Source organism: Monodelphis domestica, chromosome 4 (assembly GCF_027887165.1).
Source record: "Monodelphis domestica isolate mMonDom1 chromosome 4, mMonDom1.pri, whole genome shotgun sequence".
Taxonomy (NCBI): Eukaryota; Metazoa; Chordata; class Mammalia; order Didelphimorphia; family Didelphidae; genus Monodelphis; species Monodelphis domestica.
The window spans coordinates 180,013,125-180,451,472 of record NC_077230.1 but is presented as its reverse complement, the minus strand read 5'-3'; the positions used below and the strand labels follow the sequence as shown (position 1 = coordinate 180,451,472).

The 438,348-nt window shown below is 34.9% G+C and overlaps 4 protein-coding genes and 1 non-coding gene across 19 annotated transcripts; 2 read left to right on the top strand and 3 right to left on the bottom strand.

Annotated features, from left to right (window-relative positions):
* Positions 1–3,454: 3,454 nt before the first annotated feature.
* Positions 3,455–341,963, bottom strand: UBR3 (ubiquitin protein ligase E3 component n-recognin 3). 11 transcript variants are annotated; one of them, XM_056797275.1, is made up of 41 exons: positions 341,297–341,963; positions 307,413–307,552; positions 300,512–300,670; positions 289,054–289,197; positions 288,489–288,538; positions 275,232–275,279; positions 250,547–250,613; positions 239,682–239,812; positions 236,141–236,369; positions 228,213–228,392; positions 227,131–227,264; positions 225,464–225,550; positions 220,559–220,624; positions 220,367–220,456; positions 217,702–217,830; positions 217,563–217,615; positions 217,332–217,465; positions 216,900–216,984; positions 214,462–214,604; positions 207,149–207,245; positions 197,875–198,016; positions 192,616–192,720; positions 188,766–188,939; positions 188,524–188,556; positions 185,529–185,989; positions 172,349–172,437; positions 160,269–160,418; positions 156,461–156,594; positions 146,550–146,660; positions 125,776–125,988; positions 122,792–122,928; positions 111,433–111,518; positions 74,883–74,988; positions 70,241–70,341; positions 51,253–51,377; positions 31,397–31,504; positions 30,970–31,095; positions 15,950–16,123; positions 7,076–7,285; positions 6,224–6,363; positions 3,455–5,849 (listed from the first exon to the last, which is right to left on the bottom strand). In XM_056797275.1, exons 1-41 carry the CDS (start codon positions 341,854–341,856, stop codon positions 5,732–5,734), a joined length of 5,769 nt encoding a protein of 1,922 aa, XP_056653253.1. In that variant the 5' UTR covers positions 341,857–341,963; the 3' UTR covers positions 3,455–5,731. The 11 variants fall into 11 exon arrangements, with proteins under 11 accessions (XP_056653253.1, XP_056653251.1, XP_056653254.1 ...); XM_056797273.1 differs by having other exon boundaries at positions 15,944–16,123; positions 341,297–341,962; XM_056797276.1 differs by having other exon boundaries at positions 15,944–16,123; positions 125,788–125,988; positions 341,297–341,962.
* Positions 47,081–47,184, top strand: LOC130454105 (U6 spliceosomal RNA). The gene has a single exon (XR_008911789.1). It is a non-coding gene; the product is annotated as a U6 spliceosomal RNA (small nuclear RNA).
* A 13,944-nt stretch (positions 341,964–355,907) lies between the features above and the next one.
* METTL5 (methyltransferase 5, N6-adenosine) lies at positions 355,908–376,386 on the top strand. Of its 3 annotated transcripts, none has more exons than XM_001375680.4 (8): positions 355,908–356,576; positions 361,984–362,098; positions 363,842–363,956; positions 364,285–364,466; positions 365,968–366,050; positions 368,645–368,696; positions 375,674–375,723; positions 376,287–376,386. In XM_001375680.4, exons 2-8 carry the CDS (start codon positions 361,999–362,001, stop codon positions 376,323–376,325), a joined length of 621 nt encoding a protein of 206 aa, XP_001375717.1. In that variant the 5' UTR covers positions 355,908–356,576; positions 361,984–361,998; the 3' UTR covers positions 376,326–376,386. The 3 variants fall into 3 exon arrangements, with proteins under 3 accessions (XP_001375717.1, XP_056653250.1, XP_016289184.1); XM_056797272.1 differs by lacking the exon at positions 355,908–356,576 and adding an exon at positions 361,680–361,792; XM_016433698.1 differs by lacking the exons at positions 355,908–356,576; positions 361,984–362,098 and adding an exon at positions 362,105–362,257.
* Positions 376,060–388,455, bottom strand: SSB (small RNA binding exonuclease protection factor La). Its single transcript, XM_007494345.3, has 12 exons — positions 388,262–388,455; positions 385,770–385,844; positions 383,940–384,043; positions 383,680–383,854; positions 383,316–383,423; positions 383,113–383,213; positions 379,774–379,845; positions 379,276–379,318; positions 378,589–378,729; positions 377,834–378,020; positions 377,147–377,278; positions 376,060–376,476 (listed from the first exon to the last, which is right to left on the bottom strand). The coding sequence occupies exons 2-12, from the start codon at positions 385,833–385,835 to the stop codon at positions 376,388–376,390; spliced, it is 1,218 nt and encodes a 405-aa protein (XP_007494407.1). The 5' UTR covers positions 385,836–385,844; positions 388,262–388,455; the 3' UTR covers positions 376,060–376,387.
* A 7,154-nt stretch (positions 388,456–395,609) lies between these two features.
* On the bottom strand, positions 395,610–409,217 carry KLHL23 (kelch like family member 23). 3 transcript variants are annotated; one of them, XM_007494343.3, is made up of 4 exons: positions 409,053–409,217; positions 405,952–407,166; positions 402,245–402,397; positions 395,610–398,008 (listed from the first exon to the last, which is right to left on the bottom strand). In XM_007494343.3, the coding sequence occupies exons 2-4, from the start codon at positions 407,162–407,164 to the stop codon at positions 397,698–397,700; spliced, it is 1,677 nt and encodes a 558-aa protein (XP_007494405.1). In that variant the 5' UTR covers positions 407,165–407,166; positions 409,053–409,217; the 3' UTR covers positions 395,610–397,697. The 3 variants fall into 3 exon arrangements, with proteins under 3 accessions (XP_007494405.1, XP_007494404.1, XP_001367702.1); XM_007494342.3 differs by having other exon boundaries at positions 408,808–409,073; XM_001367665.4 differs by lacking the exon at positions 409,053–409,217 and adding an exon at positions 408,380–408,827.
* Positions 409,218–438,348: the final 29,131 nt, after the last annotated feature.

Here is a 438,348-nt window from a genome sequence, read left to right as displayed (position 1 = left end):
GGGGATGGGGGGGAGGAAAAGAAAATGATCTATGTCTTTAATGAATAATGCTTGGAAATGATCAAATAAAATATAATTAAAAAAAAAAGAAAAAAAAATAAAGAACCCTAGAGTTTCAACTAAAAAACTAGCTAAAACAATTAACAACTTCAGCAAAGTTTCAGGATATAAAATAAACCCCCATAAATCATTAGTACTCCTATATTTTACCAACAAAACACAGCAGGAAGAGATAGAAAGAGAAATTGCACTTTAAATAACTACAGACTGTAAAATACTTGGGAGTCTACCTGCCAAGACAAACCCACACAATTACAGAACATTTCTCACACAAATAAAAGACATAAACAACTGGAGAAATATTAATTGCTCTTGGGCAGACTGAGCCAATATAATCAAAAGAACAATTCTACCAAAATTAATGTACCTATTTAGTGCAAAGAATTATTTTATCAAAGTAGAAAAAATGACAAAATTTATCTGGAAGAACAAAGGATCAAGAATATCAAGGGAATCAATGGGGGTGGGGGAGGATATATGAAGGAAGGTAGCCTCTGAGTACCAGGTTTCAAATTATATTACAAAACAGTAATCATCAAAATAACCTGGCAGTGGCTAAATGTAACAGGAAGTTTTTAGAAGAAAAAACCCAGGCTATCAATAGCCACAGTTTTAAAATGCTCAAAAATCACTCTTGATAAAAGAAATACAAATTCAAACAACCTGGAATTACCACTTCATACTTTTGGGATTAACAAACATGAGAGAAAAGGAAAAGTGATAAATGCTAGAGGAATAATAAAAAAAAAAAACAGATACACTAATGCACTGTTGGTGAAGTTGTGAATTAGTCCAACCATTCTGGAGAACAATTTAGAACTATACCCAAAGGGCTATAAAACTGCATATGTACTTTGACCCAACAAACCACAACTAGATCTATATCCCCCCCCCAAAAAAAATCAAAGAAATAGGAAAAGGGCTTATTTGTACAAAATACTTATTTTGTATTTTGCATACATACCATATTTTTTTGTGTTGGCAAAAAAACTAGAAATTGACAAGATGCACATTAATTGGGAAATGACTGAAAAAGTAGTGGTATATCATTGTGATGGAATACTACTGCACTGACAGAAACAATGAGTGGAATGATTTCAGAAAAACCTGAGAAGACTTACATAAACTGATGCAAAGTGAAGGTAAAATGACCAGAATCAGGAGTACAAAATAAAAGCAACATTGTAAAGATGAACAACTGTGAAAGATTTGGATATACTAATCAAGACAATTATCTAAGACAATTCCACAAGACATATGATTGGAAAATGCTATCTACCTCCAGAGAACTGATGTATAGTAGTATAGTATAGTATAGTATAGTATAGTATAGTATATAGTATAGTATAGTATATAGTATAGTATAGTATATAGTATAGTATAGTATATAGTATAGTATAGTATAGTATAGTATAGTATAGTATAGTATAGTATAGTATAGTATAGTATAGTGTATAGTATAGTATAGTATAGTGTATAGTATAGTATAGTATAGTATAGTATAGTATAGTATAGTATAGTATAGTATAGTATAGTATAGTATAGTATAGTATAGTATAGTATAGTATAGTATAGTATAGTATAGTATAGTATAGTATAGTATAGTATAGTATAGTATAGTATAGTATAGTATAGTATAGTATAGTATAGTATAGTATAGTATAGTATAGTATAGTATAGTATAGTATAGTATAGTATAGTATAGTATAGTATAGTATAGTATAGTATAGTATAGTATAGTATAGTATAGGTATAGACTTTTTCCACTTTATTTTACTTGTCTTTTTTGTCAAAATGACAAATATGGAAATGTTTTGTATAACAATAGATATAACTGATATCATAATACTTACTGTCTCAATGGGTGGGGGAGAGATGGAAGAGAGGGTATTTGGAACTTGAAATTTTTTAATAAATTAATTAAAAGAAAAAAGGGAAATAAATTCCTTAAGAAAGATGGTAGAACAATCTAGGAACTGGAAGATTTCTGTCACAAGGACCTCAACTGTATGGGACAAGCAGAGTGAACTTCAAAGAAGGAAAGGTTATTAAGTAAAGGTGGCAGAGAGGAGAACAGAAAGCAATGGCAGAAAACAAGGACTATTAAGACTCCTCTTTGTGGACCAATATATTTGCAACTATGAAACATTGAGCAATCAGAACTAGCAAATAATTACAGATACCATATCTTCCACACCAGAGAGAACCAGGTTTTCACAAGTGCAAGATGTAAAGTATAAAATGAAGGAGTCTGGGATAAAGGGGAATTAAACATAGAACATGGATTCCAGAATACAAAATGGAAAGGAGAGCAGGTGAAAATGAATGAGACGTGTTTATATAGAAAGAGAGCAGGGAAAGGTTTGGGATTTTTTGTTTTTATCTTGTCTTGAGATACAATGACTCTCACTCAATAGAATAAGGAAACAAGGATGGACTGTGGAAGGGCCAATTAGTTAACTGATTATTCCCAATCTCCAGGGTCAGATGCAGATAAAGAGATTCACTGGTTCCAGTCTTGAGCAGCCTGGAGCTGGCAGTGGAGAGAGAGATATGACATGGAGATAACTTCTAAGGACTGGGCCAGTAAATACTAGAATTGATTCCCCAGAGACATGATTGCATTCACATATAAAGCCACTTCTGTGAGTGAACAAGAACACTTAGAAGATCTCTCACATATGGAGAATATATTCAGTTCTTTGTCAGGCCAAATGCTTGAAACCTTGATCCTTGTAGCATTTAATTTAGTGCCTAAGGCCTCAAAGTCCTCTCCAAGAAAAACACTTTGCCTGAGGCCCTTTAGGGCTCCCCTAGACCTTTGTATGATGAAACTCTAAGCCTGCAGATGTTCAGGTTGGTACCTAGCTATTGCCTCCAACTTTCCGGACCATTTTATCAGTATCCTTCAATAAGTCAAAAATATTATTAATCCAGTATAGTCCAGCCCTTTGTGTTATTTACAGTGCAGGATCACCCAAATATACTCAATTCTGACTCAATCTGTGCTGAATACAGCACTATACTGAATATACAGCACTGAAGTGGAACTTGCCATAACAATTCTCCTGGTCCAAATCAACTGGATGATAGCAGGAAACTAAAACAACAACTTATTACTAAGTTGCATAGTGGTGATAAGCAAAGCAGTCAGAAGAAATAGTTTTAGGATACAACAAAGCATAATTTCACTTAAGGATCATTTGAGTACTTCTAGGAAATAATAGTGACAGTACATACTGGAATAGAACTATCAGGGTGGCTTTTCTGAGCAAGGCATTAGGCTCCCTGTAAACCAGAGACACAGAAAATAGTAGCAAACTGCAAATGACAACTACAATGAAACACAATGACTTAAAAGCATGGGTAAATTTAAAAAAATTCTCACACAGAATGACAGTAGGTTTTTATTAACATATTTTACAATGTTGATTATTCCTAGTTTTGTATTTTCTGATTAATTATAAAGATTGATTTAGCATCTACAGTAATGTACTGTACTTAAATGATCATTCATACAAGATACCACACCAGTACATTTTTTTTAATAATAATATACACACACATCACTCTAACTTGGACCTGTTATTTTTCAAAGTGGGCTTATAAATTGGGCTTATAAAAGTTATGGGGAAAATCAAAGTTATAGTTTAGCAGCATGCATGTATGTATTCAAGTACAATTTTCAACCAAGTGCTTTTTTCAAAATTTACTGGTGACTAATTCACCAATATCAAAATAAACACTATCAAATACCCAGATTTTTAAAGTTAAGGCTAATATTTTCACTTCACATCCATATGCACAACCATAAAACATTCCATTTTAAATACGTAATAATCAAATTCTGGATACATTATACCTTGTAAATAGAGCATCAGAGTTTCAAACTACAGAATTTTTCAAGTTCATGAGTCCTGTAATGGTATCATACTGGAGATGTAAATTAACATTTTGCTCTTCAACTGCACTTACAAAATGGCCTGGTATTCTTAATGACCAATGCAAAAAAAATTACAGGCTGAACTTATAGTACAGTATTAAAAAAAGTAGCAACATGTTGGAAAACACATAGCTATTCAGTTAGTGAAATAGAATCATTCTAGTCTTACAGAAAGGTATCTTATTATTTTGGAAATTTATATAAAAATAGCAAGCCATTACCATGTATTCTATTATAGATCTAATGGTCAAATTGCAACTGCTTTGGATCTGCTTTGAAAATGTACTGTTTGATTTTCCTTATTTGGATGCTAGCCTGTCATTGCTATCATTTTGATGTGATATCTTTCAATTAGATCTTTAAACATGGATCTGCTTTTATTTTTATATGTTTTTATCACTAGATGTTTTTGTCTTTTATTTTACATGTAAAAATTTTATTTTACAGAACAAGCTATGAAAGTCAAAAGTACTGGGAATTGTTTGACAGCATTTTATATGAAATAATTAACCAATGTCTGGGTACTAAAAACTGGTAGCAATATATTATGTGTTTTTGTCCATTCTTTCCCCCTTTTACATAGATAGTGGATTTAAGCTCAATCCTTTTTATTCTTGCTGAGTTAAATACACTATAAACTTAAGTTGCTTCTCTAGCATTTTTCAGAGAAGAATATATATATATGGTCATTCAAACCAAAGCCATTTTTGTTGAGCCTTTTTTTCTTTTTAAAGGAAATCAAGCAGAAAAATCAGTGATTATTCTGCATAAATACAATACAGATGAATCTCTTGAGTTGACAGGAAAGATCCAATATCATGTTTCATTTTTAGGGCAGTCTGCACAGTTCCAATTCAATCACTCAAACACATATCTGGGTTGATAATGAAAGGCAGGCATGCATTAGAATCTGTCATGTTGTACAGTCTTTGAAAATTTGTATATATAGTAAAATCTATATATTACTACCACTAATAATTCACCCAATTGTAATGGCAAATTTTGTTTTTGAAGGAGGGAAAAGAAAGAATATACTGTATTACATTAACAGTAGCAATCTAATTATTTTACAGCTATTTTATTTATTTACCTGGGGATAGTATTTATGAAATTCCTGAGAATGAGTTAGGTTTTCAGCAGTCTGAAAGCTTTTAACAGACCTCTCACAAGTGGATTTTTTTTTAATTCTACTGGTTAGACCAACTTTTACTATACAATATCTCACATAAATCATGTTTTACAAGTATTGTCTAATTACATATGTAGCAAGCAAAAATCTCAAATCAACACAAGAAAAGTAAAGAAAAAATGATGCAATATGTTTAGTAGATGCGAATTAAACACACAAAATGTGGAAGCAGTAAACCTGCAGTAACTCAAATCCACCCTAAATATCAAAGAAATATTTCATTGCATTGTTGGGAAATCTCACTTTTAAATAATTTTGAGAACAACTTGTGCTTCTTATCAATTGTGGATTAAACAAAAAAGCATGAGTACCAAGGAAGTTAAACTTTTCATGCCCTCCCAAAGATTTTTTTTAAGTTATAGTACCATTAATGTAGTATCAACAGCACCTAATTATTGAAAGGCTTAAAAAATGGCATGGTTTCATTTTTTTTTCCAGTGAGTTAATCCCCCAAATTAAGTTAAAGCTTATCTTTGTAAAGTTGGATTCTTAGTAAAGGTGATTGATGATATGGTATGAAGCTGTAGGAAATAGATGATTTATAGCCCATTGTAATGTGGACCCCATCTTTTATTGATGTGATCAAAAGTATGAGAAACCCATTGCTGTTCAAGAACTTTGTATCTTTCCTTGCAAATGTAGAGAGGCTTGCCACGTCTAGAAAGAAAAATGAACATTAATATAATTAATACAGAGAAATTTAATTTGTCATTTCTATTTAATTCCTGGTGACAATCAAGTTACATAGTATTTTTTGTTTCTTTTATGTTTACAGCATTTGAGGATAGCATGCATATTATGGGAGAAAACCTTGCAAAACTTAAGCCACAAAGAAACAACTCAAATTGTTATCTTCAGAAATCCATATTATGAAATGGTATACTCTAGAACTAATAGTCACACTTATTTAACCTAATTTTTTCCCATGTCAATAATTTTACATTAAATTCTGACTCCTGATCTAATGCTACTTTAGAGTGGTTTCCATACACAGTATTAACTTAATAAGGGTAACCATCTAAAACTCTTACCTAAGATCCCGGTCTTCTTCACCATGTGCATCTAGATAAACGGAACCCCAGAGGCAGAAACGATGGCCTCGAATAATGATAATTACCGATGCATTGATCAAAAGAAATATTCCCGTTCCAGCACCACAGTTCTGAGAATGCTAAAAAAATTATGTTGAAAAAATTCTATTAATAGACTAACAATTTCATAATGACTTGTCAAGAATGAACCCAGTCATTAAGAAGCATTTTTCTTTTTAGAAGAGTTTAATAGTAAAAACTGAACATTCAGTTCTTATGCTAAGATTTTATTTCATTATATGACATTTTTATTAAAGTGAATTTTTGATATAAGAAGTGAAAAGTCCCTTTAGAGATCCAGTACCATGCAATTGCATGGTCAACATAATGCATCACTAAATGGCATGGAATATGAAGGGGGAAAGGGGAAGATAAACTAACATAACCTTTCAGACTATTACACTCAGCTTTATTCTCAAATACTATTCTTTGGTCCTTCATCTAGACAAAGAGAGAAAACTATATCCTTTCTCTCTGAGGCAAGGCTTCTTAACTAAGGATCTGCAAACTCCACCCCACCACCACCCCTGCCAAAAAAAATGTGGTAACTGTATTTCAATATAATTGATTTCATTTGAAATCCTATGCATTTTGTTTTATGGATTTAAAAATACTATCCTGAGAAAATGAATATAGACTTCAATCAAACTGCCAAAAGTGTCTTTAACACCAAAAATGCAAAGAATACCTGCTCTAAGGAATATCAGAGTAACTGAATTTCAATAATTCACTTGAAAATGGATAATTAAAAGCTTTCTTTTCAAAAATTTTGGGTCATTAATTGTTTCTTACCAGAACACATTCGCAGTAACTTTGTTGTTTGCAGCAAAGTCCCTTCAGGCATACAAAAGTACCACAAACAAGGCAAACAGCAGGATCTTTAGGAACTTTAGTGCAGACACTACAGGTTTTTCTGTGATAGTACTGAAAGATGGTATTATAGTTCTCAGGCAACTGTAATAAATGTGGTAAATCCCATTTTGACTCCTGGATGAGCAAAACCTAAAACATTACCAAAAACAATCATTAGAATTATATGTTTCTGTTTTTGAAATCAAAGCCTAAATAATTTTCCCACACTTTTTGCCCAAGAAAAAATTAGTTCCCCATAAATATACTTATAATAGTAACACATTATATAATGTTATATAATGTTTGAATGATTTATTTTATGGGGAAAAAATCAATATGCTTGAAAAGTACTGTAAACATGAAAAACATGCTCAGATAAATTGTTTCTTAATATGTAGCATTTAACATAAAAATATGGATTAAATGTATAAATTTTAAATGCTGGCAGATTATAAAAACAAGTTTTATACTTAGAAATAAGTAATCAAACAATATATTGACTTTTTAAAAGGGAATTCAAGTTTTAATTAAGTTTACAGCAGGATGCGACTTTAACATTTTCCCATTTTCAAAAAGTATACTTATAACATATGTTATGGCTCAATCTAGTATTATGGCCAGTTAGACTAGGTCTCATCTTCTAAAAGGGAATTATGCAGCTACAAATAGCAAGAATTACTTTAAAACATTGTGCAATTCCTGACACTAAAGGAATTCTACTATGTTCATCCTACTCAGAATCGGATTATTCAAAGGTACTTGGAGTCGGCTTGCTTTGAAGCATTGTAAAAGATTTCAATTCTTATTATCTACCTCAGACCTTAAATCTTCTCAGACCTTAATATGTTTGGGTCCCTCCAAAATGTGTTTAAATCCAATTGCCTGGGTTGCAGTATATAGATTTGTTTCCCACTGCCAAGCTAAGTCTTATACAGGAGCATATATCCTTTCTGTAGAAGTATTTCATCAGTAGCTTGTATGATATTCACAAACCCTGTAGTTAGAAATGTGTGTCATTATAATTGTGTTTCTTGAGAGTCAAAACCAGGTCAAATTAATTTATTAAAACTAATTAAATAAACAAATCTGTTGCTTTTCCAGGGCATGTATATTTAACACTTAGTGATGAACTTCTCAAGAATTATAAAAATGAAAAACTATTATCCATTTCTGGTGGTTCATCCAAATATAAATTACATGCCAGAAGAAAATCAGAAAGCACTGACAAAGATTATAATCTTGGAAAAGAATCTGAAGCCTACATAGTAGTCTTTTCATCTTTGCTACCCATTAAAGGCAGAGATGCAAAGGATAAAAGTAGTTCTGAGAAGTGAAAAAATTGGCTAAGAAGCTGGTATCTGAGAATGGCATGTATATTTCTGGACTATCAGTAGCACACCAGGTTCAAGAAAAGCTATTAAATGCATTTGCTATGTGTCTTGTGAAACATATCAAAAGAGCTTTACAATGTAAAGAATAGAGGAGTGGAAAAAATAGCCTACATTTATCAAGCACTATATACATACCACTGAGAGTAGCTACAGAATAGAAAAAATAACACTTGAGATGCTCAGAAGTTTACTCAAGGCAAAATTTAAGAAAGGAGAAAATAGTAAAAACAACTAACTCCAGTGCACAAGTTTATGCAACAACCAAGACAAATCAGCAGATCTAATGCAAGAAAGAATATGATCTCTGATAAAAGGGGAAAATGAAGTAGAACTACATATTTAAAAGATATATTCATATATTGAAACCCAGGAACAAGATATGAAAGTATAAAGGAAAGCATTTGCTTGAAGAAAAATGGAACAAGATACAGAAGTGATTTTGCTATCAGAGTATATTAGACCACATGGCCATATAGATGAAACAGATGAGGAGATGAGGAAACAGATTATAAGGCTGACATGGCAATGAGATAAGGGCAATGATAGAGAGCTTTAGGTTATCCAGCTACCTCTTGAAATTTTCTGCTAAAAGAGCGCAATCAAAAAGCATTTAAATATCTACTATAAACCAGGTAATATGATAGATGCTGAGATAATTCATGCCTTGGAGGAGCCCACAATCTAGTTGGAAAGACAAACTTGTACATATATGAGCATATACAAAATAGACACAAAATGATTGAGAGAAAACACTAATAAATAGGAGACGGGGAAACTAGGGAACCTAAAAGTTGGAGATGAGGTGAGGGAAGTGCATTCCTAGTATAAGAGACCCAAGGTCATGCATGGAGAAAAATAAAAGTTTAGCTACATCATATTTATGAAGGGGAGTGATGTGTAATTAGTCTAGAAAGGAAGGATGAGTCAAGGTTGTGACAGGCTTTAAACATCAAATAAAATGAGTTTATATGTAAACTTACTAGTAATAGAGAACCATGGGAATGGCATGATCAGACCAGTATTTTAAGAAAACACTTTGGCCACTATATGGAGAGACTTGAAGAAGAGAGATGAAAGCCACTGCAGTAGTCCAGCCAGGAAAAAGCTGATAAAGAGCCTGATCAGGTGAGTGGAGAGAAAGAAACTTGTGGAGAACTACTGTAAAGGTTAGAACTGTCAATATTGGTAATTGATTGAATATGTGGGGTGTGTGAGAATGAGGAGTGCAGGGTAACTCTAAGATTGTAAACCTTAGTGACCAGGAGAATGGTGATGCTTTTGATAGAAGGTCTGTCACAGAGATGGGTTTGGAGGAAAAAATAGTATATCTGTGTTGATACAATGAGTTTAAGAGACGTATGTTTGAGAAATATTCTGTTTGAAATGTCCAAAAATCAGTTTGTGATGGAGGAATGGAGAACGTCATCAGTACAGAGATGATGACTGAATCCAAAGAGAATGATGAGGCCCCTTAAGTGAAAGTATGGAGAGACATAGCCATTGGATATTCTCAAAAATAGAAGGTGGAAAAGGAGACTGAGAAGGAATAGTCAAAAGGATAAGAAAGAATCAGGAAAGAATACTCTCAAAAACTCAGGGGAGAGATTATCTAGAAGAGAGTGGTCATCTGAAACTGCTCTCTCCAAAATTACCAATAATTTTAACTGTCAAGTCTAATGGTCTTTTCTCAATTCTGCTTTTTTTACCTCCCTACCAAATTTCACACTGTTGACCATCTCCCCTTGAATACTATCTCCTCTTCAGGTTTCTGTCTCCTTTCACACAGACTTCTGTCTCCCAGGTCTTCTACCTGCTTAACTTCTGAATCTCCTTGCTGGATCTTTATCCTGTTGTGCCTTCAAACTGTGGGTGTCACCCAAGACTAGGTTCTGAAGCCTCTTTTCTTTTCTCTCTATATGCTTTTATTTGGTGATCTCACCAGCTTCCATAGTTTCAATTTCTAAATCTATATACATGATTTACTGATTTATAGATACAGTCTGAACCCTTTTCCTAAGCACCAGGCTCACATCACAAAAAGACTTTTATAACTAAATGTCTTATAAGTATGTCAAACTCATCTGAGTTAGAAAAACTTGAAAAAAGAAGAGTCAGAACTCATCTTTTCCTCCAAGTCCACTCTTCTTCCAAATTTCCCTTTTTATTGTTGAGAGCACTTCCAGTCACCTGGGTCAGTAACCTTAGCATCATCCTCAACAACCTTCTTTTATCACTCATATCCAGTTGTCAAATATTGCTATGTCAACCTTTTCCTCTATTATATATGTCCCCTTATCTCCATTCACACAGACAACACCCCAATTCAAAATTCATGCTATGTCTTGCCTCAACTATTGCAATGGGTTTAAACTGATCTCTCTGCTTCAAAATCTCTTCCACAACTTCCACAAACTACCAAAGTGATTTCTCTAAATCAAAGATTAGACTGTATCACTACTACTCAATAAACTCCAATGGCTATCTATTTTTGTTGTTGATGTTCAGCCATTCGGTTGTGTATGACTCTATGACCCCATGGACCACAGTTATCCATGGAGTTTTCTTAGCAAGGATGCTGGAAAGGCAAGTCATTTCCTTCTCCAGTGGATCCAGTGGATCTTTTTTGCCAGACAAACAAGGTTAAGTGATTTGCCCAAAGTCACACAGCTAGGAAGTATCTATGGTCACACGTGAACTCAAGTCTTCCTAACACCAGGTCTGCCTCTCTATCCCCTGAGCCACTTGGCTGCTTCTGATCAACTATCAAAATAATCAAATACAAAGTCAATTGCTCAATACTAAAACACTTTGCAAACTGTCTCCTTTCTAACTTTCTGGTCTTCTCACACTGCTCTCCACATATTAAATGATCCAATATCCCTCAATCTTCTTGCTGTTCCTCAACACAATATTCTATCTCCATATCTACATTCTGGCAAATCCTCCACACCTGGAATGTTATCTCTCCTCACAATGGTTTTCCTCAAGGTTCAGTTCAATTAATACCTTCCATTGTCTTAAGCCTTCCCCTCTAAGGTTACTTTCCTTTCAGGCTATGTTATCTTGAATGTACCTATTTGTTTATATTGTCTCTACTATTAGTAGTTTATAAGCTCCAGGACAGTAACTGTTTTTGTGTTTTTGCCTTTCTTTGTATCCAAAACTTAGCTTGATAAGTGTATTACAAGCATTTAAAAACTTTTTGAATGACAGATCCCCAAACTAAAATTCTATAGATAAAGTCAACCCAGAAGGGATGGAAAACTCAAGAATTAAATTTAACATTCCCTTTTTTGTTTTAAGCTCCAAATTATTTTCTTCCTGGAAGGTCATTCCCCCCTCCCCCACTAAAAAGGCATGAAATATGACCTAGGTGAAGACATAAATATTTCTATGTATTTTTCTCTTTTTTGATATTCATTATTTTTATTTTTAAAGAATTAAACTAAAGAAAAATGGGAAACAATTTTAATGATGAAGAAAAACAAGAATCTGAAGATATCAGTGGAGACACACTGAAAACTTTAAAATTTAGATTTGACTTAATTTAATTTTTTAAAGCTATATAGAGAATATGGAAGCAAATGAAGTTAACACACAATGAACTAAAAAAAAAGCATGATACAGTCTTGCAAGAAGAGTACCATAGTTCAGAATAAGCTGAGGCTGGTGAGGAAGGCTAAGAACCAAAATGATTTGGTTTTTAAGTTATACTGAGAAAAAAAGAAAAACAAAGTATAGCAATTTTTCAGGCTAAATAGAATGTCGCTAAATGATGACAAAGAGAGAGTAGAGCAGCAAATTACTTTGGGGAAAGTGAATCCTAAGAATGACATGTATGGCTAGGGTAAGAGAGCAGTAGCTGCCCTTGATTAATTCAAGACACTTGAATTAAATAAACTACATCCTCAGACACTTGAAAGAACTGATAGGTATGATTGCAGAACTATCTTTAATGATTATCAAAATATTCAGGACAAATGTAATACAAACCTAGAGAAAGACAATTTTCAAAAACAAAACAAAACAGGAAGAAAATAAAATATTTAAAATACAGGCCAGTGAAGGTGTCTTAAATTCCTGGGCAATTCTAAATGGATTTTCTAAAATATAGCTAGTGAACATTAATGCCCATGGGAAAGAAAGCAGTTATCACAAATAGCCCACATATTTTTAATAAGAACAGATCATGTCAGACTAATCCAATTTACTTAACTGAAAGGATAAATAAATTGGCAGATCAGGTGAATGCTACAGATAATGTTTACCTAAATTTTAGCAAAATTTTTCATAAAATATTTCATTTTTTCTTCTGGGAAAGATGAAATATGGTTTAGATGAGAATATATTTAGATGACTTAGAACTTGCTGAGAAGTACCATAGCAATCTGTGCTTGACTCTTGTTACAGTTAAAAGAGTGGTTGCCCTAAACTGTGACTGAGAAAATATGGTTTCAAGACTTTGAATTGCCAAAACTGTAAAGATAATTTTTAGTGTCTTGATTTTATATTAAAAAATAAAGTGGTCGCCATGGGAAAATTCCCCCCCCCCAAAAAAAACCCAAGTCTGCTGGGTTTATGGAGATTTTAATTAATACAAATGAAGGAATTAAGAAAAAGGAGAGAGAATACCTGAGTCTTAAGAGAGAAAACTAAGTCAGTCTTTAATCACTCACCACAAGATCCTTCCAAGCAAGATTCTAGTGTTCAAAGACCCAGCTACTCCAACTAGTCCAAGCTCAAACTCAGCTACCAAAGCTGAATTCCTTTTCAGCCACCAAGAGAGAGACTAGCCTCCAATTCAGCTCCATAGCTGAATTCCCTCAGAGGCCTAAACATCTTCCTTTTAAAGAAAATTTTCTCCTATGTTACCTCCGCTAAGTTTTCATATCTACCAGTCACAATAGATGTTTTCAAAGGACTGATCATTCTTAATTCACACCTTGTTATCACCTTCTCTGGGTAGACTACAACCTCACACCTTTTGCTAAGCTTGCTTGAACTTTTAGTGATTAATTTGATCTTCATAGGTACTTAGCACCTTTTTGTATTAGATCTAAAAATAGACCCAGCTTAAGGGTTTTAGCTTTACTTTAAGTGTGGGTTAAGTACTTTTCATTGTTTAGTAATGAATTTACAACTTTATCTTCCCCTAAAGTATGGGTGGAGTAATATAAAGTTCTCACATACATTCCTAATCAAGTACCATCATTGTTTAAAATGGGTTTAGCTTAATCAAATATTCTGAAGTAGAGTCTGAGAATTTTTAAGATTCACAAATCTGAGAAATTTTAAGATTCACAATCTGTATTAATTAACCTTTTAATCAGTGCTTTGAATGAAAGCAGAAATGACAGGCTTATCTAATGTGCAGACTACTGAAAGCTATGAAGGATAGTTAACCCACTGTATGACAGAAAGGATCCAAAAATACTTTGAAAGATCAGAATATAAGAATAAGAATAGTTAGCATTTATATAAAAAACTTTTAAAGTTTGTAATGAATGTAGTTAAGAAAACATAGCTTATAAGTGCTGAGGCTAAATTTGAACTCAAATTCTCCTAACTCCAAATTTTGTGTTCTAATAGCAACTACCTATTTGTCTTAGAATGGGGCTGAATCCAAAAAAGGTGAAATTTCATAGGGAAAAAATGCACTTTCATACTATTTAGTTAAAAAAAATTTAAAGCAACTTCATAGTGTAATTAGTACTTATTAGACAGTTTATCTGAAAAAAAAACTTGGAAGGTTTTAGTGCAAGTTCAGTATGAGTATGACAGCAGCTACAAAGGTTGAAGGAATTGGGGGTATTTGTCCTGGAGAAGGGAAGACTCATTAGATGTAGGATATCTGTCTTTAAAGATCTGAAGGTCTTTCATGTGGTAGAGTGTGAATTTTAAAACTATTCCACCCTAATCAGACCATTCTTTAGAAGATGTGATTTAGCTATTTCCTGATCAGTAACAATGGAGACACTTGCGATAACAGAATCAGGTCTTGGAAACTCTGCATTTTCCACCCTACTCAGTTTAACAAGATTAGGAAGGTCTGCATCAAACTCAAGATTTAATTATCTGAGAAAAATGGCCTCCAACAGACATGTGCAAAAAAAAAAAAAAGGACAGACATCTGAGCTGTCCTAAGTCAAGCTTGAGCCACCATTGGCACATGTGAGATGCAGGAAGTGAGGTAGAGAACAGCCTCGGGAGTTCCCGTGACTTCCTGTGAAGAGGGCTAGAGTTAGTTCGATCCTGGAGCTTGAGCTTGGAGGAGCCCAGCAGACAGCTTTCTTTCTGATTGGTCATGTGAGTCATAAGGACTCTCTCTGCCTTGGCTCTCCAGGGCCTTAAACTCCCCCTTTGACTCAGCCTGAGCTGAGTTAAACTCCTTTCCTTTTCTCCCTCTCTCTCTCCCTCTAATATTTTCTTCCTCCTGTTGTAATTAAATCACCATAAAATTTCCAGCTGAGTTTGGGTGTTTCATTAGGATTTTAAAAATAAATTCCTTGGCGTCCAAAGATAATTATTACATTCAGCCTCAACCATAATTTTAACCCTTACAAGGGGGATAACAACTCATTTTCTCTGGCTCCAAAAGGCAAAACTAGGAACAATGGGGGGAGGAAGCTGATAAGAGATAGACATATCAATATAAGGAAAAATATCCTAAAATGTGAGCTATCCAAAAGTGGAATGATTTGTCCTAGATGGTGGGAGAATGGGAGGTGGGAGAGTAGAGTCACTGGAGTTCTACAAAGTATTTTATAAAAGAGATTTGGGGAAAGGAGTGGGTAGCAGTTGGATTACATGCCTGCTAGGGTTACTGCTATCTCAAAATTAAATGTGTCTGTGAAGTATCTGACCAAAAATGTTTAAACAAATTTCCTACCTCAAAATATGAAAATTTTGTCAATATACTTATATTTTTCACTAATATTAACTTAGGATGTATGCATTCAACTAAATGTAAAAGTCAGAAACTGAGTTTTGTAATATGTCATTTTACTAATAAAGAGTGCTATCCAAATCATATTTATAATAGATAAAATTAATATTAGCTTATTTATAAAAAAACATGAATTTCAGGAACCCCACATAATGATCACATAACTTGAATATAACAAGTCATGAGATTCTGAGGAGCAAAAGTACTCTCTGTAATATATTATAAAATATGTCTCATTATTTATGAAAGAATACACTAATTTTTAAAATTAGCAATTTTTTTCTATTATCAAACAGATGTCAAGTAATATGAAACATCCTCCTAAAATATGAACTTGCTCTTGTAAAAAGAAAAAGCCAATTTTTTTCCGTTTTTTTCAAACACTAATTATTATCAAAAAGTTAAGTTACTTTAGTTATCTCTTATCTCTTACATTGCCAAGATGTTAAAAAATTCTTCTCTTTTACATACCCTTACTTGTTCTGCATGTCTTTCAGAAAATGAAGTTACTTCAAAGCACCACTGAGGTATGATGTCAAATGCTGGAACAGGCCAGTCAAGGCAGGAGGCGCTGGTGAATGGATGAGCAGTTTGACTAAAAGGTGGTAGAAGCCCCAAGCAGCAAGCAAGAACTGTAAATTCTTCTTCTTCCTTTACAACATCAAACAGAAAATTCTCAAATCATTTTGTGAAGTATATTTCCTATTATAATAGAACCTATATTTATTATCCTTCCTTATTAATTAATATGGGATAATTAATAATTGACAGAACCAGCTGAAGGAAAATGAGTAAATGAAAAAGAAAATTGTTCTATATGCCATCTTGATTCTTTAAAAAATATTCTCCAAATTTTAATTCATGTGGGTATAAAATATAAAAATACACTTTTATAATTCAATCTATACTATGATACTCTAAGGACTGATAATTTCATCCATGTGAATATTGCTCAAATTGTTGCAAACCACAGTTCCTCAGATGTTTTTTGAGAACTACTGTGACAGAAAAGTTAGTAATATCACACTCAGCCTGATGAGTAATGTCTCCAAACTTAACAAGGCTTTTTCAGACAACAAATGCACATTTGGTCACTGAGCAAATCCCCAAAGTTATTTAAGTTTAGTGAGATTGGTCAGAATTGGTGTTCTACTGGCATTGCCCTTGATCCCAAGATGCCCAAAATCACTTCCAGGAAATACTATTGCGCTGAAGTAGGACTTTGATGGGAAAATAATTATACATTTTTTTAATCACATGGGCTTTAATAATGTTTTTCTATAAAGAACTAATTAATTAGTTTCCACAATTATATCTGCTAACAGATAGAAATATCAGATATTTATCTGAATAAGGGAATCTATCCACAAACATAGATACCCCTATATAATTTGCCTACAAAAGCAGATTAAGCACAAGTACAGATAAAAGCTGTGTTGAATAAGACAGGCAAATAAAATGCAGGGTATTAAGCAGTAAAAGAGTTCCCCACCTACAGTGCTGAGCCTCCAGCAGTGGCTGGAATTTCTGGGAGGGCAAGGGCACTAGTCTGGAGGGAGTACCTTGCTATTACAGCTGTGCCAGGCACAGAGTATTGAACACAGGCGACATGGAGGCAGCTGGAGGAGAAGCGCAGAGAAGGCAGCCTAGTCGCAGCCAAGACACTCCATCCTGCTCCACCCCCACCCCCACTTCACTAGGTTTTGGTCTCAAGGCACAGCCAGATTTGCAGATCAAATCCACCCTGGCTCAATCTCATCAACAGAGCAGATAAGAAGCCTTCAGAGGGAAGGGAAGCTCAAGCTCCAACACCCCTCTCCCACACACTGACCTGAGAGCCTAGCTGACTAAATTTCTAGGACAAAGATTGCAACAAACTACAGGCAACAACCTTGATAACAGGGGGAAGCCCAACTCCTTTTCAGCTTCTGCTGTCAGCTGGGGAAGATCTGACTAACCTGATCATTCAGCAGAACAGAGAAGAAGCCCCTTCAGGACAAAATAGCCCAAACCCACAGAAACAGCACATAATGAGAGGAGCAAGACTACAGTGGGGTGGGAAGAAGGGAAAAATATAAGTAAACAACAGAAAAAAATAAAAGAAATTACAGTTGACAGTTTCTATCTAGACAATGAACAAAGAGCAAATGGAACAGAGGAAGATCAAAGAACACAAAGCAAAAACACAGAAACTACAGTGAATTGGACACAGGCTTTGTAAGAACGTGAAATACAATTAAAAAAACAATTAAGAGAGACTGAAGACAAGTGGGAAAAGAACTGAAAAAGCAGAATAAATCATCTGGAAACAGAAAAGGGTGTTTTGAAAGTATAATAAAGGACTATTTTGATGGGTAATTGATAACTAAAGATCAGGCTGTTATCTTCTTTCTTCTTCTTTCCCTCCATTCTCTCTTCCTTCCTTCCCCTCCTCCTCCTTCCCCCCTTTCCTGGTGATTCTCCTTCTGGTTTCTCTAAATCAACTCAGGGGTAAGTTTATGATGTTTCAAATGAAATACTTTTTCTCTTCTTTATCTTAAATAAAGGGTTTATTGGGAAAAAACAGGGAAGGATAAGGAAATGGAAGGAAAGATGTTCTTTGGGTTTCCCTATCACTAGGATGAGTCTTAGATTGGTGGATTGTGGAATATAGTTCAATTGGGAGAAATGGCTGATAGGTCTGGAAGTTCAGTCACTATCACAACAGAGCAAGTCAGAGAGAGAGCTAGCTGGACTTTTCTCCTTCTTTCTTTTGTCTTCAAAATCAAAGACCACCTTCCTTTCTTCAGTCTCCAAAACCGAGAGAAAAACACCCTTCTTCCCTCTTTTAAGCCAACAAGGTTCCCCCAACAGTTGGTCTGGCTTTCAACTGCCTTTCCCAGTAACATTTCAAATAGAACACTCTTGGTTGACTGACAGGTCATCACTCAGCTACTCCAAAATCATTCTCAATTTCTCACTTCCACAATATATACCCTCCATTTTCATCTTTGGAAAAAGATGCAACCAGCATCTTTTAAGGTTACTTATATATATATATATATATATATATATATATATATATATATATATATATATATATATGTTTTGTTATATTTCTAATTATCTAATTCTTAACCCTGTACTATGTTAAATATTCCTTTACCCTCTCAAAACAATAAATCTTAATCTATTTTAACTATTCTATATAATTTTATGCTAAGTTTGGGTATAGGAAAATGGTTTAGGTAATAGAGATTTTATATGAACATACTTTTTTGAACATTATAACAAATCATGTAACAATTTTTAACAATTTCAACAGTATTTTAAATATGTTACTCTTATCTCCTAATATCTATAAATTCAACTAAGTAAAATTTTCTATTACTAACAATTGCTAACCTAAAATCATAATGTAATCTAACTTCTATACTTAAGTAGTTTTTATGTCTGTCCCTACCTCCCTAAGAATTTGAATAAATTTTTCTAAACTGCCCCTATAGTTTAGTTATTAGAACATTAATAAATTATTCTAATATAGTTAGTTTGTTAGTACATTAGTACTCACATATGCACATAAGTTATATCTATACAGATTTACATATGGACAAATATAATACATTGTTTTTGATTTCTGTACAAACTCACGCAGATAAGAAATTTCTTTGTTTGAATTTTCCACAGAAATTTATATATCAGTATGAATTTTGTGTTTTGCAACTATGCATATGTTATATATTTACCCAATCCATGAGATTTCTTCGACACTGTATTTATGTGTATCATATGTATGTATTTATGTGATGTTAACATGTATGCCACATTCTTACATAACCTCATGATCACAAGTCCAAAATTTCAAAGTCCTTCCATGTCTTTTGATGTTGATTGTAGAAACTATGTGTCTTGGTCTCTCTTTTCATCTGTGCTACATGCATCATTTTGTCTGTTGTTGCTCTTGATTGTAGTCCTGTGTTCTTTAATAGTCAGGAACATACTGGAACAATCAGGAACATGCATGCATGTAAGGTTTTTACATGTGCATGTATGTAAGATTGAAATTTTTCATTGTGCATGGAAGATATGAGTTTTTCATGAGAATTTGGTTATAATGTATTTCGTTTGGTCATGGAGTTATGTTTTCATTTGAATTAACTTTATTACTTTATTTTGTTGTTACAATTGTTGACAGAGACTTTGTATAGACTATGTAGAGACTTTTTTTTGGAGTTAATATTTAAAATGCATGTTTTTTTCTTCTATCTGTGTTACTGGCTATATTTCTTTCTGGAGTTGTTTTATTTGCTTTAGCAGAGTTTTTCTGTTATCATTTTAATATGTGCAATGCTCTCTTGTCTGTATTTTGTGTTGATACATACTCTCATGTGCTTTCCATTCATAGGTTTTCATTCATAAGGACTGTTTGTTTGTTTGTTTGTTTTTAACTAGGGCTATTCGTGTTGCTGTTTATGACTAGGGTTTATTTTTTTAATCAGATTTCATTTGCATGTATCTTCATTGATGACATGACCACATTGTTGTTTCTTATGAGATATCTGAAACTATGAGGTAATATCTTCATGGTATACCCTCCCTCTCTTCCTTCCCCAGGTAGAGATTGTTTTAGGGTGAAGGTTGAGAGATATAGATAACCTGTTTCAGTTCTCATCTATAACTTGATATTAAAATCCTTGATAACAAATTAATCCAATGTAAATAGATGTTTCAATAGCATTCTAGGTGTTTCCCATCTTCCATTACTGTGGTATTTGTATTTGTCATAGTTATGAAGTTGGAGTTTGCTAATAAAAGCTTAGGAGTTTTTCTTATTGTTATTGAATTACTTAGTTATTCTTTTGTCAGAATATTTTCTAGTCTTTATTCTCACAAGGTTTTGTGTCGTATGTTACCCTATGGAACTCAAACTAATCTTGGCTTCACTCTTACTGCATAAATATTATTTGTCATGTTTTTGTGAAGTTAGAGAATAGATGTGAGATTGTATATCTACCTCCCTTCTGATTTGTTCTTTATATGTTCTTTAATATCTTTCTTCCCATTCATAATCAGTATCTATATAAGCCATGTAATTCAATTTCTCTATAAAATCTTCTTCATTATCAACTCCTAATCTAGCATAAAGTTCCTCCAATGGTAAACAACTTGTTTTGTGCCCAAATATGTCATCATCATCATCATCATCATCATCATCATCATATCCATAATACTTTGATTGTTCTTCCACTTAGAATGCACTAGGGCATAAAAACATTGCAAACAAGTGCAAAAGAGCAGAAATTTAAAAATGCAACCTTTTCAAATCACAAAGCAATAAAAATAATAATTAGTAAAGGTACATGGAGAGGAAAATAAAAAATTAATTGGAAAGTAAATAATATGATTCTCTAAAATCAGTTATTTAAAAACAAATCATGGAAACAATTAATAATTTCATTGAAGAAAATGACAATGATGAGACATCCTTTCAAAATCCCTAGGATGCAGACAAAGCAGTATTTAGCAGGGAATTTATATCCTTGAGTTCATATATTAACAAATTAGGGAGGACAGAGATCAATGAATTAGACATGCAAATTAAAAAAAAACTAGAAAATGAACACATTAAAAATCCTCAGGTGAAAACTAGAGATCCTAAAAATTAATGGACAAATTTTAAAAATTACAAGTAAAAGAACTATTGAATAAATAATAAGACTAATTAATTGTTGAATTAATTAATTGAATTATTAATTTGAATTAATTATTGAATTAATAATAAGACTAGAAGCTAGTACTTTGAAACAACAAATAGACAAAGGTCAATCTAATTTTAAAAAGGAAAGAAGAAAACTGAATTAAAAGTATCAAAGATGAAAAGGGAGACCTCACCACTAATAAAGAGGAAATTAAGGCAATCATTAAAAACTATTATGCTCAATTATATGGCAATAAATATGGCAGTCTGGGTGATATGGATGAATACTTACAAAAATATAAATTGCCTAGATTAACAGAAGAAATAGAATAACTAAATAACCCCATATCAGAAAAAGAAATTGAACAAGCCATCAAAGAACTGCCTAAAAAAAAAATCCCCAGGAACAGATGGATTCACAAATGAATTCTATCAAACATTCAAAGAACAACTAATCCCAATACTATATATAAACTATTTGACAGAATAAGCCAAGAAGGAGTGCTACCAAATTCCTTTTATTACACAAATATGGTACTGATTCCAAAGCCAGGCAGGTCAAAAACAGAGAAAGAAAACTATAGACCAATCTTCCTAAAGAACATAGATGCAAAAATCATAAATAGAACACTAGCAAGAAGACTCCAGCAAGTGATCATGAGGGTTATTCATTATGATCAGGTGAGATTTATACCATGAATGCATGAAATTGAAAATGCATGAATTAGGAAAACCATCCACATAATTGACCATATCAACAAGAAAACCAACAAAAATCACATGATTATATCAATAGATGCAGAAAAGCCTTTGACAAAATATGACACTTATTTCTACTGAAAATACTAGAAAGTATAGGAATAGAAGAGTCTTTCCTAAAAATAATAAACAGTATATATATCTAAAACATCAGCAAACATCATCTGCAATGGTGATAAACTAGAAGCCTTCCCAATAAGATCAGGAGTGAAACAAGGATTCCCATTATCATCTCTATTATTTAACATTATACTAGAAACACTAGCAGTAGCAATTAGAGAAGAAAAAGAAATTGAAGGCATTAAAATACGCAATGAGGAGACCAAGCTATCACTCTTTGTAGATGATATGATGGTCTACTTAAAGAATCCTAGAGAATCAACTAAAAAGCTAGTAGAAATAATCAACAACTTTAGCAAAGTTGCAGGATACAGAATAAACCCACATAAGTCATCATCATTTCTATATATTTCCAACACATCTCAGCAGCAGGAATAAGAAAGAGAAATAGCATTTAAAATCACCCTAGACAATATAAAATACTTAGGAATCTATCTGCCAAGACAAACACAGGAACAATATGAACACAACTACAAAACACTCTTCACACAATTAAAACTAGATCTAAACCATTGGTAAAACATTAACTGCTCATGGGTAGGATGAGCTAACATAATAAAAATTACCATCCTACCCAAACTTATTTACTTATTTAGTTCCATACCCATTGAACTACCAAAAAACCTTTTACTGAATTAGAAAAAACCATAACAAAGTTCATTTGGAAGAACAAAAGATCAAGGATATCCAGGGAAATAATGAAAAAAAATGTGAAGGTAGGGGGCCTAGAAGTAGCAGATTTCAAACTATACTATAAAGAAGTGGTCATCAAAACAATTTGGTACTGGCTAAGAGACAGGAAGGAGGATCAGTGGAATAGACTTGGGGTAAGTGACCTCAGCAAGACAGTATACGATAAACCCAAAGACCCCAGCTTTTGAGACAAAAATCCACTATTTGATAAAAATTGCTGGGAAAATTGGAAGACAGTATGGGAGAGATTGGTTTTGGATCAACAACTCACACCCTACACCAAGATAAACTCAGAATGGGTGAATGACTTGAATATAAAGAAGGAAACTATAAGTAAATTAGGCGAACACAGAATAGTATACTTGTCAAACCTTTGGGAGGGGAAAGACTTTAAAACCAAGCAAGACATAGAAAGAATCACAAAATGTAAAATAAATAATTTTGGTTACATTAAATTAAAAAGGTTTTGTACAAACAAAACCAATGCAACCAAAATTAGAAGGGAAGCAAAAATTGGGGGGGGAAATCTTCACTCAAATTTATAGAGCTAAATTAATTGCACAAAAAAAATAAAGCCATTCCCCAATTGATAAATGGGTAAGGAACATGAATAGGCAATTTTCAGATAAAGAAATCAAAACTATTAATAACCACATGAAAAGTGTTCTAAATCTCTTATAATCAGAAAAATGCAAATCAAAACAACTCTGAGATACCACCTCACACCTAGCAGATTGGCTAACATGACAGCAAAAGAAAGTAAGGAATGCTGGAGGGGATGTGGCAAAACTGGGACATTAATGCATTGCTGGTGGAGTTATGAATTGATCCAACCATTCTGGAGGACAATTTGGAACTATGTCCAAAGGGCATAAGACTGTCTGCCCTTTGATCCAGTCATAGCACTGCTGGGTTTGTACCCCAAAGAGATAATAATGAAAAAGACTTGTACAAGAATATTCATAGCTGCGCTCTTTGTGGTGGCAAAAAAAAAATGGAAAATGAGGGGATGACCTTCAATTGGGGAATGGCTGAACAAATTGTGGTATATGTTGGTGATGGAATACTATTGTGCCCAAATGAATAATGAACTGGAGGAATTCCATGTGTACTGGAATTGATGCAGAGTTAAAGGAGCAAAACCAGGAGAACATTATATAAAGAGACTAATACACTGTGGTGCAATCAAATGTAATGGACTTCTCCATTAGTCACAATGCAGTGATCCAGAACGATTTGGAGGGATTTATGAGAAAGAATACTATCCACATTCAGAGGAAAAACTGTGGGAGTAGAAACACAGAAGGCAAACAACTGCTTGATCACATGGGTTAATGGGGATATAGACTCTAAATGATCACCCTAGTGCAAACATCAACAACATAGAAATAGGTTTTGATCAAGGACAAACATAAAACTCAGTGGAATTGTGTGGTGGCTACAGGAAGGGGTGAGGAGAGGGGAGAGAAAGAATATGATTCTTCTAACCAAGGGAAAATGTTCTAAATTGACTAATTAAATAAATTAAAAAAAAAAAACTCTGAAATTTCCCAAAGAAATCTTTCCTACTTTCCCCACTTGTTCAATTTTGAATCCAGTTGTCAGTTAAGACATATATGAATGTATGTGTATATATATGTGTATATATACACATACAGAATAAGCATGTATATATTGATAAATAAGCTCTATAGGATATCCATACAACTACATATCAAGGTAACTAGTTAGCATGCCAGAGTCTCGTTCCTTATCGGAATTAACCAGACAAATCGCTCCACCAACTAAGAATGGCCATGTACCACCACCCACAGAATCAAGAAAGAGCTATCAATCTATCAATCCTTTCCGTGTCTGGGCCGAGTGAGGTTTCCTGTGTTGAGTTAAATTAAGCCGCAGGCTCCACTCCTGGTGGTGCCCTTCCTTCAGTCAGTTCCTTTAAGTTTCAGCTTTGCAACCATACTCCCCCCGGAATTCAAAGACTTTGGTTTCCCGGAAGCTGGGGTGTATGGGGTGCTCAGTGAGGGGTAGTATCTCTGGTATGGAGGGCTTGTCATGCACTCCTAGGGCAGCTCTCCAGTCTCTGACCCCCACCTGACACCCAGCTCTCACTTGTGGCTCCCAGTAGATGCTACCATGTGGCAGCGGCCACACCCCGGGCAACGGCTTCGACAGGCCGGCTAAACCTTGTGAGGGTAGCCATCGGGTCGTCGACCTCTGGTGAACCAGGGCTTTGCTCACCCAGCTTGTGAAGACTGCTTCAGCTGAACAGACGGAAGAAACTAATAAGAAGGTTCAACAGCTGAGATGGCGAAGCACCAAAGCACTGTGGAGTGCTTAGGGCATGTTGGAGCACAAAGGACAACACGGCCATCCAATGCAGCTGAGGAAGTCTCCAGACGTAACAATTTTTCATGCCACTGGACCCAGGCTTCCAACGCCAAGAGAGTGGGACTGTCTCTGTGCATCGACTTTTCCACTTAAATTTCCTTCACGCACAAGTATCTTTGTGCACACTCATCTATCCTAACCCCGTCCATCCTCTTCAAGACCTGCGGCGATAGGGGAGTGGCAACGCAACAGGTGGAGGTGACCACTGGCAGTTGTAGACACGATCCTGCACGTAGGCAGCCCACGGACCAGTGGTCGCTCGGCCCTGTAGGGCAGCAGAGACGTTCTGCAGCATCCTGGGCGACTGAGCAGCCCTCTCTAGGACAGCACTGCTCACCCTAATCAAGGGAGGGGACTAGAAAAGGTGTCCCAAACATTGCCTGCCCTACAAACACCCAGTCAGCACACCGTGGCTGGAGGGTCATCCCTTTAAGAGGTCGAAATCAAAGAAAAATACAAACAATACAAAGAAACTCCTACTAGGAGCATGGAACATCAGAACATTACTTGATAGAGAGAATACCCCAAGATCTGAGAGAACAACTCTAATTGGTAAAGAACTGGTGCAATATAACATCGACATCGCAGCCCTGAGCAAAACATGCTTACCAGAAGAGGGATCACTCAGTGAACCCACCACTGGATACACCTTCTTCTGGACAGGTAGAGCCTCAAATGAAGACAGAATTCACGGTGTTGGCCTGGCTATCAAGACCAGTTTGCTCAAACAGCTGCCAGACTTGCCTGTAGGCATCAACGAGAGGCTCATGAAGATCCGTTTGCCTCTCAGCAAAGACCAGTATGCGACAATCATCAGCGCATATGCCCCAACACTGACCAGCACAGAGGAGACCATCGAGCAGTTCTACTCTGACCTGAGTGCCGTCCTGCACTCAGTGCCCACAAATGACAAGCTGATACTACTGGGAGACTTCAAAGCCCGCGTTGGCCAGGACCATGAAAGATGGAAAGGAGTGCTCGGCAAACACGGCGTAAGCAAAATGGACAACAACGGCCTACTGCTACTCAGCAAATGCTCAGAGTTTGAAATCACCATCACAAACACTGTGTTCAGAATGGCGAACAAATATAAAACAATGTGGATGGACCCACGATCAAAACAGTGGCATCTCATTGACTACATCATTGTATGCCGGCGAGACATCCAGGATGTACAGATCATCAGAGCTATGAGAGGAGCTGAATGCTGGACAGGCCACCGATTGGTTAGAGCGACTCTACAAATGTGCATTGCGCCTCGCCATCCAAAACCCGCCCAGACAGTTCGCGCATTTTACAACGTGAGTCGCCTTAGAGATCCATCTTATTTGCAAATATTCCAGTCCTGCCTGGACGACAAGCTGTCTGCCAAGGGACCACTCACTGGAAGCTCAACTGAGAAATGGAACCAGTTCAGAGACGCAGTGAAGGAAACATCAAAGGCAGTCCTAGGCCCCAAACAACGCAACCACCAGGACTGGTTCAACGAGAACAACACTGCTATTGAAGACCTATTGAGCAAAAAGAACAAAGCCTTTATGGAGTGGCAAAATAACCCAAACTCTGCTCCTAAAAAGAACAGATTCAAGTCTCTCCAAGCCACGGCGCAGAGTGAGATCAGGAAGATGCAAGACTGATGGTGGGAAAAAAAGGCAGAAGAAATCCAGCGTTTTACTGATACGAAAAACTACAAACAATTTTTCAGTGCCCTCAAGACTGTCTATGGGCCATTAAAACCCACCACCCCTCCCTTGCTATCCTCTGATGGTGACACTCTCATAAAAGATAAAAAAGGCATCAGCAACAGGTGGAAAGAACACTTCAGTCAGCTTCTCAACCAACCCTCTTCAGTCGACCAAAGCTCCCTTGACCAGATCCCCCAAAACCGCACCATTGAACAACTTGATGTCCCTCCTTCAATAGAGGAAGTCCAAAAAGCCATTAAACAAATGAGTGCAGGCAAGGCACCCGGTAAAGACGGTATCCCAACCGAGGTGTACAAGGCCTTAAATGGAAAGGCGCTCCAGGCATTCCACATAGTGCTGACCAGCATATGGGAAGAGGAAGACATGCCCCCAGAACTCAGAGATGCCTCCATCGTAGCCCTGTACAAGAACAAAGGCTCACGAGCAGCCTGTGACAAATACAGAGGCATCTCACTACTCTCCACTGCCTGAATGATCCTCGCCAGTGTTATACTCAACAGACTCCTGTCATCTATTTCAGAGCAGAACCTGCCTGAATCACAATGTGGCTTCCGACCAGATCGCAGCACCATCTACATGGTCTTCACAGTGAGACAAATGCAGGAAAAATGCCTTGAACAGAACCTGAGTCTCTACATTGTCTTCATAGACCTGACAAAGGCGTTTGACACAGTGAACAGGGACACATTGTGGGTGATCCTTAGCAAGCTCAGTTGCCCAGCAAAATTCATCAAACTGATCCAGCTCTTTCATGTCGACATGACAGGGGAAGTCCTATCTGGTGGAGAGACTTCTGATCACTTCAACATCTCCAATGGCGTGAAACAAAGCTGTGTCCTCGCTCCAGTACTATTCAACCTATTTTTCATCCAAGTATTACGACATGCTGTGATGGATCTAGACTTGGGCATCCACATCAAATACCAACTGGATGGCTCACTATTTGACCTTCACCTCCTGACTGCAAAAACAAAGACAACAGAGAGACTCATCCTGGAAGCTCTCTTCGCAGATGACTGTGCTCTCATGGCCCACCAAGAAAATCATCTTCAAACCATTGTGGACAGGTTCTCCACCACAACAAAACTGTTTGGCCTGACTATCAGCCTCAGCAAAACAGAGGTGCTGTTCCAACCCTCACCAGGGAGGCCAACGAACCAGCCGTGCATTATAATCGACGGCACACAGCTTTCTAACGTCAACACTTTCAAGTACCTGGGCAGCACCATCGCCAACGATGGGTTCCTAGACCACGAGATTAATGCCAGGATCCAAAATGCCAGCCAGGCACTCAGGCGGCTGCGCTCCAAAGTCCTCCAACACCACGGTGTAAGCACGGCGACGAAGCTCAAAGTGTATAACACAGTGGTCCTCAGCTCATTCCTGTACGGTTGTGAGACATGGACACTGTACAGGAAGCACATGAAACAGCTGGAGCAATTCCACCAACACTCTCTCCGGTCAATCATGAGGATCCGATGGCAGGACCAAATCACCAATCAGGAAGTCCTCAACAGAGCCAACTCCACCAGCATTGAAGTCATGGTCCTCAAAACCCAGCTACGATGGTCTGGACACGTCATCCGCATGGACCCACAGCGAATACCAAGACAGGTATTCTACGGTGAACTGTCAGCTGGACTCGGGAAACAAGGCCGACCAAAGAAAAGATTCAAGGATCAGCTAAAGTCAAACTTGAAGTGGGCTGGCATTACACCAAAGCAACTAGAACTCGCTGCCTCTGACAGAAGCAGCTGGCCAACCCACATTCACCATGCCGCCACCACCTTTGAAGATGAGCGACGTCAACGTCTTGCCGCTGCGTGTGAACGCTGACACCAGGCCACAACCGCACCTCCTGTAACAACTGGAGTCCCATGCCCCATGTGCCACAAACTCTGCGCCTCAGCCTTTGGACTTCAAAGCCACATGAGGGTACATCAATAGATGATAATGCACAAAGACAATTGTCATTCTCGGTCACCGAGAGACTACCACTAACTTTATATTTATGCCATATATACATATATGTGTTTCTGTCATCTCCATTATAACATATATTTCTTTTCGACAGATTCTTTTTTATTTATATTCTTGCATCTAACACAACGCACATAGCAGTTGCTTAATAAATATCTGTTTAGTGATTAATTAAAATTCTACCTCAAATCTTTCTGTATTTGCACATGCCTAGACTGTATTTTCTCTTCATCTTTGTCAAAATTCCTATCTTTCTTAAAGGATTAATTTAGTTACCAACTATTTCTTTAAGCTGGTTTTGATTCCCTCAGTTGTTAATGTTCTCTCTTCTTTAAATCACTTTGTATTTACTTATCTGTGTACATGTTGTATTGCCCCCAGGACAACATAAAATATTTGAAGTCAGGAACCGTTCAGTTTTGTCTCTTCATGCAGATGAGCTAGCCCAGTGCCTTTTTGTATGTATTAGGCTCTTAATGTTTGTTGAAATGAATTAAAAAAACAAAAGAAAAATAATCTTACCCACCATCCATGAACAATAGGATCCCTATACTATACAGTTCAGTTGAGATATTATCCAAAAAGGAGCCTCTATGGTTAAAAAATAAGTAAGGGCAATGTGACCAATAGGTAAACTAGAATTCATCTCTGGATTTAAAATGTTTATTAGATTTCCTAATTTCCTCATCTATATGAAGGTGTAATTAATCACTGTGAACCACTCTGGCAGATTTCAAGTATTAAAGAATGTATTTTAACAGCACACATATAATATATATAATAAGCACACATTATACACACACACACACATCTTAATACTAAAATTGTTCACCTTAAAAAAAAGGATCTATAAAAACTAAGAAAAATATGCAATGGATGCGATATGCAGAATGAGTAAGAGTGTGGCTATGAGGAAGTGGAGGACACTGAATATGTACTGCTTTCTCAAGGAGTTTAGACCTAAAAGAGAAGAGGGAAGTAGAACAAAAGGGGGCAGCTAGAGAGCACAGTGGATTGAGAAACAGGCCTGGAGATGGGAGGTTCTAGATTCAAATCTGGCCTTAGATACTTCCTAACTGTGTGACCCTGGGCAAGTCAATTAATCCGCATTGCCTAGCCCTTTCCACTCTTCTGCTTTGGATAAACTATTGATTTTAAGAGAGAAGGTAAGGGTGTTTTAATATAAGAAATAGAACAAAAACTAGCAAGTATGTATGGATTAACTTAAGGAGACATGGGCATATTTATAGATAATAGAGAAGAAACCAACAAATGGTAGCATGGGAGAGAGGGAGAGAGGAATAGAAAGAAGGAGAAAGTGGAGGAGAGGGAAAGAGGGAGATAACAGTGAAGGCAATTTGCTAGAGAAGTGTGATGATGGGTTCAAGGGTGAACCTAATGGGGGTGCCTTGACAAGAAGAAACTGAGGCCAGAATGAAGGAGGAAATCACAGAGGGGAATGCCTAAGTAATGTGACATGATAAAGAGAAAAAAGAAGGGGGAGTACTAGGTAATTTTTTCAGTGAATGCATAAAGTGATATCCTTGGCTTAGAATAGGGTTGTGGAAGGTAGTACACTGGAAGGTTTCAAAAGACATGAGAGAATTTGAAACAAAGACTGTTGAATAGATAATGGTAAAACAGAATGCTTGACTTGTAGCAGTGAGAGCCTAAGTGAGATTATAAATGTAAATGTGTAGTGGGTCTAGGCAGCACTGTTTCATAACTCTTCAAGTGCTATTCAGCAGCATGTGAATGTGCTTGAGGAAGATTGACAATGAGAAGCAAGGAGTATTCTAATTCCTAGACCATAATCAGTGAGTCTGAAGGTATGAGAGAAGATCATGCCTGGAAAGAGTGGAAAAGGAAATGGTATCATCAGGAAAGAGTCATGTTATCAGTGAGTCAGGAGGTAACAAGAGTGGGAAACAAAGAAGTTTACAGTGAACAGAAACTTGTTAATTATGGAAGAGGTATTTCAGAGAGCATAGGTATATGTGTATCTCAAATATACCTTGCTGAGGGATGAGGGTGAAATAAGTATAGAGAAGACAGAACACAGGATCACTGAGATAGGGTGAGTAAAAGTGGATATAAGCATACGAACCATTTAGCAGTGAGTCCAGGGAGAATATTAGGGTTAGACTTGCCCAAACCCCTGCCAATCATACCTGACAGCTTGGTAAATCTCCCCCAAAAAGGTGATGTTGAAGAAGGCTGGTGATCCTGAGAAAAGGTAAGCAGAACTGCTGTAAATATCTTTCTATGTTATCAGGAGACCAGGCAATAGAGTTAACCTAAAGTAGAAAAAACAAACAAACATTAATTAGAAAACTTACAGAGGCAGGATAAGGAAAGAGGTTCTGACTGTGATTTCATTAGTGTAGGGAACTCCCAGCATGGAAATTCCTTTCACTGATGGAGATCGACAGGTCACCTGCAACTTATAGTCTTATTTACAAAGTGCCTGAGGCCCAGAGAAGTTAAGAAACTGGTCACAAAGATAGTATAACTCAGATATATCTCATGAAATAAAATGTGGAAACAAAATTCCAATTGTTTAATTACTGATAAAAAATAATTATAGAGAATGCATACCATTCCAAGTTCTTCAGTTTCTCCTTCAAGGTACAGCTTCCCTTTAGATAATTCACTTATCACAAGGCTCAGTAAAACCTCCCAAGACTTTTCAGCATTGCATGTATTCTAGAAGAAATAAAAATAATGTATTATTTGAACTAGTCTTTATAATTTGAGCAAAAAAATTTACACTGCATTGATCAATGTTTTCAGTGATTTTCAGTGTGACTTCTTGTTATATTAAACAAATTAACTTCCCTTTCTTGAAAATTAGGTCACACGCAAGCTATATTTAAAATAAAACTGACATGAGGAATGCTGCAAGTCAAACATTCTATTTCACTCTAACTAAATAAAAATATTATAGCCTATCCATAACTTAGATAAATTAATATAAGTAGCTTTGATTTAAATAAATCTGAATATTTATATTAATATATATTTTATGAATAGAGAAAACTGTAATTTATACATTGAAATGCATGAAATATATTTATTGCATATGTATAATCTACAAGTAGCCAACTACCTCATTTATAATTTTAGAGCCACAAAGTTCTCAAGTAAATTTTAATGAAGTGTAATTGGGTAGGAAATAAGTGAACCAGGCTATTCAACTTTGTACTAACAACAAAAAGACAATATAAAGCAAACAATATAAAAACATAATGTAAATAATGAGTAGCCATAACTGATTTTTCTTCTTCTTCCATACTATAGTCTCTACCACAGTTTTGCCTCTATTTATATTCTGCCTTATACTATTTACTGTTGGCTCATATTTGTTAAATATCATCTCCACAATTAAAATACTTTGAGCACGGTCCAAGCTTTAAACCTCTTTATACCCCACAGTATATTGTGAACACTCAGTAAATTCTTATTGATTACTGAAACCTATTCAGTCAATACTTCATTTTGTAGATATTGGTTAACATCCTAATTGAACCTTGCTGGTTTGATCCTCATTTGAAATTTTCCTCTTTTAAATCTAAAATGTAGCTTGAAGCCACACTGTGAAGGAATTTAAATTCCAAAGAATTTTGTACTTGATCCTATAGGCAACTAGGAGCTACTAGAGCTAATTTAGCAGAGGAGTAACATTATCATATATGTATTATAGGTATATCACTTTGTTATCAATGTGTATCAAGGAGTAAAAGAGGGATCAAAAGGTTGCTGACAGCCTATATGGAGCAGTGATGATGTAAGTGGAGAATAGGAGATAGATTTGAGAGATATTGGGGAAAGAATGGAGAAGACTAGAAAGTGAATGGAAATATGGAGTCATGGAGAATAAAGATTTGAAAATGATTTTCAGAGTTTAAACCATGGCAACTGAAAGCATGGTGGTACTCTCAAAGAAAACAGTTCAAAAGACAGATGGATTTGTGGGGAAAGTAATGAGATATGTTTTGGACATGTTCAATCTGAGATGCCTAAGGGATATCAAATTCAAAATGTCCAATAAAAAAGTAATGATGGAATATTGGAGGTCATAAGATACCAAAGTTCAAGATTAAGATGTGAGAGTTAACTGGTATAAAGACTGAATCTATGGGATTTGATGGGATTACCAACTGAGGTTGTAGAGAAAAAAAGATGGCTCAGGACATAACCTTGCTGAATAACTACAGAAAAAGGATGAGATGTAGATAATGACTCAGCAAAGGAGACCTACATTGAGCAATCAGATAATGAGGAGAAGCAGCAAGACAACAATATTACAAAAACCCAGAGAGGAGAAAGTATACAAGACAAAGAGTTGGTCAACAGCATCAAATATTTTAAAAGAAAGACCAGGAGGATGAGGAATGAGAAAAAACCACTAGATTTGACAATTAAGAAATCACTGTGTGATAAGGTCAGAAACCAGATTGCAAAGGGATAAGAAGGGGGTGAGGAGTGAAAGTGGAAACCCTGAATTTAGACAGTTTTTCCTTAAGTAGTTTGGGTGAGAAAAGTAGGAGAAAGAGAAGCCAAAAGCTGGAGGTTTTAAAGACTGGGGATAAGGAGGGAGATGATTTCCAGGACTAACTGCAAGAGAAATTCAGAAGACTATATGACCAAGAACAGAAGAAATTTTGGTAGACTGAAGGATATTTTCTTTTCACTTTCTTTATTTTTCTTGCTATTTTTTAGGCAGCATGTAATATGGAAACATACTTTTCATGGCACAACTTCACATGCACGATAGGTAATACACTTCTTTTTTCAATGGGTGGGAGTGGGATTGCAGTGGGGGAAGAGAATCTGGAGAGAATGTTTTAAAATACTGAAAATATATGTTTGAACAGGCCACCTTAGAGGCAGTATGGCTGTCCTTTTATAATCACAGGCGAGTAGTCACCAGCAGGGAAATGCTTGAGGCATTGAATAAGGTGCCTCTGGAAGGACACATGTAAGACTTGTGCTCTGAGAGCTAGCTGAAATTGGAATCACATCACTGTAGGTACAGTCATTATAATAAAGCACATTAAAAATATTTTTATAATTTAAAAAAAAAAGGGCAAGAGGGAGGGAGGGGAGAGAGGCAGAGACAGAGACAGAGAGACTCTCCCACAGTCTCCTTTAACCTCTGACTAGAGACCTTTGGAGGGTGAAGTACCAAACTTCTCCCAAAGCCTTCTTTTATAGAGGGCAGAATTTGGACTCCTAGCTCATTCCACTTTGCATCTACAGCTCTGTCTGGTTTCAACTCCAGAGAACAGACTGGCTGGATACTCTCTGATCTACCATCACTCCTCCCCAAACCTGGCCATTTCCAGTCTCCTTTTATGTGTGATTTTCCCTCATTAGATTGTAACCTCCTTGAGAGCAGGAAGAGTCTTTTACACTGAGCTGCACAGTGCCTGACATATAGTAGATATTTAATAAGTATTTATTGAATTAAATTGAATAGAAGTTGCCAAGACACAGCTTTAGGTTTGAATTAAGGGGAAAACTCTCTAAGAATTAAAGCTCTCCAAAAGAGGAAAGGGCAACCTGAGTTCCACTTTATCACAGGCCATCTGCCAGAAACGTTGTAGAATGGTTTCAGACATAATTTGAACTAGCTGGCCTCTGAATTCCTTTCCAGTTCTGAGATTCTGAGATGAGTATTTGTCCAGGCTAGAGAAATAGCCTCCTAACTAGTCTCTTCACTTTCATCATAAGACCATAGACTGAGAGTTAGAGGGGATATTAAAGGACATCAAATCTAACCCACCTCCCTCACTTTACATATAAGGAAACTAAGTTTCAAGGTCACATACACAACAAGCAGCAGAGTAGGGATTCAAACTCAGGTTATTTGCCTCCAAAATGGTCACTCTTTCTACCGCATTACAAAGCTTCCCCATTTCCAAGCAATCCTTAATATTACTGCCAAATTAATCTTCCTAAATACACCATTCTGATTGTGTTAATTTAATACTCAAAAGTCTATAACTGAATCACAACGGCTAAAGATTAAAAATGCCTAAAATCTTAACTAAAGACAATATGGCTCTAGAGTGTCCTCTTCTCTTTTCTCACTCTTCATTCTCAAATTTCAACTTGTTAAAGTCTTTTGTATGTCTCAAGATATACTCAAATGTAAACTCCTCTTCCAAACACTTTCATGATCCTTCCAGCCGGAAATTATATCTCCTCTGGATTCTCATAGAATTTAGTTTAAATTCTTCTTAGACATTATATTCTATTTTTTAAATTATACCTATTTGTGAACAAATCTTATGTCTCATTTTAGAGTAAAATCCTTGATGTTTTTTCTGTAGCTCTATCAGTATTTAGCATTGTGGTTTTCACATAACAGACATAACAGACAAAATGTTTCCCAAATTTGAATTTGTTAAATAAAGGGACCTCTAATGATACATCTGGTAATAGCATATCATTTGAATCTACTGTAATATAATTGGTGGGATTACATCTCATAATCATTTATGCTAACATAGCCATGTAAAATAATATTTATTCATGACCTGATTTTACAAAATATTTGTCAATGAAATGTGAAGATTCAGGTTTCTTTACCGCGTGTTTCAAAACTATATTGTTTGGTATTTAATATCTATGGATAAGAGACAAATATATACCCCATATTCTATTTTGTCAGAGACGAGGGAGTACTATTATTATTTTGCTGAGCTATCTATTTCTTCAATCATTCTGTTTGCATCCAAGAATATTACACTATGATTGTTACAAGAACTTGATTAGGAGCCAAAGAAAGAACATGGCATGCAATTGGGTTGGCAAAATGAAAAAAAAAAGTTTTTAGAAGTAACAGACATAGTCAACAATCATTTATTAAGCATTATTATGTGCCAAGAACTATATTAACTACTGAAGAAAGACAAAAACAGCTCCTGCTCTTAATGACCTGACATTCTTTGAAAGAAGATAACTGTGTCACAGTATTTGTATCTGTATGTGTAATTTGTATGCATATATAAGCATATTTAAGACACACACAAAAAAGAAAAAAGGGCAACCTTGTTTGGGAAAGCTCTAGCAGCTGAAAGGATCATGAAAGAGCTCAATAAAAAGTACCATTTGAGTTGATTCTTAGAGCATGCGCAGGAATGCCAAAGAGAAGGAAGGAAAGCACTTCCAGGAATGAAGAACAGCCAGTGAAAAAAGCAGGGAAATGAGCTACAGAATGTGGGTGTGAGGAGCAATAAACAGTCTAGCATGGCTAGATCATAGAGGGAAGTAATATAAAAGAATAATGGAGAAACAGGAAGAGGACCAAGTTGCAAACATCTTTAAATCCCAAAAATAAGTTTCTTTCTTATCAGTAAAGAAAAAGCATTGTCTCTGGAGTCAGAAGACTTGAGTTCTAATCCAGCTTCTGACACTTACTATCTATGTCACTATGGAAAGGTCATTTAACCTACCTGGGCCTCAGTTTTTGCATCTGTATGAGGGAATTACACTAGGTGGTCTCTGAGGTCCCATCTTACACTATGATCCTATGATCCTAAAGAGAACCACAGTAGTTTACTACAAAGAGGAGAGACATGGTAAGATCAATACTTTTTAGGAAATTCACTTTGGGAACTGTTTGAAGTAGGGAAAGTCTGCAGCAATCAAGTTATTTTTGAAGCTGGTAGGAAACAATATAAAACTGAGGAAATTTTGATAAGAGAAAACACTTTTAGCCTTGATATTTTTAGGTTTATAGAGTTAAGAAAAAATACATGGGTATATCTAGTATTTGTTAAATAATATAATATAAAATAAAATAAAAATTCAATATAAGGGAATATTTAGCATTGAGAGAAAATTAAAACTTCTGTCCAAGATGGCTGCTCAAATGGGCATATTCTCCCCCAAACCTATGAATTTCAAGCAAAATCCCTGAGGTTCAAACTATACTAGTGATTTAAAAATCCAATGAGATCCCCAATTGACAAATGGTCAAAGGACATGAATAGGCAGTTTTCATATGAAGATATCAAAACTATCAACAAGTACATTAAAAAGTGTTCTAAATCTCTCCTGATTAGAGAAATGCAAAAAAAAAAAAAAAAACCTCTGAGGTACCACCTCATACTTATCAGATTGGCCAATATGACAGCAAAAGAAAGTGATAAATGTTGGAGGGGATGTGGCAAAATTGGAACACTAATACACTGCTAGTGGAGTTGTGATTGGTCCACCATTCTGGAGGGCAATTTGAAATTTTGATCAAAGGGCTTTAAAAGACTGCCTGCCCTTTGATCCAGCTATAGCACTGCTGGGGTTGTACCTTAAAGAGATAATAAGAAAAAAAGACTTGCACAAAAATATTCATAGCCGTGATCTTTGTGGTGGCAAAAAAATTGGAAAATGAGGGGGTATCCCTCAATTGGGGAATGGCTGAACAAATTGTGGTATATGATGGTGATGGAATATTATTGTGCTTAAAGGAATGATGAACTGAAGGAATTCCATGTAAACTGGAATGACCTCTAGGAATTGATACAAAGCAAAAGGAGCAGAACCAGGAGAACATTGTACACAGAGACTGATACATTGTAACAGCACAATTGAATGTAATAGACTTTTCTACTAGCAGCAATGCAATGTTCCAGGACAATCCAGAGGAATTTAGGAGAAAGAACTGTGGGAGTAGAAACACAGAAGAAAAACACATGATCGATCACGTGGTTTAAAGAGAATATGATTAGGGTTTTGACTTGAAAAGATTACTCTATTGCAAATATGAATAACATAGAAACAGGTTTTGAACAATGATACATGTATAAACTAGTGGAATTGCTTGTCAGATCTGGGAGTGAGGAGGGAAGAGCGGTGAGAAAAAATCATGTAACATGAATCATGTAACCATGGAAAAATATTCTAATTTTTTAAATAAATAAATTATGTCTTCTTCCACCTTCAAACTGTACAAGACATCAGTCAGAATCCTGAAGGCAACAAGAAAAGGGAACATCAGCAAAGTCAAAAATTATACAAGGTAATCTCCCAGTATAACCAAAGACAAGGATAGGGACATGTAGCAAAGCAGTTTGTATGTCTGAATGTAGTAATAATGGAAGATTCCCACTAGAAAAACTCCTTAGTGCTCAGAAAGTCCCAGGATAGAACCATTGGAGGTCCCTGTGGGCAATAAGTGGACAATAACCCTTAGCTCAGCAGGACACCCTAGGTCCAAGGACTTTGAGATCATTAGCACTCTCCTTGAGATTCTAAAGTTCTGAAGATCCAGTACTCTGATCCTCAAAGATCTAAGGTGGGGCTACCCCAATAGGCAGAGGTATGCACAAGAATTCAGAGGGCACAGGGCTAACTATCTATCTATAAATACAACAAGGGGCAGAGTGTAACCTCAATTCAAAGGCACTATTCAGGAACTAAAGCTAGAGAGATAATTAACCTAAAGAAAACACCTACTGGTATTTAAAAGTACTACAAATTTAAAGATCCTCTAAAAATAAGTAACAATTGCAAGCAAAGATTCAAGGAAAAAAATGAATTTTCCTCAAGGACTACATGAATATCTAGAAGAAATTAAACAGGAGTTTAAAAATAAATAAAAACTCTGGACAAAACAATTGGAAAGAAAATAACTCATTACAGAAAATGGTAAACCTTACCCAAGAAATAAAAACTAGAAATAGACCAAACAAATCAATGAATACATTATACAAGAAATTCTAGAACAAAATTAAAAAACTAAAAAATAGAAAACATAAAATATCTAATATCAAAAACAACTGACCTAAAAATTAATCAATAATTTATGAATCATTTATGTTTACTGAAAACATTACTTGATTCTGGATATAATACTTGAGTAAAAATCATAAATTAAAACTGCCCCCAATTTACTAGAACTAGGGGACAAAGAAAAGACAGAATGAATCCGCCAATTACCTCTTGAATGCAACCCTAAAAGGAAATGTCATAGGCAAATCTCAGGAATGTCATAGGCTAAATCCAGAACTCCAACATAAAAAAGAAAAATGCTGAAAATATCCAGGAAGAAGTAGGTAAGGAATCACAGTCAAAATGTGATATAGAATCATATACAATGCCTCATAGCTTTTACTAAAAACCAGGAGATCTTGGAATGGAATATTTCAAAATACAAAAGAGAAAAGCTTACAACTAAAAATAAATTGCCCTGCAAATGTGAGTAAAATCCTACAGGAGGAAAAAAATTATTTTTAATGAAACAGAGAACTTCTAAGTATTTCTGATTAAAAGATCAGAGCTCAGCAGGAACTTTTAAATGCAAATATAAGAGTCTAGAGAAACCCTGAAAAGTTCAATGTATGATGATGTGGTACAAACACTCCCACAAGGGGAGAAGAAACAAGTGTCCTGTCTAAATCTTAGTGTCCTTCAAAGGATTCTTAAGGAATTAAGTGAGAAAAAGAGAAGAATTTATTCTGTCTTGAGAATTTAAATAGGGGAAATAGAAATGAGGAGTAAAATGAAAAATACACTAGCAAAGAAGAAGGGGTGAAACTTCTCATTTCTTCCAATTGGAATGGGGATAAGAAAGGTTGTTAATAAGGAAGACAATACCATTAAAGGGGATAATTGAAAGTAAACAAATTTAGTGATCTTTAAGGGATAAGTAAAAGAATTCTCGAATTCTAGATTAGAGAACAAAATAACTAGAATCTAAGGGGGTGTCTTAGACTTATTCTTAAGACAACTGAGGAATAACTGAACAAATTGCAGTTCATAAATGTAGAGGAATATTATTGCATCATAAAAAATCCCCAAAGGGATGATTTATAAGAATCTTGGGTGTTATGAACTGATGCAAAATGAAATGAGCAGAATCAAAATCTAAAAATTTATGCCAAAACTCTTGAAGGAAGAAATTTATTCTAAGTGAGTTAGAGGTTGAGAGGAAAAGCATTCTAGGCAAAGCATGATCACTGCAAAGAAGGGCTTGGAAGAAATGATGAGGTGTTCTATTTTTGGATGTATGAGTGTGACATGCCTATGGGCTATACCGTTTGACATGCCTACAGGACATCTAGTTTGAAATGTCTACAAGCACCAGAAAGAATAAGGATGGATAAATCTAGCTCGGAATCAGGAACATAAAGATGATGGAATCCCTAGAAGCTGAGAAATCATTAAGTAAGAGAAGAGAGCCTAAGACAGTTTTTGGGAAAACCAACAATTGGTGGATGAAAAACATTCAGCAAAGAAGTCTAAGAAGGAAAGATCAGACAGGTAGAAGGGCCAAGAAAAAAAAGAGTTATAAAAGCTTACAACATCCAGTAGGAGAAAAAAGTCAACACTGTCAAATGCTGCACAGAGGTTAAAAAGGATGACCTTAAAAGAGACCATGAGATGTAGCAATTAAGAGATCATGAGGAAGCAGAGCCAGGATGATGAGTAATTGGAAGCAGTAGCCTAATTTGGCCTCAAACAGATCCAAAAATGCACCAAACCAAGTCTTGATGGAGAAATTTAAAAATCATGAGTCCTTTGTTCAGCCCAGTTTATCAGAATAGAAACCCAGGGGCTAGAGTCAGACTGGAGCCTGCTGTGCATGGTCATTCCAGCTGAAGTAAAGGGAAAGAGAAAGTGTCAATGACCCAGGCTGAACGGAATAGGGGACAACTTGCTGGGTAGGTGGCTCTGGGCAGCATAAAGAGAAAGGAGGAAGTTCAGTAGAAGCAATGCAGTAAGGCCTAAACTCTATGCCCAGCACCTAACTGCTGCCCCCACCACCACCATCCTCCTGCAGAGGAATAACCATGGCAGGAATCTCAGACCAAAGAGAAACATATGATCTAAGTTTCTGAACTAGAGATGTCCAGCTGACCAAAAGGGCATGAGAACAGAGGCAGTCTACTTTGCTGAGACCCAAACCCAGATCAAGAACTCGAAGATCTCAGATCAAGAAGGCAGCAATCAGATTTTGCCTTGGAACAGACTCTGGGAACACTGAGCACTTGCAGATTCCCAGTCTGTAGTGGAGATACTAGAGTAACATAACACTCAATATTCCAAGAAAGCAACAACAGCATTCGGCCAGACTTTTCCTAACACCAAGTCGGATGTGAGGAAGTAGCCTGGAAGAATTAGCAAACAAAAAAATAATCCCAACATAAAAAAACTTTTATGGTGACAGGGATATTCAACACACGAATCTAGGGGAAAAAAAGAATGCCTCTAAAGCATCTACAAGCAAAGCCTCAAAGGAAAACACAGCATGTGCACAATTTCACCTAGAATTCCCAGAAGAAATAAAACAGGAGTTTTTAAAAAGTTTTAAAATGTTTTTTATAAATGATAGTGCTTAAAGAAAAAATTGGAAAAGAAATTAGTGGTATGAAAGAATTGTTGTTTGTCCTTCATTTTCAGAGGGCAGTGATATCACAGAGCTATGTCTTGACTTGTGTGTGAATTAGATATAAATGAAGCAGAGTTGCACAAAGTCATCAGTTTCACTCTCTTCCAAAGTCCTAAAGTGCAATAGAGAGACAAAAGTCAGAATGAATGGTGATGGCCTGGGATACAGTAGATGCCATTGGCTTTTTCAATATCTGACCAAGTTCTAAGCACTCCACAGTGCATGCATCAGCTGCCTTCATGGCCATTAAAACAAAATGTCCTCATTCACCCATTCTTCTGGGGAAAATCTAACATGCTTTGGGGTGGATATTCTCTTAACTCACCAATGAGTTTGAGGCCTATCAGCTACCTTAAAGCTGGTTTAAGTCCATCTGCTGAGATAGTTTTACCAGGGTGTGGCTATTGCACGTAATACAGCTTCTTAGGACAAGATGGACCCAATGAAAGAATTAGACTGGAAACCGATAGCTTAGCACAAGTGATACAAAACCTGACATAAGTAACAAACTCTCTGAAATCAGATTGCTCCAAATAAAAAAACAATGACTCTAAGATAATAAGAATACTGAAGTCAAAAGACTGAAAAAAAAAAAGAAACAAATGTAAGATATCTTATAGTAAGAAAAAAATGACCTGGAAAACATTGGAGAGTAAAAAATTTAAGAATTATTGAACTTCCTGAATGGCACAATACATAAGCCTACACATTCTATTTCAAGAAATATTAAAACAAGACTGCCTAGATCTCTTAGAACTAGGGAGCCAACGAGGGGAATAAAAGAATCCACTGGTCACCTCATAAAAAAAAAAATCCCAAAATGAAAATTCCCAGAAATATCCTGGGAAAATCTAGCCCTTCAAAGTCAAAATAAAAATATAGCAAGCAGTATCCAGAAAGAGCAAATCAAGTACCAAAGAGTCACAATTGAGATCACAAAATTTAGTAGCAATCATAAGAAAGGATTGGAGAACTTGGAATACAGTGGCTTATAACTAAGCATAATTTAACCCCAAAAATGATATTAATGCTAGAGGAAGAAAATGGTGTTTTAATGAAATAGAGGACCCCAGGTATTCATGAGGGAAAAGACCAGTGTTACAAAGAAATTTTGAAGTTCAAACAGAAGAGTGAAGAGAAACATAAAAAGGTAACTACAAATAACAATGACAAAGTACTAGACAAGGATAAATTGCTTACATTTAACATGGAGGGGAAAAAAAAGATGTCATAAAGGGATTAGACCCAGGAATAATTCTATTATATCTTGATGATCCTAAGAAAAGAAAGGAAAGAAGAAAGGAAGAGGAATTCACTGGAAAGAAAGGGAAAGGAAGGTTAGGGAAAACTGATTCACAGAATCATAGTGCACAACAGACATTTATACAAATAAGGAGAAAAGGATTTAGGGGAATGGCTGACATTTGAACCTTACTTTCATCTGAATTGGTCATAAGAAGAAAGAAGAAACATACGTGGAGCTGCATGCAAAAATATATTTTACTCAATGGAGACCAAGAAAAGGAGAGAATGGGGAAAGAGGACTTAGAAAGACAGATTTAAAAAAGAATTAGTCCTAAGCAAAAAAAAAAAATTAAGAATGTACAAAAATATTAACAGGGTCTTTTTTTTTAAGGTACCAAAGAATGGGAATCTGAAAGAATGCCCATAAATTGGGAGAAAGATGAATAAGTAATATAGCGATGATGGCATACCACTTCACTCTTATCAGTATATGACAAAGTATGATTTCAGAGTATTAATGGTGAAACATGCTACTTTCCTCCTGATAGGTAGAGAGAAAATGATAAATATGGGAGGGAATTTGGAAAAATTGGGACAATAATGCATTGTTGGTGAAGTCGTGAACTGAAGTCGTGAACTGATCCAGCCATTCTGGAGAGCAATTTGGAACTATGCTCAAAGGCATACCAAACTGTGCATATCCTTTGATCCAGCAAATACTACTACTAAGACTATATATAAAAGAGATTTTTTTTAAAGGGGGGTGGATAGGGGAGAAAGAGATAATAAGGAAAAAGAATATTCATAGCTGTGCTGTTTGTAGTGGCAAAAACCTAGAAAATGAGGGGATGCCCTCAAATTGGGGAATGACTGAACAAATTGTGGTATACGCTGGTGATAGAATACTATTGTGCTCAAAGGAATAATAAAGTGGAGGAATTCCATGGAGACTGGAAACACTTAAAGGAATTAATGCAGAGTGAAAGGAGCAGAACCAGGAGAACATTGTACACAAGAGACTGATATACTGTGATAAAATCAAATGTAATGGACTACTCTATTAGCAGCAATGCAATGATCCAGCACTATTCAGAGAGACCTATGAGAAAGAACACTATCCACATCCAGAGGAAGATCTGTGGGAAAAGAAACACAGAAGAAAAACAACTGCTTGATCACATTGGTTTATAGGGCTATGACTGGGAAAGTAGACTCCAGTCTAAATGATCACCCTAGTGCAAATATGAATAATATGGAAATGGGTTTTGATCAATGACACATGTTAAACCCAGTGGAACTGTGTGTCAGATATGGGAAGGGGGTGGAGGAGGGGAGGGAAAGAACATGAGTCTTATAACCATGGGGAGAATATTCTAAATCATCTAATTAAATAGAATTTTAAAAAAATTTTAAAGGGGGGAGGACCTATTTGTCCAAAAATATTTCTAGAAGTTCTTTTGGTGGCAAAGTATTAGAAGCTGAGAGAATGTCCATAAATTGGGGAATGGCTGAATAAACTGTGGCATATAATAGAATATTACTGTGCTCTAAGAAACAATGAGCAGGATGATTTCAGAAAACTCTGGAAAGATCTATATAAACTGCTGCAGAGTGAAGTGAAGTGAACAGAACCAGAAGAATACTGTACACAGTAACAGCAATACTGTGACTGTGAAAGACTCCGTTATTCTCAGCAATAGGATGAACCAAGACAAATTCTGAAGTATTTTTGATGAAAAATGCTATCCATCTATAAAGAAAGAACTGATGCAGTCTGAATGCTATTTTCCACTTTATTTCATTTCTGTGTTTTTATTTTTGGGTTTTGTTTTATATGAGTATTCTCTTATGACATGATCAATATAGAAATATGTTTTACTTGGTCATATATAACCTAGATCAAATTGCTTACTTAAAAAGTGGGGACAGAAGGGAGATAGGGAAACAATTTGGATCTTATAATTGCAGGAAACACATGTTTAAAATCACTAGTAATATAATTGGGAATAAAAAAATTTTTTTTTAATTTTTAAAAAGCAAGGGTCACAATAAACCAATATTAATTCATCAAAAAGATATATTATGCTAAACTTATTTCCTCTGATGAAAAAGTTAATAAAGTGGTACATCTGAGGAATGTGGTTAGATATCATTTAGCAAAAGTTTAGCAAAATATTTGACTAAGTATCTCATATTGTTTTGGTATAAAGGTGGAGAGATGTGGGCTATATACTAATATATTCAGATTTGGAAAAAGATTAACAGTGGTGTGCCCCAAAGACCTATGTTCTTCCCAGTACTTTTTATTTTAAAAAGATAATTCTTAATGGAGAAAAGCAGAGATTATCAATTAAAAAAAAACAATCTTACCTTCCATCTTAGAACAATACTATATAATAGTTCCAAGGCAGAAGAGTGGTAAGGGCTAGGCAATACGGGTTAAGTGACTTGCCCACAGTCACACAGTGTCTAAAGCCATATTTGAATACAGGACCTTCCATCTCTAAGCCTGGATCTCAATCCACTGAACCTCTGAGATTATCAATTTTACAGATGGAATAGAATCTTGGAATACATTAAGAAAGGAAGCACTTCAGGAAGAGATATGATGCATTGTATAGTAAAAAAAACAAACAAACAAACAAAAAACAACTAACTTTTGTGGCAAGGAAACCTAGTTTAAGTCCAGCTTCTGAAACATACTGGCTGTTTTGACTCTGTGTAGACACTTGAGCTTTAAGACCCCTTAGGTTATTCTCCAATACTTACAGAAAAGTTGCCTATTTACATTTTTAAGAGGTATAGGCATGCTTGGAAGCTTAAGACTTTCTTTCCACAGTCATTTCAGATTCCTCCCACTACAGGAGTTGGATAAGATGGCCATTAAGGTCCTATCCAGTTCTAAATCTATAATCTATAATGGTCTGTGTCCATATAAATAGAGGGGGATAATGATGTGTGCAATTCCCTGAAATTAGTGGGGAGGGGGGAAGGTCATTCACTTTTTCCTCTCCCAAGTTTCTACATTCAATAGAAAAACAAGGAAAAGTAACTAATTGACTAATAGAGTTCTCTAAGCAACAGACAGAAGTCATCTAACTTCCCAGCTATGCAGAGCTAGGTTCAAATAATGCAATAGTTTTCTCATAGTTCCCATAACTGATTAAAATTTTCTCACAAGACAGAAATTGTACTAGACAGACCCATAATTGAATAGAAAATGACCTGAGCTAGATCCAGAAATAAGTCACAAGATGGAGTTGGTGTTCTTCACCCAATTCCCACAATTCCTTCATGATCTCAACAGAAGAATAGAATGGGGAAAGGGATAAGGAATAGGGAAAGTTATCTTACTTAAATAAGGTACAAGAGGAATTTATACAATAATTGGGGACAGTGAGAGGGGATGCCTGAATCTCATTCTCATCTGAACTGGTCAGAGGAGGGATGAATATAAAAAAGAGTATAGAAATATGAATTAACCAACATGGAAAAAGAAGAAAAAGGGATTAAGTGTAGGTGGGAGATTAAGGTTGAGGATAGATTTACAAGGGATTAATCTGAAGCAAAACAAACTCTTAAAGAGTGGACAAGGAAAAAAAGGAAAAGGAAAAGAAGAAAGAGAATAGAGGGAAATCAATTAGTAGTCATAACTGGGAAAGTAAATGGGATGAACTCACCCATAAAATAGATAAGAATACGGGAATGGATTAAAAACCAGAATCCAACAATGTTTGTAAGGCAGACATTTGACCATAAAAAATATGGAGAGAGTTTAAATTAGATGGCAAGCTTCTTAAGAGCAGCGACTGTATTTTGTTTCAATATCCTCAGCACTTAACACAATGCCTGGCACATGAAGGCACTTCCTGTTTATCGACTGATTGACTAATTCAGATGAACTAAAAAAGGCAGGAATAGTAAACATGAAATCAGAAAAAGCAAATGCAAAAACAGATCTAACAAAAAGAGATAAACAGGGAAACTACATTTTTCCAAAAGGTACCATAGAGACTAAATTAATATTAATAATAATCATTTATTCCCCAAAATGGCATAGCACACTAATTTTATTTTTTTTAACTCTTATTATTGATACAAATTATTAATTCCAAGGCAGAAGAGTGGTAAGGGCTAGGCAACTGCAGGTAAGTAACTTGCCCAGGGTCACACAGCTAGGAAGTAAGCACACTACTTCTTAAAAGTTAAATGAATTAGAAAGAGAAATTGATAGCAATACTGTAACAGTGTGAGACTTCAATTTATTCCCTTTCAGGCCTAAATAAATCTTTAAAAATAATTTTTTAAAAAGTAATTAAGGACATAAATAGAATTTTAGGGAAGCTCTAGGGAATACTGAATGGGAATTGAAATGAATGTACCTAAATCTCAGATATACATGGCACCTTCACAAAAATTGATCATGTACAGAGATATAAAACTTTGGAAATAAATGTAGAAAAGCAGAAATTTTTATCATATTTTTGTCAACCATAATGTCAAAATAATTACATTTAATAAAGAGCCTTTGAAAAAGAAATTGAAAATTAATTGGAGATGAAATAGCTTACTCTTAAAAATGGATGGACCAAGGAATAAATCATAGAAACAAAATTTTATTAAAAATAATAACAAGAGCTTGTTTTGGCAGTGCATAGGCTAAAATTGGAACAATACAGAGAAAATTAGCATGGAACCTGTACAAGGATGACACACAAATTGTAAAGCATTCTATATTTTTTCTAACGTTTGAAAAACCCAAAGATCCCAGCTGTATATTGACAAAAACTGCCGGGAAAATTGGAAAATAGTATGGCAAAAATTAGTTTTAGAACAATATTGCACACCATATACCAAGTTAAGGTCAAAATAGGTATTTGATTTAAACATAAAGAATAATATTTTAAGTAAATCAGGGGAACATAGAATAGTTTACCTGTCAGATCTATGGGGAAGGGAAGAATTTATGACCAAACAAGAGATAGAGAACATTAAAATATGTAAAATTAATAATTATGTTTAAATTTAAAAGGGTTTATGCAAAAAAAAAAAAACCAGTGTGACCAAGATTAGAAGGGAAGCAACAAACTGGGAAAAAAATTTTATAACAAAATTCTGTGATAAAGGTCTCATTTCTCAAATATATGAACCAAGTCAAATTTATAAGAATCCAAGTTCTGATGAAGAAATCAAAGCTATCAATAACCATGTGAAAAAAATGTTCTAAATCCCTCCTGATTAGAGAAATGTAAATTAAAACAACTCTGAGGTACCACCTCATACTTATCAAATTGGCCAATATGACAATAAAAGAAAATAATAAATGTTGGAGGGAATGTGGCAAAACTGGAAGAAAAACAAATAATAAGGAAACATAGTTTGCATGATAATATATGTATAAACCAGAAAAGAATAAAAATTTTAAATTTAAAAAATAAAGACAACAAAACACTTTACACAAATAAAGATAGATCTAAGTGATTGGAGAAATATTAATTGTTCATGGATAGGTCAAGCCAATATAAAAGAAATGATACTTTTGATATTTTGATATACTTATTCACACTGATACACTTATTCAGGGCCATACAATTTAAACTACCATGGATTCCGGAGAACTAGGAAAATGACAACAAAATTCATCTGGAGAAAGAAAAGGTCAAACATACAAAGAGAATTACTTTTTTTTTTTAATGGTAAGAAGAGAGATCTAGTAGTCACAATCAGAGGTTGGTATGTGAAACATATTAATATACAATATAAAGAAGCAAACAAGCACATGAATTCAGTGTTAAATAAATACACAGATTCTAGCTATTAAGAACATGAACTTATTATTCAACAAAAGCTGCTGGAAAAACTAAAAACTAGTCTGGCAAAAAGCAGGGCCAGAGCTCTAGATGGTAGAATGGAAGGGAAAAGTGTGCTAAACTTCCTTCCACAAAGTCCTACAAACAGATCTAAAAAATGTACCAAACCCTACGCTAATAAGGAAATCCAGAAAAAAAAATCAATGTCAATAAAAAGACAGAAAAATAGGCCCCAAGGTAATGGAGAGAGGGCAGATGCATACCATGAGCCTCTACAGAGGAGCAAGAAGAAGTTCCAGACTTATACCAGGGCATGCAGACAGAGACAAGTATGAACTGGCAGCTTTGTCACCCAACAAACAGTTCCAGATCAGAGAAACAGGGGAGATTGAGAAGTAGGTTGCTCCCACAGGGGTGCGGTGGGTTTGGGGAGGGGGGTGCTCTGAGTATATATATATGAAAAAATTCTCCCAATAGCCAATAATCAGAGAAACACAAATTAAAATAACTCCAAGGTATTGCCTCACATCTGTCAGATTGGCAAAGTTGACAAACAATGAAAATGACAAATATTTAAGGGGCTGTGGGGAGACAAGTGCTTTAAAGCATTGCTGGTGGAGATGTGAACTGGTCTAGTCATTTTAGAAAGCAATTTGGAACTATACCCCAAAAGCTATTGAACTGTGCATACATACTTTGACCCAATGATATTGCTATGAGGTCTATACTCCAAAGAGATCAAAGAAAGAGAAAAAACACCAATATGTACAAAAATATTTACAGCAGCTCACTTTGCACTGGCCAAGAACTGGAACTTGAGGGTGCCTACCAATTGGGAGATGGCTGAACAAGTTGAGTTATATGAAGATGACAGAATACCACTATACTATCAGAAGTGAAGATGGATATGGTTAGAAAAACTAGTTTGAAATGATGCAAACTGAAGTGTGCAGAACCAGGAGAATAAGTTACACAATAGCAATATTGCAGAGATAAACATCTATGAAAGGCTTAGAACTCTGATAAACACAATGACCAGCCACAACTCCAAAGAACTTATGATGAAACATGCTATCCATCTCCAAGTAGGTGCAAATTAAAGCTTCTTTTTTTTTCTTTGGGGGGGGGGGGGTACTAACGCAGAAACTTGTTTGACTATACATATTTGTAATAAGTTTACTTTTTCTTGCTTTCTCAAAGTTGGGGGAGGTAGGATAATGAGAATTTTTAGAACTTAAAATAAAATGAAATTGAATTTTTAAATATTTTTAAAGTATGACATGTTTTTAAAAATAAACTCTGAATAAAATAATTTCTTTTAAAAGTAACAAGCAAGTTAAAAGTAAGGCACTAATGTAGGCAGTATTTGCACAATGTCCTAAAAGTCTTAATGCAGTTTTAAACTCTTAACACATTGTATTTTTAACCTTCAATAGCTTAAAACTGCACTTAGATTTTTCTGGATACCTGTACATGCCATTAAGACTAAAATCTTTTATTTTGAACAATGGTACTTCCATGTTTCAGTCTCATTACAACAGGAATAAATAACAGATCAGAGCAATAAGTAAATATGGATTAAGTTGAATTAAATATGTACAACTGCTTGATGCAATAGTGGTAAAATTTGTCATGGTACTTATAGAAGAGACAGTAGAGGAAAGATAAGTTAATATGAGCAAAGATAATTTGTTTTCATATTCAGGGATATAATTAGAAGACTTCAATGATGCCACCCTTCCACATTAGGGAACAAGTGGTATAGTGGAAAGAGCATTAGTCTTGGAGTCAGAGGATCTGAATTCAAATCCTGGCTCTGCTACTTACTACTTGTATGACCTTGGGCAAGTCACTTAATCTCTCTGGGCCTCATTTTCTTTATCTGTAAAATGAAGGGGTTGGACTAGATTATCTTGAAGGCCCCTTCCAATTCTATATTCTATGATCTTGCTTCCACAGTGTTTCTTAAATATATCTATACCTACAATCACTATACTTCAAGTTCTTTACACTTTTCCTTGCGACTACTGTGATAGCCTAAACAGTATGGCTACCTCTGGTCTTTCAGGTTAATTTCAGTTTATATAGATTTATATTTATATTTATATAGATTCCTAAAGCTTATTTCCATTCTTGTTCCTTTGCTCAACTATCTACGCTATAAAACTGGTTCCTTACAGGAACAATTCTACAAATGTTTATATTATATTCATTCCAAACTTAAAGTTTGGAATGAACCTCCCCATCAAGTCTTACTTTTTAGGAGGAAAAAATTCAAGTTCAGCAATATCAACTTATACAAAAACTGTGTGCTATAAAGGATAGACAAGATTCTATCCTCATAGTTTCCATCTTTTTTGACAAATAGAAGTCGATGCATTTTCCCATCTCCTTTCTAAGGTCAGGTTTGGTTGTTGTGATTATACAATAGTACAACAATTATCATGTATAGGTCCACAAAATTCAACAGAAAAGAGATACTTATTCTTTAAAATGTTGGTAATTCAATAGCCATCAAAATTAAATACAAATTCCTAATTATAACACTGAGTCTACTTTGGCTTCTATGTATCCTTTAAGTATTGTTTCCTTCTACTCCCCTTCAGATACTCCCAGCTTCAAACAAACTGGACTACTCACAATTCCCTAAATATACTTTACGCTATTCAACCTCCTCGTGCCTTTGCCCATAGGACTCTTTCCACCTAAAATGCCAACCCTTCATAACTTTATTTATTAAAATCCTACCTATGCTTTAGGAATCAGATGCCACCTCCTCTATAAAGTTTTAAATAAGTGGAAGTAACCTTTTCCTTCTCCTTACTGCTAAATCATTTTGTTTGTATCCTTTAAATAATGTTTTTCATAATGTCTTGTATTACTTATCTTTATATGTGTCTTATCCATGTTTTATCAATATTCTCACAATGCCTTTTACATAGAAGGTAATTAATAAGGGTTTACTAAATTAAATTGAATGTGAAAAATATGTGACTAACCTTTTTGAGCGTCCCCAAGTCTTTCCAGGCTAGCCTGTCTTCCTCACTGCATTTAACTGAAAGTGCTGCAAGAGCCTGTGTATACAGTAATGTGAAAAGTACCTTCACAATACATGTAAAGTGTTCTGTAAAAGAAAGAAAATATAATTATTTCATCAATATTATTAAATTAGGGCTAAGGACATTATATACAAACATAAATACATGCATGTAGTAGTTTTCATTTGACATTCAAATGATTTTCAGATTATTACTATAAAAGATAAAAATGCTAATACTAAAATCATCACAGAATTCAAGTGCCTAGAACAACATGACTTTCAATATAACACATATTAAATAAATATAACTTCTCTATTAATATGCACAAAAATGCATAAGAGAACATCAACTGAAATGCCCCTAGAGTCGAATTCAGAAAACCAGAGTTCTAGGCCTTGCTCATGTTGCTAAATTCAATTTTCTAATCTCTAAAAATAGGAGGCTGGACTAAATGGATACATGAGCTCTCTTGTAGCACTGGAATTCTTCAGTTTGTTTTAAATCTTTATCTTCCATCTTAGAGTCAATATTGTGCATTGATTGCAAGTCAGAAGAGTGGTCAGGGCTAGGCAATGGGGGTCAAGTAACTTGCCCAGGGTCACACAGCTAGGAAGTATGTGAAGCCACATTTGAACCCAGGACCTCTCATCTCTAGGCCTGGCTCTCAATCCACTGAGCCACCTAAATGCTCCTCTTCATTCTAAAAATGTTGCATATGCTTCTTTAATACTGTCCTACCAATTTAATTTAACATTTATGCTCATCTACTTCTCAATATTATTTAAGATAATTTACAGATTAGAAAAAAAAATTTAATGCCATAGTCCTGATAGATTGGGTAACCAAAAAAAAAAATTTATGTAAGCATATCAAAGTACAAGAAATAGAAATAAAAACAAGTATTGATTCATATTGACTTCTAAGAAGACCCCCTTTACAATGAAATCCCTATCTGGCATGAATATCAAAACGATGGTCCCATTTTACTCCTTTAGTATGTCTTCTTAACTATTACATTCTGAGTACTGATGAAGGATATATGTATTTTTAAAACAATTTAAGTAGTTCAAGAGACTTTAGGAATAACATACTTCAACTCCTTCTCTGTGCAAAAGGAAGGTAAAACTTAAAAGTCATATAGGACTAGAACATAAGACTCCTCTCTCCAAACATAAAAATTTTTTTATTATACCACCTTACCTCCAATTATTTTTATTCTTAAGCTTCAACAAGCTAAATTATAATGAAAGATAACAGGAAGAAAAAAGCATCCCAAAAATATTTAAGAGCTATAAATTCCACTAAGATAATCCTCTAAACCGTAAACCAGATGAATATATGTTCTTCAATCCCATATTTAACTTAAGAAATGTGATATAATTATCTTGTCAAAAGGAGAAGTTAGGAAGAATATAATCTGAATTCACATTACAGAAGTAATTGTTAGCATTTTAAGAGTCAAAAATAGTATTAAAGAGATGCATTTTTACTAAAATACAATTTTATTGTAAAGGCAATAATTTGCAAAGGAAAGGACATTAAATCATAAAAATTCAATTTACAGTACTGTAGCCTCCAGTAAAATTTAAATATACATACATACCCAGGGAGTCTCTAACTTAGCAATACTTAACCTATACACATGAATAATAATAACAGCTCACACAAACATATGGCTCTCAAGTTTACAAATTGCTCTGCATTTTATTTCATTTGATTCTCACAATACTAAGTTAAGTACTATGGGTATTATTATTATTAATTCAATTTATGTATGAGAAAATTGAAGCTCAGAAAGAGTAAATGACTTGCCCATGATCTCACAGCTAATGTCAGAAGATATATGCCCAGGTCTCTCCTGATTCCCAACATCCACTTTCTAATATACCACATTGCCTCTCAAATAATCACAACTTCACTTTTCCAACACAAAAAGGTCCTTCCATTTCTACCAAGAAAGACATCATCTATAAAATCCTCATGGCTATAACCACTGTTATAACCCTTGCTGTTATAGTCAATTTCCTTATCCTACATGGGATTATTTCCCCCCATTGCTTTCACACATCTTTGTAGTTTGAGCTGATTTTCCTATAGCATCTTTCCCTTCCCTAAAAGAACCTATATCTTCCAAATATCTGAGTTCCCAAAGGAACTTCTAACCTATCTTCATAGTGCCAAAGTTAAGAGAATACTAATCTAGAAGAAAACAGGTGTATGTGCCTTCTGTCCTAAAATAAAAACTGCATGTTGTTTTTAAGGCAGAAGAATAATAAGGGCTAGGCAATGGGGGTGGGAGGGGTGGGGATTGACTTGTCAAGGTCAAACAGCTAGGAAATGCCTGGGACCAGATTTGAATCCAGGACTTCCCATCTCTAGGCCTGACTCCCAATTCTCTAAGCCATCTAGCTGGTCCCCCTTCACAGCCTTTTTATTTGTAACTGAATACAGAGAAACAATGTTATAAATAGTGGTTAGGTTCTGCAGGACTATGATGCTGAACTAACTACAAATCTGCATTATGGCTTTTAAAAATATTTATGAGATGGTCTAGAAATCTTACCTCCACTTGTAATGTTGCTGTTGTTTTAAAAAACAGTACACTGTGTTCTGAGTTCCAGAAAACAATGTATAAACTTTTACCAGTACCAGGTTGAATTATGAGGATTTTAGATCTTTCCCTGCCCATTTAGGCAATGAATAACCTAAAATCTCATAATTAAGAAATGTATAACAAGGTCCAATATTTGTCATTTTTTAATCTAATTTTCCTATTGTTACATATCACTTTAATCATTTTTACATGGCATTACTAGAATAATGAGGCTGATCTAAAAAACAGCCATTTGTGGCTAACATGTCAGTTCTCAGCATGTTGAAATTGTAATAAATTAAGCTTTATGAACATGCCTCCCAATTCTTAAGAAGGATATAAAAATATACTTTCATATACAATGAATGTGTGGCTATGCCTTACTTGACTATAGTTATCTGGTATGAGAGTGTTTTTATTTGGGGGGAATGAAAAGAAGGGAGAGAGAGAAGGAGGGAAAAGAGAGAATCAGTTATGCTTTTTAAAAATACACATAAAACAAAAGATACAAACAAGTTGACAACATTAGTACCATCACATTAAATTTAATATATGCTTATTAAAAATTAGCCTACATATAATAAAGATTAATGTTTCAAAAATAATCCTCACTTTCTGTTATTTGTATATGCAAATACTCATGTTTGTTGATATCTCATAAATTTATAGCAAAAAAGCAAATTTGAAAGAAAATGGGTTCCTGTAAACATAGAATTTCAGAATTGGAAGCTGTTGCATAAGTCTGATCAAGAATCTCCTTTACAGTATACATGACCAATCATCATGCAGTCTTTCAAGTTCTCTATCAAAAACTACCTGCATTCCACTTTTGGGGAAAACTCTAATTGCCAGTAGTATCTGCTTTACAAAAAGTTTGTATCTGTCTCTTTGCCACTTTTAATCATTTCTCCAAGTGCTGTCCTCTAGGGACACATTACAGACCTCTTATGTTCTTTAAATGATTTGTAAATAGTATTATCTTGAGGTCTTTATCCTTGATTCTCACTCTGGATACTGTTTTGTCAATGTCCTTTCTAAAATGAATAGTAAATTATAGTATAATAAATGTGGTATGACCAAGGCAGTACTCAAAACTATCATCTCCTTCATTATTTCCTCTCTTACTGTAGCCTAGAACAAGTATAAGCCCTATTTTCCAGCATTCATATGTCTTTTTAAGATCTAAGTTGATTGATGAGTCTCCTGTGCTATCAAATCAGTTCCTTTAGCTAATGTTTCCTTTTCTTCCTGATCAAAATTCTGTCTTCAAAATCTGGTTCCCGAGAGGTTCGCCCACCCCTCATCTCATTTCTGTAGAAATTTAGCTCTGTGATAGAGGATGAAAAGGATGATGAAAAGGATAAAGGATGAACATCTAGCAGCATAAACAATAAATCAGCTTTATTGTTTGGGAAGGGAAAGGAATAAGGGTTTAAGGATATACTTATTCTTAATTTAAAACTCACTAAACTATATTAACTATGTTACTAAACTAAAACGAAAACTTCCCAAATATCTCAATCTTACAGCAGGAGTCCAAATCAAAAAGAGCCAGGATCTTTTGCTGCTAGATGTTCAAGTAAATCCAGGCTGATGCAGCCAGCAGCCAGAACTAGGAAAAACTCCTTCCTCTGCCGATCACAGGCAAACTTCTCTTAAGATCTTTAAGGAGAGCAGACTAGATCATTCAAGGAGAGCAGACACTCTCAGAAGACAAACAGTTGGTCCATAGAATCTTCCCAGATCCTCAGGCTCAGGCTCCCATGTGACCCTTAGTCATATGCCACTGTCAATCATTCCTAAGGTTTACATTTCTCAGTTTTTTGCAACAGTTTTGCAAATTGCAAACCTTTTCATCCTTTATCACAGCTCACAGAATGCTAGCTATCTATCCACTGAAACTTTGAAAATTCCACAAAACTAGGTCATATAACAAACAATATCTGCCTTTCCTTGACTCCTCTATCACAAATCCTAAAATGCAATAGCCACTGCCATCATTTTAACCACAGCAACTTATTCTTTCTTACTAGTAAAAATCAGGTCCAGAATACCAGTTGTCTTGCTTACTTTTGAAGGAAGTGCTTATCTACTGTAGCGACTCAAGAAATTATTACCTCTTCTGCTTTTTTAATATACCTGGTAGTTTACCTACTTAATTAAATCTCAGTGGTAGGAATGGCTAAACAAATGATATATATGAATGTTATGAAATACTATTATGTTGTAAATGTAAAGGATAATTTTAGCGTTGTGACTTAAAATCTAAAATTTAATTGGTCGCCAGGGATAATCCCAAATAATAAAATACCCAAGTCAGCTGGAAATTAATGGTGATTTAATTGATATAGTGGAGGAGATTAAGAAGAAGGAAGAAAGAAAAAAAGTAGGATTTCTCCCGCCTGTCTAGTACCAGGCGGGAAGATTAGGAGATCTAGAAAGTAAGTTTTTTGAAGAGTAAGGAGGAAAAGAATCTGCCTGAACTCCAAAGGGCTCAGCCAAGAGGCCCGAACCTGAATCAGCTCAAGGTCAAACTTACCACCAAACCCAGACAAATAACTGCCACCACTCCAAGATGTCAGAACACCTAGCATGCTGCCAGCCAGAGTCGCCTCTCCAGGGAAAGAGGACAAAGAGAGCCAGTGATGTTCCTCATATAGATGGTTTTATGGCACTTTCCTCTCTCTGTACTGATCTCATCTGTACCGATCATAGCTTAGCTTGACTTAGGACAGCCTAAGGGTCTGTTTGCTTTTTTCTGCACATGTCTGTTGAAGGCCATTTTTCTCAGATACTTAATCCTTGAGTTTGGTGCAGACTATCCTAATCTTGTTAAACTAAGGAGGGTGGAGAAATGTAGAGTTCCTGTTAGTCCAAGTATCTCTATTGTTATTGATCAGGAAATAGCTAAATCACATCTTCTAAAGTACAGTCTGATTAGGGTGGAATAGTTTTAAAATTCACATAAGAAATGATAAGAGAGACAGTTTCAGTGAAACTTGGTAAAATTTGTATGAACTGATATAGAGCAAAGTGAGCAGAAAAAAGGTATAATTTATACATTATACAAATAACTTTGAAATACTTAAGAATTCTGATCAACAAAATGATTCCAGAGCATCAATGATAAATCATGCTACTCACCTCTTTACAGACAGGAATTAGACTCTGGGGCGCTGCATGGGGAATATTTTTTTTTTTGACATAGCCAATGCATGAGTTTCTGTTGCTTTGTTATTCATATTTATTATTAGGGCAAATGTGAAGGAGGGAAAAGAGATTTTTAATTTTTTTTCAAAAATCAATCCTCATTGAAACTAGATAAATTTGGAATCCAAAAGGATAGAATTCATAACCTGAATTTTAAAATAGACTCCTTGGAATCAGTAAATAGTCAGTCAGTCAATAATCATATGTTAGTTACTCACTGTATGCAGGAATTGTGCTAAGCACTGAAGAAAAGAAAAGACAGTTCCTGCTATCAAGGAACACATATCTAACAAAAGAGGCAACATGCAATCAACTATGTTCAGAAAAAGCTATATGGTTATATATGTGTGTGTTTGTGTGTGTGTGTGTGTGTGTGTATAAATTAAAGATAATAGAGGGAAATTACTAGCATTTCAGTAGTATCAGGAAAGGCTTTCAATAGATAAAGGGATGCTAGATGAGATAGGGAGCCACTAGTTTAGTTTAGTTTATTTATTTAATAGAGGGCACATAGTCAGATCTCTACTTTGACAGCTCTTGGGAGGATGGACTGAATTAGGAAGAGACCTGACTCTGAGAGATCAACTAGCAAGCTACTGCCATAGTTCAGGTGTGAGATGATGAGGGCTATACCAGAGAGATGGTAGTGTCAGAGGTGTAATGGAGGAATTAGTTGGTGGTAGAAGGGATAGAGGAAGAATGGATATCTTCCCCTGAAAACAGGATCCAGGAGAGGCAGCTGATTTTTAAAGTTGGCTCAGAGAGAGAGAGAGAGAGAGGTCGAGTAGGTTCCCCCTTCAGCCCTCACTCCTCAGCTGCTCTCATAAACTGGTTTTTGACTCCTCCAATACTAGTGTCTAAAGCTTCCTCTTCAGGAAGACTACTCTCCCTGTCAAGCTGGTCCACTCACACTTGAGTCACTCTGGGGAAAAGACAACAAGTTTATTATAAATAAGTCAGCTGGGGATAACAGTAAGAAATGGCTGGCGGGGAAATGTTTCTGAGGAAAGTGGAGGTGGGGGTACAAGCTTTGGCAACAAAGTAGATATGGGGTAAAATAGAATGAGGAAGTGAGGATTATACATAGGAGTTGGGCTTAAGGCCCTGGGAAATACACTGGTCTATAACAGAAATTTGGAAATGGGGAGTGTTTAGGGGGAATGATAATGAGTTCAGATTTGGAAATACTGAGTTTAAGCTATCATTAAAGGGTGTCCAATTTGAAATGTCTAAAAGGCAGCGGAAATGGGGGTTAGTTGTGATGTTAGGGCTAGAAAAGTAGATCTGAGAAATATCAAGATAGAGATTATAACTAAAACCATGGTAATGGATGATATTACAAAGTAAAAGAATATAGTAGGAAAATAACACCACCATCCCCTGACAGAACCCTAAGGGACACCTACCTTTAGCTGGTATGAATTCTGAAATTCCCCTATCTGCCTACAATCTAATGTCATCTCTCTGTCTGAAACCTTACAAGGCCAAACTCTGCTGTTAATCCTAAGCATGACTTCCAATCCTTCCATCCCTCAGTTCTTACACAGGGTCATCATTCTTATACTAGCTACACTCTTCTCCATTAAGAGCTACAGTCATCTTGATCGCTTAGTAATAAATCAGTTAGGTTTTGTGCTATACTTTTAAATAATTTGTCTCCTTTTCATACTGTCAATCTTACCCTACCTACCAAGCTTAAAACTTAAATCACTTCCATTCTCCAATTTGTTCTTACACACTTGCTACTAAATAAAACTGGAATAAATCATGAAACCTGGATTAAGTGGACCCACTACAGGAAGGCAATCCTTTTATACCTACCTAATTAACTCACCATTCCACTCACCACAGTGGCTTTTCAAAACCTTTTCATCCCTCTTCAGGCCTCCTATGGCTCCCCTCTCATCCTCTCAGCTGAAAACCATGCCTCATATTTGGCTTAAAAAAAATTTTTTTTAACTGAGGGAATTCACCAAAAGCTCCTTCTTCTCTTCTCTTCATTTCATATCATTTGCTACCTTCTTTCTTCTCTTGCTTTCCCTTTCCTTCTACATCCAATCATCTTTCTATATAAATATGATCCTTCTCTGACACTTAAAATCTCAGAGAACTGATTGGAGCATCTTGAGTAAGTGACTTGCCCATGCTATTATGTTTAAGAGGCAGAATCTGAACTCAAGTCTTCTTAACCACCAAAGTTGAACCTCTATTCACTATGCTACACTGTCTTAGTTAACATATAAATATCAGTGGAGCAAATAAATGTCAAATCAATGACCAAAGTATTTCTAGACTTTTCTCTAGGTACAATCAAGACTATGCATTTTATGAAACACTACAATTCCCATAATAGTCTTATGAAGGATTAGAATTAGTTCATTATCTCCATTTAACAAATGTTACATAATCCTGACATATCAATTTTAATTTGCTGAATAGTAACTCCTAATCCTCTTAACTGTATTTTTCTATTTAAATTCCCTCAATAACAGGAATTAAATTTGTTTATTCCCCTCACAAAATATTTAAAGCACTATACCAAAATTATTTAAGTAAAATTTGATTATATGATTTTTTAAAAAGATAAAATTATTCTTAAAGATAATATTCTGAGGTTAGAATTCTAAAAGGCATAGTGCAGGGAATTAAAGAGAACACTGGGTACTGAGTCAGAAGTTCTGGCTTCTAATTCCACCTCTGTCACCTACTACCTTTATGACCTGAATAACTGCTTTCACTTTCTTGGCCTCAATTTTCTTATCTGTAAAATAAGACAGCTGGACTACATTCACTCAATAATCCTATCATCTTCATCCACTTTTGTAGAATAAATACTGCATGTATCTGATGTGCAATGACACCACTATTTACATTCATTTCAAAGAACCAAGATGGATTGGACCAACATTGGTCGTAATGACAACCCCAACATTTATAAAGGTTGATCAAAGAGATCCATGGTTCCATGCTTCACATGTAAAATTGCATCACACCCATAATATTGAGTAGCCCTAGGAAAATGATCAACAATCAAAAACAGTCCCTAATGAAAACAAAGGAAAGCACATGAGAGTACATATCAACAGAAAGTACAGACTAGAGAGCATTGCACATATTAAAATAATAACAGGAAAGCACTCCTGAAGCAAATAACACAGTTCTAAAAAGACATAACCAGCAACAAAAACATGCACTTAAAAGATTAGCAGCCTAAGAAAAATCTCTACATATTATCTGCCAGCCATAGTAACAGAACAGAAAGAAACAATGTTATTTCAGATGAAGGCATAACTCCATAATCAAACAAAATACATTAAACCCAAATTCTATCTCCAAGACATAAGTAAACATACAATAAACCTCCTTGTGAAAAAGTCAAACATCAAAAAGATTAGCAAATGTCAAATCAATATTCATAACAAAATTTCTAAGAACTTATGCACAATGCACTATACTATTATGCTTATACACACCCATGAAGATGAACATAAGTAAAGCTTACTTCCATGCATGAAGATGAACACATATAAAGCTTACTTTACACAAATGAAGATGAACACATGTAAAGCTTACTTCCACTCATGAAGATACACATGTAATGCTTACTTCCATACATAAAGAATAACTGATGAATTCTGACAAGCATTCATGAAGAACTCAACTTACTTCCATGCACATGAGAATTTCAATCTTACATACATGCACATGTAAAAACCTTACACACATGCATGTTCCTGATTGTTCCAGTTTGTTCTTGAATTGAAGACCAAAGGACTATAATCAAGAGTGAGAGTGGCATGCTGACCAGATGACAAGAGATGAAGGACAGAGAGTTTATACAATCAACATAAAAGGACATGGAAGGACTTTGAAATTTTGGACTTGTGATCATGAGGATATGTAAGAATGTATCATACATGTTAACATCACATATATGCATACACATCCTACATGGAATAGGAAGATATCTCATGGAATGGGTAAGTATACAACGTACAGCATAGCTGCAAAACAAAAGTCACAATGATATACATTTCTGTGGAAAATTCAAACAGACAAAGATATTTCTTATCTGCATGAGTTTGCACAGAAATATAGAACAATGTATATGGATGTACACATGTAAATCTGTATAGATACAATTTATGTACACATGTAGATACTAATGCACTAACAAACTATATTAGGATAATGTATTAATGTTCTAATAACTAACTATAGAGACAAATTAGAGAATTTGTCCATAGTCTTAGGGAAGTAGAGATAGACATAGAACTACTTAAATATAGAAGTTAGATTGCATTATGTTTGTAGGTTAGCAATTTTTAGTACTAGAAAATTTTACTTAGTTAAATTTATAGACAATAGGAGGTAAGACAGTTGCATATTCAAAATGTTATTGAAATTGTTGGAATGGTTTAAAAATTGTTACATGATTTGTTATTATGTCAAAACTATGTCGTTGTAAATCCCTATTACCTAAACCATTTTCCTATACCCAATCTTAGCATAGATCTAGATAGACAAGAATAGCTAAGATAAGTTTAGGATTTGTTATTTTGGGAGGGTAAAGGGATATTTAAGGTAGTATAGGGTAAGAATTAGATAGGTAAGAATATCTAAAAGATGAGTATCATTAAAATTTGCTGGGTCCAAATTTTTTTGAAGACAAAAAAGGGAGGGATATGGAGAAGGCATACATGCAAGACAGAAAGTTGAAGACAAGAAGCATTCAGTCAAAATGAAGATTCCATTTGGAATGTGACTGGGAGATATTTGGAGTGAAGCCAATGGCTGAACTGGGCTGAGAGGCTGAGGGCTTTTGGCTTTTGGCAGAGGTAGAGAAGAAGCTACTTGTATCTCTGGGACTCATCTGAGCTGATTGACAGAAGAAGAAAGAAGACAGACAGTTGTCCTCATATCTCTCTGACTGACTCTATGTCACAATTGTGATAGATTTGCCATACCCTCAATATCCTCCTAACCCTCATTTTAGAGAATAGGGAAATCCTACCCCTCTTACCTTATCCTCCATCCTTTCCTGTCTTCCCCAATAAACCCTTACTTGAGTTAAAGAAGAGAAAAGAGTATTTTCTCTAAAGCGTCACAGTTCACACTGAGTGAAACTAAAGAAAGCGGGGAAGGGAAGCTGAAAGGATTCTGAAGAGGGGAGGAAGGGAGATTGAAAGGAGGGAGGAAGGGAGACATATAGGGAGGAGGGTAGGCAAACTTAATCCATTAGTCATCTAGAGAATCTATCAAATATACACCCTAAATTGCCATATATTATAAGAGTCCACCTATGTCCCTTCACAACTACCAACACACTGGCACCTCAACATAAAGAAGGCAAGGTTATATTGTCAAATGCTTTGCTTTTAGGGATGCCAGAATAGGTTCTATTATTTATCCTATAACTGCCCACAAAAGTCTTTTGAACCAAACTGAAACAAAGTCCAAAATTTCACAGAAACACAGATAACTTCAAAACTGTTTTTGGCCATAGGAGTACAACTGTATACTGCTATTAGTGCTGGATTTGAATATATTATCAAATTCACAATAACTTTTTACTTTGCTAAATTGTTCAATATCAAATTAAATATTGTATACTGAGAAGAAATAACTGAAATGAAAGAACATATATATTCTACCTATTAATCATAACAAACTGAAAGGTCCTGGCTAAGAGGATAACCTGTATCATCTAGAAATATCTCTGTAATGCAAATTTTTCTCACTGTGAAATTTAGAATTTGTTTAGCAAAAAGGATGATGGGATTAAGAGTTACAATGATGAAAAGAGATGACAACTATTGTAAGTACATGTAATAGTTTGACAAAGAATCAGATTCTATTTTTACTCAATTCAAAAATCAGAGAATAAGAAAAAATTAACATTCTCCTAGATTACTATTAAACATTTTCTAAAGTTCACTAAAGCATATTAAGTCTAATCAATTAGTTTGCAGAAAAAGAAATATCTTTCTTTAGAACATATAGTCAATCAGTCAACAAACATTTACTAAGCACTGTCTGCATGGCAGGTACTATACTAAGCACTGAGATTTCAAAAAATGATGAAGAAAATATTTGCTCTTAATGAGTGCATAGTCTAATGGGGGAGGGAAAACAACATACAAACAACTATGTACAAGCTATATACAGAATAAATTAGAAATATTCAACAGAGAGAATGTACTAGAAGATGAACATTCCAGACATGGAGAAGAGCCAGTGAAAATGCCTGGACTCAGGAGATATAGTGTCTTGTTCAAGAAGGCTGGTATCATTGAATTGTAGGATCAGGGGTGGGGGAAGGTTCCAGTTACGGTATAAAAAGGCTGAAAAGGTAGGAGGTAGGCAGAGTGTGAATCACAAAGAAAGGATTTCATATTTGATCCTACAAGGTAATGGGGAACCCCTGTAGTTTATTTGGGGAAGAGTGTGACAGGGTCAGACCTGCACTTTGGCAGAAAACGATGGTCTGCCAAAGTGTCAGGGAGATCAATCAACAGCATTGCAATATCCCAGGTATAAGGTGATGAGAGCCTGTCAACAATATCAGAAGTTCAAAGGAGGAATATAAGAGATGTTATAAAGATAAAATCACCAGGTCTTGGTAACAGATTGAATAGGGGTGGGGTGGCAGAGGTTAGAGGGGAATGCATACTGTGTGAGAGAGGATGATACCTAAGTAGTGAGGCTGGGTGATTTTGGTGCCTCTGACAGTAAGAGGGAAATTTGGAAGAGAAAAGGGTTTGAGAGGAAAGATAATGGGTTCAGTTTTAGAAAGGATGAGTTTAAATATCACATCATTTAAATTGACATCTTAAAGAAACACATTTGTTGTGAGGTTTTGCACCCCCTTAGCTATTTGGCAGAGAAGGAAACAAAATGCTATGATTACGGATTTTTCCTATTGATCAAGATTAAGTCATTCATGAAGTAAAAATGACTACAACTAGGATAACCTACAGAGGAGTAGGACCTGCTTCTGAAACTTTTACAGATGTACAGAATTATTTAATTTCTCAATATACATTAACAATTCTAATACAAAATGTAAAAGTCTGCACCACAAACAGCCCTCTTCCAATGTATAAGCAACCATTTTTTCCTCTTATAATCATTGCCAGAGGCCAGCATACCCCTACCGGCTGACAAGGTCACAGTCTGAGGAAATGAGGTCTGCAAAGCAGACCCCAGAATGAGGGTCCCCAGATGATCCCCCTCTGTGACTTCTCTCCCCAAATTTTCCCCACTAATGGACTTGTTATGATTATTATTCTCTCCCCAATACAGGAGAAATAAAATGAGAGCAAATACTTATAGGATCAATATATATCCTACTTTAAGTCCCCTAGGTTATTGCCTCAAAAAGATTACAATTACAGAATCAAAGCCCAAAGATTACTGCCCATGACCCCTCCGTTCTCAAGCACAAGACACACTCCAAGGACTTATAAAAAACACTGGCCAAAAGCATGAGTACTATAATGAATCCTTTCCTATTGTTACCACACTCCCATGAATTTATTGAAACAGAAGCCAAGCAGCACTTCAATGTAACAAAGAAAAATCAGAACTTGTAAATTGAGGAAACTCCCAAAATTTGTCTGCTTTAAGTCCTCACAACTAGATACGAAGATGTTTTGTTGTTCATCTCCCAAGCAATTGTGATTGATAGTGAAAGCTGACCAAAAGCACAAAGATCCTCTCAGCAGGTCAAGAGGTACTAACCTACAAATGGCTTTATTCACATTAATCATATCTATCACAGAGTGTTGCAGAAACCTATTAGTGATCACAGAAGTCTTTGTTGTAGAAACATCACAAGAGTGTTTCTTAGGTGATTTGATAATATCCAATCAAATTGTAGAATGTCACTTACGTAGAAGATTGATTGTGTGTCAACGAAGCAAGTACCAAAAAACCTACATAATAAATGAACCACGGTACTATGGCAGAGCACTGTGTGATTCCTGCACACATGGGTTGAATGCACAATGTGTCTCACCTCCTTATTCCGACCGTGATGTCACATCTGGGCAGAGAGACCTTGGATCCTCAGAGAGGCCACTGGATGGACCTCTGTAAGTTATAAAGGGTGGCCTGGAGCACTAAACAGTTACATTATATGCCCATGGATGGTCACACTGACATGGATGTCTAAAATAGGCTTTTACTCTGCTGTGGCTCTCTATCCACTACCACTTCTCTAAATGAAATCCTAGGTAAAATATTGTGCTGGTTTATTAATGTTTGGCATAATGTAAGCTATTTTCTAAGCAATGTGAAGATTGGATTTGGCTCTCCCCTGACTGTAACAATGAAGGTACTTAACTCTTCCTTTATTGTGAAGATTAAATTGTAATCCCCTATCTTTTTTAGATTTTAATCCCCCAAAGTATCAACTCAGTATTTAAAGTAGATCTACCCATTTTAACTACAAAAAGGTGTTAACTAACCACAAAATGTGTTAACTAACTAAAAAAGGTGTGAACACCCACTTCATACATTGAGTGGGCAATCCTGAAGAGGACTGTCTGCTTTGATTGGTAAACATTAAATTTTAGGGGAGGTGACACAAGAGAAAAAGATCTTTAAATAGAGGAAACAGAGGCACACAAGGAGAATTGGAGCAGTCACTTGAAGTTGGACTGGTAGAGATCATTCAGTCACTCAAAGTTGGACTGGAATTGATCAGTCACTTGGGCTTGGAGTGAAGAAGAGTCACTTGGAGAAGAGACTAGAAGAAGTCACTCAGATTTGGACTGGAAGACAGACACTTGAGGCGATACTGGAAGACAGACACTCAGACTTGGAGTGAAGACACATGGCTGTGAAACTGGAACCCTGGATGAGCTAATGTAGGATACCTCAGACTGCTTTCCTTTTAGATAGTCACCATGATGAGTGAAAAGGTTGACTTAGTTCCTTGTCCTTTCTGGAGGTGTGAACCTCCCAGAAAGGCCCATTGTCATGAGACTCCTTTCTCCTGACTGGTGCCTTAGTCTTTTCTCTTCTCTTCTCTTCTCTTCTCTTCTCTTCTCTTCTCTTCTCTTCTCTTCTCTTCTCTTCTCTTCTCTTCTCTTCTCTTCTCTTCTCTTCTCTTCTCTTCTTTCTTTTCTTTTTTCTTTTCCTTCTTCCTCTCTCTCTCTCTCTCTCTCTCTCTCTCTCTCTCTCTCTCTCTCTCTCTCTCTCTCTCTCTCTCTCTCTCTGTCAATTAATATCTTCCCTGTATTGTAAAATTAAACTACTACTAAATTCCATTTATTGAGTAATTCATTTGGGGATTTAGAAAATAAATCCCTGGAAACCACCAATTATATATATTAAGTCCAACTATACATTTAACAGCAAAGCATAAGCTATCGTCATTTACAATGCCCTACCATGAGACTGCAAAATTATCCCTAAATTTAAAATATTCCCCTTCATCCTTAAGGTAAAGTTCCTTTCAACTCTTCTCATTAAAATGAAAATTATGTGTAGAATATAATTTTGTGACCCCATTTTAATGCCTTCTCTTTGAGATTACACTGTATCTTGTACATATGTAGGTATTTGGATATTGATCTCCTATTAGGAAATGAGTCCATTTAAGGCAGGCCTTATTTGTTTTCTAACACTTAGTACAGTACCTTGTACTTCTATTCCTGAGGTTTGTGCTATTCAAATCTACCACCCAATCAAAATCTTGGAGGTTGCTGATGACTAGCTCCCAGGTCACTCCCCTTCTTTCTTCAATGAGTTCAATATCTGGCTGACAAATTTTTCTCTCCTTTCCTACTCGTTCCCTCATAATAGGGGATTTCAATATACATGTTATGATTCTCCCTCAAAAAACTTAACCACTCAGTTCTTCAACCTAGTCACTTCCCATGAGCTACTCCTCCATTCCAACTCAGCTACACACAAAGATGCTCAGACCCTTGATCTTGCTATCATTCACAAATGTAGTGCCTTCATATTCAAGAAATCTCCTTATCTGACCACTACCTCTTGTTTCACCTTCCTTTCTGCCTTTTCTTACTAAATCCTACCCTTTATCGACACTGTGACAACCAATCTCTTAATCCCTCAATTCTCACCTGAACTAGCTATTCTTTTCTCTTCTCTCTGTCTTGACTCCTTGGTGAACCAATTCAACTATACTGTACTATCTTCTCTTGAATCATTAGCATATCCTTTAGATATCCATTATCTTATCCATTAGAATCCTTATCATATCACCAATTATGTCTAGACAAACCTCAAATTTGTATCACTAGAAACCATTTGCTGCTTTTGCTCTTACACATGTGCTACTAAATAAAGGTAGAGAAAAATCACAAAACCATTATGACTGAATTCACTACAAATGTATGTTACATAAACTCAACTGGGCCCTCCCTGCTCCTAGGAAATCCCTCCCTTATCAATTCACTAACCTATTTTCCATCCTATTCCACCTTCTCAGCTGAAAGCCTTGCCTCATATGTTACAGAAAAAATTGAGGCTATTCACTATGAACTCCTTTTTCTTCATCTTCTATTACTCAGATGCTTTTTCCTACTTTCTCCTCCTTCACTTCTGTTTCACATGATGAAATAAATGACCTTATTCCTTACCAAAGCTGACCCCTCCACTTGTTCAAGTGATCCCCTCCCATCTCTTGTCCAACAGATTGACCCCTTGTGTCACTTATTTTCAACAAGGGCCCTACTCTTTCATTTATTTTCAATCTCTACCTACTGGCTCATTTCCTACTGAAGTCAAAATGCTCAAGTCTCTCTTTTCCTGAAATAACCTTCACTTGATTCTTCCATCCCTTCTATCTACCATCCTATTTCTCTTCCACCTTTTGTAGCTCAATTCCTTCAAAAGGCCATCTACACTAAATGCCTCCACTTTCTTTCCTCTCACTCTCTTTTTAACCTCTTAAAATCCAGCTTCCAACTGTATCATTCTACCAAAACTGCTTTCTCCAAAGTTATTAATGATCTCTTAGTTGCTATCCAAGGGCCTTTTGTTGGTCCTCATTCTCCTTGACCTCTCTGCAATATTTCACACTATTGAGCACTCACTTCAACTTGATACTCTCTTCTCTCTAGATTGTGTGAACTTTAGATTACTCCACCCTACTTAGTCTAACAAAATCAGGAATGCCTACACCCAAACTTAAGGATAAAGTATCTAAGAGGATGGCCTATGATAGACAGGTGCTAGCAAATGACAAATCAGAAACAGCTGACAGACCGCTGGGCTGTCCTAAGTCAAGCTTAAGCTACCATTGGTACAGGTGAGATGCAGGAAAGTGATGTAAAACCGCCTATATATTTCACGTCACTTCCTCTCTCGGGACTCTTTTGGAGAGGTGGCTGGCGCCAGTTTGCTGAGCATCTTGGCATCTTGGCATGGTGCCAGCTATTGTCTGGTTTAGCAGTAAGTTTCCCTTGATACCATATTGGAGGGAGCCTAGTAACCTAGTTCAGGTGAAGCATCTTCTCTGAGCTCTCTCAGAATTTAGGCTGATTTTTCCTCCTTTACTATCCAAACACTATCTACTTAGAAGCCTCTAATCTTCTTCAGAAACCTTGTGGTGGAGGTCTTTGAACTCCCCCTGGCACAGGCCAGCCAGATGAAATCCTATACCCTTTCCCTCTCTCTTCTCCTTGATCTCTTCCCTCTATATTGATTAAACCACCATAGATTTCCAAACTGACTTGGGTATTTTATTTGGGATATCCCCTGGTGACCAAAAATCAAACTTAGATTAGGTCACGACCCTAAATTATTCTTACAGTCATTTGGACACCACTATCTCCTGGTTTTCCTGCTACCTATCTGACTTTTCCTTATTTATCTCCTTTGCTAGACCATAAGTGTCCCTTAGGGTTCTGTTCTGGGTTCTCTCCTCTTCTCCTTCTATACTACTCACTTGGTGAATTCATCAGTACCTATGAATTTAATTACTATCTCTGTGTTGATGGTTCTCAATATGCTATCTTGATCTCTCTGCTTACTTCCAACTTCATATCTCCAAATGCCTCACAGATATCTCAAACTGGATGTCTAAAATATAGCTTAAATCCAATATATCCAAAATAGAACTCATTATCTTTCCTCCTAAACCCTCTTGCCTTCTGCCTTTCCTATTAAGTGGAGGACAACAGCATCTTTCCAGTCCCTCAGGCTCACAAGCCAGAATTAGTCATCTTGGACACCTTACTATTTCTCACCCCCCCCCCCCCCAATATCCAAGCTGTTTCCAAGACCTGCTGATTTTACTTCACAAAATCTTTTGAATACTGCTCCCCTCCCTCTAACACTGCTGCCGCTCTTGTGCAGGCCCTCATCACTTCACATCTGAATTGATGCAATAGCCTCCTGGTGTGTCTGCCTAATTCAAGTCTCTCCCTACTCCAAACCACCCTCTTCTCAGGCACTAAAAAAAAATTTCCTAAATGCAGGTCTGATCATGTCACCACCCTTCTCTCATACCTCACTCCTTTTGTTCCCCTCATTAAATTCCAGTGGCTTCGTATTGACTCCAAGAGCTCTGTTTGACATTTAAAGCCCTTCATAACCTAGCCTCCCCTACATTTCCAATCTTCTTATACCTCACTTGAAAATACATACTCTTCAATGAAATGATACCAGTTTCCTGCCTATGAACAAGCCACTCCATCTCTTAGCTCCAGACGCTCTCTCTAGCTGTCCCACAGACATGGATTGTTCTGCCTCTTCCACTCTGACTACTGACCTCCAGAACTTTCTTTAGGTCCCAACTAAAATCCCACCTTCTACAGGAAGACTTGCCCAACCTCTCTTAATCCCAGTGTTTTCCCTCATTATTCCTATTTATCCTGTATAGAGCTTGCTTTGCACATATTTGTTTGCATGTCGTCTCCCTCATTAGATTGTGAGCTCCTTGAGGGCAGCAACTATCTTCTGCCTCTTTTTATAACCCTAGCATTTAGTGAAGTTTCTGGCACATTGTAGGCACTTAAAATGTCTACTATTTTATTGGGTGGCATTTAACAAATACATAACAAACTGCATGTTGACTGGCTGATATATTTGCTACATTTTTTCCCAGAACATCTCAATTAGATCTGCTCTATGATTTGCATGTATATTATTTCAAAGACATACCTTTGTGTAAAGGTTGTGGCATGGTTAAAATCTGGATAAGCAAAAGTGATGAAACATCTCGGTAGAGAACAGGAACTTCAGGTTGCTCTTCATTGCACAGCCTGCAAAAATGAAAACAGAGTATAGCTTTAATTGGTGTTATAGTAAATCTTTAAATTTTAATAAAATTCTCTTTTCAAAAACTTAAATAAAAATTAGACACATAATATTGAGTTTTTAAAATATTTCAAAATAACACATAAAATTATGAATCTTATCATTAAAAATGAAATCTAAATTTTAAATTCCAAAATGTTATTTAAGTAAATAGCCAGGAAATGTTCACAACTCTTGTTCTTAACAGACTTAGGTCTCTTGCCCCATAATTCATTTCACTAGTACTTCCCTTCGCATCACTAAATTAATAAACATTTAAGTGCCTACATTGTGCTGAGCACTGGAGAAAACATATAAATAAGTTAACCATGGTCCTAAACTAATACCACTTATGTTCTAGGAGGAATAGCATATGTTCACAAATGACTACAGAAGCTCAACATTTGAATTCAGTGTTTATAGGTTATAAAGTGCTTTTCTCATCAAAATCATGTAAGGTTTTTGTGTCATCACTTTTGCTTTACAGATCGGAAAACTGAGGTTATTTGTCACGAATGATGTCAAAACTAGGAATGGAAGAACTCTGACTTAAAGAACATTGCTCTTTTCTAGTATACCACATTGACTCTTTCAATTACAATACAAATAAACATTGTAAGAACATGCCAAAAGCAGGACACAAATCTATGTTTTCCTGACTATTATATCTGAGAGCATCACATTCTTGTCATCCAGCTGTACAAACACTAGGGCATTCTCTAGGATTCACTCTTATTCACCACCATTTGCAATCAATAGCCAAGGTCTCTGAATTCTACTTCCAGCCAATATGACAGTAAAGGAAAATAATAAATGTGAATTGCTGGTGAAGTTGTGAATTGGTCCAACCATCTGGAAGGCAATTTGGACCTATGCCCAAAGTGATTTAAAAGAATGAATACCCTTTGATCCAGCAATATCATTATTAGGTTTGTACCCTAAAGAGATAATAATGAAAAATGTTTGTACAAAAATATTCATAGCCACACTCTTTATGGTGGCAAAAAATTGGAAAATGAGGAGGTGTCCCTAATTGGGGGAATGGTTGAAGAAATTGTGGTATATGATGACAATGGATTATTACTGTGCTATAAGAAACAATAAATTGGAGGATTTCTATTTGGACTGAAAGAACCTCCAGAAACTGATGCAGAGTGGAAATGAGAAGAACAAAAAGAACATTATATATAGAAAGTGAAATATTGTGGAACAATACAATGTAATGGACTTTGCTAATATAAGACGATCCCAAGGGGCTTATACGAAAAAATGCTATCCACATCAAGTGAAAGAACTGTGGAAATAGAAACACAGAAGAAAAATAAATGACTTATAATTTGTTTATATGGATATATGATTTGGGTTTTGGTTTTAAAAGATTGCTCTATTGCAAAAATGAATAATATGTAAATAGGTATAAGTGATAGCATTTATATAACCCAGTGGATGTGATTATTGGATCTTAGAGGGGGGAAGGTAGAAGGGGGGAAAGAAAATAAAATATGTAAACATGGAAAAATATTTTTAAAATTAACAATTTTAAAAAATTCTACTTCCACAAAAACTCTTGTTTATGCCCTCTCCACTAAGATAGCCATTATAATAGTTTATATTCTCACAAACTTTCACCAGTATTATTGTGAAGACAGGCTAATTGGTCTCCATGATGCCAATCTTTTTTTTCTCCAGCCATCATCGGCTACTCCCACGCCAGTGATACTCCTATAATTCAAGTATGGCTTTGTCACCACCCCTGCTCAAGAAGTTTCTGTGACTCCTTTTTAGACTAAAATAAAAGTCCTATAAATATCATTTGGTTTCAGGCATATAACAATTTGGCTTCCATCTACCTTTTCAGGTTTATTACCTATTATTCTCTCTACCTTCTATTTAAATTGGACTATTTGTTGTTCCCCTTGCACACACTATTTCCATTGACTTTTGCATGAGCTTTCCCCTTGTTCCAGAATTTTTCCTTCATTTCTACCTCAGAGAATACTGAGATTTCTTCAAAACACACAGCTCTATGCCATCTCTTATAGAAAACATTTTCTGATACTTCCAGTTCTTAGATATCCACACCTCCAGGAAGTGTGTGTATATATTTATATGTATATATATATATATATATATAATTAATATGAGTACTGTATACTTATTTGTTCATGTTGTTTCTTCAACCTCAGTAGAATATAAGTTCTTTGAGGATAGGGACTGACTACCCAAGCTTTTATCCTAGCATGGTCTTCTCTACTTCTTTCATAGGTGTTCTGGAATCAAAACCATTAGAGAAGGCAGGAAGGCAGGGAGGGAGGTAGGAAGGAGGGAAGGAGGGCACTGAAGATACAAACAGGAAAGACAGTCTTTGTTCTCCAATAGGTAACAATCTATTGCAATAAAAAAAGACATATAGAAGGATTTAGCTGTTTTCTACTACCTTTTACCCCTCCAAGTACTCAGAGATTCACTGACACTAATCTCCTTGCTATTCCTGAAAAAAAGCACTCTATCTCTTTAATCTGGGCTCTTCCTCACGCCTGGAATACTCTTACTCCTTATCTATGCCTCCTGGCTTCCTCAATAACTTCAAGTCCTAGCTAACATCCCACATTCTAAAGGAAGTCACAACTCTAGTCCCTTCTCCATGTAGATTATCTACAATTTTCCTTATATATAGTTTGTACATAATTGTTTGCATATTGTCTCCTACATTAAGCAGGAACTCCTTAAGAGCAGGAACTGCTGGCCTTTCTTTGTATCACCAGAACTTAGCAAAGTACCTGGCAGACAGTAAGCACTTAGTAAAAGTTTGATGATTAGCTGACTACAATATTACATATAACAATATATAATAAATCAATAGCATATGATATTATATATTCTATTTTATATAACAAACTATGTTATATCAGCTAACTCAACAGCTATTATGCTAATTAAAAAAACAAAAGTGACTCAAAAATACTTCCCTCCTCATTATAAAAGATTATTTTCATCATTAATTCTTAAATAGTAATTATCCATAATTAAACATAGATTAAATACAATTTAAATACAAATAGTTTAATGTGTGATTTCATTAGTAAAGTACTCTCGCTCCACAAACTGATCACAACCCTTCCATGTCTTAATGGACTTTTTCAAGGGTTGTTTTGGCCAAAAATTCACTATCTAATAAAGTCAACCCTCTGGTAAGGAACCTCTCTGAATTTGACTAGGTTATCACTTATTATTTGCTTTGAGAACTTTTCCTTAGCATCTAGATTTGAATCTCAATGGCTTCAATACACAGAAGAAATAAATCTATGTTTCTTTCCCTGGTGATATAGTGAAGGTCTATGTGGCTGAGAGGCAAAGATGCTATATATTTGTCAAGGTAGACAGCAATTAAGGATGTGACTGCTTTTTAGTTCTAACAGGCTGATATGGAAGGTCTTATTGAATTATTTAAAGGACTGTTATGTGGAAGAGGTATTACTATTAGATTTGTTCTGCCTAGTCCAGGAGTGTAAAACTAAGAGCAATAAAAGAATTTGAAGAGAGAAAGATCTAGGCTTGATGTAAGTTGAAGCTTTCTAACAGAGCAGAAGTTTTGTAAAGACTGACAAACTGTTAACAGTAGAAAAATGAAAAAGAAGGACACTCACGTTCTTTTCAAGAAGATAAGTGATTTGGAATACCCAGAACAAGAATCAGTTCAAAGACTGAGCAATAGACAAGTAAGCCACCTTAAATAACAGGAACCAGAAACAATATTTCCATATTTGGAGAAACAACAAATGACCTCAAAACCAAAACTTTAGTCATAAATGGGATTAAACAAAATGTGTCTTTTCTAATACAAGTGGAGGGGGCAGTTGGCTGAGTGAGATTGAGAGCCAGGCCTAGAGATGGGAGGTCTTGGGATCGAATCTGACCTCAGACACTTTCCAGCTGTGTGACCCTGGGCAAATCATTTAACCTTCATTGCCTAGCCCTTACTGCTCTTCTGCCTTGGAACCAATACACAGTATTGATTCTAAAACAGAAGGTAAGAGTTTAAAAAAAAACAAGTGGAGTACACAATGGTTCACATGATCTCATTTTTTCTTTTTCTCCTAGATTTCTCTACTAATTAACTGTAAAATCCTATGACTTACGCATTCCATTGTTTCATTGTCTAGAAAACTGAAATATCTATTCCTCTCTACATCTCTGATAGTTCATAGGAATAAATATGACAGAATGTATGAAACATTATTTTGAGCTCAATGTAAGAAAGAGGAGATGCATAAATGAAGTACTAAAGAGTAAATGAATGTTTTCTACTGGTTTTCAAAAAGTACATTCTTAAGTTTTCATCTGCAAACATGCCTTCTGCAAAAATTATATCTATATATTAAACATTATTATAAAAAGTAAGAATATGCATTCACATTTATAAATGTTCATAAAATGACTCATTTCACATTAAAAATTATGCCAAAGAAAAGCATTTAGTTTATGTTTATATTTCTACAGTACTTACTGTGAATTTATATCCTGCATTAATTGAGTTAGTTTTTTCCATGGATTGTAGGCAGAATCAATGCTATAAAGCCGCATATGCATGGCTAATACGTGGAACAGCTGATCTGAATAGATTAGGGAAGAAGTAATTAGTGAATTCACATACTTTTCTTCTAGATAAACAAAAAAAAAAGCTTACTCTTAATACATATAGACATTTGTTTTAATGTCCTGTATACTATATAATTCCCTGAATAAATATTCCACCTATGCCTCTTTATGCATTCTTACATGGAAAATATTTAGGACTAAGTTTATGAAAAAATCATTATCATTAAAATTATAGGTACTTCCTATGTCACTCTGGCAAGCAAGAAGTCTGCGTAAAGCAAGAACTCCTGCTTCTGAATGTAAGCTTGATTTTCTTAGTGACTGCACTAAGCAAATGTACTATCATGAAGTTAACTGCAATGTGATTTAGTATTTATGGTATGAAACAAAAATGTACCAAGAATGTACAACCATGAAGTTGACTGCAATGTTGATTTAATATTTATGGTATGAGTCAAGAGTTTCTGGGTTTAAGTCCTACCTTTGACATATGCTAGCTGTATAACCCAAAGTAAGTCATTTAGGTTCCCACCTCAGACAACTTTATGAGAATAGAAACTGCAAAACAATACCCTATCTACAGTGGTAGAAGGAGTTTCCTTATTGGAAGATTCCTATATTATTCTGAGAAGGTAGGTTTCACCACACTGTCAGAGGAGTCCATGACACAAAAAAAGGGGTTTGAAAATTTTCTAAGACAATATTTTCTAACTATTTTAATAATTCTGACAGGCCTAACATCCTCAAATTTCATAATATATTGCAAGCCTCCATTTGGCACCAACAGTCTTCTGGTTTTCTAAGTGAGCAATGCCCATGAATGCCAAGTTGTGACTATTGCAGCATTATATTTATAGATCTTTTATAGCATTTGGGAAGAGAATTTATGCAGAGATAATAGTAATGTGGGTTTAACTTCCAGAAATCTTGCTAAATTTAGGAAGCAAAGACAGCATGGCAGCACCATGAAACATCATAGAGACTTTATAAAGCATACCCCAGAAATAAATGAATAAAGCATTTCTTAAACATTTACTACATGCGAAGCACTATGCTTTAAGAAAAGGCCTATCTTTCATTTCTTTTGTAAATCCCAGAGCAACTGGTACAGTGTGACCTTTATATAGTGGGATTTTAATATGTTAGGCTAGTTATGTAATATCCTAGGACAGAGGAAAATTCATTGAATTATAGGTCTAAGATTGTCTTCATTTATAGATGAGAAACTGAAGCCTGGAACTGTTAAGCGACTTTCCAAAGAATATATTGGCAATGGAGGCAAGATTCAAGCCCTAAGGTTCCATGTTTAATGTTCTTCCCATGTACATGCTGAATCCTTAATAAGTACTAAAGTTTCACTTTCTTTCCATGACTGGTGCTAAAATAACTTATGTCAAGACTAGTGTCACATTAATCAACAAATATTATTACATATCAACTACAAACAAGGCAGGTTCCTAAGCACTGCTGTGGAACTATGAAGCAATAGAAGATAGCTCTTACAATCTGGACAGAAGCAAGATTGAAAACCATACTACATATGGCTAGTAACAAAAACTGTTGATTTAGTATTGGGATGTCCATTAACAATAATGTGCCCACATGAGGTAGAAGCATTATTGATAAAACATAGAACACAGGCATTCTCAGATCAGAGAATTACAAGATATGAAATAACCTTATTAAATAGTGAAAACATTACTTTAAAACGTTGTACTACTCTTAACCCTGCCACCTTGCTTCCAGATTTACCAACTTCAGGAGAACCATTACACAATTGTGAAACATTAGTGTCCATGGTAGAAAAGCCTCGAGATAATCTCTTGGACACTCCCTTAGACAATGGAGATCTGATTTTATTTACTGATGATTCCTCTTTTATGAGGGATGGCATATGTTACACTGGAGCTGCTGCCGTAGTCTCAGAATTTGCCACTGAATGGTCAGTTTCACTACCTTCTAACATTAGCGTTCAAGGAGCAGAACTCATAGCTCTGAAGCAAGCTTGTATAATTGCCAAGGATAAAAAGGCAACAATTTATACGGATTCTAGATATGCTTTTGGCATTTGTCACTCAGTCGGAATGTTATGGCTCCAGAGAGGATTCTTAACCTCAGCTGGAAAATCTATAGCTAATGCAGAAATTATTAATGAAGTTCTTTCTGCTCTCCAGCTTCCTGAAGCCCTAGCTGTAGTTCATTGCTCTGTCCATACAGGTGGCACTGACCCTGTCTCTAGAGGAAATGATCGAGCAGATGCCACTACAAAGCTAGCAGCCATAGAAGGGCCTGAATTAATTTTAACATTAACAACTACTAATGATTTAAATTTACCACTTTCCTATAATGAAAAGGAAGTGGAAAAATGGAAACAAAAATTCAAAGCAAAACAGATTAATGGAGTGTGGGTGTCATCTGAAGGAAAACCCCTGCTCCCTAGAAGTTTCTATAACCAAATTTGCCAATCTATTCATAAAAATGGTCATTTTGGCACCCAGGGCATTGTGGACTCTGTTAAGAGAGTATGGATAGCCCCTGGTATAACTACCATAGCCTCTAAAGTATGTTCAGCCTGCTCTACCTGCCAGGCATATAACCAAATTCAAAACTAAATTTAGTGTTGAAAATTAGTAATTAACTCAACCTGAAGTTAGCTGGTAGTATTTATTTCTGTGCTAACTTTTAACTAATTTTCACTGTGATTTTTTTCATTTTTACTGTCGTATTTCATAGTGGATAGATACTGGATTTATATATTATGAACCGATATAACATCTAACCTGAGGCTTAGAGCAGCTGAATCATCCAGATAGGACCTGGCATTTAGAAGGCACTTAAAAAATGCTAACTGACTAACCTCAGAGGACACCAGAGCTCTCTCTAAATATCCCAAGCCTTAGAATCCCTTGTGTATATGCTATCGCCTTGATTCAAAAAAATAAAATAAAATAAAATAAAATCAACACTAGAACAGAGGTGCCAATGGTTGGAGAAGGGAGGTGATAATCTTTTATTTTCTAGCCAGTTAATTCTCCTCCTCTTTCCCCTCCTGTCATAATCCTCCTCATTCAGAATCAATGGTTATATTCATGTGCTGATGTGTAACTGTAGGTATAAACCAGGGCACTGTCTTGGGCCTCCTTATGTTCTATCTCTACTCTCACAATGATATCAACTTACAAAAATTCCATCATTATGTCTATGAAGAGAACTCCCAAATCTATATATCCAGGTTTATCTCAGTACTAAGATCCAATCTTACATAACCAACTGCTTGCTAATGTAAACCTTAAAATTTCTTAGACTTCTAAATGTTGGAAATTTCACCATTGGGAAATTTCATACTTGGAAAATTTCTTAGTGATCGTCTATTGGAATGTGAACCCAATTGACAAGGGAGGTTCCTCCTCCTCCTTTCTTAAGATTACTTTAGGACAGAAACCTTTTGCTGAACAATGGAAAGGGCTTTGACCTATGCTTAAGCATAGAACAGGAATTTCTTTGAGTCATGATTGATTTTAGAATTGATACAATAGAGATACTTGGAATGACAGAACCAGGTCTTGGAAATTACAATCTCCACCCTACTCAGTCCTAACAGGATTTAGGAAGGGCTGCAGCATAGATCAAAATTTAATTATTCCAATCTCTACCCTACTCAGGGTAACAGGATTTAGGAAGGGCTGTAGCAAAGGATCAAGATTTAATTATTTAAGAATATGACCTTCAACAGACATGTGAAAAGCCACAGACCTCTGGGTGGTTCTGGTTTAAGCTAGAGCCACCATTGGCACAGGGAAGACATGGACAGTGACTGGTAGATGTGAGAATGGAGGGGAGGGAACTTGGATGGTTTGCTTAAAGAGAGAGGGGTCTGAGGACTGTGGGTGGTTGGTTGGAGAGTTTTTTGACTCTGAGAGGTTGTGCTTGCTCTGAAGGAAGCTGCTCTGAAGGAAGCTGGAGGTGGAGGCCCCTGAGACTGTTTCTCCATTTTGGTCACGTGAATAATAGGGACTGATCTCCTTTCTTTGCCTCAGCTATCTAAGGGCTTGGGCCTTTTGGCCCAGCCTAAACAGAAGGGGTATTTAAGTCCTATTCCCTTCTCTCCCCTTTCTCTCTCTCCCTCTCTCTCTATCTCTAATTCCTTTCTTCCTCCTGTTTGTAATTAAACTCTATAAAAGGTTGACGGCTGACTTGAGTTTTCATTTAGGAATTACATAGCTGAATTCCTTGGCGACCTTAAATTAATATATATCAGTCTTTTAAAGTGATTTCCTTGTCACACTAAGCAGATCCACTTGGATAATAAATAGTTATCTCTAATGTAACAGGTTTAAAACTCAACTTACTATCTTTCCCCCAAGCCTACCTATTTTCCTACCTTCCTTATATCATTGAGGATTCCATTACTCTTCTAGTCACCCAGGTTTGCAACCTGAAAAATCATCAATTCTTTCTTCTTCCCTCCCTGCCCTGACCTCGATTAGTTCTTTCTACCTTCATAAAAGCCCTTCACACTAAGGCTCCAAGTTGTTCTTCCAGACTGATTTTACATGACTCTCTCCTATTCATACTTTGTGTTCTAGTCAATCTGGCCTACTTGCTACTATTCATGATGATATTCAAACTCCTACCTGTGTGCCTTTGTATAGTCCAAGAATGATCTTCATCTTTACAATGTCTTGAAATACCTTCAAAGAATCAGTTCAAGTGCTATTTCCTACCCAAATCTTTTCCTGATACCTCTAGTTAGTGCTTTCCTTACTAAATAAAATTACTTTGTATTTGTATTATGTATATTTTGTATTAACTTATCTTTGTATACACTGGGATGTTTCCCCTTTCCGCACTAGGCCCCACCTCCACCCCCACCAGTAGAATGTTATGCCCTTTCAGAGCCAGAACAATTTGTTTTAGTCTTCCAATCTCTATACTTGGCATAATAACATGCAAAGTAACCTGGAAAGTCAAATAACAATTTAAAGCAAGATAACAAGGCAATAAAGGATTAATTGCCAAATGAGTGGTAAAGAAAATATGGTCTAAGAAGTCCAGAGAATAAAAAAAAATACCATAAGGTACAGTGGAATTGAATAACTTAAAAAGGAAAAAGCGGTAGAACTTGAGATGAACCATAAATGATGAGAATGGTTTAGTTCTATATAAAGAATATGAGTATGAGAAGAGCTGGAGAATGTGAATAACAGAATATAATGAACAGGCCTATTGAAATCAGGGAACTTTTACATTTGTTTTTTTAACCATAGTGCTTTGCATATAAATAGCAGGCATATAACAAATGTTTGCTGAATTGAATTGAACTGCCTGAAGCTAAAAGTGCTTTTAGAGTCATGATGGAAAATTAAGCTGGGCTAAGACTATGGAGAGCCTTAAAGAACTAGAGTTTGATCACTGAGCATTGGTTAATGGGGAGTCCCTGAAAGTTTCTGAACAGCAAAGTAACATAAAAAGGTTATTAATGACTTGGAGGTTACTTCAATTATCTGGCAAAAAATAATTTCTTGCATAGCTGAAGAATTACTATGGTGATTCACAATAAAAGATTGTTCTCTAATTCCCTAAAAATAGTCTTTTCTCTAGGGAAGCATAAAATTAAGATCATTATAAGTAAGGGGGAAAGCAATGTTTTTCAAATTTAAGTTATCAAAAGTATATAACCAAAAGTTACACTGTGAATGGTCCCTTTTTGAGGAATGAAAAAAATAAAAAGGAATTACTTGTAACATCACTCCTATAACATGAGATAGCTATTTCAATGATTCATAAAAGCAATGCTTTTATATGAAAATCACCAACTAATTAATTTCCAAAGCAATAAGAATATCAGAATATACAATGGTACCTCCTCACTTCTTATCTGGTTGCACTACTTTGGTACTTCTCCAATTGACCTTTTAATCTTATCATCCTGTAAGATTTCATCAGTGTTGGAACTCCATTCACATAATCATTATCATCCCCATCTTTCTCACTGAAAGGTTGGGTCATTCACTCCAAACCGTTATTTAAGGAATGAGCCTAACGTCAAATATCTAATTTCTCACTTATTGTACTGATTTGTAACTTCTCTAATTTCTCCACCAGGTTCCCATTAGGTTATCTCCACCCTGCAACAATCATACACAGAGAGTCCTTTTCAGTTTTGTCTTCCCTCATTGGATTATAAACTCTTTGAGGGAAGGACCTGTCTTTCTCGTTTTACATTTTTATCCCTTGGGTTCTTGGTACATAAATGTGTACTTAATGACTAACTGGTACTTTTCACCATGTTCTTGAAAAGTTAGTACCATAATTTTTCAAAAAAAAAATAAATCTTTATTGGAAAACTAAAAGAAAAGAAAGCATAATCTAAAACCAAAGGTGTGGGCAAGCTTATGAAGACCATATCCAAATCAAGGAAGCTGGGGGTGGGGAGAGAATAGCCAATATAAACTAAACCAATCTGTGATTATGGTTAAAGTAGGATCAGTCGATGGAACATACAGGTTCCTTCCCACAGCCCCACTGCCTTAATACTAAAAAGCTAATGTTCTTTTCATTCTATATTAAATTTTGTAAATCGTGTCATATATACTTAATTAAATGATTCTTAAATCTGAACTAATTTTGGAATTTTTAAATTGAAGTATCTTAAAATTGGAAATATATAATTGACCAGACTGAGCATATTATCTTTATAAATGAAATTCATTACAAAATCATAGAAGATTCACTTTTAATCTACACCCATATATAGGCATATAAAGATAAATAATCTAGAAATGGTTGAATATAATTTTGAAGCATCTAAATGTAAAATATGTGACTAAATTTACATGCTTTATTCTTATCATCATATTTGACCCATTAGATGACAAGCAAATTCTTCAGTCATTCTTAATATTCATTTCCCAATATTAAGCAAACCTTTATGATTAAACTTGCTAAAACAGTTTGACCTATTTGTTCTCATCTCAAGGCCACCTGTTTAATAGCTCACATACAACAAATAATTCTACTTTCTGCAATATCTAATTGACTAACTTTACAAATACAAAAGATTAACACAGAATAATGTACTTAATCATAAAGTAAGCAGTACTGCAAATGAGAGAAGAAATCTGAAAAAACTATTAAGAACTGGTCTTTGTTTCCTTAAGCTTTAATTATGCAAACTGTAAATGAATAGCATGATAAAAAAATAGAATTTAAAAAACAGAAATTCTGTCTTTTTCTTAACAATATTCATCATATTATATTGCATTATTTTGTATAAAATAAAAGTTAGCTAATAAACCAGATTTTAGAGTTCTAGATGCATGTATACATATGTATATTTGTATTTATTTCTATGTGCATATGTACACATATATATTCAAATAAAAATGAGTATATACTCAGGTTGTGATGGCATCACTGATAAATACAATAGTACAAATTATTCTGTTCAACTCTTCTTTAATCATTACTACAAAGCAAGCCATTAAATAAGGAGGTGTATGCTTATTGAAGATGTTTGTCATGATCAAGCTTTCAAAGTGAGTTATGCATTTCTCCCTTTCATTGTAAAATCCAGCTAAATTAGCCTACTTGCTGCTTCTCACATAAGGCATCCAATCTCCTTTCCTTTTGCTTTTGTACTGTCCTAGAACTAGAACAAATGATGTAGGAATGACATGGTTAGACCTATGCATTGTGAAAATAACCCTGACAACTGAGTAGATGACAAATTGTAGTAAGAAAGACTTGAGGCAGGAAGGCTACTTAGAAGGCTACAGAAATAGTACATTCAAGAGGTAATGAGGAACAGAATTGGGTTGGTGGCTGTGTGAATAGAGAGGACATATATCTGAGAGATGTTATGAAGAAATGATAAAATGTGGCATCTCACATTATGTGTTTCTAGGTTTTGTAACTGTATTTTATTGTCTCAAAAGTTTGCATTTTGTATTTTGCATTTTGAATTTCTGTAATTGTATGTTTTCCACTTGCATTTGTGCAAGTATGTTTTCATTGATTATTTGCTTTCATTGAAATTTTATTATCTTTGATTTATATCCCCAGTGCAGGTTAGCATAGATAAGGTGTAGCAATAAGAATAGGATATGGTTAAGACTGGGGGGAGGGCGGGGGAATATAATAATATTAAGGTTAGGTATAACTTTAGAATTACATAAAATAGCAAGCATACAAGAGAGATTTTTCTTATCTCTCCATATGCTCATAGGGGGGGAAATTATAAGTATTATATTAGAAATTGGGTTTTGTTATATTAGCTTAGAGATAAGAAGTAGAAAAGCTGGCTTGAGAAAGAATTGGAGTTTGAAACAGATCTAAGACAGTATCAATTTCAAATGCTGACAGTGTGTATGGGGAGATTTTAACAGTTTTTCTGTGGCAGTTGGTCTGTGAGTGGCAGTTACTCTAAGAGGGTATCAGTTACTCCCTCAGAGTGCTGGGAAGAGGTGACATCTTTTCTCTCTCTACTCTCTGAGGTAGAAGGAAAGGATAGAAAAACCAGAAGGAGTTAAGTGATTTTCCTTTTCCAACTTGGGAAATTTACTAGTGACTTATCTATTACTATTACATAAATTATTTATATATCTGAGAAAATCAAAGAAAGACTTGGTCTTTGTGCTTTGTGCTTTGAGTCTGCTAAGGCTCAGAGTCCTAACTTGGTTCTCGCTGAGGCTCACACAGCTAGCCTTTGTTATTTTCATAACTTTGGAGACAAAGTTAAGAAGTATAAGGATAATGGTGTTTAGTTTATAGTAGAATAGTGAAAATTTGGGTTACTCAGATCAGGAAGGATCAGTGTAGCCTGTGGAAACATATGAAACAGTTCCTTCCAGAACCTGGGAGTTTTATTTGGGTGGAGTTAGAATCCCTTAGAGTTAGAAATCATTTTTTTTAAATCCTTATATTCTCAATAAATACTTTATTTTTATATAACAAGAGTCTCTTTAGCATTCTTGTGCCTGGCCCTGAAGGGAAGTTCACTTGTGAGCTTCACTTCACAGATATAAATATACTTGTTCAGGAAGGAGACTACGGATGGACATATGGCTCTGGGAATAATCTATATGGAGATGGCAAATGAACTCATGAGAGTTAATGAGATAATCCAGTGAGATTATAGAAAGAAGAAAGAAAAGAACCCAAGACAGATTGGGGGATACCCAAAGTTAGTATTATATAACTGAAGAAAGCTGTGAGTTCAGATAGGTAAGAAGTAAATAAGAATCAGAAAAAGAAAGAGAGTATATAGGAGGAAAAGGTGGTTAACAGTGTCAAATACTTCAGAGAGGACCAAGAAGAATAAGGACTAAGAAGTCATTAAATTTAGCAAACAAGAAGTCACTGATAACTTTTGGAAAAGAAATTTCAGTTCAGTAATGAAAGGGAGAATGAAACTGCACAATGTGGAGAGAAAGGAAGTAAAGGCAGTGAATAGAGATGATTTTATCTAAGAAAGGAAAGAAGTTTTTAAGAAGAGGAGAAACTTAGAAATATATATATAGGAGATGGGGGCGGGGGGAGTAGATAGGGAAAAACTGAAGGTTTGAAGGAGCAGTAATAATAGAAGGCCCAAGGATAGAATCAAAGAAATATATAGGAGAATTGACATTAGCAAGGTGAAGGACCACCTCTTCATCTTATATAGGAGTGAAAGTGAAGATAGGGGAAAATGATTTCAGAGGGGTGTGAGAGGGCATGAAGTCTAGAAAGTTCGCAGCAAATGGTGTCTCTTTTCCTTTATTTAAAGTATGAAGCTGAAAAAATGGGAATGGTAGGGAGTGTGATGCATACAAACTGAAAAGAGATTTCCAACATAAAGAGAGATACCTCAGACACATTTCTTTGAAGATAATGCTATATTCATCATATTAAACTGTATAACACTAAGGCATCTTTTTAGTGAGATTCATAACCACTGAAAATAAATCATCCTAAAAATTCACACAGAAAAGTCAAATAAAGAGAGTCAGCTATCCTGACTGTGAGAAGTTGGGCAATCATTTGAGTTTGTTCAGAAAATGCAAACTGAAGGGAAAAAATACACTTTGGGCAGGCAATGAAGACAATAGTAGGATGTAGTGAAAAGGTACTCGAAATGTCATTACAGGGCTCAGGTTTGAATCATGACTCTTTCATTATCCCTGTGGAATGTAGGGCTACTTACTCAATTTCTATTGTATTTTAATTTAAAATCTAAGAATTTTTTAATTTTTGAATTTTTTTTTGTTTGAGATTGTATTTTTATAAAAATCCAAGAATTTTGAATTTTGTTTAAGATTGTACTTTTGTAAAAATTCAACATTTGATTTTGTTCGAGAAAAGATCTTCAAGAAATAAGCTTGAAACTTTTATATCCAGAGAATGAACTGTTGTAGAAAGATGCCGAAAACCTACACTTCATCAAGAAGATCAAGAATGAACTTTGGATATGATTGATTGGACTGAACTTTTGAATGAACATTTATTGTAATTGTACACATTTATGCCAAAAGGGACTGCCCCTAATTTGGCTTTCTGTCAATGTTCCTAGCAAAACTTTTCTTTTCTATTTCCTCTCTCACTATTCTAATTTCTCTTAGAAAATTGAATATTGTGTACATCTATAGTTAGAAGTGCATTTAGAACTACAAAATGATTATGTTAAATGATCAATGGGGAGACTAGTCTCCCAATGATCATCAGGTGGGATTGTAAACCTTAAAATTAAGAGAAGAAACAAATGGAGAACGGTTATTTACCAATGAGTTAAAGGTTCAAAACTAAATATAAAGGGCAACTGGGTGGCTCAGCTAGGTAGAAGGTGCTGGGCTCAAATCTGACCTCACTCACCAAATTTTCCAATTACCAAGTCCTTACCATTCTTCTGTCTTGGAACTAATATTCAGATATGATTCCAAGACAGAAGGTAAGAGCTTTTTTTTTTTAAGTTAGTATTATTTCAATTTAATACTTTACTATAAATCTGAAATCACTTTGGACAAGTCATTAAGTCCCTATAACTTCAGCTGTCTTATCTGTAAAATGAACAATTTGAAATACATGATTTCAAAGGCCTCTTATTTTTATTATTTTTGTTGTTCACTCTTTATTTTTAAGACTTTGACATTTTATCTCACCTAGGCTGAAGTGCAATGGCCACTCACCACTTGACTACATTGTTGATCACCAGAGAAATTCTGACCGGCTCCATTTCCAACCTGGGCTTCTGCCTCTCCTTAACCAGTCTACAGGCCCCCTACTTCTGGAGGGATACCTGTTATGTTCCTAATATATACTGAAGTTAGCAATTTACACAGTGAAGACTTGCTTCAAAATTAGTTCAATCTGAAATTTTTTGTTAAATTGCAGAGATGTTTTTAAAAAACCAAGGTAGCCAGATTTTAAATTGTAAGATGAATCACAGAAATTCTTAAATAATATTCATTAAACTGGGAGCTAATTTCAAGTAGTCTACTGATTCAATGACTGGCAAATCATTTTCTACCTTTCTTCTAAGATGTCAATGATGGCATCTGCTTAGAATTCCCTCTAATAGTACATGCAAGCAATTATAGTGTAATATATTATAATACATAACTTGTCATCATGCAAACTAACCCTTTGGTCAGCTGCAGAGAAGCTTTCCTAGGTTGCTCTATATACAAAATTTGAAAAAGGGTCTTGACTAATGGATGGAGAAAAGAGAAGAGACACAAATCAACAATAATTCAGCTAAAACATCCCATACTGGCCACCTTCAGAAGTACAATATCATAAACTACAAATTTATCTCCCTTGAAATTAAAGACTCCTAGACCCTTAGGAAAATTGTTCTCGGGAATAAGGAGAACAAATGAATTAAAATAAAAACACTAGGGTGTTACTAGGTCTGAAAGTACACTTTTAATTCTTCTAACATATTTGTGAAATCTGTCTAGAAAGGTCAACCAAAAGCAAACTGTATTCATCAGATCAACTAGCCTATCTGTTTCGTAACACTACATTCAATCTAATCTCCCATCTCCATACCTTTGCCCAGGCCCTCAATGGCTACAATTTATTTTTTTTTTAATTTGGTCAATTTCAAACATTATTCCCTGGTTACAAAAATCATTTTCTATTCCTCCCTCTCATCCATTCTTCCCTCCCCTCCAATAGCTGACACACAGTTCCTCTGTGTCCTTGACCAGAATCGATTTCTATATTGTTGGTATTTGCACTAGGATGTTCATTCAGAGTCTACATCCGCAATCTCAACCCATGTAATCAAGCAATTGTTTTTTCTTCTGTGTTTTTATTCCCACAGTTTTTCCTCTGAATGTGGATAGTGGTTTTTCTCAGAGATTCCTCCAAGTTGTTCAGGATCACTGCATTGTATAACAGTTAAAATTTAGTTTCTCTGCTAAAAGTATTATATTTTTATGAGTTTTATTAAAGATTAAGAAATGAAGAAAATACAAAATAAGAAAGCATGTGGCTAGGAAGGCAGAAAGGCCCCTTCAATTTCACTTATTGCATCCTTGCAATCTCTGAGTACAGGAAGAGAGAGCTCAGTAGGCTTTACTGCCAGTTTAAATAGAAATTTGGATCTCGCCCAGGTGGGGATCTCAGTGAAATTAGAAGGCATCTTGGGAACTACAGCAAGGACTTCTGGGGATTGAAGTCCAGGGTTCAAATCTCCATTTTTACAATTGTCACTAATGGAGAAGTCTGTTACATTCGATTGTACCCCAGTGTATCAGTCTCTGTGTATAATGTTCTCCTGGCTCTGCTCCTTTCACTCTGCATCACTTCCTGGAGGTTGTTCCAGTTCTCAAGGATTTCCTCCACTTTATTGTTCCCTTGACCACAATAGTATTCCATCACCAACATATACCACAATTTGTTCAGCCATTCCCCAATTGAAGGGCATCCCCTCATTTTCCAATTTTTTGCCACCACAAAGAGCACAGCTATGAATATTCTTGTACATATCTTTTTCCTTATCTCTTTGGGGTACAAACCCAGCAGTGCTATGACTGGATCAAAGGGCAGATAGTCTTTTAGCTCTTTTGAGGCATAGTTCCAAATTGCCCTCAAGAATGGCTGGATGAATTCACAACTCCATTAGCAATGCATTAATGTCCCCATTTTGCCACATCCCCTCCAGCATTCATTACTTTCCTTTGCTGCCATGTTAGCAAAAGTGTGAGGTGGTACCTCAGAGTTGTTTTGTTTTGCATCTCTCTGATTATAAGAAATTTAGAGCACTTTTTCATGTGTTTACTAAAACTTTTGATTTCTTTGATTGAAAATTGCCTTTTCATGTCCCTTGCCCATTTATCAATTGGAGAATAGCTTGATTTTTTGAACAATTGATTTAGCTCTTTGGAAATCTGAGTAATTAGACCTTTGTCAGAGGATTTGTTATGGAGATTGTTTCCCAGTTTGTTATTTCCCTTCAGATTTTGGTTACATTGGTTTTGTTTGTACAAGAACTTTTTAATTTGATGTAGTCAAAATTATTTGTATTACATTTCATGACTCTTTCTAACTCTTGCTTGGTTTTAAAATTATTCTGTTCCCAAAGGTCTGACACGTATACTATTCTGTGTTCAACTAATTTACTTAGAGTTTCCTTCTTTATATTCAGGTCATTCACCCATTCTGAGTTTATCTTGGTGTAGGGTGTGAAATGTTGATCCAAGCCTAATCTCTCCCACACTGCCTTCCAAATTTCCCAGCAGTTTTTATCAAATAGTGGATTTTTTTTTCCCCCTAGAACCTGGGATCTTTTGGCTTGTCATACATTGTCTTGCTAAGGTCACTAACCCCAAGTCTATTCCACTGATCCTCCTTTCTGTCTCTTAACCAGTACCAAATTGTTTTCATGACCAGTGTTTTATAGTATAGTTTGAGATCTGATACTACAAGGCCACCTTCCTTTGTATTTTTTTTTCATTATTTCCCTGGGTATTGATCTTTTGTTCTTCCAAATGGACTTTGTTATGTTTTTTTTCTAATTACGTAAAAAAGTTTTTTGGAAGTTTGATGGGTATGGCACTAAATAAATAGATAAGTTTGGATAGGATGGTAATTTTTATTATGTTAGCTTGTCCTACCCATGAGCAGTTAATGTTTTTCTAATTGCTCAGATCTAGTTTTAGTTGTATGGAAAGTGTTTTGTAGTTGTGTTCATATAGCTCCTGTGTTTGTTTCGACAGATAGATTCCTAAGCATTTTATATTGTCTAGGGTGATTTTGAATGGAATTTCTCTTTCTAATTCCTGCTGCTGAGATGTGTTGGAGATAAATAGAAATGCTGATTGAAGTCAAGGCAGAGCCTCCTCTCTCCTTTGTTTGTCTTTGCTTCAGACAAAGTTGTGAATTTGTTTGTCTTTGCTTCAGACAAAGATGTGGATTAACCTTTACCCATACTGGAACCAAGGATGGAACAGTAAACATGAAGGAAGCAGGATAACATTTATGAAAAGCAAATTGTGATAAGGTGGGCGCCTATCCCCTTGTTTGCCCATCTTCCCCTTGTTTGGATTTGTATTAAACGAAGAATGTAGGTTAACCTTTGAACACCTGCCTATCCCTGGACCAAGATTAGGGTTCCTGGAATGTGAAGTCATAAACTCCTGTGGGCTTTGCCTAGTGGTTTCTTTTTGCCTATATAAGTTCTGTGGGAGACAAATAAAATTGGCACTATTTCTCTCTTTCATATAGTGTCCGTTCTTTCTTTTTTCGTTACCTGTTATTCTTCATTTTTCGTTACCCCAAGTAGGATCTCACAGGACTGGCCGACCCTGTGGAGGAGTCTTACAGCTGATGACTTATGTGGGTTTATTTGGTATCTGGCTACTTTGCTAAAGTTGTTGATTATTTCCTGTAGCTTTTTAGTTGATTCTCTAGGATTCTTTAAGTAGACCTTCATATTATCCACAAAGAGTGATAGCTTGGTCTCTTCATTGCCAATTTTAATCCCTTCAATTTTTTTTTCTTCTCTAATTGCTACTGCTAGTGTTTCTAGTACAATGTTAAATAATAGAGGTAATAATGGCCAACCTTGTTTCACTCCTGATCTTATTGGGAATGCATCTAGTTTATCCCCATTGGAGATGATGTTGGTTGGTGGTTTTAGACAGATACTGTTTATTATTTTTAGGAAAGACCCTTCTATTACTATACTTTCTAGTGTTTTTAATGGGAATGAATGTTGTATTTTGTCAAAGGTTTTTTCTGCATCTATTGAGATAATCATGTGATTTTTGTTGGTTTGCTTGTTGATATGTTCAATTATATGGATGGATTTCCTGATATTGAACCATCCTTGCATTCCTGGTATGAATCCTACATGGTCATAGTGAATAACCCTTGTGATCACTTGCTGGAGTCTTTTTGCTAGAATCCTATTTAAAATTTTTACATCTATATTCATTAAGGAGATTGGTCTGAAGTTTTCTTTCTCTGTTTTTGACCTGCCTGGCTTTGGAATCAGTATCATATTTGTGTCATAAAAGGAATTTGGTAGAACTCCTTCTTTGTTTTTTTTTTTGTCAAATAGTTTGTATAGTATTGAGATTAGCTGTTCTTTGAATGTTTGATACAATTCACTTGGAAATCCATCAGGTGCTGGGGATTTTTTCTTAGGGAGTTCTTTGATGGCCTGTTCAATTTCTTTTTTCTGATATGGGATTATTTAAGAATTCTATTTCTTCTTCTGTTTATCTAGGCATTTTATATTTTTGTAAACGTTCATCCATATCACCTAGATTGGCCTGTTTACTGCCATGTAATTGGGCAAAATATTTTTTAATGATTGCTTTAATTTCCTCTTCATTGGAAGTGAGTTCTCCCTTTTCATTGATGGTACTGTTAATTTGATTTTCTTCTTTCCTTTTTTTATTACATTGACCAGTACTTTGTCTATTTTGTTTGTTTTTTCAAAATACCAGCTTCTAGGCTTATTGATTAGTTCAATAGTTCTATCACTTTTGATTTTATTAATTTCTCCCTTAATTTTTAGGATCTCTAATTTGGTTTTCTTCTGGGAATTTCTAACTTGTTCTCTTTCAAGTTTTTGGATTTGCATGTCCAAATCATTGACCTCTGCCCTCCCAAATTTGTTAATATATGAACTCAAGGATATAAATTTTCCCCTGAGCACTCCTTTGGCTGCATCCCAAAGGGTTTGAAAGATGTCTTATCATTGTCATTTTCTTCAATGAAATTATTAATTGTTTCTATGATTTGTTCTCTAACTAACCAATCTTGGAGAATCATATTGTTTAATTTCCAATTAATTTTTGATTTGGCTCTCCATGTACTCTTTACTAATCATTATTTTTATTGCCTTATGATCTGAAAAGGTTGCATTTATTATTTCTGCTTTTCTGCATTTGTATGCCATGTTTTTATAGCCTAGTATATGGTCAATCTTTGTGAATGTACCATGTGCTGCTGAAAAGAAGATTTATTCCTTTTTGTCCATATTTATTTTTCTCTATATATCTTTTAACTCTAATTTTTCTAAGATTTCATTCACCTCTTTTACCGCTTTCTTATTTTTTTATTTGATTTATCTGAATTTGATAGTGTAAGTTTAGGTCTCCCACTAGTATAGTTTTACTATCTATTTCCTCCTTCAATTCTACTAGTTTTTCCATTAGAAATTTGGGTGGTATACCATTTGGTGCATACATGTTGATTGGTGACATTTCCTCTATACTCCTATATACTCCTACACTATGTCTATACTCCCTTTTATCAGGATGTATTTACCTTCCCTGTCCCTTTTAATCAGGTCTATTTTTACTTTGGTTTTGTCAGATATCATGATTGCAACTCCTGCCTTCTTTCTATCAGTTGAGGCACAATAGGTCTTGCTCCAACCATTATTTCTGACCTTGTGAGTATCTACCCACATCATGTGTGTTTCCTGAAGACAACATATGGTAGGCATTTTGGATTCTAATCCACTCTCCTATTTGTCTACATTTTATGGGTGAGTTCATCCCATTCACGTTCCGAGTTTTGATTTTCATTGTGAATTCCCTAGCATTTTTATATCCGTTTCTAGTTCTGTCCTTTCTTCTTTTGCTATATCCTTTTAAACCAGTGATTTACTTTTAACCAATCCCCCTGATCCCCTCCCCTTGATGTGCTTCCCTTTCTGGTCCCTCCCTTTTTGTTCCCTTCTTGTTTTGTTTTTGTTTTTTTAGGATCTGTTAAGTTCCCAACCCCCACGTTCATTCCCTCCCTTTTTGTACTCCTATCCCTCTTAGTTTTACCTTCTCCTTTACCCTGTAGGATGAGACAGAATTCAAGATCCCAATGGATCTAGATGCTCTTCCCTCTCGGAGTTGATTTCCCTGAGAGTGAGGTTTAAGTATTCTCTACTGGCACTCTCTTCCTCTCCTTCTTATAAGAGTATTCTTCCCCTCCCCTTCCCATGTGTATCTTTGTGTGAACAAGATTATTCTATTTATTTTGTTTCTTCAAGTATCTCTTGGTACCCTCTTCGATTCCCCCCTTTCTCTTTCTTTTTTTCATATCATCTTTTAGCCCTTAATGCCCCAATATTTTCCTATGAGTGATTCTTCTAATTACTTCTAATTACAGTTTTTGAGAGTTACAAATAACATTTTCCCCATATATTAATATATATAATTTGATCTAATTGTAGCCCTTAAAGAAGAGAGTTTGAATAAAAAGGAAAAACGTTTTTCTCCTTTTCCCTCTTTTTCATATTTACCTTTTCATGTTTCTCTTGTTCTTTGTGTTTGGATATCAAACTTTCCACTTAGTTATGGTCTTTTCTTTACAAATACTTGGAAATCTTCTATTGTGTCGAATGCCCATACTTTCCCCTGGACGTATAATCAGTTTTGATGGATAGGTGATTCTTGGTTGAAGACCCAGTTCTCTTGCCTTTCTGAATTCCAGTTCCAGGCCTTGCGGTCCTTTAGTGTGGAAATTGGCAGGTTCTGTGGGATCCTGATTGGTGCTCCTTGGTATCTGAATGGTCTCTTTTTGGCTTCTTGTAGAATTTTCTCCTTAGCTTGAAAGCTCTGGAATTACATTCCTGGGAGTTGTCTTTTGGGGATTTAGTATAGAGGATGTTCTATGAATTCTTTCAATGTCTATTTTGCCCCCTTGTTCAAGAACATCAGGGCAGTTTTCTTAGATGATTTCTTGTAGTATGATGTCAAGATTTCTGTTTATTTCTGGTTTTTCAGGTAGACCAATGATTCTCAAATTGTCTCTCCTTCCTCTGTTTTCCTGATCTGTCACCTTGTCAGTGAGATATTTTATGTTTTCTTCTATTTTGTCAGACTTTTGACTTTGCTTTATTAATTATTGCTGTTTTGCAAGATCATTGGTTTCCAGTTGCTCAATTCTTGTCTTTAAGGCCTGGTTTTCTACTCTAACCTTTTGATTTTCAGCTATAATTTTTTGGTTTTCTGCTATAATTTTTTCATTTTCTTTTTGAACCATTTCCCATTTATCATTCCAGAAGGCTTCCATCTTTTTGATAAGCTCCAATTTAAATTCTTCCAGAGCTTATGGACACTTTCCATTTCTTGTGGAAGGTTTTGGAACATTTATTTGGATTTCCTCTTCTGCTATTTCCTCTGTAGTCTGTATTTTTTCTCCGTAAAAATTATCCAATATCAATCCCTTCTTCTTGTTTTTTTTGGTGTTGGGAAGTTTTTCCTGGGCACTGTTTGCCATTGTTTTTCCTTCCCTTTCCAGTCAGAAATCTGAGTGAGGAGGGCAGGCTCTCTGTGTATGGAGCTAAGGAGCAAGGCTTTTGCCTGAAGCAAGATCTTGAATCTCCACAGCTGCTCTACCTTCCCAGGGGCATCCAGGATCTGCGCTCCCCCACTTGCCCGCCTGTGTTTCAAGTGTAACTGCTCTTATTAGGGGTAGGTCCTTGGTGGTCTTAGTCAACTCCCAAGTCCTAGAGCTGCCCCTTGCTCATTCCAGAAGCTCCCCTCGCTCACTCTTTGATTCTGGCGCACTCTGGTTCTAACTCTGGTTCTGAAGGTGGGGTGGGGGTGGGGGGGTAGATCAGCTCGAGTTTGGGTGGGAGCTTTTTCACTCCGTTGTAGTGTGGAAATACCCAAGTCCCACATACCTTCAATGCTACACCCTACTGTAGAGTCCCTTTGTTCTTATGAAGATGATTTTTGAGGGTCTTTTTAGGTTGTCTATATTGATGGGTCTGAGGAAGGGAAGTATCCCAAATCTATATTGCCGCCATGCTTACCCAAAAGTCCCATACCTACAATTTAAACCTACATCACCTTGCTCTTAAAATTTCTACCTTCTTTCACAAGGCTTAGTTTAGTTGCCCTCCCCAACAAGATTCTCTAGCTGTTAATGCTGATGATCACCCTTCAAATTATAGTATATTTAATTATTTGTGTACACGAATTATTTGTGTACATTTATGTACATATATACAAAAATACATGAAAATGTACTTGATAATAACATAAAAACTTCTTGAAAATAAGGACAGTTTAATTCTTGTCTTTGTATCTCTACCTCTGAGAGGTAGCATGGCAGAAGTGGTTAGAGAGTAGGTTTCAAAACCAGGAAGAATTGAACCTGTACTGGTAAGAGAGAGCTTCCTCACCTAAAAATTCCCTATACCAATGAAATCACAGGCCCTGTCTCTATCTGTGTTCCTACTTAAAAATTAAATAACTTCAAACAATTAATTATTAAGTAACTATTAAATATTATATCAATGATTCTTCTGACTAAGAAAATCAAACATATAGATTTGGATAAGACCTTTGATGCCATCAAGCCCAGTATTTATAAAAAAACAAATATTTTAGCAGTATACAAAATAATTTCACCAGTAATATCCTAAAATAAATAAAAACCAATATTCTTCACATTGGTCCTATATGCATTATTTCAGGTAGCAAGCACATGTCTAGCTATAATAGAAGATATTTCCTCATAGCATACAATAATCCAAGAATAAAAATCTATTCCTAGCATCAAGTCATACTGTAGCCAGAAAGAACAATGTGGAGCTAGAAGGGACCTCAGAAGCCATCCATTCCAACCACCATTTTTAAATAAAGCCTCAGAAAGGAGAATTGATTTGTTCTGGTCCACAAAGTCAGTAGAATTCAGGGTTTGAATTCTAGTTTTGCCCCTAAATGTTGAACTCTTCCTACTTCACTGGCCTGCCTCCCTAGTTTAGAACAATTTCTTCTTATTTTGGTAATACTTTGATTCTCTTTTGCCATTCTTTTTTTTTTTTAAATCCTTACCTTCCATCTTGGAGTCAATACTATGTATTGGTTCCAAGGCAGAAGAGTGGTAAGGGCTAGGCAATGGGGATCAAGTGACTTGCCCAGGGTCACACAGCTGGGAAGTGTCTGAGGTCAGATTTGAACCTAGGACCTCCCATCTCTAGGCCTGACTCTCAATCCACTGAGTTACCCAGCTGCCCCCCTCTTTTGCCATTCTTATAATTTTATGTAATCTTTTTACTTTTAATTAAAGAGATCATGTATTTCTGGCTTTGAATTACTTCTACAGCTCCCACAAAGTAATCAATGAAAGTGAAAGTGTTTAAAGGATAAGGCCAGGCCACCAAAGGATAACTTTCTAAAGGTTTATCATTTATATTCCTTGGAATGAAGGTCAAAATAATTTCCTGAGACTCAGATTATATCAGAATTTCACTCTTTACATATCCACTATTGCAAGTTTCTAGAATTAAGCTAAGCTGGACTGCCTACAGTGATTAATAGAGAAGATAAATATTCATTGTGTAGACTCTATATCATTTTTATAAGATGATAGATGATTATCAAGATTAAATCAAAACAATAACAAGAGTCAAAGCAGGCATTTGAATATGCTTCTTTTGGTTTTTGGTTTGAGAGAATTCATTTAGTATAGAAATTAGACTGATTCAACAGAGACCAAAGAGCATCTGAAGCTTAATTATTCAGGATGGTGATGAAGATATTATAGAAATAAAAGATTTATAATACCCTAGGCTAAAAAGTAAAAAAAATTAATAAATTTTCTCTTTTTATCAGCAGCATCACCTCTACAAATTAAGATCCAAAATTAAACACTTACTTTTGTAAAAAAGTACCAAAATCATTCTAATTGGAAATTTTTCAGAAATTCTATACCATACTAGAATTTATGGATTTTTCTTACATCCTTTTAAATCATATACTATAAGAGGTTGATCAATAAGAACTTTTCTTAATACATTAAACAAGTAGTCTGACTTTAAATAAATTAATAGTTATTCTATACCTTTACTGACCAAAACATAGTTCTTACAAGGAGTGGAATTGTTTATCACTGGACCTACTAGGATTACCTAAAAGTAGTTTGAGTAAATGCTTTTCATTTAAGGAATTCAACATGCAAAAATTCTTTTTAATTCTCTCTACTCCTCAAAAAGTCTTTTAAATAATTAGAATACTTAATTGACAAATAAGGCTTGAGATACCAACAATATACTGACAGATTATTTTTGTTCATTGTTCCTGTTTTCCCAGATCGTAGGCTTAGAGGCATACATTTCCATTGTATACTGGTATCTTTAAATTAATTGGGAAAAAATAATAATTATGAATACTTTTTTGAAGGCTCCTTTAAGAGTAAGTGTAAGAGTATGAACTGAACCAACCATTTTGTAGAGCAATTTGGAATTATAAGAGACTTATAAAACTCTATAAACCCTTAAACCCCAAGGAGAACAGGTAAAAAAGAAAAAGAAACTATATGTTTCAAAATATTTATAGAAGCTCTCTTTATGTTAGTAAAGAACTGGAAATTGAGGGCAAGAACATCAACTGGGGAATGGTTAAATAAACTATAATGTATATGATCACTATTGCACCATGAGAAATGATAAGCAAGTTAATTTTTTTTTAATTTGGAAAGAACTACATGGGATAATGAACAGTAAAATGAGTAGAAAATAGAGAACAATATATAAAGCTACAGATTTAATACTTGAAGAATAAATTGTGAATGTTACCTCCAGAGAATGAACTGAAAATAGAAACATGAAAGACATAATCTTCTGTGATGTGGAGGATGGAAGAGAAGACACTAAAACACTTGTAAATAAATTCTATTAATTTAAAGAAAAAAAGATAAATGTAGGGGCAGAGCACAGCTCTCTCAAATAACCCTTCAAACAACTTTAAAATAATGACTCAAATTTTGGAGCAATCAAGTCTACAAAAGGTCAGAAGAAGACATTTTGCCTGCCTAAGAACAACTAGGAAGGTCTGAAGGAGAGGCCTATAACACTGAAGTGGGCATAGGCTAGGAGTGAGCAAAAAGATCAGCAGTAGTCCTTGTAGGTAGCTGTGACAGTGGCAACAGAAGCTGCTCCATGAGTTCTCAGCTCAAAGACGGCAAGGGTGTGGGAAAACTGGTCAAAAAGAGATTTCAGGTGGTCTTTTGCTGGCACAGGGTATAGCTAGTGCTGATGGACAACTCTATCACACAAAAGCAGTTCTGATTACAATTTCATGACAGAAAGGAATGATTATGATCAGTGACAAGGAAGCAGAGATCCTGGTCACAGTTTCAGGGCCAATAGGCACACCAGGACTTATGGATACAGGGAAACAAGAGCCATTCCTGAGTAAAGACCAGAAAGCATTGACTATACCTCTCCTAGGATAATATTATCTTGGAGACACCAAAAACTTGAAGACACCCAAAACAGCAACACAAAAAAGCCTGAAGTTTGGCACAGTGATTTCCCATCTTCAGATGAACAGAGCCCAATTTTAATAAAATATTCAAAGTCAAAAAATAGGAAAAATGAGCAAACAAAAAAGGTCTTTAAAAATCTACAATAGTGGCATGGAAGAACAAGACAAACTTTAGAAAAAGACAACAAAGTGAAAATAGCTACAAGCAAAGCATCAGATAAAAATGTTAACTGGACCTAAGACCAGCAAGAATTCTTAGAAGAATTATTTTTTAAAGAGGTAAGTGTGGTAGAAGAAAAAATGAGAAAAGAAATTATAGTGGTGCAAGAAAATTCTGAAAACAGAATTAACAAGGTAAGTTTGCTAGCACAGTGGATAGAGTGCCAGGACTGGAGTTTGGAGAATTGGGGTTCAAATCTGACCTCAGGTACTTCATAGTTGTGTCACCCTGGATGAGTCACTTAACCCCAACTTCCCAGCCTTTACCACTCTTCAATGTAAGAAGTGATATTTGTAAAAGCTAAATTAGTTTCAAATATCCATTTTTACATATTAAAAAAGAAGGTAAGAGATTTTAAAACAAATAAAAAATATATAATTAACAGCTTGGATTAAAATGAGGCACAAAAACACTGAAGAAAATGACACTTAAAAAAAAAGAAATGACCTAATGATAAAAGATGCCCAAAAGGAAAATTGGCAAAATGGAAAAAAGATACAAACACTAATCTCTTCAAACAAAATCAATGCAATCAAAGTTAAAAGGCAAATAACAGAAAAATTCTTTAAAGTAACTGACTCTGATGAAGGCCTCATTTCTCAAATATATAGAGCTCAGACAAATGTATCAGAATACAAAGCATTCCCCAACTGACAAATGGTTAAAGGATACAAAGAGGCAATTCTCAGATAAAGAAATTGAAACTATCTTAAGTCATATGAAAAAAATGTTCCAAATCACTATTAAGTAGAGATTAAAACAACTCTGAAGTACCACCTCACACTTAACAAAATGGCTAACATATCAGAAAAGAAAAATTATAAATGTTAGAAGGCATGTGGGAAAATTGGGACACTAATACACAGTTGGTGGAACTGTGAACTGATACAATCATTCTGGAAAGCAATTTGGAACTATGACTGAAGGACCATAAAACTGTGCATACCCCTTGACTCATCAATATAACTACTAGATCTGTATCACAAAAAGATTAAAGATAGAGGGAAAGGACTTACTTTTACAAAAATATTTATACTCACTCTTCTATGGTAGAAAAGAACTAGAAACTGAACAGAAATCCATCAACTAGGTAATGACTGAACAAATCGTGGTATATGCTTGTAATGAGATATTATTTGTGCTGTGAAGATAGCATTAACTGTTCTCTGTCCATTTTTAGATTAAATCACCAGAATCTTATACACCCCACTTACACTTGAGTGGGGGAAGTCTATAGCCCACGTGTGCTGAAAGTGGGTGATAAATCAGAAGCTGCTAACTGCCCCCTGGGTAGTCCTAAGAAAATTCATAGACTATAATTAGTCCAAGTAAAGTAGAGGAAGGCACTGGAAGTGATGCAAAGAAGTGTCTTTAAAATGGGTTACAACTTCCTGTGAGGGTTACTCCTTCATTCTTTGAAGTTCTGAGTTTGAGTTGGGTCTTTCACCTTGAAGGAGCTCTGGCTGAGGACTGCTTTCTATTGGGACTACCACATGGGTGAGTAAAAAAGGTTTACTCCCTTCCTTGGCTTGCTCTGAGAGGTACTAGCCTCCAGAGGGTCCCCTCATCTTGGGGGAGGCCTTGTGGCTAAAAGCCTTGTTTAATTGACTCCTAAGTCCTCTGGCTGGGGCTTCTGGAGCTGTATCAGAATAAAGCCAGGGCTTGAGCAAATAGTCTAGCTCATTAAGCTAGATTTCTTACTCTGCCCTCTTTCTCATTTCTCTACTTTCACTCTTTCTATATTTTATAAATAAATTGCTAAAAAATCATTTGGAATTAATTAATTCCTGATGACCACGCTGACAAATTTAGTCCAACCCTTTTATTTTTACCCCTTACTTTCTGGCCCTTACAGCCATAAAAGATAAGTGGACAACCACAAAATAACCTGGAAAGACTTAGATGAACTGATACAAAGTGAAATAAGCAGAACCAGGATGTTTTATATAGTAACAATAATGTACAATGATCAACTGTGAATGACTTAACTATTTTCAACAAGGCAAGGTCCAGGACAACTCCAAAGGACTCATAACAAATAAAGGCTATCCACTGCCATAGAAGAAAATGGCAAAGTACAAATGCAGATCGAAACATATCATTTTTCATTTTATCTTCTCCATGAATATTTTTCTAGTGTAAGCAATATGTGTCTTGTTTCACAACATGATGAACATGTAAATGTGCATTGTATGATAATACATATCATATTACCTGCCTTCTTGGGGAAGGAGACCATGGATTGCAAAATGTGAGAAAACAATTATTAAAAATGTACAAACAGGGCAGAGTCAAGATGGCAGCGTAGAAGAAGCAAAAGTTCAGACCTCTGAATGCTCTTCCTTCCCAATTACAAACTAAATGCTCCTAGGGGACTAAAAATCAAACCTAACAACAAGACAGAGCAAAGGAACCCTCCTGCTAGACTCAATCCAAAAGGCATGTCCCCCAAAAACTAGAATTCAAGAACACTTGGGTTTAAGGGGAAGGCAGAAGTAAGCTCCCTGGAACACCCCACCCCACCCCAACATAGAGGTCTAAGCCTTGAGCAGAAGCTGGAACCTCTGGACGGGCAAAGGCACTTGTCTGGATGGTGTACCTTGCAGGTAGGGTTGTGCCAGGCTCAGAGTGTTGAACACAGGGGTTGGGGAAGGAGCTGGAAAGGGAGCGCAGAGCAGGCAGCCTGGGCAGAGCAGTGGAGACCCTCCATATTGCTCGAGCTTTCCAGGAGGTTTTGGCCTCAAAGCACATCTAGCCCAAACCAGCTGAACTTAATCCCAAAAAAAGTCTTCAGAGGTCAGGGAAGCCCAAACTCCAACATCTCCCCCAAAAGACTGCACGGAGAGATCATCTGTCAAAGCTCCAAGAGGGGAGACTGAGAGAAAACCTCAAAACCAAAAAAATGAGAGGAGCAAGAACACAGACAAATATGGGGTGTAAAGAAGAAATAAATATGAGCAAACAACAGAAAAAGAAGAAAAAATACAGTAGATAGCTTCTATACAAGCAATGAATAAAGAGCAAACAGAACAGAGGAGGATAGATCATCAAACAATAAATTAGAAATCCCAGTGAATTGGATACAGGCTTGGGAAGAACTCATCTGGAAACAGAAAATAGTGTCTTGAAAGCCAAAATCAACCAGCTTGAAAATGAGGCAAAGAAGATGAAAGATGAGGCAAAGGAGATGAGAGATAAGATAAACAGGATGAAGATGGCCTCCAAAGAAAATCAGGCCAGAAGGAGAAGATGATCAAAAAGCCAGGCATGAAATCCAGTCTTTAAGAACAAGAATACAACAATTAGAATTAAGTGACCTCACAAGGCAGCAGGACACTATAAAACAAAACCAAAAAAATGAACAAATTGAGGAAAATATGAAGCATCTCATTCACAAAACAGAATATTTAGAAAATCATTCGAGGAGAGACAATTTAAGAATCATTGGTCTACCAGAAGACCATGATAAAAGAAAAAGTCTAGACATAATACTATAGGAAATTATCCAAGAAAACTGCCCCAATATTCTAGAACAAGAGGGAAGGTGGAGATTGAAAGAATCCACAGATCACCTCCCGTACTTAATCCCCAAATGACAACAACCAGGAATGTTATAGCCAAATTCAAGAACTATTAGACGAAAGAAAAGATATTACAAGCTGCCAAGAAGAAGTCATTCAGATACCATGGAAGCACAGTGAGGATAATACAGGATCTGACTACATCCATACTGAAGGACCGAAAGGCATGGAATACGATATTCCGGAAAGCAAGGGAACGAGGTCTACAACCAAGAATCAACTACCCAGCAAAATTAACTATATTCTTACAAGGGAAAATATGGTCATTCAACAAAATAGAAGAATTCAAAGAATTTGTAAAGAAAAGACCAGACCTGAACAGAAAATTTGATGTCCAAGCACAGAACTCAAGATAATCATGAAAAGGTCATTTAAAAAAGAGGGAAAAAAGAAAAAGAAAACAAAATAACACAAAAAAAATTTTTAAGAGACTCAATGAGTTAAAATCATGTGTATCCCTACAAGAAAAGAGGTCATTGGTAACTCTTAAAAACTGTTATTACTTGGGCAGTTAAAAGAAGTACACTTAGAGGGAATAGTGACAAACTGTAGAGCATGAAAAGACAAGACATAAATAGGTATTTAAATATATGCATGCAAAACACATATACATGTGTATGCATATATATATATGTATATAACTAGAGTTAAAAAATAGGTTAATATTAAAAGAAATGGGAAAAGAAACAAATGGGGATAAATTTATATGTCACAAAGAAGCTCATGGTCAAAGGGGGGAGAACATCAATACACTGGAAGGGTAAAGAGGTCGGAGACAGGAAATACTCAACACTTACGTGCTTTGAAATTGACCCAAAGAGGGAAGAACAATCCAATCCATTGGGGCAGAAAATAGATTTTTGCCCTATAGGGGAGTAGAAGGGTAACAAACGGATTGGTGGGAAGGGAAGCACTACAAGGGAGGGAGGGGTGGGGGGTAATTTTAGAAATACTATAGGGAAAATAAGGGGTGGGGGGATAAGAAGGGACTGGGGTAGAAAGGGAAGTAAAATAAGAGTAGGAACTAGGGGAACTGATTGAAAACAAACATTGGTGTAGAAGGAAATAGTGAAAGAAGAAAATGCAGGACCAGGAGTAGAAATCAAAATGCTGGGAAATACACAGCTAGTAATCATGACTCTAAATGTGAATGGAATGAACTCACCCATAAAACTCAAGGGAATGGCAGTGTTCATTAGAATCCAACACCCTACCATATGCTGTCTACAAGAAACACACATAAGGAAGGTTGATACGCATAGAGTGAAAGTAAGAGGGTGGAGCCAAATCTATTGGGCATCAACTGATAAAAAGAAGGCAGGAGTCCTAATAACGATATCTGACAAAGCCAAAATAAAAATAAATCTAGTTAAAAGAGATAGGGAAGGTAATTACATCCTGATAAAAGGCAGCATAAACAATGAGGAAATATCTGTACTCAACATGTATGCACCAAATAGCATAGCAACCAAATTTCTAAAGCAAAAACTAGAGGAGCTCAAGGACAAAAGAGATAGAAAAACTATACTACTGGGAGACCTGAACCTTCCTCTATCTGAACTAGATAAATCAAACCAAAAAATAGGAAAGAGGTAAGAGAAGTGAAGGAAATCTTAGAAAAATTAGAGTTAGTAGACATGTGGAGAAAAATAAATAGGGACAAAAAGGAATACACCTTCTTTTCAGCAGCAGATGGTACATTCACCAAAAATGACCATGTATTAAGACATAAAAACATTGGAAACAAGTGCAAAAGGGCAGAAATAATAAATGCAACCTTCTCAGACCACAATGCAATGAATATAATAATTAGTAAGGGAACATGGAGAGGTAAATCAAAAATTAATTGGAACTGAAATAATACAATTCTCCAAAACAAGTTAGTTTGTTTGTTAAATATTGTTTTAGAACATTTGTTAAAGATTGTTAAAGAATAAATTGTAGAAACAATTAATAACTTCATTGAAGAAAATGACAATGATGAGACATCCTTTCAAAACCTATGGGATGCAGCCAAAGCAATACTCAGGGGGAAATTTATATCCTTGACTTCATATATTAATAAATTAAGAAGAGCAGAGGTCAATGAACTGGGCATACAAATTAAAAAATAGAAAGTGAATAAATTAAAAATCCTCAGATGAAGACTAAATTAGAGATCCTAAAAATCAAAGGAGAAATTAATAAAATTTAAAGTCAAAGAAATACTGATTTAATGAATAAGACTAGAAGCTGGTACTTTGAAAAAAATAAAAAAGACAAAGTACTAGTCAGTCTAATTAAAAAAAGGAAAGAAAAAATACAAATTGACAGTATCGAAGATGAAAAGGGAGACGTAACCTCTAATGAAGAGGAAATTAAGGCAATCATTAAAAACTACTATGCCCAATTATATGGCAACAAATATGGCAATCTAGGTGATATGGATGAATACTTACAAAAATATAAATTGCCTAGATCAAAAGAGGAAGAAATAAATTACCTAAACAACCCCATATCAGAAAAAGAAATTGAACAAGCCATCAAAGAACTCCCTAAGAAAAAAAACCCAGGTCCAGATGAATTCACAAATGAATTTTATCAAACATTCAAAGAACAACTAATCCCATTATAAAAACTTTTTGACAGAATAAGCTAAGAAGGAGTTCTACCAAATTCATTTTACAACACAAACATGGTACTGATCCCAAAGCCAGGCAGGTCAAAAACAGAGAAAGAAAACTATAGACCAATCCCCCTAAGGAACATAGATGCAAAAATCTTAAATACCATGCTAGCAAAAAGTCTACAGCAAATCATCACAAGGGTTATCCACTATGATCAGGCAGGATTCATACCAGGAATGCAAGGATGGTTCAATATTAGGAAAACCATCCACATAATTGACCATATTAACAAGTAAACCAACAAAAATCACATGATTATCTCAATAGATGCAGAAAAAGCATTTGATAAAATACAACACCCATTCCTACTGAAATCACTAGAAAATATAGGAATAGAAGGGTCTTTCCTAAAAATAATAAACAGTATATATCTAAAACCATCAGCAAACATCATCTGCAATGGGGATAAATTAGAAGCCTCCCAATAAGATCAGGAGTAAAACAAGGATGGCCACTATCACCTTTATTATTTAACATTGTTCTAGAAAGACTAGCAGTAGCAATTAGAGAAGAAAAAGAAATTGAAGGTATTAAAATTGGCAATGAGAAAACTAAGCTATCTCTCTTTGCAGATGATATGATGGTTTCCTTAAAGAATCCTAGAGAATCAACCAAAAAGCTAGTCGAAATAATCAACAACTTTAGCAAAGTTGCAGGATACAAAATAAACCCGCAAAAGTCATCAGCATTTCTATATATCTCCAATCCATCTCAGCAGCAAGAAGTAGATAGAGAAATTCCATTTAAAGTCACACTAGACAATATAAAATACGTAGGCATCTATCTGCCAAGACAAACACAGGAACTATATGAACATAACTACAAAACACTCTCCACACAATTAAAACTAGATCTAAACAGTTGGAAAAATATCAACTCCTCATTGTTAGTAAGAGCTAACATAACAAAAATGACCATCCTACCCAAACTTATTTACTTATTTAGTTCCATACCCATCGAACTACCAAAAAACTTTTTATTGAATTAAAAAAAAAACTGTAACAAAGTTCATTTGGAAGAACAAAAGATCAAGGATATCTAGAGAAATAATGAAAAAAAAATGTGAAGGTAGGGGGCCTAGCAGTAGCAGATCTCAAACTATACTATAAAGAAGTTGTCATCAAAACAATTTGGTACTGGCTAAGAGACAGAAAGGAGGATCAGTGGAATAGACTAGGGGTAGATGACCTCAGCAAGACAGTCTATGATAAGCCCAAAGATCCCAGGTTTGGGAACCAAAACCCACTATTTGATAAAAACTGCTGGGAACATTGGAAGACAGTATGGGAGAGATTAGGTTTGGATCAACATCTCACACCCTACACCAAGATAAACTCAGAATGGGTGAATGACCTATATATAAAGAAGGAAACTATAAGCAAATTAGATGAACACAGAATAGTATACATGTCAGATCTTTGGGAAAGGAAAGACTTAAAAACCAAGAAAGAGCTAGAAAAAAAATCACAAAATGTAAAATCAATAATTTTGATTACATCAAATTAAAAAGGTTTTGTAAAAACAAAACCAATGTAACTAAAATCAGAAGGGGAGCAACAAATTGGGAAACAATCTTCATTACAAAAATCTCTGACAAAGGTCTAATTACTCAAATTTATAAAGAGCTAAACCAATTGTACAAAAAAAAATCAAGCTATTCTCCAATTGATAAATGGGCAAGGGACATGAATAGGCAATTTTCAGTTAACGAATTCAAAACTATTAAAAAGCATATGAAAAAGTATTCTAAATCTCTTATAACCAGAGAAATGCAAATCAAAACCACTCTGAGGTATCACCTCACACCTAGCAGATTGGCTAACATGACAGCAAAGGAAAGTAAGGAATGCTGGAGGGGATGTGCCAAAGTTGGGACATTAATGAATTGCTGATGGAGTTGTGAATTGATCCAGCCATTCTGGAGGGCAATTTGGAACTATGCCTAAAAAGTGCTAAAAGACTGTCTGCCCTTTGATCCAGTCATAGCACTGCTGGGTTTGTACCCAAAAGAGATAATAAGGAAAAAGACTTGTACAAGAATATTCATAGCTGCACTCTTTGTGGTGGCCAAAAATTGGAAAATGTGGGGATACCCTTCAATCGGGGAATGGCTGAACAAATTGTGGTATATGTTGGTGATGGAATACTATTGTGCTCAAAGGAATAATAAAGTGGAGGAATTCCATGGGAACTGTAACAACCTCCAGGAATTGCTGCAGAGTGAGAGGAACAGAACCAGGAAAACATTGTACACAGAGACCGATACACTGTGGTACAATCAAATGTAATGGACTTCTCCATTAGTGGCGATGCAGTGATCCTGAACAACCTCGAGGGAATCTACGAGAAAAACCACTATCCACATTCAGAGGAAACACTGTGGGAGTAAAAACACCAAAGAAAAACAACTGCTTGAATACATGGGTCAAAGGGATATGGTTGGGGATGTACACTCTAAATGAACATCTCAGTGCAAGCAACAACATAGAATTAGGTTCTAATCAAGGACACAAATAATACCCAATGAAATTGTGTGTCGGCTGCGGGAAGGTGGATGGAGGGGAGAGAGGAAAATAAAGTGATTATTGTAACCAAAAAAAATTAAATTAAAAAAATAATAATTTTTAAAAATTATATAAACATGTGAACTAGAGAAAATTAGTTTTTAATTTTTAAAAGAAAATAATTCCTTAAAAATTAGAACTTGGCAAGTAGAAACTAATGACTCCATAAAAATTCAAGAAACAATAAAAAAAAAAGTCAAAAAAAATAAGAAATTGAAGAAAACATCAAATATCTCTATAGAAAAATAACTGACCTGAAAAATATATTGAGGAAAGACAATTTAAACATTTTTGGAGTAGGGAGAGCTATATGGTCAAATGGATAGAGAGGCAGGTCTAGAGACAGGAGGTCCTGGGTTCCAATCTGACCTTAGACACCTCCTAGCTGTGTTGTTATCATGGGTAAGTCACTTAACACTAAATGCTTGGCCATTACCAGTCTTCTACCTTGGAAAGTACTCAGTATTAATTCTAAGATGGAAAGTAAGGGTTTTTTTTTTAATTTATTAAGGCAGCTGAATGCTATGATAAAAAGTAGAGCCAAGATATCATAATCCAAGAAATTATCCAAGAACATTTTCCTTAGACCTAGAGTATAAAATAGAAATTGAAAGAATACAGTAATCACCTCCTGAATGATATCTCAAAATGAAAATTCCCAGGAATATTATAACCAAATTCTAGAGCTCACAGGTCAAAGAGAAAATAATGCAAGTAGCTCGAAAGAAACAATTCAAATATTATGGAGCCAATGTTAGGATCACAAAAGATTTAGCAGATTCTACATTAAAGGAACAGAGGTCTTGGAATATGATATTCCAGAAAACAAAAAGTATAAATCTTCATAGGGGAAATGGATATTTAATGAAATAGAGGACTTGCAAGCATTACTGATGAAAAGACCAACATTAAATGGAACATTTAACATTCAAACAGAAAACTCAATGAAAACATTTAAGAATAATCAAAAGGGATTTAATAAAAATTAAACTATTTACATTTCTGTAATGGAAAAGGGATACATGTAACCCCTAAGAACTTTAGTGTTATCAGGGCAGTTAGAAGGAGTCTACATAGACAGAGGGCATGGGTATGAATCAATTTGGGATGATCTCTTTAAAAAAAAAGAAATTAAAGGATAAGAAAGATACACTGGAAGAATGGGGAGGGGAGAGACAGAATGGGAAATTTTTGTCATATAAAAGAAGCACACAAAGAAGAATTTTAATAGTGAAGGGTGTGTGGGTGTGGGTGTGGGTGTGCTTCAATGGAATTAGTTCAAAGAAATAGGAATATATATACACACTCAGTTAGGTAAAGAAAGGTATCATACCCAATAGAGAAATAGGACAGTTATGCGATAAAAGATGAGGGGAGGGGTAATGAAAGCTAGAGTAGATTAAGGGAAGTAATGGTCAGAAGTAAAACAGACTTTTGAGAAAATAGGATGAAAGGAAATACAGTCAGTAATTATAACTGTGAATGGGATGAGCTAACTCACAAAATAAAAGTGGACAACAAAATGGATAAGAAAGTAAAATCCAACAATATCTTATTTATAAGAAACATAATTGAAACATAAAGATACACAGAGTCAATATAAAGGGTTGGAGAAGAATTTTTTTTTCAGGTGAAGTAAAAAAGGTAAGGGTAATAATCATGATCTTGGACAAAGCAAAAGCAAAATGTTCATTAAATTTAATAAATATTTATATTGTTATATATAATTTATATTAATAAATTAACAAATTATTTAAGTCTAATCAAAAGAGACAATTGGGGAAACCCCATTTTGCTAATAAGTGCCAGAGAAAATGAAGTAGTATAAAAAAAAATTTTAAGTAAATTTTTCTGATAAAGGCCTCATTTCTCAAATATATAAGGAACACAGTCAAATAGATAAGAGTTATTCCCCAGTTCATAAATGGTCAAAGTAAATGCACAAGTAGTTTTCAGAAGAAGAAATCAAAGCTCTCTATAGTCATATTTTTTTAAAAGGCTCTAGTCACTATTGATTAGAGAAAAGCAAATTAAAACAACTCTGAGGTACCACCTTACATCCATCAGAAACACAGGAGGCAGCTAGGTAGCTCAGTGGATTGAGAGCCAGGCTAAGAGATGGGAGGTCCTGGGTTTAAATCTAGCCTCAGACGCTTCCTAGCTCTGTGACCCTGGGCAAGTCACTTGATCCCCATTGCCTAGCCCTTACTGCCGTAGAACCAATATAAGGCAGAATGTAAGGGTTTTTTAAAAAAAATGACAACTGCTCAAGGGCATGAGGAAAAATCAGAACACTGATAAACAAGAGTTGTGAATTGATCAAACCATTATGGAGAATAATTTGGAATTATGCCCAAGTGGCTATAAAACTGTGCATACTTTTTGATTTGGTAATACCACAATTTGGTCTGTATTCCAGAGATCAAAGGAAAAGGACTTTTATGTATAAAAATATTTATAGTAGCTGTTTTTTTTGTGGTGGCAAAGAATTGGAAATTGAGGGACACTCATCAACTGGGGAATGACTGAACAAGTTGTGGTATATGATTGTAATGGAGTCCTATTGTGCCATAAGAATGACCAGGAAGGTAGTTTCAGAAAAACATGGCAAGATGTATATGTGCAAAATGAAGTGAGAACTGAGAGAGAATTGTGCACAGTAACAACAATGCTGTAATAATGATCAACTGGTGAAAGACTTGGTTACTCTGATCAATATGATCCAAAGGACTTCTATGAAAAAATACTATCCAACTCCAGGAATAGAACAGATGAACTCTGAATGCAAGTATGTAAAGTATAATTTTCTTGCTTTATTTTGGTTTTATGTTATGTGATTAATATAGAAATATGTTTTGCATGATTTCTATGTATAATTGATAATTTCTATGATTAATTGATACTGTATCATTTACTTTCTCAGTGAGTGGGGGAGCGGTGGAAGAAAGGGAGAGAATCTTAAACTCAAAATTTTAAAAGAAAAGATTAAAAAATGAATAAATGATAAATTTAAATTAAAGAGTAAATATTTATTTCAAAAGTATTATAGTGTTATTCCAAAGCATGACATTCTAGTTAAAAATTGTCTAAAGTCAGATGAACATAAGAAATCAAATGATAATGAAATAACACTGAAGTTTAAAGATATGCCTTACAATTAGAGTAAAATGTTAAAAGGATATTTAGCAAGTTCTTTTTCTACCATGTATCTAATTACTTAGAAATCACTAGTGTAAAATTGAAAAACAATAAACAAAAGTCAGACATCATACCTCATTAAAGAATTTGAATTGAAATTGAGGCTATCAATTGGCATAATAGTTATTATCATTCTCATAAAACTGTTTGGATATTGGAAATATTTTAACCTACTTGCCAGCTTCAGAGAAAAGGTAGGCCTCTAATAAACTATACAGTTAGAATCACTTTACTAAACTAGTAATTATAGCCTTCTCAGGGATATTATATAACAATGTTACATAGCAATTAAGGATAGTATCAAGATAGAATATTTTCTATAATGGAAAGAATAACACCTACAATTTGAAACAGACTAGAAGTTAAAACTAAGATATCTTCTTGGTGTCAGGTTATTAATTTTAATATATATCACTAGTTTATGATCCATATAAATATACTAATTGTGTTTGGCAGCAAATAAATACATTTATAATTACATATTTTATCATTCATAAATTTAAAATATATGAACTTGATATCAGGCAAGTATTACTTTTAAGTATACTCTAACAAAAGTCTTCATAATTTTCAAAATTATCTAATTTAAGTTTCTTATACATTTAAACTTTATACTAGTAATTCTGTATCATATTGGTATTTTTTCTGAAATGATATACAATGATATAATGTGCATTATTTTAAGAAATAAGCATGAGGGCACATATTTTAAAGCAAATAAATGCTAATAACTTTTGGAAATTTTATTTTTAGTTTTTTTATAAAAATACTTTATAGGTCTAAAGCTAGCTGTACCTCTCAAAACAATTCATAATCACTTTTTTTGGTAGAAGAGACAGTTGAAGGAAGTAGAAAAGGGGAATTTGATCAGTAATCAAATAGATCTGTAATGATTAATATTTTGTGTATAACTTTGATGTTGCTCTTGTAAATGATGCAATTAAAATCAGGACTAACTGTAGCACTAAAATAATGCTCATAAAAATCTATTTTTAAGTATCAGAATTAGATTTCAATCACTACTATAACTACTACAAAGACCTTAAACCAAAAAAATACCTTTATCTGAAAAATTCATCCAGAAATTCTAAGAACATAGCAAAATAATATTATTTCAAATCATTTCTTATTTAATTAGTAATATGTTAGAAAGAGATCTACAGGCAAAAAAAAATAAATTCTATAAAATGTTTTCTTAAAACTATTCAGTGTAAAAGTTCCCCCTTAAAAGAACTAAAGTTTGGAATGGAAAAGCCAATTTATTTTTAAAGCTGGAAATACAGTCATTATTAATCCATTTGCTTTCCGAGTAGGTTATATTATACTATAAATATAGCTTAAAATCATGAAAATATGTGGTTAGCCTTGTAAAAATATAGTTGTAATATTAAAAGTTTATGAATTTAAAGAAATTTGAAGATTTTTAAGTTATTCTAAAAAATAAATATTATTTTATACTTTCTTAAAAAGTACAGTTTAAAAAATAACCGAATTTAATCATTTTAAATACTTACTCAAGCAAGATCGTTTGCCAGCTGTGCTTGCTCCACCTGAACACAAATTCCCTCCACGATGAATTAGCTCAAGTTCCAAATTGGTTCTAAAAATAAAGCATTAAAATAATTTTCAAAGTCATTAGGTCAAAAACTTAGGTTCTTTAGGGAGTTAAATGACAAAAACATATATACTCAAAAATGAAACCTCTCCTTCCCATTGCTATATGTGGAAATATAGTTCAATCAATACATTGATAATAATTATATATTTTTTACTGCTATTTAGGGGTAAATTCAGAAAAGGAGCTAATTCTGTCACCATTTTCTACATTTCAAATTGGCACCTGTAAAAAAAATTATATTTGTCACTATATAATTGTTGCCACGGTTCAACTTTGGCCTGTCCCTCAAAAAAAAAAAAAGACTAAAAATTGGGCCTTATGAGGGAAAAAAACCTCCAAAATACTTCATAAAACTTTGTATGTTCTTAATGAAAAAAGCATACAATGAATACATCTTAACCACTGATATTTTCATTAATACAAAATGCAAACATATATATTTTTTCTTGAGAGAAACAGATCAACTATCAGAATTCAGATATTTTAAATATTACAGACGCCATCACTAATTTAATAGTCTAACGACATCAAAGAACCATAAAAAACAATCTCTTTCATCAACCTCCAAGATAAATTCTTGAGAAAATACACAGATGACTATTAAGATTTATGAAAATTGGTACTAACATTAGTAATTTAACATTGTATTTGCAAAGTGCTTAAAAATTATTAGCTTACATCATGACAATAATTAGTATGTATATTTTAATTAGTTCTATAAATGAATTCAAGGAGAATCTGAAAAGTTACTGCTAAGTATCTAAATGGTCTAGTGAAATGCTAATTAATTATACCAAATTTATGCATAAAATTATGTATATTTAAATTGGATATTTTGAAATATTATTTTACCTTTCATAAAAAAAATCAGCCAGTATAAAATACTTTCTCTAAAACTATTTTATATACACATTTTTATTTTTCTGTTGCTGAAATTGAATAAATAATTTAGATGCAAGATATGGAATTTATATCAGTAACAAAAAAGACATCATTTAAAAATATTTACAAAACTTAAAACTGTTTTACAGTGCAGTGAGGAATAAATATACATTATTTTATTTATAAGAAAACATATGAAAATATTTGGGTTTTGAGTATGAAATATTTTGGTAAGGTGTTTCCATATTTTTGCTTCTAAAAATAATAACTCCTCAAAATATTAATATCCTTAAGTTGAGGCATTTGCTACTCGTTTCTGAAGGAATGCTTTAATCCTTTCTACTCAAGGGAAAAAAAAGCAATTTAACATTGATAATGTTCCTGCTCAGAGCTCCATCTGGTTGCTGCTGATAAGGGCATCTGTGTGACAAGGGAATTTTCCACTCTTCAGGCGATTTGCATTGCTCACTGAACTTCTAAAAACCTACCAGCAAAGAAGCAGGGACAAGGATTTCATATTAGTGGACAGAAAGCGAGCGGAGACCAGCATGTGTTCCTTCATCAATGGAATATAAATGAGATCAATATATTTTGTTTTCACAAATCTTCTGTTGCCTAAATCTGTAGAAAAAAATTAATGGCTATATTCTCTTATAAAAACTGAGATTGCCTAGATAGTATTTAAAAGAACTAGCCAGAAACAGTAACAATTTCTAATGAACCAGTCAGATCCAGAATTTTTTTACATTTGACTTTTCTAAGAGATACAAACAATATTATTAAAACAAAGGTTAAGTACACTTTCAGTTTTTCATTCTGTCATAAAGAGTAAGATACCTTAAAGTAACATACATCAACCATAGTTTAAATTTAAAGTATTCTGGAAAGATAGTTGCTGACTCTATTTTAAAGCTTTAGATAATGATGGAAAGATCACTGACCCAGCTTCTCTTGTAGTATGAAATGCCTATCCGAAGTTCTCACTTCATGCTCAGTACTTGGAAAATCTTGATAATATCAGGTACCACCTCTCATCACAAATTCCAATCCTATCTCAATCATGCCAAAGGTGATCTCTTATGTATATTCTTATTGTACATATATGAACCATAAATATATATTCTGTATATATACAAATAAGTTTTACAAAAAAGAAAAAGCATATTATATGCCCAATGTCTGACATTCTCTGACTGCTGAGACATTCACATAACTAAATCCACCCCATTCTTCTTTCTGAATTTTCTGAGCATCAAATGCATGGAGTGGGGTAAACTCTTGCATTCTATATTGTTTAATATAAATGGACACTTACTGTGATTTGGGAATAGAGGAAGAAAATCTCTTCAGTGTGAGAAAGAATTGAGGTCTGCTCTTCACAGCTAAATGATTTCACCTTTCCTCTGTCCCAAATCCTGATATAATAAAAATGGCCAACTATAAGAGCTCTCTTTCATGTGTCATTTGCCTATACACAAAATACTTTCTACATAATGAAACCGCTCTAATCTTTATCCTCACTTCTATTCCACAGATTTTATGTGTGCCAGGTTTTTACAACAATGAAAACGACTTCATTTTATCTATCATCCCTGTCGAGCATTCTCCCCTCCCATTACAGAGATTGTAGTGGCTATACCCAAAGCCCTCATTTACTCAGCAGTCCCCTATCAAACTATTCTACTCATCACTCTGTAAGAATAACCATAATCATTCTTGTTTCTGTGTCTTCACTCATGTTTTTTCCCTAATTGTCTTCCATTTTTTATTCACCTATCCAAAATTTATAGAATTATAAAATCTAGTACATGCTTCACCTCCTCAAAGTTATCCTTGGGCACTCCAACTTTTGGGAACTTCCTCTCAGTTTTTAAAATATTTATTATTTGTGCCACAATTCAGAACTTAATTTTATTATTTTGCATATTTGCTGTTATTTCATGTGTATTAGTTGTCTTCACAACAAGAAATTAAGATTCTTGATGGTAAGCACTATATCTTAATTTTTTTTTATATACCCCAGATACATTAACAAAATATTGCACAAAACAAAAACTCAGTAGTCTTTCTGATTTATTAAATGACATTTTCTTTTCTTGGTTAAAGGGCAAATGAAACCAATAACACAAGATTCTCTTGATCATCTTCATTCGTCTTACTTGGGTTTTTTTGGTTTGAGGTTTTGGTACCTAGTTAAATGCTAAATTCTTAGGCTCCTAAAGGCTCAATTTGAGGCATTCCAATTTTAACTCTACTGGTATTCCTTTATTTAAAAAAAATTAAATATTTGTCAAAATCTGGATTTACACAAAAAAGAATAATAATTTGCTTTCCAAAAATTTCTTTACTTTTTAAGAGAATTCATGATAAGGACTGTTTAGCAAACACTTATCATACACTTATCATGATTAAAATACAAATTTTAGATTTACAAATAAGTTTTCAGGAATATACAAAGTGAATAAGACAAGATATATCAATATGTTTTCTATCTTGAAAAGATAGGGCTATTGCTATTCATATGTTTGTGACCCTCAAATCTCTAATCCTGTCCTCTTACCTTCACTATAGTTCTGCATCCTAACATTTATAATATATTATCTCTGTCATAAGAGGTCTAGTGAATATCATCTGGTTGTGGAGGCAAAAAGATGTGAGTTAAAATCTCACTTCTGATCCATATTGGTTATGTGACCCTGGGCAACTCACTTAACCTCTTAGTGCTCTAGGCAACTATTTAAGACAAGAAATTGTAGGGAAGATGTTAGCCTGCATTTATAGTTTCCTCATCCTCACTTCCACATTTCTTATATCAAATCATAAGACTAGTCCTCATCCCTGTCATAAAATAGCTACAATCCACAAGCTAGGGGCTAGAATGTTTCAAAATAATCCCTGCAATTTTATTATTCCTTATTTTGATATAAACAGAATCAAATAATTTGGTGTTTGAGGAAGATATCTCTTGATCCAAACACAATCTTTCCTATCATATTCAAATATTTATTTGGAGATGTAATAAACCTTGAACAGATACATTTTGTTTCACTGAAATTCAAATCAATATATCTTTCAAATAACCTCATTACAAACCTCCCAGAAGTTAAAATCTAAAATTTTTTCTGAGTGCTCCAAGAAACTTAAAGTAAAAAGAGATGTACATTACACTAAATTCTATTGTTAGAAAACTCTAACAAATCATTATGTGAAGTAATTTCAGGGGCTAGAGTCACCCACTAAAATATTGTTCTTCCTTCTCCAAAAGAATTCAATTTCAAGAATAAATAGTAAACAATTAATAATATATCCATTTGGGAGAAATGGTCTTTAAGAAAGCAGAAATAAAGAGGTCTTTAAACCACTACCAACTTTTAACAGAAATTAATAACCAATAATTATAAAAAATAGTGGTTTTTAAAAATATTTAATTAACATATTTATTATTAAAATAACTTTAATACTTAGTTCAATTTAGTTCAACTCCTATCTGACTCTTCCATCTCAGTCTCATTTGTTAATCAACATCCCCATCCCAACCCTTTTCAGTATGCCCCCATATCTTTAACCCGGGCCTCTTCACTAACTCCATTCTCAGTGATTTCATTAGGTTCTAGAGTTTTAATTATTATCTATATGCAAATCTACATAACCATACCTAGTCCCTCATGCTCTAATTCTACATCACCAAATGCCCATTAGACATTTTGAACTGGATGTCCCATAGACATATCATATTCAACATGTCCAAAAGAGAAAACATTATCTTTCCCACCAAACACACAATTTTTCCCAACTTGTCTAGGTCTCTTGAGGGCACTACTCTTCTTCCAGTCATCCTCACCTACTCACTCTCCCATACCACATATTTTCCTTTTTCCAGTCTGCTGTCAAATCTTATCAATGCTACCTCCATAAAACACCTATTTTCTACTCAGATAGCCAGCACTTTCAATGAGACCCTCATTATCTCTTGTCTGGACTACTATAATAATAGCCTCTGAACTTGTTACTCGGTCTCAAGTCTCTTCCTATATCCATCCTCCACACAGCTGCCAAAGACATTCCTAATGCACAGTTTTGACCATATTACTCCATTGCTCAATAAACTCTACGGGCTTCTTAGTGCATCTAGAATCAAGAACAAAACCTTTTGTTAATCAGTAAAAGTCCTTCCCAACCTGGCATCAATTTACCTGAGTTCAGTTTATTATATATTACTTATGTTCCTGTATTTTTTTTTGTTCAGCCAACTTAGCCTTCTTGTTATTCCTAAGACATCGAACTCCTGTCTTTATACATAGAATGAATTTCTCTCTCTCTTCAGCTCTTATAATCCCTAGTTCCTTTCAGAGCATCTCAGTGACACCTTCTGCTTGATGTCTTTCCTGATCAACCCAGCTGAAAGTGACTTCCTCAACAAATTACCTTATACTTATATCTATATACATGTCTCTGAATAATAACCAACAAATGTTTATAAAATATTTTAAGGCTTACAAAGCAATAAAATGTAAACTTCTTGAAGATATGAATTGTTTCATTTTAATCTACATACCAACCCCCAGCACAGTATCTGGCACACAGAGCCTGAAAACAGGGATACTAATTATGTTGCTGTTAAAATAGTCTGAGCAAGAGGCCAGTGCCTAACTACAGTAGTGATAATGTGAGTAGAAAGTCGACAGAAGAGATGTTGTGACAATAGAATAAATAGGACCACAGAAGTTACTGCATATGGGGACTGAGGAAGAATGAAGAATTAAGGATGATCCTGAGGTGGCAAACTTAGATGTCTGAAGGATTGTGGCACCCACAACAGAAACAATGAAGTTAGTAACAATGCTAACTTTTAGATAAGCTTCATTAAGGACAAGTCGAGTTTGAGATTCTTATGGCATCTGTCCAATAGATGTTGGTGTTATGAGACTAAAATCATAAGATAATATTTAAATCTGAAAGAGCCCTTAAATGCCATATAGTATAACGTATTCATTCAGTAAATAGGGACACTTTAACCCACAGATGTCAAGTGACTTGTTTAAGGTTACATAGGTAGTTAGTGACAAATAGGATTGAACCCTACTCCTCTGACTCTAAATTCTTCCAACTAGATGCTAACTAAAACTTAAAAGAATAAAAGTTTCCATTATTATAACTATGTACTATGTAATTCAACTATGTTAGGGGAAGGAAATTTGTATTCTAAACAGTTCCCTTTCTTATAAGTGATATTTTAATTGGGTTTCAGGATTTCTTTTTAATTGCTTCAAGTGAATCTTAAGGTAAATAAACACCCAATGTGAATACTTTGTGGGAGTCTAACTCAAGAAAACAGAGGAGATATATTAGAAACATACTTCTCACTGTGAATCATTATTTTGAGATTTCAGCCTTACCCATCAAGAAAGGATTAGGGAAAGCCAAGAAACAAACATTATTGAGACAACAGTTTTTCTTTCTCCTACAAAAGTATCTGCAGTCTTATTGAACAATTTTTTTAACTCTTGCTCAGAATTCCTACTCTGTTCTGAAAACTTAATTGACCTAGAATGAATTCCTCATGTCCCCTCCTCCACACTTTTAGTCTTTGAATGTCATTACAGATTCTCTCCTTCTTCCTTCCATTCTGTGAGCATGAGTTTGCCTTCCTTATAAAGACTAATCCTTCCACCCGTGTCCTCGATTCCATTTTGCCTTCTATCTACTCCAAAACTGTACTTTGTGGATTAGCATCTTTTATCTCTTCCATTTCTCCTTCCTCATTTGTGAACACATTTGTTCAGGATTCCGGAATCAAGAAAAGAAGAACATTCCTTTGATCATAGACCTCCCCTCAAACTCTCTTTTTCACTTCCCTGATATACATCTAAAATAAAGAGCTTGTTCACTATTTCTACTTCCACTCCTTGATGCTCTGCAATGTGGTTTCTTTCTCCATCTCTACTGAAACCACTCTCTTCAAGGACAGCAGTGACCTAACTGCCAATTCCAAAGAGTTTTCCTGAATCTTCTTCATTTTATGTATGATCTCTACTTAAACATCTGATACTGTCAACCACCTCCTTCTTTGAATGGTCTGTGATTCTCTTGCTTCTGTAGTACTCAAGATCCATCTCCATTTTCTTCCTAACTCTCTAAACATCCACTCACCATTCCTTTTCTTCCTCTTACTTGGTAAATTTGGCTACCTTTCAGGCTCTGTCAATATCTCTATTCTCTCTCTATGTATCACTCCCTTGGCAATCTCATTCAAGCACATGGCTTCAAATAATACCTCTCCATGTGAATGGTTCCCAAATCAATCTTATCCCAAATTCCACTGACCTCTCCAGTTTTAATCTCCACAAACTTAATGTGTATTTTGATCTTTATATCCTACCAATAACTCAAACTCAATGGTAAAAACTAAAGTGATTATTTTTCTCACCATACTTATCTAGTCTCCTAACTTATCCAGCTCTACTGACATGATCATTGTTATCCCAGGTACTCAGGCTAAAAACACTGGTTTTATCATCAATTTTTCCATCTCTTGTATCCACCCCCACATCCAAACAAATACTATGTCCTATGAATTTAACTTCAGAAATATTTGTCATATCTGTCCATTCCTTTCTATTCCTATACTGACCAATGTAGTTGACTCACATATGTGAGTCATCAAAGTCAAAGGAATCATAATATTATTATAATTAGTCTTTTTCTTCTGTTTCTTTATTCATTGCAAGTGCCAAAACAATGTTCCCAATCATGGTTCTTTCCTGCTCAAAAACATTAAATAAATCCTATAAACATACTTTATATTTAGGCTCCTCCAAAATAAGGTTCTACTCTTCCCTTCCATTCTTATTACATTAACTCACCTTCACACACTCTATATTCCAATAAAACTTGACTACTAGCTATTATTCAATCTCATTCAGATTTCTCCATTCAGTTGCATCCACTGTCTCTGGTGACTGAAATAGCCTCCCCCTCTCTATCTCTGCCTGATAAAAATCTTTTTTTCTTCAAGACCCAAATGCTAAAATGCTACCTACTCTTTAAAGTGTACTCTCACTCCTCAACCAGAAGTGATTCTTCTCTCCCCATAATTTTCATGTCCATTTGACCTATCTATACATCTGTCTCATTCTAACTTGCATTATAATTACCTGTCTAAATCTCATAAACCTATTATCAACTCAAGTCTTTCTAACTCTAGGCCTGGTGCTCTATCTACTGCTCCACCTAGTGGCCCCAATGCATTTGTCTCATTCTAATTTGCATTATAATTATCTGTCTAAATCTCATAATCTTATAAGAACAATGAAGTAATGACTATGTTGCTTTTTCATCTTTGGAGAAGTAATTCAATTTTTTTTTTTAATTCACACTAATCATCCATGTGCAATGCACTGTGCTAAGTGTTGTTAGGTGTGGGTGGATACAAAGACAAAAAACAAAAACAAAACAATAAATAGTCACAGCCCTCCAGAAGCTAACATTCCACTGGGAATACAAAGAGAAAAAAGCATTACACTTTTCATCTTTGTATTCCCAACTTTTAGCACATGCTTTAAGGTGTTCAGTCATTTTGCCATTGTATCTGACTCTTTCTTGACCCTATTTGGGGTTTTTGTGGCAAAGATGCTTCAGCTAATTTTATAGATGACCTGAGGAAAACAGGGTTAAGTGGCTTGCCTAAAGTCACACAGCTAGTAAATGTCTAAGATCAAATTTGAACTCAGGTCTTCTTGACTCCAGACCTAGCACTGTATCCACAAGCACCACTTTGTTGTTCCTGCCTTAAGGTAATAGCTATTTAATAAAATTAAATTGGCTTAATCTGCTTTTTTTATCCACAAAATGTCAAAATAAGAGTTTGATATATGAGTTTTCTACAAAATTACTACTGGACAAAAAACCAACTCCTCACCCTCTACTATCCTCTTGAAAAATCATGGTCAGTATTTCAGTTCATCATTATGTTCTCTTTTTGGTTTAGTATGGTTAAGAGGTTTTTGTAAAGAGGGGAAAATGAACTTCAAAATTTAAAGTAATACATATATTTCTTAATGTATTACTTAGAGGAAAAGTGAGGTTGAAGTTTATGTACACAAGTACCCATTTATTCAAAATCCAAACCCTTGACCATCTCAAGTAATCTGAATTTTCTATACTTTAATAAGGGATAGGAACCAGGATGATGAGCTGATTTCATGAGCTTATTTTAAAAACCACATGAGCCCATTTCAGAGTATGTCTTAGAATCCATAAAGAATGTAATTTCCTATAATTACTGAATGCTTACAAATACCATATAGTGATCATAAAAACAACAGCTGATATTTATATACCAATTTAAAATTTAGGAAGCAATTTATAAACATTATCTCAGTTAAGAATAGAGGTAAGGCCTAATGAAAGCAATCAGATACTACAAGATCCTTGAAAATGCTCTCCATGGGCAACTCTCAGATAACCAGAATAATAAAGAAGTAGAATATCACATTTACTATTACTCTGGAAGTATAATGTATTCAAATGATGTCATCTTTTTACATAAACTATGTACTAACCACCTGAGTTTCAAATAACAATGAAAATTGTGCATCTTTTTAAATTTTCATTATCCCCTCAGTATATAATTTATTATTCCATGGAGCTATAAAACAAGCTAAATACTACTATCCTTCATTGACAGTATGTTGAACAGTATATTTCTCATTTTAAAATTTACTTTGGTTCTATGACCAATTCTTGTCATTTTCAATATCATGTTTTGTGTTTAGCCTTGGGCACGTCATTTAATCTCTCTGAACTTCAGTATCATCATCTAAAAAATGAGGATGACAATATTTTTATTTCTAGCCTCCTACAGTTTTTGTGTGGGCCAAGCGAGATAATGTACATAAAGGACTTTTAAAAATCATATTAGTATTATGTTATTTGACTCAGTCTCCAGTTTGTATTTATGTTTGTCACTTATTCCCAAGGAGTTTGGCCACTACCTGGCCCTGGTGCTACCCTTCCTGGAGTGAGCAGGGTAGCTAACATATGACCCCACAGCTTGTATCACTTTCAGAAGCAAGGGCTTAAAGAAATATATTACTATTTTCTTAACAAATTAAAGTCTTCTATTATTAATATGTAACTCTGAAGTAAGTTTTTTATTAAAGGCTGGCTACAACATATAAATCAAAGGTTTCCCTTCAAAGCAATAATAGGTAAAGAAAAGGCCTGTAGGTCAAACAAGAACCTTAAACAAACACTAGAATAGGATCATGACAATTCCAAAGGATCCACAAAAAAAAAAATGTTCTCCTCCCCCACCCACCCACTTAAAGAATGAACTGATGAACTCTTGAGGGCAGATGGAAGCATACTTTTTTCATTTTCTTGCTTTTTTGTTTGGTTGATTGTTTTTGCAACATGGTTAATAAAGAAATATGTTTTGCATGACTTCATATATATATATATATAATTGAACGCATATTGCTTGCTAGGTTTTTTTTATTTTAAATAGGGTCATAAAAGTAGAGAGACTGTATCAAATGCGACAGAAAAGGGCTAGCCAAAAAAAAAATCTTTAGTTGATTATCAATTTCTCTTCTTGCCATTATTTCCCTTGAAACAAACTCCTACAATTTCCAAATAGACATACTTCTCAATGCTTCACATCTACTAATAAATAAGGTTATTTTCATCTAATTTGGGAGATGAAGGGCAACCAAAGCCCATCTGCATCCTTCTAGCTTCAATTTGAGGAATATGGCTAGCTTTCTCTTCTTTCATTTCACTCTCTAGTCCAATTCAGCTACTTTTCAAATGCCATCTCTAAAGGCTATTTAAAAAAAGAAAAACTTTAAAAATAATTTTAAAAAATTTTTAATTCTCTTCTCTGGGCTTATTTGTAGGATGCACAAGATGGAAAAAGTTTAGCTTTCTTCTCTTTTTCTTCTTCATTACTCAGGTTAATACAATGCTTTAGGAAACAGGTTGTCTCTTTTTGCCAATAGGACTAACAAATGGAAAACAGTGATTTCTAATGTGTAACAGAACCTTTTTAACCATAACCAACTCATTCTGAATTATATAATTTGGAATATGCACTAACAATCCCTCCTTCCCTATTCTATAATGTTTAATTCAATACAAAATATAAAAATATTCCCAGGGTTTTTTAAGCCATCTAAATAAGATTTGATTTCCATAGGCATGGTAGGAAGTTCTCAACAAGAACAATGATTTAATCCATAAGTAAAGAAAATATATAAGATATCCATCCTGTTAAACAAACCCTAATGACTACAAAAATAAAGGTCTATTCAACAACACCAATGAGGAACAACAACTGAGAAAACTCTTAGAAAATTAAATATTGTACTTACCTAGCTACAGAGTACATAAAGAGAAAATCATTGTCTGGTGAGCCAGGAGTCTTGCTATAGTCTGTGTATTTCTTTTGTGTAGTACTTTTGATATCCTTCATTACAGATTCCATTTCTTTACTTAAGTTGGTTTCTGACTAACAATAACAACAAAAAAAAGTACACTATATTTTACATTTGTCAACAAAAGGACAATACAAACATGTATATAAGACATCAGAAAATTAAAATTTGTAAACTTGTAAATGTAGTACAACATACATAAATACGGAGGGCACTATTAAGTGCTTACCATGTGGCATGCATTGTGCTTAATACACTTTAAAATACTTTTATGACATGAAATAAAATGATAAAAGGTTTCTCCCTCTCTTATTTTATGACATCCTCTGGGATTTGACAGATGAAGTTTAATCTCTATGCAAGTGAAGGGTCTAATTTATCATTTAATGTTTTTTCTTGGAACTTTGGCTCATATTTTAGAGAAAAAAACTGAAGCCATTCACTAAAATCTTCCTCTTCCTCATCTCTTATCATTCAGAAGCTTCTGCCACTACTTCTCCTTCATTCCTGCCTCACACAAAGAAGGCCCAATCCTCCAACTGCAAAAGCAACTCATCTATTCTGCCTCCTCCAATTGTCCCTTCTGTTATCCCTTATCTCTCAATTATCTTCAATCTCTCCCCTCCCTGTGTACTGTCTACTTCTTTATTGCCTACAAATATGCCCTGGTCTATTTGATCCTATTCCTACTAATTACTGTCCTATATCTCTTCTGCTCTTGGTAGTCAGATTCATTGAAAAAGGTCATGTACAATAAATGCCTCCACTTTCACTCCCCACACTCTCTTAATACCTTACAATCATCCAGTATAATCATTCTACCAAATTTCTCTCTACAAAGTAAACAATAATATCAACTGCCAAAAAAAACCCAATGGTCTTTTCCCAATCTTCATTCATTTTGATCTTTCTTCATCCTTTGGCATGTTCTTTATACTCTCTTCTCTCTAGGTGTTTGGAACACTACTCTCTTCTGCCTCTCCTACTTACTTTCTTGGTCTCCATTACCAGATCCTTCTACAGACTATGCCCTACAATCTAGATGTACCATAGAGTTCTGTCCTGGGTCCTCTTCTCTTCTCTCTCTATACTACATTTGAGCTTATCAGCTCCCATGAATTTAATTTTCATCTCAATACTGACACTCAAATCTACCTATCCTGCACTAACCTCCCTGTAGATCTTCAGTCACATCTCCAACAGCCTTTCAGATGTCTCAAACTACATCTCCAAGGGGTATCTTAAACCCAATGAGTCCAAAATTAAGGTCATTATGTTTCATCCTACCCATCTTCCCTCACATCTCTTAACTTCCCTGACTTTAATTTCTAGCACAAAACCATCCTCCCAGTCCTCAGACTCATAAGGTTGGTGTCATCCTTTACTCTGCACCATTTCTCACTCACCCATTTTCAATCTTTAGCAACACCTGTGGATTTCACCTTCGCAACATCTCTCAAATGTGCCTCTTTCTCTCCTCTGACATTGCCATAACCCTGGTAAAATCTGTCTGCCTACCTCAAGTCTCTCCCTACTCCAATCCTTCCTCCATTCAACCACTAAAGTGGCTTTCCTAAGGTGTAGACCAATCATGTCAGCTCCACTACCCCTTCTCCACTCAATAAACTTCAATGGCCCCTTATTACCTCCAGGATCAATCTGTTTGGCCCTTCATAACAAATTCCCCTTTCTAGCTATCTTACACCTAACTCCCCTCCACATATTCTTTAGTCCAGTGATACTGGCTTCCTAATATTCCTTCTCTCAACTCCAGGCATTTTCCTCTAGCTGTCCCCTATGCCTGGAAAGCTCTATCTTTTTATCTTTGCCTAATGGCTCCTTTCAAGTCTCAATTAAAATCCAAACTTCTACAGAAAGTCTTTCCCAACCCTTCTAAAGTATGGTTCCCTCCCTCTTCTAATTATTTCCTATTTTTCCTGTAAATAGGCTACTTACTCTCCCATTCAATTGTGAATTCTTGGAGGGCAATCACTGTCTTTTGCCACTTTTTTTTTAATCCCTAGTACTTAGTACAGTGCTTGGTATATAACCAGCACTTAGTAAAAGTTATTGACTTACTGACTAACTTTTAAAATAATAAAGGCTACTTCACTTTAAGAAAAACTAATACATACAAATTTTAATATGCTACAAGAGAATGTCACCTAACAAAAGAAATTATTTTTAAATGAAAAGAGGAATATATATTATTTCTTATTGGCTCCCCAAGAGTATTTTGAATTACTCAATTTAGAAAAATTGAAAACATTTAACTTTTCATAAATATATTTATCTAATAAGGCCAGGAATAACTATACAATGGAGGCTTATTCCCTTATGAGTCTGGACTCAAAAATTATTTTAAACGTAAAATTGTATTATAAGGGCATATTTATATTGGTTAACATCACAGAACAAAAATCTAAGAAAAAACACAGTATCCATGATGAAACAATTATAATATAGGAATTTGTGTAACAGGGAAGCTCCAAGTTGTTAGGATATTTAATAGATAATCTTTTTCAAATGTATTGTTTTATAAATATTAATACATATATGTAATTCTGTATAAAACATATTAAAAACTATACATGTAAACTAGACTGTGCTTTTCATCAGAGAAATAATATTGAAATGTATATATATCAGTTCTACGAAAAGTACCTAACCATATGTAAACATATGGATTTTCACATTCTATAAAATGCAATATTAAAACTATAAGAATTTAGACAGACAATAATTACAGCCTTCAGGAATATGTTCTATTATTCTTCCTTTTCCTTAATAAAATGACAGAAGTCAGAACTTTTCAAGCAATTTCCTATAAATTCATAAAAAACAGAAATGAGTCAAAAGAGACTGAATAAAAAGGAACGCTGAAAAATAGAAGCAAATTAATAAGGATCTTTCTGCCTTACACTGATGCTTACTGGGAAAATTCCCAGCTGTTCTTGAAGTTCTTCAACCTCTTTTATAAGCTCTTGCATGCTCTTGTTACTATGACACTGCCAAAGGCTATTTTCCACATTGTTTCCAGGATAACATGGAAGAACACTGTTAGCAAATTGACGACAGAGTGGGCATGTGAATTCTCCTTTCTCCACTGAGAAACCTTGAAGAACTTGGTCATTCTAAAAAAAGAAAATAAATATTATAGTTGTGCTAATAAATAGGTGTATTTACAGAAAGAAAAAGCTATAATATTACATTTCTGAAGAGGTTTTTTTTGAGGGAATTAACTACAAAAATAAAAGAAATATACATTTGGTTATCTTAACACAAACACACACAAATATCATGTTTCAAGTACCCTCGTGAACAACAAAAAATATCATCTGTCAAGAAATTTTTCAAATTACAGTCACACAAATACTACTTTTCCTGATGAAATAGTTTAAAATGGCATTTTGAGTTCAGCCTCAAATATACTAATTAGAATGCTACCAAATAAAATTAACTCCCTCTGAGAGGGAAGGGGGAGGTGTATATATTGGGAAATATAGATATAGGATACAGTATAAAAACAAAAGATGAATAAAAATTTTCTTTTAAAAAACTATAATGTAGCCTCACAGGCTATCAATTGTGGAGAATGAGATTTATTTAGATTAGAGAATGACAAACTAAAAATATTTAATAAAGAATTGATCAACTTCCCACACAAATACTCCATTGTTTTGTTTCCATTACATTGAAGGGATTAATAGTGTAGCCCTTCTCTGTAAAAATTTTTAACTCTCCCTTCATACGAAAGAAGTCAGAAGGTTTATTATTCTTTTATGGGGTATTTATGGCACCTTACTGTAAATTTGGGATGAAGTATGTATTTCTCAGTTTCTAAACTTTTTCTGTGTTGTATGCTAGCCTTTGCATGTCATCTGTGCCTTCTATAAAACTCCCAAAAAATTTCCATTTAATTTCCTAAGCTATCTCATGATAAATTGAAACATCAATAGGAAAAAGGTTATATGGAAGGGATAATTATTTATATTAAAAAATCATAACTGACAGTGAATAGAATTATCCCATTGTTTAAGGTACTCCTTGGTTTAAATTTAAAGACCTTTTAAAAAATAAATTAGGATTGAAAAAATAATAATCTTAGGGCTCCTAAAAAAATTCCATTTCTAATAATACTTCTAATATTAAAACACGGGGATCCAACATGTGTCATTGATAAGGGCAATCACTGATACTGCAGAAGAAAAGGAAAGAATCACATTTTAATACAAACAAAGGCATATATTACAGACCCAGTCTGGAAACAGAATTTTCAATATTGCAAAAATCCAAATTGTTGAGACAGAAATATGCATAAAATTTATTTACCTGAAGCTTTCCCTTTTTTATAAGTAGTATGGAGTTTATCCCCATTTACTGTGATGCATTTGGCAGGGTCAGAAACAATAAGGGAATTGTGTCAATTACAATGAAAGATTGGCGACCTCCCTGCCTTAAATTGTTTTGAAATCTCTTTTAAAGAGACTTTGAAATCTCACTTATTAGAACAGCATTGACCTAAATGCTTATTCCTTCTCAATTAAATAGTACAAAACATATTTAGTCAGCTCACTGTTACCTTGAACCAAGGTCTCTTAAATGATATAATCTTCTTGTTTATCCACAATGAGCAATAGTATGCAAAAATCCATAGGTGGCTCAAGGTCGAGGTAAGCCCCATAACAAGATCCAATAAACACAGGGTAAGATACTAGCCAGTAAGCCGTAGAAATCATAACCTAAAGAATAAAGAGGGCCTATTGTCCTATTTATCCTTTTCAAGAAAGATATATTAGTGAGGCAATTACAGGAATAACTAGATCTGTTTCTTCTACACTGGAAGTTAAGACTGTTATTTTTCAAATCTCTCAAATATACATTTATTGTGACGACTGTATAGTGCCCATGGTGAGTAAAGAAAAAAAAATATCAGTAAAGGTGGAAGCCATAAAGAATATGCTTTGGGTAGACAAGTGAACAATTGTGATGACGAAGATAATTATGATTAAACATCCAGAATAAGCAGTAGGTATTATAGCCATGGCAGTAGACAGTATAGCCCAGAAAAAAACTATCTTTTGATTTGATTCATATGCTTTGTTTATCCATCAGACAGAAAGTGATATGCTATAAACAGTTAAATCTTTACTTAGAAAAAAGCATGTCCAGGAATACTATGAGCAGTTCAAGAAACTAAGGTAAATTCTGTACCTCAGAGAGAAAATAAGAGACAAGATCAAGAATGGAATGTCTTCAAGAATAGGCAGGTAAGAAGATGGCGGCCTAGAAGTAGCAGAAGTTCAGACCTCTGAATACCCTTCCTAACTGATCACACACTGAATGCTCCCAGGGGATTAAAAAAACAAATTTAAAAACAAGACAGAGCCAAGGAACCCTCTTGCTGGACCTAATTCAAAAGGTACGCCCCCCGAAAAGCCAGAATCCATGAACACTCATGTTTAAGGAGAAGGAAAAAGGAAGGTCCCAGGACCGATCCCCCCTCCCACCCAGAGCTCTGAGACTCCAGCGGCAGCAGGAACTGCTGGGCGGTCAAAGGTGCTGGTCTGGAGGGCGTACCCTGCGAGCAGGGCAGTGCCAAGCTCAGAACTTCCAGCACAGACGGCAGGGAAGGAGCTAGAGAGGGAGCATAGACCTGGAAACCTGGCCAGAGCTGTGGAGATCCTCCATATTTGCTCCAGCCTTACAGGAAGTTTTGGACTCAGAGCACACCCAGCCCAACTAAGCTGAACTTAATCCCATCAAAAGTCTCCAAAACTCAGGGAAGCCCAGGCTCCACACCCATCCTTATTGACTGCTGGACTTTAATCCAATCAAAAGCCTCCAGAGGACAGGGAAGCTCAAACCCCAACAAACCTCCAACAGAGACTACACCAAGAGATCTCCTGTTAAAGCTCCAAGAGGGGAAACTGACAGAAGCCCCCAAAACCAAAAAAATGAGAGGAGCAAGAGCACAGACAAATACAGTAAAGAAGGGGTGAAACAGCAAACAACAGAAAAAGAAGAAAGAAACTACAATAGATAGCTTCCACTCAGCAAACGGAACAGAGGGGGAGAGATCAGCAAACGATAAATCAGAAATCCCAGTGAATTGGATACAGGCTGTGGAAGAACTCAAAATACAATTAAGAGAGGCTGAAGACAATTGGGAAAAGAACTTAAAAATTAAGATAAGTCATCTGGAAACAGAGGCACTTGAACTAAAACGAGAAAATAGTGTCCTGAAAGCCAAAATCAACTAGCTAGAAAATGAGGCAAAGGAGATGAAAGATGAGGTAAGAGATGAAAGATGACCTTCAAAGAAAATCAGACCAGAAGGAAAAGGATGACCAAAAAGCCAGGGATGAAATCCAGTCTTTAAGAACCAGAATACAACAACTGGAATTAAGTGACCTCACAAGGCAGCAGGACACTATAAAACAAATGAAAAGAATGAAAAAATTGAGGGAAATATGAAGCATCTCGTTCACAAAACAGACGTTTTAGAAAATCATTCGAGAAGAAACAATTTAAGAATCATTGGTATAGACTTCCGGTCAATATGGCTGTGTAGAAGCAGCGAAACTTCAGACTTCGGAAACCCTTCCTTACCGATCGCAAACAGAGTGCTCCTAGGCCACCGAAACTCAAGCTGAACAACAGGATAGACCTGCGGAAACCTCCTCCTGGACCTGGATCAAAAAAGGTACCACACCCCAAAAGCCAGAACCCTAGATCACTCGGAACTAAGGGGTAGACAGAAAGAAGGTCCCAGGAACCATCCCCCCCAACCCAGAATGCTGAGCCCACGGCAGCAGCGGGAACCTCAGGGCTCTGAGGACTCACCTTGAAAGCAACCTGAACCAGTCTCTGGGGCACCCAACACAGACGGCAGGGAAACATAGAGAGAAGGGGGAAGCCTGTAGCCCCCTGGCTGGGTCCTTCTATCTGAGTCTCAAGGGAGGTCCCAGCTTTAGGGCACCAGATGAACCCAATCCCATCAGGAGCCCTCAGAGCTACTGAAAGGACAGAAAACTCAGGGCTGGCAAAGGGGTTGCTCTGAAGAGCTTACCTTGAAAGTAACCCGGGCCAGTTTCCAGGCATTCAACACAGACTGTGGAAGAGGAGGTTGCTGCTTTTTTTTTCTTCCTTTTTTTTGGCTCAGGGATCATTAGGCCCACACCACCTGAACCTAATCCCATCAGGAGCCCTCAGAGTCCAGGCAAGCCACAACCCCTCCCCCCTTAGAAAGCAGGGTCTTCTGAAAAAAAACAGAAACCTAGAGGCGAAGTCAAGATGGCAGCCTAGAAGGAACATAGACCTGGCAGTCTGGCCAGAGCTTTGGAGATCCTCCATATCTGCTCCAGCCTTACAGGAAGTTTAAAACTCAGAGTAAATGCAGCCCAACTAAGCTGAACTCAATCCCATCAAAAGTCTCCAGAACACAGGGAAGCCCAGGCTCCCCATCCATCCTCATTGACTGCTGGACTTTAAGCCAATCAAAAGCTTCCAGAGGACAGGAAAACTCAAACCCCCAACAACCCTCCATCAGAGATTACACCAAGAGATCCTCTGTTAAAGCTCCAAGAGGGGAGACTGATAGAAGTCCCCAAAAAAACAAAAAAAAAATGAGAGGAACAAGAGCACAGACAAATACGGGGAGGAAAGAAGGGGTGAATTTGAACAAACAACAGAAACAGAAGAAACTACAATAGACAGCTATTACTCACCAAATGGAACAGAGGGGGAGAGATCAGCAAACGATAAACCAGAAATCCCAGCGAATTGGATACAGGCTGTGGAAGAACTCAAAACACAACTAAGAGACACTGAAGACAACTGGGAAAAGAACTTAAAAATTAAGATAAGTCATCTGGAAACAGAGGCACTTGAACTAAAACAAGAAAATAGTGTCCTGAAAGCCAAAATCATCCAGCTGGAAAATGAGGCAAAGGAGATGAAAGACGAGGTAAAGAGGATGAAAGAAGATCTTCAAAGAAACTCAGACCAGAAGGAAAAAGACGACCAAAAAGCCAGAGATGAAATCCAATCTTTAAGAACCAGAGTAAAACAACTAGAATCAAGTGACCTCACAAGGCAGCAGGACACTATAAAACAAAACAAAAAGAAAAAAAATTGAGGAAAATGTGAAGCATCTCATTCACAAAACAGACGATTTAGAAAATCGTTCAAGAAGAGACAATTTAAGAATAATTGGACTACCAGAAGACCACGACAAAAGAAAAAGCCTGGACATAATACTGGAGGAAATCATCCAGGAAAACTGTCCCGAAATCCTAGAACAAGAGGGGAAAGGGGAGATTGAAAGAATCCACAAATCACCCCCTGTATTTAATCCCCAATGGACAACACCAAGAAATGTTATAGCCAAATTCAAAAACAATCAGATGAAAGAACAGGTATTACAAGCTGCCAAGAAGAAACCATTCAGATACCATGGAAACATGGTGAGGATAACACAGGATCTGTCTGCATCCACACTGAAGGACCGAAAGACATGGAATATAATATTTCGGAAAGCAAGGGAACTAGGCCTACAGCCAAGAATAAAATACCCATCAAAACTGACTATATTCTTACAGGGGAAAGTATGGTCATTTAACACAACAGAAGAGTTCCAAGCATTCATAAATAAAAGAGCAGATTTGAACAGAAAATTTGAAGTCCAACCACAGAACTCAAGAGAATCATCAAAAGGTAATAAAAAAGAGGGGAAAAACAACAACAACAACAAAAAAGGTTTTTTTTAAGAGACTCAATAAGTTAAAATGATATGTATCCCTATAAGAAAAGAGGTCATTGGCAACTCTTAAAAACTGTTGCTATCACCTAAGCAGCTAGAAGATCTACAGAGGGAGCAGTGACAAACTGTATAGATGAAAGGACAAGACATAAATAGGTATATAGATATATGCATGCATAAATACGTATACATGTGTATGTGTATATATATATAAATATATATATATATACACATGACTAAAGCTAAAAAAGAAAAGAGGTTATGACTAAAAGAAATGGGAAAAGAAACAAATGGGGGTAAATTTATATGTTACAAAGAAGCTCATGGTGGGAGGGGGGAGAACATTGATACACTGGAAGGGTAAAGAGGTTGGAGATAGGAAATACTCAACTCTTACGTGCTTTGAAATTGACCCAAAGAGGGAAGAACAATCCAATCCATTGGGGCAGACAATAGATTTGCTCCCTATGGGGGAGTAGAAGGGTAAAAAACAGACTGGTGGGGAGGGAAGCAATACAAGGGAGGGAGAAGGTGGGGGGGAAATTTTAAAAAGGCTACAGGGGAAATTAAGGGAGGGAATAATAAGGGAGGGGGGTAGAAAGGGAAATACAAGGGGGACTGATTTAAAGTAAACCACTGGACTAAAAAGTGGAGCTGAAGAAGAAAGGTTAGAATTAGGGAAGGATATCAAAATGCCAGGGAGTCCACAAGTGACAGTCATAACATTGAACGTGAATGGGATGAACTCACCCATAAAACGTAGACGAATAGAAGAATGGATTAGAATCCAAAACCCTACCATATGTTGTCTCCAAGAAACACACATGAGGCGGGTAGACACCCACAAGGTCAGAATTAAAGGATAGAGTAAGACCTTCTGGGCCTCAACTGACAGAAAGAAGGCAGGAGTAACAATCATGATATCTGATAAAGGCAAAGCAAAAATAGACCTGATCAAAAGGGATAGGGAAGGTAATTATATTTTGTTAAAAAGGGCTTTAGATAATGTGGAAATATCACTAATCAACATATATGCACCAAATAATATAGCACCCAAATTTCTAATGGAGAAACTAGGAGAATTGAAGGAAGATATAGACAGTAAAACCATATTAGTGGGAGACTTGAACCAACCATTATCAAATTTAGATAAATCAAATAAAAAAATAAATAAGAAAGAGGTAAAAGAAGAAAATGAAATCTTAGAAAAATTAAATAGACATATGGAGAAAAATAAATAGGGATAAAAAGGAATACACCTTCTTTTCAGCACAATATGGCACATTCACAAAAATATATCATACACTAGGTCACAGAAACATGGCACACAAATGCAGAAAAGCAGAAATAATAAATGCAGCCTTTTCACACCACAAGGCAATAAAAATAACGATCAATAATGGTACATGGAAAACCAAATCAAAAACTAATTGGAAATTAAACAATATGATACTCCAAAATCATTTAGTTAGAGAAGAAATCATAGAAACAATTAATAATTTCATCGAGGAAAATGACAATGGCGAGACATCCTTTCAAACCTTTTGGGATGCAGCCAAAGCGGTAATCAGAGGTAAATTCATATCCCTGAGTGCATATATTAACAAACTAGGGAGAGCAGAGATCAATCAATTGGAAATGCAAATAAAAAAACTCGAAAATGACCAAATTAAAAACCCCCAGCAGACAACCAAACTAGAAATCCTAAAAATTAAGGAAGAAATTAATAAAAACAAAAGTGATAGAACTATTGATTTAATAAATAAGACAAGAAGCTGGTACTTTGAAGAAACAAACAAAATAGACAAAGTACTGGTCAATCTGGGACAAATACTGGGTCAATACTGGGACAAAAATCCACTATTCGATAAAAACTGCTGGGGAAGTTGGAAGACAGTGTGGGAGAGATTAGGAATTGATCAACACCTCAGACCCTACACCAAGATAAATTCAAAATGGGTGAAAGACTTAAACATAAAGAAGGAAACCATAAGTAAATTGGGTAAACACAGAATAGTATACATGTCACACCTTTGGGAGGGGAAAGACTTTAAAACCAAGCAAGACATAGAAAGAATCACAAAATGTAAAATAAATAATTTCAACTACATCAAATTAAAAGGCTTTTATACAAACAAAACCAATGTAACTAAAATCAGAAGGAAAACAACAAATTGGGAAAAAATCTTCATAAAAACCTCTGACAAAGGTTTAATTACTCAAATTTATAAAGAGCTATATCAATTATACAAAAAACCAAGCCATTCCCCAATTGATAAATGGGCAAGGGACATGGATAGGCAGTTTTCAGATAAAGAAATCAAAACTATTAATAAGCACATGAAGAAGTGTTCTAAATCTCTTATAATCAGAGAGATGCAAATCAAAACAATTCTGAGGTACCACCTCACACCTAGCAGATTGGCTAACAGGACAGTTAAAGAAAGTAATGAATACTGGAGGGGATGTGGCAAAGTAGGGACATTAATTCATTGCTGGTGGAGTTGTGAACTGATCCAGCCATTCTGGAGGGCAATTTGGAACTATGCACAAAGGGCGATAAAAGAATATCTACCCTTTGATCCAGCCATAGCACTGCTGGGTCTGTACCCCAAAGAGATAATGGAGAAAAAGACTTGTACAAAAATATTCATAGCTGCTCTCTTTGTGGTGGCCAAAAATTGGAAAACAAGGGGATGCCCATCAATTGGGGAATGGCTGAGCAAATTCTGGTATATGTTGGTGATGGAATACTATTGTGCAAAAAGGAATAAATAATAAAGTGGAGGAATTCCATGGAGACTGGAACGACCTCCAGGAAGTGATGCAGAGCGAGAGGAGCAGAACCAGGAGAACATTATACACAGAGACAAACACACTGTGGTATAATCGAACATAATGGACTTCTCCATTAGTGGCAGTATAATGTCCCTGAACAATCTGCAGGGATCTAGGAGAAAAAACACTATCCATAAGCAGAGGACAAACTGTGGGAGTAGAAACACCGAGGAAAAACAACTGACTGACTACAGAGGTTGAGGGGACATGACAGAGGAGAGACTCTGAACGAACACTCTAATGCAAATATTAACAACATGGCAATGGGTTCGAATCAAGAACACAAGTGATACCCAGTGGAATCATGCGTTGGCTACGGGGGGGGGGAGGGGGGGGAGGAAAAGAAAATGATCTTTGTCTTTAATGAATAATGCATGGAAATGATCAAATAAAATACTATAAAATTTAAAAAAAAAAGAATCATTGGTATACCAGAAGACTAGGACAAAACAAAAAGCCTGGACATAATACTACAGGAAATTATTCAGAAAAACTACCCTGATATTCTAGAACAAGAGGGGAAAGTGGAGATTGAAAGAATACACAGATAACCTCCTGTATTTAATCCCCAACTGACAACACCCAGGAATGTTATAGCCAAATTCAAAAACTATCAGACCAAAGAAAAGATATTACAAGCTGCCAAGAAGAAGCCATTCAGATACCACGGAAACATAGTGAGCATAACTCAAGATCTGGCAGCATCCACACTGAAGGACCGAAAGGCATGGAATATCATATTCCAGAAAGCAAGGGAACTAGGTCTACAACCAAGAATCAAATCCCCATCAAAACTGACTATATCCTTACAGGGGAAAGTATGGTCATTCAACACAATAGAAGAATTCAAAGCATTCGTAAAGAAAAGACCAGACCTGAACAGAAATTTTGATGTCCAAGCACAGAACTCAAGAGAATGATCAAAAGTTAAATTAAAAAGAGGGGGAAAATAAAAACAAAAGAAAACAACAACCAAAAAAATTTTTAAGAGACTCAATAAGTTAAAATGATATGTATCCCTATAAGAAAAGAGGTCATTGGTAATTCTTAAAAACTGTTGCTATCATCTGGGCAGCCAGAAGAATTACACTTAGAGGGAACACTGACAAACTGTATAGGATGAAAGGACAAGACATAAATAGGTATATAGATATATTCATGCATAAATACATACACATGTGTGTGTGTATACAACAAGAGCTAACAAAAAAAGAGGCTAATACTAAAAGAGATGGGAAAAGACACAAATGGGGGTAAATTTATATGTCACAAAGAAGCTCATGGCGGGAGGGGGGAGAACATCAATACACTGGAAGGGTAAAAAGGATGGAGATAGGAAATACTCAACTCTTACGTGCTTTGAAATTGACCCAAAGAGGGAAGAACAATCCAATCTATTGGGGCAGACAATAGATTTGTACCCTATAGGGGAGTATAAGGGTAAAAAACGGACTGGTGGGGAGGGAAGCAGTACAAGGGAGGGAGAGGGTGGGGGGCATTTTAAAAAGACTATAGGGGAAAATAAGGGAGGGAATAAGAAGGGAGGGGGTAGAAAGGGAAGTAAAATAAGAGTGGGAACTAGGGGAACTGATTGAAAACAAACATCATTGTAGAAGGAAATACTGAAAGAAGAAAAGGCAGGACCAGGAGTAGAAATCAAAATGCTGGAAAATACACAACTAGTAATCATAACTCTGAATGTGAATGGAATGAACTCACCCATAAAACACAAGCGAATAGCAGAGTGGATTAGAATCCAAAACCCTACCATATGCTGTGTGCAAGAAACACACAAGAGGAAGGTAGATACTGTAAACCTTAAAATTTCTTAGACTTATAAATGGTGGAAATTTCACCATTGGGAAATTTCATACTTGAAAAATTTCCTACTGATAGTACCAACCCCCTTGGCATGGGAGGATCCTTCTCCTCCCTACTTGGGACTGCTTTAGGACAGAAACCTTTTGCTGAACAATAGAAAGGGCTTTGACCTATGCTTAAGCATAGAACAGGAAGTTCTTTGAGTCATGATTGATTTTAGAATTGATACAATAGAGATACTTGGAATGACAGAACCAGGTCTTGGAACTTCCAATCTCCACCCTACTCAGGGTAACAGGATTTAGGAAGGGCTACAGCAAAAGGATCAAGATTTAATTATTTGAGAATATGACCTTCAACATACATGTGCAAAACCACACCCCTCTGGGCTGTCCTGGGTTAAGCTAGAGCCACCATTGGCACAGGGAAGACATGGACAGTGATTGGTAGATGTGAGAACTGAGGAGAGGGAACTTAGATGGTTTCCTTAAAGATGGCGGAGTCTGAGGACTGTGGGGGTTCGAGAGGTTTTGCTCTGAGAGGTTGTGCTCAGAGAAGTTTTGCTCTGAAGGAGGCTGGAGGTGGAGGCCCCTGAGACTGTTTCTCCATAGGGACTGATCTCTTTTCTTTGCCTCAGCTATCTAAGGGCTTGGGCCTTTTGGCCCAGCCTAAACAGAAGGGGTATTTAAGCCCTATTCCCTTCTCTCCCCTTTCTCTCTCTCTCTCTCTCTCTCTCTCTCTCTCTCTCTCTCTCTCTCTCTCTCTCTCTCTCTCTCTCTCTCTCTCTCTCTCTCTCTCTCTCTCATACCTTTCTTCCTCCTGTTTGTAATTAAACTCCATAAAAGGTTGACTGCTGACTTGAGTTTTCATTTAGGAATTACATAGCTGAATTCCTTGGCGACCTTAAATTGATATATATATATATGTCTTTTAAAGTGATTTCCTTGTCACAATACTCATAGGGTGAAAGTAAGAGGATGGAGCCAAACCTATTGGGCATCAACTGATAAAAAGAAGGTAGAGTCCCAATCATGATATCTGACAAAGCCAAAGTAAAACTAAATCTAGTTAAAAGAGATAGGGAAGGTAATTACATCCTGATAAAAGGCAGTATAAACAATGAGGAAATATCCGTACTCAATATGTATGCACCAAATGGCATAGCATCCAAATTTCTAAAGCAGAAACTAGAGGAGCTCAAGGACAAAATAGATAAAAAAAACTATACTACTAGGAGACCTGAACCTTCCTCTATCTGAACTAGATAAATCAAACCAAAAAATAAATAGGAAAGAGGTAAGAGAAGTGAAGGAATTCTTAGAAAAATTAGAGTTAGTAGATATGTGGAGAAAAATAAATGGGGACATAAAGGAATATACCTTCTTTTCAGCAGCACATGGTACATTCACAAAAATTGACCATATATTAGGGCACAAAAACATTGCAAACAAGTGCAAAAGGGCAGAAATAATAAATGCAACCTTCTCAGACCATAATGCAATGAAAATAATAATTAGTAAGGGTACATGGAGAGATAAATCAAAAATTAATTGGAAATTAAACACTATGATTCTCCAAAACTGGTTAGTTAAAGAACAAATCATAGAAACAATTAAAAACTTCATTGAAGAAAATTACAATGATGAGACATCCTTTCAAAACCTATGGGATGCAGCCAAAGCAGTACTCAGGGGGAAATTTATATCCTTGAGTTCATATATTAACAAATTAAGAAGGGCAGAGGTCAATGAATTGGGCATGCAAATTAAAAAACAAGAAAGTGAACAAATTAAAAATCCTCAGATGAAGACTAAATTAGAGATACTAAAAATCAAAGGAGAAATCAATAAAATTCAAAGTTGTAAATCTTAAAATTTCTCAGACTTGTGAATCTTAAAAATTCTCAGACTCTACCTTAGAACATTTGGTTTGGACCATTCCCCATTTTAAATCAATGAAGGGACTTTGGTCAGGAATTTGGGAACTCTAACATTACTCAACACATATTTAGGCATACTTTCGGGGAAGATAAAGTTGTAAACTCCTGATTGAAAAATGAAAAGTCCCCAACCCATACTTAAAAGTGAAGCAAGAACCCTTAAGCTAGGTTTATTTTTAGATCTAATATAAAGGGGTGCTAAGTACCTATGAAGATCAAATTAATCAGGCAACTTGCAAAGGACAATATTAGTCTACTCAGCTGTGAATTACTCAAAAGTTTTAGTCTACTCAGGTGTGAATTAAGAATGGTCAGTCCTTTGGAAAACATCTACTATAATTGATAGATGTAGAAATTTAGGGGAGGTGACATAGGAGAAAATTTTCTTTAAAAGGAAGGAGCTAGGGGGCAGCTGGGTAGCTCAGTGCATTGAGAGCCAGTCCTAGAGACAGAAGATCCTAGGTTCAAATCTGGCCTCAGACACTTCCCAGCTGTGTGACCCTGGGCAAGTCACTTGACCCCCATTGCATGGCCCTTACCACTCTTTCTGTCTTGGAGCCAATACACAGTATTGACTCCAAGATGGAAGGTAAGGGTTTAAAAAAAAAAAAGAAGGAGCTGGAGTGCTCTGGGATTAATTCAGCTTAGGAAGCTGAATTTGAGTCTCTCGGTGGCTGAACTTAGTTGAGTTCCTGAGCTAAACTGGAGGGTCTCTCTGAACACTATAGCTTGCTTGGAAGGATCTTGTGGTGAGTTGAAAAACGACTGACTAGTCTCTCTCTCTTAGGCTCAGGCTTTGTTGGCCTAGGCTCTTCATACTATATTTCTCTTATTCTCTCTCCTTTGTCTTAATTCCTTCATTTGTATTAATTAAAATCTCCATAAAACCCAGCTGACTTGGGTATTTCATATTTGGGAATTTTTCCCATGGTGACCAGTTTACTTTTAATATAAAATCAAGACATAAAAAAATTATCTTTACAGTTTTGGCAATTCACAGTCTTGAAAACCATATTTTTGCAGTCACAGTTTATGGCAACTGCTCTTTTATTGGTACAAAGTCAAAGAACTATTGATTTAATAAATAAGACTAGAAGCTGATACTTTGAAAAAACAAATAAAATACACAAAGTACTAGTCAGTCTAATTAAAAAAAGGAAAAAAAAACCAAATTGACACTATCGAAGATGAAAAGGGAAACCTCACCTCTAATGAAAACTAAGGCAATCAATAAAAACTACTATGTCCAATTATATGGCAACAAATATGGCAATCTAGGTGATATAGATGAATACTTACAAAAATATAAATTGCCTAGACTAAAAGAGGAAGAAATAAACTACCTAAACAACCCCATATGAGAAAAAGAAATTGAACAAGCCATCAAAGAACTCCCTAAGAAAAAATCCCCAGGTCCAGATGGATTCACAAATGAATTCTACCAAACATTCAAAAAACAACTAATCCCAATATAATACAAACTATTTGACAGAATAAGCCAAGAAGGGGTTCTACCAAATTCATTTTACAACACAAACATGGTACTGATCCCAAAGCCAGGCAGGTCAAAAACAGAGAAAGAAAACTATAGACCAATCCCCCTAAGGAACATAGATGCAAAAATCTTAAATACCATGCTAGCAAAAAGTCTACAGCAAATCATCACAAGGGTTATCCACTATGATCAGGCAGGATTCATACCAGGAATGCAAGGATGGTTCAATATTAGGAAAACCATCCACATAATTGACCATATTAACAAGTAAACCAACAAAAATCACATGATTATCTCAATAGATGCAGAAAAAGCATTTGATAAAATACAACACCCATTCCTATTGAAATCACTAGAAAATATAGGAATAGAAGGGTCTTTCCTAAAAATAATAAACAGTATATATCTAAAACCATCAGCAAACATCATCTGCAATGGGGATAAATTAGAAGCCTTCCCAATAAGATCAGGAGTAAAACAAGGATGGCCACTATCACCTTTATTATTTAATATTGTACTAGAAACACTAACAATAATAATTAGAGAAGAAAAAGAAATTGAAGGTATTAAAATTGGCAATGAGGAGTCCAAGCAGTCACTCTTTGAGGATATGATGATTTACTTAAAGAATCCTAGAGAATCAACCAAAAAGCTCGTCAAAATAATCAACAACTTTAGCAAAGTTGCAGGATACAAAATAAACCCGCAAAAGTCATCAGCATTTCTATATATCTCCAATCCATCTCAGCAGCAAGAAGTAGATAGAGAAATTCCATTTAAAGTCACCCGAGACAATATAAAATACTTATGAATCTATCTGCCGAGACAAACACAGGAACTATATGAACACAACTACAAAATACTCTCCACACAATTAAAATGAGACTTGAGCAATTGGAAAAACATTAACTGCTCATGGGTAGGATGAGCCAATATAATAAAAATGACCATCCTACCCAAACTTATTTACTTATTTAGTGCCATACCCATCGAACTACCAAAAAACTTATTTACTGAATTAGAGAAAACCATAACAAAGTTCATTTGGAAGAACAAAGGATCAAGGATATCCAAAGAAATAATGAAAAAAAAATACAAAGGAAGGTGGCATTGCAGTCCCAGATCTCAAACTATATTAAAAAGCAGTGGTCATCAAAACAATTTGGTACTGCCTAAGAGACAGAAAGGAGGATCAGTGAAATAGACTTGGGGTAAATGACCTCAACAAGACAGTCTATGACAAACCCAAAGACCCCAGCTTTTGGGACAAAAATCCACTACGCGACAAAAATTGCTGGGAAAATTGGAAGACAGCGTGGGAGAGGTTAGGTTTGGATCAACACTTCATACCCTACACCAAGATAAACTCAGAATGGGCGAATGACTTGAATATAAAGAACGAAACTATAAGTAAATTAGGCGAACACAGAATAATATACATATCAGACCTTTGGGAAGGGAGCAATTTCAAAACCAAGCAAGACTTAGAAAGAGTTACAAAATGTAAAATAAATAATTTTGACTACATCAAATTAAAAAGGTTTTCTACAAACAAAACCAATGTAACTAAAATTAGAAGGGAAGCAACAAATTGTGAAACAATCTTCATAACAAAAACCTCTGATAAAGCTCTAATTACTCAAATTTATAAAGAGTTAAATCAGTTGTACAAAAAATCAAGCCATTCTCCAATTGAAAAATGGGCAAGGGATATGAATAGGCAGTTTTCAGTTAAAGAAATGAATACTATTCATAAGCACATGAAATGTTCTAAATCTCTTATAATCAGAGAAATGCAAATCAAAACAACTCTGAGGTATCACCTCATACCTAGCAGATTGGCCAACATGACAGCAAAAGGAAAGTAATGAATGCTGGAGGGGATGTGGCAAAGTGGGGACACTAATTCATTGCTAGTGGATTTGTGAATTGATCCAACCCATTCTGGAGGGCAATTTGAAACTTTGCTCAAAGAGCTTTAAAAGACTGTCTGCCCTTTGATCCAGCCATAGCACTGCTGGGTTTGTGCCCCAAAGAGATAAGGAAAAAGACTTGTACAAGAATATTCATAGCTGCACTCTTTGTGGTGGCAAAAAATTGGAAAATGAGGGGATGCCCTTCAATTGGGGAATGGCTGAACAAATGATGGTATATGTTGGTGATGGAATACTATTGTGCTAAAAGGAATAATAAAGTGGAGGAATTCCATGGAGACTGGAACAACCTCCAGGATGTGATGCAGAGTGAAAGGAGCAGAACCAGGAGAACATTGTACACAGAGACTGAGACACTGTGGTACAATCGAATGTAATGGACTTCTCCATTAATGGCAATGCAATGTCCCTGAACAATCTGCAGGGATCTATGAGAAAAAACACTATCCACAAGCAGAGGACAAACTGTGGGAGTAAAAACACCAAGGAAAGGCAACTGCTTGACTACAGGGATGGAGGGGATATGATTGAGGAGAGACTCTAAATGAACACCCTAATACAAAAACCAATAACATGGAAATGAGTTCGGATCAAGGACACATGTGATTCCCAGTGGAATTGCGCATCAGCTAGGGAAGGGGTGGAGGGAGGGATGGGGAGGAAAAGAAAATGATCTCTATTTCCAATGAATATTGTATAAAAATGACCAAATCAAATAATGTTTAAAAACTAAAAAAAAGAATAGACAGGTAATTTCACAGTGGTGAGAGGTCCAGTTGTGAATTTTAGATTTCTCTACCCTACTTAGTCTAACAAAATCAATGTCTTGTGAACTTTAAATTACTCCACCCTAGTTAGATCTTACTTTATGGTGAAGATAGAATTATAATCTCCTGATTGAACAATGAAGGTACTTAGTTCTTACTTTATAGTGAAGCTAGAACTTTAAGTTAAATCTATTTTTAGATCTTAATACAAAAAGGTGTTAAGTAACTATAAAGGGTAAATTAATCACAAAAAGGTCAAGTAACTAACAAAAGGTGAACTTAACAAAGAAGTGTTAAGTAACTCAAAAGATATAATCTAATCAAAGAAGATAAGAACTAAAGAATAGGCACTTAGGAGGGGACATAAGGGTAAAAGGTATTATTATTTATATTTGGCTCATTTCTGCTCTCTGGGACCTTTTAGCAGGGGAGATTTGGCTAGTGGCAGCATGCTGGGCCTTTCGGCATCTTGATGTGACTACAAGCTATTGTCCAGTTTGGTGGTGAGTTTCTGGCTGAGTTTTTTCTCCTTTACTTTCCAAACTTATCCTCTTAGAAGCCTCTAATCTCCTTCAGAGACCTAGCAGAGGAAATCTTGAACTCCCCCTGGCACAGGCCAGGTGGGAGAAAATCTATACCCTCTTCCCTCTTTCTCTTTAAATCCTTCCCTCTATATTAATTAAAATTACCATAAATTTCCAGGCTGCCTTGGGTATTTTATTTGGGATTTTTTCCTTAGCAACCAATTAATTTAGATTTTAAGTCACAACCCTAAAATTACCTTTACACAGTGGAGAAAGAAGTGATTCACCTTAACTACAATGCTGACAACTACCAAACTGTCATTGTATACCTAAGGCAGGGGCAGACAAATCTATCATTTGTTTTCCTAGATTCCACTACATTCTGATGCATATAACAGTTACTTAATAAACTCTTTATTTGATACTGCCACCCAAGGATAGATAAGAGTTAAAAAACAAAAAAATACTGCAATAACCCTAATGGCCATCCCACAAGATTTTTGGCACATGTTTCACAAGACTACATATGCTGACAGATGTTGTGTCATAGTTACATTCACCAAAAATCTTGAATGATCCTTGTGGCCCATCACTGAATCATTAGACCTCTCAACGAGACTCACAGAAGTCTAGAGATTTAGTCTCTTGTCAGTATAGTTTCTGTGCCTTCTAGAAGGATAGACATTTCCAAAAAGCAACATCGCTTTTGGATTTCTCTGAACCCTCTTCATCATACCTTTTCCCTAAAAGGAAACTCATCACTCATCTCATTATCTTAAAAGATTGAAACACCCTGATACTCACCTCTCATCTGTAACCTCTGCCTCAACAACTGGATCCTCTAATTACAGGATAGTCTTGGACTCTTGGCACCTCTATTTAAGAAAGGAGCTGAGCACAGACTTCTTATTTCCTGTCAGCCACCCTGATTTTTGGATTTCCTTAAATTCCTCTATCCAGCCCCTAGGCTAGATACCTTAACCCCCTTCTCCCTTTTCACCTTCCTTTTGAATACTATTTCCCCCCCCCATCAGACAGTGATCTCCTTGAGAATAGGGCCTTTTTTTAAACTTGTATTTGTATTCCCTGTGCTTAGCACAATGCCTGACAAAAAGTAGGCACTTAATAAATGTTTAATGATTGATAGATGAGAAACTGAGGTTGAGTTTCTGCAAAGTTTATAATCTGTAGTAGGGCCTATTCAAGGGTGACAAATTCATTGGCAGTCTAAAATTTTTTTAGCATATCTGCCCAAATCTATTAATGTTTGGAAATTTAACTGATAGCAAAGGTGAAAAATAATGTCCAATATATTTAGCAATGATTAAGGTAAAAGTAATTAAAATGTTCCATATTCTTATGAGTGAAAAATGATTAAGGTGCTATGTTTCTTTGAGATAAAGTCTCTACACACACACACACACACACACACACACACACACACACACACACACACACACGTTTTTGTTTTTCATGCCTTGGATCAACTAGAAAAAATACAGATTTAGATAAGAAATGAATGATGGATAATGTGGTCTGTAAGAGGACAGTTCCCATGGTGGCAATAGATACAATGGTCTTCCATAATAAGTTTCCAGAGATAGAAACATAACAGGATAAGGGCTAAGGTAAAATATTTCTTCAGGTCACTTAATGTGTCTTCCTACTGTGATAATTAAAATGTTTGGGAGCAAGGGAAATATATTATATATATATATATATATATATATATATATATATATATATATATATATATATATATCAATTATGACCGCTGAAATATGTTTTCTACTGTGTCTTGGTTTTATATAAATATAAGATGGTCGCCAGGGAATATATTCCCAATTTATGAATATGCCCAAGCCAACTGGATTTTATAGAGAAATTTAATTTATAATACACTGATTAATCAATAGAAAAAGAGAGAAAGTAAGAAAGGAATAAGAATGAATAAATCAGTCAGTTGGTTTTATCACTCACCCAAGATCTCTCTAGGTAAGGCTTCTCATGCCAACCTCAGGCTCCACCTTCAAGAGAGCCTCCTTTCAAGAAATGTTTCCAGAGAATTCTCCTCCTTCAGAGCCAGGCTTCTCTCCTGGTCCTCCAACCCCCCAACCTCCTCAGTCCTCGCTATCTTTAAGGACACCATCTCAGTTCCCTCCCCTCAGTTCTCACATCTACCAATCACTGTCCATGTCTCCCCTGTGCCAATGGTGGCTCTAGCTTAACCCAGGACCACCCAGAGGTCTGTGGCTTTGCACATGTCTGTTGAAGGTCATATTCTCAAATAATTAAATCTTGATCTTTGCTGCAGCCCTTCCTAAATCCTGTTACTCTAAGTAGGGTGGAGATTGTATTTTCCAAGACCTGGTTCTGTCATTCCAAGTATCTCTATTGTATCAATTCTAAAATCAATCATGACTCAAAGAACTTCCTGTTCTATGCTTAAGCATAGGTCAAAGCCCTTTCCATTGTTTAGCAAAAGGTTTCTGTCCTAAAGTGATCTTAAGTAGGGAGGAGAAGGACCCTCCCATGCCAAGGATTTTCACATTCCAATAGAGTTCTTACTATCAGTAGGAAATTTTTTCCAAGTATGAAATTTCCCAATGGTGAAATTTCCAACATTTATAAGTCTAAGAAATTTTAAGGTTTACACTACTCAAAAATCTATTGCAAAGTCATGAGGACTTATGGCAAGTGAGTAAGAGGAGCCAATAAGAGAACCCATAGACCATACAATGGGAGTATTCCTCATCAATATAAGGAATACAGTGTCTTAGCTGAAATTGAATTCCTCATGCTATATAAAATGTATCCCTATAAATAGATTCTTTGCCATTATATTATACATCCCCAAATCCCTGTCTCTTCTTTATAAAACTGACATTTCTTCAAATTTGTTAACTACCTGATGCCACTCAATGAATTGGTTACTATTATTATTATTATTTTCTCTATATTATGAGTTGAGAAAACAGAGGCTCACATAGATTAAGTGACTTTCCCATGGTCACACAGCTAGTCAATAGGCAGAATTGAAATTCAAAAAGTTGGCAAATAAAAATAATAAAACTTCTAATCTACAACTTGAAGAACTTTCAATCAACCAATGTGATTTTATATGTCAATCATATTATTTGACTACTGATATTGTTATTATCCAGATTTTACCATCACTCTGGATCCATGATGTATTCAGTAAAATTATTTATTCATACAAGTCAGCTGATAACAAGAAAGATAGGTTTTATGACTCAGCCTTATGAACGACAACATTCTTTAACAAAACCTCCTTCTTGGTCGAGTTATTTTAATTTATATGAATAGCTTAGGTGTGATCTTCACCCAAAGGATTGGAGACCAACCCTGAAGAGCAGGAATTTAAATAGAATCAACTTCATTCTGTTCAATAAATGTTAGTTAAGCATCTCCTCTTTGCACAGCTCTGCAAAGACAAAATAAAACTGTTCCATTTCAACCCTACACAACTGTTTGAAAGCTGCCAAGGCAATTGCTGTGGTTATTAAACATAAAGAAAATATCTTGAAACTTCTTTGGCTTTAAATGAAAAACAATATTATAAAATTTTTTTGTTTTTTTCTAAAGAACTTACCCGTAATGATTCCATGTATGATTTATGGCAATCTATGTGCAATGTATGTCCACAAGTTTGCACATAAACACCTCCTTCCCAGCCAATTGATACAGCTTGGAGACAGGAACTCTTAGAAATTAAGCAAAATATAGCAAGTTGTAAAAATATGTATTCATATAGCTTTACATTTACATATATTTGTACTTATATAAAACAAACTACATACTTCTTTACTGCTTTAGAATTATATTTTTGAGGTAGAAAGTAACATATAACTAATCTCAAGGTAATCTCTCTTTAAAGTGAAATACTTTAATTTTAGCTCACAAGCTTTTGTGATTATTAAAATTATGAACACATATATTTTGTGAAACTATCACAACTCCATAAAAATTAACATCTAAACCATAAATATATAATAGTTAATTGTAAACGACAAATTATATAGCTTTAATTTCTTTATTAGGCATATATAGCAAAGCCCCCCACCCTTACTCAAAGATACATAGCAGACAACCCTGGCTTTCTAAAAAAAAAAAAAGCCAAGAATCAAGAAATAAGCAGGGGGAAAAAGATCACTGTCCAGTCAAAATGTTTGTTAACATTTTCTCATAGAAGTTCTGTACTTTATTCATATGAGAATCTTTTAAGCCCTCACTAAAGAGTCTACTAACTCTTCCTTTGGAACAATCCTAAAAAGTTTACTAATAGGGTTTCCCAATTTATAGCAGATTAAAAGCTGAGCACATCAGTATAACAAACCTAGCACAATAATGTTCTGTTAATTCTTAAGTCATCAAGATCAAATTATATCATGTTTTGCTTAACAAGGCTGTAAATTGACTCATGCATTGTCAAAAAACTTTAATCAAAATTGGTTACTTTTTTTTTTAATTGCCATAAAGGAGTAAGCCTTGGATTATCCAGAAAATTCACTTATACAGGAAAAAACTTCACTCTAGGCCAGGTGAAAGATATATAACTCTACTTTTTCATATTTTTTACTATAAGTCAACAGTTCTATTAGTTCACTGAGACATAGTGCCCTTATTATGAATATATTTAACATATAATAGAATCCAACTTATATTAAACACAGAAGAACAAAGAAAAAAGTTTGTTTTCTAGCACATACTTCTCTTTTAACTCTCACCTACTGTCTGAGTATAAATTCTAAGATAGAAGAGCAGCAAGGGCTAGACAATCAGGGTTAAGTGACTTTCCCAAGGGTCACACAGCTAGGAAGTACTCAAGGACACATTTGAACCCTGCCAATTTTAGGCTTGATGCTCTAGCCATTGAACTACCTAGCTTCCCCTATATTTGCTTCTCTCAATAAGTTGTTAAGATCTGCTGTCATGTTAAAAGAATAAACAGTGCCCTGCTATTTCACATCTGTTTAAAAGTGACAATGGTAGCTAGGTGTTAGTAAAGTCCTTGGCCTGGAGTCAGGAGGACCTGAGTTCAAATATATCCTCAGATACTTCCTAGCACTGTAACCCTGGAAAAATTACTGAACCACTGCCTATTTCAGTTTCCTCAACTAGAAAATTGGGATTTGAATAACACTTAATTTAAGGATTACTGTGAGGATCAAATGAGAAAACATTTGTAAAGAACTTTGCGCAGTGCCTGACACATAACAAGCATTTAATGAAATGCTTATTCCTTTCTCTTAACAGAGCCCAAAAAATACAAAATATAATTCTCCTTTCTGTTCTTTTTTTTTTTTTTGGTATACTGGAATGTTCATGTTGAAATTTGTTAGGCTCAATAAAAAAATACAAGAAAGAAAAATAAAATTAACATCTCTGATATATAATTTTTTTAAAGGACATGTGGCACAGCAGGATACCTCAATGAAATCAGGATGAAAAATCTAAGAATGATATGGAGCAAGCTTAAAAATAAGATTTTCTTTTGAAAATTAATTTATAAGGAAGGAAGAAAAATTATGCAATATTAAATGAAAGAAAATTAATTACCTCTTACATCCAAAGTACTCTATGATAACAAAATATGAGTTATATTATATTGATCAACTCATTCTCAAAAAGTGTTACCTAATTTTCAACTGAAAAGCAAGACTTATTTTTCTTTTCTTACTCTAAAGAAAGAAAGAAAAATAATAGGCATGATAGCAGGAGATAAAATGAGTAGAGAGTGACTTTGGGGGCAGATTTAAAGATATACATGAGCACAAATCAAATAGGCACAGTAGATAAAGTGGCTTTCTACTGTTTGCAAATCAGAAAAACTACAGGAGGTTGGCTTGTCTTCCCTTTACATTTCAAAACTGCTTTGAAGTACCAGCTGATCTGAGTGTTAGGATCATTTTAGAAAGTATAACACTTAGTAATATAATGAAAATTCCATTTTGTTTGGCACTGCATTCTAAAAATAGAACTAATTTTATTTTTTTTAAACTAGTTAAGAACAAAATACCAACTTGTTTATTATCTTTAAAAATTGCTGTTGGGTACTCTATTAGAACCTCTAAATCCAACAGTAGTTGGAGTCAGTAAACAGGAAGTCTTGAACTTTTGTACAAATTGAAATATTCCTACTTTTTCACAAAAGGTGGCCTTCCTAAATGACTGTAAATTCTTTTTTTTTTAAATATATTTTATTTGATCATTTCCAAGCATTATTCGTTAAAGACATAGATCATTTTCTTTTCCTCCCCCCCACCCCCCATAGCCGACGCGTAAGTCCACTGGGCATTAGATGTTTTCTTGATTTGAACCCATTGCTTTGTTGATAGTATTTGCATTAGAGTGTTCATTTAGAGTCTATCCTCTGTCATGTCCCCTCAACCTCTGTATTCAGGCAGTTGCTTTTTCTCGGTGTTTCCACTCCCATAGTTTATCCTTTGCTTATGAATGGTGTTTTTTTTCTCCTGGATCCCTGCAAGTTGTTCAGGGACATTACACCGCCACTAATGGAGAAGTCCATTACGTTCGATTATACCACAGTGTATTAGTCTCTGTGTACAATGTTCTCCTGGTTCTGCTCCTCTCGCTCTGCATCACTTCCTGGAGGTTGTTCCAGTCTCCATGGAACTTCTCCACTTTATTATTCCTTTTAGCACAATAGTACTCCATCACCAACATATACCACAGTTTGTTCAGCCATTCCCCAATTGATGGGCATCCCTCGTTTTCCAGTTTTGGGCCACCACAAAGAGCGCAGCTATGAATATTTTTGTACAAGTCTTTGTGTCCATTATCTCTTTGGGGTACAGACCCAGCAGTGCTATGGCTGGGTCAAAGGGTAGATATTCTTTTGTCGCCCTTTGGGCATAGTTCCAAATTGCCCTCCAGAATGGTTGGATCAGTTCACAACTCCACCAGCAATGAATTAATGTCCCCACTTTGCCACATCCCCTCCAGCATTCATTACTTTCCTTTGCTGTTATGTTAGCCAATCTGCTAGGTGTGAGGTGATACCTCAGAGTTGTTTTGATTTGCATCTCTCTGATTATAAGAGATGTAGAACACTTCTTCATGTGCTTGTTAATAGTTTTGATTTCTTTATCTGAGAACTGCCTATCCATTTCCCTTGCCCATTTATCAATTGGAGAATGGCTTGATTTTTTGTACAATTGATTTAGCTCATTATAAATATGAGTAATTAAACCTTTGTTAGAGGTTTCTATGAAGATTTTTTTCCCAATTTGTTGTTTCCCTTCTGATTTTAGTTATATTGGTTTTGTTTGTACAAAAGCTTTTTAGTTTGATGTAGTCAAAATTATTTATTTTACATTTTGTGATTCTTTCTATATCTTGCTTGGTTTTAAAGCCTTTCCCCTCCCAAAGGTCTGACATGTATACTATTCTGTGTTTACCCAATTTACTTATGGTTTCCTTCTTTATGTTTAAGTCACTCACCCATTTTGAATTTATCTTGGTGTAGGGTGTGAGGTGTTGATCTATTCCTAGTCTCTCCCACACTGTCTTCCAATTTTCCCAGCAGTTTTTATCGAATAGTGGATTTTTGTCCCAAAAGCTGGGATCTTTGGGTTTATCGTATACTGTCTTGCTGAGGTCGCTTTCCCCCAGTCTATTCCACTGATCTTCCTTTCTGTTTCTTAGCCAGTACCAAATTGTTTTGATGACTGCTGCTTTGTAATATAGTTTTAGGTCAGGGACTGCAAGGCCCCCATCATATGTGTTTTTTTTCATTATTTCCCTGGATATCCTTGATCTTTTGTTCTTCCAAATGAACTTTGTTATGGTTTTTTCTAAATCAGTGAAGAAGTATTTTGGTAGTTCAATGGGTATGGCACTAAATAGATAAATAAGTTTGGGTAGGATGGTCATTTTTATTATATTGGCTCGTCCTATCCATGAGCAGTTAATGTTTTTCCATTTGTTCAAGTCTAGTTTTAGTTGTGTGGCGAGTGTTTTGTAGTTGTGTTCATATAGTTCCTGTGTTTGTCTTGGGAGATAGATTCCTAGGTATTTTATTTTGTCTAAGGTGATTTTGAATGGGATTTCTCTTTCTAGTTCTTGCTGCTGAGCTGTGTTGGAGATATATAGAAAAGCTGATGATTTATGTGGGTTTATTTTGTATCCTGCAACTTTGCTAAAGTTGTTGATTATTTCAATTAGCTTTTTGGTTGAATCTCTAGGATTCTTTAAGTAGACCATCATGTCATCCGCAAAGAGTGATAACTTGGTCTCCTCCTTGCCTATTTTGATGCCTTCAATTCCTTTATCTTCTCTAATTGCTACTGCTAGTGTTTCTAGTACAATGTCAAATAGTAGAGGTGATAATGGGCATCCTTGTTTCACTCCTGATCTTATTGGGAATGCATCTAGTTTATCCCCATTGCATGACTGTAAATTCTTACATGAGAAATGTATGCAATTGAGCTTTAAGGAAAAAAGATTTTAAAAATACATATAATAATTTTAGGATTAAGTAACTGGAGTCCCTTCTTTGCATTCTAGCTAAAAAGTATTTGAGCTACCCAAAACTCAACACATCCTGAGCCTCATTCATTCAATAAATGTCAAACAACTACTATGTGCAAGCTCTTTAGGGGACTACAAGAGAAATATGGCATACTTCCTGTCTTCTAGCAATTTACAAGTTAGTTGGAGTGTCAAGACATGCACAAAGTTAAATAAAAATTCAAGGCAATATTAAAATGATCTGACAATAAAGTGAGTAGCATAGGCATTATGTGCTAAAGGACTTCTGAAAAGAGAAAGATCAGTGATAGGCCTTGGCAAAATTTTGCCAGATTTTTGTCAAGGAAGTGGTACATCAGTTAAAACCTTAGGAATGGATAATATTTGGAAGAAAGAAAGAGAGCAAAGATAATGCAGATAGAGCATATGATAAAAGGTTTGATGATGGCAATAAACACAGCATTTTAGGGACAGAGAAGACACTGTTCATCCTTTTTTAGGCCGGGGCAACTAAGAAAGTCATACATCCTAGCCAACAAAAACAAAAGGATATATTAAACACTTACTATGTATAAGGCAACAAAAATAGAAAGAAAAAATGAAAAATATTTCCTAACCTCAAGAAACTTACATTCTACTGGAGAGATGCAACATTTACATGGATGGCACAAAATAATTTGAAGAGAGAAAAAAATACTAACCACTAGAGGGATCAGAAAAGGTTTCCCATAGGAAGGAGCATCTGAGTTAAATCTTGAAGAAAGGGAAAGAGAAGATGGAGTACTTTTCAGGCATGCAGGATAGCCTATGCAAATGCACAAAGGAAGAACTTAGAATGAATGCCAAGTTCATCAAATAATAGGAAGGCCAATTTGGCTGAAACACTGGGTTTCAGTGTTTCAGAAAGGGAATAATAATATGAACTAAGTCTGCAGAGGTAAGCTGGTGGAGTCAGATTGTGAAGATTTTAAAATAGTTTGTTTTTATTCTAGGGGCAACAAAAATCCCCTAAAAATTCTTGAAATGGTCAGAAAGAATTGCACTTTAAGGTTATTTTGGAAATCAAGTAGAGAAAGAATTGGAGAAAGAGGCAGCCTGGAAGCAAAGAGACCATTTAGTAAGCTACTGCAAAAGTCCTGGCAAAATCGGATGAGGGACTTAAACTACAAGACTAGAAATTAGTAAAAAGAAAGAAAAAAAATAAGATAGACACTATAGATGTAGACTTGCTAAGATTTGGTAAACTAATTGGATATAAGGTGAGAGAGGGAGGAATCAATTCCAAGGTGATAAACCTGAGTGATAAGAAGGATACTGGTACCCTTAACAAAAATAGGGATTTTTGGAGGAAGGGTAGATTGTAGGGGAAAGATAACAAGGTCTGTTGGGACAATTTAAGTTTTAAAATATATATAGGTATTTTGGTAAAAATAATTAAGTCCCAAAGACGTAAGCCGCAGAAAGCTCACCTCTAAGTACAATTCTGAGTAGTCCTGTTCAAGAAACCTCCTTAGGATTTCTAAAACATTATGGAAAAAAAATTCTACTCCACTCAGAAATTTAAGAAAGCTTTACTATGTTTAATGCAATCACAAAGGCAAAATCCCCATCTAGGAAATTCTCTTCCATTAAAAATAGTATTAGCATTGCTAGACTTAGACAATGAGGGAAGTTGCTTGATGATTCATATTTGTGACCGGGATTTTGTTCTCCTTCCCACTCCTACCCTCTGAATCAGAGGAAGCAGAAGAGAAAATAAAATTCTAATTGAAAATAATTAAATTTTATTTTTAATAAAAGAATCATTCAGTCAAATACATCTACAAAACTTTCTCTTGCTTGACAACATTCCTAACATATTCCTGAAAGGGCCTCTTCCTGTAAAAAAGTTTTGCCAAGGTCACACATACGCAAGCCACATGATAAGAGACTGTCCCATAAGTAAGGATGTGAAGAATCAAACAACCAAAAGATGTCAAAGCAAAGATCAAAGAGGGAATATCTCCTATGCCTTCACCAATTAAAATACCAGAAAACCCAAAGCTAAAATCAAGAAACAAAATTCAGAGATAGCACCTCAAAAAAGGAATATAAAATAATAGAGGTATCCAATTAGATCCATACTATTTTTTTTTTTTTAGACATACATGTAATTACACAGGTCCAAGAGATGCAGCCCCTGAGGAAGGGAAATAGCAAATAGTTGGGGGGAAAACCAGCTGCACTTCAACCAGTTGTGGCACATGTACTTGTAGGTATCACTGAATAAAAACAGAACCAAGGGCAGGTAAGAGTGTTCATGGTATGTTCTGCACTTCACTCATTCTGGCAAAGCTTGAAACAGTTGTCTACTCTACACTCAGGTAATATGAATTAGAATCTAAAAACTCCAAAATTACTGCACATTCAAGTAGCTATAGAATCAAGGGTTTAAGTCTAGGGGATGGCCTTAGTAAACTGCTTCTTCATCAGAAACTACATCAAAACAGTAAAGAATAGAGGTTTGGGAAAACAGAATAGGGGAGAAGAGGGAGATCACAATGGAGAGCTTCTATTTTCTCAGTAAATATAAGGAGAGACACTCTGCTAAAATGTGAAGAAAAAAGGATAATAAAGGAGGCTTAAGAAATGAACAAAATGACAAAATGTTTGGAACAACTATTGTGAAGTGTGCAATAGTCAATAAGCAATGAAAGAGAAAGCTATGCAGAAACAAGTGATAAATGACATCTCCATAAGAGTTTCATTTTGACACCATACTTATTATTTCTATCAGTAATTCTTCTGTATTCTATGGTCCTGGATAGTTGCCTGAGGCACTTAAGTGGTGCTATGTTAGTTATATACTGAAGCAAAATTTTAATATTTTAATCTAAGTCTCCTGATTCCTCTTTTCCTATAAGACTGCTTGGACACCATTTTCTCCAAAAAGTCTTTCTTGATCCCCTCAACTGCTAGCGTCCTCCCTCCCAAACTGCTCTGTCTTTATATTTATTAATTTATTATTTATTCTACATGTATATTTGTGTATATTTACATACATACACACACATATATATAAGTAATTTTTTAAAAATACGTTCTTGTCTTCTCCATTATAAGTCCATTTTTGATACAGATTAATTTGTACTTAAATCCCCAGCATCTAGCAGAGTGCTTGGCACACAGTGTATATTTAATTCTTGTTGAATAGCTGATTTTTACCTACTATACCACACTAATTCTATAAATGCACAGTTACACTACTGCATATGGATTAAGGTACCTGCTTCTCTTTATTTACACCTTACTAATATCTCACATTTATCAGTTCAGACTATGCTTCCATAGTTCACCAGGCTCCAGGGAATCATGAAGAACAGAAAACACCAGAGTCTTGATGTGCCTTTACAAAATCAAGACTTCGATACAGGCACATTATTCCTTGTTATTCCCTCTTGGTTTTTCCATTTTTTTTTACTCATTCCCTTCTTCTTAGAAGTGTCCCCCCTCTTTGCCAAAGTTAATATTTCCATGCATACCTCTGACCCCATTCCCTAAATCTATTAGGCACTTAGTAAATAAGAAATTGCCTCTCCATTTTTTTCTTCTACAATAAAAATGGGGATGTGGGGGATGGGAAGAAGGGTAGCTGGGTGGCTCAGTGGATTGAGAGCCACGCCTAAAGACAGGAGGTCATAGGTTCAAAGCTGCCCTCAGACACTTCCCAGCTGTGTGACCCTGGGTAAGTCACTTGACCTCCTTTGCCAAGCCCTTACGGCTCTTCTGCCTTGGAACCAATACAAAGTATTGATTCTAGGATAGAAGGTAAGGGTTTAAAAAATAAAAATAAAAATGTGAGGATTTTTGGAGTTTTTTCAATGCCAGGTATATAAAATTCATAATAATAAAAATAACACTTGTATACACTTTAATGGCATTTCAGCTTACAGAGCACATTAGACCTCATTTGACTTTCACAAAGTTAAGAAGGGCTGGCATCATTTCTAGTTTATTTCTAAGAATATGAGGTTCAGAAAAGTTGCCTTGACCTTTGACTTGTCCATGGGTACATAGTAGACAACAATAGTACTAGAATTTGGACCTTCCAAATTCTTTATCAAAACTCTTTATACTATATTATATTGCCTCTCATTTACTACAGTCTTCTTTAGGAGAAAGAGCAAGATTATTCTTGGTCTACCTCATCGCTATTTCTGCTCACTAATGGTCAGTACTGTAAAATGACCCCTTTTCTAGTACTCCTCTAACAGCCAGCAGTCCATTAGCTCAAATCATAATAGGTATAGGACTAAGAGCAGGAGACTTCTAGTCTTCTGAAATCTAATAAAAGAATAATTTCCGATAGCAGGCTAGCAACAAGTTTATTATGACAAATTCTAATATTTTGAACCTTGATTATAATAACCAAATTAAATGTACAGAATAATTTCAATATAATAGGGTATGTATCACCCCCCCCCATATATTTCAGAAGTCACAGGACACTGGCTAAAGAACTTGCTACAATTATTTCCTCTACCATTATGAATGTTTTACTATTGCAAAACAACCAGTAACAAAAAAAAACTAACAGGGACATAGGTAGACAACCATCAGTGCAACCGGTGAGTGCTAGAGATTTTAGGGTCTTCAGTATAGACTACATTTACAAATCTATATTCTATATGAATGTATATTAAATATCATCGTAATGAGTCCTATTCTATATTTTTAAGACAACTAAAAAGAACTAAAAAGTTTTTTAAATATCCAAATTATCTATCTAAAAGGTATTTCCCTCAAAATTTTTATCATGTATTACCTTAATATCTGAAACATCTATTTTAATAGGAAACTTTCATAAAATATAAAATAGTCCACATTTAAAAAAATAAACTTCTAGATTTCATAACAGCATGCCATTTTATGATGCAAACAAGAAATATAAAATCATATTTTAATGGGACTGGGAAGAAGATTCACCAATTTAGAAGTCAGGAGTTCTAATCAATTATAATATATACTTACATCCTTAAAGAAACGCTGTAATAATGAAAGCCTCACATCATGTACTGCCGCACACGTATCCCAGGGGTAGATCTGCTCCTCTTCAGTGGTTGGCAGCTTCTTTGGCTCAGTGCTATTTCGGCACTGCCCTAAGACTACAAACAAAAAAGGAAGTGGGGAGAAATAAAGAAAATCATAGAACCGATAAAATTTACTAAAGGAAACTAGAATTATTAACATATATAATAATTTTATGTATATATTATATGTAACACATTATATATGACATCATAATAAAAACTCCATTTCCCCTTACCCCTATCCCCAAATAAAGGTTTGTTAGAAATACTTCTAAAATTAAAATTATGAAAAAAGTTGTATCTCTGTTTATTACCTAGGGACTATATGTACTTATACCCTCAATACTTAAAGGTTCTGTGCGGTTTTGTCATTACTGATACACCCTTCACTGTCTTTTTAATATGGGATTTATTAATTGCTATGGATGGAAAATCTATCACCCTGAAACCAACTTCCTAGTGATAAACTCTTCAAACTTAGCTAGACAGGTCCTCATGTGACAAACACAGAAAATACTGCTCAGCCCATATGCAAAGTTTTGACCTTATACTCCAAATATCACCAATATGCTGAGGCCACCATAAGGCATCACATTTAGAACACAGTTAGTGTAAGTAAAATGCAATTTTTTTTTTACTTTTCCTTTTTGTAAAAAATGCTAAAACTATAATTTAATCTGTAATATACATAATTTGTATCAAAGGATTCAGAAATAGTGAGAATACAAGTATATGTTAATATATGTTGCTAAGATTGTTCTCTATCAGAGCTATCAGAGTCAGTCCAAAAGTATAGCAACCACAAGCCTTGGCCTGAAGCACTGGACTTCCAGGTGAATTCATAGCAGCTCCAGTAAGAAGAAAGTGAAAGCAGATAGCAGCTGGAAAACCCAGGACAATTAACATCAGCATGTTAAACACAATTACTGTCAGCAAATGGTAGAACACAGTAAATCCTTTCCCCTTCCCAGGTTAAATTCCTCAGGAAGTTTTTTGAACTTCTAGGAAATCTCTTCTCGGCCATACTTTGATTTATTGATCATTGTTTGTTCATTTTAGCCAGATCTCATATATGTAAAAATGTTAGTGGTAGAAGGAAGAGGAAGGTCCTACACAGTATCCTTTACCCTATTCCACACACATTCCTAACCCTGACTTCTTTAAAAAAAAAAACTGATTATCTCCATATAAACACAAAAGTTATTCTGTCCTTTCAAGAGTGATAATATTCTGTATTGATCTACTCCTTGAAAAAGCACTTTATACTCTCAACAATTTTGAGCCCAATGAAACTACAAATTTATTGTGTAACTAGAAAAGCTCAAATTGAAATGCAAGATACCATATTGTACAGTAGTTCTATTCAAATAAATGAACTTTGGAGGCAATGCTCATTAACACTAGGAATGAAATTCTCAACTTGTGCATTTCTATTTATTCAGGAAATGGGCTCCCAGTAAAACTGATTACAGCTAAGGATTTAGATATTTTCTCCTGTCTTTGGTTCAATCCCTAAAGAAACTGGGAAAATAAGGTCAATAATGAAAGGCAATATGGTATTGAAGAGAGTGTCAGTCTTGGAATCATAAAGATCTGAGTTCAAGACACAATAGTAGTATGATTAACTACATTGTTTAAGCCATCAGTTTCATCTATAAAGGATGATGATAATACCTTTTCTATTTATCTTACAGTGTTGTTATGAGGAATTCACTTTGTAAACCAAGTATTACATGAATATATTTTTGTTATTTAAGAAATATCTATGTATGTATATAGCTATAGCTAAATCTATAAGTAGCTAATAAAAAGAATCTTGGGGGGGGGGGTCCTTAATCACAAACCAGTACATTAGTAAAATGAAATGACTTAAAAGAATAAGTTAGTATCCAAGAGCTTATTTTACTTATCCTATAAAGATTTTTAAAAGTAATATTTTAGGGGGCAGCTGGGTGGTCCAGTGGATTGAGTGCCAGGCCAGATTTGAACCCAGGAACTCCCATCTCTATGCCTGGCTCTCTCTTCAAACCAACCATCTCAGAAAAGGTTCAGGAAGAGTACTTAAATGTTAATCTTCAAGCATTATATAATCTAAGCCAAATGACCCTTCCTAGAAGTAATAATTTGAACAGATTTTCTTATAATTAGGAGTTAGAAGAAATATCATTATCTCCAAATATATCTGGGGAGGAGGATAGTAAAGAATACTTACTAGGGAAGAATGTTAAAAAAATGCTTCAAGTTGTTTTTTTTTTAAACTACAGCTTTAGAAACATGAGGAATCAAAAATGCCTATAACTCTATAACATGCACAGCTTCTACTTGAATTCCACAATAGGAATGTTGGGACATCACCTGCATATGAAAATTGATACAACCTACCTTTGATAAAAGAGAATATGTAGCATTCTGAAAAGATACTGGACATAAAGATTTAAAGAAAAGCTTAAACAATTACCTCATTCATTTTTAGAGGGAAACAATGTATTACTAAATATTGATCAGCACTTAAAACAGACTGCCTGAAAATCTAGACTGAAAGGACTTACACCACCAGATGATGTAAAGATAACCAAAGGTAGCCCAGGCCCTCCCCCCCACCCCCTCATTCCCATAATGTGAAAGTGAACATGGTGTATATTGATTGGTGATTTAGTCCCTTTCAAACAAGTCTGAAAACATAAGCTGGCTCTTGTTTCTTGGTTGTTTATTTAGAAACCCTAAAGCTGGTGGCGGCTGAAACCATTTAAAGGAAGAAATTATAAAGGGAATGGAGGAAGGAAAAAATAAAAAGAAATCTGTAAAAAAAATATTGAGAATTCATTCTTTATTATTAATTTTCTCTCTGAAACTGTATCATACTAAGGAATTAGTTTGTGATTAAGGATCAAAAACAAAATATAAAAATAATCCAACGGGTTGGAATCTATCTTTATGCATCTAGATATCAGTACATTGACATATAGCAATGGCTTACATAATAAAAATTAAAATTCATATATAAATGTATATATGTATAACATTATATATTATTATGTTGTATCATACTTATACATAAATAAAAAATTTAAGGTTTACAAAGTACCTCTCTGTCAAAGGTTAACAGGTTTGTAATAGCTTTATGATATTTAGAATTTACTTGGAATATCAAGATCTATCTGAAAAGGTAGTAGCGTATGACTTAGAAATGATTTTGCAATATTCTTGATAACAAGAAAAGGTCAGAGTACCCTAAAGTGACCTCTTTCTCTATCTTATCAGTCACCTGGTTTACCTTCCAAATGGTTGGCAATATATCTCTTGTGCTAGGCAGAAGTTTTCCCATTTGCTCAATCACAGAGACCCCCTCCCCTCTTCCTTAAAACACTGTAGAAACTATAGCCTTCTCCCCAGGTGTGGGTCTATTGAACACCAACACATGTGTGATTTCTCTCTCTCAACAAAAATTAACACCTTTGCTAAAGAGCTGTTTGCTTGATTATCAGAGTAATGTAATTATTGTTTGTTGGTTCTAAGGTTAATACTTCATAACGCTGAGGTGGGTAGTAAATGTATTATAACTTCCATTCTACAGATGAAGAAATTAATCTTGGGAGAGATTAAGAAATTTATCCATGTTCAAGTAACTATTTAAAATTTAAAAGGCAGGATTCAAGCCTGGGCCTCCTAACTCCAAGACAAGTTGTTTTACAATAATAAAAAGTCACTCCCTATTTTCATTATGAGAAGTAGCTTAACAAGAACCATACCTGAAGAGGCTTGCAACAATACAACCAGTCCCGTGGGTCGCTCTTCAGAGGATGGGCCACTTTGTCCACAGATTACACAGTCATACACTGCTTCAGAGACTTGCTGTTCTGGTGTCACTATCTCCATAGCAATATCAGTTTCTGGAGAATCTTGGGGAGAGGGGATAAATTAAAATACTTTTATTTAGGTACTAATAAAGTCATTGTTTCTGTGAAATGAGCTTTCTAAAGTAAACATTTTAATCAGGAAGAGATTTTTTAAATGATGAAATCCACTGAGAGAAATGTTGGTATTTTGACATTAAAGAATGTAGCACATGAAATTTAAGATTATATATTTTGTTGGGCAACTGTTCTCCCAGAGGTTTAGAGGCTAGAGGAACTCAAACAATCCCCAACTAGAAAAAGCTGCTCTACCAGGGAGCCTGTGCTGAAAAGAAAGGGGAAAAAATGCCCCACTGTAGGGAAAGGAAAAGGGTCAGGCAATGAGAAGGTAACCTAAGACAAGCTATCAGAAATATTTTGGGGGGGTACAATAAATTCAACTTCCAAGCAGATAAACCAGTTGTGAAAATGAAAGACAGAAGGAAATATTTTTAAATTTCTAATGCTTTCAATTTAATTTTTAAATGCCCAGAACCCAATGAATAAATGTTACAAAGAAAATACAAATAAAAACTCTCAATTAAAAAAAAGGAAGAAAATTAATTTGGTGATTTCCCAGAGATCATGAAACAACTGCAAGAAAATTCAGACTGTTTCAAAAGATAAATAAAATTTCCAAAAAAAGATAGTGGAGCAGAAATTAGGAAAACAGAAATCTGAGCTCTTGAATGAGAAAAATAAGGCAAATGATAGACAACTTAAAATCTATGGAAAATATCTCTTAATAGAAGTGCTGTAAGAAATTATGAAAGAGATGATTTCAGAGACACTTGGAAAGACTTGCCTAAACTGATACAGAATGAAATGATCAGTACCAGGAGAATAATTCATACAATAAAAACAACAGAAAACCATTTTAAAAGACCTGTAATTGGTCTAATGACCAACCATAATCAAGAAAGACCAGTGATGAATCATGCTACCCCACTTCTTATAGGAAGGTGACAGCACACAAAAAGTGCAAAATAAGACAATATTTTCAGACACAATCAATGTAGGAATTTGTTTTGCTTAATAATGCATGTTTGTTTCAAGGGTTTGGGGATTATTCTACCATGGTGGGTAGTGAGAAAGAAAAAAAAATTCTTTTAATGGAAAAAATAAATTTTAATTTAAAAAACAAAGAACCTCTGAGGAAAAAAAAAAGAATGGTACATGTCTAAGAAAATTCGAAGAAAAGAAACAACTTTGAAAAAGTCTATATAAATCAAAGCAATGGACTTTGAAGGTAAGATACTGTAAGATGAAAGCAATATAAAAAATTTTTTAATTTTTTTCATTTAATTTTAAAGGTTTTATCATTACATTTCTAGAATAATACAATCCTAAGACTCAGAATAAAATGGATAGACTGTTAAGTTTGGTGTTTTCCTTGTTGAAAATTATTTACAAAACTAAGCAGAAAATTAACAGTTATTTGAATTTTTATTTAATTTTTTACTGACAATTACTTATAGTGTCTCATAATTTAAAATGAACTTATTAAGTTAACAAATATAACTAACTACCTAATTAAAATCATAACATGATTTTATATACTATACAAATCTATTCTAGGCTCTATTAAATAAATTATAAAGTTATGTCAAGGACTTGAAAAAACTAAGAACATTAGTATTTCTTATATTTGGAAAAAATATTTATCCTCTTCTTAGTAGGCAAAACTATAGATGCATTCTTATATAGATTAACAAAAATACTTAATTAATTAAAACTAAATAGCCAAATAACAATGTACATAAATTTTACTTTAAAAAGTACTGAAATTTTTATTTTAAAAGTGTGTGTGTTTATATGATTATCTAAAAGAATAAACTCTTTTCCTTTAGTTGAACTTCATAAACCCAAATGAAAAGAAGTTAAAGTTTTGGTAACTACATTTTCTCTGTTAATTCATCAGTGATGAAAAGCAACAGATGAGGAAATGGGAACATTCTACTCAAATCAATAACTTTAAGTGCCACTGAACTACCTGCCTGGTCTACAAGTGAAAATGTTACTTAGTTGTCACAGTCATTCACAATCTTTAGATTCTACAATGACTTTCAATACACAAAGGATATCAATTAGGAATGTAATTTTTTTCAAGTCATCTTAATATATGTCCTTTTAGGAATTAATTGCCTAATACAAAACAGAATATTTAGAAATGTTGTCTTAATTAAATAGATGTCTCTCAAAATTTAAAGAGTGGTTGAATTGGTAACTCTATCCTAAATGTAGATAACAAACTTGCATACATGGTTGCATATGAACAATAATGAATATAAAAATATTCCAGAAAAGCAAACAGAATCCTTATTTTTGACTCAACTTCCCAAATCATCAGTCACAAACATTCTTCCAAAATGTCCTAAAGACACACACAAACAAAATAATTCAAGTACTCTGCCTTAACTAAAACCTGTATTCATGAAACTTTTGATTCAAAACAATGTATTATATCAATATGATAAACATGATGTCATGTAGCAATTTTCCTAGTAATATAAGGAACAGAAAATATCTACTTAGCATCTAAAGAAATATTATTCCATGATCTTTAGATTAAACTTTAGACATTAGAATTTTCAATGCTTCTAATTCTGAATATTGTAGTTCTACTTTAAGGGTTTAATTTACATAAATTTCCCTCTATTGCCTTTCTGAAGTAAATCAGCTATAAAATTGAAAAACATCAAGGGAAATCAGTCTCATAATTTGAAAATAGTCCTGCTAATTACTTGTCCTTTTGGCTAGTGATTTGGTGAGTTTAACCTAAAATAAGCATTCATAATAACTTCAGAAAAAATGGAAAGCAATCTGGCAGTTCAGTTTAGACCAACATATTATAACATGTAACAATTCAAAATAAAAATATGAATATTAAAGAGGATATCATTAAAAAATTAGAACAGAAGCAGATCATATACCTTTCATAATTATGGGTAAGAAATTAATTCCTAGCCAAACAAAGAATAGAAGTAATGATATAAAAAGGATGATTGATAATTTTGATTAAATGAAACTAAAAAGCATTAGCATAATAAAATATATGGATAAAAAGAGAAGCAGTCATTAAAAAATTATATCAAATATTTATGATTAGATATGTCTGATACACAAGATATAAAGACAGCTAACATTTAAAGCCATTGCCACAAATAAGTGATCAAAGGATGTGAAAAAAAATTTTGCCATATATAGAAGCCTTTCTTTTTTCATTGACTTCCTTAGAGTACATGTCAAGGAACTTGCTGAGAGTATTTCTTCTTCTCAAAAGGTATCCTCTCTTTGATTCTACTTGTTTTTAATAATTTCTCTTTAAAATCTTTTTTTAAAGTTTTCAAGAAAACAAATATTTTTAAATTAATTTGATATATTACTCAATTAAATAATCCTTTTTTATTAATTTATTATTGATTATTTATTCTTTAATTAATTAAATCCCTAAATATGTGCCCAAATACTCCTGTAAAATAAATTCCCCCATTATATAAACTGTCCAAAAATATCTGTCTACATTTTTAACTACATCACCATTCTACAGGTGGTGAGTGCTTTGTTTCTCCTTTATTCTCTTGCACTTATAGTTTATCACTGCATTAATTAAAGTTCTGAAGTCTTTCAAAGTTGTTTTGTTTTCATAATGTTATCAGTGAATAAACTGTTCTTGTTCTGCTCACTTCAAAAATTGGCATCAGTTTTTTTTAAGGACTGCTTTCCAGTTTCTTCTGACATTATCCATTTCATTATTTTTTATATCACCATAATGTTCAATCATATTCATATGCCACAACTTTTTAGTTATTCCCAAAGAAGATGATACCCTCTTAACTCCCAACTTTGGGTTCTCACAAAAAGAAGTTTTTTATATATATATATATATATCTTTTCCTCATTTTTTCTATTTCTTTAAGGTACATTTGAGTTAAAGAATATACACAGTTTGTTAACGTTCTTAGTAAGTAATTGTTTTCCACAATAGATGGTCCAGTTTAAAAATCCACCCCAAATTATTGGGGATATAGACTCTAAATGAACATCCTAGTGCAAACACCAACAACATGAAAATATGTTCTGATCAAGGACACATGCAATACTCAGTGGAATTGCACATCGGCTATGGGAGGGGTGGAGGGAAGGGAAGGGAGAATAGAAAATGATTTTTGTAACCAAGGAATAATATTTGAAATTGACCAAATAAAAAATAATGATGTCAAAAAAAAGAAAAAAGAAAAAACCACCCCAAGATTTCTCTTGATATCCAGGATCTCTTGTACCTCCAAATGATGTTAGTATTTTACCTAGCTTTGTAAAGTAATGGTTAGTACTTTTAAAAGTATACCACTGGGCAGGTAAGTGGTGAAGTGGATAGAGTGCTAGATTTTGGGTGAAGAAAACCTGTGTTCAAATATGACCATAAACACTTATAAGCTGTGTAACCCTGAACAAGTCACTAAACCATTGAGTCAGTTTCCTTATCTGTAAAATGGGGATAATAATAGCACCAAACTCTCAGGGTTGTTAGGAGGATCAAATGAGATAATATTTGTAGGAGCATTGTTGGATGAATTGGTTTAAACATTCTGGAAAGCCATCTGAAATTATACAAATAGACTAAAATATCTCTATCCTTGAATCCAAAGATTCCACTGCTAGAACATACCTCAAGGAAATTAATGACAAAAATTAAAATGTCTTAAATACCAAAATATTTATAGTGGTGCTATTTGTGGTGGTAAAAAAAAATGTAAACAAATTATGTACCTATCAATTGGGAAATAACTAACAAACTGTGGTATATAAACAAAATGGAATATTACTATGCTATAAGAAGTGATGAATACAGAAAAGCATTATATGAACTGATATAAAGTAAAGAAAACTAGGAAAAATTTACTTAATGAATACAGCAACGAAAATGGAAAGGACAACAATAAGGCCTCAAAAAAGAAATATAAGAAGTCAAGTCTACTTCTTTGTAAAAATGTGGAATATGGGTGGAAAACTACATACAATTTCAGACTTTCTGGACATGTTGATTAATGTTTTAGAACCTTTTTTACTTCTTATTATAAAGGAAGACTCTTGGGGCAGCAAGGAGTAGAAATATAGTGGAAAAGATGGGCAATAATAAAAAAAAATATCCCAGTAAAATTTTATTTTAAAAAATATATAGTAACAGAAATGCAAAATTAAACAGCTTTTATTTTCCACTTCAGACACTTTATATTTGAAAAAATGGGGGAAAATGACAAATGTAGGAGGAACTTCTGTAGGGCAGGCAATATGATATTTCTGGTAAATCTATTCAATAGTAGGAAAAAAAATCCAAAAAAGCAAGTGGAAATTATAATCAAAAAGTATAGAAACTACACTACCCTCTGACCCAGGCATAGCACTATTAGCCTTGTGTCCCTAAAGGGATCACAGACAAAAGGAAAAGATTCATATATAAAAAAATATCTATTGTAGCAGTTTTTGTTATACTAAATCACTAGAAACAAAGTGGCTTCCCAGGAACAATTAGGATTATATGAATATAATGGAATATTTTTGAGCTATAAGACTAAAAGGAGGATCAGTTTCCAGCAATGGAGTCAGAGGAGTAGTCAGATAGGTACTAGAAAAGCCAGGATAGAGTGGTGTTCCAGAAACCTAGAGAAAAGAATATCAAAGCAGAGAGAGTGTCAATGTCAAAGGATGCAGAGAGGTCAAGGAAAATAACAATTGAGAAAAGGCCATTAGATTTGGCATTTGCTAAGAGATCATTAGTGACTTTAAAGAAAATAGTTTTGGTGGAATGCTAAGCCAGAAGTCAGATTGTAAAAGGGTAAGGAAACAAATGAGAAGAGAAAACTAGAGGCATCTATTTCATGTTGACTATTATACTGTAAAGAATGACGTTTCATAATAGGAAGATCAGTCAAGATAATGGAAAAGGAAGAGGCAATATAACCCATCTCTCCTTTATGAGACTACATTCCACAATAAACTAAGTACTGAAGGGAAAATCACAGTGAGTCATGTTTACAACCTATGTCAACATAGAGAGATAGAAGGTCTGCAGATACTGGTTATGGGGTCCAGCCAGCATTAAAGTACATGGAGCATTCCATCCCAAGATGAATAAGAGTCTGCCTTTGGCTACAAACCAAGGAAGAAGTGGGCTCAGATCTAGTAATGAGGGGCCCTGCCCTTTTGTTGGGAACTGGAACAAGTATCAATGGCAACTGTGTTGGCAACTGTGTTGCTCAAATCCCAGAGACTGGTGACAGATTCAGTGTAGACTGAGGAAGGGCTCTATGCCTAGGCATGATACTCCACAGAAGTCCTAGGCAATATACTGAACAATAAGAAAGTAAAAACCAAAGTAGCAACTGTGAGACTGACTTCAGTAACAGAAGAAGGTCTCAGGCCTGGCTCCTAGGCTAGTCTGAAGCATGTAGCAAAATAACCAACATAGGAAATCTAAACCAAAGGGAAACCTACAGTTCTGTCACTGTAAACCTGCAATATTTTAGATAGTTGAAAGTGGCTGTGTCTAACAGCAGTCTATACTAAAGGTCTAACCAGTGGTGTTGTTCAGATCCAAACTCAGATCAAGAACTTGCATTCAGGCTTCACTTTGGATTGGAGAACAACAGAGACACTGAAAAAAGATATCCATATGAGCTGTCCCCATTTCCTAAGAAAGGAGCAGCAAAACCCAAGAGGACCAAAAAGTCCTCCATCATTTATTCCAGAAGTACAGAGCCTGAATAAGTTAACAAATAAAGGACTTCAAAAATAGCTTTTACACTGACAGGGATGCTCAAAACACACACACACACACACACACACACACACACACACACACACACACACACACACACACAAAATGAATGATTCCCAAACATCTACTAGCAAAACACTTAAAGAAAAATACAGTGTGGGCCCCAAGTTCTACTAGGTGAACCTCCTTATTTTTTCATCTCCTATATCCAATCTGTTGTCAAGGTCTCTCAATCTTATCTTCATGACATGTCTCATACATGTCACTTTCTCTCCTCTAACACCACCATCACCCTGATACAGGAACTCATCAGTGACAACTCAGGCTACTATAATATCCTCTGGTGTAAGAATTACATTTTAATGGTTTGATGGTTTGGTATATTATTATAAATAATAATGGTGGTTGCCAATTCAAAGTATTATTGCTCAAAGTCAAAATGACTTTAATAGCTTTTATTTACAAAGGAGGTAGAAAGAATGAAAGCAGAGGAAATAAAAAGGATAGAGAAGACATTAGTCTACCTAACCAAATATTTCTCTAGTGACCAACTCAGCCAGGACTTGATCTTCAACTGGAATTAAACTCTCTCCAGAAGACAAGAAGGGAAAGCCAGAGATACACTCATCCAAGTTCCCTCCAAGAGATAGGTCAAGACGCTGACTCAAGCTGAAGGTGACTCCTGAGGCTGACTTTCTTCCTTGAGCCAACCTTCTTCTTGAAGCTGACTTTCTTCTTGATGTCTAACTCCTTCTTGAAGCCAACTTCCTTCTTGGAGCTTACTTCCCTAGTCCCAGAAATTCAGGACCTTTTATAGTTGCTTCTTGTCCCTTCCCCCTTTCACAAGGGACAATCACAGCTAACAAATTGCCCAGTACTGCCCAGGGGGCAGTGTTTGTGGGAACCACTTATCACCTTCTGTAGAGGTGAATACTCATCAAAAGAGTTCACAGATTCCTGGCTGATTGAGGTTGAGGTGTGAATTCTTATTTTCTGGCTGATTGAGTTGAAAGGATGGAGAGCTCCTCCACCTAGTGCTAAATAGTGGTTGAGTTGAAAGGATGGAGAGCTCCTCCATCTAGTGTTCAAGCTTTTGTTTATTCAAATCAAAAGTAGACAAAGGAAAGTTAATCCTGTCTTCACAAATCTAATGAGATACTAAGTAGGGGTACTTAAGTTATTGTTAACTCAAAATAGACAAAGAGAATAAAAATTTCCCTTTCACATGTGCAAACTCAGAATAGACAAAGAGAAAAAAGAATTCCCTTTTCACACTAGACACAATAAAACCTGTTTTGCCAACTCTTATTTGCTTCTCCAATGAGAACCTAAAAGCTATCCTTCCATTTTGCTTTCATCTTCTCCTTTTACTTATAGAAAGAAATGAAAAAGAATTTAATAAGCATTTTCTCTGCAGTTATGACTATACTAAGTATTGGGAATACAAATACAAAAGAGAAAGTCTCTACTTTAGGGCAGCTTACATTCTAATACAAGAGGAGAACATAACATACTGGCAATTGGTAAGTAAGTAAGGAAGTTTGGGTCTGGGAAGTCAGAAAAATGGTGAGCAACTGTGAAAAGTAGACAGGGGAAAGGTTTTAATGAGGTCTGTAGTATTATAGGAAAGTGTCTGTAAAGCCTGAGTAGATGAGAAGAACTGACCCAATGGATCCAGTAACAAGGAGGCCATTATTTTTTTTGGAACAAGTCAAGTGTCAATTGGAAGCTCTATTGCTCACAGCCCAGACACAGATGAAGGTCCAGTGTGGACTGTTCCCTTGGTATCAACCCATAGCATTCCTCTCCACCCTGAAACTCTGCACGGGCAACAGAGTTGCCATCAGTGCCAACTCTACCACAGTCAGAAAGGATCCCTTGTAATCTCTTTCTGACCAGTTGTTTGATCTCCTTAATATCTTCGGGCTGAGAGAGTCAGAAGCTGCTACTACCACTATTGCTATCTCACCAGCCTCTGATTCTCTCTCTAGCAGACACTCTGGTGTTATAGACCTCTCCTGATGACATCCTAAGGTCTCTTAGACTGGAAAAATGTCTCATCCAAACCTTTTTTTTGGCTCTGCCACTCCAAAATTTAATTAGAATTGATATTTTAAAGTTGTTTAGAAGAGAATGTTGAAAATTCATAGGTTGCTCTCTCTAATCTGCCATGTTGGCTCTCTCCTTTCACTAATTTATTGAAATATTTAATTATTCCAGTAAAGTTTTCCTGATCATTCCATTCTAAACTGAACTATCAATCAGGTTATGTTTGATCTTTGTTGTAGTATTCATTCTATTTTTACTTTTTATTCTTCGTCTCCAAACCAAATGAAATAACAGAAGCACTTAAAATGTTTGTATCTTATAACAACCACATACACAGGACTATATGCATAGCAGTTACTCAATATATATTGAATAAATAAATTAAAAGTTTTGTATAATAATGAATTTTACAAATCTTTTCAATTATTGAAAACTCAACAATCATAATCATACCCTAAAGCAGGTACTCTATCATGCCTTACCTTCCCTCCTTTTTTAGATTGTAAGCAACTTGAGAGTATGGACTATTTTTGTTGGAATTTGTTTTTTTAATTTGTATCCCCAGGATTTAGCATAACACCTGACACACTTAAGACACTTAAGGCAAAATTTCAATAAATGCTTTGTCTATTCTATCATAGGCTGAAGAATTAGAAGGCTGGGGAATTTGTAAAAAGCATGTATATGGATAATAAAAGCCCTTAATCTGAGGGCAAGAGTTGGGGAGGAGAGGAATCTGGTGTGAAAGAGAATTCTTTATTCTCTATCCAGAGTTAACACTTAAGTCCCCTACTTAGTACCTCACTAGACTGAAGACAGGATTAACTCTCCATTGTTTACTTTTAAGTTTAATCAACAAAAGATTAAACATCCTACTTAGTACTAGGTGAGAAGCTAGCAAGATACTTAGAGAATTCACACCCTTAGAAATTCAATCAATCAGGAAATTGTCAACCTTTTTGATGAGAACTTAACCTTCAGAAGGTGAGAAGTTGATCCCACAGACACTGCATGCTGGGTAGTGCTAGACAATTTGGAAACTGTGATTGGCCCCTGTGAAGAGGGAAAGGAAGGGACAAGAAGTTACCATAAAAGCATGCCCTGAACTCCTTCAGGAGAAAATGTCTTTGAGAAGATAGTCTGAAGAGATTGTCTTCGGGAGATAGTCTAAGATTGTCTTCGAGGGAGCTTTGTTTGGATCGTGGGCTTGGAGCTTGGCTTCTACTTGGACTCTGACTCTTGGACTGCTTCGCTGGGTGAGTGAAAGGTTGACCCCTTTCCTAGCTTCTGGAGAGACTAGCTTCCATCTTGGAGGAGGCCTCGAGGTTACTCACTACCAGCCTTCCTGGATGAGAGCTAATTAATCTCTGCCTGGATTAAGCAGACCCAGAGCAAAACATTAAGGTGATAGAATATATAACTTCTCTATCCCCCTCACATTTCTCTTCTTTATTGTTTCCTCTCTATTTATATATTTAGTATATTTATATATATAGTATATATATATATACTATATATATAAAAAAAACTTTTTATAAATATAGTATATATTTATAAATAAATTTCTGACCCAAGATATAATAAATGCTGGTGGCCACATAATTTCATATAATCATTGTCCAACCATTAATTTTAACTTTTACACTGGTGAACAAGGTGCTGAGTTCCTTTTGAAATAAGAAAGATTAAGGTGGCTAGGGGTCAATATACTACAGTTTTTAAGGATTCATTACTACATTTTTAAACCATAAGACAAATTTAGGGTCTAATAAGTTTTATTTAAGTCTGATACATTCATGCAAACCTCCAAGATGAAAATAAAAATTAGAAGAAGATTTTCCTCTTAATGATTGTGTTTATTATGGCATCATAACTCTACTTTTACCTATCAGAAGTCTTATACTTCTATCTGTGACAAGGTATTCATATTAATTATCATCTTCCTCAGATCCTCAACCATAGCACCCAATATTTACCTCTTACCTCTTTCTTACTGAATTTGTTAGTCTAAAAATGAGATTATTTAATTATTTTAATAGGATGAAAAAAATTATAACTTTTTAAACTATAATGATGGAAGACAACTGAGTAATAAATTAGCCTGACCCACTTAAAGTAATAAGTGACAAGATGTTATGCTCTGATATATTTGTTAAATGAGACCAGTCAATCAGAGATATGTGTGAACAAGGCCAAAACATCTCTAATGAATAGGATGATCAATCACAGACTTTAGACTTTAGAAGTCCTTGAAAGCTATTGGATGAAGAGAATAATTCTGTATAGGAAGTTTATTAGTATTCATTGAAGAAACCTAGACATACCTCATGGGTCTAAACATGGACTCAAGTATCTGGAAACTAAGTGGTGAAAGCTTAAAACCAAGTCCCTGAGAAGGAATTGCTTAGTCAGAGGAGAAAGGCCTAGCCTCACACTCAGTATCAGTGGACTTCTTTCTTGACAGTGGAAGATTTTATGAAATTCAAAGGGCCAGAAGATTTGAAACTTGCCATTGATATCCTTGTCCCAACAAGATCCCTGAAATAGCTGAGGCAATGTATATAACTGGAGCCAAGGAAAAAAATAGATATACTGACAACTCCACAAGGAGCCCAGCATAGATGTTAAACCAGTGTCTAACGACAATATTCTAACAACTTCATGAAAGACAGAAAAGTATTTTTAACAGCCAGAAACTGTAATGTCTTTGTCACTTGTGCTCCCTAAGCTTGAGTCAATCATTCTCTGGACTATCTATATATTAACGGGCAAGTTTGTCACAAATGTTTAGAGGAAATTTTTTATACCAACTGTTATTACTATGCCAAACTACTAACCAAAAACTATTCAGGTTTAGCTGACTAACTGATATCTAATAATCAAGTGAAGAAACATACCATTAGGGGTTCATGAGTGATAGCATTAGAAAAATATCTCTCAATTCCTCTAGGCTATCCCTGTATCTCTGATAGAAGAAATGGTAGCCAGCTAAGCTTTAGTGCCCTGATCGAGCAGTGCTATCTGGGGTTAGGAGACTAACTGCAGAGCCTACATGCTCTATATAAGTAAGGTATTATAACTACACATATCACTTTAAGTTAAAACTCACCAACATCCATAGCAGTTTCCATGAAGCTTTTCTGTCTGGAAGCAAATTCTGCAAGCAACTTCTGTTGTCTTTCTCTAGCCTTTTGTCGCCTAAATTAAACAAAGACAAAGAAGATATACCACATCTCTCGTTCCAACAATTTTTATCAATACAATTACTATAATTAACATGAGGCTTCAGAAAACTCACAAATGGGAAGCTAATTTTTTCTACATATGAAAATAATACATATTATGATATGTACTATGAGTTGTTTTTTCCAGTTGTTGTACTGGCCATTTATGAAGACTCCTACAGGAAAAGAAGCCACAATCCAAGCTACATTTGTGATATTCTGTCACTATGATAAAGAAACTAGTTACTCTGTATTTGTGTCCTTTCAGAAAACTAAAATATACATTAATGGAAAGTAGAGACTTATTCATTACTATATACGCTATTATACTGGAATGTAAACTGAAAAGAAATAGAGAAGTCTACGTTCACTAAAATGTTTATACAAGATGTCCCAAGTGTCCTAGTGCAGTTTGAGTTTATTAAAATTAAAATTATAGATCTTAATAAATTTAAAGTGTACTAATGACTTTTGGGATATCCAAATATCATCAAAATTTGGACCAGGTGACTAATTTCGGTGTGGTAGCTTAGTAGTGTTTTACTTCATGTATCAATGACTTTTTTTATAGTTCACAAAGGGAACAATAAAAATGTCTGAAAACCTCATTTGCATGCTGGAAACTTGCATATATTTGGATCTTATCTCATCAATTCAGTTATTATGTCTTAATGAGATGTTTCCTTTTAAATCCTATGAATTTGTAGTCTTCATCCTCATGTTCCTCTTCTCTTTCTCAAAAGGTAGTATCTATACAATCAATCCTATTGTTCCTTCAACAATTCCTTACTTTGGGTTCTTTCGGGTCCAAAAAATCTGTCATCAATATCAATTTGGTTTTATTATCTTTCTTAATGAAGAAGATAACTTCTCACTAAATGTCACCTGTTAATTTTTATAAGTAATTTTTTTAAATTTTTTAATATTCATTTTTTTTAGTTCTAAATTTTCCCCTTCACATCTGCCCTTCCCCCACCCACTGAGAAAGCAAGCAATAGAATAACAATTATACATGTGAAATCTTCCGAGGCATATTTCCATATAAGCCATTTTGCAAAAGAAAAAGAAGAAAAATGAAAGTGAAAAATTATTCCTCAGTCTTTCCTCAGGAGTTCCTCATATCTCTCTAAGAATTGTCTTGAATCACTGTCTTGATCAGTTGATTATTCTAATATTGAAGTTATTATGTATAATGTTCTCCTGGTTCTGCTCACTTCACTTTCCAAGAGTTTATATGTCTTCCCAGCCTTTTCTGAAATAATCTTTTCATAATTTCTTATAGCACAATAGTCTTCCATCACAATCATAAATCACATAACATAATTTGTTCAGCCATTCACCAACTGATGGACATTCCTTTAAATTTCTAGTTCTGTGTCACTGCAAAAAGAGCTGCTATACATATTTTCTCATATACAAATCCTTTCCCCTTTTTCATTGATCTTTTTGGGATATAGGTCTAGTAGTTGTGTTGCTAAGTGAAAGAATATGCACTGTGAAAGGATATTGTTTTTTGGACAGAGTTCCACATTATTTTCCAGAATGGCTAGAGAAGTTTACAAGTGTGCCAGCATTACATTAGTGTATCTGTTTTTCCACATCCCCTCTAACATTTGTCATTTTCCATTTCTGTCATGTTAGTCAATCAGATATGTGAGAGGTAGTACCTCTGGGCTGTTTTAATTTGAATTTATCTAATCAAAAAGTTTTCTTACTAAAGAGTACTAGTGGAGAGGTCAGCTACATTCACTGAGCAAGATTAACAACAACAACAAAACTATGTGCTCAAAACAAATGAAAACACTGATGGTAAAACTATTCCATGCAACAGTTGTGATATTCTACAGTACTTCAGCTTTCCCCCAATAGAGTGAAAGCTCCTTAAGAGCAGGGACTATATAACTTTTGTATTTGTGTTTCAAGCACCTAGCACAGAACTGATAATCCTCTTTATGGATTTTTATTTATCATTATCAAACTCTAGTTTGTATGCTCAACATTGCAACTATTTACCATTTCTCAATTACTATTCGTTAAAGGTATTCCTCAACTTCTAAGTTAACATGTTCTAATAGGTGTTTACAGTGTTTTCAGTTTATATGACTGGACTAACCCCACTGTGAACCTTAAAAATTCTCAAACCCTACTTCATAAGGTTAGGATTGTAAACCCTAAAAAATTCCCAGACCCTACTTCATAAGGTTGGGTTACAACCATTCCCCACTTTAAACAATGAAGTAACTTAGATCAGGAATGTGAGATCTCTACTTAGATCAGGAATGTGAGAACTCTACTTCACCATACTTAAGCATGCCTTAGGGGAAGATGAAGTTGTAAACTCTTTGCTGAACAATGAAAGTACTTAAACCCATACTTATAATAAGGCAAAAAGTTTACACACACACATGCACTCATGCGTGCAGGCGCGCAAAACACTGTTAAAAGAAAGGTAGATTTTCCAGTAGAAAACAGATTACAGATATGAGAAAGTATATTAAAGCACAAAACCTAAATCTCCTAACCTAAATCTGTGATCCCTAAAACTCATTAATTGTTGTATTCCTTCTAAATTTTTTAATATAACAGAATGATTTGGATTCAGAAGCCAAAAGTTCTATTATCTTTACCCTTTATCTCTTTTCTCTGACTAGATTTTCCCCTATAGAGAATTTATCGCTGAACTCAGCTTCAGTTAATACTTCTTTGTAAATAACTATCAAAATTTCAATCTGGAGTTCTGGAATTTATATCATTCTTTGAGAACTACATAGAAATATGATATAAAAATTACACAAAAACACAAATGATTTTTAGTAAAATTTAACTTCTAACATAAAAAGGAAAATAATTTTAGTGGAATGCAGTAAAAATTTATCTCAAGTTTTCATATAATTCCCAAAAGGTACAAAGCTTCTTGGGCATTTAGGTGGCTCAGTAGGGAATGTATCAGTCCTGGAGTCAGAAGATTCATCTTCCTGAATTCAAATCTGACTTCAGACACTTACTAGCTGTGTGACTCTGGGCAAGTCACTTAACCTCGTTTGGCACAGTTCCTCATCTGTAAAATGAGCTGGAGAAAGGAATGGCAAACTACTCCAATATCATTGCCATGTCAAAATGACTAAAAATAACTCAACAACAACAACAACAACAAAGCTTCTTATAGAATTCTAAGGTAGAAAATATCCTGGTATGTAACTTACTAGAAGTAGTAGAGAAAATCATTTGAATTTTCTGGATCTTGCTATTCTTAAAACAGTTTGATCAATCCAATATATATGTGCTCCTCATGCCTGAAACTCCAAATTTTTACTTTGCACTTCCCAAAGCATAGCTCTAACACCTCCCTGTCTATTAAATCAAAGATAAAAAGCACTCAATTGTATTTAGACAAAACTTTATCCCTCATTATAAAATTGTTAGTACTTTTCAACATCCTGCCTCATAGGACTTGCCACTTTAGTTTTTCTAGATCTCAATTTCCCTATCTGTAAAATACTGGATGATCTTTAAAATCCCTTTCAGTTCTATGATCCTATGTTCACTCTAGATACAGATCATTGTCTATCTGAAGTGCCTATTCAAGACAGATATACTGATGATCCAACTTAATAAGATGTTCATCAACAGCATCATCATAGGATAGTTATTCTTTATTTGGTTCCCTCTGTATGAATGAGTGGTTACACTTCTCTTAAGAGAATCTAAAATGTCCCAGAGGTTTGATGGAATCAGCATCATGACTATTACCCAAAAACAGTATGTAGAGGATCTCAACTTTTCTATGTAATCTCTTGTTTATTTGGCACTGAAAGTCCTCTACAACAATGGCAAACAAATCTAAGTATGCTTCACTTGGTAGTAATAATGAAGTTACATACCAAAGTCTCTTGTTAGGTCTTATCAAGAAGGAGGACTGTTAAGGCAGAATATTATTCTACTGAATAAATACTTTCATATATTCGATAAATAATTAATACAACAGGTCTTATAAATCTATGTACGTTTTAATCAACTTGTGACTCAAAAATGTAATCTACTATAGAATAGTATTTAAGAAAACCTACCTTTCCCTTATACAAATGTAGAGTTTTCTCACAAAGATTTTGGAAAGATGAGATACTAGGCATATACATAGATGGATAATTATTGATATCAGCTTATAATTTTGTCAAATAAGTCATTTAGTATCTCTCCATCTTTCTGGGATTTTGAGATTTGATCATGATCTCCAAATTGTGTCACCTCTAGAATGTGTCTCATTCATATGTACAAGATCTTCTCCAGTAGATTTTCATATTTTTATTTTTTTCAAAGCCATCTCAATTTCCCTCTAACAACACAACTGGAACAGTGATAAAAGAATTCAAGTACATTGGAGGTTCCACTATTCTTGATAGTGAAGAGAGGTTGTTATAAAATGTTTGGGATATCTTGTGCTTTTATTTTGTTTATCCTCCTTCCAACTTCATTTTTCAGTGTCCATGGGATAATATGCTTAGCTGAGACAATCATCAAAACTTTAAGTCTGCTTTCCAGGCAGGAAGAACTACTAACAGAGTTATTTGGTGCATGTTTTATCCAAATATCCCAGTTCTTAAAAGAAATATATATGAAATGTAGATATGATACTTTAGTATAGTTTATAAGACTTTGGAGTCTCTCATTCCTTACTCCTCTGCCATATTTTCAAGCATTCTTTTTGTCATTCATCTTTGAACCCTGCTAATCAAGTATCTAAGCATATGCTATTTTAATTTTGGAAGATCTTATCAAATTACTTACCATTTTCTACAATACCTGTTGGCACATCAGCTGCAATTATTTTCATGGTATTCCCTTTTAGATTAAACTTTATAATTTTTAAAACTGAAAAAAATTTGCCTTCTCTCAAACTCATCCCAAACCCTCCCACTAACCAAGAATGAAAGAAAAACAAAACCCCAGTCACAAACATGTAAAATTAAAAATAACAAATTTCTACATAGGCTACAGAGTAGGTACGTTTCCTCGGAGCCCCTTGCCTCTCTAGAAAGATGTGGGAATCATGTTTCATCATTACTCCTCTGGAATTATAGGTGGTCATTATGCTGATAACTGTCCCTAATTACTTCAAAGTTATTTATCTTTAATATGATAGTCTTTTTGTAAAACAAGTCAATAGCATTACAACATAAAGAGACCACATATCACATAATTTTTTTTAAACCCTTACCTTGCATCTTGGAATCAATACTGCGTATTGGTTCCAAGGCAGAAGAGTGGCACGGGCTTGCCCAGGGTCATAGAGCTGGGAAGTGTCTGAGACCATATTTGAACCTAGGACCTCCCATCTCCAGGTCTGGCTCTCAATCCACTGAGCTACCCAGCTGCCCCGCCCCCCATATAATTTCTTTTTGTCACACTACAAAACTAATTCTGCCAACTTCATTTTTTTAATTAAAGTCATATTTGCATTTAACTACAAATTCCTTCCAGTTTCTGCTTTCGTTTATGCTAAGAGGATCAAAATTAACATGATTTAGTTCTTCTAGTAACATATACACTTATGTAAGAGTTAAAATAGTTGTTTGTCATAAATTGTAGTGATGTATATAGTAGAAGATTTAAATTGTTGTAGATAAAAGAGTGGATGATTAAATTGTGACCGCAGAAAATATGTTTTCACTACAGTGTCTCGTTTCAAATCAAATATAAGGTGGTCGCCAGGGAAATATTCCCAATTATGAATATACCCAAGCAACTGGGTTTTATAGAGATTTTAATTAATTAATACAATGAGAAATTAAAGAAAGAGAGAAAAGGGAAATAATGAGAAAAGGATAGGCCGGCCCAGGGCAGCCCTGGCCAACCCAGGCCTAAGCCTTAAGACAAAGATCAGTCAGTCCTTAATCACTCACCACAAGATCTGTTCAAGCAAGGATTCTAGTGACACCAGGCCAGCTTCATCTCAGCTGACTCCACCAGCTCAATCCTGAATCTGAATGTCAATCTTCACTGAATGTCTCTGAGCTCCTTTTTAAAGGGAATTTTCTCCTATGTCACCTCCCCTAAGTTCTCCTATCTACCAATCACAGTAGACATTTTCCAAAGGACACCTAAGTTCACACCTAAGAAGTCTTAAATTTTTTATTAAGTTCACACCAGAAAACTTCTGAGTAAGTTTCTCACCTCTTTGCTCCTTGTAAATTCACAAGTTGCCTGACCTTTATAGGTACTTAGCACCCTCTTGTATAGGCACAGCTTAAGAACTTTTTGCCTTATTATAAGTATGGGTTTAAGTACTTTTCATTGTTCAGCAAAGAGTTTACAACTTTATCTTCCCCTAAAGTATGCTTAAGTAGGGGTGAAGTAGAGATCTTCACATTCCTGATCTAAGTTCCTTCATTGTTTAAAACGGGGAATGATCTTAACACAACCTTATGAAGTAGGGTCTGAATTTTTTAAGGTTCATAATCCAACCTTATGAAGTAGGGTCTGAGAATTTTTAAGGTTCACACTTACTGGTCATTAGACAATTTAGAGTACCAACAAAGTTAATGTTTATACATGTCTGTACCATATACCACTTTTTCTAGCACTCTGTTCTAACCCCTATAGAAAAAGAAGCGAGCTGGCCAGACCAAACTGAGCATCATTTTTTTTCCTATTTGTTTCATGTGGTTGCTATAGCCAAAGAATTCATTACTAAGGGATTGCCCTACCTGGGAAGGATTTCTCTGTATTTAGAAAATGTAGTCCTCAGAGAGGAGATACATAGTCTGTTTGCAGAATTACAATGAAAATGTTTTTAGCATGTAGAAATCTCCTATAACTGCCTATAACCACTCTGTTACCATAGCATATAAGATCCCAGGGATAGCACTATGTGCCTTGATGAAGTAAAGACATATGATTAGCATCAATAGCATATATAAATATATTAAGTTGGAATTCAAAAAAATCATAGATCATAATATCTAGAAGGGAATTAGCTCAGTTGTCACTTAATTTAAATTCATTTTATAGAAGAGGAAACTAAGTAGGTTAAAGAATGTAAAAGAGAATTCTAAGTACCCCTACTTAGTATATCTCACTAGATTTGTGAAGACAAGATTAACTCTCCTTTGTCCACTTTTGAATTGAATAAACAAAAGCTTGAACACCCTACTTAGCACTAGGTGGAGGAGCTCTCCATCCTTTCAACTCAATCAGCCAGAAAATAAGAATTCACACCTCAACCTCAATCAGCCAGGAATCTGTGAACTCTTTTGATGAGTATTCACCTCTACAGAAGGTGATAAGTGGTTCCCACAAACACTGCCCCCTGGGCAGTACTGGGCAATTTGTTAGCTGTGATTGTCCCTTGTGAAAGGGGGAAGGGACAAGAAGCAACTATAAAAGGTCCTGAATTTCTGGGACTAGGGAAGTAAGCTCCAAGAAGGAAGTTGGCTTCAAGAAGGAGTTAGACATCAAGAAGAAAGTCAGCTTCAAGAAGAAGGTTGGCTCAAGGAAGAAAGTCAGCCTCAGGAGTCACCTTCAGCTTGAGTCAGCGTCTTGACCTATCTCTTGGAGGGAACTTGGATGAGTGTATCTCTGGCTTTCCCTTCTTGTCTTCTGGAGAGAGTTTAATTCCAGTTGAAGATCAAGTCCTGGCTGAGTTGGTCACTGGAGAAATATTTGGTTAGGTAGACTAATGTCTTCTCTATCCTTTTGTATTCCTCTGCTTTCATCCTTCTACCTCTTTTGTAAATAAAAGCTATTAAAGTCATTTTGACTTTGAGCAATAATATTTTGAATTGGTGACTACCATATTATTTATAATTTTCATATATTTTAGTCAAGCCATTAAAATTTAATTCCTACAATAACCTGCCTAATAAGTATCAGAGGCAGTATGGAATTGAGGACCTCTGATTTCAGTCTATTGGTTTGTCTGCATATCATATGCAATCTTCTTATTTTTTCCTTTGGTCTAATTTGATATAGATTTTGATATATAAGGCAATGAGCCAACTTTACACAGGCAATTGATTTGTCAATGATTCAGCACTGGTAAACACTTATTTCTTATCTGTTAATGCATAGTCAGTTTACCTTTTTTGTCATATTGGCTGTTTGCTATAGCCAGATGACATTTTCCAAGCCATTTCTTAAAAGAAACATTCATGATCAAATGAGATCATATATAGAAGATTTTGCAAATTTAAAGCAGTACAAAAATATTAGCTATATAAGGCAGTAGTCTTTTTAAAAATTCTATAAAACTTTGACTTGATAATAATAATTTTTAATAATTTTCCAACATTATTTACTATTTTCCCAATGTTAGCCTTTGTTCTGAAGTCAGAGTGTTAAAAACAACATTAATTTAACTTTCTTATTTTCCTTATCCTCTGGGGAAAAAAATTAGTAAATGAGACCTAATTATAGCAGTCTTTTCATCCTAAAACAATGAAAATTTTAAAATTCTGAAGAAAAGTAGGGTCCTTCTATTGCACATTTTAGTTCTGTACAATGTCAGTCATATTTTTTCCAAATATTTACTTAAAAATTTTTTTAATTGTTGGATAAGTCCTAAGACAATCTGTGCATTTATCAACCTACTTTGAGGTGGATTAATGCTTTTGATTATTTAATGAATAGTATTCTAAGTGATTATTAGAATTTGATCAGCTCTAAATTCTTTTAATTGAAAACTACAAATGCCAAAGTCAGGGGTTACTCTAAATATGGAAGATAATAACCAGAGCCTACAAGAAAAATCAAACAATTTCAAGAGAGGTCAAAAATAAAGCAATCACAAGTGGGAAAGATATGGACTTCATGAAGTGGTTCATCATTTAGGATTGATGCAGAAAAGATAAAAGTGACTTTAAAAATGAGCTAAAAGCAATAGAGGCCTAAAACGCAGTTGGCACAATAGCTAATAAGAAATGAAAAATTAAGATAAAAGGCTTGAAGCTAGAAGACATTATATACGGGTGATTAAAATATATAAGTACCTTGGGAAAGCTCAGAGGGAACAATTGTGTGATAATATTATATTACAACATAATATGATTAGATAATTTTATTTAAATTAATATTGGATAAATATTACTTTAAGACAATAGAAACCGTGGAAAATCAGAAAAAAAATTTCAACATTCTATTCTATGAGTTCGAATAAAAAAATAGAACTACTCAAAAGCAAAAATCTCAAGAGTTACTTTAAAAAATTAAGAAAAGAATACAGCTAAAACTGAATATGTTTTAAAAGACTCCTAAAATTAGAATAAAGTTTATTTAATGTTTTAAAATTTTAAAGTAAGTTACATAAAAAATAATAATTGTTCAAAATAGATTTAAAAATTAATTGATATATTTTTAAAATCTATAATATATAGTAGGATACAACATAAACTTCATAAGATCCAGAATTTAAATTTTTAACATATAAGAAAATATAGAACATATAATTTTATTAAGGGTAAATTATAGAAAAAAGAATATTTATTAAACTTAAAATAATGAGAACATATTTAAAAAGAATAGTAGGAAATATGCTTCATATTATTCTTTTAAAAACTAACATAATTATTTGTATAAATTATCCAACTGGTTCCATAAGCAAGGCATATATTTCTATAAAGTTTGTTGACAATACCTGCATTATTCTGCTTATCTCCTTCTTAACATTTGATACTTCTACTATGATTTAAAGTTTGCAAATATCTTTATGTACATCATCTCATCAGAGCCCCACAACAACCCTGTGAGGTAGATATTAAGGATATTTTCATCCCCAATTTTATAGATGAGGAAATGTTGAGGATTAGTGAAGAATACAGAAAGGAAGACAAATAAAATGATGAAAACTGAAATAAGCTGAACCAGAATAAAAAAATATACTCAATGACTAAAATAATGTAAATAATGGGAAAAAAATTTAACTGAACACTTTGTAAATATAATCACAAAGCCTGTCCCCAAAGAAAAGCTATGAAAATAGACCTCACTTCCTTTTTTGTAGAGAGAGGGGTTTGGAGTATAGAACTCTTTATGTATTGTCAATAATCTTTGTAACTTCTTCCTTTCATATCTAATTAAAAGCTCAAGTTTTTCCATAAGAATAGAAAAGGCTAGAAAAGGGAGGTAAAAGGGTTGTAATCAAGAGGGACGACTGTCATTTGCATGTATGAGTTATTAGTAAGTTGGTTATTGACTATATACAGATGGCATATATTCTTAATATTTTCCAGAAAACCATCATAGCTATTTTCCTTCATGAATTTTTCCTCAATCTAGGCAATGCCTTTCCTAAAGGAGGTTTAACTGTAAATAGAGACCCTTAATAAGAAGATATAAACAAGGTCTGACAGATTCAGTGCAATTCAGTAATTTCCCATTATAGCCCAACGTGCTAAGACATTGAGGTTAAAAGGTACTGCAACCAGCTAAGACTCTGCTTTAGCACTCCATCTTGGTTTCTATGGAGATCATTTAGTGTGAGGGCAATGCCAAGTTTGACTTTATCTGCAGGTTGAGAAATCTTAAAATAGGTCATCATTAAGCGCTCATACACTGTTCAATCTTCATTACCTCCAAACTAGATCTGAAATCCAAAAATAAATTAAATATATACAATATGAGCAGCATAGCTAAATCCAAATAGATTCATCTTAATTCTAGCCTGTCACAAAGCACTGCTGCTATTGAATTGATTACCAATATTTGAAGGAAAATATTCTTAGAAAAGACAACTAAAAACTTGGACTTTCATTTTATTATCAGCTTTATGGATTTTATTCAAAATAAAAACATTAAGATTATGTATATAAAGTGCTATATCCATTATAAACATTATGGGAAAACTTAGTAATATAAAGCATACTGTGGTTCATTGATTATTTTCCTTCTGTAAAAAAACTGGGACAAGAAGAAGCTGAACGACTTTCCCAGAGTCACACAATTAATGTCTGAGTTAACATTCAAACTTAAGTCTTCCTAACTCCAAGTTCAGAACTCTCTTCACTACTCCAACAAGCTGCCTATAGGGAATGAAAGTGAGTTTCTCTTCATGGATAAGGAAATAATACATTCTTCTCAATTATTACACAGTTAACAGAAAAAAATACAATCATATATTTTAAATAGGTACATTTTCACGGCTGATATTCCATGTAGCAATTATGGTAGTGAACACTTTAACATCACTGAATTTTCCCTTTACTTTATCAACATTAACTGACCATATCTAATCTTATCAACTATTGTACAGAGAGTGTTTTTTTCAAAACTTGCATACCCACCCCAACACCCAATCCCACTCAACCACCCAGTAGAGTGCTATTGGCACAGCAGATGCTTAATAAATTCTTGCTGAATTAATGCTTGTAATGGCTGTGGGCAATTGCTTTTTTGTTAAAGCCCTGAATTAGCTCCCTTTTCCCCAATACCTTCATGATTAAATCTGACTATTTTTTAAAGAAAATGAGAACTTTGTGACATTTTTAAAAGCACATTTTTGATATATTAAATTCAAGAGACTATTTGGACAAAGTGTCATATAATTTGTGAATTATCTAGTTACGAACTTCTCATTTAAGGGTAGATTTTATCCAGAAAAGCATATTGCCTTCTTCTTTCCACTTAAAAGATGCAAACTTCCATTTTAGTATTACTATAAAACAATAATAAAATACTGCATAAAAATATTCATATAATGTATTTCAAAACTAAATGGCAAATCACTTGTAGATTATTCACCCAATGATTCTACTTCCTCAGTTTGGATAATTGATTGAGTATCAACCATGAATTCCACTTATACACCTGAGAAACAGATGGAAGTCTAAAATCAATGTTCTCAAATTTACAGGATTTTTAAAAATTTGATAGAGCCAATTGAAAAACTTTATCCATTCCTATTTTTGATGCTCAATTAAGGAGTATTTATTATCTCTTAAAGCTTTTGTACCATATAATTCTTTGACCAGAAGTAAAATTAGAGTCAGTTTTTAAAAAGATGCAAGACAAAAAAAAATAAAAAAGAAACTCTGCTTTCAGAGAATTAAAAGATGATTGTTTCATGGAATCTTAGTTGAAGAAATCTGCACAATTTCAAAATGTTATAGAATTTGTCTTGTCTATTTATCAGGAAGATTGAAACCTTTTCCTACTAAATAAAGGAATAAACTCTACAAAATTAAAAATGTTTAAGGGGGTTATAAAATTACTTACAACTAGAGCTGAAACTGTCTCTTCCAAAATGCAAATTATCTTTAGGAAAGCAATTTGGATCACTTTAACTATACATCAATAAAAACTGCAAACTGTATTTCTATAGAGTCCTTAATTTTAAAATATATGCATAGTACTAAATACATTACCTAATCACCACAAGGTGATCTTTAGTATATTGGCCCATAGGGAAGGAAAGGACAGAAGTAGTTAAATAATTTTCTAATAATTCACTCATTGGTTTGCAAATAGGAAAGAGGTCTTCATAATTACATTGTCCATAGTTCACTGTCATTCTTTTTCTTCTTATTATTATTTTAGATAATAATCAGCAAATTACAGATTTCACCATCCATATTTACTAAATTATTATGATTCCCTACTGCACAGAAAAGTAGTATGTTTTCTACATCTTAGAACACTATACAAATGACAGTCATTATCATTGTTAAGGTTGTTATTACTATTATATTATATTATGCCTTTTATGCTCTTAACCCTATCTGACCTTTAAGAACAACTTAATAGTGGAGATGAATTAGATCTGAATAAATGCCAAATTCTATAACCATATCTTTACAATTAAAGTTAAATGATACTTTGAAGTTAGCTGATAAATTTGGGATATGGAGGGGATTAATCCAGAAAAATCAGAATAAAATACAAGTAATAAATAAAAACCATATGTAAAAACAGTAATTACTGTCATTTCTACTTATCTAATATTTAATATGCCTAAAAGCACTGTTAGAATTCCTGATGTTAAGGGACAATAGACCTCAAAGTTGAAAAAGAAATTTTGAATGAAAATAAATTTTTTTTAATTCGGCCAGACATTTTAAAAAATTTTAAACATATTACCTTTCTTCTTTGTCCAAAGTCTTCTTCTCTGATGAACTGGTCTTTTTTGGTGGAACAGGAGGGGTTACTTTTCTACAAATATCTTCAATGATGCGCTTGTTCAATCTGCTTTGCAATGCAGCTTTTAACAAAATTCTTTCCACTGCAGTCATGCCATCTCCATGACAGTATTTAGGAATTTCTGGTTGAATTAAAATTTCTAGATCATCTAACCAGGGAGGATAATAAGAGTTTTGTTTTCCTGAGAGTTTGTGGTGAAGTTTGATTAACAAAGACAATATACTTTCTTTGATTTCCAAAATAGCTGTAGTTAACTGTGGAGTTGAGCCAGGAGCAGACCATTTATTTGAAGTTTTGGGACGAACCACCTGATTTGCTTCACCACTATTACGATTAATGATCTCCTGAAATTTCTTTCTACGTTCTGCTACTAAGCTGAAAACTTGAGCTGTACCTGAATTCTATTAAAAGGGGAGGGTGGGGGGAGAAAAAGAACAAGAGAAATTATTCAGTAACCAGTTTTTAACATACCATTGTTAGTTTATTAAGGGAATTTCTACAGTCTTTTATATATGTCTAAGTATTTTAAAGTACACTTCTTATCACAAATATTTTCTTCATTTTTAAAGGAAATTTCATTTTCACTATAAACAAAACAGTATATACTCCAGTGAATGCATAATGTGTGTCCAAAACACAAATTTTTTTTAACTTTTCTGCAATACATGTTTATATACACGCAAAAATTTTAGTTGTTCTGGCTATTTACTTGCCTTCATCTGATTCTATTTCTCAGGAAACAAATATGATACTTGATATAGGGCTCTCAAGCATATTTAATCCCTAATAAAATCCGATTTGAGTGTTATTTACTTCAATAAATCATTTACCATGAGAGCAATAATATATAGGCTCATTTCTATGAGGTAGAAAATGAATTTCAAATTTTATTTCTGCAAATTTTGAAGACGTGCCTCTTTCTAAACATTTAAACATTTAAAGGGCAATTTTTCAAAAAGTTTCATTCTTCTAAACTTTTTCTTTCTTAAAATTTTCAAAGCATACAAAAGAAGTCTCATTTCAAAACTAGTTCTTGAACATTTCAAACATGACTATTAGTTATTAACTTGATCTATTTGGGAAGTCATTGTAACTCAAAGCTAAATCATCTGTAGCAGTTGAATAAAATGTCACATCAGGAAATTTGCAAGTAGAAACTGGTAAAAACAGATATCTAGTTCCCTAGTCATAGTAATAATAAGCTCTATATAATTTGTGTAATTGATCTTTAGTAATAATGATAGCTAACATTTATAAAGGCACTACCTAATTTGTATGATTCTTATAAAAAACTGAAGTTTTAATTAATAAAATAGGTTATGCCTAACTTTCCAAAAGAAACCAAGAGAGTAAACTGATAAATGTGACTTCTAGAATGACCTCATTTATTTCCTATAGCCTCTAAATCCCTATTTGACTATAACTACATCCAGAGGAGGTGTCCAACAAATTCATCACCAGTTTGAAGGAATATCACTATACTTAGCAAGAATCTTGCATAATTTACTTATTACTAGAAAATTAGCATGTCTTACAGGTTTTTTTTAGATTTCAGAATTTTTAAAAACATATTTAAGATCAATATTGGTTAACTGCAAAAGTTTTAGAGAATTTCAAAATAAAGTGGAAGAAATATGGCTTCTAATACTATTAAAAGTAATTATGTAATCGATTGGAAGGATGAAAAGACTATGTCTCCTTAGTGCTGCAAATTACTGCTGTTTTATTTAAAAGACTAGGATGACTTTTTAAACTAAGTATTCCTCTAGTTCATTTGATTTCTCTCAAGATTCTAAATGATACTAAATGAAACTCAAAATTAATTCTAAAAATTATCTTTCCATTAATATATAAATTGGTTTGAAGGACTTATTTTGGTACTGACATAAAGGCTTCTCCCATTATCTGATATTGTAATTGGTTAAGTCATAGTATATTATTTTAATAATAATCTCCCAAAAGCTATATAGTTTCTCTTTTGAATAAATAAAACACTTAAGTAACTTAAATATGTAACCATTATGGAGAGTTTTGGTAATAGAATCAAAACTCTTTAGATGCCAAAGATCTTAGGGGTCACCTAATCCAACCCCTGTATTTTATGGATTAAAAAAAACCTGAGAATCATAGAGGTTAAATCATCAGTTCACAATCACAACTTTTAAGTATCAGAAGCGAGATTTAATTCCAAGTTTCCTGGCTCCAAAGGGTGTCCTTTACCAATTATCTGGCAAAATAAACTACCAAATAATTCCAGTTAGATATTTCCCTAAACATTTTAAATGCTCAAATGTAAAGTTTATAATGTAGTCCTGGGTAACAATATAAATGTTCAATCTGTGTGTTCAATTGATAATAACAGTGAATTTCTGTCCTACAGGACTAATAGCTCCTCTTCCTATCAACTGAATGTTCTGATATATCAATCAAAAGGAACAAAAAAAAACCTCTTCTATCAAATGGCAAATGTATGTTTTGTGAATGGATCATACTACACAATGAAAACTTTCAATTCAATGTTCTCTTATCCATGAGTAAATTCTTAAAACTTGTTTCTAAAGTACTAAAGTCTAACTTTTTCCCACCATTGTCCTCTCATTAACTACTGCATGCAAAAATTTAATTGTTCTCTCATTTAAAAAAGCTCAAATGTAGTAATTACCCAACTCATTATTAATCATCTACATCTTAATTTTATCCTAAGTTAAACTGACCTCTAAAAAGGCAAAATAATTTGTTAGTAATTTTAAATAGGCATGCCATAAGAAATTAAAGGATAAGTTTATTCAAAATTAGGAAACTATACATCCAATCTTTTTTAAGATGTTAGTATTGTCTGTAATGATCTATATTAAGAATATTGAAGATTCAGGGAATTTTTTCATTTCCATTTAAAGTCATTTTGCTAGTTAATGCAAACAGTATACAAATCTACCTCTCTTTGAAGGACTTTAGGCCGTCTTGAACTCTGGCAATTGAAGGAAGAAGATTCATAAGAAAGGACAATGTGATAGGTATTTTTGGAATGAGAGGCAACACAAATAAAAGTAAGCATTTTTTTTCATAGCTATGGCAGGTTAGAAAGAAAATATACTACATATTACAAAATAAAACATCAAATACATATCACTGAACTTGTTATAACCATCAAAATAGTAAATTTTCTTTCACACTTACTTGTGTAGAAGCAAAGCTATCAGAGCTAGTACTTGCAGGGGGTTCTCTCTTCACTTCTGGAGCTGTCTCTGGAACTCTCACTCTCACATAATTTATAAAGTGCCTCATGTTGGATACTAAATTACTGCCAGGAAACCAACTATCATGGCACCGTTCTTGTCCACCCACAGGTTCCTAAAACATAAATGTTACAGTAAAGCAGGAGGAAGATGAGAAGCAATGGATCGAAATAATTAACAAAATGAATAATCAGTTGTTGGGCTCCTGAAGACCTATTTAAAAACACATTTTAAAATGTTTATCAATTTCAAACATCAAAAAATACTAGATCACAAAAACAATGATTTGGCTGCACTTCTCTGGCCTTTTCCATCCCTAGATCCCTAGATCATCCTTTAAGCTCATTTCAGTCCTAAAACTCACACCCAGTCATTACTCTCTGCTCCTCCTTCCTTCTGAATGGAGGGTGAAGAGAGCACCTCCTAAAACTTCCATTTAAGGAGGGCACCAGGACAGGCTATCACTTCAAGTTGTCATAAGGCTGCAATCCTGTGACCTATTCTATCATGCTCCCACACCTGATGTCTTCCCACTACTATTCAGATTCAATTTTTGTTTTCTTTCACCATTGGATTGTAAACTCTTTGAGGGCATGGACTGTCTTTTGTCTTTCTTTGTATCCTAATCCCTTAGCACAGTGCTGAGCACATAAGCAGCACTTAATGTTTTCTGAGTGATCGCTATATTTGTATATATGTACGCATATATAGATACTGAAAAAGAAGTCAAGAAGAATTTGGTTCATTTCTTGCTTTTGACACACTAGTCATGTCCAAGTCATTTGATCTCAGAGCCTCAGGTACTTTCCAAATAATACTCAAAGCTGAAGACAAGCTGCCTATCAACATCAGTGGAGAGTTTCTATACAGCTCCTTGTACCAATGAAATCATGACTCCAGACAAATAATAATAATAATAATAATAATATCTCTCTAAAAGTTATCTATGGCTAATAAATCAAACTATATAAATCTTACTAATGAAGAATAATTGAAGAGATTAGTTTATAACTGGTCAAAAATCTAAATTATATATTTTAACAGAATTATATTTTATTACTTCTGAGTATATATAACTCCTCAAACAAGGCCCATTTTGGCAAACCTATGGCACACATGCTGGAGAGGGCTGTTCCCCTCCCCTCTCCTCACAAGCCTGAGGACATTTCTCACATGACCTGCCCCTCTGAACATCAGCTCAACAGGAGAGCTTCCTTCCCTCCCTTGTCAGGAGCAAAGAGGGGCAGGGCTCACATGCAGCATGAAGATTTCAGTTTGAGCACTTGGTCTCAAAAAGGTTCATCATCACTGAACTAGGCTATCCAAGTATTGACAACTATAATCTAAAAAGATCTGGTTTTCTAATATTTAAGTATTATTTCAATGAAGCAAGCATTTATTAAGAATTTGCTAAAAGCCAGGGGCTATATTAGGACTAGAGATAAAAAGAAAGACAAATGTAAAATGCTCTCTTGCCATCAAGTAACTTACATTCTTAGAAAACAAAAAAGTATGCACTGAAGCATATGTAATATATACAAAGCAAATAAAAAATAATGTTGGAGGGGAAGGCCCTTACTTGTAGCTAGAAAGATAAGTAAAAATCTAATGCAGAAGGAGAACTTGGGATGAGCCATAAAAGAAAATCAGGGATTCCAAAAGTGGAGGTGAGGGAAAGAAAGCATTCCAAGTATGGGGGAAAAAACACAAAAAAACAAAGACAAGACATCAAGAATCATGTGAAAGAACAGGTATGAAGTCAAATTGATTAGACCACAGAATATATGGAGATGAGTAATGTTAAAACTAGAAAGGTAGATTGGAACTAGATTGTGAAGAGTCATAAATACCTAATATAATTTGCATTTGATCCTGAAGGTAAATGGAATCCACCGTAATTTATGGAGTAGGAGGTGAGAAAGGAGGAAAATGGTCAACATGCACTATAGGGAAATAATTTGGTGGCTATATGAAGGATGGATTGGGATGGAAGCTTAAGGTGAAGAGACCTGTAAGAGACTACTGCAATGATCCAGGAAAAAAGTAAACAGGATCCTGAATTGTAATGGCCTTTGTAAGGGACAGAAGGAAAGACATGTAAGAAACACTGTATAGAAAGAAACAACAAGAATTGGCAGTTTATTGAATGTGTTCTAATGAAAGTAGTTAAAGATAATACCTGGGTGACTAAAAAATAGCATTGCTCTCAAAAGAAATAGGGAAATTTGGAAAGGGGGGAGCAAAATGGGAAAGGAAAATGAGCTCTGTTTGGGACATAAAAGAGTTTGTGACGCCAAAAGAATAGACAATTTGAAATAACCAATAGGTATTTAAATTTCTGATATAAGACTAGGAGAGAGGCAACTGCTAGATACACAGATTCAGGAATCATATAAAAAGAGATGACAGTTGAATCTATGGGAAAGTTAATGAAATTCTCAAGTGAGAGAGTATTCAAAGAATGGAGAAGGCAGCCTAAGACAGAGTCTTAGATTAGTTCCAAATATTGGCAAGGCAAGGATGATGATACAACAAAATAAACTGAAAAAAAAGAGAAGAAAGCAATGGTATGGAGGACTGATAGGAAACAATGCAATGAGATTGAGTCAACAAACTCTGCCAAACAGAACTAGAAAAGACATCAAACCAAGCCCTTGTGAAGAAATCAGGAAAATATCACAGCAAGTCATATGTCCAGCCAAGCTTGCTGTAGGGAGACAGAAAAGGAAGCTTGAGGACCCTGTGAATAGGGAAGCATTCCACTGCTCATAGAGAGACTGTGTTCCACAGCAAGAAGAGGTCCCTGATCTATATGAGGATGTCCCCAGACCCATATAGGGACCATGATAGAGATAGTCTGTGATCAAAAGATCCTAAACATCTGATTTCAAGAAATCTGACCAAATCTCTTAAAACCAAAAGGCAAAGCAGAAATAGAAAGAATTTCAGATACTTCCTAGCTGAATGACCTAGGTAAGTCACTTAGCCTCAATTATATAACCATTGTAAATTATAATTATCAGTTCTAATATCAATACTATATCAATCAATCAAATAATCAATTCTAAAATGAGGGGCAAAGGGTTTTTTTTAACCCACCAGTTACCTCCTGAAAGAATTATTTTAAATGTAGTTTTGTTAGTAATATACAGAAATTGTTTTTTTATGAGGATTTATTTCATATCCTGAAACTTTATTGAAGTAACTATTTCGCTTAATTTTTAGCCAACAAGATAAGATTATTTAAGTAAATCATATCATCATCTACCAAAAATGACAATTATTTCTTCTTTCCTTATGCTTATGCTTCCAATTTCTTTGTCATCTTACTGCCATAGTTAGCATTTCTAGTATTATATTGAATAGGTGAAATGAACATCCTGTAATGTATCACTATTATATATGATGCTGGGTCTTAATTTTATATAGACACTCTATTAAGAAAAGATCAGTTTATTACTGTTTTCAAATTGTTTTAACAGTTTAATGAATATTGTATCTTAACAAAAGGTTTTTGCTTTAACTCTTGATATAATTATATTATTTTTGCATACCTTCTTGTCCTAGTCTCCTTGTTAATATTTAATTTAAATTTTCTTATCAGTGTTCAACAAAGATATCATATATTATTCTTCCTCTGTTTTAACTCTTCTTGAGTTTGGTATAAAGTTCACACTTGTATCACAGAAGGAATTTGGTAGGATCCTTTCTTTTCTTATTTTTCCAAACAGCCCTTGTTAAAACACAGTATCTTCATTATCAATTTGCTTTAAATATATGAAAGTACTTACTTCTTCATCTGGATCTTCTTCAGGTGAATTTTCAAGTCCTAATTCAATCAGATACAAAACCATACAGAGGACATGTTCTGACAGATTCTGGTGGTCCATCAAAATCTTTTTTTAAAAAAGAAAAAAGCAACAAATAATGTTTTACATAATCCAAATGTAATATGTCCTATCAGGCCTATTAGATAAGTAAATAAAGATATAAATATTTATTGAGTGGGAATACTAAACCAAAGTGGAAAAGATTTGCTTGCCCAAGATTATGTAAAGTACTGACAGGTGCAGAAGAATTTAGAAATCCATTCTTTAGCCTTTAATCAATATATGCATCAACTAGACAATATCCAGAAAGTTTTACTCTATATAGAAATTATATACTAAAAAAACTATTTTAAGAATATATTTGGGGGGGTAGCTAAGTGGTTGAGTTGATTGAGAGCCAGGACTAGAGATGGAAGGTCCTATGCTCAAATCTGGCCACAGAAACTTCCTAGCTATGTGACCCTGGGCAAGTCACTAAACCCCATTGCCTAGCCCTTACCATTCTTCTACCTTGGTACCAATATACAGTGTTGATTCTAAAATGGAAGGTAAGGCTTTAAAATTAAATTAATAAAAATAATAATCAATTCAGTCATTAGTGAGTCAAAGTAACTAGATGAAAAACACTACTGAGGTTAATATTGTAGGAAAAGCGTACTTTTCACTTTACTTAAAGATAATTTACATAATATTTTTTGTACTACATTATCAGCGAATTATATGTGTACTTCCTCCTTGATTGTCAGTCAGAACCCACGTATCTATACCTTTAAATTGTGTGAAATTCTTATCCATGTCTTCATATAAATCTTCCATTAAAAATCTATTCAATTCTGTAAAGGCCTTCGTCTGGTACTTTCATAATTTTCTGGGTACCATTTAGTCATTTAGTTATAAGCCTTTTATCCTTTGCTCTAGCTATATGATTAGCTTTTCACACATATCTTGTACATCTCTTATCTTTCACTGGTAATATGATTCAGTCTATTTAGACTATTATATACTTCTTGCTGCCATGTAAGTCACTTATAATTTTGACTCATTATCATAGTACTCCATGATTAATAATAATAAAACATCACCTCTAGAGTACTAATGCAAAAATATTTGTGGGTTTTGTAGCAAGGAGTAGCTTAGAATCATTTGAAATTCTGGACAATTTCCCAAATGTTATCCATCCTCATTTTCTATGCAGTTCTATGGCTTCATCATTTTTCATTTGAAGTATCTGTTCAAGATATGAATGGACTTATCTATGGGTTACTTGTGCAACTTCATGTTGAGCATGAAGCATTCATTTACTTTGTTTTACCAATGAGGATTAGTTACCAATAATTAAATCAATTTCAAATGACTGTTTCACAGAAGCCTAAAAATAGTATTGTGAGGACCAATGCAATTAAACAAAATATTATCTTTAAACTGTCATTTGAAGAACTTTTAAAGAAATCCTATATAATGACACATGTAAAACCCAGCGGAATTGTGTGTTGGCTACAGGAGGAGGGTGAGGGAAAGAACATGAATCTTGTAACCATAAAAAAAATTATTAATTAAATAATTAAATAAAATTTTCCAAATTGGAAAAAAATAAATTATGCATAAAAATAAATTGTAAAAGAAATTCATTCTTATTTGAACTATGCAAAGGATATCTCCATGACACAAATGAACATACAACTTTGTTTTATCTCTCACAATACTGATACTTAGCAAATTGGAGAACAAAGTTTTTTTGTGGATCATACCTGTCACTTACATGATTTTTTAATGTATGCATGGAAAATGTCCTTTCTGAGGAGAAAATTTAAAGCTAAATTCTGTTCTTCCAAGTTAAATGATTTTTTGTTAAAAATAATTATAATATATTGAAAAAAATTTATATTCTCTGTAATTCTCAATTATGTGACTGTGTGGATGATATATGTCTTTAAAAAATCAAGTAAAGCTTGCCTATATCCTTTTCATTTTTGCACCAACTATAAATTTTTGTATTCTCATAAACCATTCTCACAAAGGATTTACTAAGTATCTGTCTTCTCTTGTGGATGAACAGTTACTGATGTCTTTCTTCTTAGTCCTCTTTTATTTGGGGGCATAGGAAAAGATATGGTAAAACTATGTGGTCTCTTTTTTTTTTCTTTTTAGAATTTCCTCCTCTTACAGATTTACAAGAAAGAACATTAGCCACATTCAGAGGAAAAACTGAGGGAACAGAAATACTGAAGAAAAACAACTGCTTGATTGCATGGGTCAAGGGGGATATGATTGGGGATGTAGACTTAAATGAACATCCTAGTGCAAACATCAACAACATGGAAATAGGGTCTGATCAAGGACACGGGTAAAACCCAGTAGAATTGCACATCGGCTATGGGGAAGTGAGGGAAAGAATATGATTCTTGTAACCAAGGAATAATGTTCTAAATTGACTAAATAAAATTTAAAAAAATAAAATAGGTAATAAGGGAAAAAAAATTTTCCTCCTCTTTCAGATAATTTAAAAAATTAGTCCCCAAGTGCCCCAGATTTCTTTTATTCGTGTGTGTGTGTGTGTGTGTGTGTGTGTGTGTGTGTGTTTAGATAGATCTAAACATTCTTCATGATTTCATCCTGTTAAAAGCAAGCAAGCAAGAAGTACTGGCTCTAAAATCAGAAGACTTGGGTTCCAATTCTGCCTCTGATTTTTCTATGTATGAGACTTTAGACAAGTCACTTAATCTCTTGAGGGATATGTTCTTCATCTGTAATATGAAGGAGTCAGACCAGAGAGAGGTCCTTTCCAACTCTACATCTCTAACACTAAGAAAAGACATTTTAGCACTATTGATACTTCCTTATCAGGTAATGAAGTACTATAGTTCAAAATGTGATTGCTCTATTAAGATTACAGATATAAATAGAGCATGCAGAAACCACAGTAGATATTTTTAACTTCATGTCTTTTTATTGTCCTCCCTGTTTCATCCTTCAACAATCTTAGGATGATTTATATCTTATGTTCTTACTGCCATATTGCTCATAATTTTCCACTATCCTCCTTAATATTTTACAAATGAGATTTTGAAGAAATAAATGTTGTCCTTGCCTTTTATATCTGATTGGTTCCACAAAATAATCAAATATTTCCTAAGTTGTTTCTGAGTTTTTGTCTGTTTCCTTATTGTAATGACTTTGTTTTCTTTTCTTTTTAAATTAAACTTTTTTTAAACCAGTGAAAATTCACCTTCTGTAGTTGCTCTACATCATTACTTTAAAAATGGTGATAATCAGTGTCTTTACTTTTGCATTCACTGACAATGTTTTCTCATCTTTTCCTTTTTCTAATTTACTCTTGGAACCTTGATTTTGTTAGTCCATGACATGACTGCAAACAGATGGCTGAATCTCTATGAGTTCCACATACTAATTAATAGTCAGCTATACTAGAGTTTCATTTTTATGACAACTATTGTGTTAACCATATACAGCACCTTCTAACTCTCTTTCTGATATATTTTACAAATGTTTTCTCTTTTTGGTTGTTTAATATTAAACTGCATTTTCCAACAGTTTTCCCTATACTCTCTCTTCATATTCAGTTAAGTTTGGAAGATTTTGTCAAATTCTCATATCAATTTAACTTCACCCTCTGCAAAAAATATAAGATTAATTGCTGCAAATTATTTTCATGATATCTTTCTGCTTATACATGTAAGGACTAGAAGGTAAGACAAGTAAATATCTCATAAAATTATTCTTCTTGTTGGCTTTTTTGTTAAACCTTTACCTTCCGTCTTAGAATCAATACTGTGTATTGGTTAGGTGAAGTGACTTGCCCAGGGTCACACAGCTAGGAAGTGTTTGAAACCAAATTTGAACCCAGGACCTTCCATCTCTAGGCCTGGCTCTCAATTCACTGAGCCACCTAGCTGCCCCCTCTTCTTGACTTTTGATATATTATTACCTAACAGTGATAATTCCTTTCCTTAGGTTTCTGGAGATCCTACAAATCAGTTCAACTATAGCTAGTTATTTTATGTGTTCTAGTTTCTTTTCACAGCAAGAATGTCCATATAGACATAGTTCAATTTCTTCTGCTGAATCAACTCAAAAATAATGAATATAAGTACCAAGCCAATATAAGTACTTAGCCAATATAAGTGGCTAAGAATTCCTAACCAACATCTAAAACTAATATCCAAGGACTAAAAAGGTCAAAAAAACAGTATACTCTGCCTTGCTCAGACAATATCCCAGGCACTATTTCCAGTTATGAGGACCACATTATATAAAGAACATTGAAAAGATAAAGATCATCCAGAGGAAAGTAACAATACTGACAAAGGCTATGTGAGGATTAGCTGAATGACCTGGGGATGTTTATTAGACCATGTGATCATTACTTTCAAATATTAAAGAAGCTATCATATAGAAGTGGAAATTTTTTTTTGGATTTTTTTTCTACCTGGCATCAGAAGATAGAAATGAAGCCATGTGGTAAAAGCCACAGACTTAGAATTGATATAAAAAGAGACTTTCCAATAGTTAAAGATATCCCAAAGTGCAATGGATTATCTACAGGAGGGAGGGAGGGAGGGAGGAGAGGGAAGGAATCTATTTCATTCTTCTGAGGTTAAGAGCTTGCTTTCTCCTCCTCACTATTTTATTACTTTGTAACCTCACAGCAGAGCTAGTAATCTTCCTACACATTTTGGCTTTCAGATGCATTTTTTGTTGTTGTTGGTTATTGGTTGTTGGTTTGGGGTTGTTGTTGACCAGATCTGTGATTTATTTGGAAGGGTGTTTCCAGAGAGGAACTTTACTCTGCCAATGCAAATTATAAACTCATAGCATTATACTATTACCTAGAACACTAAAAGTCAATTGTCTAGGGATACACAGACAGCATTTATCTGAGACCAGATTTAAAGAAGTCTTCCTGACTTCTCAACCCCAACTATCCACTATATTCTGTTGGTGCTTCCAGTAGAACCTGTATAAATGATCTGATTAATGATCAAAAAGGCATAAATTTAAAGTAACTACTGAAGAAAACAACTACTCAGTTCTTTTACACTTGGAAACTTATTTATGATACAACTAGAGGTAATAGACAGATACAGAATATACATATGGAAAGAAAGAAACTTAGGATTTTAAATATGTGTTATACACAAAGCAAATGCCACCTGACTTTAAAAATAGGAAGTTTTCATCTTATTTAAATCACTACTGTACCTTGTAAAGTAGCGTGAATAGGACAATATGTAATGTTTTACAATGCAAAAGTCTCATGAGACCTTTGTAACTAGGGTGTAGAGGTGTTCTTTTCTTGTAGGGAGGCCAAGGGTTTCCTGGGAATTTTCCACTCTGTTTTAAACTACAGAAATAATACAAGACAAAAATTAGATTAAATTTGCACTTAAACCAGAGTCTAAAACAATAATCAAACATTAGTTAGTTTGTATCAAACCAAATGCAGAATTCACTTTATCAATGATGAATACTGGGCCCCTTACAATTGAAGGAAAAGAGCAATCACACATAGATAAACAACTAACATTAATTAAATGACATGAAATGCAGAGCAAACTAGTGACTGGAAAGATGAACAGAAGTTCAATAAAAGAACAAAGAGAATGAGGGAAATTAAAATAAAGCAGTTTGAGTCAGGAAGCTGAAATAAAGAAGTATATAAGAAAGTATTCTTGTGCTACAATAATATTCTTTAAAAATATAACCAAACATATTTAATATTCTTACATAAATCACTCATAAACTCCAGGCTGTGAAATATTATTTCTAATATAATTTACAGAGATCAAGTTATTATGCATGTATATATGTAAACACTATGAATAAAACTGGTATTTTTTCTTTCATTCCAACAGAAGCCAATACAAAGCAACAATTAAAATATTGCTAGCATTAAAGGGTAATGTGCTTTAGTTAAAAAAAAAGTATTATATTAGTAGTCTAAGGATTTTGGTTCAAATTCTAATTTTTCACTTGTAGAACATTAGGCAAGTCCCTAAAGTTTTCGGACAGTGTATAAAGTATACTAAATTCTGCCATTAGTATCTCAACTGTAAAATAAGAAGGAATCAGCTATATAATCTCTAAAGTCCCTTTGAGCTTTAAAGTCATATTTACCCATAAAATTTTTAATATTATCTCCTGGGGACAATTAATAATCACAGGATGAGAATTCAAATCAGTAAGCATTATTAAATGTCTGTTGGGCATATGATTCAAATTGGGGGGGGGGGAAGAGGGGGCGCATATACTAAAAAGAAAAAAGTGAATCTATGTCAGAAGTGTAATTAGAACCCAGGCCTTCCAGAAAACTTTAACTATGAGAATATCCTGATAGTACCAAGTTGATTAAAAGGAAAAAAAAAGTATTACAGATAGCTATATAACCAACCCCAAATTCTTTCCTCAACCAGATCCTGGAAGTCTGGAAAACAGACACCCAAAGTATTGTTCCTTCAATCAAATAAAAAGCCACAGCAAAACTTGAATAGATTAAACACATGTAAGTATACACTCTTTACTACCAAGGTTCTTAGTGGTGAAATTCTAAAAGGAATCAACTCTGCAAATACTCTATCAGTTCATTTCTTTTAAAAAATTTTTTCAATTAAGAAATTTATTTTTTTCCTTCTACATTTTTCTCCATTAAAAAACAGAAAATCCTTATAACAAATGTATATAGACAAGCAAAACAAATTCCCATGTAGGTAACATCTCAAAAGTATATGTCTAATTCTGTATTCTAGTCATGTTTCATCATGGGTCCTCTGAGAACATAACTAATCTCTGTATTGAATAGAGATCTTCTTAAGTCTTTCAAAGTTGTTTTCTTAATAATATTATGAATTGTTTTTAAGGTTCTGCTCCCTTCACTGTGCATAAGTTGCTAGAAGCCTTCCTATGTTTCCTCTTGAGACTATCCCTTTCATCATTTCTTATAATGGAATAGTACTCCATTACATTTGTATATTGTAATTTGTTTGGTCATTTCCCAGTTGATAGGCATTCCTTAGTTTCCAGTTCTTGACCAACACAAAAGAGCTGCCATTAATATTTTTGTATATATGAATCTTTCCCCTCTTATTGAAATTTCTTTATAAGTCTAATTGTGTTATCACTGGGTCAAACAATACAATTTGGTGATTTTTTTGGAGATAGTCCACACCGTTTTCCAAACTAGCAGAACCAACAGATAGTTCCACCAATATCAGTTTAATTCTGTCCAAGGAACAACTGGCAGTAACCTACTTCTCCTGTTCTGGTTTATTGATCCCAATCAGTCCTTTTCACTTCTAAACGGATTAGAAGAGTAGAAACCATAAGCAACAATATATGGCAAATGAATAGAGAGAGACTAGGAAAGGATCAAAGATGATTCCAAGTTGAAAAGCCAGGCAACTAAAAGAACTGTGATGCTCTAAACATAAATATGTAAGTTTGAAGAAAAAGTAAGTTAAGGACCTTAATAACCAAATTCACCTTTCACCTAGTATATCAAACTGTTTCCTTTCAAACATTCTACAAATTGTCCACAAGCTCCCCCGCACCCTCAAACTTTTCATCCAACATTCAATTCCACTTACTAAATTTAACAAAAATTAGGTTCATTGTCTTCCTTGCTACCCAGTGTCTTGCTTTCATTCTCAAAGACTTGTGATAGCAATTGCACTAGCTTTTACAATGACTTTTGGTCATGCCTGAAAAAAATTCCTTTCCCATCTGTGCCTCTTCGAATCTTCAAGGCTCTATTAACATGCCATCCTCCAAAAGAAGCTTTTTGAAACAAATTTATCTACCAAGAAACATTTTTTTATGGATCAAGAATGAAATAATCCCTGCTTCTCAAGAAATTTACATTTCAAGTGGTGCTTGAGCTGTTATTTAAAGGAAGAAAGAGATTTTAAGAGGTAGTGGTGGAGGTAGAAGAGAGCATTCCAAGGATGGAAGGAGGCCAGGACACAGGCACAAAAACAAAATAGGGTGTACTGCATATGAGGGACAAAAAATATGCTATTATGGCTAGACTATGGAGTGCAAGAAGGAAAGGAATTGGTGGGGAAAAAACTGAATGAAAGGAAGAGGCAAGGTTTTAAAAACCATTAATTTGTCAATAAGAGATTACATTTGATCCTAGATTGGAATAGACACACTTTAGAAAAATCACTTTTGCAACTGCACAGGGAATGAATTGGAGTAAAGAAAGAATTGTCAGGAGACCAAATGGAAGACTATTGCAGAGGAGTCAAGATGGTGGAATAGCAGTAAAAAAATATTGTGAGCAATCCAAATCCTTTAAATAAATATAAGAAGTATACCATATCAAATCCTGATAAAAAAAAATCTAAGAAAAAATATAATTTTGTTTTGTTTTGTTTTATTATTTTTCAGGCCCAAGTTGGTGGCACAGACAGACAAGCAGAGGTCTCATGACACTACAGATGAGGGTCTTCCTAGGAACACATGAACTAGGGCAGAGAGAGACTATTCACCAAGGTAAGATAAGGTCCCCCATATGAAGCCTACAGTGAAATAAAACAGGGCAGAAATCCAAGACCAAAAAACAAACAAACAAAAAAAAAACACTGAATCAGCAGAACCTTCCAGATGGCAGACAGAGGCAGAGTCCAAGAGAAGGTTACTTATACTCCCTCCTGGCATGCCCAAAGGCCTGTATAGTCCAGAACCCAGGTCAAGAACTTGTAGGGCTCAGACCAAGGGATCAAAAATCAGACTTTGCCCTGCAGACCATTTTAGGAGCCCTGAAAGCCTGCAAGGTCCCAGCCTGAATTGCCCCATAAGATTCAGAAATATCAACCACACTTTGGCACTTCAAGAAAGCAATAGCAAGACCAGCCCAGTTCCAGAAGTATTTACAAGGATGTACCACAAACATTCTAATATAAGGAGATCCATGTATCTCCACTGAAGCATGTCATTACCATATAGGGAGAATAATTTCTTTTATTTAGTATTTTACAAACAATAAGCACAACAGGATCTTGTATTCTCTCAATCAATTATGTAGTATATAGATATGATCTACTATAAATTCCTTGAGAAAGCCCAGATAATCCCCATCTACTATACCCTCATCAAGGATGTCTGTGAGGCACTTTAGTTTTAAATTCTCATAAAAATTCTGTAGACAGGAAAATCAATAGTTATTGATGTGCTCTTTGAAACCTTTTGGTAATAAGATTTAAGATTTTCTTCTATATTCATCTTCCCTTCCTTTTCAAAAATCTTGTCATTCAATACCTCATTGCATTCAAAATTGTGCTACTTCCAGAATGAACCTCCTCCTTATATATTGTCTAGTCCAGCCATTTTGCCCTTATTTTTTTTAGTGTGTTAATAGGTAAGAATGAGAGGAAGGTTTGCAGAGGGCAGAGGCAGGGGACCAAAATCTTCTCCCTGTTGGTCCCCCGCCTCTGCCCTCTGCAAACTTTCCTCTCATACTTACCTATAACAAGTATCATCTCCACTTTCCTATAAAAAGCATATCTGAAACAGTGATATTACAATCCAAATATGGTAGTTCATTTATTTTTATTACTGAAAGCTTCTTTGTTATTAAAAAAATTATTTAGAAAGTCTTTATAGATATTTTCCTATTTTTTCCTTTTTTTTAAATCCTTCTTCCAGTTTTCGTTTTTCAATTTCCTTGAGGTATCTTTGCTTAGCTTGATGTCTCATCAAGCTTTCTTTCAACTTTTTTCTCCCTTGTTTTCCAAAATTCAATTAGGCAAAACTGCATATAATCTTCCATCATCACTATCGTCTATAAGAAATGACAAGCAGAATGGTTTCAGAAAAACCTGGAAAGACCTACATGAATTGAAGCAAAGTGAAAAAAGCAGAACCACATTAATAGCAATACTGTATGAATGACTTAGATATTCTCAGCAATACAATGATCCAAGATAATTCCAAAGTATTCATGATAAAAAGTGCTATCCACCTGCAGAGAAAGAGCTGATGGAGTCTGAATACAGATTGAAGCATACTATTTTTTGCTTTATTTTCAGCATTTTTTTGTTTATTTATATGATCCATCTTCCATAGAATGACCAATATGGAAATGTTTTACATGATCATACATGTATAACCCAGATGAAACTGCTTACTATCTCAGGGAGAAGTGAGAAAAGGAAGGGAGGGAAAGAATTTGGAACTCAAAATTTTAGAAGGCAAATGTTAAAAATTACTATTACATGTAATAGGGAAAAAATAAAATTATTTTAAAAATAAAATAATATTCCAATATCCCTTGCTGTGAGATTTTACAAATGAATATGAATTCTGACTTGACTGCTCCTGGGCTGCAGTATCTCCCTGCTTGGAAATGAAAAAAAGGTTTGTACCCATAGTTGATGGTAGGCTTTTCTAATCCCCTCCCTGCAGCAATTCATTTTCATAAATTAAACTTCATTTATTTCCCAATTTCACAATTCTCAATTTATAGCATCAACAAATGGTAAGCAATCACTGCTCTCAAGGAGATTACTTTTTTTTTTTAAACCCTTACCTTGCATCATGGAATCAAATTACTAGGTATTGGTTCCAAGGCAGAAGAATGGTAAGGGATAGGCAATAGAGTGTCTGAGGCTGGATTTGAACCTAGGCCCTCTCATCTCTAGAACTGGCTCTCAATCCACTGAGCCACTTAACTGCCATTTTCTAATGGTAGAAACAATGTGTATATAAAGGAATATATACAGAATGAGTACAATTTAATCAAAAGTGATTTCCAATTCATTAAAATACAATCATTTTCATTATTGTGATGTTATCTGGTCCTTCCTATGTCCTCTTTTCTCAAAGAAAATAATCATAATATTTTGATCAATCAATTTATTAAACTGTATATGGTACCAGGCACTATGCTAGCTAATAAGGATATAAAGACAAATAATGAAACAAGAATACAATCTCTACTTTCAAGGAATTTATGTTCTATTAGAACAATATATCAACTGTTCTCATTTCTGACTCCTAAATCATATTTCCTACTTCTTCTTTGTACTAAAGTCACTGAGTATTAAAAGGTATGATGATTTAATTTTTATATTTTTATCAAATTATTTGTAGAATTTATTTGCCCATTCACATTCTACAACAAATCTTGTCATACAAATTACAATTATAAGTAAATATTTATCATGAGCATAGCAAACAATATTATATAATTATAGATCCCACAAAATGTTTCTTTTTGTTTCTGAAAGACTTTGTAAGATCAATTCCTATATTTTCTTCTCCAACAAAAACCTGTGAGTTTTCTTTTTGTTTTCTGCTTTCACATATAGCAAGAATGGCATGTGCCTTCAGGAGTATGTTCATTCATTAATCATTAGAATAGGATCTTATAGTTAGCTTATCGGGAAGTAAGCTAATATTTTTAGGTCATCTAAAAATTGTATGATTCTTAGTATCCTTTTTACCTCCCTTGCAGCACTGCCACAATCACTGCAGAAACAAAAGTGAACTACATATGGTCAGCTTATAAGTGATGAGCCTTTTTATACTTCTTGAAAAATCTTCAAAGAGAAGAAACATACAGTCTTTTTGCCACAGCCCAAGAAAGCCTTTTCAGAAGAACACCAGAACTTCTAGAGTTTGGGCTCCACTGTCATTACATTTGGAAACCCACAGTCACCCCCAGGCCACAATAAGTAAGACTTTGTGAAGTAGTTTTATCACAAATATCTATGAATTCAATTAAAGTAAAATAAGGGGAGAAACGCTTCCAGTATTTTTTGTATGTATTTTTTAAAATATAGGTGCTAAATGAATACCATCCAATTTAACAAACTTTTCTAAAAACAAAGATTAGCTCATATTTGTTCAGAATAGTATAATATACATCATTTTGATCCCTCTTTTCAAAAGCATTATAAAATGCTTTTTTTTGGTAAATTTTATAATTTACATTATAAAATAATGTAAATGAAAAGATAAACATCAGAAAGTTTTAACAAAACTCCAAGTAACAATTATTATTTGAGACTCAAAACTCAAAAAGTTCTAATATATGAAAAAACATATATCATGATATACATTTCTTCTTATTGTTAAATTTAACAGTAATTATATTAAAAACTAAAGTTTGGTTTTGAGTAATTTGTTTAAAAATGTTTAAGCTGACAGAATTATGTAATAATTCTAACCATTTCTTATAATAAACACTAGCTTTTACCTAAAAAATTCTTTTCAATTTCTCAAGAATGAGGTAGCATGGTAAACTGGAAAGGACACGGGACTTTCAATACAAAAACACAGGTTCTAGTTCCACTCTGCCAATAACTAGCTGCATAGCTTTCAACAACTTAACTGTGAAGGGTCTCCATTACTCTTTTGTAAAATAAGAGAGCTGGCCTAAGAAACAAACACAAACATTTATTTCCATATCAGCAGAATCACAAAGATTGGCCTTCTCAAAATAAAAAAAAATTATAAAACACAGTTCTTAAAATCATTTTAGAAAATTAAGTTTATTGAATTAATTTTTCAACACTTTAAAAAGAGTTGCCTATCATATCAGCATTTCTCCACAATTTAAAACGCTCTCATAACTAGTTAAGAAATCTTTTGAATGTTTTAAAACAAGCAATGATGTTCTTTCAAATACTAAGATTATACTACTGACTCATTATCAATAATTATAATTTCCAATCAGACTTTCAGCTAAAACTCTTGATATCCAATTAGAAAAACTGCATACAGGAAATAAAGTAAGATGCCCCTTTTCTGATAAGAAATGCCATTTTAGACATTAAAACTTATTCTAATTTTAAATGGAATTTGCTATAGTTCTCACCATTTCTCCACCCTCAAACAACTGCATAATGTTCCATTTTCAAAGCCACAAAATTTTATTTATTAGATGGAAAAAATACTGCTACATCAAACTTCTAAACTGAGGGGGTGAGGGTTGATGAAGGTAGTGGGGAGGACAAAAAAGCTGGAATATGACCCTATTAAAATTTTTACATTTCAAGATATTTCATCTAACTATGGATGCAAAAAAAAAAGAATGGGAATTTTCAAAATAAAAATTTTACTAATTTGAAGATAATGCAGTCCTGTTCCTGTGTCTTAAATACTGTACCTGAAACTTGCTTACATTTAATGCATAAAGAATCTTCCCTAAATATCATACACTATTACACATCTAAAATCTATATCAGATTGCTTGCCATTTCAGGGAGGAGGAAAGGGAGGGTGAAAATTTGTCTCAAACTTTAAAATTTTGTTTTTTCATATAATTGAGGGAAAAAATAAAATGTCTTTAAAAAAAAAGAATCTTTCCTAATTGTACAAAGGCAAATTCTCTGTTGAAATAATGAATTTTAAGTCACTTAAAATTAGACATTAATTTGAAGTTTTAGTGTACAGACTTTCTAAATAATAAATGTTCAAAATGAAAAACAAAGAAATTAGATTCTGGGTAAGGCAAATAACTTTAAAATTAAACCACATTTACTGTCACCTGACTATATTTGTCATTTCCTCTTTCATTTTTCATCCCCTTTCTCATAAAAATAAGCTATAGTTCTAAATTATAAAACTTTCACAAACTAGTCTCTGATATACCTCTCAGCCTTGATGGATTATCCTTACCTATGACTTCAGCTTCTTTCAAACCACCAACAAGCATACTTCACTATGCTCAATTTTAGTGTGACTATGATCCAGATAAATATTTATTCATGGCAGAAACTACTCTATTTTAATTGTATAACCTCTGTCCCCTGACATAACATAAAGAAAACTGCAAATTAAGGTGTTATTTTATTATTCTGTTGTACAACACTATTAATTTAATCATTAGTTCAATAAATTTATCAATAATTATTACAACATGAATAATGCTAGGATAAGAAACCAAATACTCCATTAAAAGGACATCATTTATATCTTGATTTTTTTCAGTCCCCAACATTCTAAGTTGTCTTAAATGCCTACAAATAAAATTTATTTTGTTTTAACTTCTCTCACTCTTTTCATTTGTCAGATGGTATTTGTTTCCTTTTGTACAGGCAAGAGCTACAAGTAAAAATATCCCTTGCCTTTGTAATGCTGATGATCATTGTTGATGATGGCAGCAAAGTTGAAAGAATTTATTACCTTAACTTGTGCATCCTCTGCTGGATCTGAAGCAGAACAGCACAAATTTTAGCTTCTGACTTCTATTACATAATACAAATTTTTGTTATTTTTGTTAAGTTAACATTACTAAAAATTCACTTTTTTAACTATAAAATTAAAATGTTGGGGGCTTATGATTCTAACAATCTAAAATCCAATTTCTGATAGAATACAAAACCTGAAGATTATTTTCCTCCCCAGAAATTAAAAGTGTCCTTTTAATGAGTATTTCTATTTCACAAGACAACTTGAAATTAAAATGTATACACAGAAGTATATACACTGTAATATTCAATTAATATATTACTTAATGTGATTAACTTACAATGCGGTATATCTGTCCATTGCAGACTGCACATCTCTACGGTAAACTGTCCGAAGGATTACCATGACTGGGTCAAACTCTCTATCCCAGACTTCCGCTATTATCATTTAAAAAAAAGTACAAGTTAACATAATAATTCCTAAAGATGAAATTTATTAAATAATCTTGTTAGCAATTTTAACTTTAATAGATGGAATATTTTCTTAAGATTATTAATTTTAGTAATAAGTTTCTTGTGTTAAAAAGTAATTTGAATATAATTGTGTGTCATTATAATCTTTCATATATTATCCTTCGTATCTTTGGAAAACAAACTATAAAATTAAGCTGAATGACAAATAGATTAGTTGGTAGGTCATAAATGTTTTAGAAATGTAGACCAAAATTACAAAGATGACTTTTAAATGAATTTTTAAACATTTTAATTGCTAATCTTAAATTTATCTTGGTTCCCAGTTAAAATATTAACTGATAAATCATACATATTTCTTAACACCTAACACCATAATTAGCACTTCATGTTTTAAAACAAAAAAAAAATTTTGTAGTCTTGTCATCACAAATAAGCAATGTGACGTGATATTTAAGATGTTGATTCTGATTTTAAACATGAATTTTAAAACCCTATACCATTAATCAAAATACTTACATTCTTAGTCACAGCTCTGCTACTAACTAGCTCATGACCTTGGGGTGATTTACCTCATTCCTCTGGGCCTTTGTTTCTAGCCTCTACAAGATCTCTTATGCACTCAATCCCTTCCTTTTCCACAGTCACCATCCTAGTTCCGATTCTCCTTAGTTCTCACCTGGATAATTACAATGGCCATCCAACCAACTTATCCTCACACTTCTAGTCTCTAGTGTCTTTCTTTCTATCCTCCAGGGCAAGATCAATCTTCCTAAATATATAATCTATCACATTACTTTAGTACCCCAAAACGTCAAGAGTTTCCCAAAATCTATAAAATAAATTCCAAATTGCTGAGCCTTCTCTTATAATAAGAGAGATGCAAATCAAAACAACTCTGAGGTACCACCTCACACCTAGCAGATTGGCTAACATGACAACAAAGGAAAATAATGAATGCTGGAGGGGATGTGGCAAAGTAGGGACACCAATTCATTGCTGGTGGAGTTGTGAATTGATCCAACCATTCTGGAGGGCAATTTGGACCTATGCCCAAAGGACGATAAAAGAATGTCTACCCTTTGATCCAGCCATAGCACTGCTGGGTTTGTACCCCAAAGAGATAATGGACAAAAAGACTTGTACAACAAATATTCATAGTTGCGCTCTTTGTGGTGGCCAAAAATTGGAAAACGAGGGGATGCCCATCAATTGGGGAATGGCTGAACAAATTGTGGTATATGTTGGTGATGGAATACTATTTTGCTAAAAGGAATAATAAAGTGGAGGAATTCCATGGGAACTAGAACAACCTCCAGGAAGTGATGCAGAGTGAAAGGATCAGAAGCAGGAGAACAGTGTACACAGAGACTGATACACTGTAGTGCGATCGAATGTAATGGACTTCTCTCCATTAATGGCAATGCAGTGTTCCTGAACAACTTGAAGGGAACTATGAGAAAAAATGCTATCCATATTCAGAGGAAAAACTGTGGGAGTAGAAACACAGAAGAAAAACAACTTGATTGCATGGGTTCGAGGGGATATGGTTGGGGATGTAGACTCTAAATGAACATCCTGATGCAAACACCAACAACATGGAAATAGGTTCTGATCAAGGACACATATAATATCCAGTGGAATTGCGCATGAGCTTTGGGAAGGGTGGGGGTAGGGGAGGGAGGGATAGAATATGATTCTTTTAACCAAGGAACAATGTTTTAAATTGACTAAATAAAAATTAAAAAAAAACACAAACAAAAGCAAAAACAAATTGCTGAGCCCAGCATTCAAGTTTCTCTGTAAGTTGGCTCTAACCTTTCTTTTCAGTTTGATGTTCTACTCCTTCCCCTTCATGAATTCCTACCAAGTCAGATTATTTAATACAAAATAAGCTCCATTCCTTCCCATCACCATGCCTCTGCTTACTCTATTTGCTATATTCCTCTTGTATATACCTCTCTTGTAAAGCCAGTAAACTTCCTCTACTCAAGGAGCTTTCACTGACTCTTCTTCCATCTAAAAGCAAGAAACTTCTCCTTTTATATTGTTTACAAACCTCATATTTTACTTTATATTAAAGTCACTCATGTACACATTTTATGCCTGTATTTTCCCTAAAGTTAGGAACCATATCCTGGTCATTTGTGATCTGAACAGCTAACCCAATTGTAACACAATGCTCAATGATTTAATATTAAGCATTTTTAGTGATTCTAAAAGCAATAATGACTACTTCCAAATAATCTAAAAATATTTCCATTGGAATAAATAGATCTTTAATCCCATCTCCTGACCAAGGATATACAATCCTATTATATTTTTGACTCAGACCAACAACTGTGAAAATACTAGTCCTGGTCACAATTAGTTAACACAATAATTAGACATAAGTTAATATTTTCTTGATAATATTGGGACAACATAATGAAAGTTGAATATTGCACCTTAGAAACTATATAAACGTTGTTATCCAGTTAATATTCTGTGATACAATTATGAAAGCTTTTGAGGAATATATGACTTAGCTTAAGGGCAAATTAAATCTGTTCTGTTGTGAAGTTCAAATTTAAGAGTATTAGAGACTCTTAAATTTCTAAAGTGCCTATTATAGGCAGAGTAAAACTCAAGAAATAATGGAAAAATAAAGACCAAGTCCCTATCCTTATGAAACTCAAAGTCTATTAAGTTGGTCAATAAACACATGAGCAATTCTAATACAAAATAAATGTGCATGAGTGAAGGTTAAGAAACAAAATGCCACGCTGAGCCTAAAGTATTGTTACACAGAGTAGGTAACTCAACTTTCTCCATTTTTAGCAATATGTTAAGGTAAAATGGCAGTATTTTTAAATTACCATTGGTTTATCTGGAATGAATACTTTTTTTTTTCAAAATCAGCTCCTAGTGCTTATATATATAGCTCTATGGTTTATAAAGGGCATTGTTCACAACTCTGCAAAGTAGATAAACATTATTATTCCCATTTTAGAGAGAAAGGACCTGAGTCTTAAAGATGTTAAGTCTCTTACCCAATCACACAGTTACTACTTTAGGTAGGAATCACCACTTATAACTAGGTCTTCTGACACTAAAACCACCACTCTCTTTCTACTCCTGTCATAAACACAACACTTGGAAGATCCTGGGTCATTATTGAACTAATAGGGGAAAAAATTGATTTTTATTAAAAGTTTCTACTCTCTAAAGCTAACCTTTTTCAATTGGTGCACTAATCAGTATTGGAGGTAAAAGATATACAGATAGATCTGATCATTTGATAAAGATAATCTTTTTCTTTTCCCCAGCAGAATTTTTGTAATATATAAGAATTGGTTTCACATCCTTTCCCTTAAAAAAGTGATTCTTAAAGTGTTGTATGAGGACCCCTAATGGGACCCTAAGACTCTTTCAGAAGGTCTCTGAGGTAAAAACTATTTTATTAATGATTTAAGATGTTATTTGCCTATTAAATAACTCTTCTAATTATATATAAGCCCAGATTTTGTTCATATGCTTCAAACTAAACAGTATCACCAAAAAAAAAGCATCATAACAGATTAATAGAGAATCAGAAATGAGAATATAGCTGCCTTCTACTAAACATTAGAGATTTCCAAAAATACGTAATTCTCACAATTTTTGTGTGAAAATATAGTTGTTTTTCACCAAAAATGTTAATTTAGTTAACGTTAATAGGTTTGCTCTTATTTTTAAAATTAGTAAATCAATATTTTAAAATTCCATCAGTTTTCATTTCTAATATGGTAAATATTGATATAGTCCATATCAACAAAAGCAACTCAGAGTCCTCAGTAGTTATTAAGGGTATAAAAAGGATAAACCCAAAAAAGTTTGAGAACTGCAATCTTTGAGCTTCTTAAGGTGCTGGGACTTTCTGTCTGTCTTCTCACACTTCAGTCTGTACAGATGGCCATGAAAATTAAAGAGTTCTCAAAAGGCACGTAGTAATTCAAGCTGTAAGACAATTGTTTGTTTCAAGTAGATGCCCGGGTCAATGATGATTTCTTTTTCACCTAATTAAAAGTACTTTTTTTCAGTCCTCATTGTCTCCTACCTCTTCCCAGGCTTTGACATCCCCCTCTTTGTTACTGTCATCTCCCTTGGTTTCCATGAAAATGTATTCTCCAGATTCCTTTACTAGCTTGATTGATTGATTTATTATTTCATTCAAAAACTATTTATTAAAGGGGCAGCTGGGTAGCTCAGTGGATTGAGAGCCAGGCCTAGAGATGGGAGGTCTTAGGTTCAAATCTGGCCTCAGACACTTCCCAGCTGTGTGACCCTGGGGAAGTCACTTAACCCCCATTGCCTAGCCCTTACCACTCTTCTGCCTTGGAGCCAAAACACAGTATTGACTCCAAGACGGAAGGTAAGTGTTTAAAAAAATACTATTTGTTAAGTACCTAATTCAGATATATCAAGCACATCTTTTTATGGCTCCTCCTCCTTACCTATTTTCCTCCCAAAATTCTGTACTTGGTCACCTTCTCTACATACTTAGTCACTTCCTATCTATACCCTCCCTTTGTTAATTTATCAAATTCTATTGCTTCCATCATCACTCTATGAAGATAACTACTAAATCATTCTATTTACGCCATCCTCACACCAACAACAAGATCCAATCCCAAGTCATTCAATCATCTGCATGATATTTCTATCAAGATATTCCATCAGCAAAATCCCCCTAAAATAACCCACCCCTCTTAACTTACCACTGCTTTCATAATTACCAAATCTGAAATCTCAAGTTATCTTTTACTCTTCCCTTTCCTTTGCATCCCACATCCAGAAATACAGCCTTTTTCTCATTCACTCTACAACTATCCTACTTCAGATCTTCAATACCTCCCTCATAGACTCACTATTAACAACATCTTAATAAGTTTCACTGCTTCTAATTTCTCCCTTCTCTAATTTACCTTCTTACTGCTCCCAGAGTAATATGTCTGAGGCAACAAGGTATTGTATTAGAAAGAATGCTAGACCTGAAATAAGGAAGACATTAATTCAAATTGTGCTTAGATCATAACTTAGAAGTCTCTTATGTATTTATCCTATTTTAACATATACTGGAATAATATATGTGAATGCCAACTGAACTATAAGTTTCTTTAGGGTAGGGGACATTTCTTGCTTCATCATCAACCTTATTTTTACTTTACATAGTTGCTAAACAAATATTTGATCAATGCAAAAATGTAAACAGTTTTAAAATATTTACCTTGGAAAGGAAATGAAATTTTTTAGTGAAATTTCAATTTAATTTCTTAAAGATATTTAAGGGCATATAATTAATTTACCTTTTTCTTTAATGTAAAAATAAGAAAAAAAATTCTATACTTATTTTAGATTTTTCCCAACAGTCACTACTTCAGTAAAAATAATACTGAAATAGGCTATACATAGAGAAAGGCAGGTTTTTTTCTTTTTAAAAGACTACTCTTCAAAACACATTTTACTTTCATTGGGTGGATGGTAAAAGTTTCAAGTAAATTCCAAAAATGAAACAGACCCATGTTTTCCAAAAAGGATACAAAAATATTTAATATTCACATAAAATGAACAGTATTGCATTTTTTTTTCTTTTGGTTTTTATCTTTGATGACCATGAAATTACAAACTATGTGATTTGATTTTTATCTAAATACAAGGCTAGGAAAGATATACACAAACATTTAAGACTCAACTGTTTTAAGTGGACTAAAATCAATATATTTAAATCTTGGGAATCTTGATATTATAAAACAGTCTTTAAAATGAGCTAGACGTTAGCTACCCCAACACATCATTCATTATAGTTAAAAATTAAACCATTTATTTTTATCAAAGACAAAGATATAAATTAAAATTTATTAAGTTATCACTTTTACCAAAAATATAGCAAGATTTCTAGCTAATTCCTTCCCTTCCTTGGTATTAAGTTACAACTGAATTTTTTTAAAGGTCTTTAACAGTTCTCTACCATCTTAGAGATTTCTAAATCTGAAGTTATGAATGTTCATAATAGCAAACTAGCAATCAAGGCAAAGGGAAGCCACTGTGCAGATCAAATTTGCAATTTTAGCCACTCATAAATTATGCCAAAATATTTTCACAGTATTCACTAACACAATATTCTAAACAAGATGCACATTCAACGAAAGATTTTAGTTATTTAATTCCCAGGACTATTGTGGTAGAATCAAATTCTACAACCAAAAATAATCACACTCTCTATGTATTTCAAGAATTATTTTCTAGGAACTAGATATGTATTATTAATAGTAGAGTATACAATATGAAAAAGTATTAAATATAACTGACACCTTTCTTGGTTTTTAGAGTTAGTTGAGAAACAAAATCCTGGATTTCAGTAGTAGAGTCAGTACCACTGATTTTTTTTTAAATCATTAAGACATGTTATTTCAGGGTTTTCTTTATAACAAAAAGCAGTAAAAGACCACCTGGGAGAAAGAACATACTTCACTAACTTGCTCTACAAGATAAAAAATTTTATAGTCCAATTTCTTATCTACTTCAGGATTATAACAAATTCATCATCTATGAAGACAGGCTATGGGTGATGGCTGTAAAAGTTTCCAATTGAAATTTAAGGGACAAATTTCAGTATATTTTTTAAGTTCCAAAGCATAGTCTTATTATTGCAACAATGCATTCTGATTTAAATTGTTTGAATATTTTAAATGGTTATTTGAAGATGAATATTTAATTTTTAAATTTATAGCTCACATGTAGATTTTCTTTTCTGTAAAATGTATTATTTCATCTTATCTTCCATCAAAATTCTACTATGTTGCTTCTTTATGGTGCAGAGATGAAAGTCCTGGGATTTCAAAACTATTTTACATGAAAGTGAGAAGGGGTTCAGATCAGTATATGTAAAAGAAATACTCACATCAATGAAATTGTGGTTCTTTGAAGTTCTTAAATACTAATAAATAATATTTTGTCCCTGAGGAGTAAGTCTGGTCAAGTATTGCATTAGGGTAACAGAGTTTTCTAAATTATCACCAATTTTTATAAAATTCAAAAATAGTACAGCTGAAAAAAAAAACAAGGCTAAGCAAAAGAAGGTAAAACATTTCCTTCTAGAATAGAGTATTTCACCTTCAGAAAATTAATATTTCAAAAAATATTCTTAAGTACAGTAACATACCTTTTGGAGTATACATTCCTTGTTGCATAGAACCTCCAGGTTCAAAAACAGGAGCTTTAAAATCAGCTACAGCTGACAACACAGATTCAAAACTGTAACTGCCTGGAATAATTCCACTTTTAGGATTGGGATTTTCTGGAATGTGATTCATATGTCAAGAAAAATTAATAGTGACTAGAGTTTGTTTCAAATGATCAAGATACTCTACTACTTTTTAACTAATAGTCCACATATCAAAATATATGACAATACCTGAAAGTGGCCACAAGAGGACTCCACAGTACAACAATTCTGCCAAAACTGTTCCTACCACATAGTTAAAATGATTGTATGTAAATAGCACAGAGTACAAAAAATGTTTTGTTCTTAACATTTTCATGTTACATAGTAGATTTTACCACTAATAGCGAAATCTGTACAGGGTAATTACAGATACTGGGTAAAAAATTAAAAGGAAAATCTTTAAATCTCCTTTTAAAATAATTTTTACTTTTACCATTTTCTGATTTCTATCATTTTTCTAAATATTTAAAGCTGCATACAACCATTTCCTTTGAATTAAAGAAAGTAAATTCAAATATCATCAAGATATTTATAAGATTTACAATTGCAAAGAATGCCTCCTTAGAAATCGTCAAATGATCATCTTTAATTAAGGATCATGAAAGAACTAATGGAAATTAGATGGAGAAACCAACTGTAAGTAAATATTTTACATCAGATATATGTTATGGTACATACCTTTGTTCTATTTTTAATTGGTCCAAGATATCACTGATTATCAAATGTAGATCTGGAAGGAATCTTAGAGATTATCTACTTCAAACCTAAGTCTAATTACAAAGCTAAGACACTTTTCTAGTATACAAAATTGCCTTTTTCCTCTTTTACAGCCCAAGAAAATAACTGCCAGGGGGCAGCTGGGTAGTTCAGTGGACTGAGAGCCACCAGGCCTAGAGACAGAAGGTCCTCAGTTCAAATATGGCCTCAAATACTTCCTAGCTATGTGACCCTGGGCAAGTCACTTAAACCTCATTGATTAGCCCTTACTGCTCTTCTGCTTTGGAACCAATACATAGTATTGATTCTAATGTGGAAGGTAAGAGTTTATAAAAATAATAATACTAATAATTGCCAAATTGAAGCTGGTCATAAAAAGTTTCATAAAGATTATCAAGAAAGTAGTAGTATCACCATTTTATAAATGAGGAAATTGAGGTTCTCAGAAATTATTTTGTTTACCATAACGATATTGAGGATCTACTGCAGGGGTCCCCAAACTGCAGCCCCCTGAGGCCATTTATCCGGCCCCCACTGTACTTCCAGAAGGGGCACCTCTTTCATTGGTGGTCAGTGAGAGGAGTACTGTATGTGGCGGCGCCGCAAAGCACAGTGTTGCTCACGTACAGTACTACTTCTGGTGACATAATCCTTTGCGTGATACCTTGTTCTAAGAGTAACTTAATGAGAACAAGATGCCACACAAAGGATTATGTGGCTGCACAAGGGAAGACATCAGGATGGTGAGTGGTGATCTGGGGGAGGGGATTCTACACTGTGTTTACTGCTGCCCTGATTAGTGGTGGCGGTGATGGGCCTGTGCAAGGTGTGACAGGCCCATCACAGCCAGTGCTGCAGTCTCTGCTACCCCAGACAGTGGTATACAGATTTGTTCATAGTTTTTTTTAATAGTCCGGCCCTCCAACAGTCTTAGGGACACTGAACTGGACCCCTGAGTAAAAAGTTTGAGGACCCCTGATCTACTGTGCATTATAAGATTCAGAATAACATCAAAACAAAGAAAATACAGATATAATATCCTATGCCAATAAAATTCTTAGTACCAAAAAAAATCACATATTTTAGAAAACAACAATCATATTTTAATAGTATGATGTTGTGGATAAAGAACTAATCTCAGGGTCAAAAAGATCTTGGTTCAAGTTCCATTTCTGACATTGGCTGAGTGACTTTGAAGAACTCTATCAAGTTCCCCTAGGCAACTCTCTAAAACTATGAATTGCAAAGAAAATGCTGATCTGCTTTGAAAAAGGAAGCTCTTCAACAAGAATTCCCTATACCTATGAAATCATAGACCCAATAATTTTTGTAAGTTGGAATGATAATTTATTCTCTTTACCTACTTCAATTAACACACAAAAGTGGCATATTATTGTAGAAAAACTAGCAGAATGAGGAGAAACCTGGGGTCCCTTGCATATTATTCTATGAACTTGCTATATATATAACCTTTGAAAAATCATTTTACCTCTCCAAACATTAGTTTCTTCACACAGGAAAGAAGACACAATGATACCCAAAGTCCCTACCAGTTCTAACATTCTTTGACTCTCATTATGAACATATTTCTAATTTCTTTCAATATTAAATTAAATATGCAATCAACTAAGAATTAAACCAATATTTATAAGGATATGAGATCCAGCAATGAACTATGTGTCCTGTCATTCATACAAAGTTGAGCTACCATCTCTGCCCTGAGGATTTCATCATCTGTCATTCCTAAAATAATTAAAAACAAAAATTAGTACATCTAAAACAAGGATAAGACTACAAAGAATTCATTTATCATACATTTTATTTGTCTTTCCAATAAAATGTTCAGTATACTTCAAGAATTAAAGAAAAAAGGATGAATGCCTCAGACATAATTAGTTTATAATTGCTGTTTTCAGTTATTTCAGATAAAATATTAAAGTAAATGAATTTTTAAAAATATCATTTGTAAACCATATAAAAAATCCAGAATAATTTACATTATTCATAGCCTATTTTTTAAAAGTAGGCATCTTAACAGTCTGTTTTTAAAATGGCTGTTCTTTTTACATATGAATAATTGCAATTTTTACCTAAATGTAACCGAAGACTCAACAGAATCACAAGAAATGTGAGGGCTCCTTCTAACATAGATCTCTCATGCTCTGAATCAAGTATTGTATTTTGATGTTGTGAAGCCATTGTCAACAAATCCACTACCTTAAATCTATGGGAAAAAATATATAACACTTAAAATTTAAAAGAGTAAAATATGACTGAAAAATATCCCACAATACCTGATAAAATGCTTCAAAATTGCTTACCTTTCAAAGACAGAGGAAATAAAATAATCTGGATCAAGTCTAGAAGCACAGACCTTTGAAAGAAAATAAAGAATATTTTATTGTTGAGCATTCAACTTTGCTTGAGAGCACAGCTGTCTGAGTTATATGGTGATTTTACCTGTAATAAGTATATATCAGGATCAATCATGGAATTACAGAAATGAGACTGTACATAGGTCATAGCTTGCCCTTTGATTTGAAGGCCATTTCTAACCCACATGTTACTGTGAATTTCAGAGAGACTTGCCTGTTTAGGAAAAAAAAAATTAAATAATAGTATTATTTAGCAACTCAATTTAGGAATATTTATTTTCTACATACAATATGCTCACAAACATGGACAGTGATCTAAAAATATTTTAGGATTATAACTAATCACCAGAACTAGCTAAATATTTTATTAAACTAAAATCTGTTCTAGAATGAATAACTTAAAATAATAATAATAAAATAAAAATAATATATTATTGCTAAAGTAATGTATAAGGAAAATTTTATTTGCAACTTAATGCATTAGTGACTTTATATAATTATTTCTTTAAGATATGAATACAAGGTACTTGATTTAAAGTCTACAAAATTAAAGAACTACTAGTGATATTATATCTCAGCAACTCCCAATAAGGATATAATAATAATATTCAAATACTAGAGTTAAATATAAAACAAGGTTGATATTTCTAATCACTCGTATATGTAAAGATAAACGCATTAAATAATTTGATCAATCTCCAGACACTGGTCCCTGTTTTGGTCCCTAAGACTAGTCATTTTCATTTCACAAATTTTATCACCAATATATGTGGGAATGAGAAGAGAAAGTATATGAAGACTGATTAATTCATGTATTTTATTTGTTCAGCAGCAATTTATTAAGGACCTGTCCTAGATGATACTAATACAAAGAAAAGGTCAACATGAAACCTGCTTTCATGAAGAGTACAGGTAGTAGGGAAAATAAGGCATGTAAACAAATATCTATAATAAAAGTTATAATGTGAAACTTCAATATGAGAAGTACAAATTGAAAAATAAATCAGTAAAAAAAGGACTAAGCATTAATGCCAGTTGAGTCATGGCTGCTGCAATGTACCTATAATGTCCAGTGTATATCTGTTATACTCCTTATAATATAGATAAGACTATGTTTGTTTGTTAGGACTTTTTTGTAAACAAACACTCCTTCTTGTGAATAAATTGACTCTGCATCCTGGAAATGTAACAAGGGACATTATAAACTCCTTAAAGGTTCTATTTTCCTTTAACTAAAAGAACATGCCTCAAGACCATTTCCCTTAACATTGCTAACACTATTTGGAGATAAGTATCCTAAGGTATTATCTGTTCATATTGATTGTTAATTATCCTACTTACCTATGCTACCTGTGCTTTACACCCTAAACTGCAAGGAAAATTTCTTCCCATTTTAAAAATTGTAATACTCATTTCAGCCCAAATGAAGTAGTTTTTTTAGTAGTGTTCTAGTTCATACATGTAACAAATTTCTGCATCCTAAGTGGAGATAAGAAAATGAGAGCAAGATCCTATATCTTCCATCTCATCAAGTCAATCATGGCCCAAGAATGTCTGGTTACTAGATTATGAAAACACCATTAGCACAAATAAGAGTGACCCATATACTGTGCAAAAAGAAAAACCTGGTGAGTCATCTTTAATACTGGCATTCAATCTATTACCGTTGGTACTGCAACCCATATAAGCCATCAGAAAGTTACCACCTCCCACAAGGTGATCTGAGACAAGCAGGCCCGGAAACCTAGAGACTTCCTGAAACCTCTATTAGCTTCAATAAACATCATTAGAATATGTATGTAATTTCTATGTATATGGCCTCTTTCATTCGTGGGCAGTACCACAAATAATTTATCATAAAATCATATATTTACCTGGCAATGGGGGATATGTGTAGAAAATAATATCATCAGTATTTTCTGATCAATTTTCCCCCATTTCAACTATTTACCACAAAATACACAAATAACCTTAATTTATTTCATAAAAGGGGTACAATGTTTCAAATGGACAATAATCTATTAATTTTTTACTGTTATGTAACTGTATTTTAACCTTGTATCTTCAAAAAATCTTGAATCTCCTTAGGAGACATGTATGTCATCATATACACCTTCCTATTCCTCCTTCCCCATTCCCACCCCCCATCCCTGTTTTCCCATTCTCCCCTCCCCTGTCCCATATCACCTAGGCACTGAGTTTTTTATCCTCAAAGGATCTTTAAAAAACTACTTGTAAATTAACTGCTAAAACTATTCCTTAACAAAAAGCAATTTATATAACACATTTGTTAAAAAAAAAAAAGTGATACTAATGGAGGTAGAATTTATAGGATAGTTTTTGGAGAGCTAAAAAAAATCTCAGATACATCAAAGGAACTGAGGACCTGAGAGGTAACCAAGCTTTGAATCAAAGTGTCTTAGTAGCCAAAGGGTTCAGGTCTCTTTATTCACAATGCAATTCTCTTTGTGCTTTTGTAAAAGACCAAACAAAATAGGAAAACCACCATTTCAGGGAAAACTACAATTAAAAGTTAGATTCAAAAAAATTCAAGTGATTTCCCAAAAATGACAGCCAAAAACAATTATTTCAACAATGACAATTATGATAAAAACACACAAAAGTTGGAATAAATTATGTCAAAGGTTCTTTCTGGCACTGTTATGTGATTTTAAGTCAAATAAGACTTAAATAAACTTGATATAATCAACAACTCCTACCTAAAACCTCAAAGAAGCATGAAAACTTACCTGGATTTGGAGTGGGTGAATCATTAGTTTCATCAACATTTCCTGATCTGGTAAAATAGAATCTAGATCTAGTTCTTGACATTTCACAGCCTACAAATAAAATTTAGAGAACTTAGATTTTTTTTCATCTAAAATATGCTTTTCTATACTGTTAGAAAAGGAAAGAACCATAAATACAAGGCCAAATCTTACCTTACTCAAAAACATAGCATAGTAACGATGTAGTGGCAAATGAAAAGTAACCTGGTTAGGAGCTGGCTGAAATACAAAAGAAAATAAAATTCAACACGTGAAAACAATACTTTATGTAATTCCATAAATTTATTCTAAAATAAAACTTCTACTTTGTTTTATTCCTACACCTTAAAAATTCAAGTTTTACTAAAATATTAATGGGAAAAATAGCGCAACTTAAAATTTTTAAATATGAAAATTATTTAAATTAAGCCAAAGAATATAAGTGCATAAGGAAAAAATAGAAATAAAGTTTAAAATGATAGAATAGATCTTCCTATATAGTGACAACCTAAACATCACACTCATAGATAACTTTGATGAAAAGTATGAAAACCATAACAGAGCTACTAAAGAGTTGGAATAATGACTAGATGTAAAATAAATTTTTTTACTGCCACTGGGAGTTGTTTTTTTTTTTTAAGAAATAAATTAATTAATGATATACTAGTGTCAAAGAGGCATGCATGCAAGACAGAAAGCTGAGGACAGAAGAGGTATCAATCAAAAGGAACATTGAATGTTCCTGGGAAAGAAAGTTAGAGCCAAGCCAGGCTGAACTGGGCTGAGAAGCTTCTGGCCTGGACCCTTTTGGTTTCTGGAGCTGGGGGAGAGGCTTGTGAACTAAACTTTTTGGCTGCTTGTGGCTGATGGTGAAGACCCTGAAGCTTTTGCTTACTGGCTGAGATACCTAGCTGATTGACAGAGAAGAAGAAAGAAGAAATATAATTGTCCTATCTCTCAGACTGTCCCTGCTAGTGACTGACTGCCATTTCCCCAATATCCTCCAAACCAAGGTTCCTTGTGAAGAATTGGGAAACCTATCCCTCTTACCTTATCCTCTACCCTTATCCTGTCTTCCCCAAATAAACCCCTTACTTGAGAAATTAAGAGAAAAGAGTATCTTCTCTAAATCTCATAGTTCACACTGAGTGAACTGAAGGAGAAGGGGGACGGGAAGCTAAAGTCTTCAGAAGAGGGGAGGAAACGGGAGGCATTGAGGAAGGAGGGTAGATAAACCTTGATTCATTAGTAATCTAGAATCATCAATATACACCCTCAGGAGTGTCTCTCTATTACACTAGGACATTTTTAGGTGGCAAGGACTCTCCCTTTAATTAAAGCTATTATCTTATAATATATTCAATAACAAGAAGAGAACATCAGAAAGCCTCCTAGAGGAATTCCATGTGAACTGGAACAACCTCCAGGAATTGATGCAGAGTGAAAGGAGCAGAACCAAGAGAGCACTGTACACAGAGACTGATACACTGTGGCACAATTGAATGCAATGGACTTCTCTATTAGTAGCAATGCAATGTCATTATCCAGGACAATCCTGAAGGACTTATGAAAAAAAAAATACCCACATCCAGAGAAAGAACTGTGGGAATAAAAACAGAGAAGAATAAATATTTCCTTGATCACATGGTCCAATGGGGATATGACTGGAGATGTAGACTCTAAATGATCACTCTTTTGTAAATATTAATAATATGGAAGGTTTAGGTCAAAGATACATGTAAAACCCAGTTGAATTGCTCGTTCATTGGCTATAGGAGGGGTAAGGGAGAATAGGGAAAGAATACGAATCATGTAACCATGGAAAAATATTCTAGATTAAATAAATAAATAGGAAGGGAGGAAGGGAGGAAGGGAGGCAGGGAGGCAAGAAGGCAGGAAGGCAGGAAAGTAGGAAGGCAGCCTCCTAGAAGAGAAATTAAAGACCCAACAACTTGTCCTAACAACCTACCCTGAAAAGTTATGGATGAATTCTATCTATTGCCCAGATAATATCACATGGCTAAATAGACAAATGTATAGAGCTCATCCATCAGTTATTTGTTATCTAGGACAAACAGTACAAATGGGCAATGGGAGGAGGAGGAGGAAGAAGAAGAGGAAGAAGAGGAGGAAAGGGAGATAGATGCCCTTCAGGAAACAAAATCTTTAATAAATAGAGCCAGGCTTCGCCAGCAAAAAGAGACGTAGATATTTAATACCAATATCCATAATGTTGTATAAATGCAAGATGTGGAACACAAGGATACCAGAAGACTTGAAAATGGATATCTCAGAGAAAATAATAATGGGGCACATGATAGGTTTAAGGAAATTAAAATTTATAACTAAACATCAAAGAAGTATAGGATTTAAAGATGTCATCAGGGAAATAAATTTAGGAAAAGAAGTTCATTTGGTGAAGGAAAAGGATGACAGGTTATCTTAACTTCCTTATTGAGAATTTTAAAATTACTCCACCCTACTCAGACCGTACTTTAGAAGAACTGATTTAGCTATTTCCTGATTAGTAACAATGGAGATATTTGGTCTAACAGAATCAAGTATTGGGAATTCTACATTTCTCCACCCTACTTAGTATAACAAGGTCAGGAATGTCTACACCATACTCAAGGATTAAGTATCTGAGAAAATGGCCTTCAACAGACATGTGCAGAAACAGCGGACAAACCCCTGGGCTGTCCTAAGTCAAGTTAAGCTAACATTGGTACAGATGAGACGCAGGAAACTGAAGTAAAACCCTACATATCTACATAGGGCACGTCACTTCCTCTCTTCGGGCTCTTTTCCCAGAGAAGTGTCTCTGGCTGGCAGCATGCTAAGCATTCCAACATCTTGGCGTGGTGGCAAGCTATTTGTCTGAGTTTTGGTGGTGAGTTTGCCCTTGAGCTAATTCAGGTTCAGGCACCTTGGCTGAGCCCTCTTGGAGTTCAGGTTGATTCCTTACTCTTTTATTCTCTAAAACTTTACCTTCTAGAGCCTCTAATATTCCCACCCTGCACCCTTTCCTTCTCCCTTCTTCTTAAATTTCTTTCCACTATATTAATTAAATCACCATAAATTTCCAGATTGACTTAGGTAATTTTTTTTTTGTTATCTGGGATATCCAAGGCAACTAATAATTAATATAGTTTAGGTCACAACGCTAAAATTATCCTTTACATTATCTTAACTTCCTAGCAATTTCTTAGTCAATACTGGAATCACTGATAGATGTTTAATCCACCATCCTGACAACAAATGAGAACTGTTGACCTAAATTGACACAAACTAGAATCAGGTACCTTCACATCAGAATCATAAACAGCCAGAAATATTTCTGAAGAAAAACCAACCAACAGACCAACTTCTATTATTTAAATTATAAGGATGATATTAGAAAATAAGTATTGTTTTATTAGTTTAGAGATAAGAAGTAGAGAGGCTGTCTTGAAAAAGAAGTGGAATTTGAAGCAGAGCTGAGAGAGCTTGTTAATTTCAAATGTTGACAGTTAAAACATTTTTTCTGTCAGTTACTCTCTCTGGCAAGTGGCAGTTGGTCTTTGGCAGTTGACAGAGACACACACTCAGAGATTCTCTCTCAGGGCCTGAAGGAGCTTAGTGTTTTCTTTTTCCAACTTGGGAAACACTAGACTATTTCTGTCTTCATAAATTGATTTATATCTGAGAAAACCAAAGAAATATCTGGTCTTTGATTTGGACTCTGAGTCTGACTCAGAATCCAACAAGATTCTTTTTGAGACTCATCCAGTTAGCCTTTGTTATTTTATAACTGTAAGGCAAAGTTAAGAATTATAAGGATAATAGTGGTAGTTTTATTTAGAATAATATAAACTTGGGTTAGTCAGATCAGGGAGGATTAGTATACCCTGTGAAACACAGGAGAATCAGTTCCTTGCAGAACCAGGGAGTTTATATTTGGGTGGATTTAGAATCCTTTAGAATTAGAAATCCTTGTTATCCTTATATATTTCAATAAATATTTTATTTTTTATAATAAGAGTCTCTTTAGTGTCCTTGCACCTGGCCATGAAGGGAAGTTCACATTTGAGCTTCACTTTATCACTGAAGAGATAGCACTGAGAGAAGGAAGGGAAGAAAGGGAGGGAGATAATTGATAAATTATGATATATATATTTATATATATATGATATATAGTAAATAATAATATATAATATATGCAATATATAATATAAAAGATAATTGATAAAATATATTATTTTAATACTTTCTACAAAAAGCACAAAGCATGATACTATTTACCTCTTTCAGTTCCATATGCAATCTAACATTCTTTCATTAACTCTATCTAAACCACATGAAAATTTTTACACTTGGTATCCTTCTGAAAATATTTCTTTATGAAGCTAAATGAAAGCAGTAGTCTACTCCCACAAAGACAGCTGCTATCAATATGCATATCATTCAACTAGATTTTTACATACTCCATTCATATATCACCCTCTGATATTAAGATATTTTAATCAGCTATCTCACTGTATTCAAATTAGAAGCAATCTCAAAGACTGCTACCTTTGTACTTGATTCCTCAATGATATTATCAGTCTTCTTTGGTTAATGGCATTTCTTTCTTAAAGATTAGTCTGTTATTCAATTGTGTAAGTACTGTATCTACTAATTTATACTTTATTCCTACTACAGGCACATCTTTTAGTCATTTGAGATTCATAGTTTTGATAATCATTGCCATCAATGTTTAGTATCCCATGTCTAAGTGCAGAAACACTTCTATACTTGCTATTAGCTTATATGCCTTCTATATTATATCTATAATCTATATCTGTATCAAGAAATATCTGATTAAATAAATACTCCCATCTCCACGAAAACAACAAAAATTATTATGACTACTTAAGTGTTTTCTCTATGCTTAAAAAAAAAGAAAAACCTTGACTTTTTTTCAGTGTACATTATTAAAGCAATAATTTCTTACATAAGTAACCATCTAACTTTTTTGCTTCTCATTTTACTTGTAGGCATCATTCTCCAATTATAGTTTAAGGTCAAACATTTTTGCTCAATATTTTGACAAATACATACCTCATCAACAAAGTTAATAGCATCAAACCAGTCTTGAAGTGCTTCTAGGCAATATCTAACAACATTTCTTGTATATTCTTGTGTTTCCTATAAACAAAAACAAAAACTGTAAAAACAGAGCCTGTAAATGTCTAGGATCTTCAGAGACAAGTGTTATATTAACCAATAACATATGGCAATAGTTAATATAGTGATTTGTTATTCAGTCAAGACTCTTCATGGCCCTGTATTTTTTTTTTTTTGGCAAATTCATACTGGAATGATATGCCATTTCCTTCTCCAATGGATCAAGGCAAAGAGGTTAAATGACTTGCCCAGGGTCACATACCTATTACGTGTTTGCAGCCAGATTTGAATTCAAATATTTCTGATTTCAGGGCCAACACTTTACCTACTACACCATTTAGCTACCTCACCTTAGTGATTAGTGGCCCCTATAGATTATTTATCTATTTCACTTGAGAAATTACAAACTGTATACCAATCAAAAGTATTTACTAAAAACATCACTATGTGCCAGGCCCTGGGGATAAAAACACAAAAATCAAACAAGCCCAACTTTCAGGGATATTATGCTCTAAAGAGGCTATAAGTAGCCAGCATTATCAATAAAACATAAGTATATGAGACATAAAGAATATGTATTATTGGAAAAAGGAGGAGAGTGAAAGGAATACTCTAGCATTGGGAAAAAGGAAAAAGTGATAGACAGAATGTTGAACTAATACCCATAAAAGACTAAAAAAAGAACAAGAGCATCCCAGTATATTGGGTAAATACCTCTAAACTTAAGTCATTAAAAGATCTGAGCAATTTGTAAAATATATTGGGAACTAAGTAAAAAAATTTTTTTAAAAAGAGTAATTCCCTAACTGATGCATGATCAAAGGATAGAAATATCAGTTTTAGAGGAAGAAACCAATTTTATTTGCTGTTTTCTAGCCTGGTTCTAACTGGTTCTCATTACACTAACAATCTATTGGGGATAATTCAGAGATCGAGAGAAGGGGACTAATAGAAAAAAAAGAAAGAGCTGATTAAGATGTTTTAGAAATAAGTGATCGGGAAAAATCAAGTTACAAGGCCTAAACAAGATAAAATTGATAATTATCACAGACCACAAGATCATAACAAAAATATAAAGTAAACAAATATCTATAAGTTATAAATACCATACCAAAACAATATGAAAAATGAGAGGCAGTTTAGACAATGTGGATGCAGTACTTTGAAACCAATATATGTTATCCAATTAGAAATATATATGTATATTATACACACATAGTAATTATATATTAACATCTTAATTTAATTTTAATGACTTATAGTGAAAGCTATCTCAATACCTGCTTAGGAGTTATATAATGTTTATGCTAATTATGTTGTTTGTGACGTTTAACAGTGATCAACAAAACTCATTCAAAGTCTGATCTTATTCTGTGGAATATATAAGTAATAATCACCATTGACCAAATAACCCCAGTGTGATGACTAAAAAGAAGTATTTCCCATTGACCCATATTCCAAAAGCTTTGCCGCTTCCATTTTTAATCAAGCTAGTTAACATGTGCCAAGTTAGTGTTTATCATGCAAGGTGAAGAAAAATTACCTAAAAATTAAAATCATAAGTATATATGTAAAAAACAGTTAAAATGTTCTCATCATACCCTAATTTTGCAATGTGATAATAGTCCCCACATTGGTTGTGCACAAGCCTCAAGCTCAGCAGCAAATGCAGCATAGTAGGTCTGAGATTCAAATTCCACGTGTTCATTTAGTTCTCGTTTATTTAAGTTCATACCTTTTAAAAATTAAGATGGAAATAATAGAAAAATGTAACCATTAAAAATTGCAAAGAGAAAAACTTTAAAAATCCAATATCCAGCCTAATATTCTATGACATGTTCTTCCAAATGATCACAAATACTTTAAATTTACCAACTAGGATTCATTTCACAAGATTAACAAAAAACCCTAAATATGTAATGGTCTGAGAAATCTAAAAGTTTTCTATTCATAAGTTTTCTCTTTCTGACTTATAATGAGTTATACTAGTTTAAGGGAGGGGAAAACTAAACCAAATTTAATATTGAATAAATATCTAATATAATTTAATATCTCAAATAATTCTTATAGACCAGATGGAATATTTTGGTACGAGTACACAAAATATTTTTAAAAGAAACTACTTATCTCATTGAATCCAACTGTCAAAAAATTAGTGGTGGAAAGGACCTAAGAGTTCATCTAGCTCAATTGTCTCACTTTGTAAATGAAGAAACTGAGGCCAGAAAGGTAAAGAAAGCAGACAGAACTTGAACTCAGATACTTTTCCAAGTATTCTTTTCATTGCACTATGCATCCTCAAGCTTGGCTTTTAAAAATTGTTTTCTAAATTATAAAAACCACTACTACAATAACAATAATGGGCATAAACCTTGATTTCAAGATTCCAGCTCGAATGAATAATTTCTTTGGTCCAAATCTAGGACTTCATTTGCACAGGAACTCCCTCCATCAGCTGAAATATTCATCTGAAACTAACTACCGGAGGCTAAATGATTTGTTCATGGAACATAGTATTTTTCCAAAGCAGGGCTTGAACCCAAGTCTTTCCATCTGTAAGGTCAGTATAGTACCCACCACTTCATAATATACCTTCTATTCTAATTATAGCTTAATTATTTTAGCAGCAGACAGTAAGCATTGTAATAATTAAAAAGAAAGCAATGTAAAAATAAAAATATACCTTGAAAAAATGACACGAAGTTCATCCAAGTAACTAACAAACCATGATCCTCTAGGAATTTCTTTGCCACACTTTGATGTGAAAGTATATTGATAAAATCACTGACAAGAGGCCAATAAGTATTGTTCTTCAATAGTGCTTCTCCACAGTTCACTACCACATGTAAACTGTTTTCTTCATCTAAAAAAATAAAAATACCAGAAAATATATGTCCTCAAAATTATTTTATAAAAATTGGGCAATGACAAATTTTAGATTAGACTCAATTCAACTTGCATTGAATAAATTAAGAAATTTGTATGTTAACAAAAATAAAGATTATTTCCCTGAAGCTTCTAACAAACTATTTTTTCTCATCATTAAATGGACCTGTGACTTAGTTAACTATCTCATCTTGTCAAACTCATTTCAATTCTAGTAGCATATTGTAAAGTAACTCTTACTAACTTACTACACCTACTACTACTCTAAGGAAACCAATAAATTTGAATAATAATTGATATAAATTATTTATAAATAAGATTTTTGAAAGACCATGTCCCAAAAGTTTCTAAGCTACATATAACTTTTGACCTAATTCCTAGGTCAATAACCTAACATTATTCCTAGATGTATACACCAAAGAGATAAGAAAGAGGAAAAGGACTCATATGCATGAATTCTATGTACAGTAGTTCATTTTATAATGGTTAAGTACTGGAGACTAAGGAGATATTCATCAACCAAGGAATGACTAAACAAAGTATGAAATATAAATGTAATAGAATACTACTGTCGTAGAAGAAATATGAAAAAGCCATCTTCAGAGAAACTTGGGAAGAGTTATATGAACTAATGCAAAATGAAATGAAAAGCAGAACAATTTATGTAAAGACAAGCAACTTTGTAAGACTTGGAAATGCTAAACAACACAATGGCCAACAACTTTTCTAAAGGACCCATATAATGAAGCATGTCATTCATGTCCTGACAGAAAAGTAATGTAATCACAATAAAAAGTGAAATCTATTTTTGAGATATGGGCAATGGGGAATTTGCTTTACTTGATTGTGTGTATTTTCTAAAAGAGTTTTGCTTTCCAAAGGGAGGGAGGGAAGAAGAGAAAATATATTTTTGTTAATAGAAAAAAATTAACTTAATTTTTAAATGTGTTTACAAAAATTAATAAGGGAAGGGAATGAACATTCATTACATACCTATTATGTGCCAGATCTTATGCAAACTCCTTTAGAAATATTATCTCATTTGATCTTCACAGCAACCCTTTGAGGTCAATGCTATCATTACTCTTCTTTTCACAATGAGGAAACTGAGGCAGACAATATTCCTGACTCCAGGCCCGGTGCTCAATACATTGTACCACCCCACCGTACCATCTAATATGGGTTATTTACTCAAATATAAATATTTTCCCATATTATAAAACTCATATAAATTAATAGCTAGCATCTTTATAGATCTTTATGGTTTGAAACATGCTTTACATGTTTATGTTATCTCATTCAATCTTCATGACAACCTTTTGAAGAATTTTTATTTTACCCACTTTAAGGAGGAAGAAACTGAGGGCAAGGGAAGTTAAGTGAATTTCCCAAGTAGTAAAGTGTCTCAGGAAGGACCTGAACTTGGATCTTCACAACCACAAATTCAGCACTCTTATCTACTGCCTCCTCACTGCCATCTAAATGCAAGTGACATATTTTTAAATTTTTTTGCATTTTTATTACTATATCATTCAAGAAAATTATTAAGTATAAGGATATCAATTATTTACAAATAAGATTTCTTTAAATACCCAGGTGTTAAAAATAAAAGAGAACTTAAAAAAAAGAATTCTTTGCCTCAAAATAATATTTAAGATAGTACAAGATTAGTATTTATAAATTTCTTTATACAATTTTTTTTGCTTCTATGTGGTTTTCTCTAGTTCAGATTGTTGTGCTTTGATTTAACCAATCAAGCGATAAAAATTTATTTAAAGTCTACTATATACTAAGTGCTGAGGATAATAAAAGAGGGAAAAGACAATGCCTGCCATCAAGGAGTTCACAATCTAATATAGGAGACAATATGCAAATGAATATCTGCAATATATATACAAGATATATAGGAAATAATTAAAAGGGGAAAGCACTAGAATTAAGAGAGGTCAGGAAAAGGTTTGCTATAAAAGGTGAAATTTTAGTTGGAACTTAAAAGAAGACAAAGTCAGCAGACAAAAATTATGAGAGTGTACATAGCAGGTATGGGGAGAAATACACAGGGCTGAGAGACAGTGTCTTGTTCATGGAATAGCCAGGAGGCCATAGTAACTAAATGAAAAACTATATGTAGAAGGGAAATGTGCAAAACACAGGAAAGATAGGAGGAGGCTGGATTAGGAATGTAAAGGTTAAATTAATTCTCCCCTGATTGTGAAAATAAAATTAATTAACTCTCCCCTGATTTGTAAAGATTAAATTAACTCCCCTGCCCATTTTTAGATTTAATCACCAAAAGGGTAAACATTCCACTTAATCACTGAGTGGGAGAGGTCTGTGACCCATGTGTGCAATAGTGGGTGACAAATCAGAATCAAACTGACTGCCTCCTGGGCAGTCCTAAGCAAGGCTTTAGTCATAATTGGTAAATGTAAAAGTGGAGGAAGGCACAGGAAGTAATGCAAAAGAAAGTGTCTTTAAAAGAGAGTTTCTTAGCTGTGTGACCCTGGGCAAATCATTTGACCCCCATTGCCTAGCCCTTACCACTCTTCTGCCTTGGAGCCAATACACAGTATTGACTCCAAGACGAAGGTAAGGGTTTAAAAAAAAAGAGAGAGAGAGAGTTTCTGTGAGAACTTCTTCTGGAGTTCTGAGTTCCGAGTTGGAGGATGATGAAGAATCTGCTGACTGGACCTGAGACCCTGTACTTGGTGAGACTATCCTTGAATCTCTCCCTTTGGACTGACATGTGGTGAATGAAAAGAGCTGACTCCTTTCCTGGATTTTCTGAAGAGACTAACCTCAGGAGAGACCTATCCTCTTGAGAAAGGCTCCTTGCATCCCCAGGTCTTCGGCTCAAAGCCAAGGCCTCTCCAGCTAAGGACTAGACTCCCCTACCTGGGTTGAGTCAGGGGTTGGAGCAAAATACTTCGTGATTAGGCTAGATATATTATGCTAACCTCTCTCTGATTTCTTACTTCACTCTTTCTAAATTTTGTAAATAAATTGTTAAATAAATCTTTTTGGAATTTCATAAAATTCCTAGCAACCCTATTCTTAAATTATCCTTTTATAAAAAACCCTTTTTTCCCCTTACAGGAAGGACTCTGAGTACCAAAGGATTTTCTATGTGATTCAGGAAGCAACAGGAATTTATTGGAATTTATTCAGGTGAAAGTGGTAGGGGTGGTGACATGGTTGGGCCTATATTTTAGGAAAATCACTTTGGTGGCTTGAATGAAGGATAGATTAGAGAAGGGAGAGACTTAAGGTAGGCAGACCCACAAGCAGGATATTGCAGGTGAGGTGATATGGTCCTAAAATAAAGTAATGGCAAAAGGAGCAAGAGCTAAGTACCCCCTGAGGGTAGTTATAAACATACACCAGAAGCACTAGGGCCTTTAATGACCAAAGCAGAACAGTCAGTGAACAGGCAAATACAGAAACATTCAGACCATACCCCAAAGTTCGAGAGCCCCTAATACCTAATCCTTAGATACCAGAGAGTCTGGGAAAACCAGCATTCCAAACCCTAAAGACACAGCAGGTAAGTAGAGGTCAGCAGCCCAGGGAATACAAAGCTGACCATCCCACTCAAAAACAGGATGCAGAGTTGAGACCTTTAGAAAAAATCTCAATTCAGGAATAAAAGCTAAAAAGATTACAGAATTGAAAACTTCAACCTGAAGACACCGCAAACCCAGAAATCCCTTTTAAAAAAAAGAGTAACTCTCTTGGCAAAAGACACTAATAGGAAAAAGTTTTTTTTTTTCCATAAGTACTATCTCATTACCTACAAGTAATGAAGAGATTTTTTTTAATCTTAAACTCTGTAAGAAACAATTAGGAGAATAAATAGCTCAGAGAAAGTGCTAAAATTTATCCAACTAACAGTTTCTCTGAATCAAATCAGAGATCAATAATTCCTTGAGACATGAATTATTAGTAAAAAATCAAAACTGAAATGTAGAAGAAACATGTATATAAAATTATATAAAAAAGACTTGTAAAAATGGTAATGAATAATATAGGAATCATTGGACTATTGAAAAAGCATGATTTTTTTTAAAAGCCTGGACAACATACTTGAAGTAATCATAAATTAAAAGTGTCAAGATCTATTAGAATAAGCAAAGTAAAGGCTTTTTACTTTACAAAGAAAGGAAAAGTAAAGATAGAAAGATCCTACCAATCATCTCCTGAAAGAAATCCAGAAATGAAAAGTTCCAAGAATTTCATGGGCAAAATCCAGAACTACCATACATTATTCTAAAAAACAATGCTTTCAAAAAACGGTGCCAAAAAGAAGTTCAAGTACCAGTGAACTACTGTCCAGATCAAATACTGGATCTGGAGACTTCTATTAAAACTGAGAGGAATAATATACTTTATAATATACTCAAAAGGGCAAAAAATATAGAAAAATTAACCTCACTAAAGTGAATATAAAATCCTACAGATGAAAAAATGAATTTTTAATAGAAGACTTTCAAATATATCTAATGAAAATACTAGATCTAAGTAAAACTTTGAAATGCAAACATAGAAATACAGAGCAAACCAAAAATATTGATTTATTCAGTTAATTGAAAGTGATTATATCATTATAATCATCTAATAATTATAATAATCTAAATTATATAACATCATAACAGAGAGGAAAAAAAACAAGTGTTTCTTCAGAACCTTGATATGTTCAAAGGATATTAAAGAGGCTAAATAATAAAAACAGAGAACCAGGGGATGAAATGGTTCCACTTTTACTGAGAAGAAAAAGAAAAGTAAAAGTAAAAGAAATATACTAGCATAGAAAGAGGAAGGAAATGGAGCTTGCTCTTTCTCATAATTAGGGTAACATGAGAAGAATAATTAAACAGAAAAGAAAGGGTGGAGGAGATTGAACACCATGTGAACCTTACCCTTATCTGAAACAGACAAAAGAAAATTGAATATACATACACACTGAATTTGGTACAAAAATACATCAGAGGAATTGGGCAAACAAGTAGAGATGGGAGGGAGGGTTACAAAGGACCATAATATTACTGGAGAATAATGGGGGAGATAGTGAAGCAAAACAAACAACCCTAAAGACAATGAAATTAAAAGGGGGAAAAAATCAATGAACTAGAGAAATTAAGGGGATGTTCATCAACAGAGGAGTGGCTGAACAAATTATAGGATATAAATCTAACGGAATATTAAGGAAATGTAGGAAATGACAAAAGAGAGAACTGCAAACAATTCTTAGTATAATGCTGAGTGAAGTGAGCAGCAAGAATAATTTATAGAACAGCATCTTCAAAGAAAAGTAACTTTGAAAGACTTAAGAACTCTGACACATGCAGTTCAAAGTATGTCTCCAGAGTACCTGTAATGAAACATATTACCTATCTCCTCACAAAAAGAAGTTGGACCTGAGGTGCAGAGAGATATACATTTTTTTCTAATTATAGTCATAGGTTAAGTTCATCATGCTTCATTTGTTACAAAAGGTTTTTTCACCTCTCTTTTTTAATTTGGGGTAGGACATATAAGAGGGTATCACAATATTAATGCAAAATATGTTTGAAGTGTTCAGAAAAGAAAAAAAGGAAATATAAACAGGAAAGTTTTGAAAGTAATATGTGGAAATGATTTTTTTACATAGAATGAAATGGATACTAACAGTTTCAAATGCAATCTTTTTTGTGTTCTGCTTATAAACATGGAAATGCTCTTGATGTTTAAATTCCCAATTTAAAAAAAAAATGCTAATGCCATCCAAAAAAACTAGTTAGAGGGAACAGGTCTTAAAATAAAAACCATCTAGCACTAGTTTAATTATTAAAGCCACTATTTAGAAATATGGAGCCTTCAGTGTTCATAAAGAATAAGAGAATATATATAATATTTCATGTAATAAGTAAAGAAAGTGATTCCAAAATTTATTTTGTTCAATAAGAAAAAAATAAGGTGTGTGTAGCAAATTTCTAGCATACTCCAGAATCATCTTCCAAAAAAAGTATCATATGAAGGTCAATTTAATTTTTTCTCAGGAATTTTATAAAGAATCCTTTTATTTAAGAGCAATAGCTACCACTGAGTGGCTACTGCTAACTACTTATAAAGTACAAATATAATAAGTCTCTCAATTTATACTGTAATAAAATGGAAGTTCTTATCTTATTTTAAACTCCACCACAAGTCTAAGTGTAGAAATGTCAGTTTTCAAAGTTGAGAATGGGGAGGTGGACCATATATGGGTGCAATAAGACAAGACTCAACAGTCAAGCCTTACTTTTTCAATCCTTTTTTGTTTCTTTAAATCTAGCAGAGCAAGTCTGATAGAAAAGCAGTAATAAAAGGTATATGTAAAAAGAGTACAATGAGGAAGGCATAAGAAGAATTAAGAGAGAAAGAGAGATACTAAATGACCAGAAAGATCACAGGTAAATTTGGAATAATCAGTAAAAAAGTAAATGACACAGGTCTGTCAGAAAAATATAAAAGAAGTAAAAGCTAAAAGAGAAGCTCTAGAAAGCAAAGAGAAGACTGTATGTTGGAAGAGAAGTAAAGAGTAATGGCATACTCAAATCCAAAATTGTTAGGCTTGGGAGGCGAAGTATCTGTAATTGTTAAGGTGAAGAGAGTCCCTATATAGATGATATAAATGGGTGATTGAGATTTTTTTTAACCCGGTTTGCCAGAGTAGTCCCTTCAAGGCCAGAGAGCAAAAATGTCTATACACTCTCTGTCAGACCAGTAAGTAACCAAATCTGATTGCTTCTTTAAGATAACAAGGTTTAATAAAGTTGATAATGGGGTATGGGATAAGGGACTTACCATATGACTTTGATAGAAAGTCTCTTCAGTCCTCAACAAAAGTCGAGGATACTCTGAATACACTCTCTGCCTGATATTTACCTTCTATTCTTAGCTAAACCTAGGCTAAACCCATGTAGGAACAAGTCTCTAAATTATAGGTTGAATAGATATGAAGTCAGGCTTCAGGAGCGATCCGGTCTACCTCCGATGATAAGCCCCAAAGGCAAACTGAGCAGTTCAATCAGCTCCCTCTCAGATCTTGCTCTTCACAGTGTCACAGGAGAGTTATAAGTCTCAGCAGTTTTCAAACTCTAGTTAAAACCTCTTTCAGGGTGTGTGGAGTCAGGAATGATTTTCCCTTTCCAAGGGTTGGAGCAGGGGTATTGGAGCTGGTTGTCCCTCCAGGGTCAAGGAACAACTCCCCCGAGTGGTCATTGGTATCCCAGCAATCCCCTCTCCTCCAAGATTCTAACATTGTCCAGCTTAAGACACTTCCCTAGCTATAGAATCCTAAGCAAATTACTGCATACGCTAAGTCTATGTCATGACTGGGAAAATAAAGAAAAAGCTTTTATCATCGAAAATTGTCATTAGAGGCTAATTTGCAAGACTTCGTGTAGATCAAGAATTCTAAGATCATATATTTAGAACTACTAGGATGGGTCTTACAAGATCATCTAGTCAAACCATTGTCTTTATTTCAGAGTAAGAGAAAAACTGTATAAGACAGTATAAGTCCAGAACATCAATACATCGCAGATTTGTCAGATCATAGCAAAGGGAGTAACAGTGCCCTATGAGTGGAACTACTTGCTTTGTTCTGGAGTTCCAGTAGGTGTAGGAGAAGAGGGAGCTAACATGGGAAAGGGGGAAAAGGGGGTTTTGGTCCCTTACAGAAATGGGCACCAAATGTTGCTTTACCTTGTAGCTCACTTTTGATAAGGCAACTTTCCATCATGTACAATAGGACAGTGACCATGATATCCAGCAACTGACATTCTTCTGTTACTTGTCTTGCTAGTTCCTCATTGCTGAATAGCTGAACACTAATATGGACAATTCTGTTAGACATCGTGTCTGATTCATGACTCTTCTTCAGTGTTTTCATAATAAAAGCATAATGCTGGACAAAGGTTTTTGTAAAAGCAATCTGAAAAATAAATCAATGGATTAGTGTATTTATAGCTATGTTGTAAACATCAAAGAACTAATATTTTAATATTTAAAGCCTGAGCAACTAAGACTACTGTGAGGTATGGACATAAGATACCACTTCTCTTTATTCACAAATGTATAGAAATAACATGCAATAAAATAAAGTTCTGTCATCTACTCTATAAATATCAGAAGCTCAATTCTTTAATCAATAGCAGCAGTAGTATAGGTTAACTCAGCAGGAGAGTGAATCAATTTGAATACCCTAAAATAAATAATCTACTTTTATATCATCTAAAAGTAAGCCACCAATTTTGCAAAGACACACTGAAATATTGCTTCTATACCATCTTTTCTTTTCCTATTTCAAGTACACACACACACACACACACACACACACACACACACACACACACATATTTCCTTGTTCACATCATTTACTTAGAAGATGAGACATACAAAAGCATGGGACTGCCATATCAAGTTTCATTCCCAATAGGCTTCATTACCTACACAAGAACTACAATATATCAGTTTTCTAAATCAATTTATTTTCATATAATTCAGTGCTTAATATTTACTCCAAAAAAGGCTGTTTTATACCACTATAATTATATCAAGTCAAGTACTCAATATGAATATTTTAAATAAACAAAAAATACTGCAAATATGGTAAAGAAATTTTCTAATGCACATATTAATTATATTGACACAATTTCACTTTGTATTTACTGTAGTCATTTCACAATTAACTTGGGTAATGGAAGACAGCATTAGCTCAATACAATTAAAATTGACCAATTATCTACTAAATTTGTTTGGGTAAATCTTCCAGAACAGGAACACACACTACCAAGGAAGCAACCATTTAGCCCCATAACACTGAAAGTAGAGAGTATTAGAAACTGTTTTGGGGTACAGTCTCTCCTTCCCCTCTCCTCATTTAAAAAAAAAGATCCCTGAGCCATTTCTTCAGAAACAGATTAGACATGAGACAGGAGTTCATCAAGAAAGCTCCAGCTTTTCAAAGAATCTGTTGCTATAGTGCATGGATTATACAACATAATCTACTTCTTAAAAAAAACCTAAGAGTTCATTAGAGATTCCGTTTTCTAAGCTCAACAGACATAGTGTATCAATGTTAAATAATCAAGGATTCTAAAAATTTCTAAAACTTTCATTTTATAATATGGAATTTTCTCTGTGAACATTGTTTCCAAATATATCTTATCCATGAAATATTAACTATCAAGTCAAAAGTCATATGACCCAAGTCCCTTTAACATATCTGTTAAAGATACCAAAGAATTAAGATTTGACTTTTCGCAAGCTAAAAGGAAAAAAAATCTTATTTAATTGAGTTCAATGAATATTAATGACTGAATCTGTATATGGCAATATTTAAATTTTTGTATGATCTGTTCTATGGTCCAAATCTTTAGAAATCACTTTTATCATTTAAGAAAACTTTATAGGAATAGTAAATGAACTCTACCCATGGAAGTGGTTTAATAACAATGTTATCTAAAACAGAGATGATGAAAGCTATTCTTTATTAAAATCTCTCAGAATATCTACTATATCTTGAACTTTCTGATTTTAAAAAAAGGCTATGAAAAATAGTTTTTTTAATATTATAAATCAATCCAAATTTTCAGCCACATATTTATAAAATATGGCTTCAAGCAATAATTATAAAGAAAAATGGTCTCATCATAATTTAAAAAGAATAATATAATCAAATCCCAATTATCCAAAAACCAATCTAATTTGTGAATTACCTAGTCTGTTTCAACCCTCCTTCCTTTCTCCTACTGCCTACCACTAGCCATTATTCATTATTATATTCACCAGTGTAAACCTTAAAATTTCTTAGACTTATAAATGTTGGAAATTTGAATTCCTTGGCGACCTTAAATTAATATATATCAGTCTTTTAAAGTGATTTCCTTGTCACACCAGGTAACAAAAAGGAAAAGAAAAGAAAATGGTTCATTTAATAAAATGTCAAGCTCAATTAAAATATTTAATGGGAGAAGGGGAAGTTGTTGATTAAAATGATATTTTTATTTTATCTGTGGATTTCTATTATCTATGCTATTTGTGAGCCTCATAATCATGGATAATCAAGAATTGACTGTATAAATATCTTCTTATCTCTCTTCACCTTGCTCCCCTAAGAATGAAATGACCTTGAATCCTGAAAGGAGTTCAATATGTAATTATTAATTACAATATGTAATTATTAAGAGACTAGATTGTCTCTTATACAAAAGAAGCAGGAAGAAAAAAAATGATCTAAAAACATAAATGTGATTTGTTCCTAAACACAATGGAATAATGAGAAAATTATGTAGATAAACATTTCTCTAAACATAAATGAACTATTGGACTTTTTCCAATTAAATATGATCTAAAATGTTTAAAGGAAATAAAGAATGATACTTTTTTCTAAATAATCTCCATCTCTGGAACAATTTAGTGTTACCTATATAAACTGTCCTAAAAGAATTCTATGTCCAATTCAAATAAATTCTTTGCAAATTAATCTGACAATCTGAGGAAGCAATTCAAACTTATTCTTTCATCAAATGATTTAAATGTAACCACTTTAACTGAAACAGCTCCTGCATAACATTCTACTTCACATTTATACACATTAGTTCTTCCTACATATTATGACTAATTTTCTAAATTCTACCATTCTTGCTTTCCTTTCCAGGAGATGCTACCAAACAAAATTTCCAAAATATCATTACTAATTCATCTGTAGGTTCTACAACAAATCAATAGGGATAGACCACAAACTTTGCATAGGCACAAAAACAAATTAATATTCATCTTTTTTCTTTTGTAAAAGCAAAGGTAACCAATTAAAAGATAGACCTGTATTGCCAGCATTCCAAAATACCAACATCTGAAAAGTAATCTCACAATTTCAAAGAGATGAGGCAGACAGAGTTAGACACCCAAGAGAATATGAGGTGAGAGGACCATGGGGTTGGAGATAAAAAGAACTTTAGAGATCACCAAAGGGTCCCTCTAACCTGATGAGATATTAAACTGAAATTTGAGTGATATGCTACATGCAGCTTTGATTACATTCATTCCCTCTACTTTAACAGGAAAAAGAAAGTAGTGTTATGTCCTATGCCTCAAAGTTTGTCACATCTCCAATACAATAAAACATCCTCAATGCCTAAGATATAACCATAGATCAGAAGTATAAAGGTTAAAGAATGCTTAGTAGTGAAAGATAAGTGAGATAAGAGAAAGTACAAATTTAGAAAGCAAAAATTTAAGGTACCTTATAATCTTGATCTGGTAGCATGTTGAGTAAGAAAGTTACCATCTTTTGTGGAAATTCATATTTTATAGTCCAAAATAATAATTCTTCTAGAAAACTTTTATGTTTCAAAACATCCATAATAGACTGATCTATAAGAAAAGGAAAGATTTTCGGCAGGAATATTTAGATGGCCCCAAAGTATTTAAAGTGCATTACATTAAAATTAACATAACATTTAAAGTATTTCACATTAAAATATTATATTATTAAATATAAAGAATTTTTAAATACCTAAAACATTAGAAATACTATGTTAAAACATAAGTGACAATAAGACAAAGACTCATTTATATTAACATAAATCAAAATAATGAAATTTTATATTATAAAACTAATTTATTAAAATAATTTGAAATTTGTGTCATTAGAAATGACCTGGGTCTTGAAAATGAAAACTAAAAGTCCTAGAACTATTAGCAACTAACAAATAAGCCATCTCGCAGCATTTTTTTAAAAAATGTAAGCATGCTATCAACCAAAACAGAAAAGGGGAGGGGTGTTTTTAAAATCAATGATCAAGAAAAAAAAATATTTGCCTTAGTTCTTTAATTATCCTGAATTGTACTAAAACTATAACAACAAAGGTCATGAATCAGCAACAACACAACTAAGCAAAATTTCCTTATAGAATGCCTTTAATGTTTCCTTCACTTTTATTTCAGAAACAAATTTAAAGATTTTCCTTTGGTCTGAATATTTTTTATTTACTGACAATATTTTGATTATAATGCCAAGGAAATACTTAAAGTGGAAAAAAAAAGAAAGATTTTTTTTCTGAAAACCAAATATTTTAAAATTAGTCTACTCTGACTTTCTCATTAAGACATTAAAAGTTCTTTCATGTTGCTTGATGTTATGTGCCAATAGACTTTTTGCCTTAAGCTATATGATAAACTTAAATTCTGGTCCTTAAGCAAAATTCTGCTGAAAGTCCAAATAAATCATTAACTGTTCAAATGTCTTCTTACTGTTAGAGCTACTTAATTATATTTTCCAATAAATCTCAATGTTAAGCTTCTATTTTATAGTGTCCCTTTTTTATTTTGTTTTCTTTCTTTAGTTTTACTTATGCTTTTTAAAGCTTTTTAAAATTTGCCCTTGAGGTTTTATCTCAAATCCAGCAAACTGTCCACTGGTAATACTTAATGTTAGAGGGTTTGTGGAATAACATACCACTGGTAGAACCAAATGAAACACTGAAACTTGGAGGGTTTGGAATTGTACTGAAAAGTGACTTAAGTGACAATAAATGCCTTTCATTTATTGAATCCAAGCTGAATGGCATAAATACCAAGGTGATAAATGATTTTTTTTAAATAGACACATGAACACTAAAATACTTACACAAGGAATAGTTTTCTTAATAGCAAAAAACTAGGATCTTAGTAGATCCTCATAGACTGGGAAAAGGCTATACAAGTTGTGGTCTAAAAATATATTTCATCCTCAGGAGAGATGATATCAAGTTATGGGGGAGTTAGCACCCTGAGCCTTTCATCTCCTGCACAGCACAACATGTCCCCTGAGGAAAGCAACCACTTCTATCTGGTGCCAACCCAATCTTCCAAATAGGATGTGGAGAACCTTCAGTATGAAGAACAAGCTTCCCTTTGATTCTAAGACTCCCATTTCCTATTGCACATGTCCTTCACTGGTACAGAAGTGGCCCTCCTCCATTCATGAACATCCTCACACAATGCCATAATTTTCACATCCTAGTGACCATGAACTCCTGTAGACACTTCCTACCACCTGTCTCTCCTATGAAACTGCCACCCCTTTAGTTCATATCTCATTACATGACACCTAGATTATTGCAAAACAACAGTGGATTGGCTTCAACACTTCCCCTATTCCAATGCATCTCCATTTAGCCATTAAAGTGATTTTCCTATAAATGCAGATGTGATCACATCACCTTCCTACTCAATAAATTCCATGGGTTTCCTATTTGCTTCTAGGGGCAAATATAAAATGCTCTGTTGGGCATTCAAAGCCCTTCATAATTTAGCTCCCTCCTACCTTTCCAGTCTTCTTAGGCCTGAAAAATACTCTTTGATCCAATAATATTGGACTTCTGACATTTTCTCTGCCTGTCTCTGTCTGGAATGTTCTCCCTGCCTCCTCCAGGCTAAATCCCAACTAAAATCCCACCTTCTACAGGGAAGTCTTCCCTAATTCCTTTCATTTCTAGTAGTTTCCCTTTTTTAATCATTTCCTATTTATTCTGCCTAGAGTTTGCTTTGCATATATTTGTCTCCCCTACTAGATTATATAAGCTCCTTGAAGGCAGATTCTGTCGTTTCCCTCTTTTTATATCCCTACAGTTTAGCACTGTCACATAGGAGGTCCTTAATAAATGTTCACTGAATTGTAAAAACAATGCACATGAAGCCTGAAGAACATAGTCGTACATACAGAAATAAAGTTAAATAAGCAAAACTTGGGAAATTATGTTAAAAAATGAATAATGTGGGGGCAGCTGGGTAGCTAAGTGCATTGAGAGCCAAGCCTAGAGATGGTAGGCCCTAGGTTCAAATCTGCCCTCAGACACTTCCCAGCTGTGTGACCCTGGGCAGGTCACTTAACCCCCACTGCCTAGCCCTTACCACTCTTCTGCCTTGGAACCAATACACAGTATTGATTCCAAGACTGTTGCTTATTTTTTATCTTTTTCATTCCTTGTTATAAAGAATAGCTTTAAAAGAAAGTAAGAGAGGGGAAAAGAGGAAGATTATTTTGGAAAATATAAGTGGTCAGGCATGGTGCACATCTATTAAAGAATTCCTGCTATTGAGAGAAGATGACATTAGTGATAACTTGAATTTGGGAGATTTGTGCTATAGTAAGCTAAAGCCAATCAAGTACCTGCACTAAATCTAAGATCAACATTATAAGCCCCATAACAGCAATTGGCCATTGGGCTGCTTAAAAGGAAAAACAAGCCAAACCAACCCAGATCAGACAAAGTTTTTGCGCCAGTCAGCAATGGAGTCCAGTCTAAGAAAATCTACTGCACTTTCAGCCAAGACAAGATAAAGCATGGAAGAGAGGGAGGAAGAAAAAGTCAATAAACAAAATTAAGTGCCTGATATATGCCAGGCCTTGTGTTAAACACTGCAGTTACAAAGAAAGGCAAAAGGTATTCCTGGTAATCAAGGAGGTCACAATCTAACAGGGGATACAACATGCAAACAACTATATACAAGGAAGCTCTCTGCAGGATAAACTGGAAATAATCAACAGAGGGAAAGCACTAGAATTAGGGGAGATTAAGAAAGGTTTCCTATAGAAGGTGAGATTTTGGCTAGGACTTGAAAGAAGTAAGGAGGCAGAGATATCACTGGATCACAAAGTATGAACAAGGAATAGGGTATAAGATTTGAACTAGGGAGAGTTTATGAGGGGCTTTGAATGGAAAGCAGAGAATTTTACATTTGATCCAGAAGTGATGGGAAACCACTAGAAATTTATCAGGAGGGTGATATTGTTAAGCCTGAGATCAAAAGATCTGGCAACAAACTAGATCTAGGATGTGAAAGACAGTAAGGAGGCAAGGATGACACCTATGTTGTGAGACCGAGAGAATGTTAGTGCCCTTGACAATAATAAGGAAGGTTAGAAGAGGAGAGGGTATGAACGAATTCAGCTCTGGGCATGCTGAGTTAAAGACCACTATGGACTAGTCTAGTTCATGATGTCCAATAGGGAGTTGGAGATGTGAACCTGGAGGCCAGCAGAGAGGTTAGAGCTAAAAAAAGTGGATCTGAGAATCAACAGCATAAAGATGATAACAGAATATTAAAATTAATAATCTGATAATCTTGTCAACTCCATGACAGCTGATGAGATCACCAAGTGAAACACTAAAGGGAAGAGAAGATCCAGGAGAGAGCCCTTTGGGATACCTATCATTAGTGGTATAACCCACATGAAGACTCAGCAAAGAAGACTTTGAAGCAGTAGTCAAATACGTAGAAGAACCAGAAGTTAGTAGAGTCATAAAAAAATGAACAGAAGAGAATATCAAAAAAAGGGCAAATGACAGTGTCAAAAGAAACAAGAAGGATGAGGGCTGAGAAAAGACTATTAGATTTGGCAATTAAAAAATCACTGGTAACTTTGGAGAGAGCAGTTTCAGTTGATGATAGTCAAAAGCCAGAATACAGAGTTAAGTAGAGAATAAAAAGAAAGGAAATGGAGGAAACTATTGTAGAGGGCTATCTCAAGAAGTTTTGTCACACAAAGAAAGAAGGTATGGGATAATAGCAAAAGAAGATGGATGTATCAAGTGGAGGCTTTTTGAGGATTGGGGAAAACATGGGCAAGTTTGTATGCAGTAGAGAAATAACCATGGGGAAAGACTGAAAATAAGTAAGAGAATGGGGATAGAGGAGGCAATCTGCTAGAGAAGATATGTTGGAATGAGATCATTTGTGCATGTAGATGGAAAAGGACCACCTAACTAGTAAAGGCAAGTATGAAGGAAAAGATAGCAGCAGAATAAGTCTGAGGGATATGAGACAAGGAAGAAGAGAGAAAAAGTGAAGAAGTGATGGCCTGTTAAATAGTTGAGGAGTCGTGGGATTGGAGGACTTGCTAGTGAGGATTAAAAACAAGGCTTGGAGTTATGAAGGAGCAATGGAATATATCAATAAATTGCTATCAGATGAGGGAGGAAGAAAGACAGTAAGACAGGCTGACCAAGGAGTGAGGGAGAAAGAAAGGGACGGAGGACTGAGGGAGATAGGAAGGAAGAAGGGAGGGAGGGAGGGAGAAAAGGAGGAAAGAAGGGAAGGAAGGAGGGAAGAAAAGAAGAAGGGAGAGACAGAGAGAAGGAGAGAAGGAAGAGAGGGAAGGAGGAAAAAAACACTCTCTCCTGATCTTTGCCTTTAAGAATCTACATGATCTTAACTGGGCTTTTTTTGTGTACCAACATCCCTAGTTATTAGTGCTTTCCTGTTGCTTGGCCTAAAATTGCTTTTTAAAATTACTTTATATTATTTTGCATGTACTTCTTATTGTTATATGTTTAAATATTTTCTCCCCTCAATAGACTATAAGCTCCTTGTACTATTTCAAAGCCAAAAACAGCTCTCCATAAGTCTAATTAATAAATATCATTTCCTCTAGAAATGCCAATTACAAAATTTCAATTAGAAATGCTTCTTTTAGTAATATTCCCAATTTGCCCTTAAAATCATAACTGTTAAAAAGCTAGCTATGTTACTTAAGATATTATGCAGATGAAATCAGTCAGAAGTAGTTGGAAATTTTTAAGGGCAAATTCATAACTTTCCACATTTCAATACCACCTTATTTTCAAACTGTCAAGCCAAATTCTCTCTAAGCTGGTTATTAGACATCTAGTTATTAAATAGAATTGCAAGGTATCAGTATTGTTACAGGATACTAAGATACATTGATTAAAAGGCTTAAAACATTTTGACCACTTTATACACTAAGCATAAGACAGTGAATTCATTACTAATAACAAATTACTCAATTGCAATATATGTCTTTTTGGCAATACTTCCAAGACTTTAGTGTAAAGAATAGTATTCTTCCTTATTTCATCATGAATCCAGGAAAGAGTAACATAAACAAATGCATTTCATCATTTATATTTAGGAGTAATATAGGGCCAAAGTCATACTTTATAGCAAAAGACAATATACTAAATATTTCTAAGCATGAAGTAAGACCACTAAGAAGGTTCTCTAACTGAGAATCATCTAAGGACTTATTCCCAGCTAGATGATTTAAATATCCAAATGATGAGCCTTTTCTCATGAGTCTGGAGATATCTAGTATGCTTGAGGAGCATTAAAGGTCTGGGAATAAAAAAGTCTTCCCCACAAGTTCCTAATATTTGAATTCCTTGATCCTCATCCTTGAATTCTTCATCCATTTGAATGAAAATGAGCCATAATCCAAACCCCTAAACTAAGACTCGACCAGAGGCTGTCAGCTGGAAGCCTTTGCAAAAGAACAGCATTAAGCAGTTCTTTAAGGAACTGACCAGGTCTCCTCATTTGTAAGAGTCAGAGAAGCTTCATTACAACTGCTGCAATTTAATCTTCTAGTGACAACCAAAAACATGGCTGAACCCAAATGGTAGGATACAATGTTTAAAAATATATAATTTAGAAACTTTACGTTGTGATTTACTAATAACCTTCCCAGAATCTGAAAGGCTCTAGACTTTGCTAAATTAAAAATTAATCATTTTAAATCTTATAAACATTTTGCCAAAATGACTGGCCTTGTTTAGGCCAACTGGACCTAGTATGTTCAGGAGAACCACCTTGTCTTAGTAGCGTAGTTGCCACAGTTTTGTTAGTAACTAAATCTGCTGATTTAATCTTGGGATGCCCAACAAACATAATATGCCCATGTGAAGTCAACGCATTGTTGCTAAGACAAAAAACACAGGCATTTTCTGATCAAAGACTCACTAGGTATGAGGTAACCTTGTTAGGTAACTAAAATATTACCTTATAATGCTCTACAGTTCTTAACCCTGAAACCTTACTTCCTTATTTACCAGTTTCAGGAGAACCTTTGCACAGTTGTGAATCCTTAGTGTCCATGGCTGAAAAGCCTCGCGATAATCTCCTGAACACTCCTTAAGAAAACCCAAACTTAGTCTTATTCTCTGATGGTTCTTCTTTCACAAGGGATGGCATATGCTACACTAGAGCTGCTGTGGTCACAGAATTTGCCACTGTGTGGTTAGCTTCACTGAACTCAAATATAAGTGCTTACAGTGCATAACTGATAGTTCTAAAACTCACCTGTATAATTGCCAATGATAAGAAGGAAACAATTTATACAGACTCTAGATATGCATTTGGAATATATCATGCAATGGATATGTTATGGGGGATTTTTAACCTCAGCTGGGAAAATGTACTGCAAATACAAAAGTTATTAAAGAAGTGCTTTCTGCTCTCCAGCTCCCTGAAGCCCTAGCTGTAGTTCATTGCTCTGCCCATACAGGTGAAACTGACCCTGTTTCTAGAGGAAACCACCAGGCAGATGCTTTCGCAAAACTCGCTGCCTTAGAAGAGTCTGAATTAATTTTAACACTGGCAATTAGTAATGATGTAAATGTATCTCTTTCTTATAATGAACAGGAAATGGAAAAATGGAAACAAAAGTTTAAAGCAAAACAGATAAATGGAGTATGGGTGTCATCTGAAAAAACAAAACAAAACCCTACTCCCTAAAAGTTTTTATCACCAAATATGCCTGTCCATTCACAAAAATGGTCACTTTGGTACCCAGAGTAATGTAGACTCTGTTAAAAGAGTATGGATAGCTCTTGGTATAATGACCATAGCCTCTAAAGTATGTGCAGCCTGATCTACCTGTCAAGCTTATAATCAGCATGCCTTTTATGGCACAGCTTTTGGTGGGTGTCTGGTTTACACACTTTTGAACATCTACAAATTAATTTTAACACTATGCCAAAGGCTAGACAGTATAAATTTTGTCTAGTCACAGTGGATCAACTAACCAGATCAACTAACTAATTTTTCTGATTCAGTTCTGTCTCAGATATAGTCCTGTTTAGTGATTACTCCCAAATTCCATGTACCATATCATCCCAAGAGCTAAGGTCAAGTTGAGGGAATGAATAGAGATCTTAAAACTATGTTTGGCAGATTATGCATGGAGATTCAATTAAAATGGCCTGAAATTCTCCCTCTGGCTCTATTTTGTCTTCAAAACAGGCCCAGAAGAGATCTACACATTTCACCATTTGAGATGCTTTTTGAACACCCCCTATAAAGGCTAAGCCTTTTTCTCCTGCATACACATTATAACTAGGAAGGGACACTTTCATTGCTACACATTTACAGGACTTGCAGATCAAATTGCAAGAACTCCATGAATCTGGAGGTACTGTATAAGCAAGACCTATAGGCTTCTCATTCCATGACCTATGAAGAACTTCCAGCTATCAAAATTAGAGAAAAGGACTCTTGGATTCATTACTCACATATAAAGAGTACTTTCTACTGGGTGACTGTATCCTGTCACACCTATTGTATTTTATTATTGTTTGTTTTAAGATTTATTTTGTTTTCATTATCACATGTTGATCTGATCTAATATATTCTGTTACACTATGTCACTTTAAGTTACTATGTTTTGGCTATTAGTTATGTTCTATTACACTGTTTTTATTTGTACCATCCTATACCTGGAGTGGAGATAATTCCATTGTTAATGCCCATAGTCATGTTGGACAAACCTTTTCCATAGCATGGCCATAAGTCCTTATGGACACTTGGATGTTTCGAGGTCACATATTACCTATACAGCCTTTTGTTCCTTTTTGCCTTTGTTAATTGTCACATAAATAATGATGGATGGACTCCATCAAAATGGTTACAACCTGTATCAGTAACCTTTGGAGAATTTATGAGATCTTATGATTTTGGAGATTTTGGAACTTCTTAAAATGTGCATTAGCTATTGTACTACTATTTTGATTTTTTTTAAAAAGCTGTTACCTGTTTTTAAAAAATTGCATATGCTCACACTGTGGATCATGGCCAAGTTAAAAGGCAAAAGATCTTATTTTTGAGTGAGAAACCTTTGTGTTGTACCTCTGATTGGCTGACATGTTGTCATGGAATGTGAACTATGAATTTTTTATTTTTTTAATTCTATTATTATTTTTCCTTTTACATGCAAGAGAATTATTTGAATTTTCTTTCTTCTCTTATTTTTTGTACTTGAAATATATATAACCAGTAGTAATGGTTTTTTGATTTTGCAATAAAATATGTTTACACTATCCATTAGCCCTAATATCAATGCATACCCAAAAAGCCTTAGACTCTGGAAACCTGCCATTGACTTTTAAATATTATGAAGCTTTGACTAATAATTGTGTCTGATTTCAGAAGAAGGGATCACAAAAGAGTCATTGTACAGTGATAAGAAGTTCAAGATCACGGAGACCAACTAATCCTGGTGGGATTGATGAGAATCTGCCAAGAAGCACAAGGTCAAGGAGACCAACCAATCCCAGTGGGACTGATGACAATTTGCACCAAGACAGAGGACGTGTTTTGGGCTTCGAGGAAGCAGCTATTTGACAATGTCAGGCTCAGAATTTCCCCATGCCAGATTCAAGACAACGTCCCTCAGTTCCCTATCCCTGTGAGTAAAGGTAAAATCAGACCAGGGAATGCTATTTCACTTTTGCTTCAAAGTCTAGTCTAGCCACTTTTCTCTCTTTCATAGTATGGCAATTTTCTGTAGTCCTGACTGGGTAAATACATAACTGCTACAATTATCCTACAGACTTGTAGGACATAAATCACTTTATTAGGCCCTGATTCAAAAGGACTTGTTATGGGATTATTCTTGCTTACTGAAAATTTTGATATTTTATTTTTCATTCAGAACTTAATTTTTTCTCTTTTATTTGTTTTTTGGGGGGGGGTTGATTTTCTTTTGGAAACTAGTTCATATACCTCATAACTCATCCATGTATACTGGGGTGATCCAGATGTTGGTCAACACCTTCTTCAGGGGGATTGTATAATTATCATAAAATGCAAGGTTTAAATCTTTGAGAGAAATTTCAGGAAAAGAAACTCACTATTCCTCAAATCAAGAAAGTGAACTGCTTGGAGAAGGTGCCATGGAGATGTCTACAGAAAATACATACAACATCAAAAGATCCAGAATGAACTTTAGGATACAGCAAATCAAACTGAGAGGGGCTTAATGTATTTACTCTGAATGTAACTTCCTTATGCCAAAGTGGATTGCCCCCTAATTGGCTTTTTGTAAATGTACCTAGTAATCATGGTTTTGCTCTTTTTATTTTTTATCTCCCTCTTATCCATGAATTATTGTAATTTCCCCTTAGAAAGTACAATATTGTATGCACATCTAGTAAGAGATCTTTAGAGATATAAGCTGGTTATGTTATGTGTAACAATTCAATGGGGAGACTAGGTATGTAAATCTGGATGATTCCAACATGCTCACCTCCCAATGGAATCACATAAGGGATTTAGGACTCTCTTACTCAACATCCCATTTGTGTGCTACACCATACCAAGATAGGGAGGATAAAGTTTTGGTGTGACCCTACATCCTTTCTCTTTCCCAGAATGCAGCTGCTGAAGCTGGCTCAGAACCAGCAAGAGATTTTACAAACATGGTCATACTATTAGGTTTTCTAATTCTATTTTTATTTCTTTTATTTCAAATGATTATTAATAAACTCTATAAAAATAGTACTTGGAATTATTGATATTCATTTAAATCTTATATTTTTGGTGAACAATTTTCATAAAAGAATCTTTAATCTTTAATTTTTAATTTTCTTTTAAGAAAGCCTTTGAGTAAAGAATAGGGAATAAATTTTGAAAAAAACACATTTTGCTCCTGACCTTTTTGTTTGTTTGTTTGTTTTTTGTGGCCCTTTCACCTTTCCCCTCTGGGGAACTTTCTTCTGAGTCTTCCTGATGGTAGGGAGGTCTGGTAGGGGCATCTCTGTCCTCTTTTGCTTGCAGGACTTAGCCTGAGGCTCTTGACCTAAATGGATAAGCCATTTCCTATTGCATCCTACCAAGAGAGCTAAAGGAGTCTGTGCCCATCTGCCTGCTCTGCTGCCCCCATCCTCCCTAAGCACTACTGAATCCCTGCAGGGAAGGTGAGAAGCTAATCTCACAAGACCAACACAATTAAGTGATCCTACTGACTAAATGGACATAGAAGTTTTTATGCAGGATAAAAACAGAACCAACAAACATGAGAACAAAATTAAATCATCACTTTATAAATACCTTTGGCACTGCTGCTTAATTTTACCCTCTTGCGCTTGCCCACACCTTGGCTACCATCCTGGTCCTCCTAGAAGAAAAAAATTAGCAGTGAATAAATACCAGCATGTACAATCTAACTTAACAGATTTTATCCTGTACAATTTTATTAATAAATACTTTGTTAATACTGTAACTTTTGAAAAAAAATGTTTTATATAGTTGCTATTCCACTTCTTTACTTTTTTACTAAGGTAAGATCAAAAGCCTAAAAAAGAAATTGTCAAAACCTGATAGACAAATCAAATACACAAAGAATTTAGAAGAACAAGAGATGGGGTGGGGGTGTGGGGGAGTGTTCTACAAAAGAGATGAAAAACAAAAGGAAGTCCTCTTAAAGAGACAAAGATATTAATAGGGGAAAAAAGGTTTTGTGGACACACAAAATACTTAAATAGATTCAGTTACAAAGTGCTCTTTAATGAAACAAAAAACACTTCAGCTGAAGGAATGTTTGGTGCTTATGGCTAAATTGTGCCAATATAATAAAAATGACCATACTTCCAAAGTTAATTTACAATTTTAATGTTCTACCAAATCAAAATATCAAAGGGATTCTTTACAGAACTTAACAGAATATTAAAATTCACTTGGAGGAACAAAAGATTTTTGATATCAAGGGATATAATGAAAAAAACGGAGGGATAAAGGAAGAATAGCATTTGCAGACCTGAAAGTTCAGTCATCAAAAACATTTGGTATTAGTTAAAAATAGGAAATAAAATCAAAGGAGTAGATCGGCCAGAGAAAATCAGAAAAAAATTGTACTCAACAATATAGTACTCAACAAACTAAAAACATATATTACTTTGGAAAGAACTTCTCATTTGATAAAACCTCCTAGAAAAATTTAAAAGGCAAGCACATACCTTTCACAACTATGAACAGAAAAAATATTCTTAATCATCAGAAGGGTAAAGGAAATTCAAAAATATGAAATAGATAATTTAGATTATATGAAATTGAGTCTTCTACATAAAAATATGCATCTTAGATAAAAAGAAAACTAGTCAAATGGGGAAACAATCCTTGTACTATATTTTCTTTGTATCATATTTCTCATATAAGATTTTGATATCCAAGATAGAGTAACAGCTAAAAGATATGCATAAGACCAAAAGTCATTACCCAAAAGACAAGTGGTCTAAAGATACAAATGGTTATCAAAAGAAAAATTGCTAACTATAAACAACCACATGAAAGAATGCTCCAAACCATTAATAGTAATAGAAATGCATCAAAAACAACCCAAAGGTTTCATCTTGCAACCAGCAAATAGGCAAAAATTTAAAAAGAAAAAACTTTGAAATATTCTACTGTTAGGTATATGCCCCCATATGTTACTGATGAGAAGAAAGGTCTCATACACAGAATAGCAAAATAATCTTAGCACTTTTTGTGGTAGCAAAAAAACTATAAAATTGATGTCCATTATTTGAGGAATAACTAAATAAATTCTGGTACACAAGTGTAATGGATTGATATTATATTGTTTAAAAAAAATGATGAATACAGAGAAGAATGAAAAGGCTTACTTACACTGACTGATACAGAATAAAATAAAGAGCCAAGTTATATTCACAATGACTTTAATAATGGAAATGGAAATGTCACAAAACAGAAGTTGCAAAATTACAGAAAAAATAATCAAGGTCTGAAAGAAGATACCTTTTCACACTACTGTGTAAAAGTGGGAGGTCTATATTTTTAGACCTTTTCAATGTACTGATTATATTTGCTGGAGAGGGTGTGGTTTATAGTCTTCCTCCTTTTCTTTTCTCTTTAGAAAATATTTTGTAATATGTGACAGCTCCCTGGGAGGTGGGGATAGGACTACTGAAAGAAAGTGATGTAAAAATAAAAGATATCAACAAAATGTATTTTTAAGAAAAAAAAAAGAACAAAAAAGGGGAAAAAGAAAAAGAAAAGAAAAGAGGAAGGAAAGAACGAGGGTAGAAGATGGAAAGGGATAGAAGAGACAAGTAAGAACGAGGAAACAAAAGGAGAGGACAGAGGAGAAGAAGAGAGGTGAAATTTAAAAAAAAGAAGGGAAGAAAAAGAGAGGAGATGAGGCTTTGTAGACCTGAAGCCAAAGTCAAATGAGAAATAATTTGATGATTCAATATAGGTACAGCAACCAAGAAAGAGATCCCAACCTACTCATAAGTTCAAATTTTCAAATTTTGCTGCTACTTTTCTATGTTCTTCCTTGAATATATAATAACTATTTTAAAATATGAGGAACAGCCTTCCTAGATTTTTAACAGCAAGTAAGTATAAATGCAGCACTATGGTCATTCATTTTCTTCAGGTAAGATCATAAGCCCATATATCCAGAGCTACAAGGGATCCTTAGAGATCATCTAGTACAACCCCTTCATTTCAAGAGGGTGAAAAAACTGTGGCTCAGGAAGACTAAGAGATTTGATCATGGTAAAAAAGGTGGTACAGACTCAAGTCAGGTTTTGAACCCAAATCCTAGAACTTTCAAGTTTGCTCCTGATTTGACTAGGAACATCTTGTCCAATTATGTATTCCCCTGTCTGCTATGCCACTTAAACACTAATTGTCATTGGCAATATGGTCCACCATTTCACTCTCTCTTTGCTTTGTTTACCCAATTTTATAATTACAATAATTTTAGTTCTTCAGAATTTGTGGTTTTCAATGATACACAGCCAAGTAATATGACTTAGAAAATTCTATAGTGTTAGAAAAAAATGAGTTTCTAATCAAGCAAGTGACATGGCACAGAGGACAGGGATCCTGTGGTTCCTGGAAAATCTTGCACACCTATCTCTCTGACCTTGATCATCCTAACGGACTGAAAAAAATCTCCATTAAGCATGAAGCCACATATTTTACAGGGATGTCTACTACAACATATTTTTTCAATGAGGCAAATGGATGGTGCAGTACATAGTATTGGACATCAAGTCAGAAAGATTCAAGTTCTTATGTAACTTCAAACTGTATTTTAATTTAAAATCTAAGAATTTTTGAATTTTTTTGTTTGAGATTGTATTTTTATAAAAATCCAAGACTTTTGTTTAAGATTTTACTTTTATAAAAAATTCAAAGATTTTGATTTTGTTTGAGAAAAGATCTTCAAGAAAGAAGCTTGAAACCTTTATATCCAGAGAATGAACTGTTGCAGAAAGATGCCGAAAACCTACACTTCATCAAGAAGATCAAGAATGAACTTTGGATGTGATTGATTGGACTGAACTTTTGATTGAACATTTATTGTAACATTTATGCCAAAAGGGACTGCCCCTAATTTGGCTTTCTGTCAATGCGCCTAGCAAACATTGGTTTTGCTTTCTTTTCTTTTCTATTTCCTCTCTCACTATTCTAATTTCTCTTAGAAAATTGAATATTGTGTATATCTTTAGTTAGAAGTGAATTTAGAACTACAAAATGATTATGTTAAATGATCAATGGGGAGACTAGTCTCCCAATGATCATCAGGGGGGATTGTAAACCTCAAATTTCCTTAGACTTATAATTGTTGAAAATTTCACCATTGGGATATTTCATACTTGGAAAATTTCTTACTGATAGTCTATTGGAATGGGAACTACATTGGCATGGGAGGTTCCTTCTCTTCCCTTCTTAAGATTACTTTAGGACAGAAACCCTTTGCTGAACAATGGAAAGGACTTTGACCTATGCTTAAGCATAGAACAGGGATTTCTTTGAGTCTTGATTGATTTTAGAATTGATACAATGGAGATACTTGGAATAAATCTCCACCCTATTCAGTCCTAATAGGATTGAGTAAGGGCTGCAGCCTAGATCAAAATTTAATTATTCCAATCTCTACCATACTCAAGTTAACAGGATTTAGAAAGGGCTATAACAAAGGAGTAAAGATTTAATCATTTGAAAAATATGACCTTCAACAGACATGTGCAAAAGCCAGAAACCTCTGGGCGGTCCTGGGTTAAGCGAGAGCCTCCATTGACAGGGAAATTGATGAAGAGTGATTGGTAGATGTGAGGACTGAGGGGAGGCAACTTGGATGGTGTCCTTAAAGATAGGAGGGTCTGGAGACTGGAGGAGGGGGGTTGAGTTTTTGGTCGGTGTGGTTCCTGGGCTCTGAGGAAGCTTGCTCTGAAGGAAGCTGAAGGTGGGGGCCTCTGAGACTGTTTCTCCATTTTGGACACGTGAGTAATAGGGACTGATCTCTTTTCTTTGCCCCAGCTATCTAAGGGCTTGGGCCTTTTGGCCCAGCCTAAACAGAAGGGGTATTTAAGCCCTATTCCCTTCTCTCCCCTTTCTCTCTATATATATATCTCTAATTCCTTTCTTGCTCCTATTGTAATTAAACTCCAAAAAAGGCTGACGGCTGACTTGAGTTTTTCATTTAGGAATTACATAGCTGATTCCTTGGCGACCTTAAATTAATATATATCAGTCTTTTAAAGTGATTCCCTTGTAACAAAACACTTAGTGCTTTCCCCTGCACAAGTCCCTTAACCTGTCTGCCTCAATTTCCTTATCTGTAAATTGTGGATAATAATAGCACCTATCTTCTAGAATTACTGGATAAAATAAGATAATATTTACAAAATTTTTGCAAACCTTAAAGACCTATGTAAATTCTAGCTATCATCATCATAATTATTATAACTACCACTACTACTATTGGTAGTATTCCTTGAGATTTTGTTGGTAGTAACATATTAGCCCGAATATATGACCCTGAATATAGTGCAATCCCAAGTATTTTGAAGGGTAAGTCAGAAAAAGGAAACACTCATTTTATTTTCTCCTTTTAAATTACAACTTTCCCTTATCTCATGAATAATGCAGGCACTTTATATTCAAAGTTTTTTCAAGGTCCTGAAAACAAGTTAAAGAAGTTATAATGCCAACATTTTTATTAAATATGTATTACCTTTACATATACTTGTGAGAAACTACCTTCAAATATTTAATCATGTTCCTTCCTCTTTTATTTCCTCATCTCCCAAAGTGGAAACATCATTCAAGTCATCACCATCACCCTCTTCCCACAAAACACCATTTTCATTATCATCCATACTGTTTGATATACAACATTTTTTAAATCCAAGAACAATAAACAGACTCGATGGAGATTTTATCCCAAGAGGTTTTGATTCAGTTTCCTAATAGTGACCAATGATTTCTTTATTTTTCCCAATGGAGTAAATTCATGGTTTCTGGCCAATATCCACTCATTATATTCTTTCCTCAAATGATCTTTGAATGGCTTATTAATTACTATATCTAACACTTATAATTGTGACATTATTCCTCCCAGAATAACAACTAGGGTTGTGCGCATTTCAGCAATTCTCTTCTTCACATTTTCAGTCAGGTGACCTTTGAAAGTATTGAGTATGAGCATTCCTTTCTGACATAATAACACACCCAGACGCACACCGGGACACCTACCCCAGACCACATTCAACCAATTTAACACAAGTTCTTCATTCATCCATCCCTTTTTCCACACACAAAATATCACTCCTGATGGTAACTTTTCTTTAGGTAATGTTTTAAACCTTAAAATTACGTAAGAAGTCAGTTTTCACCAGTCAGCTGTGATTACAAGCATCATGTTCATTCTAGTTTTCTCATTTCCAGTAATTTTAAACAACACTGATTTGGCGCCTTTAGTATTAACAGTGACTTTTGGTGGAATATCAAAGCAAACAAGCGTTTGGTCGGAATTTCCTATCTGCCCCAGGAGATAGCCATGCTTTTTATATATGCTGAGGTGTACAATACACAACTTGTGGTTTCAAAGCTGGAAGTGCTTGAATATAGTGAGAATGAGACATACAAAGGTATATATTGGGAGAAAAAAAGGTCGCACTATATTTAAGCTAATATAGAACCAACCTATCTGAGTGGCACGGTCTTCCCTAATTCCCCTCAGGAAAATTTTGACTTCTAGATAATATAAAGTAGGTGTCCCCACCAAAAAAAAAAAAACCAGATCCCTGATATAAGGTATAATTGCATATGAAAAGCTCCACCTTGTATTTCATGCTGATGGGACCTGTCAAGGAAATCTTTGAATAAACAATTAATGTAACAATGTGACTTAAAGTCACAGGAGTCACTATCTTGCAGCAACTGCCAATGACTATTTCCCTAGCTATAGTGTTCTTTTGGGCTGGTAGCTCCAATGTCGGGGATCATGGTCAATCAGGAGGAGGAAAAACAGGAAATTCCCCTCCTGACTTAAGACTACCCTTTGCCCCTTGATAGAAGCATTCTCAATAAACATTAAGCGCGTACTATGTATCAGGCACTGTGCTAAGCACTAGGAATATAAAAAGAGGCAAAAGGCAGTTCCTGATGTCAGGAGTTCATAGTCTAATGGGAAGACCACATGCAGACAGATACAAAGCAAGTCATATATAAGATAAATAGTAAATCATTAACAGAAGGAAGGCTCTCAAGTGTTAAAACGGATTAGAAAAGGCTTTCTATAAAAGATGGGATTTTAGATAGAACATAAAAGAAGTTGAGGAAGTCAGAAGGCAGAGGAAAAAATACAAAGAGCCATCCCCTCTCAAGTTCTAAGTTCTTCACTCAGAAGTTTTTTGTTTTTATTTTTGGAAAGCCAGAGAGATGTTCCCTGAAGCTTTTTCTTCCTTTAACTGTCCCAGAGCTGCCAAGCTTACTTTTTACAATGAACAAGTCCAATCTTCAGTCTTAACAAAATATAGAATCCTCTTTGTACTTTGTTGATTAACATATTTTGCCCTATTAGTCTCAGTTAACAATCCCTTCTGAGATTTTATCAAGGAGTGGGGCAGGGAGAAGAATCAACTGATGAGAGGTATCCTAACCAAGAATCTCTCCAGCACCCCCACATACATATTTAGTGTAAAATCTAAATGACATTCTTAAATTCTACTCATTTAAATGAAAATAGTTTTCATTCCCTTACATCTAACTCTCCCAAGGAATAAGCCTCCATCTATACACAGGGTTTATTCTCAATAGAGAACAGATGATTCAATAGTAGGACAATTATACCAATCTTTTCTAACCCATCAAATCTCAAGATAAAAACAACTCATTCAAAACTAAGTATCTTTGCCAGACGCTCAAGAAAAGGAAGAGAGAGCAAGAAATGTCTGTGGGTATTGAAAAGAAAAGAAGTAGAGATGAGAATTCCAGGGTTAATGGTCTCACTTTTCTCAGTAAAGTATGATTGAGATCCTTAGCTAAGACAAGAGAGCAGCTATATGTGCAAGATGAGAATGGAAAAGGAAATTTGGCATAAGACGTATGGTGAATAAGATCTGAAATGAATAAGGAAAGACTTTTTAGTCTGCCCTTCATTACTAGTGGGGGTTAAGCTGAAACTAGATAACACAAACCCATAGTGTTATAATTAGGTAGAGAATATCAGTTTTTGTTTAAGGAAATGTACACTTATGGATAATGGTGAAATCTAGGACATGACCACCTTGGTATGTGGCAAAGATAAAATGCAGAAGTAGGTCATGGGATTTGAGGAAAATGAGGAATTGAAAATTTAGGAAAATTCAGGGGTACATCAACATCAATGCTAAATATGAGGGCAAAAATTGGTGAAAAGAGGAGCTATAACATCTACCACAACTAGAATAGAGTAGAAAAAGGTCAACTCGTCTTTATGCCTGCTTGATCCTATTTCTTCTCTTCTTCTCTAGCAGACTCTCTAATTATTTCCTCCCTCATTTTTAAAGATGTTAAGTATATTATCTCAGGTAACACATGTCACCTGTGGGATCTGAATGCAGTTCTTCTTGTCAATTAGTTTTCTATTGAGATATGAATAGAAAGAGTCCATGATGACTCTCAATGGTTATTTTCCACACTATATTTAGTAAGACCTAAAGTGAAACTTATAAAAGTTATATGTGGGAGAGAGCAAGATCATCTATATAGTCTGATCCCAAAATGTTATAAATGAGGACTCTTGAGGCCCCAAGATCACAGAGTTAAGAAGGGAGCTGAGTCAGGACTTGATTTTGAATCCTCGAAATTTGCTTTAGTTTTCTTCCATTATGCCATGAGCCAGAATGGGGGCAGAGAATGTCAAATGTGACTGAGAGATAAATTGCAATTTGATTCTCTAATATTTACCCAAATCATTCATCCTACTTCTAAGAGGCAATAGAGTAGAGCAAATAAAGTGCTGGACTTATGATGATATGGGTTCAAGCTTTGGCTCTGAAATTGCTAGTAGTGTGATTCTAGGTAAGTCACCTAACCTTTCTAAGGCTTAGTTCCCTTGTCTATAGAAGACGAATAGAAGATGACAGAGTAGAAGCAAGGAAGCTCGAAACCATCATGAGAAACATTTCCAACCAATCTTGAAATATTGCCACAAAACAAACCAACAAGGAGACACAGAGTGATATAGCTTTCAAGAAAAGAAAAACCTAAAAGGTAGGCAGAGAACTGAGAAGAGAGAACAGTCAGCAGGAGGCTACAACAAGGAGTGAGGAGCAAGTCACGGGCAAGCCCCATTCAATCCACCCCACATCTACTCTGCCAGGTTCTAAATCTGAGCCCAAGTCAACATCAAAACCCTGGGGCCCTGCCTGGGGGATAGAAGTCTAAGCCACCATACACCCCTTGGAATTCCAAACAAACCTGCAGTGAAGAATTTGAGCTATCAGCAGTCTCAAGGATTAAATGAATCAGCAATAGGAGGTGGCTCTCAGAGCTCCTATCCCTCAAGCCATCATAGCATCTTGGAAGAACTGAAACTGGCAGAATCTCAGAAATAAAACTAAGGGTAGCATCAAAGAAGGACTAAAGTTTGAGAGGGTACTCTAACATCCCAGAGAACAGAGACCACCTATAAAAAAGTCTGAAAAAATTATCAGAAAAAAAAGCACCTAACTATAGAGAATTTTTATGGTGAGAAAGATACAGACACAGAAGGGACAGTGAAAGCAAACATACACAAAGCCAAAAAGAAAAATATGAACTGGACACAGATCCTGGGAAAGCTCAAAAAGGACGTCAAAAAAACAATTAAGAGAGGCAGAGGAAAAAATGGGGAAGAGAAATGAAAGCAATGCAAGAAGAAATTAAAAAGGAGGTTCAAAAGCCAACAGTGGAAAATCAGACCTTAGAAATTGGAATTGTAGAATATGAATAAGTACTTGTACTAGAATACTTGACAGGTTGTTGTGAGACTTGTGAAATAAAATATACAAATCATTTTGTAAATCTTGAGTTATATAAATCACAGACTCATAGAATACTAATACTTTTTTTTTAAACCCTTACCTTTCATCTTAGAATCAAAGTGACTTGCCCAGGGTCACCCAGCTAAGAAATGTCTGAGGCCAGATTTGAACCTCCTCTCTCTAGATTTGACCTCCTATCTCTAGGCCTGGCTCTCAATCCACTAAGCTACCCAGCTGCCCCTAGAATACTAATTTTTAATAAGCTCATTCTGAGAATTTTTAAAGAATTCTTAAAAATTTAAATTTTTAATTTTTAAAAGAATATTTTGAAATTTTATAATTATAATATCATAGCCCTAGAACTAAAAAGTTATCTAGTCCACCTCCCTAGTTTTCTGATAAAACTGAGGCTCAGAAAGTGAGGTTTCCTAAAGGCAAACCTTTATGGTTTGCTAATGACAAATTTGAAATCAGGTCCTGATTTTTTTCCATTCAACATTTTTTCCACAGTAAATGTAAAATGGAGATTTGAACTCTAGACTTCAATCCCCAGAAGTCCTTGGTATTTCCCAAAATTCCCTATAATCTCACCTGAGTCTCCACATGGGCAAGATCACAAGGTGTATTTAACTGGCAGCAATGACTACCTTGCCCTCTTCCATTTGCAAGGATGTAGTGAGTAAGCTAAGTTCTGGGGTTTTTGAATGGGCTAATCAGCCCTAGGCACATGATTTTCTTGTTTGTATTTTCTTTATTCCTTGATTTCTAATAATCCTTAATAAACCTCATAAAATATAATATTTCTATTACAAGAGACTCGTTTATTTTTTATAGTTATGGCAACCCCAAAGGGATGAGAACTTCTCAATTTTTTTTTTTAATGAGATAGCCTAGATAATGTTTTTTAAGCCACATTTCTCCAAGGCTTTTCAGCAAAGCCTCTTGACTCAGTTCGCTCCTGTTGCCTGTTTGCCTGCATTCATTCACTCCGGACCTGCTTGACCCTGATCACTCTCTCGATCCCACCCCACCCCGGCCCAGCCCCAGCTGATCTCTAGCCTCTGCACCTCATAACCCCAGGCCAGCCCCAGGATGCAGGCTGCTGGTAGCTGCCCCAGTTTCTTCAGGAATCACAAACCAGCTAGTAAAAACGGGGGTGTTCTTTCCTTGGGCTACAATTAGCCTCCACGTGGCAAGGGACCACAGGGGGGGACAACGAGGAGACGAAAAAGACTTTTCCAAACAGGAAGTTACAAGCATGGCTTATTTCAAAGGGTATCTTTTGAGTGCACTTATTGTTACTTATCTCACCTGAGATTCAGGAGAGAATTTCATCTCCCTACAATTCTTTGGCCCAATTTGAAATTCCTAAAATCCACCCTCAATGGGGGGGGGGGGGGGGGGGGGGGGGCTCAGTGGCTCAGTGGATTGAGAGCCTGGCCTAGAGACAGGAGGTCCTGGGTTCTACTCTGGCCTCGGACACTTCCTGACTGTGTGACGCTGGGCAAGTCACTTGAAACCCATTGCCTACCCCTTACCAATCTTCTGCCTTCTGACAATAGGCATCTAAAAGGATAAAAAAAAATGAACTTTAAAGAGACTGGAGGTTATATTTTTAAGGCATTTCAGACTCCAATGTTTTATAAAAACCTCTGTATTTTATTGCATTTTGCTGATTGTTTTGTTTAAGATTTCATTTTGTTGGTTTTATGTTCATATATTAATGCATTCAATACTACTCTGTTACACTGTTCTTTATAAAAAGTACTGGGTTTTAACTACTGTTATATTCTGTTGTTTTTCCCTTATACACTGAACAAATATTATTGAATAAGCCCATATAAAAACAGATTTTTTTCTATGTTTGACTTTGTGAATTGTAAAAAATGATACTAGTTTTTGTTTGCTATTGTAATTAATTGGGCTATTGAGAATTTTGGGGATATTGATACCTACATATTTGTGCTACTGTTCTTTATTAAAAAAACTGTTACCTAGTGAAATTCATTTGCTTGTACTCACAGTGGATCATGGCCAGGTATGAAGAGGAAATGGATCTCATTTTAGTGAGAAACCTTGTATTCTACATTTTCTTAGCTAACACAGTATGTCAATGATTATAAGCTATATTTTTTAATTTAAAAACTCTTTTATTATTATATTTTGCTTGCATGTGCAATATACTATTTCAGTTTATTTTTTTCTCTTTTTTATATTTGAAGCACATGTCACCAGTATTAAGAAGATGTTAACTTTTTTTGATTTAGCAGTATTATAAGTTTAAAATATTTGCTATAATGTCAATGCATGCCCCAAAAGCTTGAGACTGTAAAAATGATGCCACTAATTGTTTAAAAAAAAATTACGGAACTTTGCTTAATGATTCTGTCTGATTCCAGAACAAGATATACAAAAGAGCCATTGCACAGGGTCAAAAAAACATAAAGCTAAACCTGAATTGTGCCAAAAGAGCATACATGTCAAAAAAGAAGAAACCAATACTGATGGGGTTGATGAAAATTATAAGCCAATAATACAAAGGACTTGAACCTAGTGTGAGACTCAAGGTTACAACCTTTAACATATGTTAAAACGTAGGCCTTCCTTGTATCCACACTCTTCATGAAAATACTTAGACAAGTACCAAAATTTGGCTCCTACCTGGCTCCTATAATCTAGTCCCTATTCTGTCTTTCATAATGTGGCAACTTTCTGTAGTCCTGGCTACTGACTGGGTAAATGCATCATTGCGTAGATCATTTTAATTGGGCCCTGATTCAAGGGCCTGTTATAGATTTATTTTTCCTTTACTTAGAATTTTTACACATAAGACTTTTATATTCTATATTTCATTCAGAAATTATTTTTTATTTGGATTTTTTTAATGTATTTTATTTCTCCTACCAATTGATTCATATACCTCAAAACTCAGCCATGCATCCCTAAATGATCCCTGTGTTTTTCAATCACCCTCTTCAGGGGGGAATGTATAATTATTATTACTTTAAATTGCAAAGTTTATACTCCTTTTGAGAAGAATTTCAAGAAAAAAAACTTGCTACCTCTCCAAATCCAAAAAGTGAACTGTTTAAAGAAGACACCATGAAGATGCCTCTACAGACTACACGAGAAGATGCAGAGTTAACTTTGGGATGTGGTGATTTGAACTGTGGGGGGTTTGAATGCATTTGTTTTATATGTACACTCTTATGCCAAAGGGGATTGACCCCCAACTGGATTTTAGTCAATGTGTATAGCAATTATTGGTTTTGTTCTCTTTTCCTCTTATGCTCAAATTGTTGTAATTTCAAAGTTGGTATGCTTACAATACCCAGAGGAGAGACTAGTCTTCCTCGGGCCTCAGGGGGTTAATTGTAAGATGAATATTGGAACCGTAGACTTCAATCCCCAGAAGTCTTTGGTATTTCCCAGAATTCCCTATAATCTCACCTGAGTCTCCACATGGGCAAGATCACAAGGAATATTTAACTGGCAGCAATGACTACCTTGCCCTCTTCCATTTGCAAGGATGTAGTGAGTAAGCTAAGCTAGGGGGGTTTTGAATGGGCTAATCAGCCCTAGGCATGTGGTTTTCTTGTTTGTATTTTCTTTATTCCTTGATTTCTAATAATCCTTAATAAACCTCATAAAATATAATATTTCTATTACTAGAGACTAATTTAATTTTTACACAATGTTGCTTCCTTCATTGTTCCAGGACATTATATATCTTCTCTTCACAAAATATGAAAATGCTTCTTCTTAATGAATTAAGCAGCACTTGATTTGTCTAGTCTTGTCATCTCTTTTAAACATGTGAAGTCAAGGAGGCAGAGCCAAGATGGCGGCTTAGTAGCAGTGAAAACTGAAACTGCTCTGACTATCCTGCCATACCAATCTTTAAAAAGTGCCTCAAAAGGAATTCCATGTGAACTGGAATGACCTCCAGGAATTGATGCAGAATGAAAGGATCAGAACCAGGAGAACATTGTACACAGAGACTGATACACTGTGGTACAATCGAATGTAATAGACTTCTCCATTAGTGGCAATACAATGATCCTGAACAACCTGGAGGGATCTACAAGAAAGAACACCATCCACATTCAGAGGAAAATCTGTGAGCATAGAAACACAGAAGAAAAACAACGGCTTGGTTACATGGGTTGAGGGGGATATAATTGGGGATATAGACTCTAAATGAACATCCTAGTGCAAACATCAACAACATAGAAATAGGTTCTGGAACTCCAAAAAAGCTTTTTTACTGAATTAGAAAAAAACCATAACAAAGTTCATTTGGAAGAACAAAAGATCACGGGCATCCAGGGAAATGATGAAAAAAAATGTGAAGGAAGGTGGCCTAGCAGTACCAGATCTCAAACTATACTATAAAGCAGTGCTCATCAAAACAATATGGTACTGGCAAAGAGACAGAAAGGAGGAATAGTGGAATAGACTTGGGGTAAGTGCCCTCAGCAAGACAGTGTATGATAAACCCAAAGATCCCAGCTTTTCAGACAAAAATCCACTATTTGATAAAAACTGCCAGGAAAATTGGAAGACAGTATGGAAGAGATTGGATGTGAATCAACATCTCCTACCCTAAACCAAGATCAACTCAGATTGGGTGAATGACTTGAATATTAAGAAGGAAAATATAAGTAAATCAGGTGAACACAGAACAGTATACTTGTCAGATCTTTGGGAAAGGAAAGATTTTAAGATCAAGCAAGACATAGAGAATATTACAAAATGTAAAATAAATCATTTTGATTACATTAAATTAAACAGGTTTTGTACAAACAAAACCAAAGCAACCAAAATTAGAAGGGAAGCAACCAATTGGGAAACAATCTTCATAACACAAACCTCTAACAAAGGTCTAATTACTCAAATTTTCAAAGAGCTAAATCAATTGTACAAAAAAATCAAGCCATTCTCCAATTGGCAAGGGGCATGAATAGGCAATTTTCAGATAAAGAAATCAAAACTATTAATAAGCACATAAAAAGGTGTTCTAAATCTCTTATAATCAGAGAGATGCAAATCAAAACAACTCTGAGGTATCACCTCACAACTAACAGATTGGCTAACTTGACAGCAAAGGACAGCAAAGGAAAGTAATGAATGCTGGAGGGGATGTGGCAAAGTTGGTACATTAATGCACTGCTGGTGGAACTATGAATTGATCCAACCATTCTGGAGGGCAATTTGGAATTATGCCCAAAGGGCGATAAAAAAACTGTCTGCCCTTTGATCCAACACTGCTGGGTTTGTACCCCAAAGAGATAATAAGGAAAAAGACTTGTACAAGAATATTCATAGCTGTGCTCTTTGTGGTGGCCAAAAATTGGAAAATGAGGGGATGCCCTTCAATTGGGGAATGGCTGAACAAATTGTGGTACATGTTGGTGATGGAATACTACTATGCTCAAAGGAATAATAAAGTGGAGGAATTCCATTTGAACTGGAATGACCTCCAGGAACTGATGCAGAGTAAGAGGAACAGAATCAGGAGAACATTGTACACAGAGACTGATATACTGTGGTACAATCGAATGGAATGGACTTCTCCATTAGTGGCAATGCAGTGATCCAGAATAACTCAGGTATTTATGAGAAAGAACACGATCCACATTCAGAGAAAAAACTGTGGAAGTAGAAACACTGAAGAAAAACAACTGCTTGATTATATGGGTCAAGGGGGATATGATTGGTGATATAGACTCTAAATGATCATCCTAGTGCAAATATCAACAACATGGAAACAGGTTCTGATCAAGAACACGTGTAAAACACAGTGGAATTGTGTGTCGACTACAGGAAGGGGTGGGGGAGATGAGGGAAAGAATATGATTCTTGTAACCAAGAAATAATGTTCTAAATTGACTAATTAAATAAAATTTTCAAAAAAAAAAACAGGTTCTGATCAAGGACACATGTAATACCCAGTGGAATCGTGCATTGGCTACCAGAAGGATGGGGGGAGGGGAGAGAGGGAAAGAATACGATTCTTGTAACCAAGGAATAATGCTCTAAATTGACTAAATAAAAATAAAATTTTTTAAGTGCCTCAAAACAACAGAAGTCAAAAACTAACAGCAAAACAAGAGTGAGGAGGCTCTCCCACTGACCATAATTTGAAAGGTAGCAGAGAGGGTTGATTTTGGAAGAACCAAAAGCAAAACTGCTAGCAGAGGAGTGTTGGCCAACCACCCCTCCCCACCAACAACCTACTGTGCCAGATTCTGCAGCTGGTCATAGGCTAATTTCAGGATCCTAGGAAGCAATCTAAACCAACAAAAGAGCACCTCAGACCCAACCCTTGAAGGCTCTAGCCCTGACAATAGGTGAAGACCTAGCCCCAGGACAAAATACCTCACAATGCAATTCCTACAAGCCAGCAGAAGAGACAGAATTTGCAAGAAGCTTTCAGAATTTCTGGTCCACAAGCCAAAAAAAAAAAAAGGTTGGGAAAATGAGCAAAGAGCAAAAGAAACATTTAACCCTCAAAAATTCCCATGGGGACAAAGAGCAAAACACAAAACCAACAGGTGATGGTGAGATCCAAGCAACCACATGCAAAACTTCAACAACAACCAAAAAAAAAAAAAGGTAAATTGATCTCAAGTTCTGAAAGAATTAAAAAAGGAATTCAAAAATCAAATAAAACAAGTCAAAGAAAAATGGGGAAAAGAAATGAAAGTAATGCAAAAACAAAATAGCAGTTTAAAAAGTATAACTGGTCAACTGGAAAAATAAGGCAAAAAAAAACCCAAATCCAATAAAGAAAAAATACTATGAAAACAAGAATGGACCAAATAGAAAAAGAGGATCAAAAGGTCATAGAAGAAATTCAGTTTTTAAAAATTAGAATTGGGCAAAAAGAAACTAATGACTTCATAAGACATCAAGAAAGAATATAAATTCTACTTGGCATTAAAATCTCTTCACAACCTGACCTCAACTTGTCAATCTTAATACATATTATTGCTTCTCTCCATGTACTCTATGGTCTAGCCAAGTTGACCGCTTTACTGTTCCTATAAAAAATACTTCATCTTCCTTTACTTTCTCTATCAAAAATGCTTTTTAAATTGGAAAGAAAAAATTCATTAAAAAGGAATTGATATCCAAGATAATTACAGGGATAGCAAGATACTTCTAAGTTTTTATTAATGAATTCAAGTCATCAGGTTGAAATCATCAGTTACTGAAAAAACTGAGAAATAATATTGCTGAGCTACTGTCAATGATCTTTTTATTCAAGTCAGTAAAGAGATACAAAGCCCTGCTAGATGGAAGGCACTATACTAGACACTAGGTATATAATAACAAAACATCCTCTGCTCAAAGAGAAGTATCATTTACCTAACTAAATATATGAGAGATAATTTGAAAATGCTGAGAGTACTATCAACTAGGGAAAATAAAGAAAAACTTTCTGTTAAGAGGAAGCCTCTAAATTAGATCTTCAAGGAAAGAAGTTAAGTATTCTAAGAAAGAAAAGTGAAAACACTACATTTGGTAACCTATTCAAAAGGTTGGAGATAGGAGATAGAATATGAAATTCAGGGAACAGAAAAGAGGACAAGTTAGCTCTAATTTAGCATGGGCATAGAGGAATTATATGAAATAAGCTTCAGGTGTTGGAGCTACAGTGTAGTTGGTTTTTTTTATCCTAAAGAAAATAGAGTCAATAGTGAGGTAGACAGTAGCATTTATTAAGTGCTTATTATGTGGTAGACACTAAGCTCTGGGGATACAAAGATAGAAAGACTTAAATGGTCAGTTTTCAACACAGAAAATTAAAAATGTTTTGCACATATAATGTCAATTCAGGTAAAATCAGAAGAAAAGCACAAAATTGGAGGGAGGGAGGAATCTTTGCAGCAAGTTACTCTAATGAAAGAACTCATTTCTAAGATATTCAGAGAATCAAGTCAAATTTATATTTAGAGTCATTCTCCAATTGATAATGGGTCAAACAATGATAGGTGGTTTCCAAAGGAAGAAATCCAAAATATGAATAGGCATATAAAATTATCTATATCACTAATAATTAAAGAAATGCAAATTAAAACAACTCTTGAGATACCACCTTATTCACACCAGATTGGCTAAAATGACAAAAATGAAAATGACAAATCCTATTTTGAATAAAATTTCCCTTTATGTCATAGTTTTCTTGTTGAGTTTTGTTTTGTAAAATAAAGAACAGTTGATTAGTTGCTGCTCCTTTATACTTTATATTGATTAAATAATCTTTATTTTAATTTCTAATATTAAAGAAGATCTATTGTTTTATAACTATTAGCTCTTGGACTTTCATGTGCTTTATTTTGTGATTTGTATGTTTAGAAAGGTTTTATGTAATTAGAAATGATTTTTATGTGTTCACTGAATCATGAGGGGGAAGAAAATCCTCTAACACCAGTCTCTTGTTTTTCTTCCTTTGTTGGCCAGGCTTACTGTCTGGTCTTGAAAATATTAAAGCTAACATTCCTCACAATGTATTAATATGGACTTTTAAAAATCATAATTGTCCTTTGATAAATTATTAAGTTAATTTCTAAATAGCTTTTTAAACATTCTAAGCCTCTCATTCACAAAGAGCACAAAAAGTTAACCATGGGCTACCAAAGAAGAGAGAGAGAGAGAGTTAGGCAAAAAGAGCTTAAGAACTCTCTGGGAAAATGGTCATCAATTTGAGTTTTCCCTTTTCATCCTCTTCTCTTCATTTCTGATTACTCAGATGCCTACTGCCCCTATCTTCTATCACATAATTAGGTAGTCCTCCTTGATTTCATCCCATCTTCTCCAGGAGTTTGTCCCCTCTATCATCTCATTTATCTTCAATCTCTCCTTATCTAGTGGCCATTTCCCTTCTGTCTACAAACACACTCAGGTGTTAGATGTAGCTAAAGGGTACAGTAAATAAAGTGTTGAGCCTGGACTCAAAAGAACTGAGTTCAGATTCAGATACTCACTAACTACGTGGTCCTGGGCAAGTCACTTAACCTCTGTCTGCCATAATCTCATCATAAGTAAATTGTGGATTAAAACAGCACCTATGTCCCAGAATTTTTATTAGATAAAATGAGATATATTTGTAAAGCACTTAGCAGAATACCTGGCACATAGTAGATGCTTAACAAATGTTTACTCTTACATCTTTCCCTCTATTCCCAGTATCCCCACATACTCAAAAAACCCTCATTCACTGATCTCTGCCAGCTATCATCTCTTCACTCTTTCCCTTTTCTGCCTAAACTCCTTGAAAAAAAACATTTACAATAGATAGTTTCCAACTCCTTTCTTCACATCCTCTTCATAACTCTATGTACTCTGGCTTCCAGATTTATTATTCAACTGAAAATGTTCACTCCAGAGTTACCAAGATCTCTTAATTCCCAAAACTAATATGTTTCTCAATCCTTATCCTTCTGGACTTCTCTGCAGCCTTTGACACTGTCTATCGCCCTCTCCTCTCCTTGATAGTCTCTCTTCTTTGTAGTTTTCATGCTATTACTTTTTCCTTGTTGTTCTCCTACCTTTCTGACTGCTCCTTCATAGTTTCTTTTACTGGATCTTCATCTAGGTCATGCCTGCTAATGGTAGATATCCCATAGAACACCATCCTGGGACCTCTTCTTTCTTTCTTCTAAATTTCTCACTTGGTGGTCTCATCAGATCACATGGATTCAATTATCCTCTCTATGTTGATGATTCTCAGATCTACTTATCTAGTCTTAACCTCTCTCTTAACTTCCATAATTCTGTCTCCAACTACCTATTAGACATCTTGAACTGAATGCCTTAAACATCTTAAATTCAACATAAACAAAACTGAATTATCTTTCTTCCCAAACTCTTCCCTCATCCAAACTTCCCAATTACTGTTAAGAGTACCACAACTTCCTGATCACCCAGGCACAGAGCTACATACCATCCTCCATATTCAATCTGCTATCAAGGCCTGTCAATTTTATCTTCGTAGTATCTCTCAAATATGCTCCCTTCTCTCCCCTGATATTGCCAAAGACCTTCATGCTTGGACAATTGCAATAGCCTGATGCTTAGCTCCATTCACTTGTCAAAGTGATCTTAAAACACATTTATGATTTATCATTCCCTAGGACATAAACTTCAGCAGCTTCCTATCATCTCCAGGAACAAATCCTTTTTGGCCTTTAAAGTTCTTCACACCCTTTATTTCACTCTGTGATTCAGTGACAATGGTTTCCTTGTAGTTTCTTTTAGGAGACACTCCATATCTCTTAATTGGAAACATATTTACAAACTGTCCCCCTATTCTTCTCCCTCCTTATCTCCCCCTCTAGCCTTCCTTCAAGGTCCAGCTAAAATTCCATGTTTTTCTTTCCCTTGTTAAATATTCTCAAATTATCCCATACATATCTTATATATACAAAGTTTTGGCATATTATCCCTTCAGTTAAACTGTGAGCTCCTTGAATACAGGGATTATCATTTTCATTATATTCCCAGAACTTAATACAGTACGTGGAATGTGGTAGATGTTTAATAAATGACTGACTGAAATGATAAAAATGGGAAAGAGGAGAGGAAAATAATGAATGAAGAGAAAGTAAAGAAAGAACAGCCCATCTGGCAGACAAACTAGAAGACAGAAAATGAAAGAGCTGAGGAAGAAGAAAGGAAGAAGAAAAGATCTAGAAATCAAACTGAGAAGAACCACAGAGGTCATCTAGTCTAATCCAATCATTTTAACAAATGGGAAAACATAGATTCCATGAGGTTGAATGATTTGCCCAAGGTCAAAGGAGTCATTAATGTGAATGGAACCCAGCTCCTTCAGCTCCAGAGTGAGTGGGTATAATAACATAAAAAGCATAAGAGAAGGAAATGAAAAGTTTTAGGCATAAGAGACACCAAAGTAGCAAACCAAACTAAAAAAGAAAATTAAATGTTGAAAGTAAGCAAGAGGGAGCAGCTAGGTGGCTCAGTGGATAGAGTACCAGGTCTGGGAACAGAAAGTCCTGGTTTCAAACCTGGCCTCAGACACTCCCTAGCTGTGTGACCCTAGCCTTTACTACTCTTCTGCTTTGGAACCAATACACAGTATTAATTCTAAGACAGAAGGTAAGGACTTAAAAAAAAAAAGTAAGCAAGAGCAACTCACATTATGCAGCCTTTTACAATTCAATAAATATTAACTGCCTTATAGGTGCAAAGATTAAGTAGTATAATCATTATTTTATATAGAAGGAAACTCAAGGAGGTAAAGATAATAAGTGGTAGAGATCAAGACTTCTAACTTCAGATCCAATACTGTTTCTATTCTATAAAGTTGCCTCTCAAAATGATACACTTTACAGTTGAGATACATTAACATTAAATATTATAAAACAGATATACTAGTCTAGAAAGTTTAAGGAAGATGAATTAAACCAAACTATTTTACTGGGTTCATGGTTTACTTTTTCATTTTATTCTTTTGTTATTCAAGATATACCATGTTTAAAATACACTTTTAATCCTAAAAATAATAACCACATGAAAATATTTGATGACAAAAAGAGGAAACCCTTGACACATTCTTTAATTCTACTATTTTCAGTTTCAAATACTTACTGATCAATTGAGAAGTCAATGTTATTGACAGCAAATATTACAAACACAACGCCCTATGGAACTAATCTCATTAATATCATTAGGTTATTTAAATACTTTTTTCTACCTCCAATATAATATTTGATATCATACTATTCTCTGGGATCCCTAGAATTTAGCATTAATGCAGAAGATCTTCTGATATCAACTTTCAATTATCTCACTCAAAAAGGCAAGAGAAAAAAGTTATTCACAAATAATCCTTTCCAAAATAGGAGTTAATCTAAAGAAAAAATTTTATTCAGTTTTAGAATGCCCTATATTGTCAATTTGTATATCAATTTACTTTCCAAATGATGTCCTGATTGCATTATCTGAACACAGACTTTTACAATTACAGATTAACTTTGAGAGTATGGAAGATTTGCAAAAGAGGAAGCTACTTCAATTTTTTTAAATAAGTTGCCACAAATTATCTATACAGGGCTGAAACAAAACAAAACAAAACAAAAACTTCATCAGGAAAATGGAGAATTAGAAATACTGTTAAGTCCATGATTCAGGTGCAAAAAAGAAGGAAAGTATAAATAACTGAGGCATTATTAATCTTTTCTTTTTAATTCTATGAAATAAATCCTACTGCTCTTGTTTCATGCTGGCTATTCAGAAAAAGGAATAAGAAGTACTCAGAAGAATGTTGACATATAAATAGCACTGCTGAGTGCATAACATTCTATTACACTAGGGACAGCCTGGTCAAAAAAGTGTGCATAGTTATTCATAAGAATGAAATTGAAAACAAAGTCATAGGCACACCTGTTCAAATAAAACTTGATATTAAAAGAAAACAGAAATAGAAAAAATACAAATAGAAAAATATTATTGAATTTTGAATTCAATGATTTCAAATTTCAAATGAAAAATCACAAATTAATGAAATGTCATTTCTCAAGGTTGTCTTTTCCTTTCCTGTTATTTCATAAAATTATAGAATTTCAGAGTATAAAATAACAATTATCATCTATTCCAAAAAATACAGGGTTAAAAAAAAACCAGCCAATATAAAAACAGCCCACAAGATATCATACAGTCCTGGATAAATGAAAAAAACATTGATGAGGTACTTATAAAACTATAAGTCACATAGTTAAGTGCTAGAGATAAAAGTACAAATGGAACCTTGCCTACAAGGAGCTTAAATTCCAATGCAGAGGGTGGCATAGGATACAGGATACATATGATGTTTTGGTGAGAGAAGTCAAGTTCCAGAGGTAGAACAACAGGACAGTCTGTTATAGACTGACATACTCTTTCCAGAAGCAATGATAATTCTGACTTAAATTTCCTAGAATAAAAAGGTGCAAATGAAAGAAGGTGGAAGTATGCATGCCCTAGCAAGCCTGAAAAAAAGATGACCAAAGTGAGATATGGTCCTGGGTTGGAGGCCAGCACAGAGCCAACATGGGAGTTTCTAAATTAAGTGCCTTAGTTCCTCCAAGGCCAAGTTTCTAAAGGTTCAGTTTATGGTTACAGAAGCAAACAAGAAAATGGCTGGTGGTAAGACCTCCCATGAGAGTAAATCTTCTACGTCCCAAGGGAGCCAATTCTACTTTAGAAGAACTTTGATGGTTAGAAAGTTCCTCCTTTCCTTAACTTTACAATTTCTACCCTAATGTTCCTAATTCTGCCCTCTAAGATTTAAAAAAAAAAAGAACAAATCTTCCTTAGAACATTCTTCTGAGTATTTTGAGATAGCTATTTTCCCTCTCAACTAACTTTCCATTCTCTAAACCATTTTCTTCTGAGGATCTCTATACACTTAAAAATTACTGAGGATCTCAAAGAAACTTCATTTATGTTGGTGAGATCTATTGATATTTACCATATTCGAAATTAAAATATAAATTTTAAATATACTTTAAATTTTATTTTAAAAGAACAATAATCTTATTGTTAACAGAAGTAACATTTTTATGAAAAATAATTATTTCTTTTAAAAAATTGGTGAAAAGAATAGCATATTTTTCCAAATTTTCAGTGTCTGGCTTAACAATAAAACAGCAGAATTTTCATCTGCTTCTGCATTCAATTGGTTGTGACTTTTTTTTTTTTGAGAACCACTGCTCTAAATTAAATGTCCCCAATTCCTTCATATGGCATGAACTTGAGGAGTATCACCATTTTGGTTGCCTTCCTCTGTCCTCTCTCTAGTTTATCAATGTCTTTCCTACAATGTGTTGCCCACTGAACACAGTATTCCTGATATAATATGACCACAGTAGAGGATATAGCACTAACTTTCTCATGGAAGTTTTGCCTACCTTAGAGATAGCTCAGTGGCACAATGGATAGAGTACTGGACCTGGAGTCAGGAAAACCTGAATTCAAATCCAGTCTCAGACACTTATATAGTTGTATGACCCTAGCCAAGCCACCTAATCTGTGTCTCAGTTTACACATCTGTAAAATAAGTGCCTACTTCCCAGGATTTTGCAAAGCATTTTGCAAACCTTAAAACACTATATAAAAGTTAGCTATGTTGTAGTAGTAACAGTAGTAGTAGCAGTAGTAATAATAGTAACAGAAAATAGTAGGTAGTAGTAAATAATTCTTTGCCCAGTTCTTCCAAGTCTTCTCATTCTAATCTGATTAAAGTGTTATTTACATAATTACAGTGTATGGCCTACTCTATTTCTAGTTAAATAGCACCTCTTATAGTAATTTTTTTTATCTGAACTTAGCAAATGCAAACTATAATGAGCATTTTCATATAAAAGTGGAACAGAAAATGCAGAATATATATATATGTGTATATATATATATATATATATACACATATATATATATATAAATGTAACTTCCAAAGTTGTTCTGCTTCTGTTTTATTCTGTTCTTCATTCTTTCCTCTTCTGTGTATTTTTTAAAATGTTTAAATAGTCTTCTTCTCTTTCAGTTCTTACTGCTTATTTTTGGCAACCCTATCACTAGTCTTTCTCTTCTTCCTCCCTTCTAAATTAAAAACAAACAAAAATCTTATAAATAAATTTAATCTAATAGGCTGCAACAGAAGAAACTATAGCCTACTATAGAGATTTATTTAGTTTCATTCAATCCATAAACTAAGCAAACATTAGGTAAGGTATATATTCTACTATAAAACTTTAAAAAGTCTTTCAAGGAGAGAAATCCTCACATTATGCCCTTTACAAATTTCTAATTTGTTTCTTTCTCTTTGTTTCTATTTCTCTTTCTTTTCTATCTCTGCAGCCTCCTCCCCCAACCTCTTTCCTCAAATTTTCAAATAGAAAGAGCACTGGACTTCCATATCCTCATGCCAAAAAAAAGAATAATTTTTGCTCTTGGTATCACTTTCTAATTATAGAATCAGCCTACATATGAATTTTTTAATATTTAGAAAAATTAACATATCTGTTACTCATCTATTAACTATAATCTATCTGTACCCCCAATATTTATCTAGTGATTCAACAAATATATATTGGATATCTATTATGTACAAAGCATGGAAGAGGGCAGAAAGATAAATGGTACAATCCTTGCCATCAAAGAAATCACTCAATTTAGTTACATTAATATAATAATAGCTAACACTTATATAGAGTCTACTAAGTGCCAAGAAATTGCTAAGTGCTTTTACAAGTATTACCTCATTTGATCTTTACAACAATTCTGGGAGGTAGGTGCTATTACATTATTATCCTCATTTCACAGATAAGGAAACTGAGGCAAAAAGAGGAGACGTGACTTGCTCAGGGTTACACAATAAGTCTGAACTCAAAGTTTTCTGATTCCAAATCCAGCATTCTATATACTTTCACCACTTAGCTTCCCACAGAAAAACAGTAACTTACATTTATAAGGTACTTCATAGTGAAAAAAGCACTTGCCTCATAACAACCCTGTGAGAAAGAAAGCAAAAATATTATTGTCCTGGTTTTATAGGTGCAATAAGTGATGCTCAAATGTTTCATCTAACAATCCAACTAATCCAAACCAAAACCTGAATTCAGTTCTGACTTCAAGATCTGCAGTCTACCAACAAATGTTATGCTGACAAACTTTTAAAATTCAAGTTCTGAAAATATACTTATGATCATAAATTTATAGCTGGAAGGAACCTCTGAGGCCATCTAACCCAGCTCTCTCATTTGACAGATAAGAAAAGTGAGGCCCAAAGAGGGTAATTTGCCCAAAGTTACACAAGTAAATCATAGACACTTTTCAAAGCAAGGTTCTAACTCTCAATTCAGACTTCTTTCCATTGCATTAAGTTACTTCTTTTAACTATTAAAAAAAAAAATATATATATATATATATATATTATGGATAACCCATCTTTATATTTAGGAATATCAGATTTAGGAGGGCAATAAGATAGTGTGGAAAAAATACTGGCTCTGGTGTCAGAAGAGTCAGGGAAAAAGGATTCTAATCCAAATTCTGATGCTTATTTCTTATGACCATGAACATGAATCGATATCAATATTGAAATATCAAATGTTAAATTTGAAAAGGTTAGCAAAATCCATAACTGCTCTATTTCTTATACAAATGTCACATGAGATCATAATCTTCTAGTCAATTTTCCTGGTAACCACCATTCTGTCAAAATTTATCAAAATTCATATATAAACATCAAAAGGGTCAATAATACATATTAATTATGTTTCCATAGTAGAATTTCTCAACCACATAATCAACTGTTAACATGCTCATCTTTTAATTATCTGCATGTTTATATAACAGAAGGCATCATTTTATCTTAAATATGATTTTCAAAGAAAGATTGTAGACTCAAATACCTGAAAACTCAAAAGAAAAGGGTCATCAATTATATAGTCTTAAAAGTCCCAACCTGAAAAAAAGAATATGGAATATAATAGCTAAAAGAAAAATATATTAAGAAACACAAAGCTCTGTTTTATCTGAGAAAAGTAGATGGGATAATGAGCATATCTTCAAATTAAAAGTGCCTCCTAAAGCTATAACATCCCTCTAATTTCTACTTAGAGAATGACAGCATCTCAAGATGACACTTCTATTACAACTTTTTATGCCTTGTATTTAATAAGTAGTTCACATTATTTGAAAATGGAAGTAAAGATACCTATGGACAACTCCACAGACCTTAAGATTTAAGGAGTAGGGGGCAGCTAGGTGGCTCAGTTGATTGAGAGCCAAATCTAGCGATGAGAGGACACTTCCTAGCTGTGTGACCCTGGGCAAGTCACTTAACCCCCAATGCCTAGCCCTTACAGCTCTTTTGCCTTAGAACCAATACATAGTATTGATTCTAAGATGGCAGGTAAGGGTTTAAAAAAATAATAAGTAGCAAATACTGACCTAGACTTATCAAAAGTGGCTAAGAAAGTGTGTTCCAGAGTGGAGAATACAAGTAGCTACCATTGCTTTTTATTCTTGCTAAGAAAAAAGACAGACCTCAATTACTTTGTAAGGAAGAGAAACCCTTGTGGTGGACTGTATAACAAGAAGTGAGAGTCAGAAAAAGACTCCAGGTAGAACAACTCACCTCTCCCACCCAACCTTTGCTGCCAGGTTAGTTCTCGAATAAGGTAGATGTGCTTTTATTATAAATCCCTGGGGGGGAGAGACATCGGGCCCGTCCTAATCATGTAGCCTATGATTATGGTCCTCTTTTCCTTTGCCTCTACTTTTGTTCTTTCAAGCCCTTAGGTGGAGTATTAGGAGTTGGCTATGACCTTCAAAAGGTCAGAGAGTCAGCAACTAAGAACTGGAATCCATGATGGATTTTTAGATAGTCAAACCTGGTGAACAGCAAGTCTTTTATGAACTGCTTGTCCGAGCATAGCAGTGGACTAAAAGCAATCATGGAGTAACAGAGACTATGTGCCACATTCAGAATTGAATTGGTTGGGGTGAATGCTTTACTTATAGCAACTACTTTAAGGTAATATAACTCTCTTCACCAGGCAGAGGTAATGGGTGGGGAGGGAGTGGTGTTACCTTTTGTAACTTCTATTCTTGCTATACTTGCCAATAAATATCCCTCTGGAAGTTTTTTAAAGGGTTTATGAGTTAGAACTCTACCAAGAAAGGCAATAGAAATCATAAAAATGAACCATATTTTTATAAGCAGCTCCCTGATGAGGATAATAGTGATTACTGATTAAGCAACACTATTTCTATCTTGATAAAGGGAAAAAATAACAAAGAGACTAGACACATGTAAAATTTATAACAGATTACTTACTATCTCAGCCCAAGAGGTAGGAGGGTGGGGAGAGGGAGGAAGAGAAAATTTAAGACTCGACAAAGAATATATCAGCATGGTTGTTTCTTTTATTTTCCCCAATTATATGTAAAAAGTTGTTAACATTTTTGTGTCTCAAATTCTCTCGCTCTCCCTCTACCCCCCACCCCACTGAAATGGTAAACAAATTGATATAGCTTTTACAAGTACAATCATGTAAAACATTTCTCTATAATAATCCTTTTGTAGAAGGAAACTCAAACAAAAAAATTACAAAATTGAAAAAAGTTTCCTTTGGTCTAGAATAAGACTCAATCAATTCTTTCTCTGGAATCCTTTCAGATTGTTTTCAAGGAATGTATTGCTGAGAATAGCTAAGTTATTCACAGCTGTTCATCATACAGTATTGCTATCACTATGGCCAATGTTCTCCTGGTTCTGCTTACTTCATTCTACTTCAATTCATAGAAGTTTTTCCAAACTTTTCTGAGCTCTTCTTGTTCATCATTTCTTATGGCACAATAGTATTCCATTACAATCCTATACTATAACCTTCTCGATCATCCCCCAATTGTGGGGTATCCTCTCACTTTTCAATTTTTTGCTACCACAAAAAGAGCTGTGTTAAATATTTTTCTACATGTAGGTCCTGCCCCTATTTGTTTTTTAATTCTTTGGGCTATAAACCTAGCAATGGTACTGCTGGGTCAAAGAGTATACAGTTTTATAGTCCTTTGGGCAAAGGTCCAAATTGCTCTCCAAAATGGGTAGATCAGTTAACAACTCCCGCAATAGTGCATTAGCAATCTTGTATATCCCCTTCAAGTTTTCTCATTTTATTTTTCTGTCATAATAACCAATCTGTTAAGAGTGGGGTGATACCTCAAAGCTGCTTTAATTTACATTTCTCTAACAGGGATCTAGAACATTTTTTCACATGAACAGAGAAAGCTTAAACTATTTTATCTGAGAACTACCTATTTATATCCTTTGATCATGTTTCAATTAGGGAATGACTTGCATGTTTATTCATTCAACTCATTTCTCTATGAGGCCTTTATTAGAGAGACTTGTAATAAATTTTTTCACCACTATGAATACTGTATACTATTCTCCATCCTATTCTCCACCACTTGTTTATCCTTTTCTCTCTCCTTTCATTCCGTCCACCCTCAAAAGTGTTTAGCTTCTGACCACCACATCCCCCAATTTGCCCTCTTTCCTATCAGCCCCATCCTCTCTTCTCTATCTTCCTCCCCTCCTACCTTCCTGTAGGGTAAGCCAGATTTCTATATTCAGTTTCTTCCCTCTTTGAGCCAATTTTGATGAGAGTAAAGCTCAAGTGTTCCCTTCTCCACTTTCCCTTCCACTGTAAAAGGTTTTTATGCTTCTTTTGTGAGATAATTTGCCTCATTCTATTGCTCCCTTACCCTTTCTCTCAAAGCATTCCTCTTTATTACCTTTTTTTAGACATCATCCAATCATATTCAACTCACACCCTTGCCCTCTATCTACAAAAACAACTTCTAATGGAAGTAAAAATGATAAAGGTCTTAGAAGTTACAAAAACCATCTTCCCATGTAGGGTTGTGCACAGTTTAACCTCATGAATGTCTTTTGATCTCTCTTTCCTCTTACCTTTTTCTGCTTCTCTTGAGTCTTGCAATTTGAGTCAGATTTTTTCATTCAGCTCTGGTCTTTTTTATGAGGGTTTGAAAGTCCTCTATTTCACTGAAAACTCATTTTTCCGCAGAAGGATTATGCTCAGTTTTGCTGGGTGATACTTGGTTGAAGTCCTACCATTTTCATCCTCTGGAATGTCATATTCTAGGCCCTTCATTAATTTAAAAGCTGCTAAATCTTGTGTTATTCTGCCTATGACTTCACAGTATGTGAATTGTTTATTTTTAGCGGCTTATAGTATTTTCTTCTTGACCTGGGAGTTCTGGAATTTGGCTATAATATTACTGGAAGTTAATCGTTTTAGATCTCTTTGAGGTAGTGATTGGTGGATTCTTTCCATTTCTATTTTATCTTCAGATTCAAGAATATCAGTATTGTGGGGCAGCTAAGTGGTTCAGCAGACAGAGAGCCAGACCTAGAGACAAGAGGTCCTAAGTTCAAATTTGACCTCAGGCCCTTCCAAGCCATTGGCCTTAGGTCACTTAACCCCAATTGTCTAGCCCTTACCACTCTTCTGTCTTGGAACCAATACTTAATATTGATCCTGAGACAGACAGAAAGTAAAGGTTTAAAAAAATATCAGGGCAGTATTCCTTAATAATTTCTTGGAAGATGATGTATAAGCTCTTCTTTTGATCATGACTTTCAGGTAGTCCAATAATTCTTAGATTATCTCTCCTGGATTTATTACCCAGGTTAGCTATTATTCCAATGAAATATGTTACATTTTCTTATATTTTTTTCATTCTTATGACTTTGTCTGATTGTTTCTTAATGTCTCATGGGGTCATTAGCTTCCATTTGCCTAAGTCTAATTTTTAAGGCATAATATTCTTAAGTGAGCTTTTACAGGCCTCCTTTTTTATTTGGTCAATTCTACTTTTTAAAGAGTTCTTTTCCTTGGTTAATTTTTGTATCACTTTTTTTTTCCATATGGTCAATTCTACCATTTAAGCATGATTATTTCTATTAAAAATCTAGCTTTGTAACACAGGGCAAGATAGTGGTCCCTAGAAGCTCTCCAAAACTCTCAGTTACCGATGAGGGACTATCTTGCATTGTTAAAAGTTTCCTATCTGAGAGGTAGTTTCTTCAATCAATAAATCTACATATTGGTCCCAGAAAAAATTAGTTGGCATCCAAAATATATGAGGAAATGATAGAAACCTATAACCCAAAAAGTCATTCCAAAAGAGATCATAAAATTACAGACCTCTAAATGCTTGAAGAAAATAAAAAATTTTTAGAAGAACAAATTATCAACCACAGTAAAGAAGACTGCTCCAAAGTAATCACTAGAGAAACAGGAAATACAGTAACTCCAAGATTTTACCTCATACCCAGAAAAGTGATATCAAAGATGATAAAAAGAGAAATGGTTAATGCTTGGGGGAGTGGCATGGGAAGGCTGGCAAATTGATATTCTATTGATAGAGCCAAGGACTTATCTAATCATTCCAGGAAGCAATTTGGAATAGTGCAAACAAAGTCACTAAAGGGTTCACAGAGCACCCCCACTACTGGGCATATATCCTCAAAAGAAAAAAATTAAGACAAGAAAAGAAAAGTGTTATATAATAAATTCTTCATAGTAGAAAAAATGGAATATTAGAATAACAATGAGTGTTCATTATATGAGAAATAGCTTAACACATAATAATATATAATTGAATACAAATATTAGAAATTTAGAGAAATTTGAAACAAGTTGTATGAAGTATAAACAGAACTAAGCATGTATAGACTATAAAAAAGTAAATGCCACTAAAAAAGATGGACATTAATGAATTTTAAAAAACAATCTCAGTCCATGAGAAATGATAAAGAAATAAATCTTTCTCTTCTTAATCATTAAGTATTAATACTAAAGAGCAGAGGGGTTCTTCATTTGGGGTTCGTGAACTTTTAAAAAATATTTTGATAAGTGTATTTAAATATGAATGGTGTCCCTTTTAATCCTTTGTATTTTTCTTTTATGCATTTTAAAACATTATTCTGAGAAGGGGTCCCTAGTTTTCACCAAACTGCCAAAGAGGTAAATGACAACAAAAATAGTTAAGAATCACTGTTTGAAAGAGTATATTTCATTTGGTCTTTATAGGCATGGCTATATATATGTAAGTGTGACAATCATCGGTCATATGAGAAAAATGATTTGAGAAAACAGTCTAAAAAAGCTGTCATTATAAAAAAGTATTGTTTGTTCTTCATATAGACATGTAACTGAAGTAGAAATTAAGTAAAAGACGTTCAATGCTGGTAAAGATAAAGTAGAATGAAAAAAGGATAAAGGAAATACCAGAAACAGTATGGAAGGTACAGGGATATAAAGGCTGTGGCAACATGAGGACATGTGGCAACATGGACCAAAGCATAGAAAAGACAACAGGATAAGGATACTGGATAGAGACGTTAGAGGGCAAAGAAAAGGGATCACACTTCATTATCACTGTTACCACCTGAATTCTGCTTCTAGCATAGCTTTCAAAATTCCTGAGGGGAAGGGCTGCCACTAGTCTCCGAGGATAAAATCAGTTGCTCCTGCGATGTTGTGAAGGCAACTAAAAACTCCACTGGGATTTAAAAGCCACAAAAGCTCTAGTCCATGAAGTCTACAGAAGCATACAAAACAATTAGATAGAAGGGATTCTGCTTCATCCATAGAAAGAGAGAAAGTAAAGATATCAAAACACTTTTCCAATACCAGAATTACCATTCATATAAATAAATCTGGGTGTGTGCCAAGGCTGGTTTTTTATATAAGTCAATCAGGATTCTGTAGTGCATCTAGCAAACATATGATGCAACAAGTCAATATTATGGAGATTACAAACAATATAATTCTTTCCCATAAATGTATGGCAATTTTTTAATTCTTTTAACACAGCAATATTCTACATGATTACTGTAATTATTAAATTCCCTATTAAAACTCTTCTGAAATCAACAACAATGAAATAGTTCCTTATAGTTTATACAGGTTTGGGAAAAAGAAGTGACTACATAGCCACAACTATCCAGCCCTAATCAAGTCTTATCACAATTGGAAGTCTATATTGTCACCCTAGTAACAGATGAAATTCTCATTTTTCCCTTCATCTCCCTCCCCCCCCAAAAAAACCCTTAAAAAGAAAATGGGAAATTGAAGACGTTATTATTTTATGTAATTATACAGGCTTTGCCATCTGTCATTACACTACTTTAAGATCTACATTTCAACCAGGAAGAAAAAGCAATCCAATTCTTTTTTTTCCCCTTTTTTGGGAAAATAATTTTCTTTTTTTACAATACCTTCATTTCTCAACACACCCCTCCCCACTGTTTTTCTAAGGGAGCCAAAGGATAAAAAAGAGAGGAAAAAAGTTCATCAAAACTAACCAACACTATAAAGAGGGAAATTATAAGTAAATACCCAAAGGGTTTTAAAAGGTGAATATAGAATGGTATACCTGTCCCCAATCAACAAATGGTCAAGGGACACGAATAGGCAGTTTTCACAGGATAAAATTAAAACTATTAATAAGCAAAAAAGAGATAATAAGGAAAAATACATGCACAAAAATATTTATAGCCGTGCTTTTTATAGTAGCAAAAAATTGGAAAATGGGGGTGAGGGGGTGTCCATTGATTGGGGAATGGTTGAACAAATTGTGGTATCTTTTGGTGATGGAATACTACTGTGCTGAAAGGAATGATGAACTAGAGGATTTCCATGTGAACTGGAAAGACCTCCAGGAATTGATGCAGAGCAAAAGGAGTAGAACATTGTACACAGAAAATGAAACACTGTGGCATAATCAAATGTAATGGACTTCTTTATTAGTAGCAATGCATTGACCCAGAATAATTCTAAGGGACTTATTAGAAAGATGCTACTACATGCAGAGAAAAAAACTGTGGGAGTAGAAATGTAGATGAAAAACATATAATTGATTACATGGTTCAATGGGTATATTATTGGGGATTTTTGCTTTAAATGATCACTCTATTACATATATGAATAATATGGAAATAGGTTTTGAACAATGATACATGTAAAATCCAGTGGAATTGCTTATCAGCTCCGGAAGTGGGAAGGGAAGAGAGGAGGGAAAGAACATGAATTGTATAACCATGGAAAAATATTCTAAATAAATAAATAAAAATTTTAAGAAACTAACCAACACATTAAAAAAAGACTTGACAGTTCCATACTCATAGACTCATAACAATTCAAAGAAGCAGGGAGACGTATCTTCTTATATCTCTTCTTTGGAGGCCAGCTTGATTGTAAAAATTTCACAGCATCCTATTTCAATTATTTTGCAGATGGTAGTCTTTACATTTACATTGCTGTAATCACTGCACTAATTGCCTGGTTCTGCTTCCTCTACTTTGTAAATCTTCCAAAATTTTTCTATTCATCAAATCCATTGTTTCTTATAGCATGATAATATTTCATCAGATAACAAACCACAATTTTTTAAGCCATGGCCAAACTGATGAAAATTGGCTTGGTTTGCAATGATTGGTTATTACAAAAAACTGGTGATATAAATATTGTAATGTAAGCAGGACCTTTCTTTTTATCACTGATCTCCTTGAAGTATATGTTTGCCTAGCAATGGAATTTCTGAGTCAATGGGTTTAGACATTTTGGTTTCTTTGTTAATATACTGCCAAACAACTTATCTCATTTTAATAACAAAGTGTAAAGTAGAAATAATTAGACCTTTTAATAAGAATATCTAAATAATGAAAAAAGCTCAAAAAATTATAGAAATAATTAAAGAGTAGCTCATCTAAAATAAGGCTTCAATAAATCATGCAAGACTAAAGCATTTTTAATTTAAATGGATGCCTCTAAATAGGAAATATATTAAGAAGAGAATTATTAAATTAAGTCTCTAAACAAAGTATCCAAATTAAATTTCTCAAACAAAAAAGCCATCCATTTGTGAAAATTGCAAATTTTAACAATGTAGGAAGTATTTACATAAAATTAAGATGCCTTCTTTTAGAATGCTATACTTTAAGCTTCTGTTTTCAATAAACCTAATCTGCAGTGAAATACTAGATATGATTTAAAATTTTATGTTAAATTTTAAGAGGAATATTTGGGTTTTAAGCATAGGTTGTTTCATATATTTAGTACAAGCAGAATAAATTAGTACCAAACTATTTATAAGCCTTATAAAACTTAGAAATTATTTCAACACATTACTTTTTATTATATTAAAATTTTCTAATTCCTCATTGATGAAATGTGACTAAAAATAATTAATTTGGTGATAAAACTCAAAAAGCATACTAGCAAAGAAGCTACAGCAAATTATCACAAGGATTATTCATTATGACCAGGTGGGATTTATACCAAAAATTCAAGGCTGGTTTAATATTAGGAAAACAATTCATATAATTGACCATACCAATAATCAAACTAACAGAAATCACATGATTATCTCAATAGATACAGAAAAATCCTTTGAAAAAATGCAACACCCATTCCAATTGGAAGCACTAGAAAGTATAAGAATAAAAGGGCCTTTCCTTAAAATAATAAGTTGTATTTATTTAAAACCATCAACAAGTATCATCTGCAATGGGGATAAGTTACAAGCCTTCCCAATAAGATCAGGAGTGAAGCAAGGATGTTCATTATCACCTCTATTATTTAATATTATACTAGAAATGTTAGCTGTAGCAATTAGAGAAGAAAAAGAAATTTAAGGAATTAAAGTAGGCAATGAGAAAACTAAACTATCAATCTTTGCAGATGATATGATGGTAAACAGTGAATCCTAGAAAATCAGCTAAAAAGTTTGTGGAAAAAATTAAAAAAAACTTTAGCAAAGTTGCAAGATACAAAATAAACCCACATAAATCATCAACATTTCTATATATTTCCAACAAAAATCAGCAGCAAGAGTTAGAAAGAGAAACTCCATTTAAAATCACTCTAAACCAGGAAAACATTGTACACAGAGACTGATACATTGTGGTACAATCGGAGGTAATGGACTTCTCCATTAGTGGCAATGCAATGTCTCTGAACAATCTGCAGGGATCTAAAAAACACTATCCACAAGCAGAAGATAAACTATGGGAGTAAAAACACCAAAGAAAAGCAACTGCTTGACTACAGGGGTGGAGGGGATATGACTAAGGAGAGACTCTGAATGAACACTCTAATGCAAATACCAACAACATGGAAATGGGTTTGAATCAAGAACACATGTGATACCCAGTGGAATCGCATGTGGGCTATGGGAGAGGTGGTGGGAGAGGGGGAGGGAAGAAAAGAAAATGATCTTTGTTTCCAATGAATAATGTTTGGAAATGACCAAATAAAAATCAAAAATAAATAAATAAATAAAATAAAATAAAATCACTCTAGACAATATCTGGGAACCTATCTTCCCAGACAAAAATAGGAATTATGTGAACACAATTACAAAACACTTTCCACACAAATAAAACTAGATCTAAACAACTGGAAAAATATTAATTGTTCATAGGTAGGTAATACAATAAAAGCTAATACAATAAAAATGACAATCCTACCCGAACTAATTAATTATTTAGTGCCATACCTATCAAATTAACAAAAAATTTTAGAGAACTAGAAAAAAAATAATAAAATTACAAAAGATCAAGAATATCAAGGGAACTAATGGAAAAAAAATGTGAGGGATGGTGGTCTTAGTAGTACCAGACCTTAAACTGTACTATAAAGCAGTGATCATGAAAACAATCTGGTACTGGCTAAGAGATAGAAGGGTGGATCAATGGAATAGACTAGGGGGAAATAACCTCAGCAATCTTGTGTTCAATAAACCCAAAGATCCAAGCTTTTAGATTAAGAACCCACTATTTGACAAAAACTGCTGGGAAAAATTGGAAAATGGTATGGCAAAAATTAGGTTTAGATCAGTATTTCACAACATATACCAAGATAAGATCAAAATGAGTATATGATTTAAATATAAAGAGTGATATTTTAAATAAATTAAGTGAACATGAAATAGAGATCTAAAGAATTATAGATTAGGTAAACTTCCCTTGGCCCTTCTTTCTTTCCCTATATGGAAAACATCCAAATAACCCCTTTCTGTTTGGAAAAGATAGCAGTCAGATTGTGGTTTGTCACCAGATCCAGCTATAGCCTGATACTACCAGAGAAACAGCAATTGATCATTTATCATCTTTGTGGGTCAAATAACTCACCTATTTCAATACCTGTCAGATCTATGGTAAAGGAAAGAATTTAAGACCAAGCAAAAAACTGAGAACATTACAAGATTTAAAATAATTTTGATTATATTAAATTTAAAAGGTTTTGTACAAACAAAACCAAAGCACCCAAGATTAGAAGGGAAGCAACAAACTGGGGGAAAATTCTGTAACAAAATTCTTTTGACAAAGGTCTAATTTCTCAAATATACAAAGAACTAACTCAAATTTATATGAAATCAAATCATTGCCCAATTGATAAATGGTCAAGGGCTACAAATAGGCAGTTTTCAGATGAAGAAATCAAAACTATCAATAATATGATAAAATGTTCTAAATCCCTCCTGATTAGAGAAATGCAAATCTAAACAACTCTGAGGTACAATCTTATACCTAGCAGAGCAGCCAATATGACAGTAAAGAAAAATAATAAATGTTGAAGGGGATGTGGCAAAATTGGGACATTAATGCATTTGTTGGTGAAATTATAAATTGATCCAACCATTCTGGAGGGAAATTTGGAATTATACCCAAAGGGTTTTAAAAGAATGCATGCCCTTTGATCCAGCAATACCACTACTAGGTTTGTATCCCAAGGAGATTAAAAAAAATGGAAAAGATTCTGTTTGTATAACAATATTTATAGCTGTGCTTTTTGTGGTGGCAAAAAAATTGAAAAATGAGGGAGTGTCCCTCAGTTCGGGAATGGCTAAACAAACTGTCATATATGATGGTGATGGAATACTAATGTGCTATAAGGAAAGATGAACTGCTTGATTTCTGTAAGAACTAGAAAGACCAAATGAACTGATGAGAAGTGAAGTAAGCAGAATCAGGAGAACATTATACACAGTAAATTAAACATTGTGGGACAATCAAATGTAATTGACTCTGCTACTAAAAGCAATGCAATGATACAGGACAACTTATGATAAGGAATTCTATCCACATCTAAAGAAAGAACTGAGGAAGTAGAAATCCTGAAGAAAACATATGATTTATCACTCATTTATATGGGAATATGCTTTGGGGTTTTGGTTTTTTTTAAATCACTCTATTATAAAAATGAATAATACAGAAATAGGATTAGAGGGATAATATATGTATAACCCAGTGAAATTGCTTGTCACCTTTGGGAGGAGAGAGGGAAGAGAGGACAGAAATAACAAGAGTCATGTAACCATGGAAAACATGTAAATAAATAAAATGTAAATAAAATAAAATACTTATCAATAAAAAAGACCCAAAAAGCCTTATCAGTTCAGTCAATCAATACATATTTATTAAGTACATACTACTGCCTTGTTTTATCTTATAGTCATTACATTTTAGAACACAAATTTTCCTTCACATAAAAATATTGCCAAAATTGCCAAAATAAACTAGAAGACATATACTTCTTTTTAAAGACAAAAATATGGGAAACCTATTCCTGGAAGCAGATATTCCAAGGGGTAGACTAGAAAGAGATGACCCAGGGTCAGAGAAATAGAAGCTAGGATGACAAATTTGAGAAATAAAAGAAATAAAAGAGGAAAGGAAATAAAGAAATTGTATTTGAAAATAAGGTAAAAATCTATCCCTTTTAGAAAAAGACAATGTAATAGTAAACAGAACCTGAAGGTCAGAAATCCAATCCTTTTCATTATCCCTAACTAGTTGTATAAATTTGGATGAGCTTATTTAACCTCTCCAAGCCTCAGTTTCCTTATCTGTAAAGTCACAGGGGGTTTAGACTATAACATATCAAATAGGAATGTGCTGGTTACTGTTTAAGAACCAGCTAGCTTTTCTAGGGGGCAGAAAATATGAAGTAGGAAGGATACTTTAAAGTTTAATCTGCATTATTAACACTTTCTTATGTCTAGAAAATTAATAAAAGATTTGATCTGGCTCCAACCCAACCCTGTTTCCAAGACCCCTTCCAACCCTAAAATCCACAATCTCCTAGAGGAAGGAAAGGACAACTTTAAAGCCTCACCTCATCTGAAGAATCTACTTGTCCTGACGTTCCTGTAGCACCTGTAAAACCTTTTGAAAAAGAAAAAGAAGTTTTTCTTCATTGTTGTTCATATATTGTTTTACTGTAAAACTACTTTGAGATCTATTTCTCTATTAGACTCTAAATGTTGCTAAAGTTGTTGTGGCAGACTTCACATCTTGAAAACATTTGGATTTAGTTAGTTTTTATTTCAACAGTAAATCTCTAATGAAAATCTCAATTAAAGGAATGAAGTTTTGTGATGAAAGAACAACTTCTCACTGGCTACCACTACTTATGTGTTAAGGGTTTAGCCTACTGAATATTTATTTCAAGAGTAAGAAACTAGATCTAAAGTGCAAGAATAATTTCAAAAATGAAAACTGAATTCTTTCCTTTGGCTTTAATTTATTCCCATCTATAAACCATTATATTTTTACCAGTATTATTACAAAGGATTTCATTGTTTCACTGGCAAGGTAACTATCCTTCAAGAATAAACAAATTTAAGAAATGTTTTTCTTCTTTAAAAATATAATGTTCAAAAACATTTTTCTATACAAACCTGGAACTGCCAGAGAGCTAGTGCCAGCAGCCTGGTCCTGCATGCCACATGTAAGTTTATCCTCAGGAAATGCCAATCCAGAGCCCTTCAAAGCTATCAGGTACTTTTCATGACTTTTCTTTGTACATGCATTTTCTCCAAGACCTAAAATATTTTAAATGTCATTAAAATCAGAGAAATGTTCTAACTTTTTTAAAACCTTTGCCTTTCATCTTAGAATCAATACTGGGAGAACTAGAAAGCATGGATTAAGTAACTTGCCCAGGGTTACACAGCAAGGAAGCATCTCCAGCCAAATTTGAGCCCAGAACCTCCCATATCCAGGCCTGGCTTTCAATCCACCTACCTGCCCCCTTATGTCTAACTTGTAAACAGAAATAAACTTGGTAAATAGAACCAGTGGTGTGGACAGCAGAAAACCAAAAAAAAATTATATATCAGTAGATTTTCTCAAAATTCACATTTTAAAACAAACAAAAACAAATATAATATGGAAAACCAAGCTAGAAGAATTTGCAGAGTAACTCACATTTTAGCCCCTTCCTCAACAAATTCAACATTTCTCAAACCCTTGCTGAGGGGAATCAGAGTTCAGAATAAAACAAAAAATTACCCAAGCAGAACTGGATGCATACTAAAATATTGTTCTTATAATCCATATAATTACTAAGTTATTTTTTAAGTTAAAATATTCTATAAATAACTACTTTGGAATTACAAAGCTTCCTCTTCTAGCTTTTACTTGATTACAGACTATAAATAAAGCAGTCATCTCAGTTATAAGGTCACAGAGGCATATGAGCAAGATCTTTCAAGGCTCTATCAAGAAAAACTGAAAACCTAAAAAAAAAAGAGAGAGAGAGAGGGTAAAAAGGCACTATGCTTCTAAAGATGTACATTAAAATATTTTGTATAAAAGTATATGCATTTTTAGTCATAGAAAAAAAGAATAAACACAAGAAATCAATGATTTTATACCTAAAATTTATAGGAGAAAAAAAAACTTAACAACAGCTATTTTGCCCAATTATGTGCCAATAAATCTGACCAACCAGGTGAAATAGATGACTATTTATAAAAATAAAAAAAAGCTGAGATTAACAGAAGAAATAGAATGCCTAAATAACCCTAACTTAGAAAAAAGGACAAGCTATAAATGAGCTCCCTAAGCAAAAATCCCCAGGACCAGACCTTTTTACAAGTGAATACTCCCCAACACAATGATCCAGGACAATCCAGAGTAACTGATGAGAAAGAACACTATCCACATCCAGAGAAAGAACTGTGGGAGTAAGAAACACTGAAGAAAAACATATGATCAATCATGTGGCTTGATGGGGATATGATTGGGGTTTTGGCGTTAAAAGATCACTTTATTGCAAATATGAATAATATGGAAATAGGTTTTGAACAATGATACATGTATAACCCAGTGGAACTGCTTGTCAGCTCCAGGAGTGGGGAGGGAAGAGGGGAGGTAAAGAACATAAATTGTGTAACCATGGAAAAATATCCTAAATAAACAAGTAAATACTACCAAACATTTAAAGAACAATTAATTACAATATCATATAAGCTATTTGGAAAAATTGGCAAAGAAGGTTCAAATTTCTTTTTCAACACAAATATGGTGCTGATAATTGTACCAAAAAGAGCAAAAACAGAGAAATAAAACTATAAATCAATTTCCCTAATGAATATTGATGAGAAAACTTTAAACATGATACTAGTAAGGAGATTACAGCAATATATCACAAAGATTCACTATGACTAGGTGAGATTTATACTGGGAATGCAAGACTGATTCAATATTAGAAAAACTATCAACATAATTGATCATAACAATAACAAAACCAACAAAAACTATATGTTCATCTCAATAGATGTAGAAAAAGCTTTTGACAAAATATACACTCATTTCTAGTAAAAATACTAGCAAGCATAGACATAAATGGAGCTTTACTTAAAATAGGTAGTATCTATCTAAAACCATCCACAAGCATTATCTATAATGGGGATTAGCTTAGAAGCCTTTCTAATAAGATCAGGGGTGAAGCAAGGTTGGCCACTATGACCACTATAATTCAATATTGTTCTAAAAAGGGGGGGCTGGGTAACTAAGTGGATTGAGAGCTAGGTCTAGAGATGGGAGGTCCTGGTTTCAAATTTGACCTCAGACACTTCCCAGCTGTGTATCCCTGGGCAAGTCACTTAACTCCCATTGCCTAGTCCTTACCACTCTTCTTCCTTGGAACCAATACACAGTATTAATTCCAAGACGGAAGGTAAGGGTTTTAAAATATATGTGTGTATACATATATATACTTTATATATATACATATATATAGTATTAGAAAAATTAGCTATAGCATTAAAAACTGCATGAAATAACAATTTCAGCAAAGTTTAAGGATATAAAATATACAAAGTATGGGCTCAGGGCCAAACAAAGAAAATTATTCTGGTGGACTTAAATTCTCTAATTGTACTAAAGCCCAAATATGTCAGTAATTTTTTTATTACGAAATTAGTATTAATGTGAACTATGTAGGTTTAACTGGCCATTAATACTGATAACTGAATTTTAATCTTAGAAATATTAAGATTCATATATAACTATCAGACTTTGCTCACATCTAATATAGAAAATAAAAAGTATCACTGTAATAATCATAAAGCGTATTAACAAGCAAACCATATTTCAGATATATAGGAAGCCTAAAATGGAACACCCAATAAAAAATTTTAAAATGCTATTTCATTTATAAACCCCTGAACAACAAACCAATAAGCACTTATTAAAATACAAGAAATGTTTATTTTAAATGCTAAAAACAAAGGACTAAAAACACTCAAACAAAAAGAAATTAAGTAGAAGGTTTTATATTTATGTTTAAAAGTTCAGTTCAATCAAAAATAAGTTTCTAAAGAGCTAAGAATCTCTTGTCTCCAATATCACGTTCTCTAGGGAAGAAGAAAAAACAAATGACAATGTACCATTCTCAACAATAGTTTTTGGCAGTATTCCAACTCTTGGCTAATTATGCCTTAACAAAGACATTTATAGTGTTTGTATTTTATAAGAAACGGGTAGCATGAGTTCCTGTCCCACTTTATTCCTGGCTAGTTCTAAAATTATGGACAAATCATTTTACCTCTTTGGTCTTCACTGTCCTCATCTGTAAAATGAAAAGGGGCTAGTGTGGCTTACTGTATACTAACCTCAGGAATGAAAATAACAATAGTAATAACTGACATTTATAGATGTGGTGTCATTTACTCTTTACAACAACCCAGTGGCTGCAAGTAATAATCATTCCCAGAAAAGTTAAATGACTAGCCCATGGTCATATAGGTCATAAAATATTAGAGGTAATATTCAGACTCAAGACTCTGAAACTTTTAAGACTAGACCCACCCCATACCCATTATACCACATTTCCTCTAACAGTCAACAATTCTATGATCCTAAGTAGAAATGGCCACAGAACAATGAAAAGACAATTAGATGAAATCTTTCCATATTTAAATAAGTAAGATAGTTAACAATAAACTAAAAGTAATTATTATGATTAAGTTTATTGCTTTGTTATTAAATTGTTGCTAATCTCAGAAAAGACAGGCACAAGAATGATTTTAACTGGGACAAATATGTGATATACCAAGATTTTTGCATCATAAGAATAAATTTAGGTTTACAACTTCTCAAAATATTTGTCTTTATTAATTAAAAAGAAACTACTTAAGGAATTTAAAAGGTATTTAAAATATTTGTATATACATTTTTATCATCACTGAAATGTTTATTAGTATATTAAATCTTAAGTGGGGGTGATTAAATAAGACAAAACACTAAAATTTGTACCTACAAGAGAAAAATATATACAAACTCAAAATTTCAGTTGGATAGGTCATCTAGTCTAAGTAGTTCCTGAAAAAGTATCTCCCATTCCACAACTGACAAGAGGAAAAATCTGCATTTTCTGGAAGAACTTAACTGAGTGTAGAACCAGTGCCTTCTGAGGAACTTTGGATAGATTTGCTTGTCAGGAAGTTTTTCCTTCTAACAGGTTTAAATCTGTCCTTTTATAACTTCCATCTGTTGCTCCCAGTTCCGCCCTCTGGGGTCACAGGAAACAGGACTAACCACCACTCTTCCACATAGTAACAATTCATATATTTAAAGACAACTATCAAGTCTCTCCAATTCAAAACTCATCTCTTTAACCAATATTCCCATGGAATGATCTCAAGCCCCTTCACCATGCTAGCTACATTCCTATGTACACTTTCCAGCTTATCAATGTCTTTCCTAAAACGTGGGGCCAAGAACTTCACACAATACTACAAATATTGTCTAACCAAGACAAAGTAGTCAGGCTATCACTTTCTTAAACATAGAAACATGATCTAATATCACTCTGACATCAATGACTAATATAACAACCTAGGGCAAACCATAAATCATTGAGACATACCACTAGAAGCCTCCTTTCTGAGTCAAAACAAAACTATTATTGTCTATTTTAACCATTAAAGTAGTTCCAAACTCATCTAATTACACTATCATCTCCTTTAATCATTTCCACAAGAAAAGCACAAGAGATTTTGTCAAATTCCTTACTAAAATCTAAGTAAACTATCTAAAATATTTTCCTAATCTACTTACCCAGTAACTCTGTGAAAAAATATGGTGTTTTGGCATGGTTTGTCTTTAATAAAGATAATGTCATGGTTATGTTCACCACTATTCTTTGAGGATGATCACTAACAAAGGAACCCTTTAATAATATATTGTAGTAATAATAATTTGTATTTATTTGCAATAATTGTAATAATAATTTTGCTAGAGGTTAAATCCAAGTTCACTGGTCTATAAAATGTGCTTTAATTTACTGTTTTTCCTTTTTTGAAAATCAGGACATGAACCCAATTCTGTGATGCCTCTCCCATTTTCCATGACCTTTCAAAGTTCAAAAAGATTAGATAAACAATGGCATTCATACATCAGTATACATAACTGTATTCTGTCTTGTCTAGTTAACAAACTTAGCAGGGGTAAATGGGTATTCTCCAGCTCAGTTCTTCCTTAAAGATATCAATTCCCTATTAGTCATTTTTATTCTGTCATTTTCAGGCGAAAGATCATCCTCCTTTGCAGAGAAAACAAAAGTACAGCAAAAATTAAGCAGCCCTGCTTTCTCTTAGTCATCACATATGATCCATAATCCAATTCACCCTGACCAGCAATTCTTTATCCCTTTTCTAAGATTTGTCTTTTTCCAAAAAATAGTTCTGAAAAATTCTTTACTTTCTTTAACACTTCAGATCATTCTGAAATTTAGCTCTCCTGCCACTATTATTGTAGGTCTATATAACACTTTATATTCATCTTTCATTAGCTGCGCTGGCCTACATCTTCTGTATATGTTGGATTTTTTGTTCATTTTTTGAAACTTTCTCAATTGTTGATTCATTACCTGTGTTATCTACATTAGTCTCTTTAGAACATTCCATTTTATCACCTCATCAGAATTTGCTCCATCTTAAGAAATTCATTCTCAAAGACTTGCTATAATTTAAGTCTGTATGACCCCACTTACTTTTTCTCCTAAACTTTTCCAGGTCTTCTTCTGTCCCAAGATCCAGACTGCATGTCAATCTTGATCATAAATTCTAAGATATAATAGTTAACTGCCCTGCAACATTTCCTTAATTTCTATCCCAGAACTCAAACCCTACACATTGGAAAGAATCAGATACAGAACACTTTTCATTGGTTCCTTCACCTCACAAAACATAAATTTTTCATTAGCGTAAATCATGAAATTATTAACTGCTCTTTTTTGGTTCCTCATTCATCTTCTTTCACTGATAAGTAAGCTCAGATTTGCAGGATATGTCAGTTGGGGTTTCACCTTAAGTTCCATTGCCTTTTAGAATATCCTATTATATTCCCTTCTCTTATTTCTTATAAATGCTGAATGATATTTTGTCATTTGAACTTTATTTTTATTTATAAATGAAAGGTTTCTTCTCACTGCTTGCATAATTTGTTTTCACTAGAATTGTTCATTTAAGCACTATATATGTCTTGTGAATTTGTAATCTATCGATTTTTTTTCATTTGATGATTTTATTAATCCTAATCAGAAAATCTGGATAGATTTCTTTTTTTTTTCCTGAATTGTGACATTCAGATTTCTTAATAGGTCACATTTTTCTGGGGCAGCTATGATCCTGAAGTAATCTCTGTGTATTCCATCTTCAAGGTCAGTTTCTTTGACTTGTATAAATTTCATGTGTCCTTTTGACATTGTTGCCATTTGTCATCTGCCAAATTTTCTTCCAATTCTCTATTTTTGTGCTCTAAATCTGTTAATCTCTCAGTTCTTTAGAAAAATCCTTCATTTTTACTTCACTTTTTCCTTATCCATCAATTCTGTTTCTTAATTTTGCCCTGAGCATTCATTTTAGGCAGATGGGAATTCTAATTTCTGACCTAAATTCATTTTTAATTCATTCTTTGATGTTTGGTTTCTTTTGAAAATTTTTTTAATCAGCAAAAATCCACTTTCTTATCCTCCTGTCCCAATCTCCTACCTCCCAATTAAGAACAAAAGAAAAACACAACTCCTGTCATAAACACATATCATTAAACAAAACAAATTTCTTCCCTGGCTATGACAAAAAAAAAAGTCTCAAAACTACAAGAGTCCTTTACCTCACTATTAAGATGTAGGTAGCATGTTTCATCATCATCATGATATCATCACCTAGTTCTCTGGAATTATGATTGTTCATTACACTGATCAGAGTTCCTAAGCCTTTCAAAGCTGTTTCTCTTTACCATTTTGTTGTCATAGTATAAATTGTTCTCCTTTGCTTTCTATCAGTTCATACAAGCCTTCTCTGGTTTCTCTGAAACCTCTCCTGCATCATTTCATATAGCAGAATACCATTCCAATATATTTCTATACCTTAATTCATTCATCCATTCCCCTGAAACTTGATGGGATGGGGCATATGACTGTCTCTAGATGTGTATACCCTTCAGATGTGAGAGAATGTCTAACCTTCCATTTTGGTGAACATTTAGGTATCCTGTGCTGTTTTTGGCCAAGGGAGAGCTCTAACAAATGACTGGATATCTGCAGTCCCCTCCAGCATTCTTATAGCATGCCTCTGTTCCAGGCTTGGGTCTCCTTCCCAACCTCTTCATCTACTTCTTCTTTCTGTCTAGGTGCCCTGAAGTATATTCAAATAATACTATCATTTCTGTTTCTGATTCCACTGACTTCACCCAAATGCTCTCTACCAGGCATATGCACTATGGTTCCCAGATTTCCTCAGAAGAGTATATTTTCTTACCATACAACACTGCTTGGCAACTTATACCTATTCTATTCCTTTTGAAAAGGTCTATCCTTCAAGAGACATATTACAATCATAGGACTTACCACATTTAAGTCTCAATGATACTGTTGTGATCAAATTTGCCTTCATACATTATGATTTCTATAGAATGTTGATTGTAACCATACTTTGCATACTTAAATATATATATTAAGGCTATGTGTTTTATTGAATATTTTAATAGACTTTTGTTTCCTATATATTTCTAGGTGTCTTAACTGCTATTACCCTCTATACATTGTAGATATTCTGCATGATATCCAGCTCTGTGTCTATACAAGGAAATTTTCTCCCTCCCCTTTCCTTTTTTCATTTGAAGCCCTTTTGGTTAGATTTGCAAAACTCTATTCAAATATATTCTTACCCATCCTTGTTATGTGTACTCCATCCCTGGCCAGGAGCCTTTCATTCCTATACTTTAAGCCTTGGTCCAGAAATCCAAATCTCATTCTCAGACCTCTTCTTAAATAGCTGTTCACTTATTAAATCTGCCTCTCTCCTGGGTCTCTTCACTTAGTAAGCAGCAGTGATGAAAACACCACCTATTCCCATAACATCTTCCGTTTCTTGTCCAAAATTTAAGAATGACTTATCCTAATGAATTGAAGGTTCCTTCAGGCCATTTTGCCCATGTGTATGACTAGAAACCGGTAGTAGTCATCAGGTCATGGAGAGTTTCTCCTAGGAAGACAGTAAATTTCTATACTGTTGTTAACTATTATTTGACCTGATATCTCAGTACTTCTCAGCAGTCAGTCATCAACTACCACTAATTTCTTCTTCCTCTGATTATTAGGGTTAAGATCTCTCACTCTGAGGTGCCTGTGGACCCACATTAACATTTTTTGGAGTACAAATGACCATTTCACCCTTAGAGGGTCTAATTCTCTTCTCTTACACAAGGACCTAATATTTGATTCAGGGAAGCTAAGTGGCACAGTGGACAGAGCACTGGGCCTGTGAGTCAAATTCAGCCATAGACACTAATAATATGACCCTGGGAAAATCACTAAACCCTTTTTGTCTTAGTTTCCTCTTGAGTAAAAATGAGCTAGAGAAGGAAATGGTGAACTACTCCAGTATCTTTGCCAAGAAAACCTCCAAAAGGGTCACTAAGATTTGGACATGACTGAAAAATGGCTAAACAACATTTGTTCTTAGCTCAGTGTTCAGCAGCATTCAATTCCTTTTTCCTCTTGTGATTGTCTTCTACCTTCCAAACTCTATCATGGATCAAGAATCTACTTCTGCCTATTCAGACTCTTTTCTTTTTTCATTTCATATTAAAGTCCTTCTTCCATTTTTTAAAATTATAAATAAATTTACCCACAAGAATCCCAGCACCTACCCCATTCCCACATCACAGAAGGCATCATCTAGGAGACAGACATGTTCATGCAAATTATGTCTTTCATGTTTCCACCTTTCAGTTCACTTTCTGGAGGTAACATTCACAATTTATTCTTCAATAATTAAATCTGTAGCTGTGTAGGATATTCTCTTGATTTTACTCAATTCGCTGTTCATTATCCCATGTAGTTCTTAGCAAGTTTTATTAAAATTAGCCTCCTCATAATTTCTTATGGTACAATAATATTCCATCACAATCATATATTACATTTTGTTTAGCCATTCCCCTAATTGATGGGCATCCCCTCAATTTCCAATTCTTTGCCACCACAAAGAGAGCTCCTATAAATATTTTGGGACATATAAGTTCTTTTCCTTTTTTCCTCATCTCCTTAGGGATCAAACCTAGCAATAATAAAGCTGAGTCTAAGAGTATATACAGTTTTAAAACTCTCTGGATATAATTCCAAATTGTTCTCTAAAACTGTTGGTCAGGTCAGAACCCCACCAAAAATGTATTAGTGTCCCCATTTTTTCACATCCCCTATAAGACTTGCCATTTTGCCCTTTTGTTGTTTTAGCCATTAGATGAGTGTAAGATGATACTTCAGAAATATTTTGATTTGTATTTCTCTAAACAATCATGATTTAGAGTATTTTTCACATATGGCTTTGATTTCTTCATTTGAAAATTGTCTATTCAAATCTTTTGCCATTTTACTAGTTGGGGGATGACTTTTATCTCTTAAATTCAACAAAGTTCTCTATATGTTTAAGATATAAGACCTCTTTCCAAGAGACCGTCTATAAAATTTTTCACCAATTTTCTGCTTTCTTTCTAATCTTGTCAATATTTGTTTTATTTGTACAAAACCTTTTCAATTTAATGTACTTAAAATTATCCATTTTATATTTCACAATGCTCCCCATCTCTTATTCACTCAAAAATTCCTTTCTTCTCCATAAATCTGATCGGTAATATATTCCCAGTTCTAATTTATTTAAGATATCTTCTTTTATGTGTAGATCATGTATCTATTTTGATCTTAACTTAATGACTAGTGTAAGATATTGATCTATACCTCATTTTTGCCAAACTACATTCCAGTTGTTCCAATAATTTTTACCAAATAATGATTTCTTATCCCCAAAACCTGGATCTATGTTTTTGGCAAATGCAGTTACTGTAACCTTACTGTTTGTTTTATGTCTGTACTATTTCACTAATCTACCTTGCTTACCCAGTGCCAAATAGTTTTGATAATTACTGCTTCAAAATACAATCTAAAATCAGGTACTGCTAGATCTCTTACATTTTTTTCATTAATTCTTTTGCTATTCTTGACCTTTTTTTCTTATTATTTTTTCTAGCTCAATAAGATAATTTTTGGGTAATTCAACTGGGATGGATGGCATTGAATAAGTAGAATAATTTAGGTAGGATTGTCATTTTAATTATATTGGCTCTGCCCATCCATGAACAGTTAATATTCCTCCAATTATTTAGATCTGACTTTGTGAAAAAATATTTTATAATTATGTTCCTGTAATTCCTGCCTTTGCTTTGGCAGGTATACTCTCAGGTATTTTATTCTATTTATGGTTATTTTAAATGGAGTATCTCTATCTTCTTGCAGGACTGTTAGCAATATATAGAAATGATTATTTATATAGATTTATTTAATATCCTGCTACTTTGATAACTTACTTTCATTTTTTAAAATAACTTTTCATTCACTGTGATAATCTGGTGAGTAGAGAAGGATTTCTCAAATCCTTTACTTTATCTTCAAAGAGAGAAACCAAACTGCACTATAAGCATAGTCACTTGACTGTAGTAAAAATATGAACAATGAATACTCAATCCAGAGCACTGTAAAATTATTAATGTTCTCCATACTTCCAGAAAATTAAAGAATCAGTTTTTTGTTTTCCTTGCTAATAGCTCTTCAGGAAAACTGTGATGATAAACTTAAGAGTCTTCAAATTCAAAATTGTTACTATTTCCAAATACTTTGAATCTTAAGACCTTGACCACAAAGCTTAGCTTACAAACTATCTTCCTTCAAGTCCTTCATTTCAAGTCTTTTGTGGCACAGTGAGAAGAAGACTAGTACTGTAGTCAGAAGACATGGGTTCAGCATCTGCTTCTGCAACTTACTACCTTGTATGACTTCGAGCAAGTCAACCTTTCTAAACCTAAGCTTCCTTATATCATACCTTGTTCATCTATTCAATGCAAAATAAGTTGGTTAGATATCAAAGTTTCTAAGGTCCCTTCCAGATCTAAACTGAAGGTTCTATGTTACTTTCCTCCTAATTCTCAAGGAGTTCCATATTTACCCTCTCTACATTCAATCTATGCCTTTCTTCACAATTCCAAAGCCCTCTACTATCACTTTCACAATTGTTTTTCTCTTATTCTTCATTTTAAGCCCTTTCTCCAGTCTCCTTTCCCAGAATATGGAAGTAAAAATACATGCATGGGGAACAAAAATATTTCTAATTTTAAACACTTAGTATGAATACAGAGCTTAAGAGGAAAAAAAGTTTATGAAGTCATAAATGAGATCATAATACTTCTCAAGTTCCTAATAATCTTTTTTAAACACTTAGTCATGCTTGTGATAAATGATTTTATTAAAGACTTTTTAAAATATTTACAACATTCCACTCTGATGTTGCAACTCACCAGAACTAAGATCTTTGTAGTTTTGCTGATTTGTCAAAACCTGGGTAAGAACAGATCTCATTGCTCCTCCCATTTTAGTCAAATCTTCCAGAAAAGAAATTTGGGGTTCCAATAACTGAAGGACTTTGTGAAGGTCTTTTTCTGATGGTACATCAACTGCTGAAAAACAATAATGAGGTTTAGGACATTTTTATAATATAATGTATATATTTTATAATATAATGTAGAAAGCATTTTAAAGGGTATTGTTGATTTTCTATACAAAGTCAAATATAAGAAGCCTAAATGAAGAATTAAATTTAGTGTAGTATCTATTCTTCCCCTCAAGACCAAAGGAAGGAATGGCTGATGTAGAGACATAAAGTATCACTATAACAGTTTAAAAAAAAAAGAAACAATAGCATTCTCTAGAAAGCAGAGCATCTCAATGATGAAACTTGCTACTTACCTTCTGCCAGAAGTCATAAATTTGAAGATATAGTTCTTATCTCTATCTCTAATGTTTATAATAGCAACCTCATATTTAGATTGTGCTATAAGATTTGAAAAGCACATTGCAAATATTATCTTACTTTATCCACATAATTCCTGTGAGTGAGATGCTATTATTAGCCCCATTTTACAAATGAGTACACAGAGGCAGACAGAAATTAAGTGACTTACCAAGGGTCATACAGCTAGTAAGTATTTGATGCCAGATTTGAAGTCAGATCTTCCTGACTCCAGGTCCAGTGCTTTATCCACTGTACCACCTAGTTGCTAATATTTATACTGACTGAAAAATAATAAGTTTCCAACAATACAAAGACTGGAAGACAGGATAGTCATTCTGAGGGCAAGAGAATTATAATGATATGTTATTTTTTGAGAGAAACTGTGAACTAAAATTTATATGGAAGCTTTAAAGCAGAAAAAGGTAAGAATTACCTAAATGTTAGTCCTCAAACCACCACTGGTCAATATATTTAAATTTTATATCAGATTGCTTGCTGTCTCAGAGAAGGGACAGAAGGAAAATTTGGTTCCCTTCACAAAGGTTTGAAAAAAATTTTTTTCATATAATTGAGGGGGAAAAGTAAAATATTATTTAAAAAAAAAGACAAAAGCTAAAAGGAATAAAGAATGGGAGGAATTCCATGTAAACTGGAATGACCTACAGGACATGAGGCAGAGTAAAAGAAGCAGAACCAGGAGAACCTTATACACAGAGACAAATACACTGTGGCACAAGTGATTGTAATGGACTTCTCTACTAGCAGCAATGCAATGATCCAGGACAATCCAGAGGAACTTAGAAGAATGCTATACATATCCAGAGAAAGAACTGTGGAAATGGAAATGCATTAGAAAAATATGTTATTGATCACATAGTGCAATACAGATATGATTGGGGTTTTGATGTTAAAGGATAGCTCTACTGCAGATATGAATAACACAGAAATAGGTTTTGAACAGTGATACGTGTATAACCCAGTGGAATTGTTTGTTGGATTCGGGAGGGGGGGTGGAGAAAGTAGGGTGGGGGGATCATGAATCATGTAACCATGGAAAAATATTCTAAATAAAAATGGGGGGAAAAAAGACAAAAAAGACAAAAAGCCAGTCCCTGACCTCAAAGAGCTCACAATACAATGGGGGAGACAACACATAAAAAAGAAGCAGAAAAGTAGGGGATAGGGAGATGTTAGATGTTACCCATTATGGAGGCATGATGAAGTCCCACAGACAGGATAGGAAATGATCTGAGAAGCATGAGTTTCTGAGTTGATTTCATCTTGCAGAAAGATGAATTTTTGGAAATGAAGAAAAGTAGTTGGGTAGGAAATGATGAGGAGAGTTCTCCATGTCTCTATTCCTTAAAACAATAGAGTTTTCAATCAAAGAACTCCCAGATGTCCACTTCCTTACATTCCCCAACCAGAGGGAAGGAGAGGCTTGTGGCGCAGCAGAATAATGAGTTTCTGAAGATAAGACCTAGGAAGGTAACCAGGGGGGAAAGATGAGAAGAACTCTCTGGGTGCCATCTTTAATTAGAGAAAGATCTGGAAGAAGCTCTCCAATGTCCATTCTCCACCCTTTCCAATCAGAGAGGAAGGGATCTCTTTGGAAGGGGCAACTATGTACAAACAACTATACACAGGATAAATAAGAAATAGTAAATAGAGGGAGGACTAATAAACATTAGGAAAGACTTCCTGTTGAAGGCCAGATTTTAGCTGGAACTTGAAGGAAGCCAGAAAGTGGAAATAAGGAGTGAGAACACTCAAAGTCTGAGGGACAGCCAAGGAAAATTCCAAAAGCTGAGAGATGGAGTACCTTGCTTGAAGAACAGCAGAGGCCAATATCACTAGAATGTACAGTATTTATTGGGGTGTAAGGTATTAAAAGACTGGGGGTGGAGGGAATAGGTTATGAAAGCCAAGCAGAGTTTGAGCTGAGAAACACTAATTTAGAAAAGAGCCATGAAACACTAAACTTACTTTTAAGGAGGAATGACTCTATCAAATGACCAGGAAAAAAAAATAACCCAATTTAAGAAAATTCTAGGCACAATCTAGAGATTATTGAAAATGTAGGTCAAAAAGAATATTTCTGACTTTAAAAGTGGGGTCCAAAAAGAAAGGACTTCACTTTTTCAGTTACTAATTGAAATAGCTTGAATGGCAAACTATGAATAGAAGCAAAGGCAAACTAAGAAACACAAATGGAGACAACCAATAGAAATATAATTATGTAAACCTTTAATTTACTTCCAGTGTATAATATAAGCATAGCTTGATATCATTCTGGTTCTGACTTTAATTATCTAAGTGAATTTAGAGACTCTGGGTCTAGATTTTTCTCATTTGTAAAATGAAACTATTGAACTAAATGACAGACAAGAAAATGACAAGACAGATAGTGGACTGGGCACTAGATTTAGACATTTGAAAGACAAGCTCAAAACCTACATCATTTAATAGCTTTCTAATTCTGAGCAAGTCACTTAAATTCTCTGTGCCTCAAGTTCTTCATCTGTAAAATAAGAGATAATAGTTTGATGGTCTCTAACGTTCCCCTTTTAGCTTAAAAATCTATTTTACTATGGTAGTATGCTAAGATCCTACCTGACCATTCCTTTTCAGTTTCCTTTTGCCCTATCTTCATCTAAGGTATCCCCACTCACCATAAGCATTCCTCTGTCCTTGGGCCTCTTCTCCCTAAATACTAATTCACTTGATTTCATAAGCTCCCGTGAACCTAATTATCTCTATGGAGATGATTCTCAAATTTATTTATCTATCTTTAATCTATCTCTTAACATGCAGTCTAGCATCTCCAATTTTATTTTTGACATCTCAAACTGGGTATCTTAAACTCAACAAGTTCAAAACTGAATTCATAATTTTTCCTCATCAAACCCTTCCCCCTTCTAAATTCCCCTATTACTGTTGAGACCATCACTATTTTCCGGCAACCAGACTTAAAACCTAAATGTTAACCTCAACTCCTCACTTGCTCATCATCAATATTCAAACTATTGACTAGGCATGTCAGTTTTACCTTTGTAATGCCACTTGGATATGCTCCCTTCTCTCTTCTGAGAGTGCTATCACCCTAGTACACTTATCTTCTCACATGTGAACTACTGAAAACATCTGTTTAGTTGGTCTGCCTGTCATAAATTTTTCCCTACTCCAAGTCCTTTCTCCATTAAGACATCAAAGTGATTTACCTAAAGTGAAAATCCAACCATGTCACTTCCAACTATGTCACTCAGTATATTCTAATAACTCCCTATCATCTTTTCAGATCAAATATAAAATCCTTTCTTTGGCCTTCAAAACCCTTCACAACTTAATTACACACACACACACACACACACACACACACACACACACACACACACACACACACAACTAATTTGTTAGTCTTCTTAAACCACACCACCACTACTCTTCAATCCAATGACACTGTCCTCTTTGCTATTCCTCAATAAAGAAACCCATCTTCTGACTCAGGCATCACTCATTTCTCATCTCCATCTCGTAGCTTCCCTGGCTTAGTTTAAGTTCCAGATAAAATCCTATCTTCTATAGAAAATCTTTCTCAATATCTGTTAATTCTAGTGCCTTCTACTGATTTGTTTTCTATTTATCCTGCATATAGTTAGTTTACAGATAGTTATTTACTTGTTGACTCCCCAATTATATTGCAAGTTCCCAGAAGTCAGACTATCTTTTGCCGTTCTTTTTTATCCCCAGAGGTTAGCACAACACCAGGTACATAAATAATAGTTACCTAATAAATGTTTTTACTAACTGACTGGTATAAAAATGGGCTTGAAACATTTAAACTACTATGTGTGCCAGACAATCAAGGATGCCAAAATGAAGAGGTACTATAGATGGAAAGGACAAAGTTCATAATCTTAATGGGTTTGTCCATGGGAGAAGTAGCTTTCCTCTTCCACTCCTCATCTCCTCATCGCTCTTAGGTAATTTTCTGTGGCCACCATCTAATTAAAGAAAAGGAGTCTTACATTTCATATATGCCACAAGACAGTATTTTGTAACAGTTCAGCTCCTTTTAATAATTATTAACGGTTATCACAGGGAACAATAACTATAATAATCCAATGTTGCATGTATTCACAGAAAACTGTGAAGTTAAGATAAATTATTTTCTGGTTGAAGTTTTTCAAATAAAAAATTCTCCATAAAGGTTTCTCTTAACAAAATGTAAACTTTTAGAAAGTTATGAGGCTAGTTTATGAATGATAATAAGGTAAGCAAATATATTTTTAAGCCACAATAATTAAGGCTTATATAATAAAAACAATCATTTGAATTTCATTTTAACTTTGAAGACTAAGTCACCAGGTTATGCCATGAAATTTGGAAAATATGAAAAATAAAGTTTTAAAATTCTATTTGTCTTATTGAGAAACAGAATGGCATAGTTGACAGAAAGTTGGACTGAAACTCAAGAAAACATGGGTTCAGGTCTTCACTTCTGACATATTTCAGCTATGTGAACCTGACAGACAAGTGACTTGGGCTCTCAGTGCTCTAAGTAACTACCGAAAACTCTAAGTTGCAGAGAAAGTACCAACTTGCACTAGTTTTGAGAGTTTCCTCACCTAGGAGTTCATTATACCAATGAAACCACAAGTCTAATCCCTATTCCTATTAGACAAACCACTACCACATGATGATGATTTTTTCAAATACAACAGCAACTCTCAAAGACCATTCACTAAATTATTAAGGGGCTATAATCTGTCATATGATGTATCAGTGAAGGAAATATCTATACAACAAAATTCTAGATCCTTGAAGTACTGAAATATATTGGACATGCAAAATGGAGAACATCCACTATTCATATAATAGAAATCTAAACATTAGGATATTAATGGCTGCCAGGGTAATTTCCAGATGTTCAAAAACTCAATGATTCTGTTTTCTTCATTCCAAAGAGGAAATGTTCCTCTGAAAATAATTCATGGCAAGCCAAAGAACAAGAACAAAAACAAAAACCAAACCCAGATTGAATGAAAGGTATAATGAGAAAGAATACTGGGCTTGAAAGCAAGAAGCCTTGTGGGTACCCGAAACCAGGCTCTAGTACTTCCTCCTTCACAAGGTTTCTGTGAAGAAAGTACTGTATGAAACAGCATTATATATTATTTAAAGGGCTCTTTAACCAAGTATTTTAATTTGCCAAAATAATAGAAAGCTTTTATTTGAAATGAAAGGAAATGGGATTATTTGTGTCATTTAAATTAGAGAAATAAATAAATGAACTCATTTATTCATAGATAAAATGCAGCAGTTTGGCTTTTCAGAATCCAATTTTTTTTAATATTATTTAGTATTCTATTCTATTTATAAACTGGAAAATGGATAAAAAATTAAGAATACTCTTTAATTACATTTTCCAGTAATATAATTTCTATGCAATAAAAGTTCACACAAAAGCAAAATTATTATGACAAACCATGTATTTTAAACATGTTAATTTGATTATAAAATAGAATTAAGTAATTATCAGTCTTTACTAACATACTAACATACTAACATAACTAATATACATTTAAAAGATACAACATATCTGTTTAATCTAACAGCAATTCAAAACATTATGTGAAACATGCAAAAATTTTGATCATTTAACTATACATATAGAGTGCCTTTTTCAAAGTTTCTTATCCGATTTAAAAGATTTAGAATATATAATCAGTTATATAAGCTCACCACTTCAGATATTTTTTAACCAACTGTCTATTCTTGTTATAAAAGTAATAATACAAATATACTTAGAATTTTACCTCTCTCCTTTATACTGCTAACAGATTCCATTAATATATTATACAGCTTACTATTCATTAAAATATGAAACAAGCATCACAAGTGGCAACAAAAAGCTAAATACATATCCATGACAACAAAAGGAAACACAAAGATTGAAAGAACAAGTTTTTCAAAAGAATATTACCCTAAAAACCCAGAGATTTCTGAAAGTCATTAATCCTATTCTGTCACAAATTCATTAGGTCATTTTAAGTCACTTTAACCTCATAAATTGAAGATAATATACATGAGTAATCTTCAGCAAGTTACATGAACTCTAAGTGTTTGCTCACCTTTGAAAAAAGATGGGTTAAATGTTCTTCTCTAAGAGGTCATATAACCTTATTCCTACTTATTTTTCATTATCTCCAGTAAGAGAAAGTTGTGTCTAATACACAATAAAATCAGTTTTCAGTAGGGAATCCTCCTCATTGATCTCAAATTACATTTTATAAATTTTTTCCAAAAAGTTCATGTTTTATTCATTCTGAAAAAGAACTTGATCATTACTGCTACATCTTAGAACCGTTAAAAATATCCCTATCATTGTACTAGTTTAAACATACCTGGTTCATTATAGCCTTCTCTTAAGTATTGAATAAGACAAAAAATAAACCGTGGAAGAACAAATTCAGACATCATCAGTAAGTCTTTTGGGACACAAGGAATATTTGAACTTGATTTAATTTGATGTCTTTTGCAAAACCTGTAAGAGAAAAAAAAATAAGGCATCACTAGTCAGTTTTAATCTTCCACGTATACAACTGTTCTATTAACAAGATTTAAAAGTAAGATCCTGGAGAATATAAAAGCAAGGCAAAAAACAAAATATTCATGATTTTTTAAGGTAACCAAGACTAGAACAGTACTGTTTCACTAGTTCTTTCAATCAAAATTTTATAAAGAATTTTTTTTCAAATCTACATAGTTTTAACATTCCTATAATGTTTGCCAATATTATAAATTTACTTGATTTGCATGATTAAATTTGTTCCTACAACCACAAGTGTAAGCACACATGCATACACATATGCAAACATAATGTTCCAAAAGTTTTAGTATAGTTGTAAGCTATTAAAGCTTTAAAAAACAGACTTTTAGGGGGCACCTGGTTAGCCCAGTGGATTGAGAGTCAGGCCTAAAGACAGGAGGTCCTAGGTTCAAATCTGCCCTCAGACACTTCCCAGCTGTGTGACCCTGGGCAAGTCACTTGACCCCCATTGCCTAGCCCTTACCACTCTTCTGCCTTGGAGCCAATACATGGTATTGACTACAAGAAGGAAGGTAAGGGTTTTTTAAATTTTTTTTTTAATTTAAAAAAAAAAAACAGACTTTTAGGGGGCACCTGGGTAGCCCAGTGGATTGAGAGTCAGGCCTAAAGACAGGAGGTCCTAGGTTCAAATCTGCCCTCAGACACTTCCCAGCTGTGTGACCCTGGGCAAGTCACTTGACCCCCATTGCCTAGCCCTTACCACTCTTCTGCCTTGGAGCCAATACATGGTATTGACTATAAGAAGGAAGGTAAGGGTTTTTTAAATTTTTTTTTAATTAAAAAAAAAAAAACAGACTTTTAGGACATCCTATATATGGTCATCAGATGGTGATAGATGCCTCAAACACAAGTACTGAGTTATCATGACTAGGTTGTAGTTAACCCAGATATGATAAATGTTTTCTTACTGCATTACTGCCACTCTGAAATTATCACTCCTGGACCTTTATTCCCAGCAGAATCAGGGCATATATACATCTATGGACTTCTGATTCCTTAAAAATCTTTCTAGTTGCAATGACTTCCAAGTTTAAGTAAGTTGAGGACACATACACCAAAATATAGTCACTGGCAAATGCTATATATATATATGTATATATATACATATATAAATATTCTTATTTATTTATTTATTATATTACTATATAAGACTAGTCTATTCATAAATATGGAATCTTCCTCCAATTATTTATTTTTTCCTTTTACAAGATCACAATAGAGAACTGGATTAGACCTCAGATTTCATCTAGTCACCCCTCATTTTACAGATGAAGAAACTAAATTCAACCTTTCTTCCTCCTCCCATTTTATAGTTGAGGAAACTAAGGTTCTATGTGCCCCCAAAATCAGAAGAGAAAAGTTGTCTACAATTATCAACTTGTCATCTGATTGAAATTTAAGCAATATCTACTTCTATGATCATAAAATAAGTCAGTAATCATAAAATACCTTACATATCATGTGGCACATCAACCTCACTTCAATTCACATCAGGAAACGGAGGCCCAGAAAAGAAAAATTTCTTTCCCAGGATCATATAAACTACAATTATAGAATCGGAGAATTTTAGAGTTGGAAGAGCCTTCAGTGTCAACCCAGTACAACTAAGACCCAAAAGTGAATCCTTTCTACACTATATATATATAAGTCATAATACTATGCTTAAAGACTTCCAGTGAGAAGGAACTGAGGCTCTTCCAAAGCAGCCAGCCTATTACACTTCTGAATAGCTCTAATTATTAAGAATCTTTCCCTTACATCAAGTTCAAATATGTCTCTGCAATTCCCAGCCCTTTAGAGTCATTTAATTTCTGTAAAAATTATCTTATATGTCATGTTTTACCAATTACTATATGTGTTGGTAGGTTAATTCCAAGATATTGAATACATTTGTGATTTTAAATGATATTTCCCTTCATTGGCTTTATTATTTTTTGATAATATATAGAAATACTAATGCTTTTTTTTTGTAGTTTTTACTTCATATCCTAGCATCCATCTATCCTGGTTATCTTGGCATCTGACAACAACTGGCCTTCCAAACAAGACTTTCATGACTACTATATTCAGTTTTGAAATATCCCTAGGACTGAGCTGTCTGCTCTGCTTGGGTGAGTTGCAAACTCATCTAAACCAGATCATGTTTCACAACCAATCACCCAGGATATCTTGCCACCTTTTCTCCCACCTAGGTACTCCTCATCCACACACTTCCATCTTTTTCCACTTCCGGAAACAGTTCTCAAGCAACATGGCCATTACTTCTTATTATTACTTCATATTAGAGAATATGACTGCAGCTTGATTCCACTAACCATGACTTCTAGACCAAAAACTTTCTTTCCTGGCCACCAGTTTCTGATATGTGTTGTCTACCCTTTCACAATGAGAGCAGGAACTACCTTTAACTCTTGTATTTGTATCCCAACAACTAGTACAGTGCTTGACATATGGTAACTAGGAGCTTAATAAATGATTGGGCTTTTTCCCTTTTATTCTTTCAAGTTTCTCACCATGACAATCAAAATTCCAAGAGCATACTTCACAAAAGTGGACACAAATTTTAAATTCATATGAAAGAACAAAAAATTCTAAAATATCCTAGCAAATATTTTCTGACAAAGGAAAGGGTTAGTTATTAAGTACCTGGTATTAATTTTTGGAATGCTTTTCTAAATATTATCTAATTTGATTCTCACAACAAATCTATGATGAGGTAGAGTCTATTGTTAGCATATAAAAATTAAAGAGGGACATGGATAATTGAGATATGGGAATATACAGCAGTAATTATCAAAATCCTTTCACCCAGATAATATACATCAGTGAAACAGACATAATGAAATTGACTATCACAAGCTAGAACCAGATGCCTTTCATAATGTAAGGCTAGATAAATCTAGAATTACAAAATACTAGATAAAGTATTCATTATTCAACAAAAATTCTCAGAAAACCTGTAGTTTGGCCAAAAAAAAAGACAAATATTAGCATGTCAAATCAGACAGCAAAATAAAAAATAATATAAAACATCCCACTAATAAGCAGAATTAGGAGAACATAATTTACAGTAACAGCAATACAGTACAATGATCAGCTGTGATTAGCCAAGCTACTCTCAACAATACAATGATCTCAGAAAATTCTGAAAGACCTATGGCAAAGAATGTTATCTACCTCCAGAGAAAAAAAGTGTTGAGTCAAATGAAGATCAAAGGATACTATCTTCCATATTAGTTTATTTCCAATCTTACTTGAGGGTTTTATTTTTATAGGAGTATTCTCTTACAACAACCAATATGTTGTTCTGCATGACAATACATGTCATGTCATCTCCGAGAGGAGATAGGAAAGAGAGGAAGGAAGACAATTTGGATTTTACAATTTTGGAAAACATGTTGAAAATTGTTATTACATCTAATTGGGGAAATAAAATATCTTTGAAAAATTAAAACATTTTAAAACCAATAAAAAAATATAACATCCCACTAAAAATAATAGAACAAGAAAATGTTTCATCTTTCATAAGTGTGGAGAAGGAATATATTCTTAATAATATATCAAATTAGAAGAAAAAGGAAATGTGTTAAATTGATTATGCTTTTATTATTGAATTTTTTTTTAAAAAGCAACATCTCCTGAATGAGAAAAAGAAACTAAGCAAAAAATTATTATCCTCAAATTTTTTTTTGGCAAAAGTTTAAAATGTATGCAAACTAATACATAATTAAGAGTTATCACCCAATAAGCAAGTGGTCAAATGACATGGTGTTCTTAAAGGAAACACAAAGTAACAACTACATTTAAAATGCTTAAATTCTCTAATAATTAGAGAAATTAAAATTAAAACAATTCTGAAATTCTACCAGAAGTCATCATATTGTCTAAAATAATAATAAAAGATGACAAAATCTAATGATGAAACTATAAGCATAGTATTATACAACTGACTAAGGTGTAAATGTGTCTGACCTTTTTTGGAAAATGATGTTTGAAATTAAGTTACTAATTAATTTTAAAGAAACATACAATCATAATCTCGATTTGATTGTCATTTTTCTTATGTTACGATTTACATGGCTGAAATCCCTATAGTTGTCTATGAAAAAAATTTTTTTTTTTTATACCTAGAGAACAGCTAGGCTCAGGTGCACTTCAGCATTGTAAACCTTAAAATTTCTTAGACTTATAAATGTTGGAAATTTCACCATTGGGAAATTTCATACTTGAAGATTTTCTTACTGATAGTCTATTGGAATGTGAACCCCATTGGCATGGGAGGTTCCTTCTCCTCCCTTCTTAAGATTACTTTAGGACAGAAACCTTTTGCTGAACAATGGAAAGGGCTGCAGCATAGATCAAAATTTAATTATTCCAATCTCCACCCTACCCAGGGTAACAGGATTTAGGAAGGGCTGTAGCAAAGGATCAAGATTTAATTATTTGAGAATATGACCTTCAACAGACATGTGCAAAGCCACAGACCTCTGGGCGGTCCTGGGTTAAGCTAGAGCCACCATTGGCACAGGGAAGACATGGACAGTGATTGGTGGATGTGAGAACTGAGGGGAGGGAACTTGGATGGTTTCCTTAAAGATAGCGGGGTCTGAGGACTAGAGGTGGTTGGAGAGTTTTTGCTCTGAGAGGTTGTGCTCTGAGGAGCTTGCTCTGAAGGAAGCTGGAGGTGGAGGCCCCTGAGACTGTTTCTCCATTTTGGTCACGTGAGTGATAGGGACTGATCTCTTTTCTTTGCCTCAGCTATCTAAGGGCTAGGGCCTTTTGGCCCAGCCTAAACAGAGGGGGTATTTAAGCCCTATTCCCTTCTCTCCCCTTTCTCTCTCTCTCTAATACCTTTCTTCCTCCTGTTTGTAATTAAACTCCATAAAAGGTTGACTGCCGACTTGAGTTTTCATTAAGGAATTACATAGCTGAATTCCTTGGCGACCTTAAATTAATATATATCAGTCTTTTAAGTGATTTCCGTCCCACAGCATTCCTTAATCCTAACTGGTACCATTTTCTCAAACTATCAAACTCTGACTTCTTGACTACTGCTTGACTTTTGAGAACTATTTACTCCATTTTGCCTCAAATAAGCCCCAGAGTATATAGATTTAGCTTGCCCTTGTCCATAAACATCTTCAATTGCTGATTTTCTGACCTCTTACTAGTACTAAATGCTATATATAAGCTATGGAGTTCTTAGACTCTAGCCTATCTTTGATCATCTCTACTCTCACTCTCCCCCGCTGTTAAAAAAAAAAAATCTGTTATTTTTATTTTCAAGTTAATTTATATTTTTTAATTTACTTAATTAATTTAGAAGATTTTGCCATGGTTACATGATTGTATTCTTTCCCTTCTCTCCACTCTCCCCCCTCCCATGCCAATGAGCAATTCAACTGGGTTAACAATTTTTTTTACCTTTATGTGTCCCTACCACTGCTCCCCCCATTCCTGAGCCATTCCTAAGCAATTTTTTTAATCCCTCAATGCAAAGTTACATAGTCCATCCAGCAAAACAAATTCCCACATTACCTATGTCCAAATAGGTACATTTCTTTCTATATTTTATGTTCATCATTTCTATCTAGAGTTAAATGATATGTGCCATTGTCATTCTTTTGAATTTATAGTTTATCATTTTATTAAAGTTCTAAAGTCTTATTTTTCTACATAGTAATTATTGTATAAATTGTCCTCCTAGTTTGCTTACTTCACTCTTCATGAGTTAACAAAGGTCTTCCCAGTTTCCTATAAAAAGTGTCTATTTCATCATTTTTTATGGAACAATAATATTCCATTACATTATATTTTAGCCTTTACACAATAGGATAACACTCATTTAGTTTCCCATTTTTAAGTACAATGAAAAGAATTACTATAAATATTTTGGACAAGCCTTAATAGACAAAATTTCTTGATTGCCACCCAACAAGTCCTTCCTGGCTACTATCCACTTCCCCAGAGTAGCAATTATCCTTTATTAACAAAATGCAACTCTGCTGAAATAAATAGTCAAACTTGTTATTATCTATCATTAAGATGAATTAGAAAGGAACATTCTCATCATGTGAAAAGGGTATCAATTTTTTCTTAATTTTTTTTTAAAAAGCTTCTAACGTTCCTCTCTAATCTTTTACTATTATCAATCACACCTTAATCAAATCCTATAATTAACCAAGACTTAATTTAAAATGCTTCCAACTTATTCTTGAATCCTCATTTTGGTACTGAACTTCTCCCAGCCTATTCAGCCCGAAAATTGAAGGACAGCATAGTGTCAAAAGCCCTTGCAACTTCCCACAAGTATCATCCACATACAGGCAGCTAGGTGGAAGAATGGATAAAGTGCTAACTAAATTTGAACCCAACCTAACTTGAGAATCCAGACACAAGCTGTGTTACCTGGGGCAAATCAGCTAGCTTCTGTCTCATCTATAAAATGGGGATAGCAACTATAATCTATCTCACATGATTTCAGTAAGGCTTACTAATATGGGTACACTTTAAAAGCCCTATGTACAATTCTATAAAAATAGTCTTCTATCCATCAAATAATTGATAAGGTCCTTTTTCTAACTCCCTTGGTCTTCTCTCCATAATAGTTGAGATAGATAATGATAATCATATAATAGGTTTTTATATTCCAGCATGCAAGTGTTCTTATTATTATTTTACCCCAATAAGAAGGCAGTTAATATTCCACACTCTAAGAAAAGTCAGCTATTTCCTTCCAAAAGATATTTCTAGCTTCTATTAAACCATGTGTTATAGAAATTTAGATTTAATTTCCCTCTTAGCAACTAGTATAACTCTGAAACCCTTATAAACACTTCTTAAAGACTTCTTAAAGTCTGAAATTTTTAGCACCCAAAATTGCATTTTTCAACAGAAATTTCCTAATTTTTTTTAACCCAAAGATATAAGGTTATTTATCCCTGGGGCCAAAGTGCATAAAGGAAAAAAAAAGTTCAAGGGTCAGAAATCTGGGGACTTCCTACACAATCTGGAATTAAGAAAATGTAATTCTCACTTAATATTTAAAAGCAAAAGTATCTTTTCTCCAGTTCCATAAAATAAGTCTAATCAAAGTTGAGAATGACAGGTATGAAGCAACTTATAAAAACCTCAACCTGAATATTTCTGAACAGAAAACATTTTACTCTTATGGAAATAATTTCTTCATTAATCAGTATTAATAAATTAATAAAATGTTATATTACACATTAATATTATACATGTAACAATATTATCCATTAATAAGAGTGAGGCATGTAAACAGCTTAGTGGATGAAACACTGGACTTTGAGTCAAGAAGACCTGAGTTCAAATCTAACCTTAGTCACTTGCTAGCTGTGACTTTGAACAAGTCACTTAACCTCTGTTTCCCTTACTCCACTGAAGAAAGAAATGGCAAGTTATCCCAATATCTTTGCCAAGAAGACCCCATGGACAGTATTGACATGTTATTGGTCCCCAGGGTCATGAAGAGTCAGATACAACTGAACAACAACAAAAATCCAGGTTTTAGCACAGAATAATAATAAAATTTAAGATAGACACACACATGAATCAGCATGGCATAGTTTAAAAGAGGGTTAAATTATGAAGTTAAGAAAAAAGTCTTGTCCTTGACATAACTCAGCTTTGTAACCAGAAACCGGTAATACTCTCTCAGTATTCCAGGCAGCTTTCTAAGACTACAAAGACAGGAGTAGAGAGAGTTTCCATACTGTAATTTTCCCATGTTGACAAAATCACACACACAAAAACACCTAATAATAAAGTAAAACACAGAGGACTAATAATTCCCATACAAGGAAAGGATCAAAACATAAAAGACAATACTAAGACAAATGAACTAATAAACAATAAAGTATTTACTAAGCACTTACTATGTGGAAAGTACTAAGTACTGGTGATCCAAAGAGAAGAGCAGAGGTAGTCTCTACTTTCAAGGACCTTAAATTCCAATAAGAGATGCATAGAAACAGTTTCAGTTTTATGTTGTATGGAAAGTCCTATAGTCTTTAAGGTATAAAAGCAAAATGGATAGAACATAAAGCATTTTCTTTTTTTTTTCCTTTTTTTTTAAACCCTTACCTTCCAAGTATTGGTTCCAAGGCAGAAGAGTAGTAAGGACTAGGCAATGGTGGTTAAGTGACTTGCCTAGGGTCACACAGCTAGGAAGTGTCTGAGGCCAGATTTTAACCTAGGACCTCCTGCCTTGAGGCCTGGCTCTCAATCCACTGAGCTACTCAGCTGCCCCCAAGCATTTTCTTTAAGATTATTTCCCTTGATATGTCCATTGATAATGTTAAACCATTTACTAATGTCAAGGATTTTGGTGGCAAGAAGAGCATGTTAAACCAGTCTCCTTACTCCAGGTCCTGCATTATTATATCAGCAAGTTCTCTCAGATTAAGGTCAACTCACATTACATTATTAAATCATGTTCTATCATTAAGAAGTCAAAGTCAGACTTTGGCAAGAAAACAGATCTTTTCCCTGTAGTTTACATACTCTTCAGGAGGCTCTGGAATTCCTGGAATTTTGAATAAAAAGTTCAACTCTCTTGACAACTTTCAAACATCTCCACTTTTGCTAACAAAGGTTTTGTATTTTAACATTTTGGTCATTATTCTTATAAAGAAAAGATTAAGAAGGTTTAAATTAAAAGAGTAAAGTAAATCTGGGAGGCAAAAAGGGGGAAATATTATTAACTATCATAAAAGTAAGGAAGATTGAGCAAGAAAAAACTTCCAGAGAAGAAGGATATAGAAAGACAGCATAAAAACAATTACTGTAACACTAATGGATTCCTGTCTAATTCCACCCAGATGCTATAGACCTTATCTTTCTCCTCATTAATATCAATCATTTCTCTGCTAATCCTTTCCTGAATGCTAGAAGGACGCCTTAAAAGATTTAAGGTTCTGAGAGACCAGAGTCAACTCTTAGGACCTACTAAGGGGGTTGGGGGGGGGGGGGGGGAGGTTATGTCTGCCACAACTGAGAAAATATGTTTAAGAGGAAACCAGAAAAAGAGATAACAAAAAAAAGAAAAGAAATATAGCTACAACAAATTCAATCCAATAAATATTTATTCTGGAACTATATTTCCTTTTTTGAGGGATAAGAGGAAAAAAAGAGAGGAAGAGAGAAAAAAGAAAGAACAATTAAGAGAGCAAAAGGCTCTCTTTAATTCTCTGAATATTACCCCTCAGTAATTAAACTGTTTAGCCATCCAGGAAAAAAGACTCTAAGTTTAGATAAACTATTCTATCCTAAGAGTTCCACATATAGATAAGAAAAATCCATATTGTAAGCTAACTGCCATTATAGAAGTTCAAGATAAGAAAAGTCATTAACAGAGAGAAGAGCTCAGGAATCCTTTCAGCACACTACCAAAGGTGTTTTTAATAAAGAAAAGCTTAAGGACCCCAACTATAAAGTAGGAAGATGGAGCCAAAATGGTAGAGATGAGAAACAGTACAGAGCAGCATGGCTCAAGCTTCAGACTCAAGATAGGATCTTACTTACAATGTCTATCTAGTATAGACTAAAGAAGAATAACCAGGACATGAACATAAACCAAAGGGGAGCTTCAATTCTGCCATTTGAAACCAACAGAGCCTTCCAGTTGTCCTATAAGGGCAGAGTTCTGAAATAGTCTATTCTTCCTCAGGCCCAAACCTAGGTCAAGAACTTGCAGAACTCAAAGGAGACAGCAATCAGACTTTGCTTTAGATCAGACCACTTTGGAAACACTGATATTTTACATATATTCAGACCTCTTTATCTGTCTTTGAAAGTTTTTTTTTTATTATTTTATTTTACAAATTACATGTAATAACAATTTTCAACATATTTTCCAAAATTATAAAATCTAATTAGCAGCAAAAACTGAAACCACTCTAACAATCCTTCCAAACCAATGTTTTTAAAGTGCCTCAAAATGACAGGAGTCAGGAGGCAGTTAGGTGACTCAGCGGATTGAGAGCCAGGCCTAGAGACAGGAGGTTCTAGGTTCAAATCTGGCCTCAGACACTTCCTAACTGTGTGACCCTGGGCAAGTGAATTAACTTCAATTGCCTGGCCCTTACCATTCTTCTGCCTTGGAATCAATACAAAGTATTGATTCAAAGATAAAAGGTATGGGTTTTAAAAAAAAGTCAAAATCCAACAGCAAGACAGAGTGAAGGTGTTCTCCTGTTGAACACTACTTGAAAGGTAGGCAGAACCAATTTTCACAGGATAAAGGGAAGCCAGAAGCAAAACTGCACACAGAGGAGTACTGGCTGACCACCACCCAACCCCAGTACCCTGCCTACACCAACAATAGAGCACCCTATATCCCATATTCTCCCCACCTTGAACTCTCAGGTCCTGGGATCAGCCCACAGTAAGGTCAGAAAGGCCCTTTAAGCCTGCACTGTAGTGAAGCTCTTAGGCCCAAAGCAAAACAGCTCAGAGTACTGAGTACAAAAGCCATCTGTAGAGAAGACAGAATCATCAGCTGTATTCTAACTCCAATCATTCTTTCTCTGGAAATGGATAGCATCCTTTGCTGTATTTGTTCTAAATCATTCTATCACTAAGAATAGCTATGCCTTTCACAGTTGATCACTGTACAATTGTTCTCCTGGTTTTACTTACTTAACTCTGCATCAGTTCATGTAGGTCTTTCTAGTTTTTTCTGAAATCATTCTGATCATCATTCCTTCTATTACAACAGTGTTCCATCACCATCAGATACCATTTGTTCAGCTATTCCCCAATTAGGACATCTCCTCAATTTCCAATTCTTTGCCCACAAAAAGAGCTTCTATAAATATTTTTGTACATGTAGGTTCTTCTTCCCTCTTTTTTTTTTTGTGAGGGCATAGAGTATCTCTTCCAGATACAGACTTAGTAATGGTATAACTGAACCAAAGAATATGTACAGTGTTATAGCCCTTTGGGCATAGTTCCAAATTACCCTCCAGAATGGTTGGATCAGTTTAGGACTCCACCAATAATTTATTATGTATTAAGTACCCCAATTGCCAAATTCCTTACAATATTTATCCTTTTCCTTTATTGTTATATTAGCCCATCTGAGAGTGAGGTGGTACCTCAAAGTTGCTGTGTATGCTACAAATCCCTGAGATTCTGGAATAACATTACACTCAGTACTCCAAGGAAGCATTAAGAAGACCAGCCCAGACCTTCTCTCCAAAAGTACAACAAAGCCCAGCCCTAATAGCACAATCCTAACATCAAGTTCAAAATCAGGAAATAGATCGGAAGAATGAACAAATTAAAAGAACTCCACCGTAACAAACCCTTATGGTGGCAGAAACACTCAAGATACAAATGCAAAAAAGTATGATTCATGGGGGCAGCTGGGTGGCTCAGTGGATTGAGAGCCAGGCCTAGAGACGGGAGGTCTCAGACACTTCCCAGCTGTGTGACCCTGGGCAAGTCACTTGACCCCCATTGCCTAGCCCTTACCACTCTTCTGCCTTGGAGTCAATACACAGTATTGACTCCAAGGTGGAAGGTAAGGGTTTAAAAAAAAAAAAAGTATGAATCCAAAATGCCTTTGTACACTGTCTCAAAGTAAAATACAGCTTGTAAATAAACACATCTAGGGTTCCTTGAAGAAATAAAACTCTTTAGAAAAAATGTTTTAATGTTTTCATAAATAGAGTAAAAGCATCTGAAGAAAATATTAGAAAAAAATGAGAGATGTGGAAGAAAGAACTGGAACAGGAATTAATTAAATAATTATTAAGTTTAAAAAAAACCTTGCCTGAAAATCCAAATGGATCAAATTAAAGCTAATGACTCCAAGAAATATTTGAAAAGTAAAAAGGCTGAAAACTTTAGAAGAAAATATAAGACGTCTCACTGTAAAACTGACCTAAAAAAACTGATCAAAGAGAAAAAGTTTGAGAATCATTGGACTATTTGAACAATATTAACCACCACCACCACCACCCCCTGAAAAAAAGTCTAAACATATTTCAAGATTCATATTTTTAGCCTAAAAGCAATAGGCATCCACTGGCATCTGAGTAACATGTACAAACTTGCTCTTGAAGGAAATCACTTTGACAGCAGTGCAAAGAATAAATTAGAGTAGAGAGAGAAATAAGGAGACAAATTAGAACCCTACTACAGTAGTCCAAAGATGTGGAATCACACTCAAATAGAAATGGATCCCTGAAGACTAAGAAAAACAACAAATTAAAATTATCTATAGTGTATATTATTTTTACTTATTTTGCTAAACATTTCCCATTTACATTTTAATCTGGTTTGGCCTATCAGGAGGTAAGTTTGACACTTCCAGTCCAAAAACAGGATAACATAGCTTTTGGGACAAAGACTGATCATAGTGGTGACATCTGTCCAACCACACAATTTATGCTACACTGCCTTCCAAATGAATTTATAACTCAAAGAAAAAGAAACAGGAAAGCCTTTCATAAAATACAACACCCATTCTTATTAAAAACACTAGAAAGCATAGGAATAGAAGGGTCTTTCCTAAAAATAATTAACAGTATATATTTAAAACCATCAGCTAACATCATATACAATGGGGATAAACTAGATGCATTCCCAATAAGATCAGGAGTGAAACAAGGATGCCCATTATCACCTCTATTATTTAACATTGTACTAGAAACACTAGCAGTAGCAATTAGAGAAGAAAAAGAAATTGAAGGCATTAAAATAGGCAAGGAGGAGACCAAGTTATATCTCTTTGTGGATGATATGATGGTTTACTTAAAGAATCCTAGACATTCAACCAAAAAGCTAGTCGAAATAATCAACAACTTTAGCAAAGTTGCAGGATACAAAATAAACCCACATAAGTCATCAGCATTTCTATATATTTCCAACACAGCTCAGCAGCAAGAATTAGAAAGAAAAACCCCATTCAAAATCACCTTAGACAAAATAAAATACTTAGGAATCTATCTCCCAAGACAAACATAGGAACTATATGAACACAACTACAAAACACTATCCACACAACTAAAACTAGACTTGAGCAATTGGAAAAGCATTAACTGCTCATGGGTAGGATAAGCCAATATAATAAAAATGACCATCCTACCCAAACTTATTTATCTATTTAGTGCCATACCCATTGAACTTCCAAAAAATTTTTTTACTGATTTATAAAAAACCATAACAAAGTTCATTTGGAAGAACAAAGGATCAAGGATATCCAGGGAAATCATGAAAAAAAAAATACAAAGGAAGGTGGCCTTGCAGTCCCAGATCTCAAAATCTATTATAAAGCAGTGGTCATCAAAACAATTTGGTACTGGCTAAGAGACAGAAAGGAGGATCAGTGGAATAGACTTGGGGTAAGTGACCTCAGCAAGACAGTATATGACAAACCCAAAGATCCCAGTTTTGGGGACAAAAACCCACTATTTGACAAAAACTGCTGGGAAAACTAGAAGACAGTGTGGGAGAGATTAGGTTTGGATCAATATCTCACACCCTACACCAAGATAAACTCAGAATGGGTGAATGACTTGAACATAAAGAAGGAAACTATAAGTAAATTAGGTGAACACAGAATAGTAAACATGTCAGACCTGTGGGAAGGGAAAGACTAAAACCAAGCAAGACATAGAAAGAGTCACAAAATGTAAAATAAACAATTTTGATTACATCAAATTAAAAAGTTTTTGTACAAACAAAACCAATGTAACCAAAATGAGAAGGGAAGTAACAAATTGGTAAACAATCTTCATATCAAAAACCTCTAACAAAGGTCTAATTACTCAAATTTATAAAGAGCTAAACCAGTTGTACAAAAAATCAAGCCATTCTACAATTGATAAATGGGCAAGGAACATGAAGGCAGTTTTCAGCCAAAGAAATCAAAACTATTAATAAGCACATAAAAAAGTGCTCTAAACCTCTGATAATCAGAGAGATGCAAATCAAAACAACTCTGAGGTATCACCTCACACCTAGCAGATTGACTAACATGACAGCAATGGAAAGTAATGAATGCTGGAGGGGATGTGGCAAAGTGGGGACATTAATTCATTGCTGGTGGAGTTGTGAATTGATCCAACCATTCTGGAGGGCCATTTTGGAACTATGCCCAAAGGGCGATAAAAAAACTGTCTGCCCTTTGATCCAGCCATAGCACTGCTGGGTTTGTACCCCAAAGAGATAATAAGGAAAAAGACTTGTACAAGAATATTCATAGCTGTGCTCTTTGTGGTGGCCAAAAATTGGAAAATGAGGGGATGCCCTTCAATTGGAGAATGGCTGAACAAATTGTGGTATATGTTGGTGATGGAATACTATTGTGCTCAAAGGAATAATGAAGTGGAGGAATTCCATGGAGACTGGAACAACCTCCAAGAAATGTTGCAGAGCAAAAGGAGCAGAACCAGGAAAACACTATACACAGTGACTGAAACACTGTGATACAATCGAACATAATGGGCTTCTCCATTAGTGTCAAAACAATGTCCCTGAACATTCTGCAGGGATCTAGAAGAAAAAGCACTATCCATAAGCAGAGGACAAATTGTGGGAGTAAAAACACCAAGGAAAAGCAACTGCTTGACTACAGGGGTTGAGGAAACATGATTGAGGAGAGACTCTAAATGAACACCCTAATGCAAATACCAACAACATGGAAATGAGTTTGAATCAAAGACACATGTGATACCCAGTGGAACTGCATGTCAACTGTGGGGGGTGGGGGGGAAGGAAAAGAAAATGATCTTTGTTTCTAATGAATAATGTTTGAAAATGACCAAATAAAACAATGTTTAAAAGGGGGGAAAAGAGAGAAGAAAAAGAAACAGGAAAAGGGTGAGGTGGGGTGGGGAGGCAGGAGATAAGATCTAAAAAGGCCATTCATAGAATTTATATACAAGAAGAAGCTCAAACTCAACACTTCAGAAATTTGACCCAATGAAGAAATTGAGAGAATAAATGTAAAGAACGTAAATAAGAAAATAAAATACAGGAAAGAGTAGAAGAGAAGCCAAATTATAAAAATGAAACAAAAGAATTTTTTTAAAAGACAATTTTAAAAAGTTACTAAAATTAAAAGGGTATATGGGGAAAAAAGGAAAAAGGAGAGATAAAGTAAATAACTAAATAAAGGAAATGGAAATTTAAAATGTAAGTAAATGTAAAGAAAATGGGATAGGAAAGGAAATGGGAGTGGGGGAAAGACTAGATTATTATCACAAGAGTTTAGGCAAAACTAATAGGAAATTAAGTAATAAATCAGAAGGGGATTTTTTAAAAAATAAACAAGAAAGAAAACAAGCCTAGTGATCATAACTTTTAAGTGAAAGTAAATCTATTAAACAATATAATAAAATGAAACAGGAGTAAGAAAATTAAATGCAACAATCTCTTGAATACAAACAACCACATAATGCCCAATGAAAACGTGAAAATATGGAAACAAAATTTACCATGCATCAGATGAATAAAAAAAGCAAGAGTTGTAACTATGCTATCAAAGAAAAAAATTAAATGTAGAATATTAAAGGAGAAAAGAGGAAAACTATATTTTTCTAGGCCAACCTGGAAGAATAGCTTAGCTTCTTACTATGTGCCAATCACTGTGCTAGGTAGGCATTGAGAATATAAATAAGGAATAAGGCAATCCTTACTCACAAAGAAATTTCATTCTAATGGGGAGATGAATTTTAAATACATGTGTAAATAGAAATGGGATAAAAATATGAATAAACTTAAGGATAATAAATACAAAGAAGTTTAATATAAGGCAATTAGAATGTACATGGCAATCTAAAGATAGCGCAGCTATTGTATGTCAGAACCCTAACATAGGAAAAGGCAGTCATATGCATTTTGATCCCCTTTTTAAGAAATCTACATGTACTTGGATTATAAACTCTTCCCTGACATAACACTAGCCCATCCTCTTTTCAAAATGAAGCCTATCTTGATCAATGACACATGTAAAACCCAGTGGAATTACACATCAGCTGGGGGGGAGTGGAGGGAAAGAACATGAATCATGTAACCATGGGAAAATATTCTAAATTATTAATTTAATTTAATTTTTCAGTTAAAAAATAAAATTAAAATTAAAATTAAGTCTTTTCATGGCTTTAAAGAAAAAAATAGAAATGTGACCTATAACAATTATCACCTCATTACAAAATGGTTTAAAAATGCCTGGCCATACTCAATGTGTTTTTCCCTTGGGTGCTATAATAAATACTTTTAAATCTTCTCTTCCTGGGTTTGCTTCATTATTGAGATTTTTTTAAAACAATTTTTGGCTGTGGACACTCAGCCAAAGTGGGGAATCTTATTTCTACTTGTAGCTTCTATATGATTGGAGTCAGTCATATGTGACTAAAGAACTGATCTCCCAAGGGTCATGAAGTTAAAGGAGAAACAGGTCCCAAAACCAAAATTTTTATTTTTCTCATTTGTGCATGAAGAAGAGAAGGCACTTGGAAGAGGTAAATAAGGAAATGGGCTTGCAGACACAGAAGTGTCCCTTGTTATAAGCGAATAAGACAGTAGGAAGGTTGAGTCTCCTGTGGACCCCCAGGTAGAAAAACGGAAAATTTTGTCCACAACTAAGCAGTAAGGCTCAGTGGGAAAATTATGGGGAGAAAAATTCAGCCAGATAAAAGTCAGGACCCTGGATAGTAAAAATAAGACTTAAAGATCAATAGCCTAGGCAAAAATGTGATTTTTAGCAGAGTTGAGAGGATCTTTGAAACAGAAATTGCCATTATTATTAAACAACAAAACCCAAAATACCATTCCAAGAAAAGAAGGAGAAGATGGTAGGGAAAGGGAGATTTAGAAAACCTAGGCCAGGATGAAGATTGCAGAAATACAAATAAAAGGAAGGAACTTTTTTCCCTTTCTCTTTCTTTTCTCTTGGAAACCAGTTGGAAATAGTTTCACAGAATTGTTTAGGTTAATTGGTTGGCTTTAATCCATGTTCACTCTAGGGTTATAAAAAGAAGAAAGTTTAAAAAAAATAAGAATAAGAGTAAATAAGGAGAAAGCAAAGAAAGTTGAAGTCAGTTTTGTACTGGCTGAAACTGAGGTTTGAGAAGAAAACAGTTTGGAGTTTGAAAAGAGGTTAGGAAAGGTCTTGATTCCATTGGGATAAGGTTTTGAGGGGAAAAAAATTTTTTTAAACCCTTCCCTTCAGTCCTAGAATCAAAATACTGTATGTTGGTTCCAAAGCAGAAGGCTAGTCAGAGCTAGGAACTGGGTATTGACTCCAAGGCAGAAGAGTGGGAAGGGCTAGGCAATGGGGGTTAAGTGACTTGCTCAGGGTCACACAGCTGGGAAGTGTCTGAGGCCAGATTTGGACCCAGGACCTCCCATCTCTAGGCCTAGCTCTCAATCACTGAGCCACCCAGCTGCCCCCGAAAAATGACCTGCCCCAGGTCACACAGTTAAAAAGCAAATGAGGCCAGATTTGAACAGAGGCTCTCCCATCTTTAGGCCTACCTGCCCCTTGAGAAAACTTAAAAGAATTCTGCCTCAGAGCAATTTCAGATGGACAGTATCCTATAAAATCATAGTGTTTATTAACTAAAAACCATGGACTCTTAAAATTTAAGATGTAGGAAGTTTATGGCACTTAGAAGAAAACTGAAGTTCTAAATATTGCCATTTGAGGCTGTAAACCAAAATTTAATTTGATTAAAGTTTTATCCTGTAGTTAAATAATATGGTCTTGTTTACAATGAAGCACATTCTCCTACTAGGACAAATGTGGTAAATTAGAACTTAATGAAAAATACATTTGCTATTTGGCATAAAGGAGATATTCTTAGAAACTACATGGATCAGAAAGCCTGAGTTTAAATTTGGTCTCAGAAATGTATTAGCTGTGTGATCTTCAGCAGTCACTTCATCAGTTTACATTAGTTTCCTCATGCAAAATGGTGGCATCTACCTCCTAGGTTTGCTGTAAGGATCAAATGACATAATTGTAAAGTACTTAACACAGTGTGTGGCATATGGTAAACACTATATAAATGTTAACTATCCTTGTTTTTTTTTAGTGTTATTATTCCATATTGAATTACTCTATCTAAGGTTTAGAGGTAATTAAGTATAAGAATGCCAAAAGTGACAAGATGATTTTCTATGTAAGAAAATTTAAACATTCACTCAGTTGAATTGGTGTCACTTGACAGGTGATGAGTTTCATTTCCTGTTTTAAATACATGATATAATGTGTATATTATTATTATTATTGTGTTTCTAAAATTTTTCTTCTATAATAAAATTTGGGAAACCACTGCATCAGAAATGTTATTAGAAAGTAACTTCTTTTTCTGAGTGCTATTAGATTTTAGATTATGAATTATTTTTAAAATGTGGTAAAAATGTATGAAAACTGTTTAATCAGATATTTTGCTTTAAAAAGTTAATACTGATGACATACTGTTGGGAGAAAAACATAGCCATGGTCTCAAGTTATCAAGTTATCATTCTCTATAATGTCCCCTGGGACTTTTAACATGGGCAAGGTCATAAGATCTTATCAGTCCTACCAACCAAGTATAAAATTATTAAATACTGAAGTTACATCTCTGAGTCAACTTTGTAACAAGAAACCTTAGATTTAAAGACTTTGTTTTTCCTCAGAGGTTAACAGGCAGTACAAAATTGGAGGTTAGTGAAGTGAGCACTGGGGGTTTAGCATCACTATATATCCCCTATAATTGTGAAATCTCAGAATGTAGTAATTCATATTATATAAATGAAGGGTAAAATAGAAGTCCTATGTGCTCACTGTTCTTGCAACATGAAAAAGATGATAATACCCTAATCTTAATCTATAGTTGGCATAAATTTATTTGAGGCAAACTCTTATGGTACTGTAATCTGATATTGTACTGAGTATGATTGTATTGTTCTTGAGCCAACAGTTGGCCATTCATAGGGGATGCCATGTGCTGCCCAAAGGGAGTGTGGCCTGAGAACTACTACAGGTGGATATTTGTCCCTGGGAAGTTGAGGGGATGATCATGGGCAGGCAAAAGTAGGATACCCTTGATTCAGTTTCCCATTGTGCTGTTTCTTTTCTAAACAGGAAATTTTCCCACCTGGTTAATTTTGAGACTAGTTACAATAAATACCCCGTGAATAAATGTGGAACTTTGCCAAATTACTAGATATTAAATATGACTCATGCTAAAGTAAGCTCCTTCAAATATTCTCTTCCTATTGGCTAATATGACAGAAAAAGAAAATTATAAATGTTGGAGGCAATGTGGGAAAATTGGGACACTGACACACTGGTGAAGTTCTGAATTGATCCAACCAATCTGGACAATGATTTAGAACCATCACTAAATGGACATAAAATTGAGTATATCCTTTGATCTAGCCATACTGCTACTAGATCTATATCCCTATAAGATGGAAAGAAAGAGAGTGGGGGAGGGAGGAAGGGAAAGGGAGAGAAAAGTGAGAGGGAGAGGGAGGGAGAGCTACTTATAAAAAATATCTATAATAGCTCTTCAGTAGTAAAGAATTAAAAATTGAAGAGATGCCTATCAATTGGGGAATGGTTAAACAAGTAATGGTATATTATTGTAATGGAATTCTCTTTTGTACTATAAAAAATGATGAACAGGAAGATTTCAGAAAAACCTGGAAACACTTACATGAACCGATGCAAAGTGAAGAGAGCAGAACCAGGAGAATATAGTACACAGTAACAGCAATACTATACAATGATCAGCTATGAATGACAACTATGATCAGCAAAACAATGATTCAAAACACCAAAGGACTCATAATGAAAAATGCTACCACCAGAGAAAGAAATGATGGGAGTCTGAATACAGATGGAAGCATATCATTTTTTACTTTATTTTCTTCATAAGTCTTTTTTTAGTGATACATGTCTTCTTCCACAACATGATGAATATATTTTTAATTTTTTCAATTTAATAAAAAATTTCCACATAAGTTTTCCAGTTATATAATCCAATTTCTTTCCCTCCCTTTTTCCCTCCTCCCTCCCAGAAGTGGAAAGCAATTAAATCTGACATACATTATTGTCACACAAAATATACATGACAAATATAGAAATATGTACTGCATAATAATACATATATAAAATTGCTTACTATATCAGAATTAGGAGAGAAGAAAAGGAAGGGAGAGAATTTGGAACTTGAAATATGAGAAAACAAATGTTAAAATTATTTCTATATGTAATTATCTATACACATATGTATATATACATATATCATTTACATTTTAAATATTTTCTTCCTAGATTTACTTTATTATTGAGGGCAATGCCCAATCAAAGATATTCTTTTAGCAATCCCAGAGTCAATAGGAAGCCAAAGGAGTTGATTGAAGTAAGATAGTGGCAGAAAACATTAATATTCAGATAGCCACATGAAGAATAGGATATGTAGGGGGAAAGTTGAGAGGAGACAAACTGAAAAACTATTACAATAATCTAAGCAAAAGTAAATGAGGTTTAAATCTGACCTCTGATACTTCCTAGCTGTGTGACTCTGGACAAGTCACTTAATTCCAATTGCCCAGTCCTTACCACTCTTCAATTTTGGGGTCAGTATGGCCTGGTAAGGAAGGAACCATGAATAAATCTTGGAAAGACACTTCCTTACACTGCCAAAGGCCAAAAGGCCAAGTGCAAAGCTGGACACAAGCAGGAGGTGACTCTCTGGGATTAACTCTGGCCCCTTGTATTGCTTGGGTTTCTGGAGGAGCCTTGAAATGGTTGGGCTCCTGGAACTTCATTTTCTTAAAACAGTATTTTGTGGGTAATGAGGTGATGCACTGACACAATGACTTAGCAGAAATATCTCTATAAAAATCTAACTCTTTGACATAATAAATTGGAGCTTTGTAAATCTCCCACCTGGCCCCAAGACTTCATTTCAGCCTTCCAACCCTGATAAGAGCAGCCTATAGCTGACACTCCTGCCTTAAAAATAAAATTAATATTGAATAATATTATTTGTTAGTAATATTTCTATGTGAAATCATTTTCCCCTTAGCCTCCCAAGACCAGGCAGAAACAGTCAGCTTTCAAACTAAGTTTACTTACTCCCAGTCCCCATCTCCTCCTCCATCCCTAACCCTTATGAAATTGTGTTACAACCTTTTGTTGTTATTGTTAAGATCTTAAAAGGATTAAGGGCAGGGTTGATCAGCCACAGTAAACTCTGATCCATTTGAAAGCATGCTAGGCCAGCCATGTGGATGAAATGTACTAGCATCTTCCTATATTAAGCAAAGACTTACCTCCCCTATGATGAAGTAATAAAGGAAGAATTGAGGTCTCTAAGTCCATCTCCTCTTTTGAAAAATCTTCCAAAGGGGACTTCCACAGGTCTAAGGGCCAAAACTGTCAAGCCAATCAGAAAGAGGGCTCACCCCATCTTTAAAGGAAAGAGAGTTAAGGCTCCCTTTTCACTGAGGAAACTAGGGAAAGATCCATTCTTTGTTAATGGGATTGAATGCCTCAATTAATAAAACAAAGTTATTCTCAGGGAAATGGCAGTTAAGAGAATAGCTAGAACTGAATAACTGAGTCATCTGTATAAAGATAATAATTAAGCTAATCTGAACTAATTAGATTACCAAAAAAAGTATATTGAAAGAAGAGAGCTTAGGATAGGTCATTTGGGAAATTCCATCTATGATGCATGACATACATAATGAACCAACAAAGGTGACAATAAGACTTACAGAAGAGAAAAAAATGAGACAGCAATGTTAGAACAAATCAGAAGCTGTCTGCAAACTACTTTCACTTTTGCATTATTCCCCTTTACATACTCCATGTTCCTGTAAAATTAGACTATTTCAATTATCCAAATTCAACATCATATCTCCTCTCTCACATAATTCACACAAACTATTATTTTCTTATACCTGTTTTTTAGGATCCTTATCTTCCTTAAAAGTTTTCTTCCTCTCAGGCCCAACTATTCCATGTAGACTTCCATGGTTCTCCCTACCCCCCTCACCCACAACTAGTAGTACCTTCTCCCTCTAGTTTTATTGTCTCTATTTTGCTCCCTCTATTCCCTTCTCTGCATTATATTTCAAAATTACACAATTTCAGTCAGACAAAATCTCGGAAGCCAACTAACCCAACCCATATCTCTCCCTCTCTTTATTCCCCACCAATTTTCAACCTCTATACAAAACAACCCCAAGACCCAGTTCCCAAATCAGCAAGAACCTAAGGCTTTTTGGCATTCTGGTTACCCTCTTTGGCCTCTCAACACCATGACCCATACATAACTAAGGGTTACTGCTCTCTCTCCCCAATATACAATCTATTGCCAAGACCTGTCAATTCTACCTACCTCTCTCCTCTCCTCACATTCCCGCCACCCTGGAGCAGTTCTCAAAAATTTCTCATTCCTGGACTAATGAAACAGCTAATTGTTTGGTGTCTCTCCTTCAGTTACTCCCCACTACAATCCATTCTCCATTCTGGTATTAAATTGATCTTCTTAAAGCTCAGGTCAGACCATGTCACTTCCCATCCCCATTCAATTAATTTCAATGGGTCTTTATCAGCTCCAGAATCAAATATAAAATTCTATCTTGGGCATTCAAAGACCTTCATAACCTTGCCTTCTTAACTCTTTCCAGTCTTCTTATACCTTATTCCTCTACCCTATGAACCCTGTGATGTAGTAATACTGGTCTCCTTGCTCACATGAAACAATCTCTCTCCCTTCTCATTCACAGCCTTCACCTATGTGTGGAATTCTTTCTCTCTTCATCTGTCTTCCTGGACCTTCTAGCTTTCTTCAAGTCTCAGCTAAAATCCTATCTCCTGTAAGATTTTTCCCAAGACACCTTAATGGTAGTACCTTTCCTCTATTAACTATTTTCAAATAAATACATACATATACACACACACACACAAATGCCCATGTACATACAGTATATTGTTATTTGCATGTTGTCTCTCCCAAAAAGAGAGGAGAGCTCCTTGAGAACAGGAACCATTTTTTTCTTAATTTCTCTTTTTATCACCAGTGTTTAAGTACAGTGCCTGGCACATACCAGACACTTAATAAATGTTCATTGACCAAGATAAAAGAAGAAACAGGAAATGGAACACTTGTGAGAGATGGTAATTTTTTTTTTAAACCCTTACCTTCCATCTTGGAATCAATACTGTGTATTGACTCCAAGGCAGAAGAGTGGTAAGGGCTAGGCAATGGGGGTCAAGTGACTTGCCCAGGGTCACACAGCTGGGAAGTGTCTGAGGCCAGATTTGAACCTAGGACCTCCCGTCTCCAGGCCTGGCTCTCAATCCACTGAACCACCCAGCTGCCCCCGATGGTAATATTTTAAGTTCTGCCTCTTTAATCATCTGATGTACAACTTTAAAATATACATTTCTTTCCTAACAGTATAGCTAAGTTTTTCCTCTAGACTACCATACATAAAACACTACTTATTTCATTTGACACAGGATACTGAATTATAAGACCTTTTACTTCTGAAATATATTTCTACAGAGTCTCATTATTTCATTACTATGCATCTTAGTACTAATGAAATAATGCAACAAAACTTGCCTAGAAGGTCAAGGTCTCCAAATGGTGTGGGATCACTCTTTCAAGAGTGCTAGTAAAGTACTTGCCATGCAGGGACTACTCTATAAGATTTGTTATGTACAAATTGGTTCAGCAAAGACTGGGTCAATTCTATCTCAAAAGTATTCACTGTAGTGATAGAATGTTACAGAATTCTGGATCCAAAAAGAAGTTACCTACCTACCTCTGGTTTTATTGTCCAAATACATATTCTAACAGAGATCATGAAAAAAAAGGCAAGAAAAGATTAATAGCACAATAAAAATATAAAGAACAAAAACAAAAAAGTTTAGGAGCCCAATTTTGTTAGTGTTAAGTTCAATATTTTTTTAAAACTATGTAACAAAAAAGTTCAACTTCATATGCAAGCTTCTTTTTTTATTCTTTGCATACTAAAATGTTTATGTTTGTCAAATGTTACATTTGCAGTAAAAAAAGAAAATGTTACAAAAGCATGCAGAAATGTTTTACATGTCTATATATTTGTAATGGGTTTTGTTTTTCTTGCCTTCTTAATAGATGGAGGAAGGCAGGGAAAATTTTGGAACTGAAAAACAAAAAATAAAAAGTATCTGTACTTTAAAAATACAAAAGAAAGTATTCTCAGCTGAGAAGTATTAAGAGTTTATATTCAAAATACTACCTGTCAAATATTTTTCTGTTGGTGATAAGTGGGATTCCTTAACTATGTTTATAACTGCAAAGTTCTGACTCCCTTGAAAAACCCCCACGTGAAAATAAAACTAAAAAAAGATAAGCAGGAACTTCCCAAGTAAAATCTACTTGTAAATTATTAACTGTAGGATTCCCTCCCCATTTTCCAGTCTTAGAGATTCCAACATAATTTCTCTCCAAAGCCCTTTTTTTCAGAGTTCTTGAAATTCTTCTGATGAGAGCAGTCAGAAAGCCTTGATTATTTCAGTTACAAAGAAAGTTTTATCAACAATGGATAATCTAAGAGAAATAAAATTTCTCCACCTGCAAGACTGAAGATCTTTTTCTGAAGAAATAAATAATCCCAAAGTGCTCACCAACTTTTGTATACATAACAGAAGAACTAGAAATTTAACCAAAAAAGCCAAATACTGAAAAAAATTTAAATGTACTATATTCTAGAGGAAACAAGGGATTTTTTTCACTCCTAAATAAAATAGTTGCTAGCTTGTTGATTTTCAGATTTTTCTAGCCTGCCAAATAATAAACTTTCAATTTTTAAAATTTTCCAAAGGACAGATTGTAACCTAGACACATGAAATAATGAATTACCAATCAATTTTACTACTACAAGTCTATCAAAGTAACATTTTATATTTTTATTCAGAATGTCTAGAAACAGCCTAACAATTTAAAGCTATAGTTTGAATTATTACACTTTAAAATTTTAAATATATCAATGCCTTGCCCTTAGAAATTTTTTTAAGGAAATCTAAATATTAAAAACTCTGTAAAATTCTATGATGGCAATCATATAAAAACTTGGGTATTAAACTAAAATTTCAAAATGTGTATAATTTAATATGCAAAAATCTCACCACTCAACCAAGAAATTAGATCTATTATTTTTGTTTACATACTTGAATCTGGCTAAAATTTAACAGAGCAAAATAACACATTCTAATCATCTCAAAAATAAACAATGCCCATCAATCAAAAAGCTTTATACTAAGTCCTAATCACTGTGCTGTCAAAAATGTTATTTTTCAAACAATATGTAATTACAGATGGAAAATAGTAAAAAGTATTGAAGTGATTAGAGAAAAAAAATGGAACTAAAATGAAGCAGTTTTATAATACTGTGTATATATAAATATTAGCCTTCACTAAAGTACAACTTTTCTTAGTTTATCAATTTCCATGAACTGGGCAATAATTTTTTTTCAAAATGTTGTGCTTTACAATCTAAAATCTAAATCCTCTAAGGCAAAAAAACAATTGTTGTTGCAATATTAGTAAAAAGGAAATGTGTTACCTAGGGAAAAAAATTTTTTGCAACATATTTCTCTCATAAATCTGATATCCAAGAAATACAGGAAATTGATTTTAATATAAAAGAACAAGAGCCATTTCCCAATAGATAAAGCAGTAAAACAATTTGAATTGGAAAATTTTTAAATTAAGAAATTTAAGCGGTCATCAACTACATCAAAAAGTGCTCCAAATCACTAATAATAAAAGATAACAAAAAAATAAAAGAAAACCTACTATATGCCAGGCACTATAATGAGCATTGGAAAAGACACAGGAAAATGAGCATTCCATTAGTGGTGGAGCTATGAATTGGTTCAGCCATTCTGGAAAGCAATTTGGTATTATATTCAAAAAAGTACCCTTTGACTCAGCAATAAAATAAACCTTTGGACCCATATGTAGGAAAACATTAAAAACAGCTTCTTTTATGGTGGTAAAGAACTAGAAACTAAGGGACTACTCATCAATTGAGAAATGGCTAAATAAAATACAATATAGAAATGAAATAGAACATATTGTGCTCTAAGAAATAATGAAGGGAGAGATTTCAGAGAACTGAGGAAATTTATACAAACTGATGAAGAATGAAGTAAGCAGAACCAGAATAACAATTTCTACAATTAACAACACTGTCACAACAAAAAGCTTTAAAAGATCAACACGATAACCAACCATAATTCTAGAAGACCTCAGATGCGAAAAGTGATTGATTCAGTATGCAGATTAGGTATTTTTGGGAAATCGCCAATACAAAAATTTGTTTTGATTGATTATGCCTAATTGTTACATATATGTAATTGACATATCTTATTTCTATATATTATATTATATTTTTATTTTTTTCAATGATGAATAAAGGAGGAAGAAAAAGATTGTTGTCAAACAGAAAAAATTAATCTGAAAGAAAAAAAGAAATCAATTAATAAGAGAAAAGTAAACTAAAATAACTGAGTTCTTTCTTCATATTCAATAGAACAGCAAACATGAGAAAAGAAGAAAATAGCAAATATTGGAGGAGCATACCAACACTAATACAGTGCTGGTAAAAATATGAAGTCAATCAGTTTTCCTGAAGAATAATCCATAACTATGCCTAAAAATTCACTAAAGTGTACAAACCCTTTGACACAGCAATATCTACAATAGTGCTATATAGATTCCATAGAGGAAAAAGATCATTGTAGCAAAAGACTAAAAATAAGATGAATGTGTATCAACTGGGAAATGACTGAATGAATTAATGCATATAAATAAGCATAGTGAAATATGCCATAAGAAATTTTTAAAATGAGATTTAGAAAAACCTGAGATTTTATGAACTGATATGAAGTGAAATGAGGAAAAGCAGAATTTACATAATAGTTACAATAACACAAAATATCAACTCTAAAGAACTTCAGAACTCAGACAAAAGCAGGAAACTTGACAAGAAGGAAGGAAGGGTGGGAGTAAGGAAGGGCAGAAGGAAGAAGGAAATGGAAAAATAAAGGAAGGAAGGGAGGGAAAGAAGGAAGGAAGGGGAAAAGGGAGGGAGGAAGGAAGGAAGACTAAATGCTTTACAAATGTTATTTCCTTTGATCCTTTAAAAAGACTGATATTAAAACATGCTTCCCACTTCTTGGTAGAGGCTGGAGCAGAGATGAAAAACAGACAGATATTTTTAGACCCAGTAATGTGTTAGTACATATTGCTTAGCTATACTTATTTATTACAAAGGAGTGCTTCTATTGGATGTGAGATGATTTAAAGGAGTAGTCAGATACAAAAATAGAGATAGGAGTAGAAACATTTAAAATACAAAAAAGAAAATAATTCTGAAAGGGACATTGGGTAATTGTTACTATCTTGCAAATATAAACTTTTTTAAAACTTAACAGAGGCTCACATTTTCACATAGAATTCTTTTATGTTCTTCTTTGTATAATAAAATGTTTGTTATAAATGTAAAGTTCACAAGAGATGTAGATACCTAAATATAAAAGTGACTTACCTAATGACTAAAGGAATATGTATTGAATAGAAAATGAATCATCCACTAAAGTCCTATTCTGCTGTCTTGTTTGTGGCATGAAGGTGACCCTGCATTCTGAAAGACTATGCCAATGGAATACAAGCTCTAGATGGTTCTTTATGAAACTAGAAAGGATTTCAGTATGAATATGAAGCACAGGCTTGATAGTTTAATAGACTCAATATCACCATGTTAGCTGAAAAACAAGTCACTTTTTTTGGCCAAAGCAAAGATCTTTCTACTGCATTATTATCAGGGTTACCATTTTTGTGTTGGTACAAGGATACTCCCACAAACATATTACCAATATGTGACATGGGGGGAGGGGGTTAGAAACCTATTATAATGCAACTAGAGTTATGTTATAGTTATTTAAACATTTTCCCAAATAAAAATAAAATCATACACGAGGGTTTAAAACGGAGCTAATCCATATTAAAATTCAAATCATCTCTTCATCCTTTTAATTATATTACTGTATATTTTTAACCAATATATGTAATATCTATCCTTAAAAGCCCAGAAATTAATTGATATGTATCAGTGGAGTTGAAAAAAATACAAGAATTTAACAATGTAATTTTATTTAGATTCACACAAAATAATTGTTTTTGATTACCATTTGCTCAATAGTACTGAGAATCTTAAGCTGTGAAGAAATGGTAAGTCTCAGGAAATGAAGGAGCACCACTATAGATCTAAAACTATAGATTATTTTTTTATCTGTTTAGAGATCATTACTAAGCATTTAGGTTTTCCTTTTATATCAGAGTATGCTATAATCCCCTTATAATCCCTAGAGATGGCCATTAATTTTATCCACAGATAATGGGCTAGCACAGTCAGTAGCAGGTAATGCTGCTTAAATATTGGAAACTGAGCATAATACACAACACATGCCACTAATGAAGTTAATACATGCTTTGGATACTAGCAACCATGATATTCAGATACCAGTATTCCAGAAAAATAAATTAATGAATTACTTTATACTTGATTTTGATTATCCTAATAAAAATTTTTATACTTTGGAACCTATATACCACTTCCATGACCAGAAAGGTGTATGTATGTCAAGTCTTTTAAAAAGGACTTTTGAATCATTATTTATGTAACATTTTGAATTAAGGAAAGGGAAAGGAATAATTGTTTATATGGAGCCTACAATGTGCCAGGTACTATAATAAGTATCTTACAAATATTATCTCATTTGATCTTTACAACAACCCTGCAAGGTAGATGCAACTATCCTGATATAATTTTATAGTTGAGGAAAATAAGGCAGAGGTTAAGTGACTTGCCTTGGATCACACAACCAATAAAATGTCTTCGAACAGATCTGAACTCAGGTCTTCTTAATACCTAGCCAAATAACTTACATTAAAAAAAAAATACACAAAATCCTGACAAAAACTGAAAGGAATTTATAATCAATACCTCTTCCTTAAATGCCATAATACAGACATTACTCAATTAAAATATTTATGATAATTCAAAATAAATGTTTATATTCCTCCCTGACAAAGTATTAATTCTTATAATCAAAATCTCTCTTCAATACATGTTTACATACCAGAACCAACCTCTGTATAATAAAATGGATTTTCCATACTATGATTTAAATTCATTAGAAAAATCAGAAGCCATATTTGCCCAACATAGTCTTGGCAGAGGGCAAATAATACATTTACATGTATTTAGCTATTAATAATTTCATGTTTTCCTTAGGCTTAAGGATCATATCTCACATAATCCACAGTTTTAAAAATGTTCTCTTCTTCAAGTATGCTTTAAATTCCAACAAATTCAATAAACATTTATTAAACACCCATTGTGTGTAGAACACTTGTTTAAGTGATTGGGGGGAGGTGGAGAAAATGCAGGAGGGAAGACATATAAAAGTAAAGAAACGATGTACTTCCAAGGTTCAGTTGGCTTACAGACTAGTTGGGGAATTTGACATATATATAAATGCACTAAAGATACAAGCAAAATATTATGTGAGATCTTACAGGAGAGGGGAAGTTATTAATGACTGAGGATATCAGGGTTTCAATTGGCTTTTTTTAAGTAATGGGTAGGAATTCAATAGGTAAAATATAGATCAAAATTTCTACAAGACATAGGAAAAAGCATTAGCCAAGAAAGAAAAGCAATAAAATTAAGAATATATGAGAGAAGAGTAGGAAGAAGAAAAAGGAAATATGGTCAGCATGTTGTCCAGTTGGCTGGAACATATAGTAAGTTGAAAGTGAAAGGTATGAGAGATAGCTGAAAATATATCAGGTCAGAGAGGGCTTTGAATGTCAGGCTAAAAGGTTTAAACTTTACTAAGTGGGTAAGCAAAGATGTTTAAGGGTTTTAGCAGAAGACTGACATGAACAGACAAATGCATAAAGAAGATTAGTTTGGCAGCAGTGAAATAAATATACTAGAAGGAACAGAAAGTGGTAGGTATTGTAATAGACTAAGAAAGATGATAATTAGCACCTATCCTAGGATAATAACAATAAGAAAGGAGTCTGATGAAGATAAAATAAAAAGATACTGGTAACTGAGTTAAAAGAGAGGGATAGTGACAGAAACAGAAAAGACTCAAAGATAACTTATTTTGTTAATATTACCAAATCAAAAAGTAAGAGCAGACTGCTCTCCATAATTACCAATTTGAAAGTAAAATGGATATTATGATATGGGTTAGGATAAACCTATCCAAAATCCCACTTCAGACCCCCAAACACAGACTAGTACTAATCACCTTCAGTAATTATACTTTAAATAAAGTCACAGGAGCAAAGTTTTTTTTTCTTCTTTTTTACAAAGTTAAAAGCAATCCTTCTTATATGGAAGAAGGAACTGAATGATGAGATTGAAAAATTCCATAGCAGTTAAAACAACGGACCAACCAGAAATTCCCAACACATCTTTACTCATCAGTGCTCTCAAAAAATATTGAAAAATTATTAAGATTGAAAAGGTTTAAACATATCTATTCCCACTAGAATGAACAAATTTTACATGCCACACCTTGTCAGAATTCAAAAGTTCATGATTTAGGGTTCTCACAAAGTTTCCAGTTCTACAACCATTGAAGCAGTAGCTATACTGTCTACAAAGGCAATGGGTTGGGTGAGTGTATGTAGTCAAGAAGAATTACACTGAATTCCTCCTGCTTTGAATTCAGGATCATTGCATGGTCATCAGTGCAGCTCAGAGGGAAAAACCCTGCTGTTCAACCTAGTTTATTATGGCATGCTACCTAAATATTGCTTTCCACACATAACCTAAAAAATTACACAAAAATTCTAGTGCACCTGGACAAAAATGAAGGTAACTATTTATGCAAATATTAATTTTTTTGGTCCTAGCAGCTCAGACTTCCACAAATCCAATTAGTTCCCGATGTGGAAACTATTTAATGCAACTTACAACTTAAAGAGACTTACTGAGTTGTAGTTGACTGGGACACTGAGGGGGACATCGGTCAAAGAAAGGAATAATGTATTTCAAGTCTGAGGACCTGGATTCAAATCCCAGCCGTGCCATTTACTCCTGTGTGACTCTGAGCAAGTCACTAAACTACCCTGTTTCCTCATATGTAAAATGAGAGGGTTAGGCTAATGATTTCTAAGCTTCTCCAACTCTAAATCTCTAATCCTATTACTTGTACAGTGTCACATAACAGGATGTGTCAGAGGTACAATTTGACCTAGGGCTCTTCTGTCTCTAAAGCTATCCCCTCCAGCAACTATGCATTTAATAAATGTTGATTGATTTGAACAATCATCCCAGTTGAACTGGGGAATTTCAAAATGAACAAGAATCTGAAATAAGATAATTTTTAAATGGCCCGTATCCGCTGGGTCTGATATTTGATGTCTCAAAATTCTAAGCAAACGTGATTGATTTCACCAAGTATCTAAAGGATACACAAAGGAATGGCACAAGTGCATAGAGATCTGACCTGCAGTCAGAAATGATTGGATCCAATTCTTCTCTCAGATAGTTTCCTATAATCTTGGACAAGACACTTAACTTTTCAGTGCTTTAGGCAACTCTCTAAAGACCATAAATAGCAGAGAAGGTTCCAACCTGCCTTGGTAAGAGAGGACTTTCCTCACCCTGGAGTTCCAATGAAATCACAGGTCCAGTTCCTATACCTATTTAAAAGATACAGGAATGAAGCCACACAATAAGGACGGCAGAATAAGAAGAAAAGAAGGCTACCCCATGGTCAAAAATGAGCCTTCTCAATCTACCTTCAAATAAAATTGACATATAGTCTTACATTGTGGCATTATGATAACAACTTAAGTTTTGTACCTCTAATTCAAAATATGACTCGAAAAAAAACAAAAGAAAACTTCTCATAAAAAGTTATTGTATCACTTCCTGGTGGGATTTTGCAGACTTTTCTCAAGGCCAAGCCAGATCAATAGTACAATTTACAGAAATTGATAAGTAGCATCAAAGTAATTTTTCTTCCACTCCTGTATGTTCCTAGTTTATTTTTTACATACATAAAAGACTAGTGTAAAATAAGATACATAAAAAGAAAAAAACAGCAAAAGCTAGAAATTCCATCACAAATGCCAAAAATTTGAACAGCAAATCAGAAGTCAAAAAAGAGGTATTAATAATACATAAAACATGTATTAAGAGTTTAAATAGTTTCATGTTCTAGTTAAACATAAAAATGAGAATTGCATTTTTCCATATGACTTTATACTCATAAGAGAAAATGGGGACAAAGGACTACAGACTTTAAATTGTACAATTAACAATAGGGATAGAAAACATTAAAAATTTTAAGCCAATTAAATCATCAACTACTACTCAACCTTTCATTGTCAGAGGCACCTTAGAAGACCTCATCTTTTACTAATATGCTAAGTGCAGATATCAACAACTTTTTGCTCAAGTCAACTTCAATATAAGACCCACCTCCAAATTACCTGTACAATTTTTATAAAATCATTCAGGTGTATATTTATAAGTATCCAAATATTGTTTGTGGAGGACAAATGAGAGGGATAGTGGTATGTTGACTGACTGGATCAAGTTAGGAAAACCCACCGGACTTCACATCCTTCCTCAGATAACAAAGGCAGTTTGACCCTGGGCATTACACTTAATCTTTTATGTCCCCAGTAAAAAAAAAAAAAAGAAAAACAAAAACAAAAAGAAAGAAAGCAAAAGGAAAAAAATTTTACAAATGCGTTGCCAATCTGCATTGACAAAGAGAATTTCCTCATCAGAAGTTCCCTTTACCTTAAAACCACAGGTCCTAACCCTACCTCCCAATACAACACACCTCCTTACCACCACCCTAACCCTCCCCCCCAAAAAAAAACTTGTCAAAAATCTTCCCCTGCTGAGTTCGCTAATTATCTTTCTCTCGAGAATACCCTTTCTACAATAACACTTTCTCCTTCCAATCCCACCCTCTCCCCGCCCCTCCCCCCCCAGCCCAAGAAAAGGGAGAGGGGAAACCTTCCCAGTTAACTGCTCCAAGGCTCAATTCTAGAGCTCTTCCAGGCACAACTAAATACCTGCTTGACAGCTCCACAGTCACTTTCCCCGAGGCTCCTCCCTCCTCTCCACCCACCTCCCGCACCAAACACACCAGCATGCCAGGCGCCAGCTCCTCGGTTCCTTCCTCCCTCAGCCGGGGATACCCGGGACAGTTTCCCAACTCGTCCCTCCCCCGGCGGTGACAGCATCTCCCCGCCCCGAATGCCCTAGGTTGGACTTATTTCTCCTCTTCCCTCTCCCCTCCAACAGTCCGCTTGGGCAGAACAACGAACAGGACAGCTCCACGGGCTTTCTCCGGGACAAGTGCACAACTGACAACCCCGCGGCCCCAGGCAACAGGGCAGCTCCCGACCTAGAAGGCGGCTCAGGAGCGACAGTTCCCCTCCCCCACTGGTGACAGCTCGGATACCTCTATCCCCATGTGGCTCCTGCTCCCTCCCTCTTCCACCACTCCTGTCCACTGACAGCTCCGAGAGAGCCCCGGTAGCAGCTCCCTCCCGGTCTCCCCCAGTGCCGCCAGCCCCGGCTCACCCGCTCTCCCGCATCACGTTGCTGTCCCCGCAATCGCAGGCGCCCCCGGCCTGGCTGCGGAACATGTTGAAGTCGTGTCCGGTGTGGTCGCCTTGGTGGAAGCACTCGGCGCACAGGGACATGCAGGGGGAGATGCCGCACGTCCGGCACCGGTAGGCCACGAAGTTGGCTGTCCAGACCAGGCCGCAGAGCGCCGCGGGGTCGTAGGCCCGCACCGCGGCGCAGAACTCCTCGTAGCCGCCGCCGCCGGCCAAAAGGCACTTACACCACTCAAGGGCCTCCTCCTCCGCCGCCCCCGGGCCGCCGCCGCTACCGCCCCCGCTGCCTCCTCCAGCCGCCGCTGCCTCCTCCCCCCCACCCTCCGCCCGGGTCAGCGGCCGCTCAGCGCTCAGCACCCGCTCCAGCAGAGCCTGCAGCTCCTCAGCGCCCGCCCGGTTGTCCGGTCGGCTCAGCGCCGCCTTCAGGTGTGCCGCCGTGGCCGCCTTGTCCCGGCCCAGTTCCGGGTGAAGCGGCTCAGACTGAGGCGACGGCTGTCCCCCGACAGCTGCCGCCGCCGCCATGATGAGAGCTCAGAATTGGGAGAGTCCAGAGCCGGCGGCTCCGGCAGCCGCTGCTCCTCCCGGGATGGTGTTGGGGATGGGGGGGAATAGACTGCTGAGCTCGGCCCCGGCCCAACTCTCGCGATAGCCAGGAGCTGACGATCGTCTCAGTCCTTCATCTCTCGCCACGCCCCCTATTCGCCACGCCCACTATCCACTCCCCTTCTCTCGTCATTCTTGAGCTCCTCCTTAATTTAGGATGTGTTCCCATCTGCTCCCCTCTCCCTGGCTTTACTTTATTATCTTCACCTCTACGATCACTCCCCTGGTCTCCAGGTCTTCCTTCTCCTCCCTTCCTTCTCCACCTCTCCCTTGTTTCCTGGCCCCTGTCCTCCCTTGCTCCACCTCTGTCTGCTTCTCTCCTCTTGGCTCCACCTTCCCCTCCTCTCTCACTTCCCTTTAACTGTCCACTTCTCACAGCCTCTTTTTCTTCTTTCCTACCTGTCTTTTCCGTTCTTTTGACTCTTTCTTCTCTCCCTCCTCCCGAGGCAAGCTCCCTGGAGGAACGCGTTTTGTTACGAAATACACTTTCGGAATCACCTTAAAGAAACCTTCATGAGGGCAAATGTTTTGACATTTTTGACAGCAATTAAATGACGTTTCAGGGTACCGACTTAGGAACCTTTTCATCTATCGATTTCTGGAATGATGAACGAAGATCCTTTCATCCTCTTCCAGAAGAACTGATATAGTTATGATTTCTTGCTACATGTGCTATATGGGAACTTGTGTACTTCATCCTTCCGATATATTTTATGTATTTACACCTCTCTTTGCTTGGTAAATTATTATTGCCATCCCTTAGTGACGAGCATTACTTCCCGCCCGCCCCCCCCCCCAACTATTGTCATAGTCCTTTAAATGACCAGCAATTCTCTCTCATACATTTTGCAACCTCTGTCAGAACCTTCTCCTTCAGGTACCCACCTTCCCTAAGTGACTCCCTCGGAAAAAAATATCCTTTAAATGGCTTAACTCTATCCTCTACATTGCTAGTACAACCTAGACTTCTTTGTCACTTTTTGCCTTGAACTTTTTGCCTTCTTTACCTTTGTTCATAGCTTTCCTTTTCCTTGACTTTCCCTCCTTTATCCCCCTGCTGAAATTCTACCATTCTTCAAGGTCAATTTTCAGACTTCCTCTTCAGAGAAACCAACTTCCCACCTCTCTGGCACGACCTACCTTATAATTATTTGGAGATATGTCGAATCACTCCTATTAACTTTTTTAAAATTCTTATCTTCCATTTTAGAATCAATAACTTAAGTATCAGTTCCAAGACAAGGACAAGGCAATGGGGGTTAAGTGAGTTGCCCAGGATCTCCCTGCTAGGAAATGTCTGAGGACAGATTTTGAACCCAGGACTCCAGTCTCCACTGAGTCACCTATCTGCCCCCTTCCCCAACTAACTTGTAAGTTCCTTATACATAATAGCATCCATTTGGAATTTAAGTGAATTCTGAGGCAGATGTAAATTGGATTTCTCTTTTTTTAAAGGCACTATAAGAGCACAATTTAAGAGAATCCTATTATTTTTAAAGTGAATAATACCTAATGTGTTTCATAAATTTCGGTTTTCATATATTACATTCCTTAAAAGTGTGTCACACCTGAGTAGAATAATTGTTGTGCTGTCTATAATAACATGACTGAGAATGAACTTTTTATAAAAGATAATTGCAGAATAATAGTTGGGGGGGGGGGTTCCTTAGCAGGCCTTTTAAGGAAACTTTGCTGCCTTCAATGACTGTCTTATTCACTGGATTTATACAGTCATTTCACAGAAGAGAACAAGAGTAACAGTAATTTTCTTTTAACATATGACTTTCTTTCAATGAATTCAAAAGACTAGAAGGCAAAGAAAAAAGAAAAATGAAAATACCCAATGGAGCTACCTTAGTAAGAAGTAGCATGAGTATTGCTAAATCTTAGCTGGTATTAGATGGAAAGTAACTGAGCATACCAATAAAATGATGTCACTTCACATTTCCTGGTCTTTCATATTATTAAAGCATTTGTCCAATTATTCTTAACAATGATGTGAAATTCCAAGGCTGATAAACATTTTTCTCCATAAGGAACCACATTAACTTTAGGAACAAGAAATTAAAATTCAGAAATATTTTTAAAGCCTAGTGTGAGGGGTTTGAGTGTATGTGTGTGTGTGTGTGTGTGTATGTGTGTGTGTGTGCATATCAGAATATCTTAAGAACCTTGTTGTACATTGGATTTCCAAAATAACAATGGAGAAGACTTTTTCAGATTAAACCCAGCATATCATGTTTAATAGGATTGCAATGAAGTTGTGAGTTTGGTGGCACCTATATATTCTTGGAATTCTTCAGTCTTATTATCCCACAAACCTGTCACACAATCCTCTTAGCTTAATATGTATATCACAAAGCAAGTGAGGGAAATTAATGTTGTGTTGTATTATTAATACCAGTTTCTATGTGAATTTATCCATTTCCTCAGACTCTAACGTCTGAAAGTCAAGTAATTCTAGAAGGGCATAACTGAGTAAAGTAATTACTCCCAGCCTTCAAGGCATCTGCCTGGACAGAGATCTTCCCTTTTTGTTTATCCCATAAACCAAAGCCCAAATGGGCTCTCCCCCTCCATGCCCCCCACCTAAGGAAGACTCACCTGCTCATCTACCTGAGTTCAATTCCAGCTTCAGACATTACTAGCTCTATGAACCTGGGCAAGTCACCTGCCCAAGGGGGTGACTCTTTGTTCTATGACTGTCCTATCCAGATTGAAACTAATTAATCCTGCCCCTCTAAAAATGGGCAAAAAAAAAAGTGGCAAAGTGAATAGAGTGCCAGTCCTGAATAGGAGGACTCATCCTCATGAGTTCAAATCAGACCTGAGACCCTTAGCAGGTCACTTGACCCTGTTTGCCTCAATTCCCAATCTGTGAAATGAGCTGGAGAGGAAAATGGCAAATTACTCCAATATCTTTACCAAGAAAACCCCAAATGAGTCCAGGAAGAGTGAAACAGTGCTAATGATGAATGGGGAGGAACTGTGAACAATTAACCCACCCCCTCATTAAAATGTCCACCAATTAGGATTGCCTTGTGTTTGCCAGGGGAGGTCCAAATGTAAATCGTCAGGCCAATCAGAAATAAAAGGTTCTGTGAGCCCTTTCTCTAATTCTCTTGGCTAGGTTGGTACAGGGATAGAGTACTGAACCTGGAATTCATCTTCCTGAGTTCAAATCCAGCCTCAGTCACACACTAGCTCTGTGAACTGGGCAAGTCACTTGACCTGTTTTCTCATCTGTCAAATGAGCTAGAGAAAGAATTGCATGTCCCTTATAATAAATTAGATCTGGTTCAGAAATTTGCCTCAGTCTTCCGTTTGTTAAATTCTGGCCACTAATAGTTAAGTGGCAGTGGTGAGATTAAGGTATAAGTGGGTCTGGTCTCCTTCAAGTCTCCTGGAAGACCTCCTCTTCTTGAGTGCTCCTTATCATATTTTCTCACCTGAAAAAGGAAGTTTCTCCTGGAGAATCTGATGGAAATCTGACTTTCCCTGGCATCTAAAATCCCACAATTCTAACTCTAATCTTAAAGTACCTTTGTGGAAAAAGTTACAATTTTTTTGTCTGGTTTTGGGTCTGTTAAGGGTGGTGAGTTGCCTGAAAAAATTCCTTCAGGTACTTCCCTGGAGATCTTCCTTTGCTTCCCCAAGAAGAGACCCAAAGTCTACCTAGGAGAAGGTCTTCGACCTTTTTTAGAACCTTGAAGAATTAGAGCTTTGTTGGAAAGCCTTGGAGAATTCTCCTAGGAGAGCTTATGTCAGGAGGATTGAGGATGGGTGATGTTTTCTTAAGAGCTCCATGTCTTAGGACTACATGTCTATAGCATGGTATTTGGAAACATCTAGTAAGCCAAACTGATCCAGTAGGTGCTTCTGTGTCTCTTTCTTTATATAATATCCTAAATATCATATCTTTAGGAAAATCCTAAAAAGTTGGGTGTGTTCTATAAATCCAGCCAAATGGCAGCCACATAGCACTAATATTCCTAAAAGAGAGATTTAAAGTATGTTGGTTTTTTGTTGCTCTTTTTACTTGGAAAATTGAGAAACTTGATAAGATATTGTCACTTGGTAGCCTAGTCTAGAGCTTAGGGAAATATAGTATGTCTATTTGTTCTGTGTATAGATGTGATAAAAGGTCTCAATCACTATCAAGTGACCAAATCAAAAATAGCAAAATATGTATGTGTTCTGGGCTCTGAGGGGACAGTTATTTCCATTTTTGTTTGTTTGTTGCTTGTTTGTTTGTTTTTTTGGGGGAGGGGGTTGCTTCACATTTTTTCCTGAAGTATTTTTATAATTAATAAGAACATCTTAATGTATTTTTGTAGAAGTTTATCCCACAAATTTCTTAAACATATTGGGATGTTGAGGATGAGCAGTAGACTCTCTATCCCCTTTTGGGAGAATGGGAGAGATTTTAGGTTTTTCAATCTCCTAGAGAACACTTGAATTATAACTAATCAAACAATAATTCATTTGAGTTTAGTTGTTATAGGAAAATTATTGGAAAAGGTCACCTGACTTGAAATTAAATACATTTTTTAAAAGTTTTAGTAAGTCATTAGTTTTGGTTAACATGTTCTAAAGGGGCAGGTAGGTAGCACAGTGGATAGAGTACCAGACCTGGAATTGGGAGAAGCTGAACTCAAACCTGGCCTTAGTCTACTTTCTTACCATTTCCTTCTCCTACTCATTTTATAGATGAGGAAACTGAGGCAAACAAGGTTAAGTGACTTGCCCAGGGTCACACAATAAGTGTCAGAGGCTACATTTGAACTCAGGAAGATGAATCTTCCTGCCTTCCATGGCTCCTAGCTGCCATTGTACTTCACTTTAACATCTTAGTGGGTTAGATAAGTATGGTAGTCATACCAACCCACCTTTCACAAAGGTTTGTAAGGAGCTTTTGTTTATAGAGTAATTAATATCCAGCCATGCTCATATTATATATATCAAGCACTATATCAGTTATGGTGAACCTTTTAGAGACAGGAGTGCCAGGCCCCACCCTCACCTCTTGCCATGCCCTGCCCCACCCTTACCCCACATAGAGAAGGGAGGAAGTGCTCCCATTGGGCTGCCGGGCATAGGGATGAGTTAAAGTGAGGAATGTCCTCATCTCTACTAGTAGCAATGCAATGATCCAGAACTATTTGGAGGGGCATATGAGAAAGAATGCTATCCACATCCAGAGGAAGAACTGTGGGAAAAGAAACACAGAAGAAAAACAACCACTTGATCACATGGGTTGGGTCGGTGGGGCTATGACTGGGAAAGTGGACTCTAAAAGATCACCCTAGTGCAAATACTAATAATAAGAAAATGGGTCTTGATTGATGGCACATGTTAAACCCAGTGGAATTATGCGTCATATATGGGAAGGGTGAGGGGAAGGGGAAGGAAGGACCATGAGTCTTATAACCATGGAAAATTATCCTAAATCATCTAATTAAATAAAATTTTAAAAATTAAAAAAATACAGAAGGAAAAAGTTTTTTTTTTTTTAAAGTGAGGAAGAATGATAGAAGGGCCAAGTGATGGACTATTATTGTGCTGTAAGGAATGATGAACCTCTTAATTTCTATAAGAGCTAGAAAGACCTTCATGAGCTGATGCAGAATGAAATGAGCAGAACCAGGAGAACATTGTACACAGTAACTGCAATACTGTAGAATGATAGATTGTGATAGGCTTCTCTGCTAGCAACAATGCAATGGCCCAGGACAATCCAGAGGAACTCATAAGAAAGAATGTATCCACATTCAGAGAAAGAACTAGGGGAGCAGAAACACAGAAGAAAACATATGATTAATCACTTGTTTACATGAGTATGTGATTTGGGGTTTGGTTTTTAAAAGATTATTATGAAAATTAATAATATGGAAATGATTTTTGAGTGATAATATGTGTATAACCCCCAGTGGAATTGCTTGTCAACTCCAGGAGAGGGGAGAGAAGAGGGGAGGGAGACAACATGAATCACGAAACCAAGGAAAACTTTTTTAAAATAAAAATTTTTTAAATTTAAAAATAAAAAGTATAGAGGGGGAGGGGAGTGTCCAAAGCTCTCTCCTCCCCAACAGTTTTGCCTTCTGTGAGCCACTCACCTCACCCCTTGAGTGCTCCCATTAGCTGCTGGGCAGAGGGGTGGGACATGTGAAAAAAGTTGTTCTCAGGTACAGTGGAGAAGGGGAAGGGAGCAGCTCTTCCTGAGTCCCTCTGCCTTTCTAGTAAGGAACTCTGAGGGGGTAGGGGATGGGGGGGTGGCCAAATGCCCACAGAGAGCACTCTGCATGCCATCTTTGGCACCCATAGTTTGCCATCACTGCACTATGTAAATGTTAGCTATCATGATTTTCAGTGCTCTATTCTGTTTCAGTTATGACAGCTATATAATACCTTAAGTGTTTCCTTATACAGTGCCAATTAAGAATCATTGTATTTACCCTCTTTGTATACTGTGAAAACTCTCAGGGATTTTGTTGGATTGTTCTCTGCCAGTGTGGAATTAAATTCCTTAGAGCTTTTGCTTGGGCCAAAAATCAGCCTTCCACCTAGATTCTTGAAGTGAGAAATTTTAACAGGTATGACTTTTGATGCATAGCCCTACATATTTTGAAGCCAACTCAATAATAATGGTTGTACATCTAAATTGGCAAAGCAATGTATATATTTCCTAATATCGTTAATGTAAAATTAATTATAAGCTTATATTGTGAAACTTAGTAACATCAACATAATTAAGAAAATGTAATTTAGATGCTTTGGTTTCTTGAAAGTAAGTATATTTTATTTCAGATGAGGAAACTGAGACAAACAGAATTAAGTAATTTCCCAGGGTCACCTAATGTCTAAGGCTAAATTTGAACTCTTAGGCTTGGTGCTCTCTGTCCACTGCTTCCCTAAATCAAATTTTGTTTAAAAGAAGAGAACTAGATATTCTGAAAATGAATTGTAATTTGTACTCTAAGAAATACTGATGTGAGTTCATGGACACTATAATACAGCTAAACAAGTGTATTTATTGTTTTATCTGAGCTATCAGATTCAGAGGTAGAAGAGCTAGGTTCACCCAGAACTAGAATAGGAAAGTTTATAAATCAGCTTATGTCAAAGAAACAAATTCCACTTAAATTTATTTAGTTGTATTAAAGTCACATGTGATAGGATGAATAATTTTCTATGTAATTTGGAAATGCGTCCAACTAAATTAATATCATCTGATTAATACTGATTTTTACAGTTATATTCACAATATGAATAACATGTTTCTAAATATACTATGAAATTTGATAAACTACTGTATCAAATATGCAGTGAGGGAGGCAGCTTTTTAATCTGAATGTTCTTAGATTATAAACTGAAGTTTTCAAAATATAAAAAGAAAAAATATGTTTGAAAACTGTTGTTGTTCCATAATTTCTGCTGACCATGAATTATATTATTCTAAAGCAATCTAAAGAGAAACTAGAGGGGTACCAAGATGGCTCAGAGCAGAAAGAACCAATCCTGGAGACAGAAGGTCCTAGGTTCAAATCTGGCTTCAGACACTTCCTAGCTATTACTATGGCCATGTCACTTAACCCCAGTTGCCTAACTCTTACCTCTCTTTTGCCTTGGAATTCATACTTAGTATCGATTCTAAGACAGAAGGTAAGAGTTTTAAAATAAAGCAAACAAAGGAAAAACCAAAAATTTCCAGGTTGACCTAGTAAAGAGGAAGTTTCATCTGAAATTATTTGGCTAACACTTATGAAAAACACAAAATTATTGTATAAGTGGATAAGATCAAAACTCATGAAATATTTAATATATATATATATATATATATATTTTTTTTTTTAAACCCTTACCTTCCATCTTGGAGAACTGACTCCAAGGCAGAAGAGTGGTAAGGGCTAGGCAATGGGGGTAAAGTGACTTGCCCAGGGTCACAGAGCTAGGAAGTATCTGAGGCCATATTTGAACCCAGGGCTTCCCATCTCTCAATCCATTGAGCCACCCAGCTGCCCACTAATTAGATATATTTTAAAGGGAAAATTGATCAATGATTGCTGTATGGGAAAAGGTACAAAAAAATAAAATCTTATTTGTAAACTTTCAAGGTTCTTGGGACGATCTTGTCATACACTCTTATCAACCCTGTTATGAAATTCCTAGTCAGTGGAAGGGAGCAGAGCCAAGATGGTAGAGAAAGTATACATGTCCACCTGATCTCTGCCAAATTACCCTCCAAACAATTAGGCTATAACTCCTTGAAACAAATTCTAAAGCATCATAACCTTCAAGAAGACAAGATAAAATAATTTTTCTTCCCAAAACAGAGGTATGGGAGGGAGTGGAAGGCCAGTGCAAAAGATATATTGCACCAGGGTGGAAGTGTAGTGCAGAGCAGCAGGCCAAAGCAGGCTCTTCTGTGTCAAAAGGCCTTAGGAGTGGCTGAATCAGCAACAGAATTCAGTCAGAGATGATAAGGGATGTCAAACAACTGCTCTGAAGAAGATTACAAGGGACCCTTTGCTGGCTCTGAGTGCAAGACTTTTGTTGTATTATGCATTTTGTGTATTATGCATACACAGATCCAGGAGATAGTCTTGGGACCAGGTTTCAGGATGAGGAGGAGAACTAGCATACACATCCTTCCCAAGGGATAGGGGAACCCTGGTCACAGTTCCAAGGCAGAAAAGAGCATTTGTGGCTGCTCACATACCAGTGTACAGGCTTAGAGAGTATTAATCACACTTCTCCTTAGATCATAACACATTGGAAGAACCGAAAACTTATTCATCTCCAGAGCTAGCTCTGAATGCAGTTGCACAAAGAACATGAAACTTGGAATAGTGCTCCCTTCACCACAGGAACAGAGCATCCATCTATAAGAGTTTTTTTAAGTTAAAGAAAAGAAAAAGGCTGGAAAATGAGCAAACAACAACAACAACAAAAAGAAACTCAATATATGAGAGAAAAACATCCTCTAGGATAAGTATTAAGTTTTTGAATTAAGTAAATTGCTTTAGTATAGTTCTTAGTGTCAACCCCACCCTTCAAAGTTGCTATATCGTGCACCCTAATTTGTGATCCATTATATCTCAGGATGCCTGGCCTTGGGTTCAGAACCAGGAACTACCCATCACCACCTACTCTTAACTTGTGCCTCACTAGGAACATCTACTCCCTCCCATACCTATCAAGTGACTTGTAAATCATGGTCAAATGATTTCTTTACCAATAAAGAGTATTTCCTACTTGACCTAACCAATGAACATTGCTTCTGGGTGTCTCTATTCTTAGAAGGGCATGACTATTTTCTTGTACTATTTTTGTACTGGTATAAAACTTGTCTAATTCTTTGGAGTATAAAAGAAGGTCTCTCACAGTACTCAGGGTCTCTTGGTCTAGACCAGGAGCCTGGCTTTGTTGTGGGACCACTCTCCCCCACCCCCAAATAAATCTATCTTTCTTTATGGCTTGGAGACTGTGTTTATCATTTGTGTACCTACATTAGAAATTACACAACATTTAGAAAGTTATTTTGGTGAGAGGGAAGACCAAAACACAAACTCAGAAGACAATAAAGTCAATACTGCTCTATTGAAAATCTCCAAGAAAAAAAAAATTGGTCTCAAACCCAAAAAGAATTAATGAAAGAACTCAAAAAGGATTCTAAAAATCAAATGAAAGGCAGAAGGAAAACTGAGAAAAGAAATGAGAGTGATATGGGAAAATCATTTTTTAAAAAGTCAAGAGCTTGGTAAAGAAGGCACAAAAAAATGCTGAAGGAAAAAAATGTCTTTAAAAAAACAGAATAAACCAATTGGTAATAAAGGTACAAAAATGCACTGAGGAAAAACTCTTTACAAAGTAGAATTGGTCAAATGGAAAAGGAGGAACAAATGCTTGCTAGAGAAAATCATGTCTTAAAAATTAGAATTCAGCAAGTAGAAGCTAATGACTCCACAATAAATCAAGAACAATCAAAGTCAAAAGAATGAAAAAAAATGGAAGAAGATATAAAATATCTCATAGGGAAAACAACCAACCTAGAAAATAAATCGAGGAGAAATGTTCTAAGAATTATTGAACTGTGTAAAAGTCATTACCAAAAAAAAGAGGTCAGATATCAAGAAAAACTTGCCCTGATTTTTAAGAATCAGAGAATAAGATAGAAACTGAAAGAATCCAACAATCACCTTCTGAAAGAGATCCCCAAAGGAAAATTCCCAGGAATATTATAGCCAAATTCCAAAAATTCCAGGTCAAGGAGAAAAGTTTGCAAGCAGCCACAAAATAAACAGGTCAAATATTGTGGAGCCACGATCTTTCCCCACCTTCTATTTCACTGTAAAAGTGTTTTATGCTTCTCTTGAGTATTGTATTTTGTAAATCTTGAAATTTCTCAGACTTGTGAATGTTAAAAATTTCCACATTGGGGAATTCTCCATTGGAACAATTCCCTACTGGGAACATTCCCCATTTTGACAGTGAGAACTCTACTTGGATCAGAAATGGGAGGACCTCTACTCCACCAGTACTTAAGACTGCTTTAGGGGAGAAAACTCCTTGCTAAACAATGAAAATACTTTAACCCATACTTATAATGAGGCAAAAAGTTCTTTAAGCCATGCCTATTTTTAGAATTAATACAATAGGGTGCTAAGTACCTATTAAAGGTCAGGCAACTTGTAAACTTGCCAGGAGCAAAGAGGTGAAAACTTATTCAGAAGTTTTTTCTGGTACAAACTTACTAAAGGGATTAGTCAACCCAGCAGTGTTTTTAGAATGGGCTGTCCTTTGGAAAGCGTCTACTGTGATTGGTAGATGTATGGACTTAGGGGAGGTGACATAAGAGAAAAACCCCCTATATAAGAAAAAGCTCTTATAAGGATTTCGGGAGAAGGAGCTCTTGAAAGAATCTCTTGAGGAGAGGCTCTGGAGAAGGAAAGCTCTTAGAGGACAATCTCTAAGGAGGTCTCACTGGAGCTCCTCTGAGGGGACTCTGTCCCTCTGGAGGCTCTTGAGAGAGGCCCTTTGAAACAGTCTCTGGCTGGAACTCTCTCTGAGGAGATTCTGTCACTAGAATCCTTGCTCAGACAGACCTTGTGGTGAGTGATAAAAGACTGACTGACTGATCTCTCTTTCTTAAGACTCAGGCCTAGGCCATGTTGGCTTAAGGCCCTTCATACTTATTTCCTTTTTCTCTCTTTCTCTCTTTTCTTTAATTCCTCATTGTATTATTAATTAAAATCTCTATAAAACCCAGTTGACTTGGGTATATTCATAATTGGGAATATTTCCCTGGTGACCACCTTATATTTGATTTAAAACCAAGACACTGTAGTGAAACATATTTTCTGCGGTCACAAATTTACTCACCCACTCTTTTAGAGGCCACAATTTATATCTTCCACTATTTTAACTCTTGCAGTTTATGACCCCAATTCTTTTAACTGCCACAGTTTATGGCAGACAACTATTTTAAATATAACAATTTGAAAGTCGGATTTTCCATTTAGCTCTGGTATTTTCATCAGGGGTGTTTTGAAAGTCTTCTATTTCATTAAATAACCATTTTTTGCACTGAAGGAGTATGCTTAGTTTTGCTGGGTAAGTGAGCTCTGGTATTTTCATCAGGGGTGTTTTGAAAGTCCTCTATTTCATTAAATAACCATTTTTTGCACTGAAGGAGTATGCTTAGTTTTGCTGGGTAAGTGATTCTTTGTTGACGTGCTATCTCCTTTACCCTCTGGATTATTATATTTCAGGCCTTCCAGTCCTTTAATGTAGAAGTTGCTAAATTTTGTGTTGCCCTGATTGTGGCTCTTAAGAGATTTAACTGCTTTTCAAATTTTACCAGGAAAGCTGTTTGAAGTCTGAATATCTCGAACTTGCAGCTATGAACCCTGTAGTTTTCTCTTAGTGGCTTAAAGTAATTTCTTTTGTTTTAGGGTTTTGTTTTGTTTTTTACACCTTTCACAAATTTGTGTTGAGGGAATTAAGGTCATGGTGTGCTCCCACTTGTAGTTTCTGCTACTAGTAAAGCTCAGACTAGATTACCACTTAAACTGTAGAAAATAGAACTGATTCACAAGGTGGCAGTGCTATGATAAATAGCATTTGAGAAAAAGGTAATTATAAAGTGAGGTGTTAATGTTCTGGCAAAGTTCTGTTGTAGATATCTTGAGAATTATCATCTTTTCCCCAAAACCTTTTCCCTTTATGAACTCTTAAAACAGTTGACACCATCTTTTCCTAATCAATGCTTCAAAGCCTAACTCTCATACCATATATCTAATCTTTGGTCAAATCTTCTATTTTCACTACAGTTCTCATTTATGGCCCCTTTTCTCCACTTCCCTAGTACATGCCTTCATTGCCCAGACTGCCAAAATAAGTAGCCTTTTAACATGTCAAATTTCATTAATCCATCCTTCAACTAACTGCCAAGATGATTTTTACATCTTGATCTGACCTTGTCACTCTCCAGCTTGTTGAGCTCCAGCCAAGATCAAATATAAATCCTCTGCTTGGCACTTAAAATTCTTCATAATCTAGCCCCTTACTAGCTTAACACCTTTCTCTGAATTATTTTAAGACAGCTCAAATCCCACCTCCTTTACTGGGCTTCATCTTCACCTAGCTGTTAGCTGACTGCTTTTAACTACTCTATATGTATCTTCTATGTACTTAATTATTTAGAAGTTGCCTCTCTCATTAGACTATAAGCCATTTGAGGATGTCCCTCAATTGGGGAATGGCTGAGCAATTGTGGTATATGTTGATGACAGAATACTATTGTGCTGTAAGGAATGATAAACAGGATGATTTCAGAAAGAACTGGAAAGACCTACCTAAAATGATGTAGAGTAAAATAAGTAGAACCAGGAAAACACCATACACTGTAAGCAATATTATGGAATGATCAAATGGGATAGACTTAGCTACAATCAGCAATACAATGATTCAGGACAATTCTGAAGGACTTATGACAAAAAATGCTATCCAACTCCAGAGAAAGAACTATTGGAGTAGGAATAAAGATGAATGCATACAATTTTTCACTTATTTGTGTATATGTTTTGGGTTTTTGGTTTTATAAGATTATTCACTTACAAAAATGAATAATATGAAAATATTTTGCATGATAAAACACGTATAACCCAGATTAAATTGCTTGCCAGCCCTGAGAAGAGAGAGGAAAAATGGGAGGGAGTCAATTTGAATCATATAATTTAAGAAAACTTATGCAGAAATTTATTACATGTAATTTGAAAAATGTTAAAGAATATAAGCCCTGTGTGTGTGTGTGTGTAGGTTTTTTAAGCAAAAATAGATCTTCATGAAGAAAATTAGAGCACTGAATGGTGCATACTTTCACTGCCTCCCTAAAACTGGTAGTACTACTAAGTTCCTACTCAATTCTAAATGCTTAACTTATATATACTTCTATAGTAGAACTTCTATAGTAGGAGCTTTTAAAAACATTTGTTTTATTGGTTGCTATATGAAAAGCTTCCAATATAAAATTTATTTTAAAAGATATTTAAAATACTCAGAACTTTACATATTATAAGATATTAGCATTTAGAAGTTATATCCCTGTCCAACTTTTAAACATAAGACAAGCCCACATTATTTTCTGTTTTATATGTATGTAAACATAAGACTATGAAGATCTATTTATTAAATTATTCACTATCACCTTTATTCTCATAATTTTTTCTTTATATCACAAATTTTACCCATAAAGTATGTGACTTTGTTCTGACATGTGTGACTCCTAGCACTCCCACTATGGAGTTTCAGGACCATATTCCTCTTCAGACTGTAGAAGCAGCAGGATTCTTGAAAGCAGTTGGAGAAAAAAACTGTTAACAGTAGGTTAGCCCATTCTTGTCAGGATATTTTTTTTTCCTCCTTACTACTTTGTATCACACTACCAGTGCTCAAATATATCAAAAAACATGATTTTATTAGAGAAGGACTAAATTAGTCCATTGGGGACCTTCTGAATTGTAACTTTTCATTATTAATCAGAAGATGTGGGAATGAGATAATGGAAAATCCTCCAAGGTTAAAAAAAAGAAAGAAAGAAAAAAGAAAGCAATCTGATAACTTTTAAATTGAGTAAAATTACAGTCCGCTGATACTAAAGTAAATGTTAAAAAGTTGTCATTAAATGACAATTATACTAAACAATGACAATTATACTAAAGAAAATGATGCATTACTATCCACTTTGTTGCACTAGGCTCTTCCATCTGACTTTCAGCTGAAACCTCCAGTATAGGTCTCTTCCTACTTTTGAATGTTTGCTCCTTGAAAGCCCGAACTGACTTTTTTTTTGAGACTCACATCTTCCTGTCTGCAAGAGGCTTAGTGACACAGATCTAATCTCATTGCTGTTGGCATGGAAGCCTTGATCTGATCTATTTTTCCATCTTGGACCAATTCACTTCTCTTTAGTCAACCTGATTGCCCTTGAGGTCCAGAGGCTCACCATTTTGGGGTTAGATATAATGCCTGCTACTGCACTCAAGCTCAGTATCAGAAGAACTACAGGTGGGAGCCACCATGACTGGCCTTACTTTTCTCTTTTTATCCCTACTACTTTGCACAATGCTTTGTACATAGTAAGTACTTAATAAGTATCTTTTACTTCATTTATTTATTCAAAATTGTAAAACTTTTTAGAATTCCATGGGAAAATATGCTTTTATTTAAAAAAAAAACTTTAAAATTTCCCAGAACTGGTGGTAAAAGAATACAGCTGGCCTATTTCAATTTACTTTAGTTGTGAGTTAATCAGCATTTCAAACAGTCAAATAAGTCTTTATTGAGTTGCCTTTATGTGCCAAACATTGGACTAATCAGCTATGGATATACCAAAAATTATTAGGAAAGAAAAATCAGCACATATCAAATAATAATTTTATCAAATTGAGATTAAAAAAATTTAAGCCCTTTAAATAATAGTATATATGATATAACATTCATTTTTAACAATAATAAAATATTCATTAAATAAAATTAAAGATGAAAAAGAGGAGAAAGAAGAGTGAATAATTTAATTTTTAAGTACATTGCAAAATATCTGGCAAATGTGGAGAAATTTCTTTTTTGTTTTAGAATTACTATTTGCTTTATAAATGTTCACTTTAATAAATGGGAGCAGAAGTATATTTAGTATACATACAAACTAAAATGTGATTTTTCGAGACTTCTAAACTATACTTACTGTGTTCTTCTCACTGGCTTAGTTATAGATTTGGGACATTTTTAGTAATTTTCTCAACTCATGTTTTACAAATCATTTCTGTGAGAAAACATGACAATGCATTAATAGTTTGCCCTACATTCTCTCCTTGCACTTTGTGGGCATGTCCCTCTGTTGGTTTTCTAATGTCATTACAAGTCATTCTTAATTTTAAAAAAACAAAACAAAAGGTCTTCCATTGTTAACTTTTGTTTCATATGACTTACATTTCTCCCTGGGTCTCCTTTCCCTGCCCTCATCACAAATAATTTTTTTAAGAAAAAAGTTGAACAAAAGCAAAGCAGCAAAAATCAATCAATACATCTAACAAATCAGACAATATGTTTCACACCTCTGCACAACCTGTTCCCCCAGCCCAGTCCACCCCCAACCCTCTGCAAAGGAATAGATAGAAACGTATTCTCATATTTCATCTTTGAAGCCAAGACAGTTCTTTGTAATTTTGTAATATTCCTTTTTTAAAATTGGGGTTATTTTTCTTTTCATTTGCATTTTAATCATTGTGTATGCTGTTTTCTTAGTTCTGCTTACTTCACTTTGCATCAGTTCATTTAAGTATTTCTATGCTATTCTATATTCATCATATTTGTCAGTCTTATAGCACAGTAATATTTCATTACAGTAATGTACCACTATTTGTTTAGGAAACCCCCAGACAATGGATATTGACTTTGTTTCTGGTTCTTCACTGCTATAAAAAGTGTTGCTATAAGTATCTTGATGTATATAGAACCTTTCTTTTTTATCACTGATTTCTTGAGCCCTGGGTTTTCATAACGTTGTCCTTTCCTCCCAATTTCTATCTACTTAGCAGCTTGCTCCTTCTCAGATTCCTTTGCAGGATCATCAACCTTGTTCTACCTTCTCTATGTGAGTGTATTCCATAGTTCTCTCCTTGGGCTCAATTCTTTTTCTCTATATATGTTTACCAGTTTCATAAGCTCCTATGGGCTGAGATCACTTTTATATGGACAGCTTGAAGATCTATATTATATATCCAAATCAGTTTTTCTCCAGTATTGCAGTGCCATGTGACCAACTAACTATTAGAGGTGAATGGGAGTTAAGTAAATTCAGGAAATGAGTGAAACAGCTTTTTTCCTAGTAGTTTGACTGTAAAAGGTAATAAAAATATAGGATAGTAGACAGTAACTTGAGAGAATAATGAATGACTTTTTAAAGATGGTAGAAAATTGAAAATGTCGGTAATAGTAAGGAATGAACCAGGTGAAAAGAAGAAATTGAAAATTAGGGAGGATGATTGACCCCTGAGGGGAACAATCTGCTAATGGAGAATGAAGGCTTAAGATCAAGATAATGAGTAGAAGTGTTCTTGGTGTTTGAACCTCTAAGTTTATGGCATATGCTTATTGTATCATTAAATGTATAATTAATCATTTTGGCCGTATGGCATATCTTATGTCACTGTTTTATATTCTATTCATCTTTTCACCTGGAATCCACATTAGAATATATATTTCTCGAGGGAAGATAACATGTATATATAATGTAAATTATGCCTCCATGCCTTCTGAATTTTAAGGAAGAGTCCTAATTACAAAATATATTTTAGGACCATATAATCATGGATCTAAACCTTGAAGTGCTTAGAGGCAATCTAGTTCAGCATGATCATTTTATCAAGGGAGAAACTAAAGCTCAAAGGTAAGTGACTTGATTAAGATTGCACAGGGAGTAAGTATCAAAGGTATGATTTGTACCCAGGTCTTCTGAATTCAGAATCAATATTCTCCACTGTCCTTTTAAGGAGGGTCTGCAAAGGGAAGATCCTTTGACTGCTCTAGAAGATTACATCCTCAATTATCTCCCCCACCTTTCCCTGGCTCCAGTCTCTTCTTTGAACTGGTTCTTCCCTTATTGCCCACAAATATCTAGTCATCTCCATATTTAAACAATCTTTTACTAGATCTGTCTCCTCTTCAAGCTATAGTTCTCTACATACAGCTTCTTCATTTCTTAGCCAAACCCTTGAAAAAGTTATCCACAAAGACCACTTCTACTTCCTCTCCATTCACCAACTTCTCAATCCATGCATTTAGTTATCAGTTTCCTCAATTTGCTAAAGCTGTTCTCTCTAGAATAACAATGACCTCTTGCCACATCTCATGTTCTTTTTCACCCCTCTCATTCTTTTCAATCTATTTACTTAATTTCACCCTGCTACGGTCATCTTCTCTCTTTCTGGGTTTTCATTATATTACTCTTTCTTAGTTCTTCTACCTGTCTGATTCTTTTCAGTCTTCATTGCTAGTTCATTTTTTTTTAAAATCTATATCACATATCTATATCATACTACCTAACTCTAAGAGTTTTCCAAGGCTCTGTCCTAGGCCCTTTTTTCTTCTCCTCTTCACTCTCCTTTGATAGCCTCATCAGATCCCATAAATTTAATGATCATCTACATGAGGATAACTGCCATACTTAGCCCCAGTCTCTCCAGACTTCAATGTTACCAACTTCCATCTGGACATTTCCAACTGGATGTCCCAGAGACATCACAAAATCAACATGACCTAAACAGAATTCCTTTAACCTCTCCTACAAACCATCCCCTCTTCCAAACTCCCCCTATTTCTGTTGAAGGTACCACAATCCAGATTCTCAGGTTCCTAGTCTTGAATTATCTTGGACTCCTCCATCTCCCACCTATCATGTAAATTACCAAATCTTACCTTTATATCTACATAATCTCTCTCTTTTTGAAACCCTTACCATTTATCTGTCTTAGAATCAATACTGTGTATTGTTCTAAGGCAGAAGAGCAGTAAGGGCAAGGCAATAGGAAGTGTCTGACAACAGATTTGAACCCAAGTTACTCTGGGTTCCTGGGTAAAGAGATTCATTTTTATACTTCTTCATTACAGACATGATAGGGCAAGATAATTACCAAGATATTAACACAGTATTTATTTTTTTAAGCTCTACACAACTGGGCTCAAACTATCTTTCCAGCCTTATTGGACTTTACTTTGCCTTCTACATTCTGAAATCCAGCCAAACTGGCCTTCTCTCTGTTCCCCCATATATATAGGTTCCATCTTCCCTTTTTGAGCCTTGTTGATTTGGAAAAACAAAGAAACATTAAAATGGTCAGAAAATCCAAGTCTTTAATCAGATAAGAGACAAGTTCTTAATATCCTGACACTACACAGAGGCAAGTGCTTAAAACCAAACAGAGCCAAAGATCTGGGGCTCTGGGAACAGTGTCTCTAAGAGAATGCAAAGCCAAAGATGATTCTCCAGAGTGACAGAATTTAGGGTCTTATATACCTTTTGGGGAACAAAGGAAGGGGAAGTAAGATTGATTAGTTCTAATTAGCAAAAGGAAATGATGAGATCAGAACTTGATTAACAGGAAGGGGCTAATGCCCCTTCTGTATACAAAAAGGTATTTCCAGCCAGGGGTTGGACTACCAGGATTGGGAGAAACTCCGAAGACTTGATTGCATACTAATCTTATCTAAACAGGGATCATTAAGTACTTTAAGGCCTTTTGCTCAATTTGGGGATAAAGTCAGTCTGGGACTCCCCCAAGGCAAGTTCCTAAGGGACTGGGGCAAACTTGGGGGTTTCTACAACACCAAGGACAGCTTTTACCCAATGCAATAAATATAGAGGTTCAGACACCAGCACTTCTACTCATTGTCTTGATCTAAAGCTTTCCATTCTCCTCTAGCAGATTGTCCCTAGGCAACCAATCATCCTCTCTCCCTAAATTTTCAATCTCTTCTTATCCCCTGGCTTTCCTTACTGTTAGAAACACTCTCAGTTCTCCACCATCCTTAAAAAAGACCTTCACCATTCTTTTAAGCCATTGACTATCAACTTATGTCTCTACTTTCTTTTACGGTCAAGTTACTAGGAAAAAGCTGTTTTCACTTATTTCCAAACTACTTCCACTCACTTCCCCCCTTAACCTCTACTTCAAAAAGTATGACACAGCACCATCTTCTTCATGAAGCCTTTTCTGATCCAACGGTTAGAAAGTACCCTCTCTTCCCAACTACTCGAATTTAAATACTTTGTATATGTTTGTATTTATTCAATTTATATTTACTGCTTCAGATATTTATATATGTATTTCTTGTCTCCCCAATAGAATGTGAGCTCTTTGTAAGGATTATTTCTTTAAAAAAATTTTTTCCCTCAATTACATAAAAAAATTTTTTTAACATTTTTTTTTGTTTGAGCCAAATTCTCAGCCTTTCTTCCTCCCTCTCCTCCTCCTCCCTGAGACTACAAACAATCTGATATAGATTTTGTACGGATTATTTCATTCTTTGTAACTAAAAAAAATTTTTTTCCCAATACATAAGCATTTTTATTAAGGGTAGGGGAGTTGGGTCAGATGTTCTTCGTCAAGGGTTTCTTTCAGCCCTAAATCCTACAAGTGTAAATCAAGGGGATGTTTTTATGGGTAGTGACTGCTGGTGCAACAGTAGCCGGCATTGTATTGCAGCTTACTTGAGGCTGGAACTCGAATGCGCCACTCCTTGTTTCCGTTTTCCGTGGGGGACCATTGAGGCGTCGGCATCCGGACGGCTGAAGCAGGTGCTTTCATTTTCTGTAGAAGTCGGGGAGGAGGTTCAGGAAGACGGTGCCCTGTCTGTTTCCCTCAGAGGCGCAGGCGCAGGCGGCCCGGGAGGCTTTGAGCCGAGAGCTTGTGCCCTCAGGTCTCTTTTAAAGTGCTTTCTCTGGCATTAACAGATACATCCTATCCCCGACCTTCCATTTATCCACAGTGACCAGAAGAAACGATGAAGCGAAAAGAATTAGAAAGTTTTCTGCAACAAGTTGATGACTTCGAGAAGCCCAAATTACTTCTGGAGCAGTATCCGACCAGGCCCCACATTGCAGGTAAAGTCCCCGATGGGCTCCGAGAGCAAGTCAGAAAATGCAGCACCTTTGCCATAGGAATGAATTACAGGTAGAAGAAACGTTAGGAATCGCCAGCACTACCCACTGAACGGATGAGGAAACTGAAGTCCAAGGAGGTGAAGTGATTTAGGATTGATAGTAAGTAATGGAATCTTGACTGATTGACTCCAAGTCTAGTTCGCTTTCCATTACACCGCAGTTTGCCTATAATCATGATAGCTTATATTTTGGGGAGGTTCCAAAGTTTATTCCTTTTTTCATTTTATTTTCTCAGCCCTCTAAGTAGGGCAAGTCCTGAGTTTTTGGACCCCAAGGAGCTGTAATTTTTGCTTGGGAATATGACTGCACCTATTTAGATGGCAATTCTTTGATTTGATAGTAAGCCCTGAGGAAGTAACTGAGGTGCTTAAAGGTTAACTTAACCCTGAATCACAAAGATAAGCATCAAAGGTAGCATTTACACTCTGGTCCTCCAAACTCAACTATACTAGTATGTCGCTCTGCAATGTTGCCTCTTTAAGACAAGATTATCATCCCCATTTTATAGATGTGGAAACTCAAGTTTAAAAGATAAGGAGCAGCTGGGTAGTTCATTGGGTTGAGAGTCAGGCCTAGAGATGGGAAGCCTTAGGTTCAAATCTGGCCTTAGAAAAATCACTTAACCTCCATTGCCTAACCTTTACTGCTCTCCTGCTAATGAGTAAGGAGTAAGGGTTTAAAAAAGATACCTTGCCCAATATTTTGTTACCAGTAAGCTGTAGAGTTAAGCAAGTTTCCTGGAACTCTTATGGTTTTGTCCCCTATGACTGGAACTCTCCATCTTCATCTCCGCTTCCCAATTTTCCAGCATCCTTCAAAACTCAAGCTAAAATAAAAATCCCACATTCTACAAAGAAGCCTTTTCCACCCCTCTTAATAAACACCAGTTGACTTATTGATTGATTGGAAATGGGGAATTACTAATTTATAAAAGTTAAGAATTTAGGACAAAAACTCAATCTTAAAAAGCACTGCTTTTTTTCTGGGAAAATTAAGAAAGCTTTTTGTAACTATCATGGAAAATAAATCTCTTTTGGTTAGCAGAATCTTTCAAGGGTTTTTATGGATCCTAACTAGAGTATGTATTAACTTTCTTGAAAACATATATCGAACATTGCGCCAACAACAACTCTTAGACTTGAAAAGGTCTTTTATGAACTTTTATTAAGCTTTTCTGTAATAGGACATTGATGATTAGTGGTGACTTCTTTGACAATGACTTGAGCAGCTCAGGAAACAATGCTGTCTTCTGAGCACATCCCTGAGGTCAGTTGGGACTGATAATGAGCCTGGTATTAGTAGGTCTTGAATAGGTATGATTCTGGCACTGGAGAAATTTGGATGATTTAAGATGATATTTTTAAAATTTTGTTTTACTTGAAATGATTATCGCTTTTTAGAAGACATTTTGAGGAAAAGATGTTATTAAAATAGCACCTTTTGGGAATGCCTCATTTCTGTGACCTTTTCATATAGATGCTTGTTCAGTAATCTAATTTTGATAGGTTTTGTGACGTGCCACATTTCTACATTTTGTGAGCCCTTTTAATGATTATGTAAATCACCTAGGATTCATTTAAGATAAATTAAGATATTTCAAGAAGAATCATTTTTGGATTTTCATCACTAGCTTGGCCTGCATGTTTATTTCTAATTTGTGCTTTTTTTTTTTTCAAATTAAAGCGTGTATGCTATATACAATTCATAACACATATGATGACATTGAAAACAAAGTGATTGGAGATCTGGGATGTGGTTGTGGAATGCTTAGTATTGGAGCAGCAATGTTAGGAGCAGGGTAAGTAATCAGAACACAGTTTCTGAGACCAGCTAAGTAGCAATTGTGGGAAACATGCCAGTCTACTTTAAACTTGGGAAACAAAATTTTTTTAACAATTAAAAACTAAAAGAATAGTAGCAAAGAGTAAACCTGATTACCAAGGATCTGGTAGTCAGCCTTCTTTTTACACCAACTTACAGACATTCCTTACCCTTTCTGGTTGAATATAATCCTTCCTATTGAAATATATCACTAAGCAAATATATTGCCATATTTTTTAATGTAATAAACCTTTGTTTTTTAAACATGTGTATTTAAATAGTCCTTTTCTGTTCTGCATTTGCAGGTTGTGTGTTGGATTTGATATCGATGAAGATGCATTGGAAATATTTAATAAAAATGTTAAAGAGTTTGAACTGACAAATATTGACATGATTCAGTGCAATGTGTGTTCTTTATCTGAGACAATTTCCAAATCATTTGACACAATAATCATGAATCCTCCCTTTGGGACCAAGCATAATAAAGGTAAATTAAAAGAAACAGATGTTCTGGTGCTATATTCATAGAGAAGTGAGGTTTAAAATAGAAATTTATTAATGAATGTTTAGGGAAAATGATCAGATTCCATCATTAGAGAAAGCCAGTCTTTTATATAGGCATAACTTTTCCAAACTGTTGTCATATTGATAGGGAATTTTCCTACTCTTAATTTTCAACAGCTTATATTAAATAAAAATTTCTACTAAGTGAATAAAACTGGACAGTTCACAAAATTTCATGGACTTATTCAAAGACCTCAGTTTCTAACCAGTCAAATCCACCTGTAGCCTCTTTTTTATATAGCCTACAGTTAAGAATGGTTTTTACATTTTAAATTATGCTTTATTGTATTTAAAATTATAAAAACTATTCTTAGCTCTCTATGATTAGGGTCAAATTTGACCCTTGACAATAAGTAGTTTGTCAGTCTCTACTCTAGTTCAAACTATACCTTAGAAAAACAATCCATTCTACATCATATCTGACAATCATCTAATCTGAAGACCTCTAATGAAAGGAAACCCATTATATCCATAAGCAGATCTTTCACTTGTTACTAATTACATTTTTTAATACAAACATTATTAAAGGCTTAGAATATTTAATATACTTTTGTATAACTTATTTTGGGTCTGTTTAACTGAGGTAAAACAAGTTTTGAGTTCTCACAAAGCTTTTTGTATAATAAAATTCTTATTACTGCTATACATTACCATTGTCACAACTAAGCTCTTTGTTATTACCCAGGTCATTAAAAATCAGCCTTTTGTAAAATCAGTCTCATATAAGGGTTTAGTTATCTTCAGTTATTTTGAAAATAGGTGATATTTAAAAATCTTTTTGTTTGGGGACTTAACACCCTCATCTCATATTTTAGAAGTAGGCACACCAATTTGTTTTGTCTGATCACCACTAGTAGGAATTAGCATTACTCATTGTTTTCTCTTACAGGGCTTAAGTAAGAGATAATGAAAAATGGAGAATAACGTAGGTACATATTAGACAGAGGAAGATAGTATACTGCCAGTTAGTCAAGGCAGCTGATTGGCACAGTAGCTAGAACATTGGGCCTGGAATCAGGAAGACCAGGCTTCAAATCTGACTTTAGGCAGTTGCTAGTTGTGTTATGCTGGCAAGAAATTTTACTTCTGTTTGCCAAAGTTTCCTCATCTGTAAAATGGTGATGATAATTTAACCTTCCTCTCAAGGTTGTTGTGAAGATCAAATGACAATAATTGTAAAGGACTTAGCCTAGTACCTGGCACGTAGTAAATTCTCTATTAATGATACTTCCCTTTATATTATCCTTTAAATATACTATTAGTTTGCCTAGTCATAAAGATCTTTTCTGTGAACCCCAAAAGCATATTTTGTTTAGAAAAGTACTTATACATTTCAGTAAGTAATTTTAATCCATTTAAGCAGCAGGATGAATATAAATTATAAATATAAATAAATCTAAATAACTTTTTTACTCCCTTCATAGGTATGGATATGTCTTTTCTGAAGATTGCTTTACAGATGGCAAGAGCAGCAGTATATTCTTTACATAAATCTTCAACCCGAGAAGTAAGTCCAAACCATTAGCTTTTCTTTTGTTACAGTTTCCCAAATCAGTGACACTGTGTATGTCCTGAGTGACAGAAATAGTCTGCTATACTTGACCTCCAGATGCCAAGGTTCCCTTTAACTAATGCCACCAGAACACAGAGGCTAATTTATTTACTCTGAGACTTGGTTAGGTAGGAACTACCAGAAGAAAAGAAACACATAATGACACAATCTTAATTGGACCCTAATTAGGTGATAACAGCATAGAGTAGTATAAGGAGTAGTATAGGAAGCACATTTGAACCAGGAACTGAAAACCTCCGTTCTAGTCTTGGTTTTCTCACTGTTTGTCTGAGATTTAGCAGCTCACTTAAATTTTCAAGTCCTTTGTTTTTCATTTGTAAAATATCAGCTAACATAGGATCAAAGATTTAGATCTAGAAAAGACCTTAAAGTTACCTAGGCCATCCCCCACATTTTACAAAAGAGATACGGAGACCTGAAGAGGTAAGTTGAATTGTTTGTTGTTGGTTACTTAGTAAACAAGAGATCCAGAATTTGAATATAGGTCCTCCAACTCCAAATCCAGCATTTATCTCACTTCTCTCTCCAGATAATCACTATACAGGTCAATAATGAATACATTGAATACTTCCCAAGTACTGGATGATGGAAGATCCCTTCCAGGTTTAAAACCATGATATGGTCAGTCTCGATTAATAGAAGATACCTAGGAAATATTTGTTGAGTAGACAATTATAAATTAAGAGTTCTTGAACACTATTTTATTCAAATATTCAAAAACACTATTTTATTCAAATATTCAAAAACATAGGCCTATAGGTTCCAAAAACATATTTTTTTGTAATACATCCCTCACTATACCTTTTTAAAAAATATATACTCTGCCTGCTCTTTCCTTGTATATTTCTATTCTTGTCTCCTTTACTATTTATAGGGATTTTTTTTCTTTTGAAACCCTTACCTTCCAATTTAGAATCAATACTATGTATTGATTATATATTATGTATATAATTATAATTATATTGATTATAATACTATATATAATTATATTATATATTGTGATATAATTATATTGATTATAATACTATGTAAACAACATTATGTCTTGATTGTAGGTATGTATGTATGTGCAGAAGAGCGGTAAGGGCTAGGCAGTGGGGGTTGTGGCTCACCCAGGGTCACATGTAGGAAGTGCCTGAGGTTAAATTTGAACACAGGACCTCCCATCTCTAAGTCTGGCTCTCAATCCACTGAGCCATCCAATTGCCCCCCATTTGTGGGTTCTTAAAATGCCCTCTTATATAATCATTCCATGGCTAATTCCTAACCTTTATATTAGTAATGAAGCTTTTTAGTCCTGATCACTATCAGTAGACTTAGATGATGCTCATGGATGCTACTCTGGATGGAAATATTAAGATGCAGGTTTTATGTTTACTAAAAAAAAAGAAAAATAGAATTTGAAAAGAAAGAAGAAACATTCACATGAAAGAATCTATGGCACTTGTGTTACTTAGTGTTATAGATTGACTACTTTTGACCCAATATAATCTTATCACTTTATTTTTCCAGCAGAATTAACCACTGTTCTTTCTATGTCATGTCTTTACTATCTTCTCACTCTTCTTATTGTAATAATCAGCCACTTCCTTCAAGTATTAAATAGTTGAAAAGAAATTTTATTTGGTTCCCACAAACTTGTCAAGCTTTCTAAAGTCAAAATATAATCTAATTCTAAATGTTTTCTAGATAATGTTAAATTATATAGAACTACTTTAACTATATGTATAATTCAGATACATCTGAATATTATAGGAAAATGAATTTATTTACCTATATACTTTTTTTTTAACTAAGTGATTTTTATCAGTGAATTTCATTTGGGGAAATATTTAAGGAAATGTATTTTTATGAATTAATAAGTTATATAAATTAAATATTCAACTTCCTGGTGCATATAGATTCAGAGATTTGCCTAGGGCTTTGAGAACTTTTGACTTATCCAGGCTTGAATAGTCACTTTGTGACACATGAACATCTTTCTTCTTATATGATATCTCTCATTGCTAATTATTTTGAAGACAGAAAATTGAATCTAAAGTAAGCCTTTTACACACTAAATGAATCTGTAAGCCAAAATTCAAAACATATACTTTTGGCTAACTAGTAAAATTTGACAGGATGGCTTATCCTTCTGTCAGATTGGTTCCATTAGCAAGTCCTCAGTGACAGCTATTATTCCCTATCTTTGTGGAATGTCTTAAGAGATTTTTTAAATTTTAAAATAAATTAAGTTCACATATTGAAAAAAATGGTGCTGATTGAGATATATCCCTCACTATTGTTAGTTGACATCGCAGTCAATCATTTGAGAAAGTCACATAACAGATTGTTAACCATATTGAAGTTCTCTACTCTCATACTTTTAAAAATCCTGCAGCCAATTTAATCTTTAAGAAGATGAGTCTTAACAAGAATGTATAGTATTAGCAGAAAGCTCCACTATATTTAATATAAGCTCAACAAACTCAGTTTTGTTTCGGATGGGATGAATCAACTCAGGGTAACTTTTTTTTTTTAATGTTTAGCATATACAAAAGAAAGCAGATGAATGGAAAATTAAAATGGATGTGATAGCAGGTAAGAATCCTGAATTTTCTTTCAAATAATCCTGAATCTGAAAGCCTGATCCCAGAACAGTATTTCTAAGATATGACATCCAGTCATAGCTAACATTTTTACATAAGAATTGGGAAGAGAAGGTATATATCTCATCTATTGTGCAGAGTAATAGAGGTTATGCAAGGATTTGGCTAGAAGGAATTTTTATATGGCATTCTGATCTTTCCTAATACCAGACTACACAGCTTGTTTTTTAGCCTAAGCTTGAGTAAAAGAAAAAAAAATGGCAATAAAAGAAAGTGATTTTTCCTTCCTTCTTTGTGTTGCCTAATATGAAGAAATAGTTTAAGCTTCATCAGGGACAAATTTATATCTGTTGCTTTTTCAGATTGTGCTTTGGTTTATAATTATTTGTACCCATTATATCTTCAGTTCTGTGAATTTAGGAACTGTGTTTTATTCTTTCATGTATCCACACTAGCTACTGTAGTACTTGTCATTTAACAGACACTCAATATTAAATTTTTATTGTTGAATTTCTAGCAAAGAGGGAAATCTGTTCATGTTGATTAATATTTAAAAATTTTTAAAACAATTATTAAGTTTCACTAGTTACTTAGCATAATCTAGCACATTTTATATTATCAGATTTGAAGTTTTAGAGACAGGAGCTCAAAATACCAGTGCAGCTCATTATTACTTTCTTGTTTAAACAATCCACTCAACAGTGTTCAACTTTCTTATCCCTCCATTTTGTTTTCTGTCCCTCTGTTAGTGCCTGATTCCTGTAGTATCTTGTTTTCATCTTAACTACCAGCCATGCACTTGAAATAAACGAAGTAAAGATTATATTCTTTGTAAAATAGCATGCAAATCCTATACATTTATTTTTGGTAATTCTAGTAGTGTTGTAAATGTAGGAGTGCTTGTTTGTGAGTCCCTTGAGGCAAAAAAAAAAATGGCAGTTACCAGAAGGTAGATATCTCAGAGCATAGTTTCTTTCCTGCCGTTTTTATCCTCTCTCACAGCTTTTTGTCCCAAACTTTGCTGAATGTCCTAAGAGATTTAAAACAATTTTTTTTCCAAAAGAATGATCTACCTTCTCTCCCTGTCATTTCATCCCCAATATTCCATACCAACCACAATTGGAAAAGCAAGAAAACAAAACATTAGTTACAGAAATGTCATTTAAAAAATATATGGATTGCTTTGCAAATTTACATACCATCTTTGGCCATACATGGCCCTGGTACCTTACTAATCTACCTTTATTCCAATTTAGTATATGTGCTCCTGAAGCAGGCACCGATTAATCAGAATTAAAGACTAATTGTGGCTTTACTAAGACTATATTTTAACATTATATTTAAATACATTTACTTTTGCTCTCTTAATATAATTTAGGGGAAAGAGCTATATTATTGAAACAAAGGAAAAACTAGCAGTTTGATACTACTCATTGCTATTCACCCCATAATACATATCTCTCCAGTCTTCTCTAAAAAGAGTGGCACTTGCCATTCAGTGATTCACATACTCATACCTGGTCATATCCCACAGATCTTGAAACCTTATATGTAGGTCATCATCCAAACACCATTCCCTATCCCCACCACCTTATCCCTTATTCCCATTCTCCTCAACCCTCTCACCATAAAGTTCCAACAAAAAGCTACTTATTCCCCCTTTCACTGTGCCCTCTGGGACGCTAGTTCCATAGATAACAAACCTGTCTTCATCTTAAATCTTTTCTTCTCCTTCTCCTTCCATTTTTTTTAGCAATTACTGAGATTTTTGGCTGCCCTTTCCACAACTGGTTATACTTTCATTGGGTGTCCTTGGCTCACCAAGCAAGGCAGGGGAGTTGAAATACTCCTTGTTCATCATTGCTACTTCCAGATTGTTCTACTACTGCTAATTCTCAGTAAACTCTTTTCCTTAAAGATCCATATAATCTATATCCTCCACCCAGTCAAAATCTTGATAGCTGTTCTCTGTAGGCTTCTAGCACATTCCTTTTCTGTTTTTAACAAGTTAAGTATATGGCTCAGAATATTTCTTTTCTTCCCACCTCCTGCTTTCATACCAGCACACTTCAACATACATATTGACTCTTTCTCAAATACCCTAACCACTCATTTACCATGACTTCCTCCCTCCCACCTCAGGCACACAAAGATGGTCATACCCTCAATCTGCCTATCACCCACAAATATACCACCACCATGTTTAAGAACCCTGAAGTTCCCTTATCTGATCACAATTTACTGACTTTCCACCTCTGCTGCTGCCTTCTTGTACCAAACCCTGCTTTCCATCCTCACTCTTGATTCCAGTTCCTTCACTCTGTCACAAGTGAAAATTAATATATCTACCCAGTTATTAATTTTATAAAGTTTATTAATAGGAAAGGTAGATAGTTTAAAATCTCTTTCTTACTCTAAGTCCTCTGACCACATTTCCCCTATACTCCATTAAACTTTCTCTCTCTCACCTGTCTCTTCACCGTGTCCCTCCAAGCAACCCAGGTGGGCCCTGCCCCCTTTCTTTTATTGCTGTTCAGATGTTCACCTATGTAAACTGGCACATCCGCAGCATGCAAAGAATCCTGATGGACAGGACAGGAAACCAGGAGGGGAAGGGGATAAGATCCCCTTGGCACAACTCCTCAGTTCTGTTGTAGACCATCATCACCCATGCACTGGCCACTTTCCACTTTTTTCTCCTTCCTGACCCCCTGGTGAACTAGTTCAACTCTATACTGTCATTGTCCTTTTCTCTGGCCCCCTTATCAGATCACCAGTTTTGTCCTGCCAAGAGCCTCAGCCTTGGGTGACTCCCATAGCTCATTGCTTTCACTCCCACACAAGTGCTGCCAAATGAAGGTGGAGAAAACCTCACACCTATTCTGAATGGTCCTCTCTGTAATTATGTCACACAACCTCAAGTGGGCCCTCACTGCTGCTAGATGGGCTTTCTGCACCCTTATCAATTACTAATCCTCTCTCCATAGTGGCTCTTCCAGACCTTTTCATCTCTCCTCAAAGTGTCTATGGATTCCCCATTCCTGACTCCATCAGCAGAGGATTTTGCCTACAAACATACCCATGTGGTCCCATCCTCAAAAAAACCCTCACTTGATCTTCCCATCTCACTTATCCAGTATCTCTTCTACCCTCTGTCGTTCCTTGAGATGGGTGCTTCCACTCTCCTCTCCTGACTCTGGGCAAGTCACTTAACCTATATTTGCCTGCAAAATAGGGACAAAACAGCACAGCTCCCTCCCATGAATGTCGTGAGGATTAAATAAGAATATTTGTAAAGTACTTGGCACATAGTGGGCACTATAGAAATATCCTTTCCCTCTCCTTCATCTCACTCTTCTTAACACCTTACCATTTGGTCTTATTTCACTAAAACTACTCTCTCCAAAGTGACCAGTGATTTCCTTGTCAAGTCCAGCAGCCTTTTCTCATCTTCAGCTTGACTAATCAGTTCAGGAGCTTTTGCTGATTGCTCTCCTTTATACTCTTTCTTCTAGGTTTTCAGGACACCACTCTCTCCTAAGTCTCCCATTAGACTACTCCTCAGGCTCCTTTCCTGGATCCTCATCCAGGCCATGGTTATTAACCATAAATATTTCACAGGGCTCTGTCATGGGCCCCCTTCTCTTCCTGCTCTACACTACTTCATGATCTCATCAGCTCCCTTGGATTTAATTATCTTCTCTATGTTGATGATTCTCAAATCAATCTATCTTTATCCCTCCAGGCTTGCACCTTCACCTGCTTCTCAGACATCTCAAACTGGAAGTCTAGTACATTTAATCTTGTCATTTCCAAAACTGAATTCCTCAACATTTTCCAAATACATTCCCCTTTTATCCTTTGTTTGCCACCACCCCAGTTCAGGCCCTCCTCACTATACACTGTGACTATTGCAGTATCCCCTGTAGGTGTTCTTGTAACAAGTGCCACCCTCTCCAAGGCATCTTCTATTCAGCCCCCATCTTTTTCTTAAAGCTGGTTCAACTACATCATACTTCCAACTCAATCACTTTCAGGATTAAATACAAAATCCTCTGAGGGCATTCAAAACCCATCATAACTTAAGCCCCCTATTTTTATGCCTTTACCTGTTCCCTTACCCCACCTTTGTATTCTTTGATCTGTGCTTATTCCTTGAATAAGCCACTGCCATCTCTCAGCATTTTATCTTGCTGTTCCCCATCCCCAGTATGCTATCCTTTCTCATCTGGCTTCCAAGTCCTGATTAAAATCTCATCTTTTATAAGACTTTTATAATTCTGATGCTTCACCTCTATAAATTATTTCCTTTCTTACCCTAAACCTCATTTGCATATATTTATTTGTTGGTTGTCTGCCCCATTAGTGTAGGCTCTATTCCTGGAACAGTGCACAGTAAAAAGAATCTGAGAGTAATAAATGCTTATTGACTGTCATTGTGGGTATTCTAGCACCTCTATGTTGGATGAGACTATTAAACTGAAAATAACTTAGGAATTAATACATGTAACATTTGAAAGATCACAAATACAATAGAGTAATTCGAAATGACCTTGAGAAATGGTTACTTTCTCTTGTGCAAAGGCCTGAATAATTTCCATATTGTTCGGTGTTCCTTGTTAACTTGGATACTCATAATATTGTTAATTTAGAACTTCATAACATGGGATAAGGAAGACTTGGATCAAGTCCAGAGAATAATTGGAATCATTTTTAAGGCCCAAAAGGTACTTAAGAATGAAAAAATTCAAAAGAATTAATAAACCTCTATGGCATATCTAATTTAATTAATTACAAGACTGAGATGACTATTTTCCATTTTTTTCATCAGAAGGTATTATATAAAAGTGTTTCTACTATGTTAAGGATTATACAGGAGATAATTGACTTTTCTTAATACCATTAGCATCTAGATCTGGAAGTGAATTTAATATTATTTCATATTCAAGGAACTGGATTAGATTAGACCTTACCACCCATATAGTTAGGAAGTAGTGTGAAGAAGCAACGGCAATTCACTTCAAAATAATAAAACAGCCTCCAGTCTATTGTTGACTCTGCTGGACAGAGTATAGCACAACTATTTCAGAACTAGAGTTCAGTTTGTTTTTGCTCTTTATTCCACCTATGTTGAACAAAAAACACCAGCACAATATTGTGCTGTATGGTTGGAAGAAAAGACAGACATGGGGTAGTGGGAAATAAACTGTCATATATCAAAGTGCTCTGAGATCTGAGAAAGGAAAGGTCAAGGTAGGCTTGACACAGTAGGCTGATGGAGTAACTGTGAGAGAGGCATTCCATGAACCACAACCTGTGTGAGGAAGTTGGAAATTAACAGAATATATGCAGAACAGTGAATATAAAATGTTTACTGGAACATAGACTATGCAGAAGGCAGATTGGCATCATTTTGTTGTTGGTCTTGAAAGCCAAGTTAAGGAGTTTGGAATTATCCAGAATTGTCATTGAAAGGTTTTGAGCAGTGGAGTGGTTTGACTTGTCCATATGAAGATCAGCCCTTCAAGTTTTGTGAAGAATGGATAGACTGGAGAGAATTAAGATTGAAGGTGGGAAAAATGTTAAACTTTTTGGTTTAGAAGAAAGATAATAAAGATTTGGAGTCTGGCAATGGCGAGAATGAAAGAAGACTGATGCAAGGTTCTGTGGAGGTAGAATAAGTCCTTCCCTTATAATGCTCTATATCAGCGTTGGTGAACATTTTCAAGTTCATGTGCCCAAACTGCAACTTCAAGCTGTCTGTGAGCTCTTGAGGTACCCCAGACAGCAGAGGAAATGCTGGCTTTGGGTGGCTGGACAGAGGGGCCTCAGGGCATGCAAAAAATGTCCTCAGGCACGAAGCAGATCTCTGCAGGTGCTGGCCCAGCCAATACTTCGCCAATGCTGCTCTCTCTAAACCCATTAGAAGAAATGGATGCTTACAAGGTCCTGGAAAACATTGGAAGCAAAGGAATTGAGGTAGAGAGCAGACATTTATTTTCTCAGTTAGAAAGGAAAAGAGTAAGAATGTTAAGTTTTTTAAAAAATCTATATATGAGTAGAAAAGGTGAGAAAGACTTCTATTTTATCAATAAAAATAAAACATCTGAACATAGGAAGCCATAGCTAGGGAATGTAAACGGTAATTGGAATTAAAGAAATGTTGAGCCACACAGTAATCAAAATGATTAAGAAGCCTTAACTAGAATTTTGGCTCTTACATGCACAGCTTAAAAAACTAGGAGTCTTCCTTCTGAGCCTCTTAGAGGGAGAGTTATCCTCAACCTGGCACCTACTGCTAGCATTCATATTGAGTTAGAAAGGAAAATAGTCTACCTCCTGGCTTTCCTTTGAAAGTCAGAGCTATAGCACCCTGGATTTCTTTCATATCTCTTAAATTATTAATGTAGTGATTGGTACAGATTCAAACTGGCCTTTTTCTGATTAAATGTTATCTAATTATGCAAGTTAGCTTTCATGTTGTTGTTTTTAAGTCATTAGGACACTTACTTATTGGCCTACTATAGATAACCTGGACTTTTTATTTTAATAATTTTATGCATTTAAAAATATTTGTCCAAAGCTTCACCAGGCTTCAAAATTATTCCATGAGACAGAAAACATTAAAAACTCCTGCTAAAAAACTTGAGTTTTAGAGCTGACAGAACCTTTGAACTGTCTACTCCATTCCCTTAGATTTAGACTTTACTGCAGGCTAGACTAAGACTTTTTAGAACTGGAAAATTTTAGTCAAATTTTCATGTACAATCAAGTTTTCTTTGATTATCAATATGTTATCTTTTGTGAGCAAGAATTTTCATCTGTTTTACTTTATAAAATGGGGAAATAGGAAACAATTTTTTAATTTGTAAAAGTTAATGCCCTTAAGCACATACTTTTAAAAGAACAAGGTGGAACTGGAGTTTTGATTGCTAACTTTGAATGAAATAATTATTTTTGTTTTCCCAGAACTACGATATGACCTACCAGCATCATACAAATTTCATAAGAAAAAGACAGTAAGTTAAAAGTTTTATGACATAACAACATGATACTTTTAGAACTAATGGTGACCTTGGAGAACATGCTTGAATATTAGTGCATAAGACAAACATATTAAAAAAGATAACTCTTCAATTAGTAAATGTCTTCTCTTCCCAGTACGTTGCCCAAAGAGTAGAAGGAAAATTGGAAGTAAATTTGTTACATAGATATTGAACAGACACATATACTGGGTCATGTTTTACTGACTTAATCTATACTTCTTTTGAGAATAACTACACAAAGGAAAACAAAGTCTGATTTCTGTTAAGTTAAAAATAAAGAAAACCTTATAAAAATAGCAGCTGGGACAGTTTTGCCTTTTATATAGCATACATTTTATTTGTTGGTATTTCCAGCATTACAGAGCCAGGCTTCACTGAAAGAACCCTTTCTTCTGATGTTCAAATCAATGTCTGAAATGCCAACATTTGATAAACTGTGAACAAAATTATACATATTAAAAAACTATCCAGATTGTGTAAGGATACCTGGACAACAAAAACAAGTTAAACAAAAATAGTCTTTCCTTCTATTTTAGGTGGACATTGAAGTGGATTTAATTCGGTTTTCTTTTTAAAGACCCTAAATTGGAAACAGCTTAAAACTTATTTAAAATGAATAAAAAATTTTTATATCAAGCTACTGGTCTCCAGCTCCATTTTCTGTTTTCAATTGTTTTGGTGCAGGTTCTTCCTTTTCAGGTTCTTCTCGTGTCCTTTTAAGGGATCCTATAAAAATAGAATTAATTATTTTAACCAGAAATTAAAAATTAAAGTTTAGATTACTATGATTTTGAAAGACCTAGGCACTATTCATTTAACTATTTTTTTCCAAATGAAGTTCTATAAAATTTCAAGAAAAAGTTTCTTCTAAATATTCAAAACCAATTTTCCCACTTTGGGCATAGTATAAAATGTGACAATTCATAAAATCTTATCCTCTCTCCACAAAGACAAAAAAGTCCTCTGGAAAGAGCTTGGGGAAGAAAATCATCTTCTAATGGACTACACAGTAAATTAGTTATCCATTCTGGCTTTTCTACTATAAATTCTTTACCCCCTGAAGAATCAAATTTATTTATAAAGGTATAGTTTTATAACCCCAAATAAGGGTGAAGGATAGAAAAGAAAAACATATGCTATATTTAAACTTAAATTTAAATTAAGATTCTTCATTTTAGAATTAACAGCATAAGAGAATGTACTTTTTCTTTGGATGAGCTTATTTTCATTGAAATTCAGATCAGTTCCAAATGCTCCTTTCTGAATGCCACTTCATTTTCAAGAAGTTAGGATACTCCATTACCAGTTTGGTACGTTGCATTTGAAAAAAGTCATGGACCACTATCATAAGCCAACTTAACAAAAAAGCTGAAGTTTTCACACAAATAAAGCTTACCTCCAGCATCACCATTTTCCTGTTCTTCATCACTATCAAATTTTGTTTTCTTTCCTTGGAATTGTATTTTTCCTTTATTGGGGGTGCCCTGGACAGCTTTACCACCTCTTCCTTTTCCTTTAAATTTGCGACCTATAAAAATAATTTTTATGATTTCGAAGGCTTTACTCTCTGCTTTCTTATTTTCTCATTTTGGTTTATGTGATAATTAGCATTTCCACAACTATATTAAACAGTGGTGATGATAAACATCCTTGATTTTTTTTCTTATTCCTAGATATCACTGAAAAAGCCTACCATTTCTTCATTATAGATTATTCTACATCTTTGTTTTTAGATACTATATACTAAGGAAAAATCGATTAATCTCATTACTTTTTATTTTATTCTGACTGTCACGCAAAACACACCTAATATTGGTGACTGTTATAAGAGCAAACTTGTACATAACCAAAACCCCAAAATACACTGATGTGAAAAGACAAATCCAACAGTTCTTTCTCTGGAAGTGGATAGCATTCCCCATCATACATCTTTCAAGATTGTCCCCAGATCACTGCATTTAAGTTTTAAGATTCCCAAATCACTTAATTTATCTGGCTTCAATTTCTTCATGTGTAAAAAAACGATTCAAACTTAGTAATCTTTCAGTTCTAATACTCTACAATTCAATGTAACCTCAATTACCTTTAGATTTCAATTTATTTAGGGATTCCTGTTGATCTTCAATTATTTTTTTCAAAGCTTCTTTCTCCGTCTCTCCTTCTAATACTTCCCATGTTACATCTTTGTTTCTCAATTTTAAATTTCCACTATTTGCTTCGTTAGCTTTTTCCAGTGCTTCTTTTGCCTTTTCTTTAAAAAGGATTATTCCCTATATCAAACAATAACCAAACATATTACATCTTAAGCTGGTATACATTAAAATAGGAAACTAATTTTACTATCATTTTTAATTCTTAGAAAGTCCTTTGAGCTCTAGGAACTATGAGACATGTATCCCCATTAAAGGTCTCCTCATACTATCTTATCAGTAACTTTAAGCTAGTAAACTACCTTATATTAAAAGCTACTGTTCTTGATAAGGAATAATAAAAAGAAAAACCTGCCTGAATTCTACTATTGGAACCCCAAGATATTAGATGGAAAAAATGTCAGTCATTAAAGCTCCCCACCTTGAAAGAAGCTTTCTAGAAAAACTCATTAAAACAATGCAAAAGTAACTTTTGTTGGATTTTCCTGTCCAAACAAAGTTTCTATTCAAGTTTCTGCTCAAAACTCTTAATAGTTATACATCACTTAGTCAATAAAGACAATGCTTAATCAAGTAAAAATGTTTCATGACTGGGGGAAAGAACATTTCATTGTTAGTTAAGATTCCCCTGTATATAGACTGACTGAATGCAACTTTAAAATTTCCTGAAATAAAACATATCTCTAACCTCTTTTGCTCCTCTGATGAAGTCTATCCATTTTATTTCTCCATGATTAGAGAAAAGTGTGTGAAGATCTTCTCTACAGGTTTGATCATCTAAATCACCAGAAAATTTCAGCAAGCATCCAATTTTTTCATCCAGGGATTTCTTAAAAAAAAAAAAAAAAAACCATAAAATAAGACCATGATGGGAAATCAAATCTAAGTTTCTTTAAAAAGAAAATAATAGCAGAAATTGGACAACCATCACACCTATGAAGGAAATACTGAAGATCTCTAGAAATTCATGCAAAAGATAGAACAAATAAGAGTTCAGAACTCTACAGAACCTGAAATGTTTTTACCTAGATGTTCAGAACAGCTATTAACTAAAAATTGGCAATTATCCCCCTTTTCCTAAGAAGTTTTTTGGTAACGTCTTCTCCAAATCGTGTTTACCCAAGAACTAAAAAAATATAGGTGACCGAATCAAACCAAGTTCTTTAGAGAATAAAACTTTAAGTAAGTAGTAACTTTGGGCATTACATTTCATGAATTAAAGGTTACTTAAATACTTTCCTCAGGTACATGTAACTACTTTGGTACAACCAAAATGGTGACTTTTAACCAGAGAAAATATACTAACCTAGCTTCATTATTTACACATTTAAATGATAAAGAATGTTACTTATATAAAAGAACACAGTAAACTTGCCAGTTCAGCCTCTTCTGCTTGCTTCTGTTTTTCTTCTTGTTCTCTATAAAATAATAGCTTTAATGAATTTTTAAAGATGGAATAAATCTTTTTTTTTGGTTACAATACTTCCCTCCTTTCCCCCCACCCTTCCCGTAGCCGACGCGCAATTTCATTGTGGAAGAAATCTTAAACATAATCTAGTCTCATGTCACAAAATAAATTAATAGCCATGTTAAACTACAATTTATTCTCCATTATGGGGAAACCTGTTTGTTTAGCAATTTATCAGTCCCTAAATTCTTTTGGAATTTCCACGTGTTTCTTATAAACATTCTACATGATCTAAACTCAAAAAAAAAAATAACTCATTCTCAGAGCCCACTAATTGCTGGATACAGTTTTCATAAAGAACCCACCAAAATTAACTCTCCCTCCAAAACTAGGAAACAGGGTATACTAGTACATGATTTAAAATGCAGTTAAAAGTAGTTTTAATTTCACTTCCAAAATACTTACTGTTTTGCTTTTGCTTTAGCTTCTACTTTATTTTGCTTCCTTTCTTCATTCTTTTTTGCAAAGTAATCTTCCCTAAAGGAAAGATAGTTGAGCTATTAAATGTGTCAGAGGAAACGCTATACATTATGATTATGAGAAAAAGCCTTTTCTTGGTTTATGAAAGAACAACAGAGCCACTGTGGAAGCTAACCTGTGCCCAGCCTAGACCTCAGCCTAGCCTTTCAAAGGCCACACAACTACTAGCACAGGGTTTTCCTGGCTTTTGGATGAGTAACAAGTCAGTAAGTTCCTCTTATATGTTCAGAGTTACCAGATTGTCTTCTGCTTTTACATTTATAGTCACCCATTAATGTAACAAGATGTACTAAGTGAGTCATGGATCAGATCCTTGGGCCATCTCAAAGTTTCCACATTCACAGATTTAGACCCACATTAAGATCTTTGGTTTGTTTTCCACCATATTTTTTAGAACAAATTCCCAATGATGTCTAATTCTATTCCCAATTCTATTTGTTAAAAGTTTTTGTTTTTGCTTTTTTTTTAAATAAACATGATTTGGGTTCTGGAAGTTATTAGTTCAAAGGACAAGATTTATCTTTGCATTTTTATTAACTACTGCCAGATTTCTCTCTCAGATCAAAATTCTTATATTTCCATCAGTTCATAACAAATATGTACCTGATTCTGCAAAATCTAGCCAGCGCTAGTTTCTTTGCTTTTAATTATTTTTACTAATTTCAAGGGTGTTGAATGGTGTTTAATTATAGTTTATATCCCTTTGATTAGTGAGGTTAGGCATTTTTTCAAATGATTTTTAAAAACATGTTTCCAATTCCAAGATGTTATATCATAATTCCCATAAATATTTACATAAATATAATTTTCATTAATTCTGCTTTTATACAGAAATGTATTTTAGTTATATCATTAGTCCTCTCCTCCACAACAGAATTCTTTCCCCTAATTTTTATTTCTACAGCTTTTATCAATCACCAACATTTTTCATATATATATATATATACATTTGAATGCTTGGTATCTATTATGCATCAATCCATTTCTCTTTTTTGCCTATTAAATAACTACTCTAAAATGTCAAAAGCTGGGAAAGTCTAGACTGCTTTTATAAGTTTTTTTCTCAATTTGGACATTCTTACCTATTTGTTTTTCCCATGTAAATTTCATTATGATTTTATCCAGTTATAAAGAAACCACTTGGTATTTTGATTAATACTGGAATAGATATAAATTAAGTATAGAACTACCATCATTCCTACTCCATCCATGTACAATCAAAGTCTTTATGATTATTTAATTGTTCCTTTATTCTCTTTATAGTTGTTGTCATATAAGTTTGATCTTTTTACTTTCTTGGGTTGCCAGAATGATTACAGCAAAGCAATATGTTCAAACTGTTACAGCAATATTTTTCATGGTTGGACAGTTAGTCTTATGTTGGCAGTATCACATACAATGTGTTTCAATGTTGGCATAAGTAACCACAAGAACCCAGACTACCACATTTAAGGTAGATCTGCATTTAAGACACTTAAGCATGTTAAAAGCAGCATAACAGGATGTTACCATCACAGTCTTTTAGGCGTAAGGGCCATTATAGATCTTAAAAGAATCCCACTTGATACAGGATGATTTTCGCTGACAGTCTTGGACAGCCCATCCCCTAAACTTTCTTTGACAACCAAAAGGACCTCAGAAATCAGGCGAAGAAGGTGAGGCTTGCAGAAGTAAAGTAGTTAAAACATTTAAAATGCAGAAAAAAAATTCAAACTCACAAATAATTCATTCACTCTTCCGATCATCCTAAAATAGAAAATTCTCCTATATATACTGAACCAAGTCTACCTCCTGTTAAGTTCTACCTAGTTCTTATGTCCACAGGGGGGAAAAAATCACCTCTTCCCTCCTCCTTAACTCTTAGTTGACAGCGCTTCCAAAATATTCCCTCAAGTTCCTCTTCAAGGTGATTACACTTAGCTAGTTTCTTCAACTATTTGTAATCTAATATGGTTTGAAGACTCCTTTACAATTGATTACTTTAGGAATACTTTTGAGTTTAGCAAAACACAATCCTCCAACTGCAGTCTACAACAGGGATAGAGTACAACAAGAATATATCCCTTTCCTGGATACTATAAATTCTATTAGAATATAAAATAGTTTTTTTGGAAAGCATGTGACATCACTGATTCACTTAACTTGCTTTCAACTACCCTGAAGTCCTTTCTAATATCTGAAAGTCTAACTGGATTTTTATTGCTTTCTATACATCCATAATGGGTTTTGTTGTTTTTTTAAACCCTTACCTTCTGTCTTAGAATCAATATTGTGTATTGGTTCTAAGGCAGAAGAGTGGTAAGGGCTAGGCAATAGGGGTCAAGTGACTTGCCCAGGGTCACACAGCTGGGAAGTGTCTGAGGCCAAATTTGAACCCAGGACCTCCTGTCTCTCAAACCACTGAGTCACCCAGCTATACATTAATAATATTGACTGCAAAGCTCTATGGGCATACCACTGAAAACCTCCCTATATATTGACATCATTCATTATCAACATTATTAACCAAACAATTTCATTTCCATGGCATTTTTTCTTTGTGAAACTGACTGGTTCCACATTTATTGGTATGAAAAGTACAAATTAAAAATTCATTGAAGTGTATAATATCAAGCAGTCCTTATTTTTTCATTTCAACCAGAAGGTAATCATGAGACTCAAAATGCCTTTTTGAAGTTTAGATATCCTACTGTCTATACATTCTTCTAATCTACTAATCAACTAATTGTACAAAAAAAAATACTGCTAAAACTTTTATCTGAGAATTTAACTGGCTCATAGCAGTCACTGCTTCGACAGTAAGCTTTTAAATGGCACAAAATAAAATTATTATAAATAAAAAAATCATAATAAAGGTATTAAAATTATTATTAAATGGCATGGTTCATACAGCAATCATGTTACCTACATTGAGAGAACTATAGAAGTAGACATACAAAAGCAAAACACATGACATTTATCACATGTATATATGAGTATGTGATTTGGGGTTTAGGCTTTTTTTTAAAATCTGTCTATAGCAAAAATGAATAATATGGAAATAGGTATAAAGTGACAATATTTGTACAACCCAGTGGAACTGCTTGTCGACTCAGGGAGGGGGAGGGAAGAGAGTAGGGAAAAAAAATGAATCATGTAAACATGGAAAAATACCCTTAAATAAACAAATAAATAGACAGACTCCTAAAAGCTCCCAACATGCTGCCCTTGAAGCCTCCCCTCCCTTACTATTTTGTCTTCCAAAGCATCATCAAACTAACTTACTTAAAGAGTATCAGCAGCTCTGTATCTTTGTATTTTTGTCCAGGGGTTTCTATAAACTTCTTGGCAGATTCAACACTATCAAACACAGCAAATATTGATCCCTATTAAGTAATAAGAAATTATTTTAAAGGATCAGATTAATGATACATTCAATTCAATTCCAGAATTTCATTTTTATAGTCAAAGTCAATAAATTCTCAAACCTTAAATGCTTTATGTAATGTTCGCCTCATCTGTATATTTTGTACTTGACCTTTACCTTCTAACCATTCCTTTATGTCATCAAGGGTTGCATCTGTTGGAAAACCTTTCTGAGGAAAGCAAAGAAGGGGGTAATAAGTTACAAATAGCAATATTCAGAAAATGACATTTCAGCTAAATAATCCAAAAAATCTGAGAAGACTTGGAATTCAAATGCCAACTTTATGGCAAAATATCACAATCTAATTATTTATAGGTTAAAAGTACAAATAAACTTACATGGGAAAATTGGAATTGCTCTCAAATATATTACTGAAGAATATATATATAAAGTAAACTTCAATAAAAGAAGTCTGTCTCACTTACAACATAGATGGATCTGTTTTTCACTTCATTTTTATACTCATCTGTTACTTCAGGGAGGGGTTTGCTTGGAGATCTTCTGATTTTAGTTTTATCCTCACTAACTTCCATGAGTTCTGCCTTTGATTTCTTTAGAGCACTTCTTATTACATCAAAATCTTTTGTTAGTTTGCTTAATCTTAAAAAAAAAGGAAGAAGAAAATTAGTGGAAAAACAACACTGTAAGCGGTAAGAAGCCTGATACATTTTACAAAGATTTTTACCTGTTGAATTTGATCATTATTTCCAAAGGTACCCAGCCATCATCTATTTTGATCTGTTCCTTTAAAAATTTGTCTCGTGGAAGGTTAAAGTCACCAAAATAGTACTGCAAAATGATCACAACATATCATCATTGTAAATATTCACAAAAGGAAGTTTAACTTAAATTCCGACTAGTTATCTAACAATGATTGTCATGACTTCATTTTTATGACTCTACAGTATGAGGAGAGTGCCCTAGAAACACTTGGAATAAAGATATTTATTGAGTATAAACCCAATGTAAATAATTAGAAAGATATAAATTATTTAAGATCCTGGGAGACACATAGTAAATGTACCTTGCATATCATTAGAATTACCTAGTTGTTCAGATATAACTCCTTTTCTGAATGCAAGACAGTATTTCAAAACATCAAGTTCCAGGATACACTACAAAATTTGCCTCTACTAAAGATGTTCAGGCTGCATCAATTTGCTTTCCCATGGCTTTCTTTAGAACTACATCAAAAATGAGACAGTGTACCTCTATTTCATCAGTTGGCCACTGCTCAAAAACTCATTTATAAGTATGTACATGCATTTTAGAATTAAAACAAAGTTTGTAATTAATAAATCTTAACTTAATCTGTTGGAGATTGTTTCATTTATTCATCATTACTGAATAGCTTTTAACAGTATGTCAGCTATTCAACTCGAACTCCTTAATTATCAATATTTACAGTTAAATAAAAATTCATGAACTACTTCCCCTAAACTTGAAGACCAAATTGTTATGACTATCAAAATTTCAGTTTTAACAAAGAGAAAAATTATAATAATTACCCTTTTAACAAAGAGCAATACATCCAACATAATGAAAAAGACTAATGTTAAATTCAATGCCCAAAAGGACTGAACTAGATAATAAAGTATATAAATTGAGCCATCTAGCATCATTACTATTTTTCCTATCACCAAATTTCACACCTACTTTTCTTCAAAGCTTTGTTCACTCCTAAAGGAATGGACCTCGAAGATAAGTATGCAAAACACAGGCTAAAATTTGTAACTCTTTAGATCTAAATACATAGAAAATTGTATTTCTAAGGCTGTTACATATTTAAATGATAGGCCAACATTCTAACAGATGTTGGAAAAGTTATCAAAATTCAAGCTTACTACTATAGATAGTTAAGACTAGCAAGAAGATTTATATAAACAAATTGGAGAAAGACAATGCAATGGCAATATAAAGGTTTATGATTTGCAAAGACTAAGTTAAAAGTACCAGAAGAATTCGATTATTTCATTTATGAAAACAATTAGAAAATATGTGAATAAAGCAGAGATTGGAATTACTTTTAAAGTTTGAAAAAATTTCACCAATGTGAAGGATTATTAAACAGAGAACATGATCATAATCTATTTCCAATGAAAACAGAACCAGAAAAATAGGCTTTAAAACAATAAGAAAACTAGATTGATGGAAAAAAAATTTCTTAATTTAAAGGTTCATTTAATACAATGGATTGCTGACATGATATAAGGTAAAAAAAAAGGACAGATTAGAATGTCTTTAAAAACAGAGAAGAATGGCACCTGTCCAAAATGATTTGGGGTAATCTTATCTAAAGGCAGAGACTAAAATACAAGATGACACAAAACCTTTTCTATTTTTATAATTCCAAAGATCAAATAACTAGTTTTACTAATGACATATTAATGTATTTTCCAGCATCAACAGAATATAAACTCATTTGAATCAGTTCTAAAACTAAAACAAAGGTTAGTACTACTCCAATATTCTTCTAAGAAGCTGGCTTTATAGGTCATTAGAACAAGAATCACACCTCAATTTGTTGACAAATTTTAGACTCCAGATCAGTCATTTTTTCACTGTCACCATTCTCAGCCATTGTGGGAGCCTGAAATTTTTCAAAAGAAATAATCATAAAGTTATCTTACATTTGCAAGTAAACTCATCTATGAAAACTAAACAACTCTAGTACCAAAAGCCTCCTCCCACCACATCCTGGTGATTTGTTTATCATTTAGAAATCTTAGCAATAATCACATTTCTGTTAAATTTGGTCAGTCAACTAAATGACCAAAAATGTATTAGTGGCAAAGATTAGGTATCAAATTCCTATTAAATTTTCCTTCTAATATAGAGGATTTTGCACTAAATTACAAGCAATGGCCCATTAAAACATACAGAACTTCTCTAATATAAAGTTAGCTAATATGAAGAAAAAAATGATAAAAGATGGTTAATATTTTAAAATAACACTTTTAAGGGCTATGGTTATTACCACTTGCATAGTAATTTTGTTTCTTACTGGTTACTTCTTTAGCCCAGAAGCAAAAAAATGCATTAAAAAGCTCTATTATCTATTCTTTGTTGGGGCAAGTCATATCTGACATTAGAAGTTTACAAAGCACTTTCCTCACAATAAACTCCTTGATAGGTAAACATTCTCATTCTGTAAATAAGGAGAGAGGCAAAGAGAAGTTAATCAGCTTTTATACTGTCATAAGATATTAAAGTTGAGCTGAGCTTGGAGCCTAGGTTTTCTGACCGCTTTTTTTTTTTTTGGTTCATCTATAAAAGCTTGGAAGCTTATGTGCTGATATCTTAATGGTTTATTTTCTAATACAATAGCAATAATGACTTAATCTTTTAAAAAAACTTTTATAGTATTAATCTTAGATGCACTTATATTGGAGTTCTCTAAAAATGCTTCCAAAGAAATTGTATCAATTAGACCCATTTTGTCATTCATGAACCCAAGCGTTAAGATATTAAGTGGGTACCATAAAGTTTATTTTAGTTAACCAGAAAATTAAATAAAAGCAACATATCTCTGATTTCAAAGCACTCATGGAAAAATAAGCTACTTTTTAAACATATAGATAATACAATTTGGGGCTGAAAAAAATAAAACAACTTCAGAGCAACATTCAGAAGATTTTGCCTTAATCCTAGTGGCCATCCAAAAAAGATTTTGATATGTCAAGGAAAAAGCATTGGGGGGTCAGAGAGGAAGAGAAGCATCGGGTACTATGGGATAGATTGAAACCTAAATTATGGCTTTCCAGAAATCTTTAACAAAGGTACTACACATATGTGAATTAAGGGAGTTCCTTACTCATGGACTCCCAACAACCTCTACACTTTAGACTGTACTAGGCTCTTCAAAAGATTGGGTTGGGGTGGAAAATTAGAGGTAGTGGATTTCTAGCTCAGCAAAAGGGATCAACTAGTTCAACTCATTTGTTTTACAGCTAGGGAAACTATTCATCGAGGAACTTAAAAGTAATTTGTCCAAGATCATACTTTGTTAATTAGAGAAAAAGGAAAGGTTTCCATCCTAATGTCTTCCATTACGAGTTCTTTTCTACTGTGTTTGTTTTAAAATGACATAAAACCTGGCAAATCTATATTACAAATACCATAACTTTTCCAAGTGCATTCCTTAAAAGACAGAAGTCAAAATTCTGAGGCTGTTTGTTATAGTTTTTGTCATGGGAATTTAACCTGCAAATTTTGCTTTCTCAAGCACCTGGCCAACTTGGTCCATTTGATGACTGGCTTGACCTGTGGGCCGAGCTGAAAGGCTATTCTGAAACCTCTGACTATTTGGATCAGGCACCTCCAAAACCAAGCAGGGCTTTCGGTCTCGCCGTTTGAAAAGTCTGATTGGCATGAAGGCCCCCTTGGACCATAGTACCTCCCAGTAGCCCAGGGATCAGCCTGCTGTACCTCCCTCTCCCACCCAGAGACTTAAATATTTCCGGGGCTCCGGGCTCTCGCCGCCAGCCCAAACAGCCCAGGGTCTCCGAAACATCCGTCTTTCAGCAGCAGCCTCTTCCCGGGCCCAGATGTGGGGAGGTGAGCCCTGGGGACCCAGGAAGAACAGAGATTCGCGGCCCAGGAGTGAGGGAGGCCAGGCAGGTCCTACCTACCCGCAAAACTCCCAGCAATGAGTTCTACCAAGGAGGGGCCAGAAGTGGCGGTCCCGGGCCTTGCACGTGCGCGGCGCAGGGCGGTTCCGGGTCTCATCGCCTCCATACCGAGACAGCACACGCGGCCCGTAAGAGGCAGCACGCGCTGGCACTCTTCTCCTTTGCCTTCCCCCCCGCCCCCGCCGCCCCCCTCCCTCTCAAAGCCGGCTCTCCCGCCGCCCAGCTCCGTAGCCCGGCCTCCCGCCGTGAGGGCCCAGCAGCCTGCAACAGGAGAGCAGTGGAGGCTGGGCCGCCTAAGAGTTCCCTTCCAGCAGGGTGAGAGGGGGAAAGGATAAAGAAAGCTAATCAATCCTGCCTCTTCACAAGTTTCTCTCACCTATTCTGTGAGGTTCCGCAAGATTCTGTGACGCCCCACCAAGATCGCCAAGCACTAAATACACACTCCTCAACTCCCAGTGGCAGTGAAGCTACCTGCGCTTGTCCAATATTTAAAGGCCGGAGCTGGGCCCCGGCCCAGCAGCCCCCGCGGCCGGGGGCGGGACCTTACCTCAGATGGAGGAGGAACTTTCATGTCTGGCGCGTGCGCAGTGTCTGGCGTCCCTCCCCCCCAGGGGGCTGGCGGGTCGAAAACCAGCCTGGGATCTTCCTTCCCCGGAAATCCTGGAGACGCCGCGGGTAGTTTAAAACCTGTTGCCAACTCTACGTTTTTTGTTGTACTTTCGTCTGTTTTTTCCCCTCGGTTGTAGCTCTGGCTCCCAGTTTTCTGAGGACGTCCCGGGCAGGCTTACTCTCGCTATTTAAAACGTAGATGTCTCTTTGAAGGCTCACTTTGAAGTCGTTACTACAACACAGATTTTATTTTAAAATACCCATGGCTAAATCTTTTTTAGGCAGGGTAGGGGAACTCTATGCCAATGATCCAGAGAACACAGGGTGAACATGGTTATTATTAAACTGGAAAATAGAGGCAATAATAGCATCTACCTTCCATTGTCATTGTGAGGATCAAATGAGACAATGTTTGTAAAGGCCTAGGACGGTGGCCAGCACATACTAAGTATTTAATAAATGTTTCCTTTTTTCTATTTTCACGGAGTTATGCTTTGCTTGACTCCAGCGCTCAGTGTTTAGCCATGACTGAAATGGGGAAATAATGGTTAATTTACAACTCTTTTTCAAAGGATCAAGTTTTTAAACTGATTGAATCCAAGCACTTTATTTAATAACAGAAAACTGAAGCCTAGAGAAGTTAAGTGAGTTGTCCAGGGTATCACAACTATTAAAATATCTGAGGTGGAATTTGAATACAGTTCCTCCTGACTCAAAGTCTAGTACTTTAAAAGTTATACTTTTTAATTCCAAGGACAAAGTTTGGTTTTTCTTATCATTTCCTCCCTTAAGACATCCTTAAAAGAATACTTAGTGTAGGAAGAGTAACTGACAGTCATTAAGATCACAAAAGTAACAAGAAAATATGTCAATAGAGGGCATGTCAAATAAAAGTTAAAGCTTATATGTCTTTACCTTTGATCAAAATGTGAATAGTTTGGAATTTGTAGTTTTACGTATAATTATATTACTCTCTGCTGGTCAGTTCAGTTGTTTTGTTGAAATCATTAAGTTTATAATTAAAATTACATTTAAAATAACTAACATTTAATTAGTATTTATATATTTCATTATTATTACAACCACCCATCAGTATAAGGAACTATATGCTAAGTGCCAGGGATACAAATACAAATATGAAAAACATGTAACCCCAGGAACTTTCATCTTATCTCTAAGGGGTCCTTTATATGGCTAATATTAGAAAAGAAACAGTTAACTCGAGTAAAATCTTTGCAGCATGGTTCTCTGATAAAGGTCTAATTTCTAAGATCTAGATGAAACTAATTCAAAGTTATGAAACATTTCCCAATTGATAAGTGGTTACAGTATATGAAAGGACAGTTTTCAAGGGAAGAAATTCAATTTCTCAACAGTCATATGACAAAGTACCCCAAATTACTTATAAATGCAAATTGAAGCAGCTCTGAGGTTCCACCTCATTACCACTGGATTGGTAAAGCTGACAAAAAATAAATTTAAATGAGAAAACAGACATGTGATGCATTGGCAAAACTGGGAATTGGTACAACTATTCCAGAAAAAAAAATTGGATTTGTGCCCCCAAAGTTACTAAATTGTTTGTGCCCTTTGACTTGGCATTACCACATCTACGACTTCTAGACCTATACCCTAAAATTATCATAAAAGGAGGGAAAAGTCTTGTATGTACACAATTTATTGCAGCTCTTTTAGTGATGGCAAAGAAGGGTATACCCATTAGTTGGGGAATAGTTGAACAAATTATGTTAAATGAATGGAATTAAATACTGTGATTGTGCTCTAATGAAGAAAGATACTTTCAGAAAAACCTAGGGAAACTTGAATGAACCAATAGAGGACAGAGAAAGAATCAGGAAAATTTATACTGTTGGGCCAGCAAAGTAGATAGAGTACTGGGTCTGGAACTTATCTAGCCTCAAGTAATTACTAGCTGTGTGACCCTGGGCAAGTCACTTAACTATCCCTCAGTTTCCTAATTTGTCAAATGAGATAGAGAAGGAAATGGCAAACCATTCCACCAAGAAAACTTCAAATGGAGTCATGAAATAGCAGATGTGATTAAAATGACTGAACAATAATGCTTATAGAATACAAGAGTTTTCTATTTTTTTCAAGGTAAAGGATATGAGAGGGGGAAATGCTAGATAATTGAAAGAAAAAAATTTTATATTTTTTAAAAAGGCCCTTTCTATACTTCCTTAGTCTTTCTTTATGATTTGATGATGAAAAGAAATGTCCAAATTCTTGTTAAGTTAAAGGCCTGATTGGGGGAGAGGGATATGAATTAACAAATAATTTCCATTATTTGGCACAGCCCCAAATGACTTGAACTTTGAGACAACGAGGCAATCCCTTATAGGTCTTCATACTGAGGGGCTTTAACTAAAATGATTGCAACTGGGACAGGAAGAGCGCCTGCTTAATAGGCTAAAAAAAAGGAGAGGAGAAAGACCCCATTTACTTTCCCCCCTCTTTTGAATATATTGACTGAGACTCTGCTAGCTCTCTCTTGGATTGTAGAAAGGGGGTAAAGGTTTCTCACTCCTAGCAATAGCATTTATGAGCACATGGCAGCAAGAATATATACTTACCTAGGATGCTAATTGCCCGTAGGAAGATGTTTGCTACTTTATGGAGCAGCACTACCAGGAGAAACTGCCAAGAAGATGTTGAAGATGAAAGAAGTAAGAAAGTCCAAGCCATGCCCTGACTTGTCAAGAAATCCAGACTTGTGAGTTCCACAGTGTAGGTCAGAGGAGAAAAAGAAATATCTATTCATTTGTACCAAAATCTGCCTTTACCTTTCAGAGCATAATAGGTAATGAATCATTGTTTCCTGTTTTAAATATATTCATGCCCATTCAAAACTCTTTTGTTTTAAATATTTCTTTTGCTTGTGGAAGAAATAAATAGCTGTCCTCTATTAAACAGCTGTTTTGTAAAAGGAGTCTTTTCTATAAGAGGCCTTATTAACCCACTTTTGGAAAGACACAGTGTTATGCTAATTTACATTGCTAAGCTTGATTTAAGAGAACTCATAACCTATTACAGCCAGAAGGCTTGTTCCTTACTCCCTGATGGCTATTATTTCATTCAATAATTAAAATTTGGTCATCCAAGTATACAACCTTCTAATTCCTGTTTTTGTCAACTGTAAACATATACAACATTACCCCTACAGTGATTTTTGGCAGTCTTCTCCCTATCCTTTGCTGAATTCTATTACTCATACATGCTAACTAACCTTACTTGGTTGCTGTTTGGAGTCATCTGTGGTCCCCCCCCCCCCCCCCAGTCTTGCTTTGTTCTTGGAGGATTGGGTTCTTCCTAGAGGGCGCTAGACCTCAAGGAGAAGGGAGTTAGGCTTTTCTTGCATTTCCATCAATTTCCCTCATATCAAATTTTTTGGGAGCTATAGTTTAGTGTCCTCAGGAAAAGTCAATTTTTTGTTATTTTTTTTAGGGTAGCTTTTAAAGAAGCAATAAAGGATCAATGAAAGTTTGTTTATAACAAGAGATAGGGCAAAATTAGGTTCCAAAGGGCACTATTGAGAATATCAGAAGAGGATAGAGAATAATGTTAGTGGTAAGGATTAAGGTAAATCAAGATAGGGGGCAGCTAGCTGGCTCGGTAGACTGAAAGCTAGGCCTAGAGGCAGGAAGAACTGGGTTAAAATCTACCCTCAGACACTTCCTAGCTATATGACCCTGGGCAAGCTACCTAACCCCAGTTGCTTAGCCTTCACCACTCTTCTGACCTGGAACCAATACACAGTTTTGATTCTTAGACAGAGGTAAGAGTTTAAAAAAAAGATCAGGATAAGAGGGTTATCAAGGGAAAGAGTTTGTGCCCAGAAGGGATAGTTTGCAATGCTACATTTTACTTTTTTGTAAAGGTACTTTATTTTACCAATTACAAATATTAACAATTTCCCACAAACGTTTTCTGAAATTATATGACCCAATTCATCTCTCTTCCTTCCCCCTTTCCAGAGATGGTAAGCAATTTGACTTATTTCCATAGTGTTCATTTTTGTGAGAGAATACTCTTTCAGAATCAAACCCTAAAATAAAAACCCAAATAAACTACTGTGAGAATTGTATGCTTTAATCTGTATTACTACTCCAACAGTTCTTTCTCTGGAGGAGGATAGTATTCTTTGTCATGTGTCCCTGAGAATTGTCCTGGATCATTGTATTGCAGATAAAAATCTGTCTTTCATAGTTGATCATTGTACAATGTTGCTATTTCTGTGTACAATGTACAGAGGGCATGCATTGCTTTTTTTTTTAAATAATCCTCACCTTCTGTCTTAGAATCAATACTAGGTATTGGTTCCAAGGCAGAAGAGTGGTAAGGGCTAGACAATGTGACTTTCCCAGGGTCACACAGCTAGGAAGCATCTGAGACCACATTTGAATCCAGGATCTCCCACCTCTGGGCCTGGTTCTCAATCCACTGATCCCTCCAGTTGCCCCCCAGTAATCGTTGCTTTATATAGTCCTTTGGGCACAGTTACAAAGTGCCCTCCAGAATGGTTAGATCAATTCACAATTCCACCAACAATGCTACATCTTACAGAATGACATTAACAGACTTAAAACTTTAAGAATTAGCCATTAGGCTAACAGAGTACACAAAACAAAAGCCATACTTATAGACTTTGGGGAAGTTAAATACTAGTGTGCCTTTGAGTAAAATAAGTGCCATAGAAATTAGAAAGGGATTTGGATGGCATCATGCCAATTCTCAGTGTCTGGTTTGACTTTATTTTCATTTTAAAAACTGAAATTTTGCCAAGAACCAGTTTTGTAATTATGCCATGCAAGGGTTATTAGTTTCATGCTTTAACTAGGTGAGAAAGAGTTTCAATCAAAAAATCATGGGGCTTTAAGTCTAACACTGGAAAGGAGGTCTTTCTAATTTTTAAGGGTCTGGAAAATGTTGGATATCCCATCTTCCCACTGGTATATTAAATTTTGTCCCTAGATCAACTATCAGTAGTATTTTTATTGGGAGCTAAGAACAGACTGGACTTCCCAAAAAGAAACCCTTCTGTGCCTGAGGGGAATATCTTGGGCATTTCATGAATAGGAGAAAAGGGTTTCCAATGAGATATTTCACATTTTCTTGCTTTTTCATTCTTTTTATTTGGTTTTATTGTTTCTTGATGCCTCATGAAGTCATTAACTTCTAGCTGCCCAATTCTAATTTTTAAGAAATGATTTTCTTCTGTCAGCTTTTGAGCCTCCTTTTTCATTTGGCCCATTTCTTCTTTCATTGCTTTCATTTCTATTCCCCATTTTTCCTCTGCCTCTCTTAACTGATATCTGAAATCCTTTTTGAGCTCATCCAGAATCTGAGTCCAATTCATATTTTTCTTTGGGGCTTTGCCTGTGTTTGCTTTGCTTTCACTGTTCCCTATTGTGTCTGTGCCTTGCTGTCTTCATAAATTTTTTCTATGGATTGGGTTTATTTTACATTTGCTGATTTTCCTAGCCTTTCTCTTGACTTTCACTTTTTATTTTAAAGGTAGGCTCTGTTCTCAGGGAGGATAAGGCACTCTCTTAAACTTCAGTTCTTCCTTGATGCTACCCTTAGCCTTATTTCTGGGTTTCTGCAAATTTCAGTTCTTCCAAGATGGTATGATGGCTTGTGGGCTGGGAGCTCTGAGAGCCACCTCCCACTGCTGATTCAATCACCCTGAGACTGCTAATGGCTCAAATTCTAACCTCAGGCTTGGACATAGGCTTTTGGTTTCACTCTGGGCATAGTTGGGTCAGGCACATAGAAAGCTGAAGACTGCCCTGACCTGGGGCTCACCTTGAGTTTTGGCAAAGACTAGCCAAGCTCCTATAAGCCAGCACTCTGGGCACTGTCCCTACAAGGAACCAGAGGCCCAGCTCTGGGTCTACTGACTGCCCTAAACTGAGATCTAGGTCCTTACCACAAGCCCAGGCCAGAACTCCTGGTCTAACTCTGGGCCCACACAGATCAGCTGTGTAACAGATTGGCCCAGGCTGGAATTCCAGATCTCACTGCAGGTTTGCTTGGAACTCTAAGGGGTATGCTTTGGATTGGACTGCTGTTGGCCTATGCAGTCTCTCAGGGTCTTGATGTTGGCTTGGGTCCAGGTTAAGAACCTGGAACAGTAGACTGGGGGGGAGGGCTTGCTTCTTGCTCATTGCTGTAACATCCTACTGGCTGTACTCTCCTCTCACCCCAAGTGCCCAGATGCTCTCTGCCTACCTTTCAAGTTGACCTCTTCATGAAAGTTGCTTCACTTTGGCTCCTTGTTGATGCTCACTCCTTTTTTTGGTGGCATTATTTTAAGATTGGTTGGAGAGGATTCTCATGTTTTCAAGCTTCCCTGCTTCTGCTCCATCTCTAGAAAGGGGCTCCTAACAAACAGGAGCTATTACTCTTTTGCACTCTATGTGTGAGCTTACTTTACCCTGGACCCTGCATGACCTTGTGAAGGACTGTGATTTGTCACAGAATTGGGAGTATTTTTGTACCAACTGTTGTTACTGCTTTAGTAAATAAATGCCTCTTTCTAAAAGCTACTTTAGGCTGGCTGACTATATAATTTTCAACTCTTAATCTTAGGGGGAAACTTACCAGTGGAGGATCAAACCAACAGCATTAGTGAATCATTTCTCACTCCACAAGTGGTACCACTTACCCTGAAAGGGTCATAATAGGTAGCCAAGCTCTGAAGACCCAATTTAGTAGGAGTGAGAGTTGATAAGGATCACCAGAGCTTACAAGGATTATAGATGCTTACAAGTTAATAGTAGTGACAGTAACAGCAATACTGTACAATGAACAACTGTGAATGACTTAGCTATTTTCAGCAATTCAGTTATCTAAGACTATCCTACAGGACTACATAATGAAAAATCCATTTCTAGAGAAAGAACTATCAGTATGAATGCAGATCAAAGTATACCATTTTTTTACTTTATGGATTTTTAAAAATGTATCTTCTTCCACAACATAACAAATATATTTTATTACATATATTTGTTATTTTAAAAAAAGATCATCATGAGGAAAATGTCTCATTAATTTTAGTAAAAGCTTAACTAATCCAAACTAGTAATTTGAAATTAATAATTCAAACAGCTGAAATTTACTTTTATTTAATCTTTTCAGAGTGCAAATTAAAAACATAAATAAGATTTTAAAAGGAAAGACAAACTGTTAAAAAGTACTTAGTAGCACAAACTTCAAGTATCTTCAAACATTCTTTTTAAATGTACAAATGATTGATATTACTGGCAAACATTTATTTAATACCTACTATTGCAGGAAAAAAGTTGATAGGCACTGGGCAAATAGAGGTATAGGACAATGCTACTGCCATCAACATGCTTATAATCAGTCAGGGACACTGGATAAACGCATTAAAAGACCATGGAATCATAGATTTAGATATGGAAAGGGCCTTAGGAGGTCATTTAGTCCTTTAAATAACAATACAAAATGGCACTGGATTTGTTACTACAAACTAGTGCTGGATAACTAGTCTAGACCAGTGGAATTGAACCTGTGGAGCAAAGGGAAATTCTTTCAAGATCTCTATTAATCTATAAAAGAGCAAATATACCTGAATAAATAAATGTCTCACGAAACATACACAATATTTTAAAATGTATACAGATGCTGTTATGATTAATAAAATAGAAATGAATTTTTAAACATTAATGGAGTCACAGAAGGCTTTTGTGATTATATACTTTCTCAATCAATGGATACTAATCAAATTAACATGGGAATTTGAAATACTTGAACATTAAAAAGGTATCTTAATATTCTATAAGGATTGTGAACTTCACAGACAATAAGCGCTTACATGAGTTTAAAGAAGAAGTGAGCACTGATTTCACTTTGAGTTGGGATAATCAAGAAAGGCTTTACAGAGAAGGTAGAATGACTTAAAACAAGATTGTGAAGAACTCCAGGTAGAATTTAAATAATGATAAAGTGGAGAAGGCAATTATAAATTCACACCTATTTTAAAAAATATATCCTTAAATAGGGTCTACTTGGCAAGTTTATAGTTTCTCATTGTTCCTGAAGGATTAAGATTATATTTCTTTTCTGTTTTCTGCTCTGTTGGACTAGACAATCTCTAAGATCCCTTCGAGTTCTAACATTCCATGCTCTTCTTTAACTAATACTGTTTACTAATTCAGACTGGGCTAATTCAGGAGGGACACAATCCCTCCTATTTCAGGGATTTTTTTTAAAATCTGAATATGGTTATTTATTTCCAAAAACAGAAAATAATTAGTGTTTTAAGTCTCTTTTACTTTACTGTTTAAATTTTAAACAAATAACCTAAAAAGTCTTTTTCATTATCAGTCTGAAAGAAAAAAATTAATTGGTTGGGTTAAAACACTAGGGTTCCTTTCATCTCTAAAGTACATTCTATATAAAGGTAAATATTTCTACTCAGGGATGATAATCGGTATTTTTTTTTCACATGCATAAACCATAGAAACCATAAGCATAACCTTTTTGCAAAAAATTCAAATTCATTAATAACTATTGATACTTAACGTATAGCCTATTAAGCAATTTTATACTCTCATTTTTCAGTTTTGCTACCCTATCAGAATTAGGTTGTAAATTCTTAGGCAGTGTCTGTATTTTATATGACATTGTTAATACTCAGTAAATATAAAATAATAACTAGCAAGTCACTTGAAAAGACTATACAAACTGCATGAGAAAAAGAAAACTGGACAAGGTGATTGTGTCTAGTTTTAGGTTACATCCCATAGTACTTTGAGCTGAAAAAAAGTTTCAAAAAATATTGAAAAATTGTAGAGGTAGAAAAGATTTCCTCTATCCACTTCAATCTTCTGTTAGATTGTACTTTACTATGCACTGCCCATGACACTAAGAGCAGAAACTGAATATCAATTTCACAGTATGGTTCTGATGTCCTACTGTTGTCAATGCTATAAGGAGATGCATGACAACAAATGTCTTTAACCTTCTACCAATTATTACATAGTTGTTCAAGTAAATATTAAAGATAATATGTTACTTTTGCAAAGTACAGGGTGTAGTAGAGAACTCTAGTGTCCAAACAATATTTCTTCGATACTAAATAAGATCTTTTATCCACTAGTACATTGCTAGGTGTAGATTTTTTTTTCACTACTTAGTGGTTTTCATAGATTGCATTATACATTATACACAGAAACACATCCATGTGAACGCATGGCACTAGGAAGATTACCCACTATTTCCCATTTATTAAGTTCAGGATCATATTTCTCAATGCTCTGAAGATATGTTCCTTTTGAGTAGGAATATCCACCAGTTACATAGATACATCCATTCATGATGACAGCACCACACTCCATTCTCCTTTCCATCATAGGAGCTATCTCTGTCCATTCATTTTGTTCAGGGTCATAGCATTCTGCGATTGTGGTTTGTCCACCAACAAGATATAGCTTATTTTCTAATGGAATTGAACACAATCCATATTCTTTGAAAAGAAAACAAAAGAAAAATAATTTTTAAATGATAGGTACAATACATAACACTATCACAGATTAGTGAATGAGAGCATACACATTTTAAAATTAGCATACATATCAGACTAGTTTATATCTCTTCAAAATATGGCACCTGAGAGCAATATGGGCTTCCACCTCCATTTCATCCTCCAAAAGTTGTTTCTAAGGTCCACTAAAACCTATATATGTAGAACCTTCTTCACTGAATTTCCTAATAGTCATATTTTGACTTAATACTTATTTTTAGTTGAGGCATTGTCTTTTCATAAGGCAGACAGACATGTAGGCTAGATGACTTCTATACATAATTTCCAACCTAAAGTTAGCATAGCAGCAGCAGAACCCTATCTATGAGGTAGTAAGGATCATTTGGATGACAATAACAATCATAGGATGATAGATCAGGGCTGACAAGTGCTTTGGAGGATCTATCCTCATTTTACCAACAAGGGAATGAAGTTAACTGTGCCTTGCCTATGGATTTCTTTGAGTTTTAAAAACTAAAGGCAAAATAAAGTAATAAAAGAAAGAAAGCAAACATAAAATCCATTTTAACTAGCTTATGTTTTTTATTTATAAACTAGACATTTTCATAGGAAATTAAAGATTTTAAATTAGAATATATAAATTATGATAGCATGAGGGCATGGCATTGTGTATGAAGGGCTGGCCTGGAATTAAGAAAGACCTGGTTGGACAACCTAATAACTATGTGAATATGAGCAAGTCACAATCTTTTCACATCTAAGACTATAAGCTGCAGATTCCTATTGGGGAAGGGAGTTCCCTACATGGAAAAAGTAACAGACTTTGACCAAAAAAGAACTTTTCCTTCACGTATTCAATGAAGACTTATCTAAGTACATATTAATTAAAAAGCAGTGTTTTAGGCAATATAAGGGATATAAAGATGAATAAAAAGCTCTCCCATTCTTCAATGATTTATAATTAAGAGACACATATGCAAAAAGTACCCCAAACTAAGGCAATATGTGCTAAGTGTTTTTATACAAGTACGACAAAATGATGTAAGAATTCATGAAAGAAAGGTGACATCACAAAAATGTTTGACAGTGCTAAACTTCCCTTGAAATAGGATCTTTATAGAAATCAGAGAATTTTAGAATTTAAAGTTGACATATAGTCCAATACTCTAATTGTAGAGGTAAGAAGATTCAGGCCCAGAGAGATTGGGACTCATCTAAAATTATAAAGCTGATCAAATGGTTGTGAAATAGGAGAAAAAATTATGATATATTTTGATTCCTATTGTACCACCTCTTTCTTCCTTCTGTATAAGTTTAAAAATGTTTTAACCATCCTAATGTTTTCATATCTATCACTGCCTAGCAAACCTCCTCTCCATTTTTTCAGTTGAAGCATCCCTTTATGACAAATATGCATAATTGAGAAAAATAAAGGATATTTTCCATGTAAAAAAAGATTATGATATATCAGTATAATTAGATACAATATCATTAAATATTATAATTATGAGAGATATAATACGAAAAAACATTAAATAATTCAAAGTGAAGAAAGCAAGACTAACATTATCAAATGATAACTATATAAAAACAATAACAAATGGATAAGGGATCTTAAAAGAACATAAGAATAAAAAAGTTGTATATAATTTATTCTTTTAAAAAATTACAATATAGTTTATATTTCATTGTTATATTGAGTGTTATTCTTTTAATTAGTCTTGTTTTTATTTTGAAGCTGAATTTCCAAGATTAGATGAGTTGACTTGGAGGTTGAGATGTAAGGTATCGATTGTGTCACACCAGCCCCACAGAATGGTGATTAAAAGCAGCAGAGATGAGTGTGCTATGCCTCCCTTGGGAAGTTTAAGGGATTAGGCTAAGCCTAAATCTTTACTTACTGGTACCCCTTTTGCTTCCATTTTATCACTGGTTCTTGAAATTGTATGTTGCCAGTGCTGCCTGGCAAATGGGTAGCTAGGGTCCCCAAGTGACCTTTGATAATTTTATATAAAGCTAAATTTGAACTTGGGCCTTCCTGACTTATAGTCAAGCACTCTATCTACTGTACCAGTTGGCTGCCAAGATGATGTACCTGGTCAAGGACAATATCAATGTAGGTTATTATTATTTCTTCAGAGGCAAAATGTCTAGTAGTAATATTTTTGTAATAATTTTCTTTTTCTTTATTAACATCTACAGCCATTATTAATATTTGGGTAGATGAGGATAATACTGGTTATGATATTTTTCTGATTTGAAACAATGGAGAAGAAAGTAAAATTTTCTAATTCACTATATATACAACAGCCCAAAGTAGAGTTTATTCTGCCCAGTATATATTTTCTATAATATGAGGAGGGAAGAGGCCCCTAATAAAAACTTCCCCCCTAGAAAATAAAGTCACAAATAATGGCACTTGAACATAATTTATAAGCAGATCAACAGAAAAATGTTAATCTCTAATACCCATAGCTGGTACAAGTTTGTGAATTTCAAATACTATTTTCTAGTGGTCCATGAAGAAACCTGTTGTTGAGAAATAGCTAAAAGCAAATGCCAAGTGATAAGGCTATTCTATGATAGAAAAACTAAATATATAGTATAACTGTCATCAATCTATAGTTCATAATTTCCCCTGAAATACTCCCAAAGGCACCAGATAAAGGACAAAAGTAAGCTTGGAGAGCAGACCACTCCTCACAGAGAATATGTTCTTTATGTTTGTAAAATATCTAACAGCAATCTATGCAGTACTGCAGTAATACCTACTAAATATTCACTGAACCACTAAATGTCTTTAACAAATAAGGTATGCAGTTTATTAAACCACATACACTCTCAAAATGAAGTAATGACATCAAGCTTAATCTTTTTAAAAACGTGTTATTATTTTTATGAGTACAGCTATGTCCTCCACATCAACACCAGCACATAATAAACACTTGATAGATTGATATTCCTTCTCCATGAGCCACCCGCACACCCACACATTCTGTATGTTCTCTAGGCATCATCTATTACATATGAGGTAACTGAGCCTAAAGGACTTCCCCCAGGTTACACAGCTAATAAGAGTCTTCCTGACTCTTATTGTATAGAGTGCTTGACAAGTCAAGCCCAAAGCTAGACTCATCACAACCCATTTCTAATTTGTTATTAGAGACAGCTGTCAAGCTTAATCTTAAACAAAATAGTTGACATAAGCTGTTTCTTTTGAATGTGCCAATAAAAATAAAAGTTTTAGAAGCATAGAATTAATAAAGATAACAGCAAGCCACTAGGTATATTTTAGTCACAGTGAAATGGAATGTGTATATTTGTGGTCTTATAAGCCACTTAAAGGGGGAAGATGGCTCAGTGGACAGAATGCTGGTGCTGATCCTGGAGTTCAACTATGTCTGGCCTCAGACATTTACTAGCCTTGGGTGGGTCACTTAACCTGTTTGCCTAGGAAGCAGGCAGGCAGTTTAGTGATAGAGAGCTGGGCCTAGAATCAGGAAGACCTGGGTTCAAATTTAGCCTTAGACACTTACTAGCTATGTGCCCTAAGCAAGTAATTTAATTTCCATTTGCCTTCATCTACTGGAGATGGAAATGGCAAACTATTCCAGCATCTTCAAATTTCATGGATATAAAAGTCCACGTTGGAGTCATTAAGAATCAAACATGACAGGACAACCATCCATGAAAAAAATATAAGAGTATTTGTTCAAGTAATTTAATTAGATTCTAGTTTAGATTAGATTAGATTCTAGTTCTAGATAGTCTCATCCCTTGAATTCAACTGAAATCAACTGATTCAATGAATTTGTTAAATACCTAAAAGGTATAAAGCAAGGTATCTGAGGCAACACTGAGAAGTAATAGTGAGCCTACCTCAGAGTTAAGAAGATCTGGTTCAAGTCTCACCTCTGATACATACTAGCTATGACTGTAGGTAAGTCATCTTAACTCTAGGTGCCTCAGGCAACTCTCTAAGACTTTTTTCCTTGTAGAGCAGCAGATACCAATCTATCTTAGTGGAGGAAGGCTCTGTACCAATGAAAACATAGATCCAGTTGTTTTTTTAATGTGCACGGTACCATGTACATTAAATCCATTATAAGAACACTTTTTATTCTTACATAAGTCTTAAGTTATTATTATACTAATCCATTGTTATACCATTAGATTTTTATGGTTAACAGCACAAGTTAGGCAATTGTATCAATTTACCTGGATGTGGGCTAGAGGTGACTAGACTCCATTCATTGATGTCTGAGTTGTAACTCTGGACTTTATCATAAGTGCAGCTTCCCCTGTAACCACAGTGGCCTCCAATGACATAGATGATTTCCCGTAAGACACAGGCAGTAGCATTTCCCACACCTGCATGTTGATTAAAATAATATTTTCATATCTGACCACCCATTCATTAAATTGATCCAACACTTACTATATATAAGACATAAGGTTAAGCGCTAGTGAGGCTACAATGACAAATAAGAGATAATAATCTCTTTCTTCAAGAAACTTACAACCTACTAAGGGATAGGATAAGACAAATGGCAAAGCAAATCTAATAACTATCATCAATTAGGTTAAAAAGTGACTACTCCTAGAAATGCAAAGGAAGGAGAATTTACTTTCTTTTTTTTTTAAACCTTCACTTTTGTTTTAAAATCAATACTGTGTACTGGTTCTAAGGCAGAAAAGTGGTAAGGGCTAGGCAAGTGACTAGCCCAGGGTCACACAGCTAGGAAGTATCTGAGGTCAAATTTGAACCCAGGATCTCCTGTCTCCAGGCCTGACTCTCAATCCACTGAGACACCTACCTGCTTCCCTGAGAATTCATTTTCAGGTAGAACTGACTACATTCTTAATCTGAAATCCATGAACTTTAAAAAGAGACTTTTAATAAATGTATTTTAAAACAACTGTTTTCCTTAGTGATCACATGTATTTTATTTTTTGGAATGAAAAAAAATTGAATGAAATGGAGTGGTGAAATGGAGATATTGTTTAGATGAATGATTGGGAAGAATGAGAAAAAAATGGCTGAAAAGGTAGGTTGGAGCCAGATTTAAAGAACTTGAGATTTTGAATTTCCTTTGTTGAGGAACCATTAACTCTTTCCCAGCAATGAGGTGACACATTACATGTTCCATTTTAGAAAAATGTATCTGATGGTCAGCTCTGTGGTACAGTGGAGAGTGCCAGGCCTAACAGGCCTCAGACAACCACTAGCTCTGTGACACTTGCCAAGTAATTAAACCTCCTGTCCTCAGTTTCCTCAACTATACAATGGACAAATAACAGCACATGCCTCTCAGGGTTCTTGTGAGGATCAAATGAGATAATAATTGTAAAGTACATAGCATAGGGCTTGGCACATAGTAAGCACTATGTTAGCTATAATTGTTATTAATATCCAAGATGGATTGAATTGGAGAGAGATCAGAGACAAAGATCAAGGTAATGAAGAATTAAACTGTGACAGTGGTAATAACAACAGAAAGGAAAAACATTATCACTACTAGTTATGGCCATGTGCTCATAGCCAAGTGATTTAACTTCTCTCAAGCTCAGATTTTGCAATTGTAAAATAGGGATAACACTTGTAAAATCCCTTCATCTCTGACTTATTGGAAGAAAAGTAATCTATAACCCTTAAAAGACTGGGTTAATATGAAATACTATTTTTAGAGAAAAGATATTTTGAAATTAGAATTAGAAATGAAGACTTGGATGTTGAAAGGGAGGGATAAAGCTATCCTAAAGATAACACTCAGGTTTCAAGTCTGAATGGCATCAATATGATGGTCCCATAATGAAAGGGAAATCAAGAATCAGAAAAGATGGCTTAGGGAAATAAAAATAAGTTTACTTAAGTAATTAGTGATTATATTGGTTTAACTTACTAATTAATTGCTACCTTGAAATAAAGGAGGACCTACAAGCAGGACCTTCATGAAGGATCAAAAATGTTTTAGTCATTTGCTCCCTGAACAGCTAAGGACACATTTCTTGGTTCCTCTTCTTGACACATATACTACCCAGAAAAGAAAAGAAAAAAAAACTCTTACTAGTACACATGAGAATTAAGGAATTTAAAAAAGCAAAGAAAAATGTTCATCTACCTTACGACAAAGTAAGAATTTAAAAATATAGTATATGAAACCCTTAGGTCTGGAAAGAGGCAAATAATGATCAGATTAAAATGTAAACTATCCCAGAAGTATTTCAATTTTAGCTCAGATAAAAGGAATGATGGTTATCAGTTAGCTGTGGAAAGGCAGGAAGTCCCTACACAACATCTACATATTATTTCAGCATTTTTTTTATGCTTTATTACTTTATTATTCTTTTCTTTTATTATTAAAAATAAGTTGGAAAGTTAACATAAAACCTAATGAGAAATATATACCAAGTTATACAATCATATTTTGAAATAATTTCATCCACAAAAAACATAAATAAGCAGAAAAATGCTCCAGATTTCTAATTATCTTCCAAAAATGACATTTCAGACTCCCCTGAATCTTGGAAAGAAATAACTAAAGCCTGTAAGGTGCCCAAAAATGACATGAATTTTAGCCTGCCTCTTCTTGCTGTAACTTACTTTTTTCCTTATTATAAAATACTACTGCACTCCTAGGGCAGGTTAGAGTAATATATTTTGAGAATGTGTTAGTTTCCGAACGGGAGAGGAAATTCTGCTTTATAAACAAAAGATTATCAAAAGAGTTGTATCAACCTGATCTTTCACAATGAAGAGAAATTTCCAGACATGATTCAAGACTCTTGGAAGCCCACTGTAATGGGCCACAACTGGACATATTTCCACACCCTCTTTAGCTCCAAGAACAAACAATTGGGATGAAGTCATGCAAATTAGAAAATATATGTATCTATACAATTTGAAAGCTGTTCTGGTGAATTATCATAGTACCAATTTTTAAATTAAATATAATTTTTTATTTGAAAAAGGAAAGAAAAGTAAAAAGGGTGTTATCAAACTTCCCAGATATACCAAGGAAGTATTTATCCCTCCCTCCTCTCCCACTTCTAAAACTGAATACCAACAACATACCAGGCATTGTATAGGGCATAACTTTTGTTCCAAGACTTTACAGTGATTATGATAAATAAGACGTTGCCAAAACAAAAATGAGAGAAGTTCCACTGTTAAAATATTTGTTAGGCTCTATAGGAGTCCAAATAACTAGCCTATTTGGGGGAAAAGATATATCATGAGGAAGGATGGAGAAAAAAGCCATAATACGTTTATAAATTAAAAAAGATTCAATTTTTAATTGAAAGGAAACTGATCTGGCATAGTAATAAAATGGGGAAAATTTTAAAGTGAAAGTTATTCAACTGCAAAAAAAGAAGTTAAAATAAATGTTTAAAAAATAAAACTATAGGAGGCAGCTGGGTAGCTCAGTGAATTGAGAACCAGGCCCAGAGACGGGAGGTCCTAGGTTCAAATCTGGCCTCAGCCACTTCCTAGCTGTGTGACCCTGGGCAAGTCACTTGACTCCCATTGCCTAGCCCTTAACCACTCTTCTGCCTTGGAGCCAATATTGGCTCCAAGACGGAAGGTAAGGGTTTAAAAAAAAATGTTAGTAATGGCTTTCTGGTTCAAAAAAAATCATAAGATGGTACTTGTTTTCTACATCAGAAATCTCAAATATTTGAAAAGTTAGATAATACATATATAGCATCAACTTGTATAATGCTATTCCACAAAATTTTACTTGAGGCATTCTATGCTACATTATTTGTGTATTCCTTTGTTATTTCTGGGTAATAGAGTGATGCTAAACTCCACAATAGGATAAACATAGTATCTTGGGTTTTGTACTTTCCCTGTAAGAACAGGGAGGTTGGCCCAAGCTCAAAAGGCCACAGAATGTTTAATATGTAGAATCTGTACATACCTTTAATCATATTTGCAATAGGAATCCATTTCTTTTTTAAAGGATCATAGAACTCTGCTTCTTCTGCTGGAGCTCCTTTTCTATAACCCCCCAAGGCATAGACACAACCACTTAAGGTAACTGCACAGTGATAGTATCTTGCATTAAGCATTGGGGAGCCTTCAGTCCATTCATCAGTTTCACTATTATAGATCCAGACAGTGTCAAGGGCTTCTATGTTATCTGTCCTGTAACCACCTGTAACATAAATGTTGGGTCCCAAACTCGTAACACCATAGCTTTCTCTGGTATAATCTGGTATTTCTGCTCCCTGAATCCAAACATTTATTAAAGGATCCCAAATGTGAACCTCTGATAAAGGATGCCAATAATAGCCTCCAATTACATACATAGTAGCTGTGGACCTCTGGGAAACCTCCTTATGCATGGGACTTAGAGCATTATATATTAAAGCTCTTAGCTTGTTTTCAGTTAGCAAGTGTCTCCTCTGAAGACTCAAAGCAGTCTTTAAATACATTTGATCTATATCTATTTCTATATAGCTTAGTAAATCATAAATGCCTTCAATTCGCTTTTCCACATCATGTGCTGTCCATTTAATAACTGGTTCTATGACAGTTTCTTCTTTCCAAACACTTAGATTCTTTCTGGATAAAATGAAGAATAATTTTTCACTGCTGATTTCAAGAAATTCTTCTTGTTGCCATACTTCCTTGAACCTTGATAAAAGCATCCTTCTGGATTCCTTCTCTAATTCTGGACACACATGAAATTCTGCAAAGGAATGCATTCCTATGCAATTATCAACATCAAGGTGCCTTACTAAAAATTGCTCACAAGCTTTCTTTACAGGAAAAAATTGCAGTAAGTCTGCTGCTTCGAGGAGGCTTTGAACATTTCTTTGGGTTATTCTGATTTGTGAAGTGTATGCATAATTTATAAGACCTTCTAAAACTTCATGGTGGATCCCAGGCAGTTTTATTTTATTTTTAAACTTTTCTTTCATGTCAGCTGTGAACATTGCTTTAAAATAATTGCTACAAGCAGCTAAAACAGCCTTATGACAATGGAAGATACCGCCTGAAGGACACTGAAGTGTAATATCAGTAAATAAGCCATCCAGGTAGAATGTTCTGAATGCTTCCAAGAAATCCAAAGGATGAGACGGATCTTTGAAAAGATAGACATAATCTTCCTGCCCTTTAAGTGCCATAGCTGCAAAAGATATTAAACGATATAGTTATTTAAAATTTTGCAGATAATCTATCAATGCTACATATTCAAAACATCTAATATCTAATCATCATAATGATTAAAGATGATTTTAGTCCAAAGATCTTCTCTCTATACAGTAATATTACTAAAACAAAGAACCCCTGAACAAATGCAAAATGTATGTTGTTCTGTAATGGAACATGGTGGTCAATTTGTAACCTGGCACAACAATTAGCCTAAGTGAGCCTCCATGGAATGATTAGAAACCAGGTACCATGGTCATTAAGTAAAGTCCATTTGTTACTCCCCCCCCCCCGCGCCCCCCCCAAAAAAAGTTAAGCACATACAGCCATATAAATTGCCTTCTAGAGAGCAGTCTCAACAAAGAAGGTCCTGCTCAAATACATCATGTAAGTAAGGGTGTGGGGCTCTTTAGGGGGTCGATCCCAGAGGAGACTGGTGGGGGGGAAGTGCCTTGGTTCCTGCTCCCACAAAGGAAAGCTCTTAGATCGAGAACTCATTTGTTCCTACAGCCTTTTCCACCAGCTCCGAGAGTAGAGTCCTTTTAAAATTTGATCATCTGGGAAGAGGCTGGTCATAGGGCAGCCTCACGACGGGGGTGGCGAAGTCTTTAAAAAAAGTGGGGGGGAGACCAAAAAAGCAAGAAAACCTCAGTACAAACCACCCATGGACTTCTAGGCCAGCCAAGTTTGTCTACGTCACCGGCCCCCAGCTATGCAGTTACAGCTCCGCTTGTGGAAACTGAGGCAGTCCAACCTGATCTAGCTCCTATTTCTCCTCAACCTCGTCTTGGAGTTATAGCTCCCTTTCTGAATGTGGAAACTGAGACAGTCCAGCCCCACCACGGGTTCTACCTCCCTTCCCACAGCCCCCCTTCCGGGGCACGGAAACTGAGGCTGCCCACCCCAGTAACCCCACGTGGTCCTCCCCCCAACCTACGCGCTGCCTCCTCCGCTTCAGGTCATCCCCGGGGGGCCGCTCGAGAACTAAGTCCTCGAGCGCCACCCCCACCCCACCCCCGTCTCCCAAGCAGGTGCAGGAGGAGGACCGGGTTTAGCCCGCAGGGCGGCCCGCGAGGCCCGGGCCATTGTCCGTCTCTTCTCCCCACCTCGGGGCCGTGGACTCGCCGGGGGTTCGCTCTCCCCTCACAGGGAATGTCCCCCGGCTGCCCCCGAGCCGCCCCGCAACTTACCGCTCGCGCCTCCCGGGGGGCTGGGGTCGGGGCTGGGGTCCAGGCTGGGGCTGGGGCTGGGGGCTGAGCCAGGGGCCCTGAAAACTAAGGAGACGCGTACGCTGAGGCGAATGCGGCGGCTTCTCCCGCCCCTCTGACCATCTTTGGACCCGCGAGGCGGCAGCAGAGGCGGAGGGGGCGGGGGGGGGGGGGCCGGCAAGAGTGCGCGCCCCGGAGCCTCTCCTACTTTGGTGTCTTAGCCGCTCCCCCCGCCCCTCGACCTATCCAGCCCCTCCTCCGCTGTCACTCCCGTGACCCCCCTCCCCCGCCACAGCCTGACAGTGGAGGCAGCAGCTGGGGACACCGGGAAGGTGCTTTGCCCCCCTCCCCTGCCTCCGCCCCCGGCGGCCGAGGGGATGGCGTCCCCAAGGGCTCAGTCACGCACGCACCCTGCCTGCCTCGGGCCGCCAAAAAGTCCTCCTGCGGAGACCCTGGGAAAGGGAACCTCTCCCGGCGCGAACGAGCCCTGATTGGCTCCCAAGACCGAGGCGAGCTGGGGGAGGGTCGAAGCAAAAATCCGGGGAGAGGGTCTTTCTCCACCTCTGTGTGCTAGAGACAGCCCTCCCATCCACCCACCCCGACTCTTCTCTGCAAACCGCCCCCATGTTAGGGAACAGGGCTGAGCAGCTCGCACCTCAGGAATAGCCTCTGTGTCAGATCGGCGCATCAGGGGTTAAGCTGGCAGCCTGCAGGAAAAACCTGGGGCCGCCAGGGCTGGAGCCAAGCTGTAGTGCAGCCTCCAGCGCCAGGGTCCTTTAGAGCTAAGGAACCGGGACGGGGCACCCCCAAGTGCTCACGTGATTTTCTACAGATCATACACCAGTTTCTCTACCCCTACCTCCTGCAGTATCGCAGACCGCATCCCATAGGTATGACCAGGAGCTCCTGTTACCGCGGAATGATTAATTTTCTCCCGCTCACAGGAACCAATATTTAGCCTAGAGATGGAGGGACTCCCTTCCTCCAGAGAAAAAGAACAGAAGGAAGGCCAGAAGGACTCACAAGCAAACTGGACCCCTTTGAAAAAAGACAAACGAGTTCTACGTTAGAGATTCGCTATTTCATATGAAGTGCCCTCCTTTTGTTCTGCAATATATGGAAATTATAATTTTATTTGGCGTTTATAAAATTCAGAATTTTAAAAATTTAATGAAAAAATTAAAAGATTTCTGGCAAGTCAGCAGTACTTTTGCTGATAAGAAGTGTTCTTTGTTGTGTGACTGCAGTTGCTGTTTGCAAAGCCTGTTGATTTTCCAGGTCTCTTGATTCTTCAGTGTCTCACACATAAGCATTGAAATGTTTTTGGAATGAATGAATGAATCCTCCAGCAGTTCCCTTTTCAAATTACTGTATGTACCAGGTAGAACTCTGCTTCTATAGTTTCCCAAAACACCAGAGCTTTGACTTATTGTCTGAAGTGCTTGTGTGTGGTTAGTGTTTGTCCTGTACACTTAGACTTGCAGTCCTCAGCTTCAGCTTGCCAAGAGCAGTTGCTTAGGTATCCTGGCATGAATCATGTAAGCATAGCTGGACTTCAGGAAAAGTAACTTCAGAGCTCAGAAATTTTACACATTCTGTGACATTATTAGCAATACTGTTTTACCACTTCATGATAATTACCACTCATAAGCAAAACATCAATCATTTACCAAGACCTGTTGAGTCTATACAATATATTTTTTCCTTTCTCTTCATTTCTACTCCCACTGCTAACACATGAGTTCAAGCCATGTTATTTCTTACCAAAATTATTGCAATAGCTTCTGAACTGATATTCCTGCCTCTAGTTTATCCACTTCCAATTCATCCTTAACATGGGTACAATCTGAATGAGATTGCTCTATTAAAAATGTTCACTATTCCACATGTATAATGGGTATCATATTGCTGGCCTTTTTAGTGGGCTAGGGAGGGACAGGAGGGAAGGAGTGAATTTGGAACTGAAAAAAAATTCAATGATGCCTCACATAGCATTGCTTTAAAAATATATATTAAAATCTGTGTTCTGGAATTCCAGGGCCTTCATAACCTGGCTCTCAACTAAATTTCACCCTTATTTCACACTGTTGTTTTATATCACATGTCCCAAGTTCTAGCCCATATGGACTCCTTAAAAACTCCTGTTCACTTGGTCTGAAGGTTCAAGTCATATTAACATCACAATTAAGCCTTTGACAAATGTTTGTTGAATTTAAATTCCATATAAATACTACTGACTTTTGTTTTTCTAAAAAACTTTACTAGCACACCACTAATATATATTTCTCTTGATTTGAAGATGCTCCTGAGGATAATAGCATGATCAGTGTCTGGAAATCTGGATTAGAAGAGCAATGTATGATCAACATCTTTTCCCCATTTCACTTATACATGTACTAGTCTTTGACTTGTGATTGCCAATGTGACAGGGATCTGTCAGTGTTCATAGATCACAAGACAAATCACCCATTGTCTAAGTGTTCTATGAAAATGGACAAGTCAGTCGATCCTCTTCAGTTTTCCCAATCTTCCTTAGGTAGGGTGCATCATTTGAAATGGTACAGAGGAAGAAAATCAAGAAATGTTGAATCAATATCCAGTGATAAGGTAAATTGTGTTGCCATGGATCTCAAAATATTAAGGTGGGTTTTGGTTATGGTATATGTTGTTGCAAAATGAAATATTATTCATTTTTGAGTGCCAAGCACTAGGGAAACAAAAATAATATAGTCCCTTATCTGAACGAACTGATTATGTAGTATAGGAGATCAAATATATATGTAACATATATATAATATGTTATGTATTACATACATATAATATGTATATATTATGTAACATACAGAATTTATATGTTATATATTATATATGTATGTAATTATATATATAAAATATATAAAATATGTAAAATAAATGTGAGAAGGTAATTAAGTACATAGAAATGGTGAAAGTAGAATGAGAGATTTGAAGAAGGAAGGGTGACTCTCACCTGGGAGAATCAGAGAAGACTGTGGGGGAAGTGGCATTTGAGGTGAACCCTGCAGCTGAAGTAGGATTTTAGTAGAGAGAGAAGGGGGGGGGGATCTCTTCCATACATATAGGATGGCTTATGTAATTACATGAAGAAGAGGGCAAAATGAGGTGGAAGGATGTTAAACTGTCCAGTAAGATTGAAATATAAGAGTGCAAAGGAAAGTAGTATGAAATAAGATTAAATAGAGGAGATTGAAGTTTGATTATGGAAAATTTTGAATGCCAGGGTAAGGAATTAGTACGTATTCAGGAAGTGTGGGGTTCTCTACAAACTCTTACTTGTTTCCAAGTAGAATATGGATGATACTGGCCTCTTAAGGCTCTGGTAGATCCCATTAGGGATCTAGAAAAGCTCTGAATATATTTCAGTTAACATTATGAGCCTCCTTTCCGAGGACCAGCCTAGCTAAGCATGACCATTAGGTAGGATACTTAGTGATGAATTTTTTGGCTATAGCAACCCATGACTTTAAGCAAAATCATAAAGTGGCCTTTGGGCTTATATGGCTCTTTCTACTTCTGTGATGACAGAGGCAAGCTTAAGGAAGCTTAAGGGAGCAGAGGTGCTAGATAAAAAGTATATAGTATTTAAAGCGATTCATTCTCTAAACTGTGAGAGTCTTATCCAATGACCACTGAGTGGCCATTCTACTCAAGGAACTAAGTCATATTAGTGTCAATATTCTCACAATAAACAAAATCAGACAGAAAGAAACTGCAGCTAAATGGAAATGTGGCTCGTGTACTCTTCTTGGAAAGGCAAATAAAGGAATTGACAGAGAGTTTTACACTGTGCCTAAGTCAATAGGAAATGTCATATTGCATAGGGCATTTGAACATTTTCAATGCTCATGATAAGTATTTGGAAGAAGATAACTGTGTAAATAATTGCAGTCACTGCATTGGCATTTCTTATAGAGGATGAAGGAGAGAAATTCTATGAAGAATATATTAAGATCCTTAAGTTAAATCAAAGTATAATTTGACATTAAATGAGTTCCATGCACAGATAGGAAGAGGAGGCAATGGCTTTTTAAAAAAGATGACAGAAAATATGGATCAGGAAAAAGGAATGAGACAAGTCAAGTTTTTATAGACTACACAAAAATCTCATTACAGTATGCTGAATAATGTCTTGGGGGGGGGGGATCCAATTATGCTGAGCACCAAGAAACATCACAAAATAATGAAATTGATTATATTTTAAAAGATGAAAAATGACTCATCACTTATATGATTTTCATTCCTACATCAGATATATATGTATGATAGGACCACTAATCTGTTAAAGATCAAAGTTAGAACAAAGTTAGAAGAATGAATAAAAATGAGAAAAAAGATATGGCATGCAATTGAAACAATTTGATCTCGACCTGTTAAAACAAGATATTGAAAATGAAAAATGGGTACTGGACTCAAGAAGCACAAAGTCAGATAATTTTTTAAAAATTTTATAATATTTTATTTGATCATTTCCATGCATTATTCATTAAAGACAAAGATAATTTTTTTTCCTCCCCCCCACCCCCCATAGCTGATGCGTGATTCCACTGGGTATCACCTGTGTTCTTGATTCAAACCCATTGCCATGTTGTTAATATTTGCATTAGAGTGTTCGTTTAGAGTCTCTCCTCTGTCATATCCCCTCAACCGCTGTAGTCAGGCAGTTGCTTTTCCTCGGTGTTTCCACTCCCACAGTTTGTCGTCTGTTTATGAATAGTGTTTTTTCTGCTGGATCCCTGCAGATTGTTCAGGGACATTACACCGCCACTAATGGAGAAGTCCATTACGTTCAATTATGCCACAGTGTATTAGTCTCTGTGTACAATGTTCTCCTGGTTCTGCCCCTCTCACTCTGCATCACTTCCTGGAGGTCGTTCCAGTCTCCATGGAATTCCTCCACTTTATTATTCCTTTTTGCACAATAGTATTCCATCACCAACATATACCACACTTTGTTCAGCCATTCCCCAATTGATGGGACTGTCTTGCTGAGGTCGTTTGCCCCCAGTCTATTCCACGGATCCTCCTTTCTGTCTCTTAGCCAGTACCAAGTTGTTTTGATGACTGCTGCTTTGTAATATAGTTTGAGGTCTGGGACGGCAAGGCCCCCCTCATTTGTGTTTTTTTTTCATTATTTCCCTGGATATCCTTGATCTTTTGATATTCCAAATGAACTTTGTTATGGTTTTTTCTAAATCAGTAAAGACATTTTTTGGGGAGTTCAATGGGTATGGCACTAAATAGATAAATAAGTTTGGGTAGGATGGCCATTTTTATTATATTGGCTCGTCCTATCCATGAGCAGTTAATGTTTTTCCAATTGTTCAAGTCTAGTTTTAGTTGTGTGGAGAGTGTTTTGTAGTTGTGTTCATATAGTTCCTGTGTTTGTCTCAGGAGATAGATTCCTAGGTATTTTATTTTGTCTAAGGTGATTTTGAATGGGATTTCTCTTTCTAGTTTTTGCTGCTGAGCTGTGTTGGAGATATATAGAAATGCTAATGACTTATGTGGGTTTATTTTGTATCCTGCAACTTTGCCAAAGTTGTTGATTATTTCGACTAGCTTTTTGGTTGAATCTCTAGGTTTCTTTAAGTAGATCATCATGTTATCTGCAAAGAGTGATAACTTGGTCTCCTCTTTGCCTATTTTGATGCCTTTAATTTCTTTTTCTTCTCTAATTGCTACTGCTAGTGTTTCTAGTACAATGTCAAATAGTAGAGGTGATAATGGGCATCCTTGTTTCACTCCTGGTTTTATTGGGAATGCATCTAGTTTATCCCCATTGCAGATGATATTAGCTGATGGTTTTAGATATATACTGTTTATTATTTTTAGGAACGACCCTTCTATTCCTATGCTTTCTAGTGTTTTTAATAGGAATGGGTGTTGTATTTTATCAAAGGCTTTTTCTGCGTCTATTGAGATAATCAAGTGGTTCTTGTTGGTTTGCTTGTTGATGTGGTCAATTATGTGGATGGTTTTCCTAATATTGAACCAGCCCTGCATCCCTGGTATAAATTCTACTTGATCATGGTGGATGACCCTTCTGATCACTTGCTGGAGCCTTTTTGCTAGTATCCTATTTAAGATTTTTGCATCTATATTCATTAGGGAGATTGGTCTATAGTTTTCTTTCTCTGTTTTTGACCTGCCTGGTTTTGGAATCAGTACCATGTTTGTGTCATAAAAGGAGTTTGGTAGAACTCCCTCTTTGCTTATTATGTCAAATAGTTTGTATAGTATTGGGATTAACTGTTCTCTGAATGTTTGATAGAATTCACTGGTGAATCCATCAGGCCCTAGGGATTTTTTCTTAGGAAGTTCTTTGATGGCCTGTTGGATTTCATTTTCTGATATGGGATTAAGAATTCTATTTCTTCTTCTGTTAGTCTAGGCAGTTTGTATTTTTGTATATATTCATCCATATCACCTAAATTGGTGTATTTATTGCCATATAATTGGGCAAAGTAATTTTTAATGATTGCCTTAATTTCCTCTTCATTGGAGGTGATGTCCCTCTTTGATGCTGTTAATTTGCTTTTCTTCCTTCCTTTTTTAAATTAGATTGACCAGTACTTTGTCTATTTTGTTTGTTTGTTCAAAGTACCAGCTTCTTGTCTTATTTATTAAATCAATAGTTCTATCACTTTCAATTTTATTAATTTCTCCCTTAATTTTTAGGATTTCTAGTTTGGTTTTCTGCTGGGGGTTTTTAATTTGGTCGCTTTCAAGTTTTTTTATTTGCATTTCCAATTGATTGATCTCTGCTCTCCCTAGTTTGTTAATATATGCACATATGCACTCAGGTATATGAATTTACCTCTGATTACTGCTTTGGCTGCATCCCAAAAGGTTTGAAAGGATGTCTCGCCATTGTCATTTTCCTCGATGAAATTATTGTTTCTATGATTTCTTCTCTAACTAAACAATTTTGGAGTATCATATTGTTTAATTTCCAATTAGTTTTTGATTTGGTTTTCCATGTACCATTACTGATCATTATTTTTATTGCCTTGTGGTCTGAAAAGGCTGCATTTATTATTTTTGCTTTTCTGCATTTGTGTGCCATGTTTCTCTGACCTAATGTATGGTCAATCTTTGTGAATGTGCCATGTGGTGCTGAGAAGAAGGTGTGTTCCTTTTTATCCCTATTTATTTTTCTCCATATGTCTATTAATTCTAATTTTTCTAAGATTTCATTCACTTCTTTTACCTCTTTCTTATTAATTTTTGATTTGATTTATCTAAATTTGATAATGGTTGGTTCAAGTCTCCCACTAATATGGTTTTACTGTCTATTTCTTCCTTCAATTCTCCTAGTTTCTCCATTAGAAATTTGGGTGCTATATTATTTGGTGCATACATGTTGATTAGTGATATTTCCTCATTATCTAAAGTCCCTTTTAACAAAATATAATTACCTTCCCTATCCCTTTTGATCAGGTGTATTTTTGCTTTGGCTTTATCAGATATCATGATTGCCACTCCTGCCTTCTTTCTGTCAGTTGAAGCCCAGAAAGTCTTACTCCATCCTTTAATTCTGACCTTGTGGGTGTCTACCCACCTCATGTGTGTTTCTTGAAGACAACATATGGTAGGGTTTTGGATTCTAATCCATTCTGCTATTCGTCTACGTTTTATGGGTGAGTTCATCCCATTCACGTTCAAAGTTATGACTGTCACTTGTGGACTCCCTGGCATTTTGATATCCTTCCCTAATTCTAACCATTCTTCTTCAGCTCTACCTTTTAGTCCAGTGATTTACTTTAAATCAGTCCCCCTTGTACTTCCCTTTCTACCCCCCTCCCTTCTTATTCCCTCCCTTATTTCCCCCCCCCCCGCCCTCTCACTCCCTTGTACTGCTTCCCTCCCCACCAGTCTGTTTTTTACCCTTCTACTCCCCTATAGGGCGCAAATCTATTCTCTTCCCCAATGGATTGGATTGTTCTTCCCTCTTTGGGTTAGTTTCAAAGTACATAAGAGTTGAGTATTCCTTATCTCCAACCTCTTTACCCTTCCAGTGTATCGATGTTCTCCCCCCTCCCGCCATGAGCTTCTTTGTGACATATAAATTTACCCCCATTTGTTTCTTTTCCCATTTCTTTTAGTCATAACCTCTTTTCTTTTTTAGCTTTAGTCATGTATATATATATATACATATATATATATACATACACATGTATATGTATTTATGCATGCATATATCTATATACCTATTTATGTCTTGTCCTTTCATCCTATACAGTTTGTCACTGATCCCTCTGAGTGTAGTTCTTCTAGCTGCTGTAATGGTGAAAATTTCACCTTTTTAAGATTGATGTAATATTGAACAATGGCCGCCAAGGAATTTACTTATGAAATTCCTAAAATGAAACACTCAAGTCAGAATGGAGTTTATGGAGGTTTAATCACAATGGGAGTAGGGAAAAGGAGAGGGAGAGAAGGAGAGAAGAGAAAAGGGAAAGGGGCTACTCAACCTCTGACCAAGGCAGAGGGAGTTTTAGGCCCAAAGGGCCAAGGTGGAAAGAATCAGTCCTTAACTCATGTGAGTGATCTGAAGGAAAGCTGTCTGCGGGCGTCCTCCCTGTCCAAGCTCCTAACACCAACTCCCATCTAGCTCTCTCCACAGGAAGTGAGCGAATTCCAGAGGCTGTTCCCTACCTCACTTCCTGTGTCTCACAAGTGCCAATGGTTGGCTCTAGCTTGGCTTAGGACAGCCCAGGTGGGCAGTTAGTTATTTCTGATTTGTCATTGACTAGCACATGCCCGTGTAGTGTGGGTGTGCACAATTTTTTGGGTGCTATACCAAGATGGAGACTTTTAAAATTCACACTGCTCAGGTGATAGCAACAGTTTTTAAGAGTTGCCATTGACCTCTTTTCTTATAGGGATGCATATCATTTTAACTTATTGAGTCTCTTAGAAATTTGTTGTTGTTGTTGTTGTTGTTGTTTTTCCCCCTCTTTTCTAATTACCTTTTGATGATTCTCTTGAGTTCTGTGGTTGGACTTCAAATTTTCTGTTCAGGTCTGGTCTTTTATTTATGAATGCTTGGAACTCTTCTGTTGTGTTAAATGACCATACTTTCCCCTGTAAGAATATAGTCAGTTTTGATGGGTATTTGATTCTTGGTTGTAGACCTAGTTCCCTTGCTTTCCGGAATATCGTATTCCATGCCTTTCGGTCCTTTAGTGTGGATGCAGACAGATCCTGTGTTATCCTCACTGTGTTTCCATGGTATCTGAATGGCTTCTTCTTGGCAGCTTTTAATATCTTTTCTTTGGTCTGATTGTTTTTGAATTTGGCTATAACATTCCTGGGTGTTGTGAATTGGGGATTAAATACAGGGGGTGATCTGTGGATTCTTTCAATCTCCACTTTCCCCTCTTGTTCTAGGATCTCAGGACAATTTTCCTGGATAATTTCCTCTAGTATTATGTCCAGGCTTTTTCTTTTGTCGTGGTCTTCTGGTAGTCCAATTATTCTTAAATTGTCTCTTCTTGAATGATTTTCTAAATCGTCTGTTTTGTGAATGAGATGCTTCACATTTTCCTCATTTTTTTCATTCTTTTTGTTTTGTTTTATAGTGTCCTGCTGCCTTGTGAGGTCACTTGATTCTAGTTGTTTTACTCTGGTTCTTAAAGATTGGATTTCATCTCTGGCTTTTTGGTCGTCTTTTTCCTTCTGGTCTGATTTTCTTTGAAGATTGTCTTTCATCCTCTTTACTTCGTCTTTCATCTCCTTTGCCTCATCTTTCATCTCCTTTGCCTCATTTTCCAGCTGAATGATTTTGGCTTTCAGGACACTATTTTCTTGTTTTAGTTCAAGTGCCTCTGTTTCCAGATGACTTATCTTAATTTTTAAGTTCTTTTCCCAGTTGTCTTCAGCCTCTCTTAGTTTTGTTTTGAGTTCTTCCACAGCCTGTATCCAATTCGCTGGGATTTCTGGTTTATTGTTTGCTGATCTCTCCCCCTCTGTTCCATTTGCTGAGTAGTAGCTGTCTATTGTAGTTCCTTTCTTCTGTTTCTATTGTTTGTTCAAATTCACCCCTTCTTTACTCGCCGTATTTGTCTGTGCTCTTGTTCCTCTCATTTTTTTGTTTTTTGGGGACTTCTTTCGGTCTCCCCTCTTGGAGCTTTAACAGAAGATCTCTTGGTGTAATCTCTGGGGGAGGGTTGTTGGGAGTTTGAGCTTTCCTGTCCTCTGGAGGCTTTTGATTGGCTTAAAGTCCAGCAGTCAATGAGGATGGATGGGGAGCCTGGGCTTCCCTGTGTTCTGGAGACTTTTGATGGGATTGAGTTCAGCTTAGTTGGGATGAGTTTACTCTGAGTTTTAAACTTCCTGGACGGCTGGAGCAAATATGGAGGATCTCCAAAGCTCTGGCCAGGCTGGCAGGTCTATGCTCCTTCTAGGCTTCCATCTTGACTTCGCCTCTAGGTTTCTGTTTTTTCAGAAGACCCTGCTCTCTAAGGAGGGAGGTGCCTGGCCTTTCTGGGCTCTGAGGGCTCCTGAAGGGATTGGGTTCAGCTGGTTATTTCAGAAGACCCTGCTCTCTAAGGGGGGAGGGGTCGTGGCTTGCCTGGGCTCTGAGGGCTCCTGATGGAATTAGGTTCACCTGGTTTGGGCCAAATGAGCCCTGAAGCAAAAAAACCTCCACCTTCACAATTTGTGTTGAATATATATGTGGAGACTGGCCCGGGTTGTTTTCAAGGTAAGCTCTTTGGAGCAACCCCTTTGCCAGCCCTGAGTTTTCTGTCCTTTCAGTAGCTCTGAGGGCTCCTGGTGGGATTGGGTTCAGCTGGTGCCCTAAAGCTAGGACCTCCCTTGAGATTTAGATGGAAGGACCCAGCCAGGGGGCTACAGGCTTCCCCCTTCTCTCTATGTTTCCCTGCCATCTGTGTTGGGCACCCCGGAGACTGGCTCAGGTTGCTTTCAAGGTGAGTCCTCAGAGCCCTGAGGTTCCCACTGCTGCCGTGGGTTCAGCACTCTGGGTTGGGGGGGATGAGTCCTGGGACCTTCCTTCTGCCTACCCCTTGGATCCAAGTGATCTAGGGTTCTGGCTTTTGGGGTGCAGTACCTTTTGATCCAGGTCCAGGAGGAGGGTTCCCCAGGTCTATCCTGTTGTTCAGCTTGAATTTCGGTGTCCTAGGAGCACTCTGTTTGCGATCGGTAAGGAAGGGTTTCCAAGGTCTGAACCTTCGCTGGCTGCTTCTACGCTGCCATCTTGACCAAAGTCCCAAAGTCAGATAATTTTAAACAAAAGTTTAAGCAATATAAATCAATTGCCAGAACAATGACACAAAATGAACCTAAAAATATACGTCAGCAAGCCAGTCACTAGTAATATTGGTCTAGAATATGAATGTATTTGTAAAAATTTACAAATACTAATAATGGAAGATGATTAAATTAATATCAAAAACCAAATCTGGAATCAAAGATGTTTTAAGGGAAATGTATGGTTTATGGTCTGTTGATGTAGTGAGATTAAATGGTCAACTTGAGTCTGGTCTTGAATTGTCAGAAGCAATCAAGGAAGACTCCCAGAATCTTGATGGACCTCTGGCAAAAATTGATGGGAGGACAGGGAGAAGGGTTGCCCAGAATGGGCAGGCATAATGATACATGCAATGCACATGATAGAGGGGAGCTTTTACACTGATAAAATCACATTTTAAATTAAAATTTAATAGATTAAAATCTATTTGGATATTTGAGGCAATGAGCACAAGAAGGGATGTGATTAGGTTTGGAGAAATATTACTTTGGCAGCAATGTGAAGGATCAATAAGAGAAGAATGAAGTTTATAGGCAAGGAAACTACTTGGGAGGATGTGACATGAGATGAGGCAAGAAATGAAGAGAATCTATTCCAGGCCAATGCCAGATATCATAAGAAAGAAATATTATAACAGAGACAAATTCAAGAAGATTTGACAATTGATATCATTTCAGGGGAAAGAAAGAGGTAATAGTCATTGATGACTTTCTTGGTGGCTTGAAGAAAGGGAGAAAGAAAAATCATTAGAAATTGGGAAGTTAGGAAAAGTGCCAGGTTTTGAGGTGGAGAGAAGTTTAATTTTGCACACATTTAATTTCAGGTATAAATGAGGCATCCAGATGTGACTAGACCACAGAAATGGAGCCTGGAGTTCTAAGGACAATTTACAACTGGATATAGAGAATTGGGAGTTCTCAACATAGAGTTATAATTGAAATTATGATAGCAAATAGATTGCCAAGAAGGAATGCATAAAGGGAAGGAAAAAAAGCAAAGGACCAGGACCAGACCTGAGTACCTGTACTTTGTAAGCCCTTTGCCACTGTGTGTTGTTGGGAAAACTGGGTTTCAAAGCCTTACCTTTAGTGCATACTAGCTATATGACCATAGGCAAGTCACTTAAAACTCTTAGTCTTCCAGGAAAATTTCCAAGACTATAAATTACAGATGATTTTCTGAACAACATTGCTGTAGAAATACAACCCCTGACCAGAGTGTTCTGTGGTCTACATCCACTCCAGACCACAGCACACAAGCCTCAACAAATGTATTTACTTTTACTTGTCAATCAGAGCACATAATTTTTTTAATGCAAACCCATTACGTGAAATACAATAAGATAAGTAATAGATCATTTCCCCATCATTCTGAGACATGCTCTCCCATAAGTAGCCAGACCATTAATGGGAAGTATGGATGCCCAGGGTGATCTTATGTGGGACATGTGCACAAAGAACACATGTAACCAGAGTACACATGGAAAAGCATATGGAGAGCAGAAACATGTAGGCGAGGGGCCCATGTAGAGAGGGGCAATGCAATACTTCCAATGGTACAAGCCTGCTTCTGGTGATGTCATCATACTGCTCTCCTGGGACCTTCTCCCTGATGGGTGTAGGGTCTCTGTTACTCCCTAGTGAGTATCTCATTTCCAGCTGAAGAGTAAGGTTCCCCCTGTGGAGGGTGGCTAGTTATTTAAATGGTTGCCATGGTAGCTACTTTTAGATATATGTATTTATTGCTTGCACCTTATTATCCTTTCATTTAATTAAATTAAATTGCTTACTAAATTAATGGTCCATTTTGCAAAGGCTTTTAATTAGTTTAACAGACTGGCAAGGGAAGGAAAGAATAGAGCAAGCAAGCAGGCAGGGATTGGCTCATACTTCTAGAGAGATATGATAAAGATAAATAACAATGCAGAAGCAATTTGAATGACAGTTATATATTCAAATTCTTAAGAGCTGTTAGAGGACCAGGCATTGGCTACAGTGCCTCCTCCTACCTATAGTGATCACGAATACCCAGTTATTATGCTTTTCATGAATTAGACTAGATAAATTACTACTAGCCTCACTACTAGTGAGATAAAAAATCATCAGATATCATTTTGTAATGAGTATTAGACCATATGTGAAGCTACCTGTTGACTTAAGTCAAAAAACAAAAACAAACAACAAAGAAACCAGAAAAAGTACAGCTCTTTACTATTGACAAATGATGGATAAATCAGTGTGAAATCAGAAGGCTGGCTGATTGGCAAACAAATGTGGAAAAACAATTTTATGTGATCATAAATTCAATATCAAAGAGTTAATTTTATTGCTTGTTACCTTGGTAAATCGTACCATGGGATACTGATATAAAAGTACTTATTTTTCTCATGATTAGCTATTTAATTGCCATCTATAAGAACTGTTATTTGATCAAGGAACAGCTTACAGAAAAAGAAAGATGATAAATTCGGTAAAATTATATTACTCAAAATTATTCTTTTTCTACTTCCTAATATGAGGGAAATATTTTTTCCCTTAAATCATGTGGCATACATTATTTCAAAGTAGTTAAGCATTGATGTGCTTATCATAGTAGGAATAACTACTATTCAGAATTTCTATCAGTAATTTATACTTCTTTTCTTCATGTAAATCATTCATTTTTGAAGCAGGAAATTGTTCTGACAATATAAAATGAAATTTATTAAAATTGACCTGTTAATCAAATATGAACATCATGGAAATAGCTCCTTTATCTGATACCACCAGAGAATGAAGTACTCCACTTAAGTGAACTTAGAGATGACTGAAACTTAACCCCTTTAATTAGTGTTACCATTTCCTTTTCATTTTAACCATTTTGATGAATTTTCTGAAAAAAAGTTATTTTAAATGTCATCGTAAATGAAGTAAGCAAAAGCAGAGTACACAGTAAGAGCAATATTATATGATGAACATTTATGAATGATTTCGCTATTCTTGGCAATACAGTGATCTAAGACAATTGCCAAGGACTTGTGATGAAAAATGCCAAACACCTCCAGAACTGATGGAGTCTAAATACAGACTGAGACATTGTACATTTCACTTTATTTCTTCACTTCTGTTTGAGTTCTCTTTCACAAAATGATTGATATGGAAAGATTTTTTCCACTAGGAATAAATAAATAAATAAATAAATAAATAAATAAATAAATAAATAAATAAATATCCTTGCATGCTTAATAGACCTTGAAGAGGTAGCAGCTCTGTACCAAAGTAAAAAGGACTCATAGTTTATTTATTTTTTAAAAATCCTTACCTTCTCTCTTAGTATCAGCTCTAAGACAGAAGAGAGGCAAACATGGTTTAATGACTTGTCCAGGGTTATACAGATAGAAAGTGCCACATTTGAACTCAGTCTTCTTCATTCCAAGCTTGGTACTCTATTCACTGTGCTACCTAGTGGCCTCTATTATAATTAAATTATAATATAAACATATATACAATATATAATAAACAAATATAATATATAAGTATATTAAAATATAATAATATTTTATTTTTTCCTAATTCCATGTAAAAACAAATTTTAACATTTGTTTTGTAAAGTTAGGAGTTCCAAATTCTTTCCCTCCCTCCCTTCTCTCCCCCTACCTTGAGATGGCAAGCAATTTGACAAAAGCAATACCTGTGTAATCGTGCAAAACGTGTGGATTATCCGATGGACTATTAGAGACATCCGAACATTCTTCTGATGCTGGTAACTGGAGGTCTGTCCTTGGGTGTTGAGACTGAATGTACTAAAAGCAGGGTCTGATTATGCAGAGGGTGGAGTGCGAGGAAGATGTGGAAGACTAGTCTCTGCATGAGGCTAGAGAAGAATGACTCAGTAAGCTGACTGGTGAAGCTGAGGGAGTTTGAGTCAAAGTCAGAGTCTGAAGGCAGCGATCCCAAGCGGCTCAGAGGAGACGGGGCTGGGTGCAGATCCCCAGAAAGGCTGGGTTTGCCTCTTGTGCTCAGAGCCTTGCCTTGTGGAAGCACATACAGGCAAGAAACCCAGCCAGGTGAACTCAGCTGGTCAATATGTGTTATCCTAGTGGATAGATAGAGTGTCAGGCATGGAATCAGGTAACTCATCTTCCTGAGTCCAAATTTGAACTCCAAAACTTATTAGCTGTGTGTCCCTGGGCAAGTCACTTCACTTTGTTTGCCTCAGTTTCCTCATCTGTAAAATGAGCTGAAGAAGGAAATGGCAAACCGTTCAGTATTTTTGCCAAGGAAACCCCAAATGGGGTCACAAAGTTGGACACATCTGAAACAACTAGACATCACAGTGTTGACTTCCCAGCTTCCTACTCCTTCCCAAGCAAACCTAACATCTGGGATGGTAAACAGTGCTGGTGTAAGTGAGAAATCTAATTGACATGTTTCCCATCTCCTTCTTGCTCTTCCTTCCACTTCTCCACAGTAGCTTCTACATAAGAAAAGAGAATGATCAGGAAGGGACCAGGAAACACGGAGGCAGGGTGGTAGTTCAGTGGATTCACTGAATTTAGTGGGTTAGTGCTTCAATCAGGAAGATCTGAGTTCACATCTAACCTCAGTCATCATGTCATCCTGGGCAAGTCACTTAATCTCCGTCTTAAATTTCCTCAACTGTAAAATGGCAATAATAACAGCACCTCCCTCAGAAGGTTGTTGTAAGGCTTAAATGAGATATTTTGTAAAGTGTCTGGCATATAGTAGGTGTTTAATAAATGCATATTCCCTTCCCTTCCCTAGTGGACATAAATTATCAGAATATATGAATGAGTCTATTAAACAGAACATATTTTGAACATGATTTAATCTTTTCTTGATGACTCATGGTCTTAACCATGAATATCAGTTATTGTACAGAGCTACCCCAAGGCAGAATAGGGGGGTGCCATGGCAACTATCAAAGAATATACAATTGTCTGAATCTATACTTCACTACTTTGTTTTCACAGTTTTTCTGTTTCTTGCTTGGACATCCGTGTTTATATGCTGCTTCTAGGCAGCTGCTTTATTTTTTTTAAAGCTTTATTGATGTCTTTTTTTTAACATCACAGTTATTTCCTGATCTAGTCCTTTGCATATACTGAACCAAAGAAGAAAAACAATGAATTAACCCCAGCCAACACAGCCAAGTCTGATCCCAAGCATCCCCAGCATTCTGAACCTGTCACCTCTCTACTCAGAAGAAGGAAGTATTTTTCTTTTAGTCATCTGTCCTCTCCTACTATATTATCTTTACAAACAATTTTAAGTCAACTTGCCTAAAGGGTGGCTCCCCTCTGAGCAATATCTATTCTTCTTAAAGGTCGAAAGGGTTGTTTGTGGGTGATGTTTTTTGGGGGTGTTTTATTTGCTAGCCTCAGGATGATTCTTTGGATGACTGAAGTTTGACCTCTAGATAAATAGAAAAAATCGTATTTTAAGGTGATGTAGGACCCATTTTCCCATTTTAGCTAGAGTCAGGTTCTAAAAAGAAAAATACAAAAAAAAAATATGGGGCAGTTAGGTGGCTCTAAGTATTGAGAACCAGGCCCTGAAACCAGAGGTCCTGGGTTCAGATTGGATCTCACACACTTCCTAGATATGCGACCCTGGGCAAGTCACTTAACCTCCATTGCCTAACCCGTACCACTCCACTTCCTTGGAACCAATACTTAGTATCAATTCCAAGATACAAGGTAAGGGCTTAAAAATAATAAATAAGGTTATTTTGCCCTCTTTTGGGGGAAAATTAGATTTCTAAGCCTTCAAAATAATTTAATAAGGAAATAGTCAAGAATTTATTAACTGTCTACTATGTGCCAAACATTAGGAATAGAACTCAGCTACCAAAATCACAAATTATGACACATGTAAGAAACTTTAGGGTTTTAAATATTACCAAAAAATCCACATTTCAATGCCAGGAGGTTGTGACCCAAAATTTAAAAGTTATTTAGGATCAGTCCATATTATGAAGTGTTAGTGCAAATAATGGAAGGCCTATTCAGTCATGGTGAGCTATTGGTGGTTAACAAATACAGCCTCTAACTTCCCTTTTCCCTCCTGTAAGTAGGAGCTTCGCTCCTGTTGTCACTGCTCTCTTCCCTTCTTCTTCCCTCTTTTCCCCACTAAGCTTCCCTTCCGACTCTCTTGAGTCCTATCCTGGAGGGCCTAGAGGGCCTTTCACACTCAGGCTCTGCTTATCTCATCCTGGAGCTGATCCAAGGCAGAGCTCTGCCCTGTAAAGCCTGGCCCTTGAAAGAGGATGGGGAGAAAGGCTGGGTCAATCCCTCTGTTCTCCTTCTTAATGTACCCCATCACCAGTATCCTGTCCCAGCTCGTCACTTCCATCCAGGGCCCCATTCTGTTGTCCCCCCCCCCCCCCCCCAGTCTCAGAGTTCCTGCTTGTCCCAAGCTTCTGAAAATAGTCTAAATATGTTTTTAATTTGAAATCTACATTAACTTCACTTGGGTAATTATATACAAACCCCACCACTTATTCCCCGTCTGTCGCTCTGATCCTGCAACACTCCATCTCCTCCCTCCGTGCCTTCTCATTGGCTGTGTCCCCTTCCTGGAACGCCATCCCCACTTACTTCCACCTCCTGTCTTCTCTGGCTTTCTGAAAACAACCCAGATCTCCTCGATGGCAAGAGGCCTTTCCCAGGCTCTCATGCCATAGGGCCTTTCCCCTGATTACCTCCCATTCACACTCACTTCCCATCCCTAGCTTGTATGGACCCAATTGCTTGGATGTTGTCTTTCCCGTTCAAAGTGAAAGCTCCTAGAGAACAAGGCCAGTGCTTTTGCTTTTCTTCATTACTCGTGGTGCTTAGCCGTGTCTGATGTGTATTTTCTGAGATCTATGGAAACAAACCGGCAGAAGGGAGAGGCTAGGAGAGTTCCCCAATGAGATTTCAGCCAAAGCTAAAAGTCAGTTCAGGCAAAAAGAGAAAAATGTTCAAAAGGGTTAAAGGAAGTTTTCAGATACAAAATAGAAAGGGTGAGTGAATGGTATCAGACCCTTAATTGTATGTGAAGGGACCAGTTAAACGCTGAATGGCCTGAATTCATCTTTTGTTTCTAGCTACATAAACATACATTTATGCATCCCACATGTCATATATACACATATGGGCAATATGTGTGGGAATATCTATGTGCATATAAAAATATATTTTATAATAAATATGTGTTATATTTATTATTAAAAACATAATAGAAATTCTATTCTGCCTCTAGAATATGTTATATGTGAGGACAGCTTTCATCATGTATATAATATATAAATATGATTCTAAATTATATATAATCAATATATAAAATTATAAATAAAATATATCATTATAAAATATAATAAATATGAGTATATTTATTATAAATTATGTATAATATATGAAAATAAATAAAATATATCATTATAAAACATAATCAATATAATGTATAAATATATTATATAGGTTCTAGAGGTAGAATAGATATTTCTAGCATATTCTTTCCTGACCTTTCTAAGGGAGACTAATTTCTTTCAGGAATGGAAGTGGGAAGTTGGGGCTGGAAGATTTGGTCATTTTGCTCTTCTCAGAGAGACTAGGTACTGGGTTGGAATTATTTCTGGCTATTTCTTTAAATATTATTTAACTAGGAGATATAATTTTCAGGTCCATTTTAATTTCTAATGGCAAATTCCCAAACCTCATATGGAAAATTTGTTATTGTTCAGTAGTATCCAACTCTTTGTGACCCTGTGACTCCCATGGAAAATCCCATGAGGTTTTCTTGGCAAAGATATTTGAGTAGTTGCCATTTGCTTCTCTAGTGGATTAAGGCAAATAAAGGTTAAATGATGTTCCCATGATCATACAGCTAACTTGTGTCTGAGGTCAAATTTGAATTCTGGTCTCCCTGACTCCAGACCCAGTGCTCAATGCTCTAGTCCACTTAGCTGCTTCATATGGAAAATATCTTCAGAGTTATAAACAAATGTATTTTATGGACATAACACAACTTGCTCACAAGTTGGATAGTACCTGTTGTCATAGTAAGAGAAGAAAGGAAAATTTTTGTTGTTTTCTTGGCAAAAATACTGGAGTGATTTGTCTTTTCTAGCTCCTTTTTCAGATGAGAAAACTGAAGCAAAGAGAGTTAAGTGACTTGTCCAGGGTCACACAGCTAGTGTCAGAACTCAAGTCTTCCTGACTCCAGGCCTAGTGCTCTATCCACTGGCCACTTAGCCGTTTTGATCCGTTTATCCCCCTTCTTCCCACATCAGTTGATATAATCCCAGAAGATAACAGAGAGAGCAAAGCATTATTTATTTTAGACATATATTTGTTTAATGTATTTTTGTTTCAATGAGGAAAACTTTCTCAGCCTCCCACCCCTAATCCTCTCAACTGAAAAGAAAAAGAAATGCATTATAAACATGTATTCTCAGTTAAAACAAATGTCCATATTAGCCATGTCCAATAAAAATTGTTCATTCTACATTCTGAATCCTTCTATCAGGAGTTATATAGCATGTTAGCAAGTTTCATTTCGTGAATCCACTGGTCGTTACATTGATAAAATTTCCCCAAGTCTTTCAAAGTTGTTTTCCTTTTCCATATTGTTGTCACTGGATGAATTATTCTGATTTTGTTTACTTCACTCTACAACAATTCATATAGGTTTTTGCCAGGTTTTCTGAGACCCTCTTCATCCTTTCTTATGGCACAATAGTATTCCACATTTACATACTACATCAATGGTTTTCCATTGACACACACATACATGTATATTATTGTTCATCCATTCTTCAATGTATGGGTACCCTTCTCCGATTTCTATTCGTTGTCACCTTGAAGAGAGCTATAAATATTTTTGTACATCCTTAGCATTTGCTTTTGTTGGGACCAACCTTTCCCTTAATCTGCCCTCCTAAAATTCCCTCCCCTTCTTCATTTCCCCTATTTCCTTCTTCTGATAAGTTTAAATGAGAATGAAGTTCAAGTGTCTGCTACTTCCCCCATCCTCTCTTCCTTGTTTGTACAGACTTCTGTTTGAGTAACCTAATTATGTGAGATTGTTTCCCCTAATTTTCTTCTCCCTTTGTGCCCCTTGTGTATTTCTTTTCTTCCCCTTTGCATTCTTCTCTTAAGAGCAGTAAAGCACAGCAAAACCATCCCCAAACCTGGCTAATTATTAGACTTCCTCCATGACTCCTCATGATAATAGAATACAAAGGGGTCACAGGTATCATTTCTCCATATTTGAATGTAAGCAGGTTATCCCTTAGTCCTTTATTGATTTATATATATATATATATATTCATATGAATTCATGTTTACTTTATGTTTCTTTACTCCTATGTTTGAACTTCAAAGTTCCCCACAGCTCTGGTCTTTTCATCAGGAATGCTAGAAAGTTCTCTATTTAAACAATTTGGATCTTAGAGTTTTGGAAAACATGCTGAAAATTATTACATGAAATTGGCAAAATAAAATGTCTTTTAAAAAAGAAAAAAGAGTTCTCTATTTAATGACACCCCTCCCCCCCCACCCCGGCATAGCATCATATTCCATTTTGCTGGGTAAATTATTGTTGGCTGTAAGCCCATATCCTTTGCCTTCTGAAATATCACATTCCAGTGTTTATTTAAATACACTGGGCTGGATTCCCTTTAAGAGGGCATGGAGATTGTCCTGAATCACTAGCCTGGCCAAAACTAGGATGAAAAGGAAATTTTATAGGGATATATAGCTTTACACTTGAATTCCAAAAATCAGCTGCACAAGGACGCAATATGAGGGAAGAGTAACTAGAAAGTAGTTCATATAAAAAAGAGCTGCTGGTTTTTAATAGATTTTAAGCTTACTATGACTGAGTGTCACAGAAAGAGCCTGATTTAGGTTAATCTCTTGTAGGTTAAGATCTGGAATAAAATGACACTCATAGAAGTTCTTGTTGTTCAGTCACTCAGTCATGTCTTACTCTTTATGACTCCATGGACCACAGCTATCCATAGGGTTTTCTTAGCAAGAATACTAGAGTGATTTGCCATTTCTGTCTCCCATGGATCTTTTTGTCACAGTCAAAGGTTAAGAGATTAACCCAAGGTCTCACGGCTAAGAAGTGTCTGAGGCTGAATTCGAACTCAGGTCTCTCTTGATTCCTGGTGCAATGCTCTTAACCATTGAGCCATTGCTCTCTGTCTCTCATGAAAGTTTTAGAAGTTAATGAAGGAGATTTACTTAGTAATAGCAGAGGAACAGTAATCAATAAGGATATTTATCAAGGATCCTGAGTTGATTCAACTGAGCACTGCTCAGTGGGCCATGTTGCTGGGTCAGCTCAGTTGTCTAAAACCCTAGGCCCCCGAGCCAATTAAAATTCAAGGACAATTTTTGATACAAGTTAGAGAACTTGCCTAGTCTACAAGGCTATTCTAGAACTATTCTGGAAACCAATTTGGAATTGTGTAGATAAAGTCACCAAAATGTCTAGACCTTTTGATTCAGTGATTCCACTGCTGAGCAATATACCCCAAGGAGTTTAGTGATAAAAAGAAAGGTCATATATAAATCAAAATTCTTTACTATAATGGATGACTCTCTGGGAGTGGGAAAGGCGAAGGATACAGTAGGAAACAAGCTATGTGAAAAAATTGACTAGAGCTCACTCTGGAAAACAATTTAAAATTAAGCAAGAAAAATGACTAAAATGTTTTTATACTCTTTGGCCAAGTAATCTCATAACTGGGTAAGCTAGAAAGTCAGAGAAAATCAATTTTCAAAGCAGTATTTTTTTCTTTTTTTGTGGTAGTAAAGAATTAGAAACTAAATGGGTGCTCATCGACTGGACAATGGCTGAAAAATTATGGTGTATGAATAAAATAAACATTTACTGTGTAGTTAGACCTAAATATGAGGAATTAAAGAAAAACGGGAAGATTTATTTGAACTGATTCAGAACAAAATGAGAACAAGAGAATGATATGCACAACCACAATGATAAACAGTGATCACTCACCTATGGTGGCAGTTACATTCCAGTGACCCCTGTGAGAAGTGAAAATCCCTGAAGTCGTGACGTCATATTTATTTTATTATTTATATATATTTTAAGGCTTTATAAACCCTTCTCACTCTCCTATAAACCTCTTAACCTATAGTCACTGAGCCAACCAGCATCCAGGATACAGAACATAGTGCTGTGGTTGGTCGCCTTTCATTCCATCAGTCAATAGTGTGCTGTGATAAGTGCAACTCCTAGATACAGAATTATATATATATATATATATATATTTTTTTTTTTTAAACTGGCAATACAATGAAGCCACAATAAGTGAACTGCCATATAGTGAGGGGCGACTGTAAACATTAAAAGGAAGTTAAACTCTGAGTAAGGAAAAAACTAATACATTTTTTTCTGGAAATGAGAATGGAAAGTCCCTCTTTCCTCATGGCAGAAAAAGAGAGGGACTATTAGGAGTCAAAATTGCATACATTGCCAGATAAGGGTATCTATGTGGCATCAATTTGTTTTGTCACATGATAGGGCTTACTCCGCTATGGAGGGGTGGAGGAGAGCAGTTAGTTAGTACAATGAATAAAGCAACAGGCCTGAAATCAGAGGTCTTGAGTTCAAATTTACCCTTAGATATTTTCTAATTGTATGACTCTGGGCAAGTCATTTAACCACAATCGACTATCCCTTGCTGTTCTTCTGTCTTAGAATTGTTACTAAGACAGAAAGTAAAGGTTTTTTAAAAAGTCTACTATGGGTGGTTGGAAAATTATTATGCTATAAAGATAAAAGACAAATTTTTTTTTGTAGATTAAATTTCTTTTTTCTTTTTCTTTTTTTATATTTATTTTATTTTATTATTTGAATCCTTATGGCAGGACTAGGAACAATGGGTAAAAGTTCTAGAGAGGAACTTAATTGTCAGAAAAATTTACTAGCAATTAGAGTTGTCTAAATGTGTCTAAGAGTAGAATGAGCTATCTAAGGGTGGTAGGTGGGTACTGCTTCACGAGAGGCAACATGGTCCTTTATCCATAATGAGGGATTCTCATCTCCCACCTCTCAGATTGTCTAAAATGATAAAAGGGCAAAATGACAAATGTTAGAGGGAATGTGGAAGAATGGGGAAACCAATACACTGTTGGTGGAACTGGGAATTGATCCAATCATTTTGGAGAGCAATCTGGAATTATGCTCAGAGAGTTATAAAACTGTGTATATACCTAGCAATACCATTGTTGGGTCTGCATCCCGAGGTAATCATGGGAAAAGGAAAAGAATCTTTATGTTCTAAAATATTCATAGCAGCTTTCTTTGTGGTGCTAAAGAATTGGAAATTGAGGGGATGTCCATCAATTGGGGAATGGCTGAATAAGTTGTGGCATATGATTGTGATGGAATGCTACTGCTCCATAAGAAATGTCAAGCAAGTTAATTAAAAAAACAAACAAACAAAAATGGAAAGACCTACATGAAATTATGAATAGTGAAATGAGCACAACCCAGAGAATATCATATTAAATTACAGAATTAATGTTGTCAAGCAATGCCTTTTCTAGTCAGGGAGGGGAAGGAGGAAAGAAGATAACTGAGGATTTTAATGTAACAAACAAATTAATTTTTTAAAAGATCTGCAATAGTTCCCTTTCAACTCTAGGAATTCTGTGATTCCAGCATGGCATAGTGGCAAGAAGATTGGATCACTGTTGAACCAGAAACAAAACTTAAAAGACACTACTAGTTAAATTATTTTTTTTAAGATCTATAAAAATAACGCCAAAAGCTAAGAGTGTAGAATTTGGTGGAAATATGACAATTCAAAGTTCGGTTTTACATTGATCATTCATTTCCATTACTATAGCAATTGTATTTAGATTCATTCTAAATATTTTTGTTGGTTGGTTAGATACATGAAAGGAAACACTTTATTTTCATAAATACTGCATAGAAACAACTTCACTTATCCCAAGATTTATTTATTCGAAAATTTGTACAAGTTCTTGAGTTAACTTTAGCCTTCTAACAGCTATGCTTAGTCATTTTCAATACAATCATATGCTTAGCATTACTTTCTATCATTAAAATTTGATTTATTCTTGATCAGAATCTTTGTACATACATTTTATATATACTTTCATTCATTGGAATTATAGATGTTATGGTTATTATAAGAATGCTTTATAATACTTAAAAACATATATGGGATATAAACATAGAATAATGTTATTAGCACTGCTATTGGTATATCTTATATATCTATCATTAAAGTATATATTAATTACTATATACATCTTTCAGGGGCCTTTGAGTTCTCTTTATAAATGGCCATGCAAATTAAGAGCTTCACAAGTGCTTCTGCATATTTTGATTGTTTTGTAGTTCCTGGGTAATAATAATTTTAAAAATACTAAAACCAGAAACTCTGGCCCACAAGAAACATGACTATATGCAAAATTGTTGTTAATAAAAGACTACCTACAAAATTATACCATTCAATATAATGGTTTCATTTATTTAAAAAGCTTTTACCTTCTGTCTTAGAATTGATACTAAATATTGGTTCTAAGGCAGAAGAGTGCTAAAGACTAGGCAATGGGGGTTAAGTGACTTTCCCAGGGTCACACAGCTAGGAAGTGTCTAACTTGAACTTGAACCTAGGACCTCCTGTCTCCAGGCCTCGCTCTTTATCCATAAGCTATCTAGCTACCCCTAATCATTTTATAAAAATTATTCTAGAATTTTCTTTATTCAAACTGAAAATCAGTTGGTTCCATTTATTATCATGGCTATCTTATTCTAGGCATGGAGACCTTCCAATTTCCATAGGAATCCCAGGAAGAAGAGGCTAAAGTAGTTCTAAAAATTATAGTAGAGAAAATGTTTTCATAGTTCAGGGAAGTCATTAGCAAAGATTTATTGTAATATGCAAAGTTAACTTGAGACTTAATGAAATAAAAAACTGACCTCAAACCTCACTAATAATCTAGCTACACTTATTTTTATTTTTTATTTCAACAGAAAAGGCATAATGGCCTTTAACTAAGCAAGATTAGTAAACAAAATGCAAGTTTTCCATAAATCATAGGAAATCGGAGGTATTTCTCATATTAGGAAGTGATGTTATTATTTTGTTTCCATGTGAACGATCACCACATAGACATCACTATGTAGTAACACAAACAACTAGGATGGTTTTAACTTCTACTCCAGAATATCACTCCTTGTGTCCCTGAAGACTGTGATGCTATGTTAACTTCCTAAAAATAAAGACAACAGGATGGTCACACAGTTATGGGCTATATTTTGACAAGGGTCTAGGTCAAGATGTTATAGCTGGATAATCCTCTAGAGCCTAACTCCAATTTATTTCCCCAAAATGGCTTATATTCCATTCATTTCCCCAATATAAACAAAAAATGGGTGAAGAATCTGAGGCAACATTCAAGGGGTATAGCTATCCTTAAGTCAGCAAACACTTTACTCTTTTCTGCTACAGCCTCTTTACCAACCCCATAGAACAGTGATGGCAAACCTATGGCATGGATGTCAAATGTGGCACACAGAGCACTCTCTGTGGGCACAAGGCTGCATGCCCCCTCTCCCCAGTTCTTTATTAGAAAGGCAGAGGGACTTGGGCAGAGCTGCTCCCCTCCCCCTCTCCCCTTTGCCTGAGGATATTTTTTTCACATTCCCACCCCTCTGTCCAGCAGCCAATGGGAGTGCACAGCCAGTAAGGTGGGCGGCTCACAGGTGGCAGAACTGGAGGGGAGCAGAGTGCTCAGGCCATTCTCCTCCCCCTCTCTACATTCACTGAAAACATTCCTTACTTCATCCACCCCTACATCCAGCAGTCCAATGGGAGGGCTTTCTCCCTCTCCTGTGTGGGGTAAGGGTAGTGCAGGGTAGGTCCAGCATTTAGAGGCAGGGAGGGGCATGGCATATAGTCTCCAGGGAGCAGACATGGCACCCGGTATGTGGGGTGGGGTGGGGGCGGGGCCCGGTCATCTCTAAAAGGTTTGCCATCACTGACCAAGATATTCATACCAGAGACTATGCCCTAGAGAAGCTCTACCTAGTTTTCAAGAATGGTGTGCTGAATCCAGTTTAAACCAAATGGAGTAAAGGTTAAATAACTGAGACTTTATTGTTTTGTTGGTTGTCTAGGTTTAAGAAGGCAATGGAGAAAATGTTAATAATGCAAATTACATTTAAAAGTGGGTCTTGATTTCTTTTTCTTTTTTTGGATAGCTGGTCATTTTACATTTACTAGCATACTGCTAGTTCCCCTTCTCCTGAAAGGTGATTGCCTTTCCTGGAACACTATTTCAAGATAACCCCGATCATACTTCATGCTACTTCTCTCTCTCAGGACACCATCTACCTCCTCTAAGGTCTCCTTGTCAACCGAGTTTTCCTTCTTTTCCTTTTTGCTTCTACCTCCCCTGTACTAAATCAACTCTACAAATCTATTCCCCTGCCACACCCTCCCCTTCCCCACTTAAAGTCTGGTGAGAGAACCAAGAGTGGCCTTTTCCAACTTGCTGATGATTGTCAGAGCCAATGATGTAAAAGAACATGTACCACTGAAATTACATTTACATCTAGTATAGAGGCATGAATGGAAAATTATTCACTTGGTAAATGATACAAGATTTTGAGTAGTTCACTTGCATATGACCAAGTCAATAAAAAATGAACTTACTTTCAGGACAAAGATCATTTCTGTATCTTTTCACCAACCACCACCATTTGTGGGCACCAAGTGGAAGACTTTAGCATTTAAAAGAACTGGGTAAATATGATGGAGACAAGATGGACAGATAGCAGGAAAAAGTATAGCTGAACTCTTTAACATGGTTCCTCCACAAAGATCTAGAAAATGCTACAGATTTAGACTTGACTGGGAAATAAAAGAACAAAAAATCAAAGTGAAATATGTTTCTAGTCTATCAGGTTAGGGATATAGACAGAGAAGTCTGTGGACCCTGGAGTTGAGGGTGTTGACAGGGGTGCATTGCTGGGGTCATTCTGGGCACAGGAATTTCATGATTACCAAGGTTATACACTAGGGTAATATTGGTATGGGGGTACAGGGTCCCCTGGACACCCCAAGTCTCCAGAGGAATCCCAGGTCAAAGAGTATGTTAGGAATTTCCCCATCTTGGTCCCATGCAGTGCTGGCTAAAGAAAGTAGGCCCCGATGCAAACTGCATGATCAAAGGTCTTCTGTTTTAGGAGCATTTCCCTTAGACTTTTGATAAAGAGTTTTTAGCACACTTTCCATTTGCATTTCAAACATTTTCTGAGATATGCAGTTCACCCCCCTTTATGATCAAGGATACCTGTGCTTCTATCCCAGACACCAAGGCACCTCACATAGGAATGTCATCCAATACCCCTCCCCCACCTCCCAATCCTGGTAACAAAGTCTCTGTTCCTTTAAGGAATAAAAATCCTGGATCCCTTCTCTCCAGGGAGGCAGACTTTACTCACATCTGCCTCCTGGTCATTCAACTCAATAAATTCCTATATTTTCATTTATTTATTTAAATTTGAAATTTTTTATTTCATTAATTGATTTAGAATATTTTTCCATGGTTACATGATTCATGCTCTTTCCCTGCCCTCTCCAACCCGACCCTCCCATATTTGATGAGCAATTCCACTGGGTTTTACATGTGCCACTGATTAAGACTGATTTCCATATTATTATTATTTGCACTAGAGTGATCCTATATTTTAAAATATTCATCAGAGCCTGGTAATTCTTTAAGGGAATATCTGCCTGAACCAGAACCAGACACATCAAGTTCTCTTACAATATTATAGGGTTCCAGCCTCAACCAAGGGGGCTCCAACCTTGTGTTAGATTAGAGAACAGCTGTCAGCTGGCGACTTTCTCATTCACTACTGTGAAAATTGGAGTTGGCTCTCCCCTAATTGTAACAATGAAGGTACTTAGCTCTTCCTTGATTGTGAAGATTAATTTGTAATCCCCTGTCTATTTTTAGATTTTAATCCCCCAAAATGTAAGCATAGTACTTAAAATTGAATATGGAGATCTACCCGTTTTGGATTTTAACCACAAAAAGGTGTGAACACCCATTTCATACACTGAGTGGGAGGTCTGTGACCCACCCATGAAAGAGTGGGCAGTCCTAGAGTGGAGCATCGGCTGTGATTGGTAGACGTACAAATTTAGGAGAAGTGACACAAGAGAAAAAGGTCTTTAAAAGTGGAAACAGAGACACATAGAGTCACTTGGAGTGAAGAGGGACACTTAGAGTTTGAAAGAGACACACTTGGAGTGGAGCCTGCTGGAGTTGAGACTAATAAAGAACCTGCTGATTGAACTGACACATGGTGAATGTAAAGGTTGACTTTAGTAATTCATTTTTGGGATTTAGTAATTAAATTCCTGGTGACCAATTAAATATATTCAGTCCAACCATAAAACTAACACTATCCAGGATAGTGTTACAAATACAAGGTTGACTGAGGAAGGGGACTTGGACCCAGGGGTAGTATTATGTTATGGAATTAGTGGTTGTTATAAGATGTAGGTTATGTATCTAGAAAGGAATAAGTTTTTTTAAAAAAGCAAACAGTAGCCAGTAGTTATCAATAAAAGGAGTTTTTATCTCCTCAGAAAGTCAAAAGTTCCTGAATAAGTGTTGACAGATTACTTTATAGATAAAAGGAGGCACACCCAAAATCTAGAAGCCAGTATCAATGATGAGGAAAAGTAAATGATTGTTTACAAATCCTGTAGGATCACAAATGGGGGAAACAATACAATTGGTTACAAAGTCAGAAGCATGAAAGGTGTGAGGAACAGTATGATTGGTTGGAAATCAGGATTTCGGGGCTAGTAATCATTCCTCCCATCTTGCCACTAGGATATTCTGATTGATTTAGTCTACTTTCAAAAATAAATAATGGCTTATAGATAATAGATTTCTTCAACGTGGTCCAGGATAGCTAGTGGAGTAGAGATAATAGATGTCTTTTAATTAAAGTGATTTGTAGGGAAACTGAACTTTCAAACTTAACTCAGAGGAAGACAACTTCTGAACTTAAGAGGCAAAGTAACATGATTTGGGCAGTTATACAAAATGTCAGTGGTGATACAAAATAGAATCAATTCCAAAAATGGAGACAATATCAACTTCATACTCTCAATGGTCCTTATACCCAAGTCAAAAGAAAGAAAGAAAACTATAGACCAATAATTCTAATGAAAAGCAATGCAAAACTTTTAAATAAAATATTAGTAACAAAACTACAGCAACATATCACAAAGACTGGATATATATGGGGAATGCAGGGCTATTTCAGTATTGGGAAAACTACAAACATAATCAACTATATTAATGTCAAAGACCAACAAAAATCCTATGCTTATATCAATAACTACAGAAAAATGTTTTTAATTAGATACAATATCAAAGAACTTCCTATAGTAGTATCTATTTAAAACTATGCGAGGTAAATATTCAGGTGATCTCTAACTCATCCCATCTCAGAAAGACTCAACACAGGAGTCACTGAGTCATGTGGTGTGTCTGATAACCTGATGGCCCAGCATCAGGGTCCTGGCAGGGGCATAACTGACACATGGTGTTAGA

Excerpts from the sequence above, each read along its gene's own strand:
- KLHL23 (XM_007494343.3), bottom strand. The coding sequence starts at position 407,164 with ATGGCACTTAAAGGGCAGGAAGATTATGTCTATCTTTTCAAAGATCCG. Across the intron at positions 402,398-405,951 it reads TATTGCAAATATGATTAAAG|GTGTGGGAAATGCTACTGCC; the intron begins GTATGTACAGAT and ends ATCAACATGCAG. Across the intron at positions 398,009-402,244 it reads CACCTCTAGCCCACATCCAG|AATATGGATTGTGTTCAATT; the intron begins GTAAATTGATAC and ends TTCTTTTCAAAG.
- SSB (XM_007494345.3), bottom strand. The coding sequence starts at position 385,835 with ATGGCTGAGAATGGTGACAGTGAAAAAATGACTGATCTGGAGTCTAAA. Across the intron at positions 379,846-383,112 it reads GAGCTGCTGATACTCTTTAA|GGAAGATTACTTTGCAAAAA; the intron begins GTAAGTTAGTTT and ends TCTTTCCTTTAG. Across the intron at positions 379,319-379,773 it reads GCTAAAGCAAAAGCAAAACA|AGAACAAGAAGAAAAACAGA; the intron begins GTAAGTATTTTG and ends ATTATTTTATAG.
- METTL5 (XM_001375680.4), top strand. The coding sequence starts at position 361,999 with ATGAAGCGAAAAGAATTAGAAAGTTTTCTGCAACAAGTTGATGACTTC. Across the intron at positions 362,099-363,841 it reads GACCAGGCCCCACATTGCAG|CGTGTATGCTATATACAATT; the intron begins GTAAAGTCCCCG and ends TTCAAATTAAAG. Across the intron at positions 363,957-364,284 it reads GCAGCAATGTTAGGAGCAGG|GTTGTGTGTTGGATTTGATA; the intron begins GTAAGTAATCAG and ends CTGCATTTGCAG.
- UBR3 (XM_056797273.1), bottom strand. The coding sequence starts at position 341,856 with ATGGCGGCGGCGGCAGCTGTCGGGGGACAGCCGTCGCCTCAGTCTGAG. Across the intron at positions 288,539-289,053 it reads TAGCTCTCTGGCAGTTCCAG|GTTTTACAGGTGCTACAGGA; the intron begins GTTTGTATAGAA and ends CTTTTTCAAAAG. Across the intron at positions 51,378-70,240 it reads GCCACAACCTTTACACAAAG|AACACTTTACATGTATTGTG; the intron begins GTATGTCTTTGA and ends TTTCTTTTACAG.